Raw genomic sequence first — 564,049 nt, forward strand, 5'->3', positions numbered from 1 at the left:
CATTGGCCACAGCAAGTACAACCGTTTGGCAATTCAAAAGTAGCCCCAGGAAAAAAAACAGCAGTTCATGGCAGAAACATTTGGGGAGTTGAAAGAAAGACCTGCAAATCACTCTTGGCTATATCAACAAAAACATCGAAAGGGAAAGACTACAAACAAACGTACAAAGGCTATACTAGAAAATACAAACCACTTATCAGTAGGATTGATTTTATTGATCAATTGATTGATTGGATAAGAAGGATGGGAAGGAAATTTTCCAAACGGTAATAAATTCAGGGATTCACTCACTCACTCACTCACTCACTCACTCACTCACTCACTCACTCACTCACTCACTCACTCACTCACTCACTCACTCACTCACTCACTCACTCACTCACTCACTCACTCACTCACTCACTCACTCACTCTCTCTCTCTCTCTCTCACAGACACGCACGCACACACACGCACAGACAATGAACGCAACTAGTTGACGACCCCCTCCATCGTGTGACATCTACCCAGCGTGTCCTTTGCCTCCACCTTCTTTAGAAGGGAGGAGACGCGTCTTGTTTTGGTCAAGTTTACGCATGCAGGAGCGAGCAGCCGTTCCGCCACGTCAATCTCCACGCCGTGAGATGCAATGTGGAGCACCATGCGCGATGGCAAGCCAAGCAGGACGCACACAAGAAGCTGCGCGCTCCGTACGCGCGTTTGCTCGGGACGTGCGTGCGTAAAAAGGACTTCTCTGCTACCAGGGGATTCCCCGATTGGTCGATTTGGTGGCTGGAGCATCCAGGAAGGCAGACTCTATCCCTCGAAAACATGGTGAGTGACAATGTTTTTATTTATTAATTGATTTTCTTTTTAGACAGCTGTGAGTTTTGATAACCATGAAAAAGAAAAAAGAAAAACGTCGTTATTGACAATTTGCGACGTGGGGATAAAACAGCAAGTAATAATACAAGTAGGGATTATTGCTAGAACTCCCCCACATCACAAATATCTCTGCAGTGAAAGAAATGACAGTTACTCGTTTGATAGAGCGCACTTTGCAGGTGTTCTTAATAATTTGGCATCTTCATTTAGGTAGAGTAGAAAGAGATCATTTCTGTACTATGCCATGCTCCTCTGTTCCACTTTTAATTAAAATCATAAATATTTGGTAATAATTCTATAAGTGCATAGATTAAGAAAAAAATAAAAACTGAACAAATTGGGGGGTTTTTTCCCCCCCCCCTTTGGGCATATGCACTTTGCAGTGGTGTAGAAGTGCACTGCATTATGCACTGGGGTGTTCCTAATATTATGGCCTTTCCATGAGAGGGGCATGGTACAGCATTCGAAACAGACCTTTATTATACAGTGCAACTCTACTTTCTCTTAATGATAAACCAGTATTGATTGCATGATTATCTCATTTGTTCATCCATTTGATCCAAGTGGTTCCTCTGTTTTGACTTTTGCCTGATTGTTATGAACGGAAGAATTATATTGTCATAAGTATTGAGACGGTTGTTTACATCTTATACGCTCGCATTGTATGCTGCCCACTCCAATTATGCAGAGAAGATATCGAGTGCAGCTCAATCATAAGGGTGATGACAGAGCATTTGGTGATTTGTTGATTCTTGATATGATCCAACGGGAATTTCTCCATATTGGTTCTCATCATCCTCATCTGTCTTCATTGCCTCTTGTCTGATGATTGGTCCCCATATTGGCAATATTTGAGTGATGTCAGAAGTCCAGAGTCAAAGAACTAAATAATGGAAAGAAGTAACTCAGGGGTGTGCAAGTGAAATCCGAGAGAACCGGCATGATGTAAAGTGCGCTCGGTGTACTGTGCTGATGCTCTGTTCTCTCCTTCGTGGCCCAGAGGTGAGCACAACCGCATCAGAGCCATTAGAACAGCTGGAAAATCCTCGCAGTGTTGTCATGCACCCGCTGATAAATAGTTAATGATACAGAGTCATGGAAATGAAATAGATTAGGAAATAGTTGAATAAATGAGAAGCTGCTTGTTATGCTAATTATACAAATCTGGCTTAATAATTAACATTGGAGGAAAGTCTTGATGATGTGGAGAAAGCAAACCAAGAGATCTCCGGAATGGAGGTGGATGATTGTAGATAGTAACCAGCTCGTGGTTGCAAGGAGGCGTGGTGCGTGAGGCTGCAAATCACTGAGATCGCTGTGATCACTCAGGGCCAGGTGAGGCTCGGAGTCAAGGGTGCTAAGAAACCCCAAGAAAAATTACTCTCAACTACATCACGCTCAATCACCCAACAAGAAAGCACTGGTGAAACCATTGTTTCAAAGCAGCAAAGACTTGTGGCGAGGTATAGCAACAGGAGAAAAATATTAAGAAAATGATTATATTCTGAGAACGTGTTACTTGATTGTACAAAAACACAATGTGCTATGCTCCTGGTTGTCGTGGTAACAAAAACCCTTCCCTGCGTTTGCATGAGCTGGAACAAAATGACGTGATTTGAACTCAAGTGTGACAAGCAACCTTGCCACAGTAACCATGGAAAAAGTCACTTAGTTACCTTACGAATTAAGTTAAGTTACTGATTACTTTATTTTAAAAGGACCTATGTTACTTCTGTGGTTAACATATGCCAACAACCCTGCTTAACATAAAATTGACAACCAGATTTTTATACATAATCAGAAGTGCGTTTTTGAAAAATATAAAAACTTGAATTTAACAAACAAAAGCCAAAATGAATTAAAAACTAACTATAATAGGGAAATCCCAAACTATCATAACCCTAACCTTCACAAAGACTTTAAAGTGCAACTGAAAGGACAATCCAGCACTCAATGTAAAAGTTTGTTGTATAATTCTTAATCCTTTGGGTATTTTGATAAAAGCATGTCACACACATGCTATAAATAATTCATCGAAAATGCGCTTGAAACCATCAATGACCTTCCCTGTTTCCAAAATGTCAATATAAATGCTAATATCGCGCCAAACATTTCTGTGTTACATATTCATCGCAAGTGTAACTAAAGTAATAATGGCAACATTATAAACAAACGTGGGGGCGGGGGCACTGTTTTGTTTTCTCCATGTTGTTTGCTTAAGGTCTGTCAGTGCATGACGGCTATGAAACAAATGTGGGATAATTTTAGCGTCACAAGCGACAACACATGACTACAAACACACCGAAATGCTTTGAGGTGCCTTTCAACGTCGCATCGCCAGCCCCCCGTTAGGCCTTCCTAAGCGTATACAGTTCGTGTTGGCTCGATATGATCTGAGCAGATGGCGGCTGCAAAAAAAGTCTGCCTTTGGGCTATGAAACACACCCTGCAAAGCATCGATGAGATTTTGTGAAGATGTGGCCATGTGATCAATAATACAGATGAAGATAAACTCAGAGACAAGCCTTGTTGAGACAAAGCTGTTCATAGCCGTGCAATGTGGACAATTGTCAGTGCTGTGCTAGAGAACGCAAACTCTTGTCATTTATCACGGCACTAATCATAGGTAAACATCGACGGCGGTGTCACAAATTGATAGTAAACAGTACGGAATGGACAAATAGTCATCACAACACCAGTCATCTGTTACGGGACAGATGCAGTTTACAAACTCCAGTTTCGAGAAACGAGCGATTTTCATAGAGTGCTCGCTAGTGCCACCAGTGGGACGTAAAAAGAATCACTTCCCGGCTACAGTTCAGTTGCACCTTTTAGCAAAATTTTACTATATCTGCAATCGTTCGATTCAGAGCTGTCGAAATTAATCGATTAATCGACAAGTGATTGATTAATCTTTAAGAGCCATTTTTTTACCACCAGTTTGGTGGGTGGGATCAGCCTGCAGTGTGTGTGCACTAGCGTGTGAGTGTGTGCCCCCCAGTGTCAGATTTATCCTATGGACTAATGATGAAGGGTATCTCCGATGTCCTAGTTCTGTACTGGTGCCTGCTCCACTTTCCAAGGGTCACGTCCCTGAAGTAGAGTTGGGTAGTTGTGACGTGTAGCGTCGTTGAAAATATTGTTTCCGAAGCCTGAGGAGATTTTCTTTCTAGGAATACGATGTCAGGGTGCCGCATTTTAATCGGTCTTATGGAAATAAACTTCAGTAAAAGTTGTTGAGATAGATATTTATCTATGCCAGTCTTATTTGCCTCACAGTTCTGAGGTTGAGGGTTCAAGTACGGGTTTCAGCCTTCTTGTGTGAGGTTTGCACGGTCTCCCTGTACTTGCGTGGGTTTTCTCCGAGGACTTCGGCTTCCTCCCACGTTCAGAGAACAAGGTTCATTGAAGACTCTAAGTTGTGCTTGGATGTGACTGGCAGTGTAGATGGTTGTTCCCCGCGATTGGCTGGCGAACAGTTCACCGTGTACCTTGCCAAGCTGGGAGAGGCTCTCGCTCATTTGTAAGTTGTTCCCTTTATGGGCTAGAATGATGGGCCAGATTGAAAACATCAAAATGTGACAGTGAAGTTTAGCATAGCCAATGAGTCGCATGTGGCTCGCCAGGTGCCTTCTGTCCACCGCAGGCGCACTTTGGCTTTTACCTCTAAGGCCTGAATTAGCATGTTCTCAAAAATCCTTTTTCTTCTACTTGCATTTGCATGTGCGCGTAGGTGGATCGTTGGGGGAGGAAGGGGGGGGGCAGATGGTGTGCATGTGCATGTACGCCTGCACAGCCCAGGAAGAACACCTACTCTCCGAGCTCTGGGGCACCTGCAAATAACACGGATGTACCAAAAGCCCCCCACAGTTTTGCAAAAAGAAGAATACCTCGTTCTTTTTTCCTCTCATTCCTTAAAAGCTGCAAATCTTCGCCGCTCATTCACCAAATATTACAATATTTTTCACCACCAAATATTTGGAAAGTTCAATAACGACATAGAGTAAATTGTTTAGGTCTAGCAAGCTAGCTAGCTACACACTGTTGAACAGGAAACGAGACAAGCAAGTCTTCTTAACCAAACGGATTTTTATGGAATATGAGGTCAAATCTAATTTTTACGCTTTTTTGCAAACCTAGATGGGTCAATATAATCTGTTCCACCTGCGAGCGCTTTAACCTTTGACGCTACACTTTGACATACCGATCGTCTGGAGGGCTCCAACAATTCTACTAATCTATATTTTATACGGCTGTTCTTCTCCAAGGGCCGTCTATTATTCATGTTTTGAATGGTTGCTAGACAAACAAAACACTACAACTGTTATTTTATATTGCGACGTCAAGCGGCACGGGAGTGAAACGTGTTTGCTAACGGGACACAAATTAAAAGTCAAATAAAGGTGAACATCTGGCTCATAAAGAGATGCCTCCAATGCTCAGCTGCCATCTAAAACTATGACTTTGTGCAACCTTTGTTCCAGTGGCGACATAACATTGTTTCACATCTCATCGAGGTTAATAATAATGAGTTGAGAGAATACGAATAAAAGCTGGGCTGAGCTGCGAAGTTTTGCGGACGTAGCGGAATTTGGGCTTTCGTCAGGGTTCATGAAATCTTGATGTTCGTAGACAGTTTTTACAGATTTTCTTCTGATTTTCACAGGCTCGCATTGGGAAAATCATCTGTTTTCTTGCTTCGGTCTAATACCTAATGTATTGGCCCGATATTTCTCAATGGTTGAAGAGTCTCCTGACTCCAATTCAATTCCATTTTTTTTTTTGCCAGCATCAGCGGCATTTGATGTACTTTTCGTCAACACACACTCATTAGAACCGTGCCCGGTTACCATTTAGTGCACGCTCCAGTCAACAGCAGACAGGCGTTGACAGACGGGCGGTGATAGCTCTACTTCTGCTGAGTTAAATCAATTAGTCCCCCTCCAGCGGGGGCCAGGCGGCATTGGCAGGTCCGCCTGGTTCACGGGGTGAGTCTCTGGTTCAACCTGCGCTGCGAACACATTATATCGAGCATCTGGTGGGACTTGAGCCAAGTCTGAAAGTGAATTGGATTACTCATGAATGGGGCTGTGATGTACTGAATTGTACAGTTTGGAAGCTGTAAGCGCTTCATGGTTGCAGGGCTCCGCCCCTATAGCTTTTCATTTAAAAACCAGATGGAGGAACTAATGTCTTTTCACGCAAGCAGTATCCAGCCCAATTTCGGCAGGGCCTGTCCCTGATTGAAAATCTTTTCCTCTCATCCATTTATTACCAGCCTCATTATCTCATTGTCTTGCAAACCAGAGCACAAGGAAGATAAGCCTTGTGTTGGACTTGACTGAGATGTAAACAGATAGGCCAATCAACCATCCATCACATGTGATGAAAGTGAGACTGGAATATAACCGCAAAGGTCCGACACAATCTATTTCGGGAAGCGTGTTAGTTCTTCTAGCTATCTAGCGCTATATATCTAGCTCTATATAGCTCGCTCTAGATATCTAGCTAACTCTATCGAGCTAGCTCTATCCATCTAGCTCTATAGCGCTAGATATCTAGCTCTAGCTAGCTCTATCTGTCTAGCTCTTTCTATCTGGCTCGATCTATCTCTGTCTGTCGAGCTCTATCGAGCTGTCCGCATTTCTGCTGCACGCCACGCAAATTAAATGAGGAGAGCGAGCGCTAGTACTGAAAAGCCACTGGCGCGCAATGCTACATCCCACATTGTGCCACCTGTCACCCTTCGTGTGTATCCAGAGAGCTTGAAACTGGTACAAATAAAGTTGGACAAGAATTGCATGCGATTGCATTCCCTCTGGGAATGAAGCGTGACTGCTAAAAGAAAGACACTGTCACCAAGATGAAATCTAATGAGTTTCTCTCTCTCTTCCACATACAGAAGAAGACCAAGGAACAAGTATGGAGAAAGCCTTGCCTGGATCCTGTTGTGGCGATAGCGGCCTGACAAGCCCACCTGTGTATCTGTCATCAACATCTTACCGCACGCCGCCTCGTCTTATTGAAGTGGAGCCCATTAAAGTGGTTGATAGATTCAAAGGTTCGGCGCCGAGGTGTTCTTGCCGGCCGACTGCAGCTTGGAGATGAGATAAGAGGAGTGGAAAGAAGAGCAACAAAAGTGGGCATCTGACAGAAGCTGAATACAAATGACGATCCACGGCTCCTGTAAGCGGGCCCCAATCGATATTACAAAACTGAAATGGACAAATAAGCCGGCTTCAATTACAGGACCATTAGCTCGGGACACGAAATGATGGGATTAGATGGTAGCTTCGGGTTGATATGAAAAACGGGGCTCGGGGGATTGAACCCTGCACTTACGAGCGCATCTGTAATGAGGATCTTCTGAAGCTGTTCTCAACCAAGATGGAGGTGTACAACAGCTCACTGGACTACTTCATCGGCAACGTCACGGAGATTCCCGATCCGACCACCGAGTCCCCCTACTGGAGCGACGCCTCCATTTTGGGCTTTCAGATCTCCCTGTCCGTGCTCCTGGGGGTGGTGACTTTCGCCACGGTGCTGTCCAACGCCTTCGTCATCGCCACCATCTTCCTAACCAGGAAGCTGCACACGCCCGCTAACTTCCTGATCGGCTCGCTGGCCGTCACCGACCTCCTGGTGTCCATCCTGGTGATGCCCATCAGCATCGTGTACACGGTGAGCAAAACCTGGTCGCTGGGGCAGATCCTGTGTGATATCTGGCTGTCGTCCGACATCACTTTCTGCACGGCGTCCATCCTCCACCTGTGCGTCATCGCCCTGGACCGCTACTGGGCGATCACGGACGCGCTGGAGTACTCCAAACGCCGCACCACGCGCCGAGCTGGTATCATGGTCGCAGTAGTGTGGGTGATCTCCATCTCAATTTCCATGCCTCCGCTCTTCTGGCGGCAGGCCAAAGCCCACGAGGAGCTGACGGAATGCTTGGTGAATACAGATCAGATCTCGTACACCATCTACTCCACCTTCGGGGCATTCTACGTTCCCACGGTGCTTCTCGTCATCCTCTACGGGCGGATTTACGTGGCGGCGCGCTCTCGTATCTTTAAGATGCCGACGGCGTCCGGGAAGCGCTTCACCACGGCGCAGCTCATCCAGACCTCGGCGGGCTCGTCCCTGTGTTCGCTCAATTCCTCGTCCAACCAGGAAGGCCATCTCCAGGAAGGGCACGTCCACTCAGGAACGGGGAGCTCGCCTCTCTTTGTGAACAGCGTGAAGGTCAAGCTGGCCGACAGCGTGTTGGAAAGGAAGCGGCTGTGCGCAGCTCGCGAGAGGAAAGCCACCAAGACGCTGGGCATTATCCTGGGCGCTTTCATCGTCTGCTGGCTGCCCTTCTTCGTGGGCACGCTGGTTTTTGCCATTTGCAAAGACTGCTGGTTTCACCCGGTACTCTTTGACGTCTTCACCTGGCTGGGATATCTCAACTCGCTCATCAACCCGGTAATCTACACAGTGTTCAATGACGAGTTCAAGCAGGCCTTCCAGAAACTCATCAAGTTCAGGCGCTTCACCTGAAGACCACGGAAATAGTACAACTAAGTAGAATTAATGTAAATTTAACATCTTGTGAACATTTGAACATATAGTGGATGTTTTTTATTTTTTACACCCCAATTGATCAGTGCCATACCACGCCGGATATCGACAAAAGACTTGCATGCGGAAACGTAATAATTATTGCATTCATCTAGAAAACATGAGGAAGATGGAATCACTGGCCACAACATTAGGTACACCTAATCTCTTGCAGTGTGAGGCACAGCGGCTAGCAAGTGTACCTTATAAAATGGCCAGTGAGCAGTGAACAATCCAGCTTTGGGTAAAGCCATCAAATGTATCCGTCTTCGTGTTGTACTGTACGCTGCTGCTCATGTATGTTTTTCCTGTGGTGCAGTAAAATACTTTCCCCTAAAAGGTTCAGTAAATTGCTCTCCATATATGCTCTTGTGCGCACTTGAAAGTGTTTGTGTGCGTCTGAGTGTATACGAGGCGGCGGCTTGATTGAAATGTATGCGTTGTCAGCGCACCGGGAGCAGCGTGGAGTGTTTGACATTTGTTTAAGAGCAGGCTTGCCTTGTTATTATGTCGACTGAAAGGAGAAATGGCATTAACCAATAAAAGGCATTACTGTACGAAAAAGAACCGGAGCCCGTGAATAGAGTGGTGGGGAAAAAAGAAAAACAGGTCAAACCAAATGTTTTTTTTAAATATAATTATTTTTAAAAGCAAGTGATCTGAGTGAACTTTGAATGTATTCCGTGTCAAATAATGTTAAACAACAACAGCAACAGGTTGCATATATTTTAAGCGCTTGTTGGAGAAGGTCAAAACCACCCGCAGTCTATAATGGGGTAAATAAACCATATTTCATGTATGTGTGTGTGTTGGGGGAAAATATAAGAAGATCCACAGTGAGGAGCAACATTTTTTTTTTTTTTTTACACACCTTCCTCTACTGTGTGAGGCTCAGACAAAAAATCAGTCATGCGTTGAGTGGATTTATGAGAGCGTGCCCCTGGGGAAAAAAAAAATTCTTTATCTTAGCACATGACCCCAAATAGTGTGAGGTCAAATGACAAAAATTTGTGATCCAACCACAAACTATTTTCAGGTTCTTCAACAGCTTATCCAAGATCTTGTGACCCGATGGCCATTCCTGCCATCATTTCTTCTCAGGCATTTGCAAAGTACCTAAAAGTGCTGCTTTAGTCTTTTTCTCAGGCACTTAATTAATTCTCTTATCGCCTCGGAACGACTGAACATTTATTATTCATGTCTACGCTAGTTTCCCATTCTCATTTGTCTTCGTTGAACTTATTAGGTGCTTAAGTCATTACCCCTGGTCTTAAAGCAACAATAGGTAATCGTTTGACCTCCAAATAGTGTTTCTGGCACATAAGCTTGGAGTAAGTAGAATTCTACCCTTGTTGCCTTGGCAATCTGGAATCACTGACTTCAGTGGTCAAAAATAATAATTGGACTAGCTAAGACGTCGCCTGCTGGCTTGTCTTTCGACAAACGTAGCCGCACACAAAAAAGAAAAGAGCAAAACACATGACATCGTTATATCACTACGTTTATTTAGTTGAGTTTTTCTGTTGCTTTGGTGTTTCTCACATCAGAGGTTTCACTGAATATATTTATGTTGCACTTGTTTTTCATGTGATAATTATACCAAGCTATACAGTGTGATTGGCTTTTTTTATAAGTACAGTAAATGACATGTCAACAGTAGGGGGCGCAAGTGAGCTAAAAAGCCAATTCGTCCCTTAATGCTGCTCTCGTGCATGCAATTAATTTCAATTATCCCCTTAGGCGGCTTCTACATGAATAAATAAATCATCAACTGTAATTGAGGCTGATGATTGAGGCTAAGCATCTGTTTACTAAATAATTTCGCATATTTAATCCACAGATGTGCGAGGGCACAGTATCACCTTGTAATAATATACAGTACAGTATTAAAAAAAAGGCCCGATCAAACAATGATGGACAAATAGAAAGCTAATTAAGCAGGTGAGAGAATTTAACACAGTCCAAATGATTTATTATACCACTGGGAGTTTTGGACCAATGAAGTCAAATTAAAAGAGATCATTTTCCATGGCTGGGAAGGCCAATGCGAGTGTACGGCATCAAACGGTTCTCAGAAAAAAAAGCAGATAAATAGAATGCTTGAAGCAGAGAGAGCAAAGGAAGTAGCTCCGTCCATCTATCTGCATTAGTGTGCAGAGAAGTGGCCCGGATAATGTTAGGCCGTCTTGAGCCTGAAGTCGGAAAGGTCAGCATGCACTTAACCTCCTGGGATGAGGACTGTCAGTCGTAGACGGCTGCGAAGCGAGCTGCGGCGCAGACCAAAACAGCTGGATGATGGAAATGGAAAGGCAACGTCGGGATTGCAAACAAGACAAATTAGCCCCTCGAGATTCAACCTTTCAGTCAGAACTTTGTAACGGTTGTTGTAGAAGGGCTGAGTCTCACAGCTATGTTATTGAGTTTAAATGGATGTCTTTTTCTGTCCGTTTTACCGATGCCTGAAGAAATGCCTTCAAATGTTATATTCATTTATATTCAAAGTAGTTCGACATGTCGGAAGAATACAATTAGAGGCTTGTGACGGTGTGCCTCACCCACGTTGAATTTAAAAGGAATAAGGGGAGCCAGGAATCTAGTCGACTGTGTTCACCCCCACAACGCCGCAGACACCCATGTCTCCTTGCGCCCGTCTACGAAAACGTCAATAGAATGAAAACTCCACAGTGAAGACTCGCACTGGGTACGAAGAGACCTTGTTTTCCCATTTCATGAATATTTCAACATTGCAATTTCTGATGCAATTGCATATTCCCTTGTATCATAGAACAGATATCAGATTTCATTTCGTAAGATTCATGATTACAGATGAGTCTGGATTTATTAATATGAGCAGCATGAGGAAAATCTCTGAGTGTTTTTTTTATTATTATATATAAATTATGCAAATGTTCCCATGGGAAACAACGGGCTGTGCGCAGCAGGCTTACACCATGATTAACAAGTATGCGATCTGACGTGTTTTCCTCCACCTCTATACCAGCGTGACCACTTGGACGGCACTTTCCATGCATGTAGAAGCGCATGCATATTTAGTGGTGTAAAGTACATGAGACCCCAGGAGAGCTGAACAACACATTGTGGGTAGAAGCCTTCACTAAACTAAATCTATAGAGAATATGTTAGGCCTGAGCATTTCCCAATAAGATCAGGGAGGAAAAATAACCCTTAACACAGCCGGAGAATTAAGACAGTTTTTTAAATGCATCAAAAAAAAAAATCTAATTAGACCCAATTGTATGTACGTGTAATCCTTGTGGGTTTAAATCAAATAATTATTCAGAATATAAAATAAATATTTAGTTTGCTTTGGACTTATCACTGCCAAATGTCACAAAACCACATGAGCAGTGCACCGCGCCAGGTTTTACTCACATAGCAACATTTAAAATTCCCATCAGTGACTTGGCTGGGATTCAACTGGCATTTGATGACAAAATTAGCCTTTGATGGTGTTCTTTGGAGCCGTGGGGCATGCGGGATGAAAAAAGGTCACGTTTGAAATGTTTCGCAGTTTTAACAAAAGCAGCGCATGTAAAGAAAAAACAACCTTTGGGGGGAAAAAAGTGAATGGTCGCCACGTTACAATCGCCCTTCTGTTGACGTGTTACACATTGAGACAAGGTGAAACGGAATTGATCACATTCTAGCCAATAATAGCCCGGGGTGTTAATTTACTCAACTGCAGGTGGGTGGAAACCATTTGCCTGGATGTTATCATTTGTAAAAGAAGAAAAGAGACTTCAGACCACAATAGAACTGTAGAGTCGTAGAGAAATACAGCAAAACAAGGTCAAGGAATCCCCCACTATTTTGAGCACGGCCGCTAATAGAGAAAATCCCCAAAAAGGAATTGGATTGAGCTCTTAATTAATATCGCTGGGACCCAAGAAGCTCAATATCTTTTAAAAAACACACGGATGAATATTTTTCTATAATTCATGTTTTGAAAGGGTGATGCTTTCATCACCAAGACAGGAAATCTTCCCGTGGAGGAGGAAGCATTTTATTCAACGTGCATTATTCAACAATCATAAATTACTATACACAGATTCTTTACATATATATAAATATTTTATGTATGCATGCAGATGGTCACATATATATATATGAGACAATTCATCGATTATCAAAAATTCTTGATTAATTTGATGATCGATTAGTTGTTGATTAAGATATTAAATGTTGCGCCCGCTAATATAATTGTCTCTTTTTACATATTCAATGGGACAGAGGCTGGTGTTAAAACATGCTGTATGTACAGTACATTTTTCCATCTGCCCTCTTTATAAAATATTCTGAGTAATACTTGTGTTCTTATTAAAATTCAGTCACAACATGTCTTGGGTCATTAGTGTTGCGAGGCGAGCTGGCTGCTTCTGAATGCATGACTTGGGAGAGCATCTTTCGTCATAAATACTGCATCGGTGTCTTCCACAGAGAGTTTCTACATGGCTCAAAATGTCTTTTTTTTTTTTTTTTTTACCTACTGTGCGGCAGTTTGAGGAAAGATTTTTGCTCGCCGGCCCGCTGAGGCTTAGTTTACAATGTAACCCAAGTTACCTTGCCAGTCATCACTGTGGACACTTGCTGTAAAAAAGTTATACAACCTTTTGGGTTGTATACAATTCATTCCAGGGCTGAGGTTTATTTATTTATTTGTTGATTTTTTTTCCAAATTGGACAAATGGAGAAAAAAAAAGTATTGCTCCTTCGAGTTAAACTCTTGTCATCGTAAAAACTTTATTAACCGCTAAGGCACTTTTCAAGTCACATTTCAGTTTCAACTATCACATTTAATCATTCTTAATGTTAAATAGATGTTGAAATGTAAAATATTTATAGGAGCTGTTTCAAATTATTCAGTTGAACTCTTTGCAAAGGAAGGAAATCAAAATGGCTATATAACACCGAATTAATTTATTTGAACGGCCAGAAGTTAAGATTTTCCAATTTATTTTTATTCTCTTTGCAACCCTTTTTGAGGCTGCTGGAGAACTTAATGGCAAGTGTGACACCTCATGTCGTCATCTTTTCGTTGTCCCTGTTTCACAATGAAGTTGCCTTTCTATCTTAGCGGCCACACATTTATAAGTCAAGTTGGATGCTATCAAATGGGAGACGCCAACGTAGCCTTTTATCAATACAAAAAAAGGCGGGCCTTTCTCTCTCCGTTGGCCTGGAGTGCCGTCCGTGATTATCCCAGGCACTTGGTTCCTTTTATGACTTGAGTAACTCACCGGTTGAAAGGAACTCAGCTGAAACGCAAGGGAAGAACAAGAAAGGGGGAGAGAAAAAAACTGATGATGAAGAGAGAGGATTAAACGAGGATGATGGGATGTGATTAAAATGGAGGAAGGACATTTGGAGATAAAAGAAGTTGCGAGACTGACAGCAACTTTCATCTGAAACATTTCACTAAGTTTCAGTAAATTAATTAGAAGAGCATAATACTAATACTCTTAATAGTATTAATTTTATTTTTAATATTACTAAATATATTACAAAATTACATATTATTATTATTATTGACCAATTTGATGGGCTACTTTGCCTTCAGTGTTAGAGTAAGAAACAAGATGATTTAAATTTATTGTTGCAAATTAACATTCTGTTTCTGATGTTTAGTTAGTTTTAGTTTTGGGCCTTGGAAAAAGTCCAAATGTTTACTTTGGAATTTAATAATTAACTGTTATGCTTTCTGATGCCTGAAGGCAATTTAAAAATCAGCCAGAAGAGATTTATTTGAAATGTCTTATGAATAAAAGCCCATTATCTTGTCAGAAGTCATTATGTTTGTTTCCTTACTGATTATTTCTGTAATATTGCAATGCAACGCAGATTTACTGATGTTATTTTCTCTGCTTTAGTTTTTGGGAAGAAAAATGGGTTGTTTATTATTTGGCAGCAGCACAGGGAGAGGGTAGAGCATTCGAGAGATCTCCTGGGGGAGGCAAAAGAAGATCACAACGTCTCTTGGCTGCTGAGCAGGTGAGCTTCAGTGGAAGTGGCATGGAATGCTAAGGTCATCGTACAGAGAGGCTGACGGGAAGGTTAAAGAAAGTGGAGAGTTGAATCCCACGGGATGAAAGGCTTTCCGAAGCGGCTGGTATATAATGTTCTTTCATGTCCGTCAAACAAGTCATCGGCTGGGGCACAGCCGAGACATTCCATGCTATTCTTCATTCACACTTCTTCTACAGTCTGTATTGCTCCAGCATGCTGGATATAAAATTAAAGCCAGAGTAAACTTTTTTTTTTTTTTACAGCCCTTCAGATCAGGGAGAGAACTTTGTGATCATCTGATGTAATCATTTGAAAGTCTTGGTGAAGTCGATTTGTTCAGCTCTTGAGTTTTGGGGCTACTTTTGTGGTATATCCTATAGTTATATATTTTATTTTCATCTTATTATTTATTTATTTAAGTGTTTGTCCTCATTGGGGTCACAGGTTAGTTGGAGCATGGTTGAACCAGCCCAAAATCTAATAATAAGAATAATAATTATTATTATTATTAAATCTAACCATGCTTCCCTCTTATTTTATACAGATTAAATTTCAAAGATTGCCATCAAGAAGCTGTTTACCAAGCAATTACTGGACTGTTGTCAATTATGTTTTTTTCATAGGCATTTCTGCACTCTAATCACAGCAAAGCAATTTATTTGGGCTTTGTGATGGCGCTGATGCTCCGATTTCTATGCACTTGCACATGAATTAGTCATCATGTGTTAAAGATAGTCATTCACGCAAGGCGAGATGAGTTTCGACTTGTTTGTGGGATGAAGCATTTGTCAAAGATCATTGCATTAATTCAAATGCACCCTCATGGAGGGAAACATGAATTAAACATGAAACGACTTTTAACGTGCTAAGAGAGTTTGATGGCTTTGAGTTTGTCTCACGAGCGCTGTATAGCAATTGGTGTGTACGAGCTGTCAAAGACGTAAATCTGGTTGACCTCGCTCACAAACTCAATTCAAACATACAGTACACAATATTGAAATACTCTCCTTGATAACATTCGATGGTAGAATACATTTTTCGTCGTAAAAATGTTTCACAAATGAATGCTAGAGACATCCAGGAGTTTGTTTGAGGACTGTGAATAAGATAGTTTCAATTATGTGTGGAGGTTGTGCATCTATGTCAAAGCCTGCACTTCCCCCTTTTGTTCAAGGCAGCACTTTTCTTTCATCTGCCTTAACAAGCTGACCATTTATCACCTCTCGCTTTTCTTAGCCCCTATTTTCACAATCCTGGAGAGAAAATAAATAAGCAAGACCTTTTAATGCAGGTCTAGTCGTTAGCTTCATTGGCTGAGCTGTTCAGTCTTAAAAAAATAAATAAAGTTGGTAACTCATACGCTACCGACTGTGCAAGAAATGAAAGCAGCACTGTGATATCAAAAGTTGGACCGCTGCAGTGGAGGGAGAATTCACCTGTGGTGCTGGAGGGGAAAAAAAGAACTTAAATATGTGCTTGCAAAATGCTGTTTAGCATAAATAAGCGCAGCTGACATGCAGTAATATCGGCCTCGTTTATTGGAAGCGAGCAAATCTGACTTTACATCACTGATATGCGCCATTACAACAACTGTATGCAACTCTACTTCATTTAATGTCCTTTTATTGGAAGACAGCACATATTGTTGCTCCACGCCCAGGCCTCCCTTCCTCCCTCCCTCCCTCCCTCCAGCCAGCCATGTTCATACGCAATGCACACATGCACAAACAACACACACACATGCAGTTGCTGCTTCCACTGATGTTGGTGGGCCAGGAAATGAAAGGCAGCCTATCGCCGAGTAATAACGTTGCGGTGATGATGAACTGGTGGTGAAGCAAGATAAAGATGGATTCCCGAGAACAGCACAACACACATAAAAGAGAACCGTTGCGCTCTCTGTAGTATCCACATGGGTGTTATTGTTCCAATCAATATGTAAAGTCCAAACAGGCATCCCTTTTGGTTGTTGATGCTTATTTATTTATGTATTTATTCATTCATTCATTTATTTATTTATTTATTTGAATTTAAGACGTATTTGTTTCTGCTCCTCTGGAAATTAATCAATTTGCCTGAAAAAGGGAATAAATAGCACATCATCAGTGCTCTCATCCGTCAAGTGAGAAACATTACAACACTGCCCTCCTGTGGACGTGCACGTATAATGCAAGTGCATATAGAGGGCCAAAACTGCCAAATTAAAAAAATGAAAATAAAAACAAATGCGAAAAATATAATATAAAATTCAATTAAAATACATCTAAAAAGAAGTGAAAATAAAAACAAACGTGAAAAATATATGAAATTAAAATACATCTAATTTAATTGTACTCGTACATTTATTTATTTTTTGTTTATTTCCACATTTATTTTCTTTTTGTATTTATTCTTGCTTTAATTATAACTATATATTTTTGTTCTTTTTAGTCACATATATGCTTTTAAGTTAAAATATTCGCCAATGAGCAAAGTGCTGTTCTGTCGCTTTGCATACATCGTTCAATTACTCCTGATTCAATAGCGCCCTCTTGTGGCACTTCATAGATAAAGCAACCGCCTCCGAAAGTGTGTCAAGTCACCTCCAACGTGCACGATCAGCTGCTTAGCCCACTTCCGCATATTTGTTTTGGCTATTTTTTATTCAGCTATTCCTTCCAGCATGAAATGACTTTTTCTTCACTTCAACTGCAGTTCGTTGCCACTTTTGTCTGCAAGCAGCCTTGAGCCAGCTCGGGATCAGTCACATGGTGTGTGGATATTCTCGGGTCTCCGTCACACAGACACGCACAGACGCCGATGCGTGCTGGTTTCTCAAGTGTTTGTGTCCATAGGAAGATTGCGACCTGCTGACACTCCACAAGCCTCCATCATGCCTCAGAAGAGCAAAAAAGACAAGGTAAGGTATACTTTTTATTATTATCTTTTTTTTTTTAGTTGTCAGCTTACGTGAGTCGAATTGCTTTTGTGTTTAATTTAGGACTCCACAAAGTCTGGAAAGGCAAAAAAATCTGCAAGTGAAAATGAGCCTGCAAGTGATGATGTAAGTGTGTTGTTTTTTTCTTAAAATTAACATTAAAAACATTTAGCAATAAATTATCAAAAAGCACATGATACAAAATAGCACAGCTGCAGTTATGACGGGTCAACCACAGTGTACAGTTTTTGCCAACAGTTTCAAAGTTATTTCTCGGGTTGTCTTAAATTTGATACAAGTTTGACGTTTTTTTTTTCCCTGTAATCGTGGAAAAACATCCCACAGATTTGTACGGCTTGTTTAAATGATCATTTTTGAACAATTGTTTTCATGGCACATTTCACAGCCATCTGTGTTCAGTGATATTTTGTTCTTGAGAAAGTTTCTCATGTGACATCTCAACATGATCCTATGACTTTATACTTCCACCAGGCAGAGTCGCAGCATAATTTGCAATTACAGTATGGTTTTTTTTTGTTTTTTTTTTAAAGAACATATCTTCATACATATATGGGGACTTGTGTGCCAATATAACACATCTCATAAACTTCTTTGCTAGGGATAAAAAATAATATAAATAAAATAAATAAATAATATAAATAAAATAATAAAATGAATAAAAAATAATATAAATAAAATAAAAAAATAAAATAAAAAAGTGTGATAGAAAAAATGGATGGATCGATGGAGCTCTATCGATCATCTTAAGATATGATTGATCAAGCGAGTGTTTGACACGTGTGACAGCTCTGTCAGCTCCTTGATTAGCCTGCCCCTCTCGAGGTCATTTCAAACTGCGTCCAGAGATGCAACACTGTACAGTACACCGCAACCGGCGATCCGATTGCCCCCCGTCAAGAACCACCCGATCTGACTGCAAGCGGAACTTGACCCTTAAGCACATCACCTCGCCTCCTCCCCGTCCTTCCTCTCAACATTGAATTACCTCGTGCCCTTTCTCCCTGATTGCTTGTTTCCGCAGGCTTCCAATAAAAAAGTACCTCCCACCACTCAGCTGATGAGGATAAAGCAGCCGGGGTCACACACGGCTGTGAGGAGGGAGAAGAGGTTCAGCTCTTCGTGCTTTGCCCTCAGCACCAACAGAGAGCTGCACAAACTGGATGCTCTCGCAGGTATGCCGGTCACTTTATTAGGGACACTTGTGCAATCTCATCAAATCCAATACAAGGTCTTCCTCAGGTCCTCAAGCATGCATGGGTTTTCTCCTCATGGTACTTGATTCTCATTAGATATGCACTCTCTCCTTATCTCACGTTTCACATCATCCTCCTCCTCTGAGGGCTTTTATTGACCTTTTTTTTTGAGGGATGGCATGTTTGGCTGACATCAACAAAGGCAATCATATTAACAATTTATAGCACAGGTAGATCCTCATAACCACCTTTTTTTTAACTTTGAGGTCGCACTACATAATTGATAGGCTGCTACCCACTGGCTTTATTTGTGATGCAAATGATGTTAGCTGCATCTCATCTCCAGACTTAGCCGGAGAACAAAACGGATATTTCCATCGCAATATAATGCTGACTTGATCTAAGTGTGGCAGTTTGTCTGAGCTAAAAAGGGCTTCCACGTTTATGCAGAAGCACTTTGTGATCTAAATAATGATACTAGTCAGCAAGCACGCCAGTGTATTAATTCACGGTATTGATTACCTCCACTTGTGCTTATTGTTTTGGTACCAATCTTAAGGAAAGACAATCGGGTTGAGGTTTGACGATTGACATCTATTTTTCATGGCTTCTTTGTTTACACAAGGCATTACACGTAGGATGTGGTCTAAGTGGTTTTCTGGAAACTTATACGCTTCCTTTTTTTGTTTATTTTTGTGTATATAGTCCAAAAGAGAACTTGGCAAATAATGTTTAGTCCTAAGACACTTTGTGAAAAGGAGGCACACAAGCAACAATCTGACCTGTAAATCCTCCCTATCGAAAAAATAACAACAACACATTCATAAGGAGGAAAAGCCTTGAATGTGGTCACAAATAACACTCGTGACCACACAAAGAGCCGCTAGGGCTCGGCAGTAAAGTCATGATAAAAGCCCATTTACAACTTGCAACTAATATCTTGTCTCTGAGATACTTTTAATGTCTGAGTGGTCAACATGTCAACAATTTTGCTTAATTTCACACTTGATTGATGGGTGGGCAAACCATTTTAACCCACGAGCCATACAAGTGCAATGATATTTTCTTTTTTCCAAGGTTATCACACAACATTCTAATGTATTGAATGGTTTCATGTAGCATTCTGTCATGGCCAAACAAGTCAGTAGGTTAACACTGCATGTTTCATGAGCATGAGTGACTCATGGCTCAGCTGCAGCTACTGTAGACTGCCACACTCCGTTTAAAGGCAGAAGTGCAATACCCCCCCCTCATCCATTGGCACGAACCGAAGGTGTTATGAAATTATATTGATATTGACGTGCAGTTACAGTTCAGTTGTGTTTAACTTTTTAGTGCAATACATTTGCATTTAATGTTAAAGTGCCATTTATTTCTGCACAATTTTTAATGCAATTTTTATTGTATGTGCCATACCAGTCAAGTTTTTCTTAATTTCATATTTTCAAGTGCAGTTGTGTTCAAACGGAGCAGAAATGATAGAAGCAGATGTGACAGAGGGGAAAAGATAGTGTATTTGCTTCTTTAAAGTTCGCTTTGACTATTCAATAATTCGTAGCTCCAAAATTTCCAACCAGATGATATAGACGTCCATCCAATCGGGACATAGTGTGGAATACACACAAATCGATTCTGCTCTCTGATGTGTGCAAGGGCCTGGCTGCCTGGCTGCCTGGCAGGCAGCGTCACCAGAGACAAGCAACTAAGAGGCGGAGCCAGGGCAAATAAAAAATAAAAGATCGTCACATATCCCGCCCCTTTGCTCTTTCTCAGCCAATCGCCTTCGCCCCTTGCGGAAGCCCCCTTCGCTATTGCGCCGAAATCAACCAATGGGCGTCTTCGCTGTTTATGTGACGTCACAAAGTAGCCAGTTCCCTCCAGCGGCAGAGAGCTTCATTTTCTGATCTGCTTTGTGCTAAAATGGAGGCTGGCCTCTCGCCCTGAGTGGATCGCCTTCCTGGTTGAGGTTTACATGTTGACATGCAATAAATCTGCAGACAGAATGGTCGTGGATGCGCCTAATTCCAACGGGCCTTTTCAGCCGGTGGCCCTAATGCACTTCAGAGGTATGTACGGATAAATTATTCTTCCTGTATTGTCGCGGGGAATTAAGGGGGGGAAGGTGTGTATGTATGTATGTGTGTGCGTGCGCGCGTTCGTTGCTGTGCTCCGGTTTTCCTTCACCGCTTACAGTTTAGCCCCGCCGCGTAAAATAAGACCACATATCAGCTCCGGTAGTCATCGGTACCGCAGGCCCCTTAACCTTCTACCGTTTACGATTTGTAGTCGACGCGGCAACGATAAACGCTCTTTTTTTTTTCTTCTACACGCTAGCTAGCTAACTAGCTAGCTACACCGTCTTTGCCCATCCCCCAGCAGCGACCAGTGACGCTAACGGAAGTGATGTTATAAAACTAAGAAGGTCTCCACTTCAATCTTTGGTGTCTTAACAGAATTTCTAGTTTAGGAATTGTCAAGAGTAGTGAAGCGTCGTGTGTGTGATTTTATTTTTCCCTTCAGATGGATTTCAAGGACACTCGACTTTCTCACTCCCACGAAAGTGTCAAGGAAACAAGTGTGCAACACATTTGCGGTGAATTTGCTGGGCAGAAGAAATAGATGGTAGAAAATCCGTTTTTTTTTATATTGAGGAAAGAGTTTTATGAATTCCACGCACTTATTCTAAGCTGTAAAGCAGGGTGGATCACTGATTTGATTTGATTAATTGGCGGCTCAAGCAATGACTTATGTTTGCGTCATCTGTAGTTTAACGCATATCATTGCTACATGCAGTTTATAATTCAGTCCTTTAAGGATGTTGCTTGCGTCTTTTGTGATTATTATTGTGCCCAAAAAGCCCTGATATCCCAGCAGCTTTTATCTAAATATTAAACTATACAGGCCAATCTCGAGTTATGAATGCACAAAACCTTTGGAGAAAAGCAGTGTCTAGTTATATTCCGTTATGTGAATTGTCAGATGAGCGGATAGATATTTTTGTGCATCTTTCACTATGTAAGATCATTAGCTCTCTGCATTACTCTTTTTTTTTTTTTTAATGTTTTTAACTCTTGATTAGACCCCACAATGACTTAACATTGAAGTTGCGCATACCTGCCTGCTTCATACCAAAAACAAGGAAGTGAATTTGGCAACATAGTGTTTTGTTTGCACTGAGGACAGCGCCAACGATTGGTGCAAGTTGGCAAAACATTGCTGTCGTGGAATGAAATTGCAAGTTTGCACTTTAAATTTACAGGGATTGCCTGAATTTGTGTGACTGGTCGTGAGAAACAGATTTAGCTCATAGGGCAAAAACGTATTTTTACATCTAATAATTTCTATGATTTATGCTTGAGAAAAAATGTTTTTTTTAAATGGAGTTTCGTTTTCAATCCTTACCCAACTCCCTGAAACTCTTGTGGCAATCCCGCTCTCATATGTGAACATCTCGTTCTTTGGGCGCAGCAACACCAGACTTGCCCTCTCACACTTTGTACAAAGGACTCGCTCGACTTTGAAAGGCCCCACTGTACTCTGCGACGAAGCGGCCTTAGCTGCAACTCAGGGCAATTATTGATTTACGTTCTATTGAGCTGCACAAGCCTCTGTCTCTATTGTTACGACCCTTGCACACAAGCAATGTTTTGCACAGGTTCTTTTCAAATTTGTATTGTAAAAAAAGTAAGCTTGCTTTGTTGAAAGCAGATCTCTTTTTGCCGTGTTCTGAATGTCTGCCTTTTGTTTCCATTCACACCTCCTCAGCCACTTGGCCATAAAAAGCTTAACCACCTGTGAATTTAAGAACCAACATGTCCTCAGATTCTTGTCTTTACTCCGATTCAAGTTGTTTTAAATCAGGCTCCGCATTGCTCAATTGGCTAAAGGGGGAAAAAATAAGAGCACAAGATAGCGAGAGAGAAAAATAAGTATGAACAGTTTGGAGAGTTTCTTTGAAAATGGGCTCAAAAGTTCAGAGCGCCTTCCAAGAAAAACGGCATCAGCAGTCCTGTTTAAGGTTAAGCACAACCCGCTCTGGGTAATGCGTCGCGACACGCTCGTAAATGAGTTGATGAAGCCATCAAATTTACTCGGGCACATGCATCCGGCATTTGAAAGACAAGCATTTAAAGCGTTATGCTGTTCTGTTCGCCGCGGTAAAATATTGTGTTCTCACGGCGCTCTGCGGGCTACGTTCAAAAGTCACATTGTGCTTCCTGTCAGTTTTGCCATCACAATGCAGAGTCTCCTGTTACATAACAAGCCGATAAGTATTTTTAAGGACAGCGCGGAAAGTTTATTACTCAGTCGGATACGACTTATGTAACAGGAGCGATGCGGAACAGAATCAGACTCGAGTGCCTGACTTGGCCTTTCAACGTCAACTTTTGACTTACAGTGCTTCCTTAAAAATCAAGATCAATACTGTGCCTGCCATTTGTTGACTTGCTTGTTTGTTTACACATGGAAATGAAGTGAAACAGGAAGTGCTCTAATAACCACGTACCAATAATAGTGACCGCTATTTTTTTTTTTCCCTTCTCTCGTGTGCTCCGAGTAACTGTGCCGGGACCGCTCACCCACTTCCCAAATCTCTCGCCTTTACATCTTTCCACTTGATGTCTACCCGCCTCTTCTTTGCTGTCGTTATCCGTCCCCCTGGGTTTCAAATAGTGCCAACACTTGAATCGTGATGACTCATTCGCCGCTTTCCATCTCGCTCAGTATTCAGTCTTGAGAGTCGCGCCTACCTCGAGCTCGCCCTCTCGCTCATTAAGGAACGGCTTCCCTTTGTTCCGTAATCCCCAACCGCTTCATTTATCAGGTGTATGTCGAGATGCCCTGTCAGTCGGCCATGTTTGACCCCGTTCTCCCGCCCGGACTCTTCCCGCAGATGTGGCCCCAGCCGAGCAGGAGAAGCTCTTCATCCAAAAGCTGCGGCAGTGCTGCGTCCTCTTCGACTTCCTGTCGGACCCGCTGAGTGACCTGAAATGGAAGGAGGTGAAGCGGGCGGCGCTCAGCGAGATGGTGGAGTACATCACCCACAATAGGAATGTCATCACGGAGCCCATCTACCCGGAGGTGGTTCACATGGTCAGTAGAGCTGATTGGGCAAGTGTCTGTTTATGTCCAAAGATGACGATGTGGGTGAAACTCGGTCAGAAAATCCGGGTCGACTGGCTGGCTAGGTTTTTCTTTTGAGTGACATTAGTTGAACTGAGGCAGTGTCCACAAGAGATGCTAAATGAGCCGTTGCGACAGTGAAAAACGCACAGTCGCATCTTTTTTTTCCTCCAAAAGTAATCAGATCAATAAAAACAAAACATTTTAGGGCCAAAGTTAATCTTTAACATTTGTCGCTTTATTCGCTCACCCAACAATGATTATTAACAATGATCTGAATTATTAGTGTACTTAACTGCTTGAAAAATCAAGTATACAGGATCAGCCACTTGTCCATTATAGAGCGGCTATAATGATGAGCTTTGACTAATAACTGGACTTTTCCCAAGCCAGGGATTTTCCTGCTCACAGCCGAGTTTGACATTTGGAGCATAAGCGGCTGTCTGTTGCTCGTGGTCATTATTTCAGCTTTTCCATAGATAGTCTTTAGAAATGTCTTGTCACAGAAACTGCCATTAACACGAGATGCTCCGTTGCTGAAGTCGGCGCCAGTCACGCGGATGACCTTTTCTTCTTGTTTCTATTTTAACTCGGTGCGTCTTTGACGTGGAGCGCGGTGCGGCGCTGGCACAACAAGCTTTACTCTTACCTTGCAGCCCCCGCCGAACAAGGCTCGCAGTGTCTTAATGGGCCACCTGCACTGTCCCATGATCGCCCGGTCGGGTACAGCGGCCCACGGGGGAGTCAGTTGACACTGCGAAAGGCACACATGCATTATTGTCAGGCAAACCCTTGCAGCCCATAGTTACAGGAGCCTAAAAATAAAAATTGACTTTGGACTGATAGATGAGAAGATATAGGTTGGGTACATTGGCGCTTTCAACGGGCTAATTGTATCCTGCCTGCGCATCCGCCTGGCCTGATGTCGTTTAATGATATCTAATAGTCGCTGCTTTTCTGCGGTTCCTCTTATAGAAGATGTCTGTGTCGGGTGGGCGGCGTATATACGTCACCAATCGGCGTGTTTTGGTGATTTTCAAGGTTGCATTTGTGCCGCTCTCGTATTAGCACAAATCCGACGAGTCACATTTTTAATCCAGACATGGAAGAAGCTTGATCCCATTCACAAAACCATCTGAGTCATGAATTTTTTTGTGTCTTTTTAAGATGCCATGATCCAGATCCCAAATGTGGCATGCTGTATAACAAATCAAAAACAGTTACTATTGAATGTAATCTCATTATGCGGCCGCTTTGTGTGTGTCGACGTCTGGTTTTTCTGTTCAAGCCGCAGCCTGATTTATAACATTCCAGTCCAGGAATTGTTTCATAACAGCTCGCTTCCTCGTCTAATCCCAAATGTGTACGCTCTCTTCCATTTCTGTCTGCCTCTAGTTTGCAGTGAACATGTTTCGAACACTGCCTCCTTCGTCCAATCCGACGGGAGCTGAATTTGATCCCGAGGAGGACGAGCCGACACTCGAGGCGGCGTGGCCACACCTCCAGGTTGTTATTCGTTTCATTGAGTCAACTCGAATAACTTTGAATTTAAATTAGTTATAGAAGTGGTTAATGAGCAGCACGGGGCGTCATGAATTCATTTGTTCTTAATTCTGCTTTTTCCTCTGCTTCCCTTGCAGCTGGTCTACGAATTTTTCCTTAGGTTTTTAGAATCGCCCGACTTTCAGCCCAACATAGCAAAGAAATACATTGACCAGAAATTTGTTATGCAGGTAAGAAAAGGAGAATCCGCTCCTCGCACGCACTTTTCAATGCAGACAAACAACTTGGCACCACGATGGGCAAATCAATCAGTTTGAAGAAAAAAAAAAAAAATGTATTGTGTAATGTCTGCCTTGTCTCTTTTCCAATTGAAGCTTCTAGAACTATTTGACAGCGAAGATCCCAGAGAGCGAGACTTCCTCAAAACGACTCTTCACAGGATCTACGGGAAGTTCCTCGGGCTGAGAGCTTACATCCGAAAGCAGATCAACAACATTTTCTATAGGTTGGCGCAATTTGTTGTACATTCTCGTATGATGAGCTAAGCGGTCTTGCAATCGCTGAAAAATATTCCCTCGCTCTTTTAGGTTTATCTATGAGACGGAGCATCACAATGGTATTGCTGAACTACTGGAAATACTTGGAAGGTTTGCGTCATTGATTTCACAAGATTTAGAAATGCGGCGCCTGTCGTCTATGTGCTCAGCAGATGTTCATGAGTGGCTTTGTTTGTTTGGCAGCATTATCAACGGATTTGCCTTACCGCTAAAAGAAGAGCACAAGATTTTCCTGTTGAAGGTTTTGTTACCTCTACACAAAGTGAAGTCACTCAGTGTCTACCATCCGCAGGTACAGTATGTGTGTGTGTGTGTCTCTGCTGTCTGTTACGTAACAGTTGAATGCTGTGCTGAAAAAAAAAGAAAAGAAAATGAGAGCAAATGCACTACAGGTGTTAAAATATTTATCTCTTCTCTTTTGCAGTTGGCTTACTGTGTGGTGCAGTTTTTGGAAAAGGACAGCACTCTAACTGAGCCGGTATGTCTCTCTCCTTTGGTATATGAGTGTCTTGTGGTCGATTTTAAAACCGCTGATTCGTAACTTCGTTCTCGGACCCCTGATAGGTGGTCATGGCGCTCCTCAAGTATTGGCCAAAGACTCACAGTCCCAAGGAAGTGATGTTCCTCAACGAACTAGAGGAGATTCTGGACGTCATCGAGCCGTCTGAGTTTGTGAAAGTGCAGGAGCCTCTCTTCCGCCAGCTGGCCAAATGCGTGTCCAGCCCGCATTTCCAGGTATCGCCGAGCTCCTCCCGGGAAGGCCCTTTATTACTTGTGGCGCCCCGCTGAGATCCGGCGTACACTCTCTAGGTGGCCGAGCGAGCGCTGTACTACTGGAATAACGAGTACATCATGAGTCTGATCAGCGACAACGCAGCCAAGATTCTCCCGATCATGTTCCCCGCTCTGTACCGCAACTCCAAGACCCACTGGAACAAGTGAGAGGCTTTTTTTTTTTTTTTTTCTCTCTCGTTTTTGACACCCGAGTGATGCATTTGCACTCTGACTGCGCTAAGCGTCTTCCCTCGCATAACACCCGTGTGAAACAATGCCCGGGCAAATGTCACATGGTGAACACGAGTGTGACAAATTGACAATACTATAGTATTCGGAACTGAGCCTTGCCAGGAATAGCTGCCATTTTATGAAGTCAACCTGTGTGTGTGTGACTGCAGGACCATCCACGGCCTCATCTACAATGCTCTGAAGCTTTTCATGGAGATGAATCAGAAGCTCTTTGACGACTGCACACAGCAATTCCGAGCCGAGAAAAACAAGTAGGCGGCGCAGACTGGCGTCTTGGCTTTTTCAACCTTATAAAGCGATGAGATAATAAGAACTGACTGTTTGACCCGATAGAGAGAAGGCCAAGTCGAAGGAGCGCGAAGAAGCTTGGATCAAGATCGAGAACCTCGCCAAGTCCAATCCGCAGGTGAGGTGCAAAAACGTGACTTGCTGCACATGGCCAAAATGTCCTTTTGGGTATTTCCTTTTAAAGGCCTTTTTGCACTGCACTTGGTCTTCAAAGCCTTCAGTACGTTTTGTTACTTTTCATAATAAGTCGGAGTGAAGATAAAGGGGATGAGCACCTTTTTTTGGCTATGATTATTTAAAGCCCAAATTGACACTAAGCATTGTTGAGGTTTTTAAAGATTCCTCCTATGTCATGTTTTGAGAGTTTGTGATGTGCAAAGCGCTTTTAGAGCTTTCTTTTCCGTTTGAGGTAAGTCCGTAGTTGGTATGTTGTGCTTGTTTCCAAAACTAATACAACTCCAAATAAGGATCTCGTGGTTAAATATCACAACTCCAAATAAGGATCTCGTGGTTAAATATCAAAATGAAGCTTGTCATTTGTGTAGAACCTCTTGATCCGTTCTTCTCTGCATGCCATTCAACATCTTTTTTCCACCCTCCCCCTTTTGTTTTTTCCCCCCACCCCTTTTCTTTTTGGACTCAGTTCTCTGTGCTTGTTGATCCCTCTGACTTCAATAGTCCAGTAGCAATGGAGACGGATGTTCCTTTGATAGAAGATGTTCAGAGGTTAAAAAAGACAGTTGAAGAAGGCGCAACTCAGGTAAACCTGGCTTCTCTCTGTCTCAATTCCTTTCTTGACATTCTTTTTCTATACCACATTTGCTCTATTCAAAGTATTTTCTTAAGAGAGGGCAAAGCGTTTCATATGCAAAATTGCATCAAATCTGGCTATGTGCTAAAGTTCCCCATTGACAGCGCACGGTGTTGAATATCTATTCGTCTTTTGCGGTTTCCGCTCAAAAACATTTTTTACAATCTGTCCTATGCACCCCCTATCTTAAACACAGCATTTTGAGTAATATTGCCTTAGTATAATTTAAAAATAATAATTTTCATCTCAGGGGCAGCTGACAAAACGGGCAGATTTTCCTGCGTAATTCATATTACACAGACATATTACTTACAATACTGTGTTTGGACTTGTGCCTCAGCATAAGACATTATTATAAAAAACGTTATCGCTTCATGCTAGCTAGTCCGTCTTGAAATGAGCTTCATTTTGAATTCAATCGGTGCTGCAGTTTTCCAACTTTGAGTTAGTTCAGCATGAGGAAAAGAAGACTGACTCTTTTTTTTTTTTTTTTTTTTTTTACCCCTCTTTCTCTCTGTGCTACAGCCACTGCACGGCCAGTGGAAGGAACGGCCCATGGTGCGGCGCAAATCTGAGTTGCCTCAGGACATCTACACCACAAAAGCCTTGGAGACCCACCGCAGAGCTGAAGACATGTTGACCGCCCGCGACGGACTCTAGATCCAACTGCCCCTCCACGGCCATGGACACCCTGTCACCCATCCATCGTTTGTTGTTGTCACTGTGTTTTTTTGTTTTGTTTTTTGTTTTTAAACCCATGTCCTTAGTTCTCTTTCATTCCGGCAGCCCCTTTGGGTGCAGCACACTAGACCTGTGACCATTACAGAAGCTCCGTATTCAGATTTCTGCTTTCTCAGGTTCTTTTTTTTTTTTTTTTTTTTTTTTTTTTTTGGAGAAGGACGTCCATTTGTGTCCATGTGTCTTTTAGCCCACGGAGTTGCTTCAGTGTCGTTCCCTCCCGCCACCTCCGTTGCCCCTCTCACGCTTAACTGTGGAACCTAGGGGGAAAAAAAAAAAGCAATGATGATACGGCGACAGGTTCCCATATATACTTTGTCGGGATGTGGAGCTGCAGGAAGAGTTGAATGGATTTTTATTCTCCAACGCACGGAAGGCAAGAAAGGTCAAAGGAAAGATGACGCTTTCCTGTTGTCAGTTTTTCTTTAGTCTTTTAATGGACAGCTTGTCAGTGCCAAGACTGTTGTGTGTTTTTCTTATTAATCTCCGATTCAAACTGGGGCACTTGCCTTTGGTTTTGGTCATTAGTGGGTTTTCTTTTTGTTTCTTTCTTTTTAGTGTAGCACACTTAACGACCAAACTCAGGCCTGTCAGTCGCCTTGCAATGTCCAGGTAGGCAGCGAGGAAAGATGATGGTGTCCTGTGGACATCCGTCACTTTCCGTTGTTTTTTTGTTTCTCTTTCTTTTCCATGTGCCATTTTGCCGCTGTTTATGTACGCTTGATTCGTTGTGTTCATAGGCGAAGTTTGAAAACCGGTCGACCGTCTTGCCCACTCAGTTCAAACAATGGTACTGCTGAATGTGACTTCAGATAGATCCCTGTACGTTTGGACAAACGAGTCAAATATCTCCACAATTGACTGATAAAATCTTCTAATTTATTAAAATCAAGCTCTAGGAACTTAGCTAAGTATAGATGCACTTAATACTAAAATAGAAATACCAAAAATCCCTCTCGTCAAGCTCTGTTTGCTTTACCACCGTTTGTCCATTAGAGAATCAGTACTGTTGTTTCAACTAACGCGTCAGGCGTGTTCTGATTTCGTCATATTTGATGTGCTAGTTGTCTCGTCCCTGGAGGTGAAATAGTTGGGCTGTCCCAGCCCAAAAAGGGGGCCATGCTGAACAGTGAACTGACATTGTGACTTGGCTCGTTTAACTGTATTTAATACTGTATTTGCTTGAATGCAAAAAGTTGTAAATTCAAAAGTACCATGTTAAACATGTACCTTTTACTCCGGAGGAATGCCATTCAACCAAACTTGATTTTTTTTTTTTTTTTTCCTCGTTTCTAAAAAAAAAAAAAAAAATAACCCATGCTTGCTGGGAAAGATGATCTTTTATGGGTTTTATGAGTTACTTTTAGTGCATACAGAAGGTCCTTTTGGACAAAGAGAGGTGAATAAAAATCTATTTGTTGGCTTGTCTTTTTGCAGATCTTTTCATTTTAACATTTTATTTCTAAAACATAACTTAAGTGTCCTTTTGTATGTGACTTGTACCATATGGATTCATTTAATATTGTATATATGATTTACCTTGTTTCATGTAGTGTGATATATCTAGATCAATTTTGTACAAATTGTCCTTCTGTACAGAATAAAACCTCCATAGCAAGTGAAAACGTCAATCTGGCACATATTTTATCCCGCCCTTGCTTCCCTTTTGCCCCAGCAACTCGATGGTTTTGAAAAGTGCGCATATTTTTACCAAATCCATGTTCATGTGTTCCAATCACTGTCTAGTGGTGTACTACGACATAGAATGAATAAAGATTTTATTTGAATATATATATTTTCAAACATGCACCAATGTTGGCTTTACTTGACTGAAACATAAATATGATGTGATATTCTGTAATACCGAATAAGTCGAACGGCAACAGTTCTCGTTGTAATGACAAGTTCCAAACACAAGGGGGAGCGACAGGTTATGGTTTGAGCAAAAGTGTCAATTTGGTAGCATAACCTTTATTTGAAATAACTGCATCAAGCCTTTATTAATCTAAACTGTTTTCCTGACTGGTATCTATCTTGTTGCATGATAAAGGGATAATGATAAAGTTTTTTTTTTTGCATCTTTGATTGACAGACATCTTTTTGTGGATTTCAGAATTCATTCATTCATTCATGAGTCTTCTCAACACGGTAATCTAATTGATATTGGGTTGGTGAAAATAGATGAGTAATACACCTCTTTTTAGCCTTCCGAAGAGGCTGATACTTTATCCAGCACCTCCCCTGCAGTGGACTGTAATTGACGTCAAAGAACATAAGAACATCACGACTCACCTATTTACTGTCTTTGGTCACGTGACATTCCCACTGTGACGCTAATGACTGAGGATTGGCCTTTTAGAAAATAGACGACTGCACCGCTTGTATATTCAGCCATGCAGTCTTTCACCATTGTGCAATTTTGAGGCCTTCAAAATGTCCAATTACAACAATTGAAGCCTTCAAATTTTAAGTCACGACTGTGAGTACTGTGCTGTTGCCTGCTGAGATAATTCGAAAAGTTGGTTTTGCTAGAAATTCTAATCTTGAATATTTGCATGATAATGTAAATAGACTCCATTTCATTCAAGTTTTTTTTTTTTTTTTACTATAGTGTTTTGGGAGCACTTGTGTAACAGTTGGCTGCACTAGCTTATCTCCCACTGCTGTGACAGTATTAAAATCTTCACAGGGAAACATCACAGCCGACTGCGGATCGGATGACGGGGGCGTGATTTAAGAGAAAACAGACATTTGGTGTTTCCCAAAAGAAGTTTTTGTCCTGAGCTGACACGAATGTGACAGACGGAATTGACACGTTTTAGTCGTTTCACCTCAAAAAACTCGGCTTTGTCGGAGGGAACATACCCTCAGATCACCTTTAGTGATTTAAGCGGTGGACACCTGTCATCAATGATAACATGAAGTTTTATACAGTGCTTGTATAATAAATTAATCGCAGTAAACGATTCAGGTTGACTCTTTTGATTTATTCGATTGAGGTGTATGCAAATTCTGGCCTGGGGTCCACAAATGGGCTCATTGCTTGTTTATTAAGGCTCACAGCATATTCTAAACAAAAACATTTGGAAAGAGGAGTATGGTCACACTAAAATACCTTGTGACTATTTTCCTTTAAATGCAGTCCTTGGCAGAGACCCAAGGGCAACAGTCTGCCTGTCAGTGCCTCCTTTGGTAATGTTCTTGGCTTGAAACCAAAATGTAATGTCATGTAAATGTATTCCGACTCCCACCATTGTGGATTTATGCCCTTCTGGGGATGGAGGACAAAATAGGTCTTTGTGGCTTGACGTATTTAAGAACACCATCCAACTATGGTGTATTCCCTGGACTGGCCACATGCTTGTGTTTGTAATCTGGACGCCCTGAAGAAAATAAAACAGGCTACAACTGATGTTCAGAACCTTTTTAAAGCAATTGTCCTCTATCAATATACATCAAGCTACTAAATAATGATCCTATATTTGTTTCTTTTCAATTATTCCCAGAGCTGTATTTGTAACATGCACTGGTGGCGTGTCTCTCACCTCAAATGCCCTCAGTCGAGGCAGACGGTTAATGCAGTCCCGCCGCCACTCGACAGGGGGTAGTGTCGCTCCGCATGGAACGGTGCCGAGGGCAACTGAGGTGAGGACGAGAGGAGCAGCCTTGGTAGCAATGGTAAGTGTAACATCTTCCTGCAGCCGCAGCAGTAGAATCTAATCAGCACTTTTCACGAGCTCTCGCCTGTTTTTCTACTATCCATTTAGCAGCCAGCTAGCTCGCTAGATAGCTATTTCATGGCTTACTAGCTAGCTAGCTGGCTTAATAGCTATCCACCCGTCATTGTTGTTTGCAGGTTTCTGCATAATCATTTCATCTATCGTCGAGGTAAATAGTTAACGTCTTTCTCTCAAAAATGTCTGACTCAAGCATATCAGTTAGCTTGTTACTTCATTAAACTTTGAGGCAGATTTGCTTCTGCTCTCAAGAGATGTGAGGAGGAACATTTTTTTCAATATGTAGGTAAAAGTGTCTGCATTGCATTGCAAACTTTTCATTTTTAAATAACATTCCTTGAAAGATTATTTTTTTTATCTTTTTGTGCCTATATATGAGGTAGCTACAAAATATTATGTCCTGTATTTATACTATCACTGAAATTCTTTTTACGCTTGAATGACACTTAACAAAGGTACCTAAATATTTACAGTTAATTGAGCTTTAATGCTGTTACAGTAAGCGCGAATGGTACGGTGATTGCACCTTTGTCGACATTCATTACTTGAACAGATTTGCATTTAATACCTCAGCCTTGCATGTTACTCAAGAATTGTACAAAATGTCCAGCATGCTGCACTAATGACTATACGGCATGCTCGCCTCCCACACGCAAGCTGTTTTTCTGACTGGTCCGGTTGGGTTTGTGTCCTTGGCTTGCCCTGCCATGGCTCCTATATGCTACTGCATATGCTCTGTACTTGAACCATTATATGACATCACATCACTAACAGTCGAGAGAGCAACGCGTTGTGCAATGGGGGCGCTTTTGCTAAAGAGTTTCCTTTTTGTCTTCAATCTTGAGCTAGAGCGGGTTAAGAACTTGCACTTTCTAATGTGATCTAATTGAACAGAGATCGTCCCTCAAAGATAGCAATGTTTGTTTTTTAAGATAACACTCTCAGAGAGCCGATTAAGGTGAACAATTTGGTTGTGATTGATTCGAGTTCCGATTAGGATTGTTGGGCTTTGGCAAATGTTGCAGAACTGTAATTTGGAAACCTTCTGGAATGAATTTGCACGGTAACACCGCTCTGATAGGCTCTTCTTGTGAGTCAGGAATTCCCAAAGATCATTTGAAATATTCTTCTGAAGTCTCCTAATTGTGAACGTTGTTTCTCCATACGTTTGAATGGCGACCAGATCTCTCACTCAAACTCAGCTGGGTTGGTATTCATTGTACACTTTTACTGCCTTGAACGATATTTATCCAAATTAATGATGCCCAGACTGACACCATCAAATATTAGGTGTGTTAAATTTAATGATACAAGGCAATACCTCACAAAAAACAAATTAACGTCGGCATTGCTCATCCATAAGCTTCACTCCCTCGTGAGTCATGGACTTTGATGATTTCGTCCTTACGTGCTAAGCGATGCCATTTTCTTGTGAGTGGAATGGCGGAGCGTGCTTTTTGTAGTATCGTGCTTTTTGTAGTATCGTGCATTGTCTTTCAAAAGCATTTTTTTTTTTCCACATAACCACATTCTTGACTATAATTGCCGGAGTACTGGCAATAGAACAGAGATGTTAAGAGATTTTCAAAGACGCTGATGACTGAAATGTGATTTTTTTTTTTTTTTTTCAGCGCTCGTGACCACATGTGAAAGGCAAACTGGCCTCTCGGGTGGTGTTGCGGTTGGCTGGATTTATAAATGCATCCGGTGAGTGTGAAATAGTTCCCGTACCATCAATCACTGCCGGTTTGTATGTTGAAGTGGATGCCTTGTTATTATGCTTGCCCGGGTATCAAGCACATAATTAAGATTCCGCTTAACTTTAGGCGAGAACCATCTCTGTCCATCTTTAAATCTCAAACGCATTTTTGTTGTAAGGGTTTCGATTCAGCATGAATGTTGATTTAAAAAGAAGCACTATTTTGTTGTTGCAGTACTGTCTGTGTATAGAGCCAATTATTCCTCAGACCAAGCCAAGTAGTAGCGTAATGTTTGAATTTTAGTCAAGGATCTTACAAGATTATTTGTTGAAGCAGACATAAGGGAGGCTGTTGATGAAAATGAAAGATAACACAACTGTGTGATGTAATTCTGCCCAAAAAGCAGGGCAGCAATTTCTCACGGGGTGAACACCGGCTGAATGACAATGATGAAGCGGAATCCTTTTAAAACTTTCAAAGATTACTTTTTGCTTGCTTCCCTCTTAAGGTCGTTCATTTTTCTAAATAGGTGCTTATCAGAATAGACACATTCTCTTTTCTGGCTAGTTCTATAATAAATTTCCAACTAGTGTTGATGTTTTTTTAAAAAATAAATTAATCTGTGAAAGCTCATTTTATACTTTACTTGCTCAATATGCTCTCACCCAGAAGTGTCTTCCTTCTCCATTGCCTGCAAACACTACTTTGCATATTTCCATTACATCTAAATTTGATATTCAATTGGATTCAGGGTACGGAATAGGACATCCAAAATTTAAAGAATGGTGCTCAAAAGTCTTCATTATGTGCCACATCCAAGGCCATGTGTACACTCGGAAAGAAAGATGTGTTGTCGAGGTGCAGAATTCAAATTAAGATCACAGCAGAAAAGCTACGTCTCGGTGCAATGGAGACATCAGCAGAACAGCGGGGGTATTGGACCGACATTCACTCTAATTATAAATCAGCATCTTGCTGCTTGGCCCGCTTTAGAGTGTGCTCTCTCTCCCCCTCTCTCTCTCTGTCTCTCGCCCACATCTACCCACAGCCAAATACTTCGGTTCATCCAAGGTAATTCTGCACCGGGCACATAATCACCGCCATGGGAGATCCAAGATTTCGAAAAGTTGCCCAACAAAAGACACAATAGCTACCTTTTTAATTACAACCTTTGCAATTTAATAGTCACATTTTAACCATTATAATTTGTCTGCTAAAGAACAGAAGCTTGTATTTATTTAGAGAGCGTTAGAAATAATGTGAGCGTTCGCACAGCCACTGTGTGGTTCTGATTGGTAAAAACAAAATTCTTGTAAAGACAGGACAGGAGCGATCTAAAAATCCGTAATAGGACAGTGTGTAACTTGCCAAGAAATTAAAGATAAATGTGAGTGTGAATGCTAGTTTGTCTATTTCTGGCCTGTCATTGGCAGGCAGTTCAGCTACTGCCCGCAGACTCCTGGGATAGGCTCCAGCACACCCGCGACCCTCGTGAGGATAAAGCGGTTCAGAGAAAATGGATCGATGTACTCTGCCAACTATACGTTCAGGATGTGTTCAAAGCCGCTTCTGTTACGATCCAATTCATTGCAGGGAGACGGACCACACGGCGAGTGCTTAAGTAGCTGCTTGTGCTCGCTGCCGGTGTACTTTCCACACACAGTCTTGTCAACATTGGCTTTCGTGATAAATCCAAAATGGCTTTGAGGTGGGGAGGTCCACGTCGAAAATAGTGAGTGATTTGGCCGAGACTTGCGATTTGACGAGTCAGCAGAATATAAAACAATAGCAAAAAAAAAAAAAAACGTTTTAGCCACAGATGATATTCAACAAGATGGTCTCATACCATTACAAAATGTGACCTACATGCTCAAGAAAATCTTACTTTTCTTCTTATATGACACAACTAATATACCTTGATAATCTGGAAGGGTTCAGAGCAGACATTTGCGCCTTACACAAGTCAGTTTGTAGACCCTGGGACCTCCGACCTTCTATTCTTCTGCCGCCTGTCTGTCTAGGGATCTAATCAGGGGTGCCTATATGTATTTACATCTGGAGCTTTACCATTGATTAATCGCGGTGGTATTAACGGGGCCCCTACGTCATGTTCTTAACTGATCCACCAGGATGCATTGACCTTTGAGGGTACTGAAAGCAGGTCATAATACCTCAGCAATGTCATGATGGATACCAATTGTCTGACTTAGAAGTGTTCAAATTTGTGGATTAATCGGCAACTCATTGATTCTCAAATGAATCGACTATTTAAAAATGTTGGTAAGAATATCAAAACTTGCCATGTGATCATGCTTAATTGGTTTTTAGTTGTCACACTAATCGGTAGACAGTGCTGAGGGATTGTAATACACTTTATTGCAAAATAGAATTGGTTCTGATTAATCGATGGAACCCAAAGAGCCGATCCTTTTAAAATTTTCATCAATTTTTCCAGTCGGCGTTATTTTACCTTCGCTCATCAACTGAACCTGTCTAAGGTATAATTTAACAGCAAAAATTGAGTTTGGGTCAAATCCTCCTTCCGGGTTATCCACGCCACACCCTGAGGTGAAATGAGTCCAGAGGAGTGTGGGTGCCCGCCATTGTGGTGGTTAGGCTTAGGAAGGATTTAAACACTACTACTTAACAGCTCTTAACCCCCATGACCCCCTCTGGAACTAACACAAATCCTGTTGGGCTAGAGAATTACATTAAGCTCTTGATTTGAAACCCAGTCTCACATGGACTGCAGTGGTTTTGATCATTTTTATTCAATTTTTTTTATTCTTGCCAAATATTTTAACACCATTCTTAGAATAGGACAGGGACGGACGGCAACATCTGGACTGGAGAAACTATCGGAATATTTGACGAACTTCCGAGAGTGACAATTTTGAATTTCAAAGCAAGAAACAAATAAAATGTATCTAATCACCATGTGAAAATCCTCCATGAATGTCTTGTTGATTTTGTTTGGTCTGGAGAAGAAGAAGGCCATCATTCTTAATGCCAATCAGATTTCAAGGGTGTACGCTAAATCAGCTCCCATTTGTTGGCACAGCAGGAGACGACAGGAGAAGGCATGTAATTGCGAGAGAAAATAAATAGATAACTCGGAGCACACTGAACAAATCAGCCAGTGAGCAGCCTCGTGCATACAAAAGAAAAAAAAATACAAATCAGAGCCACTTCAACCCAACTCAAGTGAGTCATCATGCTGTCTAGCGTTCTTCCCGTAAAAGTTCCAAGTGTCTAGGAAATTCTTCCTTTCATATAGTTGACAGCTGCTGCAAATCACAAAAACGTGCCCCCCTATCCCTTTTGTTCCAGCAAAACCACTCTGTTGCCGGGCAGTTTTCACCTCACAGTAAAAGCTTTTAGTCATCAATTATTCTTTCCGCTTTAATCAACCCCCCCTCCCCCCCTACATACGTCCTGCTTCTCTTTACATGCCTCCCATTATATTCGGGGCCACCTCTCCCCCTGGCACGTAGCCTTTTCCCTATTTAAGTGTCAAGGCAATTACCACTGCCCTGTCTCTGATGAACGCTTTCTCTTAGCGATTTTCCCCGCCTCGGATGTGTTACTCCATATGGGAGCTCGGAAATCTTTCCCTCATGGTTCCTACATGACCATGGCAAACTGTGAGAACATCCCAACCACGATGTGGCATTCAAGAGTTCCTCCTTGTCTCAATATCCGTCTCGGACCACTTTTGGCCCGGGGTCTTAATGTTGGAATAGTTTGCATTTTAATTAAAATATAATAGGACTTTAATTAAATAAATAAAATAAAATTACAAAATACAGCTACCAAATCAATAAATAAATACAAATTAGATTTTTAATTTAAATAATTTTATGACGCAATTAAGAAAAATGCAAGCGCCTTAAGAAAAGAAAAACGTAGCTATGACCATCACAAAATCGTCTTGTCTGAGATTTCAATCCCAAAATGATAAATCGTTCAGCCTCATGTCCGGACTCAGAGTACGCCTCGGAATCTGGAAGAATTGGTGGCTGGGGGGGGGGAGAGAAGTCTAGGGTTTCTTCTATAAGCTGCTGTTCCCATCTCTTAGCCAAAGTATGTCCTGATCCAAGCCCATTGTGATTGTCTAGGTCAACAAGTGCTGCAGTCTTGTGAATTGCTCCCACTAGTAAATATTCCACACTGAATAATTCCAATGCACTTCAGCACTAACACTGTCTGGATCAAATAAGTGAAAATAAAAAGCATTTCAAAATAATAAACAATCCAAAGCATGTGCGCAATGTCATCAGGTCATGACTTCAGTCATTTTGCTGCAATTGCGGTGAGATCTCGCTCCACATAGACGAAAGATTCTGACGACAGGTAGGAAGTGTCAGGAAATCCATTGTCGATAAATGAGTCAAGTCAGCGTGTGACTAAATTCACACTTGTCAGGTTTGCTTAAAACCAACTTTGGTGTGATTGCTCTTTTAAGGGTTGTTCATTTGGTCAAGCGAGAGCTCCTGGTGTGCACCGTACAAACAGAGCGAGACGGTTGGATGAGATGCTCCCTGTGAACTCTGGTGCAGTGCGGTTCGTCTCGCTTAAATGGACAGAACCAACTTATGTAGTCAACCCAATTCATGCATATGCGTAAATGGACTGTACTTATTGCTTCTTAACTACTGCAGCTCAGCTTGATGGTTCAGCCTCACTGAGACATTGCAGAACTTCTTTCTGATGTCGTTGCGTTTTTTTTTTTATGACTGAAATGCACCCTTCTTTTTTTTTTCCTGTCTGCTGCCTTCCAAAATAAGTGTGGCTCATCCCGAGGCAGTGAGTGTGAGCGCGTGTCCTCATCTGAACTTCGGCTTGAGATGAAACGGCGAATACGCAGCTGCCTCCCCTCTGTATCGTTCTGCTCAGCATTAGACCCCCCGCCCCCCTCCTCCTTCCTCTCCCCTTGCTTGCTCACAGAATGTCAACAAGTTAGGACTGGTGACATCGATAAGTTGGACTCAAAAGGTGTGAGCGGAATTCCATTTGGAATCCACAGCAGAGACACACAAATATACCAATTCAGATTTGCACACCCCCAAAAAGAGTCATTTACTCTCTAATGAAAGCCACCCTGATGCAATGTTTAATAAAAAATAAAAAAAAAGCAGGCTTTAGCTCGGAGAGCATAAGGAGCAGGGAACCCAAAATACTGCATTGCGTCACAGCGATAAATCCCAACGATGCTGCAAGGACGTGGCTACATCACATCTTAACGCCACTGAATTCAATCCAAAACAAGGATGCAGGTGATAATCGGTTACTTTAAGCCACAAGCAAATCCAAAAGAATCGCTTTATCGCATCACGTTGACGCAGTACCGTCATTTGCTTATTTTTGTCTCATATTCTCAAAAAAAATGGACTCTGGAGCCAATTTTTCAGGAAGCAGCTCAAACATATATATCTTTATCCATATATCCTAACACAGCTGGAACAGTTTACGCTCAAAGAATGGGCCAAAATATATTTGCACTGGTGCACTTTCATTCAGGGTTACAAAAATCATTTGTAGTGTTTGCCTCGCAAAAATTCACTTTCGACCACAAAAATAAACCGCTGCCCGATTTGCATTGGTGAATTTGCAATGTTTCCATCACTTTATTTTATGACTCTTGCCAACATTTGTGCGTACGATCGCCGTGCGAGGTTACAATGTTCCGTCAGTACTGAGAAAAGTATGACTGAAAACCAAAGTTAGCACTTCCTGTATAATTTAACTTTCATTTTAGGCATAGGCCAGATTGACTTACAGCTCCTCGTTCACCCTTAACACATAAAACCTAAAATATTTGATAGTTTGCCATTTAGAACTTCTACTCCTCACGGTTCCTTGGAGCTTTCTTTTATGCAAAAACCACACGAGACAGTTTTCCCATTTTACTCTCGCGAAATAATCATAAAATCAAAATAAGTTGTCAACCCGATCACTTTCCCTTTAAATTTTCCTCGCTCCAACACATGGGCTGCTATGTAGGTAGGCGTTAACTCCATTAAAAAAACAACAAAAAAACCTCTCACCTCCTCCACAATCACGGAAATAAAGACAAGCAAATTGAAAGTAGACATGTGAGTAGACATAACCCTCGTTATGTAACCAGACCATCAGGATGATGTGAAAGTTTCTGGGTGCTGTGTAGGAGGCTGAGGAGGTCGACGCCACCTTTTAGCAGACTGAAATTCAAACTTGGAAGCATTATCTTAAAATTATTTGTCCATAGCTCATTGTTGGGCTCTTTGCTTCCTCTCCCAAGGGAGTTCACTATATTTGATTGCCAAAACTTTTCATCTTGGCCTAAATGTAAGTTTTTTTCCCCCCCCATCCACGCTAGGGACTTTGGCTAAATTCTTTTTTTTTTTTTCCCCTAGGGTTGCTATACATGGTCTGGTGTTTGTGGAAAATCTATACTATCCTAAAATATTTTTCTTCAAGACACCTGGCTGCAAAGACACAATGGTTGTTTTTGTATTATATTATTATATATATATATATATGACTTTGAAGGAAACAGTAAATCACTGTGTAGTATATGTTGATATAGTATGCTGTTTTTGGCTTTTAAAGGCCTGGATATAAACCATATCATGTCCGATGATTGATGCCGCCCAGTAGACGCAGCATGAAAGTAATTTATCATGTGGATAATTAACCGAGTCAGGAATGCAGGAGATGAACTTCACCAGCTGCCAAAACTATTCCCATGCTAACACAGAACAATGCTGTCCCAAAATCTGCAAAACATCAAGCCTAGCAGAGTGATGAAAAGGTGTGTTGACATGGAATGTACCCATCCTTCCGACATCAAATACAGTACTTTGTTTTATGGCCAAATGATATTTAAAAACAAAAAAAAGTGTAGTAGTTTATAGTGGTTCAACTGTCAACCAAGATAGCATTTAGCAGCTAACATAACACGGTAGCTTCCCGCTAACAAAGCGCAAGAAGCAACTCGCATCTGGCCTTTCACACTTGCTATTAAACAAATTTTTAATCAGCCAACGCACGTTGCTCGGATTTGATAAATAACATTGCACGTGCTGGAAAAAAAAATGGTTGGAAATTCTAGAAGCACCAAATCAATAGAGCATTGAAAATTGTCCCTAAATGTGTGAAGAGGATCTTTTCTAAGAACAAGATCCCATTGATAAAATAACCGCATGTTTTCAGCGGTATCTGCACGAACTTTCTCGGCCTTTCTCTTCGCTTGACTGAGTCAGACGTTTTAGGTTTCACCTCACCCTCCCGCCCCGTCTCGCTTCCCAAACGCTGCCAGTTGACGTTTGGAGCGGTACTTCAGCAAGTATCCCGCAGAGACAACTCAAGGCAGTAAAACACATCCTATTAAACACCGTTGAGTGCACAATGACCTCATGAGGACAGCGGAGCTTTGAGTCCCTCTCTTGGGGATTCAGGTTTTGGTAAACCTCGCATTTACGTTTTTAGAGAGACAACACTTCCCAACAATGCTCACATTGATTCTTTACCTGAAGAAGTAAATTACTATTGTGTTTTTGAAACAAAAAGTATTGTTTATTTGAACAAAATAACAAGAAAACATGGCTATAGTTAAAACGTTCATGCGAAAAACAAAACAAAGTTTTTCATTTTTGTCAGCAAGCAAAATTAAAAAGCAGTTTAAAGTCATGCTAGAAAGACTATGACAATAGCTTGCGTAGAATGACGAATAATGCAAAACTTTGAAATTACTCATACAGATAAATGTATTATTTTCGGTTATCATCAGCCTTCACGTGTTCCATTCTTTGATTCTAAAATAAATCATTTCGCTATGTGGTTGAAATAACTGAAAGCTAATCAAATCAACCCACTATGACGACTACTACAATTGATCGTTTGTATTTTATACGTCATAGATTAATTTTTCTAATTAGAAGAATGTTTATTCATAGCATTTGGGTGACCAAATATGTTTTTTCCAAATGAGCCGGAAGACTCATGACCTGATGCAAATAAAGAAAGGATAGTTTTGTCAATTGATAATCACACAGTCGACCAAAAAAACTATAGCATCACTCGATAGATCAACGGCAAACCGTTTTTTGGCAGAAGTACAACAGAGTGTGTGCATGTGTGTGTGCACTCGCACTCACTCACCCTATCTTGCCACCATCTGTCCCGAGGACTGGCATCAATGAGCGTCCAGACGGGCACACACTAATAAGCTCAAACAGACCTCAGTGGGAGAAGCCACATGAGGACAGCCTCCGACAGGCGCGTCATCGCCACCACTTGAGGAGTTCAAATAAGGCCAAAGACTTCTTCTGTAGACTTGTGCGAGCACTCGCCATTAACCCTTAGAGACCAGACAAAAGAAAAATTAGCCAAAGGTGAGGTGTTACGGCAATAAAACAAGATTATCACGCTACTGCTGTATCGTTATACGAATGATATCATTGGCAAAATGGTGGGATGGAATGTTAAATACTCTTAAGCACGTGTTGCTGTCGAAGGAATGAATGCATTTTAATGGCGACACAAATTGTTGGTATTTTCTCAGGGTGCACGTAGGGTGGCGCCGTTGTGGGTGTGAGCGCAGCCGACTTATTTTCATTGCTACTCCATATGATATTTTTGTTTGTTCATATTATTATGCAGTTCTCTGGCAAATGTTTGGACAACATTGCTGTACTTCAATCAGATATTCAGTATTTTGGAGGAACACTATCGCTAGTGCAACTATCAGCTGAGTGTTTGTTTGTTTTTACATTAGCGAAAGAAACTCTAGTTTGAGCGTGGTGTGACTAGCAAGATGAAACAGATTATTATAACGTGCTAGTCCAGCCCTCTTTGGCAGACGAGTTGCGGCGATACAAACAACCCGCAGGCAAATAACAGCAGTTCATACAAGTTGAGCAAAAACCTCTAGCGCTCTTTGATTAAGACAAAGTCGTGGAAGGTGAACGCCAGGATTCTTATTTGCTATTCTTTTTTGTTCAAGGTGTGAAACTTGAAAGGGACGGGGTGGCAGAATTGAAGCTAGTTAAAAATCTGTTTTGCTGGCTAGTCGTTAAGATATTTCATCAGTTGTGGTTTCTGGAACCCTGCCACTTCAATAAGTAAGCAGCCAGGGGGAAAAAAAAAAAGCTCTTTTCCCAGATCTGCATTGTCCTCACATGAACCCACAAGCCGCTGCTGCCAAGAACTCCAGCAAGGTTTACAGGAGGCAAAAGTAAGAAGGTTAGAGAGTACGCCTCTCGGGTTCACAGCGGCGACAACAAAAGAGTAATTCCTCAAAGCAAATTTGGTCACAGCATGTGGGAAACCTTTTTTCTTTTATTTTTTTTTGCAAAAAACGGTATAGATGATACAGAAAGGAGATGTTGAAGAGGAAGTGAAAGTAGACTCAAAGGGATAAACCAATTACCGTATTTTGAAATGTGCATCAAAAAAAAAAAAAGTCTGAAGTGTTCCGGTCAGCTGCTGGAGTCATTACAGTTGTCTTTCCCAGTCTCAAGGACCTTTCTTCCTTCTGCCATCTTTTCCTTCTTCATGTCTCCTTTTTTTTTTTTTTTTTTTTTACATGAACAGATTAATATTCCTTTTAGGAGTGTTGTGTCCAACCTAAGAGAAGTAACAAAGCTTTCTATTCATTTATCCCAGTTCGGCACCTTCAAGGCGTTGGTTGTCGAGCAATTACAAGATTCATGAGCTGGACATATTTTTAACAACTGAATCTTAATCGGCTACTAAATGAGGGGAAATGCTGCAACAGCGATACTTGGATTCCCGCCGTCCACTGTCTGAGTCACGGCGTGGACAATTCACTTCTTTCCCGCATGTCTGCTTTCCAACCGGCAGTCAGATCTGACATAAATTTACCGTAACTAAAGATTAGCCAATCTACCATGAGCCGGCTCGACCCGGAATGCTTTTTTGTTAAATAAGCAGTGATTGGCCTTGAGCCAGTAATGACTAATGTGTGTGTCCAGATGTGAAGACGCAGACGCTGAACAGACGTTTCCTGCGTGACCCGAACGCATGAGGTCAGTGTAAAGTATGTTCCCAGCTTGTTTTTTTGTTTGGTTTTATTCAGGAACCCAGACATCTTAGACATGGCTAAATTAAATACGACATTAGCTTCAGGCAGAAAGAAACAAAGACTGGGTTGCATTTTAGGTTGTAGGAGAAAGTCAGGTGGCATGGTTAAGGATTTTTTTATCATTCATTTTAGTTTGTTCTACATTGTGTAATCGGTTTTAGTCCAAATCGTTGAAGCTCATGATCACTGGCGCATCCAGTTATATCTTTAAATTGCACAATTTGTACATTTTTCCTGGAAAAAAAAAATTCCCAAGACCTTTTGGCTCCGGAATCATCATTATCATTATGCATGATGTCATCACATCACGTCAGGCGCCTCAGTAGACCTCATTTCAGCCAGAATTTAAAGATTAATTCTGCATGCGTGCTTTAGGGAGATTTTATTTTGTTTCTACACTTTCTGTCAGGTCAAAGATGTTAAGAGGACTGCTTCTTGTTTTATTTTTTTTACTCTTCAAACTGCCTTGATAGTTCAAACCTGTAGCTGCAAATTCTAGCACGCAAAATCGTTATCGTGTTTGTAGGAATATTTGCCAGGCAGGATGCTATCAGCCCACCTCAACTACCAAAAGTCGTTGGAGTCCCGAGGGCTCTGATGGCAGATTGCAGCCAATCACTGCCGCTTGTCTTTGGCAATGAGCACCCCGTACCAGATGGTGAGAGGTGACGATGGACTCATGTACCCTCATTGTTACAGGATGATGCCCCAGGATGCATGTTGTGACTGGAACATGTCCATGATCCAAATTGTAGGCATTAGAGATTAAAAAAAAAAAAAAAAACAGGCGAGATGACAGATAAGGATTTTCACCAAGTCATTCATTCACCATCATGAATCAGACTTTGACAGCGCAACCCTTAATCTTCTATCTCAACAATTTTATTTGTGTTTAGTGAATCATCAGACAATTCTTCGTGTTGTAAAAATCCGTTGCATGCTACCGTCATTTGTTGACACTTCCCTGAGGCATAGCCAGTGTCAACCTCTGCCGTGTGTGTGTGTGTGTGTGTGTGTGGGGTAAGTGGGTGTGTGTGGGTGTGTGCAAAAACACTCTGGAGCTGCATTTGTTGACAGAGGAAAAGCAAACAAACATGAGTAATGGAACATTCATTTTCTTGTAGCTCGTCTGATCTTTTTCCATGTAGTGGTTATTTGTTAATGACATACAATATTACCCATCTGGATGTGATGAGCGTTCAGTCACCTGTTGTTAAAATTCAAGTACGCTCTCCTACTCACTGGGATACTCCCCTCTGTTTTGCACGTCAAGATGGTTTTATAATCATGTATCCTCGCTTTGTTCCACCGCAATGGTGTTAAAACTTTGCCAAACAAATCTTGCGAGTGAGATTCATTACAGTGTTAACTCCAAGATTGATCAAATCCAATTTTCCTTATAGCGGGAATATACTAAGTGATCCGTTCCAGGATCTAACTTCTCATTATAAAACTTCATCAGCGAAGGGGCATTTTTTATGTCAATATTTTAGAAAAACATTCTTAACTGTCATGCAAGTATAAAAACACGTGCTCATGTTTCTCGCCCTTTCCATGTTCTAGCCAGCGCAGCGTGAAAATTTATATACTATATGTGGAGCCTCTAAAGCTGATATGGGGTCGGAGTTTCCACAGCATGTCGCTCGCTCGCTCAATGTGTGGGTTTGACTCACTAACTGTCATCTTTTATTATTGTTTTTTTTTCCAATTTCAGGCGGGGTGGGCCTTGGACAGATGTTGGCTAGCTATGACTAAAGTTCACATAGCAAAGTATGACAAGAATGGGTTGCGAATTGTACGTTGGCGAAAATACGTCATCCTGCAATTAAAAAAAACAAATCCAATTTGATGATCACGGTAAGAGTATAACACGTTATAATTTTGAAAGCGGCACAAACGGCCCTTGATCCGCGTTCTTGCGTGTGCAAGATAGTTCAAATTTTATTTCAGTTGTAAAGTTTTATAGAATTTGTGAATTATTTTGATGGTTCCATTGGTTTACGACAAGTCCTGTTGTGTTTAGGTCTAATTATTAGTTTCATCTGGCCTCTTAGACCACACCAGCCAATCAGTGTCTCCTCCAGATGATTAATTCAGTATATTAAATTCTCCACAGCGTAATTGAATTAAAAAAAAAATAAAAAATTTAAATAAGTGTGTTCCGTTTTTGTGCCTTTATATGGCACCAAAAATATTTATAATAAGCACAGTACTGTTGTTAACTATGACATGTTTTCTTTTTTACTGTTTCTTTTGGTCATAGAAATATAAAATAACTCCTGATGCTGGCTTTAAGCTCTTAAAACATGCATAACACCATCAGACTTTTCGGGAGGAAATGTTTGTGCCTTTCGTGTGTGGGTGTGTGTCTGTGTGTGTGTCTCTGTACTATCGCTTTGAAATGCTAATGTTCCTTTAGTTGACATTCACAAGAAACACACACGCTGAGGATATGAAAGAATTCGGAGTCCAAAATCGTGGGGTAGATGTGACGGGGGTAAGCCAAAAAAAAAAAGATGATCAATAATCAATTGACAGGAGACCTGAGCAGCGGAAAGTTGAACTCTTCTGAAGTTGCACGATCCATAAACTAGTTGAAAGTCTGCGCGTGACGTTACAAGTTTTGATTTTTCTTTGGCTTTTTTTGCGACACATATTTAAAAAAAAAAAAAAAAAAAGCAAGTGCGACCTCAATAAGGACTGTTAAGAGAAGTCGGACGTGAGATGAATATAAACAGGAGGTTATGTGAAGTCAGAAGACATTCAAAGAAACAAAACTCAAGCGCCTCCAAAGTTCTGTCGACTGCTTTTATTGCTTTTGTGGCTTGCAGTGGTTCCTCGGTCTAGGACTGTCCTGACCTATCAGGTTTTTGAGGGCACAGATGTGACCCAACTCGTCATCACACTGTTCTATACGTGAAAACTCTAACACTGCTGTAGTTGAGGTTTTTCATTTGACGCTTTTATATTCTTTTTTTATACGCTTTTTTTTTTTATATATATAGTAAATATTTACCATTTTTATCACTGCAAAATACTTTTGGTGCTCTCATCCGACTCATCAAACGTAAATGTCAAATAGTGACAGTGACTTTGAAGTTAGACTTTGGCATATTTTATACTTAAACTGAAGAGCCCTTAAAGCATTCACAGTTGCTAACTTATTTTAACATTTTTATGACAATTGGGATTTATAAACTTGAGTGTGAAGCGTGTTTGGCATTTCACATTCCCTATTCCCTCAGTCAAGACCAATTATATATCAAGAGTGCTTTACTTATTCTTACACTTATGTGATCATCCAGCAAATAATTTTTGTAATATATTATTCTGTCCACTGAATTGGCCCCCCTCCCTCAATGATTTGAGTTGCTGTGTTTGTTCAATTATCCTTTGATAAAGAGCCAAAGGCAGGCTCACTTTTCTCTAAACGAGGCAAATGATAGCTTGTTTCATTGCACGTATCGTTGCAACCGACTTGATCCAACTTCACCCGTCGCGTTGATTGCTGCACTCTGCAAGTAAGGCGCTGTCGCAACAGATGAAATGTGGCCTTTGAGGTTGATGTCACACATGATGCATTTCATCCACTTTCACTTTGATGGCTTCTCATCATTTGCCTGTTGTCTGGCAGCAGCTCAAAGCAGCGGAGTTGACAGAAGGTAATCCCCGCCATGTGAGGCCTCGGCCCCGCTGTGCGTGCAGGAGGCGGGGTGTGCGTCATTGAGACCTGTGGCTGCTATAAAAAGAGGGGAAGTTGCAAGTCACCCAACTTGAAGCAGCGCACAATATTAGGGGGGTTGGCGGGAGGGGGGTGGGCGCACGCACGCACGCACGCACGCACGATGCACACCATGAAGGCCATCAAGAACGTGCTGGTGTGCCTGGTGCTTCTGCCTCGCTTCCTGATGACCGCGCTCATGTTCTGGCTCCTCGACTTTCTTTGCATCCGGAGGAGGTTTTTCCTCCGGATGAAGGAGCGGGAGGAGAGCGACGCGATGGACCCTCCTCTGTGCATCGCTGACTCCAACCGCTTCTTCACGCTGGACTCCCTCAAGGCGGTGTGGCACGGACACAAACTGGACCTCCTCAAGGCGGCGCACCTCGGGCGCGGCGCGCCCAACACGGAGGTGGTGCGGCTGGAGGACGAGCAGTGCGGGCGCATCCTGGACTTCGCCCGCGAAAGGAGACCGCTTATCCTCAACTTCGGGAGCTGCACTTGACCCCCCTTCATGGCGCGTCTCAAGGCGTTCCAGGGACTGGTGCTGGACCACGCCGACATCGCCGACTCGGTGCTGGTGTACATTGAGGAGGCGCACCCCTCGGACGGCTGGGTGAGCACCGACGCGCCCTATCAGATCCCCAAGCACCGCTGCCTGGAGGACCGGCTTCGCGCGGCGCAACTCATGCGCTCCGAGGCGCCCGGCTGCCCGGTGGTGGTCGACGGCATGGAGAACCCCTGCAACACCGCCTACGGCGCCTACTTCGATAGACTTTACATCCTGCAGGAGGGCAAGATCGTTTACCAGGGGGGCAGGGGACCCGAGGGCTACCGGATTTCGGAGCTCAGAGACTGGCTGCAGCGATACCGGGAGAGGTTGGTGCGCGGCAGCAGTCTGGTCATTCATGTGTAGGAGCATGTAGAGCTGCTAGCAAAACGCTGCACATTTTGGGTAATACAACTCCTCTTCAATCCTACTATAGTATTTTGTTTGTGTCTGGTAAGGTTGGTCTGCGTTCAACTTGCGACATGGACAAGTGCGCGTCGCTGCATGCGCTCCTCAGTATTTTTTGTGAAGTTCGGTTCTGAAACGGCGTCCGTCCGGAGAACCGGTACTGATGTATGAGATCCCGAGGGGCTTCGATTGCTGCACTCTTGTCCATCTCGCCCCCCCGTACGTAAAGACTGTGTGTACGTGCGTGTGTGTACGTGCTTTTATGCGTATACTTTTTCATACAATAAAATGTCCTCATCTACCTCCACAAACTGTTGCTCATTCTTTCTTGTAATAATTGTCTTCCTTTTCTTGCTGACAAGTTGCTCGTTCGAATCTTACCGTGCCACTTTCCACTTATGAATGAATGTTTTCGATTTTTCTGGGTAGTTTCGTACCAGAAAACCATTGGACGATTCCTCAATTTCCTGCATTTTAAGACAAAACAGGCCTCTGTATGCTTTCCTGTGGAAATGTTCTTTGTGAGGTTCACTTATTGAAGTTGTTTGTTGGGGTACAGACAATGTGGAAGAGTTCTTCTCCATAAGTGTCGTGGTTGGGGGTGTTGAAGCAGGCATGTGTATTTTTAAAGGAGTTCTTTGGCAAATATGTCAGCAATCTGTGACAGACTGATCAAAATAGTACTAAAATGTTTCAACAAAAGCACATTTATGAATTAAAGTATTTTAATTATTATTTTTCATCATTTTAATTCTAAATAAATAACCAAAGTATTCCAAGATAAATATTTGTATTTTCATTAAAGATGTGTTTTAAGATACAAATACATGATTTGAAGATATATTTTTTCAAATAATCACATTCAAAATAAAATGTTTTTTTAAATAAAGACAAAGTGACTGCTGTAACTGTTGCTGTTTTAATCAATACATATTGTATTTTACATAAGTCTTCTGAAATAAACACTTGTATTTTCAAAATAAAGACTTGTTTTGAAAGAAACTGAAATAAACATTTTGACAAATACATATTTTTAACAAATTTTCTGAAATGCTTTTAAAGAAATACAATGCTTTTTAAAGTGAATATTTTGAAATAAATTCATGAAAATAAATCAACATTTTGAAACATAAAACGTATTCATCATTCTAATAACTAAATATTCTATTCTGATTAGATTATTGTTAAACAATACTTTACTTTCCACTTATGAAAATCAATACATTTTCAGAGGGAGGCTTTTTCACGCGAGCTCTGTTCCTAATGTTTTGACCCTCTCTAAATAAGTTAAATAAGCAGCCCATCATACCAGAAACAGCATGAGGCAGTGGAGTTCTGCACCACTGCAAACCACAATTAGGAACACATGCACGACTATACCGCAAAAGTGAGCATTATTATCTTTATAAAGGCTCCTCTGTATTGCACTGTGCAGGAGTACCTCATGAAGATTTTCCCGCCAGTTGTATATCTGCAGCGAGCAAGCCCCACTCTCCACCGCCACCTCCTCCTAAGCTGTTGTACCACTTACAACTGAATCAGGATAATCACACATGATCCTATTATTGTGAGTGATATATAGGCACAAATGTTTTGGGGGCTTTGTGCTCTGACCCCCCCCCCCCCCCCCCCTACACACACACAGCCCACCCCACCACTTCCACCGCCTCCTTGATGACCATCAAGTATGTAGATGAAATGTTAATTAGCCTCAAACGCTGCACAACACAGCCTTGAGTCGGTTGAGGTTTGACACGTATGAGGCCCCTGAGGTTTATAAACATCTGCTTTGGCGTTGTAACCCCTTTCACATAAATGTTAGAGGAGGTTTCATGTAGACCACAGGTGTTAAACTCAAGGCCCAGGGGCCAGATACGGTCCGCCACATCATTTTATGTGGCCCGCGAAGACAAATTGTGCATCAAATGTGTGTCTTTACTAGAATTGCAAATACATGCATTCATTAATACATTCATTAATACATACATACATACATACATTTATACAGACAGACAGACAGACAGAAATACATTCATTAATACATACATACATACATACATACATTCATTAATACATACATATACATACATACATACATGCATTCATTAATACATTCATTAATACATTCATTAATACATACATACATACATACATACATTTATACAGACAGACAGACAGACAGACAGAAATACATTCATTAATACATACATACATACATTCATTAATACATACATACATACATACATAGATAGATATATGCATCATTGTGTTGCTGACGGATTCTTGATGTTTTGCATCTTGTTCTCAGAGAGACGCTTCGGATCAGCCGGACCAGGTGGTCCAAAACATGCCTGAGGTGGCCAACCTTGCGTACAATATGTACATGCACATGATGCAGACCAAGTACAGACAGGTAACATCCACTGCTTATTATGAAGTCTCCCATTTTATTTTAGTTTTTGGAATGTGTTAGTGCAGCAATAAATAGCCACCTTCCGCCATACAACAACTTTTTTTCTTCTTTTTCAACAGCAGCAGCAACTCGCCTAGCCTCCGTTGCAAGCCAAGTCAGCAGAGAGCTCGCCTCCCGGCCCCAAGGAAGAGCAAGAGATGGTGGCCGTGATCCCGGAGCAGAGCGCCATGGAGACGGAGAGCCAAGACGGAAGCGAGAAGGTGGAGAAGTCTAAGGGAGAAGCCAGCGAGCGGGAAGCAAAGCAGGAAGCAGCCTAGATGCCCGAGCATCCTGGACAGGACAGCGACAGCGATGAAGAGAATGAGGAGCACCTAAAGAGAGAAGAGCAAAAACAGAACACTTAGTTGGGACTAATTGAGAGGACCGAGTGGATGGCTATTTACTACCTTGATTAAACATGTCATGCTTATTGATTTTTTTGGGTCATTTTTCAATAAAGATAAATACAAAAAGTTTTTCATTTTTTGATGGAGAAAGAGAGCGATAGAGATAGATAAAAAAAAGAGATTTGACAGACAGACATACAGAGATAGAGATACATAGTACATACATACATACATACATACATACATACATCATGAAAAGGGGAAAAACAAATTCAATTGTTTTTATTATAAAGTCATTTTCCTTTTAATTTCAATAATTTTGTATCATCATTATACCGAATGTGTTTGTGTTTGAATAAAAGGTTAAAAAAAAACGTTATGCCGGCATTTGTTATTGCACATTCGGTATAATAACACCAACAACTCATTACCCTCGTTAAACACACCTGCGTGAAAAGATTTTGGTCATTTTCACGTTGTGCAGGAGCTAAAACTTTTCACGCAGGTGCGCTTAACGAGGGAATCACACGGACACCCCATTAGGTCCACCGCCATTTTCAAGTGTACCTAATAACAGGCCACTTTCTTAGGGAAATATCAGGGTCAAAGGTCACAGGTGTCAAGCTCTAGTCCTCGGGGCCGCGTTCCAACATGTTTTCCAAGTGACCCTCGTTAAGCGCACCGGCGTGAAAAGTTTTAGCGCCTTTCACGTTCTGCAGGAGCTAAAACTTTTCACGCAGGTGCACTTAACGAGGGAATCACACAGACACTCCATTAGGTACACCGCCATTTACAGGTGTACCTACGTCACTTGGACACTAGATGGTGCCACACCCGCCCTCACCCCCACTTTATGATTGGCTGTTGGATCTGTGACGTCACATGGACACTCCATTAGGTACACCGCCATTTTCAAGTGTACCTAATAACAGGCCACTTTATTAGGGAAATATCAGGGTCAAAGGTCACAGGTGTCAAGCTCTAGTCCTTGGGGCCGCGTTCCAACATGTTTTCCAAGTGACCCTCGTTAAGCGCACCTGCGTGAAAAGTTTTAGCTCCTTTCACGTTCTGCAGGAGCTAAAACTTTTCACGCAGGTGCACTTAACGAGGGAATCACACAGACACTCCATTAGGTACACCGCCATTTACAGGTGTACCTACGTCACTTGGACACTAGATGGTGCCACACCCGCCCTCACCCCCACTTTATGATTGGCTGTTAGATCTGTGACGTTACTTGGACACTCCATTAGGTACACCGCCATTTTCAAGTGTACCTAATAACAGGCCACTTTATTAGGGAAATATCAGGGTCAAAGGTCACAGGTGTCAAGCTCTAGTCCTTGGGGCCGCGTTCCAACATGTTTTCCAAGTGACCCTCGTTAAGTGCACCTGCGTGAAAAGTTTTAGCGCCTTTCACGTTCTGCAGGAGCTAAAACTTTTCACGCAGGTGCACTTAACGAGGGAATCACACAGACACTCCATTAGGTACACCGCCATTTACAGGTGTACCTACGTCACTTGGACACTAGATGGTGCCACACCCGCCCTCACCCCCATTTTATGATTGGTTGTTGGATCTGTGACGTTACTTGGACACTCCATTAGGTCACCGCCATTTTCAAGTGTACCTAATAACAGGCCGCTTTCTTAGGGAAATATCAGGGTCAAAGGTCACAGGTGTCAAGCTCTAGTCCTCGGGGCCGCGTTCCAACATGTTTTCCAAGTGGCCCTCGTTAAGCGCACCTGCGTGAAAAGTTTTAGCTCCTTTCACGTTCTGCAGGAGCTAAAACTTTTCACGCAGGTGCACTTAACGAGGGAATCACACGGACACTCCATTAGGTACACTGCCATTTACAGGTGTACCTACGTCACTTGGACACTAGATGGTGCCACACCCGCCGTCACCCCCACTTTATGATTGGCTGTTGGATCTGTGACGTTACTTGGACACTCCATTAGGTACACCGCCATTTTCAAGTGTACCTAATAACAGGCCACTTTATTAGGGAAATATCAGGGTCAAAGGTCACAGTTGTCAAGCTCTAGTCCTCGGGGCCGCGTTCCAACATGTTTTCCAAGTGACCCTCGTTAAGCGCACCTGCGTGAAAAGTTTTAGCTCCTTTCACGTTCTGCAGGAGCTAAAACTTTTCACGCAGGTGCACTTAACGAGGGAATCACACGGACACTCCATTAGGTACACCGCCATTTACAGGTGTACCTACGTCACTTGGACACTAGATGGTGCCACACCCGCCCTCACCCCCACTTTATGATTGTCTGTTGGATCTGTGACGTTACTTGGACACTCCATTAGGTCACCGCCATTTTCAAGTGTACCTAATAACAGGCCGCTTTCTTAGGGAAATATCAGGGTCAAAGGTCACAGGTGTCAAGCTCTAGTCCTCGGGGCCGCGTTCCAACATGTTTTCCAAGTGGCCCTCGTTAAGCGCACCTGCGTGAAAAGTTTTAGCTCCTTTCACGTTCTGCAGGAGCTAAAACTTTTCACGCAGGTGCACTTAACGAGGGAATCACACGGACACTCCATTAGGTACACCGCCATTTTCAAGTGTACCTAATAACAGGCCACTTTATTAGGGAAATATCATGGTCAAAGGTCACTGATACATACATACATACATACATACATACATACATACATACATACATACATACATACATACATACATATACATGCAGACAGACATTTATACATTTATACATTTATACATACATACATATATTTAAAAATATTTATTGGTGCAAACCTTTCCACCAAATGTTTTAAGTAGATAGCTCACTCATACTAAAACATGGATGAAAACATTATGGCTTATGTTTGGGCGCTTACTAATGTCTCATTTTGTTGTCGATGCTGTATGAGTGTGAGCTAAGTGTCCTGGCTTCACTGCTCATCTGGAAATCATTTGAGGTGAGTGTGGGGTGCCAACCTAAAACAAAGAATACTGTAACTGGATATAATGTGCTCACCCCTCAAAGGAAAGCACTCTGGATTCTTTCCATGTGCACGTTGCGCCTCATCCGTCACGGCAAAGGGTCAAGGGTTAACGTGTGCTGCTCTGCTTTTCTTTCATAACTTGGCAAGGAGCCATTTGAAGGAGAAGGGCCCCCTCTCCGGAGGTCATAAAAAGCCATGAACATGTGTGGTGAGGGCCCCAGTACACAAAAAGCTCTCTGTGTACATGTTAAAGTTATGTTTGGGGCTCTGTATCAAGCGTTCATGAATGGCTGACCATCGTCAACAACTAGTTTTGCTTTTTCCTTGAACTGTTTATAATCATATAGTTTTAATCTGTAAAAAAAATAAACAAGCCATTAATTGGTTGTCTCTTTCAATTCTATTGTTAATCTGTAAAAATAGTACCAACAACACCAGCATTGACCACTGACTATGAAAGAGCGACGCCTTGTGGCTGTAGTGCAGATTACACCATGACGTTTTTGACCTTCCTCACTGAAACTTCAACGTAACATGCTCAGTTAAGTCCACAGTATCTTTAACGTGCCTTTCTCTCAATATACTCAACCTTGTCTTTATATGCATATAAAGTTTCCATGTTTTTTCTCAACCTGTAAAGCAACATTTTAAGAGGCTTTAAGAATTCTTTGAACAAAATTATTTCATTTTTCCCCTCAGGGTGACTTGTAAAGGTTTTGCTGCTGTAAAGGTTTGTCCACTAGAGGGAGACAAAGACTAGAACTCGAGTTTACTACGACGTGTAGAGGGGAGTGCATACTTATTCAATAACATGTCACCTGTCTTGTATTTGCTTTGACATCTTATCTCGATGCTGAATGTTATTCGTCAGTATAATGTTGTTTGAGACAAGCTTGAAAATCTGATAGACAAAGTAACAAGGTAAGGCAGCAAAGTGATAAATGGAGTAAAAGCCTGCGGTCAAGATTTGAATCGCCTTACTATACAACATGGTCATTCATTCATTCATTCATTCATTCGTCCATCCATTCATTCGTTCATTCATTCATTCATTCATTCATTAAAAAAATTACTATACATACGTACATGGTTATATTTGTTGTTCCAATTGAATCAGTTACGTTTTTGCCAGTTTTTTTTTCCTGGCATGTCACCCCAGTTTATTTTTATTTATTCTTATATGTTGATTATTGAAGCACTTTACACTTTTATATTGTTCTTTATTTGATGCAGCTGAATTCAGTGTGACTTCAACAAATTATGAGAGGGGAATGGTTCTGAAAAACAGGAAAACATAAGTATGTCATTGTATATAACCGTGAACCTATATTCATATGTCACCAGCTAATAAATCAGAATATTTTTCCATACTGCTTCTATGCTGCACAAGTGTGACTCTCACAAAATGACACACAGCATCAGCACATTTATATAGATAGATATAGTTACATATATGATTTTTGAAAGGTGGCAGCCTGGAGGACATTTTGCAGATTGATTCATAAGTAAAATTGCACAGAAACTTCAAATGGGGTCCAAAACAATCAATAACAATCAATAATAATAATAATGAACAAGGTTATAAAATGATAAATATACAATATGCACTTCATCTTTAAAAATCTCTTCAAGTGTTTACATTTTTATATGAGCACTTCAACAACATTCTCAGGAAATCACAATGTAGAACATTATTATTATCTTTTGGCAACAAGTTTTTGCATTCATCAACATGGACAATGCACACTGGTCCATATGGTATGAAAACATTTGCATATACTGAACTAATATCATAGTGGAATGGCACAGAACACGTTGCTATTTGGTATCATACATTTTTCATAATGTCACACGTCAGTGGTTCTCAAACTGGGGTCCTCAGATCACCAGGGCTCCACGAGTTGTAACTTGGGGGTCCACAAAAATAATGTCAGCTGATGATGGACAAATATTATAATTAATTCAATTGAAGTTACTTCCTTTCATTTCTGTCCAGTAGATTGAAACATTCAAAATCTGAATGATTCCTGAGGCATACTGCGGTTATGTTTATTGACGTTTTTGAGAGAGGTCCTTGGAAAAAGGTCTCCCCTGTAAAGGGTCCCTGGACCCAAACAGTTTGAGAACCCCCACAATCCAGTGTCATGTTTGTGCTCGACTGTACATTCAAGGTCCGCTTCTGCTTGACATTCACTGCAACACTTTTCTAAGGTCAGATGGAGGTATAGTTTCTCCCGAAGCTGTTCAGTCTGATCTTCTCCGGGAGGATGATGTTCACCGAGTGTTCCGTCTCCTCGTGGCTCGCTCCGGTCGCCTCCTTCAGCAGGTGCTCCCTCTGCTGCCTCACGAGCTTGCTGTACTTGGCGTTGGCCAGCCACGCCTCGCAGCGGCCGAACAGGACGATGGCCGAGGTGGCCAGGATGACCAGGCAGGTGAGCAGGGCCAGCATGCCGAAACAAACAAGCTGACCGTGGCTGGACAGCATGCCGGGGGAGTGGTGCACCGTCTCTTTAAGCGTGATCTTGAGAAGATCCCTTTCTGGCGGTTGGAGGAGCTTGTGGAAGGCGTGGGCGGGGAGCGAGTAGTGCTGCGGAGTCAGCGAAAACACCCTGTGGTCCATGGGCTTGGCGGCGGGCTGTTTGGGTTTGGCTTTCGGACGGTGCTGTGTGGAACACAGCGGGCCTGAAAACCATTTGGGGCAAAGGCAGCGGAAGTTTCCGTCAGGTTGGCTCACGCACGTGGATCCGCTGGCGCAGGGCGCTGCGGCGCACGGAGAGAAGCCGGTGTCGTTGCAAGTCAACCCCACGAAGCCTGGTGGGCAGGAGCACGTGAAGGTCGCCTCGTGGTTGGTGCAGTTGCCGCCGTTTAGACACGGGTTAGATCGACAGACGTCAGGAGTGATCTCACAGAAGTTTCCGGAAAATCCAGGGGGGCACAAACAGGAGGAGTGGGCTTCCAAGGAGTCACCCGTTTCGGTACAAGTACCTCCATTCTGGCAAGGAGAGCTGAAAGACAGAACAGAGGAGATGACGCTCACAGGGTCATGAAGGTCATCACTGACAGTGGATTGGGTCACTCATTGGACGGATGGATGGTATGACTATTGATTTTGAATCCAGCTAAAAAATAACCCCGAGGGTGCAGAGGCCAGAGGTCCATGTCACCATTCTACCTGTCTTATTTGTCATCCCATCATTTTCGCACTTGCTTGTGTCAAGGCGAGAGACTGTTCATTTTGTCACATCTGTCGGCTCACTTGATGCGCCTTGACTTGTCGACAACACTGAACTTCAGGTGGGGAAAAAAGAAGTCATTTCACATCTACTCTTGTTTTTGTTGAAATGTTGACTGGAATGAATACCTTGCATCTTTTTGTCATTTCATATCGACTGATTAACCTCCCTGAATACAAAAAAAAATAGCTCTTTTACGACTTTAAAATATTGAAGGATACGTGATATGCCGTTGTAACACAATTTTTTTTTACCCTAACCCTTTCCTGAAAATATCCCAAGGATCACTAATTATATCGCTTCAAACTGAAACATTGATTTCTCTAAACTGTCAAAGCAGCTGGGGGGCGGGGGCTCATTGTCATGCATGACTGTTCCCCCCCCCTTAACAGTGTGGCATCACCAAAACAATTTTCTGACGTGAGCCACTCACAAAAATTAATTGGTTGTGTAATTTCACACTTGATGGGCACGCCGGGCCTTAAGAGACGGAGCTATTTGTAAACAAGCAATGAAAAAGTCAACTTCCCATTATATGTCCTCTTTAAAGCGCCGCTTTTATGATGCTTAGTCGCTGAGGTCAATTTGTGTGTCTTCATCGTGGAATACGGTTGCCTTCAAGGGACAATAGCTTCAAATTTCAATTTGAAAAAGTGAAATCAATTGTCATACCCATCACTGTGACAGATATTCCTCCTCAGCTGACAGGTTGGTCCGGTGAAACCTTGAGGACAGACGCACAAGTATCCCCCCTCTCCGGTCTCGATGCAGGTGGCATTCCCAGAGCAAGGCCGTGACGAGCATAGGCGAGTATCTGTGGTGACACGCACAAAAATATCTTTTTAGCTGTGACAAGTCTTTCTACCCCCCCTCCTCTCTTTTATTCCTACCCTCTCGCTTTCTTCCCACGTGCTTGGCAACGTTTCTCCCCGTGTCCTTTATTTCCACTCTGCCACTGCAGCATTCGTGGCTCTAACACCCAAATTATACACTGTATAATGTGGAACGTGCGCTCAAGTACCTTGTTAACAAGTGAAGAGGGTCACCTTTAGCAACCTTCTTTAGGCACCCTCCCCCCCTCCATCTAAAAATACATGACAGTATATTTCACGTCCGCCCCCCGGGGCTGAGTGTGACTCACCCGAAGCTGTGGGCATGTTTGCTGCTGTGTGTGTGTGTGTGGGGGGGGGGGGGGGGGGCCTCACCTTGGTCACATAAGCTGCCCACCCAGCCCTGTTGACACACACACTGCCACGCTTTCTCGCAAGAGCCGTGCAGGCAGCCCGGGAAACGGATGCAGCGCTCGCAGTGGTCTCCCTGCCAGCCTGGTTTGCACCTGTGAAAAGGGGGAAAAAAAAAAAAAGAAAAAAAAAAATGGGGAACAATCCTGAACTATTAATATACCGACCACTCTTGTCCTCATAATGCCAGCGTGCTGAGATGAGGCTTTGATGATGGCCAGAAAATCCATTATGTGGATAAACAAAAGGCAGTTGATGGATTATAAACAATACCCGAGCGCTCCAGTGATGTATTGAAAACACAGGATATGAGTTTTTCTTATCACAAGAATCACTACCTGCACTTTCCAGTTTTCTCACAAAATCCATTCTCGGCGTTGCAGCTGCATCCCCAAGCTCAGGAGAGAGAAAGAGAGACGTATTGTTTTATTCATGTTGTTGTTGAATTTAAAAAAAAAAAAAAAAGCTGCCAGAGTTGACAACGTGATGCATGTCTCACGGCATTACCTCCAGCGACGCCCGTCACGGCTACAAACAAGAGCACGGCCGTGAGATGCATTGTGATTGTCTTGCTGGAGTAAATTCCTGCAAACAAGCGCAAATTGCAAAACGCAAGCAGTCTTGTTAAAAGTTGACAAATGACGACATCCTACAAGTTGAAGACACGCTTTTTTTTTTTTTTTTGCCCATCATTTTTGGATCGGAGCGGCGCACCCGAATGCGTCTGCATGCACAAAGCACATGCGTGCATTTTAGACAAAGGGAGAAGAAGGCACTTCTTTCTTAAAGCTTCACTTCAACCCCAAAAAAAGCTTTCCGATGGTTGATACACAAATCATCTTACCTTATGTAGCAGCGGAATGCAGTCCTCGGATGATCATATTTATCAGAGGCGTCGGGGCTGGGAGAGCCAAGAGCCAGGGCGCGCAGATGGAAGTGATAACAGGGCTGCTCTAGATGGAGAGGTAGGGTGGGGGAGGAAGAGGCGGGGGCAGGAGATGGGGGGTGGGACCCGGAGGTTTTGACGGGACTGCTGCATTGAGCAGCATCCCCGTGCCACAAGCTCCTCCTACCTCATAAAAGGGAGAATGTGTGTAAAGGCGGCATGATTACGACCACCTCTTCCTAATGGCAGAAGGAACTCATGCAATCAAGGGCCACCACTGTGATGCCTCTGACTTCCAAGGTAGTGGTTTGATCTGAAAATAAATAAAAACAGCATCAGGAAAAGTACACGACTTCAATACAAATGTATAAATGACACCAACAAGGAAACATCATTTCAAATGTATGTCTAACCTCAATTCTGGCAGCCTAGCTGAACATTAAAATATATTCCATTTGATAGTCACTTGTTGCTAGGCAGCCTTCATAGGGCACAATATGCCCAATATGCCAATAAAATAATAAGATGAAGCAAGCGCACGAGGAATTAATTCGAATAGATAGTTTGGGATTGAGAATACAGTTATATGTTTTATATCGATAGAAAGATACAAAACAAATCCGTCACCAAAAAGCAACAAGCTATCACTCGTTCCTCATTGTCTCGTGAAACAAAATACCGTATTTTCCGCCCTAAAAGGCGCACCGGGTTATAAGGCGCACCTTCAATGAACGGCCCATTTTAAAACTTTGTCCATATATAAGGCGCACCGGCTTATAAGGCGCATAAAATAGAAGCTATACTGCATCAAACTGAGGTTGACTAGGGTTGCGGTATGCATCCACTAGCCAATAACCAACGAGCCCTCTATAAACAATCGCGTTTCTCAAACGATCTCCTATAAAATGATCAGAACTGACTAAAGTTCGATCTAACGCATTGGTACTACTTACCTATGTTTCCCTTCCATATCGATCCGTAGATTTACTCGAAACATTAACAGAGCAGCCTATTTTGACATGAAATAGCCTGGTACGTATAGCAGCTATCGCAATAGCATTAGCCATCCGCAAAGTCTCACGAGCCTCAGCGAAGTGTAAACAATCGCGTTTCTCAAACGATCTCCTATAAAATGATCGGAACTGACTAAAGTTCGATCCAACGCATTGGTACTACTTACCTATGTTTCCCTTCCATATCGATCCGTAGATTTACTCGAAACATTAACAGAGCAGCCTATTTTGACATGAAATAGCCTGGTACGTATAGCAGCTATCGCAATAGCATTAGCCATCCGCAAAGTCTCACGAGCCTCACCTCGCAATCTCCCATGAGCCTCAGCAAAGTGTAAACAATCGCGTTTCTCAAACGATCTCCTATAAAATGATCGGAACTGACTAAAGTTCGATCCAACGCATTGGTACTACTTACCTATGTTTCCCTTCCATATCGATCCGTAGATTTACTCGAAACATTAACAGAGCAGCCTATTTTGACATGAAATAGCCTGGTACGTATAGCAGCTATCGCAATAGCATTAGCCATCCGCAAAGTCTCACGAGCCTCACCTCGCAATCTCCCATGAGCCTCAGCAAAGTGTAAACAATCGCGTTTCTCAAACGATCTCCTATAAAATGATCGGAACTGACTAAAGTTCGATCCAACGCATTTGTACTACTTACCTATGTTTCCCTTCCATATCGATCCGTAGATTTACTCGAAACATTAACAGAGCAGCCTATTTTGACATGAAATAGCCTGGTACGTATAGCAGCTATCGCAATAGCATTAGCCATCCGCAAAGTCTCACGAGCCTCACCTCGCAATCTCCCATGAGCCTCAGCAAAGTGTAAACAATCGCGTTTCTCAAACGATCTCCTATAAAATGATCGGAACTGACTAAAGTTCGATCTAACGCATTGGTACTACTTACCTATGTTTCCCTTCCATATCGATCCGTAGATTTACTCGAAACATTAACAGAGCAGCCTATTTTGACAGGAAATAGCCTCGCGGGTACAACAGCTATTCGGTGACGCCCCCTGACTACAGTTGCCGTAATGCTGGGAAGCGATGCGACCTTGTAATTTATTAGTCGTACTAAAACGTACTGAAACATTTTGGCAGAGCACTGTGTACAACCAGTATGGATCAACAAATTCATCAGTTGATCCATATATAAGGCGCACTGGCCTATAAGGCGCACTGTCGGCTTTTGAGAAAATTTTAGGTTTTTAGGTGCGCCTTTTAGGGCGGAAAATACGGTAGCTTTGTCTGCTCATTGCTGTCCACTGTCTCACCCTTAAGGCTGCCAAGGACGGCGCTATTTTCCTTTGAGAATATAATGTTAATTATGATGACGGAGCTCATTCAGTCATGCTCGCCTGTTGCATTAAGACTCAACCCGATTTTGATGTGTTTTTTTTTTTTCTGGAGTGAATCATGCGGCATTGAGTTTCCACCAGGTATGTGAGCCTCATTGTCTAGACTGAGACAGTGAAAGCAGGGGACTCTCATATGAATCCAAATAGCACCAAATCAATATTTTTCTTTTATCCCTATCAAATTGCTTGTGAAGGGAAAAAGAGGAAAATCCCCGGGCTCAATGTGTTTTTGCCCTTCTCCAGTCTGCAAAGGCTACCACACAAAAAAAAGCACAGCAGAAAAGACGGATAACCTGAGATTTGATGCGTTCTCTCAGTTCAATTTGTTTTGTGCGCTTATTGTCCATCCTCCTGGGACGGTGGGCCTGAGCATTACATTACAATCTTGTTGCCCACAAGGGGTGCCTGGCAGATTACAGTCTCCCTTTTCTCAGGCTCCTATACGCGCTTTATTAGCGGGAAGGAGAGTCGTCCTTCGATTTGTTATATTTTATTTTTTTACCAGCCGGCTCTAATCTGGCATTTATCTCATTTAATCTATCAATTTTATGTTCGGGTCGTGTAAATCAGGATGAGCAGATGGTCTGGTTGGAACAAAAGTTTAAGACTAAAACATTCAGGATGTTGCTTAGTCAGACGTAAATAAATTAAAAAAAAAATTAAAAAAATGAACAGGGAATAACATTTCAAAGAATGACAAAATCAGATTTTAAATATAGAGGTATTGAATATTGGTGAATATTAAATGCAAAAAACAACAACAACAAGGCCCCTAGAACTATACCCAGAGGAACACCGCACATACTCTTCTTATTTAGTTAGAGCCTGCTCCCATTTCGTTCTCAAGAAGATAGATGTACGCCTCTGCTATCTAGGCTCTCGCATCTTTTTAAATCAAAAGAGCACTTACTGCGCTCGAGAAGATTCCTGTCTAAAAGCCATTGAAAATCAAATCGCCTCTGTTATCTAGCTACTATTTGTCAAATATTCCAAAAGTAATCGTGTTCCCAGTGTAGAAACAATTTCCAAAACGCTATCTATTTGTTAAATCTCCCAGTCGCTAGAAAGTGCATGCTGGGGAGTAGATATTTCTACTTTTGACAGGTTGAAACAATTCTCACTTCCAAACATTCATAAAGATTAGATGTGCACAGAGAAGATATCAAATAAATCAAATTACAAGCGCTTATTTAAAAACTGCACAGTAAAAACTGGGAGTGAGTCAGACTCACAGAATTCATTGAAATTCTCAGCACGGGGGCAGGAGAAGGGAGAAGCTCTATCAGCATGCAGCGATATGATTAAACAAATCCCAAGCCTGTCAACAAATACAGCCAGGCCAGCCACATTTCAGTCCAACGTGCTAAATAAACAGGATACACCATCTTGCACAAAAACAGCAGGGAATTGAGGCAATGATGAATATGTCGATCGCAATCATCATTTTTAAATTGCAAAGCAATTAGCATGCTAATAACTCTCGATTACCGCACTTATTGGGAATTAATGCTCAAGGTCAGAGAGGTGTTCTTTCTAACATTGAGCATTAATTAAAGTTTGGAAGTCTTGAATCCAGTCTCATTAGATTGGTGTCTCTATTGAAGTGGTCCGTGAGTGTAAATACATAAATTTGGTGGCGGCCTGCCTCTGGTGGGATTAGGTGGCTCATTTAATTGCGAGCTAGGTGAAAAGGTGAGCGATAAAAGTGCGCCGTCATTTGCAGCGCGAGTCCCATTAGGACACTTGAGCAGCTGAAAACGAGGCCCGATACCATCGGTCGGCGCTGAGGCCACATGGCCGCCTGACAAACTGCTCCATCATTCATGAGTGTGCAGAACGGTGTCACTTTTGTTATTGGCAGTACTTGGAGCATAAGGGGAAAAAAATATTTGCTGTCAGAGACGACAACAAATTGCGTACTCAGCAATCCAAGTTACACTGTAAAAACAAATTTTAAAATTCTGTTGGGTAGTCGTTCGAGTGAATTATCTGAACCAGCCAGTGGTCCACTTCAGCGCAATTTTCAATCGCTTTTTCTCGAGGCCATTCATTGGTAGCTTTGCTGCGACAGCACAATGTCCCACAATTTCTTTTGCCCTTGCTTTCTATGTGCTATGGCAAGTTTGCAACCATCAAAAACCGTGTGTGAGTTGCTACACATGACAAAAGGAGAGAATTATTTCAGAAAAAGAAAAAAAAAAGGTTTTTTTTGTCCTGCAGCATTTTGTGAACGTATCTTGCACTGCTCTTACATCATCGGTGAAGCAGAGAAATGTTGCAATTCATCAAAAAGACTTTTCTTCCATCCTTTGAAATGCTAAAGACAACCTTTTTTTTTTTTTTTTTTTTTTTTTTTTTACAACAATGCATCACTGTGCTTTATAATTTCCAATTTTGAGTCCAAGATGGATGTTTCCAGCAGAACCAATGAAGCCTTTTTGCAAAGAACTGCCAGAAATCATCAGTACACATCACAACATTGATGGTCACATTAAATCCACAGGGCCAGCTGTTACGAGGTCCAAAGTACCCAACAGGCTTCCCACATAGGAACCTGAATGACTCCGAACCCCATTTGCCATCTGCGCTGATGCGAGCCGCTGTGTTGTGAAATGTTACCTAAATTTAATTAGCCGAGGTCGTGCTGCCCGTCCTCTCCATGGCAACGACGGCTTTGCGCTCGTCAGGATGAAGATGCTGGAAGCAGATGGATGAGACTGATGGGCACTCGGGGAACACTGTGATAGAGAGAAAAAAAAAGGGAAATTGAGCGGAAACAGTCAAAGCAGAAAAATGAATCCAGTCCATGCAACATTCACTTTAGTGTTAGCAAGGGAACACAGAGAAAATATAGCAGAGGCAGTTTAGGCGGTATAGAATGTCACTTTTACGGTATCCAGCAGTGAGAATAACACACTGATAAAAGTATAAAGTCACCACATGATTGTTAGTTAAGGGCTGGTTGTCATTTTATGGCTCGCTGGGTTCAAGTTAAACTCTAACTATGTTGCCAGGTTTAAAAGTAATGACATGATTGATGAGGTTCCCCAAGGTAGAGTTCCGGGGCCCGTTTTCCTTCGATAGATTTGTGCTTATATGGCACAAAAAAATGTTTGTTTTTTTGTATACTCAAATGTGTTGACTTGTGTTAGATTTCTTTTTTGAGTTGCGCTGCTGAAGTTCATTTTTGTAACTTACACTTGAAAAGCTTCTTTGTGATGACATACGGTTAGGGGGAATAAAGCGAGCAGAGTGTAGAATGTATCTGACATCTTTTGGATTCACATTTCACTTGGTTGTATGAGCGTGCGGTTGGCATGGCAACATCGCCCGAAGGAAACAGCTTTGTTGCAGACACATCGAAGAACCTGAAACAGATTGCTGGTGAGCGGCTTGTGTGGTTGAAGTCACTGCCAACAATTGTTAACACTGCAAAATAAAGTTTACATTGTGCCAACATTTTTCCCCCGTACGTTGCCAGCAGATTTACTTGAGTTCCTTTCTTGCTCATCTGCGGTACGTGACACCTCGGGAGTGGAATTGTATTTTATCTTTGCAAAGCATCACCTCTTGAGTTGAACATAAATGAGCCTACAGGGACAGCAGGAAGAAAAACAGATATACAGGATACTGGCAGTGTTGTACTAGTCTCCGATGACTCAAACATGCCAATACCAGCAAGACAATAGAAACGCTGCACGATTACTGCCCACGTGTGCTCTAAAAGCAGCAAATTTGCACTTTTCTTTGGTTTGGTGAATTTGCAAAGGGGCATTTTAATGTCGCACCTCAGCAGACATGGCTGAGGTGATTACCAAGCGCTTTTAACAGCTTTCCTGCGAGGCAGGGGCAATGAGAGCTTTAAGTCTCAGCACGATTACGTTTTTTTTTTTTTAGCCCTGACTTGAAACAAATCAATAAGTAAATAGAGGGAGTGAGGAAAATGTGTGTAATATTGGCCGCAATTGTGTGGGAAGATGCTTGCAATCAGTCTTGTGCTGCCTCTTCACACAAATTGGGCGTAATTTGTCCACTAAAATGGCGCTCATCAATGCGGCTGGAGCCTTTTACTGCCTAAACGAGACAGCTTTTAACAAGGCTGAGCGTCCATTAATAAGACATTTTGTTGTTTTGTTTCCATGTCTGCAAATGACTACGAAAACTTCAATTAAAAAAAGCGGCCAGAAGCGAGACCCCTGAATTTCTCCAGAGTGCGATTATCATCATCAGACACGAGATGTTTGGTCAAGCTGTGACCTTGGGGAGTCATAAAAATTCGCCATGCTCAGCCCATTAGTGGGAAAATCTCCAAGTCTTCGAAGGACCTTTGGAAAAGGACAAAACGGCTGCTTCAAACGTCAACAGTTTCTTTTGAGTGCATTCGATTGTCATCCATAATTGAGCGGCCACCTTTCATTATTGATTATCTGCAGCTGACATGATCAGCGACGGAGGAGTGAAATCTCCCTTTGCACGTATAATTGAATTGCATCCCTCCCTTCACGCGAGCCCGTGCCGAGGCGACGCCATCCGTCTGTGGACAGATGCGCGCTGAAAGGGCTGCTTGTGAATTATTCATGTCACATGTGGCCCAAAAAAAAAAAAGGAGAACCTCTCATGTCTGGCAGCTATGGATAAAAGAGTCCTTTGGAAAGATACTGGTTCTTATTTTGCTTGCAGTGACTCTCTCTTCTCAGGGTCTGTCTTTTAGATGTGCTTTTTTTGTTGTTGGTGTTGTTCCTATAAAATGTGACATTTTGGCAGTCTACAGTAGAAAGAACGGCAATTTAATTGGATCAAATAAAAATAACAGCGCAAATGTGTCCGTTTCAACGGTCCAATTTAAATGATTTACACAACAGCGGCCCGCGTCAAGGTCACCACCGTGACCTCTGCAACAATTTTCATCCCTTTCTCTCCTGACACGCTGGCAGCAGATAATGAAAGTGTCGGTGCTCCTTCGACTGTAACCAACTTGATGAGCCCATTTTCCCGCCGTCGGATCCCATTTCCCATGATGCAACGGTGTGAACCGCACAAAAGGGGATGGAAGAAGTGAGAATGAAGCTTTGGGCTTCATGTTGAGGAAACGTCACTTTGGGCAACCAGGCACTCGTATGAAATGAATAAAACAGAAAGCTGAACAATCAGGTTCTGCTTTCTGAGCAGATTTTATTCGGGCTGTGATCAATGCGTAATTTGCCGAAGAGAGAGAGCAAAGGGGAGGAAACAGGTTCCGTAATATAATATTCACGGTCTGACCTTGATGCTCCCCGTCTGCTTTTGTTCGTCGCCCTCTCCGTTGATTGCTCATTTAATTTGACTGAAAAATGTGTTTTAAGCGCACACACGGGCCGTCACGGGGTGGAAAAAAATGGACTTAATGAATTGGGAGAGGATGAAAAGGGATGCAAAGTGGCGCGAGAGGACGCAACCTCTTCAGGAGGAAGGAGGGGGAGCGACCGAAAGGACGAGGAAGAGGATGCAAAGTGGTTGTTGTGATTAGAGAAAAACATCTGCGTAATATGATGAAAGCCAAAACATGAGTGAGCGAGCAGTTGAATGCAGAATTTTCCCTCATTTATTTTCCTGTACATTTAATATTTTATTTTATTTATATATATATTTTTTTTTTTCTTTTTTTTAAAAATGACTAAGATGTTTATTTATAGGTGTCGCCATTCTTCATCACAAATATTCTAGTCACACCTCTCGCTCAGTATGACGCCAAGTCACTTGCTTTTAAGCTCCATATTTCCCTTCCGAATCTCTCTCAATTGAGTCAGCGTGCTATCGCCGCTCTGGTGATTATAGATAGTTCACCTCTCTGTGTCGCTGTCAGCAAGGAGCCGATATAGTCTCAATACATAATACGACCGCACAGGCAGAAAGCGCACGGAGGCTTTTTGTAAGCGAACAGCGCAAAGGTTAATAAAGACATCCAGTCATTAAGGGCTGACTTGACATGAGAGGCAAACAACCGCAGCGTGCGAGCGGCGAGGATCTCCCCTGGCTTCTAATGAGATCGTCCGTCTCATGATTCCACATGACAGAACTGTCAGACAACTCCGGAGAGAGACGGAGTGAGACGCCACTGGAAGATCAAGATCTTTCCTCTCATATTCTTTCGCCGGGCGGCAATAAATGATGATTTCAAAGCTATGTGATTATCTCAACATAAGGTCCGCATTGTGCTTTAAAAAAATAAAAATGGATGGACTGACTTAAATTTGTTTGCCTTTAAATGTTTTTTGGACTAATATGAAGCACATCGTGTGTATGAAACACGCTATTAAAAAATAACTCCTGTGCCTATAATGTTAGCATTTATCAGGAGCTAATGCTTTTAGCTAATGGTAAGTGAAACAAAATGCGTTCGAGGTTTCTTTTTTTAATCCATGGAGCAACGTCAATAAAATTGTTGCGGCGAGGTGATCTGTTTTCTTCTCGTGAGTGGCTTTTGGCTACAGCAAAACAACACTCCGACTCCCTGGTGATTCACACGCATTGAAGATAAAGTGCACTTTAGATTGTTTGTCCAGACCTCCACCCACCCACCTCACCATGACTTTCACACTTACTGACCTGGAGTGACACCATGTTCTTCCTTTTTGGCTCAGTGACAGCAGAGGACTTGATGTTTATCATTGATCTGTCATCAAGGACAGAAAGGACAAAGGACTCATCAGGCCTATCTGAAAACAAGAAGGAAAACAAAAAGGATTTTATTAGACTCATCTTTGATCTTTAACAATCTCTGATTTAGGTTTCTCATCAGGAATTATTCTCTTTTTTTGTTGTCGTCCGTCATGAAAGCAGATTGATTGTCATTTGGGTCTATTTAATTTTTTTTTTTTTACTGTCGTCAGTAGATTGTAAGTTACTGGTGGTGTGTAGCGCCGATGCTATTCAATCATCCATCATTTATGGAAGCACCTACAAGGAAATGTTAAATTAGGCTCATGTTTCTTCCCCTCTATAGCTGTCAAAATGTGACATATTTTCATAAAAGCTGCAATAATTACACAAGCCTTTCCTTCTCCCTCCGCTTTGCACTTGTGTAACAGCAGCAGACTATAAGTTCACTTCATAGCATATCATTTGTTGTGGGTGAATGAAAACGGTACGAGTGGTGGAAATAAAAATGACTTTCAATGAACCGCGCAGATCATTTGAGTTAATTAAACACCCGTGAAATTTCTTGCCGCGAGCCGGGATATCGTTTTTGTTTTCTTTCTTTGAGCAGTGGCGATTGATTCTCGCAATTCTTTACGTCGAATTATCATAATTACTGACTGATGTTTTAATGAGCTGTCATTGCGTGTATTTTCTTTTTTTTTTTTTTTTTACCAGAAAAAAAGATGGGGAAAATTATTAAGGAAATCGTAATAATTACAAAACAGTAAAAAGAACTTGGTAATATGGCAATCATTTATTTTTGATAGACTTTTTTGTGATCATGTCTAAATATGTTTTAAACTACTCCTGAACTGCATATGATCACATATGCTGGTGTACAGCAAGAATACATTTGAAAATCTCTCGCCATCTGCTGCTTAAGCAAAAAGATTATCTGCTGCATTTGACTATCTTCATTCCATAGATGTCTTCATAATCGTCGCAATTACACGATGTGGATTTCCCTTCAAATAAATTGGCTATTTCTTCATGTCCTGTAAATATAATTGGTCCCTCTGTGCTCACCCTTCAATATGGTGTCGCTATAGCAACAGAGGCCCGAACCTCCAATTTGACTTGAGCAAACGCGCATCAATAAAACGAGAACCTACTGTCCACCCTCTTCGTCAAACTGCTGAGAACAAAACAACAATGCCTTCCGGCCGCTTTCTTTTATCATCCACAAAAACACAAAACAAAAACAATGATGTGTTACATGTTGATGTAAGGGAAAAAAAAAAGCTTGCCACAGCTCAATTGCTTTTGCAAAGGAAAAATAAAAATGTTGTGTTCCTGCCAGAACTTGGATGCAAGTGATAATAAGAAGGCTGATTTTTTTATTGGGCAAATGAAATCCTTGTGTTTTTGAAACTTGTCAGGCGGATGCGATTTGTGAGGACTATGAAAACATCCTTAATCTCGGAACTCCCATGAGCATTCAAGCCCGAACACGGCGGTGGTGCGGAAAGAAACAATCTGTCTGCTTTTGACTCTGCTGGCAGCGTCGTCTTCATTGCCATCGCTGCTGACACTCTTTCTTCTCTCTTGTGTGATCTCCTAATTGATATTCATGAATCCCGCTCAGACTTCTAACTCAAGCATCGCCAGAAATGCAAAACAAAGGCGACTGACTTTTTTTTGGGCTTGCTTCATTGTCCTCTGTTTGTGTATTAGCATCACAACGTATCCTAATCAATATTGATTAATCATTATAGGACTCTAAGCAATTAAGTGTCCCCTTTCTTCTTCTTTGTATTTTCCTGCAATCTTGTGGCAGCAGGCTACCTCTCAGAGGTCAACCTTGGTACTACAACAGATTTGGCGAAGGACACTTTTTTTTTTCCCCGAGTGGTGTCTCTAACCATTAGAAAAAATTAGATGTTAAAAATCATAATATGTAAACCTCTGACAGAGCAGATCTCAATGGAAGCTGATTAATATGAGAAACGAGGAGTCTCTTTTGAAGCAGCCTTTTTTTTTAATTAACACTTGTGTGCAAGTGTGGAAATTGTGCATATTTTTAGCCTCGGCTGTGACATTTACACACGCACATGCACACACACGCGCGCGCGCATGTGCACTAGTATGTATGTAGATGAGGCAAACTGTGAGACAAAGAATATCGGGCCATTGTTATTGTCTTCCTTCAGGATCAAATGTGATTAATGGCATGAATCATTAGCAAGAAGTGTCCCTCTCGGAAATCCCTCAAGTCAAGCATGATGGTCGCCGGGTAATTACAAGGGGTGGTCTTTAGAGAGGCCCGCGTGTGACTTTGATTAACGTGAAGATGCACCTCCACGTAGCCGCAATCTTAGCAACCCTCCAATCAGATTCAAGGGCTAGAGAAGTCGGAGGATTGGGATTGAAGGTCATTGCGTGACTGTGGTGCAACCTCGTTTGCCTGATCCACTGTTTAGATCTTGGATGGGAGAGGGCCCTCATTTGACAGATTTTATTTTTAGTTCTGCAGGGTAACCCTCCATCCTCCCGAAGAGACCAACCTCATTGACAGAGAGCAGCTTCAGTCAATGATAAGATGACCATGACCGGGAATGTCATGGGAGTCTAGGAGTTACCCGATCCGACTCACATTGGTCAGGTTGGCCAAGACTGCACTGGATTTGCTTTTTGTCTAGCACAAAACGACCACTGGGTGGCGCTGTTGCACATGCAAACAATGAAGACGAGAACGTCGTTGCTTGCATGACTTAGTGTGAATGTGGGACGTGCATAGTATGTTTCATGTTTTTTTTTCCCTCTGTGATGAAAAAGCTGTGTCAAATTTGATGTTGAAAATTATTATTATTATCCATCTATTTTTTGTACTGCTTTATCCCCACGGGGGTATTATTATAATTATTAAAATGAAAAAATAAAATAATAATAATAATAATAATAATGCTTTGGGCTTGGGAAGACACACAATAAGCATGTGTACTATCTCTAACACAAGTCAACAGATGGATCCGACTTACAGTCATTGTTTCTATGACAACATTCAACGTTGACACCATGGAGAAGGGAGCAGTGGGGAGTCATAAACGAAGAGGATATGCAAGCGTTAATGTATGTAAATTGAATTGTCTTTCCCTTAGCAGTAAACAAGGGAAAGATACATTATAAAGTAGTTCTGGTGTCACAGAGTGACACTAGACTTGTGTCACGTGTTGGATTGATTAGATTTTCTTGCTGCGGTTTGTATTTTAACGCTACTGCAACACACGACAAATAATCAATAATGTCATATTGTGCTTGCTGCGTTTGCTCACAAAAAGCTTTGAAATGTACAGCAAACATAACAAGCCGTGTTCTGTGCATGGGAGATGCCAAAGTAGATTTCTCTGAAGAGTTTATCAGTACTGCTGGCGGGGATGAAACGAAGCATCTGATCTTTCCGTTGCGTCCGCATCGGCTTTGGGGAATCGGAACGTGCTCGCAGGATGCGATGAGTCGGCAGAGATCTTATTAGCAAAATCAGTGTTATCCCAAAAGCTGGAGGATGCTTGTGTTTCAGCATCTGATTAAACTATTATTATATCTATTTCACACAGCTTTAAATGTTTTGACAAGTGGAGGGTGGAAGCAGGAACAAAACGTGGAGACTAACAGACGCCACTAAAGATCAGAAATAGATTTTTTTTTTTTTTCAAAACTGCTACCAAACTGCGCTTCAGCTATCGATTGATAAGCTTGGCCTGGTGCTCCCAAACCCAAAAGTCACATGGTAGCGCCGCTCAATATCACTGACCTGAATTTCCAGTGCCAGCCATATCGATACACATTTCATATTGGATAACGCCCGCGGCGGTAGCCCGTGGGATGCTAGCCGTTGATCGTAAAGGAGAAAAACGATTGACAGCAAATGAAAGTAGGTTTGTTGACGTGAAATTACCAATCAGACTCAAACCACTTTGTGTTCTCATTGGGTAATCCGCAGAACAAGTGAAAGTGTGTCACGCTGCAAGAGCCTGGCATTGGACAATCGGGACAGGCAGTTGAGAGCGAACCAAAAGCTGCCGGAACGCTGCGCGACCGAGCCTGACATGGTTCACTTGTGCGTGTCCATATCAGACGATGGTGTCAGACTTGAGTCGATAAAAAAATTGTCACCCAAGCCGGCAAGAAGAAGGGCAAAAAAGAAGAACATGGCTACTTTGGAAAGACGACCGAGATCCAGAATGGCGTCGAGTCGACATGATCGTGGCTCTTGTTCTTCCACCGCGTCTTGCCCAGTTTTTTCGGGCCCGTATAGCGACCACGAAGAGGACCCTCCGCTGCGTCGTCAGTCATCTCCACTAATTAGAGCTTCTTTCTCAAGTCTCCACAATGCTACCAAACCAAAAGACCACAAAAGACACATGTGTGGTTCTGTCACCTCCCTGCAAGGATCACTACCAAGCCTCCAAGGATCCCTTCCAAACTTCTCCGTACCAAGACTGAAGGGATCTCTCTCGCGGTTGCGGAGGCGATCGCTCAGCAGCCTCGACAATTCCAGCCCGGGCCCAAGTGAGCGGAGTACCAGCCCGAGTCTACAAAGCGGTATCGGGAGCTCCAGTGACGATGATGGAAGTTGGGACACCAACAGTTGGAGCTCAGGAGCTACCTGCCTGCTTCGGTCATCTTCGAAGCACGGTAGCACAGAGCAATCGGATGGCAACACAGAGCAGGTGTCCGCTAGTGCCGTGGTGGAGCCTGAAATCATTTACCAAAATCTAATCTTTACACATCCCGTCCCGAAAATGGAAGTTAACGTTGATTTGGAGAAGACCAACACAGTGCAGATGATAGACGCAGGGGCCCAAGGCGCCAACTCTGCTTGTCCAAACAAGGAGGCCTTGACAGTCTCAACACCTCAAGAAGAAAAGAAGAAAGAGGACAAGCTCAAGTTCTCGCAGTTCCTCAACGAGGTGACAGGCAGGGTGCTGAAATCCAACAGCAGCTCTTCGCAACAATCCACCTTGCGACACCGCTACCCATCGCCTCCGACGGCACCGTCATCTCAAACCCCGGCGGTCTCGTTTCATTCGCCTCCAACGAACCCGAGCGCGCCTACGAGCCCGTGGTGCAGCCCAACCAGCTCCAACCTCCAGACCATTAACGAAAACGACTCAAAGGACATCACAAGCTCCATTCACCAGTGGAGCAAGACATTACCCAGCTGCAAGGTCTTAGAACCGGCGGACATGTTGCGGAAAATAAAAACGGAAAATCCCTCATACCGAGAGCCCGGCATGGAGCTTTGTACCAAGTTACAGTCGCAGGCCTCCACCGGGAGGCTTTATCTGGAGACGGACATTGACAGAGTGAGGCAACTTGATGAACTCATGGCTAATGGTACTCTGATCAAAGAGAGAAATGAGACGCACCTGAAAAAGGCGCCGGAGAGAGCCAGCGAGAGAGACGACAGAAGTCTTTGGGAGAGAAATGGAGCCTTGGCAGATGAGAAAACAAAAGAAACGGAAGGGAAGGAAAAGGATAAGAAAGTCAGTTACGAGCCAAGGTGGGCCTCGGGTGGAAGGAGTAACCCGTGTCCCATCTTCAAGTGGCCGGAGGGTTTTCCCAGAATGTCCTACAGGTCAATTTCGCTGCCCAGAGCAGTTAACATCACGGTGAGTAACCTTTGTCCGGTTTGGAAAGCAGTTGGGTATTGTCACAATCACATCATAAAGAATAGCTACGCAAAAGAAACGTGTAGCTTGCAATCTTAGCGGAGTGGTCAAATATTGCTTCTGGTCAAAACATTTTTTTGTTTTCACTGAATCTCCAGCCCAATCGATTGACATTCACATGGCGGGTTGTTTGTGAAAGGGGCCACGGTAAAGGTCTCATTTTAATTCCCATTTAAATGCATTAACATTTTTCTTTTGCTAGCCTCAGAGCTTTTCCACCAACGCAGAGATGAACGCAAGGACAAGTGGCATGCAATATTGAAAATATTTTCAACCTTCTGCTGCAAATTCACCTCAGGCGTGTTGTATTCACCGGCAAAGAAATAAGATTGATTTCACAGAAATGTCATGATTGTGTCATGGCTTCCATCGTTCCCTCTTTTTTTGCTTTTCTGCAACACTGAATGGGTTTTGTATTTTACAAAGTGACCCAAAGCACAAGCAAATAAAAGCATTTGGAATATTTTTGCAAAAATTAATGATGCGTTCCCTTCATGCTGATGGTCTCTCTCCATCCACCCGACACACACACACACACACACGCTGATGGTCTCTCTCCATCCACCCGACACACACAGACACACACACAGACACACACACTGACGGAAAGAACGGATTAGCGAGCGTCGCCTCATTCAGGAGCTGTATGACTCATCCGTTTTTTTTGTGACGTCCGTACGATACCTTGTGGCACCTCACTCGCGCTCGCCACCCCACCCAATATTGTCAACTCTAAATTTAAATACCGACGATAAGTACGAGATATGACGCACATAAAAATAAAGAGATCTTCCTGGCCTTCTTATGATGATGATCGTAAAAGCTGAGAAGGTTTGATGGCGGATGTGCTAGTAAACGCTGTGCATTTATTTTGGATCCTGGCAGCATATGTCGGCTTTGACACATTGATGAGATACGGTTCTGCACTAAAAGCTAAACAAACGATGCTATAAAGTTCAGTGGGTTCGCGTCCATTCATGCAAAAGCATAGAACTCATCAAATTTTGGATTGCTGTGGAGTACATAGGAACTTAGAAATATCTCCCAATATTTAATAAACCCAAAAGTTGGGTCTGTCCATTTTTTACCCAATTCTGGCTATTTTTGACTTAACTGATTTTCTTTAATTGTCTTGTCTTTGAGTCAACTGCTTTTCGAGTAGGTCTTCACCATTAAGTAAATGAAGCATAAATATTTAGAAAATTCCGGGTGGGTCGGGAACATATCCCCATGATGCATTTCCACTATGTATTATTAAAAGCCGTTTGATGCGAGTCGTCCTCCCACCCTCGGTTTCTTCTCCCATTCTGCAGCGTGCAGCATTTTTCTTTCCTTCCCTATGCTGCTCATCTGTCATTTAGCGCGGCGCCGCCGCCGGCGTCTTCACCGGTGACACGGTAAGGTGAGGGATAACGGATGTGTTTGTTTGACGGGACATGAGAGCTCGTTAAATGCCACGCGAGAGGAGCTCCCGCACATAAATCTGCCTGAAAAATAAATGTAATCACCCGCCCCTGCCCCTTCCCTCTTTTTCTTCTCTTCCCGCCAGGATTGTGATGGAGAGACACAACGTGACACGAGGTTAGACACTTTCACTCCGCCTCTCCTCCTGGTCGTGTCACCGAGCACCTCTAGCTCCTCTTCTTCTTCTCCTCGCCCCCACTTCTTCTACTCTCCATCATCAGCCCTCCCCTTCTTGACGTATACCTCCTCCCTCCACTTCCCATTCAGTCCTCACTTTCACTCCGTGTGCATGTCCAGTGAAGATTCAGTCACAATGAGAGGAAATGCATGTGATTCTGGAGGGACCCACATGCGGCCAAAATGAGGCGGAAGGCGTTTAGACGGTAAGACGGGAGACGGCTAATTCTTTTTTTTTTTCTCACTGGTGGGTGCAACGGTTGTGACCATGTGTTGCTTGGTTGTCTATTCACTTGTATTTGTGACCGATTGGAATTTTTTCACGGGGGTGATCATTAAGTATTCCTGAGCGCGCTGCCTGCAAGTGTGTGTGATAGCATCATCATGACATGTTCAAGTTAATTGCTTTAACCTCCAGCTGGTGAGAGAGAAAGATCCGTTGTGGAGATGTGAGGGTTCGACAAAAGCAAGCAAACTTCATACTTTGCTTGCATAATGTGCAGAAAACTTGGATCGCATATTAACTACAACAGAGGTCAACAATCATTATGTGACACGATACCATCAATGTTCTTAAAAAAAAAAAAAATAATTGCTGACTCTGGCCCCATCTTGCGCTTCTAATGCGATGGACCAGAAACCACCACGTCAGAGGAAAAACAACCAAAGGAATCTATTTCTTTGGCACGATCTACTGGCCCTCATTTACCAACGTGCAGATGCTGTTCATATTCCGCAAAAAAAAATTCAGACCAAGCCTACGCCTAAATAATGAAGCTTCTGAAAAAAACTACAAAAAATAATTTTAAAAATTATAATAACTTCATTTGAGAATTTGCTCATGAGTTGACTCATGTGATGACTTAATTTTGGACGTTCCATTGTTTAGATCGTTTTAATGATGTACTAATGTCTTTTCAACAAGGTGTATGAAATGAACATAATATCACCGCATGGAGGCTCATGAGTCGTTCTGTTTTTTGGATGTAAGACCTTTGAGGAGATGCCGGACTAATCTGTTGGCTGAACACTCGATTGTATTGAAGGCTGGCCAAGCAAACGTCTGGCAGCATCGGCGGCAACAACAACAACAACACGCTGCGAGGCTCTCCTCCCTCCCCGCTTGCCTCAAATGATTCTTGTCATGGATAATAAAGCAAAGCTTATCACCGGCGCTCGTTTTGTGGCTCCCTTGGAGGCCCAAACTGGATCGACGCCAAATATATTGAGATCATCTCATGTTGGCAAAACACGCCAAAGTCCAGGTTGGGTTGTGCAGTAAAAGTGACACAAACCACACGGGAGAAAAGTTACGTTAAGAAGTTTTCCAAGAGTTTTGACCATGTCCTCTGTCCCGCAGAGATTTTGTAAAATTGGACGCTCGGGGGGGGGTGACAGAGAAGGGATCTATCGGCTTGTGCCTTTCACGCAGAACCCAGCCAAGTGAGACATCGCCATCTGTGTTCATATTCACACAGTAACAAGGCTTCCCGCCAAACACATAATGCGCCACAACATGTGGGGTGACTTCTAAATTGCTTTTTAACAAAACAGCGTGGAAAAAGTGAGTCACCCTACGGACCTGCCGCATATAGTGGACTTTTTTGTGGTTTGTTTACAATTGGCAGCTTTGGTTCCGCGCGGGAGCTCTGAGTTTGTTAGATCGAGTGTAAACACAATCATCTGCTCTCGAGTTAAAAAAAAACGGTGTCAAGCAGGTCGCAAATGGACGCCGTTGGTGTTTGGAACATTTTGTACATGTTGCTGAAATTGCTGTCTGCGGTGTTTTTGCCGCTCTAAGAAGTTTTCAAAGACATGACCAGAATTTTGTACAGCTTGCTCTAACTGAAATGTGTTCCAAAACCAGCTAACGACTCACTCGTTGAATTTTATATTGATTCACATCTAACCAAGGATGGGATCACCAACCATATTCCAGATCAAATGACCAGAAACCGTAGATAGCGAAAAAAGCCCGTGGCGCCGAGGATCTGTAAAGTTCCATACTCAATGTGTTTCCACCCGTTTCACCGAGTTACCAAGCAACTAAACAAAGGGTCAGAAAAGCCGATTCAATTAAAATGGCGCCATCAAGAGACATCACAGCACAGTTGGCTCATCTGTCGCCTTGCTCTACGAGCAGATGCTGTGCGAGCCCGCGGCCGTTTACCTCCACTGTCCAATTACGTCCGAGACACACTGAAGATTAGAAAAGGTTCACAGCGAAACCATTCGATTGTAGCGGAGTCAAAACGCCGCCTTTGCGTTCTCATCTTCTGAAAGTGCTCCTTGTGGCGGCGCACCCTTATTGTACCCTTGGGGGGACGACAGCGATACGCCTGTCTGCCGAAACCCGCTCAAACGTGTCCGTCAAGACCCAGCGGGACGCACGCGGTTCACAATAGCGGAGAGTCTGCCGCAGCCCGGAGGGCCATTGCGTTGTGTTCCAACCGTCATGGACACAATTTGCCACCATTCCCCCTTGCGGCGGCGTCCTATGCTGTGACACACGGCCGACTTCCAGATTGTCAGTATGTGGTGTGATGATAACAAAGAAAGGAAGAAAGACACAGACGGCCTGAAGGAGAACACAGCGGGATGGCCGTCGTAACGACTGTAACACTTTCGATTGGATGGACCCGATAGATGCAACATAAGTTGTGACTGTCGCTTCGACTTGGCGAACAGAAATCAATCGGCTAGCAGAACCGCACGATTTTTATGTTTGGGTAAAAAGTTGCAGGTAGCCACTTATGACTGAAACCATAAAAATTAGCATTATTTTTGTTGTGTAATTTGTTTGACTAACAAACTCAATGAAATCTTGCATTAGCCATTTATCGGTGAACCCCAAATGATTAAAAAAAACGCACGGGAAGTTTCCCCCACAGCACCTCCCGATATGCTCGTATCAAATACTCCAAATTGAGCGAGCGTTCGCCGCCTTCCTCCTAAGCTCATTACGCGCCCTCTCGTTTTCCCATCCGCCCAAATCAAGAGTACGCCGCTCTTTTCCGACGTGCTGTTTAAGGGCTAGAGGATATATGCATGAGTGGGGGGGGGGGGGAGTTTTATGAGTCGGCAGGGGAGGCTCTTCATTATCGGTTAATTTAATCCCACGAGCTTTTTTTGTCGGTAAACTGCAGAGCGGTGACGCGGCCTAAAGTGAATTCAAAACATATTAGCTGCCGAGGCCCCGCTAAACACGGACGCAACTTCTAAGTTAAATCAAGTGTAGCGTGTCGGGCCTCCCAAAGAGATTCTTTGATAATGAGCATCATGCATGTTTCAAAAGTAGCCTGTTGAAGGTTATGCTTCGGTTGACATGCAGATTGAAATGAAAGCCGTCGGCTTTGGGCTGTGAATTCTGTCCATCGTTTCTCAAGCGGCTAAATCTTGCGAGCCGAGCCTTATTGTGGCCACGATGATTGCGGTGAAGTCACCGGGGACTTTTGTGTTGCTGCAGTGTTGCATCAGAGCAAATATACAAGTTTGGACTGGGAAGTAGAGAAGGCAAAGGTCCATTTTGGTGTACAAACAACTCGCTTGCAAGATGACGGGGTGTTTGGGGAATGCAAAAGTAATCTCTTGAAATTGCACGATCCAAATTAACGCAATTTAGCTTTGCTTATAGAAATTCGCTAAATCTCTTGGACTTTTAAAGGACCTCTGGAAAATTGCTGTAATGAACCAAAATGGCTGACTTCTTGAGACTTTTCAAGCAAGCCTTTTTGAGACTTTTTTTGTGGGTCCACTCTTGATCATCGTGCCCACAAAAAAATGTGGCTGCTAAATCAAACTGGCGTCAGAGTCAGAATTTCCAAAGTCGACTTATTAGAGTTTTTTTTGATATGCTGAGTCAACAAGCTTTTCGTGCCACAGTCAATGTGATTGGTAGCAATCACGCAAAATCTCACGGACATGTTTGCGTTTACTACTTCTTATAACTTTGATTTTTCAATAATATTTGTATTCATTTGGAAGGGAATAGACTATTTAAGAAAGCAGTTACTTGCGTTATAAGCACGGTCGCAAAACTCGCATCTCAAGGCACCACATGATACTTTTTCTACATTTTGTGCTGTTAGATTTTTCGACTAAAATAAAGACGCGAAAACATTTTGGGTTGCAGGAAGCGCCAAATGCTACAATTTCAGGATTTACGGCTCGCAGTGGACACGGCACCACTGGCCACGCCATCTATTGACATAATGGCCGATTTTGGACTTGGCAGCCCCATTAATGTTTAAATGGTTATTTGGTCACGGCGGAGGAGAGCATCTTGCGCTTCTCCCACGGCTCATTAGAAGTAAATCAACCTGCGGCCGGTGCAAAGGCTCAGCGTTGTACATCAAAGATAGATGCCGGTGGCCTTTATTGGCTTCAAAATTGCATTCTGCTTTATTCTTTTTCAGTTAGTCCGCCAGCAGGCGATGATGGGAAGTAACTAAATTAAAAACAAAATCTCTCAAACACACGTGGGAAAATGGGTTATGGGCCAATTAATCTAAGTTTGAACTTTTTGGTCGTCAATCCAAAAAGTACGTTTGCCGCCAACACAACACAGCCGGACGTTTAATCGGAGACGTCATCATTAGCTAATTTAGTCAACGCTCATTTGCATATAATTCACAAGAAATACATGTTTCTTTACTCTTGAGTACAGTCGTGTTGTCTCTTGCCACCTCTGGTGGCAGGTTCTCAATTACTGTTTACTCGCCGCGGAAGTCACGACAAGCTCAGAAGCAGATTACACGAGTACAGCGCACAAGAAAAACAAGCAGCTCGCGCCATGTGCCGATTGTCCCGCTTGGAAGTGTTTGCATGCATACTTGTCGTTTTAATGCGCTCAATAATTGAGGACAGAAGCGCGAGACTGATTTACATACTGCGCCGAAGCATCCTATCAGGACTTTGGAGAGGATTTAAGACTTGTTTCTCGGCGTGTTTACCTCGCCGAACTGCACCTGAGGTAGCAAGCTGTCGTTTATCCCCCTGGGAGATGATACGCACCGCGGGGAGTTGTGTGCGCGCGCGTGTTTAGTGTGCGCGAGCATGCCTCTTGTGCAATTCAGCAACTATTTGTGTCGTGGTGCCGCCGCTGCCTCAAAGATAAGAAAAACCATATAGCGAGCGCGCTAGCAGCGCTTCCAGAAACCGTCATTGTTTCCCCAGCCGGTGTCGGAGGAAGATTAAAAGTAATAATTCGCCCAGCCATTAAGGAAAAGCGACAGGCCGGAAAAATGTGCAACTTTGGTTTGGCGTCGAAGCGCAACGCTGACACGCTGCGGGAGGAGATAAAAGTAGTGCTGCAGGCTGACGCCGGTTTGCATTTATGCTTTTATGCTTACTTTGCGGCTCAAGAGAAGATGTTGGAGACTTGCTGAAATCTCTAGCGGACCGTTTTTATTGGGAAGTTTTGGGAAAGCAGATAATTTTACACCGCATATAATTTGGGATTACCACACCTACGATTATTTAAAAAATTGCATCAAATGAATGAACCTGACTTTACTTAGTCCTTCCGCCATGTTGACCCATGTTAAAAGGGATGGCAAACAAGTGAGCTGTGGTCTCTCCCACAACGGCGCCAACGCCCCTTTCTACCTGCGCCCATCTAAAAATATTTTTGGGAATTTTTTTTAAAATATATTTTTGGATGAAAAAAATCTAAAAATATCTATCTTTACTTTAGTCACTTGAGTCCCTTGGCCAACAATATTTCACAGTGACATTTTAGCTGAGGTATTTGGAACTGATTTCTCGGCTATGATCTATATGTCACACTCGGAACAGAAAGGACCATATCCAATCATTCGCAGCGGTGTAGAGCGACACGTACAATGGCAAAGGTTTACCTGAAGGCCATTTCCTTTTTTTTTTTTTTTTTTTTTTTTTTTTTTAAGATTGGGTGATCGAGCTTGCACAAGGCAGGATAACAAATGCACGCACACGCATTCATCATCGCACTGATGTATTGAGGAATGACCTCTGCGCTCAGCTAGTCGATAGCTCAATATGTCTGCAGGCTGCGTGCCTCTTTACATGAAACTGTAGCTTGAAGAAAAGGAAAAAAAAAAAAGTATTTTCTCTCTTGTAATTCATTTGCGGGGTTTAGTTTAGCTTCTGTTCAATTGCTTGTCAACAAGTTTTGACATATAATGGATGGAATATGAGTTAAGCATCAACTGAAAAGTATTTGGCGCTATTCAGATTCTACAGTATACATTGGAGATATTTTATATGAGGTATTTGAATGTTTTGTCTTCTAGCATGAATATTATCAATGAAGTATTAAACTTCCCGCCGCCGTGCTCAGTTGTAAGATTGCGGCTTTTTCCGAATGCACACAAACCTTTGCTCAACAAAACAAAATGTTCCGTCAAGTGTGCGTTGCCTCAAAAGCTGTTTTTATTTGTTCCCCCCCTCCCCTCTGCTCTCTCGCCAGGGTCTACCGCAGATAGCCAACTCCAGTCTGCCTCCCCGGGCAAAACTTAAAGAGATTTGCTTTATGGTTAGAGTTCAATCTCGGCAGCAGCAGCATCAGCAACAACAGCAGCAGCGGCGGCGGCAACTTATGTCACGCACGTGAGCCGAGGCAGACGCAAAAGCTATGAAAAAGATATACATTGGCAAAACAGCCCTCAAAAGCCAGAGAAATGGTTGCAAACATCAAAAGAGAAGGTAAGGCGAGTCAAGCATGTTCCTCATTAAAGCGAAGGAGGATCCATTTCATTCACTGGGACTGATGGGAATGAATTCATCGTGATGGGGGGGGGGGGTTCTCCGCCATTAAAAAGCCATTTAAAGCTAATGTGGCATCTTTTCATAGCCGTTTGTCAGCCTCGCCTCCCGTCGTGGATCAACCGCCAAAGCGCGGAAACGTCAACGGCCGCTCCTGCTGACTTAATTAAAGCAAATTAAACAGACGCCACTCGCAGATGGTGGAGTGCTTTACGGTACTGCGCTCGTGTCACAACCCATGTGGTAGGTTGAAAATCTCAATTTTGGGGCAAATATTTTGTCACCCATTAATTAGGAGATTGCATAAAGTAGAGAAAGACCGATTCCAGAAGAAATTCAACAGGAGAGTTGTTGCACAGGAAATCGGCATTGCACCTCTGGGAGCTTGTTTCTCAGCACTGCTCGCTTCCTGTGAATGCCTCCCGATTAGTATTCCTCATCCATCCATCTCCTGCATGCTACCTCTCTGGCTGCTCTCGCCTCCAGACTGAATTACAGTGCATCCACAAGCAAACACACATGCTGACTCCACCGCCTCTTCTCAATGAACAACTACCTGACTTCTCCCCAGCTAACGCTTTGCCCCCCTCAGCTCTTTCCACGACCACAAAGAGGACCTCCGAAAGCGCCTGTCATACACCACGCACAAGCTAGAGATGGTGGAAAGCGAGTTCGACTCCACCCGTCAGTACCTGGAGACGGAACTGCGGCGGGCCCAGGAGGAGCTGGAGAAGTTTACAGAGAAGCTACGCAGGTGCGTGCAAGGACTGAAGGCCTACTGTAGTTTGCGTTTTTTCTAGAAAGCTTAGGTCTTGGCTTTAGTTTTTGGCTAAACTGGCCTTGATTTAATAATCGACACAAATAATGAACAACTGTGCAAAGTATTGGAGAAAAGAGTCCAAAGCAAATATAAGAGCAATCAAAATAATTAATGTTTGGTTTTTAAAATGATGATGCCTTGAGAACAGGCTACTAGCTTAATGCTAATGGGAAAATGTCATTCACATGCTAACAATTTTTTTTCTACATTTCCCTGTCCCCTATAAAGAACATTTAATGGATGTTTATCAGCATTCTTTCAAGATATTCTTGTGCATTAAGGTGCTTCATTTGAGAGTACTTGGTACATTTCATTTAATTGAAGTCTTAAGTAGAGGAAGTCATGATAAGAGCTCCCCCCTCGGCTGTATGTTAAATTTAGCTACACGATGGTATCATCGGGGGAGTTGGAAATAATATTATACGATTTAATCTTCCGGCAACAAGGAGCACTAAGAGCCTAACAGTCGCAAGCCTCTTAATACTCGCCGCAAATGAGAACACAGTGTGGTAATGGCCACTCTCGCCGCACTTGTTTGATCTCCATCAATTCAACCATGACACCTCGTCACCGCCTGCTCGCCCACCGCTACTTTGTGTTCATTTACTCACCTCTTTTACTCTCTCAAAGCTCTCTCTGGTCGTTATTCCATCATCTTTGTCGACGGCTGATTCATGGATTCATAAACAACATCATGCTACCTAAAGAGAGAAAAAAAAAAAGATAAGGTCAAAATCACAAGGACAAATTGGGGCCTTCTTCTTCTAAGACTGTGCTTACTAGAGATTAAGCATCGAGTAAATGATCAGCACATAATACTAATTGGCTGATTTCTGCCCTTGTTTCACATATTAAAGCATTAAAACATAAAAACGATAATGATATTCAAACATTCGCTTCCCCCCCAAAAAAATGAGCAAAGAAATGGGCTGTTTCAGCCTCTGTGGTAAAATTAAATGTGACAGCAAACCAGAAGTTATTTCAGTCATTATAGATTTTAATTAATACCAGAAAAATCCGCAGCGGCCGTGCAATGGAGCAGAGACATAAAAAGAGTCAAACGTAGGCCCATTTTTTTGAAGAGAATAATAAAAGAAAACAGAGCTCTGCACAATCTTACTGATGTGTGATCATTAAATATTTACACATATTCCTCCTCGGTTCGTACTCGAGCAAACCATCAATTCACTTTTTACATCTCAATATGAGTCAATAATGCAACATACGCCACAAATCTCATCCATTCAGGAGCCGCAATTGAAGTTCTGCCTTTGTAAAATCAAACGTAGGTGCAGATGGTTGAGTCGTGTACAGCAACTGTTAGCATCGCGTCATATGTTGTGCGTTGCATTCATAGACGGTGCAATTGTTTTGTTTTGTTTGTTTTAGAATCCAGAGCAGCTATGCGGCTCTGCAGAGGATCAATCAGGATTTGGAGGACAAGATGCACAGGACGGTAAGACACTGACGTTGTTTATACTCGTATTCTTGAAGTCTTTCTCATGCATACACCAAGTCTCATAAATCTGTTTGAAAACTATTACGGCTAACTGTTGCTACGCTCAGTCAGCCAATCACATTAGGAGTTTGAAGAAGCTTAAGAAGCTATCAGTGAAAATAATGAGACAGGGCCCCGACAAGCTAGGTTCGTCCGTCGAGTATCTCGATTCAAGTGGATCGGAATCTCATCGTGAGTTTGATCCATGGGGGTCCCGCCACACACAGCGTAATGGAAAATGTGACTGTGGGAAATGATTAGCCGGTCGCAGGTACTATATTGAGCCCTGACAAGCTAAGCGGGCTAACGCGGGTCATTGGATTTGTCCTCACTTTCATGTCTGAATTCGATAAAGTCCATCGTGTTAAAAGCTCGTTTGTTCAAAGAAGCAACATGGATCAAATGGATTTTCCAGGTTGTCGGAGCAACACATCTTTGAAGAGTACTTCATTTGAGTCAGAAAAATGTGTTGGAGGGCAAAAAATGAAATTATGTATTTCTGCCAATCTGAAAAATTTTGTAATCGATGATGCACGTTGTTGTTTTTTTATATTTTTTTTTCAGCCTGGGTTATTACTGGAAGTTAGGAGAGTTCCACAGCTTTGGCCCCATCTTGTGGTATCTTACAGTATTACATAAAAATCAGCAAAAACATGACGAGTGAATTTGTGAATGAATAAAACCACAAATGCGTGGGCGATTTCTTTACGACCAAGGCAGCAATATTAATTCCAAAATCAGAAGAGCATTGCAAATAGAACGTGTGCAGACTCCATGGCGGCATGAGCTATTCTCAAGCAATCCTTCTTGTCGAGGCAAGAATAATAACCTGCTCCCATCAGGGCTTATTCATCTACTCCGTTGCACACACATACATGATTACATTCCAGTCAGGTGAATACTGTCATCTTTTCACAGCACCTGTCTGAAACAGCATTCATTTTTTTTCCCCCTTGGCTTTGCGGCATCACCATTTGGTTTGATGTCACGCCACGCAAAAGCATCACGAGAGGCGGGGTGTGTTTCTTTGCAAAAGATGTCCTCCACAAAAGGCAAGATGAAATCAGAGGTACAATTAAGAGAGGAGCGAGAGAGCGGACAAGGTCGACCGAGAAGTCCTCACGGCGCTTGAGATAACACTGCAAGGATTCAGATTGAGATAAAGCTGAATTATGAGAGTAAATTACCCGTAAAATGTTTGCCCGGCTGAAATATAATATAAACAATGCAGAGCCCGGACTTCCAGCTCAACATGTACATTAAGAGACTCTATGAATCGATGAATGCGCCAGCGACTGACATTTTAGGTGTTGAATTTTTAACAACATACAGTAAAAGTATTTAAACACATAAAATATATAAAATATGTGAGCGACTGGGTGTGAGCTGTGGCCAACAGCAGTTCCTATGAGAGCGTTTTCATTGTGTTTGTGTTTTCAGTTGTATCTAAAGTTGAGTGTGATGACAAATGATCACGCCTAAATTAAACAACGCCAACGTTATGGCTGAGAAGTAACCATTGCATTATTTAAAAGCCTTTCTTCAAACACAAGAATGTGAATTATGTATATAATGCAATTATAAAACTGGACCGCCAATTTAGGCCACCCCCCTCTCCTCAAAAAAGCACAGCACCACATGGGTTGTGAAAAGGCGCTGTCCATGGTGCTGCGAATAATTGTTTGCTCCCTGTAATCCTCCTAAGAGTCTTTGGCAGGGTCGTCTAACTAACTGGCGCTCACTCGGCCACTGGCAGGAAATCAAAGTCTCACTCTTCCTAATAAGATTATTGTTCACCTCATTGGGGAGTCGCCCAACATTGTCCCGCAATGGAGCGTATTCAAATAACGTGCAGCCGCTGCAAAACACAACACACAATCTGGCATGGAGATGCCAAAAAAACAAAATGGAGGGGGGGTTTGATTTGTTGCGCACGTTCCGTGCTGAAGACAAATGGAAACCTTTAGCTGTTGCCATGCACTTTATCATTGCGGAGTAGTGAAAGACTATTTTTAACCAAGTGAAAGCAAGCCGATGTTAATATTCGATGGATATTTTGGCGCCGGCTGGCTGTGCAATTGGTTCAGTGGGGATTTCTAATCCAAATGTTTTTAGACAGTATTTGAATTCATTTGAATAGCATTTAGAGGGTACACACAGTTCAACTAACTTTGGGATTTAAGGTATTACAAACTGCCAAAATGAACAGAACAGGATGATCCTTTTTGGTTTTTAATTTTTGAATGATAGTCAGGTTTCCTCATAGGAAATAATGGTAATTGTTCTTGTGTCAGCCCTCCACCACAATAAAATCTTTATTCACTGCGGAAGCCAATTTTCTTTTTCAACTAACTTTTTAATTGCCGAACAGGTGGCTAAACCACTGTACATCTTTTTTTTATTAAAAAAGGAGAGGAGTGGGTGGAGAGCTTGTTTGTTACTTTTCTCATTTTATAATTTGAGGCCAAAGGAAGTGGCTGAAGTAAATTGCTTGTGCCTGGCTGAGAGGTCGATTTTTTTTGGAAACACAATGACCCACGAGGAAGGCTTTTGGGGCTTAAAAGTGAGAAACCTTGGCAGGAGCTGACATGGGCATTTTTTTTTCTTTTCTCAAGATCTTCATCAGCTTTATGGACAGCTGCTTGGCACACTTGCTTGATGCAGTTAATCTATCACGTTTAGCATGTCTTTCACAAAACTGCGTCGCACGCTGCACTTTCTCGGGCGATCGCATCACCCGATGTAAAGCGCCGAGACACATTTCTTAATCAACGACATCAAAGCTTCCAAAGCGGAACGCTCGGAGATCGACAAACACAGTTCACAGCAGGGTTTGTTTAAATGAAGCTGACATCTGCATTTATATTATCAAGAATCCTGGAAGCCATGAATGCTCAAAACACAAACAGTGAGAATCAGAAGTAAATAATGTAGAAAAATCCTTTCATGAATCACAACAGTGTGATGCTGCCGCTTTCCCTGCGTAATTAGGAGTCGGAAAAAATGCCCACTGTTTGATGGCAATGACGGCAGATGTACAGACAACAGGCCTCGACACTGTTGCGCAACACGAGAAACACCATGTCAATACCACTTTAAGAGAATTACATGTGTATTGACATAAACACTTAGCGTTGTCTTGGTTAGCTTAATGCTAACACAAGATGCGAATCTCTCACTACTCAAATTAAGACCTTGTTCTCATTCCCAATTAGTGGTTCTCAAACATTCAATACAAAGTACCCCAAAAAAATAATAATTCCACCCAGTACCACAAAGAAATACAATAAATCATATTTTTTAGACCACTTAAAAAAAAATTCCCCACAGCACAGTGGTTGAGAATCTCAGAATTCTAAAGACCGCAATACAAAAGTAAACTTTTTGTTTTTGTTTCCCAAGCTCACAATATGCACAGAGAGGTGGTATTTGATCTGAAAATCCTTTTTAATGAGGAAAAGAACATCACAGCTTTTTTTTTTTTGTTTTTGTGTATTTTGCACTCCTCCGTGAAGTCTCCGACAATTGCATCTCATGAGATTTGGACTTCATTTGTGGTCCGGTGAAAAGCCGGAATCTAAGGTGGAAGAAGTGAAAGCACTGGAGGTGACAGACTTTTTAAATCCACTTCACTTTTGAACACTTCTTCCACGAGGCCAAAACAAGCTGCGTGTTGTGTTTTGTTTGTGTGTGTGTGTGCGTATGTGTGTGTGTGTGTGTGCGCAAGAGGCTTGTGGGGATGTGCGCTGGCAGGTTGGGTAGTTATCTTTGTGCCGAGAGAACATTTGCATATTTGGGCTGTCAGCAGTGAGTCTCTGAAGCCCCTGTGTGTTTGGGAAACAAAGCACCCCCCAGGCCAATCTCCCCCAAATATGAATAAAGTATTTGCATATCAAGTTTTTTTTGGGGGGGGGGAGATTTAGCTCCCGAATGATTGGTGACAAAGTGATGCTGTGACAGGAGGCAAGCAGCTGTGACTCTTCTGCGGGCTTTGTGACAACTAATTAATACAAATACACATCTTTTCGACAAAGTGCAACAGGGGATGGTGTTGATTATTTTAGTTTTTTTGAAGTATGTTGCTCTTGTAGAGTGTATGCAGTATCTTTGAATGAATTACTGCGACAAGGCCAGGCAGTATTCATTACTGTATTATAGTGTAAAAATAAAATATTCATTATAAAAAACACATTTTACCACCATCCTGTGGCATCTAGAGGCAATTATACATTTTTAGTAGGCATCACTTTTGCTATTTTCTGCTGAAAATGACCCAATCTCACTTAATTGGTGAGAAAGTTATTAATTATTGACGACAAATAATGTACTGTATCTTCATTGATCTATGATAGACAGAAAGATTTAAATACGCTTCCACTAGAGTTTTATATTGAACTAAACAATTGTGAGCAAATTGAGAAGAGAACATTATATTAGGAAATTTACTTTCTGCGACATTTTGAGATTTCTCGAGGGTAAACTATCTCAAGTAAGAGGGACACTATATATGAAATATTATAACAGCAAATGGGAAATACTGATTAGTGATTTGTATCGTATAATTGCAAATTCAAAGTTATTGCGAAACTACAACGCATTATTACACACCAGCCATTATGCCATCATCACACTGTTGTACATAATGAGCTAAGGCACGACACGCGTCTCCATTCGGGGGGGACACACGGCGACTGCAATAATACTCCATCAAATGAGAAGGCGGCACAACAACACATTTGAGCTGAAACATGGTCAACCAACACAAGTGAATTCTCCCGTAATGAGCTCGGGAGAGTGTCTGCTTGTTTGGAGCTGATGAACGACACGGTGACGGGATTGCTTTTGAATATCAATGGCGCTCTATTGCTTCAACTGACATTAATTGCCACGAACTAGATTGACTGTGCAGTCCTGTACTTGTGAGAGAGAGACAAACAAGTAGTTGGGGGTAATCTCACTTGTTAATATTCCATTCAGTGGTTGCTGGTTTCCATTCTTTCAAATTTTTTTTGTCTTTTCTTTTCAAATACGTATTTAATTTTTTTATCAACATGAATGTTTAAAAATGATTTATAATGATTCATTTATGCGAACCAAAGATTTTATGACTTTTTTTTTTTAACAACTCATTTACTGGCAACCCTTCAAGTCTTTGGCAGTGAAGGGGTTATCAATTATAATATAGATAACAATTCTAACGCATTGATTATTATATCGCAGATTTTAGAATGGATTTTTTAATTTTCATTTAAATGTTCTCTATTTGGTATGCTTATTGGGCGAAAGAACATGTCTTATTTAAAAAAATAATAATAATAATAATCCATTGGGATTTCAAACCAAGGCCTTCCTAAACAAAAGTTGGAAAATAAATCGATAGAAAACTTTGGAGTCAACGAGGACCATGCGGTGAATATGAATAAGCGCCGCAACAAAAAACGCTCGGCTACTCGGAACAAGCAAACAGCATCATTAGGCTCCTCTGTCTTCATTCCATCAGGACAAAAATGGAAGCGTCTCATTTGTATCCTTTTCCGTCCTCTTTCTGCATCCGTGTAATAGATACATGAGTGTAATCTTCTTTTAATTAAGACCTGCTGCTGGCAGATGCTTCACATAGGACGCTCATAGGATGTCCTCATTTCTCTTCTGGGCCTTCTCTCATCTTGCATCTTCAATGCAAAGACATCCTGCTTCGTCTTAATCATAAAACTCCTTTTTAACACGTTATCTATTTATTTATTTATTTCCTCAGTCTCAGCACCACGAAGAGGAGAAGAGAGCCCTCAGCCGTGAGATTATCGTCCTCAACAACCATCTCATGGAGGCCAAACTCACCATCAATAAACTCAAGGAGGACAACGTGAGTATCCTCGCCTGCATTTAATGTAACAATAAGTGCCTTGTCTGCATACAAATGTATTTCCAAAAGAGAATACTTTAAAACTGGCTTGAAGAGTAGATTACAATGAACGCACATTTCTGGACTAGCTGACTCAGGTAAAGTTTAGATAATGGATACTGGAGAAAACTTGGCCAAAAAATAATAATAATAATAATAAACGATACACTGAATATGTAAAAATCTGTCATTTTTGCAAAACAAAGCTTTTAATTTAGCTTGAAGTTTATATTTGACTTAAGACACATCAATGAAACAGTAACTTGGGATACTCACACAAGTGCTTTAACTTCCATTCCTGGTCCACAATCCAGCCTTGTTAGTGCCAACATGGACGTTGGCTCAAAGCGGCGACTCATCATAAAAGTCAAGTCTCATATTGCCACAAGATCTTGGATATTTCTGTTCTAAGAAGCTACAACAGATGGAGGAATTGTTTTAGGGTGAATATTCTCTTAACAATGGGCATCCTGGAGATGAACTCCAGGGGACGCACGTGGCAATGTGTCTGACTTACTTTTGAAATGAAGATCTCTGCGAGGACTGGAGGCCAGGTTAGATATTCTCTTTTTGCTCTCTGGCAGTCGTAAGGCCTTTTGAGTGGCAGAAGAGGATTTGGACAATCCTTCTCCATTTCCTGCAGGGCTGATTGGAGTCAAGGTTCATTTTTTTGAACCCTCTGCGTTTGGTGTGAGACAGCCGTCGCTGCTAATGAGCTGGTCTTGCCGCTATCTGCTGTCACACATTACACCCAAAGGGGGAAAACAGGATAGTACAATCAATCATCGTATCATTTTTTTTAAGGCCATCTTTAATAATATAATATGGAATGGTGTTTTTTTTTTCTTGATAATAAAAAATAAAATGTAATCATTTAATTGTCAAATGTGACCGTATTGTACCGAGCAGCTACGAAAGATTCTGGCATCACGAATTTGTCGCTACGCAACGGCAATGTTGCATTTCCATCGCATCCATTTGTGGTTTTTCTGGCCGTCAGTACATTACTGCTGGCAAAAAGCACAACAACAAATCTATGCTTACTTGTCTCATGAGATATTCCAAAGGCTTGTGGTGCCATTATGGATAACGGTGGCTCAAGATGAATTTTTTTTTTCTTTTCCTTTTGAGAAAATTGTACAGCCTCAGGGATATTCAATAGTGTGAGCTAACTATGAAGCGACTGAAACTAAGACACCGCCAACAAACTATTTGAAACGTCTCCACAATCCACAGGGGCGCCTTAACGTTCCCCCGGCAATAGCAAAAGATGGAATACTAAAATGATTGGAAAGAAAGTCGCAGCAAACTAGCGGGGGAGTCAAAAGCTGTCAAAGCGAACGCTTTGATCCCCTTGGCAAAATAAATAAATAAAAAATCTCAGCGCTGCGGCACGCTCGGGATACAGTATGGAGTGGCAAGACCGTGACCTTTTCTAAGTGAACTGATTTTACCGTTTTTACAGAAAATACGAACCACCCACACAAATAAAACGCGACCGCTACATGGTGTACCAAACTTCAGTCAGCGGGGAGCGGCTCCAGCTCACCCTCATAAAGCCGAACGAAGACGGATGGACGGCCATTTCATTCGGTTATATTATGTACTAAACAACGACAGCTGTCCAATTTATGGCCGGAGAACAGAAAATATGATTAAGATGCTCTCCAGTCAGTTCCAATGTTCTGCTATATAAAATATGTATGTACAAATTCTATTACATTGCCCAGGAAGCCCTTTATGAGGTCTACTACTTACTATCACACCGCATCACTGCACCTATAATTAGCCCTTCTTCCCACCCAGGTCTCCCCCTAATTAGAAAATAATTAAATGGCGATTAGAAAGCGGTAATTTAAAGTGTTGGAGGTTAGCCCCTGTGGCAATATGAACTCCAAATCCCTTCTCGCTGTGTCTGGTAGCGCATGAACGATGGAGCTTTGTGTCTGATTTTCAGGACCTGTACAGGAAAGACTGCAACCTGGCGGCCCAGCTGCTGCAGTGCTCGAAATCTCATTACAGAGCTCACAAGATGTCTGAGGTGAGCTCTTGGACTCCATTTAATCGTTGTGTTGGAACCACCAAACGTCGCAATGAACGTCAATTTAATGACACAATCGTTTTAAAGGTGTTTGTGAGCCATTATCTATCCATCCATTTTCTATATCCAGATGAATGAAATATGTAAATGATTTCACAACACCATCAAAGGTGGCGTTATGGCTATGAACTCCAGAGTGGCTTAATTAAGATTTGCCTCAGATAACGACTAACGCTGAGCTAGCTCTCTTCAAGTGTCCTCACCTACTTTTCATCTGTATTCCTCCTGGAAACTGGCAGTAGCTAAAAATAGGCCACATTTATAAGATGCAGGTTATTTTATGCCGAGGCGAGCTTCTATTTCCAAACAAAGAATCTATCTTTTTCTCTCTCTCTCTCTCTCTCTGTCTATTTCCATCTAAAGGCCCAGAGCGCTGGTTTAATCTGAATCTAAGATGTTCCCTGTGGAACTGATATGTGTTTGATGGTAGAGTGAGGGAAAAGGGACACTGAGTAAAAGTGGAAAAGAGGGCTTTTTTTTTTTCCTGAGAAGCCGCTAGAAGATGAAAGAATAAGAAGATGAGTTGGTATGACTGGAACATCTAACTGACTAAATTTAATAGCCACACAGGTAATTGACAGTGAGACATAGCAAGACAGAGAAAAAGAAAAAAAAATATCTGCAATTATTAATGGGAATCTGGAGCCTTGTTTGGAAGAAGGAGGTAGAATTGTGTTGGGAAACAGTGGAACAAATAAATAAATGGATGTTGTGTTCAGCTGTTTCCTGACAAGTTCATTTCGGAGAGGGCAAAATAGCGCGAGTCCCCCGAGAAGGCCTGGACTGTGCGAGAATGAATTACTTTCTAAAACAGAACAAGAAAATGAAACTCCGAAAGGCTGACGTATCCTTAAGAGAACCATTTACGCTCACCTCTACAAATAATGACAAAATATTTCACTTTGTATTCTCCAAAGAGTGTTAGAATCATCTGCTTTAATCTTGTTTTTTTGTCTCTCCGTGTTTCAGCTGCCACTGGACTTCCAGGAACGCGTTAGTTCTCACATAAAGAAACATAATCAGGGTAGCGAAGCCACCATGACAATGTGCCATTCCAACTACTCTGACGCTGTGCCCACAACCATCATAGCCAAGTTACTGGAAAAACCAGAACCGGGAAACAGTTGCCCCGTTACTCGCTCCCCGAGTCCACACCCACAGGATGGAGACTCCCTGGCGGAACCGGGGAGTAACGATCACGTCAACCGCCGAGTTGCGTACAAGTCCTCCGACCTGTACTGCAGCGATACGGCCCTGTATTGTCCCGAACGTTGGCAGGAAACGGACCGCCGGCAGAGCATCGACCTCCACGGGACCACTATGCTCCAGCTCCATGCCCAAAACTCCACAGACAGCAACCCCGATGAGGAAGCCTACCACTCCGGTAGCTTCGCCCATCATGAGCCGCCGTCGTCCTTTCACCGCCATGAGGATTTCAGCGCCGGAAGCCTCCCTGCCTCTAGTTCCTACTCGAGTTTCAGCCTCGCCTCAGATGACAAAGGTGGCTTAGGTGTACGCACTGGTAGCAGCACTTTATCCACTTCCCACCAAGGTCTGTACATGGACTGGCGGGATGGCGGTAGCGGGGAGTACGAACGCAAAGGCATGTCTTCCTACGATAAAGACGGCTCCGATTTCCCCAAGTCCAACAGTATCCAGCACATTGCGACTTCGAGAAGTCCGCAGAAGGGCACCTCGCCGGCATACACGAGGACCGGCTCTTGCTTCAGCGAACCGTACCATTCCAGCACCCCTCGCCTGGCCTCGTCTCACAGTATGGGATCTACAACCGGGTTGGGTCAGGTACAAGGTACCACCCTGGAAAGCAAGGCCGATATCCACGTCCAAGAAGACGAGCTAAGCGGCCGCTGGAAGCAGTTGAGTGTGGAAGATATCAACACGTTCTCGTCTTCCTATCGGAACGTCACAGGACGAAGCTCGCCGTACAGTTTCTCAGAGTGCCACTACGCCATGGGCCCGTCGAGCAAGGCCAAGGGATCTCACTACAGCAGCTTCCAAGAGGGAGATGACGTCTTCCACAGCCACATGCTGGATCAGTGTTTCGCCTTGGGTTCCCCTTCCCCCAGTCGCAGCCCCAAACATCCACCGGCGGAGCTTCGTAAACAGAAAAAGAACTCCACCGCGTACAGGGCCAAGGACGGCAATCCAGAAAGCTCGTTGCTCTCAGGAAGTTCAAAGGAGAAGGAGCGTGTCAAGAAGGACTTTGTCAATCTGAGTGCGGCAAGCTCGGCCGAGTCCTTACACCAAAGTCCCTTGGAAGCCTCAAGTCTTCAGCATTACCCGAGCCCCAGGCCGAGTATTCGGCAACGCCCGAGCTCCAGCTCCGCACTGAGCGCTGTCGGCCCGGCGCTCCCTAAGAAAACCTCTTCGAGATACCAAAAATTTGGCAGCACTGGGCTGACGAGGAAGGACAGTCTGACCAAGGCTCAGCTCTACGGCACGCTGCTCAACTGAAGCACCGAGGAAGGAGCTTGTTTTATGCATGACGATGATGATTACTAGCCTTCTGTACTGTACTGTCTCAAAAGTTCTCCGCAGCATACTTGGTGTGACGAGGGTGTTCAGTGTTTCATGTATCCTAGCCAAGGCATGTTTCATTGAGTCTGCGACATCCTTTTCTATCGTATGTCATATTAAAGTGTAGCTTTTAGCTAGCGAAAAATTGTGTAGCAATTCAGTGACGATTCATTCTGTTGATCTTTGGAGTCACTGGAATGAAACCATTTTCAGCAAGACAGACCATGGACGTACTGTGCTTTGTGCTAAAACTTTGATACTGAATACTGTTAGGAAAACCAGCAAGAAACTTAACTCTTCTTCGAAAAAAGTATAAATAGTAAGTAAATGTAAAGCATGTGTAATGGGATACTATTATTCATAACCATTTTCCAATTTTATTGTATCAACAACAGTGAGCTTGTATAGCAAACCACAGAAAGTTAGTCAAATGAATTCGAAGTGACTGGACTCAAATCAAAACAATGCAATGGTTCCGATGCAAGCTGCAAGAGTTTGAACAAAACTCAGCTGGATTTTGTACTATTATTTTTTGGGAATTATAAAAGTGATGTTGTATTGCACAATCATTATCCACGTAGCAGGACACTGGCTAAGTTGCCTTAATTCCGTTTAGTGGGGCACAACTTTGCAGAATCTAACGAGTGTACATACTGTATATGGGACAAATAAAGGAATGTCTTATCTTGTAACAAAGGCGGTGTCTTGGGAAAGGGAGTGAGCCTCTTGTATGAATAGGAACAAGATTGGAATATCTTCCACATCACTTTCGGTTTGTTTTATATCATTTGGGAGTTTTTGGGGAAGAATTCAATGGATTCACATTCAAGTGGATTTACTGATGAGATGTGAAACGAGCGAAATTGTATAAAATAAGAAAAATAGGACTCAAGCGTTGATGCGACCGAGTGTGCCAATCAAGACTGTCCAATTAAGCATTATACGTTTTGGCATTTGCTTAATAATGAGATGACAAGACATTATTTTAATACGGTTTCTTCTTATGTGGAGTTTGGAAGTCATTATTTTAATTTGAGTGAATTCCATTAAAATGACATCCAGGATCATCACAGACACGGAAATGGGCTGCCACTATTTATTTAGACAGCCCTTCATGTTCTTTTTTTTTTCCCCTTTTGCAAGCTACTAAAGCAAAATTGGAGAAGGAATGATTTTAGTGAAATCGAGGAGATCATCAAAAAGAACTGAATTTGAATATTATGTTTCTACCTCTTATTTTTTTTGCAAACATTGGCTTCAACTGTTGTCAACAGAAATGGCACTTATTCACTATATTTTTTCAACATTTTTGACAAATTTCCAATCTTATGTTTATTCCGTGTGTATTGTAACTGAATTTTGGAAAATGAATATAACCACTGTACAAATTAAATTATGTTATTTTTGTTGAGGTGATGTACAGAAAGAGACTGATGGAAAATGCATCTTTACACAACAATTCAACTATTTTCTATTCAGTGGTTATGATATTTATGGAATGTGTTGATCGGCCCAAGCAAGAAATTCAAGTGGGTCTGTGCAGTCCTACCTCCTTAATGGTCCCGCTAAAAACAGAATGTGAACATGTCTGTCTGATGCATGATTATCTATTTTTGCTGTATTTATTTAATAAAGATGAGTGTTGGGAATCCAGCTGCTTTATTCATTTTATATGAACAAATCATGTATATGCAGTGGAAACAAAAGTCAAATAGCTAATTACCAACAATGTCGATTGATAATCCGATTCCATAATGTCAGGCGGGCCTATTGTGTATTTTAAGGACGCTTCGATTCAAAAATAAGGATCACAAGCTTTTGCACGTCATTGAGCTTTTGTTGACGGGTGAGCTTTTCGGACAAAGCGCTGACAGATGTGAGCGATTCATTTTACTTTGGTCACGCTCCGCTTGAGACGTTGCGGGAAATGTCACATCAGAGTTGCCGAGAACAAAGACGCATCAAGAGACCAAGAGAATTTTGCTTTTCAAGATAATGACTTGCCCATGTTGTGTTTGTGTGCCCCAGAAATCCAGTTTGGCTTATTGTCTTCACCTACCTAACATTAAAGTTCCATTTTTGACTTCATCCTCAGTGCCAGACCTTGATCTCGCCGGCCCAGTCGCAAGTGGCGGCGGTGGCTGGCAGGACGGGATGTTGGCACACGCACAGGCACGGCTGGCTGTGCGCTCGCAGGGAGCGAAGCGGCCGAGCGTTGTGAAAGTCGTAGAAGTGGGCTGAGCCGGTGGAGCTGCCGGACGCTAGAATTGTTCCGTCCTGAGAAAATTCACACTGCACCGCATATCCCTCGACCTGAGAGAGGCAAGACATACGTTATAGTTCCTCATTTTTCTTCCGTGTTGCGATGCATTTTATAATAGACATTGAACACTATTGTCTAGTGAGATTACATTGGAATTTAAATGCCGTGACATGCGAGTCCAACAACCATCCTCCACTTACCGTAAAAGTATAATCATGTTGCAATAATAACTTTAGCTTAATTGCAACAGTCTCTTGAATGATAAACTATGGGGGGGAGGAAAAAACAATCCAAATTAAAAGACACCATTATCATGCTGAGATCTCATCATCTTATCTAATGTATCCCCTGGTGCGATACAATTAAAATGTGTAATGTAAGAGAGTAATGGAATGAATTGCTTTGCATGTGAGGTCATCCATCATCCACGACTAATACACATGTAGAAATATCAAATAGCACTTCTTGTGCTAGTGTTGGAAAGCAAAGCACTATAGGCAGATTTTATTTTAATTTAATTGCACGTCTGCACATCCAACAACATGACTTTTTTTCACGATGGATCTGAGCGAACGCCCCTGCTAATCCTTCCCTGAGGGCCAGTGTCATTCCTGACCTTGTGTCCTTCGTAACGACGCCTCTTGTTCATCCTATAGGGCCGCTGGGAGGAGAACAAAGCCACGTAGTCGCCGTTAGTCTGGGCTACAAAGGAATCCTCCTGTGGATGAAGAGCCAGGCTGGGACACGTGTAGCGCTCCTAGACACCAGTAGGAAATCTAATTAATCCAGCGGAACCCCAATTTTACGCATCAACAGCGGGCGTGGGGTTTTCTGCACTTACATGATAGATCTGGTTGGAGATCTTAGCGGTAGTGTGGAAGTCCCAAGCGATCAAGGTGCGGTCTGCGGAGTCTCTGCTGACGCAATCGGAGCTTGTGATGACATCCTGGCCGCCTCTCAGGAAGAGAATGGCCAAGGTCTGCTGGATTGCCGATTTGTATACTTTAACCACCTGGAGGGGAATAAAAAAACGATGGTTTGCGATGTTTTATTTGACTTCACTTGAATACAATGTAACACTTCCTTATTTATGTGTGAGACTGGACAGAACGTGTTCAGAGCCTGACTGGCTTTGATTTGAGAAAGTCAAAGCACAGCAGGTGAAGATGATGGATGTGCAGAAAGGAGGTTAATATGTTGGACCTTGCTGCAGCGAGCGTCCCAGGCGTTGACCGTTGAACTGTAACCTCCGCACAGGAATACCTCAGAGTTGGCGGGATGCGGAACCACACACATCACCTTGAACTGATTATCCGCTTTGATGATGCGCTGGCCTGCTCACAAAAGAAACGGAAGCGGGGGAGAAGACAGAACAAGATCAATGCGGTTTGACTTTAATAATACATCTTCACGTCTCTGATCAGCAGGGGGTTGTCTTGAATTATGCAGGACGTAGTCAAACTCGATGATTATTAGTATGTCAGATGGAAACTAAATAGGCTTCAAAAGCACTTTCAAGCCATTCAGAACTCACAAAATTTGAGGAAGAAAAAAAAAAATAAATTCACCCAATATTTCTCTTAAACGACATGACTTCAAAAGCATTCAAAATGACGAAAATGTCAAATGTGTTCAAAGGGGAAGTCAAGTCAAATTCTAACTACAATATTTAAATGAATAAATCAATGGCATCCCCAAGAACAGAACCAATACAGCAGAGGGGCTTAGACATAATTACAGAGTGGACGCGATTAATATTTTGTGCTTGTGCCAGGCACCCGAGTCCAAATTATGTTAAAGGCAGTCCAAGTCGGGCCTCAACAGCGCCTCATTAAATTCAAACAAGACAGAAGCACACAGCCTCCGACGCTGAGCAAAACTCAAGTCATTACACGCGTATTCTGGAATATTCCTATCAAGCCTTCACAGAAGCGTGACGCAGTTAATAAACTAACAGCGAGGACGGTCGGTTCATTCTTAATGGTGGACTGACGCTGCCAAATTCGATTGCGTCCATCCAGTTTTTTCACAGGCGAATTTGACTCGCTCCCATCTTAATTGGTTTGGCCGCATCTTGCGGATGGAGATTTAAAAACCCGTATTTTGCTCATCGACAGCCTGGTCATACTGAAGAGTGACATGTCATGTCATATTTTAATTCGGAAAAGATCAATTATCTCAAAAGAGAGCACAGGGGACGACATATTGGGAGGGATGGAAAGGCTATTGGGCTTCATTAATCAAACGTGGGGCTGTCACGACGCAGGTTTGACACATTACTGGGTTTTAACGAGGCAACAAACACGACAACCGTGGTGTCATTACATTTTAAAAGGACAAATACATACTCATTTGTATCCTTTCCCATTTTCTGTCTTTCCACCTGCAAATATCACCATTGGGTGCTTTTGACCTCAATCAAAAAAGCGTTTTTCTCGGTCTTCGCGAAAGCAGCTGGATATTGCCGAGCGCGGCGGGATGCAACAGCTTATTCATTTCTTCACATTGTATCTTTAAAGGAGGTAGCTATTGTAAAAAAAAATGATGCATGCAAAGTACTAGGTCAACATTCACAGATGCTTTCCTGGTGGCATTTGGAGTAAATCCATCGCCATGTGCTGCTGCTCAATGGATTGTCCCTCGTTATGTAGCACTCAAGGCTATGCTCATCCAGCCAGAGCAAATGTTGGCAGATGAGAAATAAATCACCTGCTATGAATGAGAGCAAGTGGATGATATTTGGAGACTTGGAAGTCGTGACGCTACCTTGATAACTTAGATCACACGCAACCAATAAATTGAAAAAATGAAAAAACATCAACCTGCATGCAACTGAATTATGCTTTACTGATTAACATTTTTTGACATCGGTACAGATTTGTTGATTGCTGAATTATTCCGACGAATTAGAGCTTTCAAACGCCTTTAGGTACAGAAGGAGAAAATGAATCAAGCCGGCAGCATGGAGTTCAAAAGACTGATTTAGACCACGCTACAAAGCAACTGGGGGAGTGTTGGCCTCTGTCAATCTCTGCCAAGGAGCATGTCCAAGGTGCAGCTCAACAGTTGCCCTTTTCACCCTAATGGCCTGCAGAAGAAACTCATTTCTTAGACCCTTTCTCAATCAAGGCGTCTTCCCATTTCTTTTTCTTGTGAGCATTAGGGCTCCTAAGCGGTCTTCCCTCCCTGCATTTCCTGTCAAGTGCTTCTGTGAAAGCCAACGGGAGGGGTGGGAATTCTGCAAATGAAATTGGACATAGGATGGTTGAGGAAAATGTGCTTCTTCAAAAACTGCATTCACAAGGGGTGGGGGTTCACACATCATGGGGTTGGGGGTAATGACTGAAATCCCACCAGTTACTGAAAAACAAGCACAGACTTCACAGAAAGTCGGATTGAACAGAGACCCTCGTCATTAAATGTATAAAATTCAGCTACTGTATAGTGCATACGTGGTAGGAGATGTATTCTTTTTAACTATGCTAACTAAATAGAAAAGCCGTATTTTGTGTAGTATAAATGTGGGTCTTTTTTTTTTTTTTATGAATAGCGGGCCAATTACGTGTGCGGCATGGGCCGCTGCGGCAGTCGGATTAGCGATAGCGTTAGAAAGAGTCGAAGCCTGGGTTTTAGCCACATCCAATTACACCGCAATTGTGCAGAAACAGGACTGGAATCCCCGAGTCCCTTACTGATATGCGGCGAAATTGAATTGGCTTCATTTAGCGCGAGCGGCCACCGTTTCAAACAAATAAAACCCTCGGCTGCCATAAAAGTGTTTTAATTTTTAAAAAGTGTGTGAAAATGAACAGAATATCAAATGAAATGATTACTCGCTGCATGGACGGACGGGATGGACAAAACCAAGAGGGGTCGGCCGCTCCAAATAAACATTTGTTTGTTTACGGCTGTGGCCCGCGAGGCACGGTAAGGTCATGGCGGTTACTCCAGCCGTGATGTATCAATTATTGATTCCTTTCCTGGAGCTGCCTGTGTGCTTAATGTGCAGGCCAAGCTATTATCCTACGGCCTTATTGGCGGTATTGACAGACACACTGAGAGGGGAAGGACAAACGGAAGCACGTCATCGTGGCAAAGTGTTGACGCCGGCGAGGCAAACAACGAGGGGTGACGTCTGGACCGTTCTTACTTACAGTAGAGCCTCCTGTGTTCGACGAGGCAGACGTCCAATCGTGTTTTTAGGCGCTTTCAAAGCAAACCGAAATATTGATCTCTCGTGAATGTCACCATGAAAATGCATTTGTACAATCATACACGGTGACAACACATATTGGACAGGGGTGAACCAAGCGTCAGGTTTGCGTGCCGCTCACCCGTCTCCACGTCGGTAACCGCAGCGGAGTTGTCAAAGGAGCCGGTGAGGAGCTGGCGGCCGCAGGGACTCCAGTGTGCATCCCGCACGGCTCCTGAGTGGCAGGTGTAAACCTTCAGGCATCGTCCGCTCTCGACCCCGTCCCACACCTGAAAGGCATCATAAAAAAAAAAAAAAGTGGGCTACATATCAGAAAAACAACAGTAACTCGGATGTATGCACTAAAGCGGTGGTTCTCAAACTTAGTGGAGATATGAATATTAAAAAAATATTCAATGTCAACCTTCTTATGGGTTGACAAAAACCGGACTCAGTTTTATCCCAGATTTTTTTTCTTTTCTTATAGTTTCTTCTGCTTCCTAACTGGCATGAAATGTGAAAGCAGACTGCAGATAAAGTAAGGAGGGCAAAAAAAAAAAAAAAAAGGTCCCAAAAGCAGACAGTGATGTATGACACAAGTGCTGATCTCTTGTGTTTCTTAATTGCGGCGGCGTGCTCGCGCTGAGGTTCTAACTCTTTGGCAAAAGGAGCCGCGTCGATAGTGTGCCAAGCGTGTCATCAGCTGCTTATTGGAGCTGATTTTCAGTCTGGCGGGCCACAGCTCAGCCTGACATCAAAAGTGGGTGGTCTTGTCAGGTGCCCGCTCAAATGAGGTAAGACTTAGCGATGGGAGAATTTTTTTTTTTTTTTTCGGCTTTGCGAGTCACTTGAGGCATGTCTCTGTGTTTCATTATTAAACGTGCTCTTCAGACGGCATTAGAAAGACAGCCGACTGTAGCGCTGTGGGAGACTGAAGGGAAAGGGATGCAGGCACTCGGTGGAGTTTACCAGGGATGGCTTAGAAAGATAAGTTACGCCATGCAACTGTTGGAAATATCAAGAAATTGGCCCGTGCACGATCCACAAGCCTTGATCGTATTATCTTCGGATTTTATCGGGGACTCCACCACAGAAGTGTAACCTTGACGTCAAAAAAGGAATACAAATGAAAATGGAACAGTTGTACTACGCACAAATTTGATGACATTAAAATGTTATTCAAAACGTTTTTGTTTTTTTTACAACAACCTATTGTTTATGGAAGAAGGGCTTGTGTTCCAACTCAAAAGTTCTACTGCACCGTATGACGTTGGGGCTTGAGGGAACACTGCCATCTCAAGGCTGCTGTATCAACTCTACACAGCACCAGAAAGCATAAAATTACAATATTAAGAAGTGACCATGTTCTACAACCATTACCCAGCATGAATAAAACACAAAATAATGAACCAATTAAAGCCTAACAATAATCGCACAAAGTGTGAGACCTGAAAATTGGTCATTTGCTTTTTCTACATCCTCTTCATTTTCCAGACTCGTACAGCGAATACTTCAGGATGACACATTGGCTAATCTGCTTTCTAAATGGCTCGGGGTAATTAAAAAATGAATTAGCATTCCTATTCGCTACATAAAACTTCTTGCCTTACGTCTGTCGTAGCCATGGCGACCGTGACTAATTGCATATGGTCTGGGCACTACTGCTAAAGAAAGACAAGCTGCTGAGGACTTCACAGACTTAGAATAGAGAAGAACAAATGGAGCCCCTCATTAACGCCAGACTTATAATTATGACAATAGCTGCTGGTCTTTATGTCACAGCAAATGAGGAAATGTAATTGCTAATTCCTACCTGCCACTACAAGGCTTAATTGGCCTCACTGTCAGTTGATTGTAGTTTTTATTGCTGAAAGTTAACTGCACTTGCTAAATGCACATCCAGATGCTCTAAATAACACATTATAAATAACCACATTGATTCTACGACACCAGGGCAATAGCATCAGTCACAGATGGACATTGCCCCCTGGTGGCTGGGTGGAGTATAGAGTAGATTTCCAAAAAAAAAAAAAAAAAAGATTGCCTTCACATTTACAACCCTACCTTTAAATTAATTTAATAAAATGGGAAGAACGTGAGAAGGGAAATTATTCTATTGGCGTCCATGAGATGCCTGGTTAAGTACCCTTAGCCTGAGATGCAATCTGACCTGCATACAAAACAGAAAGTCATCCAAGATTAGCGATGGGGACGATGCTTCCATGCTGCCCGCTGGACTCATTTTAATATGCAAAAGGTCTGCTGCATATTTTAGCTAAAGAGCCATTGTTAAGCTCTCTTGAGAATTGACGATGGGGGTGCAAATGCAATGGTTTCGGACTTGACCTTTCCAGCTCCTTTTTCCGGAAAGGAAAAGAAAGAAGTGGAATGTGAGGTTGGAATTGGAAATATAGGAAGTCCCGTGGGTGTTGACATACATTGGGCTGACAGTGACCGATGTAATTCTCCAGAAAGTGGTGTGTGCTGTGTTTCTATATCAAGAGGGCAATTGTGACTTAATGAGATTACTGTTGTTCAAGGTCCACTTCCAAATTATTTCAAACAAACAAGCAATAAATTAATTTATGTATCATAATAATAATTATTTTTTGTTGGTTTTGGTTTTATGGGTTAGTCAGCTTGGGAAATAGTTGAATTTCTGCATTCAGAAATAAACATACCAGTTTGTGCTTGAGAAGTTTTTCCCCCACTTTAATTTTTACTTGCTCTAACTCAAGTAATTAATTGAAGGACTAGTTTACGTTCACTAGAGTCATATTATTCTGAAATAAAAGTACTTGAGTACATTACTTGCAACTCTATTATTGCCAGTATACATCTAAATGTATTGTCTTACTGTACCTTAAAGCTCTTGTCCATGGAGGCTGACAGCAGTAGATGACTTCTCTGAGGAACTGGACACCATTGCACCGTGTTGATCACACCCTGGTGGGCTTGAAGGCTTAGCAGAAGCTTCTTGGGTATCCCAGCAGCAGGAGGAGGAGCAGGTGCGTGAGCAAGATGCAGCATCACTTTCTGAGACCCCGCTGAGAGAATTTGGACATCTTTGCTGTGAACTCCCCCTTTTGGGTTTTCCTCTTCGTTTGTGGAAGATGGGACAAGTCTTTGCCTCTTGGGAATATAGGGTCGGACACCAGGCGGGACAGTACAGGGTCTTTTGATCTTATCAGGAACACTTGGTGGGATGTATGGAAGCAGAGTGGGGTTGTTCTGAAGAGCAACAGGTGAACTAAAAGAACAGCTCTGCTTTTGTGAAGAATGGTCATTCTGGTGGCATTCCAACCGGGTGCTGTCAGAGTTCAACTTCAACGCTGATGAAGGACAGTCTTTCACTTCTTGTCTTGGTCCAGCTCTTTCTTTCTGGTCTAGAACTTCATCCTCAGAATCCTCATATGCCACTAATGTGGTCATCTTAACACTACTGTCGGTTCAACAACGTTCCAAGAGCGACATCTACTGGATGACAACACATACACACAAGATGAATTATAAACAATAATAGTTCCCCAAAATATATTAGTAAAGGGGTGTCTTACCTTTGTAATGAAAATAAAAATAAATAAGGCTCACCATGTCCTAATATCCAGAAGCTTCGAGAAACGTATTAGGACAAACTAGACGGCTAGCTAGCCAAAGCTACGTACCGTCGTAACGTCGCAAATTCGTTTGCTGTCATGCCGCGGTGCAGTTACTTACGCAATAGAATAAAACATTAAATTATTCAAATGTGTTCTAAGCTCCTCCAAACATTACCACGTACGTGTAGTGTTTAAAATCGCCGTTTTCAATACATTTTTTGAAAGTATCATTTGACCGTTTCCGCCGACAACTATGTACTTTTATTTTCTTAAAAGGACAATTTCCGGTGAAGGGGTCCTACTGTCTAAACATGTCCCCGTTATTACCACAACCACAATAAATGTTAGGTTTATGCTGGACATAAAATCAGATCTAAAACACTGTCCATGTTTTGTTATTAATGGTAAAAGAAATATGTCTTCCAAAAAAACAATAAGCTCGTGAGTTTACTAACGGAACTATTGCTCGATTATACATTTCTCGGGAAGCATTTCATCCGAACAAGTTGCTCTTACGCTGATGCAAGTTGAATGAGTGAGCTACCATCTGTGTAACGCAATTACACGGTATGTGCACGAATAAATTGACTTAATATCTTTAAAACGCCCAAATATGAACTGTACGTGTATTTATTGGCACATTAATTATATTTATCGACGCAGTATATAGTGATATTGACCTTTATCGACATATTAAGCCAAATTCAAGGCTGATAACTCACATGTGGGAGTTTCCCTTTTCCCGGTGCGACAGTAATGCTACCACATTAAAGAGTCATTGTTTATTTTCAACGCATTGTAGCTGCTGTTATTTATTTAACGCTCCGCATTTTGTTAAGATGACAGACTGTCAAGGAGATGCGGCCAGGAGTCCAATGGATCTCTATGACCAACTGACAGCACAGGGTGAAAAAGTCAGGAGCTTAAAATCGGCTAAAGCTGAGAAGGTGGGTGCCAATAAACCCAAACATAACAAAGATTTAAATAATGAGTATATATAGCTTTGGCATTTTCATCTTCAATGATTGTAGACATTGTTAATGTTCTCTCCAGGCTGAAATTGATGCAGCGGTCCAGTTCCTACTCAAATTGAAAGTGGACTACAAACAGGCGACGGGTCAGGACTACAAAGCGGGATGTCCACCATCGGAAAATTCACTTAGCTCAGAAAATGGCCTGACGGCAGATGGCAATGCTGATGATGGTGATGATGAAGTTAACCCTTGGAGCGTCTCCACGAACAATGCGAAAGGCGTTGATTATGACAAACTCATTGGTGAGATCAAATTAGTGTCTTCTGTTGAAAGAAAAAATGATTAGATTGTACAAAAGGGCCACACTCAAAAGAAGCTAACGTCTAATAATACGGCTATGAAATGTACATTGAAAAAAGTATAAGATAATGTTGTCGTCTTTCTTTTAGTGCGCTTTGGTAGTAGTAAAATCGACCAAGAGCTGGTGGACAGAATAGAGAAAGTGACCGGACAGAAACCTCACCGCTTTCTTCGTCGAGGAATCTTTTTTTCACACAGGTCAGTCAGTTTTAAACACTTCAATTAATCCCTTGAGGCAAAGATGAGGAGAATATTTTGTGATTCCTTCACTGTGTTGTACTTAGAGACATGCATCAAGTTCTGGACACGTATGAGAAGCACAAGTCGTTTTTCCTGTACACCGGCAGAGGGCCTTCGTCTCAGGCCATGCATGTTGGCCACCTCATCCCTTTTATCTTCACCAAGTGAGTTGAGCAGCATTTGAGTTGCACTTGGAAGATGAAATGAACACTGATTCTTGCTGCAGATGGCTGCAGGATGTGTTCGACATCCCTCTAGTGGTCCAAATGACGGACGATGAGAAGTACCTGTGGAAGGACCTGACGCTGGAGCAGTGCCACCAGTACGCCATGGAGAACGCCAAGGACATTATTGCGTGCGGTTTCGACGTCAACAAGACCTTCATTTTCTCTGACCTCGACTACATGGGGTTGGTAGCGAATGACAGACAGCCATCTTGTCCCGACGTGGCATGCGTTTCTTCACTGTTGTGTTTTTCTTCTTGTACCACAGCGCGTCACCACAGTTCTACAGGAATGTGGTGAAGATCCAAAAACATGTGACGTTCAACCAAGTCAAAGGCATCTTTGGCTTTACAGACAGCGATTGCATCGGTAAGGCAGCGGGAACAAAGAAAGCTCTTAGTGAAGATAAATGTTATTGACCTGCCTCAGACAGATTACGTAATGACTTTTCTCAATCCATTATCATTTGTGTCTGTGTCTTCTCTCCAGGAAAAATCAGTTTCCCAGCCATCCAGGCAGCCCCTTCCTTCAGTAACTCTTTCCCGCACATCTTCGGGGACAAAAAGGATATTCAGTGTCTCATCCCTTGCGCCATAGACCAGGTCAGTGTTTGCAGCAACACTCAACAAATACAGCGGTGCTTTGAAATATGAGTAATCTGCCCTAATTTTATTTTATTTTTTTAGAATTATTCTCAAGGCACTACTGTACTTGTTTGACGAAGACATTTTGTTAAGCAATGCCCTTCACCCTCATAGGATCCCTACTTCCGAATGACCCGCGACGTGGCACCAAGGATCGGCTACCCCAAGCCAGCCCTGTTGCACTCCACTTTCTTCCCTGCCCTGCAGGGGGCGCAGACCAAGATGAGTGCCAGCGATGCCAATTCGTCCATCTTTCTCACCGACACTGCCAAACAAATCAAGAACAAGGTACAAGTGAGCTCAGTGAGCATCTAAAGATGAATTCTGAGTGTGCATTTTACTCAAAAAATAAATACGCTTGATTGCAGTTAAATAACTATTGATTGTGATTGCTCACAGATCAACAAGTATGCATTTTCGGGGGGGAAAGACACGATAGAAGAGCACCGAAAGTACGGCGGCAATGTCGACGTGGATGTCTCCTTCATGTACTTGACTTTCTTTTTGGAAGATGATGAAAAGCTGGAAAAGATCCGACAGGTGAGAGTTAACACGACATGGAAAAGTTTTATACTCCATTTTCTCTGGATTTACCACGTATGTTGTGTTTAGGACTACACGAGCGGCGATCTCTTAACCGGAGAACTGAAGAAGATTTTGATCGAAACCCTGCAGCCAATCATCGCCGAGCATCAGGAGCGACGCAAGCAAATCACGGACGAGACAGTCATGCGGTTCATGACACCCCGGCCTTTAAATTTTAACATCTAGCTCGCTTGATCGAAGAATAAAAAAAATGCATCTTGATAAAAACTCGTCATTAAATAGGGGAAGGGAAACCAGTGTTTTTTTTGCGGGGGGGCTGGAGAAGACATGCCTGCACTGCATCTCTTTAATTTGAATCTGAAAAAAGTTAATAAAAAATATAATACACTATTCACATAATGTTAAGGATTTTGTGCTTTGAGGTTCACCCAAAACGTAATCGGTTTTGGGGAATCTATAAGATATAGAAAGGTCAACGTCTTTTTTTCTGGGGCACGTAATCGCCTACGCAATAGGATTCAATTCCACAGTGTGTATGCCGAAGTTTGGTTCACATTAATGGTTGCATAATGACAAAGTGAAAAAAAAAACCTGTCACATCCACAAGTGGTTGATGTGAAGCAACATAATTGTGGTGATAGAAATATTTATTAATTTCCTACCACTGCAAAGAAGCTGTAAATTATTATAATAAAGATGGCAGAAACTTGGCAAGCTCTTATTTGACACAGTTGTGGTATTTTCAGAAAATCTGTATCCATTTTAGTTTTACTCCCGACCTGCCTCACTTGCTTTTTTTTTTTTTTTAAATTCAGACTTTGTGACAAGTTAAAGTTTTATTGCTACATTTGTTTTTACTCGTTTTCTCTTAAAATTCAGACTTTACTCTTGTAATCTTATTTACTTTAATAAATTAAAAATATGACTTAATTGTGATATTATTGCAAGTTTTCTTGTAATACTACGACTACTCGGTTGACTGTTTCATACAGGACACTTAAAAATTGCTGTCTTTATACTTTTAAATTTCTCTGCTTTGGCATAACAGACAGAGCGACTTGATTCAAAGTTCAAGCCAGGGAAGTCAGAGATCTATGCCAAAAACCTGATGACCTTTAAATATTTAGTCTAACGCCATCCCAGTGAACCATTTCCACATGAGAAAACAAAGACTGACCCAAGCAGGAACCAGAGTAGTACACTAATTATACAGGTTGCATTACATATGTATTTATAAACATATATATTACAATGCACTTTGGCAATAAGTGTGTGTGCGAGCACGTGTGTTGCGTACCTATATCTGAACCCGTGCCTAATATTTCACCGCGTACAGTGTCCTGATGACGTCCGCCGTGATAACATTGTTGATTCTACCCCGACGCCTGTGATTCGAAGCCGGGCGGACGTGGCGGCAGCAGCCAATGCGAGCGAGGGGCGGCCGATGCGGGCCAGGGGAGTTGTCTTGCTCTCAGACCTACGATTGGGCCATCTTAAAAAGGGCAAACACGCGTCCGCCTTCCCCTCTCCTTGAGACACAGAAATAGAAAAGGTTTAGTCGGCAGCAAAATAAAACATTTCTTCCACGTTATTATCCCCGTAAGACTTTTTTCTTCTTCTTTTCTAGCGTGGCTCCGGCATCATCACGACGCCGACGGGGACAGAGCTAGCTTAGCCGGAGGAGGGTGGGCTACTCGTCTGTCAATTGATCGCGTACATTAGATTCAACGTCGACAAATCGAACAAGTTGGACATTCGAGGGAATGGCACTTGACTTCGCCGCGGGCTGCGTGGGAGGTAAGAAAGAAAGCGGTGCCGCTGTGCAGTCGGCTAGCCAAAGCGTGGCACTGCCACTAGCCTGCCACGCGAGCCAGGTCAACAAGCTTATGCTAAACGTGCTAGCTTTGCTTTACTCCTATAACCAGAAACGTTCTCTCATGCGGAGAGACAATATTAAACAATGATAAAATATTAGATCGATCGTGTAGTAGTTCCAAGAACGTTACGTGGGTCAGTGACTCATCGGATTACATTCCAAGACTGTCACTCAACGGGAGTGGCTCCTCCGATTTATTACGCCTTTATTTTGGTGTATCATGTTCTTATTATTATTGAGTGAATACAGTACGGCCACTCTATGACTGCAGTTAAGTAAAAAACAGACATCGGAGGAAAACTATGAGTATTTTTCTACTTTTGCTTTAAAATTTTAATGCCGATGAAATGAATCACTGCAATTCGCAGTTTGGCAATCTCAGAATTGGGAGATTAAAACAAACACGCACAAATTTGCAGTTTTTGCGCTCTGATCAAATCAATCATGTTAGCAATTTTGCACACACACAAAAAAAAAAAAAAAAAAAAGTTGGAATGCCCTAAGGCAGGGGTGTCAAACTCCTTTTTGTCACGGGCCGCATCGTTGTCATAGTTTCCCTCAGGGGGCCATTATGATTGTCAACGTCTTCTATATACAGTATAGGCTTCAAAACAAACTGATGAATAACTAGTTTTAAAAGCAGAGACTAGTCAAAACGGTTCAAATATTTTAAAAAGACGAATGGTAATAAAAATCGCAAGCAATCGCTCTTTTTTTGTAATTTTAGTAACGACACAAAGTTGATGCAAAATTTGTCTTCGCGGGCCACATAAAATAATATGGCGGGCCATATCTGGGCCCCCGGGCCTTGAGTTTGATATGGATGCCCTAATGCATTTATCGGAAGTAGTCCTTTGCTGCTATTTTCTGGAATCAAAATCAATTACAGGACAGCATATTCTTAGGGGGCAACAGTTAGTTACATTGATTTAAGATATTTTCTCCACGTCCTACTTAGATCAAGAAAAGTCAGATGAGGTGGCTCGGGCATCAGATCAGGATATATCCCAGAGGGAATTGATGTGTAATAAATACGGATAGATAAAACAAATAAACAATATTAAATCGTTTTTTAAATTATGTTTCCAGGCGCTGCCGGTGTTTTGGTTGGACATCCGTTCGACACAGTGAAGGTGGGTGTGTCATCTGTAGCTTAAAGCCATGTTGTCCTTTAAGGCTGGTTTGTCATGTGTACAGTGTACACAGTCACGTGGATGTACTGTACAGTAAACACCCAAAAGTATGTGAGCATGTACTGACAGCTTCAATGTTTAAAATAATTTCCAAAGCATACAGATTGTCTTGAGTAAATAGTAAAGATATACATCTTGTCCTTGTGTATTTACTGCCACTGTGCTCATAGCAAGAAAGAAGCCAAAACAGGGCTGGGGTGATTAATCCATTTGATAAGTTTATTACGATTAATTTGTCAGGACGATTTAGTGGCAAGTGTTGTTTGAAGCGCATCTCCGCTGTGCATTGCTCTGACTAAAGCCTCTTTTCCATTCTACCAGTTTCCGCCCTGTGTGGTTGTTTTGTTTTCTCTCTAGGTTATAAGAAAGATATCATAAAATATTTGTCAATCTCTGTTAAGAGATTGAAGAAACTTGGTGAAATCAGGGCATGTAGTTTTTTTTTTTTTCTCCCCGACTTTGTAACTTGGACTTCCCTGTTTGTTTCATTCCAGTAATTTTTTTTTTCCTGATCAGAGTTCTGAGAACTCAGACTTTCTGCTTTTCTGGAATGTCTTGACAGCCCCAAATTGCCAAACGATGGCGCCAAAGCAGTATTTTGTAGCCATGGCTTTGACTTAAGTACAAACATCTGAAACAAAGTTTAGCCTGCATATTTTACAGTTGTGTGATTGTTTTTGTGACTCGACTTTGAGTGCAATGAGGAAACGAAAGTCAAGCCAGCGCAAGGGTGACTTTGGGACAGAAACAAAGTTACATTCATGTTTAATGTGACTAGATGACATGGCAGCATCTGCGTGCCTGGTGTTTGGCGCTCTTGTGTACTTTGCTGTCAATATGTGTGCTTGGCGGAGTGCTGGTGGAGGGCAGGGGCTGTCTTTAACAGCAACAGTGTCACTGTGTTGTAGATGAGAGAGAGAAATAAACAACCTTTCGACGGAATTGGGACCTAGTAAGTAAAGTCCGGGTCTTTCTTTCTCTCCCTCTATGTCAGGGGTGTCCAAACTTTTTCCTTCGAGGGTCGCACACTGAAAAACAAAGAATGCCACGTTGGCTTTGGATTAAACCATTTTTTTTTTTGCTTCTGAAACGGAATTATTTTTATTTGTGTTATTTAAATAAATGTTATTACTGTTTGGTTGTAAAAAGAATTCTCTTGCAGCATTGCACACATTAAGAAAATTCAATTTCAACACACAGATTTGTCAACCAACTACAGTACGTGAGAATGGCGACCACCAGTTGACAAAAACAACACCTGCATCTTACGTTCACATTTCCGTGTTTCATGTAAAATCATTTAGTCGATGATTAACCGATCGGATAGTTAAAAAAAACAAACAAACATTTGATCGCTTGCAACCCAAATCATGCCATTTTTAGTATTTGCGAGGGCCACTAATACCTCCCGGGCCGTAGTTTGGACACCCCTGCTCTTTGTCCTGTCTTAAGCTGTACACAACTTCTTAAAATAAAACACACTTACACGCGCGCGCACACACAAATCCTCATTTTGCACGTATGCATAACTATATTTAGTATTTTTTTGCCTGCTTGTTTTCCCTTTAGAACTTTTACATTGTGATGTTATGACATCACGATTGTGACGCTAACACAAGTCTGTTGGTTCTCAGGTGCGGCTTCAGGTTCAAAATGCAGACAAGCCTCTCTACCGCGGCACATATCACTGCTTCCAGTCCATCGTGCGCCAGGAGTCGGTAAGCTTAACTCAAAAGAATGTCGCCGCAGCCCTTGACTCTGCCTCCTAGTCCTCCCTCGCTGACAATTAAGGAGTCCGGTTACACTGGGACGAGCCACGTCAGCGAGCACGCTGGAGACATTCAGTGTGAAAGGGTGTTGAGATTCTTCCTATACCACTGGAACCTCAATTCCCAGAAGTCTAAATTAAGTTTCGCAAGTCACGCGAGGTTCAAAGCGCCACGTGGAGTCAGCTCAACTCGTATACATTTGACAACGTTAAGCCCCCAGAGGTGGTTTTTATACTCTGTGCATCACTGTGTTCTGCTTAAAAAAAAAAAATTGAAGTGGGACTAGATGTATTAAAAACAAGAGTTATTATTTTTGGGAGTTTTGGTTGCAATCAATGTTGGGTAGTACAGATGTCCTTACCAGGTTGAGACGACCTTGTCAACCGGCTGCCATTGTTCCGCAGACGTTGGGTCTGTACAAAGGCCTGGGCTCTCCCATGATGGGCCTGACCTTCATCAACGCCATCGTGTTCGGCGTGCAGGGCAACGCCATGCGCAAGTTGGGCCACGACACGCCGCTCAACCAGTTCCTGGCGGGCGCCTCGGCGGGCGCCATCCAATGCGTCATCTGCTGCCCCATGGAGCTGGCCAAAACTCGCATGCAGATGCAAGGCACTGGGGAGAAGAAATCCAAAAGGAAGGTGTACAAGAACTCTCTGGACTGCCTGCTGAGGATCTACAACAAGGAAGGCATTCGGGGCATCAACCGCGGCATGGTGACCACGCTCATCCGCGAGACCCCCGGCTTCGGCGTCTACTTCCTGGCGTACGACGTGCTGACACGCCGCCTGAGCTGCGAGCCGGAGGACCCCTACCTGATCCCCAAGCTGCTGTTCGCCGGCGGCATGTCCGGCATCGCCTCCTGGATCTCCACCTACCCCGTGGACGTCATTAAGTCCCGACTGCAGGCGGACGGCCTGGGCGGCGTGCACCGCTACGACGGCATCATCGACTGCGTGCGGCAGAGCGTTCGCAAGGAGGGCTGGAGGGTGTTCACGCGCGGTCTCACCTCCACGCTGCTCCGGGCCTTCCCGGTCAACGCCACCACCTTTGCCACCGTGACTCTCTTCCTGCTTTACATGCGGAAGGACGACGAGTGCGTCCTGACGGGTCCCGAGCCGCACGCGGCGCCCATGCCGCCGTTGCAGCCGCAGACCCAGGCCAGCAGCATCTGAGCTCAGCCGCGCTAAGCAGAAAAGTGATTGTAGCTGCATATCAGACAGGCATTATATTTAAGAATGATCCATTAGTCAGATAAAACTGCACTTGTACATATATACAGTAGTCAGTTTTTGTATACTTCCTTTTCTATGGTCATTAAAGGAGAGCTAATACGGTTACAGAAGTTACAGCAGTACACCGTAAATAGGTTGAAATGCTGCTTTGTCCTACCTTTGCTGGTAAATCTTCAACTAGCTGTCTACACTACACTTTGGTTCATTTTTCATAATGGTTACCAGAGGTGGATCACTCGAGGCAAACCTAAGTTGAAGCGTGGAGACTCCCACCTCCGACAATCATGGAAATCTGTCACACTTGCTGTACATACATGTAAATATTACATTTGTCTCTTGAGCGCTCAGCGGTGTCATTTTCGGTGTCTTTCTCGTTTTACTCCATTCCTCAACTTGAACCTCCCAAGACAACACAATCTGCTCATAGTTAAATTCTCAGAAATAAGTGACTCGGTTTCAGACTGAAACAGAAAACAGGAAGATGTTAGTGATGAAGTCACATCAACAATAAAAAAAAAAAAAAAAAGCTGACCGTCCGATAACAGTAAAGTCCATTTTCTGTTACCTTTTTTTTCCAGTGTACCTGACCATACCAAATTATCACCGTCCCACCACAGTGAATTAGAAACCAAATGGCTGATGCAGAGAATGTGTATGTAATACTGGTTTTGAATGTCTCCAAAAATAAATACAAATCTGCTTGGACCCAAAACATTTATCAAAGCAGTGTGATGAATGTGTTAAATTAAGCACATAACTGTGAAAGTATGACCTATTTTTGTACTCTTCTCTCACTAGATTATTTACGCCTGTTTTGAATCCAAATTCTGTTACAATGTCGTTTGTGCTTAAATGCTGTCATCTGTTTGATTATCAATAAAAGGCACATGGCCTTATTGAATGTTTTTTTTTTTTTGTTAGTTCATGTGCTTATCATGATACACCCTCAAAGAAAAACAAAACGTTCACACAAAAAAAATAAAAACATTACATACGTATATATGGTACACTAGATAGTTTTTGTCACACATGTTTTTTTTTTTATTAATGTACTGAAATTTACATTCGGATAGCTGTAAACATAATCATCCATATTTTTGTCCAGACAAAATATTCTTGTGCCAAATGTTGAGTTCCTTTCAGCACAAGCTGCTCCCAACATTTTAAAAATAACTCGGTAAAATAAATAGAACGCATGTTACTCTACATGGGTTGGGTTGTGCAAATGTTTTGAGCTTTATCCGGTTGAAGCTCGAGGTGCAAAAACTTGATCAGTTTTAGAGCAAAAAGCAGCAGCTGTAACGATATAAATATGACACCTTTCGGCAATCAGATCCTGATGGTGTGCGTTACCGTCTCCCGGGACTTTCCCGCTTGGTCCACGAGGAAGGAATCGCAGCTGTAGTGCAGGAAGCGATAGATCTCCTCGGCCCTCGCTCTACTCATGCCGCCTTCGTGCTCCAGGCTTTCCACTGAGCTGCACAACCAAACGCAGGGAAATTGAGACACTGGTTTACCTCACAAGTGCTACCGGGAGGCTAATCAGTTTACCTATTGACGAGCTGGCCCACGGATCCGAAGCGGCGGCTCATGTTGAGAGCGTGGACATAATTGACGGAGGGCAGGCTTAAGTAGAACTGCAGGTCCTGCCGCCCGCTCAGCTCCGAGGAGGGCAGAGCGACGGCATGCCCCTTGCGCTGTTCCAGTCGCGCCAGCTCGACCAGCAAGGCGGCGCTCTGTTGGGGGCCGTCGCTCCACAGCAACCGCACGCCGGTCCGTACCAAGGCCGACAGGGTACTGTCGAAGCAGCGCGTGCGCTGGAAGGAACGGGTCGTCTCACCTGGAACACAAACATTGTCGTACGTTTGACCAAAAATAGGTGGTGTGAAACCAAAACTACACTCATGAGGCTGACCTGGCTTGATTCTGTCCTTCTCCACAATCAAACAAATGCGCTCAAAGTGCTCCTGCACGCTGCTCAATCTTTCGGCCAGTCGCTTGCGGTTTTGGAGGGACGCCAGATCCGACTGGGCGTGCCTCTCCACGGCCATGCGGGCGCTGACGACAAAGTAGTTACCATCCAGAGAGCACACGTGGACGGTGGCGCTGTGATGCTGCCGTAAGCTGGTCACGAGTTCCACACTGCCGCTGAGGCAGCGACTGTCCACCAGGATGCAGATCGGAGTCTCTGTGATGGACGGACCGGCCCCGACAGGATCTGGGATGGTGGATGGAGGCTCCTGGATGTATAGTGTAGTTTACGTTAATGTATTTGCCTATTGATGCCACATGATGGCAGCAAAGGACCACTTCTTTTTTTTTTTTTTTTTTACCTGAGGCTGTTTGGATGCATCAAGTGACTTTGACGTTTCAAAGTCCAGCTGGTCAGAAAGGGCATGTTGGTTTTCTATCCTCTGGCGACCCCTGCAGGAGGAACCAAGCATTACATGACTTGCTAATGTAGTGTTTTGTTGCCTCTGGTGATTTAACCACTGTTCTCCAGAAGTTACCTCTCTTGTTGCCGTTCTTCCCTCTGCCCCCCGCTAACCTTGGATATGGTTGAAGTCAAAGAGGAGGACTTCTGTTGTGGCAAATGTTTTATAGGCTTGGGTGGTTCCGAACCATCTACCCCTTCCTCCTCCTCCTCGCTTGAATCTACCAAGCGCAGAACACGGCCACGCTTGCTCCTCGGCTCCGCCCGACATCCGGCCACGCTCGTCGAAGCGCCGGTGTTTGCTCTGGCTTTGTGCAAGAAGACACGGCGCCGCGTGGCGTATTGCCTCCTCCCGTCCACGTACGAGTCCTCCGGCATCAGCTCCACGGCTTCCTCAGAGCTCTCCTCTTCCTCCTCCTGTTCCTCTTGGCTTCCCACCACAAAACTATCTTCTTTGTAGGTTTCGTCCTGCTCGGGCACCTGCAAACAAAATCTTATAGTCACACGGCTCTCCTATTTGATGTCATTATAATACACAGTCGAGTATGCCGTAGTACCTGGGAGAAGATGTCTGGGTTATGAAGATTTTTGTAGGACATTTTATACCTTCCACCGACGATTGGGCTTTGCACAGACTTCAAGTATATCCCGCGCATTTCAGAGTCTAATGGAAAAGAGACGAGAGTGTCAGAAGGGATGCAAAAGTATTAAGACAAGGCAAAGTATTTAATCAGTAAACATGGCACTCTACCATTTAGTCCCTGAGACAAGTGCGTATTGTCCACCACAAAGCCATCGAGAGAGCGGTTCTGCTCTCTTCCGTCATCCTCGTCGGACGAAACCGCCGCGCCCTCCTCGTCCTCCGACAGCACCGCTTCTTCATCCAGGAACTCACGGCCCTTTTGACATTTGTTGCGCTTTGAGCAAAACACAAACAATGGGGGGGGGGGAAATGCCAGGGTCGACACAGCTATTAATTATAAAGATGGCATTTAAGAAGCAAAAGGTGACATTTGAAGGTTGCTTCTTATTACACAAAAGTGAGTAAAACCTTGGTGTTGATTTGCTGGATTGGCCGTATCGCTCGTTTGCATGCGGGCACACGCTCGCTCTGGAAATCGTCGTCATCGTCGGCTTCAGACTGGAGAGACGGGTGACAAAAGGGTTCAGAAGGGTTGAATGCATTGACATCGTGGCATGACTAACAAAGACTATCTCACTATGTTTAATGCCGTCACACGTTTCTTCCTCACAAGTGGCGAGTCTGCATCAGCGACGATGTTGGACTAGAAGACAAAAAAAAAATACACATTGAGGACACGTAAATCAAAAGCCATCAATAGTACCTGCTCTGCCATAACATTCTAACCACCGAGTTATCCAATATGCCGGTTGCCATGACAACTGGATGTTTCTCAACTCATTGAGTTCTGCTTCTATGCACCGATTTTGAACAACATTCACTGATTGAATGAAGTGTGCGTGCGTTTTCTCACCGCTGCCTCTGGCGACGACAAAGGATTGACCTTGTTGCCTTGTCTTCTCTTGTGGACAACAACGTCATCATCGCTGTCTAAAATACACTCCGCTAAAAGAAAAAAGAACATTTGTACATCGACAAAATAGTAGCTTTCAACCACAACTGCCACATCATGTGATAGGGATCATATACAGGGAATATAAAAAGTCTACACACCCCTGACAATTACATCTGGAAACGTCCAAGCCTTTAGCATAAATAAACAAACCTCGATGGGCGTCAGAATCGTCCTTTGGTTCGACTGCTGAAGTTGGGCCATCTTCTGGTCGTTTTCGTCTCAGAGTCCTGCGAAAGAGGCGAACGGCGCGAGGCCCGGCAGAACCCGATGACACCACCGGGCCCACCGCTTTGGACGTCAACGGCGACGCGAGATGAGTAGTTTTCCTCTCTGAGAGCATCTGAGGTGTAGGGAACTTGGTGTGGGATGAAGGTGCAGCAAGCCTATGAAAGCTGTAAGGTGTTGACGAATGGATGTTTACACATGGCGAGGCCTCCTGCAAGGAAGCTGGAGGTCGTGGAAAGCTGGTGTTCAATGGCATGGAGTCTTCTTCCTCCTCTGAGTCCTCCAGGGAATAGCCAAGGTCAAAATTGACAGGAAAGTCCAAGCTGTCAGACAACTCCACACCTTTTGACACCACTGTATGTTTAATTCCTGTGTCACATGTCTCCAAGGGAACCACTGCGCTGGTAGCGATGTCCTCCACACTGGGCAAGGTCCGGGATGTGTCATGATTTTTTGGGGGGTGGATGTCTGGGATAGTCATCAGCAGGAAGGCTTCATCGTCACCAAACAGGTCCATGCTGTCATCTAGGTGGTCTTCCCACGCAGCCTGTTCGTTTGTTTCCTCTCCTGCACTCTGCTCGTCTTTTTTAGCTTCATTTGCGCCACCATCCTCAAAGACCTCATCCCAGGTTGGACTACTGACAGGCTTCAGTTGCTTACGGAATTCTTCCTCATCTCCCGGAGGCACGTTTATATCTGACCCCGCGTTATCAGAATGACTCGCCATGACTTCATCATCTTCATCGACATCCAGGGTAAAGCTGACGTGGAACGGCTGAGGAGGATCGGGATGAGGAGGGCGGATCGAGTCCACCGTGAGCGTGTCGAAATCCGCGGAAGGCGGCGGGGATCGGGACAGGAGCTCGGCAACGTTGTCCCGGATGGCGTTTAGGTTCTGGTCTCTTCCCGGGATGACAGAAGCGGAAGGCCAGGAATCCCATTTGGGGAGATAGAACATGGCCTGAAGTTCAGCATCTTCATCATCCTGATTGATTAGCACCTCCTCAGCCTTAGGTGGATCCTTTTTTTTGTCATCTTCAACGATGAGGACCGGCTCCTCGTTGATTAACTGAGGTGCAACTGACGGATCAACACGAGGCTTTAGTTTCTCGACTAACGTTTGTGCATTCTTCTCTTCTTTGTTCCTTTCTTGGCGTTCCAAAGCAGCCACTGATTTCCTCTTAGTTTTGGAGCAGGTGTTTTTCTGGATCTTTTTTCGACGGCCGTCGGTGTCAGCTTTGTTGAGATAAGATAATAACTCCTTCTCGTAAGCGCAGTCGCCCTGCGGAGAAGCAAACGTGAATACAATCAACCTCTGGACTTTTTGGCCACGCTGACAATCCATCTACTTTATTAGTACATGCGCTATCTCCATAACAATCAAACTAGGAAGCAGGTGAAGCCGCAAACAAGATCGGACTGAAATGACTTCTTTCTTTACATAAGGCCGCCGTTTCCGTGTTGTTGATTTGGATTTTATAAGTCTGACGGGGTTATTGCCAAAAATCTGTCAGTCAAAGCACTCCACCTGGAAGCAATCTGTTGGAAGTGGCACCCTCCTTAGAGACAGCAGGGCGCCGATCAACTGACAAACAGTAGGAGGAAGCCGCCCGCCGTGAGGACAGAGCAAAATCAAAGGTGGCCTTGGTCAAAAAGTTGACGTTATCAATTCTAAAACCAGTGAACGTCAACCGTGGCTTACTTCCTGTTTGGATAGATGTCCTCAATGAATTATAGCTAGGTGTTTCCCCAATTGAGATAGCAAAAGGGCGTAATTAAAAGACTATGGGCAGGAATTGTACAGAGGTATTTTTTGCTTTTGTAATGCCCATCCTCTGGAAAGTTGTACATGCCTTAACTAATAATCCAAGATTAAATCCCCGCCCACTGAAACATTTTAACAACTCTCAGTTAGTGATGCTTGTGTAACGCGCTAATTATAGAAACAGCACAACATACCACATCGGACTTACCACACCTTTAACTCGATTGCATCATTTTGATGAATTTCTACCACTTGCGGTCTAAATTAATACATTTTTCGGTGCTGGTATGATGTAAAATGGAGTGGCCGATCTATGAATATAAATAACAATTATCACGAACACACAATGACCTAAATAAATTAATTGATGGTCAGAATACTTTCATTTTTTTGCTTTTTAGAGAAATGGGGCTGAAATATGTTTAACGAGAACGTAAACCGACATCTTTTAATGGCAGTGATAACACACTGTAAAATTGTTGGAATGTTGTTAGAAATGGTAATAATGAGAGTAAATTCAAATTGGATGGAAATGAAATTGAAATTATTGAAAAATCAAACATCGCTTTTGAATTGTGGTTCAGGAGAAACAAAAACAAACGAAAAATGAAACAGGTCCTGAGTCTAGGAAAGACTACAAATATTTCTTACGATAAAGACATGTTTAAGCAAGGTGTGTCTTCTGATAATTGTCGTCAAACTTGTAAGCAGTCGGTCATAAATTAGTCACTGTGCTGTTGGAAACACAGTAGTAAGCAAAACCGGAGGAAGTGGAGACGAGTTGTTAGACATGAGCATGTGAAAGGTGAAAGCTACAGGAGCATCTCCAAGACGTTTGATGCTCCCGTGACTGCAGTCACACATTCCGAAATTTGTACAATTCATAAGCACTATCTGATTTCCAATGGCTAATTTCTAAGAATTGTATATAATTTAAAATTATTATTAGTATTAATTATTATTGTTATTATCTGAACATCTCAAGAGTATCAACAATTGTGTGACTGTGCTAAAAGTCATCACTTAATTGCCTCAATTCATGTTAACAATTTCTAATGATCTTATCACAATACAATTAAATGCTCATTTTAAAATGTCATTCTTTCAAATTGCTAATCATAAAATCTCAATTCTCTCAAATTCCTGAGCTTTTTCCATCTCCTTCTCTTCTCATCCCCATCTAGGTTACAAAAGCCTGACCCAGATCCAGCTTCCTGGATTTACGTAACGCTTCGGAGGATTGCATAACCACAAGCGAGGAGGCCCGTCTGTCTGAACGACCTGCGTCTCCTCATCACAACGAAGAGCGTGACAGCGGGTTGAGGAAAACAGCGTGCGCTATTTGCTTCTTGGCCCGGGCCAGACAAAAAAATGACTGGAAAAACAACTTCTGGAAGCTTTCAAAGAGCGAGGCAGCAAAGTGTGTCAGCGGGATTTAAAGTGGGGAAATCAGAAAAGTTGGAACATTTTGGACACGCAATAGTGTTTCTGGAGCAAAAGGTCAGAAGGCCTTGCAAACTCCAGCTGTGGAAGCAAGCCACGGCTAACGTTATCTTTGCTGGGGATATTTTTTATTAATCACAGTTAAACACAAAGCAAAATAGAATAAATATTCAGGAAATTATCATTTCTTTTAAATGAAAATGACTTGCTTTTTTCAATTCTACTCCCCAAATCCCACAAACTGAACAATTCACAACTGTGTGCCTTTATAGTTTTGCTAATAAAATGATGGCCTAAATTGAAGTGTGCCACTTTCCCAGACACTCCTAACCGTTTTGTTTGGACAGGTGGGCTACCTTGCTTCAATCCCTTGTTTAGACAAGACTCGCCATGGGAACAAAAAAAGTGGGCTTTATCATAATCCCTGACCCGATTTCTGGAATTCGGACCGATCCAGCCGACTTAACGATGGCCCGATCTTCTGGACTGTTATGTTACTGCAATTGGAGATACTCGAGGTACTTGAACAAACATCGGGTGGCGAGGAACAAAGCAGCCGTGTGATTAAATCCAATGTGGAATTTCAGGACCTGCGAGTGTCATGTAAGACGATAACAACCGATGTGACGACAAGTTTTTAGCAGTACCTCTGATGACCACACGTGCCTTTTAGCACACTATTAAAAACTCTGCGAGAGCAAAGCAACTAATTGTCCAAAAACAAGTTTGTTTACTTGAATGGGGGGGGGAAAAAAAACAAATGACTCATTATTACCATTTGAATCAAGATGTGGAAAAAACACAGAACCCATTTGTCAGGCCAAGAATTTGCCTTCCGGGTCAGAAGAATGACCCAAATTAAACCCGTACGCTCTGATGGAACTCAGCTGACGCGTTTCAAAAAAAGTTTGTGTTTATGAAAGAAAAAAAATATATAAATACTATCGCAACTCTGCTCTACCCCCAGCCTATTTACACAAGTTGATTTTGTAAGACAAATATTTGATTCTCCATGCCTCAATGTCACATGATCGATTTATAAAACAGTCACGAGATCGAATGTGTTACTGTTTGAAGGACTATTTCACACAACAACCCACCTCGTTTTCCTCCCGCATGCTGTCGACGAGCTGCATCACTTTTGTGAAATGCTGGCAGCGCAGGGAGTGATCGACCGCATGGGTTGGAAATGCTCGATGTTGCCAGTGCCGCCATTCCGAAAGGGAAAGCTCTCTCACAGGCGCGTCTCTGGCTGCGTCCTCCTTTGAAATATAAAATTGGTATTATTGTATGTCTACATGTGTTGCTCCACAGTTTGTGTTCAAATGCTTATTACGCTGCAACACCGATGCCTGTTGTTGGCGGCGTCTAATGCTCGCCTCTCGCATTCTAAATTTTTGCTTCCAGACAAAAACATGTCAAGTTGGGTTACTCACAAGCAGAGTTTAAAAAAAATAAATGAAAAGAAAAATACCGGAGGTGGTCCATAATTTGGTAGAGACATGAAGTTTGATGATTGCCTCAAGGTTGGTTGCGGTTCATTTTCAGCCAGCTTCATGGTGGACACCCACAGAGAATATTCTGTGTTGCTCAAGAAAGCGCCGGAAGCAGCTCCCTCCTGACGAACTGCCACAAAAAAAACACACTCAATTCAAAACTGCAAACTTTTCAGCAGAAGCTCAAATCACCAAAAATCACTCACGGAGGTTTTGTGGGTGGATGAGTGAGGCCCGATCTTGGGCGAAGGACCGGCAGACCGTGGAAGACCTCTTGTTGCTGTCCCGGTGCTCAAACTGACCAGAGGTGATGTGCATCTTATGCAAAGTGGGGGTGATGCAGTCGGGCAGCATGCGGGGACTGTTGGGGTACATGTGGAAGGCACTTTTGTTGCCCACGATGGACTTCAACAGACTGCGTTTGTTGCTCTGGCTCTGGTTGTACGTCTTTGAAGAAGAGCAAATTTAAGGTCGGGTTAATGCATTATGGGAAAATAAAAAATATTTGACAGCAATTTACATGGAACACATTTTGACGTTCAAGACTAAAATACAAACCCTTTCTTCGCGTCCCTCTGCCAGGATAACCACAATGCGTCCTTGCCTCTTCCGTCCAGTGCGGCCCATGCGCTGCACGAGGCGGATGGGATTCTTTTGCGCGTCGAAGCACACGATGAGGTCAACCTCACCGATGTCCAGCCCTTCCTCCCCTACGCAGGTGGACACCAGCGTGTTGAAGCCTCCCTGACGGAACCTGCTCACTACCTATTCATACAAAACCGAAAAAAAGCTATTTTTATATTTTCATCTTGATGCCTTAAAACATCACATGCTTTTTATTGGATGATGTGATGAGGTGTGACGACGATAAAGGGAAAGAGAAGGTCTTCACCTCCAGTTGCTCCTTCTGAGTGAAACCTTTGACTCCTTTCCCTGCCGACGCTTGCCCCATGAATGTCATGACTCTGATCAGCGGGCCGTGGCGGTTCAACATGGAGGCGATCTCCTGCACGCTATCACGGAACGACGAAAAAATCATCACCCGCGTGCTCGCTTCCTGCGCACCCGAACCTGGGAGATCATTTCACGGCATTAATCACAGCTGAAATGAAGTTGCCACATCGGTGAACTGATATGCCACGAGCAAATTACCATTATTGTCGGACGCGTGTTGGACCAACAAGCGGAAGTGTTGCAGCACCACGTCCTCTAGTTTCTGCAGCTTGGGGTGACCGTAAATGAAAGGTTCATCGGAGCCTACGGGTGTGAAATATTAGAAGATGTAATTATTCAAATAAAAAGCCATGACGTTGTCATCCATCCAGTGTTATATCTGATATGCTTCAAAGAGAAAAGCCTATTATATACCAGCTGGCTTCCCAAACTTTGCCTCCATCTCGTGATAAAGGTCCATGAAAACAGGAGTCCTCTGCAGCTCATTCCTGACTCGGGACAATTCTAAAACAGAGGAAAGAGATTTAAAACAACAAACGTCAATGGAACGATAACGCTTCTGGCAGAAGGATTACCTCTGGACCCATCCATGATGCCCTGGACGTAAAAGAAGAGCGACCTGAGTCCCATCTGCATGAGTAGCTCGTAGCCATGATACAAGCTAATGCAAAGGGCAAAGTCTCCCTCCAGCATTCCCTGCTGTGCTCCCTGCGGGCATAACATGTCGGTACATAAGACGACTGTGGCGGGAAAACCAAACTGGCAGGACCTCAGCGAAAATGAATCATTGAAAATAAATTGAAGAAAAAAAAAAAGACAAAGTTTCGTGATGATGCTGATGTCTCTTACGAATTGTAACTTGTAAACTTATTGCTTCATTTACCTTGATATGAGTTGGGGGATTTTTTCGGAACTGGTCCCTGGCAAGGATGAGCTGGTACTTGCAGAGACTCTGAAGATCCTTGTGGGCCATCACTCGATTCAGGGCCAGACGAGACATGAACTTCTCCAGCACCTGGTGGAGACGCACACAGAGAAAGCAGCATGTAGGTCAGCATAATTGGCCATTTCCTGCCAGTGCTTCTTCACTGACAAGAAGAGACTAAGCAGGAAAGTGATTTCACACATGCTTGATCATACACACACACACGTGCTTCTCTTATTTACGAACCCAATCTTACACTGTCCAATTTTATTCAGTTTCCAACAATAGACAACTAATAGCATTTGGGCGACAGGAGATTTTTTTTCACTGTCCTCATTTTGAAATAAAATCAAGCGGATAATGAGCAATGTGTCACACGGAAAACTATCTATTCACAGCAATAGGACAGTCGCTAGAATTTCAATTTGGCTAATGGTGAGATGTTGCCCTAGAAACGAAGTAATTCAACACATACTGGGTAACACTAAAATGGAGTGCAGCAGCTACATGTAATGAGGAACTGAATCGTCTCATATGTCATACACACTTTCATCACAGTGCATTATCCACTTGAATGGATAAATACTGCATGTCAAATTGACGCCGCTAAAATATACAATTTGTTTTTCACATTGAATGTGCTCCAGGGCTATATGTGTAAAAATATATATTTTTTTTTCAAAATAAAATGTCCAACTGTAAAATCATTTTTGTCTCGGAAAATAAGTTGCTATTCCTCTAGGTTAAAGGTCATATAAATCGTGATTTAATGATTTCAATGATTTAAATCAGCTATTTGACCAGGGGTGTGTAGACTTTCTAGATGGTGAAAACTACCGGCTGTGCATTTCCCAGAAATGGCAGGATAGTGATCATATTTTGATTTGGATGATAAAACTGAGCCACTTGGCCCATTTGGACTTAATCTCAGCATGCTTGTCAGAGGGCTCAATCAAGATGCTATCTTTACACAACAAAGGCAAAAGATTGAATAACAACCATTAATTTCCGTTGACCTTTCACGAAAACCAGCAGCGAATATATCACATATCTAATCTGCTCGTACACAGTAGGAGTAAAACATTTTACTGGGATTGAGCCTTGTTTACTGTGTGCTGGCATATTATTTCTTTACAAATGATTTTCAATATCCAATTTGACGCCTGGGGGAAAAAATGGAACTGTCAAAATGATTTATTAAGATTTACATGATTAATTTTCTTCCAACGTGATTCATTTATGGACTATATAAAACATAGGATAAAAGTCGATATGAGTTAAAAATATAGGAGGACTGGCGATGGGGGCAGCAAACAGGAAAGCATTGCAGTGTGTGTGTGTGTGTAGGGGCTGCAGCTGATTGGTTGAGGGGCCTGGCGTTAAGTGACGTGAAGAATGTGCGAAAAAAGCTTCTCCGTGGGCTGCTATTAATAACAGAACCTGCTCATGGCTGAACTCCGCATGTCAACAATGAAGCGTGCGTGTGTGTGCGTGCGTGAGTTCCTAAGGTCAACTAAAAAGATAAATAAACTCTCCATCCTCACTCGTACAATGAAGCCCGTCACATTGACGACGTTCATCTTGGCACACCAATGATTATCTTGCCGCAGTTATTGTCAGGCTTCGTGTCAACAAACTCAGCAACAAAGATTATTACAGTAAATGCGCGCACACGCGATTTTACTGTACATGGAAACTCCCCCGCAGACTGTAGAGGATTATATAATGTCCCCCCCTACGTGCATGTGGAAGTGTGCAACATGGTGGCTGGTTGTCGCAGCGCCGCAAATCAGACTGATCAAAATCCTGCCGAGTGCCTGCTCAAGTTCAACTTTGTTTATTATGCTCAAACAAAGAACTCGAATGTCCGCTCTCAGCCACTACAAAATATTACAATTTGGCAGAACCTCATAAGTGCAACGCGGACATTTTGTGACACCAGCTGACTAAATTGTTTTAATTTCCAAGCAAATTCCCCAAAAAAGACAAAAGGCTCGATTAATTCTACTGAAAATATTTCAGATAACATTCATTAGCTGTGAGCCAAGTGTACATGAAATTTTGAATCCATAACAAACAGTACCTTTAATTTGAATGTACACGCACTACTATTGGAACTCTCAAGATTGGTCTCAGTCTTGTTCTTGTACTTCTTGATACCACGATCTTGAGCACAACACACGCACACACTTACATATTTGTTAATATACAGGTTAATAACAACAATAACAATAATAATGCATGACTGGTTATCCTCACTTTAATGTCAAAGATATTTCGTGGCTCTGTGACAATTAACCCCCTGTTCTAGCCTCTGGTCAATGTTTTTTTTTTTTTGTTTTTTTACACTTTGTTCAATAAAATGACGCGACGCTCAAATGGCCCGTGTTGTTCGGTAGGCACTATTTATCGTCTCGGCAGAAGCGCGTAGATGAGGGCGTGGTAAGGCTAGGAGTCACGTGGTGTGCCTCGTCTCCTATAAACATCGCATTCACCGATTTTCCTCTGTAGAAGCAAAGCAGAAGAGGGCGGTCACTATTTTAAGGAACATACAAGTTAACGACCTATACAATGTAGTAACGACCTTATTATTTTTGTAATGACTAAATGTGTCTATGAACAGTTGCGTAGATTCCAACTGGTTGACGCACGAGCGGCCGTGATCCTAAACAGGACACGCGCTGCACAAAAGGGAGAAGAAGAAAAATCGTCCGATTTTGCATTTTAGCGCAACGTTATCCGACAACTCCTGAGATTTTTTTTTTGTCGTCGCTACGAAAAAATGGACCGAGGTGGCTGTCAAATGAACGGCGGTGGAGGTGGTGGCAACGGCCCGAGCGACGGCGGGGGTGGCGGCGGCATGATCACGCTCGAGGACCTGGAGTCTTTCTCCGAGGACCAGATGTCCGACTCCGGCAACGGAAGCCTGGAGGACGAGGACGACGGCCCCGACCGACTGCTGCACTACTGGCAGGACGTTGCTAGGGGACACCAAGTGGAAGTTGCAAAGGGTAAAAAAATAAAACAAACCGTAACCTACTTTATAGAGGCAATAAAGGAACGTTGTGACACGGTAAGCTTAGCTATAGCTTCATGCCTTGCAGCCAGGTGAAAACAACAAGTGAAGTGACGGCCTGTAAAGTTCATCTACTTCAACTTCAACCAATATGTTCCGACATGACCGGAATGCATTGTGAATTGTGTTAAAATGCGAATTTTTGCACTTGAACGCATATTAACGTGTTATTACGGAGTGTAAGAAGCGGCTAACTAACTAATAGTTTGAGATCATGAGACTCTATAAAGTAGCCTGGAGTCATACTTGGAAGAAAGACTTTGTTGTTTAACTTTGTAGACTTTTAAAACGAAGTCTATAAACCTCTAGTGGTGTTAAAACATCATAGTAAAGTTTTTGTGGTTTTACTTTTGAGCTTCACAATATCCTCCTGGTTATTAATATTAATGAATGAATTAAGTAATATGAATTAATGTTAATTTAATAATATTGACAATATTTTTTTTTAGTATTAATAATGTTTTGTTTCGAGTGACGGTGTCTGGCACTTTTATGTATTAACATGATAATTATATTTGTATTAGTGCTTATAAAAAGTGCACAACATCGTGCACTGTTACAGCCTAAGAATGTTTACACACAAACCAACAATCTAGCATTTGCAATTCAGCAAAGGTCCGACTTCTCAGATGTCCCAAAGCTTATCAACCTGATTATCCTGTGGTTAGGGCTATGTTTGACGTCAACCTGTTCATTGATTACAATCACGAATTCTTGTGCGGGTCATCAGCAAAGCTGAACTAGATTTGAATTTTCAGGTAAGACTGATGAACATGTCCTTAAGCAGAAATGACAAATTCCAATACAAAGTCTGAAAAGTATCATCTGAATCTTAAATATTGTTTCCACAAAAAAAGAAAAAAACATACTGTCAGACAGTCCTTGGCTGTTGATCAGTGAGAAACCCAACAACACACCAGCGCACGTCCGCTGCCCTCTGAGCACAGCACTAATTGCGGATTTAGCACAAAATGGCTTGCTGGAGCTTTCTGCTTCAGGGAGAGCTTATCTACCTCGGGCGCATACTGGTCAGTACGTGGCTGCCCGCTAAGTCTTGCATGTAAATACAGCACAGAGGACAGGCAAAATGTTCTGTGCTTGGATTTACTGCTCAGGCAGATGTATGCCATGCAGGCTTTGTCATGATCTCCCGCAAACATGCATGGGATATTTCAAATGCAAATCAGCAGGAACGTATCGAGACTCCATGTGCTCTTGATGGTGAACCAGTAGACAACCATCTAAAGTTATCACTTGGTTTATTAAAACAAAGTGATGCAGGTTCATTTTTTGTGACTGCGGAGGTGTGGTTGAAAGCAGAACTACTTGTTTTGAAGGCAGTAAATTGAGATGTTTCTCCCTAAGCTAAAAACCTGATTAGCGACTTGTTGACATAACACTTGTCTATCATTGAGAACTTTAGTGGACCAACGTGTCCCTAATAGTTACACATTATTAATCTGCCAAAAAGGAAGTCGCAACTAAGAAGGCCACTTGGATGCCCTTCGATCAAGTTTAGTCTGCCATTGAACTGAAAAAGTGTCTCTTCAATTCTTCCAGTTTGATTGCGAGTCGAGTTGAGCACCCGCTTAGCTTTAAATTGGATGTGACGTGAGCGTCGCTTTAAGCCAAAGAAGCAAAGCATGCGCCGTTGACTGTATCTCAAGTGAGTTGCTGCCATAGCAACAGATGATATGCCTTTGAGAATGCATGACTGAGTCAAACACACATCAATTTCTTCCAAAAAACACATGTTGCTATTTTCACTTCGATTGATTTGGTGGCTCTAATGCAGCAGATCCATGTGACCTAGTTATCCTCTCCACATATTGATTTGATGCGATTGAATTGGTCCTTGCTTTTTGGTACATCGTTATTTTTAATTTCAGGCAATGGAGTTCTATTCTCATCATTAAATTCTTACAGGTCAGTCGGTGAACCGGGCTAGTTTTTTAATCGTTACTACGGCGTTTCATATGTGGCCACGGCATGGACTTGTGCGTCAATTGCGGTCCATAGCTGGCAATGGGCAGCTTTAATCAGTGTCTTTGCGTCACCTCTAATAAACATCACTCCACGTGATGCCTTGGCACAGTACTCTGCCCATCTGGCAGCCTTCTCAGGCCAGCCACAACACACACGCACACACACACACAAACCATGTGAACTCCGCGTGTTTTTCGCATTTAAGCCTGGAGAAGTCGATATGTCAAACCACTGTCGAAATAAAGGAATAAGAACAGCAGCCCCGAGCTCAGAAAAGGTTTCAACTTTCACCCGCTACCAGTGTCAGAAACTATATATAAAAAAAAAAAATCAAGATTTATTTTTAAAGGTATTCAACACACACACAGCATCAATGCAAAGTGAATTGCAACGTTGAACTAGCGTTGTTGAAACATCCAGACGACAAGTCACAATTGTACTAAACAAATCCTAAAAGGTGGCGTAAGCTTAATTTATTTGCTCATGAATATGGAACAGTTTGAAATTTTCTTGGTTGGCTGACTAATGTGTTCTGTCGTTTTACTACTGCAGAAATGGCCGAACCCATTCAACAGCTAACCACCAATAATAATGGGCGCAGTAACAGAGAACACATCCCTTTCACCCTCCTGTCACGGAAAGAGAAGGTATGGATCCGACTGGTTTCACCAACGCAACTAATACTTAACAAGCCTTGTAAGGTACTTAAGACAACATCTTTTTAACACATTCTTTTTTGCTATTGTAGTAAATACTATTATCATAATTATAATAGTGTTATTACAATCATTTAGTGGAATGCATTCCTTCCGACTTTTATCTTCTTAAGAGGTCGTGTTCCCAATGCAGTAAGCCACTTAAAGCCCCTCGGGGACCATATAAATAAAGTTGGCTAATTGGTTTAACTCGAGTTCATTTAGGACATTGAAACATGGCAGGAGAATTGCGTTTAAACAAAGGACAGTGACGGACGGAGCTCTAGCCCAAGATGGTGAATTAAAAATCAGACACGGTTGCTGTCCAAAGACAATCTCAATCTACCTGTGCCAAATCTCACCTTTTATCTTAATGAGTTGTCTGCATGTTTTCAACAAGTATGTCCAGTATTGGCCGCTTCAGACAACACCGGACTTGAGCAAAGAAAATTAGGTCATTGTGATTGGCTTTCCTACTCAGTGTCGTCAGCAGTTAGGAACGCTGCAATGAATGAAAGAAATCTCAAATTATTACCGAACGGACGTGATAATAGCTTTTCTGTTGTAGTGCGGGGAGCTGCTATATGAGAAGCGCCATTATGAAAAGGGCCACTGGGCCTGCATCACAATGAGCGAGGAGACGTACGAACAGAGCATCTGCTACGGCTTCATGAGGATAATGAGATACATCTGCCAGCAGAACTCCTCAGGTGAGTTTCAACACAACTTGATCCAAAAGCTATATTTCGCTGGCTGACGAGATTGTATTTTCCGTGTAGGCGACTACCTGGGCATGTCGCTGCCCATCGTGACCGTGGTGCGCACCGACCAGAACCATTCGGCCATCGCCCAGGAAGTGACCGTAGCATACTACCTGCCCACCCACCACCAGGCGCAGCCGCCTCAACCTCACGACAGCGACATCGTTATCGATATCTGGCCCGCGGCTGTTGTGTACACAAGGTGGGCATGGGCAATCTTTGACTGTAGGAAACGATCAACGTTTGCGTCAATGTTCTGTCACGTTACCTACCGCAGGCCCTTCTCCGGCCCCACAAACGAGTTAACCATCGTGGATCAGATCAACAGCATGGCCGAGTTGCTGGAGTCGCCCAGCGTGTGCGTGAACGACTCCTTCATTGTGGCCGGCTACACCAACCCGGCGCACAGCCAGCGCCAGAACGAGATCTGGTTCCTGGAACGCCCTTGACGGGGCAAGGCGGAACGAGGTTCTCGGCAGCATTCCACCCGAAACCGTTTTGAGCCTCGCAAGACTCCTCACAGCTCTCAGGTGCAACATCGTCCATTCTTAGTCGCCGCCCCATCGGGCCGGTGCACTTCACATTCACTCTTGCTATAGTCAAACCCTTGGAGGTGCTGTATCCAAGCCGCTAAATGATCCTCAGTCGTGGACGTACTGCCTAATCGTGCTTCGTTTTTGTCCGTAACACTGCTTCTTTGTCGCATTTTAGCTCGCTGACTTGTGAAGTCAAATGTGTAAGTGTTGACGCACTTGTTTCATTGTGCAAATCTCGGGACTACTGCAGGTTAAACGGTTTTACGAGATGATTGGATTCATTAACAGAGTACCTCACAGCCCATCAGTGAACCGTTTCTGTTCCATTAAACTCGACAGTGCTTGCGTGGGGGAAGCACCATACAAGCTTGCCCATAATGCCAATAATAAACTACCCGAATGAAAGTCGACACAAAGTGAGAATGGAAGACATTGTCTGCGTGCGTACAAACCAAACTCTACTGCTCAACGACAATCAGAAGCACTTAAACACATCGCATTCCTCGTGTTTTCTCCACCCGGGAATCTTTTTTTTTTTGCCCGCAAACATGCTATTTTGTGTTAGTGTGTACGTCTCACTACTGTACCGCAACAACCACCACCACCGCCGCTGCCGATGAGTAGAAAGGTTGCAACCAGATGTGGCGCTGACATCTTAGACCATAAGGAAAGCGGAACGTTGTTTGTAATGTTCTATGAAAAAATATGAATAAATATCGCTATCACTTAAAAACAAGGGTAACCATGAGGAGAAGGGTTTCTTATGTTTTCCCCTGCAAAGTGGTGCTGAAATATCTGTAGAGTACGTGTATATTTTCACTATATTTTCAGATTAAACTAACCAATCCACCAGCTGTGCTTAAAAGATTTTACGTTTCAGAGATTCTATGAAATAGAATAAGGAAACTTTAATTTCCTCAAAAATTATTATTATTATTATTATTAACAAACATGTTTGCCCAAGTGTCTATTAACAAAAATCCAAAGATGTTCTTTTTCACATCGTGACTGTGAGTGGAGGTGATTCAAAGTCAGGATACACAATGCGAGTGTTACTCCCCCTTTGTGATCCTGGTCGTGTGTGAACATCCAACCTCCATGTTTGCTTATTTTAGTCAAAAGGCTAATCGTGTGCTGTACTGTGAACATAAAAGTGCAACAGCAGAGTGCTACTGTGGTTTTATTTTCAACAATAAACATGGGCTTGTTTCCTGTCTTTGAAAAATCAAAACAGGTCTGTTTTGTATTATGCCATATTATGTCATTTGTTTGTTACATGTTTATGTAACATTTTTTTTTTCTACAGCACAGTACCAAGTGAGTTGACTCAATGTGGCTTTAACTTGATATTGGTGATTTAACTTTTTGGCAAATCAAGCTATAAGCGAGATACAAACCACTGGCGATAGCTCAGATTCACCACATTGTACATTAGCAATGGAGGACAAAAGTAAACATGTCATAATTCACATGAAATAAACACTTCCCATAATCATCGTCACAATACCCTTTACACAACTGCAACACAATCGTCTCAATCACATTTTGCTCAAGCGGAATTTTTGTACAAGTGAAATGCGCAGTCCAAGTCCTGTTTACCCACATGTCCCTCAAGGGAAATCCCTCTCTTTTATTTGGATCAAATGTTGCCAACAAAAGGCGGACACACCCCACTCAACCATAAATCACACAACGGCTTCAGTCAAGGTGGACTCGAAACCGATACTTAATCGGCACAAGGAAAGACAACAATAGAATCAACACGGATAATTGACTACAAGATTACTGGTAAACCTGATGACTAAAAGAGGCTATATGCTCCCATGACGTCACATCTAAGCTCTGCCTTTCAGTTCACTACAATACATAGCATGTAAATCACACAGACAATCTAAATGACATGTAAAAGAGGCCACTGCAAAGTCAATTAAAAAATTACTGACCATACAGAAAGTGACCACTGGGGGGCAGCAAAACACCGAAATAGAAGTACTGTACACTGTATGACACTTTTGTCATCACACGCACAAATATGACATGTGGCATGGGGACCTACCTGCAAGTAGCGAGCCTGCTGAGCAGCCAGAACCTCCCCCAGTGGCACCACCATTTTTTCCACGCTACGCTGGTGCGAATGAGCCAGGATGTCAGGGCTTTCCTCCAAGCGTAGCTCGATATGGGAGATGAGCAGATTGGAGATCACGGACTGCACCGACTGCAAGGAGAGAACACTTGGTTATTATGTGCGTCACAATGGGTTGTGAAAAGACAAGGATTGAAACCTTACCTCTTTGTTCCCCCCTGGAGTGGCGCTAAGTGCTAAGACGCGGAACTGCAGAGTTTGACTGCTGAGCTGTCTGATTACCTGAATGAACAAGAACATGGCGCCTGCTTCAGTGAAACAGCATCCAAACATTCTCTTCATGTGCCCAGCAATGAAAGTTCTATAAAAATGGCGGGAGGGTTGAACTATAACTGGCCCACAATTTGTGACGTCCAATGTCTGTGTACCTGACAGTAGGCATGGTTTCCCTGTGCCTTGTGGGCCTCGTCGATCACCACACACTTGACCTGCCGGGCCGGGCATGTGTCTCTGGACAGGTCATTCATCATCACTTGAGGCGTGAGGAAGAACACACGCTTGGAGCGCCACATTTCCTGCCTCTGCTGGGCCGCTGTGGTGCCTGCGGAAACACAAGACGATAGTTATTACTTTGATTTTTTGTAACTTCCTGGGATGACCTGGGCTAAACTCGAACTCAATAAGGGCTTGTTTCCCCGTTGTGATGAAGTGTTTAATCATACTTCCTTGACACCAATTCCCATTTTGGGATTTGCCATTTTGTGGCATCTCAGCGGGTGCCCTAGAAATAACCCAAAATGTGGATAGGTGTTTTTTCCCCCCCAAATGCTTGGAATATGTTACACATGAAAACAACTATCAATAGTGAAGCATAAATATGGCAGGCGAGTGCTGTACCAGTCAGCTCAGCCATGTGACCCTGAGGGATGCCCATGACTTTGTAGCAAGCCTCAATCTGCTGCGCCACCAGTGGCTTGGTGGGGGCCATGAAGATGATCTTCCCAGCTGGATACCAACGATAAAAGTTGTACATCACAACCGCCGCGATAAATGTCTTCCCCAAACCTGTGGGGAGGCACACTAATGTGTTTTGGAACAATGCGGCCTTTGATATGTTGAGCTGGTAATCCCTAATCGGGAAGTTAGTAGGATAAATCCAAACTGTTGCAGAGGAGCTGTCAAAACCAGGGAAGTCTGGATAAGTGACGTTCCCAAATAATGGAGTGGAAGGCAGGTGCATCTGATCTTGGAGTGAGCTGACATTCTTCTTTTGTAGGTTCTCTTCGGCTTCAGTGACAGCAATAATCATGAGATCGTCGTCGTCGTCTTCATCATCAAGAGAAGCTTTGGGAATTTCTGCTGTTTGACTTCTCTCTTTTTGAGCGTCTCTTGGTCCAAGCTCAGCCCAGAGTGGGTTTGGGGCAAGATTTCTTTGGCTCGCTTTGCGCGAACCAGCGACTTTTTTTCTTTCATTTGCAGGCCGAACGAGGTTAGTTGGAGTTACAGACGCACCCCACGTCTGAAATAAAGTCCTCTGGTTAGAAGAAGAGCTCATTTCCTCGAGTTATGTCCTAAATAAAACTTTTAGGAGGTTGGCGAGTGAGACAGCCATTGCTATCAGAAGATGCAAACAATTGGCTAGTTCCGGTTCACGTTTTCCAGAATATAAAGGTTGATACTCTCGAGCACATCCGGTTATATGTTTTATAAATTATTTTGGTTCCTAAGGTTTATAATTACTATATGACAAAATATAAAACAATTCTAACACCGATTAGGCGTCAGCGCAATTTTACTATTTTAACATAACTTTTATTTTTTTAACATGACACCGGAAGTAAACTCAAAGCTCCCGCTTTCCACCGGCAAGTCATGTTACCATAGTGATGCACGGGCTTGACTGGGAGCGTACACTTGTTCGTTTGCAGGTAATAACCTCGTTGCTAATTTCTCTGCTCGCGTACGATAAAGCAGCAAAGCTTTTTTATGACGGCGGCGATCATGGCACTACCTTTCCGCTACGTTCGGCAATGCCGCTGTGGCAAACCAAAAACGATGCTAGCTGTTATTAGCATCGGGCTCATGTGTGTAGTTTGAGTCGATTTGTCGGCTAGATGTACTATGTCGCATATGTATGTGATGATTATTAATAGGCAGGCACGTCGACCGTAAACAAACAGTGCTGCTCAGCTTCAGGCTACCTGACGTGACGTCATCGTTAGCCTGTGAGGAGGTCAAAAATCATTAGCCTTGACCTTTAACTTCCTTGCAGCTCCTTCTTACTTACTGTTTAATGCTATTCCAAGTTAAAGTTTACTGTCATACTAAACATAAAACTAGGAGAATTCAAAACATAGCTTGATCAGCTGTTCTATGTGTTCACGCAGGCTCGCGCACGCGGGCATTTGGTGAGAGCTGAGCTGCGTCATGCACGGGTGGACTTTGAGGAAGTCGTGAAAGAGATAGATGGAGCTTTAGCCCACTTGGGGTGGAGGGACGCCATCATCCCCACCCCCTACTTCACAGACACGGCAAGTCTACCTGTAAGAAATTCTGATTTGTCCACTGTCTTGCACCTTTCTCATGCCTTCTTTTTTTTCTACCAGGATGACCCCCTACCCAGGAAAGTTCCAGGATCAGCTGTTGGAGCCTGCTCGCAGAATCCAGCGACGGGAGACGTAGCGCCGTTGTCTGAAGCTAGAGGAGGAAGTCATCGTCTGCAGACAACGGAAGTGCAGAAATACGACTCAGGGGTTAAACAACAAACTGAGGGGTGTTTACAAAGCAGCCATGTTCTTGAGGCAGGTCCGTACATGAACTCTGAAGAGGTCCTGGAGAGCACATTGGACTCCACCTCTATCTGGAGTAGCATGGATAGTCTTCCTCTTAAAGGTAACCCTGTGTCATTTGCAGAGATGGTTAAAGTACTCACACTTGAATAAATTGAGGGGGGGGAATGAATAAACTGTAAAATATCACCATATAATAGCATAAATAATTTGTCACCTCAAGGTTCGCCACGGGACCGCTTGGCCCAGGTGGTGCCTGCTACTCCGGAGACCCTGCGTTGCCATAGAGACGCCCTGACCATGGAGCTGCTGTGGCTGCAGCAGGCCATTGACAGCAGGAAAAAGGTGAGCCGCTGATGTAGTATTTCCCTTCATTTAATCAACGTTGGCCTTCCACCACGAGGCCGACGCTGGAGATTTACTACGGTGACATTTATGGTGCCTCAGTAAGTCAGTTGCGTTATTTATTTAATGACCACCAGCGGCCTTTTTTTCACACCAAGGTCGGTTTGTCCTCGCTGTTGTACAGTGGAACACACACAATCTTTTGCGGGGAAGACAGTAGATATTTATTCATTTCAAAATGAATTTTCCCACTAACATAAGTCATTAGTTTTTTGTTTGTAGAAATATTTGAGAATGACTTTACATGCCTTCTGAGCTGAATTATTTTTCTGTCTTTTGATCTCCCCTGCAGTACTTGACTCTGAAGGACAAACTGAGCATGCACTGAAGTGGACCTGCATATTAATACGCCGTAAATGAATTGTGTAAACTGAAAGGCCAATTGTATATTTTGCATTGTTTTGTAAAAGAGTGAATAAACATATTTTCTTACCATGGTGCTTCTTTTAATCTGTTGCTGTTGTCACATACTCCTGTTTGATTGTGATGTAACACAATCTGTGGAGGAAAATGGCTCGCTTGTGGATCAATAACATGATCCAATTTCCTGTTGGGTGAACAGTGATTGAATTGCACAGTTAACAATTCAATCAAAATATAATATTTAAAAATTGAACATTGCTGTGCACATTTTTAATATATTCCTAACATTATAGTTTCATGAAATCAAAATCTAAAAAAAATCATGGGAAATGTACTCATGAATAAAGTATATCTAATGAGGCATTTTAGAAATTGCACAATTGTTTTCCGTTTGATAATTAACATCTATCAACATCTTTCAGATCCAATTAAGTCAATAGTCCATCCATTTGACATTTTTTATTGTAATTGGTAGTTTTCCTTTGTTTTACATTATTTTTCTATCTGAAATTAGTTGTGTATTTATTTTCAAGTAAGCAATGCAAACAATCATCATAATGGATCAGCCTCCCACATGCGGCAGGACCATCCCATTTACTCTGTCCCTTTTGTTGTGGTTGCTGCCAGTGGTTTGTTCCACGAAGCCACTCACTGCTGGCCGCGCTGTCATGGCAACCAGGAAATACACAAGGCTGTCGGCTGTTATGCGTGTGTGTGTATGTGCGCGAATAGAAGAACGTGGTAGATGTGCCACTACCACCAGAACCGTACAGAGGGGATTTATCTCTATCTTCAATTTGTGGTGTGTATCTGCAGAGTGTGTGTTCATGAATGTATAAATTTGATTGGAGAATGTCATTTCTGTAGCCAATGTGTTCTGAATAGCTGACGCTAAACTGTAAGGCTTTGGAAATATGGGAATGTGATGTCTGGATATGGCCCGAAAGAGCGGTTGGACTGGCTTGAATGGGTTAAGAAATTTCAAAGGTCGTTGTAAAATCTCTTAAATTCTGGAATTTCCTTGTAAAGAAATTGAGGAATGTAGAACATAGGGCTTGCTGAACGCTTTGGAATAGATAAGGATGGGGAATTTTGGGATGTTGGACTAGATAATGCTGAAAATGTGAGACTTAGAATGGTTTGAGTCATTCTTATTTTGGGGAATTTATTTTCTAATCTGGGGAATAGTTTCTAAGATGTGCTGGATGAGTAGGATATTTTTAGGATGTTTGAATGTTCTTCAGGATTTACATTGTTAAATGTTTGTGTGTGTAGCAGCTTTGTAGTATTAAAAGGGCGCCAAGATGGCGGCCACGACGGCGCTACCCCCGGTGAAGAGCGTGGTGGTGTACAGGAACGGTGACCCCTTTTTTAGCGGCCGTCGCTTCGTGATCAACCAACGCCAGGTGTCCAGCATGGAGGCTTTCCTCAATGAGGTGACCCATAATATCGGAGCCCCGTTGGCCGTCAGGACCCTGTACACCCCCAGGCAAGGCCACAAGGTCGCCGACCTCCAGGACCTACAGACGGGGGCCCAGTATGTTGCCGCCGGTTTTGAGAAGTTCAAAAAACTGGAGTAAGTAGCACCGGTAGCCAGTTTGGGGGTGGAAGTAAAAATACTTTATTATACTTAAACCATAACATGTTCTATGTGCTTTTATGTGTGTTTTCTCATGATGCAGCTACTCACACACGGGTGTGAAAAAGCAGCCGGCGACGCGTGAAGACACACAGGTAGGCCGGCTCATCTTTCTTATTAAAACGTGTTCCCTGCTCAGTCCATTACTTATTGATCCAAGTGAGTCCAACTACAGGAATGCACCAGTGGACCTCCTACCGAGTCATGATAAAAATAGACCCAATGTTTCATGGATGCTAATTCTGATTAATCCCACTTTGAAGAATTTGAAGCGCTGCTACTTTTTCTTCTTCTACGGCCTGAATTAAAAGAGTAACTGTGTAAGTGACTTGCTGCAGGCTTGCATGCCTGGTCTTGTGGTTGTTGTGGAGAACTGCAGCAAGCATTGCATCATGTGAAAGTTATTCTTAACAGTATGGTTAGCGTGTTAATCAGTGCATGTCTGGGCAAGTCCAAACAGCCGCTTATTTTCCGTGATGTAAACGTCACATACATCCTTGGACTCCATTGGACACAATCCAGTTCACTTAATTAATGCTTGACATGCTTTTTATCTAGTTCATTAGTTGTTAAGTGATGACTGAAGGCAAAATTATACAAAAAAGAAACTTTGCAACTTGACCACTAGGGGGCAGTCTAATGGTGAACAGTGGAAACACGACTTATTAGCGAAATGTCTCCCACAGGCAAAAATAATCCCGAGGCCTAATGTGTCAGCCAAATGGAGGAAGTTCGTTCCAGTGCCCTGCATTATACAGTAAGTACAAAAACACGCATTTATTCAACGTATTTGCGTGACGCCTGTATGTAATATTTCAGCGTTTTACGCAATGGGGACCTCCTATATCCACCCTTCCGATTCATCATTCCCCGCAGCATGCAGCAAGACCTGGAGCAAATTCTCAGCATGGTCACAGAGAAGGTCAGCTTACGGACAGGCGCTGTGCGAAGGTAAGGTAAAAATACAAAAATAAAAAACCCCGTGGGCAGAATAGCATTGTGACCGCTACGCGACTGTCAGGTTGTGTTCAGTGGAAGGGGTCACGATGACCTCGCCGGGGCAGCTGGAAACCGGACGCTGCTACGTTGCCGTGGGAACAGAGAAGTTCAAAAAGCTTCCATACATGGAGATGTTGGTCTCAAAAGCCACAGAGAGGTACTGTACTCTAATGTCGAAAGTTTATCAGTGGCTGAAATTTAATTGACTATTAGGATTGACGAACGCAGGACATTTAAACTGATTAATTAAGTTTGAGATATTATCCTTTACTTGACATTGCTTTGCCTTTATTTCTAGGTATTACCCAGGAAGGAGACGGACACTGAGGAGAAATGTGGTGAATATCAATTTTTAGTTTTCTCCAAAATATTGAGACAAAAGTGTTGTGGCCGTGGCAGTTCAGTTAAATTAAAATCTAACGTTTCCATTGTTGTCATTATGTTTCTTCACTGAAGTAGCTCTCCAGAAAGTCAATGTCAATCCGTCAGTCCATTTTGATGTTATTTTCTGTAGAACAGGAAGGAAGGAAGCGGTCCAGAAGACCAATGTAGCGATTCCGCTCTGCTCAACTCTCCAGAGGTAAAACAATTTAGCGTATTTCAATATAATCGTGATGCCGAATCAATTGTTGTCCTGTTCCTATCAGTCAGACGAGCGGAGGGTGAAGTCGACGGGTTATGAAGCTGCCCCCCCACCGCAGGAGCAGCACCTGACGGACCTGAGAGCTGGCGACACCAGGATTCAAAAAGCCAGAGGAACTCCGAGACCTCCCCACAGTAACGGACCCGGTCTGGACCCACCATCAAACATCCTCGCGGTCTTTACTCAGCTGAATCTAACCCTCGGCGTTTTGTTTAAGTCTTTCGCGGCGTCTTTAAGCCGGGAGCACGGCGGAGGCGGAGGGAAGAGGTGAGAGGAGCAGAGGAGGTGCAGGAGGATGAGAATACAGCTACAGAAATTCCTGTTGATCAGGTTTGCTATATATGATTTGGTCACAATATATTAAATTGCAAGGTGGATTTCTTTTTTTTTTTTTTTTAACCGTAACTTTGTCTTTTGTCCTAAAGAGAGCAGCAGAAATAGTGGAGGATGAAGAGCTGAACATCACATATGACACTCTGAATGGCACACTGAAGGTTATAAAAAGAAGCATTCGATTATTAAGTTCTGGTTTGGCAATCAAGGTGTCGCACTTTTGCTATTTGATAGTTACTGCCGTCAGAGCAAGATGAAGTGGAAACGACGGCGATAATACAAAGCAGAGAAGCGGAGTTTAACATTGAAAATCTGGTACACACACACACATTATACTTTTTTTTTGGGGGGGGGGGGGCGGATTTCTTGTATGGTGGGTTTAATGTGAGCGTCTCTATTTAAAGGAGCCTGAGCTCAACAAGATGACTTTGAACGCTCCCAATTCTCATCGAGAAATTCAGGGAAATACTTTGGACCATCAGGAGGAAAAGGCAAGTTTAACATGTACCACTCGGCTCCCTCTAGTGGTGTCTGAAAGAATCACTGCTTGAGTAGATTTCAGTTGTATTTAACGTAACTTTAATACATTTTCAAGGACTGTTTAAAAAAAAAAAAATGTATCAAGGTCCAATTGCTATTAAACCTTTATACGAGATAAATCTGAAATGAATCATTAATTATACATTTTGGTTTTCATATATTCATATTTTGTAAGCCTCGTTTTTGATGAATGATATTACTACACTAATTTATTTGAATGTTTTAATGTCATGATGGTGGTACAAATCTACTTTTTTTAACAGGAGGGTCCAAAAAGAGCACAGAACTACCACCAGGGAGAAGGTCTAACTGAAGAACCATCATAAACAATTGCTTTTTTTTTTTGCTTTCATCAAACTGTATTACAAAAAAAAAAAGAATCAAGTAATTATTGTTTTCAGGAAGAAAATGTCCATTAAAAAAGTAGAACAAATACTTCGGGAAGTGTTTGTTTTAGTTCATGCAATAAAACCATTTACAAAAGAATTAAAAGGTATTCAATTAAGTGTTTTTTGTGAGATTTATTTGGATACAGCTACACTATATTACACACAGCAATACACACATTTTTACCCACCCTTCAGAAAATAATTAAAATTTTTCAGATGTCTTTTGTACACTGAAGGTCAGCTTAATAGTGGAAAATGTTCTGAAATTACTTTTCTATCACAAAAACCTGGCATATGAACAACCGAGTGCAGGTCCTTTTTTTAATTAGGTTATTAAGTACATGATTCGTGCTTTTTAATTATTTTCTTATTTCAATGCAAATGTCAAGCATCAGTAAAGAACAAAAATACTCCCACACTCATTTGGACACGGCTTCTATAGGAGCGCCATAAATCTGGTCAAGTTGTGGGAATGAACCCTGCGTGAACCCAGCCGCACTGTCACACTCAACGGAACACGTCTTCACTTGTTTGCTTGGGCTTAGAAGTATGGTTCTGGTTGGGCACGCTGCTCGAATGCAAACTACCTTGATGAACGGACGGTGACCTCATTTTGACCAACATCAGCTAAGTCGAAAAAGGGCAGTTGCACTTTTTTTCTCAACATGAAGTAAATACCTTTCATGTCATCTCTCTGGAATTTCATCATGTGGACAAATAAAGGAATATCTTATTTTAACGTACCACAGATAAATTGAGGCGATGATCTTAGGATAGGCACAGATTCCGTTTTGATTTGCATTTCACTGGAAAGCGGTCGTCCCATCCCAGCTTTTATACATTCTGGAAGGTCATCAGGACTGAGCTTGTGTGCCAACATCATCCATGGAGCCTATGATACACAAAGTGACCCCAACCATAGTGAGGAACATTCCGGCAACAGCCTCTGAAAAGACACAAATAGATAAAGATAAAGAAGTTTGAACAAGGCTGATGAAGTTTGGAAAAGCAAACTAATGCATCACGATTGGACTGTACTCACGTTTGCCTCCAAAATGTTCGCCCAGCAACTTGCCAGTGAGCAGAGTCCACAGAAATGTGAGAGAGTTGGACACAGGGACAGCCAATGACAAATCTGAATAGCAAAAATGAAAATTAATATTAATTATAATAGCTAAAATATCCTCCCAAAAGATGAAGCTAAATAACAGCTAAATATGTTTGAATGAATGAATGAAAACAAGTGAATTATGATATCAATTATTCCAACAAAATTATGACTTTAACCTCAAATTAAATACACAACTTTATATCAACAACAAAAAACAGTATAATGTCTCACCTGCTGTAGAAAGGGTATAATAGTAAACCAAAGAACCACTCTGGTTTAGGACAAAAGGGATGAGATACTGACAATGGGAAAAGATGTTAGGGCATTTATGTTATTATAAAATTGAGAGAGAAACAGAGAGAAATGGAAGTGTGTTACCTTGACATTAAGGAAGAGAAACTTGAGCTCAGCAAGAAACTGAGCAACTTTGCCGGATTTGGACACATGTTCGATACCTTCAGTGCCTTTCTTCAGGAAAGGGTTGGTGCAGCCCCACAGCACGGAAACCAAAAGGAGGCTCAGCACTTCCACTAATGTACAACACACCTTAGGTCATTTAAATACGAAATTGTTTCATTATTCTTGTTACATTTTGTCACTGGACATGAATTGATGAGTTCCGGTGGAGGATGCTAACTTCCTTAGCATGAAGGCTAAGACGCTAGCTGGTAGATAATTAGCCTGTAATTAATTTAACAACGTTAAACAGAATATTATTGATTTAATTATCTCATAAACATTACAGTTTAGATGATACCTACGTATAACTCGGGTTATATTCGCGCGGAGACATTTCGAAAAGTAAAATGAGTTAGCCGCTTACCTCCAGTCACCATCATGAACCTGACATACTGATGGCGAGTTGCGTTCAAGACCGCTACCGTAAGGTTCGTTAAATTTAGTCACACTCGTACAAGTGTTGAAAGTTCATTAAAATTCAATTCAGTGCTATTATTTGTTTCAAAACGACTTATTATATTAAACAGCAGCAAATTTAAGTATTCTATTTCTCAATTTATTCGGTATGTTCAGATCCCAGATATTACGCTTCTTGAACGCTCCCCTGTCGTTGTGCCTCTCAACATTAGGGGGCGTCATAACACAGATTTCTCTACCATCAATCATTTCTTTACATTTTAGAGAAATATTTAGCTATACATATATCATGACTACTTCGAACAACACTGCACTTACAAAAAAGTACTACAGTTGCAAGGAGTAAATAATGATTTAAAAAATATACTGCGCAAAAATATATCTAAAATATACTTTTGAATATTGTTTGAAAATCAGTATGAACTATCAGATTTGTTCAAATCTGTTCAAATTAACTTTAAAAACATTTTATGACAAAAACATCAAGAAAATTATGTAAATTCAATTAATAATAACCTCAATTTACTCACACATTCACAACCCACGTAGCCGGTACACTCTTTCCATCATCAGCTCAAACAGCAAGCTATATGCCAGAACATCCAGTTTCAGTTTTATTCATTTCCAATATCGTCTAAAGACAACAAACACTACAATTATGGATGAAATGTTAAGTGCAAAATTGGTTGACATCAGTATGTTTTACAAAATAAAAAAATGCGGGCAAACAGATACAGGTGAGAAATAAAGTGTGGAATGGTAGTGCAAACACAAACACTGACTACTTTGACAAAAAGACGCCTCACTTCACATCCTCTTGTAGTGTCTCTTGTAGACCATTTAGTCTCAGATTAACCATAAAAAGGTCATGTTTCCACAGGATTCCTTCTATAGAGGCAGGTGTGTCAGTCAATATTTTTAGTGGATGTCACGTATTCCCTGAAGTATCATGGATGCTAACCGCTGTAGCTGTGCTCATTTCTTCTATGCGGTCTGCAGAGTTCACTTCCGTTCTGGGCCATGATGATGAGTCAGAGTTCGAATAGGGGGTGTTGCCTGACACGGAGCCGACTTGGTCCATGGGAATGATTGGAACCGTAGGTTGAGATGTCTTCTTTTGGGGTTTGGAGCCCCCGTTGGACCCCAGGAGTCGGGATGGGTGAGTCCGCCTGATTCCACAATAAATAAAAAAATAAGGACGACATTTCCACATGAAGACAAAACATACTGTATGTTTTCAATAAACAGTGGTGCCTCAATTTATGAGTGTCCAGTAGGGTTATTTTAGTTAACAAGGACGAATGAAATAATTAAAACCAAAATTGAAAAACCTAAAAACCTGAAACAAGCTAGTAAAATGAGTTTGTTGTTTTCTGGGACCTCATAGGAAGCTAAAAGAGACAACAAAGTGTCTCCGTCTGTCTGTCTTCTCGAACCTATCATTAATCTGTCTTTGTAATAATTTCCTATAGCTGCTTTGCAACATTCCAAAGGAATGCAGCCTTACTTGTTGTACGTCTTCAAGATGAAGAGAAGAATGGTGAGTATAACAATAATACCGATGACAATGACAGCGATCATAGCACCAGAACCTGGGAAAAAAAAAAAAAAAAGTGATTTCAGCGGCACGACGTGGATACGTTGAAATGCATCGTGGGAAAACTCTCACTTTGGATGAGGATTTGCTCTTTGGATTTGGTAATGATGGAAGGTGACGTCGTGTTGCTTTCAGGTGAGGCGGTTGAATTTTGCATTTTCAGCGTGAACCTGCAGAGGCAACAAAAAATCCCTTTAGCACAATTAGGTGGTAATCACAGCCTTTCATGATAAATGAAAATGTGTGAATTGACTGACAAGTGGAGGACACCTGCTCACTCAGACATTCTCTCACACGCAAGTACACAGTGTTGACAGGTGATGCTGCACATTTATGTCCAGATATATAGTTTGAAAGAGCTTTCACGTGAGTAATCTCTGACAGACTTGAGATTTAAATGGAATAAAATACATTACAGCCTTCACCCTTAATATGTGGGACACTACAATTGGTACGCCTGCAAATGACATCCAATGCAATCAACACCTGCTTAATTCAAAGTTTATTTTATCATTATTATTCAGAAAACTATACTTAGAGCTCTTTTTGCTGTTCCTTACCAAATATTTTTAGCTTCTAAATATGACATACTACCAATTATGCATCATTGCACAATTAGTCATTCGCATGGAGGTGACACGTTTTATTTTTAGACGCTTGCGGATGACTCGCCAAAGCTTGACGACTTGAGAAACACTTTTTGGTGAGTCACATGTTTTTCCATGTTGTCGTACTCGTAGCGTGGCACGTACTGATAAGGTAAGCGATTCTAACAGTGGTGAATGACAAAGAGAGAGTAGAATGGTGGGAATATAAAACCTATATAAATCCTAATAACATAATATAAAATCCTTCTAAAGCAGCACGTACCAAATGTTACATTCCAGGGGCTGCATACAGAAGCTTCTATTTAATGTATAAAACGCATAAAAATATTATAAGACAAATAGACTGCATGTCTGTACAGTAGAGATGGTTTAGATCCTCGCAGAGGATAAACAATATATGACCAATCAGCAAAGTATATGGAACTTACCACCGACGTTTCGCTGTGATATCAGCCCGAGGTTTCTCCAGGTGGAAGGATGAGGACCGCACGTCTCGCCACCTCACCCTCCCCTTCTCAAAATCGCTGGACACAGGAGAGCATAGTGAAGTATAAAGGAGTGAAGTCCTATCCCAAGTCAGAGAGTGCCCATCATCGCCTCCTCAGTCTCCTGTCTCACGAAAGACAGCGGCGGGATAAAAGAGTTTGAAAACAACCGGGATGCTGTTCTCGCTTTCTGGGCTGGAGTGAGTGAGTGAGTAAGAGGAGGTTTCTTACTTGGTGTGCTGGGACTGATGGTCGTAATCTGAGGGAGGCACCTGGTTTTTCAGGTCCTCCTGCTCAGCTTTGAGGCGTGCCTGCTGTAGTGCCTGATAAGAAAAAAACAATAGGAGCCACGCTAGTGGCGGGAAGTCTCACGCCTGGGTGTGCCTGATTGAAACATTAAACTCCATTATTTTCAGGATTTCCCATTCATGATACCTCTACTAAGGATGCACAAAAGACCGCTACTTGCATTATTGTAACTATTGTGTGTTGCAATTTTGATGAGAAATTAGGGACCAACCAATTTGAAATTTTTTTGAGGCAGTTGTCGATTACTATATTTGGATGAATACAATTTTGCTAACCGATTAATCGGTCAATTAATTTAAAAAAAACGATAGAATGAAGAAAATGACATTTTTTAACAAAAATAAAGATATGAATTACAAGCAGAACATATGACTTGTTCTATTGTGTGGTGTTAATTTGGATTTAAAACAACCATCATCGATTTTTGGCAGGTTTTAAAGCTCAACACCATTGCGTGCCATTCAGGTTGACCTGGCTTTCATTAAGCCTTATCACAAATCCAGCTGTCCTTACACGAGTGGTTAAAAATTAACTACAATGAAATGTAGTATGAAATAAAAGGTGTGTTAGACTTGGTCACAGTTCTGTAGACGTCTTAAAATTTTATCTCTGGTAACCCCCCCCTCCAAACGTTGCCAACAAATCACTCGGTTACCATCCGGGGGTCTCTTAAGGCAGCTTTTTTTTTTTTTTTTTTGTGAGCAAGTTTGAAGTGAACACATTGTTCAACATTCCCAGGTGTTCCCATGTCACTGTGGCAGTCTTACATAAGAAGAGCATAGATTAAAAACCTGCATGGAGCTCAACTTTCACTCCACAAAAGAAGTGACTGTAGCACATCTTGATAAACACGGGAGCAGTTTTCTAAACTAAATGCCACGAAGACAATCACATGATACTTCTTAGAAAAAAAAAGATTGTGGTAGTCAACCTTTACACCTTCAGACAAACATCCGGGTCGATTTAGAGTCGTAAAGCAGGTTAAACATACATCGGGGTAATTATAAACGACACGAGACGTGGCTTTTAAGAAGAAGTATTTATGTATGTTCTCTAAGTGAAACAATACTACACAAATAGAAGCAGATACCGTTAAGAGAGAAAGAACATGAAAACACACATACCGGTATTATAACAACTGTAAATTATTGCTCATTTTTGCTACTTTGTTCTCTGGATATTCCAACCGTACAAGACGTATTAGTCACATCAGCCAAAATATTCAACCCCAAAAAATAAAATAACAAACAATAACGTAGTGACAAACAAATTATTGCGTCTCTGAAATGATCATTGCACTTCTTCATTGTCAACATCGTCCGAGAGAAGCCGTGACAAAGCGCGAGCGTGCGCAAAGTGCTGGGACTGCGCCTCAGCAACATAAAAATTTGGCATATGTACAAAAATATACACGTACACACACATCTGTGAGCACAAAGAGTACAAAAAAGTCATCACGTCGCTGGGCCTTTGAGCTGCTTTCTGTTTTGCTGTCACACATCTTGACTAAGAATGCTTTTAGAGGATGAATGGAAAATAAGCCATGATGTTGTGACACAAGGAGATGGAAAAAAAAAAAGAAAAACAGCACCACAAGGCCAGTTAAGGTGTCAGATGAACAAAAGTTCCTAACTGGTGCAAAGGAGACGCTCACAAAAATAGAGTTAAAGTGCTGTCATGCATCTTTTCGTTTACTAAAAAGCTCAATCTGACCATCTAAAATGTGATGATAGGGTGGGCAACCTACGGACTGCGGGCCGTAAATGCGGAGTATGAGTCACGAATATTGGCAAACGTGCAAACTTTAGATGAACAGGGTTAGCTTGTACGCTCACACTGATGCTGCTGTTAACATTCGAATCAGGGTACGAGCATGCCGAATTTAGGGGGGGAAAAAATGGTATGTGTATGCTTACTGCTCTTACAGTGCTTCGTGGAATTAATACAAATGGCAACCATGAGTCACACGCCACATTAGCCACAGTTCAGTTGCTAACTACATGGTTAGCGGTGCCACTTGTTCTTTCTACTGCTCCTCCAAAAATACAGTTAGCGGTAATCTTATACAGGTCACTGATCATTAGCATTAGCCAACAAAAATAGCGGACACGGAGAAGACGTGATTCCGTAAAACATAACAATACAAGGCTAAGACGGATGCTAAAGCTAATGCTTAAGTTGTATGGGCAAATATGCATTCAGTGACAGTACGCATTTACTGTCATTGTCTTTTGTTGAAGGAAATACGTGAGAATGCTTTGGTTGACATCTCATCAGGCAGCTTTCCCTCTTGGACTAGAAAAAACGTCTACAACCACCAAGCGCTATGTACAAGCCGGACAAAAAAGCGGGAGGACGCATTTCTCCTTGCAAAAAGGACTCACGGCCTGAACGAACGTTAGAAAATGATGTCAACAACGTGGAAGGAGCGTGAAAAAGTCAAATGAAGGAGAAGAAAATGACGAATGACGCCATTTTGAGTTGTGCATGCAAACACAAAACGAAACGTCTGCGTCTTAAGCATGCAAAAAGTGCACAATAAGAACACACATCTAATTGTTAAATTAAACTAAAAAACCGGGAGAGATATTCAGCCACCAGAACTTTTTTTTGTTAGTCACGTATGGCGCTCCGTGCAATGTGTGTGACATTAAATATTCACTTTATTAGTATTGTTTCACGCCGTCGAGTATATACATGCATCCTGATGCGAGTTGATATGAACATGAGTGGAAAAAAGGAGCAAAAAAAAAAGTGCAAATAACCCCAAAACACACGTCATTGCTAAATGAAGTATGTGGGCGGGGGGCTAACACGCTAACTGGACTAGCGATGCGCGTGACGAGCGTGTGTGTGTGTGTCTGTGTGTGTGTGTGTGTGTGTGTCCATGGCGGAATCAAAGGTGCGCTACCACAAGAATGTGGTGAGCATGTGTATGTGTGTGTTTGTCCTCTTGCAGTCCCACCGAGCCGCCTCATCCGCTGGCCCACAAAAACTGGAGCAATGTTTGTCTGTTTTTGTGCTGGAATGATGGCGGCAGCGCTCTCTGTGAGTGCAAAGATGAGGGCGAGAGAGAGAGAGAGTGACAGAGAGAGTAAGAGAGAGAGGGCGTGTTGTGTTGCAGGTCAACAACGGCCTGTAGGAGCAGGTGGCGGGATCTAGTTGAAGACCTTCGGTGGGCCGTCGGGACGTCTGGTCTGCACAATTTCCTGCTTGGGCCTCACCGCTTCGTCATCTTCTGTCTCGCTCTCGCACACGTGCACCACCACGCTTGGAGTGGACTCCGTGCCAGCGTGCAGCTCATACTTCTCACCTGTTACAGAGAATTTATTTATTTATTTATTTGATTTCATTTGATCATTTTATAAATAGGCTGCAATCGCTAAAAATGTGACTGATTAACTCATTAGCGCAATAAAACTGTGCCACTATTTGCAAAACCAAAATAACGTAGCTTTGCGTTATGGTATGAACTCAGCACACTACGAATAATAATGTTCAATATCGTCACTTTGGACAATATGAAATAATATGAAAGTGCGTTTTCAATCTGATGTGACAAGCACAGGTGACTCAGGATGAACGAAAACACTCTCCAGATTGCATCGCAGTTACCACGGCGATAAGATGAGACAGGAAATTGGCCCTGAAGGACAACAATGTGTCGTCACCACACTGAGCCGACAGAGGGCGCCAATGCGCCGTGGGCTCAAACCTGACACCTGACTGGACTGTGAAGGGGAAGCCACTTCCTGACTCCCGGTGTTGCCATGGTAACAGAGCAACGCCAAAGAGTGTCTTTGGAGGGACCTTCCATGCGATGACATTTTTAAAAATGTTTAGCTGATAAAGGAAATGAAAGAGTAATAACAGATAAGCACAGAGAAGTTTTCCTTTGTGCTTGCTGGCATTTCTCGTAAAGGTTGTTATCCGAAATGTGACTCGTGTCTCATATTGTGCTGACATTAGAAACGAGGCCTGCTTCAGATAAAACGATTTCACGCCGAAAACGGCCGCCGCGTTAACGACTCCTCACCGGGTCCCAGCTTGGCCACTGCGCAGAGCAGGTCGTAGTTGATGACCGGCGTGGCGTCCTCGCTCTGACTCCAGCCCACGGGCGGCGAGGCGGGCGGCGAGATCAGGAACTGTTTGACGGGCTGCGGGGGAGCCAGGTAGGATTTGTCGATGTCCTCCTCGCCATTTTGGACCTGGCAATGATGACAACCGAGTGATGCCACTTTCGATTTCAGTCTTATGCCAATTTTTATCCCACTGCTGCCATTTTATTAGCTGTAACAACAAAACCTACATGAGGTAATTGTCTCTGCTCCAAAACGCTTCATCCTCTTATCATTACACGCCGAGATTCGCAGCAGCCATAACAAGTCGTTTGATGACAGACGATGTGGCGCAGCTTGTTACCCCCTACAACGTTTTTCTCGAGCGACGTGTCTCAGCTGGAGCTCACCTGGGCAAAGTAGAGTTTGAGTTTGCGGCCGTTGAACTCGGATTCGTGCAGCTCGATGCGAGCCCGGGCGGCTGCTTCAGGGGTGCTGAAGTTGATCCGGACTCTCCGGAAACTTTTGAACAACTGGAAGGTGGCCTGCTTGTCGTAGATCCGAAACGCTGCCTCAAATCTCTCCTGCAAAAACAAAAGAAAACAAATATTTAAGTATGGATTTTTCCACCACGTGTGTTGTGCTATTTACATAAGTTGTTTTTGCCGTATCGTCTTTCCATGAGACTGAGCTAATATTGTTCAGTGATTCATCAGCGCCGCTGTCTGAGACTCAGACGTGACTTTTGCGGCCTTGCCTTCATTTTCTTTCCTGCGAATCCAGTAATGTGATTTCCAGTTTCCTGTCACTTTTGCAATCCCAATGCCGTTTCCTGATATATTCTATATATGTGTTCTTTTCAGCAGACACCCGCTTGGCTGAGAACTCAATCAGGAAGCTCAGCGGGAGGGCGACCGCTGGGAGGCCGAATCGCCTGCAACGAATCAGCGACGTTTCTCTTGTTGTCCCAAACAACCTTTTCCCATCACAGCCACCCAAAAAAAAAAATTATAAAGTGAAATTTGCCGCCGGTGCTTTGGTTCCCTGCAGAGAGGTCTCACAAAATGAGATAATTTGGTCTGCCTTTTAAGGCACATTCAGTTAACTGGCTTTCATTTCCTGTTTAAATGCACTCAGGTGGATGGAGATGACCCGGAGGTCGTCCGTGTCGCTCCCGTTTGCTTTCTCCTCCAGCTGCTGTGTGGAATCTTGACTTTAATCTTAATTAAATGCGCTCTATCGCGGAGAGTCAGTCAGTCCCTTCAGTCTCCACACAAACTGAAAATAGTTCTCCGGGAATTCATCACAACCCGACGAAACTCACAATGTCCGCCGGCGGATATCAAGATTTTTTTTCTCCAAAGGATACAAGACATTCGGTAAGGGTTATCGCTTACAAAGCGACATCCTTGTGAAAAAGAAAATTAGCCACTAATATGGTGGAAATGCTAATAACGTGAAAAAAAAATGGTGAAAACACCAACTCATAATTGAATTGAATTTATATTACAGATTGATGGTCATATTGATTAATAAATCACGATCCACACGTTTTAAAATACAGATTTAAGAGACAGTTCATAATCACCATTCCAACACAAACACATTGAGCAGATAACACATGAAGGCAGCAGTGAAATGTCAGCGTATCAGTTGGCCACTTTGAAAAACAGCTCTGAGACGGCTCCGAAATGTCGCCTGCCGGAAAAAAAAAAAAAAAATCACACCACTACGTCTGACACCCGCAGTGCGTGTAATGATTCAGCAAGCTGTGAATAGCAAGCGCATGGTCATGAAAAAACATTGCTTGCTTTTCTCACAAACAGAAAACTGGTGAGCCGTGATTGGTTGGCTACTGTGATGTCATTTTCAGTTGACAGCGAGTAGCGAAAAATAGACGGATACAAACTGGTGGACTTTCATTTAATTCATAATCCACAAACAAAACATTCATCAGCGTTTCGACTATTTGGACTGCACGGAACATATTACGAAAAAAATTGGGAGTTTGACTTCCTCTTTAAGAAATGCTGCTATGATATATGACAATTGTTTCTTAGCACGATTTCAAGCGGCGATACAAAATATTTACATCGCCACTTATAATTAGCTCAACAAAGGTGTGCCGGCTCGGCCCGAAGCCCACAAGCTCTTATCCGCAATGTTACATGAGTATCAGCCAGCTCGTATGACTCAAGTCATGAGATGCCGCTTGTGATTAGTGATAAACGATGCACCCTGTCAAGCTAAATGGATGTTTTGGCACGAAGGGCGAGGTGGGCCAAGCTCGACAATCATGACCCATCATAAAACGGGTCTTATTAACTCTGAGAAACACAAGCGGCTCGCAACAAGTGAGCGTGCCGATCACTAATTCATGTGATCACAATGCGCGAGGCATCCTGAGGGACGGCGGCGATGAAAAGGAGAGACGGGGGCGTCGTGTTGCATACTCTCCTGGCTTGATGTTACTGAAATCCAACCGTTTACTGCCACTGTGTATTGATCAAGTACTTTTTCAATAGCTGGACGAAAAAGAGGTTCAGTAAAATTCCGGTAAAGTTTGTTTTCTCTGCTCTTAGTTGAGAAACCAGTGTTTTTGGTGAACCCAACAAATATTGTTCATTTGTTATATTTTTACTTACTTGGGGTGCCTGGGGCCTACAAAAAATAAATTGCTCCACCAATGACATCATTAATTAGCAAAAATTGCTCTTCAAAGGAAAAAAAAGGTATTTTGAGCCTTGTATTTGAAAACCCGGCAGCTGAACAACATGATGTGGCACCTGCTGCTCTTAGCGGCGGGACATTGGGTGAATCTGGTGAGAACAGCATGTCCTACTTTTCACAAGTATCCCAACTGCCTGGCAAATATGATTCCTAATAAAATAAATAAGGGCATTCTTTTAGAGGGGAAGTCCAAATAATCAACTGAGATAAAGTGATTGCGCTCGGGATTCAGAAATAATAAATCACATTTAAACTAGCACACATTTTAATGTGCTTCAAATCAACACCAAATAAATTTCAGATCTTCTCGTAGGCTTTTCCTGACTTTTTTTTCTGTCTTGTAGAAACCAGAAGGATTTGGAACTTTTCACATTTCCTTCCACCTTGACAGGGTGTGAGGACAAGATGTCAAACAAACAAACCGGCGAGATGGAAGCTGCCAGGATTGTCAATAGCGCTGAGCGCATGCCTTTCTGAGTCACCTTTACGTAACAAGCAAGGCTTTCACGGACGGGATGAATTCCCAAAGACCAACGTGACGACCGCTATGGGACGGTGAGAGACACCCGCTGTTGCAGCTTGTCCAGGCAGCAATGTGTCACCTCAAATGACATCAGTTTGGAAACATGATGGCATTTCAAACTTTTCCCAGAGATTAGTCATTAATTCCCCAGCTCATGTCACTCAATCGAACTCAAACACGCTGCTGCAAAAACTAGCTCAAATGTGTAAAACTGCACGTTCACAAACTGAGTCCGAGTCTCGATTTGTTTTGATTAAGCTTGACGGTTCTCTACTTTCATTTTTCTTGCCAAAGGCATTCGTTTGTTTCGTTTTGGCAGAACAATTTATTCCGCAATTGATTTTTATATTTTTCTTTTAACCGTGTATTCTTTGATGAAATACGTTATTACATGCACGTAATTTCATTTTACGCACAGTGGGATTAATGGCTAACCAGGCAGCCTCAAAGGCAGAAAACACAGGTTCAAATTTGGGTCTTTTGCGTGCACTCCTTCCTGTGTTAATAAAAATAAAAATACAAATGAATAAATTTGAAAAAATAATACAAATAAATAAAAATAAAAAATAAATAATAAAACCAAATCAAACAAAACAGCAGCACGTTGGCTCTGTGAATGCAGCTCATAAAAAGTCAAATGAGGTCACTAAAACATGACCCCGACGAGCCATCCGTCAACAGATTGGCCCCTCCGGGTAACGAGCCAGTTCTGTCGCTGGCAGTAATGGAAAGGTTTTCATCACGCATGACTCACAACGTTGGCGCGCTTCTGACACTCAATCAACTGAGGGGTCCAAACAGGTTTATTGGGGCGCGGCGACAATGTTTCATATCTGACGACATCATAACAAAACGTGAAAGCGGGATTAAGGCGAGGCTGAGACACGGTACATTTAATCTGGTGGCTGTCAACATGGGGAATCTCATTTTGTTGCAGACAGTGACCTCACAGCCTGCAAGCTAATGGATCAATCAAGTGGTTGAAATAAGTGCAAGGTAAGATCACGCTTTGCGAGCGTTCTTATGTAAAGCCGGCGTCCGGTTTCTAACGTGTGTCGGGTTCACTGACAAATATCAGTGTTCATCCTGTTGCGTCAACACAAACACGTTTCCGGAAACACAACCCTAAATTCACGTAACCACATAGAAGATAGAATGTTACAAAATCTCCATATTGTGATTTAATATCCGATCTTTTTTTTTTTTACGGTCCTGTTTTTAATCTTTATTACAATAAACAAATGCCAAAATGAGCGACGAGCTATAAAGCAGCACTATGCTGAATATTCGACATTCTTCACCACGTAAACTCGCTTAAATCCTCGACTGTAATCCACATTTCCGTTGGAATTGCACCATTTGGTACGACGAGATTAACAAAGCCTAATTGGGACATATAGAGGATTTATCCGTGTTCCCCCCCCCCATGCTTTGGCAAATCAGTCATCTGCGACACGTGCGTGGATTTAGCGCCGTCTAATCCAGAGCCTCAATGAGATCTGGGTGAAAACCAACAATGTAGGTCACAGAGCCTCAGGGTGAGTCAAGAAAGGGTACGCAAAAAAAAAAAACGTGGCAGTGAAATAATTATGAAAATGAATTTTTCGTATTTTTTTTAATTACCTTTAAGAAGCAAACGGAAAGTGAGGTAATGGGGTTTTGACTCATTGCATTCCTTTTCTAATCAGTGTTGACAGCCTCCATGCACTATGAGCATTCAAATGTTTTGTGATAGCTTCAAATGCACCAGCGGGGCCGATAAATGGGCCGAGTGTTTTATTGCGGCGAGGTCGATACCCCGAGCGGCGAGCCGTATCGACGCTGACGCTCTCATAGGGACGGTCTGTCCGAGATGGGAAGAATGAAATCAGATTACAGCTGCACTAGGGGGACATTAATCGTATTACTGACAATCTGGTCGTTATGTTTTTTTTTTCTGTTTTTTTGTGTTTTCCTGGTCAATGCCACTTATAGGCCGCAGAGCGTCACACATATTTTTCTTACAACACTTAACACGCAAGGGTTGTACGTCTTCGGTTGCAGGGTGAAAGGAATTACTGGAAGATGTTTGTCTTTTTATGCCCTGTTTACATATTACAGTAATTACTAGGGGTGTAAATCGCGGGTTTTGTAACGATACGATATTATATCGATACAAAGAACCACGATACGATATTTGCCGATATCTTAAAGCCTGCTGTGATTCATTCACGATACATCACGATATAGTGCTCTACGATCGATATAGAACAATATCCTGATTTATAACAATTCATACGCAAAATCAACAACGTACTGCAAACTCTTTATTTAGGAAATTACAAAGTGCTTCCAAACGAATGACTTGAAGCCCAAAGGGGAGCGAATTTCCTCGTCTTCTTGGACACTAGCCATAGCACCAGCCCAGGAGCCGCGTAGTTGTCGGCTCCCCTTTCACGTGCCTGCTCTGCTCACAACACAACACGCCGCGCAGTGCTCCCGGAAAGAGGAAGCAAGCAACAATGAACTGGATTTCAAAATAAAGTGTCCGAGGGTTAAAACGGGCGATATAGATCGATGTTTACGTTTAGCATCGATGCCAACAAATCGTAGAGCATTATATCGATTAATCGATGTGTATCGATGAATCGTTACACCCCTAGTAATTACAAAAGAATTCAAAATCATTTTGTCACACTTTGCATGACAGAAAAACGACGACGGCAGCGGAACCCGACCTTTGTCTCGTCCTTTGTCTTACATCACGCTAACGGGCGCAAGCGCTAACCTTCCGCCGTCACCCGAGCCGCGACACGTCTCTAAAGTTTCAAGTCAACGTGAGCCGCTCGGCTCAACCCGCCCGGCCGCCGAGACGCACCTGAGCCCCCCCACACGGCGCAGCGGTTCTCCGGGCCTTGAATCGTTCAAGCCTACCAAAACGGGCTCTGGTTTCCGAAAAATGCGGAACCTGATCCGGGCCGCAGTCTCCTCCATGCGACTGCGGTCACCTGCTGCTCCTGCATCATATTAACATTGTGACCTAATTCACGTTTTAATCAGTGACGACCGAGCGACCTGCCAGTGTCCTTTCACTCGATGATATCAAAGGATGGCGGCTATTTGCGAGCGGCATCGATACCTTCTGACATTGATGTTGACTTTGGATTAATATAGTCACCTTCCTGCTCGGGATTAAATACCCTTGATGGATGAAAAACAAAATGCCTGACGTTGACTGTTAACACACATATTGTATATAATTGTCGTATTGCGAGAAATGTTCGCAGAAAATGAGTACACATTCTGCTGTTTGGCAAAAATCTGTAATTCTCTTCCGTTCTTTCCTGTGGTTTTTATCGTCCTATGTTATCTTAATGCCTGCTTTTGTTGTTTTGATGTGGCAGTTTAATCAGTTGCAGCTCCTCGAATTTTACGGTGCGCTTACATGACGACGATAACGGCTTTTCATTCACGCAAACAATTCGACTGTTAAAGAACGGGAACATTTGCCGAATGGTCGCAGCGTCGCAATGAAATGATGCGGAGCTTGACGTTTTGTTTTTGGACGTAGTCACAAATGAAAGTGGTGGCCAGACAACAAAAGCCAGAACATGTCAGACATCCCGCTGAAGCATAAATAGCACGTTAGTCATCAAATTGTTCCTTGCTATGACAAAAGCCGCGACGTATTTTTATGCGCCTACGTACAAAAACAGCTTAGGGCAAGTGGAAAGTGACGCGGAACGCTGGAAAGTTCTTCGAACAGTATATAAGCATGTCACTGTGTTTGTACTTTTTCGGTGTAACAGCTCGCAACGCATTCTCCGCGGTAATTATTTTGATTGAAACGACTCAGCTGTTTGCCAACAGGTCATAAAATCGTCAACCTTGTTGCGTTGGATCTTGTTTAATGGAAAGGAACACATTTCAGTGACAGGGCGGCAGCAAGAAAGCACTTAACGAGAGAAATAACCATTTGGTGTGTGATTTAATGACTCAAACAAACAGGAAAGGAAGAATAATAGGGCAGGCAGTCCAATAAAGCCGAAGTGGGGAAACTTTTTTCTATCAGGTGGAAAGTCGACAGAGGGCCAGTATTGTAATTAAAAAAAAAAGGGCATCAAGCAAATATTTATAACTGGTATTATGACTTCTGAAGGTATTTCCATTAGATGGCACAAATTTGCCCAAAAGTACAAATTTAGACTCAACTGACCAAACATGATAATTTTTCTAGATTGTGCCAAAAATGCCTTAATATCAAAATACCAAAGAGTTGGAAAAGCTTGTCCACATCAAGTCAGCCTAGCCTAGCATGCTACTTGGCTACTAATTGAGACTGCTCTGCGCTATGCTAGCTTGCACCACTCTAGCTAGCTACTAGCTTCAGTTCGCTAACCAGCACGGCGAAAGACAATGCAGAGCCGTTACTCAGCGAATAAATACTGGTTTGACAAATTGTTATTCCCTAATTGGAACGAGGCGTAATTAACAGGAGAGAACAGAATCGAGGATTAAGCTCTAATATGCGTGAACGTGTATTCGCTTCATGCTGTGACCTTTACTTTGTGTCCTGCTGCATTGTGCTGATGCCAGTAAGGCTTTCCAGGTGATGACGGCTTGGACACAAACAAACGTGACAATGCCCGCCGCAAAAAACGAGCTCATTGACCCTCACGGTAACGATGCGGCCTTTGTTTTTGCTCAGCGTGGACTCAAAGTGGACCGAAAGCCTCCCAGCTGAATTGTACGTCCATTCTTCTATGATTGGGCCGACCTACTGGCATCTCTGTTGGGCTCATTATTCATGTAACCAGCTGAGGACCTAGCCAAGAGCTTGATGCTTTTCCTCCAACAAAGGGTACATTCACACAAGCGCACTTTTGTCCGTTGTAATTAAACTTGCGTTTGTTTGCCCTTCATTTGGTCAGGGTTGCAATTAAACCTGGGGTATGGTTCCAAATGAAATCTGGCGCGGTGAAAAAGCCACGATTCAACTGTTGGTGGAATCTAAAAGGCATAAAGATAAATAAATACTTTAAGAAAAAAATGTCCAAAGCTTGAATCCTTACACCAAGTCTTCATCTTGGTCCCAATTTTGTGACCAATGAGAAAAGACAATATGGTTAAGCTCACAAATTTAATTGGACCAGAATATCTTCTAAAAAAAAAATGTTTTTTCAAGGAGACTGGCACTGCTCAATCTTTGCCTAAAGCGTGTATAAATAACCCAGCATCAGTCCAGCAATCGTTACTTCCGAGCCTGTCTGGCTATTTCGTATCTTTTGAGATCAGGGACATCAGACAAGCGTACATCTTGTTAAGTGATAATATAGGAAAAAAAAAAACAAGATTACACCAACTGAATTTAATCTACCCTTACACTCTATCCTTCTCCCTGCAGCAGAAAAACAGGATTAACCGTGTTCTTTGTGCCGTTTTCGAAAGTCAGCGCTTCTCCGTCTGCTCTTTTAATTGTCTGCGCATCCTTCTTTTTTCTGTCAGGGTCACAATGGCAGAGGTCGAGCGATAAGAATCGCCCGACAGGAAGCTTTAGAAGAGAACGACACTTCAGCCTCAGACAGGCCGGCCTGTCTGGAGAAGATCGACAAGCACCGGCCATTGAAAACACTTAAGTGATTCGACTCTGATAATAGGAGAATTTTCCACACAAAAAAACAGATGACGGATTCTACAAAAACAAACTCAGCAAATAGGCACTGTTGTACTGCTCCGTGACTGACAAGGAGCTGCAAAGAAACATTTAAATAGCCAACTTGAGCAGTAACACACACAAAAAAAAGGGTAAACAGAACTCAACAAAGTTGCAGCACTTTCACAAAGCAACACGGCATCAGCATTCACAACCGTATTCGTACCTCTTCGGTGAACGTGACATGCATGTTTTGGGGAAGTGTGCACAGGAAGGAGCCTAGATTCGAACCCAGAACCTCATAGATGCGAGGCGAACCCGCCACTGCTGCCCCCTCAGATTGTCTTTCGTGTCAAAATGCCGACTTGTGATCCACAGTATCGGCGACCTAGTCATTTAAAACAATGTTGATTTTTCCGCTTATACTCTGGACTGCACTGCATCACACCAAGAGTGCTTTCTAAAATGTTGCTTAGCTTTCCACAAAAATTTAGAAACATCTCTCAACACAATGCTGTGAAAGAAATACATCAAAATGATCCTTATTTGTTTTACATCTAGATTGCAGGTGTACCTAATATTGTGGCCGATGACTGTATTTCAAAGAAGTGCACCTGCAATGCTGATAGGTTTAAAGGGGGGGGGGGGGGGGGGGGGGGTGACAATGCGCCTTCATCTGCTCCATCACCTCATGCATGTGTCCCCGCCTGGACTCAAGTCATCCCACGGCCAACCTTCCAAGAGCGCGCAGGTTGCGCATTCTCTCGACTGGCGCATCATTAATCAGCGCCTCATTACCGCAGTAAAAGACACTAAGCGCACACGTCTTCCAACGTGCGCGCCGCGCGTAACCCGCTTGCACCCATTGATAAAAAAAAATTACATCACAACCTCCGCATTCCACGCACACCCGACGGAGATCACCCCCCCTTCCCCAAAAAAGCGTACCTGCATTTTCTGTGACGTAAACACCTCGACGTCTACCTCGCAGGCGATGATGGTGACCATCTCCAGTTCCATATTTATCGATGGCATTTCCCCTCGCGTGTGTGGGATTTGCGTGAGAAAAAGAAAAAAAGAAGTGGCTCTCTGTGTGCGCTCCGCGCGAGCTTGCAGTCAGTCAACTTTCAAGTCCACGAGGCTGACTGAGAGAGAGCGTGAACGTGGACTGGACGAGAGCTGCTGAGTGATGCTGCAGCACAGCCCCCCCCCCCCTCCTCTTCTCCCTTCAGTACCACATTGACGTCATCAGCCTGCTCACGTTTACGCCACTAGTGAAGCGAACCGCGCAGAGGGACACTGCAGAAAGAAAGTCCGGTTTATTCCGCTCTTTTCACCTCTTTTACATTAATGGAAGTCGGGTCAGAAAGCTACTTGGGGCAAAAAAAAGACAGTTGCTACATGTGCGTCAATGTTAACCCTTGCATTCCAACACACCAAAAAGAGCCAAAAGACACCACAAGATGAATGCCAGAATATAGAAATAAATGTAAAAAGCCATATAGTTAATGTAGTTTTATATGATGTCATATTTATGCTAATTTTCTTTCCTTTTGTCAACCAATCAGCTCTCTCCATGCCTTGTTCAGGTGTACCTCCTTGTCTTGCTTGTATTAATGCTGCATTGCAGGAAAGTGAGAAGTTTTATGAATACCACTCAAGCTCGGAGGTCAACCATAACCCGCAGATCGAGGATGGACTAAATGTGGGTGGAGCTCAATTTTCAGTTCTATTCTGGGTGTCTAGGTCATGAGGTTCCTGGAATGTTTCATAAGTTCCCTCTTTTCATTATTATTTGTTGCTGTATTATGTGTGCCTTGGATTACAAACAGATATTAAGATAGAGTACAGAAGTGTAATAGTATCTCAGAATTAAAGCAAAATTACATAAATGTCAGCTGCTTGCTCGCACGGGCATGTTATGGCCGTGCAGGTGATAAGCACGGTAAACAACATTAAATTAAAATACTTGACGAAGAGCGATGTTAACTGGGGATTGCGCGATCCCACGGCGCTGTCACTCACAAAGCAACCGGCGAGGCGCTTCTTTCCTAAATCACAAGCGAGACACTTTCCACCGCAGCTCAGCACGGGTCATTACAAAAATCCCACAGCCGCTCGGTTGCGTAATGTCTTGGTTCCGTCACTCTCATCATCCCTATCGCTTGTTTGGTAATAACTGCTGCGTCGAGTGAGGCAGCTAATTCCCCAATAAGCCATTAATATAAAAGCTGCAGGTGCTGAGGCTATTTATGTCCACGCAGGGCACACTGTGGGAGGACGAATGTGACACCCAAATAAAAAAACACTAATCCATACTATTTTAAACTTCACTCATTAAGGAACTCATTGAAAATAAACCCCCATCTATCAATTTTCAATAGCGCCTGTCCTCATTAGAGTTGCACTTGTATCCCGACTGATACTTGTGAACATAATGAGTGAAGTTGTTTTCATTTTTACTGGCTTCACTGCATCTTGAATTTTTTCTGTGCTTTCACATGCAAGTTGAATTAGTTCCCGGACCACCCTCATAACAAAATGCAATTAATAGTTGAAGCCTCCCCTTCAACTGCACTCAGCTTATTTCTGTCCCTCGAGGCTTACTCTTCACTAATGTGAGAAAATGATTACAGTCCAAGGCAACAGTTTGTACCTTTCCCAAGGCCATAAAGGTACAGCGATGTTCCCAAGCTGAAATAGTCAAGTGCCAAAGGGTACAAGGCAGTTTGAGTCGTATTCCACACATGAGGGCACACTGAGTTCAAATTTGTAACGTTGCAAGAGTTAGCCACCTAGCATGTAAAGTAAGTGCATCGCTCGCTGATGGATTCCGGACACACTCAAGCTCATCCCCGAAAAAGATGGCTGACATTGCAAATACACGCCGCATTAGCGCAGCGCAGGCGTCAATGTCATGTCATTCACAAGCCAGCCTTGCATGTACGCACATATACGTAAACACGGTTATGCCAAGCGGGGTGCCAAACCGGCTCCTGCGTGGTGCCAGCGCCGATGCGGCTGCTCTAATCTAGGCCAAGCTATTTATAAAGCAAGCAGTGCACGTTCAAGGCAGCTGCGGGGATGAAGGGGGGGGTTAGATAACGGGCCAGAATGAAACACCCGCATGGGTGAGAAAGACAGAAGAGGTATATGAAAGGTGTGAGGGTGGAAAATAATACAGATAGAGGTCCTGGAAGGTGCAAGAAAAAATAACAACAAATATCCGAGTGTCATATGACATTCAAATGATATATAGAAAGCCTTTAGGGGTGCAAAAAATAAAATAAAAGAATTGAATTAATATTCTAAACGTTATTGTTTTGACATCGGGTGAGATGTGGCAACATCCACAGCAGCAACAGCAGCTGTTTTAACCCAGCACAACAGCTTAGGGGCAGTGAGGATGAGCCGGCATCATTGTGTGACTTGGACAGACAGAAGATAAGGAGGGGCTGTCTCGTCCACTGATTCCTTAAAAATAAAAACAAAATTGGGTCAAAGCTCCAAACAGGTCAGGCTAAGAAAGCCAGACATAATAACAAGAAAGCAGGAGGGGATAAAAATGAGGTTAGAAATGGACCCGAGGCTGTCTGAGATGCTTCGGCGTCCACTTTCTGAGAGATGGATGTCATTTTGGGAAAGGGAGGCAAACAAAGACGCAAGATTCGGAATGTACGCTCGAGTTTTCCAAACACGCCCACTTGAGCCGCAGTTGAACGGGGGCGTTAAGCATGAATAAGCGCCGTTAAGTCATTCAACGTGGCCTATACACAAACTGATCAACTTCACGGATCCTCTCGCATACAAATAGTCCGGATGCCTTATGCAACTCCCAAGTTGGTTTATTGCGATGTTCTATTCTTGAACACGCCCACGGAGCGCATCTTTTTTTAGAGCCGATTGAGCGGCGGCGGCGGAACAATCCTGATTTAAATAGAACTGCGCACAGAGGCTTACGTGACATTTTTGAATCGTACGATTTTATAATCACCCGCTGTGTCGCCGGCGAGATGCCGGGTGGGTGGAGAGGTGAGCTGTCTCTTTTCTGGAGGCGACCGTGCACAAGACGGATTATAATCGCTCCCGGAGAGCAGACATCATTTCCTTGACACTCTTAAGCTTGGATGCAAGAACATTATTTGCGTTGTAATATTGAGGCTACGACGGGAGCAAGGGCCAGCGGCGTTCGCTCATGTCTGACCTTCAGTTGTGGGGCACCACGCTCCCTCATGTACATTGCAAACCATCAACACCTTCTATCCCCAAGGCCAGCAGTCTGACAGATGCAAACATGCCATATAAAAAAGCCCCTCAAAAGTGGAAATGTAAAATGACATCACATAGGGGGGAGAAAAAAAAAAAAAAAAAAGACATTTATATAAGAAAAATAAATTTGAACTTGTTTTTATGGGATCATCAAATCATCTTTGTGGCCATTTTGCCAATATGGACTCTTTAAGTCATTGTGCTTGATTGCACCGGCGCACACTGAAGAGCTCTCCAAGCAGCTCCAGCATTTCCCTGCAGTGATTGGCCCTCATGTCCACTGAGCGACCAGTGCCAGGGACAAAGTGACAGTGTGATGGCCAAGCTGACCTTTCCCTCTACAGACTCTAATTTGTCCATCTCAAACACGCATCCATCATACAATGGACACACGGTGGAAAAGATCTCAGTTCAAACGAGCCTCTCCGTCTTTCATACAGTCAGGTGAACAAAGCAGATAAAAGTACCAAAAAAAAAAAAAAAATCCTCTTTTAGTTTACTCTGAAGAAAGCCAGCCAAGAGCATCTTATCTTATCTTATGGCTGCCTGCTTCTTTCCTCCTCTTTTGTAAGGAAGCACACAGTGTGTGATCACAAAAGCAGCCTGTCCTCCGGCAAAAGCACATGAGAAGGAAAAAAATGTAGGCACTCAAAGACAAACAAAAAATATAGATTGCTTTGGTGCTTGATGTCAGTCAGACGCACCTTTCTTATTTTAGTGATCACAGTGCAAAACGGATGGAAAAAATATACAAACTGACACTAATGGGAAAAAGTTGCATTAAGTGGATTTAGTGTAATAAAAAAAAAAAAATTCTTCATAACATGCACATTTTGGGAATGTGGGAGGAAGCAATTAAAAAGTGAATTTTGCATAATGTCCCCTTTAAATGGTTTGTTTTGGAAAATGTCATGGCGCCTGGCATCAAATGCTCTCGAGGGGCCGTATGTGGGTTCCCCACTCTGGCTGTAAAACGACCACATGCTGTCTGTCCTTGTGTGTTTATGTGCTCGCACAATCAATTGGCACAGACACAACAACAACAACAAAACCAGCCTAATAAGAATAACCAGTCGGTGCTGTGATTTCTCTTCCCTTTCCAAAGCATCCCGTCCTCATTTTGAAAAGTTGAAACAAATGTCAAAATGTCTATTTATAGCGCGCCTCGCTTAATTGAACCGCGCGGAGGAGAGAAATCTATTGACACGCTCCGACTGAAGGGTGCGAGGGTGGCATTTCCACTTAAAAAGAGGCGGTTGGAATCGTAATGAGGCAGAGGAAAGGGGAGGCAAAACAGCAGACTCGCAAAATGAGTGATTGGTTTAAAGGGATGTTTTTTTTTTTTTTGTTGCCCATAAATATGTAAAGATGGGATCAAAGAAAGCGTGCAGAGAAGAGTTGCTAAAGTGCAATCAGAGAGGACTTGTGTTGGACTGAGTGCTTACTTAAGTACGAGATGAGAAGCATGCCGATTGGGAGGACTTGACAACAGCATAATTGGTCAAAAAAAGTGTGTTTTTTTTTTTTTTTTAAATTCAACATGAAGTGCAATGATCCAAATTTAGTAAGGGATATGTGACTCACCCTGTCCACGTCATCTTCGAACACCGTCTCATGGACGCCACACGCAAACAGCGCAGTGGGCAGGTCGCTCAGGTCCATCATCTCCTCGCCGACAACGTCCTGGTCGTTCTCCCCAAAAACCATGTCCTCTTCTTCTTCCTCCTCATCCGGGTCGCTGCTGTAGGCCTCAGAGCCGTTGCTCCACGCCTTGGAGCTCTCTCGCAGCATGATGAGCCTTCTTGGTGGGTGGGCCACACAAGCGGGAAGGATTTGAAATAATTATCCTTTAATGAAGAAGAAGAAGAGGAGATTTTATTGCAGCTAGTAAAGCATCCCACAATAACATTGTGCTATATGTGTAGAATGAACAATTGTATTTATTCAGAACCAAGTAAAAACAAACCAATTGATATTTTGATAATCCTATACTTTTGTATCTTTATTGGATCATGATTCATTTAAAATAAAAAGTAATGTCCAATTCCAATCAGTGTCTTTTAAATCGGCTTGGACCGCCACTGATTGGACTAAAATAAGCCATTTCTGCGCCAACAGCGACATCTAGTGGCATATTTGATGAAACAAATAACATCATCCACTTGTGAGGCATAACAAGCCTCAAACATATGGTTTGAATACGACTAGGAAGATAATATATATTCAAATATTTTACCATGGAAATATGCATTTTACGTAGGAAGCAAGAGGCGTAGAGGTTATTTGCATCCAAGGACACCCAAGGACACAGAAAAGACTCAATATTACGTCAAGACGTCATTCAAACGCCGACAAATGTTAATGTCAACTCGATTCACGACAGATCTATTCACACAAACATGAAAATAACACAATATTACCCTGCTTCGTGACTATATCTAGAAATGCCGGTTGATACACGACTCACCCGACTACCGTTTGTGAAGATAAATCATGTCAGGAGGACCCTAACGCAGGATTTGAGGAGACGCAGCCAACGTGATGCTGCTTATCGTCCTCAAAATATATTTAATTTGCTGTCAAATGCGATGTTTGTTATGATGGGGATTAGTGCGGCGCAACCTAACAGCATTAACGAGAGCTCAGCCATTGAGATGGCTGCGGAGATTGAAGGTAGCCAATCAAAGAGCAGACCTGGTAATAATGCCCCGCCCCTAAGAAGTTAACGAGCAGCAACCGGTGTCTGTTTAAGCTGGTGTGTAGTTTAAATACTTAGAAAGAAACACACAAACATTAGTGCCAAATATAAAAAAAAATTGCACATTCTATTCATTATTATTACTATTATTATTATTATATTTAAACTTTGCGCTTTGTTACAGCTCCACCTGTTGTGAAATGCACTTTATACATTAAGTTGTATTGTATTGTATTATTTTTGGAGTTATGTAGAAACCTAAGAATTAGGCCAATTAAATAATAAGCATAAATAAAATATTTAAGGAAAAGGATACATTTGCTTTCATTTTTTGTCACATAGAAAAAGTAGACTTGAATGTGATTGTATTTGTTTTTATCCAGTGTAGAGCTACTCCCTTTTAAGGCACAATAAATACAATAAATTAAAACATTTGCATTGGACCCATTCACAAAAAAAAGGCAGTAATACAACCCCCAAAACAGGAGGTAAAACTGGAGTGAAGCCTGCGCTGGCGGAGACATCTCAAAAGGCAGATTATTTACAGTAAATCGTCAATTTAAAGCAATCATTGGCTTTAAGGCTTCGGCAGTCTGCGTTTAACAGTACAACGTCTGCTCTAATATTGCCAACGCTACAGGTAGTAAGTTTCAAGCCATATGTCACATTTCTATGAAATCCCGACCCTTAAAAGTTGTTTTGCTGGTCCTGAGCTTGTTTTTTTTTTCCTTTGTCAAACTTCCTTGCAGTTAAATAGGCAGGCACAAATACAGTGAAAGCTCCGAAGTCAAGCCCCTCCCTCCACTTTTTTTGTTGATTGGCTAATAGTCCCAACCGATTTTTTTTTTAATAAAAAAAAAGAATAATCAAAATCAATTTACATATTTTAACTTTTTTGTTGCATTTTTTAACCTTATGGATCCGTGTTGGTCAAATAATTCAAAACACCCAAATAGGACATTTTCATCACTTCCAACGGAATGAGTTTGACTTTGGAGGTTTCACCAACCTAAAGATGTAAAAGCTTGTTGCTAATCTTGCTTCCTGGCAGGAGGTCCATTAGATGCCCGCGTGGGTCTGAAGCTGGTGGTGGGTTGCTCCTTGTTGACGGGCTGATTAGGAGTCATTCCGTCACTGTTGACCAAAGCACCGTAAGAGAAACTACCGGTGAAGCCAGCCGGGACGTCTGGACTCTTGTTGTGGATGGTCGGTACCCCTGATTGTGGACAACACACCCGATTCAGAATCAGTCACAGCATCGTGTTTGGTTAACATTCCGTACATGCAATTTTTACACACCGTTACTCATATTCATGGTGACGTAAGGCTCAAAGGTGTTATTCTTCTTCCTCGTTTTGGTGATGAGGAAGACACCCAGGAAGCATGCCGCAATTCTGTATAAGACACAAAGTCTTGAAATCACAAAGGTACTAAAATACTGCATGTTAAAAATATTGAATGGAACACTGGTATGTTGCTGCTGGGTTGTTTTCCAGACTCACCCCAATAAGAACATGCTGATGTGAAGGATGTCTTCATGATTAAATTCCAAGTAAAACACAGCACCTGAAAATAAAGAAATTCATTCAGCGTTTGACATTTCTGTTCTGAAAGCATTTCCAAGCAATTTGACTCAAGGGTGAAAAATACATTTGGCCTGGGGCTTAACAAACACGGCGCTTTTCGCCAAACCTGCTTCTTTATCACGTCACCGCCGGCGATGAGTCAACAAAAATATTCACGCAAAACAAACATCACGTGAGTCACCTGCCAAGATGGCTAAGGCGGTGGACAGGATGTAGTTAACACTGGCGATTTGGGATGAGTCGTACAACTTGGAAGCATCGGAAAGAAAACTGCAAAACAGATTCGGGGAAAACATTTGCAATTATTCAGTCCTGATTAATTTCCACTAACTAGTTGCCACTCACCTGGCTTGAAAGATAATTGTTGACACCATGCACACAAACATCACGGTGAAGATGGGATAGTCAAGCTGCATGGAGCCCTCGAGGGTCAATATCAACATGTGGGACACGGCCTTCACCGAGATGACCGTAATTGACCCTACGCACCACAAACGGATTAAAATGAGGAACTATGCTGTCAACAAATGATAACTGAATTATTAGTTTTTTTACCCAGCAAAGCAACCAGCAGCAGGATGATAACCAGGGCATTTGCATTTTTCTGTTTATAGAAATATAACAGCAGGCAGAATGTGATGATCTGCAGGACCTGCCCAGAAATAAAAAAGAACGCACAATAAATTTGATTTCTATTGTTGGAGAAGAACTCTCATGTAAAGCTATTACGAACTTACCAGATATAAGAGAACAGGCCACCCGACCAGGTGATGCACTACGACTTCGGCTGTCAGTTTTTCATGCGAGTTTGGTCCAAAAGCCACAAAGAGGTACGCCCCTCCAACAGATAAGATGGCGCCGAGGAAGGATAACCCGTGGCTCTCTGCAAACATGTCACATTGTATTATCTTGGGAAAATGAACGCAAAGTGCATTGCTGACCCTCTTGACAGACAAATTGCAAATTGAAAACACAAACTTCCAATGTTCCACTTACTTGCAAAGTCCTTCGGCTTTGATTTCACGTGCATGAAAATAAAGCCCAAAATGAAGCTTGCTGAAACACAAAAAGCAATGGATGACATATTATTATCATCTTTTTCATGCACCATGCAATTTTAAAAAAATTAATTATGATATATAAAGAGATTCCATAATATTTAACTTTTAATCCTGTAGTTTTTTGTCTTCATTACGTTACTCACTCAGAAAGGAGACGGCATTGAGGGGTGCTACGAGGCTGAGGGGCCCAAAAGCGTATGAGATGAAGTTGGCTGCCTCGCCTAAAATACCGAGAAAAAAGCCAAACCACCAAGTTTTGGTGTGGTAGAAAAACTGTTGGTCCTTGGCTCCTACGATGGTCACATGGCCATATTTCTGTCAGCAAGAGCAACAAAAACAATTGATCGGCTGTGGTGCACTGAACAGTACAATGCACATTTGGTCAAATATAGTGCTGTAATATTTAGTACCAGACAAAAGTTTGGAAACATCTCCAAATTCCAATGATCTCAATTAAAAGGTCAAGAAATTCAAGTCATTCTTCATTCCTGATGAAGTCAGTCCAGGCCATCAAAATATTAAGATGTACAAAATATTAGATATTTAATGTAGCAAAAAGTCTCACTGTACCTGAATATTTAAGGAGATGCTGACAAGCACGTTTCCAAATATAGCAAGTAAAGTCCCAATGAGGTTATTCTGCAAAGACAAATGTGTAATAAATAATAGTTTCAGGATTTACAATAGTCCTTACATCGTTAAAAAAATCGCACAGAAAATGTTTACACTGCCAGTAGTGTAAAAATTTAATATTTAATATACATACACATAGTATATATATAGTAATGAATAGAACAATACCATGTACGAGTCTTCGTCTGCTCTGCTAACGTCCATCCTTTCAGCCTTCGTTGGCGATTCAGCATTTACGAATAAACACTCACACTTACGGTACGATATTTCATGCTGTCGCTTGTTTCCTATTTTAAGAACTACAATTTATTACCGAACGTAGTTGTTATTTTATGCCGAATCGAAGGTGACTTCCGGATTTCAATGACCAGTTTGACAACCATTTCAGGCTGCGTCATATGACGCGTTGTCACGTGATCACAGTTTACGGTAGTACTGCGTAAAGCCGATAGATGGCGCCATTGTGCTAGAAATGACAGAAACGATCACGGTTCGCAGCAATCTGAACTGCCCCGACATACGACTTTTCGAGAATACGAACAGCGTTTTACAAACTCGAAAAGGTGCTCTCGCTAATGCATCGTTTTTCTCTCGATGTTTTTTTTAAAAGGTAGTATTAAGATATGTCTGTGATTACATTAATCAACATTTGATGATTCAAAATTTGTTTTTTCTCATATTTAATCTAAATTGATTATCAAATGATGGTGATGGTGCTCAAGAGCTATTTTGCATAATACATAAGAGCTATTTTGCATCCGAATCAGCCCTTTTTTTGTCTCAGGACAATTAAAATTTAAATAATAAAGGCTACATTTTTTTTGCAAGGATTGTTTTTTGGGGGGGTGGGCTGGAATGACATATTTTCCGTAATTATCACTTTAGCCATTAACATTAAAGTGCAGATTTACCTTAAAAAATAACCTCAATGTAGTGTCCCACTTATCCCTCCAAAATTCAAAAGAACCGTTTTGATTAATTTAGCATTTACGCAAACGTGAGTCTAACAATAGGTGGCAGGGTGTAAACTCCCTTTTGAATGGAACCTCCTTCTGTGAAAGAAGATATTAATCACAATGAGTCATCACATCCAAGAAATATGGCAAAGGGCAGTCAAGTTTCCTTTGGAAAAATAGAAATTCATAGTCTATTTATAAAAGCTGTATTGCCATCGCATTCACAATGCAATTTATTTTATTTCCTCATTCAACTTAGCATAAAACCTACTTTTACAAACCAATGGGAGGGGGTTCAAAAATTATACTGAACTTATACCGTCACTAAAAATATCTCATTTGAAAATTATGCAATGATGCAGCCAGAAAACTTTCATAGTTGTGTTTCCATCATGAAGGAATCCTGGTTAGTTTTCTTTTGTCTTACTACGGCAAAGCATGCTGCAGCCGCAGTAAATGCCCGTGCCCTTTAAATGTTCCTTCGATGCGGCGTCGTACCAGAAATTAAACATCAACCGCTTTTTCAGAGTGACAAAGGTGTGTTCCTCGTGGCCTCACCACATTAGGTCATCTCTGCTTTTAGTGGATGGACCTGTTCCACACACATGAGTTGTGGAGGATTTTTCCATTTCAGTTTTTCTGCAGTCCACCGAGGGCCACGCATGAATCATTTTATGAAAAAACAATGATGCAATTGTGTGGTACAATAAAATATGAGCAATTGTGAGTTTATTTTTTGTTTTGTTATTATTCTGATGCAATTTTCTTAGTTTGATCATTTTTGCAGCACTACCACAAACCAAAGAATTTGTTTTTTTTTGGATTGACCTATATTCATTTTCAGTTAAAAGAGACCTGTCACGATTGAAAGTGATTTTTAACCCCAAACAAAATTCTGATGATCTAGTAGGCTTTTCCTGACAGTTCTTTTTAGCAGAAAATATTTTTTCTTCCTGTCTGCTTTGCAGGAGGCCCTATATTATTTAAATGAGTTTGGGCCCTCTAATCTAAGTAACAATGTGCATTTTTAGCCACGGCATCCTCTAATGTACATTTTTCACCATTAGCGTCTTTTTTTCCCGCCCAAAATGGTGCTATGCACGCTAAAAGTCAAGTGACCCCGGGGGCAGAAGACCCTATTTCTTGGTGGCGTGTTCTTCGTCATGCGTGGGCCGCCATCCGCCATCTCCCGAGGAATGCGTGAACGTTAGTGGCAAGCGTGGCAGCCCTATTTAATAACCGCCAGGCCTGTTCTACAAAGCAAACGGACCGGCATCCATTTGTAATGACTGAAGAATGCGCATACGTTAGTCGTAGAGACGGATTGAAGGGGATCAGTCGTACATGTGGGTGTGCGTGGTGTCGTGCAAAAAGGAAGTCCGGAAGCCCGGCCAAGTTGTTATAAAGTGTCGGTGGAAAAGCAGGATTTTCCGTAACGTGTGCAGACTCGTCAGGAGGACTTTTAACAATGGCTGCACATGTTAATGACAAGGTGCCATAAAATATGACGGATTGCATGGTTGAAAAAGATTCATCAACTCGTTCCTTTTGATAGTTCTTGTCATTTCCAACTTTACACAAGTCAGTAAAAAACTGTTTGCATCTAATTGCACCTTTTGGTCCACTGGCTGATTGAATCCAATTAAAACTCATTTTTAAAGTCCTTCTTATTTACTGATGTATACAATTAAGCTAAAATGGTCATTATTTCAGACTCAGCAACTCCAAGTAGATACAATCCATTTTCTATGCAACAAAAATAAGTTGATTGATTTTGAAAACTTGAATAATTACATTGAAAAACTAAATATAAATTCCGTTTCATATTGAATCATATTTTGAATCACATGACCATGAAAAAGAAATACATTTTATGAAGACTATTTTTAGCAATTTGAACAAAGCATTTCATGTATTGATCCAAATTAGAATTGTTCTGCCCTGGGGGAGTTATTTCTTTTATCAATGTGTCAATCAGCCAATGACAGGACAATGACTTGTCAGTGAACCACATTCAACTTTTGGGAAAGTACACAGGCATTTCTGAGCAAAGCACCGAAACATCTGACGATAATCACTTGGCAACAAACGCGTGTTAATCGTACCTCCCCGCATTGCCGTCGATGTTGTGTATGTGCTCTCATTTAGGGATTTTTATTGTATTTTTTTTTGCTTCAGGGATTTTGACAAGAAGCACTGCAAGTGTCATTTGTGGATAACTCGAATACCTTTTCACATTGCGTGTAGTCTTTACGAGCGTTATACAACCAGGAAACATAATATGTACAACATACTAATCTGGTTGACGTTATGCATAGTTCGAACATTAGCACTGTTGTGTTTGTTTTGAATTTGCTGAGCTAGCATACTTGTATTCTTGGAGAATCACGAATGCAATAGTGTTCTAAGTCCAAACATTCATTAAATCTTTCAAAAGGTCATGAAAGATGATGAATAATATTAATATTAATAATATTAACCCCAACTATTACGGCCAAGACACAAATAAGGCATGACTGATGGCAAATGATGCTATGTTAGCGGGGCTAGTCTTTAAATTTGTCCGACAGCAATGCATTGTGGGAAATGTAGAAAGTTTATACTGTTGGCAATATAGGAATATAATTTTATGGAGCAAATTTTAGTTGTAATTATAAGTCATTGCCTGACTTCTGTGTTTTTTTTTGGTGTGTCTCGGGTTCGTATTTTGATCCATTTGTTATCTGTTTGTCTTTGTGCGAGACAAAATGGCAACACCAAGTGCTGAAATCTGAGCAAGAGAGTTTAGGAGAAGCGAGTGGAACAAAAGACTGTTTAATTTTCTCTTCCCCCCCCCTTCATATTTTCAGCACCCTGCAATCAGCGCATCTTGTTAGCTTTGGATTCAGGTTAGACTTGTTGCAGGAGGCAACTCCCTCCTCTCCTCCTCCTCTTCCTCCTGGTCTGCTCCTTCTCACATCACCTCCACTCATCCGTTCACACTTCTGGCACCATTTGCATTTCTCTAAACGGGTGACACGCAGCATTTGTCTTCAAGGCGTGCGTGATGGGCCTTCGTCTCCCCCCCTTCCTCCCTCTTCCCTCCCGCCCTTCTACTGATGTGTGCATTCTCTTTCAAGACAATTGCAGGTGCACAGGTGCCGTCAGGGCTCAACATTTTTTTCTTTGAGTAGCAACTGTCTAATTTTGAAGAGCCATTTTTTTTGAAGGTTGATCCCAGTGACCTGAAGCAACAATAAAATTACGACAACATAGGAGTCGAATGAATTGGTTGCAGCTGCAGAATATTTTTGTATCCTACTGAAATGAAGTATCCCGATGAACTCTATTTTTGGCAATTGTGAATTTTCAGAGGCAATATCAAAAATAATTTTACATTTTTCATCCAAAAATTCTCTGCTCACCCTCAATGATACACATTCGATCTAGCAGAATCACATAATAAAATAAAATAAAATAAAATAAAAATACTCAGCTCTTCAATTCAAACATGCCCTGCTGCAACCCTTGAGCAGGGCACGCCACGATTGTTCAGCAGGATTGTGGAGAAAAGGAGTGTGCGGTTCCTCTAATTCCCTGGCGAGTTGGGACTTGTAGACTGAAACTGGGCACGAGACAGAGAAAGCAAAAGGGAGGGAGTGGAAGGCTCTTCTTGGTTATGCGCAAGTATCACACGTGGATGTGTCTAGTTTTTTTTTTCCTTTCTTCTACTGTGAGAATCATTTAAAATTGTTCAGAAAATAGAATTGTTCTGTTTGACCCTAAGAGACACTTAGATTTCTTTTTATTATTATTATATAATTTTATCACATATATATATTTTTTATTTTATTATTATTTTATATTTATTTTAATTTTTCTATAATGTTCATTAATTTGATTACACACATTATAATATGTTAATATATCACCTAAGACGTTTTCATTATATTGCTTGCATTAGATTGATGTGAGTAATTAAAATTGTGTTCATTCTGAGCAACAACTTTAATTAGCACATGCACTTTATTCAAGAAATATTTCAAAGTGGGAAAAAAAGAAAGAACAAAGTGATTGATGGGAAATGAAATCATGCGGTAAGACGAAATAAAATTGCCAGCGTGCACATGATGGGCACGCCTGCAAAAGTGTCGAGACATTGTGGTGGTCTGAACACGTTCCAGGATTTTTATTTGACGTGATGAAACAACAATCCTGGAAAGCTCGCCTCCTCCACTATCCCACGGGAACATCCGCGGAGGAACACGGATGGAGAGAGGATGGTGGATGAGGAAAAGGAGGAGGGAAGTGAAGGGGGGGTGCAATTGGAGAGGTGATTGAGGTTGAAGAAGAAAAAAGATGTTTATCGTGGAGAATCACTGCCTGCCTCATTGACGTGCGATAAATGTTTTCCCAGAGAGATATCCTTGAAGCTACCCTCATCATCCTCGGATCACACTTAAGTCTGACTTAAAATCACTCGCTCGATTAACAAGTACTGTAAGGACCTCAAACACGTGTCCAGAGTGACCTTTTGACCCTTGACAATCGCCGTATTTTGCTTTTCCGAGTCTTTAGGCCCCAAATGAAATTGAAATAGCTACTTCCGGCGTGTCCCACTGTGTTGCCATAGCGCCTTGAGGAGAATATGAGCTGCAATGTATCCGCCGCAGACCTACATGGCCCGCATGCGGTTTTACTGCCCGGAAGAAATTGTATCCAAAACATTATCCTCGGTTTTTCTGCAGGTCACAGAGGACTCGAGGAAACGAGCACTTACTGTAGCATCAGTCAGGTTGCATGATAGCTACTATATTATATTTACATATATATGACACAATTACATGTTTTGTTTTTTTAAATGCTGTTTTAAATCACTGCTGTTTTGTCATCTGCTAAAGTATTACCACTAAGAAAACACTGTCTTGGTATGAGCGTTTGTCTGCTTAGTGTGTTATTGTTTGTTTTTCCTAAATGAAGTCAAAGTGCATACATTTTGTATGAAATCATTCAGAATTGATATTTATTTATTTTTGTGTTTTGGCTGTTGCGTCATTGTTAACTTGAGTTGAAAACCCGCTGCGCAGAATTTCTGTTAGCATTAAGCAGACTTTCCGAATGCAAAGTTATACGGTTTGATTCAATGCAAAGCCCAAAATTGAGTTTGTTTTATGTTTAGTTTTCCAAGAATCTTCAAGTAGGAGTAGCAATATTTAATTTATTTTTGAAGAAGCGACATGATTAAAGTAATTATGCATTATATCTCCGAAAGGTCATTAGCTTTAGCAGCTAAGCGTTTTGTTTAACCACGCTTGTGGCCTGCAGGGCCAAGTGGAATGAAACCAGATTTGCAAATGAGCTCAACCACTGCTATCTCTCTGTTTGGGTGGAACAACAGTCAGCTTCCCTGACAAACAGAAAAGCGTCTGTAAATTTTACGACTCGGTCTCACAAACCGCACACATGCCTGTGTTTTACCGTTTGGCACGAGTGTCTTTTAAGCTAACAAAAGAAACTATTTTTTTTTTCCGCCTTGTGAATGGATAAATAGTATATCAGTGACGACATCACTGACTATGTTTGGCTGATGAAACAAAGATGTGAACAAAGAACAACATTATCGCTTGTTTTTATCGCTTTGTGAGTGTCCGCTGCACGTATTGTTTTTGGTGCGACTGACGACCTGTGTGTTAGTGAGCGTGTGCGTGTTATTTATCACGCAATGTGATCCGAGTGGCGCCTTTTGATCCACTCATGATAGAGTTATAAAAAAAGTGCACTATTGAAATGAAAGATTTCAGGAAAGAAAGTTTTAACCTTGTAGATGATTCAAAAGTGTTTCCTTAAATAATAATTAATGGATTCAGCTAAATTTAAATTATTGATGTAAAAATATAATTGGCGCACTCGAATGATTTTACTTTTCACTTGAATCCGATTTTTATAGATTTAGTTTCATACAACTTTGCATTCTAACTATTTTTGTATCATGCATACCCAATATGCATATTGATATTGCAAAGATTCGGGGTAATTTCTTCCCGGACATCGCACGCAGATGCTTTGTCAACGGCTGCCCTCAGGCACAGCTCAGAGAAGCGTGTTAAGCAACGTTAGCATCATTTTCTCTGACGCAGCTTTCCCCTGCCTGGGGCGAGCCGTGACCTGAGCTGCGGTCGACGCCAATAAAGAATTCGGGCACTTAAACTTTGAAGTGGTCCTATATAGACCCCCCCCAAACAATGTCTTGGTTGGGAAACCCGTTTTTTATTTATTTATTTAAGGCCTCTGAGGGCCATCCTAAATTTATATTTGGAGAAATCTCACTTGTACATCTTGTCTATTTTGTGCAGACCCACAAAAAACTTTCAGGACACCATACTTAAAACAAACAAACATTTTGGCTTGATCTAGCTATAATAGGTTCAAGTAGGTTAAACGGCTCTGAAACAAGTGTCACGTTGCAAAATAAAATTTGGCAGGCTTTTTTTTCCATGAGTAGACCCACAAAAAAATAAGACAAAATCTGTTTTGGTTTGAAATGGGGCCTTCCTCTATCTATAATGATCTGTCACTTTGGGGCAATGTAGACTTTCTGGGAGTGGTTCCTGGTGCCGAAGGGTAGGGACATTGAAGGTTAGAAGATAGAGGTGGCTTGGGGGTGGTGGTGGTGGTGGGGGCTTGGAGATTCCCTGCTGTCCGACCAAACATGACTTTTTTTTTTTTTTATGGACGGGAATATGTAAAAGAAGGTTTTACTTTCCTACCATGTGGTGCACCATTGCACAAGCAGCCTCTTTTAAGAAGCGAAAGGAAGAGTAGGAAGGGGAGGGGGGGTAAGGAGAGGAGAGGTGTTGAGAGAAGCCCTTCTCTGCGGCGATGGCGCGTAAGCACCATCATGACAACGTCTGTTTGTGTCCCGCCATGCTCGGCTGAATGCACACCCACAAACACACACACACATATATGCATACAGGATATATATTGAACCGATGCATGGCCGTGATTTCTCACTGCAGATGCGAGTTTCAACGAAAAATAAAACTCGTATCTACTCGTCCATCTTTAACAACTTTCACACACTCGGAAATGAAAGCAAAACAGATTATGAAACAATATGTCGGTATTTGACCTTAAATTACAAAATGTGTATGATTTCCTATTGGAGAAAAATACTGACATAGGACAGATAAAGAATTTGTAAAATATTTAAAAAGTTTAGTCACATTTGTCCCACATATATTGTTTTTCCAGACACCCTAAATTTAGAAGACTTAATTGTAAGTCTTCATTGCAAAAGTGTTTGGATGATGCTCATAGAGGAAATGACAGCGTGGAACTTTTACGCGTTAAACCGAATAAAGGGAAAGTCGTTGACGCCTTGGATGAGAAACCCATTGCTGCTCGAAGTTCACAATACATCGCTCATGCATCAGAAAAGATTTTAATCAAATTCCTTTCAATAATTAGCATGAAAGAATGAAGGTGTGCCGGGCAGGGATAAAGAGGAGGCTTCCTTCTATTACAATTTGATTTTGAGCCAATGCCAGTGTGATTGTCTAAGTGTTAGTATAGAAAAAAAAAAAATAGTGAGAAATGCTTTGCTACAACAAAAACATTTTTCTGCATGCTTTAAAACATTTTGGAAAAATTTAAGATTGCCCTTAAAGCATCGATGACAGCCAACCAATAAAACGTCTGTATGAAACTGCAAAGTGATTAACATTTGAAAGGCGCTTCCCAATCTCGCCCGTTGCTGACATTCAGAGCACCTCAGATTGTCTTGCAAAGTGCCGCACATGCAAAGGCAGTTTCTCTATCTTTGGTCTGGAGGGGGTTAATAATCTTACACCTGTCCTATCCGACACCTGTTTCAGGAATTTCAACCAATGGGAGGAGAGCAGAGGACGGCTGCCGCTGGTATAAATGAAATGTGGGCTGCGTCAGGAGGCAATCAAAACATTCAAGTCACTCGAGGCTCTTGTCATCCAAAAAAGTCAATCACAACGAACTTAAAGGAATCTATTCCAGCTCACCTGGACTGGAGACATGACCAAAGAGACTGAGTAAGTCCTGTTTCGATATTTTACATCAGCTCCAAAAAAAAGGTTAAATGATATGTTTTGGATTCCATGCTGCCACCCCTCCCCTTGTATCTGCAACGAGACCCCCATGTGAAAGACGCTTGACTTAAAAGAGGGGTGTTTTTTTTTGGTTTTTTTCTTGCTGGGAAAACTGATATGGATATTATGGGATGGTTGGGTTTGCGCTTGTCGTACTAACCTAGAGGCCATGATGCACAAAAGAAGAGCGGGAAATAGGAATCTCCTCTGAAGGTGTTGGATGGAGACACTGGGCAATGACTGCATGTTGAATTACATAAAGGGGAAACCCAAGAAGCCCCCCCCCCTCCCACTCTTTAGTGTCTGTGGAGGTTTTTGCAGTGGATAAATGATGGTTTGGAGGTTTGCAAGTCGGGAACAGGTGCAATTGAGATGCATCGAGATGCAAAACCTTCAAAGCAGCGAGCAGCTTCGCTCTTTAGCTGCCGTCAACACATTTGATGAAGTGTTTATCCAAGGTAAACCTTCATTTGGTTGGCGAACGGCAGGATATTTATCCGACGTCGCGCTCGGGCTCTCCAAACAAATCCAATCCTCTAAATCCCGAGTTTGGTTGCAGGTGAAAACCGCAAGCATCTCTCTTAAGAGTTCGACAAATAGAGAATGTTTGTGTAGGATTGAAGAATGCGCTTTGGTCTGCTTTCACTGGAAACCACAAAGTACAACATGCGGGGATGTTTTGTCGATGAGGTGGGGAGGGAGTTGTCGGTGGGTGGTCTTGCGGCTTTTGAGACACTTGTCGGATGTTACTCAGCTCTGCGGTTTTGCAATCGAAACCTTACGCAGCTCAGGGGCGAGACGGTGCGCTGCCCCGGGGGCTCAGCTACCGTGCGTCATTTAAAATATGGCTTCTTCCTCGCAGAACTCTGGGAGTGGTCTTTCAGAGCGAGAATTTCAACTATAACCGCTACAACACAAACTACACCATGGAGTCCTGGCCGTATATGGATAGTCCCATGCCCGAGGAGAACCTGGCCAAACCCAGACTCCACCCAGGAGACGACCTGGCGGCTATAACTATGCTTTACGAACAGTGCAAGGTAAAACACAGAATTCATTCCAGAATCTTCATCTTCATCATGTTGTCATTTTAACCCTCCAGAGCCAGAAGGACCAGAAAGTTCCTGCCTGCAGTCGAAACAGTAGCATCTTCAAACCAACAGAAAGGTAAAAAAAAAGAGGGTGAGAGGTAATCCTCAAGTCAAACACGGTCCGAACTCAAATCCATCATCAGCTTTGCCTTGCTCAAAGAGTTACGCAACACTTGAGTAGACAATGGCGCTCCCCTCCTTGTGTTCCCACTGAGCCCCTTACCCTCCAGTGTTCCCCTTCAACATGTTAAACACCCCACGGAGAAACTCAAACAAGAACTGGATTAAGACACAAATAGTACCCACCCCTGACTCACAACTCTTTGCAGAAACCAATGAAGTGCTACTAGGCTAACTGCTAGCATCTTAAACCAACCGCTCTCTCTCCCCTTGCAGGACTCCAAGCAATGATCTCATATCACTGGAAACATCCGGCAACGTCATGAAGATCCTTTCAGAGAACGTCCCCACCGGCTACTCCCTTGAGGTCTTAGGATCCAAGCAGAGCGCCTCCCTGCCCTCCAACGCCGACACCTACGCCACCCTGACCAGCGTGGCGGCCGAAAGCGACAAACAAGAGCTCAATATCATCTTCGACTCTTTGCTGCAGAAGTGGCCCGAGAGTAGCGCGTTCCCCGACCCCAACGCGGAGGTAGACCTCACGACCCGCCAAAATTTCCTTTGCAGTCTCTAACATGATTATATATTCCATTCTTAGACTCTTACCTACAACGATCCCTTCCCCGAGGACCACTCCAGTCCCGTCTACTCGGGTTCCTACTCCGGCTCTCCACCTGAGACCTACAGAAGCGAGTTCCAATTTTCCCTGGGTGCCCCCGCGGCCTCCTCTTTCAAATCCAGCGAGTTACCCATGGTCTATCTGAATAAGGGGCAGTTCTACCCCATCACTCTTCAGGGAGTGGACAACAACACCTGCGTAACTACGACCAAAGTCAAGGTAAAAAGACAGATTGTTCCCAAATAAGTGTCCCTCCCAAGGAACCGGCTCTTGGGTGACTAATTACCTACTCACACTAGGCCAAGACAACTCGTGACATTTATAGTTAATGCCGCTACTTTACGTGAGGTAACGTGTGTGCAAAAATAATATTAACAAAGCTTAGGAGCAAAGGAAGGTGTGGTATTTTTTGTTGTTGTAAAACATACGGTGACAATCTTTTCTTTGTCAAGCACGTACATGGAGATGAATATACAGAATCTCGTGGCGAGTCAAAGTAAATAAACCGTGACAAAGGCGTTGGAGTGACGAATGATTTTGCTGTCCAGCAGACATTAGATTCACGTGTTTTTCTTTCTATTGTTTGTTCCTACGCTAGACGGTGGTGATGGCCGTGTTTGAGAATGACAAAACGCCAGAAATGCAGCTTCGCTTTTGGAACCACTGGCATGCGCGTCAGCCGACTGTCAAACAGAGGGTCATTGACATTGGTAGGTTGACTACCAAAATAAAATCAACAAACAAATACTCATTAAGCCTCACCTCACTTTTTTCATATTGTTTCATAGCGGACTACAAAGAGGTGTTCACCGGCATTAGCAACATTGAGGAGGTTGCCTTCAACGCCCTCTCCTTCGTTTGGAATCCCCATGATGAAGCCAAGGTAAAAAACAAACAAAAAAAAAACATAAAGAAAGGTGAAAGATTGAGAAGGGGGGGGGGAAAAAAGAAAGACAGGAGGAGTGGCTGAGGAGGGAGGGTAAGAATCCAAGAAATGCGTTTTGGCCCTGAGGCACTGTCACTGCCGCAAAGGGCCAATCCTCATTTCCCTGTGGCCCAAAGGTGCTCAAGGTGCGGCTGTGGGTGAAAAACCTGCTGCGTGTCGAGTCAATCAGGAAGACAAGACGATATTCCCGAGTTATACAAGCAACCCGCAAACAAAAAAAAAAAAAAAATGTGTGAGTAACTCTGATTGACTCCTACCCTGGGAGATAAAATAAAATAAAATAAAATAAAATAAAATAAAATAAAATAAAATAAAATAAAATAAAATAAAATAAAATACAAATAAAATACAAATAAAATACAAATAAATAAATAAATAAATACATACATAAATAAATAAATACGTGCATCAGATGACCAATCAAAATAATCCAAAGGCCTCAAACCTGCCATCAACCCCCTCGAGACAGATACGATGAAACCAAAAATTAAAGCTAACGCAAACATTTTTATTCCTTGCAGGTGTTTATCGGCATTAACTCGCTAAGCACCGATTTTTCATCGCAAAAAGGCGTGAAGGGCCTCCCTCTCAACCTGCAGATCGACACGTACGACTTCAGCTCCGGGAACAATCAGCTCATACACAGAGCCGCCTGCCAAGTCAAGATTTTCTGCGATAAGGTATCTTGTCACATTCAATCTCGCTCGAGATAAAGTGTATACCTTCACTGCCCCAATTTATCAAATTGTAAAAATTTGAAATACAAGCAACTTTTTTCTGTTCTTTGTCGTATCTTCAGGGGGCTGAGAGGAAGATGCGTGATGAGGAGAGGAAGAGGAGCAAGAGGAGGGGCAAAACGAGCAATGATGCCAACGGTGAGTGTTGCTAAACGTTAGCCTCCAGCTAACCCTATTAAGGACAAGCATGATAAAAACCTTGCCTCACAAATCAAATCATGATTTTTTTTTTTCTTTCAGCCAAGTCTTTAGTGAGCAGCTCAATGGGCTGCGACTGCACTTTCTTCCAAACTGTGGATGACCGCATCACCCAGCCGGTCCTCTTCATCCCAGAAGCACATCTGTCCAGCTTACAGCGCATGGTAGGCTTCCCGACTGTATTTCTTGAATGAATCAAAGTTACCTCCCCTTTGGAGTGAGTCATATTCCCGACCCATCGCTCATCCCTGAAGACAGCAGCTCAGGCACGAGAGGGAAAAAAGTGTGGGAAAGTATGCGGTGGGAAAAGTCGGTGTGGGAAAAGGGAGGGGATAGTGAAAGTGAGGTGAGCTAATTGTAGTCGAAACCGGGCGCAAGTCGCTGCAGAGCCCATGTGGGCCTTCACACCTGGCACATCAGCACCTCGCAAGACCCGTGCGCCACCCTCATCTTATTTCTCACACACGACGGCGCTGTTCGGACAAGTCGGCGTTCCCACACTGACTCGTTTGTTTACGCATTATCGTGACTTCTAAAACCTCGGAGGCATTAATAGCAGCATCTTCAGACAAATCAGCGAGCGGCGTCTGCTCTTTGTTTTCTCGTTGAGCGTGGAGGTTATGGGAAACGAAGTCTTGCGGTGATAACATTCCTTTGGGTGCGCATTACAAAAGAGGGGAGGGAGGATTATGAAGCAATGTTTTTATCAGACGTCTCATCGGATCTTTGTGTCCTATTTTTGCAGGCCACGCCTATGGATGAGAGCGAAAGGTGAGCGTGGAAAAAAGTTACTTCCTATCTTTCAGATGCCCCCTCAAAACACCATTAAGAACAAATAAAGATATCTCAGCTCAGTTCAATTAGATATTTGACGTCTATAGCCGTCAATGGTAGTGAAGGAGATAATCGAGCACACCAATTTTATTTTCCGAATTTAACTGATCGTTGCACCCCGATATGCGAATCCCTTGTGTAACATGTTTTGTTTTTCTTCAGAACTTCTATGAAGAGGTTGTACTCGGACAGAGAGCAGAGCAACTCTCCGCCTAGCAAGCAAGTACGCAGAGATGAATCCCAAAGAGGTAAGAAAACTAAATTTGACGGTTATCAAGCTAACAAGTCAACGCTTTACGTTTGGATTCCTTTCCCAAAAGTTCTGCTGTACGTGAGGAGAGCCACCGAAGAGGTTTTCGACGCGCTCATGCTAAGGACGCCAACGGTGTCGGGCCTACGAGAAGCTGTGAGTACATTCGGATGATCCAGAATTTACCGAATGTCGTATTGGCTTTCGGAAGACACTGAACTCTTCTTCCGTCGTCAGATTTCAGAAAAGTACGGCATGCAAGAAGACACCATTGGGAAAATCTACAAGAAATGCAAACGAGGGTGAGCAGCCTTTTGTGGTTTTTTTTTTTGCTTGACTCTACGATGAGTTCCTTTGCGGAATCTCAAGCCGGCAGACCGGCTCGGTCGGTTGTTCGGTTTGGCCCGGCCTCAAGGAATGTGTTAATTGCAACTCTCCCCCCCTTGAGGAAAAAAACTATGACTATGGAAGGATATAAATATTACAAAAGTCCTGCAGATGAATCACGCCGATTGTTATCTTTTCCATTATCCCGCGAATCGGGCCGTTTTTCCACTGTTGTAATACTATTTGACAAACGCAACCGTCCCAACTAAAAAAAGAACACGGGTGTCGTTAAAGAATAAATAGTTGCGTACGGTTTGAGAAAAGACAGACAGTCTCCCTTCTTGTTTTCCCTGCCACTTGTCACCGCGGGGCCCAGAAGCCAAGCTAACAGGTTAAGTTACATTCTCCAGCAATTCCCCTCCCTCTTCGTCTCTAGCCTACAGGCGAAGCGTATGAGCGCATCGCACCGCTAATTCACTCATTATAGTCTTTAAAGGGTTTGCAGGTGGTTGAGTCAGGGAAGGAGAATAATCGGACTGATTTCCGAGATGACGCTAAAGGGACAGTACGCGATTGCGCGTTATTGACGTGGGACGATTGCGTGACCTACTTTCATAATGTGCAAACAAATGTTTCATTTGCGCAACTGCTGACTGAATAAATTTTTCCGTGCAGAATTTACGTCAATATGGACGACGTCATCATCGAACACTACACCAATCAGTCCGCTTTCCTCATCGAGATATCCGAAGTGGTCAGCGGTCGATTCCAGGTCACTCTCATCGAAGTATGATGACGCCATCTTGGCTACGTTCCTAAAGCACTAGGCCATCGGAACAAAACAAAGCCAGCCGGCCATGGACTGACCGTAACAATTTCAGACGTAAATATCTCCATTTTGTAAATAATGCTAACCCCCCTCCCTCCAAAGCAATTATGATGTCATACTTGTACATATGAGTTTGTAATGTAAATAAGTTTTATTATGACTGTTTTATGAACTTCAATTTTTTTTACAATTCAATGTATTTCAGATGAATTTAATTCGCAGGGCGCGCCAACAACTAGCATTAGCAGGATGCTATCGGCGTTCTTTTTAAATATACCTGTCACCAAGGCTTTGTAATTCTTTTTTTTTTAATCACGTAAAAAAACAAAAAGCCTACTGATTATGTTTCTTAACTGCCGCCACCTCGTAGGTTTCCTGTTAGTTTCACCACAAATTAATTCAGAAACAAACGTCACACATTTCCCTCCATCAAACCACACGCAAAGTTAGTATTGCTCATCATTTAGCCCCGAAACTTTTCCCGTTTGTTTGATGGAGACAGTACAAGTCGTAGTATGAATGTAATGTGAATGTTTGTGTGTGTGGTTTTTTTTGTGCTTCCTTGTAAGTTACGCATCATTTCAAAGCGAACAATATTTCATCGTTTAAGCAAAATTGTTGCATTGGTCATATCTTGCCAATTATTTTGTAAGAAAATAAACAACTGTATGAAATGTTTTGTTTGGCCTGTTTTCCTGCCGCTTCACCTCCTTCTCCTCGAGTTAAGACTAATAAGATGCTGTTTGAAGAAATATTGTTCAGCAGGCATATGATGATAAACGTTGCCCCCCCCCCCCCGACTCACTGATGGGGAGAGAGAGAGAAGACGGCTCGCTCGACTCCCCCCTATTTGGTTACACTGGCAGCGGCAGGCAGACTGCTCGATACGACACAGACACTGAGCAGAAGGTGAGACAGAGAAGCAGACGGGAGGGAGGCTAGCGGAAAAAAGGAAGGACGCAAACACAAGCTCGGAGACAGGAAGGGGAGGCAGACGAATAAAGACGAGATGCTTCAACCATCTGCGCCGTCTTTGCTCTTCTGAGAGAAGCAAGTGATCTTCAGGCAAGCTGCTGAATGGCAAGTGCCTCTCGTGTGTGTGTGTGTGTGTGTGTGTGTGTGTGTGTGTGTGTGTGTGTGTGTGTGTGTGTGTGTGTGTGTGTGTGTGTGTGGTCATATTCCTTGCATATGTGTAAGAAAGTGCGCATGTGTTTGGGTTGGCAACAGTGTGTTTATTTCCATTCATCACAAGGGTCTTTAGTTTTGCATTGTCCTGTAGACACCTCCATTTTTTTTTTCTTGAACGAGACTGTGTTTGGTTTATTCTCGCTTGGTGCAGATGTTGTTTGTGAAGCCGTCTTTACATGGCTTTTGTCTGTCAATTGTACTTGTTTTACAGAATTTATATTGTTTTATTCGGTTACTTTTCATTTAATTTTATTTTGATTTGTGTATTTTTTTTCATAGATTTTTGTCTTTTTATTATAATTACTATATTTATATTTACATGTATTTTTTTTATTATTGCCCATTTGTTTATATTTTATTCTTAAATATTTGCTTTTTTTTTACATTCTGTATTTTTGTCACACAGTGTTTTTAAGATTCATCTCAAATAGATTTTAATTTCTTATTTTCATATAACAATACATTTATTATTTTTTTATTTAATACTCATTTTCATGTATCATTATATATTTAATTGTTTCGATGCATTATTATATGACCATTGTTATTTTGGTATATATTTAGTCATATTTAGCTTAAATATTTCATTTTTATAATATTTCTTTCTTTTTCTATCCATCTATCTTTTTTTTATCAACTTTCAGTGACTGCCAAAAGCGGTGTCACGCACATGCAGGCGCCTGCCTGTCAAAACAACGACACATTCATTGATGCGGGGGGGAGTTGACACTTTTCGTGTCAGTGACATTTAATTTCCTGCTGCCAACTACCCGTCGTGTCATCGCGCAAACGAACGTTTGTAATTACTTACGCACATACACAAACAAACATTTCACACTCGCCTCACCACACAGGCATGTGCTGATTGAAATCTTCCACTCTCGGGAATATTAGACTCTTCCATTGTCTTCTCGTGTTTTATTTAATTACCAAATTTAGGAGTAATAATATAAAGCATTTTACCCCTAGAATACCATCTGATTCAAGATTTTCTTTTATTCTGTGGATTTAATTTGCCCTCATCGTAAATAAATTACATTCCATAGAGTAAATCTAGCGTCAGTCTGGCGATGCTTTAATTAATCCTTCCAATAAATGTCTGTTGTATCATCAACTTTTTAATGTCTCTCGTAAAAATAGTTTCATTGTCAACCGCCCAATTCTTCAGCATTCTTATCGTCTTTGTCCTGCCAGTAAAAGACAAAAAAAAACTCAGCCGCCGCTCCGTGTACATTTTGCTACTTCTATTCTACTTCAATTGTGTCAAATGCAAAATGATATTATGGCTAACGAGTCCCATTTCTGTCCCTACATTGTCTCTCTGGGTTTTTTTTTCGTTCTGCTCTCCACGTAGGCGGCACTGGCTTGACATTATTAATACTCAAGTGGACGAGAGCATCATCAAGGGTATTACAGAGCATCAATTGTCAGGGAAAAAGACGTCACAAGTGCTTACCACTGATGACTTCCTAACCCGCTCAATATAAGATAGACGTTATGGGGACCCCAAATCAAGTAAGGTCTCCAAAACGTCAAAGACACACGTACATAATATAACCCTGACTTGGCATTGATTGCGTAACCTTTCATCAAGGCCTTGTGTCTGTCCAGCAGTGAAAGCACAACACTAAAACACCAAAACACATAAACATCACGGGCATATAATCAGGCAGTGCGTAGAAAGAAGCTTAATAAGCTTTAGCGATTAGAAAAGGCTGCATGTTCGTTACAAGACGTTTCCTAGCAACAAGAACAGGCAGTGAGAAAACCTGCGTGCTCTGCTTTCAGCACCTGAGTCAGTCTCAATTTTTCATTCTACTCTCTCGTTTCTTAGAGTGCTATGAAAAGTCGGCGGCCTGACAAGACGAGCGACATCGTCCAGAGGTAAGGAATTGATCTGTTGGTCTATCCCATAGACCAAGTCCGGTCCTAGGGAGACGCTGTCCTGACTGTTTTTCAGGTCTCCCTGCTGGAGCAGACCTGATTCAAATAATCAGCAAGCTTGATAACGAATCTGATCATTTCAATCAGGTGTGTGAAGAAGGAAAACTTCGAAAACAAGTAGGACAGCGGCTTTCTAGGACCGGACTTACCACTGACCACATCGACCAGTAAGGTTTTGTAATCATTGAGAGTGGAGTACCCCAAGGCTCATGTGTAGGGCCTCTACTTTTTCCCCATTTTTATTTGCCTAAAATCTCTTCTGTCACTCTATTAATGGTTCCTATAATAGTTTTTCTTATGACACATTGGAAGATGTACTGTATATAGGAAGTACCCTAGTACTAATTGTTTCTATTGATTAAAGGTCCCCTGATAAAAGCTGCTTTCCTTTCCGGAGCAGATGGTTCTTCGGCATTCCGCCACTTCGTCTCTCCCGATAAACGTCTGAATCTGCACCGTTCAAGGAATCATGGTGATGCAGACTCCGGCGTCCATGGTGATGGGGATCGTCTTTGCCCCCTTGGGTCTCGTCCTCCTCTTCACTGCTGCTATCACACCTCAGTGGAGAGAGGGCCACACACGTCTGGACTTGGCCAGGCCTGGTTTTGTTTTTCTCAGGACAGTGGTGAAAAGCCACAGTCCTGGGGTTAGGCCAGGAATGACGGACAGTCTCCTGCTGATCCGCTCAGATGGGCTATGGGAGAGTTGTCTGCAGCTGGAGCACTCGGAGCTGAAGCAGTGCTGGCCGGTGGCGGGTTCTTATGAGCGAGACCGTCGGGTTCGCTTGGCGCAGGGCTTGGTCCTGACCTCCTTGTTCCTGTGCGGCACCGGTATCCTGCTGGCCTGCATCGGGGTGCGCTGTTGGACAGATCTCCCGCTACGAGGCGTGGCTGCCACAGGTGGGGTCCTAGTGGTGGTGGCCGGGTTGCTCAGTATCACCGCCCTGGTGGTCTACACCCACAACTTACGCAGGCTGGGGACGGAGGACACCAAGCAAGACCTGAACAACACTAGATTGCCTCAGCTCAGCTTACGTCCGGCCGGCTCGCTCTACTTTGGGTGGTTGGGTTCGTGCTTACAGATATTGGGAGGGGGTGCCTTGGCGCTGAGCTTCAAGAGACCGAGATGCAGAACCTGCCCGGAGTTTGCAGCCTGCCCTGCTTGTCAACCGTGCTCAGAGATTCGCAGCAAGCCCGAATCTGACATGTATGAAGTCAGCTGTTAGAATAGGACTGTGACTTTCAAACTCACACATAATGGTAATCCACTACAGGGGTTCTCAAACATTTTGGGTCCAGGTACCAGAATTATTTCCAAAGAACACCCTCATTAGGGCAAAGGTCGAAGTCCACAAACAAAGGTTTCTATTTGCTTATAGGTGCCTCACAATGAAGCACTTTTTTTTTTTTACTTTAGACATAGGCCCGGCCTGACTAAATGAAGCTCCTCCCCTCAGTTTGACATACGAGTTTGACCACCAGATGGCACCAAAGCTACAGCATTCAGTGAGACATGGCTTTGGCCTGAGCACAAAAACAGCACATTAGCAAGATGTTTCACCAAAAATTCAAGTATGCCAAACTAAAAACATCTTTTCTTTGAAAAATATTAATTTATTCATCCTGTGATGCCATATTACCTATGTGCCAATCATGAGATTTAATTGGCCCAAAGCTAAGATAAGAAGTAATTGGCTCAGGAACTTTTCCAAACTAAAACAGCTACAGCTCACCAGTAGGTCCTCGTCTCCAGTTTAAGAACTTCTGAAACAATGCGTCATACAAAGACACTTCTCCATCGCCTCGCTTAACTGTTGTATAAGTGTGACAATGATGCCATTCTTCAGATGCTCGCTGCAGATATGACTGCTGTATGACGATGTTCTTGTGCCGCCTTTGACAGCCTCGCTTTGTACTGTTAGAAAAAGAAAAAAAATCACGCTGCATCTGATCATAACAACAGGGTGTCTCGTGTGTGACGAAGTTCCGCCCCCTAAATTGGTCAACCGGAATGTACAGTGAAGTGTTTTTGTTGTCTATCACTACGCTACACTAACACAGTATTGAGGTCATAATGATGAATATTGTTATGAAAAAAAAGTTCTAGCTCATAAACATAAAAATAAATAAAAAAAACTGTACGATAACTGATCGTGTGCCTTCTTGTTTTTGTGACCACACGTTCACCGTCAACAATTCCGAGCACCATAACGGACGCCCACCTACAATGTGGCACCAAAGCACTATTTTTATATTCGACAGGGCTTTAAAAAAACTGCATATTTTTGAGCAAATAACTGCATATTTTCACTTTTGAAAGCCATAAAATACATTTGAATATGCATAACCACCTATAGTACATTTAAAAAAAAAAATCCTAGAAAAGTTGATAGAAAAGAAAGGAGAATGCAAATCTTCATTCGGAATAAGTCAAGTTGACAAATGTGGGTGATCATGACACTCATTTTTTATTATTATGATGACTCAGTGAAAATGAGCCAGTCAGAGCTTTTTAACACGTCACTACTTCACAAGCAATAATGGGACAGAAACAAAAGCTCAGCTCAGTATAAACTCGTCACAATAAATTTGAATATTGTAGAAAATTTCATTTATTTCAATAAAGTAGTTCAATTCAAAAATTGTATTACACAACAGACATTTGTTAAACACAGAGGGAAATACTTTCCACAAGGCCAATCAATAATTACGTATTGTAATAAAGAATATTTTGAAAACTTCCTATGCAATAATGTAAATTTGTGAAATGGTGAATTGTGCGTCTCCGTTAAAATCCTGAAGTATTTCACTCTGTTTAATGATTGTATAGTTTCACTTCTTTCTTTTTTTGTATTATGATTTCTAAAAATCAAACGGAAAAAAGGCACTACCTTGGCAGTACATTATCTGTGCAAATAATTCCAAAAGTCAATTAACGGGGAACTTGCAGCAGATATCTTAAAAATTATTTACACATCACATTTTTTTAAAAGGCATCTCCTATGGTACATATTTACCTAAAAAAAATTAAATATATTTTTTATACTGATTGGCAACTTGTTCAATATGTAAACTTGTACTATGGCAAGTCAAGGTCTGAAATTTAACCAAAAAAAAAAAGATAAAAATTCACAGGCACGTGTACGTAAGTAGAGCCTGTAAAATTTGCAAAGATACAGTAATATTTTCTTGGAAATCCCCAAGAGTTGTTCTTGCAGGAATAATAAGAACAAATGGATGAGGACTGAAGTTTCCTGGCTCTTCCAATTTAGAAACATCAAGCTGTCTCATAATCACACCCAAAAAAAACAACTTAGAGTGGCGCCTTGACTTACAAGTTTAATTTGTTACACGACAACGCTTACAACCCTAAACAGTTGTATCTCAAATCATCTTCCCCCATTGAAATGAATGGAAATACCATTAATCGGTTGCAGAAGTCATACTTCATAAAAGCCTAAAAGTATGAACAACAGCAAAACAGAATGTAAGGAACTCCCTACATTTGAAAACAGCTCTGTACTTTCAAGTCCTCACTTTGTGAAAATCGTCTTATTATTTTCAAACTGACACCTGCGGGTTGACTTTGTCACCACCATTTTGTGTTATTTATACTGTGACACATTTGCATGTCGGCATTTCCAGGCAGCATAAACAGATCTCAAAGTCAATCTTTCTGGTCAGTATTGAAACTGGTTTTGATGTGTATTGGCACACACAGAAGATGTGTTCAAATGTAGAAATAAGTGTCGGGCGCCTCTCCGCTCTCCCTCATCTCACTCAGCTGCTTGTTGATGGACTCCTCCAGAGAGCCCAGTGAGAGTTCCAACCCGGGACTGCTGCTCTCTTCCACCGGAGAGCCCAGTGGGAGCTCCAGGAGAACATCAGAAGTCTCGGCGTCCACCAGCTGCTCTCCGTCGCTGAGGTTCAGTCTGTGTGCGCCTTTTGTCTCTGCAGTGCTTGTTTCCGTGGCAACCGTTGCCAAGGCAACCTCATCGGCAGGCGCGACTCCCGCCGCAACGTTGCCAGTGGCGGCGGCGTCCGCATCCCCGATTTTGGAGGTCCTGAGAGAGGCCAGTCTCTCGATTTCATGAATGAGTTCTTCGTTCTGCTCCTTCCACTGGCGATATTTTGAGGCCGTCACGGCGGAACCGTCCAGAATTTTGTTGATCTGCTGTAATTCAGCTTCTTTGGCCTAACGAACGACAAAGGGATTTACATCCACAGAATTTACTACCTATCAGTCTTTCTGTCGATGAGAAGGAACAACTGATCCAAAGCGTACCCCATCGTGTCAAATAAGGACAGTTCCAACTAGGTGGGCATGGGAGAGTTTTTTTTTTTTTTTTAAGATTAGGGGGCCAATGTCGACATGACACGTCCATTAGGAGGGAGAAAAATGTTGGAAGTTGGACAATTTTAGACACCTGATATTCGAACCGGGATTTATTTGTATAATGTAGACAGTGTCACAATATAGCGTGTGTTGTGATGGTGAAAAAAAATTGGCAAAAGTCATGTTGCTCAGGGTACTTTTTTTGTACATTGTAGCTGGGAATATAAATAATTAAGAAACCATCCAAAAGCCCTTTCCCAGTCTTGTTGTTGTTTTACAGTTTGCAATGTCACCAAAAAAATATAAGCATCAAAGTCAATGTTATGCTTGGCATGTTGCTTCTTATAAAAGTTTTTTTGTTTAAATGTGGCCAAGTTTTGCACGTCATTGAGCTTCTATAATTTCCCAAACGCCATCGATCAACGATCAGTTCCAGGAAACTTACTGTAGCAGACTCACCTTCAAGGTGCTCTGCAGCGCCCGAAGCGTGTGCGCTTTCTCGTTGATGACGGGGTTCTTATTGCGCCGGATGAACGACCTCCTGAAGTGGTCGTGCGTGAGCGGCTGCTCTTGGCCCATGAGGGACACGCCTCCTTCCTTGATGTTGTTCAACATCTTGCCCATCTCATCTTCTGGGGCGGCTGCAAAACGACCATATGTGAAGTTTAGTTAACATTTAGTCAGGAGCTGGAGTGAACGCGTGGATGCTCGTACCTTTGCTGCCCCCTGTTGATGGACTTGGCAATGGCACCTTAATGTTGGTTTTGCGTTTGGGGCGCGGCAGGGTGCTGGCTTGTACTTTCTGCCGCACATCATCAACATCTATTAGGATTAAGTGCTCATAAATGAGTGTTCCCTTTTGCAAGTGCGCTGACCTTATGTCTCCTGCGAGGTGAAGGGGATCCCTCGTTTTCTGATTCTGTCTCACTGTAGCACTCTGGTGAATATACATACACAGTCAGGTATTTTTTTTTTTTACTAGAATTAAATTACATTGTTATTTTTCCATTACTGCATTAAAAATGTAAATGCTATTAAGTCGGTCGGTACCTTCTTCACTGTCTGGGCCCGGGCTGAGCTTCTTATGCTTTTGAATTGCTATGATGAGACAGTTTATCCACCTATAGAAAACAACATATTTCAAAATAATAAATATTTGATCAAACACATTTTAAATGTGTATAAAATTCCGACTGAAGCTGTCATGCTTTAAAAATTTATATTAAAAATTTCGGAAATGTGCTAATGGTGGGTGTTATGTGTGATATGACCTGCAGGGGGCAGTGTGTACTCACTGACGCCAATTGTACCATTACAATAACTTTTTGTAATTTTTCTAATAATTGCCACATTCATTTCAGGCCCAACTTACTTGCTCATTTCGCTGACATTGTCGGCGGCGAAAAAGATGTTGTGAAATCGCTGGTGTCGCATTTTGAACACACTTGGGGGGGAAAGAATGACTGAATTAATCACAATGTATGTGAATCCCAAAACAAAAGCATCATATTTGTCCTTACTATTTCCTCTTGTGCTCGCCAGCGCTCTCTATGGTGTAACTGGAGATGTTGACCAAGCCCTCTGCCTTCTCATCCTGAAAAAAACAAAACAAAAAGGAAAGCCATCATCCATTTTCTACACCAGCGCCTCCATCCTCGTTTCCCCGGATTGACACTCACCTGTTGGCTGGTGTACCAGTAGAGCGACGCCCCCTTGAGGACGAACCAGAAGCGTTGCCACTTCTGGGCGATGAAGACGCTGCTTTCCTTCCTCTTCTTCCAGAGCCAGCCGTCGCAGTCGGGCAAGACTATTTCTCGGCAGGACACGCGGCGTCGACTGAGGGCCGTCGTCATTCCTGAAACAAAATGATCAGTTAAGTAATACGAGATGATAGAAATTGGCTTCTCACGTTGTACCTTTGAGAGAAGTCTTTTTTGTCTCTTGGTATCCCTGAGAACAGAGCAGAAATGTATTGATTAATTACTCTAAGCATTTTGTTTCCCCCCAGAATTGGTTAGTCCTAACGTCTGGTGTGAGCTCATTTCCTTACGGTGTGGCCCATCATTTCAGGACAAGAACTGACGCTGGCTCTCTCCTGATTGAGTGCCTGCAGTGATAAACTTCGATGGATTTCGAACGGGGAAACGCTTCGCGGTGACGGCGAGCGCTCTCTTATCCGGGGGCCGCCCGGGGAAAGTCTCGAACCGGCCAGACTTTCAAACTCTCCTGTGAAAGGAACACGTAGCGACATTGGAGAACATCAGGAAGGATAATCGTTGGTAGGTTCCTAATGTTCTACCTGAGACCGAGAGAGCGCCTTGCGGGGTGAGCCTGCCTTCGACCTGGTTGTCGGCAGACAGCTCCGACTCCTCTTGCCCCATAGGCTGCTCCCCCGCCGTCACTTCAGGCCCTTGAATGGCTCTCCTGCGGGACAAAACACACAGCAACTGACATCAAAAGACATCAATGGTACTGTAGAGCTAAACGCTTCAAATGGATGGATGACGTTATAGGTCAAGGATGGTTTATTTATCAGGGAGTCTGTTCTCCATCACATCTCACCCTTGCTCCATTACTCTCTTTCCTCCTTTTCGGCCTCAATTTATTTTCCCAGGAACGCATGGCTAACTCCCTCAGCTATTTATCTTCCTGTGTGTGTGTGCAGGGTGGAGTTTATGGCATTTGCACTCTTCTTTCACCTACGGTGTCCAGGCTGCTGCTTGTCCTGGCAGATTAATGAGAATAAAACGCTGCTAGGAGGTTGTCTTCGAATGAGGAAAGCGCAAGTCGGTACTGTCGGGAATGAAACTTGGCTTTGAACATCATGTGGGATACGCCTAGAAGCTAGATAGCTCGAATAGTTACAAGATTTGTAATAAGTTTGTTAGCCTGCTAATTATTTGACTGAACAAATAGCGAAATAATTTTGGGAGGAGCTTCATTTGGTCAAGCCATAGCCTTGTCTAATAAAAAAAAAAAAAGTGTTTTGACGCCAACTTGTGGCCTTTACAGGTAATTACAAGCTTTTCTTTTTTTAGTGGGCCTCAATGACTCGCAGTAACTGTTGGGAAGAAAGTGATGTTAGCCACCTGATTAAAAATACATATTGGATTGTAGTTCCATGACGATATAAATTAATTTTTTTAAAAAGTCAGTGTTACCTGAAAGACAGGGACCGGACCGATGCTGCTACCCTCTCGAAAATGGAGTGCCTCAGATTGTCCTCTTCAAGCTCTTCGTCTGAACTCTCCCCTTTGTAGTAGTCGTCCTCCTCCTTTATACAAGGAAATCATCACAAACACAAAATTGTAAGCTGTGTTTCAATGTTTGATATTTTTGCAGGGTCTCAGTGCCAAGTTATTGTTGTGTGAAGGAGTCCTTGAATAACCTGCACAGGCAAAGAGCACTGGACCGGACCTCTGCGACAAAGTGAACCAGAAGTCCTTTTTATGACCAGATTGACGCCGCTGGGATTCTCCTCTAACTTCTTTACGAGGTTAGCCCTGCTCCAGCCCACCTAAAGCAATATAAGTGGTTCGGAAGATAAATGAAGGAATGAATGGGGGGGTTTTTTCCAATGGGGGGGGGGAAAAAACTCACCACTATCTGGTCATTGACTTTGATGACTTCATCTCCAGCCAAGATCTTTGCAACAGCGCTTGAAGGCTAAAGAATGATACGCACATTTTTCCACCAATTTTTTCCAAGCATGTAGATCCTCTGGAAAATTGATTTTGACACAGCCAAACGTTTAAATTGCAGTAACAACAGTCTAACCTCTGCTGCAGTTCCGGTCACATAGTGGTTATTGGAGCCAATGGATGTTATCTCGATGCCCTGAGACAAACAAAGACAATTAGGGAGGAGATAAAATAACACACACACATACACACAGGAGCATTGTTCTGTCATCGCTGCGTGAAATATCGACGTCTGTCTCTAGATGCATCGACGGCTCGCTGTGTAATTAGCCACGAGCTAGCTCTGATTCATTATATTCAGCCATAGGAGCGAACTAATCTCACCCTGGAGACGCGATCAATAATATAGTTCACAGAGAAGATATACACTAACGGACAAAACTGTGTTTTTTCCACAAAGAGAGATCTTTATCACGGAAAAGCAAAGAATAAAACAAATATAATTGATAACATGGCGATAATGTAAAATAATACGCTACAGATTTTCTGCCATTATTTCACGGCTGCTTCTGAAAAGTGTGTGGTACAGATGGGCTGAATTGAAATGTTCCTTTGAATAATAAAAGGACGTGGGAGGAAGTTTCTAAAAGAGGCAAAGAAGTAAAAAGGAGAGATAAAATGGTTGCGTTGAGTTCATCATGAGGCACGAACAACCTTGGATAAAAAAGAAGATCTTAAATTAAGATTCAAGACTGAGGAGAAAGTTTGGAGTGTCGATGGGATGTGAAAATTCAAATGGGTTCAAATTAGAATGATGAGAACATTACCAGCTGGTCTCCCGGTGAAACGGGCACTAGGTCGACGCTCTCAAGCTGCGTGGTGTTGCTAAGCAAAGCCTCCGGACTGCTGTTCAGAATCTCGTCGCACACCAACACTAATTGACGGCACTTAAGCCACAAGAAATGGGAGCGTTAAAAAAAAAAAAATTATAATAACAGTGGGAACAAGTAGGAGGAAATTAAAGTGACCTACCACGGAGATGATGTCCTTCTCTTTCTCGTAGACACTTGTACGTTTCTATGGGATGGATAAAATGTCACATGGTCAATATGTATGTCATCTAATACTGCTGATTAATATCGACTGCTAGCGGAAATGGGACAAGCTCACCCGAAAAAAAAAAAAAAAAAAATCAGGCCATTTCCTGTTCACATCATCAATCCGGTAAAATGAAATTTAAAATAAAATAACACAGACAACTTTGACATTTGTTGCACTCAAACATAAGCGATAAAATCTCAAATATTTGCCTTTTCATATTCATACTCCTCACTCATAAAAAAGAAAGTTTCGAATTTATTTTTTTCATCAAGGTCTCCTCTGATGATATGGATAAAAAGACGGTATTGTGCTGTGCTGGGTTGTGTGGCTTAGTGTGTGTGTGTGTACGCGTCTGTGTGTGTGTCTTTGTCCCAAAGCTGATCTCTCCGTGGTTGTCAAGGAAACAAAGACAAGCTATTATGTAGGAGTATGGGGGAAAAGAAGGCAAAGCATTGGCACAAGATTAATTCACAGTTGAAATATGCAAAACACTTGACGACGTACGTTGTTTTTTTCCTTTTTGAGCAAACAGTCTCGAGAGCCTCCTGGGGCAAGTTTACATTCATCAAATATTTTTTTATTTGCCAGCGGGTCAACTATAAAAAGACTGCTGCATCAAGCAGCTTCTCCTTTTTCTTAAGCTCAGTAAAGGTTACGCGATTCCAATTTTAAACCTTGAATTAATTATTCTTATAAGTAGCCCGAGTACCTGGCAAAAAAAAAAAAAACACGCCATCAGATTTACATACCTCAAACGTAAAGCCTCCAGTTCAAAGTTCACACAGCCCTTCACCCTTTTTTGTGCTTTTCCCTCCTGGCTGACTTCAACGCCGCCTCAGCTCAAGGCTGGCTGAGCGCAGCAACGACACGCAACAAAACTGAGACCAGCTGACTTCCTATCGTGGTGGCCTTCGGGCCGCTGGGAAGCATGATCGCGCTCACGCTTGACCAAACAGGAAATAAGAGTCCTTTCTTTGGTGTCAAGCGTGAGAAGCGACTCTTGTGAGAGCCGTGACTGATGTAATACTTTGCTACTGATGCGACCTGTTTGTAACGCTTATAGGATGAGGTCATGTGACACATACACGTGTGTGTGTATGTGGAGGAACTCTATCAGCATCACTTTGCAATAGTAAAACAAATATCAAACTTGTCTCGCGGGTTTCTCCTATCTAAAAACATCTTTCTCCATGAAAATGAAAGGAAATGCCATTAATTTGTTCCAGTCCCACAAACAAGAAGTTTTACATAGAAGTGGTTTAGTAGGAGACAGTAATATTGGTTGTTTTTTCACAGCACACAAAAAAATACACCTGTGGCGATTTTGTTATGTATTTTTTCTTCATGTGTTGTGCTGCTTGTGTTCATCCATCCAGTGTACTCAAGTTAAGAAAACTACATGCTAATCACAGTAGCATCCGCAAAAACCACCGAGTCGACAAACCTGAATCCGAAGCTCAAGAAACGAGAAGCACGTGAAGTAATCGCCTAAACCGTGAGCATACGCAACATAACATACGAGAATCCAAAACAGGAAGTGAGCGAACAATAGGGCGCCATTATCAAGTTGACTGTTATCATCAAGTTGTGATCTCGCCGATCAATCACTTCCAACATGTGAGTGGAAAACATCCTCTGAGTCAGCTCCATTTGTCTCCTCCACATCACCGGACACTCAGACACTCATGCTCCTATTTTTGACATCATTTTTTCCAAATAGTTGACCTCCTTATCAGCTGCGTCATCATTTTCAAATGAATCAGTCGCATGCATAGTCGATAACAACATCCAGGTTTTGTCAACTGAGAGCAGAAGTAGACTATGATCTATTTCGAGAGGTATAGCAACAGATTAAGGGAGCTAGTAACAGTACCTGCTGTGCCGGGTCGCAATCCAAAACAGGTCCTAAATTTAAACTCCTTTAAAATGGCATGCTGGTTTCCCTTTTTTGTTCGATCCCCAATGCCTTTCAGGCTTAAATGTCCGACACGTCTCTTCTTCTTGCTGCTGTGTTCACGATAGAAAACCTCCCCAGGGAGTCAAAAGTTGGTCAGGAGTCACTGTGTAATCTCCTCCTCCTCCTCCTCCTTTGACGACAGTATCAGTCAATAAGTCAGCCATCCAAGCTCATCCCGTCTACTTAGCGTTTGACATTCAGCCTTTAAGGACCTCGCTGGCTAATTTCTCCCTCCACACCTTGAAAAGAAAACCCCTCTGGTAGTCACATGTCCACTGTCTGGCCCTCCTCCTTCTTTAGTCTTTAAGGTACAAGCGGCTTCAAATATGCCAGGAATGTCGAGATAACGCAGGTTACAAAAAAGGGAGCTTGTGCTCCTGTTTGGGTTCAGCAAGTTGTAGTTCCTCTATATGGAGATCTTGAGGGGAAAAAGTCTTCCTCTTTAAAAGTATTTAAAAAGAATCACGTTTTTCTATTGTGCATTCAAGAGAAGCGGAAAGTAATTAAAAAATAAATAAATAAATGTGTATTGTAATTTCCACTAACAACCCAGGTTAAACTAAGCTCCTCCTCAACGTACAAAGCTTGTCTCTCAGTCGAGATGCATCACTTTGACATATTTCCTCGACACCGATCTAGACGAGAGCTTTGAAGCAACTTCCGGCACATCATTAAGAAATTGGACGGATGGGAAAAAAAAATATACCAACCTTTTGCACGATCGCCCCGAGTTCTTTGCAATGGCTCACGATTTTTTTGCTCGTCTTGCGTCCGCTCAGATGCGAGAGCTTATACCTGACCAAACACAATCAAGTTGCACGCCGTCAACATTTTTAAAACGTAGAGCACAACACGTTGAAATTCCTTACTGACCTATTCAGTAAGCAGAAAAGTCCTTTGGCTGAAGGGATGAGCTCCACCACCGCGTGCAATACACTGGTGGACAGCTTGGTGGCGCTCTGCCCGTCGTAGCTGTTGTGGCGCCAACGCCCCTGGATGCCCATCTGCAAGTTGTTGGCCAACATTCGCAGCTTCTCCGCCAGGCCGTGCAGGGTTTCCCCACCGTCGCCGTATGACTGACAGGGACGATTCACGTCAAATTCGTCAATATTCAAAGCTTGAGCGCAATTGGTTGCATTCAGGCCGCTCTCGACAGGGGTCAAGAGGTTTGTTCTACTCGGGCTTTGTTGTTACATATCAACCAGTGGCACTAATCCGGACTCTCAGAAGTGGCCAAGAATTTTTCATGGTCTTATCCACGCCGCAATGACGTAACGACGCTCTTGAACGCGTTCAACCTCCTCCATGTGACGCTGGCTTTTGTGAATGAGCGCCGGTCACAAGGCAAACAGGCGGGCGGATGGTCCTCTGTCATGTCAACGCAAACTGTGGAAGTGGCTCTTATGAAAACGCGTCTGTTGTTGAAGATTTACGTAAGCCTTCTCATTCATTGAAGGAGAATCCTGTCTGTGATTTGGCAACAGATTTAAGCAGCTTGAGCCTGCTCAGTTAGCCTACAAACACACGACTGCTTTAGTGTTATAAATAAACCTCCTTCACAAGTGCATGACTTTTTCTTCTAGGAATGAAACAAACAACACGAGACGAAACTCAGCCCATGCTGCTCGAAGGAGAACACGACGTTCTGTGAATTCAGCATTAGACTGTAAACGATTGTGTCGGCGCTCCGGTACCAACATAAGTCATCGTCAATGCCCTCGAGACAAACATCCCTCGCCTCACCGTCACCATGGTCACGTATTGTACACAAAATACACGTGATTGTGTTTTTCCCGCCTCACCAAGGAGCACAGCTTCTCCACGGCCTCGAGGATCAACTCCTGGTGGCCGATCTTGCACACGCCCAGCCGTTCCAGGTCTACTGAAGTCAATTGGAGCAAATCCAGGCCAGATAGGTGCCACTCTGACAAGGCGTAGCGATGCAAGGGTGCGTCCAGACCTGGCAGTTGGAAGTAGGAGATGGGAAGAGTCAGGCTTTTCATACTGAAAGCCCATATTAGCAGGGGGAAAAAAAAAAAAAAATAACAAGCCGGGACATGCAGCTGGAGCATTGACACGAATTTGTATTGGCAAACCACAACAAAACTTTTGTTAACCCTTGAAAAGTTATGACGTAAAAGTGTCTGTTTATTTAACTAGAAAATAATAAATGTGCATGTAAAAGTACATAAGTATTGTACGGAAGAGGATTAGGGCCAGTGAAGAAAAAAAAAAAAACGAGGGGTTACAGGATTCTACTTTAAAGTCAGAATTCCCACTTTCTGACTTTCAAGTCAGAATTCTGAGAATAAAGTCAGAATTTGACTTTAAAGTCAGAATTCTGAGAAAAAAGTCAGAATCCTGTCACCCCTCGTTTTTTTTTCTTCACTGGCCCTAATCCTCTTCCGTAGTATTGGGACAGATAAACACACAATATTTCCGAAATACAAGCAGTCATTAAGCTACTTTGTTATTTCAACAGCTAATAGTGTCACTGTATTGTATTTAATAGTAAAAGGAAAGTCTTAAACACAAGTATGTGTAGCTGTAGTTGCGCTAATCATTCTAAACTTTAGAGAAAAGTCTGATTGGGGGGGGGAAAAAGCATGTCACAACACTGTTGACAGGACTGTTATGGCTCCTCCGGGCCACTTCCTCATTCCACCTCCACCTTTCACTTCCCAAAGGATTCCCGTGTGTTTGCAATCGATTTGTGACTCCAAAGTAGCTCGGAAGCGATCACAGCAACGAGAAAAAAAAAAAACTGGTGTAAAAGGCAGTGGTGAGAATCGGGCTCACCTTGGAGCCATTGGCACACAGTCTCCTCGCTCCAGGCCGTGATCGGCTCCATGCTCGGCTCCACTCGCTCCCCGCCGCCTTGGCTGACGTTTACCTGGCCGTGGTTGTTGTTGTTGTTTGAAGGAAGACGGGAAAGTAGCTCTCGAGTCGGACGACGACGACGTGTGGCACCCCTTTGTTCAGGTACAGGTGGGTGGGGGTAAGTGGCAAAGCCCCTGAGCTCCCTCTCGTTGCCAACCAATGGTGGTATGACCTGGTGTTGGCTCGTGAGTGAACGATCCGTTCTAAAGCACGAGTCCTTTCAGTGAACGAATCACTTCCTACAGTGATTCGTTCTTTTTTCAGTTCATATGACTTCAACCAGTAGGTGTCGGTAATGCCCATTGAAGCTGGTGCCACCTCGCCGTAAAACAAAACGAAGAAGAAAATGTAACTTCCCGTTCACGAACGAGTCGTGAATTGCATTTCCCGTTCACCAACGAACGAATCTGTGAGTGAACGAATCACTCACTGAGTGAATCATTCACTGAGTGATTCGCATTTCCAGTTCACCGCGAGAACGGATCAGTGAGGGAATGAATCCTGGCTTTCCCGTTCACGAACGAGTCAATGAGTGAACTGCCTTCCTGTGCATCAACGGATCAGTCAGTGCGTCTCTTGGCGTGAACTATGTTAGCCAGATTCATTGAACGATTCGTTTGAACGAATCTGTTGAGTGAACCGATTCTAAAGATTCAGTTCACCTAAAAGACTGGAATGCACATCACTAGTATGACCCTCCTTCGTTCACCTGTGCGAAGTCTTGAATAAAGTTGTACGTGCAATTAAGCAACACTTGAGTCATGCGTCTTTAATTTGTATTTTATTATATCTATTTTGTTTATATTTTTAAATTGTTGAAATATTTAAAAAAAACGTTTCGCTTTTGAGGATCTCCCCATGTTACTCAATGACTATGAATTAATTTAGTCATTAAAATAACTACAAAGGAAATAATTATTTCTAAATTAATAACTATTAACTATACTTCGTACAGCGCAGTTTTACTTTTCAATAATTATTAGAACTTTATTTTCATAACGTCACCTCATTATCTTTGTTACATTGCAATTTTATTCACTTAAAGAGAAAGTCAAGTCAAACATTTTATCCTCAATATGTTCTACACAGCACTAGTCCAAACACAATATTCTGATTAATATTGTGTTTGTGGAATATAAAATTAAGCATCAAAATCCATGACGACTACAAATAAAATGACAGTTGCTCACACACACAAACAAATATTCGATAAAACTTTATGTACAGACTAAAAAATATATCTCTGATTATAGTCCTTGAAGTTTGCTGTGGAAACATAAAATAACAGTCATGTTATTCACCTAATTTATTCATCCATTTAAATAAATGTACAAAACGGTCCTTACCTGTCCTCAATGGTTTTGTTGGCTGGATAGTAAACTTTAAATGTAAAACCACTTCTTAGGAAAGAGCCCTGGTGAAGTGATGAATAAAGTTTTCATTAATGACGACTCACAATTTCTTTTTTGTTTGGGAAAAAATAATCTATTAGCATTGTTTGAGCTCTCTGAATCGCTCCAAGATGCCAATTAGTAGCGCCAGAGCTTCAACCAATAGGAAATTAGTAACTGGGGTCAAGGAAGTACGTTACATACCGGATTGACGCAAAGGCAGTCGGAGTGTGTGACGCTGAAGGGGTCGTACTTGTCGGCAAAGACCACCATGTCGGGAACGGGGTACACGCGCAGGGCGTAGTCGTAGGCCCAAAACACGGGAGTGACATAAAGAGGCAGCGGGGCCAGGTGAGCCTGCGACAGAATGCTCCGGACAAACTGACAACAACAACAGTGTCAACAGTGGGACAACTTTTTTTTTTCTTTTTTGAAAGACACTCACATGATTGGGAATATCCAGGTTGCTGTTAGGCAAGCCCACACAATTCCTGCACATTTTGTTGACCAAGTCCTCACGGATGACAATGATCTCCTGACTGCAGTATTGGATCCTGAAAGAGACCATGAACAGTATTTAAGCAAAACCACATTCATTTGCCAGAGCTTAACTTAGCTTTGACTTACCTGCACGGGTTGGTGGTGAACGCGCAAAAAGGAACCCTCTGTCTGAACTCCTCGGTGATGTGATTCGCCAGCGGAGGTCTGAGCGAAGACATGAATCAGTAGTCGACAGTTTTTGTCAACATTTTGTTGTTTTTCAGGTTAAAAAAATGTGATGGAGTTCCATTCCTACTATGTAAAAAAATAACAAAAATCTGTCAACAAAGGAGATTTGTAGTCTATTTATTCTTCAATATAAATATTACCGTGGTAGGATGGTGCCCGGGCCTGGATCTTCAGGGCCAGGAACAAACACAAAACGACTACTGCAGGTTCAAGAAGAGGGCAATGGCAGTGAGACACGAATTCAAATTTAAACGACAATGACAAAAAAAAACACTCTTACTTGTTGAGTATGTTAGGATGCGCACATATGCTGTCAGCTAACACCTTCAGCGACTCTAAAAAGAGAATAATGATAGCAATGTGAGACTTTATCATTTCTCATTTGATTGTTAAGAGTTGGAGAGTTTACCCTTGAGTGATTTGACGTGACCTTTTCCATACGGAACAGAAGAGAAGTTTCCACAAAAGATGAAACACGTGGGAGGCATTGCCGCGTAACCTGGTGGTACAAATTGTCCACACGGTTCGAGTCAGTCATTCATTAGAGCGGAGCTGCTGGTAGACACGTACCTGAGAACATGAGGTTGAGCTTCTCCATCACTTCCGCGTTGTCCAGCCACACGTCGGAAACCAGTACAAACATGGCGTCGTCGTTTTCCTCCTCCAGTTGCTTGAGCTTGACCGACGCTTTCACCGACGTAGTGGAGGGACCGCCGAAAAAGTTGATGTTGCCAAAGTACGCCCTGGTGGCAGAAGTTAGGATACGAACAATGCCTGGTAACTCACATAAATTAAATTGCATGAAAAAAAAAAACAACAGAGGGAATAGAAAATAGATTTAAAAAATGGAACTAATTATACTGTGTGGCTGATGAAGGTTCTATGGGCGGAGTGCCAAAACCATTGACGTGGAAAACAGAGTCCTCGTACCAGCCTGAAAGACAAGGTCGAAACATTGAGCCCAGTCTGTATTATCATCGACAAGCCTTCAGACCATAATTTCCTTAAATTTTTGGATTCCACCTTCGTTAAATTAGGAACACTCAGTACAGCGTGTCACTCGACTTACCCTCAGCCAATACGAAACTGTATTCAGTGTAAAGGCCATTATGAAACTGGTGCAAGATGAATTAAGGCAAAACTCAATCGAATTTTTTGTTCAATTGAAACACAAAAAGTAAAGGAAAGGATATTGCCTTGGACATATTGAGCTCTACTGTCCCAGTTGGATCCTCCAGGTAGAATTTCCCCTATTAAAAGACAACATTTAAAAAAAAAAAAAACACAAATCCAAAAGATGAATGTATACTTGTGATTCTATATGGACCAAAAGGCACGTGGCCTGCCGCCTCACCTCTCTTAGTTGCGTGATCATTCCGAGAACGATCACGCCCCCCAGTGTGGCCGTGCTGCCGAGCAAAGCTTCAATGGTCTTCAGCTGGATGAAAAAAAAATAATTATAATTAAAAAAAAAAAAAGAAACATCTTGAGGATTTGGGAGACCCACACTATGTTTTCAAAACTTGCTTGATTAATAATTTAGAATTAATAACACATGGAAACTATTTGTGAAAAAAAGACTGAACTAAAATTTGACACATGAGGACAGCGATGACGAGGTTACCTGAAATTTGTTTTGATTGTGCACGACAGCAGCTCCTATGACAGGCGGGGTGAACAGCTCGTGTCGACGTGTGCGCTGTAAACCAAATTCAAACATAAGCACCTCATCAGAACACTTCTCAAAACAAAGACAGTAGTAAAAAAAAAAATCTGACCTGCAGTAAGATTGTGTAGCGCTCCCGAAAAAGTTCCGCCTTGTCTCTGGCGATGCCGCACAGGCCCGGAGTTGGATGGTTGGTCATACTTAGGCTGCCAATGGAATCAAAGAGGTACAAAGAGTATATCAAAATATATTTACATGCAAAGTACAAATACGACACTGTACAGTAATTTACTTACGGAACAAACTTCTTCCGCTCCGCGTTGTAAATATATCTGGGCACGTCAAAGGCGCCGATGATGTTGAAAACGTTAGTCCTGGAAAAGAGTCAAAGTCACCTTCCGACTTAAAAAAATAAATAAAAATGCATTCGAGAGGTTTTTTGAGCTTCTTACATGGTTTCATCGCAGGATTGAAAGCAGTCCTGCACGGCATTTTCCACCACCGATAGCTCGATCATGCTTGAAGTCACTATTGGATAAAACACAGATACAGACAACCAATATACACCATACGCTCGCACAAACTCACATGGTTGCTTCTCCACAGCATCCAGCACCCTTTCGATGATGTCATCCAGCTCAGTGGGACTGACAGACAACAGGGCCTCTACCAGGCACTTGGTGGCCTCACTTTGACAACAACAAAGTATGTGTACATTCATATGTTTGCACAATAAAAAGCAACAAAAGGCAAAACTGCCAATGAACAACCAGTACAGTTCTTAAATAGTAAATAGTGTCAATTTGAGTGAGCATTTTTCCTGTTTTGAAGTCAACTAGGTAATAAAGTAACAACAGAATGTAATTTTGAGCAATTATTTGACATTTGGTTGGGGAAAGTTACCAAATTCATAAAAAGAGTTTGACAGCTACACGAACGTCACGACTAGACAAGATCGACTTAATAGAATCAAAATAGAAATGATTTAGTTATACATACGGTCGGAGAATAAATCCCCGCATTTTGAAGTCAGCACAAACTCTGGACTTTATTCTCCGGGCAGCATCCATCATTGTTTACTTCGCTGGTGTGGGTCTGTCCACTCGTGCTTTGGCGCCAAATATTTTACTTCCTTATTCGTGTCGTCACTTCCGCGAAAGGCGCTTTAACAATAAAACAAAGTCAGAATCAGAATGAATTTTTCACAGATATACAAAAGTAAAACTTATATAAAAACAACAGCAACAAATAAAAGAAATTTCAAGCAAATATTGGAGTAAAATTTTATGATAATTTATTTATTTTCAAAAAGCCTCGAGTTTTTACTTTTTCTTTAAAAAAAAAAAAAAGTTAGCCCCAATTGATTATGGGCAACTTCCAGTCATAAATTTCATTAACTTAAAAAAATGCCCTTGCCACCTCATCCTGAGCTCAACAATGTCATGAAAAGGATGAAAATTACATGACCAGTACAAGCACAACTACACATTATTCCATGAGACAGTTTACTGTAGCAACAGAATCTTTAATATTTTGTAAGATATAAAAATCTTCATCTTTATCATATAATAAGACACACCACGTTTAGTCAAAGGAACAATGTTTTTTTCCCCTCAATCACAACAAACAAAAGAATGATAGAACTTGATGATCCCTTTTGAGGTAAGACAGCTGGTTGGACAATTTCACAGCCTCGCAGCTCTTCCCTTCTTTTATGCAAGACATTTCGACACCTTCCTCATCAAGTAGGCCTTTAGGCACCAAGCTGAAAGCAGGACCTACCCTGGGAAGCTAACACGTCATTTGGAAATCATAAGTGGAAAAGTGTATGCAATCTCACAGGCAGTAACTTGACACATAATCGAATCCCCCAAAAGTTAGGGATGTTCGGCTTTCAGGTGAAATGTATCGATCAATTCATGACCACCTAATGTTAATTTGCCTATAACCCATTTTCAGGTTCACCCTGAAAATTTCACCTGAAAGTCAAATACCCCCAATTTTTTATGACCCCGTGTAAAATAAAACTGGCTTGATTCAATGGAGAGAACAGTCTGCCCGGCCTGCTTGTCAATACATTACGAGACCTTTTATTTATTTTATTTTTTTAAACACGTATGTAAGCAATGTGCTCAAGTTTGTCTTGCACTATTTTCAAGCGACGCTTTCCTCGGACAAAAATGAACACCAAAAGCAGCCAAGCACAGGAAACAGCATTGAAATTGTAATGGAGGAGGGGGGGGGGGCACAAAAAGCCAATGTAAATGTTTGAACATGCCGAGTCTCTTTCACAGAAAGCCACCAGAAGATGTGTTGTCAAATAAAACATATAAACATCACACACTGCACGTCATGCAACTGACACTGTAAAAAGAAACAAGATTGACGTGAACAAAAAAATTCCCAACAATCCCCATGTTTCTGGCTGTCCCAAAGCCAAAAGAGGCATTTAATGGCAGAAATATATATTTTCATATATTTTGTTTCTTTTATTCACATTACTAACCCTCCTCGACGTTGACAAAAACTGTTGAACAGCATTTTGGACACTACTGCGGCCGCCGTGCTGCCGGCACAAACGGATTTAGCGGCGCAAATCCGCTAATGTAAAGCTTATCTTTACGCACGCGCACACACATGCATACACATACAGACAGACAAAAACTGGCAGACAAATAAACGTGCAGCAAAGTGACGACGTCCAGTGATGGCTGAGCGGGCTTTGTGTGGCATGGTGGTCGTGCAGGAACACAAGTGCGCGCACACGTAGATTACAAACAATCACCCCCCCCCCCCTCCCCTCCCCTCCCCGTACATCTTTGGCTGGCCCCACTACAAAAGTGAACACAACAAGATGGGTTCTTTCAGAAGGGGGGGGTTCAGGGTCACAGTCAGGGTTCCTTGGCTGGTAGCGCCCTCCCGAGCGAGCTGGTTGGTTGGGTGGCTTTTTTGTTTCTCTCAAGACAATGTGTCTACAGGGAGGTGGACGGAAGCTTCTTGACGCGCCGCTGGGCCAAGAAGGAGCTCTCGATGGGTTTGAGCTCGGGGGTGGGCTGCGAGTTCTTCAGGGCCGAGTACGTGGCCGCCATGGCGCCCTGGGACGGAAATAACAGTGCTGCATTTATTTGACATCCTACCTTCTCATTTTTAGATTTAAATAAAAAAAGAACATAAATAGTAAATTTAAAAATGATTTGGATCAATTTTGGATGCTGTCATGCGAGAATGATACCTTGACCAGTTTAGGGTCCTGGAGTGGGAGCTGGCTGTTGGGGAGTTTTTCTCTCTGGATGATCCAAGGGTGCCTGAGGACCTGCTTGGCGATCAGTCGCTGATGTGGGTCCACGTGGAGCATCTTGGACACCAGGTCCTACAGTAAGGAACACACTTTAAGTCAGACTTAAGCCCTCTGGAACAAATAATGTTACACAAGTCACCTTAGCGGCGTCTGACACAGTGTCCCAGTTGCCTCCAGACAAACTAAAGTGACCGTTGCCTATCCTGTTCAGGATCTCATTGGGAGTGTCCTCAGGTCCGTTAGCGAATGGAGTAAAACTAGAGAAAGGAATCAATAAAACAGGACGGCGTGAGGATGGAAACGAATTATACAACGCAGTTTTAAGAGTGTAATTATTTACCCGGCCAGCATGGTGTACAGCAGTACTCCCAAACTCCAAATATCACAGCCCTCATCATAACCTTGACGCTTCAACACCTAGCGACGACAAATTATGTGCGCGTTAAGGCATCAATATTGTTCTCCAGTACAATAATCCCCCGACTCGCCTCACAAAAATCAATTTGATAAACTCCCACACAAAAGCCCGCTTGCCAAATACAAACCACTGTCGACATGCTAACGGTTAGCATGAATGGTTGAGCTTTTACAAGAAACATATAGCAATACAAACAGGCATACATTGTTTATCCTCTCCAAAAAACGACAAACATTTCCACCATTTTAAATATGACACAAGATGTGCCGGGCTCACCTCAGGAGCCACAAAGTTGGCGGTGTAGCACGGGGTCATGAGTAGGCCGTTGTTGGCGCGCAGCTGCTTGGCGAAGCCAAAGTCGCAGATCCGAATGGACTCCGGGTTCCCCGACTCGTCCACGTAGAGGATGTTGCTGGGCTTCAGGTCTCTGTGCACCACCTAAGACACCATCAGTAAATGTGTAATGAAAGATACGTACGTAATCATCACATTTAAAAAACCAAAACAAAGATGGCCGCTGATAACTAAATATGCTGCACCCTCACCCCCTGCGAGTGCAGGTACTCCACAGTCTTGGTGATGGTGTGCAGCACGGCGCTGGCCTCCCTCTCCGAAAAGGACTTTTGCTTGAGGATCCGATCGAGCAGTTCTCCTCCGCGCATCAGCTCCGTCACCAAGAACACCTGCTTGCCGGTATCGTACACCTGGAACCGACACGAGGGAAGTCAATCGAGGTTTGACTTGATTATTTAAATTGTTTTCCTCACATCCTTCAGCGTTATGATATTGGGGTGCTGTCCGTATCGAAGCAGGATCTCGATCTCTTCGGAAGGGTCTGCGCTGGTCTTGTCAATCATCTGTCCATCACAAAAAACACGATTCTAGGCCTTGTCTGAGGTCATCCAGGTGTTTCGGCGACCTGCTTGTACCTTGACGGCGTATTCCGTGTTGGTGGCCTTGTGGACGCATCGCTTACACACAGAGAAGGAGCCCATGCCGATGTCCTCTTTCAAGATGTAGCCGTCGCTGAACAATAAGTTCTTCCCATGCAGCTGCTGCAAGTGGACAGGAAATAGTTTTGTAGCGCCATTTTGAGACAGATACAAAAATAAATTGTTATTTTAATAAAATGTCTTTCATTTTAACGATTAATCGACTAACCAACGGATTATTTTGATCCATGAAAGTTGCCTACTGCTTACCTGGACCACCGGGTGCGGCGGGGGCTTCACGGGTTCCACTGAACCTTCTTCCTCCAACAGAGTTGACGCGATGAAGCTGAAACCTCGAAACAGCTGGTGAGCTCCGGCACTTGGCGGCACGCCGGGAGAGTCTGAGGATGAAAAGTTGAATGGTGTATTTATTTATGTGTTTATACTTCCAAGGTGTTCCTGACTTTTATTACCTTTTGGGGTGCGGGAAGTGAACTCGGAATCAAAGTAGAACGTGTCATCGGGACGCGCCACGGCTGGTTTGAAAGGGGGTTTCACCTCTCTGCGGAACAGTTTCTGGCACAGGTGAAAACAGTTTTGGATGAAAAAAAAAAAAATACTAGCAGCAATAATACAGTACTCTAATTCATTGGTAAAAAAATACAGAAAAACAAAACCATAAAACAATTAAATTAATAGGAATGAAATTATTTTTTGGATGACTCCCCCAAATAAATAAATAGACAAAAAAATACAAAATAACACACTCACATTCCAGTCAATGTTGGAAAACCATCCGTGACGTTTGAGCTCCTCTGCTCCATCTGGACCCGATCCTATAGTGAACCCATGGAAACAATTTCAATTTAATTACATACTTTTTTTTTTACATGTTCAAATTTGGCAGGGTTATTAACATTCTTCTGTGTGGTAAGTCAACTTTGGGAGGCATTTTAATTTTTTTCTTCGCAAGCACTTCTCAAGCCTATAAAATGTGTTGACAGCCAACTGTGTTGCTCAACTGGCTGCAGTGAAGGAGATAACCGACCCAATCTGTTGCTGGGGTTCCTCTTGAACAGAGCTCTTAGCAGAGACTGGGCCTCTGCGCTGAGGAACTGAGGCATTCCCAAACGTGCCCTGCAAGAGATAATTGGTCATCATCAGTGATCCAACCAAAGTACAAGTAAACATTTGCACTTACTTGAGGATCAAATTCATTGTTTCTTTGCGATCTTTCCCATGAAATGGCAGCGACCCGGTCAACATTTCAAACTAGAGGAGAGAACATGACTTTTACATAATTACCTAAAAATATAAAAAAAAGTTCTTTCCTTACCATCAGTACTCCAAACGACCACCAGTCGGCGCTGTGGGTGTGTCCTACCCTGTTGACCACCTCAGGTGCCATGTACTCCACCGTGCCACAGAACGAGTACGCCTTCTCATGCTGCTCAATGCCTTCTTTGCACAGACCAAAATCTACGAGACAGCAAAGGAGACTTTTGATGAAGCATTTCAGGAATTATTGATCTACTTGCTATTTTCTCACCTGTGAGTTTGATGTGACCTTCCTCGTCCAAGAGAATGCTAGACAACAAATGTAGGATATATTATCGTAATTGCATATTTAAATGTGCAATTTGGGAAGCACTTCTTTTACTTTTCAGGCTTCAGGTCTCTGTACATGATGCCCAAGCTGTGGAGGTGGTCGAGGCCCAGCGCCAACTCTGCGAGATAAAACTTGACGTCCTCCTCAGTGAACATCACCTGCGAGATGGAAATTCGGTTATGATGCATGAGAACGCAACGTGTAGCATCAACACGCCGAGGGAATTCTCACCTCTTTAGACAGTCGGGTGAAGAGATCGCCTCCTCGGAGGAAGTCCAAGATCAAGTAGAGTTTCCCTTCAGTCTGGAAAGCTGCGAAGAGAATATACCAATGTTTTTTTTTTTTTTGAAGGAGGTGACGGGAGCAATTAAGCCGACTAACCGTAGTGCAGCTTGACAATAAACGGGTGGTTGACATCAGCTAGGATGTTCCTCTCCATCTTGGTCCTCACACGATCTCTCACTGGTGGGGAGAAAAGAAAAAAAAAAATCCTTTTATGGTATGGCGGTCGTTTTTTCGCCGGAGGACATTGTTTACACGGTTCTGACTTTGATTATATCGTTCAATCACAAGCTGCTCTCTCTTACCTTTGAGTGTGGCCTTCTTGAGGACCTTCATTGCATAGAGCTGGTTGTCATCAGGAGGGGTCACCTTGCGCACCAGGAACACCTCAAGTATGTGAAACACGAGCAATGTCAGAAGAAAGACTGCAGAGGATGAAAAGATACACGCGGCTTCCAACTTGCACGCTTTACCTTCCCAAAGGAACCCTGGCCCAACACTTTGAGCAATTCAAAGTGAGACGCGTCTGCTTTTTCCGAACCTTCTTTGACCACATGGGTGATGTTGATTTCTTTGATTTCGCCATCATCCTATCCACAAAAAGAAAGAAACAAGGATTTGGCTAATGTCCAAAATGCTCCTGGTGACACACCGACCTGTTATTCTCAAAGTGAGGTACAGATTGACTTGTGGGTGAAAACGGGCTCCCTTTAGTGGTGTGAAAAATAATGAGTTGTTTTTAAAGTTTTTTTTTTTTTTATGTTTGATACCAATTTTTTTCAGACTGTTACCATAAATATATCTAAGCAATAATGTGTTAATAATTTCACATATAAATTGCATCCTTGGCCAAACTATGAAAAAAACTGCGACTTATAGTCTGGAAAATACGGTAGTTTTGTTTAACCTATTAAAAAAACGGATTAAAGATCAAATTGAAAAAAATATACCCACACATGGTAAAATGCCATTTATATTACAAAATGTAGACACGGCGCAAACATACAAGCCCTACCACAAAAACAACAGATCGAACTGAACTTTAAATGACATGTTGTCACGGTTACCAGTGTCCAGCGTTTCAAAGCAGGCAAAGTATCTGCAGCCGCCGCCAAGCCTTTGGGTTTTTTGGACAGGTAGAACGGGAGAAAGCGACCGAGTTTAAATCTCGCCCCGGGTCCCATGTCCCAAGAGGTGACACTCTAAGGGTCTTGCTGACTCTTTTGTTGTGCTCCTCTGACTGACTGACTGAGGGAGGTCGAACATGAATCAGAAGCAGGCAACCAGGAAGGAAGCGGTTGCTTTCATTCTCACCCTCTTGCACCCAAAACGGCACAACCAAATGAAACACATGAGACGATATGTCATTTTAATTAAGGCCAGATGTAATTCATACAAATGCGGTCTCATTTAGGGAGGAGTAGCAGGGAGTGACTTACCTGGCCACTCATTTGGGCAAAGTCCTTCTCTATCCACGTGATATGAGACTCGTTCTAAGTGGTGTTGGAATGGAGAGTTGACATGATTATTTTTTGTTTGGCTTAGATTAGTCACTATGCAAGCACACACACGTGGAGACAGACGGAGTGTTGGGGGGGGGGGGGGGGGGGGGGAATAGGGGGATAGGACAAGTCCGGACAAGTCAGGACAGGACAGGAAGTGGCTTTCTCTGCCCTCTCTCTTTCTCTCTCTCATTTCCTCTCTCTCTCTCTCTCTTCTTGAGCTGACTTCACTTCCTTCCGGCTACAAAAGCTCAACCTGTACGCAGAAGCCGCTATTCAAAGAGCGGCCTTTCAAAGTCAAAGACACAATGGTGACCACTTATGACTGGACTCCAATGAAATATTTGAAAGGCAATAATAAATCTCTCCGTGAAAGCAAAGTATAATTCACATTTGTGCAATTTCTGCAGTGTCAAATTTGGAAAAGAATCTCTTTTTTCTTCCTGAATTTTAGTGATACTTTTTCCTGTTTGCCTCACTGGCTTAAGAAAGGAACATTCCACCCCAAAATCAAAAATGGATGCCTCCGCAATAAGTCCTTACATCATCCTCTATGAATTAGGAAGTCGAGAAATGGACATACGAGTTAACAACAATAAATCAATTTATTTGTTTATTGTGTTCATTTTTATCCTTGCCTGTCTGCTAAGCTATTTGACATGTTAAAGTTAATCAGCTAAAAAAAGTCTGAAATTAAATTAGATGGCCACACACAAAGACATACAAACATATAACAGATTTATTTGACACGCTCAACATGCTAAAAATCAACAAAAACCTGCCACTTGCCTCTCTCGTGCGTGTTTTGGTGCGGAATAATAACCTCCACATGTCCAAATATTTCCATGTCACTTGGAGCCAGCACGCACCGGCTTACAACCGCACAAGATTTACTTTGAGTTAGCCAACATGTTCGATGTGTGTTACTCACTGGCTTTGCATACGCACACACACACACACACACAGCAAAATGGGAAGTGAGGTTTTTAACCACCTAAGTAGAGTGTGACTACATTGACGAGAACTGGGCACAAAGGGGAAGGTTACAGTGAAAATGCGGTAAATTTGAATTTCTGTGTTGCTCTTTCTTTGGAAAGTAGAGTCACTTGCAAAATATTAAAAAAAAAAAAAAAAGTGAAATAGAGAAAAAGGGGGGGGGGGGTGTCTTCCCCTCTTTAGCTAGCCAAACTATAGGACACAAGAGGAGACCTGCTAACTTGTGAAAAAAAAAAAAACACACAAGGGGCCAGTGGCAGACACTTAAGAGGAGCCGTCATGCAGAGCCAAGGTTGGCCAAGTAAGGGCATGTTCACTATATACACTCGCAGTCTGTGTAGATGCTAATTCATCCCGGCACAGAAGAAAATTGTCACCTCGCAGCATAATAGTCCAATGAATAACACACAATTACAACATTTATCCACGGCTGTCTTGACACGGCTTCCTCTTTTCCTGCATCTTTTCAACTGGTGACAGTTGGAACAAAGAGCAGCCAAGAGGCCATTACAGGATCCTTTTTTTTCCCAGATTCATGCTTTGTGTCTCCTTCCACCATTTCTGATCCGCTCCAGATTTACGGCTCGCAGACCACATTGCTTGTACCAAATTTTCAAGCAGTAAATCTATGTGTGCTGACTTTGACCTAGTATTGTCGAGTTCTGAGAAAGATGATCTGCTGGATGTGTCGCTTGTGCACCCGAACATGTCAGGTGAGAGCTTCTAACGTTTTTGTTTTCCTTTTTGTGGAGAGGCGGGGCAGACGCTACAAGTGCACCAAATGCAATCCTCCAACCATTAAATCAAGGCGCTTTAATAAAAGCGTAGCCTGGAGCGGTTGAGAAGAGGCTTAAACTGCAAGGAGAAGTCAAGGATCCAAATAACACAGCTGCTTGCACTGCATTAAGACATAAAACCTCTCGCTACTTCATCTAAGTCTCGTTTTCTGTTTTTACTCTTTGGGGACTCTTCATTAGGGACTCTTGCATAAATAATAATAAAAAAAAAAAAATCAAATGCCTTTTTAGTCCACCCCTGACAAAGCAGAGAACCTTCTTGGTCACATGATTCCTTAATCTCCAGGCTTGGTTGGATATTTCATACAGGAAGCTCTTCCGCAACACGAGGTCACCTTTTCACCCCTTTTGGTGTCGTCCACAACACGGGGTTAAAAGATTGAACATTTAACAGGACGTTCCATCTGCTCGCTGTGAGTGACAGCTGCAAACGGACGTATAGGCTAAAACATTTCCATGGAAAAGGCACAGGAAACGTGTGCGGGATTAGCACGGATGCTACAGGAAATCCTGCGTTGGTCAATCTGGAATATTAATAGCACAACAAGGATTGCGGTAAAATGAGAGGCACGTCAGACAGTTGACATGAGCCTGAGCAGAATGGAAGGATGATGATGATGGTATTAGAGTTTCAATTAAGATAGCAGGCACGTTAATTATGTCGTTATTGATCCATGAATCGAATTTGAAAAATGTCTTACTTTCCATGCCGTTATGTAAAAAATCTCAGTATTTCAAATGACATGACAAAATAGATTCATTATGATTCCGTTACAACAATGGTAACCGTTGTTGCCGCGGTAACCATGTCAACCGTTATTTTGCTCCTGGGTCCAACAATAGTGAAAAGTAATAGAAACAAGTAGCAGCAGAGTAAATTCATTGACTGGAATGGAAAATAGACCAAAAATATATTTTGAGGTGGTTTTTGGCGGGGAAATAAGCTTTCCGCCATGGTAGTAACTGTAAAAGACAAGAGCAACCGGTTGCCACGTTCTCCTCAGTCGACCCTGAAAGGGAGAAGTGTGAAACTATGGCAACTGTGTTCCTCATCTTTGTGAGAAGTGGTTGCGAGGACGGCGTCTTTACGCAGGAAACGGCCGTGGACAGCAAGCTTTTATGCCAATCGTTGATGGACGAGTTCTCTTACTGACCGAGTGGTCCTTTTAATAGCCTCGAGCAAATACCACCGTGGCCTTTAAAGGTTTTGGGGGGCTTGAGAATAATCACCGGACCAAATCTGAAAAATGTGATGAAAGAAAAAAAAAAAAAAAAAAAAAAAGAGTCATGAATGAAACTCTGAATGAGCAAGAAGGTTTATAGCTACTCAGTGTAAAAAAACATTTTCTACTATTGCAGGGCTTGGCGACGCTGAGGACACGGTAACCATGACGACGCCGGCTCGCGGCAACCAAGGATGGATAGAGGAGGGGCTACTGAAGGCAACGGAAATATGCTTTGAATTATTTGAAGGGAGGCTGAGGAATAACATCTTTAATTGTTGACGCGCTGACAGACGACGACTCGCGTCCATGTTATGCTGCGTTCGGGTGAATTTTCTAGTTTGAAATAATTAAAAACATAACCGTATATAATACTTGAAATATTTTTGTGAGGGAACCAACTTTTCTGTTGAAAATGCTTATTGGGGGTCTATGTGAACACAAACGGTGGAGTAACACATGTAAACAGACAATATAACAATCATGACAGAATTAAAAAAAACATTACCAGTATTACTAATCATCGTTTTGAGTTTTTTTTTATTGTGAGTCTATTTTTGCATTACACTGCCCAAACTTGTCCCACAGTACTTTCTACTCATCCGACTGCTACTGACAGCAACATACTAGCGATGCTTTTGATTCCCTCCACCCACAGAATTTAGAGTCTCCCGCAAGCTCGAGGGGGGGCGATTCTGGGTAATTGGGTTATAAACCATGGCCCCGCCTCTGCGTGTGTGCGCGTTTGGCCAGTAGCTCTGCAGAGCCACCTTCTACCATGAACAGCAGATTCTGTTGATGATAAGCGCACACAAGAGAGCGTCCGCTTCAGTCGAGAGCACGCACAGACGCACACGAGAGTTATGCCCTTCAAACCAAACACACAGTACAATTGTGTATACAAGTCCGAGATTGTGTCGAGATTTCCATAGGCTTTGCTTCAATGCAACACAAACGGTGCAGCAACACATCTAGACTGACAAGCTAATACTTATAAATCGCCTACGCAAAGATCGACCGATATTGCTGACGCACTGAGAAGTACTTTCCTTGTTGTCGCCACCGCGTTGTGGTTGTTTTCCGCCAACCACCCGCGATTTTTATCACGCATAAAGAAATAAAAAGCAGTTATCGGCGGCGGTCTGTTCGGGTGCTTATCGTTGCGCTCGTGACGACATTCAGCGAGAGAAGGGGGAAAAAAAAGGCTTTGGAGGACATTGCAACACAAAAGTGATGCTATAAGTCAGTGACTACCCCTGCTCCCCCCCCCTCCCTCCTCCTGACCTTCCCGTGGAATGCGGCGTGTTTGGTTCTGCAGGGTTGTTCGAACACGCCTCCCTAGCTAGGAATCACAGTGACTGCAACACGCACATGCGATCATCTCGCCGCAGGTTTGTTTGACAGTTTCCCAGTGGCGAGCCCGGCGGGAAAAGGCCAAGCTGGACGTCGGCGACCCAAGCTGGCCGCCATCTGCGCTTTCCAGGAAGTGCTGTGGAATTGATGTAACCTCGACAAGACCCACAGAGAATTCTTGGATTCTTGCAGAAGCAGTCAGAAACCACAGAGATGTGGTTCACAAGAAACTTGCAGTAAAATACACCCACCAGCCAAAACATTATGCCCACCAGCAAAATTTAAAGCGTGCTTGAAATAACAACGTGACGACTGCTGGAGGGGCTTCAATGCAAATCCTACCTCTTAGGCAATAGAGAGGTCAGATTTGTTGAAGGGCCGTTTCCATGACGACCACATGCGTGAGCATACGCTTAGCGCTCTCCTAGCTAGGCGGGGAAATTCGTAACCTTGCCGTTTCCTGGTTCGCCGGGCTCCGTGCCCGCCCTAGGCTCCGTCCGCTTGTCAAGTGCGGCGCCTACGCACTCGCTCCTCCGGTAAATATTTAATCGGGTCGAGGAACACTCGACACCGAGGCTGCTATGAGCTCGACATGGCCACGCAGGGGAATGCGTTGGATTGAACAGGGGTCACCAACATGGTGCCTGCGGGTAATATTCAAGGGCCACATTAGCAGTCTGTAGGCTTCTTCTAAAAATAGCTCACCATACATTGTGATTTTCTAGGAATTCTTCACAAGACATTTATTTTACGTAGCTGTGCATAATCTCTTATAATTTATTTGTATTATTTATTTCTTTAATCCGGTTCAGCACGTGTTGAAACTGCATCAAACTCATTTTTTACGAACAATCGGTCCCATCTTTTCGTTTGGTAATATGATTGTCCTCGGTCTCGACTGATGCTTTCCGAGCTGCTTGCGTGCGTTCCCATCTTCTAATTTGTTTCCATAATTTGACTCTGATACGGTGGCCGTGACCGTCAAAGGCACACTGCACACTTTTCCGTCCGATTCTGTCTATAATTTACTTTGGATCATTTAATAATGAAATGCGGATAAACGGCATATCTTTTATCACCGCTCTCATTACGGCAATTTTGCAGGGTCTCCGTGTGAAAGAGGCTCACATTTCTTTTCGCTTCACTCCCATGACTCCCACGCGGGCCGAAAAGGTGCCTAGCGTTTCCTCTCCCTTGCCTTTTCCAATACCTCATCATCTACGGCCGCCGAACCATACCTTCCTTTTAATCGTGCCCTTTAGTTGCTTCTATCCTACCAGCGCCTAACTGCAGTGGAAAAATAAAAAGTCATTAGCCACAATCTCTGGTGCATTACCTCGTTCTAATTTCTGCCCTCTGGCTCGTAAGGTAGGAGCTCATGCCGCAGTGGGGTGACAATTATGTAACAACAGGCCTGCATTCGACATAAAATTAAATATAGACCAAATTGCTCTTGTAGTTTATTGGTCGCATCCGTCACTGTTGAAGGCAGAGGCGGAAAAACTTCCCCTCACTCAAGTTAATTTAACAAGAGCGCCGCAATAGTTTAAACATTCATCCCGCGAAAAAACATCAATGAGTAAACTTTGACTGAGGTCGAGACATTTTGTTCACTTGAAGGAGAAAACTGGGTAATAATAACTCCTCCCCTGGCACCACGGATGAGATGATTCCCTCCATCGATACGCCTCGGCCTATGCTGCTCGTGGACGCTGAATCTATACGAGCTGAGGAAGCCCATTAGACGCACTTGATCCGGAAAAAAAAAGTCTGCGGTCGTCATTAGAGTGCTTCTAATTCCTGTTTTTAATAACTGCAACGGTAAAACGCATACTCGTGAACCCTTCAGAGAGCCATCATCTAATTGGTTACAATTTTACTGCCTTGATTTCATTTGATGCCCGCTTGCAGTGCAAAAAAAAACAAATCAAGAGCAAAAAGACAGTCAGCAACAAGCTGGCGAGTGGATCACGCAGCACCTCGCTTGAAATGAAATGAAATATCGCCTCAGTGGTCGCAGGAAACGCATCAACGAAGATGAGACGTGCTAACAAACAACAACGGAGAGCGAAACAATTACAGGTGCGGTTCCGATCAAAACGCCGCGATGGATTTTTCCCAAGGCCACGTCAATGTCCTTCCAGGAAAACAATCCCGTTCCATTGGAGAAAGTCAATTTCCTCGTCGTCGTATCGAATGCGGGATTCTAATAAATTGAAGCGGAATAAATAGTGGCTCCAAGTGTTGTCCAATCAATTAGCGCGTGAAAAGCACCATTCCGGTTGTAATTGAATCTTATTGATGGCGTATTGCAATGCAAGAGAGCAAGGTATCAGATGTGATAAACGAAGCTGTGATTTGGATGAGCGCATTTCCCCGTGTGGTGACCCCAATCATCGCAGGTCATTATAACGTGAAAGGATGCTAGACGGGCTTCACCCCGCCTCCATTCAATTCACAAGGACTGAACACAAAAGCCAGCATGAGCACGGTGCCCCTGCAGAATAACACAAGAGGAAACGGGATCGTGTTCCAAAGGGCCAGATAATAATGGAGGCTGGGGAGGATTTAAAAAAAAAAAAAAAAAAAAAAGGGCTGACTCAGCCATTCTTTACGAGCAAGCTTGTGCACGTTTGTGATGTGATCGTACGCTTAACGGGACAACTGGGGACACGCAGCCGAAGCTACGGTTGTTTGAAATAAATCATGTAATAGAGAGTAATAAAATACATCTCATTACAACCTAATTACACCCACAGAAGTGGAAAAGAAATCTCGTCTTAAAATATGAGATGCCTATTGTAGTATCATCGGTGACCTGTGAGAGGCAGCATAGTGCCCGGGGGCAGACTGCTGGAAGATACGAAGAAGAAAATGCTAGGCTAACTGTTAGCTTGTCTACATTGTTGTTGGGGGGGAAACAAGTACTAACTGGCCATGTAAACACAGCAGTCCAAATGTCCCCGGTCAAATTAGTTGTGTCTTTAATTAATCGAGTGTGTGTGTGTGTGTGTGTGTGTGTGTGTGTGTGTGTGTGTGTGTGTTCCGACCTTGACAGCAGGTGTGACTCCATCTTCGGCAGTACTCTGGCCATTCTGTCAAAGAGAGCAGAGTTTAGAAAATTATCAGTGTGTGTGTGGCATAAGTAGATATTTAATGTAAAAAAAAAAAAATAAAAACAAAATACAAAGGGCAAACGCCAAAGACGTGTTGTCCGGTCACATTTAGAATAAGCTGAAGTGATGTCGTGGCTATCCCGAGAGAGAGACATAACGGTACGTCACAGATTGCTGACTCGTGACGTTTTAGCGGCGACTTTGCCGCTTTGCTGCCTCTTCACATTTGGGACGACAGGGCGCTTGTTTATTCTTTGTGGGGTTCATCTTGAGAGGGTGACTCATGCACAACGATACACAGGAAATATGATGACTCAGCATTGCTCCAGTTTTGAAGTCTCATTTGTCGTATGGATATTTTGCTAATGTGATCTTTGAGTCAAGTCAACTTCTTATGGGTCATTATGAGCTGGGACATAGGTCATGACCCCTTAGAGCCCGCGCGAGTGAAAATACAATCAACGCTTTTACGGTTTTATGGGTAGGTGATGAAATGTGAAAACATGTCCAACTGCTTCCGCATATAAGAAGAAAAAAAGAAGAGCATATTTCGGAATTCTGCTCCCAAGAGCGCTCCCCCCCCGCCCCCCCCCGGTGAATGCCACAAATTCCACTTTTACTGGCAGCTTTCTGTAGAAGAGAAACAGAAGTCACTTCAACCCTGAGATTGAATTCAAGACACTATTACTGTACAAGGGACGTCACTTAAGCCATTTCCTCCAGGCACAAACTACTTGAGATCATTTCCAGTCGAGCCTTGTGGTCTTTTAATAACATTCGACGTTGTAACACCAAACTTGTTTGTTGGACTTTGAACAAGAACAGTCATATCAACTCCGAGAGCCATAAAGTCAAAATGAGTAATCTGAGGTCGCCATGGGAACGCCACAGACCACGTTTCTTAATACAAACTGGTGTACCATCAACAGGCCTTTGAAGCAATTATGGATACATTTTCAACATGCCGTGGTCCGGTAGTTTTTATTGAAACCTTGATGCCGAGCACTCCGCTCATGCATGTACAGTACACGCTCCCGATACCGTTCCTCCGACACTTTCAATCTCATTAGCCACGCTTGGCCGATCCAAGTGGCCCAGTTAATGGCGCCGGCGCTCCCCTGAGCTTCCTCAACGAGAGCGCAGACACACGCGCACCTAAGCACACAAACAAGGCTCAACACGTTAATAAGCGAGGAGGCCTCTCGATTAAACGCGTGGGAATCGTATTGAGCAAACGTTAGTCCAATAGGCGGCAAAGCGGAACTTTTCATTCCTGTCTGGTCATAAAAAGTCAACAAGCTCAGGGCTGCTCCGCTGTTTGAGTTGGTGAGATAAATCTGTTTTACTAACATAACACTGTATCCAAGCAACAAGAAATACAAGGAGCATCTTTTTAGCCGGTCTTTGTAATCCTAGCCGGCTAAATTTCTCGGTATCTCGGTGAGTATTGATTGACAACCACTTTGCTAAATCCACCAAATGGACATTATCTATATTTATTTACCATTTTGGGCTTTTAGGTTTCTGACTCCCACCAATAATCAGGAAAACTAGACCTCCAAACATTTAGCATTAGCATTTAGCAAAACAAAATATGGTGGAACAATTTCTGCTGAGGATTTCCCACCAGATTTATTTTTGCGGAATGTCTGTCCCGGAAGTCGGAGATATTATCGAACGTTCTCCTTCACCGCCACAGTCTTGCTCAGGTGTTCCGCAGGTCACGCCCAAATTAGCAGCACTTAATCCCGCGCGGGAGATAAAAGCCACGAACTCGAAACGCTCGAGTGCTCGGCCTCGAGAGCAAACACACACTTGACGAGAAACGAAATATTGCATAAGAACCCAAAATAGCTTCACTTCTCTAGTCTGCTACACTTTTTAGAGCGGGTGTAACTAATCGTGAAAGTTTTAGAGTACAAGTGAAAGTTTCCGTAGTTGGATGGTGGAGATCTGGTGTGGATGGATCAGCAGGATCGTGACAAATACCAGAAGCCATTGCAGGTGGCACTGAGTCATAATGGAGGCACAGCGGTGGGGATGATTGCTCCATCTTTATCAGCGCTGATTCACTTCAGATCAGACGTCATTTCCCCGCAGGAATAAAAATCAATCCGATTTTGACAATAAAGCTGACTGACTTTTTGACTTTGATTCACAAATGGACCTGGACCAGACCTTAAAGTATCAAGCAAGCCGTGGTGTCATAGCGAAGCAGGTCAACTCGCCCCATCTGTCTCCCGGTCCAACATGCTCAATTGGTACGTTCTGCTCCGAGGTGTCTGCCGGTGCTAGCAAAGTGTGCAGCGGCCCGATATGGAGCTCACAATGATTAGCGGCGACTGGTGTGATTAAATTTATCATAGCTTGGGTGATAATGGTGTTGTGCAGTCCGATGATGGGGAAAAAAACCACATTTATTTTACCCATTTGAAATAAAAGTGCCCATTTTTCCTCCGTCAATCATGCAATAAAACAGGCAGGCAATTACGCTCGACACTCTTTGCAGGGTCAGCACTAGCATCTGTTCGGAGGTGTTGCTGACAAGTAGACCGGAAAAAAAAAAAATACGATAACGACACATTATGGGAGGGTGACTCATTATGCTGACTGCGCCAATGTATAATATGGACGGATTCATCAAAACTCATTAAGCCAACTCATTAGTTATTAATTCACTCCCGTTGTTGATATTTTTAGATACTTGGGATATGAATTCATAAATTCTTCCTTCTTTCATCTATTTCTCTTGCGCGCTAACTTTCGGAAAACCCCGCGGTGGTCTATTTTAGTTTTTGATTCACACTCTAGTAAATGGATGTTCTCTGTGCTCAGTTTTATGGTAATACAAGTCAATGATTAACTGCTTTAGCAAGTTTGGATTCTGTAGAGGAGTCAAGATGTCTTTTTTCGGCCTGGATAAAAAAAAAAAAAAAAATGGGGGCAACTCGTTTAAATGAGTCAGCATGTCTTCTTTAATGAGAGAAGCTAAAAAAAACAGAATGATTGAGATCAACTTGTGAGAGCAGGATGTTCAGAAAGGGTACCTAAGGTAAACGATAAGATATCAACTTCCGGATCAGAATGCCCCCCCCCACAAAAAGGCTTTCAATCGACAAATCAATTCTCACGGTACAGAAGATTGAGGACGTTGTGTAATACCGTGCACAAAAGAGATCAGAGACAGAAGGCATGAATATTACATGTCATCTGGCCCAGCGCACATTTTGGCAGATTCCCGCAGCTGTTCAATTGGATGGTGTCAATGACATTCTACAGGTTGCCAGAGAATCGGAATCACTTTGAAATCGGGAGGAAACAAAACAGCAACCAGGTGCTTTTCCCCAAATACAGCAAAATGCAGTACGATTTCCAAGAATAATCTTTCGGACAATATCCGCAAATCTAATATCCATCAGATGTGCTTGGGTAAATTCATTTCGGGGGGGAGCTGCAGCAGAGTGGAGAAGTGTATAAGGCACTTATCTGGATTTGGAAATGCTCTTGAGTTGAAGTGACAATGAATATTTCCAAATCAAGATACATGTGGAAATAACTGAGGTGAAGTGATGAATCACCTCTTTCAGAGTAAATCTGAGGCTTTAAAAAGAAATTATACTGGAGTATTCATTAAGAGGTGATTCACAGTTTAGAGGTGCAGAGTTCGATTCCGGACTCGCCTTCCTGTGTGGAGTTTGCATGTTCTCCCCGTGGCAGCCAGAAGCTACGTACAATTAACCTGTGTAAATGGACGGACGCATCATACAGTCAAAGTAATATTATTTATAATCATACCTCACATTATAGATGGTCATTTAGGTGAAAGGCTCAAACATGCATGTAGACATTTATGAACATATCCCTCCCATCCGAATATGATAAGATAACCGGTTGCGAAATAGTTACGAGTCCTTCCAAGGAACTTATCCAAATGTAAAATTCCACAGTAACTGGACTAAAACGTTGCAATTCCGCACTTGTGGTTTACCTCAGTCTCCAGCTGGACAAGTTCCATGGTGGGCCATGGCTCGGCAATCTGTGCGAGCGGCATGCTTGCGGATTTGCCCCCGTCAAGATGCACAACTTCTCAGAAGGGCTTCGGGCTCGGTTCGGTGCTGTCCACAGTCCTCGTGCACCACTCGGGGTGGCGGGGTTCGACAAACAGGTGCAATCGTTCTGATTTAATTCGGATCGCTCCAAAGTGGTAATCCTGTTGAGAGTAGAATAAATCCAGGTAGCCTACTACTCAGAGGTGGAGAAACCTAGGTGTAAAAATAAAATAAATAAAAAACAAAACAAAAAACAATCCTGGAGGAATGACACCAAGTCCGGATTGGTTTCACAATCGAAGCCTTGGGTCCTCCACGCCGGGCTTCCTTCCTCTTCTCGCTCTTGTCTTGGTAGTAAATAGCTCAGCGCAGCCTCCGAGCCCAGATTGTCATTGGCACACTCCCAAAGACGAGATTCATCCTGCCCTCCTTCTTTTCTTTTTTTTTTTTTTAAATCCTAGCTACTCTACCACCTACGTCCGATGTCGCCATCGTCGGGCAGAAAAGTGAACTGCATCTACGTCATTGGGTTCAAGGCGAGCTTTATGCAACAAAAATAAAATAATTCACTGGTAATATGGTGAGATCTTTATTATTTGGTTAACTTATGATAAGGATCTACCCAAGATAGGTTGTCAATAAATAAGAATTAAAAAAAAAATAATGCTAGGCAAAACTTGTTGCCATGCAGAATATAGAATATTCATCATACTTGTTATTGTGCAGGTCTACCTAATGTATAACGTTTTTGAAGGCGTATTTAATTTCTCTGCATAAAAGCATGTATGGTATAGACAAAACATTATTTACAAAAACCTCCAATTTTATCCGTGATTTGGCATGCAGTGTGTTGTTTGAGTGTGTTTGGGCTTCATCTCTATTCATTGACAACAGCTCTCGTCGTGAGGGCCCTCTATGATATAACACACCCCTTCTGCTCTCCAAACTTCCTCGCTCCATTCAACAGCAGAATGTTTCGCTCGCGCCAGGCTCCGGTTACTATTGGCAACTGGAGAGCATCAAACTGTGGATGAATCTGACTTTTTTTTTTTTGGGAGGGGGGAGGTGGTTAAATTAGAATGAATGTGAGGCTAACAAAGAGAAATGTGCTCGATGTACCTCGACTGTAAAAGACAAAAAGGCTGGGTTAGGTTCGTCGTGCTCCTTCAAAGTCGCCCCACATCAAGCTATCGATTAATCTCCATGATTGATAAGCCTTTGTTGTTTAGTGCCGCATAAGGCATTGATTCGTCTCTCCTTGTATACCAGTCGTCACAGATCTAACAAAATGAACACAAAGTGGCCCAAAAATGATGCATGGAAACCTCCGTGACTCTCAAGTGACATCAGAGGTGACAGTGATGACTCAGAGGGAAACCCCAGGCATGACCCCCCCCCCCCTACTTTAACGTCAGCTTGAAGTGAAGAATCCTGAGAGATGTGACTCATCCTTCCAGTGCTCAACAAAGTGCTAGCATTGCTACTCAGCAACATAAATCACGGATGAGAGTATGAAATTCACAGCATCAAATTGACTTCACAAGAAGCACTTCCAAGCTTTATGATGATGTACAGAAGAAATTAATTAGCCACTCCAAAGTTGAGCGGGGTGTAATTAGCCAATCTCTGCTGACTGGGGAGAAGCCACTACGATGATTAAAAGTCACGCCGGGAGCGCGCCGAGTTATTGTGGTGTAAGAGTTTGTCAAGGGGATGGCTGCAGGAGAGTGATGTTCTGAGATTTTCCAGTAATAGAGAATCTGTTGAGTGCAGTAACGGGTGTGTTGTGCAACACGTTGGGACCTGAATTTGTATCGTACATATTTCAAGCTGAACATGTACAGGTTGGACCTACCGATTGAAACGCAGTCTCATTTGTGTTCCATAATAAAACCTTTATTAGCTGTACAATAATACCTCTCGGCAGTGTCGATCAAAACTGAGCTTTATTCTTTTTTTTTTTTATGGTTCTAACATTATGCTATACTTAATGTTGGGGCCAGTGAAAAATAAACCCTTTTGTTTTATATTCAAGTGTGGTTATTTTCTTCATCCAGGTCAAAGCATGATTTTGGTCATTAAATAAAGTCCATCTTGTAAAATGAAATTGTGTTTTATTTTATTGTGAGACGTCGTCTTACTTCCTCTTGGCAGCCAGCAGGTTCGGAGCAGACACTTTGACTTTGCCGGGCATGTTTCTAGACAGGTCGGCGTCCTGTAGACACGAATATTAGTCCTGGCAATAAAACGGCATTTATGTTGGCGGCGGGGGAGTTGGAATTGGTACCTTGACGCTGCGTAGCAAGTCCTTTTCTCTCACAGAAGTCTCCTTTGCTTTCATGAAGCTCAAAAGGGCGGTGCGGGCGGCTGAAAGGAACAATGATTCATGTACTCGCACAATCTAATCTGTGGTCCATAAAATAGTTACCTTTGCCTTTCTTTTGAGCGCCTGGTGTCAGTTTAACTTTGTGCCTGTAAAAACAAACAAAACATTATCCTTCCTTTACTTATTAATGAGTCAACTGGAGGATGGCAGTACGTACTTGCAGTTGGTGAGTGCGCTGTAGGGGGCGCACACGGGCACCGCAAACATCAGCACATCCTCAGGGTGAGGTTGTCCTGTCAGGGAGGTGAGAAGGTTCTCTGCTTCCTGGAACACAAACATTGTCATAACAGCTAATGTACTGTAAAGTCTGGTTGCGCCCTCTTGTGGTGGTCAAGGGTTGTTGCAATGACAATGTAAAATGGTCACGTCAGTTGTTTTTCACTTTTGTTGGGACTTGGTGTGGAAAAAAGAAACGTTGGGCTTTGCAGTCACCTCAGCTCCGGGGTTGTCTGCATCAATGTCGTCCTCCTGAAAAAAAAAAAGACACACAACGCAATGTGTAAAAGAGTAACAAAACTGCATTTGAAAAGTGACATTCAGTTCTTTTTGTGAATAATGGAGGATAGGTTCCAGAAAGAAACGAAAAGTGCAAATTTTCAAATGGGGTGTTGACCATATTGGGAAACCTTGCAGGCTAGAGAGGCTGGTACCTTGTCATCTTGCTCCACAGAAGCTGCCTCCTCGCCCTCAGCGGGCATCTGCTCCGGTTTCTTGGTGGAAGCCTGATGAGGTCTGGGAGGGGGCTTCTGAGGAGGGGTCTTCTTAGGGGGCTCCTCCTTGCCCTTCCCCTTCTTTCCTTTCTTTCCCTTGTCTTTCTCCTCCTTGCTCGCACCGGCTGACTGTGAAGAGCAGGACAGCTGAGATGACTTCTGTGCTGTGCCGTGCTGGAGTGCACACGTGTGTTTGGCACATACCCCAAGCAGCTGCATCATGAGCTCGCGGTCCTCTTCATCCTGGTCCTTGTATTTCTCCTTGATCTTCTTCATCTTGTTCTGTTGTCAACACAGAATGATTTCTCCTAATTGCAATGTTCCTCCCTGCTTCCGCATAACTCCGAGATTTGTTTCACTTTACATTAACTATAATAACCGTGGATTAAAATTCTGACAATTTTGATCATTTTAAATTAAACAAGGCCTGATTGATGATTCATTGATTACAAAAATAATTATTGGAAAGTTGATTAGATGATAAATTGCAGCATCACCTCAACTTGATTTTAATTTTCTGTCAGGCATTGTATTGGACAGCTAAACCTCCATCTTCTTCTGACCAAAATCTCACCTTCTGGCCTCTCTTTGGTGGCTGCTGGGCTGGTGCGCTGCCACTTTTGGATCCCGGGTCCACATCCTGTTTGACGGGCGTGGCCTCAGAGTTCTTTTCCACTTCGCACACTTCCGGTTTCTGCTTCTTTTTCTCATCTCTAGCAAGGCAACAGAAGTCTTTTACAGAAAGCCATAACATCAACGATATTTAGTGACGATGTCCCCATCAAGTCATTTTGAGTTATTGAGGAATATCGAGTCCAATCCAAAACCTGGATAGTGGCCACACATAGTTATGGCAAAAAATATTCTGGGGGAACACGACAGGCGTTCCTTTGCCTTACCGTCTCTGCTTAGCAGTCATGTGCTTCCTCCCTTGCGCGTCGACATCGGCCTGGAGGGGCAAAATAAGTGTTGTTAAATGCGAGCTGTGATTCTGGGGAGAAAAAAAAAGTATCCAAAGATGCCAACCTGTGAGATTTCTTCTTTCTTGAAGGTGATGTTCTGGGAACTCCTGGAGGGCGGAAAAAAAGACGACCATCAGTGACTTACTTCGATGCTTCTGAAAGCAAAGATGACTTTCCAGTCGTGGTACCTGACGGGCTGCAGGTGAGTGAGGACGATGGTGGTGTCAGGGTAGCTCACTTCCTCGTTGTCTTCCTCTTCGCTCTCCGAGTCGCTCGGCTCGGACGGCTTTGCGTCCTCCATCCCCTCCGCAGCTTTTTTATGGGCATCCTCCGCCTCGGGCTCCTCTTTCTCCTCCTCTGCTCCATCCTCGGCGCCGCTATCGTCACCTACAGAGGCGCCCGTCGTCAGGTTGTGATTGTCAGCGGTAGGGAAGAATCAGCGCTTACCCACGAGCTCCTCCCCTTCCTCCAACATCTCGGCTGTTCTGGAGGCCATTTCCGCCACGTCCTCTTCCAGCGTCTTCACCTTACGCTCGCCTTTGTGACGGAACACGCTTTGCTCGTCGACCTGAGAAGCAGATGTCGACTTGTGGTCAGAATCATTGCGTGTTTTTGTCCTCTCAGCAGAAGCTTTACCTTAAAGAGGAAGCCGAAGCCCATAATCAAGTAGGAAGGCGGCAGGTAGTTTTTCTTTCCTGAGGAGAAGAAAATGTCAAAGCATCATCTTTGTTGAGCAAAACGAGCGTTCTGAAAGTACCCCTGATCATGAAGCTGCCGGTGGTCAGGTACTCTCCTGTCGGCGCAGTCTTGGACACCTAAACATCAACAACAATTAAGTTTATTGTGTCAAAAGGACATTTGGAGCTTTTCTACTGAAGCCATTTTTTTTTTGGACCCAGGATGTTAAAAAATAAAATAAAATACAGACTCACCTGATGATGGTGGACCCACCAAGCGCTGGTGACTATCTTGGCGTCCCAGGCGGCACTGTAGCACACCGACATGGTGCCCGCCTCGGTCAGTGTGCGAGGGGGGATGGGATTACCTGAAATCGAAAAAAAGGAAGTTGAAGTCGTCAATCATAAATGAGATAAATGTCGGTGGACTGACCTGAGGGGTTTTTGATGACACAACTGGTAGCGCCATGGAGGTCAGCGTGGACGTAGATGTCACCTGGCAACAAGCAACCCCCGCTTATCAGTTTTTTTAGAATCCATTTTTCTCAAAAAGGTCACTAAATAAGCGTCAAAGCGCGTTTCGACTTTACCGGCTCGCAGGTAGCGCTTGACGATCATCTCGTTCTGCTGCTGGTCTCGCCCAGCGATGACGAGGTAGTTCTCTGACGTGATGAACCACAGGAACTTCTCAAACCTGCCAAAAAAATAGGCGACACACCACTGAGAGGACGCCAAAGACTCACGAAACAAGTGGTGCGAAGCGGCGGTCTCACCAGTAGACCTTCCGAGCCTTCTGAATGGTGGTCACCGTCTGGACTTCCTTCAAGGTTTTCTGGGTTTTTTTCTCAGCTGATTTCATGGCCTTCAATGACAGAAGAGAATTTTCAATGGCATCACCAAACAAAGCCGGTTAGAAAGCTGCTCTTACCTTATCCGCTGCTTTAATGGTCTTCTGCTCCTTCTTTTCAGCATTTCGCTTGCAGTCATAGTACCTGAAAGGAGAAATGTAGGCTTCAACAACTGAGGTTAAGAGCTCAGAAATGCGGCTTCTTACTTTTTAGCGTTGGCGTAGGCCGACAGGCTGAGGTCCACGTCCACCAACATGGGCTTGTTCCTCTGCAGCTTCTTGTTCTGGCCTTTGTCTTTATTTTTGTTTCTCTTGCCCTTCTCCTGCACGGCCACCTTCAACACTTCCTCCTCCTCCTCCAGTTCATCTTCTGTGATGTAAGGATTCCTAAAAGAAGGAAAAAAGATTTAGCAAGGAGCTAAGTTAAGCGTGGACGTATTGGTCTCACTTTAAAAGCATGGTGATGTGGTTGGTCTGCAGCTTGAGGTCCTTGATGGCGCACGCCACGGGGTCGCCGGCCGCCTGCGCCTCCTTGACCAGCACGCCGATCTCCGTCCAGTCAACCTGATTGGCCAGCGCGCTGCGGATCACCTGTAGCGCCCTCTCCACCACGGCTAGGTTCATCTCCACCAGCTCTCCTTTGACTCGGTCTACTTCCTGTCACATGACCCACAAAGGCTGACTACTCACTTGACTACTCACTTGAACCGTTTCCTCACCTGAACTTGATGCAAGGCCTCCAGCCTCTGCTCGTGGTCCTTCTTGACGTTATCCAGCTTCTTCAGGGCCTGCTTCTCCTGCTGCAGAGCCTTCATGTCGATCTTCTGGCTCTCCATCTTGGAGAAGAACTCATCCACCGCCTGACAAGGCAACATCGTGAGGAGACCGAGTCGAAACCAACAGAAGAGATCTTTACCTTGTTGAAGGACTCAAATTCCAAGTAGGGACTTTTTAAATGCTGGGCAAAAAGGAACGGGTGGAATTCATCATACCTGTCAGTACAAACAATTTCATATTAATAATTCACGCCTGTATAGTAATGATGACATTTTCTGTCACCCTTACGTGAGAAGCTCTTCGCTGGCTTTCACCGAAGTTAAACTTGCTTTCTTTTCGCTCTTTTGAATGATGAAGCCCTTTAAAAAAAAAAAAAACATCAAACCTCATACCTCAAAATATCAAATCAAGTAAACTTGTCATACTTTGCCGCTAAAGTTCTCCGTTTTCTCCATGTACATCTCAGCCAGTTGCAGGGCTTCCAGAATTTTCGGTGCAACTGAAACCAAAACACAAAGTCGCGATAAATCCTCTTACTGGAAATAAATATAAGTTTCCGACCATACCTTGAGAAGCATCGACCTGACTGTCGACTTTCACTGAGCCGGACATTCCGGCTTCTATGAAACAGTGTTCTAAGAGAGTGGCTCCATAGGCTGAATAAGTTTAGAAAAGAAACTTTAGCAATAAAGCAAAAGTTAATTTGATACATCCTTCATTACTTACTAAGATGAGGATTCAACACTCTTTTCATTTGATCTCCATTCTGTGCTTTGCTGATGATTTCTGTAAGTCTACATTGAAGGTTTAAATATAAAAAAAATTACAGTGATGGGAAGTTAGATTAATAAATAGGACTCGGTGATCTACGGGGGTGGACGAGTTACTTTTGTAACGTGATGAGGGGTTCCGGGGGTTTGGCGTTCTCTACCGGGTAGCGCTCCCTCACGGCGATCTTGACGTCTTCGGCCTCGGCGTTACGAAAGCGCAGCAGGTTGAGGATGGTGTACTCGTGGTCTGCGAGGATGATGTTACCCTGTAGATTAGATGGAAACATTTCGATGGCTGTCAATCCCATTATGATGATATTCACTCAGTAGTGTGTTCTCACCCGGTCGTAGAGTTCTATAATGAGGTGGTACGCGGCCTCATCGGAGCCAAACTGGAGGTCAACGATTCTGTCGATGCCGAGCTGCTTCACGTGCGCCAGACGCCGCGTCTTCAAGTGCTTGCGACACTGCAAACGTGGTTAGATGTTTGTATTTCTTTGATTTTTTCATTGCATATTAATCGAATAGAATCATCAACAACAACAAAAATGCTATTTAAATAACAATGACTTAAAGATGGGCTTACTTTCATGGCAAAGCCTGAAGGCATCATATTTTTGGGCCATTCGAAGTCTGTGGAGTGAATCCGAATGCCGGATTCAAGCAGCAGAATGGCTTTGCTGTCGGGCCTTTTAAAGACAACAAAGTGACATTTCATCAAAACAGTAAAGAAGCTTGCCAACAAGCACAAAATTGAACAAGTGTCAGCCAAGAATTACTCTGGTTACTTTATTTTAGGTGTACAGTAGAACCTGGTCTTAGGAATTTAATTAATTCCACGGCCAAGCTCATAACTCAATTTACTCAAGTCATATCAATTAGTGAAGAAATAAATGACATTGGTCATCATTGACATCATTGCTTTTCAGTCTTTGATGACGTCACTCAATGCTGGAGAGGCAAAGTACAGTGGTAAACTTTCTAACAACACGACTCCAGTGATGAGTGCATTAAGAAGACGCTGCTTACTTTTGTAGCCGAATGAGGTACGTCTTGTTGTCTATGTCGTATACGTTGTTCACTCTCATGCCCGTGTAGCTGTAAATCAGGAAAAAAAGGTATAAAAGCTGAACTGAACAGCGCGTAAACGAATGTAAACAAATTAGCATTTTGGCTAGCAGAGCCCAGACGAGGCTTTAGTGAGCGCCACCTACTTGGCATTTATCTCGGCGATAGCAGCCCTGATGTCTGCCGTGGTGAACCTTGTTTTCATGTTGATTTAAAAAGTCATAGAAAAGGAATAACAATGTAAATGTTAAGTCTGACTTGTGCCGCACTGTCTAGCATGCCGTGGAAGGTGCGCATGCGCACGATTTGCCATACTACTCGTACACAAACGCATGCGCAGATCATCCCACTTTCAAAACGTGGATGGACATAAGTAATTTAAAAAAAATCACCCCCCCTTATTTACATTACTGGATTAGGTAGTGGTGAGTGAGTGAAATAGCGAACAACTTTAGTGAACCTGCGCAAATTAGCTTAAACGCAGAAATCAGTTACCTACGGAAGCCGACGTGGAGCAAAAATTGGTTTACTGTACATGAATGAGTGTGACGGCGATGACATGAGTTTGGCTCATTTGTTGACATTCTCAAATTATTAAGCTCATGCTAGGCCTCGCAGAAGTCCGTGTGCACTCATGATGCACTACTCCAACTGGCTTATTGGCGTTAAAAACAGGGCAAACCTTCGGAATGTGTCCAAAACGGCGGCGAACAGCGACTGGAGCAACCGGAGCAAGGAGTCCGGTGACAAGGCAGGAGAGCTAGCGGTCACCGCTCATCTTTGGAAAAGGGGTGAGAAAGAACCATTTGCAGTCAAATGAATATAACAGAGGCTTTTAATTGTAATTTTTGAAAGCATCACACCTAAAAACCGTCGCGCTTCCCCAAGAATCTCCAGCCAGATGCCGGCTGGGTCAAGAGGGGAGGGCGAAGGCGTGCTCCGTTGCCAAGGCGACGGGTCAAAGCTTAGTCGGGGCAAGTGCGGCGAGGCTAACATGAACCGAAAACGCCTTTTTTTTTTTTTAATGCAATCACAGTAAAGACTATATTTGTCACGCGTTACAGCCCTTTCCAAATATGAACGAGACAAAGAAATGCACCGTAAGTCGAATTTTTGGCTACGACTTATATTAGTCGCCTGTGTGTTAACTCGAATCCACTTGCTTCAATTCAAGTTTGCTATTGCTTCGAACAAATATGCTAATCAACCTGAGAAATATATCTTATTTTTTTTGCAATTTTTTTTTATTAATAATTTGCATGTTTAAAATATAAATTATTTTATTATTGTATTATCATTGCATTATTTGATGATTGCATTCTGTAGTTTAAGTGGATAAATAGCTGGAAATGTAGCTAACCAGAACAAAGGAATGCGCTTTCCATCCCTGCCCCCAAATCCCAATTCCCGAACTCACTGTGCCTAATTGTCCATGAGGAATTTATTGCCGTACTGTAGTCACTGTCTAATGAGCAGCCTTTCTCAGGCAGAGGAATCTTCCCTGCTGTTGCTGTGCACAAACAATAAAACACTTGTATTTTGTTCTAGGCTACAAAGTAATCAAGAAGATTGGCGAAGGCTCATTCTCTGTGGTGGTTAAAACTCAGAGTCTGAAGGATGGCAAAATGTACGCATGTAAGACTATGAAGCAGGCGATTAACAGGTGAGACATCAAATAAAAGTCAATTATGATGCATTTATGAGTAAATCTTGTGTTCCGCCTTGTGTAGTGTGGAACAGACCAACAACCTGCGAGAGGTTCAGGCGATGAGGAGGCTCAGCCCGCATCCAAACATCATCCATCTGCATGAACTCATTTAGTGAGTCTATATTATCACGCGTGATGTCGCCAAATCTTGTGAGACCTTATTTTCATCTTTCGCCATTTCAGCGACAAGGAAATCGGCACCGTGTCTTTAATCTGCGAGCTGATGGAGATGAACATATACGAGTTCATTAAAGGTGTGTGTTTGACTCAACCAAGGAAATCAAATGATATTTTGTCCGAATGATGTTTTGTTTCCCTGCAGCAAGACAGACGCCGCCATCTGAACACACGGTCAAACATTACATGTACCAGCTGTGCAAGGCACTCGACCACATGCACAGGTACAAACAAAATGGCCTGCAACAGTTTGTCGGTATCGACTCACCGACAACGATTCATTGAAACTGTGTCCGACTCTATTCATCACAGCTGCGGGATCTTCCACAGAGACGTGAAGCCAGAAAATATTCTTATCAAAGTGAGAATATTTTGTCCAAAAAGAGAATTAGTCGCTAAAAAAAACATTCGCTGTTGCAATGGATGGAACAATTAGAAATGAACATGATTATTATAATTCTATACACTATTTATATTTCTTAGCAAAACGTTCTAAAGCTGGGCGACTTCGGCTCGTGCAGGAGCATACACTCCATACCGCCGCACACGGAATACATCTCCACGCGCTGGTACCGGGCTCCCGAGTGCCTCCTGACCGACGGCTACTACAGCCTGAAGATGGACATCTGGAGTGCTGGATGTGTCTTCTATGAGATTATGAGGTAACAGACTCCAGCTCCAACTTGAATTTTTACTAGATGTGGCCACTGGGGGCAGTATAAGAGTAACTTTGCAGAGAGGATAAAGAATACATGCCTGTGAGTATCGTTATATTGTCGGTCGTCATGCGTTGCTGCACTATTTGTGTTTCGAAAATCTGTCAGTGCTAATCGTTAGCTATTTGTGTTTTAGCTTGAATCCACTCTTCCCCGGCGCCAACGAGCTCGATCAGATCGCCAAGATCCACGACGTGTTAGGCACCCCCGAGCAATGCGTCCTGCGCAAATTCAAACAGTGGGTTGTCACACGTGTTGGTGCAAAAACGAAAAACGAATTGCTCTTGCAGATCTTGGTCACACTGTCCGTTGTGTGTCACCAGTCACACTGCATCTAGGTCTCGAGCCATGAACTTCAATTTCCCCACCAAGAAGGGCAGCGGACTCTCCCGTTTGCTGCCCGGTTGCGCCGCCCCTGCTGTGTCTCTGCTCTACCACATGTTGGCTTACGACGCCGACGAACGCATCACGGCCGCCATGGTCTTGAGGCATACCTATTTTCGGGAGTTGCGGTAAGCACGCCAGCCACTGCAAAATATTCTCCTTATGTGACCCGACTTTCCGTCAGGTTGGCGGAGAAAAAATGCGAGCGTATTCCTGGAGTAAGTGGGCTGCTTGAAAGCATGGGGAAAAAAGTCACCTCCGACCTCCTGTGGCGACCTTCTCGACTTTGCAAACAAATGAAGGGAAGACACGCCAGAGCCACCCCCTTAATTACTGTGAGTACACAGAGGTTTTTTTTTTTTTTTAGTGACAATTTAACTAGCTTTCACATCTAACCCTCTCCCAGCACAACACAAAGTACGTAGCTGAGCCCCTCAGCCGACGCAATGGCAGCCATTACGAGCTGCCCAAACTCAAGATGGCCGCCGCGGGGCCACAGCGCTCCTTCCCGGGCTCTACCCTGCCCGCTGTTGTACTCCCGCATCGAGGCACCCTGCCCGCCATCGCCACGAAGAAGTGCCAGTCACGATTGGCTAAGGTAGTCATGATTTTTTTCCAGTGCTAAAAAGTCAAATCAAGAGGGAAATTGTACTTTTACTAGATTTATAGGATTTGAATAAGTAATTTACAGTAAGTATAAAGCCCCACTATTAAAAGATATTCATTTTTAGCTAAGATCCGTCAATCATGGTTGCCAGGAAAGAACAAGATTTACTTTTAGTGGAGTACCATATAGAAACCACTAGATGGTGACAAAGCACATTGTTTTAGGCTGTGGCTTGACTACTAAAAATACATTGATTTTTTTTCATTTCAGACTACTTTTTTGCTCTCAGTACTTAGGTTTTTTTAAAAAAAAAATGCATATTCCAACTCAAGATGAATATTTTCCCACATCTACCTTTGATTGCATGAACTGAATGTCCTTATATGGTTTCAATGAGACAGATTTTTTTTTCGGCCATACAGGCCAACCATGAGTCCCAGCTAGCGGAGCTGAAGACAGGCTTCATGCCGTCCCTGGAAAGGAAATTCGGAGGAGACGACTGACACACACCAACAGCAATTTTGTTTGCACACAGAATAATGAACATATGATTGTGATTTATTAATCCCTGCTTTACCCCCACACACATGCAGTTATCAATCTGTTTGGAAAGTAGCTTGCCAGCCTCTCACTAGGCTCATTCATTTGCACTTTACTGTTATAAACGTAAGACCCAATTTAAAAAAATATATATTGTTCTTAAGTGTACTTTAAGACATGAGCTTGTGTGAATTAAACTGCATGGGTATTTATACAGAATGTTTTTTTTAATTAAAAAATAAATGTCAATATAATGAAAACATAATTTTGAAAAAAATATATTAAATTCAAGAAACAAAAACATGGCTATTGCACTCAAGGTACAATTAAATATGAAATAAAAGTTTGAAATAAGACTAAATCAGTGTTAAGCAGTTTACGGCGGACAGTCATACCTACCAAAAATTTGGAATATAATAAAATCTTATGATTATGACGACATGTTAATCAGAGGGACAACAAGGAAATCAGAAAACAGTGTATTCAAGATTATTTTTAATATTATTATGTATACTTTAGGCTTTAGAAATATAACTATCCATGACAAAACTTCCCACGGGGGAAATGGTAAGTTTGGCCTCCCCAACCCTCCGTCAGCAAATGAATTAATTACAATATACACAGTTATGATACAGAGCACATTTCAATCTGAACACAATATTAAAATAAATGTTCAATAGATACTTTTAATATTCTTTTCTCTACTGTATTAGCCATCTGTGAGCACAACACAAAAACTTGTAAAGCCATTTTGCCCCATCTAATAAACTTCTTTAAGTGCAAACTTTTCTCTCTTTAAAAAGACTAGAATTGCAGCATCCAGTTTTTAGCCTTGTTTGTGGGAGGAGTTGGGGTGAGGACGTTAAAACGGTCCCTTTCCCTCTTTTTTTGTTCTAATATAGTACTAAAAAAAAAAGAAAAAAAAAATCAGTGCAAGTCATTGGGTTGGACATTGGGGGAGACAGACGTAAGTGATGCAAGATTCCCAGTGTTAAAAAAAAAAAGAAAAGAAAAAAAAAAAAGACAGCTCCACTCAATGCTAATAACCCTGAGCAGTCTAAGCTACACTTCTAGTTTTAAATTATAATAAAAACAAAAAAGTTACAAAACCGTTCACTCTGGATGAGCTTTGAGATGAATGTAAAAATAAGTAAAAAGTATGGTGGTACGTTGAGCAACCTTTTTCCCCTTAATGCAGTCTTCCTCTTTAAGGCAGGGATGGACAACCCTTTTCCTTTGCTATTAAAAAAAAAAAAAAGAAAATATAACGACTAACCTGTCTGATTTTTTTCAGGCTAGCCACGTGTTTGAACAAGCATCCCGGATTGTCACCTCTGCTCAAAAGCACTGATTCCCAACCATTGTTCAATTGCATTAATAGGACCAAAAATAATTTGCACAATAATTCAAATTACATTTACATGAGAAGTGTTTGCAGTAATCTGAAATGTTTACCTTTTTTTTTTTAAATTTCGGTATCCATACAATTCTTGAATGGTGATTTTTAAATCAAGAAAAAATATATTCAAAGCTACCTGGCTCTTTCTTAAATAAGAAAGTAACTGTGGCTTGCTCATTTTTGCTGACCACACCCGAAACTAGTTACGTCCAGACGTGTCATAATTGACACCTACCAGTCTGAAACAGGTTACACAAAGACAATCCTAAAGCTTTAGAACTCCAATAAAACAGCCACAAATGGTGAAACCGTGGAACAGTAGTGAACCTTCCCACAAGTAGCCGGCCTGTATAAATTCCCCCCAAGAGCACAACAACGATTCTTCTAGGAGGTCATAAAGGATCCCAGAATAATATCTCGAGAACCGCAGGCCAGAAAAAAAACAGGGCAAATACTTTTTCATGATATAGGCACCTTAGCTCAATAGGTGTTGGGAAACACTGCTCTTGTGAAACAATAAAGGCAGGACGACAAAAGGGGATTTCTTTACAAAACCAAAATAAAATAAAAAAATGAGGGAAAATTTGCATCGCTCCGGAGGAAATGAAGAGCAGCGTCTTGCGTGGGGTTTTGTCTTTAGCAGCAGATTTATTGTGTTGGGAGCTGTACTACTGTTCCCGCTGGGAGAGCTGGATTGGGTTTGGGAGGACAATAAATCCTGGAGATTTCCATTTGGGAGAAGAGGGAAAAAAAGAATTTACAAACTGCAGCAAAAAGGGGGAAAAATATGCTCATTTAGGTATTGGCATTAAAAGCAGCCGTTTAATGCCATCTAAATGCTTTAGAACAGTGAAAACTCCAAATAGAGTGAGCCCCTATATATTCACAGTTCTGCATTTAAACATTTGCTGATTGAAAGCTTTTCTAGAACTTGTACTTTGTTGTTCAGAAAATAAAAAATAAAAAAACATGGGGGACCTATTGAGAGATTTTCCCAACCCTTACATGTGCGCTCAACACCGAATTGGGCCAAGCCACGGACACAGTGATCGACTTTCACCTTCGCCATTGAAATGAGGATTTCAGCAAGGATATATATATATATTTTTTTTTTTCAAATCAAGGCCTCATAACATTTTTTGGGACCGCCTTGCCATGCTCAAATCATAACAGAAAAAATTGACAATGGCATTCCACCATTTTGTATACTTTTAGATATAATGGTATTCCAGACAGTGTCAATGGTTTCATTTGGATAATTACGGCATTTAGCACATACTAAAAATATAACCGACATTTTTTTTTTTAATATATATATTTATCTTTCGACTCTTTTGTCAGATATTTTTCCTACGATTTGTGCATTGAAAATTTGGAAGAGACATTTTGTGAAAAATGAATCCTCATTGGCTCATCCCTGCCTGAGGTTTGATGGAAGTACTTTTTTCTTTTTTTTTTACTGAAACACGACTTAAGCTGTCAGCACACGCGGAAGTGTACACGAGATTGTTCGGAGCAAAGTAGCCGAGCGGTGATTCCCAACCACCAAGGTGCGGAAAGTCACCCAATATCAGTTTTGACGGCATGCCGGTGAAGACACACAATAATGAAATCCTCCTCCACTAGACGACGATAGTGTACAATTAAACTTGGTGTCAATTAAACTTAATGGACTTTTGGTGACATTTTAGCTTGGTGGTGTGCTTTGAGATTTTCCTGCCTTGCCTCAAAGGTTGGGAAACACCGCACGATAAGATGAGCTAACGCAAAAGGATCGTCTTTCTAGCGATTTGGCATAGGAGCAGCTGGGGGAAGGGATGGGGGGGGGGGGGGGGGGGGGGGGGGGCGAAAAAGGCCATGTGATATGCGACTCATATCTTGGAATTGCTACGAGCTCGTCAGTTGCAGAGAGACGCACGCGTGGGTCAGCCCTGCGTTAAAAAGAACTCACCACTTTGCCCGGCCTGGCCCACGTGCAAATAAATCCTTCCTGACAAGCAGTCACTAAGCAGTCCTCTAAAAAAATGAGCACAGTCAGCCTCTCGTGCGCTATCTTTTTACAGATGAGGGGCTCGAGCAGCGGCACGTCCTCCATGCGCGGGCAGAGCAGCGTGCCCAGTGTCTTGGCGGCGTCCGTCTTGCTCTTGGTCAGTACGTTGAGCTTGTCGCTGCTCTTGCTGCTGATGTGGCCCATGCTGTGGTTGCGCTTGTGGTCCTTGTCGTGGTGGCGCTCTTTGCGCTCGTGCAGCGACAGCGTGGCGAACTTGCTGACGCCCGTGGCGATGGCGCCGTCCATCAGGCCGCCCGGCTTGTTAGCGTTATTGGACACGCCGGTTGCGGTGGTGGTGGCGGCGCCGGAAGAGGTGGAATGGGGCAGGCTGTTGGAACGCGGGAGCGCACTAGAGACGGAGTTCACAGCGGGAGTGACGGCGCCGCTGGTGCTTCCGTTGGTGGCGTTTGTACCGGAAAGGAGTATGGTGGAGCCGGGCGGCGTGGTGGTGGCGTTCATCACGTTAGTGTGCGTCCGTGTCCGCGAAAGAGGCAAGTGCGGGAACAGGATGTCCTCAGTGAGGTCCCACAGGCACAGCTGAGTGTCCTGGCCCACCGAGCCGAAGCGGTACGTAACGCTGACGGGTCGGCTCTCGGTGGAGTTGCGCTTGGAGAGGCGCGACTGCGTGCTGTTGGCGCGGTCCCGCCCAGAGTTGGCCAAGTGCTCCTGGAAGTCCTCGTCGCTGCCGCTGAACTCCAGCGGGTCGCTCTCCTCCACGCTGGTGGTGTAGTGGTCGAAGGCCACCACGCTCACCCACGACTTGTGGCCGTGGCCGCGGGCGATCACCCGGCAGTCCAGGAAGGACCAGACGGTGACCAGGTCGTCCTCGCCGCCCGCCACGATGTACTTGCCGTCGGGGCTCCAGCATACGCACAGCAGGCCGCCAAAGTAGCTCTTCATGGTGCCGTGCAGCTCCACCGCGTCAAAGTTAAAGACGCGCAGGAAGCCGTCCTGACTCACGCACGCCAGGAACTTGCCGTCCGGGGAGAAGGCGAACTCGTTGAGGGCGCCCTCGCCAACCGTCCATTTGAGCAGCGGGTTCCGCGTGGATTTGCTCTTGCAGGTGTGCACCGAGTAGCTGTCGCCCTGCTTGAGGAGCTGGTAGTGCGGCGCCGTTGTGCCGCACGTGTGCTCCACGTTGTACAGGTACATGTTGCCGCTGGCGTGCGACACCAGGAAGAGGCTCTCGGAGCCCGGTACCCACTTCACGCAGGTCACCCTGGACTTGTCTATTAGTCTCTGATGGGAGGAGGAGCCATAAGGACAGAACAAGAACATCACAAATCGGTTTGTCTCGGTTTAATCGGCTGTAGCTGGTCGTGGTGGTCCCAAAATTCAAGCAGATTGCAGGCACACAATATCCCCATCATATAATGCCGGCAATGTTTCTTGGACAAGAGAAATAAAAAGCACGACAAGCTCGAGGCCTCCTTACCTCCTCGTTGAAGAGCTTGCTCGTCTCCTTCTTGATGGGGTCGATGAGCTGCACTTGCCCGGCAGAGAAGCCCACCAGCAGCGACACGCTCTCGGCCGTGGCGGTGAGGTGGTTGAAGTCGTGACAGGTGGGCTGTGTTCCCTTGTAGATGCGCTTGTCGATGGGCTTGCTCAGGTCGGCGGCCTGAGAAGAAACGGAAGCTCTGAACGGCGGTAACTGTGTTTTCTAATGTACAATATGTTAGGAAACTCTACTATAGAAAATGGATGACTGAGTCAGCGCCATTCTTCATTGCGTGTCTTTCCTTGACATCCAGACCGCTCCATTGGCTTTAAACTGCGGCATGCGTGACAGCGTTTGATTGGAGGATGACGACACGCATGCCGCAAGGTTGCAATTTAGCCGTCAGCTGACATTGCGGGTCAGCCTCGCCATGCACTAATATGAGCCACTGTTGAGAAGTTTAATGTTGTACAAATGCTAGAAAGTGACCAAATTCTGGACAACCTTTTCAGATGCTTGCTGGTGCATCCTTATTTTTGCCACCCTTCCGTCCAAATCATGACTTGGACTCTTACTCTTTCAAAATTGACCCTTGACCTTACATCGACCTGTTTCTGAGGGAACACAAACAGTTCTCATGAGGGTTTTTTGGAGTCATCAAATTTAAGAGTGGCATTTAGATCATTTGGAATGTCAAAACTGATCGTATGTGTGTGCTAAGTGATACATTTTGGCTCAGGAAAGACGCGCAGCTACAAGCTACAAGCTAAGCGGCTAACTCCGTTCACTCCGATGTTAAGTGGACACCTGTCAGAATATCATGGGGCGTCGACAGGTGGTGCAGAACCGTCCCCGGCAAGCACAAACTATTCCCCGCGACTTTTAAAACTCACAAGGAGCTCCACTAAAACACGTCTAATACTACCGGAGGGACTTTCACAGATATGGCCTCGAAGTACCTTGTGAAGTCAGACGCACTGCTAACTAGTTAGCTCAAAGCTAACTAGCCAGCTGGCTCCATTTGAAAGTCACACACCCGTCAAAGTTGAACTAAGAGGCCGGGCGGAAGGCGACGGGTTCGGGCAATACGATTGTAGCACTAACGGGGAGTGTGCGTGTCATGGCACGGTACCTTTCGGACGCCTTTGTAGATGTAGAAGTAAAGCTCACGGCCCACATTGAAACAGATCCTGTCGCCGTTGCCCGACTGGTCGTTGACGTTGACGAAGGAGACCTTGACCGGGTTGGAGCCCTGCGAGTTAAAAGGCACTCTATTGGGACGGCTGTATTCGGAGTGTGTGAGGAGTTTGTAGACACCTTCCCGGGTGGTGAACTGAGTTTTGATTTCGTTCATCTCCTTCCCTCCTCCCTCCGCCGCCATCTTTGAAATTAACATTCATCCCTTTCCCCCGAGCCGGATCTTACGCAATGGCGAGGGCGGGAGAGGCAAGGCATGGAAATTGAATTGTCCGATATTTGTGTTGTTTTTTGTCAACTAAAAAAAATATAATAATTAAATGATAAATAAAAAAAAGTCCTATGGGAATAATATAGTTATTTATTCGTGCATTTTGACAGTGCTTTTATCGGAAATCAAACCACTCAATCACTGTGAGCCTTATCTGATCATATTCATGATTAATTCTGTAACTTTTATTTCGAAGAAGTGGCAAGAAAAAAACGAAACCCGCTTGAAGTGAAGAAAGAACAAACTCACCTGCCGCAAAACACAAAAGTTTCTGAGGTTGTTCAATGACGTCATTTTTGCGACACCTTCAAAAATTACGGCAATAATGACATCATCATTTAAATGACACCCGCGCGCTCCTACCTAACCCAGCATCAGCATGGCTTACAGGCGAAGACGACCACATTTAATTTCAGGTAATGACACTTAATATGGACCAGTCTTCAATTTAAAACCTCAACACAGGTAGTTTAATGTCACTTCAGCACCTTCAAAGTGTGAATTCCCCTCCCTTCATTTAGACCTCAGTGACAGTGGCCAAAAAAACAACATGGAGCAGCTCGCTTTCAAATACAAGGTCAAGTCAACCACTTATCCCTGATAAGCATTTTAAATTCTTTAAAAATCACGTGTTGACTTGTTAACCTATTGAAATGATGTGTGTTTTTAGGAAATGTGTAAAGTGGAATCCAGCACTGATTCTGACTCCGAAATTAGTCCGAAATCAGACACCAGCACTATGGTACCATTAGCAACAACAAAGAGTGAAATGTGTGATTTAGAAGTTCAATAAGAATCGTGTTGCTTTCACACGTCTTGGCCACAAGAGGGCAGTATAATGCAATTTCAGTTTCTCTTAATTTCAAAGTTAAACTTAAACAAGTGGCAATAAATAGCTTAAAGAGAACTCCTCTTTTTGGAAGAATTGTTCACAAATTGCTTAACTGTTGCTTGTTGTGAAGTGCCACCAAAATTTTGTAAAATTTGTTAAGGCCAAAAAATTGCAGTACCTAAAAACAACAAATCAATATACCACTGTAAAATTCCATAATGAATGTGTGACAGGAATGTGTGAGCAGCGCGCCAGAGAGTGGCATCATAAGACGGCCACTGCCTCGAGTACACGAGCCTGTGGGGCGCCAGGGATGTTACTCTTTGGTAAGATGACCCAAGCCCCCAAAGCTGAGCCTATGAGAGGGGAAACTACCTGACCCTAACAACATATATTGCTGATTGTAGTTTTTGGACCCGTACGACGGAAGCTCAGAGGATTCTGACGGGATCAACATGGAACCCAGTGCCCCGAACAGGCGAACCAAGCTGCAAGGAAAAGGAGGACGAGGTCGCTTCTCATGTCGGAGCAGGCATTTTCTTCTTCACCCTCCGTCCACAGGTTTTAGACAACCAGTAAAACCTGCAACAGAAACACCAAGCGAGTGTGATCTTCTGGACGTGCACATGAAGTGTTTGGACAACTCTGAGGTTTGGCTGTGTGAGATGACCGGCAGCCAAGCGGTAGCAACGGGCATGGACGTGCGCTACCATGACGCCCAGATGGCCGAGAGCTCCATGGAGAGCACGGCTGACTCGTGTAATCTCCATGTGATGGTCAAGAGGAAGCTGGACGTGGCTGAAGTTGATGAACTGGAGCTGATAAAGAGGCAGTGCATTGTCAACATGGAGGAGGAAGAAAATTGAGGGGAGTCTGCATCAGAAGAATGTTGTCAAGTGATTTTGAAATGCACTTTGTTTACTGCACTCTTGACTCGATGCACTTTTTTTGTTACCACTTCATCAAAAATAAATCTTATTTTGTTGGATTTCGATGTTAACGCGTCGATGTGTGATGTCACAGTGCAATGTCGCACATTAGACACAAATTGGTACTTTTAGTTCAGCAAGCTTTATTCAATGTAAAATACAACAACATACCAGTTCTTTCATATAAAACACGTTCTTTCTGCCAATGTCCTCTTTCCAAACATGAAATACCAACTTACCACTTCCTCAAAACCTTCAAGACACTTGCACAAAAAAGTATATATATATCTTCTAATACTACTACTGGTCCACAAATGTTCACGAATGAACTTGTGCAAACTAAAATGTGTGGTTAAGGGCGCATACGAAGGATTATATGGATTGGATTTACGACGAAGATTTCTGACTACGACTACTCTGTGCACAGAACCGCCACGCCGCGCTCGTAGAAGCTATGCGGATCTTCCTTGGTGGCGATGTCAAAGTCGACCGTGAAGATGAGGTCCGACCTGGTGAAGTTGAGGTACACGGGCAGTGTGACCTAAGAAAAAGAACATGATGGTGAGCGTGTGTATGGAAAGGGGGCGTGACAACAACCTGTACCTATAGATGGCGCTCTTCCTTACCGTGTGTCTCTTTTCACCATCACCTTGTTTGAGCCAGCGGAGCTGAGTGAGAGGCAGCTCGGTGGAGATGGACGTGGACAAGGACAGCTTGTTGTTGCCGCACGTCGCCCCCTGCAGTTTGAGTCCTAAATTGCACAATTGTGTCAGAACGTTCAGATTTTTTCTTTCCTAAAATTCCAAACTAAATATTTAAAATAAACCCCACAATAAACTTGGTCAGTGTTTGTCAAAAGAGGCATGTCAGACCTTTGATGCCGAAGCTGCACGCATCCAGAGTGGCACCCTGGGCGTTGGTGACGTTAACCTCCAGACAAAGCTCCTCCAGAGACCAGCTGTTGGCTTGGGCCACGTACTGGCGGGTGGCGGTGATGTACGCCTCGGGTACAAACAGGCTCCCCAGGCACACGTGGATATTCTGGGATTGGAGGAGGAAATACATTTAGATGGGCAGTGATTCCTTCTTCTTCACACATTCCAAACACAATCATGTTTTACCTTCAGTTCCTTTGCACCCCCGCTGGCAGCGGCCTGTGAGATCTGCTGCAGCTGCTTGATGCGCTCGCTGAAGTCCGCCACCCACTGGATGACGGTCATGGAGACGGGCACGGTGTAGCGACACCAGCTGCGAGGGAGGATGCCTGAAACGTGGAAAAGAATGAGCATCAAGAAGACCAGCTTTTTTTTTTCTTTTTTAAATGTTCCTTATACCTTTCACGAGCTCGCTAATCAGAGTGCGCAGGTCGTTGGTCTGCTTCTTCTTGCCCTGGCACACTTGCACCACGTCCGACAGATCCTGACGGACCTCCTGTAGCATCTTGCCGCCCATCTTTACCTCACGTTCAAAGAAGCGGAACAGCGGGTCCTAGTGGAATTTAAAAAAAGACAAGTTACAGAAAGAGTTTTACGTCCAGTTGGTTCCATAGTTTTACCTTTGTCGCATCATGAGTGACAAACACCGAAATGAAGAGCAGATTTCACCTCTGGTGCGTTTGGCTTGTTACCTTGATGTTCTCCACCGTGCGTTTGAGGGGATTGACGGTTTGAGGCATGAGCTGCAGCCAGTTGCCGGCGGTGGTGTGCAACGTCCTCATCCAGGCCGGCTGGGCGTCGGCGGTGGACGCCGTGCGCTCCTTCTTCTCGGTCTCATAGGCGAGGTCATCCTCATCCTCCAACATCTGCATTTTCAGCATCTTACCCATCATGTCAGTGCCTGAGCAGCCCGGTGAGGAAAGAGCAAGGGGGGAGGGGGTATAGTGAGCGAGGAAGGGAGGGAGACAAAGTCGTGGTGGGAGGAGAAATTAATAAGTGCAACACAAAAGCTCATCTCCATAATGGCTTCGGAGTTAATCACAAAAAAAAGGACAACATGACAAGGCTTCAGGCAATACATATCAGTCACATGTAACATTGAAATATAAGTCCTATGATTTATGAAAATATGCTCAAATTGTGGCCATCTTAAATGTGCCTCGTGCCAATAGTTATGTCAAGATGACATACATATTGGAATAATAAATTAAAAAGATTACAGAATGGAAAAAAAACCAACATTTTTTTTCCCTTTCACATCATTTGGATACATTAAAATAAATACATGCAGTTTTTCAATTGATTCATATTAAAAAATGCAAAAAAAATTGGTATCTTGCTTTGGGCAGTACCAAACAACAACGGAAAAAGCGGTGGTGATTGAGGAGTGGCCGCACGCCTTATTAGTGAGGGTAGGGGAGTATTGATTGGCATACACAGTCAACTCGCCTTATTATTAGGTACACCAATTTGTGAATTTGTTGATTAACATGGCATGTCTTATTCAACAGCACTTAAGAGGTGTACCCAATAAAGTGGCAAGCGAGTTCATAACGAGGGTAGGTGAGGATGCCTGAGGTGGGGGTGGGTGGGGGGTTTGACTCAGCAAAGCGACATGTTGGCTGTGAAATAACAGCTGCTGGAGGGTGAGGATACGCACTCCTTTTACCTTGTAAATGTGATTAGAAGGGGGACACAAACTGCACAACAACAATATACAAGAGATGACTGATAAATGATGACCGATGGAAGATGAGGAGAGAAATGGGCTAAGTGTAACATCTCTCCTGCTTGGAGCGATAAAACGCTGTCAGTGAACATTACAACACTGGAATAGAAAAAAAAAAAAGACTGTTAATAAACTTGTTGTGTTAAGAATGAGAGGTGAGTTGTGAGTATTCCGGTTCAATTTGTAACCAATAAAGGATTAATGAGGACTGCTGGCGGCATACCCTGAGTGGTGAGCAAGACTTTTTCTGCATTGCTAGGCAACCCCAGCCAAGATGGCGTCTGCGTGTCGGGAAGCATCTCAACCCAATGCATGAACTCTTCGCGCCTGGAGGAAAAGTAAAGAAAAAAAAAGAAAAAATAAATCATACGTGGGCTGACATTACCCTCCTGAGTCAGTTCAGAAATGCGGGCACAGCTACTGACCGAATGCCGTCGGGCATCTTGATGTCTTTGTTGCCGTCCACTTTGAGCGCCAGCTTGAATTCGCTGTCGAAGCTTCTCTTGGTGAAGATGCGATCCAGGAAGGTGTTGAGCAGGCGCTGATCAAACTCGTTGTCGATGCGGCCGCCGTAGATGGACTGAGCCATGAGGGTCTTTAGGGCGGCCCAGGGGATCTTGTCTGGGGCGATGTTCTGACGACCCTGCGGTTGTTGCAATGTCATTTTAGAGCAGGGGTGGCAAACCAAATGACCGGATATGCATTAGCACAAACCTTAGCGGTGTCGTCGAGCCAGGTGTCGACCGTATCGCAGGCCGAGCGCAGGTCGGACTCTCCAAATTCGTACTTCTTGGACCAGCCCAGCGGGGCGTAGCGGAGACGCTCTTGGATGACGGCGTGGAACCAAGCCAGCAGGAAGTAGAGACGGGCACGCTCGTTGGGAGCCTGTACAAACGCAGAGGAGAAAAATATATTCAACTAAATCAAGCAGGAAATGGGGAGTTGTGCGCTTGTTACCTTGCACATGCGAGCAACGGGAATGCTGCTGAAGGTGCGCAACATGTTGGCCTTCACACCGGGAGGTGGCTCGAACACAAAGATGCGACCAGCACGAAGCAGATTCACTGGGACCTGAGGGGGGAAAAGATAATATTAAGTTGAACCACTTAGAAATAGCCAAGACATTTAAAAAAAAAAAAAATCCAATGTTTCCCATGGTGTGAGGGAGAGTGATACCTTAGGGTTGATCTCCATGGTCAAGAAGAGCCTGAAGCTGGCATGAGGCTGCATGGAGTGGAGTTTCTTCTCCAGCTGCATCAGCCAACCGGGAGCCAGGTGGACATTCTCCAACATCACCCACCTGCCTGACTTGACGGCGGTGTTGATGTCTCTGTCGGCCTTGTTGAAGCCCTCGGCCGAACCTGTGGGTGATCGAAGATTGCAATCAGCAACAATTCTTTTTTTTTTTTCTTTTTATTTGATGTGAATCGATGGAAGGAAATGGCTTGTTGGGATTTCTGTTTCAGAAAAGTGTGTTGTTCTCACCGATGGAGATGGAAGTGATCTGCTTGTTCTGCTCGGCAGCCAAATCTCGGACCAGACCGCTGGCGTCATAACCCGGGACGGAACACATGAGCACTGGTGTGCTGGGCTTCACCTGCACGCACGAGGAGGCGAGAATGTCAACCCCACCGAGAAGAAGCGACTATTCTGTTTGGAAAACATCCATACCTCACTATCCACGATGTTAGACAGATCGATGGGCTGCTCGATGATGCTCATGAAAGCCTCTCCCAGCACCTTTGCCACAAAGGTGTGCGACATGGCCAGCAGACGGTCCGGGCGGAAGGCCTGGATCAACAGCAGCTGGTGAACTGCTTGGCCGATGGTAGCTGAGGAGAAGAAGCAGAAAAAGTGTGTTCAGAGCAGCTCATGAGGAATGATGGCTTAAGGGGGGAAACTATTTACTTGACTGCTTCTCCTCAAACCACAAGTAAGGAACAGCAAGGTCCGGAGTGTTACTCTCCAGCCACATGAAGATTTGCTGAGGTGACAAACACAAAAGGCTGTCGCTTAAATACCTCAAGAGTAGCTTTAAAAAAATAAAATAAAATGCATTTCAGACTGCTCACCTCATCCGACTGAATTTTAGTCACCAAGTCCTTAAACGCAGGCAGGCGACTGAGGCGGATCATTGCCTCACACTGCTCTGTGGTCAGACCTTTGACCTTGGGCAGGGTAGTGCCAGTAAGCACGATCTCCTTACCACGGAGGAAGTGTTGGAACTCTGTGTCGTATGAGGGCTCGCTAAAAAAAAAAAAAAAAAAAAAAGCTCAGTTAGGGGGTACATTGATATGATATGACGCTCTCTTATCAAGCTACATTTTTACTACTGACCTGGTCATTCCCTTAAGGCTGATCTTAGCCAGCAGCATGGCAAAGGTGATGTGGTCTTGGTGCAGCATTCCTCTGGCAACCCTGTTGAATGCCACCTAAAAACAAACAGTACATGTGAACATTTTTTTTTCTTTCTTGTCAATTTCTCCACGTCATACCTGGAAGAGGTCCTTGGTGATGACAGCGAGTCTTTGCGAGTGGTCGCTGATATTCTTGAGGTTGGTGTTCTCATACAGTACAGTATGGTAGGTGTCCAGGAAAAAGTGAAGAGAATACTGGTACAGGAAGTGGATCTGGAGAAAACCATAAAAAAAAAAATAAAAAAAAAGTGAGTGGATGGATGCCTTCAACGGCTCGGAGTTTACGTTCAGACCTGGTTGAGTGACTCCATGGTGAAGTAAATGCTGCTGCAAGCAGACGATAGCGACAGGTACTGCTGCGACACAGCCTCCACCTCTGCCATGATAATATCCGTCTCCTCCACCTTCCTGGTCACCTCGGCGGCCTCCTTCTTCAGGTTCTCCAGCGTGGTGATGATGGTGTCGTCGTCAAGGATTCGCCCCTTTACCTCATTGAGGGCCTGCAGGAGGGATTTCTCCAGCTGTCGCAAACGCAGCTGGAATTCACCTGAGGTGTTAAAGAGAGATTCCGATTAGTTGTGTTTCAGCCTCCCAGCTGGTTTCGAAATGTCATGATGTCATGGTTGTGTCAGGCACCCTGCAGTTTGAGGAGGTCTGAGCGTTTCTCGTCCACGTCGGGCCTCTCCGCTTTCAGCACCTCGTTGAGACACTGGCTTTGCAGGCTGCTGCGAGTCACCGTGAAGTTGACGAATGTCACACGGGAGCACAAGTCTGGCGGGAACTCCACCTGTGTTCGGATGAGAGAGTTCGAGAATGTGTGAGAGCTAAGTGATATGTTTAGCTTTGCCTCCTTACCGTCGGGTCTCGCGTGGAGAGGAAGATGACAAAGGAAGGTGACAGATCGATATCCTGGTCTCCCAAAGTGATGAGCACACGGCCTCCGGTTCGACGGACCTCTCTGTTCAGCACTGGGTTCAGGATGGGGTCGTAACTCTCCACGTCCTTGAAGGAAAAAAAAAATAGTATAAACACAATCCTACCAGTGACCACAATTGCCTTCAATACAATGACGTTGCTCAATACAACATCCAAGTTCTCTACCTGAACCAGTAGAGGGTTTCCGAATCGAAGGGCGCTCTCCAGGTTCTTCCTGAAGGCGTCATCCAAGAAGCTGGTGCGGGTGATCTTGCGATCTTTGTACTCGTTCATAATGAACTCTGTGGCTTGGCCAGACGGGTCGATGATCAGCGGGTACCTTGAGGAAGCCATGATGAGTTTAAAATCTTTGTTGATATAAAGCAGCGGTGGGCAAATGTTTGAACTTTTGAAGAAAAAAAACAAAACTATACCGACCTGTTGAACCTCTTGAGCATGATGGCATTCTCTGTACAGAGATCGTCCGCCGGAAGAGAGTTGGCCTGCCAGCGGAGCCGCTCGTCTGCGTTGGAGAGGTACTCCGTTCTGGCAATGTCGGTACGGAACTGAGAAAGAAATCGAGATTATTCATCATCAAGCGACAACGTACGCTAGGATCCATATTTGGGGATTTTCCGCATACCTGTATATTGGCTTGCTGCAGGTGATGAGACCAAGTTGTGAAGAGATTCTGTCTCATCTGTTGCTCAAAATAGCCAGCGTACGTGATGAAGGCGGCAGAGAGCAAGCAATCTCCGGCGATGGTAGACATCTGATTCTTGAAGGTCTCACTGGTCTTCTCCCAGCGCTCCCTCTCTGCCGACAGACTCTTCAGGAGGGCTGTGCTGCGGTTCACCTGTCGGGATTAAAACAAATTAATAAATCATGGAACAAAATAGACAGACAAGGAAGGGGGGGGGATTTAGAAAAGTGGCAACCTTGGCCTCGACCGCTGCCAGGTCAGCCTTGATGGCCTGAGCTTCCGAGATGAGGACGGCGTACTCCTCCTTGTAGCGAGCGATGCTAGACTCCAGGTCCCTGATCATCTGCTCCACCTCTTCCGCCTTGGTCTTGTTGTCCGTGGCGTCGTCCTCGAGCTTCTGGAGCTCATTACGGAGAGGCTCCACACGTTTCAGCATGTCGGCATAGTTGAGCTAAAGAGAAGACAGCATTCATCAGTAAAGTGTTTTGAATTTTTTTTGCTATTTTTATGTTTAGTTACCTGAGCAATTGCCCATTTCACCATAGGCCCACAAGCCAGCGAGGCCCTGTTGACTTGGTCGTAATTGTAGCTCGGGTTGGACATGTAGTTCTTCTTCATCTTTTCTCGGATGGAGTCACTAGAGGAAAAGCGGTTGGTTTTAGATTCGAGTGCTCCAAACTGTGGAGGCCAGTGAAAAAAGTAAACCGACTTTACCAGTAATTGAAATTTGGACGTGTTGCAATCATGAATCACAGGAAAATTTTAACATGAATTAATGGTATATTTTTAAGGAGAGGACGAGTGGGAGCACGGCAAGCATCAGCAAAATATCAAATTAAGTCATTTCAATTTCCCATCCATGGTAGAATGTCTTATTTTTTGGGGGACAAAATGGTGTCACTTCATTGGTGTGCTGATTCACTGATTTGCTCATCCATCAGATAGCAAGCGAACAGAGGCGGGGGACACCGGTCGGTACCTCATTTCCTCAGAGGAAAAGTTGACTATGCTGCTGATGAAATTGTCCCTGATAATAATTTGTCTGATTTTTTTCCAGTCACTGGTCTCCTCGCCAAGCAAAAGGCAGATCGACTCCAGGGTCAGTTTGACTGCCGCCGGGGGATTGGTCATAGCCCTCGCTTCGACTAGATGTTGCCGTTTAATTGAGCTCACCGCTAGTTCGATGACGATGCAAAAGCACCGTGGGGTCAAGAAAAATAGAGGAGAGAAAGAAACACTCTTTAGTAAACAACTTCACAAAACAGCCGTCACCTGATCTCATCGGCAGAGAAGTTAACAATAGTGGGGATGAAGTTCTCCTTCATGATGATGGAGCGGATCTGCTTCCAGTCGGTGGTGCTCTCGCCCAGGAGCAAGCAGATGGACTCCAGTGCTAGCTTGACCGCCGCAGGCGGGTTAGCCATGGAACGCACCTCCACCAGGTGCTGCTTCTTAATGGACTTAACGGCTAGCAACATCACATGAACATGTTTTTTTTTTAATCACTAGTCTATGTACAGTGCTTGTGGATGATACGGCAGTGAAAAACAAAATGAAAAAAAATTCAAGAAACTCCAAATTCAATCAATTACAATGTACGCTGCACATACCATTCTGAGCCTCAATGACAGCTGGCTCCACCTGGTCCAAGTCTTGTTTGACACTCAGTTGCTTGTCCTTGATCACCTCCTGCTGCTTGTACACGGCTTCCTGGATCTCCTGGCTCATCACCTAGTATCAGAGCAGACGCAGGGTTTCAATACCGAGATTAAAATTGATACCATGAAGAAGAAGAAGAAAAGTTGAATCTTACCTTTTTCTTTTCGGCCTCCTGCTGGTCTTTAATCATTTTCTTCAGCTTGTCATTCGCGGCGTCATTCTTTGCCTCCAGCTCCTGGCTCTTGATTCGAAGGTCACGACGAAGCTCCTCCACCTTCAAATGAGTAGAAGGGACGTCAATCGTTTCGCCAGAAGAGGACGCAAGTACTAAAGGTCAAAGGTGACGGACTTTGTACCTGATCGACCGTTTCCTTGATTTTGCGGAGCCCGACGTTAAGGTGCATCTGCTGCTCCTCCAGCTCGCTGCGCTTCTCGTTGAACAAGTTGGCGTACTGGTTGATGAAGTCCAAGTAGTGGCGAGGAGTGATAGCCATGGTGTGACCGCCTCGCTTCGCTAGACGATTGTTGGCCTGTGACAAGTGTTGACTTCAATTATACACTGTATAACATAAGATATGTGAATTCCTAAACTCATGACACGTTTACCTGATGAAGCGTTTGGTGTACGAACACGCAACCATTGACGATAGCCTCCCTGTGAGACGGCGGCTGGGGCAGTTTGTCGTAGACGATGGGCATGTAGTCTGGCACCTTGTAGTTGGGCTTCTCCAGGTCCATTTTGCTGGTGAACTCCTTGCCCACTTGGTAAAGAGCCTCAGTGGACCAGTCTCCGAACCAATTGAGCACACACCTTGAGGAAACTGTTGTTTACCAACAAAGTCGCTCCCAAGTGTATTTCATCATTTTCAATCCACTCACCTGTTGAAGAGGGCTGGAGATGTGGCAGCTCTGTCCTTCAGGCCCTCCGATGAGGGGTTCATGGTGAAAACAACATGGAGGTTTCTGATAACCTGGCTGGTAAACCACTTGTACAGCTCTTCGTGCGTGTCCAGCATCAGGCCCTCCTTCTGAGCGCCTTCCTTACACTGCGTCATCAGGGTGGCGTACTCGTCTCCCTCGAACAAGCCAGGAACCTGTGGATTTCATCACATTAGGGATTCTTAAAGGCAACTCTTGGCAAAAACAAAAATCGTCAGTGGTGCAAATTGATTCGCAAAATCACCTCTCCGTTGGCCAGCAGGGTGTTCATTCTCTCAAGGAAGCCCGAATCCAGCACGTTGGACTCATCCATGATAAAAGCGATCTTTTCATTCTTGCAACCGGAACGACGCAGGACGGTACGGAGATCCTCGTCAAAGTCCTCGCCGGTATATTTCCTGTGTACCTGAAGACGCACAGAAATTGTTTCTATGAACACAATGACACAAGTATGGGAAAACTTGGAAATTCTGTCGCGCAAACCTTGATTTGGTAAACGCTAAGTCCGTTCATCCAGGCGACAAAGCGAGACAGAGTGGTTTTCCCTGCTCCGCTCACACCAATCAACAGGAGATGTCCCTGTGGCTGGCGGAAGATTCTAGAGGAGGACATTTACATTTGAGATTTAACCTACGGATAATAAATTGTGATGAATGGGAAGTGTTTGCTCACCGATCAATTCTCAGAACATGGTCCAACACTTCGTTGAACAGTACAAGCGGGACGTCCAGCTCCTCCTCGTAAAAGACCTTCAGACGAGCTTTCACGTAGTCCCTCAGCTCCTCTTGCTCCACTGGGATGTAGTCCTACATTTAAACAAAAGACAGAATTATATTTCGATATTTTATTCTTGTTGAAGTGCAGTGTTTACCTTTGAGAGCCAGTTGCTGTAGAGGATGGGTCTGTTGAGCGCCTTCTCCTTGTCGATGTTGGGGAAGTGCTTGAGCGCAACCATGTCGATATTTTCATCGGTCCACCTTCTCTCTTCATCGCCGACCAGCCTGGAAATAAATGAGTCGAACGACAACCACAATTATAACATGAGAAAAGTCAGATGAGGAAATATGAATGTTAAATTTTAAGATGACATCAACTAACCTATCCTGGAAGAGGCGGAGAGCCTCATGAGCCCATATGCGGATAAGTCCCTCCACCGGGAGGGTCTCGAGTGGTCGCAGGGCCTCAAAGATACCTCTCACCCAGCGAGTCATCTCTCTGGGAGAGTAGATATAGTGAGGTTGTGTATCCTGGGTGAAACGCTCCTGAAAGCAGACACATTTAACAAAGTGAATATTTACAGTAGCTTTGACTTAATGCAAAGTGTCCATTATTTTCAAAGCTTACCTGAGACATGGTGTAGAACTCAACCATGGCGGCAGTCAGAGGTTCGGCGTAAGTTCGTAGAGAGGGGATGAGGCGTAGCATGGCGCGGTTGAAAGTGCCATAAATCTGAGTGAGAGAGGCTGGGCCAGGGTAATCGACGTACACCACAGGAACGTGACGCAAGAACCTGGAAATATGCCATGCATGAAAAATAGTTAGCGGCAAATCCAAGTGACCCACTATTGTAAAGTTAAACAATTATATATTAAAAAAAAATAAAAATTTTAGAAAAATTAAATTAAAAAGAAAAGCACAAAATATTTTTAAAACAATCAAATATCGCAATCAGAATTCCTACCTATGTGTGAGGGGTTTTCTGCCTGGATCAGTGGGAGGATTACAAGCACCCACAAACTGAATGCGCTCTAGTTTGACCCAAGTCTGGTCCGAGGTGCGGTAGAACCCTCCATGTTCCACCATCTGTACAAGTAAACAAAAGCATGGCCGTTAACAAAGCGATGGTGCTGCTGTTTGTTAAAAAAAAAAAAAAAAACATTTTGTACCTGTCGGAGGAAGGAGATGACTCTCTGTGTGCCGTACTTGTCCATGTCGGGGAGATTGATCTCATCACAGAACAGCACCAACCACTTGCCGAGTTGGACGGGCGCAAGGACCACACCGTTGGGAGTACGACGGTACTCACAGTAGTGGTCAAAGGTTTTGAGCAGCAGTTCTGGGGTGGTGGCACTGGAGAAGTTCAGACCAACAACCTGGCAAGATGAATAAAAGAACGTTTCTTACTGTTCATTTTATGGAAAGTCTTTTTGTCTGACACACATTTCACTTCGTCTCACCTCCATATCGGGCAAGGCTCTGAGAGCACTGAACAGAGTCATGGTTTTTCCAGAGCCAGGAGGTCCACACAGCACGAGTGGTTTGTGCTCAGCTAGCCAAGTGTACAGCAAAGCCTCATGGCGAACCGTGTCCAAGGTGGGAACCACCACATCTGGCGAGGCCACCTTGTGGGTTTCGACTTCAATCTGGGGCACCTTGACCTGCCAAGACTGCCACTCGCCTGTGATAGAAACCTGAGCAGAAAAGGAATATTCAGATTAAAAAAAAAAAAAAATGGGGAAATGGGCTGTGACATACACCATTTTTGGAGTCTTTACCTCGTAGTCAATGATGGGAATGTTGGGAGCAGAGGGGAGGGGCACAGTGGTAATGCGCCGGATATATTCCCCAAGCTCAGCTCTCATCTTGAGGCGTCCATCGCCGGAGAACGACCACAGAATGGCGTAGATCAGATACCTCTGTAAATAAACAAGAAGGTTGTAAAAAATCCATTTAAATTGCTAAAACATTCAATAATGTTCAAATTGATGGCTAACCTGCATATATCGCTCAAGCTGATCGATGGGCATTGGAAAGTCGGGGTGGTTGTTGTTGTAGAGCGCCACGTTGCGGCACGCCTGGTGGAGCATGGAACATAGAGAACCCAAGCAACGCAAGCGGGTGAAGTCCATGATGTGCTCCATCTTAGAGGCGTGTTCCAAAGCCTTGATGACCAGGCCGGTGGAGGTGAAGTATGGCTGCAGGATTGTGGCGGCATCCCGTTGGATCTGGAGATAAAGGAGGTGTCAGTGAAGAGGTCATCACATGGCGGGCGAGTCTCATTTCACCTGTAGCATGGGCGAAGCGGTCTCCTCTTCGTCCTCGGTGCCTTTCCTATTTCGCTGGGCCTCATCTTCTCCCTCGTCCAGAGGGATGCTGCGGAAACGCGCCAGGAAGTTGTTGAAGATCATGTCCGTGCTGAGCACGTCCTCGCTGAACCACACCATACCACAGCGCGAGACTGTGGCCAGGGTGGCGTACTTCAAGTCCTGGACTTCAAACATAACGCGCACCTGGAGAGAACCGGAGACGGGTTAATACCAGATTTGACACGCATGAGAAGAAAAAGAGTAGCTGCTGTTACATTTGGCGGCAAGCTGAGACGTTCTCCGTTGGGCAGCGTGAGTAGCTTGTTGTCATCCAAGACGGAGTTGAGATTCTCAACCCACTCGGGGTCGACGTCTCCGTCAAAGATGATCCATTGACGCTTCTGCAATTCCCCTCTCACGTTGTCGATGATCCTGGATTAAAAAAAAAAAAAAATACTCAGGCCTTTTTATCATGGTGTCACACGTACTTCAGGGAGGTCAAAGTTCAAATGACATTGTTTTGCTAATTTACAACCTAACCAAGTATTTCATAACTCACTTCCTGAGGACATGCGTGAACAAGCCGTCAGTCCATTCGCGGGTGTTCGGGTCCAGGGTTCCATACAGGTGGTCCTTGCTGATGGCTTTGGGATCGATGATGTGAGCCACTCCCTCGACACCCTCCAGCCTCTCCAGGGCTTTGAGGAGCACCCTCCACGCCATGGTCTTTCCACTCCCCGAAGGTCCCACCATCATGAGACCGTGGTTGATCTGTGTGATCTGGTAGAGTTGCAGCACCTACGTACAAAAATATTTGAAGGACAGATTGTCAGAAGACCACACAGGAACGTCTAAGAACACCAGATGGCCGTTCTTTTCGCTTACCTTCTCCACCCACATGCTGCCCACGTCGTCACCGTCGCCGTAGGTGAGGTACATCTCCTTGCAGACCTTCTTCAGCTCCTCCCTCAGGGCAGTCATCTCGCCACGCATGTACTGCACGCCAGGGAAGACGTCAGACAGCAGGCTGAACAGAAGAGGGATGTCCTCGGCCACCAGTTTGGGAACCATGGTCTCGCACACGCTCTGAATTAGAATCTACAGCAAGAAAAGCAGAATGACATCAGTGGGCAACAAAAATGATGATTCCATTTTTTATCAGGGGAAAAAAAACATTACCTCTTGTTCAGGAAGGTTCTCTGCAATGTCGTTCTCATCAACGACCTCCCCGCGTTCAAGCTTCTCTCTTTTGATCCTCTGGATACGTTCGCGCTTCACGTTGCCAGCGCTTATCAGCACGCTCTTGAGCGCTCGGAGGCCGAAATCGTAGTGGCTCTGGGATGACAGCTGCTCGTCACACAGCCTGAAATCAAAGAGGAGATTAGCAACCAAGTTCTCGGGAATTCAATTCGAAAAAAATCTGGTCTTACTTGAAGAAAGGGACGATCTTCTTGGCGAGGATCTCGGCTGTGCGGAAGCCTTGGGAGTAGAGCATGACCTGGGCGATGAGCTGGCGATCCGGCTTGGTCATGGCCAAGCTGCGGAAGAGCTTCTTCAAGTTGTCGGGCAGGTTGGATCGGCCTGCGTAGCCGGGATTCATGGTGATGAAGATGGCCATGTCTGGGCTCACCTTCACCTGCTTGTTCAGGAGCTCAGTGGTGACAGGCACACCTGAAGGGATAACAAGAGAGATGCTTTATAGAGGTCCGCTTTAAAGCTGCCCTGTGTCACTAATTTTGTATGTTGACATACTTCTGTCCCTGTTGGGGTTGCTGTGTTCCCTCAAGGCCACTTGGATGTACTGGACTTGCTGGGAGACGGCAGACAGCATTCTCTCCTCCAGACGATTGAACTCGTCAAAGCAGCCCCAAGCGCCGACCTGACACAGTCCTACGAAGATACGACCCATGGCCTAAGGAAGAGGACAGAAAACAAAAAGGTATAGATACTTTGGATAACATCCGCATGACTAAAAATATATTTTTTAAAATGGCCGACCTGGAAGTCAAAAGTCTCATCGCAGTTGAAGACCAAGACAAAGCGACCAAGCTGGTGACCCAAAGCTTTCACAGACTCCGTCTTTCCTGTGCCAGCGGGACCTAGCAGAACACGGATTTATTAACTGAATCAGAATTTTAAACAAATGCTTAAGCAGCAAAAAGCAAACATACCAAACGGTGAGCCTCCGAGGCGAGCCTCCAGAGCTTGAGTCATGGTCAGGTAGCAGCGGTCAGTCAGCGGTGTCTGGACGAGCTTATCCTGGACGCCCAAGTATTCAAAGCCGTAGTTGAACTTGGCGTTGGCCATCTGGATGGAGAGCTGCTGCAGCACGTCCGTCTGCTTGGGGTCGAAGTAGAAGCGCATTTGACTGAGCCACTCGAAGGACTTGGGGTTGTCGATCCCGTTCTTGATCAGAGTCCTGGTCACGTCACGTTGGTGGACCAGCTCGGTGATCTGATTGAGGGACACACAAAAAAAAATGTCAGACAAAAACTCAAAAGTGGTACCTCTACTTATGAGATTTTTTTTTTTTCCGCCTAACCAAGTGCTCCAGTTTCCTCCTGCGAAGTGGAGGTTGCTCCATCAGCACGGTGTCAGCGAGCACGTTGAGTGTGGCCTCCACGTTTGACAGCACCCCTTGCATGGGGCTCATGTCCCCACCACCAGAGACTGTAGTCAAGGCAGACTCGATATTCTCGGACCAGGCGATTTGGGTGGACAGCACCACCAGCTGGGCCTGTGGAAAGCCAAAATAAAAAAAGTTACACCGATTCAAAATTGACGCAAATTAGTCTTCAAAAACGGCCCGATATTGAACCTGATAACGATCGATCCAGGTGATGTACTGGTTCAGGTCGACGGCGCTGCCCTTGTTGAAGCCCGTGACTTCCGTGACGGACTCCGCCAGCAGCTTGGCCAGCGTCACCCTCATCTCCTTCTCCACTAAGGTGAGCCACTCGTTTATCTTGGGGTGCTCCGTGATGGAGACGGGCGTCTTGTAAACGATTTCCTCGCCCTCTCGGGATGATATCCCCAGCACCTCGGTGTTGTCGTCGTTGAGCAAGATGCTGGAGACGCCGGCGAACATCTTTTTGAAGTGCTTCTGCAGTTTGGCCACGTTCTTGCTGTTGCCGATGATCTCCAGGAGGTCCTCGTCTCCCACGAAATAGAATCTGGAATGAGCGATTCAGAAGAGACATTAGGTGTTATGTTCGCTCAACTCCTAGCAGCAACTGACTGAAAAGGGAAAACAAATATAGGTGCAGACAAGGAGCTCGTACTGTTGAGTGAGGTTTTCCAATCTTTGACCTGTTTTCTTGTCACTGTGCCAATTGGAAGCCACCAAACAACGGGCTGAACTCATTTTTCAAACGTAGTTGTGTGTCTGCATGTGTCAGCGTCAAATAGTGTTGTTTTTAGCATTAGCATTTTGACTGCTTCTTCTTGAACGTTTGTACAAGTGACAACAGTTTGGAAGTGTGCTTATGACACCTGCAGGATCTAAGTGGAACTGCAACAATATGCATTCAGTTTAAAAAAAAAAAAAAAAAAAAGTCTCACAACTACTGAGTTTACCTTGGGAATGAAGATCTTTCCCTCTCCAAGTATTCACCCAGGGCCTTCTGGATTTTACCAAGAAGGTCAGCCAGTCTTTCCAGGGACCTCTGCACCCCTTGTATGTTCAGCACGTCCATCACCAGCGGAGACTTGGTCACTTTCTTCATCAGGGCTAAGAACTCAGTGCTGATACTATAAAAAAAAATAATAATAATAATTTGGGGTCAGCTTGCATTGCAGTTGTTGGCAGCTAGAAGGAGATGGCGGTTCTTTGTTAACCTCTGGAATCTTTGAGTTTCTACAGGCAGCAAGTGTTTGATGTCGGCACTACCCGTGAAGATTCCCTCCAGGTAAACCCATCGACGCTGGACATCGATCCAGACGTCAAACAGAGCCATAATGCGATTCAGTTTGTCTTCCCAACTCAGAGCATCTTCTTCAAACACCTAAAAAAAAGAACATTGTTATGACTACAGTTTTGCAGGCAATGAACACATCCAACATTTACCTTGTAGTACGGCGACAACTTCATGGCAGACACGCTGTTGATGTGTTCTTTGACTTTGTTGAAGAGGTCATCCCATCCTCTGATCAGTCGACACTTATTCTGGTAATTTACCAAGTCCAGCTCGTACGAGTTCCACACCTCGCGGATCTGCAAAAAAACTTATCAGCAAGCCAAATACTCCAAAGCTAAATGTAATCAACCACTGCCTGATGCGAGCTAACCTGTTTGAGGAACTCCTCCAGAGCCATCTCTCCTTGGGCCACCAGGAGCACGTCTTTCACGACCATCTCGTTCTTCTGGAGATCCACGTCCCAGATCTGACCCAGGGTCAGTTCCGACAGCACCCAGTTGACGTGCAGACGCTTCATCAGCTGCTTCCAGTGGCGGTCTTTCAGAGCCTCCGACTTCAACTCGATCACCAGCATGTTTACCTGTTCAAAGCAACAAAATAAAGGTTACAACTTAATCAATCCAGTGTCCTATTTGTGTTTATTGATCGTTTCAGAGTCGCCTTGACCTTCATATATCCCTTAAGCAGCCTCTGGACATACTCGTAGGAAGCGTACTGTCTTAGTCTTGCTTGGAAGTTCTTCAGCTGGTTCAGAAGACCATCTAGATTTTGACGAAGCTATAAACACACACAAAAAAAGATGTAAATACAAAAAATATTTGAATAGGAACTATAACAGGGATTTCTACTTGAGAGTTATTTGTTACCTTGCGAGGTTGGACAGACACCCAAGGCTGCTCTTTCATCTGGTCAATCTGCTCCCACACCTTGGAAAGCTCGGACCAGACCTCCTTCAGGTCATGCAACTCCTCCAGTGCTACCTACAATTTGGAAAGAATAATGTAGCTGGTTGCCACTAACAAATTAAATGATGCTTTTTGGTGGTTATTCGACTCTTACCTGAACCCTTTCCTCACTGCCGCTTAGCAGGCCGGTGTCAGTGAGCTCCAGGGCCTCTTTGGCACGGGCGCACTTCTCTCTTTCGACCTTCAGACGGCCGAAGTTGCCTTCATAGATGGTGAGAGACTGAAGAGCCTCCTCGGGTCGCAAGTTACCCTGATGGAGAATATTATTGAAGGTGTGCGGTTGAATCACAGTCGGTCGGCCGTAAACGACAACTATCGAATTTCATCTTACAGCGACTGGTTTCGTCTTCTCCCAGTCGTTGAGCAGATCAGTGGTGCGGTTTTCCACAGCCTTGTCCTCCTGGACGATCTTCAGCTGCAGGTTGGCCACCTGCTGCTGGATGGCCGTGTCCTTGCGCTTCATGATGTCACTGAAGGCGCCCCATTCACCCTCGATGTTATCAATGTAGAGCCACGACGGAGGGAACTGGAATCGCTGCTTCTCCAGCAAGCGCTGCCCGTTACGGAACAACTGCGAAAGAGCATTTGAATTGAAACCGGGGTTACCTCGTCATGCTGTTTGGATAAAAAAGAATTAAAATATCTACTCACGTCCACATTTTTCTCAAACTGCTTGATTTTACGCTTCAGAGTCTGGACGTATGTGATGAAGTTGACAGCGTCTGATGTGCTCGCCGTGTCCACGGAATGCTGCTCCAGGTCTTGACGGGACTAAAATGACAATGTCATGTAATGTTTGTCACGTCTCGGTGATGCAAAAAAAGAAAAAAAGATTTCGTCATAGCTTACCTTGGAGATTTGGGCATGGAAGTCCTGCATGTTCTGACCCAGCATCTGGCCAAACTTGCTGAGGACTTCTTTGTGCCATGAGTCATATTTCAAATTCACCTTTGACTGGACCTGTCAATCATTAAAAAAAAAAAAAAACATTCAAGCACATTTTAGCAAGAAGACGTATAGGCTACATAATAAATATTCACGGTCGTCCTTACTTTTCCATAGTCAATGACGGCCGGCCCAAACTCTTTTCGTGTCTCTGCATTATCAAAGGTTCCACGTGCTTTGCGGATCTGGACGAGAAGCGCCTGCCACTTGGTGAGGTCTTCACCCAGACGGTTGTAGATGTTCTCAGCTTGCATGTCCCACAAGCACTGGTACTGCAGCCACACCTGGAAGGAGACGAGCACATATGACAACGTGAATAAAAATTGTTGGACATCACACGTCAAGCAGGGTGGGTAATTCTTACCTTGACGTATTGCTCCACCTCACCGACTATGTCTTCCACTGCATTGTAGGCTTCCTCCAAAGCGACAGGCCCATCTGGCATCCTGGTCAGAGCATTGCGGTAGAATTTCTCTTCCTCTGATAACTCGTAGTGGACTCCAACCTGGTGAAGAATTATTCAATTAATCTGGAGTCTTGTCATAAACGGACTTTTAATGTTCCCTACCTGGTATCTTTGGCTCTGGATCCTGGGAAGTGAAAGGATGACCATCTTCCACGAGAACATCTCTTGGTAGAGCTTGTAGCGGCAGTCCTCAATGGGCGGATTCAAGTAGATGACCTGGTTGGTGATCCTGAGCTCATGGACCACATTCTAGGAAGAAAACAAAAATCTTGAATCACGATGATGTTCACAGCAATTGTAGAATCCAGTTGATGATCTACGATGCTGACCTTGATCTTGGGCTCACCCCCTGGTTTATGGCTCACTTGAGGAGCCTCTGTGTCCATGTCTACGTCGGCCTTATCCTCCACTTGGCCGCGGAGCACCTGAGTCCAAGCCTTGAGTCCGGCCTGTAGACGTACTCCCAGGATGCGCTCAATCTAAACAAATAAACGAGTGTGAATGCGATTGACTGGCGACTGGTCGAAAGGTGTGACCTACCTCGATGTCGAGCTTGTTGACCCAGATGGGTAAGTTGGAGTAGGAGTGCAGGTTGAGGTCGTCCACAGCTTTTTGAACCCGATTGAGAATGTCTGAGAAGGTCTTGTGGTCAAACATGCAAGTGTCCAAAGAGCGGACCTCCAGATCTATTTTCTCCTCAATCAGCAGAAGGTCGTCCACCTGGAAACACCACAAAATACTCTCAGCACCCAGTCAGGATTTTCAGAAATCTTTTTTTTCACACTGACCTTCTCTTGAAAGTTGAAGACAGTCTCAGCCAACCTTTGAACATACGGATCCAGCTTGTAGGACTCCCACACCAAAGTGATACCCTCTGTAATGAGCACCTGGACTTCTTTCTTCAGGCCGGCCACCAGAAGGGAGATGGAGGAGCGCTCCTCCACTTTCTCACAAGTGCGCTCGTAAGTGCGCACGCTTTCGATCAGAGAGATGGCGAACGGGTAGAGCTGGTTGGCTTGGTGGGCCTTGTTGACGATGGCCAGCGGCACACGGAAGCTCAGCCACTTGAGGTTGCGCACTTCTTTGGACAGGGTGATGATCTCTGGGAGGAAGTTGACTTTGAGTTTCAGCATGTTTCCGGTGCGACCTCGGGCACGGGTGCTCTCAATGGTGAAGATGCGGCCAGATACTCCAAGATTACGTTGCTGCACCTGGGATGGAAAAAAAATAATTTGGACGTGTAGCAGCTTCAAGACCACATCTTATGAACCTCAATTATTTTTTTTTTGCACAGATTAAACGGTAACCTCTTTGTACCTTGCGTGCCCAGTCGTCGAAAATCTCCTGAGTGTTGAGCTTGGCCCTGAAGCTATCTCCATCCTGCTTCAGCTTGAGTCCCTCCACGTGATTTTCCCAGCCCTTACCGAGAACATCCTCCACTCTCTTCATGTACGCCGTGAGCTGCCGGTCGATCTGCTTGGCCCAGATGATGGATCCCGACACGGGAGGAAGGTCTCGCACGTGGCTCATCTTGCACGCCTGGCTCTGCGGGTACTGCACCTTGAACTTATCATGCAGCGACTCGATGTCGTCCTTCACGCGCTGAATGAGCTGCGTTTGGTACTCGCGGATGGCGCCGCGGATGTGCGGGCGCACAAAGAGGGCGTTAAAGCGGGAGAAGATGCGGAACATCTCGTTGGCGTTCTTGGCCGTGCCCAGCTGGTCGCGCAGGCGGGCTGTGATGCGGGTCTCCACGCGGTCGATGCGCTCGTCGTATCGCTTCATGGCCGCTTCCCAGGCTTCCATGCCCTCCTTGGACACATCCAAGCCGTCCACCTCTTTGACATTCTCGTAGGCCAGGTTGACCTCCTCGATGGCGTTGGCGTCGGCCGCGTCAAAGAGGACTCCGGCTACCTTCATGTCCTGAGGCTCCACTGGCTCTCCAGGGGCGTGCTGAGGCACGGCGGAGATCTGCAGATACACAGAAAGGTGATTCAAATGATTAATTGGAGAAGATAACAAGAGGATGACAGTATGCATACCTGAGGCCTTAGCACACGGACAATGACAGCCCTAAGCTGCTCGTGCTGCCTTCTGAAGCGCCTCATGTGATCCAAGCGGGACTGGAGCTTCCTGTGGGCGGGGCTGAGGCGCCATACCATCTTCAGGTTCTCCTCTCGCTTCCTCTTCACAATGTCCCTCAGGAGCACCTGGAGTTTCTCATACTCATCCTCCCAGGTCTGGAAGACCTCAAAGCAGGCCACCATCACCTGTAGAAGAAAAATATACAGTGAACCTTTCGTGATTTGCGGCAGTATGTATTCTTAAGGTGACCACTTCAAATGCACGACACATACCTTTTCAAATTCCTCGTAGGCGACGTGCATGAGCTTCCTGGTGCCCAACACCTTCAAAAGTTGCGAGCTCAAATCCCTGGAGATGGCCTCGACCAGTCGCAGGGCTCTCTGAATGGGGTACTTGGTGTTCCTGATCTTCTTCAGATGGGTGAAGATGGCCATCAGAGCCTGGCGGATCTTGTCCAGCTCAGAAGCGGAGAGCAGGTCATTAAGGGGGAAGTCTTTCATCAGAGGGTTGTAGTCATTGACAGTTTCAACCGCCTGTTTCAGACCTGGGAAGAAATAAAGTTGTCATAAATCAAAAATGATTTGTTTCTTGGGTACAAAAGTGCCATAAAATTTCAACCATGCTATCAACTCACCAGTGTCCGTATCAAAACTGACAGTAGCGTGGAAACGTTTGCCATGCTTGAGGATATCCAGCGTGAGCAGAACCTCCGGGCTCTCTCTCTTCTCCTGGATCCTGTTTAGGGCCCGCTCCAGATTGAGCCAGAAACTGATCTCCTGGAGGGCCGTGCCTGATGCTGGGTCACGGTCCAGCTTGGTCACCTGGAAGCAGAGGAATTAGAATGAGGAGAGTTCGTCTTCGCATGTGTGTGAAGAAAAGGTTCTCTCTTACCTTCTGAATTTCCCTGATCCAACGGTTGACTCCAGACTGCAGCTGGTTCAAGAAAGTAGGATCCTCCACTTTATCTCCAAAGTCGGTGACTTTTGGTTTCTCGCCGCGCTCGTAGCACTGCTTGGCGATGTTTGTGATGATAGGATGGATGAGCAGACTGATCTCAGGGATCTCGATGTTCTGCTGCAAGTGCAGGAGGCCCATCTCCAACTCGGCGATCTTTTTCTCCACGGATGGCGCCATTTTGTCTCCGTCCCTACGCAGAAATGAATTCATGAGCACATTCAAGGGAGCAACATCCAATGGAATTAGGTGGAATTATTTACCTGTCCGCCTTTCCGGACTCACGGATGTAAGATTTGAAGAAGGGAGCGACGGCGTTACTGATGAAGGAGTGGAGAGTCTCATAGGGAGAATCCTCGCTCAGCGTCAGGACGCGGACTTGGGTCGATATGGGTTTGTCTGCATCGATGACGCCCGTCCTCTTGATAAGAGCCAAGCTGCAGGACAGAGGTATATTTGTGTCTATTAAATAGGGCTGCAAAACTTCCCAAAAATTGTTGGAAAGTTTCCATGGGAAAACACTTTCACTCCTATTTGAAACAAATTGAATAAAAGACAAAATGAACAGAACTGACTTTTGAAATGTGGGTTTACCTGTTGGACTTGAGCCCATAGCGTATGTCAATGCTGATGTTATAAGTGATGCCCTCCTTCTCTTCCTCTCCTTCATCGCCGACATCCTCTGGAAAAATATGATATTTTCAATCAGTTAGATCATTTGTAATACGATACTATGAATAGCCTTTTTTTCTGAGGCACAGGACCACCTAGTCAGAAGGAAACTGAATATAATGTCTTCATTGATACATGCTGACTCACATGATTAAAAAAAAAAAAAAAAAGGCAGCATGACTCGCAAAAGTAAAAGTGATTCTAATCTTCCCGTTTATATTTCGAACAAGGTCGCTTGTTTATGTTTTATAGTTACATTTGAAGGGATAATGTGCAGATAAGTTTATAGTTGCAGACTCATGGCATTTAAAGTGGTGCAGTGTTGGTTTCCATTCAAAATCAATGTCTTTTTTTAAACCCGACTGCAGCGTTTGTTTCCATTTATAATAAGCGCGCTGGATTTAGATAGATATAAAAGTATATCTGCACTATTAGAATTTAATACACAGATTTTTTTTCAACCCTCACATTAATACCAAAGATTCAGTGTCAAACATTTAACATGTTAAATACAAATTTTAACTCTGATGGGGAAAAATAGCTCGAATTTTGCGTGATCTGTGACTTTTAGAGAACAACAGAGCTGTGCCGGTTCATGTCAGCAAAATCGTCCACTGGCTGTAGCCGGGCTAGCTAGCTTAGCCGCCCAATAATGACGAAGAGATTTTACCCTTAAGCGCGCTTCTCTCCACCAAGATAGTGTGGACTTGAGGGTCGCTCAGAAATTTCCGCATCTGCTCCACGGTGCTTTTCTCCTCCAGGGAGGTTTCCAGGGAGGCCGGGGCCTCGCCGCCATCTTCCAGGAGCAGCGGGACAAGCTTGCGAATGTGTTTCTGGAGCACCGAGGCGTCCGCAACCGTCTGAACGGCTGACACTTCCATGGAGCCGCTGTTGTCTTCGCCACCGCCTCCGTCTGACATCCTGCGAAGCGGTCCGGGACCACCGGTAACACCGAATAACGAACAAAAGAAACTCGACTGGCTGCAGCGGGTTCGTCTAGTCACAAACTGGGTGTTGGGTACCGCTGTCAAATCGCACCACCTCGGACGTCAGATTTATTTGAGCGATGGATTATGGTACTTGTTGTTCACAAGGGGAGCTTCACATGCAAGCTCGCCAATTAAAACTACATTACCCAGAGTTCCGTAGACGCTGGTTATTTTCGTTGACGCGTTTGACCGCTAGGGGGCAGAAGGGAGATGTCTCGTTTTTTATCGTTAATAGTGTACATTTAATTTTTATCATTTTTTATACCTTAAACTCAAGTTTAGATCCACTTTTTCTATATTAAACACATAGTTCGAGCATTAGACTGCTTTTGTATTGTTTTATTGCATAAATAGTAACACAAAGCAAAACACAAAGGGAAAATCTGTTAAAAGCTGTACAGAACAACAATGAATAAAATTAAATTTCCTGAATTTACAATATCAGTGTCCTCTGTTGTATTACATTATGTGCTATTGTAATTGGGTGAATATGTGTGTATGGTGGTTAATTTTAAATAAGGACTCCTAGGGTGTAAAACGGAAGAATTAAAATACATTACAGGAAAAACACAAAACAAAAGAAACCTGAGACAAAAACTGTTGAATACAGAATTTACAAAACGTCAATGCACTGCATTAAAATGCAATTTCTCGCTATGTGCAAATCTGCTTTAATCACTTGAGTCATTGTAGTAGATTCATGAGAGTAAATATGTAACCAGATGTATGTATTTTGCTATGATTTTGGCTTTCATTAATGAGCTTTCAGATTTGTAACATTTTTGTTTGCTGTTAATAAAAACCTTTAACACAACTGTGAAGTATTTTCTAAACCTTTCCTCCTGCAGACCCCAAACTTGTCAATTATTTTTAAAATGGCTCACAGCAAACTTTCCTCACTCCTCCTCGGGGAACTTAAATTTAGCATAAACAATGAGCATGACCACTGACATGACGATGCACAGCGTGCCGATGACCAGGTAGGCGATACCCAGGAACTCGTTCTTGCCCCCCATCCATGACACGTTACTGAAGACCACGCTCTTTCTGCCACTGAAGCTCATCACAGGATAGTCTGGGAGGGGGAGGAAGGTTAAAGAGATACAACAGTGGGATACAAATTAAAAATAGAGCCTTGCCCAACCAGTCAAGCAGGTTGGGCTGACCCGCTTGATACTATGTCACATGACACTTTCAAGCGCACACTGTGTTTAGTTTGTTCTCTTCAACGTACAAAGACCTCATCACTCATGTTTTGTTTTTAGTATCTCAAACCTTACCACATAATCCTTGAACAACAATTCATTTTTTTCAGCATGGACAAGGATACTGTAAGCGATATCGAGAGAATAGTTTCCTGCTGGCAGGCCGTCGGCGTAGTTGCCGTCGGTGATCCGCCGGTACAGTTTGCGGAAATCCGGCAGCGCGGCCGTTCGCATCCACACCAGGAAATCTTGATTAATGAAGCCGTTATTGGTAGGGTCCGAGGTGTCCAGCTCATAAGCCGGTCTGGGCCAAAACGGCGGCTTCACGGTGCCTGTAAAAAATACAACTCATGATGATCTGAAGACACAGCGGGGGAACATGGAACGAACCATTAAATGCGTTCCTCAGGGGTGTGACAGTGGGGTTTCTGAACTTGATATTGGAATCAGTCCACCAAGCGATCCCTTTGCCGTCCAAGGGGACCTCCTGCCGCTGGCCGTTTATGTTCTGAAACAGCCTGAATGTGTCTACAGGGAACCAAAGAAAAATGTGAATGAATAAGAAATCTTTGTACGCGGGATAAAGCGCACGTACCGTTAAACATGCTGTTTGCTATCGAGCCACAAGGCACGATCGGTTGGTTGTTGCCGCCGCCAAATCGGTAGGGCTCGCATTGATCATAGGGTTCCTTCAGAAAACAAAAGAAAAAAAAAAAAAAAAAGAGACCCAAATGCTTACTAGAAAGCGTCATATAATAAATTAAAGATAAAAAAAATAAAGAACATTATTTTGGCTATAAAACGGTGTGCCGAATATCAAACTATCTGTTATGGGTTTTAGCTAACCTTGAAATAGGACAAGTCTCCATAAAGTTGGCCATCATCTCTGGAGACGCCGTACCTTCTGTAGTTCTGGAAATAGTTGGACAAGCCATAATAAAAGAACACCGGCCCCTGTCAGAGACAACATAAACAAAATTAATAATAATTAAACGCATTTAAAGTACGAGCACTGTTCAATAGCATTTGGACAGTTTATATGCTAACATAAAATGATTTCACAAAACTTTGAACAGTGGGTGTGTAGACTTTTTATATCTACTGTATATTAGTCCACGGCACCTCAATCAAGCGGTCGTTGGAAAACTGTAGCGTGCAATTACAGTTCCTCACGGCAGGGTCCGAACACCTAAAGCATGGAGAGTTCTGGTCCACGCCCGTGTAGTCGAGCTGCAGGAGAAAGAGAAAACTATCATTTTCTAAATCCGTGATGCTTAAAAAAAAAAACACCTGGAGAGTCATTTCTTGCAAAAAGTCTCTCACCTCCAGTACTTGGATGCTTCGCGAGGTGATCAAGAGGGCAACGCCGATGCCGATGAAGGCCAGACCGATGAGGATAAACCCGGGGATGATGATTCCGGCGGAGAGCATGGGCTGCCAGGCTGGGAGCCTCTGCTGCGTGAAGGCAGTGTTGTCAGGCCGGTTGACCAACTCATTTTCTTCCTTTACCATTCTTTCACTTCTGTGGAGCAAAGCGTTGATCAGATTCCTATCGATATCTTACACCAGGTGTGTTTAGATGTTGTCTCTATGTCTTGTTTCATTGACTTTTACATTGTTTTTGCTAACTGAGGAACTGCAACACGACTTCTACTTCCTGTAACACGAGGGGACTACAATTTAATTAAATCCCAGAGACAAGAATAATATTAGGAGGAATAGACCATGCATAAATAACTATGAGCAATCTAATAGGAATTTCAGCGTTTACTTACACAATTAGCGACTCGAACCACGACTTTTTGGGTAGGCCTGCGACGCACAGCGAGCGGCTCACCTTTACCTGTCTACTTCCTGCTTTTTTTTTTAGACCCGCCTGTTGTTTTTACCCTTATGACGTCAGACATAGAGGCGTCAACACGGACAGACCTGAGATCAGTCGAGCTTATGTAAAATAAAAAAATAGGCAAACTATTCTTTTTGTCTTTCAGAAAGAAAATGATCTGTATTTATTTTGAATATCTACTGCTATGAACCTTAAAGCTAGTAAAACGTGACTGATTTTAAAATTAATTTTTACTCCTTCCCCCAGGAAAGTATTTTTTTGTTTTGATGATTAATTATTTTGTGTTTTTTTACGTTTGTTTATGTTTCATATTGATTGTATGTAATACGGAATAAATAAGAACGTTTCTTTCGGCTTCCACGCATAGTAGCGTTTCCGGTTTTGGTTTTGACTGATAGATATTTTAGCCAATCAGATGAATGCAAACGTTCTCGCAAACCGTTGGACAGGCCATTCACCATCGAGTTTTTTTTATAGCAGCTCTGTGCGGTCTTTGTGTTGACATCTGCTGAGGATTGTGAGGTATTATTCATATTTATAAAAATTAACTCGTGCATTTTTTTCTCAATTAATACTAATGTATCACTCGTAATGTTCCTTAAAATATAACATCATATTATTTGCACAGAGTCTTTCTCTCGCTGCAAATCGCACCTGCCGTTACGTGAATGCTAGCCGGGGCTCATTGTTAGCAGCTAATGTAGCGTGCTAATCATTTTGAAAAAAAAAAAAAAAAACGTGAAGGATTTTCTTTTATGATCTTTGAGTAACAAATTGAGTGTTTCAAATCCACTTGGTTTTACTAAAACATGATTTGGTCGTGGATGATTTATTAATATGCTATTGAAGATCAGTGTGACCAAAAATGTCCTTTTTGTAGCCCACGAACGTAGAGAACGCAGTGTTCGCTAGCAAGCCTAAGTGTTCGCGATGGATGGGAGGAGTGTTCCAATCGTTTGGCTTGAAAAAATATGTCCGTAAACTTTACAGTAACATCTAATTCGTCTGATTCTGCAACTAAACCAAGTTATTGTTTTGTGAAAAGCCACCTTTATTCGTAACACAATTATTCTGGTTCTGTCTCATCTCTTTAGTGTTTGAATGGATATAACCAGGTGCACGGAGAAATGGGTAAACAAGTCAATGTTATTGTACCATAGAGCATCCCTTTTTTTCCTCATAAAAACCATGACATCCACGCACGATTAACGCCACTTAATTCATCCAGCCTTTTTTTCTGACGTGGGGGCACAGTTTGCTGGTTATTAACATGTTGTAACACAAGACTTAACAGGATCTGAAGAGTATTTATAAGCATCCATTCATGATCCGAAATATACCGCGAGCACTGGTGTGTTTATTTTTTCTTCCAGCTGATCACAGAGTCACAAGTTGTCATCTTCATTTTTGTTTTACGGTACAGTGAACCCTCACCAAGGCGAGTAGTAAAAAATTTAGTAGTAGATGACCCAACCTAGGACTCTTAGTTTACTACTAAATATAGAACAGCGATTCTGTCAACAAATAGTGTTAGGGTCAATAAAAAATCACAAATGGCCGAGGGTTCAGTGTACAACCACTATTATGCATTTTAACATTGCAAATTGAACCTTTAATTCTTGAGTTTGTCTTTCCCCAGGAGAGGCCTCCAACATCCTCCATCATGTTGACAAGTAAGAAATCAGACGCCGGGTCGTCGTCGTCCTCCTCTTCATCTTCGGCGGGTGCAGCGGGAGGCGACAGGGCCCAAGGCTCTGATGCGCAGTCGGCAGCTTCGATCTCAGCTGCGGGTCCTACAGACATAAAGAAGAAGGAGAGATCGTCCCCGAGCAGTGAGTCGGGAGGAGCCCCTCTGCCTCAACAGGGGGCGGGAGGCCCCGGCGCGCTGGACCCGGACTCGGCTGAAGTCCGCAGGACGAGTCGACGCAAGCGACAAAAGGTAAACATTTTAGAATTTTAGCGGAGTGCGCTACCGGCGGCAAGATCCAAATGGCTGTTGGGTGTTGTAGAAATGGGGGTTTTAATGATGCTTTTATTGTGCCTACCGTTGCAGGTGGAGTACCGCGAGATGGACGAGAGCCTGGCCAATCTGTCTGAGGACGAATATTACTCCGAGGAGGAGAGGAACGCCAAGGCGGAGAAAGAACGTAAACAGGTCATCCCGCCGCCGGCCCCTCCGCCAGAAGAGGAGAATGACAGTGAACCTGAGGAACCATCTGGTGAGCCTCTACTCCACCCAAGTGTTGCTGTCGTTATTTTTTTTTCGAAAACGATAAGCATTAACGGACTATGTCCATAATCAGGTGTGGAAGGCGCTGCTTTTCAGAGTCGCCTACCCCATGACCGTATGACATCCCAGGAGGCCGCGTGCTTCCCTGACATCATCAGCGGGCCCCAGCAGACTCAGAAGGTCTTCCTCTACATCCGGAACCGAACAGTAAGTGCGCACACACACACACCCACCTGAGTGACCTCATCTTCCAAATCCTCTACATCACTCCTTCGTTGATTGAACCCGCCCACCCCCTACTAGCTTCAATTGTGGCTGGACAACCCAAAGATCCAGCTGACTTTTGAGACCACCGCACAGCAGCTTGAAGCTCCCTACAACAGTAAGACACTTTGAATAATAGTCACCAACATTTCCGTTGTGATTTAATGTTCTTGGTTCGCTCTCAGGTGACACCGTGCTGGTCCACAGGATACACAGCTACCTCGAAAGACACGGCCTCATCAACTTTGGCATTTATAAGAGGGTCAAGCCTTTACCCAGTGAGTTGACTTATGGCGTCAAGTAAACAAGTCTTCTGCTATGTTTGAGATGTTAAAAAAAAAGATGCTGACGTGCTTTGTTATAGCCAAGAAGACCGGAAAGGTGATTGTGATCGGTGGAGGCGTGTCCGGCCTGGCTGCAGCCCGCCAACTGCAGAGCTTTGGGATGGATGTCACCGTATTGGAAGCCAGGGTATGCACGCTACACGATCCTCAAGTCCGATTGTTGCAATGTCTTGATTTTCTTTTGACTCTTGTTCGTAGGACCGTGTTGGAGGCAGGGTGGCAACATTTCGGAAGGGCAACTATGTGGCAGATCTAGGTGCCATGGTGGTGACAGGCCTTGGTATGTGCAGTATGACTCAACCATTCTTTCCTTATTTTTATCAACCTGTAGGGGGTACTGTTGTCTCTAAATATTCCTTCGGTTTGGTCTGCGCACTTGTTCAGGAGGGAATCCCATGGCCGTGGTCAGCAAGCAGGTTAACATGGAGCTGGCTAAAATCAAACAGAAGTGTCCGCTGTATGAAGCAAATGGACAGGCTGTGAGTATGACCAGCGTGAGAAACGGCTTGAAACAAAGCTCTAGAGTTTGAAGTAGTATCATTATTATTTTGTTGACTGAACATGTTCTCTCTCCTCCCCTCCCCTCTCTTGTTTCGCCAACCGCTGAACAACTAAAGGGTGAACGGTGCACGAGTGTATGTATTGGTTTACTTCCATCATCCTATTCCTTCTTTCATGTGCTGACTGCCATTGTGGAAGCGACAGCGTTTCCCCTTCTCACTTTGCCAGGCTTCTCCTGTTAAGAACGGGATAAGCCTTTTATTAGCCCCCACAGTTGGGGGAATTCCAGTTTGGCAGCGGACGAGTGCACACGAGAATAATATCCAAGATTTCAAAATATATATATATGCATCGTGACAGTGCACATACCTGCTTATATGTAAATATTTTAAAGAGCTTTTTTTTTTTCTTCAGGTGCCCAAAGAAAAAGACGAGATGGTGGAGCAAGAGTTCAACAGACTGTTGGAGGCCACCTCCTTCCTCAGCCACCAGCTGGACTTTAACTTTCTCAACAACAAGCCCGTCTCGCTGGGACAAGCCTTGGAGGTGGTTATACAGTAAGTACAGCGCAAATATTTAATATTGCAAAGTCCACGCCACACATAATTGGAGTTTGCCTTGTGCAGGTTGCAGGAGAAGCATGTAAAAGATGAGCAGATAGAACACTGGAACAAGATTGTAAAGACACAAGAAGAGCTCAGAGATCTGCTCAATAAGGTGAACAACTTGAATTTTTTTTTTAGATTGGGAATTAAATTGTGACGCTTACCCTGTTTTTTCCTGGCCCAGATGGTGTCCACCAAAGAGCGAGTGAAGGAGCTCCATCAGCAGTTCAAAGAGGCCAGCGACGTCAAACCGCCCCGGGACATCACCGCTGAGTTCCTGGTGAAGAGCAAACACAGAGACTTGACGTCACTCTGCAAAGTAAGTATCAAAAAACTAAACCCTCCCGAGTCGTGAGCCCCTGGGAATTTGGATTCCTAAGCGACATTTGAACTCAAGACGTCTGGAGCGAGGCTTCAATTACAATGTTCCGGTCAAAGAAGGAGCACCCGCGTTAAAGAATAAGACTCTTTCCAAAGCGGGCGCTGCGGCTTTACGTTACATACCGTCTACCGCTACTTTGAGGCGTAATTAGATTTCCTAAAGATTATAATTGGGAGCAAGGGATATTTTACTCATGGCCCGGCCCGGAATCTTTTAATATAGCACTATCTAGCTAAACCAGACAGGCTATGTTTAAGTGGTTTAATGCCTCGCCGAGATGTATTATTAACACGGGCGTTTGGATTTTTTTTTTTTTTTGGAGGGGGGCAGATAAATCACCTTGTTTTAGAAATAAGTCTTTTATTTTAGTCTTCAGTAAGACGTGTGTGTGCGTGGAATATGCCCCAACCGGGTAAAGAGGTCCAAACTTTGTGCAGGAGTACGATGAGTTGCAGGAGATGCAGGGGAAGCTGGAGGAGAAGCTCCAAGAACTTGAGGCCAACCCACCCAGGTATCTTAAAGCTGTATTAGCGCAGTACTGACGAGCTGAGAGGAGTTGCGACATCTCATTTGTTTTCTTTCGTGTCCGCAGTGACGTCTACCTGTCCTCCAGAGACCGGCAGATACTAGACTGGCACTTTGCCAACTTGGAGTTTGCCAACGCCACACCCCTCTCTACCCTTTCGCTCAAACACTGGGATCAAGTAGGCCACGTTTAGGTTTTCCATACGGCAAAATGTTCTAGAGCTTTGCTCAAATGCGATTGAATCCGCAGGATGACGACTTTGAGTTCACTGGCAGTCACCTGACCGTGAGGAACGGTTACTCGTGCGTGCCCGTGGCTCTAGCCGAAGGTTTGGACATTAAACTCAACACAGCGGTGCGGCAGGTTCGATACACGGCCTCAGGTGAGTCTCTCCCGTCCGGCATTATAGAGGAAACAGAGTGATTTGACGCCGCCCCCTTCTCCAGGCTGCGAGGTTATCGCTGTCAACACCCGCTCTGCGACGCAGACGTTCATCTACAAGTGTGACGCAGTGCTGTGCACGCTGCCGCTCGGCGTGCTCAAACAGCAGCCGCCCGCCGTGCAGTTTGTGCCGCCGCTGCCCGAGTGGAAGACCTCCGCCATACAGAGGATGGGCTTTGGAAACCTCAACAAGGTCTTTCCTCAAAAGCATTTAAAAAATCTTATTTGCGACACCCGGAACTTGATTAGCATCGATCGCTGCACCGATGACCTTGATGTTAGATGGCCACAAATGTAATGCAGCTGCCATTCGGAAAAAACGAGTCGCTACTTGACATCATTATTATTGTTATTATTATGACATTATGTTTTTCATGACTCATTGGCAGAGGCGTGTACACGATGGTGTAAGGACACTCAGCACTCTCGTGTCCTCTCCTGTTCTGCCGCAGTGTATTTATTACGCAATGTGCTGCAACGCTCCTTGTCCTCAGCAGGGGGCGCTCACTCAAAGCCAAGTTCCTTCACGCTCCCCTAATGGTTAGTTGATGTACCTTCCGTCTTTTTCAGGTGGTGCTGTGTTTCGACAGAGTGTTCTGGGACCCCAGCGTCAACCTGTTCGGCCACGTGGGCTCCACCACGGCCAGTCGGGGCGAGCTCTTTCTCTTCTGGAACCTCTACAAAGGTGACCGACCGTCCCTCACAAGTGTCCTCGCTGCTCGTAATTCAAAAAGATAGGAATCTGGAAAGCTGACCAAATAAATATTGAAGTCTTTATCAGCACTACTTGGTTGCATAATACTTCCCACCATGTGACTCAGCACCCATCTTGCTGGCTCTGATGGCGGGCGAGGCGGCCGGCATTATGGAAAACATCAGTGATGACGTCATCGTGGGACGTTGCCTCGCCATCCTCAAGGGCATCTTCGGCAGCAGTGCCGTGCCTCAGGTAAACCACCTGCCGCTCTCACGTCGACACACTCCCGTGTCCCTAACCTTGCCTGTTGCTGTGGCAGCCTAAAGAGACGGTGGTGACGCGTTGGCGTGCCGACCCCTGGGCGCGAGGTTCCTACTCCTACGTGGCGGCCGGTTCCTCGGGTAATGACTACGACCTGATGGCGCAGCCCATCACGCCGGGTCCTGCCATCCCGGGAGCCTCTCAAGTGAGCTTACGCCTACATACGAAACAGACTTGTTACTTGTACAACATTCTATAAAAAAATATATCTTATTCTTCCTCATCCCAGCCCGTACCCCGACTCTTCTTCGCCGGCGAACACACCATCAGAAACTACCCAGCCACGGTACATGGCGCCCTCCTCAGCGGCCTCCGCGAAGCCGGACGCATCGCCGACCAGTTCCTTGGCGCCATGTACACGCTCCCCAGGCAGGCCACGCCCACCACCGCCAGCAACCCACCTCAGGCTCAGCCTGCCGCCGCCAGCGTTTGAAACTTTCCTCCAGTGACTTGCAAAAACTTTTTTTTCCCCCACCTCCCTCCCCGTGAATGTGAGCCGTCGTCAACATTCCAAATGAAAAGCGGCCCGGATGATGAAATGAGACTTGGGGAGGGGGAACGTCTTCAATCTTGAAGCACGGTCTCGACTTCATTTGTTGATACATGTGAACTCGCTGCACTAAAAACAATATTCAAGTGTAGCTGGTTTGGTATTTTGTTATTGAGTTCTAACAGTTTTTAAAATGTGAACATAATGCTTCAATTCTGTTTTTTTTTAACAGTATATAGTAACTTCATATTTAAAATAAAAATATCAAATAAACTCGAAACTATACATTTGTAATGTATTTTTTATATATATATATATATATATATATATATATATATATATATATATTTAAAATAAATTAAACCGCTAAAAACAAAATGACAAATTACCTTTAAAGCAGTACATTCAGTTCAACTTTGATGGATGACTGACAATACACACAGCGTGTTACCTCCTATCATCATCAGGGGTGTATTCATAAAAACACTAAATGAGCAACCTGTAGAGGAATAAAAAGAACACCTGTGTGAGACAGAAGCGAACCGCTGACTTTTTGCATTCCACAACCAAAAAAACCTGCCAACAAAAGCAAAAAGAAAAAGGTATTAAAAAGCACAGATTTGCTCCGAGTCAGCGTGTTACAAATGAGTTGCTTTTTATTTTTTATTAGAATACATATGGTCTGCTGTACAGTTGGCAGCTTACCTACATGCCACAGGAGAGTTAAAACATGCACAATGGATTAAGTCTAAAGGGTGAGGAGAAAAAAATATATATAAGCAGCCGCCTCCCTCCAACTTCGGCAGCTCATACAAACTAATAAAAGCCTTTTTATTGTGATTACATGTTTATGTTTGCGCACGACGTGAATTTACACAAATAATGAACACGTCACAGTTACCCCTTGCCCCCCCCCCTGCCTGGTTTAATTGATGGTACGGTCCTAAAGTTCCTATTTGTGTGCACGCTTCTTTCTTTGGCACAACAAACAGCAGAAGACATACAAACCCAGAAGCTAGCGGCAAAAACGAATGGGACTCCCCCTAACCCCAGGTTGTGAGAAATGTACTTAAAGAACAAACACAGACAAAAAAAAAAAACTCTCCAGGAGTGTGTCATAACAACAAAAAAAATATATATATTCTTGAAACCAAGATGGACAAATATATTCCATTAATAAGGCCCACTTTACAAAATTACATGATTTTTTACCTTAAATAAAATTTCTAAGTTTTCCAAAATAAGACATCTTTTTTTTTTTTCTTCCAGGAAATAAAATGGAGATCCAGCTGGACTAAAAATGGCGGAATGATTTTGGCACAGGTTAAGATAGAGGGGGCCCAAAATTCATTCCTCTGATGCATCAATCTGGTGAAATGAAAGCAAACAGGTGCACACACAAAGCAGGTTTTGACCAGCAAAGAAAAAAAAAGAAAAAATAAACAAATAAAAGGTGTGGAGTGGGTTGGGGGGTATAATCCATTGCAGATCTTAAAGTTAAGTGCTGGTTAAGTGCAGATTACAGTCTACCCAGTAACACCAACAACAATGGGGAGGGTGGAAAAATAAGCACTAATCTGAAGTTGAATTCGAAATAAAATGTTTGTACATACGCCAGAGGTTGTTTTCTGGGAGAAGCAAACTAGAACCAAACCTAAAACCTGTCAACAATTGGCGTAGTAGCTTAGGACGCTAAACAACACCGCTAAAGAAAGCAAAAACCGTTCGATGCCTGTCCGGCCGTCGAGATTGGATCAAGCCATGAACATTTGAGTTTGCCATTCTCCGGGTTTAAGCGAGCAAGCTCCGCCTTTCAGGAATGTTCGGATGGGATGCAGAGATTGGAAACTCTCAAAAGGAAAACTGCACTTGGCTAAGGATTAAACATTTCATCGTTGCATTTCGATAGAGAGTCCGTGAGGTTTCTAGCGGATAATAATGTCTACAGCATGGCTGTTGTTGCTATTTCCAGTAATTGTTTTGCTATATCACAAGCATAATGTTGCATACATAATTCATACCCTGGCCAAAATGCTGAGTTAAAGCAATTTTTTATTTTGAGAACATTTTACAATTATGATGGGTATTGCTAACTGCTAGCATATTTTAGAGTGTCTGGATGTATTGCGAAAGCCTGCGACGACATCTAAACATGATTTTTTTTTCCACTTTATTGCAAATTTGACTTTAACTCAAACAGATTTGGCCAGCGTGTGACTAAAATTCACCCGATTGCGCCCCGGTCACCGATGATGTGCAAAGTAGTGTCTGCTCTCAACCTAAGATGCAAATGTCTCTCAAACACCCGAATGAGGACAGTCGCCTGTTAAAAACGCAAATAAAGCACCATGGGAAATCCAGTTTATGAGTGATTAAAAAAAATCCCGCATTTGAATGAGGAAAAGAAAGGAGCAAGTAAAAAAATTGAGAACGCAACAGGAAGCGAATTACAGTCTTGATTCCGGAGCGGGGGACATTTTTTAGGACGAATCTTTTGAAATATGAGAATTTCTGGGTAGGATATGAAACTTTGATCCGTTCCTGTGAAGCTTTTTGGAGTTGAACCACAGACAATATTCCCATATTAGGGATCCCCAGCCATTTATGTATTTTTTTTTTTTGCAGAACCGAGTAATTCGCTTCCTGTTTTTGGTCCGACAAGTCAGCATCCTTTTGTCAAGTATCAGCATGACGCAGCAGCAGTTGTTGTGAGATGACGTGATGGGCCGGGACTGATAAGGTCCTCGCTGGAACCTCTCCTTTGTCATGACTACGAGGTGACTATAATACATCCAAACAAGCAGAAGAGGATACGTGCGGTGGCGAGGCCCTCCCTCCCTCCCTCCCTTCGCCATGGAACGGGCCGGATACATATACTTGCGTCTCGATGTGCAAACAAGGTCACAGTTGAGTTTGTGTCTGTTTTTAAACATGGCTGTGATTGTTTTCTTGTCTTTGTTTGTTCTAGAAGCTGGAGATGGTGCTGGGAGATCCCTACTGTGAACATCTGTTGGAAAAAGAAAAGTTAACATGTCAAAAAATGTAACCCAAATTGGGTACAACTAACCCAATCCGCTGAAATTGAAAGATAAGCGCCAACCTGCTAATGATGTTCCGCCTGACGATGGGTCCACGCCCGGCTTCCCGCGCCGCTCTTTGCCGACGCTTGAGCCCGACCGGACCACTGCTCCCCTCTGGACACGCCCGTCGTTTTGGCCGACCGTTCGTAGGAGCTCCCCAGGGGGACGGAGTTTGTGGCCGAGAGGTGCTGTTTCCATGAGAGAAGGTCGGCATTTGCACCCTGGTCGAAAAAAAATAAAGAAATAAGTGAGAGTAGGTGAGAAACTGTAAATGTGGTCACAAACCAAAAAATATATCTCAACCCGAGTGGCCTCGCAAAGTGAGACTTTTACAGTCATTTCCAACACTGTGATTATATTTCCTGCTTGAATGGCCTCGAGGTCCTTTTTAATAGCCATTGGAGCCAATTAGCTTCGATTAGAGCCCCGCTGGACTTTTGCTGTGTCTCGGAGGGCAACAGACAGGAAATAAGTCACCCGACAAGCTTGCAGAGTGGGCGTGGCCGCTTGCGGTCACTTCCTGCTGAGGGGAGGAAACGTGAGGGTGGCAATCATCTCCTTGTATGGTCAGCAAGCTGTGAGCCAAGGTGGATTAAAACTCTTGCCTACTAAGCAACAAGACGCTGTTGGGAATAAAACGTCAGGCTTTAGAATAGTGAAGTGAAAATTGGTAGGACGGTTTTGCTTCCTTGTGAATTATGGATCCAACGTCAGTTATATAAACTTTTGGAGAGACCCCACACGTGAAAAATTGGCAGCTGTGTGTTTGGTCGGATTTGGAAACGGCTTCACATCTGCCATCGGGGGAATTCCGTCGAACAACATTCTTTTTGTTCACTTGAGCTCGGCGAGACGCATACTTTCCTTACTTTACAATAAAATGTCACGTCTTCCAGAATAAATGTTCTTCCAGGTCAGACGTAAGTAGGTTGCCGAGTGTGTGAACACGTCCACGTGTGGCTTTGAGTCAATATTTGGCTAAGAGAAACATCAGGCCTGCTATAAATGCTGTTAATGTGTCCCGGCAGAGGAAAGCCGCTGACAAGTTCAGACGTCATTGGGCAAAACAGCTCCCGCTCACGTGCGTGAATGCTACCAAATGCAAAATTGAAACCGGAAAATTGGCAATAAAGAAAAACGCTGAAGTCAGTCTGGCTTGTTAGGGTTGACCCTGACAGGCTGTCCTAAATCAGGGTTTCCCAAACCGAGGGTGGGGGGCTAAAATGCGTTTCATTGGGTGGATGTAAATGTAACGTTTCGGGGGAAACTTGTCGACTGGAACATTGTGGCTCGAGATGAATGGACGGCTTTGTCTGCAGAACCAATTACGTCGCCGCGTCAAAACCGTCTGCCCTTTGTCTCGCGTGCAATTTAAAAGAATGCCTTTGTCAAGCCAAGACAAACTATGAAATCACCTCTTCCCATACACTACATTCTAGAATTCAGGTAACATGTTTCTGATAATTGGTGGTCACGCCTGATTAATCCGGATGAGGGTTTTATACCGAAGTGACCGTGAAGCTATTTTTTTGCGGTCGGACAGAAAAGCCGTATTCCAGACGTACGGTAGACCTGGCCTCTGGTTTCAGACTCAACACGGGATGGTTTTGGTGTCTTTCTCATTAGCTGGAATAACATAGGTCTCATTCATGTAAGCATAATGAGGTTTCCTGATGCCTACTTAATGGAATGTATGTCCCGTTAAAACCAGGGCAAAATATTTCATCATGAATGGCATAGGTTTGGGAAAAAAACAAAAAAAACAATCAATGATTGTTGGGGTCAGGCTGTCTGCAAGCACTCCCAGCAATGTGGTGTCCCCTCCTCCTTAATGACTATTGATTTGTTGGTGTACATCTGGACTCCAGCATGCTGACATCTGCAATTTTCTTATCCCTACCAAAGACTAAATGTAGAGTTTTCTAAAGCTCAGAACAATGGAATGGCGCTGATTTGGACCAGCTTCTTATGCTCCAATCAAGCCAGTTTTACGACGCATTCACGGGGTCGGAATAAAACAAGCCTCCGCTGTCAACCTTTGACACTGCAATCACATACTAATCCCCCACCGCCCACTGTCCTGACTGCAGCTGTATTTATCCAAACCTCTTGGGAATGAACCGACCACCGAAAAATATGCAGACGATCCAAGCCAAACATGATTAAAAAAAAATAATAATTCAGAGAAGACTAGCGATGACCACTATATGAACCGTGTTTTTCTTGCACTCTGGTCAATTTGCGTCGCTAACCGCCGCTAACCAAAATGAGGTTTGTTGCTCCAAAAATCAGGATGAACAAGGGGCTGCAAATCAAGAAAATGGCTTTAGGAAATTCCCTAAATGCTGAAAACACTCAATGAAGGAGGCAGGCAGTAGATCAGGTTGTTGCTGAATGACCACATCTGACAGGAGGGGAGGGGAGGGGGGTGTCTTTTTGAAATCCTCCGACCGGCTCCATGGTAACCAGCACCACTCAAGGGTGACTGATGTTAGACGGGGGTCAAAAAGAGGAGACAAACTCAAAGTCTGTCAACTAATCAAAGAGTTGCGGTCAAGGCCATGGTGTGAAGATGAGGCGGACCCTGACCATGACAGAATTCCACAAATAGAAGAGTCTATTCCTTCCAAGGTTTGAATAGCCAATTAGTTGAAAGTGGATTGGTGGGAAGAAGGAAGATTAGTTGAATCGTCTGGCTGAAGATGACAGACTGAGTTTCCAGTACCGCAGTCCTGCGGCGTGGTCTCGTTTATGCTGCCGGTAGTACGGCACAAACTGCCTGATCTGGATTTGTTTCAGATCTCAGCCACAATCTACAACATCCATAAATGGATAATCCTCTTCAATGTCATCGTCGGACAAATTGGACTAACGACGATTAATGGTTCTCCGCTTACTGTACATTTATGTTTGCTTGGTATTAAGCAAAGAAAATTCTTTCCCAGACCAGCCTACTTTATCATATGTGACAGAATGGCATGTTATTGTAGCCACGGAGGCCACTCGATAAGCAGACGGACATTTGTAGTCTACACCCATGAAGAAAATCCTGCACGCAAGACCACATAAATACAAAAACTACAGGCATGTTTACGCCACGCATCTTGCAGGTGGCGCGGATAAATACAGGAAAACTATTTTCTACTCTTTGAGGTTTTTCAAGCCTTTTTTTCCACTTGTTAATAGCTTGTTCATTTCCACCCTGCGTAACTTTTCGTCCCACCCTTCTGTTTGTGCCGTGTGGGAACACACATGGAAGTACCGGGAGAATTTGTGGAAACTCTTCGGAATATCAGGAGGGAGGAGTTGTACCTGCGGTCGTTGCGAGTACGAACGGTTCCAGGACTGAGAGGTGACAGGCGCGTGAGGCATAGTCTTTCCGAAGGCTCCTGCGTCCGCAGAGACGGATTTGGCGGTTCCGCCGCGAAGGAGCGCCGATTCTTCGGCTTCTTTGTCGATAGTCCGCATGTACATCTGCAAGGACAAAAATAGGAATCATCCAACTACCAGCTTCTTTGATTGTTGTCGTTTTTTAAACTTACATCCGAAGGGGATGGCTTGGCTCTCCTCAGAGCAGAAACAATCCCACTGCTTTTAGATCCATAGCTCCTGGAGTCATCAGAGTCAACCGTTCTCGCCAGGTAAGCCTTGCATGTTGTTGTAGATTCTGCCTCATCCTCAGAACCCCCGTCCATGACCCCCCTTCTTCGTCTCTCCTTCTCATCCGACGCAAGGCCTTTGTTCTTCCAAGTGCTTCTCACGGTTACATTCTTCGTGTCTGGTAGAGACTCTTCTTGCCGCGTATGACTTTGGTTTTGCCAGCTGGTGAAAGTGGTGGTGCTATTGGAGCTTTCGAAGGCAGAAGAATCGTTGAGGTCAGCAGAGGTCGTGTCCGGAGACGGGTGGCTAAAGCTGCTGTGTTGGTAGGCCGTGTGCCTTGTGGTTGTTTCCACTCTGGAGGAACTGTGAATCCTCGACTTGGATGAGGAATCATTGTGGTTATCCGCTCCGGGGTCTTGGTCCTGGCTTGACCGCATGGTAAGCTCGCTCTTGGGGATGGAGATTTCGTAAGGGATTGAAATGCTGCCATGGTGCTCGCTACTTGGGCCTGTCCAATGAAAGAAGTTTGAATAGATGAGTCATCGGATTATGTATTCATCATATTTCTTATGTAACAATATAGTATTTTCATTCTGTTGCCAAATCAAGCACAGATTTTGAAATGGGAATGTCGGAATGCGGTGATACCAAAACTAGATGGGAGGGGTCAAGTGAATGGTGGTCAACTTACCGATGAGAAAGTTACTGGTGGATGTGTGACGTTCCTTGGCGGACAAGGGCTCACTGGATACACTGCTGCTGCGACTGCTGGTTCTGGAGGAGCTCGGGTCATTGGGATAGATCGTTATACTGCTGGTTATCTTACTGGTGTTGGTCAACACGGGTTTGGTGGATATCCTGGGTTTGCCGTTGGCGGGCAAGGGTTCGGAAATCATCATCTCTTTCCTGTCGATCTCAACGATGGCTGGTTTGATGACTGCTTTTGACCTCAGCGCCTCACGTGGACTGCAAACCCGCTGGACCTCCAGACCAGATGGGGTGTTCCCGCCTCCCTCAGCTAAATGTGCTCTCAGTTCTTCATCGAAGGAACTTCTGGAGGAAGAACCCTCTGAATGAGAGTCTTTAACGTGGGAATATGGAGAATATCTCGAGGTTGCAGTCCTACTGCTCGGAGTTGTAGTAGTCGTTTCATTCACCGTCTCGGGTTCAGAAGGTCTCGAACCGGTAGATTCTGTTTCTGAAGCAGAGGAATGACCTTCAGACCCCTGATCATTTGGCAGCAGTTGATTGACGTTGGATCTGTAAGCTTTGTAGGATCCATTGGCCTTGGATAGGCTGGACGCAGAATGTTGAAGTGGGTCAATCGATTCCTGGTCTGAAGGGAGCTCAGCGTCCTTGTCTGGTACGGCGGTGCTGCTCTCAGGCACAACATCCGAGTTGGTTGATTCACTGTCGCTGCCTCCATATGACTTTGAAATTTTTTCCATTCTGCTCTTTTTGCCGTCCCCATCGCCCTGTCTGTAAGGTGTCCTCAGGGGCTTCTGGTCATTAGCTGCTGGCGGGTAGCGGCTAAGAACGGACACTTTTTTAACGTCACTGGAGGGTGTATGCAAAGCGCTGTACATTGTTCCCTTGTATGCTTTTTCCTCAGTTCCTCTGCCCGTCTCTCTTATTCCGTTATCGGAAAAAGTATTGGGGGTTTTGGGTGTCCTCCTGCTTTTGTGTGCAGGACTGATGGCTCTGTTAGGAGACATGGGAGAGGTTTCCTCGGAGTGGCTGAGATCTTTAGTTCTGAGCTTGGTTTCTCTCTTGTGCTGAGGAGATAGCTCCCTGATTCGGTGCTTAGGCGAGCTGGGCTCAGTGACAGATGCGGCGCTTCGGTATTTAGGCTTCTCTTGCCTGAAAGTTCCCTTGGCGAGCTCTTCGTTCTCAGCTTTGCCATTCTCCAGATGCTTGGCAGGGCTGTTGGGGCAGATGTTAGCACTTCCGTTGCCTTGCTTATCCGCAGTTCGGTGGCCTCCGAGTCCACCTTTATTGCACAGCTGCGTCCTGAGCTGTTCCACCTGCTCGCTCAGTTGGCGAGCCCGGTCTCGTTCCATCTGGAACTTTTTGTGAAGCTCGCCGTTTTTTGACTCGGAGCTCTTCAAGTCATTCTCCACAATCTCTAGTTGTTTGAGGCGGTTCTTCAGACGTTCAACTTCTTGCGTCAACTCCTTTACCTTATTGTCCTCCTCAGGTGACCCTGCAAGGTTCTTCTGGTTTTCAGATTTATTCAGCTGGCCAATGTTGTAGTCGAGGCTCTTCTTGCGTCCAGTCAAGTTACTGGTGTGGATGCCGGTGGAGGATAGCTCCTCTTCAATTCTTGATCTTATAAAGTCTGTACAACCAGGATCGACAGACATGCCAAGGCGCTCCAGTTTCTCTGTGAGCTTTAAAATGATCTTCTCATCTTCCTTTTGTTTCTCTCGTATCCTCTTGTGTTCATTCTCAAAGGTCTGGCAGAATCCTTTAAACTTGTCAAGTTCCGCTGCTAATGTCTGCTCTGCTTTGTCCAGTTTCACCTCAGACCCCTCCATTTCCTTTAAACGTGCTTTGAGGGTCTCCAACTCGGTCGAGAGTTTCTTGGTCAGGTTCTTCTCCTCATTGAGACTGAGGCAGAGCTGGCTACAGTCGGACTTACTTTTCCCAAACGCTTCTTCCAGTTTCTCCAGTTCCGCCATCCTCCTCTGGAGATGTTCGATCTCGGCCTTCAGCTCCATGGTTAGATTTTCCTCCTCTTCCAGTTTCTCTCTCACAGTCCGGCAGAGGTCTTCGGCTTTGCGCACCTCCTCATCTTTACCTTGGATTTTCAAGAGGCGTTTCCTCAAGGACTCGACATCGGCAAGCAAGGACGAATTGCTACCTTCTGCCTGGATGATCTTGTCCTGTGGGGTAAGAGTTGATTAAAATATTTCTGTACATCAGTTCCGCAAACATCGCTCATTACTAACCTGAATGTCGAGCAACTCATCTTCAGACTTCTGCAGCTTGTTAGTGGCTTCCTCCAATTCATCGAGCCGTCGACTGAGACTTTGTAGCTTGTGCCGCAAATGGCGATGTGTCATGTCAGACATGGCTACAAAGTTTTTATTGTGTTTCTAGTGTCTTGTGTTTTCTTCAGGTTATTTGAGCCTTGGCAGAGGTCCACATTTGTGTTGTGTTGATATCAATTCACCTTCAATGTTAGACAACTAGTGTGAAAGTGGTTTTGATCTCTTTGTGCTCTTTTTACAAGTGGTGCTGCAAGAAAAGTTCCATCAGCGTGATGTTTAGATGTCATCTATAGGAGGGAGAAAGAAAAAAAAAACACTTTAGTCACTGATAGTCGTTTAATAATCGGCGTGACAGATCGAAGAGCGTGGCCCAAAAGTCATTACTCGCTAATTATTTTTTATTTATCCTTTTATCTTTTATACCAAGGACATAAAATGATGCAAATGTCAACACAATCAACAAAAATGGAGATGTGCAATTTCTTTTTTTAAATGAGAGTACAGTGTGCTAGGCAAACGCGATAATAACACGATGCAATTCTTTCCTTTGTCATTGAACCACTATTTTCACTGTTCACCTTGTTTTGTCCTTTTACAAGGAGCTGTGGGGGTTCCACATGTCAGTACGGATATGCCGGCACATGTTTCACGCATGCACACTCGCACATACTGTACAATACAATCTCCCCGCCGCTATCCCCAACATTGATTTTTACTCGCCTGCGTGTTTCTGCTGACAGCGGCATTTCTCAATAACACTATCAAGATAAGAACATCACAGCTCAGCTTCAAAATGGGATGCTTTGACCTCCATACATGACGCCAATTAGTAGCAAACAAAAAGCCGACTGACAGCAGAGCCTCCATCTATCAGTTTGTTTCATGAATGATTCAGGTGGTGGGCTTTCCTGCTCCCACTGCACCCCCCCATCCTGTTTCATTTAGCTAAGCAGGCGCCGTTATCGACCATGAGAGGAGATCAGCCTGAGGGTGGGACTGAACATCTGCACACATCATCACTTGTCGACAGCTCTTAATCCTTCCCTTCGTGTCTCCCCTCGTTCATGTTCAAAGAGTGCGAAAACTGCTTGGAATAAAGAGCGTTTGATGTTGTTTTAAAAAAAAGAAAAAAACTGTTTGTACCGTTAAAAGAAAATCTAGTACGGCAGTAAACACATCTCATGAGATGCGACAAGTTGTCATCAGGGTTTACTCCCAAATGACTTTATGGACTTTCCTTTGTTTTGTTTAATGTGGAAAAAAGTACTCGCCACACAATTTATTAAACATCTTGTTCAGCACAACAAAAAAACACTTTGAAAAGTCAATCTGGCACCGATTACGTTCCTGAAAGCCCTGTGATGCAGAGTCTTTTATTCTAATTATTTCGCACTTTCATGAGGTCTGGGGGTTTGGGCGAGACAGGAAATAACGGCGTGAGGAGGACGTGAGGTAAAGGGAAGCAAAAGTGGGGTCAAAATACTCCTGTCAATAATGTCGTCGTGTCTTGCATGGGCTTGTCGACTGAGATTTGCTTTTCCGCTGTTGTAAAGCTAACTGGCCATCGTCATCTCCCTCTGACACGCACACCAGCACGGTGGCTTTTTATGGGCAGTGGCGCGTGCAAAACGACTGTGGCAAGGGCCTACCCGCTGCCAAACTAATCAACATACCTGAAGCATGATTATCACAGGGGCTGGGCCCTCATTAGCCGCATTCATGACGGGAGAAGGGAACGCTTGATGACTTTGACCAGGGGGGTGTCCAAAGTCCGACCATTTGTGCCCGGTCATCCATTATTATTTTTTTTTGTGGCCAAATACATTTGGCAGCACCTACTATCGAGAATGACTTCCTTAATGTCAGATTGATATCAGTGGCTGGTATCGGCAACCTCCACGGTTTTTCTAACAGCTGAAAACAATACTAGTATCGGATTGATAGGATCTGGTATCGGTACTTTTTTATCACTATTAAGGTGGAATTACACGGCCTTCTAGACAACCAGATTAAAAAAAACACTTTTATTATCTTATTGACATTTACAAAACATCCCTTTAATTTTAACGACAGCTTAAAATGACACACTCACACACTGTAATAAAAGCAAACCCAGAGTCAGCTTCTTGCATTGTGAACTCAGGCGGGGGAAACTCAAAAGCAAGGGGGAGAAAAAAAAAAAAAAAGTCATTTCAACAGTGAGAGGTTAACAGAAAAGTCAACATCCGGAGGCTTGAAGCGCCGCAGTTGCTTTCCTCAGCTGTAAGTGGAATGTTGAACCATGATTCCAAATTTAGTATGTTTTGCTACAGTCTTGCACCAAACTGGGCTATGACACATCAAAACACATAAAAGGTACCGCGGGTCGGATATTGATGTTCCCGAAAGGAGGGGGGGGGGGGGTGATAATAAAACTTATTGGAAAGTTGAGTTTCTCTCTTTTTCTTTCTGTCTTTCTCTCACACGAAGGTTACAATCAGACACCATATCATTAAGGCTTTAGCCACTCTTCCTGCTTGCCTGCCGCCTTTCTCGTACATTCTGTTCTCCCCACCAGAGGCAGAAAGGGAAAAAAAAAGAAAATCACTCTTGCACTTGACATTAGCAACTTCTGGGTTCCAAAAGATGGTGGTTAATAACAAGTCCAAGCAAAATAATATCCTCCATGTGCAGGATGTTGAGAATGTGTGTGCGCATGCCGTGTCGAGATGATGGCGGAGCAATGGAAGCCACAAGATGGTGGCGAGCTGGTGCTTGGCCTGCATTTTTTCCAAGAAAGTGAAGAGCGGCTGCGCATAATGTTTGGCTTGTCATTTCCTGCGCTGTCATGTCAGCCTCTCGCAACGAAAATCGGTAAAGAAATTAAAGGCTGCGGTGCATTTTAAGCAGAACAGAGGACAGGGAAAGTCACGGAGCTTGTTTCTTGAGGTGAACACATTTTTTTTTTGTCAATGATACGAGACTACTGTAATTGGAACAACGTGTTTTGGAAATATATGGCTCTAACATTTCCATAATGATCATACATGAAGGCTTAGATGTTTTGTCATTTTTTACAGCGCGGAAATATCTCACTGTCCCGCTAACTGGCTACTATTTCACATTTACAGCTGTCGAAGCATTCTCAGCTATCAGCGGACGTCAGCGGAACTTCTGTGCGAAGTGTGAAGTGGAAAAAAATAAAAATTGCGTCACAGTTTGATGCCGACAAGAGAACATGGCAACACGATGACACTTAACGTGTCGACGAGCTGTCCGTGTGATTTAAGTGAGTCAGACAGAGAAAACGTTGAGCCAGGGAGTTGTAAAGATGATGTTAATACACGCTCGGTTCTAGTTGAACAGTGATGTGACGTGCTCATTTTTATTCTGATTTCCCAAACAGGCCTGCAGAGTGTCAATGACATCGACGAAGCAAGTCAGCCAGAAAGAGGAAAAAAATAACCAGTTGCTACTGAGCGTATAAATGCATTAGCAAGCTTATCGAAGCGCTAAAAGAGATTTATGGCCAAACCGCTACCTCACATCCGTTTTTTTTTTCCCCACTTTTTTCTGAACGCACTCATCCCAGATGTGCTGGAAGATGGAGTGTGAAGGAACTGCCAGTAAATCAAGTGTCAAGTACGTCTGTGGTTAAAATGTCTCCTGACAGAAATCCTGTTTTGAAAATTGAGTCGGATGACGGCAGGTTAATGAACACCTCGAGAGAAATCGTTCAATCAGATGTTAGCTTATTGCGACGATTATGCCAAATACAATTCTTGAATCGATAAGTTAAGGCAAAATGACCAACAACTAACAGTTCTTGATTCAATCTCAACTAACTTCCAGCCTAAGGCAGTCCTGGAGGACCACCAACTCTCCAAATATCCAAAACTGGTCAGCGTGTTTATTATTCCAATAGTATGCGTACAATGGAGCCTCAGACTTTCAATGTTTAGTCGGTTAAACAATTTAGATCTTCAACTAAACATAGTGTCCAAAAACCCGAACCAAAAAGTGTCTTTTTTGTGTATATGTGCGTGAAATCTTCTTAACACGCTATCCTTGCACCTTCTGCCTGTCTGCTATGCTCAGTCGACTCCCTCACCCTTTGGCGTCAGCTTCACGAGAAAAAGCAAACGCGAGGAGGCCACGGAGCCAGAGAGGGGGGTGAGCGTGAAGCGAGCCCGCAGAATGTAGAGTAGGAAGCTGCCTGAGTGGATTACTGCGGCAGGAATGCAGCAAGCGGCTGCCGAGAGGCGACGGCAGAAGAGCGGGAGGAGGTGAAAGGGATGACGTATATCAGACGATAATATTGACTCAAGTATTAGGACAAAAATTGTCAATGGGAGTCAATTGTAACGATATTGCAACTGGGGAAACAAAATGGCCGACAATCTCATTTTAATTTGCTGTCAAATTTAATTGAGGTCGCCACGCTGCTGAGTGACTAATTCAGACGCCCATTTGAAATGTAATCATGGTAATTATCAAGGCCCACAAAAAAAAAAAAAAGTGTTTATATGTTGACAGCTGAGACAAATGACACAGCTCATATATACATGTTCTGTTTGTGGAAGGCTGATTGCGCACCAAAGAGGGCGACTAGATTCGAGTATAGTTTGTGTAAAAGAGAAAAAGGGCCTCCATATTGTTTTTATTGACACCAAGCAACACATTAGCGGCGTGTAGCGTGGTTGAAAAATACAGCAGTGCGCCACTCCTGCGCAAAAGTCCGGGGAAGGAAGTTTGGCGCCGGCATTTGTGCCCGACAGGAAACACGCTCGGACAAAAAGCGAAGAGGAAGAGGTGGATGAAGACGACGGGGAGAAGGAGGTTAAACCCGATGGACTTTTAAGAGACACCAAAGTCTTTACGTAAAGATATAAAAAAGCTCATTTAGATTTTTATGCATTTATTTACAGGAAAAAAAAGAGACAAATTCAGTATCAAACTATTCTCTTAATGAACAGCAGATGAGTAGAAGGAGATAAAACTCACATTTCCGAAACATCCTTCATCTCTGACATGTTAAAGTCCTCTTCCCCAAGGCGCCATTCTGTGATTGGAAACAAACAAACAACGTGGTTAGCAAAAATACAATTATCAGATTTTCAAAATGGCACCTTTTGCTAGCGTTTGACCTTCATGAGTCAAACAAACATCCCGGGAGTGGATACGTGTTTTGTGGGCTTTGCCATCGACTCATGCATGAGCAGACAAGCCATGTTTGGCCACGGCAACACAAGGCCCCATTCACTTCTTTGGCACGCACACACCAACACACACGCTATTATCATAATCATCATCATCAACAACGACCCGAGAAGTTCTCGAGTGCTTCAACACACACACACACATGCAAGCACACAGACGAACGACACAGAAGACAAGCATTCCACTACAGTAGCATTCCATATGTTTGGTTAAGCGCAGAGAATCCCAATTTAAGACAGCAGTCTGGGTTGAATTAAAAGGATGAGAGTGGAGGCAGACGGAAGAACTTCAAATTACAGCACGGTCAAATTTTTGAGCTCAATAAAAATGAAGCGTGACTGTACTGAAAAAAAAAAAGAGACATGTTTTGAATTTTGTACCAAATTTTTGTTTCTGTTTACATCCTTACTGGCAAATGTTAAATGATAAATATTTGGTTCGATTTTAGACTGGAGAAAAAAAAAAAAAACACCATCACCAAGTAATAAGTAATATTTTCTAATTCTTTAAAAAATACAATGTAAAGATGCTAAATATGAAATAAAAACAGAAAATTGTCATTTTATATCAGGAATAAACAGGGCCACCAAAACATGGCTCATGGCCCACCCAAAAAGTCTTAATGTGGGACACTTCTTACTTACAAGTGTCATCACTACAATTACTAGTTTGGTTAACGACAAGAGCCACAATATAACATCATTACATACGCTACCTTATTATTATATTTGGCATTCATTATTTACTTGACATATTTATGAACAAACATTATTGGCATTCTCGTGGTACTCTTTGCAAAGTTTTTCATACCCTAAACCGCCACGTCGGTGTTTCTGTCGCCCAAATTTCCGGCCTGTATCCGACTTGTGTGGAAAAATGTCATTGGATTGTTGAGAAACTTTGCCGCAAAACGGGATTTTCCACACTGTGTGATAAAACGCTGTAGTACATTCATAAATTGTTCACTAAAAACATTGATTGCAGCCAAAAGTCTCTTTATAAACACTCGAGTAGAACGCTTTGATGCAACAAATGTATTCCATCTGTGGCATCTTTGTAATTCTGTTGAATATACTCGGGAAAAAAAACAAAGCAGGGATAAGCCAAATTGATTTATTGATTGTTCAGGAATTCTGTGCGAAATTAACTGCGCCGTTGGAGCCCACTCATTTTGCCGTCGAAAGAAGTCCAAGATGATTTTAGCCTCAGAAAACCTGAGCAGAATGAACAGAGTTAACTACTTTTGGGTTTTTGCGAAACGACATTGCCAACGCATTTGAAGGCATCTGACCGAGCTTATGTTTCGGTGGTTGAATCTAATGTAATGTTTTGACAAAATCTCAAAACATTACATTTGCACTGGAACAACGATAGAGACTCCGAAGTATCATAGAATTCTTGTTTTGTTAGCCAGCATGCTAAAGGTTAGCTTGACTTTTTATCTTTTAAATATGGCATATTCATACATAAAAGTTATTTGAACCTACCGTTGGACCAAAACAGAAAGCGCCAAGTGAATTTTGTTAAGCAGCAAGTGACCTCATTGGAAAATGGATGTTTTCAACCAAAATATTTGGATTCAAATGAAGCGCAGAGGAGTATGTCGTGAACATCGGGACTCCCATCAAGGTAAAACACGATAGGACAGATCGTGTTCAAGTTCCTTCGCCGGAGAAACTTTCAAGGCCTGAAACTTCAACCGGGCCTCCACTAGCCAGGCGTGTGTATGGGCACCCATTTCCTGAGTGATTAACAGGATATGTGTGTGTGTGTGTGTGTGTAGCTCGGAGAGGTCTGGGGTTGTTTTGTCTGCTCGGGGAGGAAAGGAATGCCCAAGTCAAACAAAGCGGACAGGATGCCTTGCAAGAGGCGAGGACCAGGGTGAGAAAGAGAAAGCGCAGAGGGGAGCAGGACGGCGAGAGACAGGAAGTGGAGGTCCAGAATGTCGCAGACAGAAGGAGCAAAAGAGAAGGTGGGAGTAGCAGAGAGTTGATTTCTCATGTGTTGAACAGCATTCCTCCTCCCGCTGTTATTTGCATTCCGACGCAACGGAGAGGTGGAGCGACAATTTGGTCGACAAGCTGTCAGACAGAAAACCATTCGGCGCTTCCAACTTGACTGTAAACCTGCAGAACCGGTAGTGATATCTAATGACTAACAGCCCTCGAGCTCTCCTTGTTCCACCGAACAAACACAAGACGCCTCACAGCGCAGCTAATGTACATGGATATTTTTCTATCGCAGTCATTCGAGTACGTTTTTATGCGAGAGATGGGGTACACCCAGGATTGGTCGCCGGTCAATCGCAGGGCACATAAACAACCATCTACTACCCAGAGGACAGTGTACAGGAAAGCCTGAGCCAAGTTTCCAACCATTGTGAAATTCACTGATGTGATACGGACATGTTTTGACATTGATGCTATCGCTAGCACCATCCCGCCTATACGCCAGGGAATGATTTCGCAAACCAGACCAAGTACACGCGACATCTTGAAAAGACAGATGATTCCAACCGAACTCAGTATTTGTCAATTGTGCTACGTCGCTAATGTTAATGCAATTCCATCGCATAACAATCATTCTAAAACTATTATCACCATTTATGGTGGCACCCCGAACTGTTATTGTCTGACTGCATTCCTTTGCGTTGCGATCAACCTTTCATTTTGCCGGCCAGTTACGGAAGAATATAGTGCAACGATTGTTGTGATTCTTATGCCAGTTTTATCTTAGTAAAGCTTGAAAATAGCTCTGGAGGCGATCTTTTTTAACTCTGGTCTACTCTTATAAAATAAACAGAAGCTGCCAGCTACTTCTATGGCTGCTCTGCTATTTCTCTTCAGTCTCAAAGTTCAGCTGCCAAGCACTTCCTGGTGCTGTTGTTGTTGCTGCGCGAGTCGGACCCTGCCCAAGCGGGAGTGAGCCATTCTTTGACTGGTGGTGCAGAATTGATAGGCTGATATCGTTTCCTTTTAAGGTCAATTGTGTCTGAAATTCTTGGCATGGCGGATGCGGCTAGCTAGCTAAAGCACTAATTTAGCAGCATTCTTTAGCTTGGTACACACCTGGAGGAAAAGCGGAACGGACGTTTGGGTGGAATGAGAGGGGTGGGTGTTTATATTAGAACCACTTTTAATATTTTATTTTACCAGTTGCACAAGAAAGATGAGTTGTGAAAGTATGCACCAGATGTAATATTGGGATTGGCCAGTAGGGGGCCTAACTGAATATTTGTGAACGATACGAATACAAATGTTGTTCTGTACAAGATCAAGTCATCTTGCACATGTTTCAAAAATGGAAAGTAGGGCGAACGTTAGCTACAATAAACAGAAAAAATATGATAACTGGTCAATTGAGTTGATAAACTTTAGCCCATGCAACAGAATGTTTAATGACCCCAAAATGAGTCATGCTAATTAAATGTGTCGCACATGTGGAACACATTCAGTCTAAGCAAATTTATGCCCTTTAATTAGGCCAACAGGACAAGCAGCCTTAACTATCCGATAACTTAAAACTATAAATCTTAAATTATTAGGGTGACTGACTACTTTGTTGCCAGTTGAGGGACTCAGGGGGAAAAAAGTGGGCAATAGAAACTAAGAACCAGAAGCTTTCGACTCTTTACACCTACAGGAACACTCATGGACAATAAATCATACCTCCAAAAAGCTGATGACCTCAGCAAACTTTTATAGTCATATAGTCGAACTGGATAAATGCAGTGAAATTGTACGGCGAAGTGAAGAGGTGGGGGGGGGGGGGGGGGGGGCAAAGTGGCTGGGCTTCACAAATAAACCCAGACGCTTGGAGAAAGGGAGGAAACGGGCTGAGGTTGGATCATAAAATATGCCTGGTATTCAACAATGTTCCACAGTGCACAAATGAGCCTCTCAGGGACCTGCGAACGTTACACGATTCCTGCGAGGCTCCTGGGACCAAATGAGTCTGTGCATTCCTTTCGCAACTCCAAAAGCGTTATCTCACGATAAAGCCACCTTAAACTGTCAAGTGATTCCTGCCTAAGGACAACAAAGAGTCAATCATTAACTTGTTTTTATACAAATAGGTCCGCCTGGTTGCTTTTCGTTCAAGTAGAAACAGCCTGAGGTGATGGCAACAAATATCGGTATGAGCTTCTGCGGTAAAACAAAACAACTTACTCAACATTACCTGACTAACAAACAATACCTGACTTTCATACAATCACAGAAGAGACTTACTCAACTTTGGAATTGCGAATACAAAAGACAAACCCAGCGCATTCTTTAGCTGCCGTAGCTATTGGCCTCGTTGGTTCTATCGTGAGAATGAGCTTCAAAAGCACTAATGGCATGTTACGAGAAACAATTGGATGAAACCAAAATAACACAATCATTAAAAAATAACAAAGCAGAAACGAAGCGCTGGAAATAGCCGAGCGGTTCTGGTCTGCTAGCATCTGCACCACAGTGATCGAGGCATACCGAGAAATGGGCCAATGGAGGAATGAAGAAAGAAGAAAATTGATTTTTAAATCCATCTATAAGCATCTCAAACTATATAAGGGCGCTATTATGAAAAGGAAGAGAAGAATATTTATTCTGAGTCATTTTATTGTGTTGCCGTTTTGAAGCGCTGTTAACTGCTTGAGGCTGTTGTCTCGTGAGCCATTGATGAGCTGTTTGCGCTGTGGTTTTGGGTCTGCCAGACAACCGTCCTCTAAGCGTCCAAGATAAACTGTTGCTGGAGAAAACAGTCCTCAGACACTTGCTGTCACGTCATTATGACTCGCACAAGACTGTCTGTCTTTTTGTCGTTTGGACGAGACAAATCAAACGGCTGATGCGTAAAGTTAGCCCATTCAGAATTTAGATTGGAAATAATTGGAATTATTTTTGTTCCCATTTCTGTTTGAACTTGTTAACTGGATTGACCTGCTTGACAATTCCATGAAAACCGGAGAAATGTTCAGGGTCCACAAAGAGGTGAAGATAAAAAAAATAACAAACGACAAAGCAGTAGCCGAGCAAAAGACAGGGGAAGTGATTAATAGCCAGGTTGCGATGGCGACCCAACATTCTTCTCTCTGAAAACATGTATATTTGCTGATCACAAGTAAAATAATCTGCAAAAGGAATTTTATTTTGATAACCGCCCCTGTAGATCCAAAACCTGGACCAGAGTGTTGCGTTTCCCCTTGTACGGTTCACCTAACTTATCTCAAAACTCATGAAGCCCGTGTGAAGGTCCAAGTTTTGGAAGTCACACAGGGATAATGAAACTATCGCCAGTCATTGATCCAATCACAGGCTCCCTTCTAACAATCAATGAGATTGATATCCATCTATGGCAGGGGTCTCAAACTCCAGTCCTCGGGGGCCGCATTCCTACATGTTTTCCAAGTTTCCCTCGTTAAACACACCTGATTCAAATGATCGGTTCATCCTCACGTTCGCTAACCCTAACCCTAACCCCAACCCAAACCCCGAGGACTGGAGTTTGAGACCCCTGGTCTATGGCATTTTGATTGGGGGTTAGCATTAAGCTAGCTAGCACATAGCTTCAGCTTCCTTGTTTTCTTTTTATAAATAAACTTAACAAAACATTAAATGTCATATTTAGAGACGTGACAACAACCCTGAGGAGAAGTAAAAGTGCTCAGTCGCCACAAACATGCTGTTTGGAGTCATTTTTATGAGTTTCCATTCAAAGGAATTAGATGTGCCACACTTGCCTTATAGTTTTCCTTGGAGATCAAAAGATGAAGACATCAGACAAACCAATGTACTTTGATACAGCGCTTGAGGACAAAAGGCATCCACCCCAAACAAAAAAAAAAACAGCATTATTTGATCATTTATTAATGGCTACCACTTGTGAGAATGTCACTTAGTGGTTTCCATCATACAATACAAAATATTCAAAAGCTTCAGATCTGTACAGTCAAGTGTGTCACTCATCAGAGTGTCCTTAAACACTGATTCATGGACCTCTGGATGAACTCGACTTCTGCTGAGCCCTGCACCAGTTCTGACTTCCACAATAAACTCCTGCCAACCGCTGTCGCGTCAGTCAGTGGCCAATTGACTGCAAATAACAGACTAAAGCCTCATAAATCCTGGAGGAGCGAAGCAGTAACTGTAGTCATGGGAGGGGATGTTGAAGGAGAGATATTATAGTACTGGGTAGAAAAACAATCAAAATGGTAAACGTGGTATCCAAGACTTACAAAAGCAGCTGCTGGGTGAAGAACATGTTGCCATTTATGGATGTTACTGACGTTTAGTACATGTTGGGCCACTGTAGGTGGCACAAGGGGATTTATTTAACCTAATTTTACTTAGACTTCCCACCAATCCGATATGTATTTTGAGCTTAGCTGTAGAGTCAATCTGACAATCTGATCAATAATGTCATTGATCATATCTTCTCCTTGTGTGCCTACTAATCAGTCCCACTGCTTTCCTTTCTGATATAATTTATACTAAGCAACTTACTGATTATTCAGTATCATGGCTCAAAAGATTCTAATGCGTTACGCCGCAAATTAGACCTGCTCCGAGCTGGTCTAAAGTCAAATCTACTTTGTTACCAAATTGTCAGGTTTTTGTAAAGAGGCTTTTGATCGTTGGAGGACAGATGGTTGGTTATCTCAAAGTACACTGCACGCTATACTAGAATTTGAGATTTGAAGTCTTAGTGATTTAGTCTGAATCCTCATCAGGATCACAATGAGAGCGTGACGTTCATTCCCTCTCTGGTCTGTCAGCTTGGTCACTCTTCAAGAAGAATGCACCTTGAACCAGACTGGAATGGCTCCTGAAATATGCCAAATATGCTCCTGAACACCCCGCCTAGCCCACCCCCACCTCACCTCTCCTTAGAAGATATAGCCCTGTTAGGTCCAAAGCCTACCCAGTCCCCCCCCCAAACCCACAACATTCCTGCGCTGTACAGTTCACTGAAAGCACGCACATTTAACAACACAAGGATCACACAGACAATGTTAAGAACATTAGTAAGGCAAGTTTCCACCCAGCTGACCCAGACGCGGCTTTTCAGGGTAGGTAGTTCGGATTTCTTTTCATTAATGTCCAAAAATACTCCTTGGCCAAGTAGGCGAGGAAAGCGGGGTAGTATGGTGGGGGCTCTATTTCTGTAAGGTCAATTCAAGCACATGTAAAAAAAGTCCCAAAAAAATTCATAAGAAATGTAGCGCCCACATCCCGTCTTTCTCACCTCCCTGCGTGTTGGCTCACTGTGCCTCCTACATGCTTTTGAAAACCATTTCCTTCTTTCCCTCGAACCATAAACAAGGTAGCCTGCCCGGCCGGTATCAGAGCGAAAACTAGAGATCAAGGTACTTTCTTATTTGGGCTCAGCAAAACAACGAGTCACGCGTGTGAAGATAAAATGGCCGGAAGGAACCTCGCCACTGCGTTCCGAGTGAACAAAATTTGATCAGCAACTACACATTATGACTGTTTGAAAGATATTAGACCAACAGAAGCTATACATGCTAATGATTAGCTAACACACCCATAAATAATGAAGGACATTGTAGCGTAGCATCTTTGGACTTGACACTGACTTAATCGTTGTTCTCTGATGGAAGCTAAACGAAGACCAGATGATGATGTTCTAAGGTTACACGCGATAGTTCACGAACCTTCACATGGACCACGGAAGAGCAGCCTTGTGGAAGACAACGTGGGGCAACTGGTGTTCATAAATTACCTGAATTATGGCATTAGGAAGCAGTTTGGAAGCTTGGCTCGGATTGTCGTTACATCCTTGTGAATAATTCACACAAAATGGGGGTATCAAAGTATGGAAGACATCCGTTAAGTGCCAAGTGGCGTCAAAACGGCAATGAATTATGCGAAACCTTTGGCTCGTAAATTTGTTCTCGTGCTACCTTTCCGCTATCATCTCGATCAAAAGACCTCCACCAAGGTTTAACAATAAGATCTTATCTCCTCTCTTGACCTATCTGGCTTCTTCCTTGATGCCACACCCATTGAAAAATTCAAAAGCGAAGGAGAATTCCTGAATCAAAAAGGAAAGCAGATGTCTTTCAAATAATTGCTAAGTTGACAAGCTAGCTTGCGTGTCACCCGGTGGAACTGAAGGATTTTCCCCTTAAGCAGCAATTGAGGTGGCGTGTCAGTAGTTTCGAGTTTCAAATGAAAGCTTCAAATGATTTTCCTTAAACTTGATGACTCAGAATAGTCAGCAGATCTGCGGCGGAGGTCTGAAGCGCATAGCAATAATTAGCCTGCAGTGAAGTTTGGCAAACCTTCAGTGAGTTCAATTAAAACAAAATCTATTCAAATTAAAGAAGATTTCAACTTCATCAATGCAGATCTTCACGATGGAGTTCTTGCCTGGGTTCCAGCAGGAAGGCCTCCATTGGACCAAAACGGGCCCACCGGCTTTGCCCGTAATGAGGAAGTTGTTGGCATGCTTTAGTGGGTCTAACGAAAGGGGCTTCATTCACCCTCACACACGCGAGAGAGTTGTCCAGCTTCAACATGGGATTCTTAAATGGCCAGTACGCAAAGACAATTTTCTGGAATGAGCTTTGTGGGTGTGCCAGTATGTGAAATCTCAGATCTGAAATGTACTCATGAACTGTTTGCTGAGTGACTGACATCTTAGCTCTTAGAACCTGATGACTGACGTACAACGGCCGGGAGCAGAATCTTTCAAAAATTGCTTTGGCATAGACAGATACTCTCGCAATGGTACACAGAGTTCAAGTGCAATCACAAGAGTGTCACGGTCGATCGCTGATAAAGAACTCGATGAGGGTGTAGCAGATATAAAGTATGTAGGTCATATTTTAATTGTTGCTGGGAGTCAAAGGACAAATTCCTCAGTAGCAATGGCAGAAATGGGACACTGTTGAAACACGTCGGTCAGTGACGACACGTTTCCAAAACAGCCATCTTTATCACTTAATACAAAAAGTCAGAATAGCTTAAAAAAAATTCAAAGCTGTACATCCAAATCATTTTTATCTCCCGGCAGATCCGCTAATGGACAATGACTCCAGCTGTCCTGCACATTGTCAACAGCCTCCGTCCCGGATACTGAGCCCATTAATGGCATTATCACAAAACACACACTTGGAAAAGGACACACAGTCGTGGGAGGCTCGAATACGAGTTTTCTCTGGCTGCTATTTCAAGAGGAAGCTTTTTTTGTAATGCGTAAAATCCCACTCAATGTACAGTGCCGTTCTATTCCGGGGCGAGAATGTTTAGCAGGCCTAAAAGCGGGTCCACCACTAAATATAATCGGCACCATCCGGTCCTAATTCTTCATGCGCTATCCATTGCATTTAATATCACGGTTACGCCGCATGTGCTTTGAGAATCAACTGACCTTTGCACATTTATTCCGGAACTACTCTGATACCGCCGCTTGTTTTATTAGTCACCTGTTTTACCGTAATAATTTCCGGCTAAAAAAAAAAAATCCAAGCCGTTTTAACGCACTTGCGTAACTTGACGTCAGATGTAATTCCACACTAATGTTACCATGCTTTACTAACAGCAGGGGGCTCTGTGAATAAAACTTGATGTGCGGATTGGCCGGAACGCTACCGCTGACAAGCCCGGTTGGATATATTCCCGGTGGTTTGATTCTCCTAACAGAAAGCCTCAATACTTTTTATTTAATCCCCAGGAACGGTCATCTAGCCACTGTTTAATCCCTCAGGTCGAAAGCCTAGGCTGATAATTACACTTATTGGACACCCCTAATGATTAGTTTTTGGTTTCACCCAAAGCAGGCCATGCTTGCTAGTTTTGTGGGGCCGTCATGGGGCGAGTGGAAAACCAATCACGCAAGGGATGGTTTAGAGAAGAGGGAGAGGTATGATTAGAAAGAACTTCTCAACCAGGATGTGGTCCAAACTATTTGTCTTCTCGGTCAAACAAGACAAGTTCATTCAAGGAAACTATCGCTACTAAATCTCCAAGTACAAAGACTATTCAGAATTCAATCCAAATTTCCAATGAGGACGGTTCGAATGCGAAGACACAGAATGGAGTTGGGGGAAGGGGCGAGTCAACCATGAAATGTATTGATAGTATCAGAGCCAAAAGAGAGGCAGGACACAGTCTGTGTGAAAGGATATTCCGAGATGGGTGTGAAGATTTTCACTCACTGAGGTCATTGTGATTCATAAGAGTTGAATCGAGCCGAAAGTTAGAACACAAATTCCTAAGACTGGATCATTTTGCCTTATATGTTACATCTTAAACTTCAAAACCTCCACATGTAATAAACCATCCCAGGGAGCAAGTAACCAAAAACCTTTTTTCGCACACACGTGCAAATATATCAACACATACGTGCAGATTTGCACGGCTTCAAAGCCGTGTCTCAGCAGGTGTGAACAACAACCCGCCTTTCCAGAAAGTCTTTGGTAATGTTTTTCCTTCTTCTTGCTCACCTTCATGTTGCAAACAGGTCAAGGCAAGTTCCCACCACCTCAGTCGCTCCCTGTGCTGCTTTTTTTTTTTTTTTTTTTATGAGCCCCACCTGGCAGATTATTCTTCCAGCCAGGACAACTACCAATTCTACCGTTGACACACTGCTCTATTGGTAGTACAGGACACACATTGCACTGTTTTGCCTTTAGCCACCTCGGGTCAGTGCATGCACTATAGCACAACACATGCAATGAACACAAACATGTGTGTGTGTTTGTTAAAGCATAAACATCCATTGCTTAAATTGTAATAACAGCAACATCGATGCTAATCCTTAGATTTTCTATGGAGTTTTGCACTGTTAGCATTACGCTAGTAGAAGTTATGTGGTTGTTTTGAATACAATGTCTTTGTTTTGTTTAGTGGGACTTTAACTTTAACAATAAACAACTTGAAACACTCCATAAAGAGACTTTGTATTAGCTAAAGTTTGCAACCTGTTAAAGTGGACTTCTCAAATGTTTCAAATATATTATTTAAGTTTCTGGTAGATCTTGTCCTAATCCACAAAATGTACCTTGAGATAACATATGCTATAAAAATAAAAGTCACGTTTTATGATAACGGATACTGTCTCCAAGGCCGAATAAAAAATCCAAAAGGTATTAATTTTTTTTTTTTTTTTTTTTGCTGCCCAACGAGATGCCTGCCCTGCTGTGTGACAGCTACCTGCTGTGATTTATATAATTAAGCCAGTACTTTCAATTAACACACTTTTAGAAGACAAAAAAACACATTTCGGAGAGTTAAACGTGTTTTAAAGTTATTTGGATTGTATTGAACGGAAGAGAAGCCCAAACAATCACTTGGTTGGTTCGGGTACAAAGTCTCTCTGTTGCTAGCTTACTGCCACACCAATTTACTTTTTTTTTTTTTTAACAAGCAAAAAAAAAAAAAAAAGAAAAAAAAAAAAAAAAAAAAGAAAAGAAAAAAGAACAGATGGCAAGCAAAAAATAAATTGTTAAAATATATTTTTTTAAAGAAATACAGATTCTTAAGCGGTTTCCTGGACGCAATTTGGCAGTGACTACAGGCAGCTGTGGCATGTTCATGTTCGCGGAGATTCTCAACTTCAGCCGAGAGACCTGTCGTCGTCGTCGTGGCCCGGTGAGACCTTTTAAAATAGCTATAAATATGACAAACACACCGCCAAATGTCGGTTAAAACTGTTGTGTAGTGACATTTCTTGTCGCGTCGAAGATACATTGAAACACCTGAGCATTTTTTGGGCTAAAATCGAGCGGAGGAGGGAGAAGAGGGTTGGAGGGGGGGAAACTTGCCGCAGTTGAAACACTTGTGCCGCCCCGGCTCATGTTAGCTTATGTCCGGCCACACAAACATGAAAACGGGACATATAGCCGTACCTCAAAATGTGTTCCGTTGTAAATCGGGAAGAGACAGCAATAAATCCACAAAAAGCTGCCACCGGCGGCTGGAGTTTTGCTCACGCGGCCCCGGTCGCCCTCACTGCGGCCGCGGAGGAGAAGACAAGTTCATCCCGCTTTCTGATTGCCTTACGGAGCCTATTCCACCTTTCCCTTTCCCCTTAAATCAGCGGCCCTTTTCTCTCGGATATCCCCTTCCCGAGTCCGTTCGAGATCAAACCATCACATTCCACCGCGTCCCAACAATGACAAAGGTGGGTTTTCCTTTTTTTTCTCTCCTCCTGTTGCCGGAGCAGGACCCACCCCTCGGGATGGCTCTGCCCGCTCTGACCGCAAAGAGAACGCCCTTCCCCGGCTGCGAGGTCCCGCCTCTCCACCCCGCCTTCTTGTTCCTCCGCATACGCATACAAGAGCGAGTCAGGCGGGTGAGCACAGCCAATGTGGCATATTTCCTCTCGTACAGGCACAATGCTGCACAGGAGCAAGTTGTGGCACGATCAAAATGTCTATTCTGTGCACTATAAAGTCACAAGGGCATCTGCAACTGCATCAAAACAGCATTTGGTAATGCAGTTGATGTCAAGATTAAGAACAATCTCTTTTTAAGCTCCCCTCTCTACTTAAATCTACTGTTATGAGGAATAACAGGGCTGCAGAAATGTAATGATAGACTGCATTGCACATATGTATTTGTAGTAGTGGTAAGCAGTCAGGGACAGGAAGGCCTCTGCAAGGCATGAATACTATCTGAAGCACTGACCTACATTGAAAACATTTTTATATCTGTTCCATGGAATTGTATTTATCTTTTCCCAATGGTATTTCTCCTGGCTGCACTGTTTACACACTCGTATTATTTGTAACCATTCCCCCCAAAGGTTTAGGAGATTGTTGTGTTGAAATAAAAATAAAAAGTCTTTCTACAGGTGTTGAAGATACCAAAGAAGTCAACATAGAAGTGCAATCTTTGGGATGCCGGTGTGAACCGAGCAATGACGCACAAGCTTGGAAAGCGTGGCAAAATGTGAGTCTGTTTTTACATTTTTGACATAGCAGACACCATATAACAAGAACACCAAGTTCTGATTATGAAACAAATGTTCCCCATAGAAAAATAATGAGTCCAGAATCATGCATATGTCATTAAAATGTCAAATCTTGAATTGTCTGCCCGGCATCTTTAGCAATTCCACTGCACAAGTTGAGATATACTTTGCTATTTTCATATCTGTCATGTTTCATCCTTCCGGGGAACGTTCACAAGCATGTTTCTGTCATGTGGGGAATTGGCGTCCATATATCAAACGACATAAACGCAAATACACGATGCAAAGCGCCAACACATGTTTTCCAGAACAGTCCGCCTTCCACTCTTTACTGTCAGGCCCACCTGATTCAGGAAGAGCTCGCAATCCAGTCAACATCCTTCCTAATTGCAAACATCCCTTTACCAGCCACGAAAATCAACTCCAAAAAGAATTTGTCGAGAGCACGCACATGCCTCTGCTTCTCTTTATTTTCTTGTGTTTCACACAGGAGTCATTTTCTTTATCTTATCCGGACGCAATTGCAAACAATTGCAGCAGCAGACTAATCTGCATAATCCTGTGCACATCTCTGAAATCACACACGATCAATAGTACAAGGGTCCAGCGGGGGGGGGGGGGGGTCGTCACCCGACGATAGTATGACGACATCATATTTACAGCGAGGGGAGAATTGAAACGCTACGACACGGCTTATGTAGCTTTACTACTTTGTGTTCTTTTAACAGCGAGCATGCGGATTAATGTGCTTAATTCACTGTCCTCCCAGAGCGGGTTATGGGCGGTATTTAAACACATATAACCCAGATGAGTCCAAATGTGGGGCAGCATGTCGTGTGGGGAAACATGCACTTATCCTAAGGCGACCAGCATTGTGTGCATCACTGGTTTGGCGTCTCTTCAGTCTGAATGCATTGTTGCTCTCGTGCTACGGTCTTATTATGGAGGTAAAAATGGATGACATTTAAATAGAAATTCTTGGGTTTTGTCCATTTTTAAAATATGCTTCATGTGTTTTTAAAGGTTGGAAAAAAAAAAATGGCAGGCTACATTATAAGTGTGTACCAGTTACTGGGAAAAATCATTAATCATTTTTACGGGTTCTGCATCCTCTTGGGAAGAGAAAAGAATGGAGATGTGGCTGTCAAATTCACTTACAAAATACACCAAATAAGGATATAACTATACATGTTCATTTCAAAGTTGAATTGTATTAGCTATGAAATACATACCGTAAAGATAAATATGAGCTTTTTCACCACAGCGCCATGTGTTGGCGGAAGGGTGGAACTTCAAACATATGAAAAAATGTTCTCCAGTGCAAGCCCATCAATTCCATAATTCCATCACTACTGTGTACTAAATATAATCTATGTATTACAATATGAATTCATCTGCAACCCCCCCCCCCCCCCACACACACACACACAACACCCCCCCCCCCCCTCCCCATTTCAGGGCCAGCCATTTTGACACTTGCTGTCAAATGAAAATGACATCACAGTTGCACAGGCCAGGCTCAGGTTATGACCAATAACGGTTTGGTCATGTGACATCCCCAAGATTTTCATTCTAAACGTCACTAAAAGTCTCAAAGGACAGAAATATCCAACGAGCTTTGATAGACTGAAACTCAAAAACAAAACATCATGTCAAGTCTCATCTTATTTTGAAGTACAGATGTCCCTGCCTGTAAAGTTCACCCTCCCATACTCGACTATTTCTCACTGTGGGGGGACATTCCTCAAACTACGCCTCTGGCATGCAGTAAATCTCCCTGAGAGAGATCTTACACTGGAGCGCTGTGCCAGGTGACATGTTGGTGCAAAGCTTCATCATTGCACCCATTTTGTCTCCCGTGTCATAAAGGGCGGGGTGGCAAGGAGAGGAAAAAAAAAAAGTGTTAATGGGATTATAGAGGGTTGTGCACATTTGGCTCCCTCCCTTCCTGTCTCCTAGAGGAATGCCTGACTTCTGACTACACAGCTCTTTTAAAGCAAATGTAAGCTCGCCCATAAAAGAGCTGTTAAGGTCTTGGCAGCTCGCCTCTTGCCATCTCTGAATATGTGGGCTGATACATGGGAGGAAACAGCGTGCAGCATTCCAGGCCATCACAGTTTATTGAATTTACATTTCTAAATTCTTAAAACGAGAATTGATATAATACAACTGCCCCCAACAAAAAAAAAATCCCCCAAGTTCTCTTTCCTTGTATTTTCATTGGCCTTTGTCTTCATGCACGGCCACCATGTTGTTTTCCTAGTTTGATTGCCAAGCTAATTGCCCCAATAAAAGCTTTACATTGCGGTTCACAGAGGAGAAAGGACTGCAGACTCATGCAGCTAAGGATGGAGTCCTCCTTTAGCAGGCCTAGCCTGACCTCTTGTGGTTCTAAAACAACAATCACTTTCCCTTTCAACCGCCCATTCCACTTCCATAAAGATCCACTAACATCAATAATTTAATAAACACATAATTAAATAAATAATAGATATTCAAATGCTGGAGATTAGGTGTTCATTTGGGACGCATTTGTTCAATATCAAAAAAAGATTAACTTTGTTTCCAATAAAACGGACGGACACGAGTCAAAGGTGAGTGTTATACGACCTTTTAAAAGTGCCTGGAAAAGTGAGGGACATTGCAAACTTCCTGATTTTTTTTTTTTTTTTTTAAGTGTATAAAAAAACCAAGTAGTCAAATGACACCAAATAGGGAAGTGTTGCAACACAAACTTTATTTCCCTAAAGTTTTCAAAAACAACAAAAACACACAAACTACTCTTATCAACAAGCTTCTCTAATCATTTTCATTCTAGTCATGATCATTCGCAGGACTCTTTTTTTTTTTTTTTTTTCTCAGTCCTATTTAGCATGTTCTTGATTTAAAAACAATGTATTTGAAATTTGTGTTTGTATCAATTTTTCATGAGCAGCCAGACCTACCTTTGCTTTCTTCACACTTGGATACTACATGTACTAACTTGTTCATCTCAATGATTTAAATAGTTATGGGTTCCGTAGAGCAATCACATTTCAAATAAGCGTAACGTCCGGGAAATCTCTGATATCGGGGAATGTGGACATCAATAAAATTAAAAGCCATACTTGAATGTGAAGTCAGAGTAAAACCCCCAGATGTCTCCAGCATGGGCGTGTCTTCTTCAATTTGGTCGTTGCACCAATGTGGGATTTCCCAAGAAGACATTTTGCACCTCCCTCTTTATGATAGTCGACGCTCGCCTTGTCTTTGACCGACACTTCCAGACACGCCGATAACACACAGAGAAGACAGACCAAGTGAGGGTAAGTCAGCAGCCGTGGACGGTTTTCTACATCTTTTTTTTTTTGTGTGCTTTAAAATCAGATTACTTGTCAAGAAATAATGTACATTTGGATTTGAGTAAATTTGATTACATTTGATATTTAACAGCTAACATCTGGCAGTTTTTCTAGCGTTAGAAAACTTCTACAAGAGAAAAACGATTTAGCTAATGCACGCTTTTAGATCTTTAACCAGAAGCAGACATAATTGCGCAATCAGATTTCTTTCTCCCCCATATATCAATGTAAGATATTTGCGCCTTGACTCACTGATTTTTATCAAGATAAACAAAAACTCTTGGCTTCCGCTTCACACGTTCTCACTTTCGTTCACAGTTGAAGGGCGAGCAGACACAACTGGGGCCACATGCAAGAAACCATGGTAAAACTTCCTTTTTAACGAATTTCTTCACTTCTCGTGTCTCATCTTAAGTTTGCTCTGACGTGCGCCGGTTACGTAATCACAGACCCGTTGTGAAAATCACACCAAGTGGAGCTCAGTGATAAAACGCGATTAGGATTCGTTACACCTCCCTTTCTGTTTGGGCTTTGAAAGGTGAGGATGAATTGGAATTCAAATTCATCTGTTTCTCGAGACTTCCTTCAAAATTTGCTCGATGTGTCGAATATCTGATTGATTGATGTCTTGTCTCCTGTAGATAGAAATGGAGATCCCCACTACAGAAATCCCAGCGAGAGTCACCACTCTGCGCTTTACAGCTAGCAATGACTCCAACTTCCTGGACTCGCCTTTTCGTTATCAGCTTTTCCCCGCCGCCTATGGCATCATCTTCATCGTGGGCCTCTTTGCCAACATTTATGTGCTCTTTGTGCTGCGCTGCCTTCGGGAAGCTAAAGCCATGGGGGAAATTCGGATCTACATGACCAACCTGACCATCGCCGATCTCCTTTTTGTTTGCGCCCTCCCCTTCTGGATCGGTTATTACAGCCGCCAAGGCACGTGGGTCTACAAAGACTTCCTGTGCCGACTGACCGGCTCCTTGTTCTTCATCAACACCTACTGCTCCATCCTCTTCCTTTGCGCCATCAGCGTCAACCGGTACTGGGCGGTCACCCGGCCTCTAGACGCGGCCTCGTCAGACCACAGGCGCCGCGGAATTGTCGTTTGCGTGGTCATCTGGTTGGCGACCATCTCCATGGCTATTCCCTTTCTGGCCAACCCGGGCACCAACCAGGACGGGAACGTCACCCGCTGCTTCGAGGGCTACCACAACGGGGACGACTCATCCAAAAGGGCTGTGGCCGCCACGCATTTCGCAATCATCGGACTGTTTTTTGTCGTTTTCGCACTGGTGGTGGTGTGTAACCTTCTCATCGCCCGAGCTTTGTTTTCCCAAGACGCTCCTCAGTCCGAGCTCAAGTCCGGAACGATTTTATCCAGGAAGTCCACTATGACACTCTCATCCAGGAGGCCCACTGGGGTGAAACGCAGGGCTGTGCAGATGCTCATGGCGGTGGTCGGTGTATTCGTCCTGTGCTTCCTGCCTCATCACGTAGTCCAAGGCTTCTGGACCTTGGCGGTGCTGCAGATCCAAAAGGGATGGGGCCACGTGGACTGGGATGGCGAGACCGTGCAGATGCTCAATGATGCGCATCAGATCACATTGCTTCTCATGGGCCTCAACTGCATTCTGGATCCGGTGGTGTACTGTTTTGCCACTCGCAAATTTCGACGGTTCATCATGGCTCACATCAAGACACTGGCCAGGGGCGAGAGCTGCTCCCACACCGTTACCTCACAGATATCTTTAGACAGTCGGCACCAGAGCCAGAGATTTCCCGATGAGGTCATCCAGCCAGATCTCAACTGACTCGAACACACCCAAGTGACGGCTTGGGTTACGCCGGGAGGTCCTGTGTTGTCTACCCAAGCCGTACAGCTATTTTCTGGACTGCTTGTCCTGGGGCGGGCCCATCCCGTCTGACTCCGAGTCATTGGAGGTCTGCAGCCTGGACTTGTCGTTAGCTAATCACAAGGCACATATAGACAGACAACCTTCCACGCTCACATCCACACCGTCAGAGTGGGAACTGGAACAACTGTGCTTGGACCGAACTCAGACCACTACATCATCGGCGACTCTTCTTCTGTGGCCATGTGAAAACAATTTTGAAATTTGTTAGGTTAAAAAAACAGTCTGATAAGTTAGATCGGATAAACATTCCTGATTTTGAAGACCCTGCAGAGATTCGGATGACACGACAACACAGAAAGGCTGAAAGCTGATTGGACCACCGTCCACATGAACTGCAGGCAGCCAAGAGAGACGCTATCAATTAAAGAGATTAGACTTCTGGGACTGAATTAATTCAATTTAAGACGAGAGTTGTGTTTGTAATAGTAGCAGAGAAAGCCCAGCTGCTCCTGACCAGAGCAACTGCTTTTTATTTATTTTATTTTTTTTTTAAACGTAGACTGAATTGCGCCAATCTGACTTCCTGCATCACGTATACACAGAAAAGAAGAAGTTTTGCAAGCAGAAGTTTGTGAGCTTCATTGGAAGTCTCAATCTTTGTCTGACGATAATCCACCAAAAGAAACTGAAAAAAGTTCTCAAGTTAGTCATCTAGCTTTTTATTTTTACATGGCGTCAGCATTTCCCACCAAAACAGTAAGTTCTCAGGCTTTTGGAAACCGCGGGCCTACGTGTTATTTCAAAATGCTTGCGGTGTGTTCTTCCGCTAACCACAACTTGTGGACAGTAGTTAGTCAACAAGTGATTGTATAAGTTAGAGTTCCCATTCATCTAATCTATCGGCTTAATCAGATTCAATTCATGGCAGAACTGAGTAGGTGCTGTCCGCAGTCACACTCGTAGGATCCAGATCTGTGTAGGCCAGGTTGGTGCTTGAGTAATTCATGTACACGTGTCCGTCAGTCACCGTGTGAGGAAGACCTCCGCTGTGGTGTAAATAAATACATAAATAAGTTTTAAATAATTTGTCTTGGTCCCATTTTTTTGTCACACAACCTTGGCATTTTCACAGGGATGTGTATTTTAAGAATTTTTTTTAAATAAAACCATAGTGAAAATATTTACATTAAAATGAAAATACAATTTCAACACATACATTAAAGTGGAAGAAGCCTCTTTTTTTTTTTTTGTAATCTGTTCTGTGTAGCCGAACTAGTCAAAACACAGTTTTGGGTTCTTCCACTTTAACTGTATGTGAAAAAAAAAAAAAAATAATAAAAACTTTTGCTCCTTACTTTGCTTCCTTTATGGCTCTTGGTAAACCTTGTAAAAAAAAAAAGTATATTCCATATATTGCCTTTTTTTTCTTTTTGAAATTATTCTCGGTTATGCTAAATTGTACCTTTAGCTCCCGTGCTAGCAGCGCATCTCTTGTCTCTAAGTCCTTGCCATCCCAGCCAAAACATGACGGCGACATTCATTATCAAGGCCAAAAGAGAGAGAGCCAAGGCAGCTATTCCGATATTTGCTATAAAAAGAAATAAATGGTTCAAATAAAAAAAGGTAGTTCAAATGTATGTCATATACATTTTGACTGACAAGAAGTAAATGAGGTCATGGCTAGAAAAGGTGTTACCGCAAATGCTGAAACGTGTTTTGCAACTGTAAAATCAAATACAAGTATGAGTTGCAGCCTTTCCACACCAAATTAAGGAGATGATGGAAAATTATAAAATCAAGTCTGAAACGTGACCAGACTGTAATTCTTTAATAATAGAATTGTGCATTTCCTGATTGGGCCACCAACCTGTTGCATGAAGGGAGATGATAAAGACGGCGTGGCTGGAACTGACACTCTGACTTAGATTGCTTTGTGCCAAGCAGCGGTATAGTCCACTCTGCCGTGGCTCGCTCAGGGTGAGCTGGCCCCCCTTGGCCACTTTCTTCCACGTCTTTTGCTCCTCTCTTTGCCAGTGCCAGTTGTGAAAGGCCGGTGAGCTCGGTGCGCAGCAGCGCAGGCTGACCTTCTGACCCTCCGCCACCGGGAAGGCCGGTGTGGCTGTCAACTGCAGAGCAGGGAGAGTGCCTTGTGCTGAGAAAAAAAAAGAAACTATATACTACTACATGCGGCTTTCTGAGCTGACACGTTGAGAATAAATTGCCGATATCACTTGAGTTACGATGAGGTTTACCGTCCTCAATCGTGGCGCTTGTATTGGCGGCCGTCCGAGCAGGCTGGATATCAACTGTCAACACGATGGCAAACTTGTGTATAAAAACAACGTTATATGGTACGATGCCGTTAAATGTTACCTGTACAGAAGACGTAGCATAAGAAGAGGCCGCGTGACAGGGTCATGCTGTTGGAAGTGTCGATCGGCACTGAGTCGGATCTCAGGTGAGGATGGGGGAAGTGAGTTGAGCAAAGGGACGAGAGGGGAAGTTTTGAGTTCCCTCACACGTGTTCCGTGATCAAACAAAAAATGGCTTTATCAGCGTTTTGACCCATCATATGTGTTTATCTTGTTACGCCCATATGGCTGAGATTTTTTGACTTGTGCTCACTAAGAATCGGAATTTGGACCGGAGGGGAGAGCTCAACATATTACAATGTGAAGTTAAGACAAATAGTCATGAAATTGTCATACGTGTGTACACATGTACAATCATTGTTCATCATCATTATTTCATGACTCATTACAGTTTGGTTCATTAGTCTGACAGGTTGGCAACAGGTTGGTGGCCCAATCAGGAAATGCACAATTCTATTATTAAAGAATTACAGTCTGGTCACGTTTCAGACTTGATTTTATAATTTTCCATCATCTCCTTAATTTGGTGTGGAAAGGCTGCAACTCATACTTGTATTTGATTTTACAGTTGCAAAACACGTTTCAGCATTTGCGGTAACACCTTTTCTAGCCATGACCTCATTTACTTCTTGTCAGTCAAAATGTATATGACATACATTTGAACTACCTTTTTTTATTTAGTTTTTTAACTAAATTAGTCTGCCTGTCCCAGATGTGCCACAGTCATGCCTGTTGACTCTCACATTGCCGCTAAGGCGTTTGTGTATGTGAACAAATGTCTTTTTTATGCCTCGCATGTGCTAATGATCATAAGTATCTGCAGGGAGCAGCGCCTGCATGTGAGATGTTGTCAGATAATAACTGAAATGTTTCGCTCGCAGAAAACATCACACTATATATATTCTTTTTTAATCAGATTTAATTTGAAATAATCTACTAATCCGCATCAGAGCAAAAAAGATGCATAAAAAATATTCCTTTAGCAAAGATGCTTGTCAGTAAGCAAGTATACTTTTAGCCAGCAGAGGGCAGTCTTTACTTTTCTGTCAGCTTCCTTTGAGCTGTTCGGCTTGCTTGAGGGGAGGAGGTTTTCTGTTTTTGTTGTTGTTGCTGCTGGACTGACCAGGTAGTATAAGAACGCTGACAACAAAGCTTCTCTGCTCTGGCGAATAGGAAAGTAGGCTAGTAATTGGTATTAAGGAAGTATGATGACGTAATGCAGTACTGTTCATCTTGACTGTTGGAAGATCTTAGCATATGTTAGCCTGGGTTGTTAGCGGAAGTTACGGAGAGTTTCCGCTGTATGTTTTTGTATTTTCTGTGTAGTTCTTTGCACTTGTAGTGCTTTGTTTTGCAATCTTTATCTGTAAAGTGTTTATTTGTAACGCTAACGTTGTAAAATGAGTTTGAGAAAAACAACACAGGTTTTCTACTTGTTCAGCTCGGTAGTTTAAACAAATAGTTTCGCGTTCACCCTGTGCGGTGCGAAAACGAGTAGCGGCTCGACATGGGAAATTGCAACAGCATGGAACAACAACAAGAGGCCGGACAGCACTCGCTCGCGTCCAGATGGGCACTCTCTTTGCCATGCAGGAAATGGCACGGCGCTCTGTCATATTTCATCGTGGCACAAAACTGACACGATCATGCGCATGGCATCCCCTCGAACAGTGTAACGCTTCCGTCAAAATGATGTGAACAGTAGGAACCTAATGACCAGTGTTGAGTGCGTCTGGATGCATTTGCGCGGCCTGTTTCGTCCCACTACCCCACCGTGCAACCCTCAGCCCCGTGTTGAACAGATGTCGCGGGCAAGATGATACCATCCCAACGCTGAGCGGGGGACAAATTACCACATGTGCGCACACACACACCCGATGCAAATATAACCTTCAGATTACAGATGGCCCCTATCAGAGATCGCCGGCTGGATTTGCAAAGAGGTAAATACTGTAGGGGTAATCCAACATGGAAGCCAGAGGGCCGCGGAATGGGCACCAGATGGTACTTATATATATATCTATGTGCGTGCGCTCGTGTCGCAGAAAATGTTAAGCGTGATCTGGATTATGTTTCGTGCGGCAAAGATGAATTTGCAGTGCATCACCTTGACCGCGCACGGTTTGTTTTCGGACAGTAGGATCAACCTCCGCTTCGTAATGTTATGAGTCAACGCAGTGTTTGGCAACCAAGGCTCACATTTTACTCGGTACACCACCAAAGTAAAAATCACATCAAGTATATTCGACGGCACAGTAGTCGGGAATAACCGAGTCGCACGCTCGGAGCGACCTTGGCGGGGCGAGCCGACCGAGCGACCGCAAGCATGCGCGCGTGACTTTCAACCTCGATTTCCCCCAGGGCGAGAAATATCAGACGGACAGGGAAGACGAGGAGGGCGGCGGGAGGCCAACTGCAAAACAAAAGCAAAGAGACAAGAGTGTTGACAAAGCGACCGAGGCCCGCCTTAATTCTCCGACTCCGAGAGGTCGCCGGGCCCGTCGGAGCCGGCATGCCACGATACAATCCGGTGTTACATTTCCTCCCGCACGTTCGGCTTCCTCTCCCTCCGCTCCTGTCGCTCAGGCTGTCTTTTGTCCTTGCCGTAATTTCATCTCGTGCGTCATTAGCGCGCGAGCGCTTAATGAATTTTCTTATCTCTGTGAATTCAGCGGCTGTTGTGATAACGCTCATTGTTTTCACTTCTGTTATTCCCCCCCGTCGGAGGCATACGAGTAAGAGAATAGACGGAGACTAGTGGAATCGCTAATTTACACTATTCACAAAAAAGTTTGGAGATGTAAACTGCGGATTTCGAAATTGAAAGCAACATGGCTGCCCTTGGCTGTGTCAGGGAGACTTTCTCAAGTATTTAGTAAATTTGCGACCCGTGATGCCCTTCTCACACCGGTGTTAAGTCCCAGTAGTAGCACACACACACACACTGCTCACTGTAAGTGCTAAACGAATTCTTCTAACACCTTTCCCGATAACAGAATGCAAGTGGGGTGTGATGTGAGGAGAGCGGGTGAGGAAAAATTGGGAAAAAAAAATGGGGACATGGAATGGAGAGCAAGAGTGTAAATGTGGAATCAAAACAAAGCCCTCACACAAGCCATTGGAATTTGTAATGCTAAGTAGCGCCGTTGCGCTTTGTGTCGCGGCTCCCTTACATCTGGCGCCGCAATCAATCCGAATGAATCTTTTGGGCCCAAGGCTTCATCCACTTCATTACTTTTATGTAAACAAAGATAAGAGGAAAGTCTACCCGTGCTGCGTTTACTGGATGGATTAAATTAGATTGAGGTGAAGAAATCCGCAGCCAAGTGCCCGCTGCATCGCTTTAATATGCTCTTTTCTATTAGACGTATGCAAGTGCAGGAAATTGGCCGATTTAATGTTGCCTCACTAATGAGAAAACACGGCATGCCTTGAAAACGTCGCTCAAGACGTTTTGACGAGAGAAGAACGGCAATCTAGTCGAGCTGGGAGGAGATCTCCCGGAAGACTTTCCAGTAATGTTGTCGAGAAATGCACTAGGTGCGACGATTAATCGGCAATGAATCAATTATGTAATGGATAAAGATTTTTGATAGTCAATTAAAGCATAAATTAATGTTCAGTTTTTAAAGAAAGGGATGGAAACTGAAACCCCCCCAGTTTTTTAGCCGATTAATCGATTAATCGACAAAATAATTGACAGATTGATATTTCAAATACTTGTCAGTTGCAGTCCTACCAAATATTTTATTTTTCTTGTTTAATAATATCCGATCGTATTTCAACAATACATATTGTTGACATCAAACTGGTTAGGCCAATAAAACCATTTCTTAAATTGTATGTCGCCATTGTGCACTGTGTTGTCTAGTTCTGAGCTGTTAACTCGGATGTCCATTGTGGACAAGAGTCCGCACAAGCCTCATTACACTAGCCTACATGTCCAACACCCGGCCAGAAGCCATCCGGCATCTCCCTTCCCACCGTGATGTTGTTAAAGCAGCCGGCATGTCCTGGGCAGTAACACGTCTTCTCCTCGCGCATATGGCCTTGTTTTTATTTTCCTCAGCCAGTGGCAGAACAAACGAGGGCTAAATGACCGCAAGACAAAATGAAGGCGAGGCAGAAGACAGACGGCAAAGAGGCGAGCTGAGCAGAGGGGTGGAAAAGAAATGAGTGATGGAGGGATGTGGGGAGAAAGGGGTTGAGAGCGTGTGAAATGAGAGAAGAGAGTTTAATTTGTTTTTCCGGCAGTGTCGCGTCGTCACCGAAATGTGTTTACCAGCCCCTGCTTGGCCATTAGTGACACTCGGGTGCCCCCGTAGGAGAAACCAAATAGGTTCATAACTGCCTCATGTATTCTCCAAATGTTCCCATAGCTCGCCGTCTGTTGAACTGTGTCACTCCGTATGGCTCCGTCCTGCCCTTCATCCAATCCTCTCCCGTCTGACTTTGTAGTTTTTGTCTCGCACGGGATCTGTCTTTTCCTTCTGCTCAGTCTTTGGACACTATCAGACGCACTTGGGATCCAGAATTACTATGCTGAGGCTTCAGGGTAGTGATCATGTTTCCGATTTGTCATTGCCGATTCGGAAACGATTGTAGGTGTTTGTTGATTTTGAGCTCACGCCCAAAATATTATTTCATTGCACAGTTTGGTGGCATTGTGGAGCAAAGCAACTATGTTGAACTTCGGCGAGGAGTTTCATGTACTCTTATTTATATAAATATATGGGGGCGAAAAACCAATTTCTAAATATATTATAAAATATCAAAAATGCTGGAAGCTTACACACATTTCTGTTGTCGTGGCTTGCTTCGTTTTTTACCGTGCCCGACATCTGTCTCGCTTCCCCACGTTTGCTCTGTAGAACAACTCCACATTACTTCCTCATTGTCTTGAATTACTGCGGGAAAGACCCATCCATTAACCGACCCACGCTTTCACCACGGTAGTACCTCAGCAGCCACCGCCGCTCTTTGTCTTTCAACCCGACTGCGTTTATCTCCTTTGCTTGCAAAATGGCTCGTACAATCCACCGGTAGCCTAAGGCGAGCTACTGGAGCCACTCTGTCAAGTCACTTAGACCTGCTCAAATAGTAGCTAGAGCTTGAACACACCGCTTTGTCTTACTGGGGGAGCAGCTAGGCACGGGACAACATTTCTTCCACGTCAAGTTGAGGTCATCGCAATGCGAATCTCTTTTGTGCATCCGTGCCAGGTACGAGCAGCTCCGCCGTTTATAAACAAAGTGGCGGCTACACCGAATCGTAAAATAAATAAATGGGAACGAATGCTTCCAAGTAGAGCGGCAGGCTCTTTCGTGAGTTTACATTGTTGACCCGAAGCTGTTGACTTAGGCTGGACCTGGAGGAAATCAAGAATAGACAAATCAAAGTGAGATATAGCGGAGCCAAAAGAGAAAACAATTGTGTGGCTGTCTATCAACATCAGGATGAGTTGGTATGGGATGCAGTGTGTGTAAGTGTGTGTGTGTGTGTGTGTCCTGGGAGGATTTCAGCAGGGCAAGCTGCTGGAAGTAATCTTGCGGCCCTGGCCTGATAACAGCTTTTCACCTGCAGCCTCTCAGCCAATGTACAGACTGCCATCAATCCAGAATGTTTTGCTTTGCTACAGATGGAAGGCTGAGGATGATGGAGTGACATTTTTTTATTGAGAGTGATGAGTTATTTAAGGAAACGCTGTTAGTCTGCCGTGATGCTCTTCTGTGTTTCTCTAGAACTAGTCTTGTTGATTTTGTTTGAAATTCCACTTTCACTTGATGTTAATGACTCCGCCTACTGTTTGTAGAAATGCCTGCTTCAATAATCCAAATGGGGGGGGGGGGGTATTTTTTGCAGCCATGACCAATTTGTTATTTTTGCTTGAAATGTCTTTTCACATATTCATTGGCATGCATGTCATCATGTTTTGTGACGCTCCCGACTTAATGGGCCTTCAGCTCTCACACGACTGACAGATAATCAATGACCCACTCAGCTGGCCTGATATGCCGACCTCTTTGCAAGGGGTGGGGGGGGGTCGCCTCAGTCCTGCAGTGCCAGTGTAAACACTATGGATTCTCATTTGGACTTTTTGACAATATTGTGGCACATCTCCTGTCGCCCGCCATCCATTGTGCTCTCTTGTGTTGTGTTGTGTAGTCCTACTTTGACAACTAATACCCAGATTAGTACAGTGGCAACAATGGCATGCTTTGCCACCATTCAAACTTTTTTTTATCTGCGCAACGTTTTTTTTTTTAATCACTGCACACGAATGTTGTAGAATAATAATCACAGATTGAGATGATAGATTAAAATAGAAGACAGATTATCAAATGGTAGCAGCAAACAGATGGGTTTAATAAAGTAAAAAAAGAAACTAGAAAAAAAAGAAACTTCCCTTGCAAAATATTGGATGGGAAAGTCATCTCAGTTTCACACATGTCATCCCTTGCCCAAAATCCAATCAAATTTCAGGCCCACCGGGGCAGGCCCACTTTTAACCATGACGTTCTCAAATCAGGATGCTCGGTCAAACATTCCCAAGAGCGGGAATCTCCTTTCGTAGATTGCGAAAGGATTTGAACTGTGACGCAAGTGCGTATGAAAACTGCTGGATCAAATTTGACACTATGTGTGTATTTGTGTGAGTGTGATGCCCAGGCAGCAGTGTTTAATGCTGCTGTCCCACAGTCTTTTAATCCAGATTATCAGGAGTAGAAAGTCACTGACTCTGCCTCAGAGCTCACACCAGCCAACCGTTTAGTGCGCTCATGCACGGACCATTATTTTGCTCTCCCTTTTGAGGCCAAAAGAGTGAATCATAAATTCGCTCTAAACACTTTCCACGATGCTGTTTTCATTTAACCTGTTAGTGTGATCCACCACCTCCCCCTCAAGCAAGATTTGCTCCGTCAAGGTGATAATCTTCCATTGTCCTGTAGGGGGCGCTGTGTATCCGGACAACCAGCGTTTTCTCAGACCTCCCATCCACTGCACTCCGCTTGACCCATTTCAGCGCTGCAGTCACAATGTTTTTGTTGCATCCTTTGACTTTCTACTGCGAGGCAACAAAAATGGCATCCATATTTGATTAATGCTGAAGTCCATAGCTTTTAATGCTATTCCCCAACATCTGCTTTTTTACACCAAAAGGTTTTCTTGTAGGTCATGAAGCTGTGCTACTACAACTACTTGTTTTTTTTTTTAGATACTCGCCGTAAATTGGCAGATTCTTTTTCAACCTGTATCTTTGCTTTCTGGAACATAGCTGGATGAATGTTTGGTATCATTTCGTTTTTATGTTCTTGCCGGCCCCCCGACCGTCTCACAACTGGTCATTTTCTACTCAAATTGAGTCCATCAAATCTTCTCGGACTCCCCGCAGAGAGCAACAGATGAGGCTTTAGTGTTTTTTTTTCCTCTGCTTCAAACCTCTCTTTAAGTCTAATCATACTTTTCAAGCCCAACAATGGAGGACAAGCCATCATCTCCTTGTGTCTTTTTCCCAGCATACTCCCCGGCGAAAATTACCCGCCCCAACATGAGACGTTTCCTCAATGGGGGCCTGTTGTTCCCCTGTTCTCCTGCACCATGCGAGCACTGCGGCGCGGCGATATTATTTACCGCCGGCATTTAATTGGAATCGGCTAGCGTGCGGGGCGACCAACGTAGGGAGGCCGTTTTAGAGCTCAGCGAGCATCAAACGTGGAGGATGAGACTCATCAAGGCACTGTGGCGAGCTGGGGTTGTTTGTGAGTCGTTTGTAACGTGATGTCATCGCGAGGAATTTCACACACTGCCGGAGCGTTTAATGCGGCTGGTGTTGGGATGTAACCGAGGACAAAAACTTTGTCATTGCACTTGAGTGGAGTTTTTAGGTATCTATTTTTCCAACAACTTTTCACTTAATATCTGAAAACCGGCATCAGCATTCTTACATTGTCATATCAGGACATTACTTTTTTTGGGTTTTTTACATCTCCAGATTTAAGACAAACTTTGATCGAGTGGTTGTCTGTGATGTTGAATCAAAATCAGTCGTTGAGCAATTTATTCCACTAAAATGGCAGACTGATGAGTCATAAGCACTCAAAGCACTTAAGAAAGTTATCATTTGTTAATGGACCAAAGGCATAATGTCGACTAAAATAGAATCTAATGGAACACGAAATGGTGACAGTGAAACAGACCTCCTAATAAAGCACTTTTGATATCAAATGTAAGCACTTAATTCCCTGCCCCCAATTAACCATCCATTTGGCTATATCCATTTTTTTTTTTTGGTGGTGAGCTGGTCTAGTTTAACTGACTTCAGCTGAAACGTTAGCCCATCTAAGGCATTTTGCATTGTGCGCTAGCATTAAGCTAGCAGACATTAGCATGCGTTTGTTCAATTCTCTTTTAAAATTGAGCAGGAAATTGCAAAAGAGTTATTTTAATCAAGAAATAATTAGACCTCAACCTCCCTAGTGGTATGCAAAGAAGAGACTATTCAGTTGCGTTTAACTTTTTTTGTTCAATACATCTGCAGTTAGCACAAAAATAGCGGGTAAGCATTGTATAGTGATAATGCGATTTGTACAAATAAAGGCCTCCCCCCCCAAGAGACGCCTGCACCATCTGCAGTTGAGTAAACACCACTATTTGCGGAAATGATACGATTAAAGGCATCATCCTGTTTATGCCTTTGCCAGTGATAAATGTGTGATGTTTTCTCAACTTTTTTTAAGCCCCTCAAGTCTATTAAAAGCTGCAAATGAGCATCCCCGTATGTGCGCCGAAGCAAGCCAAGTATCAACTCGCCCGCTCGCAGGTTATTACATACTGTCATTGTTTAATTCCTGCTCATTAAATGCTCCAGACAATGAAAAAGTGCCTCCGTCTTGTGACAGCCTCTTTGTTAACCCTCTTATCTTCCATTCTTGCTGCCTCACTCTCTCTCTGGAGCTTTTGTGGTTATTGTCAGACACTCAAGGACCATTTGACGGCGTTTCCGAGCCGCCGTTAAATATTGCTGTTCATCTCTAGGTCGAAAACCTGCAAGCGAAGGAACATTTTGAATGATTGAGGGGAGAACATGTGCAAGCCTTGGGGTGTCACACATTGAATGGCGACCGGTGATATAAGATGTGATAACCCGCCGTCCTTGCATGCAGAATTTAATAATTGTAAACAAAGGCTTATTGTACATAAGATGAGGAAAAATCTAAGTAAGATTCTTTCCATGATCACACTTGTCTGATGATTTATTTATTCATGTATTTATAATGAAACCTACTTGAAGTCTCTGCAGTCTTTGCCTCTTTGCAGCAACCATTTATCTAAAACAAAAGTGTGATTCATAATAATGTCTCAACTCCTCTCTCGGCTCATCAGTACGCCACTAATTTCTCTCCGCAGAGGATAAAGAATATACATATGACGGAGTGTTTTTATTGAACGGCAAAGAACGTCTCCTGTACGGTGACTCGATTCAGTTCCATTCTAGTGAGCCGTGCGGCAGCGAGTATATTTCCCTTCCCTTTCTCCGGACCTGCTGTAACTCCAGTTGTTTCAAGGAGCCTCATTGGAATTAGAAGAGTGTGAGCTGCTCTGACAAAAAATCAAGCCAGCAAGAGAGAGCTCGGGGCCCCGCGTGCGCTCACGTAAACTAAAACGCACTGCAGAAGCATCGAAGCACGGAAAAGCTGAGATGAGAGGAAGCGAGCAGACAAGAAAAGCGTTCCCCGCTGTAATTACTTTCATTTCATGGCCTCTCGCACGCACACTCATTAGGTGTTATTGCTCCTGCAGAGAGCACAGGTGCAGAGTCACGACTAAAGGAGCTTCATTATTTGGCCTCGATGCCTCTTTCGAGAAAGTAATAGAGACACACAATAAAATCTAGCATGGAAAGGAATAATTTATTCTCGTAAGATTTGAACTTTTTCCAAGTCCTTAATAATTGTGCTTGATTCTTATGCGTTTTTAAGAAAAGAATTGGCATTATCCCCCAAATTACTGATCTAAATTATTGATCTGTAATTTGTTATACCAATGTGCTCGTGTAAGATAAACTTTTTTAGTTTTAACCGTGTCAAAAAAGTTGTTCTGTTTTCTTTTTTGCTTTGCATCTGTTATGCAGTCTTTGACTTCGGTGCCCCCACAAAAACAACTTTCTTCACGATATAAAGTGAGATAAACTGCAGGCCTGGAAATGGGAAGGGAAAAAAAAACATGCACGTAAACATTTTGAGCGTGTCCTTGTGTCTGAAATGAACTGTGCTCGACTTGAGATGTTTTATTTTATGTATGCGTGCAAATCTAGGTGAAATTAGATCCAGATTAAAGTGGAGAACCACACATCCCTGAGGTTTTAAAATAGGGCTAAAAGGAAGCCACTCAAGTAAAAGATGTCATTGATGCTAATGTGATACTTTTTGATAGGATGAGTGTATCATCATTTTGGGGCATTTTGGTGTTCAGCATGAGTCACTGCTCCCTCGTCATTTAAAAATTTGAGTGGTTATTTGGTGCAATCAGTTATCATCACTACACTAAGCCCAGCTACAGTGCGCTAGTTAGCTAGCTAGCTACACCCTAAAAGCTAGCTGGTGGTTAGTACCTTTCCCGTCTTCTATTTCATGTGCTTTGTTCCCATTTGCCTCGTTGCCTTTGAGATTTTATTCATTGCCATTTGTTCTGAGCTCCTGTCCTGTCGCTGCTAGCTTCCAGCATGCACTTATTTGTTGTGGATTAGTTATCGCCTTCAGCCAGTCTCCCTTAGACAAGAAGGCGACACAGTGTTTCAAATGAGGAAGCGCCGCAGTGGAAGAAGTAGTGTTCCAGGTGTGACAAATGGTTTTAAAAATGGCTCATTGGTCAGCTAAAGGGGGTCCATTAGCGAAATTAGCATACGGGTGCGGGGAGGTCAGGGCTGGCCTCGGTACCGGCGTGTGTTTGATGGACAGAAATGGACAAAGAGTGCACATCGATTGTGTAGACTTACAAACTGAAGGTTGGCCAAGATCATTTAAAGAATTTGGAGGAGGTTCATCATCCACTTTGTACCGCGTATTGCTATCAGGGGTTTAGCATTAGCTGCGTGACTGATATATTTTCCTATAATTCATGACCTGCTCTCTTCCTTTTATGATCATATCTAAGGTAATCAATGAAATACATTGGCCGGATCGGTCACATCCATATACTTAATGGAAATAAGCACAGCCAAATAATTTATGTTAGACTTGCATTTTCACTTTGAGTCATCAGCCTGAGTGCTTTTATAATGCAAAGAAGGTTTACTGTCACTGACACACACACACACACACTCACACACTCACAGTGTCAAGAATTCGAGTGATTAATGGGGCGGTAAATGAGATTGTTACTGATGTGTGCTAGCGAGGTGAGCCGAGGTGTGGGGCGCATCAACGCAAACAGCGTGGTGATTCTGCCATGCAAATTGGTATCTATTCAAATTTCAGCTACAGCTCTGAAAAATGATGCGGAATATAAATGATGTGGCGCTGTCAGTAAGGTGAAAGCCTTTAAACACCTTGAAATATGATTTGTTTTCCAAATACTGCAAAACCTGTGTAAACCATGTGCTATTTAAAAGTTGTTTTGTGAGACTCATGACACGAGAATATTTTGTGTGTTCCGAACGTTTCATGACTCTTGCAAATCTTGGACGAGAAAATATTTAGAGAATCCACGCCGTCCATTTTGAACAATATTTGTGTGTTTGCTAGCGGTAGTAGCCTAATGTGTTTATTCATATGTCTAAAAAAAAAAAAGGCCTCCTCTTGGATTGTATTTGCTTCTTTTTTGTTGTCAGTGTTCCTCTCAATAATCCGTAGGATTGCACGCAACAAATGTCTTCAATGTGCTGTCTAATGCAGCGGATTACGGAGATTCCGCCGGGATCAAAACGGGCTCTGCCAATCTGCTCTGCCGTCGCGAGTGAAAAATGGAATTAATCATACGAATTCTTCTCTTTTTTTTGCATATCACTGTGTTCAACAAATTCAACGGGAAAAATAGTCCTCGTAATTTGTGGTTCCCAAAACGTTCATTATTTCCGCAACGACACCAACCTCGTGTTCGGCCTTGCGTTCACAATGGACTCCTGAAATATGGCGCATTTTACGCGCCGATTTGTCAAACTCCCGACAAAATAAATCACGGCCATTCGCGCGTAGCACATCTCATATCGTAAATGAATGGAACATACGTTATCTATATGACCTTTTGTTTTACATACGGAAACCATTTGCGAGATGTAAGTATTCCCGTAAGAAATCATGTCAACCCGAAAAATCTGTTCCTGAAACCGATAAATGTCACAGAAAAATACATTTTATAAGCAAGGTGAGTACGCAAGAACTAATACTCTGGATTCTGGAAGGATTGATTCCATATATAATTGATCTAAATGGGAAACGTAGTTTTGAAAGTCCACCAAACTGAGTTTGACTACCGGCACGGAAAAGTTAGCGGTACCACTCAACGAGGCTAAAATGTATAGTTCAAAGAGCAATCCTTTCATCTGAACAAAAACACTTGAATGCAAAACACCAAATAGCATTTGACCCCAACAGCAATCTGCTTTTAGAAGGAAGAAAAATCTGAAAAGCTTCTCTCAACAGAGCGTTCCTCTGACTTTCCTCAAATAAATCCGCACGTCCTCCCTTCTGCCCTTCTCATGCATTTCACAATGCAATAAAAGACCATCTTCACGCGGGGGAAGCGGGGAAATTGTTGCTTGGGAGAGGCAATATATGGCTCGGGAGATAAGAGAGCGGAAGGGCTAGCTCAGGATATTGGCTGCTTAAGGTTCTGATTTACACTCGGAATACAGCGACGGAGCGGACCTAAGCTAACCGTCAGCACGTATGTACGTAATTCAACTTTTACATACGGCTGATTGGCAGCAGGCTTGACGGGCGGGTGTAATGAAAACCAACCCGCCTCCCGCAAAGTAAGATTGTCAGAGGGCCCACGGGCCTCCGAAGGTTTCGTCTCCTCCCGTCCATCTTGTCCTCATCTCCATCCATCCACCGACGTGACATACTCGGGAAGGCTAACCTGTCTTCCGTCACGACATTGTGTGGTTGACTGGTAGATGGATGATTAAGATGGTGGCCCAGCCATCAATTTTCTCAAGGCGCAACCTGTCAACATCCTCGTACACAAAGCAACTAGGCTGCCGGATAAAATAAATAAAATAAAACGCATGCACACACACCGACATATCAATTCTCATTACCGCCAGCCTCATTGTCCAGAAAGTGGATGTTTTTTTTTTTCTTCCCCCCCTCCCGGTTATCTCCATCGGCTACGCGCGCTCCAAGATAATGCTCATTTATTCCGAGCGGTGTTTACACAGGTTAAGTGATGTGCTGAGAAGAATGGCATTGGCTGGCCTTTATTCAAACACAATTGGATCTATCGCCCGGCTCGCCGCTTAATGCTTGCGTTCGAGTTTTTGGTGACAACAAGCGCGGCACGTCGGGTGTTTATCTCGGAAGAGTGATCCGGGTGAGGAAAAATAGCTTTGCGGGAAGATCCTGTTGACTTTTCGCTATGAGACTTAAATATCTATAAAGCTTAAGGCCTTATAAAACACACACTCGATGGCGCTGCGTCATAAAGCTCAGCACTAAACAGGCTCCTGTTGACTATTTTTTTTGCACGGAGACATTTTATTCCCTAGATTTTATCTTAACCCGTAGTGAAGAAATTAATATTTCTGTATATTTTCACTTCTTAACAATACCCAAATGTCCCAATACTATTGAATATGCAGGGAATGTCAAATGGGTGCTATCATGAAAAAAAAAAAAACAATGAAAGAAAAAAACGAAAATTGTGCGTATGGCCACCAATTTAACGGCAGAGATAACGGTTTTAAAACACAATTACAAAGTTATGCTGAATGAGCCGCGCTTCCATTGTGTATCGCTAATCCCGCTATCAGGAATTTCCTTTAAAGCACATCAGCCCAAAGTGGACTAAATAGCAAAGACATCCTTTTAAAGCCACTCTGTGAAGAAGTGCAAGAAGGTCTACTTTGTGACTTTCAATTTCCTGCTGTAATTAATTTTCCAAAGGGGAGATTAATGGACCAAGAGTAGAAGCGTCGGTGCACGTAAAATTTGGGAATAACTGGACGCGGATAGAAAGGGGTGTATGCGCCGTTGTGGGAGTGAATAAAACGTATTTAATTTCTGGCAAACGAAAGCAGCTCCATTCATTCCATTTATATTCAGTGCAGGCGTGATCGCAATCAGTATTTGACATTTCGCAAAAAATACAGTAATGATGAAATAAAATCAAAAAATATTTTGTCATACTTTCTTCAATTCTGCTGTGTGCACCTTTGCCACGAGCACAATATTTAAACATACAAATAACCGCTCCGATATGATAGAAAATGCATTCATTTGATCACGACGCATATCCTCTGGCTGTTATGATTGTGTTTAATTTTTCACGAGGCGAGCGCATAATCTATTGAATTATCGATCGTCTCGCCAAGCGACACCATCACAAACGGGGCCGCCCGTGCCAGACGAACGGTTTGATAATTTTTAACATGCTCCTAAATTTGATTTAATCACTTATTGTTATGAGCGCTGTGATGTCCAGGTGCAGCTGCATCAACGCTTGCCTCGGTGTTGTTGACGATTATTTTTCAGTGACCAATTTACGATTAATCAATGAATTTTAATTGTATGCGATGGTGTAAAGCATGTAGAGTAAGTAAACAACTTATAGATACTGTAATTTCCTCTGCATTGAGTTTTTGTGATTTTTTTTGAGGGGGGGGGGGCTTTCTGGTGCTGCCAGTCGCTTCTCCACAAATTTGAAACGTTGCCAGGAGGTAGGAGGAACGCTCGGAGGCACGCGATTTCTTCTCAGGCCATTAGCGTTCAGTCCATTTCTTTTTCGTCTCCTGCTGTTGGTGGCACGGTCAATAGTTAATTAAATCCCTGATCCGGGACAAAAGAGGGGGAGAGCGGCGCAGTTCATTCGCCAACGTACCGTTTTGACGTGAAATAAGGAGAAATCGCAGGTGTTACTAATGAGGCCCATTAAAGCGCCGCCATTCTTGCCAACCATCCCGAACGTTCCCGGGAGACATCCGTATCTCAACTGGCTTCTCCCGATGTCACTTTTTTTTTTTTTCCTGCTTGCCCTTCGCTCTTCTTCACTTTGCTAGTCTTATGCCCTGTTGTTTGCGAAAACGTTTTTTTTTCTGGTGGTGGCTATTCCGCTGTGGTTTCAGCAAAGTCCTCCTTTAAATGTGGTCCAATTCTTTGTGTAAATTGATGGAAACGTGTTAGACACCTGCGAGCGTTTCTACAGATGGTTCTAGAAGACAAGTATGCTTTGTTACTGGCAGTGCTTGAGTGTTAAACGGTGATAAAAACGGCACAATATGTCTCCTTTCAAAAATATCGGCTCCGTGATTCGATACGGTTTCCTGCAGGTGCGCTCCATCCCCTCGCTCCCCAACGATTGCAGCTCAAGTTCGTTTCGCTGCACAAGACGTATGGCCCTCGTGGGAAATAACCGCAATTAGAGGTCTCTGTCAGATACTTTGATATTGGCTGGTGATGATGTGAGCTCCCTCCCCGTATGTACCCGGCTACAAATGAAGCCGTCGTTCGTTACGACTGACAGGAAAAAGCAGCGTTGACATTTGCAACCCGTCTTCAGAGTGCGTGAGCTGCAAACGTCGCCCACTTGCATTTGTTTTTTTAAGAGATGCATGTTTGAAATAGCTCCCAGCGTTAATTAGCCATCCAGAGAATCTCGAAGGAGAACGCGCTGTTGTTTTTAACCCGCCGAGTTCAAGTTCGGGGTGCTGAGTCCGATCCATCCTTTTCATCTTCTCCAGACGGAGCAGGTCCAACCCCCAATGACACAAAACACGTCTGTAATGCGATTGAGACACGTTAGCAACAAACAGATTGGATAGGTGTTGAGGAAACGTCATCTGGATTCCCATCCCATCTTCCTTATTGTCCCTTTTAATGAGATTTCTATGTTCTTGCGTATATGACGGCTGCTGAACGCCTCCTGACAGATCCGTTCTGTTTCATCCGGCGCTCCACCGTCGCATGTAAATTTAATTATAAACATCTGCTTTGTGAAAGGGGATAATTAACTTATAGGGCTTGAACATCAGGTCAGCCCCCACGCCTGTCCAGCTTGCGCCTTGACCTTCAGGCGACGATCATGCTGCTCTTGACTTATCTCAGCTACACTAAGCTTTGCTTTCTCACCTTCAGCTTCTTTCCTCTGGTAATGATCAATTGTGGTTTATAAAGCTAACAAAAAAAACGTAGTCAGTATTTGGGTGAAATTTGAATGTGTCAGAGTGAACCGCCCCTCTTGACAACTTTGCCAAATAACCAAACTCTTTAAGGCCTTGACGTGACTGATGTGCAGTGTTTCCTTGCTTGCGTTCCATCAATGCAATCTTGTCGACTAAAGGTCAAAGTCAGCAGTGTCAGCGTGACGTCATTGTCAATGACATCCAGCCAGAAATACCCATTTCTAGAATCAATAAAGCCATCAATGTGTAGAACAAGATCGTTTTGCTAGCACAGGGACTTTGTCCAAAACCCGAGCATTTATGTTTTCATGGGGGATGAATGGATGTGCGTTATTGCTGTAGATTAGCGGGCTTAGAACAATTTCTCTTGAAATCGTGTTTTCGTGGAGATGATGACAGCTTTGTCAATGAGCAGTGGGCGAACAGCCCTCTTGTGTCAAAGCGTGCACGGCGGAAAGGCAAAAACACATTTGTGAGTGACGGGCGCCTCTCAAGCCTATAAATGATTTGTCGACTTTGAGAGTGTGACATTAAAAAGAAATGTAACAGTGAGAGTGACAAATGATTCAAAAGGCCAAGTGTGGTTTTGGAATGTGCTGCAATCAGCCCTATTGTGGTAGCGGCTCCATGAAAGTGCACAAAATCATAACTTGTTATCCCCTACTTTACTAGAAGTGCTCGTTGGTTGCGTATACGTGGGAGTCATCTGAAAGCCAACGTCAAATATGTTTTGATGCTGAACTGAAGTGCGCAAAGAGTAAATGACAGTGGATCTGGAAAAAAGCCTTAAGGGACTCCACATGTTGCGTTTCAGTGAAACATAATAACAATGTTTTTGTGTCATCGTTAAAGGGAGGAGAAACCTGGGATCTAAAAAAAAAAAGATTAAACTTTCCACCTATGAATTAAAATGCAAATGCAGCCTCAATAATCACCTGTTATATTTATGCTCTTTATTCCATTATGCAGTTTTCCAAACACAAACAGAGCTTCCCTGCAGCAATTTCCAAGTTAGATTCCGTTTGCTTTCATTAGGATGGAAAATAATAAATATACACCTGACGGATTCAGATTGAGAGAGGCGCACGTCTAGAACGCTGATACTTTTCACAGCGGGAAGAGCCAAACTGATATCAGCGATGCTATCACATCAGGGCAGATGGAGGGATATGGAATAAAGGGAGGGAGAGGGGGAGGGGAGGGCATAAGGACTTTCTTCTCCCCTGAGAAGAGAAAAGTCATCTCCGCTCACATCACTTCAGTGCTCCAACGCCTCTTTCTTCGCCGTTCCCGACATCTCGGCTGAGTTAATTGCAACGTTTGCCACCCGTATTGGTATTCGCGGCGAGCGCGGCGGACAGATGGTGTTTAACATTAAATATTATTAACACCTCCCAGCGTTGCACCATCCCCACTGAGGTTTCGGCGAGGTTGAGCAGATGTGCAGGTAGAATTAACACATTTACTAGCGTTGCGTTAAAGAGAGAAGAAGGATTTTGCAAGGCGCCTTTGTGTATTTGTTTTTCTTCTCCTTGGCATACTTTGACTTCAGTATGATAGTTATATAATCTGTTTTCATTCTGAAGTGAGTAATCTGGACAACCGGGCTTTTGCGGTTTGATAATAATATTCAACCTGGAACCTTTTCAGAGAAGTGTTCATTATCTGCAAAACAATGAAAAATCTCCTAATATTTGATACCGATTTTATTTGAATTATATTTCAAGGCATATTATTATGCAATGTTGTGAATTCTATCTCCCGTGTCCATAAAACTGCGGACTTTTTTTTTTCTTCTTCATTCTTCTCGAAATAAAAGTGCACTTTAACGCTCGAGGGACTGCGAGACTCATCCGAGAACGGCAAAAAGTCAGAGTGTGGCATGCCTCCTGGTGAACAACACTCCTTGGGCGGATCTGAAAGTGCCTTGAAATGCCTATGAAATATAGATCTAGTATATGTGACAGGAAGGCTCCATAAATGCATTTTAGTGAGCGGCGCAGGTGTCTGAGAGGACATGGGGCGATTAACATCGGGTGGGTCTCACTCATATACAGAATTCTACACGACAAGTAGTCCACCGTTTGCCGTCGTATGTCCCCTTTAAATTCACATTTTGCATTTAAACCCAGGTGGGATTGTGAAGACAAAATCACAAGAGAAAATTCTTTCAAAGCCAAAAAAAAACTCAAGCGGGTGTGTATGCTGTGTGTTTGTGTGAGAGGTGAAAGAGCGGAAGGAGGTAACGTTGAAGCCATCTTGTCACATCTGTTTTGTCACAAGTGAGGGAAGAAAGCGCCCTTTGTCCCTGTTGTTGTGACCCCTCAGCTGGCCACCGCCGTGTTACTATGGTCACCACACCAGTTACCATCTCGGGGACTCCCCCCACACACACAAATAGGCACCATTAGTTGTGCTCGGCAAAATACACTAAACATCAGATCACGGAAGATAAATACTGAATGAAAACTTTCCCTTTGTGTCGACTTTGTGTGCTGTCATGTGACAAAAGTCTCTGACAAACCAAAATGAATAAATGACACAAGGAATAATCGTTGAATGGAAATACAAAAGCAGCAAGCAGAATGTAGTAGGTGTGTGTAGCAAACAGAATACTATCCCGTGTTAAAATTAACGCTAATTTGCAGCTTGATTGCGTTGCGAGCACAATAGGTTTTAGTCCGATTAAAAGGCGCCGCCCGCCGAGACGCTGTGGATATGAAAACGGCGGGAGAGCGTTAAAACAGCAGTGATTGCAGGTGAACCGTTGAGCCTGTGCCGCTGAACTTAACAGGTGCCAGAGTTACTGCTCCGGTTACCCTGGAGACGGAGATTTAAAGGGCAGATGTCGCCGGGGGGGACGGGGGGGGTAATGCTTCTCGACGTTTCAGTGTCATCTCGTTGAAGGAACACAGGTTATGCGTGATCGGAAGCCTTGAGCGTCACTCGACTTATTATGTCTCTGCTTTAAATTTTACATTTTAGTGAGGGCTGTTTTTGTTGTTGAAATATGAACTCGAATGCAGTGGAAGGTCAAACATATTTCACCGGTTAGAAATAATGGAAGAGTTCAAACTCATCATCATAAAACCTTTAACTGGTCTGTGGTACTTTGACTTTAGGAGTTTAATTTATTCAGTGACCAAGTTAATAAAAAAGTCCTAAAAGTAAGGGACTTACAAGTACCTACTTGACCTTATTAGTGGGCTTGCAGATAGTAACTAGCCCTCGCTATCATTAGCATTTTGATTAATTAGCTAACAACAATATCCAGCAACTTTATTTATTAGTTTGCTAGCAGATACTAAGTAGCCCTCGCTATCATTAGCATTTTGATTACTTCGCTAACAACAACTTTATTTCACGGATAATACAAGCATTTGACACTTGCGCTCGTTAATTTGTCATGTTTGGTTTTGGAAAGCGAGTGTATCACCCTCAACACAGTTTTCAGTATGCCAAATATAACACTCAAGTAATTAAGTAATGAAATCTTGGTTCTCTTTTCTAAAAAGAGATAATGAACGTCTGGTGTTTTTTTTTTCTCCCAACGCTCACCTCTGGGGCTCTAACCCGAGTTAAAGCGATTACACAAATAAGCATCTGCGCTTCATTCCCCCAGCACTAGATGAAATTATAATTGAGAGAAGCGGACATATTGCAGAATTAGACTTCTTAACTATGCTTCTTGCTCGGGGCCGTCTCCGCCGCCTGTATGCCCGCCGCCGCCGCCGCTGCTGCGGTTGTTCTTTGTGATCGTGTCAAGCGTTTGTGTTGTTCTTCCACTAATTTACTCTTTGTCAGGAGATGCCACAGACATTAGCAGCGGTAATTAGAAATCTTCAAACTATATCATTTCATTTAGCAAGTTGTCTACTAGCTTAATGCTACAGTGTTTGTGCGAACCGCTTTCATGAACCTTTGACCTTCTCGAAACTTGTGAATACAATTATCCCGCAATGTTTCAACTTCTCTTAACAAGGAGCTGATTGGCAAAATTCACAAGATTCTGTCTCAATGAATAAATCTTGTTCAATTAGAAATGATATTTAAACATTGCTCTTCAAGTTCATCTTGACATTTCAGCCGAAAGCCGACTATCCTAATTTTTTTCCCCCTCTTTAATACGACCTTAGCTCCCCCTTATGATCAGGCAAATGTGCTGTCCTTGCAAACCCGCTGACAAGGCATTGCAAATAATATAAGGATCACTTATTTCCCTATAGTGTTGTTAGCAGAGGAAAAGGGTAAAAGGAACTGAGTGACAAGACGGCAGGAAGCTCGTGGCGGTTGTCAACACAAGGGAAGCACAAAGTTTTCTTCTTCAGAAGTGAGCGATGGCTGCCATTACGTCGCCCAGTGGGTGTAAGCGGGCGACATTAGACAGCATAGGGAGAGTGGAGCCTGCGAGCAAAATGGAGTGTGAAAGTATGAGAGCTATAAAGATTGGTGGTGGGTGGGCTCATTTAAAAAAAAAAAAAAAAAAAAACAGCAACAGAGTTCTTGTGTTATTTGAGAGGGTCTGACGGCGTTTTAAATGGAATGTTCTGTCCTGGACATGGACCGCACAGCAGGATGTGACAGCCACTGAACAAATAGGTTGAGGCAGGTTGCCGACTGTTCCCTTTGTCATAGAAAATATGTATGAGCGTACCATTGTGTAGGATATTCGTATATATACATATATAGGAAATGTAAAAATATTGGGAATCATACTTCAAATAAAAGCTTCTATGGGAATAGACAAAAGTATGCCTGCAATAAAAAAAAAAGTAGTATAATATAAAAAAAAACATCACAATAAGCGGCAATCTTTTTAAAAGCTGCTTTTTATCTGCAGTGCAATTCAGTCAGAGGAGATTGCTGCTTGCTATTCCCCCCCCCCCCCCCCCCCCCCCCCCCCACACACACACACCTCTCTCTATCCGCCAGCTGTGGCTCACCTGCACCCATCACGCCAATATGGCTTCATATCGCCGGCCGACAATAGGAAGGCCGTGTGGCAATCAAAACAAAGACCCGACTGTGTACATTTGATTGAGAGTCGCGGCGAGGTGAGGAGAGGGTGAGGCCAGGAGTCTAGACGTCTTGGGGATAAATTGAAAATCGGTGCGATACAGACAAAAGCAGCTCATTTCTTTCCAGGCGAATCTTCTCTTTCGCTACAAAAAGTAGGAACCTTTGGAGTGTAGCGATTCACATAGCTGACTTTTCTGCACCTGATGCAATTTATGTGGGAATATTTATCTAAATCCGTGTCCTTTGACTGACCAGTCACAGAGCGCATGCAAAATTTGATATTTTATATTATATACAGTTTGTTATATTATCCCAAATCCGCAAAAAAAAATATTGGACATACTTTGCAATAAATGTCAGTAAGTGCAATTCCGACACCATCTAGTAGTGATTGATGATATTACAACTTAAATCACAATCTGCAAAATGAATGAAAATGAAATTAGCCTTGATTTTCATCACGTCTATTTTGAATCAACATATCCGTTGGAATAAATTACCGCCAGTGTTTCATCCCACATTTAAAATTTGTTTTGCTCGGGGAGAAGGCTAAAACAATTCATTCAAACCTCAGCATAACCCACTGAACCAATTTCTCGTGTTGTTTGCAAAGCGCACCCACGATGGCTTCGAACAAATGAGCTTCCTATTATGCCTGCAAAACCCATCACAAGAAATCTCCTATAATTTCTCACGCTTTTAAGCACCTTCCCCTGTCATTTCTGCACAAGTAATGAGAATGGATGTCGACGAATCCCATCGGTGATGAACGAGGACAAAGCCAGAAATTGTATCGGGTTGGCAAACAAGAGTACCCCGACGTGCGTGGGCGACGCGGTACAAACGGGTGAATCGACGTATTCCCCGGAAGGAAGATGCAAAAAGGAGGTTGAAAGAAGTGGGAGAGGAAACGGTGAGATGATTTGGCGGTGTCGTGTCACAGAGGTGTGCGTCACCGTCGCGCCGACCAGTTTGATCGTTTCTCGCTCGCACCCCGGGGAGATCATTAACCGGTGATACGGAGTCTATCAATCCTAACAGAATGCAACTCTTGCCATCTGTCTGACTCTTCTTTTGTTTGTTTGCGTGCTCCTCGTGTATGTTCGGCATCACGCGTTTCTAGTTTGGAAACTCCCTCGGGGGTTTGAGAGACAAAGGAAGGTCAAGGTCAACGTTGATGTTGATGAACATCTAATATCGGGTTCCAGGCGAGCTTTTTTTGCGTTTTGTTTGAATGGAGGTCTCGGCAGAGATGATTAAAAATGAAAAGGAAGAGAGGCGGGGCAACTATGACTCACCAATTTCCTCTTTAGTAATCATGAAGTACTTTATACAGTGGCACCTTCACTTTGAGCTTTTCTTGTCAAACACAAAGAGAAGATCCAAATCAGTGATGCAGGCCAAATGGAGTCCCTAAAATTGCTTTTTGAAACACCCAAAGGCACACTTTTCTTTTTTTTTTTATCTCTTTGGGTTTTGAGAGATTTTGTTTTGTGGGTCTACTCAAGATAGACATGCCTACTAAATTGAATGTGGCTAAGTGAAACTAGCTTTTCTTTTAATTCTGCACACTGAATACTTTGTACGTTATATATTTGCAACATAAACAGCCCATAAAAATTCAAGTCACAGATGCTCATCATGGATAGCAATAAAAATGTATTTATCATTGAATCATTTTTTTAAATCATTGATGTGGACTAGAGAAGGCTTCTCGCCTCAGCAATCCACTTTATGCTGAAATCCTTTTTCCTTATACTGGGTAAGAGTGTGAAACATTAACACATTTTATAAATATGATAAATGAATTTTGTCCAATTGCTAACACGGAGCAGCCAAAAAGGCACTCGAAGGTCAAATAAAAGCAAATGAGCCCCGGAGATATGAAATGCCTCAGCACATGTTTAACACATATCAACACAGCCATAAATGCAATGTGAGGGGCAATAAACGAGCATGCTAATAGCTTTTTTTCCCCCTTTCATTTTTCTCTCTGCCGCACACACACACATGCATACACAAAATAATTCATGGTGACTATGAGATCTAGGCAAAAACTCATTTTTTGATCCATCAAGCACCTTCTTTTCCATTTTTTTCTCCACTTTGTTCCACCTAAGAGCTTTTTAAAAATTCATTAGCGCTTTTGCACACAGCACGTCTGGGAGACTCTTATTGATTTTTTATTAATAGCTTGTTTGTTGTAATAAATTATTTTGTGCTCGGGCAATGAATATGTAAAGCTGGCTGATTGGCCCCCGGCGCAACTTGCAGCAGAAGAAGAAATCATAGAAAGTCTTCACTCATCTGAGGGGGGGAAAAAAAACAAAGTAAACAAAGCCCGAAGTGGTTTTTTTGATTGTCCTATAATGTATACGGCCGCTGGCCCTCGCTCAATCGATAAAACACAGTCCCCCCCCCTCATACAGCAATGAATATAAATATGCTTAGGGAAACTGTCGTTACATCAATATGACCTCCTGGCAGCATGTGTGAATGTTAGCGTCCGGGAAATATCAATAATGATAACAACCTCACTTCTCATGTCGATGAATGAAGGTGAGATTCAAGGTGTAGATTAAACAGACACATAAGTAGAGGAAAAAAAAAACTGCAACTAAACCAACATATTTTAGTCCGCAAAATGTATAGTGCGAATTATGTTTTCTTCTTAAAGTATAATCATAAAGTATTTTTTATTTACATGTATGTAGTATATATCAAACAAAGATAATTAACCATGTTGATTCATGCTAATGCTAGCTTAATGCTAACACTCAATGCGAAATGTCAGAAACGAAAGGAGCATCGATGATGCGGTAATTGTTACCATGAGCTCCGGATATTCTAAAACAAATAGTGCAGCAACACATGTAGAAAGACAAGATGACAATACTTCTGTGTTTTGTGGCTGAAAGAATGAAAAGATAGAAAGAAAAATGGCATCAAATCATTTTGTTGCAGAATTCCTCAATCATGACTTGAATGAAAATCTAAAGAACAACAAGGATAACCGTCTCCGGCATCCCGCCAGCTCTCACTCAAGCGTGTCTTGATGCCGCCGTCCCACTTGGCTCTATTTATCGCCTTTCTCAGACTTGTTTACTGTGGCTCGTCGCTCCTGCGCCTGCAAAAAAGGGACACTGCGCCTGTCTCTGGTGCCCATATAAAACTTTTAGTGGGCTAACAAAGTGCAAGATGCTGGGAGGGATGAGTGAAGTCAAGGATGAAACGGTGTTAAGTAGGAAGTATTTACTGCTGCTTGTAAAATGTGTTGTGTCCATCACAGCTTTCTGGCTTATCAGCAGAATTTTTTGACTGACTCCAACCTGAATCTAAACAGAGATTTTTCATCAATGTATGATTTAACATGGCTGACATTTCGGGCAGAACGTCTTTTTGGGGGGTTGGGTTTCCGGTTTTGGGGGGGAGGACAAAACCCTTGAAATGTCGGCGGAAAGATGTTATCCTTCGGTAGGCACATTCGATCATCCGGCCCATTTGTTTGTTAGCGATTCGGGTTTACTGCGCCGCCAAAAGCTACGCCGTCAGCCTGCTTCCGCCTCACGACAGCTTAAGTATTCAAAAGTGAAAAACAGAATCGGTTAACGAAAGCTGCGGTGGTGTTTTGGGGTTTGATATGCATTTTCAATGATGGGATAAGATGGAGTGGTGATCAAAAGCGGCTTAATGCATCTTAAATCACAGCGGGAGTGGCCCTACTATTTTTAGAAAATCAACATATCGCAGAAGTAGAAATGGACGCCCTTGGAAATCTTCAACCTTTTGCGTGTGGATATTAGTCGTAGAATCTTTCAGTACCGGTATCAAAATTGTTGTGCACATGAAGCCCGATATTATTTCTCATCTGAAATGTGGTCCTTAACATTCCGGTGGCTTTAATTAGATCCTCACAGTAGCACACTGCAATTTACATGTTTATGCTTTTTCAAGTTAATTAGCTTGCTCGCTCAGCCAGACCCGACGCTGCCGCACTTGGCGCCCGTCCTTTCTTTTTTGTTCCGTTCACCGAAAAGAAGCTTATTTTGACGCACACAATGTCTTGACGATAAAATAAAAACAAAAAAATCAGGCATTTCTTTTAATAGCAACTGAAAGTTGCTGTTAGCGTGCCAGTGAGGGGGTTATTGTTTCCGCTCAATCTAAACTGAATCATAAAAGATTTTCACGGCATCTTCCCAAGTAACTCGACAATAGAATAAATAAATAGAATAATAAAATAATAAAATAAATAGACTATATACGTGCATTTCTCCACTATACAAGGGGTGTGAATAAAAATGGAAAAATTCAATGAGATTTTTTTTTTTTAATTGAACTTAATATTATCAATGTTTATGCGAAAATGTTGTGGTCAGTCAATCAATCCGTCTAGCGGGGAAAAACAAAAATACGTCTAAGTATATTGCCCTCGTCCTCATCAAAGACGAAACAAGGAGGACTCTATTTCTTCGTCCCTGCTTGTTTTCTCCAAGCCGAAATATTATCTTGTTTATTCTCTGGCGAAACACCACCTACGAATGACAGACGACACCCACATGGGAAAAGAAAGACACGTGTAAGACAGTCAGTCAAGCAGACAGTCGAGTCACCTCTGCTGCCACTCATACTTCCATGCGAGTATGCTGGAAAGGGAAAGAAACAAGCCAGGCCTTGGAGGTGTACTCCCACTCTCACTTTTCATCTGGCATCAACACACACACGCGTACACACACTGGTCCACACTGACCTCCATTACAATGTAACTCTCCAAGGTAGATAAAGTCGTCTTGCTTTTCCTCATCCCTTCGCTTCTCATTAAAACCATCACGGCCTTTGACGATGACATACATATATTGGCCACAGTCTGTTGTCTTTTTTTCTGGAGCAGGGTCCCTGCTCTAGGCCCACCCCCTTCAGGGTAAAACAGCTGATGGTTTTGCTCGCCGCTAATTGAGAGAACTATGCAGATGAAAAGTAGGAAAAAATGGTTTAAAGAGTCCAAAACACGCAGGCCAGTCATTTTTTTTCTTCTGAAGGTGGATATTCCGCCATAGATTGAGCAAATTATTGACACAAATTGACACCTTGTCCCTCATGTCTCTGATTGGTTGTTTTCTCTCAGGCACGATGGTTTCTTAAAATTGCTGCACTGTGATTGGTCAGTCAGCGTTTTGGAGGTGTTTGTTTTATAAGGCCAATCCAAAGATGTGTGAATCAATTTTATCTGTGGCAATAACGTTACGTTTAAAAAAAAAAGCAGAGTCTCACTGACTGGTCTTGTCCCTTTCAAATGCAAAAGTGCTGAATTTGCAGAAAATAGCTTTCAAGTCTCCTGGGATACCTCTTCAACCAGCAGGCTGCATCGTTACGGGCGATGTTTTGTCGGAAAACATACCCGCGGAGCCGCTCATGGCTCTGTTTGAATTCACTCGGAATCTTCTAAAGCAAAACTGCGGGGTGTTTAGACGTCTCGACTTGCCAGTCGCAATGTAAACCGCCTTCGTCTAATTACGGCAAAAGTTTGTTTTTCTAGACGCCTTTGAGTCTTTCCAAGTGGGGGAAGATCGGTTGATTTGATCATGCCGTTCTCTCGTATGTTTGTTTACACTGATTTTTTTTCTCCATTTTTGCCATTCATACATAGTCAGTGATTAGTTAGTGCTACAAAAGAAACTCAAAGCAGATGGATAGTGTTTTGGGTGGTTGATGGATGGCTAACCTTCCCTCTCCCTTCTTCCCGACCTGGAATGACACCATGTTCACCGAGGTGATCGTCAACTTTGGCACGGTCCGCTAACTTCACTCGTATCACTGTTCACACGTTCTGGGTCATGTGACATTGAACCATGAGTGACACCAGAGCGTTTCTCCAAAGAGTTGAGGTGTTACCACGGTGATAGGATGTTTGATTCAAAGTGGAAAAAAAAAAAAATGGAACTGTTATCAATTGTGCAGTATCCACTAACGATCCTGATATAAATAGCATTGAACTGAAAGTAATACAGCTAATAACTGGAATAGAAATGAGCGGCAAAGTTTACTAACAAAACTTCAAATGAGTAGTTTAACGTTATTGGCGTTTTGTTATATAATGGTTCTGGTAAAAATCTGTCACAAAAGTAAATAGCAAGTTGCTAAAAAGCATAATGGATAAAGATTTGCATAGAAATGATCTTAGTCAGATGTTGCTAACAAATAGCATTTAAAGGGCCTGGCTAAAGCTTAAAAGCAGAATATTTCTTGTCAGCCTGTCAAACTCTGAATAATTTTACATCGTTTCCCTTTTTGTGATCGTCATTAAAACAGAAATTTGTCACACAGATGCTGCTGATATAAATCGCATGTAGCTAAAAGCATAGTGGCTAATTTTACCTAATTTTAGAGCAGCTTCACGAGTGGCAATAAACTAAGGGAGGATATAAAAATGCATTAGCAGGAACGAATATTATTGTGTAAACAATGAGCAACCTGAGTGCTGCGCCGCCATTATCGACGTTATCATCCATATGTTCATCGCTGGGACTGATTATGTGCTGCAATGCTCCAGTGGGCACGTTCCGCGCATTCGCTGAGTGTAGCAAATATGCCTACCCAATATCATCTGGCCTCAGAGCTGCTTCTATAATGCATGAAGATCAATATGCTGTGGCTTTGTGAGCCAGGCCGATATCGAGGATTCCTGCCAACTGCCCAGTCATTTAAAGCCATCCGTGCATTCGGATCGGTCCGTATTTGGCAAAGACACGGTTCGTTTTTGGACTGTTTATGTCATTTGCAGTTTGTATGACTGGCTTTTGATGGTGCATAATCAGCAAAAAGCTTTCCATTTAAATCCTTGATTAAAAACGTCAGCATAACTCCATTTGGAACCCTAACTGAGTCTAAAACTTCAATTCAAAGACCATAAAGCTACGGCTCAGGAGAACACATAGTATCGAAAATAACTCGATGGGTCCAAGAATATCAAACACTGTAAAAGATTAACAATTTGGTTTCGTCTGCGTGTGTACATGATCCGCAAAAATAGCTTTCGGAAACGACACACTGGTAATAAAAATCGACAAGCGTGGGCAAAAAGGTATTAGTACAGATGGAGAACATCTGCACTGCATTAGGCTAAATGTAAATAACGTTTTCCCACAACTGATGCATGGCCACAGTAAGTAGTCCCCCAGCTAGAAGACTACACCAACAGTGTGTGTTTACTTAAGCGTTCCATGCACTGGCTTTTCGATTTAAAATGCTCAGACTGAGAAATGCACAATATTTAAAAGGATTGCCCTTATCATTTCCAATGTTCCAGGAGGATCCATTCTCTGCAGTAAATTCACGTGATTAATGACGATCCGGTGTGGCTCTGGCTAATGTCCCTAATTGCACCCCGGGCGCATCGACACGAGCGAGGAGAGGTCTCGGTAGCACTGCACCAAGCCGACGCGGTGACGCCTCTTCGGCTTGCTAGAGTGACACTGATCTTACCCAGAGGAGCACTCAAAGGACAGAGTGGAGGGAATGAGCAGGACGCTGCGGGAAAAGAAGCCGAGTCGCTGAGGATGTTTTGTGCCAATGCAAGCTAGAGACTTGTGAGGTCAGCCGAGCGTTGCTGCTTTCACAGGTGGGACGATGATGACACCTGGGAAGGGACCAAAGAAGCCAAAATGATCAAATCAGTATTTCCACCTAGCAGTGTTGTTCAGATCACTTTGGTATGCGATACATTTTTATGTATTTTTTCAGCGCAATATAGCGAGCCTATATATTTTTAGCTAATTCTTCAGTGTACGTTCTCAGTTTGCGAGACAAGATTAGCTTTTTGTACCAAATCACCTCGCAAGCGTGGCCGAGGTTGAGGCAAGTTTGATGTTACTTATATAGTACCAGCTAGCTGGCTAGCAATGAGCTTCAGCAACTATTACTAGCTACATTGTGGACTCGCTCCAAAGACAGTAATCATTCCCTTTGTGGCGGCAAATTAGCTACACTTCCGACAAATAACATTTTAATGAAGGAATGCCAAACAAAAAAAAAACATGCTAATTGCTAAGCTAACCTAAGCCTAACACCGTGAGAGTGAGTGTTTCAACCCAACATTTCCCACAGAAAAAGTTCAACATCAACTATTTTCCAGAAGCTTCAGGACTAAAATCCTTAAATCCCTGCCATGATGCAAAGACGATTGTAAGTGGCGCCGCAAACAACACTCGCCAAAGAAAATGCAAATATGCCTACTATGAAACCACTACAGGATATTGCCAGCAGGTTGGCAGCCATAGAGCATGTTCTTTTCATAAGGTCCATCAATAAATAAAAACCGAAAGCTTTTTCAAGCATCACAAAAGCATGCCTGGGAGAGAGAGACGAGCATATCTAACACACGGAGCGATGCAACTGAAGCGCTGAACCGTAACGGTGCCCGAGTTGCATCTTACAGCAAAAAGCCATGTGATCTGGAGAGAGCTTCGAAAACATCAGAGGAATCTCCATATTCAAAAAGGTAGCAGTCGAAAGGAGCGTATCAAGAATTTCCAGGGAAGTGTGTTTGTTAAGAGCAGAAAGTTTATTATCGTGGACAAAAACTAGCAAACAAAAGTTGAAACAAAATGAAATCAAATAAAAACGACAAACATCTGGTTTGGAGGCGGAGACTCTGCATTGTGGGTGGAGCTATGTTATATGTTGACCATCTCGAGTACAGGACATATTAAGATGAGCAAAAACATAATTTAGGTGCCGTAGTAGTTGCTTAAGTGACTTTAATGACACACTAAAGAAAATCAAAAATGATTTTTTTAATTCTGATTCAACATTGGGACATACTGTATGTCAATGCCTGTCATATACCATTTCTGTGGCTCACTATTAAAGCCAACAAGTCCCCAGGCCACGTTCCCTCGTTTCTGAAAGCTGCTTGCCTTGTTTCCTTGTGTTAATTGGGGGCACGAGCGACACTGCAGCAAAATCTCCTTTTTCCTGCCGAGATTCTTCTCCCGCTCCTTCCAGGTCCCCTGTGATGCAGATACACGCTGCTGCTCTAATGATATCATAATTGCCGTTTCCCTGCACGGTGAGCGATGGCAGGCGAGCTTGAGCGTGCTTGCACCTGATAGACCGAGGAGCTAGCTCAGTACAAGTTTTGGCATCAAGGCCAATTCAACAAAATCCACTTGATGTTAATCCTGATCTGATCCAGATTGCACTGTTGACAGTGTAAATGTCAAAGCTTTATCTAGCATGGATATCGGATACCAAATTATTTTTGTCGTCTATATCTCCTTCATATTCTGGACTGATTTGCATGACAGGATGTATTAGCAAAACTTTTGGATATGATCCAGATTGCGCTTTTAGTAGCAATGTAAACGCCAAATCCTAATCCTAGTTCAACTTGTTTAAAAACGTATGATCCTAAAAGGAATTAAGGTCACTTTTACAAGGTACAAATGGGTTTTGGCACAGTTTGTGAGTCCTTGAAGCTGTTTTCTTTAAGACCCGAACCTGACATGAGTAAGCGCGGCGCTCGCACACAAATTCCGGCATGAGCACACATCTTTTGAGAGGCATGCAAAACTCGAGCGACTTTGAATTTCATTCGCCTGTGCCGCCAGGCCTCCTGTGCGCCTGCACTGACGGCAGGCAGATAGTGCGCTGGCGTTTGAACAATAATTTCCTCAGTCCGGCTGAAGTCAGGCTGCTGACGTTCCAGTTTGCTTCTCTGAAAACTCCCTTCTTCCTCTCAGTAATCCTCCGAGAGGGAAAGCAGAGAGAGAGACCGGATTGCTGACAGGGACATCACTTTTCTTCCTCGCATGCCTTGTTTACAGTCTCCCGCCCGTTGCTGCTCTAGCCACCACTCTCCAAGGAGCCATAAAAAACAAATAGGGGCTTTTAGAGAAATTGCCTGTGTGCTGGCGATTAATAATACTTGCACCAGCTCACAAGAAGTTCTCCTGAGGCAAAAAAAAACAAATATTGGAGAATTAAGAGTGCAATGTCCCTAAATTGGAATGATGCAGTGCTCTTGTCGTTTTCTAAGTAGACAATCCAAGTTTCGCTAAGCCGCACCCCCTGAAATACAGAGTGACCAATCACAGCGCAGACAATTTAATATGATTTTATTTCCCCATTAAACTTACATTGCAATTTCAATTTTAATTCGATTAAATTGATCAGCCTTGATTGAGTGTTTATTTTGTACCCAAAACAAAGAAATACAAATCTACAATACACATTTTATCCCACACTCAAACACCGTGCTGCTATTCCCAAAATCCGAAAGAATTAAAACGCATTGCATCATTTTATAATGATCATTTTTAAAACGGGTCACCTTCAGTTGAGTGTTAAACTCTCTTGCTGTTGAAAAAAAAAAAAAGAAATGCTGACTTTTAATATGAGCCATTACATTCATTTAGCATGTGGAGTGATCCCACAAATCATTTGACCCGCCTTGTGTAAATGCTTGCATGCAAACACACTACAACTGCTTCACCACGTTGACCCCACCATGATTAAAACGATTAAGCAGAGATCTAATAAATCATCCTAATGATCGCAAAAATATATAAAATACATTTACGGGCTCTCTATATTAATGTGTTATGGGGGCAAAACGCCACTGTTGAATAATTAAGTGCAACCTATTATAGACGTATTAACACGGAGGACTTCTGCTGATGAAGTGCAGCACTTTTTTCTTTTTTCTTTCTAACGCTGTTAGACAGTTGTTATGGTAACAAGGCCCCGCTGAAGCACGCATGCGCACAAGAACGCAGCAACCATCGGTGGCGTCTGCAAAAAGTTGCATAGCAACCTCATTGGCGACGTTGACTAATTCTAACGCGGAAAAAAAACGAATATAAAAGAGACGATTCGTGGATATGTTGAGTGGTAAATCGACGCCACACGTTCAAGCGTTTACCGTTAAGGCCGCCATGAAGAACTCCGTGGTGAGTGACGTCGTCATTTGACGTGGCTCATGGCCACTTTGTAACTGTTATTAATCGCCTCCGACAGCACTAGTTCAGATTAACGTAAAAGTAGACGCGTGCAGTGACGTGTTGAAGATGAAAAAAAAAATCATATTTGTGCATAAATTTTAATCTAACTTTAGGTCGCGTTGCCAATAATTTATTCCTGATAGTTAATCATCCAATCAGAAGCTTGCAAATAGTCGGAAAAGAAACAATTGAGAAATTGAATACAGAAAAATCATTTGATCATGCTTATTCCTGTAAATAACAGTAAAACAAATCAAGTTGAATATAATTATTGTACATGTACATAATTATCCCTAAAATTTTATTTGAAAATATGCCTCTTTTTGTTTTGTCTTATGTGTGTGTTTAATAGCATTTTAAAAATAGCTCAAATAGTACCTTTTGAAGCCACGGGCCACATGCTGAAGAAAAATGCAAATGTCTGTGCTAAAACCTTGGCGAGGTTGCATTAACATGAAAGGGTACAGAGTTGTTGACGCACCATTGCAATATTTACGTATTGGGGTCACATGGCGTAATCTCAAAAGTACAAATGGGCTGCTGTTTATGCAGCATAACGCAGAGCTGCCAAATCTTACGAAAATCAGTGACTCCTAACCCGTCAGGATTGTTTAGAATATTTGTTGTTGTGTTTTGCACTTCAGGGCCATCATATTTTACACCCCCCCTTTTTGCAAATCCCTTTAATATTCTCCATCTCCCAAAAGGATCTACTGCATGTGCAACCAGAGCCATGCTCTCGCACTATGGGCTAAATCCCGGGAAACAAAATATACAGTTTCTCAGTGGCTTGCGACTCATGTCTGCTGCCCCCTGTGTTGTTTTCCTCCCGCGCAGTCGCTGACACATCGCCGTTGAGAGGGCAGCTTTTTGGCGAGCTGTGATTTGTAGGTTACGACAGGGCCATTTCAAGCCTTGAAAGGCTACGGGGACTTGAAGCATAGGCTTATTATACTTTAAAGTATTTGCGGCCATAGAAATTGAATCACTAACACCGGCCACTGAAAGTCTTAGCCGTTTCTTTTTTCTCTCAGTGATTCATCCCCCCCATGTATTCGCTGAAAAAAAACAAAAGAAGAACCCGATGCAGTTTATATTCCAGGAGGGAGGTCGTCACCTTGCGATGCAGACACTGTGAGGAACAAAACTGTTATTCACTGTGACTTCTTCTACTGAGGTGGTAGAAATAACAGCAAGGTTGGGGGTGTCAGTGCAAACACCTGCATTGTTACAGTGGATACGAAAAAAGTCTACGCACCTTTGTTCAAATGTATAAAAAAAATAGACTTTTTTTCAATATTAACTCATTCACTCCTATAGTCGTTTTATTCTATATTATCTCTGTACTGAAAAAAAGATTATGCCAAAGCACCCTTATAAAAATGTTTAATTGCCAGCGTGCACTTTCAGCGGTCTCGACGTATTGGTGACCTTTGTAATAGTTGCGCAAAACATAATTCGGAAAAATACTGTGGAGAAACGTGCCATAGCGTGACCACTGGCGGAGCGCTTGGCTGATTGTGTCTTATTATGTTTGCTTTCTTCAGAGCTCCCTGGACAATTACCCTGGCCTTTGTGTTTGTTCCATTCTCCTTGAAGGCCTCGTAGTCTGCATTCTAATTAAATGTCTTTTAATGGAGAATGTTTATTGCCCCTCGCAGAGCCTTTATTTTCGGCTCCGGAGTTAATTAGCCCCGTGTCATGTGCTAACCGACGCAGAGGACGCGTTGACCTGTGCGCCATCAAGGCGCTTGTCAGTTTCGAATCGGAACACACGGGAGCCATCAGCGAGTTTGCGCTCACGAGTCTCTTTAAGGTATTTTGATAATGACATTGACCTTGAAATCAATTTGCTTAATATGGTGTCAGCTAATGGGGCCCTATTGCGCTTAAGGGGGGATTGGTGTTAGAAGCCGAGTAATTATGCTGAGGCGTCCATTTTGTTTTTTAGTTGTTTTCTTTTTGGCACATACCAAAGACCAGCTCCAACGACTCCTTATGTTCAGACTCATTTGGAGTTGATGATATCCGATTGAATGCAACAAATTCCGAATGGTATCACTCGTCGCATACATGGCCACTTACCTCGCGCAATGCGTTTTGTTTTCGTCAAGACAATTTGCTTTCTGCGCTGTATTTTGTTTTGACATTCAAATTTGTTCCACTCGATGTGGTAAACAATTTAGTCAATATTAATATGCAGGACTCACTTGACAGTGTTTGTATTGTGATTAATTAAGTGGGTTTTCATCAGACCTTTTTTTCCCCCCACTTTGTTCCATACTATTAATATGCGGCACATGCCAAAGATCTTCAGCAGCATGTCTCGCCACTTGGCATCCATCTTGATGTTACTTCAAGTAGATTTTTTTTTTTTTTGGTCGTCCATCGTTCATTAAAAAACTGGTCATAGGGGGCATCGATAGTGATACATAAGTTAGCTAGGAAAGGTTCCACCAAGTACAGTGACCTTGAAGAAGATAAGTGCTACCGAAAAATGGATGGTTGGATGGATGGATTCATTAGGAGAGACCGTTTGAATCTCATCAACCTCCTTCGGTATTACTTGTCCTTGTCGGCGGGCTCCTTTTGAGTGTTCCGCAAAAGCGACGGAATCTACTGCTTCGAGAAGATGAGTTGTGTTGGAAGCGACCCGCATCATGGTCTGGCATCTTTTTAGTTTCTACCTCTGCTCATTACCTTGGCTGTCAGCAAACATTGACGCAAATTCTCCTAACAAGTGTTTGATCAACACAGCCCGCCACGGCGGGGAGGAGACAGGCAACCTTCTCATGACTCACCCCCCCTCCCATATTTATATTCCATCTCCTGCTACTTCTTTCTCCCTCCTCAATTTGAAGATTTGCCTCGTTCTTCCTTTCCGATGGAAGAGAACAAAGGCAGAGATGCAGTCTAACCTCTTGGACCCGTCTTGCATGTCTTTGTGGAAGCCCTCATCGTTGTCTTTTGATTCCAGCCAAGTACTTCAGCATTGTGGCAGTCCGTCTGCCAATCTTGACACACATTTCTTCTGGTCTTGTCAAGCATTACTGACGTCGCTTGGCCTGTCTGTCTGGCTGCCTGCCTTTGCGAAGTTGTGACATTGATGCTGACATGGATGCTAATGCTACAAAAAAGTGTCAGACTTTTGATATGAGAATATAAAATCACTTTTTTTTAGATTTTCTCATAAGTGAGAGATTTATCGAGGGTCAGTGTCACATTGACAATTCCGACAAGATGGAAGATTAGAACAAAAATCCATCTCGGGGAGAGTTGAGTGCAAATTTGGATGAGAAAATGAGGGTCAATTCGTGGATGGATATTGGAAAAGTGAATATGATTCCGAAAAGGGACAGTGACCCAGCATTAATGTTGATGTTCAAACTAAACTCGGGAAGTACTTCTGTCACAGAACCTTTTTTATCTGTGTATGTGTTTGTCCGATAGATTTAGATGTCACTCCCAAAGTCAATGCTAATTTCCTGTTAGTATTTGAAATGGATTGACTCTAGCATTAGCGTTAGCGATGTTTTTAAATTTATTTGTGTCTTTGGAGGTGCAGGATGGAAGGCTGGTACAAGTTGTCTAGACACCTCTTTCACTGTCAGAACATTGGCACCCTGTAAAGCAGAGCAAAGAGGTGCACACAACGGAGGCTCGATTGAATAGATGGATGGCCACATGGATGAATTGGAAGAGCGGGGGTTGATGACACCCAAGTAAGCTCGCAGTGACCTTGACATGACAAGCGTCCCTTTCTATGGAATCGTCAGCTCCATAGCCGCCGATTCTTAGCACAAAATATAGGGCCGAATATTTTTTTGCTTAAGCTTATTTGTATTTGTCGGTTTTCGTTTCTCCTCTCTGTCATTAAAAGCGAAAAGCTGCATCAATAAGCACAGTTTGAGATCTTAGCCACTGGAGAGTTTTTCTTTTTTTCCAAAGCTAAAATTGTAGCTGTATTTTTTATTTTTTTCCTTTATCTCTTGGGATAATCCGAAGGGTGGGCCATCATTTAGAGAATTATCCCTGCAGGTGGTCCTCACAACAAAGGCTTGTTTCATGAGGTGGATTTCCTTGAACGCTTCCTCCCAACTGGGAGCTGTGCCACTCGTTTTGGAGCCAGAAATATCTGATGTCGCATTTAAATGAGCAAAAGCAGATTTGTATGTTTGTTGCTTGCACTGCATTGGATTACTTTCGAGTTATATCCCGAGTATTTCAAAACTAAATGTTATGTTTACTTTATTTTTATTTTTAATAACAGATGGGACAAATTGATAGTTGGCGCATTGTGGACAACCAGTAGTAAACTTTTTTTTTTCTTTCTGGACGAAAGAGCAGAAATGAAGCAATACATTCAATTTGCAGATCAACGCAAATTCACCTCCACTGCTATATTTTGAAGGAAAGCATATATCATATTTTTGCAGAACAAGTCACAGTGTGTCTGCTTGCACGAGCAGACTGGATGTAACCTTCAGTGTACGGCGTGGCCAAGTTTGATTTAAACAAAAGGTCACATTTCAGATGTGCTCCCCTTCCGCTCGCTCTCTCTCTCTTCTGAAGGCAAACCTTCAGCATAATTTCCAGCAGACAAGCCTTCAAGCTACCAAGGCTGAGTTCTAGGAATAGAAAGTCATAATGTACACGTGATTGGACACCGGCAGTGGAGTTCATTTTGCAGTCGCCACAAACCACTGGACAGCATTTTGGGACATTTTCTTTGCAGATATAAAATGAACAGAATATATTAAGTCAGACCTAATGAATCATTTGGCCACTCTCTAGATATCGTATATTTCACCCAAAGTCTCTTGATCTAAATCAACACCTACATTGCAGGCAAATATTGTTTTGGCACACGGCAAGGACATTAATATTTGAACGGGCGGCGCGGCCATAACTTCAACGCAGTTATGATGATGTATATTGACGGGATGCTGCTTATTTAGAGAATCAAATTTGTTAGAGCGTGTCAATAATTCTTTTTCTCTCCTTTGCCGCCGGAGAAGAGTCAAGTGCAGCAGGTCGGAGATTACATTTTTCTCGCGTGTCTCACTCATTTCACGGCCCGGCCAAAAAGTCAATGCACCATTTCTCCTTCTACCAGTCTTGAGATTGTGCGGCTTTGCTCCTTCCTTCCTTCCTTCCGAGCTGATTCACCGCATGCCATCATCTCGACTGTGGTTCGGTGATATGAATCAGCCAATGGGTCTATGTAAGCCCACGATGCCCTGCTGCCGAGCTGATAAGTGGGCCACACAGAGGGGATGGAAAATACCGACTGAGGGCATTTTCAGCGCCTCTCGCTCATTTGCGCACCATGTCTTGGCTGTTCAAAGGCTTGGTGTTAAACTGTAGAGGAGATGGCAAACAAAGAGGGCGTTCTACAGGCCTTGAAGCGCTGGCCTTTTTCCTTTCAAGGCCTTCAATAGTAGGTAAGCTGTCAGCCGTTTCTTCATCACGGGGCCTTTGTAGTGGCACCGGGAGCGTAACGGTGTCGCCGCTTTGCATTGTCGTCACTTTTCGCAGCCACCAGCGCCGCCCTTGTGCTTATGTGCGCGATATTGTTGATTCCAAAGCCTTTGACATAGTGACAACTGGAAAAGTGCTCCCTCTGTTGTGAGCGTGGCATAAAATGAGCCACCGAGAGCTCTCATTTGTTCTCGTCCGACCTTGCCCCTCACGAGGCGGCTAATTTCTGCACATAATAAAGCTCACTGGCGTTTCATGCTGTTAAGTCATGAGAGATTAATGGGCTGGTGCAGATTTATTCTGCTGAAAGAGATCAGCTTGCTACCAGCCAGCCTTGTCTTTTGCCCTGCAGAGGTAATGAGTAAGCAAAACTGTGCTGTTGGATGATTGGGCATGATGGCGTTAACAGAGCTTCCTTCCTTTCACAGGACATCAGAAAATTTGCTCAAATGGGGAATATTATTCGGCATCCATTCACAGGCAAACAAAACAAAAAGACAGAGTAGCCAATGCTATGCTAGCCTAAGATTGACATGCTAAACTGAACTGGAAATGAATGATCTTTCATTACAGTGTATGCAACATCACTTTTTGTACAAAATGTACGAAATTCTCACGAGATCAGGCCCGCCGCCGCCAGTGCTCCGGCGCCCACTCCACTGCAAATAAAGCGAGCTAATTTGTTGCCTGTGCAAGATGCTGCGCAAGCTGACCTTATCAGAAAAGCCCGGGCCTGTCTATTCCATCTTCCACGACTGGCCTACTCTGCTCCCTCCCAGAGGAAAGGCAGATTTCAATAACCTCTCAACCGAGAACGCCAACGAAATGTAGCCAGCTTGAGCGGGTGTCTACACCCCCCCCACCCCATTTGTGGTGGCGGTGTCAAAAAAGCAAGAGGGATGGGAAGAGATGAAGAGATGAACGTCATTTGCAAGGCAGATCCTCGCCGTACATCCATCAGGAGAAAGTTTTTGGGTGAGGCCTTTCGGGGTGATAGCGAGATGAGCGTACCAGTCCGAGGCCCCGGCACGTTGATGGATGGCTTACATTGCCGCGGCAACCCCCGCCACGTTGAACTCACCCTCAAGAATTGATGAGCCACAACCTCTCGCCTCCCCGTCTCGGGCTCCCTTCGCTATCAACTCTTCAACGTCACCCTTAGCTCATCTCCATTTTTCATTTTCCTCGCTCCTTGGCGTCTTTGTTCTCTCTCTGACATTTCTTACCAATTCCGTCTCTGTATTCTATCGAGGTCCAATCGTTTTGCTTCCTCCTTCCCCTTTCCGTTGCCAACCTCGGTCTATGTGTCAACCCCGAGCGGGTGAGCCATGAAGGTGCCATACTAATGTGCTTTCGTGGGAGCATCCCACCCCCCCTCCTCCCCCGGTGACACCTTTATAAATGACAGCAGCGCCAGGTCCCCGTCGGTGTTAAATCACCTCTGCGGGATCTCGCCCACGGGGGGCTCAGCATGTGTGCGGCGTGCACGCTTATGCCTTTATTGCCTCTGCGGGGGCCTCGCAGCAGCCGCGACTTCTTTATGGCGGAGCTGGACAACGACGTTAGGTAGCAAACAGATCAGGAGCAAGAGTGCAGGCCAGGGAGAGAAATGACAGCCTGGAGCTCATCTGACCACCGCTGCCTTGTTATGACTCCCCGATGTGTGCACCAGGAACACACAGAGCGGTCTTTTGCTTTCTTGTATTGCCTTACGCAACGTCCATCTCTGCACTCGCAGGCTCGCTTATGGCTTCCGTCGTGGCGGTCGGTCGTATGGTCCTTGCATCTCCTCTCCCTTCAAATGAGATGTTAGACACTACCGGCGGTCCCCGGTTTACGAGTCGTGTAAGTCGGAAAATCGTCGGAACGTGGTTTAGTTAGACGACAGTAGAGTGGGATAATCAGAAGGAAAGTAGTAGAATAACTGTGACGCTTGTAATTCCTCAGCCATGAACACAGGCCGTGGAATTGACTGCAGCGTCATCATTCCTGACCATAAAAGCCACTCAGCCAGTCAGTGCAGTCTGGGTTCATTCTCTCTCTCTCTCTTTCTCTTGCTCTCTCGCTCTGCTCTGAGCTATTTTTAGCTTCCCTATGCAGCATGCCTCGACCGCCATTATAGTTACCTGGATTTGAGGGCTTTGTCACCGCTGCGTTGATCATGCAATCATAATGATGAAGACGACAGAGGACAGGAATTTAGTGCTATAAAAAAATAATCCAACAAGAAAATAAATTTCTGAATGTTAGATTTAGTTAGTAAATTGGAATCTTAACGGAACAAGCAAAAACTTGGTCTTGATGTTGACCAGGAACTGGCCCAAATAATTTTTGAAACCTCTACACAAAGACATTAAATTTGCAACTTTTTTGATCAATCTCCCCTGCAGTGCGTTTGTAACTCAACATTTTATTCACTATTGCCCGGTAAAGTCTCGAAACGGTTGTGAATATTACTGAAATGCAATCCCCCGGCGCTTTAAAAACCTTTTTTAAACTCGCCTTTTGAACGTCTAGAACTGACTATTCTTTTCACAACGTGGCGCTCCATTGACTGTAGCTTTCATCATCCCGGTGATTTCTCTTTGCTAGCTTCTCTTTCTTTAAAATATAGAATGAATGTGTTAGATTATGCAACACATAGGCAACACTAGAGAATGACGTAGGCGTAATACATGTAAATCTGTACATCACCGTTAAACCGCTAATGATGCCTGTTAGTTTACACTTCTGGGAAAAAATGCTACTTCTCGATGGGCGGATTAATGACTGCAACTATCCGGTCAGTGTGACACAGATGGCGTGGGATGCGCAGGAGTGTTCCATGTTGGCGCCAATATTCAGTCATTAAGTCGTAGGGACTTCACAACCTGCAGTTACAAGCAGCTAGCTAGTTGCTAGCTAGCGCAAGAAGCTAACCATGTGTTATTATTTAACTTCCCCTTTAGGACATTTATATACAGCATATTTCTTTCATATCGCATTTTCCACCTTTTATGTTCTGCCTTTCTGAGGGTTATTGATGTGACAAAATAATGTCAAAATTGTCATTAAGTAGCAAAAAGGCGTATCAGGAGGAATGCGAAAGGCATACATTGTGTGGCAGAGGTGATCGGACTCCCATTGTCTTTCGGTGACACGGTAAAAGCATATATCAAGCCGCGGCGGCAGAGAAAAGATGATGCTAACAATGCCTCGGGCAGCGCCTCCGGCTACAGGGCGAACACACACACACAAACATGCACTACTTGTGTTTCGTACGGCGGCATACGCACGCGCCCCCCTGAATTACTCAAAAGAAAGAGCCGTGGTAGTGACTCTATTCGTGTGCGAGTCAATTGTAATTTCATAAAACAATGCTCCGTCTGCTTGCTGTACTTTCTTTTCATGTCTGCTTTTGTGTTTGCGGTCAGGTGGCAGGCCCGCCGACGGCAGGGGCTTTTCACGAGCGACCCTCCAAACCGACCATGTTTCGGAAGTTCTATGAGCGCGGGGAGTTCCCCATGGCGCTGGAGCACGACACCAAAGGCAACCGCATCGCTTGGAAGGTAGGCACCATAATACCTGGTAAACATCTATTAAACCGGTGGTCCCCAACTATGTATTCTTGCACCGGTACCATTTTGTACTGGAGCTCACAGAGTTGCCAGTACAGTAAAAATCTGTACAACCATTAAGAAAAAATATCAGCCATGTCAGTGATTAATTGCCTTTGACTTGACTTTTCATCACATTCATTTTAATTACAAAAAAAAACTCGGGTCGGTCAAGCACTAACTAATTCTTGTTGTTTTTTTAATCCACATTTGGAAGAAGACTAATACCGAACTAAAGTTTTCTGATTTACTGCGCCTCAGCCAGCCATATTTGTTGTTTACTCTTGACTGGACATTTTGCTGCTAATTCATTAACTCCATGTAGTGTATTCTTGACTTCGAATGCATGGCTTGTCATGTTAATTAGGCTCAGCGGGCTAAAATAAATCACAACATTGGCCCAAAACTCCGACTTTTTACATTAACGCCGTTCAAAATAAAGCTTTTTTTCCTCTTCATTTTAGTAAGAAGCAACATAGGTTCAAGTATGAAAGCTATAGAGGCCTAATTAGAGACTGCAAGAAACACAAAAGCAAATATTCCACATGCTTCCCCTCCTATTTCCTGTTCTAGCCGACTTGTCATCTTGTATAACACTTGTTGCCTGACTCAACTCTTGCGCACTTTGTCACATCGACGGTGTGAGCTGTCGTCCTGTAGGAGGCAGTGTGGCTTCGCTCGCTCCAATCCCCCCCGCTTGTGTGTCACAGCCCAACTCACATAACCCATCAATCATATACACTCCGCGGGGACTAGCCCGCCAAACAAGAACGACAACAAAAACACAGTATGTGATTGTATATGCATTTGTGTGCTGTATATACGTATAGAGTATATGCATCAAAGTGCAAGCCTCCGCAGAGCCATTAGGCTGCTGAACGGCTCTCCGTGTGTGGGATGGATGCCGTCTCCTAATCACCATCTTGTCGCTCCTGCTTCGCTGCCAGACAGCCAGTCATTCCATAACTTTGCCATCATAATGACGTTCAGTTATTGTATGCGGCATTGCTCGAATCAAACAAACGCTGCCCCCCTTCCCCCACCGCCTTCCCGGCGCATCAAAGAAGTACGCCGAGCAAACGGGTCTCTGGCGGCATGAATTATTGATGTTAAATGTTCAAATGAGCCGTGCGTTTGTCAAAAGTAATGTATTTGTTTTGCGCTTTGTTTTGTGGCCAGCGCCAAAGCAAGGCTTGTGCTGTCATATCTCATTGGGTTCTTTATTGACCTCCCCCCACCCCCCCCCCCCGCCCCTTCCTCAATACCTAAGGTTTTTATTTCCGTGGCCTTCTAGGTTTGTATTGAAAGCCTGACAGGTCGAGCCGGTCCCCCGTTTGCAGTTTTGTGTGCTTAGCAAAGTGGTTACAATGTGTAGCCGCGATAGCAATAAGTAGAAAGGGGCTTCCTTGTGTTTGCACTGAGCCACCCTGGAGGCACCGGTTCAAGAGAGCGGCGGCAGATCAATCCCGGTCTGAGAGAGCAGTCACCCTGCAAATAAAGTCTTGAGGAAAGTAAGACAGGGGAAGGTGGTAAGGAGTTGAAAAAAATAACAGGTTTTTAGTTCATTTATTTATTTATAGTCTTTAGCTTAATTAGAATTTGATCATCTTGAATAATATTTTATTATTAGCATTTGAAATATGAATTAACCTTTCCGCGGCGGGCGTTTAGCGTCGATCAAAGAAGTGTTTTCCTGGCTGATGCGCGCCGCAACGGCAAATTAAGTGAGAAAAAAAAGGAAGGCGTGAAGTTGTGAACTGTTGAGAAGACAAAGAAAAGGAGAAAATAGAACGAAATAGGGGCAGAGAAGAAAAGCAGACAGAGCGTGACTTTCACAGTGAAGAAGAACAACATGTCAGACGCAGCTCAGGTGACAGTAGGCACCGAGCCTAACCTAGCGTATACCCGGGGTGCAATAAATCATATTTATACGTGTCCAACTGTTCAAATATAACACAACTGCCAGCACTTAATCATAAATGAGATTCATCTATTTTCTTTTAGAAATAAAATAAAAATAATAACTAAAAAAAATAATTGTTTTCTGAATTTTTTAAATTATGGCTGGTGTATATACGTATGTAGATAAATGAATATCTTATTTAATTTAATTTGTTTCTAGTTTATATAATTCATATAGAGGTGAAACGATCAATCGACAACTAATTGATTCTCAAATTAATCGATAAATATTTTTGACAGTCGTCGAATCGTTTAGATATATTTTCAATTCATGACTTTCAATTTATAAATTTTAAATTTCTGCTTTTTAGCAGTAACTGTTATCCAACTTCTATATCGAACAATTGCTTTTACTTTGTTCAACATTTTTGCCTATTTTCTGTCTTATTGATCAAACCAGATTTTGAAAATGTCACTTTTGTACCAGTTTTACAGAGCAACCTCGAAAGTTACATGCTCTTTTCTATACTTTGTCAGTTCCTTGCCAACAAATCTTCGAAAAATCTCACGAGAATCCGCTCCCTGCAATTCTGCTTGCGGGCACCAGAATGCAGCGGCGTACGTTACTCTACGTCATAAATATTTCCTCTCTCACTTCACGCTAGGCCACACCGGACTGTTATCATCCTCTCTGATCTTCCTCGCAGTGTTTTTAATCAGATGCTCGTTGCGATGATATTCCCACGACGCGTCCGCTCCTGATAAGCTGCCGTGTCTCATAAAGAGAAAAATATATGAGTGCTAAATGACAGCGAATTATGCATCGCGGTGCGGTTTACTGTATTTTGTGTGGCTTTCACAACTCGTGCGCGTCTGTAAGGATGCGGAGGGAATGCAAGTGGACTAAATGTCAAGGGCAAGTTGAAAACAGAAAGGTTGTGTCTGAAAGGCACTTTGGCTCGCGAGCGGTAAAAGCTTCGGCTGTAATGGCACGCTCAGGTAAAAGCTTTACACGTATCGAGAACATGTGCGGCAGATAGATAAGAGAGACTAGCGACAAAGTGTATGTGTGTGTGTGTGTGCGTGTGTATATGGTTGCATGCCTTTGGACCGTATGTTAAGGCAGAACACCGGAATCGACTTGGATATTGAAGTGACAAATAGTGAGAGAGGCAGAGGGAGGCGCCGGGGAAGGAAGAGGAAAGCGACAACACTACAGGGACTCAATCATGATTTGGGAGGGGGAAAAAAATAAAATGGGATTGGCTTCAGATCAGTTTGGGCCTTTTTAAATGTCAAAATAAATCAGAGATGTTTGGCATGAACTGACAGGTTCGATCTACCCTGGCAAGCCTAATAATATGATCAATTATTTATTTATTCATTTATTTAATTTAAGGAATGATTTAATTAATCACTTCATTTATTTATTTATATTTATTGACCTTTGACCCAAGAAAAGCAACTGTCGATTATTCCGCTCATTATTTCGCATTACGTTGTCTGTGCAAAAACTCTTAATTATTCTTTAATAAAGAATATAAAAACAATTATTTATATTTGGGATTGGTTTGGCGGTGATGGTCGGAGACGACCCAGCAGCCGTACGGCGCCAAAACAGCCTTGTTGATTTCATTCCATTGATCGACTCATCTGCTTTATCTTCCCCTTGATCTCCGTCTCCCACTTTATAAATCTGGATTGTCCCCGCAGGCCGCCTCGCATCCGCCACCCGACCCTGACGGCCCCTCCCACCCTCCAGCGCTTGTATTTTATGTCTCGCCCCTTTTTTTGCTTTTACGAGGTCTGTCTGGGCCAACGCGAAACGGCATTTCATAAAAAAATATATATATCAATGAAAACCTGATTGCCAGCACGCCACCACAGCCACAGTTGGCAGAGATGCGTGTGTGTGTGTGTGTGTGGGGGGGGGGGGGGTTAATCAATTAATCTGATCAAGCGCTTTCGGAAATGGAGAGCATAAGCGCTCCTGGGGGATGGATATCCATCTCCTCGTGATGATTGAATTACACAGAGTGAGAGTTGGAGAGATGGAGGGGCAGCGGCGGTGGCGGCATTGGTGGTGGGAGGGGCTCTGAGAAATGAGGTGGTTAGGGTGATAAAGGATGAGGGAGCACATACTTGATACCGGACTGAAAGATGGAAGCAAACGAAATCAAAGAAGGGGGACGCCAAAGAGAGATGAGGTCAATACCGAAAACGCGTCGGAGGAAAGCTCTCATTCCCCGCCCCTCCCCTCCCCGCCACGATTTGCATATTTATACGCCATACCTTCCTGTTGATAACGTGTTCTCCTGACAGCTATATTGCACGCCTTAAATCATTCTGCATTGGTGTCAATTCGCAGCTGTAGCGCTTGTGCGGACAAATATGTCATTTACGCGGCGATAAATCTCGCACGGCTGCATATTTTGACTGTAACATGTCTCTAAATTATAAATAAAAAAGTATTCGCTCAATAATGTCACAGGGACAATAAATTTCACTCCGGTACTGCAATCCCGCTACGTCCTAGCGAGCTCAATAGGATGAAAAGCTGCTTCACCATGTTTGGTTTTAAATCTGGGACTCCTTAAGTGACCTCAGAGCCTGGCCCCACATTTTTTTATTTATAAAAATTTTTTTTTTTTTTTTACTCGTGCCGGATGCACACGTACCTCATCTCTAACTCCATGTGAGTGATTTCTCATCCCGAGCACTTTGTCGGGGGAACTTTTGAACAGACAGGATAAAATGGGGTTAACCATGCGTTTTCACCAATTCCCCCTGGCTGAATGCTGGATGGATACTCTCGGGAGCAAGAAAGGTGTAGTTCTGTGTCATCAGCAGAGGGGAAAAAAAAGACAATAAGAGGAGAGAATTTGAACAAGCCCCCCTGGGTTTTCATTCTACGAAAGAGGGAGTGGAGATCAGAGGAGTGGGAAAGCGCCAGGGGGAACTATCTGGGAAGCGGCGGCCTCCGACAACACTGGCTCGCCATCAAGGCCCGCACGGGTCGCCCGCCTCCCGAGGGAAAGAGGGAATTGTCAAAACGGCTGGCGGGAAGAGCGATGAGCTTCGCCACACTCGCTGCTGATGATGTCACCGCAGGAATTGAGAGGCTGTTGCCATGGAGGGATCCAGCAGAGAGGACTTGTCTGGTGATCTTGAGCGGGCCCACCCGCCGCTATCATTCATAGCGGGCGGGCGGGCGGACGCCACGTGATGCTAATGATGGTTGTTTAGCCTGTGGGCCTCGCTCGCTGTGGCACGAGACAATCGCAAAAACATTGATTTCTTTTTTTTGGGGTGGAAAGAAAATAGAGGCTCACTGAAGAAGCTTCTATTTCTATCGATTGCTGACAATGTGGATCAATATTTCCTTCACTTGTTTGGTCCTGGCTTAGAAATGTGAACCGGTTCTCATCATAAATTTTTTTTTTCTTCAGTAATCCCCTTTATTTGTGAACTTTCCGCCCCTATTTCGTTCTATTCCGCCCGTTGTGCAGATGGCGACACACTCGGGGGAAAGTTGCAGATGGGAAAGACGGTGGAAAGCTCGAGACAGGACGGCAAAGTGATAGATGACCAACAGGAGACTGGAAAGGGGAGGGGCCAGTTGAAAATGAGACAGAGACATAGGACAGACAGAGAGGGACATGCCTCGTCTGCCAAGGCAACAAATCAGCCGCGCCCCTCCCTGCCTCCCACAAAATAAGCCCGAGATCTATTGATTGGCACTCGTATTTGCTTGCAGGCTCCAGCTCAAAATGGAGCCTTTAATTAACTTAATGGACCGGCTGCAGCTGTGTGTGAGACAGCGAGGGAGGAATGGAAAGGAATAGATGGAAGGGGAGAGCGGCGGCGGCCAGCATCGCCAATAAGTGGGGTTAACTGCGGACCACTCCGACGATCAGTCAGAGCGGTCGCGACAGACAAAACGAGGGAGGGGAGGGAGGGAGGGAGGGAGAGGATGCTGATGTCCTCTGAGCTCCTTGTTAACGTTTCCTCATTCCATCATCATTGCACATTTTTGGGCTGCTTTCAAAGGAAAATATTTTTTATATTCAAGCCGCAATAATAAAAAGTATTTCGAAGATCCACCTTGGACTTTGCTGCCAAAAATCTCTTGAGGTCAAACCTTCTTGTACTCAGTCGCCTCCCTTTCCAGCCCCCTCCTTGAAATCTTCATTCTCATTCCTGGCCACTCATCCATTCTGTCAAAGGTTAATTGGATTGGAAATGATTCGATTCATTCTGGATGTTAATGCTGTTATCGTTGCTTTTGTTTGAAAAAGGGAAGGGAAAAGAAACCCAGCACCCCCCCCCCCGCCGCACTTGCGCATAATTCAAAATAAAGGAAAATCCAATTTAATCTTTTCTTTTTTCCTCAACTCCGGCTCAGGCTTGTCCCTGCAAGTCTTTTCCTTTAAATTATGGCCGAATTTCATTACCTTGAAAGCTTTTCCGCCTCCTATCCCCGTCCCGCCCGCCCTGTCTCCAATACTTTGAATGGATCGGGACTAATGTCTTTCTCGTAACCTCAAGGTCAGAATATTTGGAGCCCAAGGGGCGCTCAAGGGTCCCTGTGATTAATGCACTGTACAAAGTAGTGGGGAATAATTGCGGGGAATAGTTGCTGATCAGATATGTGCATGTGTGCACAAGCACGTATATTCAAATCGGGTTGCAAAAGTGGCCGACCCTTGATTCCTTCAAACTGTGTCTTACGGCGAAAGCGGTCTTTTAATATCCGATGTGTTCCTTTTTCACGTACATTGACGTGACTTGGACACAGCCAGGCTATCACCTCTTTATCTCATGACAGGAGAATATGATTATATTGCAATATATTGTATATGTGTTTGGTTTATGGATTGTTGGATGTAGAATATAACAAAAATAATAATACATGATTGTAACTTTTTTTCTAAATCTTGCAGCAAAAATTGCAACATAAATAAAACTAATAAAAAAAATAGATAAATAAAATAAAACTAATACAAAATAGAATTAAACTAAAATAAAGCATTTTGGAAAAAATAAAAACTAACATCCCAATACTAACGACATAAAAAATTTTTTTAAATGAAAGTAAAACTAAAAATTATAAGCCTGGACACACACCTCAGTGACCTTCCTGCCATCTTTCTTTTCGGAGTCTTTTTCAGATGCCATCTCCACTTTTATTCATCATTTGCATTAATTTAACGAACATCTAATTGACCTGGCAGAGCAGTCTCCTCAACCCCTTCCCATAGTTGCAATGACATTTTGTTGCTTTAATTGGCTTACAGTTAAATCTCACGAGACGCATTGAATGTCTTCACGCTCCAGTCCCGTTCCCGGCAGCGGCGGCGGTGGCTCCAGTCGGCAACATTTAAATAGAAAACTCGCAGCCATTCCCTTGATTGAAGTGCCTTTTAAAAAAAGCCAAGTGGCTGCATAGAAAACACTCGGTGTGTTTGTTTTAGCTGGGCGGTTGGAGAAGAGAAAAACAAGCCTCAGCGGGGCCTCTATCTATATTTATCAAAGCATGCACAACGCCATTCCGCCAATGGCCCATATGTACGTTTATACGTAGTTGGCATACATCTGTAAGCAATAAGCCGCCATAAATCCGGCGCACCGCACACATCTGCTTCGACATTAAGTAGTACATTTGCATCGCTCAAATAAATATGTCTATTAAATTGGACAAAATAAACCCAAATATGGGATGCAAAGGAACAGAACCCGATTGGGGAGAAGAGTAAACGATCACACGCCACGAGGAGAGTAAACAAACCATTTTCTCACCTATTAAAATGGGGCTACTAGAAATAAATGTCAAAGACTTAACGATAGGAGTTGAAATATGTATACACTAATAACCATAATGCTAAAATTAGTCAGTGGATTTCGGGTATTAGTCTAAAATATCGTCAGGTTGTTACGATTGAATATTTTCAGAATCGATTACTCTATCGATTATTCCAATGATGAATCGAATAATATGATGACATTTTATTTGGGTTAGTATATTTAAAAGGAAAAAAAAATACACACAAGCATCAATTTTAGCGCCATTACATCTTGGTCTAAAATAAAAATAACCATCTATTGTACGATATGAAACACTAGTCAAGTCTCCACTAGCAGGCGGCGAGACGCCATAGGGACGTGCGATAAATACTGACATAACACCTCTCGCGTCATGAATACCCCATGGGTGGCCCGACTGTGCAGTTCCTCAGCCTTTTCTTACCCTCTGAGGTCCCCGCCAGTAGCAGCAGACAGGAAGAAGATCCGGAGCCCAGACCAGTGGACCCGGCGGAGCAACAAATCATATTAATATTCCATATCAACTGTCACACGTTCACCCATGGGGCCATTGCGATAGCGTGTGAAGTGGAATATAGATCCGAGTGTGTGGCGATTAATAAACACACTTGTCAGCCTGTAAAAGCATCGAATCCCACCGCTCGGGGACGTATACCGCTCACGACAAATCATGTGATTGTCTCGACGGGACACAGTGACAACACGGTGCATTAGCCGGTGCTAGCATACCCTGCATCCTAATTGATGCATTCCGAGACTGAGACGTATGTCCTCTTGCCATCACACCCAAGAACAGATAATAACAAGCATAAAAATAGAGGTTATTTTCACAGCAGCTTGGTGTCATGCACATTTGATTTAATGCTGGTAAACATGGTTTAATGTGTGCTACGGCGCGCGGCTGCCATGCTTTGCTAATGGTAGCCTCCAGATTTATCTGCCATGTTGCCATAATGGAGAAAGATATTCACAGGACTTCAAGACACATTATTGTACACTCATGGCAACATATCAATATTTTTATACTCATCAGTCGTAAAGTTTGGTTCGATTTGATAGTTTGGATTTGCAGCAGAATATTTGCCATCCGTATCAGCAGTAGACATTTGAAAACGGATTTTAAAATAGCCAGTGTAGCTAAAACATTTCTTGGTTTGGTTACCTGGCTTAGCTCCACAAGAAATAATGCCACTGTGCGCCGCTGCAATTAAACCACAACCTCCGCCGACTTCATTTCAAAACAATTTTTCCCATAGGAAATAATGTAAAGTGAATTTAGGCTTAATCTGTCACCATCATAAAAGCTTTAATAACGCGAGCGCTGTTTTATGTAACAATGTTACCTTTCTGATTTTCATAGAAGCGCAAAGGGAATTTCATTCCTCCATTTCTGTTTCCTTCCGAAATGAATTTTTACGACAGATTTAGCCCATTAGCTACCAAATTCGAGAAACATCCAAGTGAAAGATTTTAGTTGAATTAGAATGAATTTGAGCAAACTTCATATTCTGTCAAGAAATAATTATACATTTTTGTGGTGTCTAAATCCTTTAATTACATTTTCAGGGAGGTTGTCTGTTGGTCTAATGACAGGACAAATCATTTTGTCTGTATTTTATTTAGCCTTTAAACAATCTCTTTGTTTCTAGTCTCAGCTGCTTTTTTGGAGCATTGTTAAGTTGACAAACGTGTCAATGACTAATCTCCGAGGGTGTTCGACCAGCACACCTCGCGTCAGCTTTTGGCGTTTCCCCTTATCTCAATGCTGTTTCCAGCGTGCCACTGATAAGGGAGAATGAATCGAGGGAGGTTTGTGTGTGTGTGTGTGTGTGTGCGTGTGTCTGTGGATGACATGAAAAAAGGCAGGAAAAAGTGAGAACGTGAAAAAACAAAAAATAAATTGGACACAGTGCAGAATTTGCATGGCTTGCTAACACTGGCCCCGCCCACTCGTCTCAATTATGTACTCGGACCGCTGAGCAAAAGAAAAAGCAAGCAAGTCTTGACTTCAATCCGGGTCCCACCTGACCCGGCAGTATTACCTTGTTACGCGACGGCCGCTGCGGCTCCGCCTCACCTCTCGGCGACGACCTCTGCCTGCAATCTGGACGTCCGTGTCAACTCAGAGCAGGTCGGCCTTTCAGAATAGCTGAGGTCACGGATTTACCTTTGGCTCCCATACTCAATCCAACCCCCCCGGAGCACCCCGCTTACCCTTTGACATCCACACATCAGCATTTTTGCTAACACACTTGTTCTGCAAATCCTTTTTGTTGTCTGGTATGATATTGACACATCCAACCTTCAGGTATAACATTTTCCCGAACCCCCAGATCCAAAGCCCTCTTGGGTGGGCCACAGTTTGGAAGTCCTTGCCTCCAGTAGACGAGAAGAACAAACCCTAGATCAGTTCCTTATTGGCAATTAGCATGAAGAGCGTATCCCACTCAGTGAGCTTCCATGTGGAAGAAAGACAAGACCGACAAGGTTGAGCAAAGAAGAAGACCATCCACACACACAAGGGCTTTATTAAGCAGTCTTCTTACATGCATTGGTGGGTAGCGATTCAGCCACTCTTAAGTCTTGGGAGAAGCTGTCTCAATTAAGCCGATGATGTCGAGCGACTCCGGCGTGGACGGGAATCCTGTAAGACCGTCTGTATTCGTGGGTGCCGAGGTTAAACAGAGCGTGCCGGCTTCCCAATAAGCCAGTGTTAGTTGGCGCTCTGACACACTGTGATCTACGGCACGGAGCATCACTTTCTCATGCCGGCCGTCACGAAATGGCCTTAACCCCCCGTCTTTGAACCTTGGCCTCCGCCAAAGCAATGCGATGAAGGCACATAGCGTGGAGAATGTACATGTCGGAATACGAAAGCCCCAGACCCTCTCTCGGTATTTTTTCAGGCGAGAGGACCGCGGGAAATATCTCATCTGATATCCTACAATTGGCTTTCTGCTTTCTGAGCAAAGAAATCGGCGGACGTATATTGCCGTGTCCCTTGGCACGACTCACAATTCCGAGAGCTATCAGCGCTGTATCATTACCATTACCCACGCGGTTCTCCTAATGTGACGTTTCATTTGCAATTCACGGCTACAGTAGTGCTCTCGCAGGAATGTTTGTCAGGGTAACAAGACGAGGCTTTACATTCAACATTCTCGTTTGAATATTTGGTTATTATCGAGTTTTACTTCCATCATTTTGTCGTACTGCAACTTTTGGCGTCCTTGTATTTCCGTGTCATTACAATTCCAACGTTCTCTCCCCCCCCGTATGAAATCCGTGTCACCTTTTCAATTGGTTTGTGACAAAGGAAGTGAAGCCATTTATTAGTCTCCCCGGGTCACCGAGTGAAATATGACACGCCGGTCTCGTTCCGCTGAAAATGAAAAAGTACATTGCCGCATACCTTCATCTCACATCTCCTTTCTCCGTCGCCATTATTCGGAAGAAATAGCTATCATTTAGACAGTCTCTTATAATGGCTCGACGTGATAAAGTTTATTTATGGCGCCATTCATTTTCATCCATCAGTCCACCGGGAAATGGCCCCGTCACGTCGTTGATCTTACGACTCTGTGGATTATATAGATCGTACAAAGTTTCCGAGCAAAGGTTAGGAATGGATGTTATCGGGATTTAATTGAAACGCGTCCGGTAAACTTTGAGATAAGATGTGAAAATGTCAGTCGCCGAGAATGTCACATCTCACAACTGCCCCTGTCGAGACTTGACGCTAGCTGACTGGCGGCCATTTTCTAATACCCGTAATGGCTGTGGTCATGAATTACACCTGAAGTGACTTAAGCTGGTAGTCGATTCCACATCCCCTCTTATATCGCTTTAATGTAACCCTTCTTGGCTAGAAAACTCTTGGCTATGTCTCACTAGAATATTAAGTATCTATATGGCCGATTTTTTTTGCTTTTAATGTAACGTCATTTACCACTTACCCACTTGAATTATGCAGCAATGTCCTAACCGTACCGGTCCCCCCCCGTCTGATGACTTCCCACTTTAGCAAGATAACCAATTAGGACTGAAAGCTGATTGGAATGCTACGCCGTCTTACCCTTGACCCCATCACGGGCCTTCATACGCGAATGTGTTTCCATTCCTACGGAGACGGTAGCAGCGGCAGTCCCCCCCCCCCCCCCCCCCCTAGCGAGATGAGCATACGCAGTAATTGGAGCGGCTGGAAGCGATTTGTTTCTGTCCTTTCGCTCAGTGGCAGTAGATTTGCTGGTGGGCAGCCCGTGGAGCGATGCCATCCTGTCATTTGTCAGACAGGGTGCAATTTCCCGGTCATCTGTTTCCATCCATTTTTCAAGGTGAGGAAAAAGATGGTGAGTGATGGACACTTTAATGTGGCTCCTCATACTCTTGAAGCTTCCTCTTCTTTTTTTTGGGGGGGGGGGGTGATGATAAGCTTGCAATATCTCTCCCAAGGTTAGTCCATCGCTTTGGCAACGGGTCAAATTAAGTTTAGTCGTGTCAGGTGTTAAAATACTTTCTGCTGCCAACCGGGGCCTGTCGTTGCCAAAGATATTTTGCGCCTGCGAAGACCTCAGCTATTTTGCAGTCCTATGAGATGACGTGTTTCGGAACAGCCAGTGAAGCTGACAGTTCATCCAGTTACGCGGTTCAGAGGAAAACTAAACCCGACCCAGCCCACCCGGGTTTAGTCACCAGTCAATCGCTAGTGAGAGACAAGCGGTGATGCAGTATCTAATCAAAGCTCCTATCAGCTTTCAGAAATGTTTTCTTGCTGTAGCATACTTCCTCCAAATTAGTTGATAAATCAGGAGCAGGTTGAGCAATCTAAAAGTGTCACCCCTGTGGAAAATACCACAGCCCAGTGCCCCTCACCTTCAAGTGCTATTTACCGCTGACGTATTTCTCAGACTTGAAGGGGCCTTGTCGATTTTTTTTTTCTTACTTTCCTGTTGTTGTGAGCAGAGCAGCGAAGTAGATGGATGGAGAATACTGTGCCTCTGGGAAGGTGTGTCACGTTGAAATGAGAGCTGCCTTGCATGAAAGATTTTCCCCTTCAGATTCCGTTCATTTTTGCCTCATGCCTTCACCTTTTGTCACAATGGACACCCCCCCCCCCCCAAGGCAGCACTCGAGTCTTAACTATTTTTTCACATCTCCCTGCCAAAGGTGGGCACGCAAAGAAGTTGTTCAAGACAGTTCAATCGAGGCGAATCGTTTCGACGTGGCGCAACAACGAAATCGGCCTTAATCATAATCAAAGATTCCCTGAAGTGTGCAGCTGCGCGTTCCAACTCGGCCAATCGCACTTCCGTATTTTCTCAATCCAATTATTCTCTTAATCCAAAAAGTGCACCTGGCACCTCCGCTGTCAGACTCGTGTCGCAAGGACAGAGGGCGGCGGCGTTATTTTCCAACCGCAAATTGGCTTCCTTTTATATTGATGGGTAGGTGTGTCCTGTTTAGATGAAATGGATTTCTTTCACGGCAGCCAAGCGTTTAATCTGAAAGAAATAAAATAACATGCAAAAGAAAGTGTAGGATTTGTAAAATAAGGTAAGCTTAAAAACCCGGGGATTAAAATGATGTCCGATAACCTTCTCTGTCCCCCGTACCGTTACCGAATTCGGACCGAGACGTTCCAGCCATTTATTTTGTGTATTCCACCCAAACTGCCAAGCGCATTAAAGCTAATTTGGCTCCTCGCTGTGTCCCCCCCCTTACTTTGAATCCTTCACCCGCCCACCAGGTTGAGGTAGGAGCCAGCCTCTGAATGGAAAGTCAGTCTCCACTGGCGAAGCTATAATGATGCACTGTTTCCGACCCCCCAGACGAGACTGATCAATAAGTCAGCGCAATGGAGTGGCACATCGATTACGCCAATGACAGGGCATTTACAGGTTTAATCTGTATAATGAGTCTAACCTTTTTCTTTCAACCACCTGCTTTCTGCCTCCCAAGGCTAGGGGCGGGGGGAGGTTATGGGATCAATTGAATGTGCTGTTGTAAAAACAGGAAGTGTTGAACATTTACCAAACAGTGTCTGTGCGTGTAGCAAAAAAAAAGTCGTCTTCTCACACTGTTACTCATTTGTTCGCTCCACGCTCGCCTCACTCTAGATGAAATTAATTACATTAGTATCGATTTATTAACAAAATGACTGTGAATGGAATTAAATGCAGTCTTTTAAGGTTTTTTTTTCCCCCGTGACACTCATCCTTGTTATCGCACGTCGTCTTTTAATTTTTTTTATTTTCTTTTGCCCCCTGCTGTGACTCAACTGCCAATTATCGTAACTGACATGAATGCCAACTAATTAATTAATGTGCTTCTTAAATAAGGGATGTTGTCGTGCTGGAACGTGTGCATGTTAAGACACCTTACATGGCTCGGGCGGAGGAACAGTTGTGGGAAACTGTTTACATGATGACTTGATACCAACATGATGTATGTGAGGCACTGTTGGTATCTAGCTAGCTACCTATGCTATCTAGCTATGCACTATAGAAAATGAATGGATAGATTATAAAATGTTTTTTTCCGTCTGTCTATCACTTCATTATTGATTAATCTATAGAAAATGAATTGTTGGTTCAGTAAGACGTTTTGTAAACGTGGCCACCCCACTGAAAAATGTCTAGCTGTGCCCCTGGATAAATTTCAATTGCAGCTATCCATCAGTTTCAAACTGATATCATCTTCAATTTCAATACTTATTTATTTCTACCCATTGTCATTGCATTAATTAATGAAAAAGAAAATCATTATGTCTTGTATGACTGCTCACTGTATGAAAATGCTTGTTACTGTTTCAACTTATTAGCATTAACTGACCTTGCCATCTCCTGTCATCCTGTTCTATAATTAACAAAGCATTTAAACCACATTAGCTCAACACATCAACCTAAACAAATGTCACATCTGGAATGTGGAGTCAAAAAAAAAAAGAAAGATACATTAAGCGATAAAAGTCTTTCTCCCTTGTGGAATGGCAACAAACGGTGTCCCCCGGGGGCACAAAGTGTTCTGCGAGTGTGTTGTCAAGCGAATATTACTGCAGCGTTATGATAGGTGTCTTTGCTGTCAAGCGCATCCCCAAGGGCAGCCGCAGCAGCCGTCGCCGCACTATACTCCACTCGCTACTACGCCGCTTCCCTCTCCTACAACACACAAAGACGTGCAGAAACGACATTGTGTCCCCAAACATATTTTTAACGCTCATTTAACAAATGTCTTTACATCGTTTTTTTGTGCTATAAACATTGGCGAAAAAGTTGACAGTTTGGAGCCAGTGTTAAATGCTACTTTGCTTGCCCCCCCATCTCCCCCTCCTCCTCGTCATCCCTTTGCCTCCCAAGGACACGGAGAGCCACTGTACAATGGGACACCATTTATCACTGCAAGAACAATTACTGCCAGACGTTTCTTTCTTCCTCCCATCTTACCTCTCTTTATCTTTTTCCTGCTGCCCATCCTCTCTTTCTGCCCCCCCCCCCCCCCTCCAGCACCCCCCGCCTTTTAAATGGCTCCCAGAGAGCTCCATTGCAGGTCACCCCGCCATTAGCCCTGGCACACACCGCACAGGTGCAAGGTGCAGCTCTGTATGATATCTCATCCAAATGAAGCCTCGACAGACTTTTCTGCCCCCTATTTCCAACAATAACGCCCCCCTCCCCCCCCAGGAAAAGCATGGGAAATTGCTTCCCATGTTGTGTCTTCAGCTTTAATGAAGCTTTTCAACATGGTGCGGCTAAAAGGGGGAAAGGAAGGGAGTCACTTGTTTCAGTTCTTGTTTGATCGCCCGTGCCGGCCGAGCGCCAGTAAAGTAAAGCGGGCAGGGACAAACGCCAATTTAAATGAGCAAAGTTGCTTTGACCCTTCAGTTTTGGCTTGGGAACACAAGTGGGTGTGTAAAAATGAACCTGGCATACCTCACTATCAGGTCGAGCAAAATCATGATGGATGCATGGAAATGATACTGAATATACACACAAAAAATATTGTGTGGTATGGACTGGTTGACTTCCTTGGTCTTATTTGTAAACAAAATGGTTCCTATAGAAAATCAACTTGTCGTAAAATCTCAAATTCGGAACATTTTGAACTTTTATTTGGAATCGAATAAGTTAAATTGATGACAACTCAGGAAGGAATGACAAGAAAAAACAGAGAAGCCATGCTAATTGCTAAGCTAACCTGAAATTGACGCTAGCATCTTTAACGCCGCAATGAAGTGCTTGGGTGATCAATTACACTACAAATTTGTTTGGCCCTGAATTTTGACTTTGAAGTTTGAGGTTCTTAATATTACATTAGAGTAGTTTTTAAATCAATTTAACTTCATATTTTGTTTAATATTTAACATTTAAGAAAATTAATTAATGACACGTGATTATACCTGAGCTAGCATCTCTTGACGCAGCCGCTAAAATAATGCTAACAATGCATTCCATTCGTAACCTTGATTCGTCCTTCTTTTAATAAGTCATTTTAACCTTTCGCTAAGTTCACCAGCAACAAACGCTTTCCATTTTCATTTCACAAAGTGAAACCACAAATAGACAGGGAGCACCTAGCCGCACGCAGACACACATAACAAAAATCTATACCGTTTTTCAATATCGGTCCGAGTGCTCCCGCCATGATTCAACGCCACTAAATAGATACTCGGCCTAATCAAGTTTGCATATTCCTAATGCGCTCTCTCCGGAGTGGGCCGGCTTTCAAGTGTAAATTTAGCCTGTAAACTTAAATCATTCAGCGCGTTTTAGTTAAAGCGTACCACAGACAACAATAAATCACAAGGATTGCTGCATCCATTAGCAAATTGGCTTTGCGGTATGGATGGAGGAATAAAAGAAGAAGTGCGCCACTGCTCTTTTATAATCAAGGCTAGCAGTTTCACGGCGGGAGACACTGCATCCCTCCTAAAAGGCACACACACACCCTCACAATGAAGTAGAGTGCTGCGAATATGCTCTCAGCTCTAAGTGATGTGTTCCTCAATCAGTTTTTACAGTGGCGGTGGCAGGGGGGGGCAAGAGGGGGTGTCAGCCCCCCCACCCAGCGTCACACATCAGACAGTAGACGTCCTTCACAGATTGCGCTACGACTGTGCTCTTCAACTCATCCTCATTCTGTCACACACACACACACTTGAGACTTGTCTTTTGATTTTCTACAGCGAAGGTTCTTTGTATTTGCTTGAAGTGCCGACTGCAGTGCGTCCAGTCGGGCCTTTTTCAGATCGGATCAGTCGTCCTTTTTTTTGGAGCACAAAGAAAAGAAAAGGGGAGCCAATTAGTTGCCTTGAGCTTTCGTTGCCTTCCGATACTCCCGGTCCGACTGCGAGTTTGTGCGTGAGACCGGCAAATTCACCACTTCTATATTTGGTATCCGACATTAGCTGAAATTTGAATAATGAGCCCGGAGGCTTCGCCTCAGCGGCTCAAAGCCCCCCCCCGCCGTTGGTGATGCAATAAGACCCTAAATGTGGACACTTCGTTGTCGTTGTTTTTGCGAGCCTCGCTTTTCCTCCCCAAGAACTTTTTCTAGTTCTTAAGCGACTTTTCTCTGTAGTGCAAAAAAGTATTTCCTTCCATCCTTCCTTCAAAGCTAGGGCCTTGTGTTTTAGGAAACTAAATATGAAAAACATACTCTGTACTTGGGGCACGCTTGCATTGCGAATTGATTGGCGGCATCTACGCGGCGTGCGATCAAAGTTAGCAGATCAAAAGGCTCGACGAAAGGCGGGTAGCCTGTCCTCGGGCTGCGGGAAAACGCAGCTTCGGCCAGGGAATCGCTTTGCCGCCATGTCGGGAGAAATTCCCCGCAGTTCGCTGGAAGGGTCGGTTAACGATGTTTGGGCGAGAGGCGCTCGGAGAAGTATAGCTTAGCGTAAAAAAATTCCCACCAGGAGACCAGACAGGGTTCCTATCTCCATTTGCAGGTAGCTTCACCCACAGCGGCGACACATTAACGCGCCGCTCACCAGCCAATTACCGAGCACTTGAAGCGACAGGCTTGTCAGCTTTGCCGTGGTTTTGACCTTTTTTTTAATTGTCCTCTTCCAGCCACGGCAAAAGCAAGTGTATCTGAGTGGATGAGTCAATCACGAGGAGAGCGAGTCGCCGACATCAACAAAAGGAAGTGGAGTAGCGAGGTCACTCCAAAAAGTCTTTGGAGTGTGACAATTCTCAAAAGCTTGGTGTAGCGTGGAGGCTAACCTATTTCTGACTGCCACATGCAAAGTCCTCACAAGGATTGTTCTGATATAAAACAGCTTTTATTGCTCCAGCGCAACCTTGTAACTCGCGGCGGCACATTTCTTCACGTACCTGCTCGGACAGACGAACTTCTAATGTTGAACGCGACCTCCGTTTTTAGCGCCCAAAGGCCCTTGTGAAACTGCTCCATTATACTACTAAAGGCAGATAAAAAATGTTGAGGTCGTCGACAAGAAGCCACCAAACTTACAAGTTTAATTCTATTTAATTATGTGATTACGTTATGTTTTTATGAAGTATAGTATTATGGAGTTTTTCCATTGTTGCGTGAAGCCTGGAACAGATTCACGCCATTTCGATTCATTTCAATGCGGAAAGATAATTTGAGGTTGATTTTCTTGTGATTGTCACCTAGACTTTTTACCAAGCCATGTAATTCTGTATTAGAGCAGACAAATATTATTAGCAGTTATTATGTATTTGGTAGGTATTATTGTTAAAATACTAGTTGGTGTTGACTTAAACAAAGTTCAAATTTTACTCACACAGAAGCCACAAACACTGGCAGGAAAGCAAAACAAAATTGTTGATTGACAGACGAGTCCAATAAATTGCTTTTTGCATGCGTGTGCGTAGAGCGAGAAAGTCACAAGTATTTTAAAATTGCACCTTTTGTTATTGTGTTTTTTTTTGTTTTTTTTAAAGTCGAGCGAAAGAGGAAAAAAGGGATGATTTAATTAAAACTAGACTGAGGGCAGATGAGAAATAAAAAAATAAATTACAAACAAATGCAGAGAATGGGAGATAATAACCGGCACTGGGGTGTATATGAATTCATGTTCTACCTTGTGGCGTTTTAGAAGGGGGAGGGGTGTGGTGGGGGCGTGGCGGGACCCAGCTGCTGGTCGAAGACGTCAGTCGCCAGGCCAATCTAATAGTCTCTTACAGTCTGCCAATACCCCCCCTCCCATCTTCACCCCCCCATGTTCCCTCTGGCCTTGCCATACTCTAGCAGGAGAGCTAATTATAACGAAGCGGAATTAACAAAACATTCTCAAGTGAGCCTGCATTGCCTGTTTGACTCCTTTGCCCATGGCCTTTTTTTTCACCCTGTCACCACACACACACGGCGGGAACATGTGTTTACCTTCAGGGCCTTTATGGCAATGGTACCCCCGTGTCCTCATTCGCCTGTTTTGTCTTCCATGTATGCGTTTCATTTCATTGCCTTTTAGTTGCGGTGTAATTCTATTAGCTCTAGAAAAAGGTCAAGGTCAGAGGGGACTGGTTTCTGGCGGACCGCTGCGCTAGAACACTTGACCCGATTGGTGGAAATGGGGATATAATTAAAAAAGGGCACCTCGGGTCAGGACCTGGGTCATGACCTTTAAGAGGGACATTTCATCTTTGGAGTTAAAACGTTTGGGTTCGAGATCTCCTGTACTCCATTTTTTGACCTATTTAATGCCCTTACGTGATTTGAAATCCGCCTGAGATTCACCTTTCCGCCGTTAACGCGCCGACCAAATTAGCTCGGAATTTTCTAGTGTTGTAGTGAGTAAATTTTTAAACTGTTGTAAAGTGGCCTACATGGCCCTCGCTGCATTGGCCAGTTAATAATGGATGAAGGCGATGGGATCAAGCCCGCGTAATAAGAACCTGGCTGGAGATGCGGCGCACTTGGGGGGGCTGTATTTTGGGCCGCCGTGTTATATAAGATGATTGTTTTCCAGTTGTCATTGGCCTTAATCATCCAATGACAACAGACAAGTTTTCTTCAATAAAACAAAAAGTTTTATTGCCGATCGTATAAACAACTTTTATACGTGTTTAGCAGCACAAATATAATGACTTTGTTTTTTAATAAGGCTTAGGTGTGGATTTCCATTTTTTTTCCGGTCAAATATATTTTAAAATTAATACTAGTGGAAGCATAGCCTTACACTTGAATAAAATGTTTTTATTAGTTGTTCATTATGGGACAATTTCAAAGTTTTGCTTCTGCAGTGTGCAAGCCAAGATTTTAAAAGTTTTGGGAAAGTGCTGAACTTGAGTTTTTCTTCTTTTAAGCACCTCCACTGCCCTTTCTCTGTGCTGAGGATGGTTTCTGATAATGCTAAATCATGTTGATGAATTGCGGTGTTGCGCGGCCTCCGTCATCATTTTATAATTGGTCCTTTTCCCTAATAATTTAAATTGAAATCTACTAGCTAAAAAAATACATCTTAAATATAATTTTTTTTTTTTTTAGTTCTAATTTGTGCAAAAATTGTACCAAAGTAAACAGTGGAATCGGTTCTCATCAGATTCTAGTAGGACTGTTGACTTGACATTCTTCATTTCTTTCCCCAATTGTTTTTTTTTTAACCCAAAAATTTGTAAACTCTTAAAATCTACTATTACAAGGGAGTCTGTTCCTACCTTGTAGTAGTGGAAACTTGACATTCCTAAACCCTCAACAAATGGTGATTAATCGGGCACAATGATTGTTATTAAATCGACAGACCCCCGAATTATCATTAATGATTTCAATGCGGTTTTAATTAACGCAATGTAACTGTGGATTGTGTTCTCAGCAGAATTAAGTAGATGTCAAGAAAGCAATTTATTTGACCTAAGAATTACTATTAAAATCTACTCATTAGAATAAAAAATAAGAATGATCTAATCAGAGTCTAACAATCTCTTCCCACCATAATTGTGTCGCATTTAGAATTTAATTAATTTGCGGAAACGTGACATTTTTCCCGTTACATACCAAAGCAAGCAATTAAGCTCAGAAGACTTTTTACAAGACATGAGCTGAATGACTTTTATTTTACAACCGGTCCCCCACTGACATCCATCGCTTTTTAGAGCGCGCTCTAATATCCGAGCAAGTGTTATGCCCTCTCCCTCACCTGCCTCACATCTTAAATTGGCTTGGATGAACATGGAAAGAGGCAAAGCTGCGTTTAAGCCACGCAATACCTCAAGTGCTGTTATTAAATTCCCACAAATGCCACAAACAACCTTTGAAAGATGACACCATCATACTGTAAATGTGTATTTATAGAAAAGGAAGCGGCAGATTTAAAAAAAAAAAAAAAAAAATAGACAAGAAAATTACCCAATACTCTATACGCGTTGCAATTACCATGTGTAATAGCCTGTAAAATCCTAATATCCATCCAGCGGCTCGGAAAGACGAAATAAAATGGCCATGACCACTTAGCCCACTTTCCGCGGCCCCTTTCTGGCCATGACAGACGGCCCTGTCGAGAAAGCGGGAAGAAATAATACGAACCATAATTCATTCAAAGGCCGCCGTGTATCCTCCTTCCTTTCTCTTCGCCCGCCTCATCCCGATTACTCCTCCAGCCGAATTGGTGTTTATATCGGCTGGATCAGCACATGGAAACAATGTTGATACCTTGAAGGCTGATTGGAACTTTTGACTTTAATAAAATAAAATAAAACATCATCGATTTATCCAGTTATTGTTAAATAATAATTTTAATGATATGGGAGAATTTCTTAGGCAGCAATTTTCTCTAACGGTTAGCTTGGCTGCTTCATACCTTGTTGTGAATGTGTGAATCACTAGCGCATCAATGGCATTTTTTATTGTTTGTTATTTATTTTCAAGGACAAAATGTTCTGGCTACGTCATGCACGAGGTCTTACACAAAACAAGAGCCACCTGGTGACCACAAACATTGCAATTGTTGACAGATAATTGGAACTCAAAGTACAAAAGCAAGCTTGGGCCAGGAGCCAAACGCTGCTTCACCAAGTCAAAAGACATTTTGATCTCATCACACGTACGGTAGAAGCTAAAATTCCATTCCGGGGTAGTCGAGCAATCCGAGTTGCATGTTCGAATGAAACTAAGATCTGGCACATCTATGTCCAATCTTCCAAGCGGAGATTTCTCACCGCGATGGCAATTTCCAAATTTGCTGCCTACTCCACTCTGAACCCGAAGCACCAGCTCCAGCGCAATCATCCTCCCAGTGTCGCGTCTGAAAGGAGCTCGGGAACGCCGAGGCCCATCCTGGAGCGCGGCGATAAGCGCTGACTTACTTCCTACATGTGGGTCAGCCAGACTGGGAGACGCACGGCTTGTATTGCCTTTTGTAATTACATCTGTTCGGCTGCTCGCTTCCCGGCTCGTTCTCGCTCCAGTTTTCCATTGCGGACGCGTGGGTACGATTGTTCTGGCACATAAACAAAAATACACGTTATAATCGGAGCTGGGAATTGATAGCATCGGTTCCTCTTCCTGTCAACACCATGTCATCAAAGCATTGCAATTGACATTTAGCGTCAAACTGAGCAGAATACACCAAAAATATCAATCCTACGTTTCCGCTATCATCTTATTGAACGTTTTGCGTCTTTGCCGTTGAACTTGAGGAATTTCTTGATTCGACAAACCAACGAGAACTTGTTCATTTGATGTTTAGCTGCTCTTTCTGGATCGTGATGGTTGATTAAATGCGATTTTGATGTCGTTCCCAAGAACGTAGCACACACGTCTCCGTACGACACTTTGTCTTGCTGACAAGAGTGGCCGTTCCTCTATGGAGTTGTGTTCCATCAAATGAGCTCAAGCTGACACATGAAGAACCCGAGCCAGGTAGTGGAACGAGGCGAGGCGAGCTTTTTTTTTTTACTGCGACTTGGAAAGGAAGCATAAGCGAGGCCCACGGCCAAACACATTATTCCGGAATTGGAGGCCAGAGAACTGACAGCAGACGTTGCTGGGAGGATGTCGGGATGTAGATTTTGCTTCAGAGAGATGCAAATGGACGCAGAAGGACACGTGTGGATCGGGCGCCTTATGTGTTGCAAAGACTTTACTTTGCTCTGGATTAACGATCGCACAATATGGTGCCTAGTCATGAATCTTTCAATTTAAATGTGTCTGGAATGAGGCTTTAGTTCTTGTGACATTTGTAAAGCTACCTTTCATCTCCTGGAAAAAAAAAAGGCCTTCACGGACAGAAGTCAGATATGTGAAACAAAAGGCTTTTTTTTTTTTGCTTTTAGATCTAGTTTGTCAAAGTCTTAAGGAAAAATGATGAATGCAGCTGTCATCCGTTTTTTTATTCTTGTCACTGGATGGATGATGCGGGGGTCCATTTCACATGTACTTTTTTACGGCTCTGTCAGTATTCGAAAACCGACAGATGGAAAATTAGCTCCAGCTTCTGTTTTATTCACAGCCAAGCCCATTTTAAGGATCCATCGCTTCCATCCGTGAATTGTGGCTAGCGAGCCCTCTTTGATCAGGTCTCCAGAACACAGGATGAGACTCATCCACTCACAGGAACAAGAACATCTCATTATGGGCTGGACACAGATGCCGCTGCCCCTCTCGAAAATAGCGCCGCTTGCCCGAAAACTCCCTTTCGGATTGATTGAATGCTTCCGATATGCGTGTATTAGCAAAATGACATATTTCCAATGGGGTATCATTCGGGTGGGGAGTGATCCATTTCTCCTGGACTTGCACCTCAACATCCTCCCCAACCTCGCCGATCTTGTAATTTCCGCCCAGCCTGAGAAAATCTGCCACGTTATCGTAAACAGAGCGTGCATTTGTCTTGGTCGCTATTGTTTGGGCCGCATGCACAAAATGGTCGGGGCTCATTCATCACGCGCGACGTTGGAAATGAGCACATTTGTTTGAGCGTTTTACGATGATTTTTCTGTACGCTTTGAGCCGCGCCAGTGAGATTTATCAATTGTGTGCGGCGGGTGACGTAACTGCTGTTTGCTGGAAAAGCAGCAGTGTGTTTCCATTTTTTATTTCATATAATCCGTACACTTCCCACTGATAATCGTGGAAGTTGAATTCATCTGTTTCCGTTCTTTCATCTATTTTATTTCTTCAGCTTCATTTTCATATTCGTCGTCTTCATCTTCTTATTCAGTTTTTTATTTATTTATTTAATTTTTGTTTTCTTCTCCTTCTTCTTGGCTGTTTGTGTTCCAGTCTCTCCGAGCCACTCGTGCCATTAATTACCACATCCCTGCAGGAAAACAAATCCGCGCGACAGCTAACGCCGCTCGTCACAATCAACCAATGACAGATTTTCCTTTTCCATCGCTAACAGGGAAAAAATACCATTTGTCCACCGGGACTTTTGTCTGCGGAAGTACTTTGGCGACTCCACATTTAATTCTTCCGCATGATAAATGTGAGGCGGGCTACGCTCGTAGCCTGCGAGGTTGCAAGTCGTCCGGCTCGCCGGTAACAAATGTAGAAAAACCAGATAAGCCGACGGTGTCTCTGTTTGTTGTCACGCTCCCCCAAGACCCCCAAAGCTAGATAACAAAAGCCCTCGTATCAATCAGACTTGTCAATGGCAGGCCGCGGATTCGAGCGAGTGATTCGAGGGCTTGATTGGAAGGGAAAATGTTGATTACGCCTAACTCCGGTTGACTTGATTTCGCTTCTTCCCGTGTGTTGCTTGTTGAGCTGTAATCAGTGGAACCTGAGATCGGGGGCGGGGCTTCTTTAATCACTCCGATGGGCTCCTTGATGGCCACCGTTAGTGACTTGCTCGAGCGTAATGTGACTATCACTAAGGTACTTTACCTTGGAATCTGGAGCAGGATTTTTAACAGTCGTTCTTTCCTTCCTATCCATCCCTCCATCCATCCATCCACTTCCCTTCCTAGCATGACAAGTCATTGTTTTCAGGCTCCCCCAAAGCACCTCTTGTTTACGCTCCTTTCAATCACTGTCACCATCAGGACCCCGCTCGAGACTCCGATCAGCCCGTGTCACCGGGGTTTTCGCAGATTATGTGCCGCACGATGAAAACTCACAGACACACTTTGAAATGTGTCTTGTTTATGTAATGGGACAAACTACACGGAAGCTGTGAAACTACCTAGTCGGACATTTTGTGTAAATGCAGGTATGAGTTTTGTAAATCAAGTTAGCTTGCACTGTTCTCGCCAAGACTTGAAATCAGGACTCCAACTGGCGTCAAGCGGCGGGAGTCAAACATATACAGAAACATTGATAGCAGTATCAAGTTCTCACAGGTCCCCACTTGGGAAGAGAACTCTGAAAAGTGTCAGCGTTGCTCATTGGTGTTTTCTCAAGTACACCAGGCTGACTGATGGGAATCCGCGTGGTGTCGAGGTTGTTATTTTTAGTGCTTCTCCTTTGTTAGCTTCTTTCAATGCGTTTCTCTTTTCGTGGCACACTTCAGTGTATGGCTGCATATGAGGGTTGGGATTTCATATGTTTTTTTGCCTCCTAGGCAATCGTGGAAAGTGAATGAAACAGTTCCCGGGTCAAACAGTCACGATCATAATGTTGGAAGTAACTTTTTAACATTTAGCATCGGTCATAGCGAGAGGAAAGAGAATTTAATTGAATTTAATTTAATTAACAATAATTTTTACATTACAGTAATGAAAAAAAAGCAGATTTAAATGATATTGAGAGATGAGATTAATATAGGGGAGGATCCAAATTTAGCCTGGGTTGTTAGCGGAAGTTAGCATCCACTCAGTGACTTCTCAGTAAACCAAATACAAACACACATGTACTTGTTCATGTTTTTCTAGCCTCCCTTGCTAACAGACGTGATTCACGCCCACTCTGGCAAAGCAGCCGGCAGCTTATCGCATGGCCGCACACACACATACATGCATGCAGAAGTATGCGACAAGGCGATGCATTTTCACCCGCCCACGCGCGCATTTGCACACGCCTCTGTACACCATCCCGTCCAGCCGTTGTGTATTAAAAGTGGCATCCCGCGTCTCGGAAAGCGTGGCGCCTTCTGACCACTGCGGACTTGCAGGTGTTTGTGTGTCCAATGGCTAATTGCCGCTACCTAGTACCTCCGCAGCGCTTCCACCGACGCCCGCAGGACTCCGATGGGAGATGCACACAGGCATGTGAAGACAAACAAACCTGGGGCGAACGATCGATAGCGGATACAAGACGAGGCCGTCAAGCGCTGCTGATTAAGAGCGCGCGAAGGTGTCCGCGTGCCGACTCCAATGTGCGCATGCTCCCTGCGTGGATTGTTGATGTGATTTGGATGAAGAGCATTGGCGGATCCGGAGGTGTCTTCAGAAGGCGCTTGAGCAATTATTCCCATAGCGTGACAGCTTTGCAACATGCTAGCAGAGACTTAAAAGTGTGAGGCCGGTTAACGCGCCGTGAGTGTTAAATGAGCAGCTCGCCGCCATAGCGCAAAGGCTTTACCTAGCTCTAGCTCGTCTTCAAGTTCAAACTAAATTCTAGAGAGAAACTATACCTTAAGTGTACATTGGTACCTGGATTTATAAGTTGGATTTGTTCCATCTCCAAAGATTTGCGACACCAAGTCAACACTACACATTGAAATGAATAGAAATACAATTAATCCGTTCCAACACTTCCAAAAAGACATTTTTATGTATTCATTTTTTTTAATGTGGACTTTAAAACATTTTCAGTTTTAAAAAAGAAAATGGAGGGTTCATCGCTGAGCAGCTTTCGCTTCGTCATCTTGCTACTTCTACTCCGTGGACTCGTGTTTGCTTTTGTTCTCATCCTGACTCACAGTGACAGTCTTGACCAAGCGCAGAGAAAGGTCAAGGTTGGCCAGCAAATTGCCTCAAAGCAATAAGCCATTGTCGCCATCTTGCCATCTCTCCATCCTGGCTCCTTTCCGTCATCTCTGGTGTTTACCCTCACGGTGAACAGGGAGGGTTGGGCGATGTTGCTCACCCTGCTTTTGAAGTCCCGATGACTTGAAAGCGTCATTGCCCGGGTGACATTCGAGCAAGGAGCAGTGTGACCCTGCAGGCTATATGTGTGTGTTCGTTTTTTGTACGTGTGCATGTGTGTGTGTGTGTTTACTCATAGCTCATTCAGCTGTCCTCTGGGCCTTCAAGGGGGACCACTTGCTTTTGCAGCAGAGGGATAGCCTTTCATCACATCAAAAACAGCATCCGCCCTTCCACCTCCAACCCTCGCGCCCAACAATTGTGCCGCAGGGATTCTTGGCCACAGCTGAAGCCGCGTTAAAAATACACACTCGGTAACTGAAGCCGCCGTACGGCCCAACTGACGCGTTTAGGGTTATTTCCTCGTGCCGCGTTCAAGGACTTTGGTGCAGCTGTTGCCGCTTGTCCTTATTGTGTGTTTGCATTCTTCACGCAACAAATATATGAAATATTTCGGCAATAGTTCATTTTGCTGACTTTCCCCTCTTCACGGCATTAATTAAGGCAGATTGTGTTGCATTCCGTGCGCCTTTCTGTCTGTCTTGCAAAATGGTGTAAACAGGTGTTAGCGTGTCAACTCACACAAGGCCGCATGTTTCTGTGTGCTGATCCCCAACAGCGGGCCCCAGCTGGAGCGTGCGCATATGTCACGCGTGTGTTTGCATCTGTCAATTTTTTATATGCAACTAAGATCGATTGTGTTGAATGTGGTTTCACCGTTTGATCATTTTAAAATATGCCCGTCAGGTGGAGATCGAGAAACTGGATTACCACCACTTCCTACCGCTGCTTTTTGACGGGTTGTGCGAGACGACCCACCCGTATGAGTTCTTCGCTCGCCAGGGCATCCATGACCTGCTGGAGCACGGCGGACCTAAGATCCAGCCAGTCGTCCCGCAGCTCATCATCCCTATCAAAAGTAAGGGCTACTGAAAAAAGGAAATTGCCTTAGTGTAGTAAATATCATTTCTTCATGACTGACTGACAGCTGATCTGCTTAAAAATTGACTGCATCTTTAATGCGGCGTTTCATGAATCAATTATTCACCGTTTTGATATGTTGCATTACCCTTTAATCATCTTGCTCTGGTCTGAAGCCGATCCCAATTTCATATTATAATCTTAGCGCTACTGTCGACCATGTGAGGTCGCACGTTTTTCTATTCTTACGTGAACTGTGAGGGTCACCCGGAACAAGCTGTTTCTAAAAGCATACTTGATAATCTGCTGCCAATTGCGCCACCTACTACTTTTAGCTCCGTTGTTGCCGCCCTCACGTGTTTTCCATTTCCACACGTACACGCTCGAGTTGTCCGATAGAGGGAAAGGTCACCTCCAAAATAGACAATATAACTTTGTGGGCAGGGTAGTTCAGAGTGTGTGGACAAAACGGTTGTAAGGATCCAGGTTTCTATTTTATAGGGCAACACTGTGTCACTTTCAAAATGGCCGCCTGTGAAGCACGGGTTCATGTTGCGCCTAGTTTGTGTTGATTTTCCAATAAATGTTGCTTATTTGTATTATCTCTAGACAATCAGGCATAAAAATCAGCACTGCCATTTTGAAACACTGAATTGTGACAGTCAGCGTGATGCCGCCATTTTCTAATGTGGCATCAAGTAGTTAATGTTCCGTCTTTTCACACACGTTGGGCTTTCTGGATGCGCCCACTTTGCACACACATTAGTCTATGGATTGAAAACCTTCAGCAGATTTGCTCGTTTACATTTGGTGGAGCCCGAGCAAAGGTGACTGCCGCTGCCTATACTTTGCGTTGATAATGGAATTTTAAATGACCCACTCCTTATTAACTTTCCTGGTTATTAAAGAACGGGAAAAAAAAAACACGCCTTGTTTCGGCATCCGCGAGGCAGCAGTCTGTGTCCCTGTTTCAGATTAATTACAAGGGAGGAAAAGGAGGATAGCCCAAAAAAAAAAAAAAAAAAAGAAGCTGTCTCCAGTCCAAGAAGGCAACATATATATTTTTCCCCTCGCTGACGTTAATACACCTTCAATGTGGCTGCCAGCCTCTTATCTGCACAGCCACGAGTCGCGTCAGGCTCTGGTGAATTTTGATGATGAATGCAGGTCATCCGGTGAGAATACACAATGAAGCAGTCTCCGGCTGACGTTACAATATCATGATTTCTCCAAGACTCCACTTTCCCACCGCCGTATGCTTTTCTTTTGCCTTAAAGCTGCGATTATGTGATCATTTCCTGTTAAATCTTCAAACGCGTGATTGTAGACGACCACAACCAGTCGTATTCTTGTTCTTAACAGATCACGGAAGGAAAATAAACACCTCCCTCAAACGATAATATTCTCTAATAATTTATGAATAATTTGTTTAATTATTTCGTTTAATATTTTTTTTTTATAAATAAATACATCAGGTAGATTTGTTGCTAACCAAAACATGTTTGTGTACTTTTAATAACTCGTTGAAAACAACTTACGTTTTTTCCATGTTAGCTTGCAAGATTACAAACAAGTTACATGAAGAAGCTTTTTTGAAGGTAAAAAATGGGAAGAAAAGATTTTGTTTTGGTATGCATCCAAAATGTATTTGAAATCTTATAAAAAAAGTTATATGTGGATAATGCATGAATCTTAAAACATATGAATAGTAGGAGGTGGGGCTACAAAGTTGTAATTAGGCGCTGATCCAAATTAGGAGTGTCGCTCTGGTTGGGGATTTATTCACGCAGGATGACACTGGATTTGTTTTTTCACAGTAACTAGTGAATGCTTTTTTATTTTCACTCTAAATATGAAACAAGGCCTGACGCGAATGCTCGATTATGCGATTCAGATGTGTCCACACGCAGGTTTTATAGCCGCAATAAGACATCAGTACCCTCCTACACCTCCTGCTTTCTACGTTTTTTTTATTTTACCTCTCTTCTAGCAAGGCGAGAATGCTGATGAATAATTGAACGGTTCTGCGGTCCAAATGTCACAGCAGGGAAAATTGTTTGCGCTGGCTGGTAATTAGAATTTTATTGTTTGTTATGTAGGTTTCAAACTCCTGTCATCGCACATTCCACCTTATCACGGCGATGGCGGATATCTGCACGCGTGTTTGTCCGGTAAGGGAGGGGGCAAGGGTGAATGCCAAGGATGAGGTGATGGAATCAGTCACTCTGCATTGTCTACTTCTCGTTTCATGAGCAAATACTGGATTGAAAATAAAAGCCTCCCTCAAATAGACCACCATTGACGAGTCAGCCCATTCGATTTCCATTGCTAACCAAAACAGCAGCGCCTATCGTGCATAGAGGAGTCAATATAAATTTCCCATCCGTTGTTAAAGATCATATGTTATATGAAGATGGTGTTTTTAACCGCAGCTAGCATTCCGGTCAACTATTTGCTATCTTATACCATATTTCTCCATCAATTCAATTGCTAACCAAAACAGCAGCACCTACCTTGTTGCGTACATAGTCTGTAAACAACTTCCCTGTACAGTATTAAATCTGATCTTATGTTATCAAGAGAGAGTTGAAGACTCTTTTAGGTTTGGTATTTTCTGGACCCCACTCACCTTGACCCATTTGACCTCTGGCACATTCATGCGCTGCCTCACATCAACCGGCTTTGACTCAGCATGTCGGAGATTTGCAACTCTATTACAACCACGCTTCCCCGCCCGCAAGTCTTAATTAATGACGTGCTCATCTTCCGTCGTTGAGGATTAGAGTCGGCATGCGGAGCCACGGCTGCAAAGAGTAGGCAAACAGCGCCTGTAAACGAGACAAACACATCTATCAAGCTTTCCGTCCATTCTCTGTCCAGCTTAGCCTCACTCAGGTCTGAATTGACAATAACAAGAAGTCAACCGGTATCATGAACCAAATTGCCTCTTAAATACTCTTATTCATCGAGTAATAGCATTTCGCTGATATTGCTTTTACGCTTTTGTGTGTTGGCGGCCATTTTGTCTGAGGTAGAACATGTGACTACATACTTAGACCAATATCTCACGCTACGTCTTCGAGCAACTACCATGTCCACATACATATAAAGCTAATAAAGCTTTAGTCCATAAATTATTTATGATTTTGACCTGACTGTTTATTTTGTCTCCTTTTTTATTTTTTATTTTGCTGTTGTAGCTGTAATGCATTTGCAGCAAGTTCTCATTACGTATGCATAAGCAGTCTCTTCACAGAGGTGTGCTCGAAATGACAATGCAATGTTTCCCCAACGAGAAATAATTTGGTTGGCTAACGTATGTCGTCCTAGAGGGCAGAATTATAATTTTAGTTTTTTATAATACCAGGTTGGACAAAATCGCTTCAAACCGTAATGGCAAATATCTTCCTAGCAAAATTTGTATTGCAAAATCACTCCGGGGGCTCAAACTTTGCCGCTTGTGCCGGACCCCTTCGAGTTTTAATATCATAACACTCTCGCGCATATTTAGCAGCAAAGCCATGAAAGTGTTGGTTCGATATGCCTCCCCGCCTTGACATTTTGTTGTTTCGTTCTCGCATTGAGTTTGTCTCCGGTGATCTCTCCCACCCTTCGACTCTCCCACCGCCTTTTGTTCTTCTGGGTCGGTGGAGATGGAGTTAAGTGCTGCTGAAGACCAAATAGCTTTGTGATTGGCTCTTATTAGCTTTGGCCTCAGTGATTGCAGACAAGCCATTCTTATAAACGGAAAGAAAATAGGAAGGAAAGGATTTTCGGTTGTTTAGCTAGCGAAATTGAGATCATCCATTGCAGAGAACTGCTCGTATAGCCTGCTAGCACGTTTGGCCACCATAGATGAGGTCATAATAGTTTTGAAGTTATCAGAATCAGAATCAGAATCAGCTTTATTGTCAATTCCTTCATGCTAGGACACACAAAGAAACCGAAATACCGTTCCCCCTATCCCACGGTGACGAGACACAGCACACGATTAACACACAAGTAAAACAACGGGGAGAGAGTTCAGGACCCCAACAGCCCGGAGATCACAAACTTCGCCAGTGGCGAGCAGTGCTGGCATCTCACAACAAAGTCCCGGCACCATTCTTCACGGATGTAGACGCACAGTCCACCTCCACGCGATGTTCCCCCTCGTACAATGGCCCGGTCCGCCCGATAGCGCGCCATCCGCTCCAGACGCACAGCAGCTACGCACTGTCCGGTCCGCAGAACTCAGCAGGCATGTTGATGTCCAGCGATCGAACGTCCGCCAGAAGAATGGAAGGCACGGCCGGGCGAGCTGGGGTGGCCGCCAGCCAGGCCCGGACGCCCAACCGGGGGAAGAATAGCAGGCGAGTCCGGCGACGCTCCAGGACGGCGCAGACCGAGCGCCTTTAATGTCCCCGCTTCAAAGTTCAGGTCGCCACAAAACTCGCTTTCGCCGATGTCGAGCAGAACCAGCCCGCCGCACTTGAAGCACAACCCGGTACGACGAGACGAACACACAAAACTGGCGGACAAACCCACATTAAACGACAAAACAAAACACCGTTCGGGACAGAGAGAGGCCGCAGCGTGTGCACGCGCCGCCATCTTACTTCCTTCCTTATATAAGTCGATACTATTTTCTGGCTTCCAGACGCTCTAAACACGAGGAACCGCCAAGTGATATGCACCACCTTGAAAGTTCTGCAGCATCTGGTGATGTCCGGCGACACGGTGGGAGAAACTCTGGTGCCTTACTATCGACAAATCCTCCCCATCCTCAACATCTTCAAGAACAAAAACAGTGAGTACCGACTCTTCCTTGTTTGTGTGTTTGAATATATTTACGATGTTTTTGAGAATGGTGTTTCAAACGAAAGAAAATATTGTGATAATCTGATATTGCTCAATTCCGGTATTTCCTTTTGGTTGACTGAGAGTACGAGGCAGAGAAAACGTTTTTCTTTGTCCTCGGAGATAAGAATCCCAGTTTTGTCCAAGTGTGTGTCGAGGATTTGTCCTCGGTGAAAGCCTCCACCTGGCTGGCGTGAAGACCCAGCCAGATTATCATCAGATCGGCGGGTCTCTTTTTGTGCCGGCGATGTCAGTATTTAGCGGCGTGTAAAGCTCACAGGTAGCGGCGACCCCAAACGTACCTCGACGCACACACGGTCGGATGTAAAAGCGTGACGTTGTCATCAATCATTTAAACGCGGGCGTTAACAGGAGAAGACACAAGGCTTTAGTCCCTTAATCGATATCCAATTTAAATCTCTTGTCTTCCTAATTCGCGTACATAATCTGTTACCATTTGTTGAAAGGGAAGGAAGGAGCCTTCAAAGATATCTGCGAAAGACAAAAAGGGGGGCGGTGGAGAGAAAAGCCCGCCTTATTAGCACAAGGCCTTATGCAAATCCTCTCGGTAAATTAGCTGTCAAATCAATCCCCTAAACCATTTTGAAGCACGAGCTGTTCCGCTAGCGCGCAGGCTCAGCGGTCGGCCAAGTGAAGCCCACCAGGAATAGTTTAGCCCGGCCCCGGTAGTTACAGCGAGCGGCCTCTCCTCTGCTCGTCTGCGCAACAATTAAACCTGAGCCAACCTCTCACCTGGCAGGCGTCCCTGATATTGACCGCTCTCGGTTTGGCCCGGGGGAGCGGCCCGTGCGGCTGCCAGCGCACAGAACCGAATCTGCTCAACAAGGTCAGAGTGTTTGGTGGAGTGTACAGTGTAGAAAAGTTAGCTCAGGAACAATAGATGGACGGACGGACGGACGGATGGATGGATGGTCAGTTCGATGCCTCATCATCGTCAGGGGTGTCAAATTCAGAGACTAGTATAAACTTTAAATATTTTAAAAGGATGAATGCTACTAAAACAAGCTAGCAATTTTTTCACAAGTGAAGACAATTTGTAATTTTAGTATTGACACTTAAAGTCGATGCACGATTTGTCTTTGCGGGCCACATAAAATGATTTGCCTGGCCGTATCTCGCCCCCGGGCCTTGAGTTTGATACCTATGGGTTATATCAACAGGTTTGTTAGAAGTTTTTTTTTTAAAATACGACTCTCTCCTACTGTGCGTATTTTATTGACATGAAATCAAAGCTTCCTTTGAGGCCCAACGTCATTCATACCGTCGGCGGCTGTCGCGGAACGAGCGAGCGTGTCGCCTCTCGCCAACACAGGCCCAGCCATTGTTAGCGCTGAAGGACTAACTAATCCCTTTGCTTCTCCCACACTTTGACTCCGAGAACTTGCATGGCATCCCTCTAATCTCCACAAGAGCTCCACTGTCCACTATGTGTCGACGTGTTTGTGCATCTGTCATGAATGCAGCTGTTGTCTTCCCCCACTCATGCAGCTGTTGACTTCACGTACAATGCCCACCATCCACCGACTGGATTCTTTTCTACACGCACAAAAAAAAAAAAAAAAAGACGTACAATCGCAGTCTGTCCCCATTTACGTCTCCGCGGCCTGACCCTTTCCATTTTCCTCCTCCGTTGTTCTGGCTATGAATCAATATGCTGACAACCACTGCTGTGGGGGGTCAGGGCTACAGTCAGATATCACCGGCATCCCATCGCGGGACACATCCCCCCAGGCCGCGTTCACACACTCCGACAGTGTCGTCCCCGCTCGGAGACAAGGTTGCGACCCGTTAAATCGGCCTGTATACGGGGCCTTATCGCTGCTATTTTTCCGCTGTCAGAGCTGGACCCTAAGCCACTGCCAAAAACAGACTCTCAAGTGTCCTTTCACTCAAGAGAACTGGACCCCCGATAAGAAAACAGGCTCTCGGTTCCGGGAACAGCTCTATTGTTCTGTGAGGAAGTAAAAAAAAAACCACAAAAAAAACACTCCGGCTGTTTAACTGCAGGCAGCCGACTGACACGCTCATGTATCATTTTGAAGAGCACAATAATAAGCAATCACATTTCACCCGCATCTTCGATGCAGCCTGTTGTCTCCCGAATCATCTCTCGCTGTCTTTTGTTTACTTTGCGCCTTTCCGCGCATTAACCGTGAGAACCGCGTGGAGGACGGCGTCGGAATTCCTTTGGTGTGATTTGCACGCTCTTCTTGTTTGCTTGCTGTGATGAATCCCGGCCCTAATGAAATGCAACAACATTTCCTATGAAGTGGAGGGAGACGTGCTCGCTCATCTGGAAAATTCTTCCTCCGAGCTCAGAGGAGGAAGGTACTCATCTGCCGCACGTCAACCTAGGAAGGGAAAAGGGGTAAAGCAGAACTGCACAAAATGTCAGATAAGGTGAAACTCCAAGAACTCCATCATTGTCTTTTGTCCAAAAAATGTCTCTCGGATCTCTTGAGGGTTAAAAATCTTAGGGAATGTCAACGCAGATGTCCCAATGTTATCATTACCGATTCAAAATGGTGTCGTCACGGTGTATCCATCATGGGTGTATCCGACCTCACCCCTCAAAGTCATCTGGGATAAATCTCAATCTTCCCACCGAGGCTGAAGAGGACAAGCAGTTGAAAAGCATTGAATGGATGGGCGGGTGAATGGACACACAAGTGATTCTTCTCACATTCTTATTGCTCTGGTTCATTTTTCGTTACAATTTTATCCCTTTGACATTCGGGACGATGGATTTGGAGTACACCACTATATTATTGCTGATGTGAGAACGCGGACTGAAATTGATGGTCAGTCTTTATTTAGAGAAGACGGGAAGCCTTTTTCTTATTAGAGACCATCTGTCATCTGAGAGCCATTTATGAAAAAAATAAATGTAACAGGAATCTTGGTTGGCTCAACAACTTTAGATCAGGCGCCCTCTACTTTTTATTGGACGCTTTCAATGCCGTTGGTGCTCCTTGGACGTTTTAGCTGCTACTGTGGCATTCTTGTGTTGTCCCGGTGGCAGTTTTCTCTGCTTATCTGGAAGGTGTAGGTCCTTAAACCCCAATTCATCACTGACATAGTCTCGCAGTCGCACACACACGGAGAAACACGGGGTGATCTGTTTCATTTAGCCTCTTTTATCTTCCTGCTGTAGGAATGTGGCCAGCTATGATAAGGTCTCAAGCACTTGCATTCCGCACGCGCACAGCTTGTGATAGTAGCTCTCTGTGCATGTCCGACTTGGGAGGTTTTTCCGATGGTGACAGATGCGATGCCAGGGTCAGCCACTCCGTCTTCGCCCATGTCTTTATCTGAGCATCGCACACTCACAGGCCATACTTGGATGACTTCATAAAGAAAACGGCGGATTGCCTCGAAACGGCGTCATAAAAAAAAATCTGAATAATTATCTCCGGCTTCCTGAAACCCACAGATTTCTTGGTTCTTCGAGTTCTAGTTCCCAAGGATTCTCGTTGGCAAACATTTGCTTTATTTAATGACCTTTTCCCGTTGCCGTCGTGAAAAATTAATTCGCTCGCATGTTCTCTTTTGTTTGCATAGCCGACGCCAGGGAAAGTGAACACACGCGTATATACATCCTTGCAAAACATACACATAAACCCGTGGCCCTCGATGTAATCCATCATCCTCCACAGACGCGCTGAGCCCCGCTGTCCCTGCGGATGACAAAACACACACCTCATCCTCAACCGCTGTCGCCTCTTCCACCTCGCACCCTCTCTAGTCGGAGATATCTATCTATCAGGCAATCACGGACCACCGACATCCCCCCCTTCACCGTTAAAAAAGAAAATACAGCAAGAAGCCCAAAGCCAAAGGGCGGGGACAGCCAAAGAATCCAGCTAATACATCACTGGTGGCTTCTTAGCTGCCCCCTTGCGTTAGCATGCTTGACGGAACATAATGACTTTCTCCACCTCTTCTCAAGCTTTGGAGAATATCAATATCAATTTTTTTTTTTATTAACCTGTTCTGTCTTGCAACGTAGTCATGTCCGGAATAGTCGTCTGTCTACTTGTTTTTTATCGCGAATTTATTTTTATTTATTTGGGCTTCGCATGGCGTCAAAGACTGCATGTCAGAACATGTTTGGGGGCACTTGTAGATAAACAAACTGAAACGAGAAAGTAAAACCGACGTACTTCAAACAAGCTAAAAAGAAAGCAGAATGAAAACGTTAGCACGCCACGACAGTCGTTTATGCTAGGCTATCTCATGTGCTAAGCTTGTAACCAAATTTGCACTGGGCCAAACAACAAATCACAAAATCCAACACCTGCTTGGGGAATCCGAAGATGAAAAATGAGAGCAAAATAAAAAAAAATAAAAAAAGACAAATGAAAACAACAGTCACTTCGGAAATTGTGTTGGGGCTTAGCGAAAACAGCGTAAAGTAACAACTCAAGAGAGCACCAACACTTGTTTGAGGATAAACAAGAAGAAAATAGTTGAAAAAGCAACAACCAGAGACGGTTGGGGACATGGACGAGAGATTTGGCAGTAACTTTAGTAGTTCCAAGCCCTGGAGAGACAGAAATAAGTTGTGTGCTCTTATCAACCCTTCCTCAACTATCTCCCTTCATTCCCGCTGCCCTGCGGCTCGGCGCACCTACCGACTCTGTTAATTTCCTTGGTCAGCGGGTCCGCCGCGTCCAATCGGGTACGAGCGGCATCCCTCGGGCCTTCGCGGCTTCAATTTAAAGGTCAGACGATAAGCGGGCAGATTCATGCATAATCTGAGCGCAGACAGTCCGACTCTGTTGACCCTCTTAAACGTTTCACTCCGGGGGCTGACGGAGATGGACGCGTCTCATTTTGTCAAAGAAAAACAACACCTTTTTGTTTTCTTTGTCAACGTGCAGAATTACTTTAGCCCATTCGTTAGGAGCAGTGTTTTTTTTTTTTCTTTTTTCAAATGTCGTTCTCATTAATTTGTATATTCACGCTCGTGGATGGCAACAGAGGAACGAAGCGGAGCCCCGAGGCTGGCAGCGAGCAGACTTGAAATGAAATAGAATGTGGTGTCTGGGTGCCGGAGCTTTGAAAGCCCGACAAAGCACTACTTTGATTGCTTGCTGCGGCGTGTGGAGGCAGGCCAGCGGCGCAATTAAATCGCCCCTCACTCAACGGACAAACATCGGGACTGTTGGATTTATACGATTTTTTTCTTCCTGGCAATTCACTTTTGACTTTTTGTGATCTCAGGAAATAAAGTTGAAAAGTTAGGGAGGGACTGACTCATCACTCAACTTATCCGTATATTTGTTTTGATTTGTGACGGAAAGCATGACAGTAATGTAAAACAATGATTGGCACTCATACCCGTTGTGTGATAGCATTAAGCTAACAACAGCGTTAGCTCGCACCACAATGCAAACAAACTAACACAGAAAAATAGCAATATTTTTTGTCTTTTTTAATAATATAAAAAGAATACAACCGCAATTATTATTTCATTTTTAAAGCCTTAATAGTTGTGACAACTGACATGAACCACTGTAAAAACGACCCCGAAGTGCCTTTGAAAGTGAGTACGCTTAACGCTCGCTATACTGAAGTCTCTGAATTTCATTTTCCGAAGTATGTCGTTTCCACTTTTGTCTCAGCGGGGCTCCTTCTGATCCCAGAAGTGGCCTATTACTAAAGTGAAGGTTTTAAGAGGGTGCTTCTCCTCTCTTCATTGGCTTTAATCTCCATTAGGCCAACACGCTTTGTCACTAATCCGTGGAGGCTACTCTGACGCTTTGAGCAGCCATCCATTTGCCTTTTGGAGACTTTGCCACCCATGGCAGCATGTGTGCATGTTTATTTATGAACGCGTGCGCTTCTCGAGCACGTCGTCTTGTTTGACATCTCTTCGAGCGTTGCGTGTGAGACGCAGTTTGTCCTTCCCGGCTTTCGACGAGCGCTTGCACCGTGCGCCAGGTTGTCTTGTCAGCTTCCATAAAGTGACGCACCTCCGCATATTGGCCAGCGTGCGAGCGACTCATCATCGTCCCATATGGGCACCCGAATAGAGCATTTGATACTGATTGTCAGTGTCACAAAGTCCCATGCCTAATTTAGTCCATTTAAAAGGGACTGATTATGGACAATTTGCTTTTGAATGGCTTGTAGGCAAATAATTGCGGTTCCCGGAGTGGAAGTTAATTTTAATCGTTAGCAATTCTTCAATCGTGTGCAATGGATGTCAAAACATCTCGGAATTCACTTTAGCGGAGACTTTTAATATCTGTTACGGCTATGTATGAACTAATTTGTCTACACTGGGTGTGTTGTTCCTGATAGGGAAATAAATAGAATTAGATGACAGATTCTCACATTTTATGACCAAACTATGCAGAAATCCAGGTCACGCCGAATGCTTCCCATCATTTCTCCTGCAACTGTATCTCGCATCGACGTGACCTCACCCCCCTCATATGTCGCCATGTCATCAAAAGTCCGTCATGGTCTTCACTACATCCGATGAATGTCATCGAATCCCTTTCTCATACACACTCCCTCTGAAAATCCCCTTAATGCACATATCGTAAATCCTTACGAGTCTTGTCCAATGCCGGTCTCGGATTCCTCAACTTTACACATTATATTGTCGCTTTTTATCATGCGGTGTACACGTTAAAAGGAACATATCATCGTAAAGTACTTGTATCTAATTTAGTTTGCGATCTTCATTTTGATCCTTGTTGCAGCCCGTCTCGCTATTGTAGTCAAAAGGTCACTGTTGCAATAGTAATTAGTGACCATGAATTGAGCATTTGGCACCAAGTCGAAGGCGGTCCATTAAAACAGATGTTATGTTGGACCGCCCTGGACCATGTCAAGACCCGGACTTAGGGTTCACAATCATGTGGGATAAACAGATGGCCTGTTCAGAGTCCCTTAGGAGGAGCTCTACATCTTCATCATATTGCCTTTGGAGCATTTATTTTCTATGTAGCTGTTGGAAACAGATAATTGTTTTTTTATTTTATTGGGCGAGATTGTAGAAAGTGTTGGCGGGATGAAACTGGGACATCGGGAACTTGGAGGAATGTGAGCTCGGGAGCATTAGCAACACTGATGCAATCGATTTGGAGAAGTCAAGATATTTGAGAGGATTGTTTCATGTGGCAAATGTGGGTTTTTCTGTCATTCTAGCTTGTTTTTTTTTTTTGGGGCTAATCTGAAAAAAATATATTCTGATTGTTGCATTTTTTTCCCTCGAGTTGTCATTAGCTAATTTAGCATTTTTCTGTTAGTCAGTTCACAACGTTAGCAAACAAATGGAAACACTGGCACCTTGGGATGGGGGGGCAGTGCCCTCACTCACCCCCTCTAGCTCCACCACTGACTCAGTGTTTATACGCTTTATCGTGAGGATTATTCCCCCTTTTCATCACCGTTGTAGCACCAAGTGTGGACTGTATTATGTACAGGTTCGCTTTCCGAAACATCGCATCATTACTCAGCCCATATAGCAGCACGATGCATGTCTGGCTTTATGATACGTCGGTGGCTAATCAATAATACAGTAGCCATTCAATAAATAGCTACTGGGTTCTTTTAAGAGGACTTATTGTCCCAGTTTGTCGATCGCTGTTCTGGGACCCGAGCAGCATTTATCTTCCGCTTTGCATTCTTCGAGGAGCTATTGTCTGTTCAATAGGCCTTCGCATCTTGAGCGGATGGCTATTTATTGATGAGCTGCCGATCGGAGTGACGGCAAAGCTGCGAAGCGGAAAGAAAACAAAAGCGTAATCACAGGTCTCTTTTAAAATGTGTTCAAGGGGAAGCAAATCATCGGTCATAAATACTACATGGCAAACACAAGGTAAAAAAAGACCGTTTCCACTTCTTTGGCTTTCTCGGTGTGCTCCTCAGCAGAGATCCATTTGTCTAAAAATGCTTCTTACATCATCTTTTCCCTCTTTGGTTTGTCTCCACTTTGACTCGTCTCTGCCTCCTCCTTCTCTTTTGTCCCATCCTACATAAGCACAGCCTACCTTCTTCACCTACTTAGGCGGTAGCGCGAGAAGCTTTGTTCTCCTCTGCAGACCACCCATAAGGCCGGACGGACCGGCTCTATCGTTAACCTCGACGGCATGAATAATTCACCCGGCGCATTGTGCCACCTCTTGTAACATCCTGACCTTCAGCCCTCCCATGGATGCCTGGATGGACACTTTACACTCTCCTCAAGGAGCTTCCACAACCGCCATTCGGTCCCTCTCGCTACCTATCAAATATTTAGCCAGGGAGAATGGGGAGTCAGTCGCACATGGCCCGGCCTGTCTTTCATACGTACGCCGTGCTCCTCTTGCTAAATCTACCTTCAAGGCGAGGAGCGCTTGAAACATTTAGGTATCTGCCTCTTAACTCCTCCCCATGTGGGCTGTTGAGACTGCTGCAACAACAGCGCTGTTAGCTTGTTTTGGAAAGAAAACAATGTTGAGAAACCTGACTTGACATTTTCTTTCATAGTTTCTAATCGTAGCAAAACAGCCGAGAGACAATTTTTTTTACCACATCTTTTGCTATTTCACCCATTGGGTATTATAAAATTGGAAATATTCAGCACCAAACGCTGTTGCTAGCCGTGATGTCATCAAGCTAGCGGCTAAACATTACACTAGCTAAACATGCTAGTGAAGCATCTCGGATTCATTTCAACTGGCACAACTTCAACAAAGGCATTTTGGACTCTGCTGTTCGGCGGGAGCCGCATCGAGCATCGATCGCTTCGTTTAAGCGCGTGTCACCTTTACTCCAAACCCTCCTCGCATTTTCAGCTTCCATCAAAAAAAAAAAAAAGCTGATTCGCATATTGATCGCACCCGACCCCCCCCCCTTCCTCTGAAAACGCTCCTCACCGCCAGGATGTGTCAGAGAGCTCACGGATGAATGAATCATGTTATGGCATCAGGTAGAAATGATAAGTATTGAGCGACGCGTGTTACGCACACCACCAATAAGTGTGTGTAAACAGAGATTTGCTTTCCAATATGGCGACGCGATAACGTGCCCGCCGCGTGTGTTGATTCCTCGCCGAAGCGCCAGTCACCGCAGGGTGGGCTTTTATTAAAGAGTTGTAATGAGTGAGAGCCATCAGGAGCCAGCTTGCCTATTGATTACCTATAAAGAGCACTCAGTGGAGACGCGCTGTGATCCATAGATAATGCTTTGCACGCCCAAGCCGGGCTAAGCCTGGCCGCCGCCACCTCTCAGGTTTTGTCGAGCCTTACGGCATAGATCTTGTGTCACTTCGTCTAATGGCTCTTTCCCAGCCCGGTGAGCCTTTGTGGATGGGAATGATCAAGAGTTTGCTGACTTTAACCGGCTCCGTCAACTCACATTAAATAGAAACAGCTTTCATTTTCTGGAATTGGTAAAAATTGGAAATATCCCTTAAGTTTTGCTTGTTTTCCAGGTAAGACAAATAAATGCCTGGTCATGGAAAATTTGGAATGATGACGGGGTCTCTGCAAATTTTCGCCATTTCTTAATTCTTCTGTCGCCTTCATAAAAAAAAATATGAGCTTTCTTCTCATTTCATCAGCTTGATTACAGAAATTAAAGGTGTCCGTTATCACCCTCTAATTACTGCCACCACTCTCAAGTTCTTGAAATAGGCTTCACCAAGTAATAGTTGAGGATGTAAAATTGACCTAAATACATCGAGCTCACTTTGCACTGTTTTTTTTTTTTTCTCACCTCCTTTGTAACACTTAAATCGTTTCTCAGAACAGACGTCTCACATCATCATCTTGGTGTTATCCGTCGGGCTAACATGCATAATTACCGTCTGTTACTGAGAAAATCACAATGTCTCCAGACTTGTGTTTTGAAGACTTGGCTTTGGGTTTTAACCAAAAGTGTAGAAGACAGATGAGGGCTGGTTCAGTTGTCCACGAAAATGGTCTCAAATTGTGATTTTAAAAAATGCCCAGTCTGTCTCAATTAGAGTTCACAATCCTCACAAGAGCACGTAACCTTCATTTTAAAACCTCTCCTAGAAGATACTTTTATTTATTCAAGTCAGGGTTTCTCAATCAAGGCTATTTCCATTAAAACTGTTCACAGACTCATTAAAACAAGTTAATATACCGTGTTAAAGGAGCGCTGCAACATTTTTCAACAACCTAAAATCTCGACATTTGCGATCCGGGAAGTACTAAAAAAGAACAAAGCTTTTGATCAAATCCCAGCGGGATTAGCAACAAGCCGCTTGCGAAAGAATAGAAACAATTGCATTTTGTGTGAGAATGCTTCATTAAAAGCAGCCTTCCTGCTAATGCTTAAACACCCAAACACCAATTAACAATCTCTTTGTAGAGATGAAGTCTGAGGCTGAATGACTTGAAAAAGTGCTCACATAAGATTTTCTCTTCTGTATAATAATTCGTTAATTGACTGTTGAGAGTTCTGTGTGGGATTGACTGTCAATTAATGATCCATCTATCTAGCTAGCTAGCAGACTTTCCAGCTAGCTATCTCGCGATCTAGCTTGATCGCTAGCTATCTGGCTACCTCTGTAGCTCTCTATCTATCTATAAATAATGATGCATTAGATTTATTTAGTGCTTTTCTGGACAATCAAAGACACTTTACAGTGGATCCATTATTCATGCGCTCAAACGTTGACACTCTGGCGGAGGTAAACTACAGCCACAGCTGTCCAGGGGCAAGCTGACGGAAGTGTGGCTCCTTGTATGTGCCTACGGCCCCTCCGAAACGTGCAACCCCAGCCAGTGTGAGCGGAACTGGAGGCAAGGCATGTGAAGTGTCTTGCCCAAGGACACAACGACACAGAGCGGGAATCGAACTGCTCTACCGCCTGAGCCATGGCCTCCACTCCATCGAGCTATCCCATCTGTCCATCTATTTGCATAAACAAAAGAGACAGGTTGGATATGATTTACTGGAGGGGCTTCCATAGTCGCTGGACGAAACCAACCTCCTCTTCGCCCTGACGGGGGAGCAGAAAACATTTTAGAGGATCAAAGTGTTGAGGACTCCGCAGGCCTTGGCATCCACCATCTTCCCCTCTGCCCGCTTCAGTCATGCATCCGCTGCACCTCCGGCGATTTTGACTTGACTCGAGTTGCCCAGACACACCACCTGCTCCGGAACGCCGCCGGGCTCCCAGATAAGGTGAGCGAAGCCCCCCACCCCCTCGTGCCCCCTCAGCTCTTGTCTCATGAGCGGTGGTATCAGCTCCGACCACAGCAGCAGCTCCCGTATCTCCTCACGCCCACCGAGCCTCCTTTAGGTGCTCTTTGACAAAAATAATTGAGGCGGGGAAGGTGCTAGGAGGTTAATGAAGCGCTCCCAACACACGATTGACCTTTCACCAGCTTCCACGCACATCATCGCAGTAGCACAAGTTTTTTTTGGTGCTTTTTTTGGGGTGGGGTGTGAGGGGGGCGTGCTAAATGAAAGCCTTTAAATAATTTATCTAACTATAGTCCCCGCCAGGCCCTTCATTAAAGATTGGCCGTGACATTTCCCTCCTCTCCCGCCTCGTCTCTCATGGTTGCCGCCTCAAATCCAGTCACTGTCGATTTTTTTTTTCTCTCTTCTCCCCATCATGTCTGATGCTCTTTCTCTCACTCTCTCCCTCGCTCTGTGTCTGACATTAGCCGCATTAAAGATTGAAATCTTCTCGACAGGCAGGCGTCCAGACAGGAGCTGTGATTTTGTGAAATTGAGCTTATTCCTGGCTTTGAACGTGTCGCGGATCATCTGACAGTCAGATGGGCGTCAAGGAACATAAAGAGGGATTAATCGTCCATTTAGGTGCTAAAGCGAACATTGACAGTCAACCTTTTTGGTGGCGGGTCCAATAAAAAAAAAAATGTAAACAATGACAAAGTTCTACCATCTTGGGTACATATATAATTTCGTTTTTGGATTTAATGCTGCTGGGTGCTCCAAAATACCCCCCCCCCCTTCCCCTTGCAAAAAAATAAAGATAAAAAGAAATACGCATCACATTCAGCATGTTGCCCGGCCGCATGCCGCAAAGGACAAAACAAACCAGGCCACATTCATTTAGAGTCACAAGGAATGCCGTTCTACATGGCGCCTAATAAAAATGAGACATGACAGCTGTTCAAGTTCCACAAATGATATTAACAAAGATAGAATCAGCTCATTCCGTACGTTGGCTGAGTGGTTCGCACATTTGCCACACAATTCGGAGATTCAGAAATGAAGGGATGAATAGTATCAGATAGAATCACGTGGAAGGCGCCTGATAGGAGCGAGACGGAAATATATATTTTTTAATCCCGCCTGTTCTGTGTTTATGTCAGTCGAAGGTTCTGTATTACCTTGAAACTGGGGATTTAAGTTCTTTTACAATGTGCTTAGTGAAGGATGAAACGAGTAGGGACAATTCACGATAATAGCAACAAAAAAAAAGACTTAATTACCTTAGTGTCTATTGCAAGAGTGTCTGCTCTATGCACTCCTTCTTTTGCGGTAAAGAAGAGGCAGACGGGAGCACGCCGGAGTTGCTATGTAAATGTTTCTTACATAAAGACACATGACCTAATTAACTCGCTACCATGAGCGTTGCGACACAAGAAATAAGCCGCTGACTTGCACGCGTGTTTTGACATTTTAAAAAGGTGACAACATGATGTCATATGATGACATTAGCCTCGGTGAAATGTGTGGGTATCCAAAATTGATTTATTCCTAAACCCCGGCGAGCTCTTCAACTCTCGAGAGATTTTTGAGGATATTTACTAGTGTTAGTTTATTTTTGTTGCTTTAGCAGTTCAGTATTTTAACACTCAGTACTTATATTTGGATTGTTGGAAGCTAGCTTAATCTGCTATATCCAAATCATGCTAGTTTTTGTGCTAGCTCAGTTTTGAGATTACTATAGATGTCCAAGTTACGGTAAATTATTCGTCTGGGTTGAGTACGGTTTGATTCAGATTCAGTACGGTAAGCCTGATTTAGTTTGCTTTGTTTTGCCACGCTACGTTTAGAATTTGTTTTAGTTTGCTTTGACGTCGTATGGTTAGACTTTGGGTTCAGTCTGAATCTCCGTTGCGAATTGTACTCTTGACAAAGCAAACGAAACTGAAGTGACTTATTTGCTGACTTGTTTCTTTTCTTATTTCCCTCCAGCCTCTTGCTCATTCATCCCCCTGACATCCTTACACATCACTTGTGTTCCCTCCTTTGTCACTCACATTAATAATTTCCTTTCCCCGCCTAACTGTCTGATAAAATGTAGGCTAATCCTATTTGTACGTGTTTGTTTTTGAAGGCGGCTCGCTAAAGTACGTCTGCGCGTCGCGCATTCGGGGCCCGTCTTTGTTATGTCTGCGAGCGAGCGTGGCTAATTTCTAGACCGCTAAGGGTCCTGGAGGACTAAGCTGCTTTTGACCTGATAAGCTCATTTAAAATTCCACACTAATTATGACAAGACGCCTTTTGGGCCTTGGCCAAATAAAAGGAACAGGTCCTGGACTCATGGGCCTACCAAAGATCAAAGTGGAGTTGGAGGTGGGGTTGAAAAACCAAACAAGGTGGACAATAATGGAGTGAACATTTCAATTTATTTCGATGAGGAAATTTACCCGGCGTGCGAGGATCGTCATTTACGAGCTTGGCCCCGAAAGGAATTAATCTTAAAAGTCGAGGTACGGTTGTTCTTGTTGGAGGCAATTAGTCGTTTCTGACTTGTAAGGCTAAAGTGAGGGCACCAGACTGAGGGTGTCGCAATCTCCGTGGCAACCAATTCTTCAACACACACACTTTGATTTCTTTGCATCTGAGATTAAATCAGAGGGCGGCCCGGGACATTTCTGTCCTGCTTTCTACCCCTTTATATTTGTCACAGTGCACGGCGGGTTTTTCTCCGTTTGTGCACCGTTTGCTTGCATTGTGCACAAAAAGCTCTCAGTGGTGACCCTGCGCCTGCACCTCTTTTGTTCCGTATTTCCTCCCTCCCCGGCGATGTGAGCGTGGCACTTTGCTCTGTGTCAACACGAAGCATCCCCTCTAATCCCAGTGAATACTCTCACTCTCTACTCGACTCTACTCCGCTTTAGTCCAAAGGTTGTCGTCGACAAATCTTTATGAGGCAAACAACCGCGTTTGCTTCCCGACGTGCCCTTGAGCAAAGCGTCAGAACCTTCCAGAACGTTGACATCATATGTGGATATTGACGCATATTGCACATGTGTACTCCTGCGTCTCTAGTGTACAGTTCAGGAATGATGTAGCCATGCCATGTACTATCACGGCCCTGAGAATTCTTAACAAGCTTTGTGTGCGTGTGTGCGTGTGTGTCTGTCCTTGGAAGCTTTCTGTACATTTGTGTGTGTCGTGACACTTAATTGGATTCCGGTCAGCGTTTGTCATTTTTCACCCCACTCCCGGCCACCGCGTTTGCATCCTTGTCTTCTTCCTTCTCCGTCTCATCCCTCCCTGGTTGTTTGAAAAACAGCAAAGGAATCGATCGGCGGTCGCAGCCTCTCATCTGGCTTCTACTCGCACACACTATGGAGTGTTGGACTGTGCCCCCACTGTATGTGTGCGTGGGAGCCATCAGAATTGCACATGCAGTGGTGCCTTGTTCCCTAGCTACATTTATAACTCAAACACACGGTCTCAAATCATCTTTCCCCATTGAAAATGAATGGGAACGCCGTTAATCCGTTCCAAATTACTTTTATATAGCATTAGATAGAAGATAAAATCTGATTGGACAAAAAAAAAAAATCTACTTTTACTGTACAGTATCATTATCTTAATTAAATAAAAACTTTTTCAGCAACTTCATAATATTACTGTGTATCAAAATATAATATTTCAATATAATTTCCAATTGAGTTATCACAGCCTGTCATTAAGAATATTCTATTATTGAGTTATAGCAAACCCATTAATTACCACTTGCTTTTAGGGCCTTTTTTGTGTTTTTAAACTAGTGATGTCTTAATCTGGTTCATGCACAAGCATCTTATCACGCCACCACAGAAACTGTAAGGCATCATTTAAAGGGAAAAGCGTGAAAGCGACATGAAGAAAAAAAAAAGGATTAAAATGAAGTCAAGATAAGGCGAATTCTTAACAAACCTTTTAATTTGGGAATAAAATAAGCATAACATCTCAAAGCTTGCATCTCTCCAACAAAGAAATCTTTGATGTGTGAGATACTGACGGAATGACTTTTTTTGGGGGGGGTATTGCTTTATTCTAAAGCAAGCGAGCGGTGATTAGTTTGATAGAAGCAACACGCTCACAGTCGACAAGCATAGCAGGGCTGTCATTTGGGGAAAAGAGATTGTTCCGGAAAGCCCCCCCCCTCCCTCCATTACAATGCGCAAGGTTTCAACCTCAATTAGATAGAGAGTATATATATTTATATCTAGAAGTCAAGCAGCTAATGAAAATGGAGGAGCGCGTCTTCACCGGCAAATGGCTTTTTTATTTTTTATTTTTTGGTGGGGTCTGGTCATCTATTCTCTTTAACGACCAGTACCTCTCTGATTGCCTCAGCTTTTGAAAAGCTGACGTCGCTCGGGGCAATGATTCAGCGCAATATCATCGGGCGGTACGCTGACTCTTGTAACTTAGTAACGTAAGAAAGCTCTTGTGCTGATTTGCCAGCTAGCAGCCAATCAGAGTCAACAATTGTCAACCGACAGATAACATTTTTGCTTACTGCAGTTCATGGCCCATCCATTCAAATGAGTCACATGACATTCAAAATCTGCTACGTCCATTATTTGTTGGCATTTTTTATTTTGCGATGACTTGCGTGTATTTGCACAGGCCCATAAAAATACCATCAATACAAATCAGTCATTTGTGAAGCAAAGAATTTGGTCAAAGGGAACAGAAACAAAATGGAGGTGTGATGTCTGCACGTATAGGTGTATACATGCGTGTGAGTGTGTGTGTATTTGTTCTCGTGCAAAGCACCCAAGTGGAACCAAAGAGTTGCGCGGTACACACCTGACAAGGTGTTGACGTCTTCGATGTCATCCGGCAACAGCCAAGATTTTCAAACTGTCAGGCATGCAACAAATGAAAGAAGCCTCGTTTTTTTTTTTTTTTTTTTTCTTGCCTCACTCATACCTTCTCATTTTAATTGCGTGCACTTCAGTCACTGTCGCTCAAGAATTCTCTCCTGAAAAGGGAAATGTTCACGCTCTGGATGCTCAGCTCTTTTGTGGATACTACGTACGACTCGCGAGCCTGTCCAACATCGTTCAACAACCCACAAAACAAAAAAAAGTGGAGAATAAAAAAAAAAGTCCTCAACGTGGTGGCATGTCTTTCAACAAGAGCCACAGATTTTTTTTTTAGATAATGAAGTCTACATTACATAGACCTAATCAGCAGTCCATTACCCGACTTAACAGGCGACCTGTTGATTTTGTATTGTCTGCAAACACAGGACACGCATTTTAATCGTGGACATTACATTCCTAATAATGTGCAACCGCTGTTGTTTACACGACGGCCTCCCCGCAATCGAATCCAATCAGCGCGTCTGTTTTACCTGTGGTCAGGAGCGCCGCTAATCATTTGTCATAAACGTCGCCCTCGGCCTCACACAATGGTGTGTAAACAACTCCAACTTTTCACACCAATAAGTACTTAGTTCTCCAAGTACCCACCATAATAGCCAACTATAAAATACTGACGTTTAGTGAGTCATAAGAATTCTTTATTGAAAAAAAAAAACCAAGCAGTATATTTAATACAAAAAAAAATGCTTTTTGAGGAATTGCATGTGAATGCTGAATAAACGATGAAGCCAGCCAATCAGTCAGGGCTCCGCCTCTAGTCGTCATGGTAACGAAAGCCAGACTCCCATTGGCCCCGGTAATAGTCATTAAGACTCTCTTAAATTCCACCAACAACCCAGGCCTAAAGTTAGCCCCTCCCCATTATGCAAATATTGTCGTGCTCGCCGTTCATTCCCACGCCAAAAGCAAATGTCGTCAGCGCGAGAATGATGGTCCGCTCTGTAAATGCCACGCGGATGCCACCGTCTTATGCCTTCACCTGCCACTCGCGCTCATTCCCTCTTTATCCATCTTTTTGTCCGTCAAGATGATGTCAACTATTTCCTCCCGCTTTTATTGACTTTGCCCGCAGTCAAAAAACAAAACGACTGGCCTACCTTTTCTCCACCTTGCTCCACTGTTAATTACATCTTGATTTGATTTGAATCAATTGCCTTTGCGGCATTGTTCTTTTATTTCATTGAACAACAAAATTTTAATTTCCTGGGGAATTCTCTGGGGAAGTTTTCTTTCATTTCATTTGCACGGAAATGAATTTGTCAACCTGAGTAACAGGATACTTGTAAATCTGTTTAATCAGCGTTGTGTTGCAACTCATTCACTTTGCTTTCCAAGTGAGATTGAACAAGTAGAAACTTCAATTTATTACACATACAGAAATTATTAAAAAATATTATATCTATATTAATATATATATATATATATATACTATATATTCAGTGAGACTGTGCAAATACTCTCCCACTTCCGAATTCTCATCCTGTTTGCAATATGAAATAAACTGAGTAAAATAAGCAAATATTGACCCCAACAAAAAAAAAAAAGTCCAAAGTAATTCCAAAAAGTATCTGGCAGAAGCAAGATGAAGCCGCCGTCTCACGCGTGTCCCTGCCCTCGCGGCATCTCTGTGCACTCCTCCGGCAGGCGCTCTGCTTGTTGCCGTGTGTTGGCTGAGATATGGACGCGTCGCTGTGAGAGTGCCCGCCCGCACGTTCCTCCTCTGTAGTCTCCGCCCTCACTCCTCTTGGACGTTGAACAAATTGATTGGGCCGTTGATTATTCCGCGGGCTTGTTTCATGACTTATGACTGACTAGCTTTCTACTGATGTGCTAACTTAGCTACGAGTTCTTCCGGTAATGAGCTTTTGCTTCTTAAACTGCACAAAGAGTTAAACAGATACATTTAATTCGATATTTGAATCCAATCTTTGGGGGGATCAACTGCATTACCTGTCTCCATTGGACGCCTGACACTAAGGCGGCGATAGAGACATGAGTCATGTTGAGCGGGATTCATATTAGGGCTGCTAATTTCCTCGGCTGCAGTCAGGAGACGATGCTCTTTTCACCTTTCGTCTCTGGCGGCTGAGTTTGGCCTTCACATCTTTTGATGTTTCTTATTCAAGCGGAAACATTTGTCCGTCCGTCGCTATACTTATTAGTAACCGGTTCTACTCGACAGTCAACTTCCTGTGGAAACATCTGGCGCATAACTTTTCATACATATGACACTTTCTTTCTGCGAGTGTCATTATAGCACTTCTCTTAAATCAAAATGATTTTCAACGGACGCTGAAAGCCACAAAGGCATAAAATCCACATGTAGAGCACACGGGTAATGAACATTCAGGCAGGATTGGACGGCGACCAATCAAGCTTTTTTTTTTTAATTATTAATTGATATGAATGATCTTCTCATCAGCTTCTCTTCTTAGACTCTTCTCATCTGGAGATAATCATACATTAAAAAGATGAGAAGCATCATCGATTTTACTTAAGAATGCTGACAATGTGCGAATATGGTGAAAAATTAGAAAATCGATTTTTTTTTTTAATTTAGAATGTAAATTTAATGCCAGATTCAAGAATCTTATGAATCCATTGTTTATTAATTTACTAGTTTAATAACCTCTCTACATTGCATCAAAGTCAACATTTGCCATTGTTTCTGATTATAATTTTAAACTTTTTTTTTTTACAATACCTGAGGCAAAGAAGCAAAATCCAATAATAATAGCACAGAAAATTACATTTCTTGCTCATGGCTGATGAGTAAAAATTGGAAGCAAGCCCAGACTCCAGTGATTCCGTTGCAATTCTGAAAAGCTAAATTATCCGACTGATGACAACATCAATTTCTTCTCCTTGTACTATTTTTTCACTCTCTTGGAAAAAGCGACTCAGAGCTCAGACAAAATTCCTTCTTTCTTCACTGCACTCATTCTTCACTTTATTCGGGTTTAAACTGCGCCGTTTAACAAAGTGAAGTATTTCATCTGAGGATTAAGTTGACGATCATTTGTGCGAGGTCACCAAAAGTGTCATCGCACTCCATTTGTCGCACGACGGAACAACAGCGGTGAGGGAAGAGCGATGGTTTAAATGAGCCAATTGAAGAATGCCAAAGTCACTGTTCCGTCATTTTCGGGCTTGGATGATTCTGTAACTTTATCCGTCCGGAAAACAAATAAAACATAGAGCAAGAATGAAAAAGCAGGAGCTATGTCCCTTTCAAGTCTCGGCTTGATTGCACTGAAAGCCCAGGAAAGTGAAGGGGAGGAATAGCTTTGCAGGGTTCAATAATACATCTGATGTATTTCTTCTCGAGTGTAACGCACACACCTTACGTAATCCCCAAAAATCCCGACATCAACAGTGAAGGCCAGTGTCCAAATGAATCCAGAAACGCTTCAATTTGTAGCAACACACAATTTGCTAGCATCTTCTATTTTTTCTTTGGAACAAAATGCACGTTCAGGTTCGTTCAAGGTCGCAAATGTTGAGCTTTAGAGTTGTTAAGTGTTGTTGTTTTTTTGTGGCAAGAAACTTTTTAACGCGTTCGATTGACTTGCAACAGGTCCTGGCGACCGTTTTGCGAGAACGCGACATTCGCTAACGTTGTTAGCTTTCCCTGGGGTACTCCGGTTTTCTCCATTTAAACCTTATACTCTGGTTTTCTTTAGGTATTCCGTTTTTTTTTCTTCTCTGAGTCTCTTTAATTTCCTTTGGTTCTCTTTTTTTATTTTATTTGTGTGTGTACATTATTTTTTCAAGGTTCTTCAGTTCTGCCCATCCATTCTGATATACTTCATGTGTTTTTTTTCTTTATATCCTGTTTTTCTCATCTGACTCCAGTTCTCATCATGTCCCCAAAGTTTTCCATGAACTCTCTCTCTCCTCTGTGTACAGATTTCCGTGAGTCCAGTTTTTTCAGTTATCTCAGGGTACATACTTTGATGAATGACCAAACCAAATCATGTAATAGTCACTGAATTGTCTTCGTTAAATACTTCTGGCTAGAAAACAATCCCAAAGTGTCAAAAATACAATTAGAACATCAAAACTGTTATGGCCTCCAAAACTGTTGCTAATTTCTCCACTTTGTCAAGAAATGCGCAAAAGCCTGAACACCAGAAGAATGCTGATTTCCTGGTGAGGCTTCCTCTCAAAGCACAGATGTGCGCCCACCCTCGCCCTTTGGATCGGAAATGAAACCCACCATCCTCCCCTCCCCACCCTCACCCCAAACAGTAAGAGGGTTTTTCCAAGGTGTCTTCTCAGAGGGGAGATGATTTAGTGTGTGATTTTTCGAGGAGATTCCTTGCAGCATCCTGCTAGAAGATTCGGAGTAGAGATGAGTAAAAATGACTCGCAGAGTCATTTGATGGAGCGCTGGAGTGGGACACCGGTCCGGGTGATATGACTTTGCTAGTGTGAAAGCGTACACGGAAAAGTCTTCACTGAGCTCGGCGCCAAAGCACACATTTTTGGCCTACATTTTCTTTTTTGGGGGGAGACCATTATGTGAAAGTCTTTAGTCCTCTCTGGCTTCACTTTATATTCATTCGACTCCCCGACCCCCAAATCCCTCCTTTGCTCCTCGGCACACTCCATTTTGTGTGCTTGCGACCATCCCATCACTCCATTCAGTGTCTGACCACACACCATTACGCGGCGTCCTTTGGCCCTAATCAATCAAAGTCAACAGGTGCCGTAAATTGTGTCCTCCGGCGAGCCGAGACTTTGCCGCGTTCATCCTCCTCGTACCTGCTTTTTACCCCGCCTCTCAATTTTCTCTCTCTCTCTCTCTCTCTCTGCCCCAGTTTGGCAGCCAAGCAAAACTGTCCGTGCCTGTGAGACCATCCTTCATCTACTCCGACTTCTGTCACACGGCGAGATAATACCGCAAATGATAAGGAACTAAGAATCCCAAAATACTGGAAGCATCTCTTTGGCGAATGGAATTTTCAGATTTGCCTCCCACTCTGGGCGGTGAATTTGTTGGCGTATGTTCTAAATTTGTCCATGCTCCGCTCACCAGGTGGTAATTTCAAAACCAGCCTCGATTGTTTGCGCTTTCTTGTCGCAGGAAGTGGCAGAAATAGGACACGGTTTGCGTCACACACAAAAAAGAAGCTGCTCATAGTTATTTGTGTCACTCTGTTTTAATTGTAGTTTTGTGTACCACTGGTGGAATTTGGTCGCTTGAGTAAATGTTCCAATGTAGGAGTTTATGATTTATATTCTTTCTGGCCAAGGTTTGGGATACATCTGGATATCTTATGAGATCCAATACGACAGCTGTATCAAAAATAAGCTACGCTGATAATGCTCACTTTCAATCCGCCTACAATCTCTCCTATCGGCTGCCCTTTCTGACATCACTGGGCTTTTTGTTTTTCTTCTTAATTACGCATCCAGTCACTGACGCTGATTGCATCCTTTTCGTCGTCAATCCCTGGCATCCCCTTCACTTGCTTCCTCTCTCCTTGATGCCGGCCTCTGTTGTCATTTTCTTTCCTCCGGCCGATAATGAGTCAGTACGTGTGACGCCGGATGTCTGCTGACAGCATGTGTGCACGTGTGTGTGTGAGTGTGTGTGTGTTTGTGTCTGACTAACAACAAATGCTACTGCTGCACCAGCACATTGCAAACCCCCCCCCACCAGCACACTCTCCTTTGCGTGACATTCCTAATAAGCACATAAGATCCAAATCAAAGTCCCTTGTTCATAAAAATGATAAACGTAGTGCAAATACATTTTTATATTAGGTTTAACTGCTGTTGAGTGTTGCACATTTATGTAAGCTGAGCTATATCGCTGCATAATTGGCATTTCACAGGTCTGAGAGCTGTTAAGTTATAAAATCTGTCAGCGTCAATCAAAAGCAATAAAATAACGAAATACATTTTATTTTCAACCAAACCCATCAAACATTATCATACGTTTTTAATGTCATCTAAAATGATAAACAAATGAAGGTAAATAAATAAATGTTGTACCCAAATGCCCAAAATTATTGTCCAACATCAACAATAAAATGTAACTATTTTATTACAAACTAAATTCTGTGCTAATCCAAACAACAACAACAACAAAAGAGACAACATGACGACAGTATTCGCTTTTGTCCTGCCATTTGAGCTCCACAACGCACATGCCGGCCTTCTTTATGTAAATGGCACACTTAAACACCCTTCTTTTAAAGGCTTCGGGTTCTCGTAAACCTTGACGGGCCCTCGGGCCGTGCCGCCGCCTGTAAAACACACGGACTATTTATGGACGCCTGTCCTTGCAGCCGTAAACACTCTTGTGTTCCTCGGCAGGGCGGACTGACACCGACGTGGTCTTAAATAAGAATGACCTCTGAACAGCAGCCAGTCTGGACTCATATGATTGCTTTTAATATTATTATTATGCTTACAAACATTGAAAAAATGTCTCAAAATGGTTTCTTGCCTCGGACAGTTCCACATGAACGAGCATCTGAAACGACACAATTGCCACTCAAGAAATCCCTCCTGGGAGACTTGTAATTATTCCAATGACAAATGATGGCAAATAAATTCCATTCCAATTGATTTGCTTGTGCGCACACCTCATGTGAATGCAGACAGAGTCTCTCTGGGTGTCTTTGTCATTGTTGAGCACAAGTTGTCGTAACGCCGCTCTCTCTTGCGCCTTTCCTCGTCCGCCTGCTAAGATTTAGTAGCCCTGCGCATCCATAGGCATCCACTCCAGCCAATTGCATTACAAGGATAAATAAGCAGACCAATAAAAGTCTTTTTGAAGGGTGGGGGCAGCGGCGTGCGGCTGGAATAGTCATTGCCCATTTGGTGCAGAGTCCTGGATGGGGTGGGGGCTTTTAGAGGAAGGTTTTTTTTTTGGGGTGGGGTGAAATGGTGATTGGTAGCTTTGTTGTCATTTCATCCATCTTACGGCCACTTCATTAGGCTAATGGAAGGGATGGGCTGCGTGTGTGTGTGTAAGTGTGTGTGCACATGCACTGACGCTAGCCTCCAAGGCTAAAGTGGTTATGAAGACTCAAGTGATTTTATTAGCTGGGCACAAGGCCCATCTCTGCCAATGGTCACAACAGTGTGTGTGTGTGTGTGTGTGTGTGAGTGAGAGAGAAAGATAGAATGTGCAGTAATGACATCGTTTTGGAAGTGAGGAACGAAAGCGGTGCACCTTACTTTGATGTTGGGATGACTTTGAAAAGAAATGGGAGGACACTCAAATGTGGGCTTCACTTCCAAGAAAAGTCATTTAACCTTAACCGTAAATGTACTCTAACCAAAATCGTCTAATCCGAATCATACCCTAACCCCAACTCCAATGTAATTTTGGGGGAGCCTAAGTAGTTAAATAAGCGCATCTCGCTGTTTTGATGATCACACCATCTTGTTACTTGCACGAGTTTGAAAAGAATCGTGAGGACGTCCATCTTCGTCAGCGCTCCAATTTGAGTCAAAAGCCTGCATCACTTTCAATCATCCGTCCAACAGGTTTGCGTCACTCCTCCCGCTCCTCTTTGTTTTCCTCGGTCAGTTTTTCCAAGAAGAGCACAGCGCAGCGTGATTGTCTGGCTAGACGCACACCGCCGCCATCACAACGAGCGCCTTGGACTCCATTTTCTGACTTCTGTTAGGGCCATCTGTTTTCTGCATTTCTTTACAGGTGTCATTTGAGGCCCACTTCCCACTCCTTTTGGAAAAACATTCATCCCATTCTCTGCATTTCTTCTTTTCTTCACCACGTGTCTCTCTTCACAATGATGTGCAAAAAGTGGTCATGGTTGGCGTGGGCCAATGCCGGAACATTAGCATGGTCAACGGAAAATTTGAATCAGAGTGTCCGTAAATGTTTTTTTGTTTATTTATTTTTTCTCCTCCTATAAAAGTTTGCACGCTAACATTTTAGCACGCCCATTGTTTGTTTGGCTCATGTGCGAATGGCAAGACAGCGCAAGGCCTTTAGCGTCTGTCCCCCCCCGGTGCGCCAATTGATTTTGTGCTTCGCTCGCAGCCCACTGCTAACCTTGAGGTAAACTGGCGTAATGAGATCGCATCTGACGGCATTGACTCACACCTGACAGCGCTGACAAAAGAATGCAACCTCCCGGACGCTGACACACAGTGGGAAAGATTTGATGTGTATTGTTTTTACATTAATCAACGGCAAAATGGACTCTAAAATAGACAGAATTATTTATGTAGCTAGCTATTTAGCTAGCTATGGATGTAGCGATGTAGTTTTGAATCTACAATATGAGTTTGTACATTCTGGAGGTCGTCTTTCTTCCTCGTAGTTTGGGAATCCGCAACAGTTGGAAACGTGGAATTGGAATTCAATTCTCCTGTAGCCATGTGGACGAGCGGGCCTGCAGGAGGCCGATCGATGGGAGCGTAGCAGCCTGATCTTGTTTGTCCACACACTCAAAACCTTTCGTTGTTTTTAGTTCCTACCGATAACAACGTCCCAAATAAAAGGACAGGCATGGTGGCTAATATAATACACCAAAATGAATATGACTCTCGTATTACATGAAAAAGGTTGTATTCCATATATCACACGTATACATGGATGCAACGGCGGATTATGTGTGTATGGAAGGTCGACCTGCTCCCCAACTGTGAGGCGCTTTTAATTAGACGCCTGCTGTTGAACACATGTGCCCTCCATTGCTACCGTCAACCCCCCATCACAACTAGAACAAGAACCAGAACATTAGATCACTTGAAAATTTGTAAATATTCTTAAGAAAATCGGGAAGGAAATTGGAAGATCCTCAATACGGTCAAGTAATTGTAGAGCTGCAATCTGTCGATTATTTTCTCAATGTATTGATTAATTGGATTGAATAAAAATAATTTTTTAATTCCCATCTAATTAAAAATCAGGAGAAAAATAGTAATGGTAATAATAAAAACATTCATTCTCCAATAAATAGTCAAAGTTGCATGATAGATGAAGCGTTGATTTAAAAAAAAAAAAAAAAATTATTAGCAGCACGACTTGAGCAATGCGCAGACATGCTGAGTTATCGCTGTGTTTTTTGGCGATAAGAACACAAGTACTGTTCCTCGGCCAACCCGCCTCACGCTCAGAGTATTCCTGGAACTCCCGACTAGTCCGTCCGCTCGCAATCTGCATTCCTCTATTCCGAGACCGTACCCCGAGCAAAAATGCACGAGGCAGTCGGCATCAAAGACGCTATTGTGCGAGGAGGCCTCCACCCTAAGCTGCTTTCACCCGCAACTTCCACAGTCGAGGCTAAGTTGATTAGGAACAATGGGCCGCTTGGCTGACACCGCGTTGAATCGGCTCGGGAATTTGGAGCTGAACTCGCTAAATCCTGTGCGGTGTGTGTGTCACCTGAGTGCACATGACTAACAAACTCAGCAGGAGAGCAGGGATGGGCAACTTTGATGATGGAGGCCACCACAACATTGCATCAGCGCTAGTACTTGGGGCCCAAAAAAATAATCAATAGGGTTATCAATATTTAGATAGGAACCCATGTCGAGAAAACCACACACACAAACGGTGTTTTGCTTTCGTCCATTCCCAAAGACATTTCCTTTGATGCGTCTTGTCGATGGAATGAAATAAACAAGCAAATGTCACGCGAAAGCTTCCTCTGGCATCGACGCGCTAAAGACGCGGGAATCCCGGGGATTATCCCAAAAGAGGAAAACAAAACGAGTGCTTTTGCGCCGCAAATGTCACCGAGCGGGGGATTCTTCTTGCTCGTCGCCATCGACCGGTTTCTCTTCCTCAGAGGACTCCTGTCAAGATAATTTCCTTGTGTCATATGGGGGGAGATTTTATTAAGATTAGAACGGATCACCGTTTTACATGTTCGCTGACATACATTTCAAAGTAGCACGGTAAGACTCATTCGCTGCCATTGACGGCTATAGACGTCAAAAATCCATATGTGATAGGGGCTATTTAGAGTTTTGTTTTGGGATGTCATCTAAACAAAAACGACAGGCCTTTTCCCCCGTTTTCTACTGTGCTGTGTCAATGGCTCCCAAATGGACGTTGTGGTGTCTGCCAGGAGTCAACGGCGGAGGAGTTTAATGAGGCCGCCTGCAGAGAGGAGCACACCTACACCCAGTTAGTGGCCGTTAGCCGTGTGGACGCTAACAACGCGCAAGCCGCTGCATAAGATGTGCGGACAAAAACGTTTTTAACCAGGCTGAGGACGTAAATATTCTGACTCATAATTTAAAAAAAAATTCTATTCTTTTCTTTTTTTTTTAAATAATGACATTTATTATTATATTTATCGTTATATTTGCTCATTTTGTTCTTCAATATTTATCATAAAATAAACAACGTTTAAAAAAAATCTTATCTACTTTTGTTTCACATAATTTAAATATCAGATGTAGCCCTTGAGCTCAAAGTTGTGCCGACTCGTCGACAGCGTTTGTGGGCTGGGCAGAAACACGATACTCTGCTTCCAGCCAATCACAACATGGCGAGGAAACGGCCCTCCCCTGGGACACACGCACGCACGCACGCACACACACACACACGGTAGTTAAACATACAACAGAGTTCCAGTGCGCTGAGGGAACTTGTTATCGAAAAACATTCCAGAGGTATCCAGCTTATCCAACTCTCAACTATTTTTTCAACACACACACACACACTGGCCTTATCAACATAGTCAAATGCCATGCTCACAAACCACTGTGCCGGCCGGACCTCAAAACAAAAGAACCACTGACGTCTCATTCATTGCAATCAAAAAGTATCTTTTCCATGCTAATCTCTCTTTTTTGTTGTCGTAAAAGTGATATCGCTCCCAAGCGAGTCGAAAGAGCAGGCCTGGATGAAAAACACCTGTTATATGGAAAAATGAGCAGCTCCTAATTAGACTTTGCTGAGGAGGGAACATGAAACCGCACGGCTTTTGACTCTGGATGGCCACGTAAATCCTCACTGACGTGTTTGACTTTAACTATGCTTCAGCCCACCCCACCTCCTTGGCAACAGAGCACTTTTTCTTGCTCCCCGAGTAACTCGTGGCCACGTATTATGAAGCAAGGGCCAGCGTTCAACTCCCCGACTCACACGCGTTGGTGTAGTTGTGTGTGTGCGTTTGAATTGCAGGCACCCTGCTAGTTAGCGCGATCCGAAATAGCATCAAAACAATCCAAGCAGGCCAATGTAATAAAAGAGCAAAGAGGATGGTGGCATAGTTGTGAGACGAGGAGTGAAAATACAGATTTTAATCCAAAATCTCTTTCACACCGAGCGATCGAAAAGCCAACACAAAAACGCAAAATGTCAGGCCTGCATTTTAGTGTGTGTCTCTCGTGTCTCGCAGTCAACTCCGGAGACGGCATCGACTACAGCCAGCAGAAGAGAGAGAACGTTGGTGACCTCATTCAGGAGACCCTGGAGGTGTTGGAGCGTTACGGCGGAGAGGACGCCTTCATCAACATCAAGTATATGGTGCCCACCTATGAGTCCTGCATGATTAATTGAAGGTGACCGAGAGGGTGGGGTGGGGGTGGAGGAGGTCGTCGGGGCTGACACTTTTCCACCAGCTCGGCTTGGTTTGATGTAATCTAGGTTTCCACTTCAAAATAGGACTCACTGCTTATAGGATCGCCTATTTAATACATTTGATCCAAGATGAGATTGTGGATAGAACAAACCCAAAAGTGGAGACTGTGGAGTCTCATGCTGCAGTGTCCACAGCTGAGCTACTGCAACAGGGTAAGTTGCATTTTTGTCATTTTTAAAATGATCTTCAAAGGCGCAATTATTGCTAGAAGAGGAGACTAAGGGTATTAAGACAACAGAACACTGCAGCAAAGTAGAGACTATGGAGTATAATCCTGCATAATTCAAACCATTCACATTTCCAATTCGCATTTTAACCTTGATGGACATGAATGTATGCTTTTTATAATGTTGTGTAGCTATGCAATAACCGAATGAAAGCCTTATCACTGTCAGAATATCAATGCAAAAGGTTCATTAAAAAGTTTATTTACATTCAGTTGGCCAGATCATGACATTGTGATTTAACTTCCTTCCTCGACTATAATCCCATCCGCTATTCTTTTGCTATGTTATGCTGTCCAACTGCACTCATTCTTCAACGCAGCCAGCTGGAGTCGGAATCTGTCGCAACATGCCGGGGAAAGACCGTCCGGAATGACGGCCCTCAGCATTCCAGGACAATGTTGCGCTCATAAAATCAGCAGTTTCTTTGAGACTTTCCCTTTAACTCCACACGCTACGACCTTGCGTCTTAAGAATTACATTTGACATCACTTTTCTACTTGTACAATGTCAGTGGAAATTTCCAAAAAGATATTTAAGACGGGCACACACACACACACACACGTACATTTTTTTCTATCTACTACCGGCTGAAAACATTTGGTTTTGAAATCAGGCCTGGTGATAGTCACTAAAGGAGACAACGTGGACATGTCGACTTCAGAAAAAAAGCAAGCGGGTTCACATGTTGAAGTCACTTTTTTTGCTTTTAGCTAACGTTCAATGTCACAAAAGCCATAATGTCCAGCTACTGCCTCCGGTGCGATTCACTTAAAGGGCCCGGGTAGTCTGATGGCTCCATTAAGTTACATCACAGCCGCTAATGGGCATTACATGCTAAACTGTGTCCATTTCGACCTCTCGCGGAAGCCGGTGCGGCTCATTAGGAAAAGGTGGCCGACTGGAAAAGGGACAATGAGCATGCACGCTCTTTGACATACATGCCTGCACACACACGTACACACACGTCAAACAGCGCCAAACGACATCAGCAAGTTGTGGTCGCTCATGCAAGTAACCAGATTGAAACGAGCAACCAATGAGGTTTGTTGGGGCCGCCAGACGCATCGATGCGTGATCGGTCCGAAACCGCAGACTGGAAAGAGCACTGACGCAAATGGTTCCAATCATTCGCGACAGCAAGCTAAGTTAGCATACGAATCAGGACGCTTGAGCTAAAATTCTGTGACCTCTTTTTTTTTTCCGTAGGGGGGGGTCACGATGAGCGTTTCTGGGCTGCGGGTGGCCGAACATGCCCGAGGAAAGGTTTCCCATTCAGTGTGCAGACTTCCTCCACTTTTCAGACCTTAGCTTCATGCTCTACTTCCTAACAGCACATGATATCTGTTGCTGATAAGACTTTATTATCTCAGCTGAAGGGGATTTTGGATTCGGGTGGAAAAAGTGGACCTGTTTTGTATCACTGAAATCTTAAGTGATTCTGTTTGTCTGAAACCACTCACCAAATATTTTTTTTCATTTGGGTCACATTGAAGCTGCACTTTCACCAAAATAGAATTTCAGTTAGGTGAGGTCCAACCAAAACCATCTGAATCTTGACCTTGATCCAAGTCCTTAATCAATTTGTCCTTGGGCCATGATGAAACTACACACCAAATGTCATCCAAATCTATCCACACCCGTACATACATACTGTGCGGTTAAAATTAGCCGAACCATGACGTCTGAGTGCCAGTGACCACTTGCCAGATTTCTGGACCTCACATGACTCCAGAAGCTTCATGTCCAGTCACTTCCAAGAGTTGGGTCAACTCCCGAGTGCACGTATTTGTCCTTCCAAGGGTAAAATAGCTTTCCCTAATCCATAACCTGGTCTAATCCTCACTCTTCATTGTAACCGGACACCGGGGGTCGAGTCGAGATGACGCAGGGGCCCCTAGCTTAGCTCGCGGGGTGGCGTTATTATTAGCACGGCGAGCCCGGCGCTAGCGACAGCTGCCGCCCGCCCCCCTGACTCTCCTTGGCGCGAGTCATTCGGGAGTGAAAACGCGGCAAAGTTCCCGAAAGCTCAAGTTTGTCCTTCTCCGTCGTCACAGGCCGGCGGAGATGCCAAAGCTGTCCAAACACGCTGATAGCGTTGTGTTGACGCAGGAGAAAATGAGATTGAAGAAAGAGTAGAGAGGAGACAAAGACAGGGAGAGAATATAATCACAAGAGAGAGGAGAGGGAGCGCCAATGTAATATTTGTCTGGTGTGTGTGCTCAGTGGACAGAACAAACTCTACTGGAATGGTGTTGGCTACACCGCAGACCTCTGCCAAGGACAAACTTTTTGGTTGGAATTTTATGTTTGAATTTCCTTCGCAAAAAGTGAGTGAGCGAGAATGTTAAAAAAAATACATTGGCACAGTGATAGCAAATTGAATGAAAACAAATCTCACTTTTCCGATAACGAGCCAAAAATATCAATGAATCTCAAAGATTGACAACAAAATCGAAAGGTTAGTTGATTATTAAAATAATTGTAAGTGGCAGCCAACTTTTTCTTTTTTAAAAGAGTGGCGGTGAGCGACACACTAACACGGCAATGTTGTTGTGTATCTATCTAGAAGAAGGATTTAGGAGAAGAAGAAGCCGAGTCAGCAACTAAAGTCTTCCCTTTTATCGCTTCCTTCCCTTTTCCTTCTGCAGCTTTCGCACTGACTATGAGATTGTCACTATGGAAACTATTTAACGACTTAGTTTGTAGATATATCAATAAATCCACAAATATCAGTATTTGTGAATACCCCTTCCATCTGTGTTTAGGTGTGCGTGCATTTTGGTGTGCTATGTGTGTTTCGATTGCAAACCACGTCGCCAGGTCAATCTTCCCTCAGACCGGCGTGATCAATTCGGAAGCTCCCTCTTCCGAGTCTTATCACTCACAAACACGCGGTTGTGTGACCCTGTTGGGGGTGCAAAACACCGGGTGCACAAATAAACAAAAGTTTGAGAGTTCACAGAGCCACTGTTCGAGTCCACCACGAAAATGATTATGAATTTACAACTCGATCCTCCCAATTTGAAAAAGGCGCCGATACTAACTCCGATGCCAGCTCTCTCTCTGCCAGTCCCTTTCACAGTGTCAGTTTTGACTCGAAAGAGGCTTCTGATTGCATCCTCCAAGCTAGGGCATATCCAGTTCAACTCCCTATTCTGTAATTTTCACACAGAGGGTGGGGGGTGCCATCTTTCACAGGCGTTGAACCTTCTGATAGAACCTCCCAAGCCAGGAAATTTGCCATCATAATACTCCACCAAATTCCTTGGAAGCTGCTGAGGGAGCATTCCTACCTGGCCAGGATAAATCATTCCTCTGGCCCATAAATGAAACTGGCTTAACTTGAAAACATATTTGGCCTTCCTCAACCCTGTAATCCAGTCGGCGGCTAGGTGTCAAATGTAACATGATGGATAGAAGTCTCCCAGCCCACCCTCTCTTTCTCCTCGAGACATGTGGCACTTTTCAGTTCTGGAGAGCCAGTTCACGACCAAAATCCGAGGCTGTTAAAAAAAAACTCCCCTTAAATGTTCTGTCTCATTTTGTTGTAAAAGCAGTTAGCGGGACAAAAACAACACAAATCTGCTGTTGTTCCTAAACGTGCCTGTTGGGCTCTGAGCGCCACATCAGAAACGTCGTCAGACTCGAGTCCCGCGGCACTGGCTGGTACCACAAAGCATGTTGCATCACAGCCAGGCACCTAGCGCCGCTGGCACGCTTCCAGTAGAAAACCCAGGGCACTTTAGTGAGCTCATTGTCAGGGAGCTTACAGCCTCGACGCATGTTCCGTAATTATCTGGATATTAATTGGATTAATTATTGAATAGAAAGCGTGTTATTAAAAACGACGACGCCACTAAGGCAGGAGTGGGGATTCGTATCACTTGTGACACACACATTTAAGTTTGTCTACAAGCGAATGTGTGTTCACACACAGTGAAGATTTACGTACGAGTATCAGCACGTGCGCACGTGTCAAGGTTCAAATGACCAAGCGCACCGTTAGAGATAAGAACTAAAACCATTTTCAAAGCCCACAACAAATTTCAGCTTCCATTCGATGCAGTCTTTGATTTTTTTACCTTTTGAAATTGGATGTCTGCAAGAACTTTTTGGTTTGTTTTTTGACGAGCTTTTAGAAGTACACATTGGGGGCTAGCTAGCTAGCTATCCACCTGTTTAGTGGTCTCTTTCTCTATTTGTATATCTATCCACTGGTCTGATCTTCGTAGCCTGTTATAAAATGTGATAATTTCTGAGGCAGGCTTGTTCGTACAGGTTTAAATGAAGCTCAGTGGTAATTACAGATATAACATAACTCGGCTATATGTAGACTAGTTAAAGGGCATCGTAGCAGGGAGGGCATGTTCATTAAGGCAACTGTGTTAACACAGACCACACATTTTTGGCCCAAATATAACATTTATAGGCCTAAAAAAGTCAGATTACATAAATTGTGTCCTATATGAAATTTATATTAAAAAAAAAAACATCTGCCAATTTCCAGTGAGAAAGCAGAGGTAGCTTGTGTTTTGTTTTTATTTTTTTGCAATTGTCCCATTGATCAGGCATGTTAATCTTCCGGGGATACGTAGAAAGGTCCTCTCAAGGACAGGACGATGAAAAGGTTCTATTGATTACGACGCCGTTGATCAATGGGCCCCAAGACGGATAACAAGATGTACAAGTCTTGGGTAACAATAGGCGTCGTGTTAGGACGTGGACCGCACATGCTGATGTCATATTTGTGCACGTAATTTGACCCGAATTTGCTAACCTGTAACGTTGTCGTCCAAATCAATGGAAACAGATTCATTTCTAAAAAGATTATTAAGCGAGTGCCAAATGGGTATGCCACGCTGCCAAATCGTTCAGCGTTATCGCGCCGCATCGGTGACTCAAGAGGACAGAGCAGATGACCTCGCATAACCTCGCAATAGCGTGAATGTATTTTTACGATGGCGCTGAGGGACGATTTTTACTGCTGCACTCTTCTGATTCGGCCTCGCCAGGTCAATCACATTGAACGGGGTGGGATTTCCAGCAATCCATCAATGCATACCCGAGGACGTTATTGCACAGACAAACTAAATTAGACGGTAATTAGGCGACACAGAAAGTCAGCAAAGACACAAAATGTTTTTTTTATTTTTATTTTTTATTAAAATGATCGTGAAAAGTGGGCAAGCACACAGAGCCATTCAGTGGATTTGGGATGACACTACCTGCTAGCTAAATCTTAATTTCACCAATGCTGGTTCCTAATGACAGTCGTAGTCTTTCTTTGGAGACAAATTGGAAGTTAACAATAGAATAGATAAGATAACGGACGGTAGGTTTACTGTAGTTTCCTTGGCATGTAGCCAACCTAAGCGATAAGATATCATAAAAACATTGGATAACAAAAGATAACATTTCAGGATTGAAGAGGTAAATTTCAATTTGTATGCAGATTGTATACACATTGCGGATTGACAATGAAAGCTAACTGGCTTACCTAACTACTTAACCATGTTTTGAAAACTGGCTTGAAACCATGATTAGAACTACTAACTACCTTCACTTTGGCTAAAACTGAAACCCTGGCTAGAAACCCTGCCTTTTGCTTGAAACCCTACCTTGAAAGTAGAACCCTGGCTAAAAGAGGATATTGTGAGCTTTTATGATTTTAGAATTAAGTAAATGTAACTGTTATAAACATCTACAAAATGTAATCAAACAATTTTAAGAACAAACATTGCTAAGTTTTTGGTCCACCCTGGACATTCTTGTTGACACTTCTAAGAGCTGGACGTGCATTCCTGCGCAGCACGCGCGATTGGCTTTCGCTCCTATCAATCATTCTTCACCACGCGACAGACCCGCCCCCAGGGCCCTCGGTTTTTGACACTCATTGGCTGTGCCATTAGCCCAATGAAAGTACACCGACCAATCGCCGACGCGGAAGGACGGACCCGTTCCGGCGGAACAGTCCCTCGCGCTTACAGTGGAGGAATCGAACGTCCCCGAGCGCATACCGTCTCCACGAGCGAAAGGAAATAACGTTGTGTTTTTTTTCTCGCCTCCTCCGCCGCTCAAACAACACGAACGCACAGAGGCTGCAACAATTTGGGAAACTGGGGACATTCTAGAGTATTGTTCTCACGAGGAGAGGAGGAAAGCGAGGGATCGGGAGCCGCAAGTTTTTTTTTTCTTTTTCCCTTTCTCTCTTTTCTTGGTTTCACCCTCCACCCGCCCCCCGAAAAGAAGGATTCTGTGTTCGGCGGTGCTTCGTGTTCCGCTCTCCCCGCCGCAAAGATGATGGTCGGAGAGGTCGAAGTGAAGGAGCGACCGAGGCCGAGTCCCGACTATTTGATGCAATTGTTGAACGAGAAGAAGCTCATGACCAGCTTGCCCAATCTCTGCGGCATCTTCACGCACCTCGAGCGGCTTCTCGATGAAGGTAAGCGGCGGCAGCGTGGTGGTGCTGCTACCCAGGGAGAGGGAGGGAGGGAGGCGCCGTCCGGCGTCCGCACCGTTTCGGCTGCTTAAGCGTACATAAATCACCCCCCTGTATGAAGCTTATACCCTCTCGTTTCCGCGACGATTATTTTAAAATATACTATTGCAACATGTTGTAAAGAAGTGGCGCAAGTGGCTGTTATCCGAGTGGCTGTCCTGTTGACTTTGTGACTAGACGAAAACTTTCTCTAACTGGTTCAAAACACTTCTTTAACACGCGACCTTCCGCGTGTTGCGATTTAACAACCTTAGACTGTGTTCAATGTGAACTTTGGGTCACTCAGGGGCGTCGTGGTATTCATTGGGCCGGGGCCCTTCTTCCTCCACATGTTCCAGTAGTTTTAGCTGGGGGGGGGGCAAGCTAGTCACCCCACTCAACTTAAACGTTGTTACATTTTTCACCAAACGCGTTATAAAGAACAAATGATGGGATATTCGACCGCGCGGGGACGTAAAGTGCGATGTTTTCCCTCTTTTTTTGAGTTGTTTGGAACCTTGTGAGAGTTGTTGCCCAGCGGGCGAGCTCCAGCCGCGGAGGAATGTCGTGTGCGTCTTGCCCAAACAATGGCCAGTCGAGGCTTGGAAAACCTCCAGCACTTCTCTTTGGTCTGTCTCCCCTCATTTGTCCCCCAAAGACCAAATCAAATGGAACCAAGCATGGTTTTACTTCTGCTTTTATTTTCTTCGTTTAACTGCGGCCAGTCGGCGAAATAAAAACACCCTCACGCTGTTTTTTTTTGTGTCTCGCACTAAAACGCCCGCCTGCTATCTTGGCTTGTTGTTGTGATGTTTAGGTATAGATCTGTATTTTTGCACACAACAGTGGATTATCTGCCCTACAATGTCGGTAGTATCAACAACCTAAACCGGAGTGAGAAGCAAGGCGACGCGGGTTTTATGTAACCGAGCACGGGACACTAGAGAGCGCCACAGCCGCCCCACGAGTGAACGGGACGGTGACACTTGCAATTAAAAAAATGCCTTTCATTCTCAGACGATTAAAAAAAAAAAATGCCTGTATTATGGGTTTATTTTGCACGCCCGACTCCGCAAAATAACATATATTCGTAGTTTCGACGTTGCCAGTATTGCGTAGGTGCTCGAGTATGCAGCAGCTAAACCGGTCTGCACAGATTTGTCGTTTCCCCGAAAGAGCTAAAGTTAGATGAAAAAGTGGACTTTCTGCTGGAAAAATGCCAGGGTACATGTTGCACAACGCAACAAGGTTCATACTGTCTTTCTTCAGAGTGTATCAGGTTGCTGTCAACATGGAAAACTTTTAATGTGCCTGAATCATTCAATTAAATCTGAATACTGGGACCCAAACAACATAAAAGTACCGTAAGCGATCTGGACTGCGCTCGGCTGGTTAGTACTCAGTGGGGTGCGGACCTCCCACGCCCCATTTTTTAACAAACACGACGATGTCCAGATGTGCCTCAAAATTCCCCGGACTTTGCCTTTTACCGAGAATCCCAAAACCTCCCAAATCAATCAAGTAGTTGTTGAAAGAAGTTGTTCTTTGGTCCTGACTTTGTCGCCTTGACCTACTTTGAAAGTCTTTAATGTCTCCTGGCATGCATTTATGATCATACATGTTTGTTTCTTTGTATCATTTCCTGAAACAAAGTCAGAATTTTACCACCATACGTGGAAACACGGTGGACTCACCCAAAAAGTTTTCCTCAACCTTGTTCAAGAAAAAAAAGACGCCACATTTGCGACTCCCGAGTCCCCCCTCACCCCCCAAGTCGTGTCGAGGTTTACGAGGGGTTTCCACAGCACCGGGCCAAATATTACCCCCGCGCCAGAAGTCACGTGTGCGTGCTATGAGAGTCGCCCCGGTGCCGCAACGTCTGGATCCCGTTAGGGGCTGTTTGCTTTTCTTGCCCCGCTCGTTGACGGACTTGCCGTCCCAGTGTGACATGGGGGGGCTTCTCTCGCCCTCCCACCCGTGGTGAACCAGTTAAACAGAATTTGTCGGATAGTTTTTCTGAAAGTGTCCGTCTGAAGTATTCCAGGCTGACAGCTGCGTGAATTCCCCTTCCTCGCCTGCCCAATTTTTTAGCGCATGCCTCCACAGCTGCTCCGGTGAAAAGGAGGGGGGAAAGCAGACCCCACCCTCTCCCCCGCCCTGCTCTGGCGGACACCCGTCCATGCGCGCCCATTTTGTTGCTGACATGTATGTAGCGCCTCAAGGTCATTGTGGCAGATTGACAGCGTCATGCACCCCCCTTTGGCACCCCACCTCCCTTTTGCATTTCCAGTTGTTCGTCTCCCTGAGGTGACACCTGCTATGGTGTTTCTCAAATTTATTTAGCTTTACAGGCCGCCGGCCAGCACACAGTTTCAAATTGCTATCTTTTCCCTTGGCAGGAGAAGACAAGCCCGTTTAACAGGCGGCAATGATGTGACGAAAAGTTAGCAGAACATAAGGCAGGAAGAATTTTGTTTTCGGGGTATCTTTCTATCTACCCGTGTTGATTTTGAATTGTTTAATCAAGGCAAGCCTGTCTCCGGGGGTGACTTGTTTTTCGAGGTGTTTGTTTAATGGATTTTTACAGGCCACCGTCACCACGCATGGTGCCTCTCGTCCGCCTTTGCATCTCCTCCATTGTGTCTGCTTTTTTTTCATCTCGACTTTCCCCGAGGGAGCTGTCGGCAGTCGGAGGACAACTTTAGATGGCGGCCGTTCCTTCGGGAACGCTTGTTTGGAGAGTTTGACAAACGGGGCAATGTCAAACGTCCTTCAGTTGTTTTATAAACTCGCCCCTTATTCCTTTTATTTTGATAGAAGAGTTCATTTTCTAGGAAGAGACCCTCGCTAACCTCCGACGCACAATCGATGCGGGATCTATTAGGATAGAGCGCCTCGCCGCTAAGTGCGCCCACAGAGGTTGACAGAACAAGTCAATCGGGGGCGTTTTGCCGGGTTGTCGTCGCAAGTCGAAACCTGTTTCATCCCCCGTCGAGCCCCCACTCCCTCCCTCCCTCGCATCCTTTCCCCAAGCGCCGCTTTATAAGCCGGGATTTAATTAACGAGCGCCATTCTGCGTGCCGGTTTAGTGAGCCGGCGCTGCCATTGTCGAGGTGCAATAAGGAGGCTTTATGCTTAGTCTTGTTGTGTTACCAATATTTTGAAAAGTCAACCTAATTAGTTCACAAGTTGAATTCCAAAAGCTTGAAAATGTGGCAAAGGTCGTGGATTGCGTAACACGCAAGTATGATTGTTTATGGTGGAACCTTTAAGATAACAAACCTTAGCTTTGAGTTCCGTTTTCAGTTCTTCTATTGTGGTTTTCATTTTCTATTTTTCGCAGAGCGTGCAGACTCGAGCACAACGCCAAAGTAGATGCAATGATATGAAAATGAAAAATACCAACAGGAGAGCAGTTGCCTTATCCTGGATTATGGACTCCCGTTCTACCTTTATACTCCATTTCCTTTGGAATTTCGGGTTCATTTCCTGCATTGCTAAACCAAGTTCAGTTGGACCACAAGGCGGGACTCCACTATAGGATCTGACCCCCGCCACATGGCCTGGTTGAGCTTTCGCACCATCCTCCCTGACCTTAAACTCCGCCCCTTATAGTACCCTGAGCGCCTGCATCGGCGATGGCACCTCCCAGCGGGCGTCGCGCGATAAAGTCATTCGACATTAGCTCCGAGCGCTTATCATGAGCTTCAATCCCACGAGTGCCGGGGCCTGCTTATCTGTCGCTGAGCGTCATTCGGACTGCCTGGCTTAGTATCTCGCGTCGCCGTCGTCTAAACACTGTTCTGCTACAAGCGTAGCGGCTACCGGGCCAACTCTGGAGATTTTACGTCAAAGTTTGATAAGCCATCTGGCTAATATTACAAGAATGCAACTTGCACTTCACCGCAAGACTTGGCTAATGTCACGTCAGCATGTTTTTTTAAGAAGAAAAAAAGTTCTTCCGTTTTATTTGCGTCTCATTGCGAGAAAAACCTACAGGAAGTGACACAATATGTGGAGAAGGTGGTTTGTTGTCCCTCTTTTGAGATTAAGTGAAGACAGCCAGCTGTGACGCCTGTTCCCCAAACGCCCTCTCCCACCGCGGCGGAGTCATCCACGCAATTTCTATTTGACTAATTAAGATTGCAGAATAATGCCGCCTGTCCTCCACAAGTTTGTTTGACTATGCCATATATTCTCCAGTTATTTTTTTGAAGTCACAAATACACTACAGTGTGTAAAGATTTGGGAAAACACAAATCACACTAGTTGGCAGGGCTTTCTGTCTCCTCCCCTTTTATCCCCCGAAATGAGGCAAGAGGGGAAAAAAAAATGAACTGAATGCTCACTCTGTTTCGTTATTACCCGCCCACCCCGCTCTGCATTAATTTTCTCTGCGTCCTTTCAGTGGAGGACTAGCAAACAAGTTTTGGCAACCGGCGAAGGAATTTCTGCCTTGCCCTCCTGGTATATTTGTTTATTTTGCACAGCTGCACTCTCTTCGGTGGCAGGTTTCACTTTGGGCTTTTAATGTGCGTTGAAATATATGTGCGCTTTCACAGCAAGCGACTTTAAAGTCCACTAGCAGTTTCAATTTTTACATTTGGCAGATACATGTTCATCTCACTTCATCCTGGCTCGGAGCCATTCGTACTCGGACCTCCCCGCGGTTCGGAAGCCTCCGCCGTGTCGTCTCATTCGCATTCGGCGGGCCGATAAATCAAAGATGAATAATTTAGCTGTCCTTTGCCGCCCGTGTTGTTCTTGTGAGGCGCTGTCCGGAGCACGCTGGGCGACAGTCACCTTCTCCCAAGGGGTGGGGGGGGACGTGGAAAGTGCGTCAGTTTGATTCCTCTGTCGCCCGCCGTCATTCGAATATGAGGCGGCGTACTCGCTAACCTTGCTTGTCAGCAGGTTGTCTGAAATCTACGCGAGCATGTCACATCTCGTGTTTCTCTGCTCTGGGCAATCCATTGCTTTAATTTTAATGCAATCGGTAGCGCTGTCAGTCCTGTTTTGCCATCAATCAAGATCACAAACTCAGTCAATATGCTGCATGTTTTTGCTTTAATCAAATCCCGGCCTGATTTCATTGAGGGTATTTCGATTTGTGTGACAAACTTCATACGTGCGAATAAATGCATCTCGGATTTGAAGTAACAGTCCGGATTCCCCATGCTTCGGTCCACGTAATTCTTCTGCAAGACTTTCATGAACTCATTTACTGCCAGCCCAGTTCAAATGATCGTCTTTAGCCGTCAATGGTAGTGAATGAGTTAAGTTGCTTGTTAAATCAGCAAGTGCAGCATTTCTTTCTAGACTGGTGGCAGTGTTAACACCCGCACCACCACACACCGCTAACAGTCGTATCCAGAGGGAAGCGTGAGCAGATTTTCTCCCGTTGCACACACTTTGTTCACGCAGGTCATTAATCCACCGTCCCACCCGTACGGTGCCGAGTCAGCAATGTTTCAGTGGCGGCAACAGGGTCTTCTCTGCCTCAGCGGCGTCACAGCACACAGCACAGCGACGCACGGGCTTATTAGCGAATGCATGTACATGTAGGCTAGTCAATAACCCTTTTAAATCCAGAATATTGACAGTATTTGTTGTTTTTAAAGAACATATCTTGCCTGAAAAAAAAAAAACCCAGAATATTCTCCTATTTGGGTTTGCGAAAAAAAACTATTTTCTGAAACGTTATTTTCAGTCAGGGCATTCAAATGCAGAAGTAACTCTGTCCACTCACACTCATGTTATTCCAAATGTTTCCGAAATGAGAATTTTGGCCTTTACCCTGAGTATTGACTGTATGTAAATTTCGGTTAGTGTAGAAGTCGGAGGGCGGGAGAGATTGCAGCACCAGAAAAAAAAACGAAAGGGAGGTTTTGTATAATGAGGCATTAATTGGCAAAACAAAGAGCCTGTTTAGCACAGTTTGTGACTTGAAAAAAAGAATTCTTCTACTCTTTCTGAAAAGGGTTACTTAGCCTAAGCTACTTGCTCGATGAATTGCTCTTGGATAGTATTATAAAGAAAGGTGGGGGGCAAAGAATTCCCCTCGTGATGTGAATGAGGTCATCTTGTTTGCTATGGGGAAGGTTATTGACCCCTTGCTCAGCTCGGCATGCTACCCCCTAGCCCGGCCTTCCTCCGCAGAGACACAATGGGCTTTTTTGTGTATTATTCAGCCAGACACACGAGCCCGACATGAACCATCACCAGTTCGTGTCTCCTAAAGCAGGTTACACACTCGGTCGAGGTTCCGCCGTAACTAGACAAAAAGTTGTCTCTGAGAAGAAGCTAAACAGCGCTGGCAGCTAGCTACAGCCGCGCACCGGCGCTAGCTGTCAAGGTGCCAGATGCTGTCGACACCTTGGGCTGCTAAAGTCTTCCCGGAGATGGACTTGTCTCTCAGTCCTGCCGTCACTTCTTATTTGACTTTCTCACCCATCACCTGCTACTCGTTTGTATTTACCCCGTCGTGTTCACGCACCCGCCAAGACCGGTGGGCAGCGTGCCGTTCCACACATGGCACGTTCCGTCCGTCTTGGTCATCACGTTTTCCAGAGCAGACAATTGCCCCGTCCCGAGTGACTCATTTTCCTGGCTTTGTTTTTGTCCTAACATTTGCACGCTGACCCGAGTCACTCGCATTGCCCTCTCTTTTCCCCTCATCTGTCTCCTCATCATCCTTTCTTTTTTTGCCCTCTTCCTTCCATATGTTTTCTCTTTGCCGGCCCTCTTTCTCCACTTGTGTGCGAGCTTTTCCGCCCCCGAGGCGCCTTCGCCTGCTCCATGTGAGGACCAGTGGTGACGTTAAAGGCCCGCAACGTGGCCTGTCGCTTCGCATCAGCCCGGGCACTCGCCCGCCTGTGCTCGGGGACGCTAGCGATGCGCGCGGCTCTTGACACAATCACTCGCAGGCTTAAATGTTGCTCGAGAACAACACGCCGTCTGCAATCTTGTGTGCCGTCTCCTCGCTCGGGTTCGCAAAGCTTGGTGAAACCTTGAGCGTGAAAGATTTATGGTTTTTTTTTTCCCTTCCCACTTTATAAACGATACCTTTGTAGTCCTGTGTGGCTAGCTTGTGCCCACGGGCGCCATTTTGTGACCCCTGACCTTGTTCCCAATGTATGGTACCTCCATACATTTCTATTGACATTTTTCCAGGCACTGTCCCAGTCGCGTGTCCCTCACTACTAATTGCCTGGGATAATGTTGCCACTGTCAACACACATGCTAACATTAGCTTAGCTCTGTTAGCTTTGTAAGCTGCAGTGTTGTCATCTCAATATTCTCTTTGATCAAATTAATCTGTTGTTGTGTATGGGATCATTTTGTTGATATTTTAGTCAAAGGATTTCATTTGTTTTATGTTTCCATCCCAAACTCAGTCCAGCTAATAATTCGGTCAAAGTTGATTTGAAAACAGATGTAGCGCCTCGCACTATAATGTGTGGTAGTGTTGTTTGGTTCAGTAATAAAGAAACACAGTGATGTTTGTAAATGCTGCGCTGAAAGTTTTGCACACAGAGAGCAATAGCTGTTATTTTGGAACTGACAGACAGGAGCTGCAGGCTTCAACAGGCCTTGTGGCGACGGATGGATGGGGGAGAGCAAAACACGGCGCTAGCTAGCTCACACCTATCTTGTGATGTCACTTGTTTGTCTTCTGTCTAAGGCCACAAAGACATAAGCAATGAGGCATCTTGTCTATGGGTGGCGGTTGACACGCTACCCCGCTATTCAGGAGCTCTCGTGTTATTTTGTATCTGTCGCAAAAACACCAGACTGACAACAAATTGTACGTAAAAGGTGCAGACAGTCCCGGCTGGCTTTTGTCTCCCTTTTCCTGGCATCAAAGCGTCGGAGTAGTAAACGAGTGACCCCATTCTCGTAATGAGAAGGGATGAAGGGAATGCGCTCGTTCCTCATTCCATCATGTTTGCTCACATTCTCGGCGCCGCGCTTTTTTGGCAGGCTACCGATGTTACAATTACAATTAAATGTTATCAACCGCTGACTGATTGACGCCGCATATTTGTTGCGATGGAATTTGTGAAATCCAAACAAAAACCTCTGATACTCTCACACCGATACCACCTACCATATTAGGACATGGTTATGGACAGGAAGCAAAGTTGTTATCTTGGCCACCTGCATCCACAGTCTGAGCTTTTCCTTCCTTCTCACGTTTGCTCCCCTTTAACCGCCAGACCTTTCCGGCCATTGTTGTCGGACCAAAGAGGCCCAACCGTGTTTAGGCGTCGTTACAACTGTTTGTGCTACAGGTCAGAAAACATTCGAGAGGTTGACTCGAGTCTCCTGACCACGATTTGCTCTTCCAATCGCGTCGTAGCGCATGCTGAGTCTTCATCCTGTTATTCTTCCTCCTCCTTATCACGCATTGTCACATCCCATGTGGTGGCTTACAGAAGGCATCCTGTGCTTTATTTAACACGGCCATTGTTGTGCGTTTGGGGTGGTCGTTTTGCGAGCCAACGCCCGAGGCTGCATGCAGCTTGTTGCTTTGTGTACACACCAAGAGCTTTGACTAGTTAGTAGTAGGTTCAAATAAAGGACTAGAGCTTCGTGACTTTTGTCTTCTCCATTCAACTGGCAGGGGAAGTTAGTCAATCTTACTATTACAGTAGTATGATTTTTACACCCACGTCTGAGGTTAAATGACAAGTGCTGTGGTTACGAAACTTGCACGACATACGATTCCCCCGTCGCTCACTCGCGCAGCATAAAAATGAGCTGTTTTTTTTCTCCCCCCTTCTTCAGAAGGTCTGAGTTTGCATATCTCGCGCGTTACCGTTTGAGCCGATCTGCGTGTTTTGGCGACTGATAAAGGTGCAGCGAGGAGATATTTGCTGAGCTCAAAGTGACTTTTTCCAAATGGGCAATGTAATTACAAAGGTATTAAGAGGTTATAAGGAAGCATTCGGAATTAAAGTCGCTCTAATGACATAGTAGTATAGTAACGTCCGTTGCCTTTTTTTGGGCAGCTATTAAGATGTCACAGTTGAGCTTTCCCTGACAGTTTTACCTCAGCCTATAGCAGAACCCTGGCGAGTGCACAAAACTGGCGCTCATGGCTCATTGAGCCGCCAGAACTCAACCCCCATCGAGAGGTTACGCATCATTAAACGTGCTAATTTTAGTGTGGGGGTCTTAATGACAAGGCACTTGTTTTGCTGCTGAGAACTGTTTTTTTGTTTTCAGGGGGTCTTGGGAATATTCAATAAACAAAACACGCACTTGTTTCCAATGAAAGCTCAACACATGCTTTTGAGTTTCCGCCGCTTTTAAATGTGCTTTTGTTGGGCGCTCTCCTCGCCGCATTTCACCATGTTGTATTTGTCTTTCATCATCTTTGCCTTTCCTCCAGCGCGCCTTCGTGTCTGACCGTGTGCTCTGTTTAATCAGCACGAGGCCGACCGACGGTGGAGCGCGTAGTCACCGTCGGCGCAAAAAGCCGTTCTCCGGCTGCCTTTTTTTTCACCTTCTCTCGCCGACACCCACGGAAATGATTATATAAATTAAAAATGACTTTGGAGATTGCTCTTTTGAGCCAGGCCGTCACACCCACGCAGCTCTCTGCGGGCTCGTCATAGGCGAGCAAATTGTCCATGCCTCATGTCTTGATGTTTACAACTCAATCCGTTTCGTTGTGTTCCATGAGACTTTGATGGATGACGATTTCGGAGTAGCTTTTCTGTGATTTGGGTTCTTGTAGGAAATCCGAGATAATCCAAATGGAATTGATTAATCGATGGGCCAATCGGTATCGGATTCTTACATTTTTACATAGTTGCAGCGAGTGCTGTAATGTTGGGATATTTTTAGAATGGATTATTTCATCGATTGTATGTATTTAGTGACAAAAACAAACAATTAAGCAATATCACAGGCGTGGGACTAATGTCCTCACATTTTGAAACCGACTCAGTTCCTTGTAACATGGTTTTCCCAAGTAAAAGCAGATGTTTGCAAATGCCTTGTTTTGATTAAACACAAAAGACAGTCTGCTTTCATGAAGGACTACAGAAATCGGAGAACAATTATTGTTAAGAGGCTGAAGTCAGAACATTTGGACCATTCCAAGTTAAACAATGGCTCCAAGGGATTGTTACAAAAATTGTCGATTTATATAATGGATTAGTTGTGGATTCATCAATTACTTTTGACAGCTCTAGTTGCAGCCCAAAAAAACGGCACTATTTTGGAAATGCTGCTTGATTTTTTTGTTTGCGACAACATGATTAATGTTTGCAAATTGTTAATTGATTAAATTATATCCCAAGGACCACACGAGTGCTACCTTAGGATACATTTTGCTTTGATTTAAAATTCTCTTTGTACATAACAAATCCTTTGTACAGCTGTCTTCCATCACAAAGAAGTAAAGTCAAGCCGTTGTAATTCATTTCAACATGTACGTTTAAGTGTTTTTCCTTTTTAAAAAAAACAACAACCTACCATTAGAGCAGGTCAAGCAGCAGGTCAGTAATCACAGGTTTGCACACATTCATGGCGGCGTGATTGTTCTCCTCTCTGGGTGGACATAAAACGCCATTGACCTCAAGGCTAATTTTCCAGCAATGTACCGTTTTTGTTTTTTTAACCTCTCCCATAAAAGTTTTTACGCAACCCATAAAAGTATTTTTCACGTCTCTATTCAGTTTAAACACACAGAATGGAGGTATGAAGTCGAGCAGACAATTTCTAGCCAAAGGCCTTCAATCTTGCAAAATCTCATTGAGAAAGAGCCTCTAATAGAAATCAGCCGGTTCTCCTTAATCTGATTTCCTTCAGTTTCCGTGTCACCAGACCCGCAACGAGACCCGGGTTAGTGAGCAAGTAAGCAACGAGGTGTGACTCTCTCTTTCCTGCCCGCGATATTTGCTTAACAGATATTTTCTCTTCGGCACATTTTCTTTCGTTAGCTTTGGTCTCGAGGGATCCCTGCCTTCAAACGCAGCGGCTCATTAGCGAGGATATGTGGGTGTTGTAATGTCAAGCTAGGTGTTTGCTTTTATATATATTACATTTAGTTAATTTGGTACCAGGGTGCACATTCCTGTGCATGGCTTGAACTGTAGCTGAACCAAAGTGTTGTGTGTGTTTGTGTGTGTTTTTTCAACCTCATTATTGATGATCACAGAGCGTAACGTGCTGCTCTCTGGGGCTAGTTGGCTGCAATATGCATGCGCACACCCGCTTTGTATACACTCAATGCAAATCTGCATTATAGACCTGGACAAACATTAAGCTAGCTCTGATTGTTATTGGCATTCTTCTTCCAAAGCGTCCATTTATTACCAAGACAGGCCAAATGAGAGCACTTGCTCTTTGTCTTGTTTGCTGTGTACCCACCCACGTTATTACTTTCCTCACCTAGCTCCCAGAGGAACGCATTGGGAAATCTTGTTACGCCCGGTCTTTTATTTAGTGGCCGATGTACTTAAAGACTTGACTTTGGAGGTTTTGGCGAATCCCTGACACATAAATCTCGCCCGGTATATGCCAGCAAACTGCACTGTCATTTCTGTCTCCAGCCGTTTCGACCTTTCCATCCGGAGTGGCGATAGCGCTTCAATCCACATCTTGTCTGGATTCAGGAACTCTGCCGATGAGTCAGTTTAGCAAAGCTACGTCAGTGGCTGACAGAATCTCTACTGGTCACATCACCAAATAATTGTTTGGTGCTGCTATTCCGAGAAATAGAGACTTTTCAAAACGCACGTGGGTGTTAAAGTTGGCCAAAGCAAACTTTTTTTCCTAAACGCCAGCTCCAGGGACGTGAACTTTACAAGCTAATGTGGGATTTTCTTTTTTCTTGGCCTTAACTACGCTGATAGTACATCACACTCATTAAGGGCTTCGGAATAGTTTGGGTGCTAACATCAAAGGGTTGCGTCTAGTCTACTGTTAAATCAAAGATTAGCAAGTAAAAATAAGACACAGGCACGAGGGCGGGTGGGCGGGCGGACGCGAGGAATCCTTCTAAGGAGAGGCTGGATGGAGAGAGGAGGCAGCTGTGAAGAGATGATAAGCCCCAGAAATGCATCCGTTTTCATGGCTCAGTCACCTCCACCGATGCACCCCTTTTTGCTCTTTGCATTAAATAAAAATAAAAAAACTCTCCGTCTTTCACACGCCCGGCTCGTCAACTGTTCAAGTGGAGCGTTGTCTGGGATAAAGTCATCCGTGCCGCGATGTATTAAACATCCCGATCCCCTTCGTAGCCAGACTTTGCAGGTGAAAAGGCTTGTTCCTCACCCGTGTCTGTGATTGACTCCATTTTTTTTTTTTTTTTTTTTTTATAAACAGATGTGTCTCAAATCTTCCCACCGTTGGAAAATGAACGATGCAACGATTAGATCTCTTTGCAGCTGTTGGGTTTTATTTTTGTCCTAATGAATGCTGTGCTCTAAATTAGGAGTCACGTTCATTCGAGTGGAACTGATTTAATTTAATTTGTTTACCTTTGTCAGACTGCCCCCCCCATCACTTGCTCCATCTTTGATCTCTCCTCCGCCTCACCCGCCAACTTCATCCCGACGCTGTTTACTTTCATTAGATCTGAAGGACCGGCGCGTTTAAAAAAAATATATATATATATCCCTAACCCATTTTTCTTTTCTTTTTTTTATCTTATCCTTTTCTTCTATGTGGCCTTGTTTATAATCACATTTCTGGCTGAATGAACACCAAATTCCAACTCACAATAGTCGACTGCCAAAAATCCCTCGACAGATGAGCTTTTGAGAATATTTCACGAAGCGGTTTCTTCAGCAGTTAACGATCGACTCCACCGACTGGCGTGTCCTTTTTGTCGCCGCAGATTGGAGGCGATAGGGCAGTGATTGCGAGAAACAAAGAGATAAGAATAAAATGAGCAGTTTTAGCAGACGTCGAGGGTGTCGGCAGGAATGAATTGTGAATACAGCTGCAGTCCGCTGGCTCAGCAGTTCTTTTCTTCTTCCTCGTTACCCTATAACCACTCTCAAGGGCGAATTTTCATTCCCCCTCTCCCTCTCCTTTTGTCTGAGGGAAATGTGGACAATTAGAATGACTTTGTGTGCATTTTGCCTGCATCCTTTTGACTAAACAGACAACTCGTGACAGCAAGGCAATATCTTTGAACGTGTTTGCAAAGTCAGCTGGCAGACGACACCACAGCACAAATCAAATAACGGAAATTCAAAAAAAGTCAGGGCACTATCTGTTCCGCTTCCTACTTATTTCTCATAGGGATCAATTATATTAGGAATGAATACATCCAAACCAGTTCATTATAAAACCCGCATTTATGTATAATATGGAGCGTGTACCCTTTAAGGCATAGGTGTCAAACCCAAGGCCCGAGGGCCAGATATGACCCGCCTCGTCATTGTATGCGGCCCGCGAAGACTTCATGTGTCAATACTAAATATAAAAAAAAGTTATTGCTAGCATTTTTTATTTTCATTCATTTTTAAAATATTGTAACTGTTCTGGCCCTCCAAAGGAAACTCTGACTATGATGCGGCCCGCGACAAAAATTTGTTTGACATCCCTGCTTTAAGGCGTGTGAGAATCGAGGTATCACCGAGCGATCCCATCTGCTGCCGTTTGAAGAATATTAGATGGCCTGCCCTTGTCTGTTAATATTCCTTTTATCTCTCTTTTGGGCCCCTCCCCTCCCTTATCCCTCTCCTACAATCAGGCTTTCTGCCACGCCGGACAGCTAGACAAATGATTGTGTCACTCCGGCGAGGTGTGGGGTAATTTTGCAGTGAGTGCGGCGCTTCAGAAAGGACTCCCCGCATTGAAATTAGAGGTTGTCAAATGCTACACGTCTCCCCTGATAGCCTAGCGCGGCCCTTTATGTTAATGTGGCATTTCGGCGGGAGGAAATAGAAACAGCGGGCGGAGGGAGGGCAAGGAATGAAGGTGCGAGTGGTTGTTTTCACATTTTTCTTTCCCATTATAAAATGTTGCTGCCGATGGTCAATATTACAAATCACTTTCTTTTCATCATGCGCTTTTTTGCAAACATTTTGGAACGGTTTCATTTCAGGAAAGAAACGACGCGCTGCCTTTTGCAAACACGCGGCGCCGAATGAACATCTGTCCCACCGTGTGCACAGCGGCGATCAATCATAGGAGCCAGCGAAAATGGCTTTGTCATTTGGCCACTCTGCAGTCAGCGCTTTTATGGGAAGGCTTGTCGTAAATCCCTTCAACAAGGACGTACATAATGTTGCAAACCTTGGACCGGCACCCAATTGTACATCTTAGAATTTTCGTCCTTACGACGAACCTTCTTGGTTTGTGACGACGATGTTGGTAAAATCATCAGGTGCCATACGGTAAATGCAATTAGCCGATTAATCGGCGCAGAATTCAGTCTACTACTTTCACAATGACGTGACTTTTTTTGGATGACGATAGGAATCTGCGATGACTTCATATGGGAGGGTCGGAGGCACAAAACTGATACGTCCCTAAGGTGTGGTCCGCTAAAACTGCAGGCCAGATGTTCACGTCAGCCCATCAATCATGTGGTCTGAAGTGGGAATTCCCCTCGCAAAATTAACGTAATTCCGCTAGTTGTTGGGGGATTATTTAGCTATGTGACTGTATCCATCAATATTTGAAATGTGTCCCCTTGCGTATGGGATGACTGTATATAGATCTGACCCACCTTCCAAATGAGCTCCAATCCAAGGTTAAGACTTGGAGGTGCTTTTCAAAATGTTAATATAGCCAAGTGTCAAGTTCCCTTGCAAGTGTTTTAATTTAGAGCTCTCTCAACTGCCCTGATGTCATTCCGTGGGATAATTCAAATCCGTGCGCAATCCCTCCATACATCCCGCATGGTTCGACTCCCAATGGCTTCAATCCGTGGTTATCAACCGGTGGTTCGCGGCCCTCTAGCGGTCCGTGGTGGTATTGCAGGTGGTCCGTGAAATGGCAAATAATTGTAACATTTTTAGAAATAATGTAGCTAGGATTCCTAAATACAAAATAATAGTCCGCCCCGAGTTGCTTCTTGCTTATAATGATGGTCCCTTGGACAAAACTAGCTGAAGACCCCTAGCTTAAATGGTGGCACAACAAGCGAGCACATGTGACCAAAATGTGTGTCACTTAGTAATGGCTACAGACATTGATCCCCCCCCGACCAGCCCCATGACCTGCCCGCATAAACTGACCCCCCCGACCCCGCCCCTGCAGATTACTATTTGACTGCACTGCCTTTTAGGCAGCATGCTTGTCTCCATTATTTACTGTTCTGAATAATTGCTAGTCAAAACCAGGCCAACTTTGGTTATTCTTCTGTCAAACTGTTTATCTTTAGTTTCCTTCATCAAGTTTTATCTTAACACTGAAAAACCCAAAAGAACCAATACGAGTGATCCATTTGACTGACCATTCTTTATGTTTTTTTCCTCTTCTAGAGATCAACAGAGTGCGCAAACACATGTACAGCGATACAGTCAATGGCCTTGTGGACAGACACCCCCTGGAGCTACCTGAGCCTATGGGACCCATGGTCTACCTGCAGGAAAAACTGTTTGTGCCTGTCAAAGAGTACCCAGACGTAAGTACCGACATCTCATATTCTGTATAGGCGTCTATTAAATGCTTCGGGTCCTCATTTGACCGAGCAGCGCCGGTAAGTCAGCGTTATGTTTACAAGCTGCCAGGAAAGCTACTAAATTAATTAGCCCCCCTCCCCTCCCCTGGTGGTTGAGATGATTCAGTAATGACCTGTCCTCAGCAGGCACGCACATTCATTCAAAAGGACAGACCACGCAGCAGGAACGGCAAAGCTATCAGCCGCGATGCTTTGTCACTGTTATTTTAGTTTGCACACGTGCGTTCGTTACATCCCCAAGAAGCGCCAGATAGCGATGTTATAATTAGGTATGGTGATTGGGACCGAGGGAAATCAGCGGTGGGTCTTGATGGAATTATGGGGCTCTATTCTTAGAGGATATACCTTGAGATCCTACATGTCCAGTATCTTAGCAATCACTTTTTTTGGGTGTGAGTCAGGGTGAAAATTGAAAGGCCAGAGATGGTGGAGGAACTGCAAAAAAAAATGCTTATCGCCATCTGGCCAGCACTTAAGGAAACAGTAATGATGATTGGGGCCTGAACCAGGGAACATTTTCCACCTCTCAAATTTCCAAATGCTTCACCAGATTTCCCCTCAGCCTTAAAGGCCCGTTGGGGGAACAAACTGGAGAATGGTGACGCCATTTTCTCTCTCACTCACCTGGCACAAAAGCTTTATCGTTGTTTTTCCATCGCTTGCATGCGTCCTCGCTTCCATTGCCACATTGAAAGTACACTCAAAAATTCATTTACAATGCCCAAATAAATACGCTCATTACACGGCACACACTTAGAGGGTACCTATAAACCGTCCCTGAGGTACACCTTCCGCATTCCTCTCCATTACTTTTCTGTTAGACATCTTAAAAGTATGAGTAGGTTTTACAAATGCATCAATTATTTTTGTATGATTTTATTATTATTTACAAAATTTGGAGGTTCTTATTTTATTTACTGTACGACATTTGACAAATGTGTCGTTTAATTTGACATAATTCACGAGTCCGAGTCTGCCCATTTGTGTCCAGTCATGCGTCTCTCTCATCCGCCGTACTTAAAAGGCAAGCAGTTAGCCAGCGGTGCACAGAGCTGCTTTGAGCGTCACCGTGGCGACCGTATCTTGACTGACAGCTCAGTCACAGGCTATCTGATTGCGTCCACCTTCAATTAAATGCTATCTGGCGCCGCCGTGGCGCTTCTCTTCCCAGCGCACGCTGGCGTACACACGGGAAAGCCAAATGACAGATGGCGACGTCATTTAAGCTGACCTTCAGGCATCTGATAGGATGGGCGTCTTTAAATATGGCGCCCGTTTATTCCCTTTGTTGGAAGTATTAGCCGTTCAGTGGACGTCCAGTTGGATTGAGGGAAAAGTCGCCTTGGGTTCAAAACGTTTAGGGACAGACTCGATTGCGTTGACTCTTTCTCTGCTATATTTCCACTGATTATCTTAATGGTAATGTACCAGTCTCGAGCAGTAAATTGCTGAGTACACTTAACTCATTCCCAGTTCAGATTGATCTTTTGACGCAAATGACGGCGTCAAAGGGGACTAAAATATCCACCCAGCAAAATAACATTTAAATGAAGTGTGTGTATCTGGAAGATTATGGAAAGTCATCAAAAGTTCACAACTACTGTGGGGGAAAAACATCAGAGGCCAGGTTGGATTAAGAAGACCGGACGTCCTGCGCCTTATTGCGTCGCCGCTGCAAAATTAATCGGCCACATCCCAGCAAAGGGAAAGTCATTAAGATCGTTCCCATGGGGAGGGTGTCATCGCTTATCGTGCTGACAGCTCATATCCTTCTGACCCACCTTAAGTCATTACCCGGCTTCCAAACGCGCTGCCTAACATCTCACCTCTGCGCCTGCAGAATTCTATGGTGGGGGAGTTGACGGTCATGTAAGAGAAACCACAGGTGTCAAACTCCACCAAGGACATCTTGATTTGTTTTAACACTCAGAAATAGTTTGAAATTAGAATTGAAACGTAATTGTGAAACAAAGTGAATACGCACCTTTAAAAGAAAAAGTGAGCTCATATAGATTTGGTTCACTTACTTAATGTTTTTTTCCCCACTCTTACTTTAATGTCAAAGTTTGGCAAGTGGTGAACTCTTCTCGCTTCTTCGCTCCAAAACCTGAGCCGATGTCGATCTTGAACGCTTTCCCATTTTTTCCCCCCCCCCTCTACCTTTTTCCCCTATGCCTGCAACCCCACAATAAATCCTAACAGAATTATCAAAGGAGGCCACGGATTAGGTGTTAAATGCTGGATGTGCTAAAAAGAGAGCTTTGAAGTCTACGGGGCTTTCAGGCAAAAAAAAAAAATGTCACCGTTGGAATCAAAACAAAATTTACCTTCCTCCATCACTCGAGCCCTCAGACCTTTCATGTAGCTCACGCCGCCGCAGTTTTGTCCACCCTTCATCTCCATTTTGCACTCCGTCCTGTCGGAAACGTGCCAGTAGCTGTGCATTGTGGCTTCGAAAAGATGAATGTGCGACCGGAGGCGGGCAGGCAGCCAGCCAGCAGGTGGCGTGTGAGGTTCTGTGTTGCGAGTGACCCCCGACGACTTCGGGTATTGTTTCTCAGTTGCTGCAAGCTATGACTAGAACAGGAAGGAAAATATAATCGGAGCCATACGTTCGTTCTTTCGATTATTTCGATCGGGGGCCGTCAATTAAAAATGGCCGAAATATGATCTGGTATCGCATACAACCATAATTCAGATGATCGAAATCAAGGAAGCATTGTCTGCAATAAGTGTCAATTCTACCTCGCTCTGATACATTGATGAAGCGCTACTCATTTCCATAAACCCACGAGACGATCTAATATGTCATTGGTATTCCCTGCACAGCCCGTTAAGCTCCCCACACACACTCACACACACACACACACACAGAGAGAGCACTCACTCGTCCTGATCTCATTTCCTGTCTGCACACTGCCACAAACAAACGCAACAATTGTCCTGCTTCTCTGGACATAGTGGGTGCAACTGCTATTGTTTCATCACACACACACCCGTGACAATCAGCTCTGGGTGTCTGCAAGAGTTCAGGCCACATTGCGGTTTCACATACAAACACACACAGGCACGAGCGTAGATATGCACACAGCATAACCCGCCTGTGGTGTAGCGATAACTGGGGCTCCCAAAAAAAAACCTCCCTTTAATGTCATTGTAAGCCCTTGTCCTGAAGGGGGCTTTGTGTGTGTGTGTGTTTGTCTCACATACACACACGGTTTGTAGGCGCACAGCAAGGAGCTTTTTCTGTTTGTATGCTTTGGAAAATGGTCGAAACTTTGAAGTCATGAAAAGGCACAAGTGAGGAGACTCGGTGAATTCAAGTATTGTCTGCCACGTGTAGAGTGTCTTGTAGAGTATGAAAGAGTTTCTGTTGAGAGCAAAATTGTTTTTGTCGTTTTAAATATGAGTAAGGCAACAAGAGGAGTTGGAATGTGTAATAAAGGGGACGCTGGAACCGTCATATTCCTACTGGCGGCAGGGGAGTAGAATTCCTGGCAGGCTCGATGCCTTTCTGATGACTCAATTTTTTTTTATGTAATAGCAAAATAACAAGTTTTTTGGTTGACACTTATCATAGATAGATGAAGCATCGAGTTTTATTCTGTGTTCTAAAATATGGTGACAGATACCACAAGTTGAATCCATCATTTGAGGGATGGTTTTTTTTCCCCCCCTCTGTCTGGTCGGTTTCATGTTTCAAGTATGTGTTTCCATAAAAACACCGGCCCACACCCGACTGGTCAAACCAAAAGAATGCAGAATTGGAATGTTTTTTTGTTCTTTCTTTCTCTCCCTCAGCTGCTTGCAACCAAACAAAGATATTAGTGTCTTTTACCTTTGCACTTGCGTGTCATCCACTCCTTAACCTTTTCACTCTTTATTTGTCTCGGCTCTTCTCCGTCATGAATATGTTAATGAGAACGACGGGCTCTCTGTCAAGTACAATTGTCATCAACATATCCGTGTCCTCGGAGAGCGCCGAGTGTCGCTGGGAAGGGAAGAGAGAAGCCGGCGTCATAAAATATTGAATTGCTCTTTCCATGTTACTTTGGGCTTTGAATCCATCCAACCGTTTTCAGTTTATGGGCCTCTAAACATGTCGTATGTCCGTGTGGTGCTCTGTGATTTAAATAAGTAGTTAATTTATTCATGCTTTGTACGTCAATTTAACGTCACTGTCGACATCCTACAAGGGAATTTGAGTCTTTAGTGGATTCTTTCCGTTCTGCCGCTTGAAAGCTAAGTCGCTAAACAAGCAATAAAGATGTTTTAGCAAGTATATCAAATCGCCACCAGAAGCGTCCTTCAGAACACGGCCACTTCAAACTTTTCAAAAGGCTCCTAAATTGTTGACGATAAAAGTTCGAACGATCTCAATAAACCAATGCCGACATGTTTTAGAATCGGGTGTTTTTAGCAGTTAGCTTCTTTAGCAACACGTCGTTTCTCTCTTAACCCAAACCTCTTAGACAAGGCGTTTAGAGTGAAGTTAGGTTTTAGTTTGTGTTAATCAACCAAGTCCGTGTTTTTATTTTCTATTTTTATATCTCCGGGGCCACCAGAACACACGTCCGGTACAGAACAAACCAGCCAAGCCGCATGCCATTTTGTTTTTTAAACCAAGTGGTGCAGTCTTTACACAAGAAACAAAATGCCAATAAGCAATTGTCTAACCATTAAAAAGTCATTTCTGCCCATTTCAACATAAAATATTAATTCATTGAGGTAGTTTGAGACAGTCTTGTTTTGTGCCAGCATGTCTTCCAAGGAGGGGGTGCTGCGTAGTGTCGGCCGCATGGCCGCACGCATTCTTCAGCAGGCGGTTATGCTCAGAAGTAGCCCATTGCACTCGTCACCCAGACGATTAAAGTAAAGTAGCGTGTTCTATAGTCCCGTGCAACCGCGGGGCGCGCCTTTCCAGCTCGACGTGTTCAAAATGGCAGCCGGGAGTTCCTGACCGTCCCCCGTGCGTGTTTGTTTACATGTCTCTTTAAATGTGTAATCCCCGTGTAATTAAACGTGACTCCTTTCACGGCCCTCTCGTACTTTGCGTAGCAGCAGAGTGAGTAAGCGCGTGTGACTTGCCTTTTATGAATTCAATGCGTCCGTGTCAAGGCTCATCGCCGTAGCTCAAGAGACGAACGGCGGCGTCCCTGTCGTGGCAAAGTCGCTCTCCTCGCACCGCCGTTGTGCACTGAAAGCAACATTTGAACGTGCGCGCGCTGCATCTCGTCGTTCTAATCTTATCTTCACGCATGGCCGCGCACGCTTCCTTTCTTTCTGTTTTAATTTTGGACCAGAACCCCGTTGGATTATTTCAACACATTTTTCCTTTATCCCATTGGAAGGCAGTTCCAAGTGGAGAGGATTACCTCCGTTTATCCCTTTTCCTTTTAGTACAAAGTCACACAGCAATTCAAAAAAACAAAAGGAGCGCTTGAGAAGACATTTTATTTTGCACGCAACCTCATCTAACCTCCGAACTCGTTACAATCCCGACGTAATCAAAAGCCTCTTTTACACCTCGAACAATTTTCCAGCAAACGTGTGTTAATCCAATCATGGGGGCGGCCATTTTGCCTCTTGGCTATGGACTGTAAATGACATCAGAGTTGTTAAGATCTCAGGTCACAAACATTCACGGCCCACTTGATTTCTCGATTTGGTCATGTGAATTTCGCAAGCTGAGTCAGTGTTATTAGTCGTAGCTTTTGGTAATTGACATATTTTAACACCTTTTTCCTCTCTCTTTTGCAGTATAACTTTGTGGGTAGAATCCTTGGCCCGCGGGGACTCACGGCCAAACAGTTGGAAGCAGAAACGGGATGTAAAATCATGGTGCGAGGCAAGAGCTCCATGAGAGACAAAAAGAAGGTAAGCGCATTCCGGTGTATTTTACCCCGCATTATTTTTTCATGCCGCGCTCCCTTGGCGCATCGGAAAAATGACAGGAAAAAACATTTTGATCTCGCATGCTTTGCGCGGTCGTTTGAGGTCAAGATTCCTTGCGGTATGACGTTTTTAAAGTTCCTCGCACGATAGCATCCTGGTCGCCACGCGGAAACTCGACGCGGCGGCACCCGGATGCCTGATGGCTGGATGCTGACATGTGATCTGTTTGCAAAAGGCAGTGGAAAGTAAAGGAGGCGGCAGTAGTAAGGCGGAAAAGCGGGCAGACGGCCAAGGCCAGGGGCGGCCTCTATTTTGGGAGCCACCGAGCCGAAGTTGGAGGCATAAAGGGCTAATGCCACGTGTGTTTATGTGCCGACATCCCAGGGCTGGACATAATCCTTGTTTTTTCTTTTTTTTTTTTTACTTCTACCCCATTATTCTGCAATCGGGTTATGGGCTTCTAAAATTCATTTCATAGCCACATTTCATTTGTGACTCAGGTCAAAAAAAGCAAGTTGATCTAAGCCATTCAGACTTGTCCTGAAAAACGATGTAGCGACACATTTGGTGAAATAAGAACACATTTTCCTCTTCTCCCAGAATTGAATGGCCTCAGCCTCCATTTATTAGAAAGAAGGCCGCACGTATTTGTGATGAAAAATCTTTCCTCCGGGATTAGTAAATACCCTTCTATGAGGAGTCTATTCTTGACTTCTCCTCCATCTTTTCTTTCTTTAGTTTGGAGCTGTCAGTCGGGGATGCTTTATTGTATTCCATTTACATAAGGAAATGTATTTGATCCCTTTTCATTGTGGGAATACAACTTATCTGCGCACACAAAGTCCACGGCGATTCGCTGCACAAACAATTCACGCTAGCAGACGAGCACATTTGAGGCTGAGTCATAATCTTAGAAGCTCCCGGCAAGCGTTTTTTTTTTCTTCTTCTGCTCGTTCTCTTGTTCTTTTATTTTTATGGCAACCTCCCATTCTTATTTTAATTTTGCTCTCTGCGCTCATTTCCCTCGGAGTGTGTTCATTAGAAGAGGAGACAATAAGGGCACTCGGCTCTCTCGTCACAATTAGATCCACAAGTAGTTTGAGAGGAGTGAACATGTTCTGGCGCGTCCACAATTCCCAGTGCGCATCGCATTCCTGGATCGCCCGTCTTATCTAATTACACAAAGTTCTCCTTGCCCTTCGGTGTCGTCTTTTTTTTAACTTTATTTGGAGAAGCGGGAACTGTAAAAGGGTAAAACTGAGATCTGTCTTGACTGAATTACTGTTTTGACCCTTGTCTTCAGAATGTTTTAAAAATTCTGCCGGATCAGTTTTTTTTACGCGGAGGGGTTCAGAGTCTTTGGAGGTGTTACATAATTACAGTTCAGTCTGGGGCGAAACCAGGGCCCCTTTGGTAACCTCCTCCATCGCATCTTCAATCCTCCCGTATCGTTCGCCTCATGCCCCGTGGCAGCCCAGGAAGCCACGGCAGCAACTTTAGCCAGCGTGTTTATTCAGGATCCATTAGCGGCAGCATTTTTATGCTCTCAATAATTCAGCTGGTTGCTCCTGGGCCGCGCCGGCTGACGGCGGCTGGCTGGCGGGCGGGCGGGCGGGTTCACTGAAGCCTGCATGGCCGTGTTGGAGTGCGAGAGAGAGGGAGGCTGAGTGAATCACGGGCCAGTGGAGAACAATGGCAAGAGATGGAAAAGCAGCTCGGCTAGAAAATCGAGAGGAAGGTGAAGGGCGAAATGCGGTTATGCGTACCAGTCCGTATGCCGCGATTTCTTTTTTGTATGTGGATGAAAGTCGCTTAATGGGATTGGACTGTCCTCACTTTAGTCCTCAAACAAACAAGTGTTGAAATATTACCCCTTGGTTAAGTTAGTCTCTTGGCCCATTTGTCTTAAGCCAGCCTTTTAGCTCAACCCCCACACACCATCTGCCTTGCCTGCCAAGTACAAAGACAAATTAAATGCTCTTGTCTGAAGCTGTATTTCTTTCACATTTCACATAGGTGCTTTGGATTCCATCCTTTTTTTGTGTGCAGGATGTTTACGCAATTTTCCTTGAGGTGAAGGGTCAAATATGGCGTCGATGATAAACCAGCAAAGCATTCGGGGGGAGTCAAGTTAAATAGGAGGAGACAGAAGTTATTAAAGGATAATAACTCGTCCCCGGATTGCACTTAACACTGATAAAAGCCTCTCACAACCTTTTTCCTAGCCACGCATTTGTTCAGACAGAACGCATCGCACGCCAATTCCTCGGAGGACGCTTGTGTCGCTATCATCGCCACACTCTCGTAGTCTTCCTAGTTTGTTGTTGCCAGCCATGTCCTTAAGAACCTGCCCAGAGGGGAAGTCAGCGAGACTGATAAATTGCGATTAATCATTCCATCAGAAATAGCAGTACGGTAAAATAACGGTTGATTGTAAGGTTTAATATTTACTCTCGTGAAGTGTCCATATTTTTCTCATTTTGTGGTACCTGTGTGACTTTTTTTGTGAAGTGCACTCTTGGGGGAAAAAATATTTTCCTTTCTGAATGTCGCTGCCTGGCTTGTTGTCCTTCCACGTACCCTTCAGCTCTCTACTGCAGCTGTTTATACTGTTGACCTTTAGCCTCTATTTAGAGCAGCCATTTGACTCAAAATAAAAATGCCATCAAACCGTTGCGTTCGTCGCAGGATAAATCCATTGTCGGACTAACCTTCACTTGAAATAGCGTCGCAAGACTCGAACATGGAGGTCGCCACCTGGTGCAAAGCGTCTCCGCAGTGATTCCAAACTTCCGCCTTGAACCGACCAATCTCATATTTATCACGTTTTGTCAGAAAGCACACTTTGACCTCACCTTTTTTGACAATTACACTCTGAAAAGCACTCGAGATTTTTGGAGAAGAGTGGCTGTAGTATTTGAAGTTGAACCGCCCTGCTCGTGTCCCATCTTGAATATGCCAAGTTTCCTTTCAGTCTGGGTCCCCTAATGGTCCACAAGCAAACAGCCATGGTGGAATAATGGCCTGAGTGCAAGTCCCACCCCCATGTGGAAAAAGGGAAAACGAGAGCGGAATATTGAAATTTTCTGTACGTGCGTGGTAAAGAGCAGCGCCATGGCAACAGCTCTCTGCGGAGTAGAAAGCGGGTGGGTGGCACTCGTCTCCGAGTGCCTCTCCTTGGCGTTCCGCGACTCCATTGAAATCACGTCAGGTCCGCCGCGGGACGCCACCCTCGCCACAGTGCATTGTGGGGAACACAAAAGTGAAAAACGGCTGTGATCGACAAGGCCGCTTTGGATTGATCGGGACGATAATTGCCCCATTTTCAGGTCGAGTGGGCGAGATGCGGCTATTCGAGACCGTGTATGAATTTTACAAAGCCGCCAAACAATACGGTGTCTTGTTTCTAAATCGACTTTGCTCTGCATCAAACAATTATGACACACAATTATTTATTTTTTTGTAGTTCCAACTGTCTATCAAATCTCGCCCTCTTTTGGTGTTAATTTCTACGGGGCACCCCCCCACGCCCTTGTTAAGTGTGTGTTCCACTAAAGAAGGATGTCGCTTCAAAGCAAACCCTTAATGGCTGACTATAAGAGCCCTCCTGTCATCCCGCCTCTCTTCACAAGGACCACGTCGTCCTCTGATGCGTTTGGCGGCGGCGCCGCGCCCACGCTGTCACATTCGCTCACGCGTCTATCTTCTTTCTCCAGGAGGAGCAGAACAAAGGAAAGCCAAACTGGGAGCACCTCAACGAGGACCTTCATGTTCTGATCGCCGTGGAAGACACTCAGACCAGAGCTGAGATCAAAATGAAGAGAGCGTTGGAGGAGGTGAAGAAGCTCCTCGTACCAGCTGTAAGTACACTTTTGTTGTTTTTTTCTGTTAAGTTCAATAAAGATCAGCAACAAGATGATACAGTCCTACGTGACCCGCCTTCTATTCTTGGCCATCTTGGTCCGAACAACACAAGTACATATGGCACACCGCTCACTGTTAGCATCCTGTCCGCAAGCCTACATAGATCACATGAACAGCTTGGCCGAGTACTGAGATAGGGAGAGAAAAAAAACGCTCGCGGCAGTCGCCCACTGTGACTGCCACATTCCATCTCCGCTTCCCCCGTTAGCCGCCGCCGCCATTCTGGCGAGTGTTTTCCATGTCGACTGCCGTGACCAGGTGGACGAGGCAGCTGAAGGCCCAGATTTCGCATCAGGTGGCGGCACAGAGAGGCTTGCTGGTCTCGGGAAGTTGGGGGCGTGCCAGGATGTGACCTATCCAGTTAAGAAATGTGGATTTTCTAGAAGCCTAAAAAAAAATTACGAGGGCCTGCCACGACTATTGTTCTCTGCTGCCGTGGTGTCGGCTCTTGCTGTCCGTAATGTTGGTTTTTATCGCCTTCCCATCGCCCCGCCAGCCTGGAAATCACCTCATGTGCTTTTTCTTGTCAAGACTGCTTGTCTGCATCCCGGCCGCCAGTTATTTCTTTAGGCACTTGTTTTGTTTCCTCAGCGTGTATGCACACACAAGATGTTGACACAGTTGAACATTGTTGTGCGCGCACACTATCAAATGTGTACGTGTTTGTGAGTCCCCACAAAGCCAAGCATGAAGCCATCCTCGATGGTGACAGTTGACCACTCTGTCATTCTGGCTTTACCCAAATAATAAACCCATCGGATAAATCCATATTAAAGTAATATGATTTACTTTTAATTCACACGACGACACACTGGGACTCAATGTCAATCGTTCTTTTATTAAACTAGAAAAAGTGTTTCTATGCCCCCTGTATGTTCGCTCGGTGTGTTTTATATCCGCTAGAACTCCCCCGGGGGGGTTAGCACATTTTTGTCGTGTCAGTTGACACGCATCACGAGTGGGTGGATGGGTGGTCCGCACTGCTGGCTGGCAGCAACGGCCCTTTTTCCGCCGAACTGAATTGAATCGCGCTTTTGGTGCATGGGCATTGTACTAATGAAGGGCATCTTCCTCACATCTGGCGCTGTAAAAATTCCCCTTTAGGAAAGAAATCACACAGGAAACAAAATGAGGTCGTGCTTTTATTCCCTTTCAGTGAACAAGCTTTAGGGAACAACAAAAATTACATTAGCCTCCTGTTTCCCCTTTGTACAAAAATTGCAACTTCAGCCATAAATTAAGATAGAATCTCAAAGAAATGTCAATCCTTGTGTACCTTTTAAAGAGGTGTTAACATTGCACCCAGGGAGGAAAGAAGGGACATGAGCCATTGGAGTCGTCATTTTTTAAACTCCCAATGTAAACTGATCAGCCAGGAGGCAAGTGTGTGTTTAAAAAAAAAAAAAAAAAAAAAAGTCTGTTTGGCATCATTTCACACTTCACAAGAAAAATAAAGTGTAATATTTGTGCTGACAGCACGCCTACCATCGGTTATGTAAGGTTATGTATCGTTGTTAGCACGTTCAATAAAGCCCACCATTTGCTAGTATCGTATTAACAGGTGAGTTCATTGATGGCCACTTTCACTCTTGGCAACATCATCTACAAAAGCCATACACACTAAAGGTTACAGATATAATAACTGTAAAACGTGTGAATGGCGACTCCATTTTGACATAAAAATAGATTCACATCACATTCACATTTTATTTAGTAATGCAAAGTCAATTATTTCATTTATTTATCCATTCATTTTATTTTTAATCGACAGGATGATCAGTAGAAAATGTGAATCCAAACACCTGTGATAGCTACAGGTATAAAATAAAATTCTGTTGTTTGATGTTAGTGCTTCCTCACCCGTGCCCTCAATCGTGGTCTTTAGCGTCCTCGGTCCCGTGAACTTTAGAACGTCCCTCCCCGCATAAACCTGGTGTCAAGATAACGTCTGCGAGATGAGAGAGACAGAGGAGGGCATTCGGGAGATGCCCGGGAGAGCTTGATAGGGCTTCTCTTTCAAGTGTGGATTTCCTCTGTTGATCCTGCCTGTGCTACACCCTCAACCTGCATCCACATACATGCGCACACACACGTAAACACACACCCTAGACAAAATTGCCGAGCTCAACACTTGAGTCTTTCGTTGAGGCACACTGCACTTTGGGTAACCTCCACTCACACGCTTGTATAAAACAACAGTCCAAGTCTAGAGTGAGGCACTACCTTACACCTAAATTTGATCTAATGGTAGCTCGAGGCAAAATGGTGAGCCAGTGCACTCACAGTTGTGATTTTGCGGATTCCCCTCTGGCCTTCCTGTGTGGAGTTTTCATTTTCAGACTTTAATCATGTTCAGACTTCACAAGCTGAAAGGATATTAGAACTTGAATATCTGGCACTTTCCTCTTAATTGTGTTGCGAGTAGCTCACTAAAATCGACATCGCATCTCTAAATGTATTATTTTTCAGGACATTTCAAAAAAGGGGGTATTTTTAATAATATATGGAAATAATAATTGTGCGCCATTGGGCACTTGCATTATGTTCACGTCTAATGTCGACACGACGAATAAAGCATATCATTCGCCTTGTAAAGGAACAGAGAATAAATCCCCAAATGTAAATATAAACATGTTGCCCTGGAGACAATTTCACAGCGCGGCACATTTTGCTCCCTGACAGATTAAATTGTTACGCCGTGAAGATGAATAAGCCTCGTTTAGAATTTCACGTGTTTCAATTCACGGGATCGTCTCGGTTTATAGCATAAAAGTGCGTTTGCTTCAGTCGTACTTTTTACAGAATTCCTCGCATCGCAGACACGGTGTCGGGAAGTAAATAATGCGGGGTGAATGAAGTCCGCACTGAATATTCCTCTTCGCTAATCGCGTGTTTTGTCTTTATTCGCTTTCAAATCTTCTTCTCCTCCTCCTCCTCTGTCAGCCGTGTATGACAAATGAGTAGGGAACACCATCTGGCCGTATCCATCCATGTGTAGCTCTCCAGTTAATGAGGTTTACTTTCTTAGGTCCAAGCCATCACTGTCATTTCCCTTTATTTACTCTCAATATACCTCATGTATGATATTTGTGCATCATCCATTTGAAGGAGGCGAAAAACTTTCAAGCTTTAGCTTTTGCTTATCCCCACCTCAATTTGAAGATGCTATTTCGTACACTACGGTGTAATTGATCTCCCGTCAACAGCTAGGCTTCCCCGATGATAAATGATGATGGGAAATCCTCGGAAAAGGTTTTCCCGCTCAACAGGATGCAATTTAATGAAAGTTAGGCTAGGCTCTATATATATATACACACATTTGCCGGTATGTTTCTTCAAATGGAATGAATCCAATCAAATAGCAAAGCATTGTTAACCATATCAATCAAATCAAAGATGGCTGACAGGCATGTGCATTCCGGTGTCTTAAAATGGACTTTGTACAGCTAACTTTTAACCAACAGTTAATATCCCCCCCAATCCATTTCTATAGTACTTATCTCCACTACGGTCATGGTGGAGGCGGAGCCTATTCGCACTGAGCCAGAAGTGCTAACCGCTAATCCACCATGCTGCCCAAATGTAAACAATTCATGTTCAGAATGATCCTCTGGTTTAGCCTTACCAAGGAGGCTTAACTACACCGGCAACTTTTGTGTTTCCCGTTTTTCATTACAGTAATATAGAACACATTCCATTCCCTTTTAATATCCCTCTTTAATGAATACAAAGAACTTGAGTCATTGTGGGTTGGTCTTTTCTGCCTACTTGGCATCGTACTTCCCTCCAGACTACTATTACCTTCATCAGGCTAATAAAAGAGTTGCGCCAGATCATATTAACCTAAGGTGATTTGCACCTCCCTCGATAGAAACGAACCTGGCGCATTACATTACGTTGCAGCACAGTACACGTGTGTGTGTGTGTGTGTGTGTTAATCACGCTTTTAATTTGCCTTCTCGACTGCTCGACCGCTCCACAAGATGCAGTGTTCCTCCTTCAGTGCTTACCAAGGCGTAGTCACCATGTGTGTAATCGTTTTACCGGCACGACGTCGCTCATTTATCCAGCTCTCATATTTGAGGTCGTACGTATGTACGAGGCGAGCAATAGAGCGAAGTACAGAGTGTTAAACACCTCAAGATTGGCCAGAAATGGAAGCTCCAAGTGGTTGTCGCTCACAACAAATGTTCCCTTAGGAAATGTGAGAATTTGTTCCAGGCTCAAGCTGTCACTATTTTAAAGCCTCAAGTTAACCACTGTGTAATAAAACTAAAACAAAGAAAAGAGACCATAATCTCTGTGTCACAATAGGTTTTTATTCAGCTTCTCTTATCACACTGCTCACGGCATATTTTTTCTCCCAAATTTTGGATCTTCCAACTGTATCAGTCTGAGGACCTTCAACTGCAGCTTCCACAATGTTGACAGTTAGTTTGCCAGTAATCCAATAATTACCTATGCCTAAAACTGCATTTCTGGTTAGTACTTAGCCAGCCTTTAATAAAGGTAACAAATACTAACTATAAACATGTTTGGATAAGTTGCATGTACGCCAATACCGTCGTTGCCAACCCACATCCAACAGGAGGGACTTGATCTGGTCTTGGCTGAAGGAATCTTCCTGCTATTTCCACCCACCACACTCTCCATCTGCCCATCCCCGCTTGTATCGAATTTTAATGGCCTCCTGAGAGGCAGACAGGTGGCTCCCGCCCTTAAGAACCAGCACCCCTGCGGAGATAACCCCGTCCACGAAATTGGAGTACTTTTAGCCTCTCTGCTTTCTCGTATGTACATCTCGCTCTTTGTTTTCCCTTCAACTTTCATCGGGTAGTAAATTGAGCTTTCCCATCATGTCTGCCTGGGAATTAGTCGTGCTTCTTTTTCCATTTCGTTCACTCAAATTTTCAAGCCTGCTACCATTCCCTCAAGTGAACACGTGCTCTATGTACACAAGTCCTGAGCACCGGTGGCTAAATTACCTTCGCCGGCAGCACTGTCCTGTCAATTTCTCTTCACACACTCACTCGGTCTCTTAGCCCCCAACCACAAAGGTGCCTTCCACCATTGTTTTTTGTTTGTTTGTTTTTTTAAATAAAGTTCTTAATCCACCTGGCCTGGTTGTCCTTCAGATGGCTCCTCAAGTGGCCCAATGCCATAGTCAGTTTGAAGAAGCTGGTAACAAGACTTGGCTGTTTTAATCTGGCTTGGTCCTCCTTTGGTCAGGAGAGAAAACCCTGAGCTCTAGGCCAATCTCTGCTTCACTTTGAAAGTCCTCCTAATCCCTTTTACAGACAAGTCACCAAAATGCTGAGTGTGCATAAATCTAAAAGCCCGTGGCTCCATTGTTCATCGCTCCATCGTCTCAATTAAAACCACGCATCACGAAAGACACTGCAGCAGATGTCCTTCCAGGGTAGCTTGTTTTAGGAAGGCCAAGCTTCAACATCTGCAATGTTTAAACACACACATGCAAGCATACTTTGATCTCTGCATCCCCAGTAACCATGTTTACCAGTGTTCACGCACGGAAATGGGATTGCTGGGAGCTTAGCACCAGATGACCTAAAGTCTGCTGATAGAATTCAGATCCTGCTAGCTCCTGCTAGCTCCTTAAATTTCTCAACCCCATTCTTCTCCATGTTTGTTAACCTCAACAACGATGGCCTCAGAAAAATGTAAAATTGTCCCATTATTTAAAGTGTTTAATCAAAGGCACCACTTAAATTAGTAGTCAAGACTTAATTTCTGGAATTGACAGTAGAGGACCAGCAAGGTTCCCTATTAGAGTCCCGCTTCTCGCCAGAGGTACTTTTCATTTTTGTCCTTTGCTAAAGCTGCGGTGATCATCTCTGAGTCAGGATCTCGGAATCTGATGCAAATCCTCTGCCAGTATTTAAAGCTCCCCGCCAAATCATCCCTAGCCAAATCCCCTCAAGATATTCGCCGCTCGATTGGAGGGCATTAAAGGATCGCGAGTGACAGAACAATACACCGTCTGGCAGCCCGGTCGAATCGGGGATAAATGCGAATGGAGAGGAGGGAAAGAATCGGGGAGCTCACGAGGGTACAAATTTGGCAGAAGGGCTGGAAGGGGTCAACCGGGAACAAGAGACAAGGGACAGCTGCTTGCTTTTCGGCTTGTACAACACACTGTTTACAAGCGCATCATCCTTCGTGCACTTAGTCCGCTATATCATCTGTCAAAAACCGATGCAGTTCCACAAGCTGGAATAATCGTGCTGGTAAATCTCTCTATTTTTTTTCAAGGTTATTTATGTGGACTTTAATCCTCTCTTAATGCTGTTATGTTACATGAAATGCCAGCCCGCTTTGAGAATAAACAACATCATTCGGAATTTCTTGCTTTTTAGCGCTATGCTAAAAAAATCTTTATGTAGCAGGAAATAAAGTGTTAGCACGAACGCTAACTCGGAAATTTCGACTGTACTTCACTAAGCCGTTTGATTGACTGTAATGGGGAGGAGCAGCTGCAAAGTGTTTGTAATAATCTGACTTGAGTCAAGTTTGCGGCTATGCTAATGAGCAAGGGTGTTGGCGGTTTAGCATGACTAATGGAGCCCGTGGCTAACGGAGCTGTCTCAGACTGCGCCAGTGAGGTAAAGGTGTGAAGGGGAAATCGAGAAGCTTTGCATCGAGTCACGACCGAGATTTGCCAGAGATCGCGACATTTGGGAAACGAATAATTCTGTCGGCCTTCCAGCCATGTTCTCCCGCTGAATCTTGTCATGTTTAGTATGATGGGAACACGTCAGCTACATGCGATAACGCATGTTTGTTAATCTGTGTGTTGAAATGTCCTTGAACAAGACGGTAATCCCCCCAGCTGCTTGTAGCCTTTTATCTGTGGGTGTGATTGGTTAAATGCGAGCTAATAGAGTCAAACGTTTAGTTTTAACACAATGAAGAATTTTGCGTGTCGTCTGAAATAGGTTGTTGGTTCCAGGAACAGAGGTTGAGCTACGGACAAGACATAGAAATGTTGATATTTTCAATCGTAAAAAAAGTAAATTCAGGTTCCATCAAGGCCATCATAAACCGAGGCCTTGATTACATAATACAGCCTTGTTGACATTCATTTTTTTGTACTTTGGTTTCCGTGCAAGTTTTATAAAAAGAAGAAAAAACACTTCCAGTTTTTGTCTACCCCGAGACAGTTTGCTTCGGTCGCCTCAAATTGATTAGCTTCGTCGTTTTGTTTACTTTGGTGTTGAAATGTTTTGAGGCTCATTACAAGTGCTCATTTTCTTCCTTCCTCCCCCCCTTTAGCGCGCCACTTTTCCTGTCGAGTGTGGAATTGTTGATTAGTCATCTTGGCACTGTGCTGGCTGGGAGTAATCATTTTCCTCCAGATGTTAGTTTGGGAATCGACCAAATAGAAATGGCTAACAGGGCTGCGTGTATACGCGACGGGAGTAAAACCAGCTGCTACCGCTTCCACCCTTTCGGCGACACATGAAGTCATCCACTCCTCCCTCCCCGTAGGGTGACCCCTCCCCGTCCATTCCCACATTCCACCTCACGATCTATCCCGGGAGGCATACTGTGTTTACCTCGGAGGTAATTGCGCCGGTTCGGAGAGGCTGACCTCTGTCCTTGCTCAGGTCCAAGATTATGTGCATGCGGTCAAGTGCGTGCGCATTTGCAGTGACTGGCAGCGAGGCCAGTGATGGAAAGCGAGACGTCGCCGGTGTGGGCCCACCGGGGAGGAGACAAATTGGTTTTCGCCGCGTTGTCTCGTACTCTCTCTGGGTATCATCCCTCTCCTCCTGCATTGTCTCCTCCATCATTTATACTTTCTCACGGTTTTTCCTGCCGACCCGTTATTTAATTTCTCCGAGCTGTGTCGGCAAATAGAGCAGCTGAGGAAATACCCCTTCCTTGCATCCTTGCTCTCGAGTGTTTTAGAGTGCCGGTCTTTTTTTTTTTTTTTTTTTTAATAGACAGATAACCCATCTGTTGCATTTTGTGATTTCAAGTTTGATTTTATTTGGGAAGGTATGTCGCGCTGTTACAGATACGTTTTTTGTCTGGGTTCGTTCAAGGTCGCTACTTATCAATTGTTCGCCAATATTTTTTGGGGGGTGAATTGTATGCTTTAATTTAACAAGTCATTATTAAAAAGATTAGTGTTGCTTCTGGTGCCATTACATGTGAGACACCATTGTCACCGCAACACAACAATAATTTGTTTTTACGCATTCACTCAAGCTCCCGGTGTCTCGAAGCATTCACAATTTAGCATGCACGTGGTGACCTCATTGCAAGGTTGTCAGGAAGGCAGTGGGACATGGCTAACCTACTTTATCTCATCACACTGCTGTCTACCTTCACTCCGCTCCTCTTCTTCCTCTCCCTCCCCGTCCGTGTCTTGCTATCCTCCCTGATAGCTTTTACCGCTCTGCTGATCGCACAAATAGGCCTCATTGATTGAATCTGATTCTCGTGGATAGAGCCGGTTTATTGAGTGGCATCCCCCCCTCGCCCCCTCCCATCACTGATGGACAGGAGAGAGACGGGTGAATGTTGCTTGTACATCTGTACATGTGTGCAGGTTAGGAATCCGAATGGATAACTTCCTCTTCTAATCTGGCTAGTCTCGCTAGTTCCGGCTACTCTCTGGGGGGGATCCCCGCTCGTAGATCGTTACAGACGGAGCTCTCCTTTTGGCGTGAATGTTTTATAGCTGTTGAAGAGGAGCCTCTTAATTGTGGGAAGATTAAAGTGTTAAACTGTGCTCCCTGATGGCCTTCATCAAACATTGATCCAAGCGGCCTCTGCGGTCGGAAAGCGTTCGCAGCACTACATGATTTTAAACGATCCGACTCCGCTCCCCGACGGCCCCGCTCCGTATTATCCCGGGCCCCACATGGCGTCTGCAGACATTGCCGAGCTGTCATCTTTTCTATCTCGAGCAAACTCCAACACTTGCGCTGCTGGCAGGTGTACTCACTGAGCTCTGGAATAACGTTAAAAAGACATCTGGGGAAAAAAGGCGAACTGTTGCAGCGGTCAAAGTAGCTTCGCGAGGAAAAAATATTCTTCAGTGTCAAGAGTCACCTAGGCAAAGCGGAGAAAATTGTCCCTGTTTAACCCACCACAAATCCATTATAACGCGAGCGGTTCGAGCATTCAAATCCCGCCGTGCGCCGATTCCTGCCGCTGAGCTCACCAAAACACGAGAGAGACATAAAAGCAGGCGCCTTAATTTGTGCTTTACTCTTGTACAAAGGTAATGAATTTTAATTAAACGCTGTCTACTTTGCAGTCTTTCAGGTGTTGTTTGGTCTTGTTAATTAATATGCGCATTTCAAGGGTTGCAAAAAGTAATTGGTAATGATTTTTGGTGGCGCTCGCCGCTCTTGGTTGAGGATTTTACTTTGTTAGCCGATGACCTGACGCTTGTGCAATTACTGCTCTGTGGTTGTTATTATTGTCAACAACGCATGTCGAACAGCAACTCTCGGTCGGGCCTCGAAGGGGAAGCGGGGTCGCTGATAACGAGCAAACCTAGTCAGCATTATGACCATGCCTAACATCAATTGGACATGCCGGCTTAGCGTGATTAACTCTCGATAAAGGGATCCCCATTTTATGACCGTTGGATTCACCACAACCCAACATATATTTTAGTTTTGCAATTTTATTATAATTAGTTATCATTTATCATTATTATTACTATCATTATTATTATTACAATATTGTTATCAGTTGCTCGGGTGCCATTTTTCTTTTGCCATTCACATCGAAACCGACACCCTCAACTTTGTGACGCGTTCGATCATAATTCAATTCGAGTGATGTACGCCGCGGCGCCGCTAATAGCATTAGCGTTCTTATCCCATCGTCTTTGGCTTCATCTTCCAACCGAACGGTTTCAGTTGCAGCCCCCTCGGGGGAACGAGCGAGGCGTCGCCCCTATCGAGAACTTCCTTGTCTTTTTAATTGGAAGTGTTGCTCCACTAAACACAAAAGTGTGACTTCTCACAGCCTTATATTTAGCCAAGAGAGACTAACCTGTCACTTTTTTGCTCTTTAACCTTGCGTACATTCGCTGTTGTCGCATTCGAGAGGAATCTCGGGGGAAGGCTTAGCTCTTCACCCTCCTCCTCCTCCTTTTATTCCTTATCAGCGCCTCAATAGAGCAGCAGACTGTTGCCAAAGTGTTTGCAAGTCCGAGAATTAAGTCCGCCCGCTTGTCTCATGCTTCTCCTTTTAACATCAGTGACGACGCGTGACGTGTTTACATGCGCACAAGTCAACTCTTCACTTTTTGTCCGACTGAGGAAAAAAAATAAGTTTCCACAATGATGTGTTTGTTCATAAAGTCGCAACGGATCGATACATCGAGCCGGGGTCAGCTAAGCGCCGACGCGGCCTCCATTTTGACGGGTAATTTACCCTGACCCGTGTTCCAATGAAGACGTACTACCTGACAGAGAGTTGTGTGTCAACAGTGTTGTTGAGTGCTCGCCGGCTTGACGGAGGAAATTGGGGGGAGGGGTGTTTGGGGGAGGAAGGAGCGCGATCTTAATTAGTTTGCGCGGATAATTTGGGTCCCTTAATTTGAATGAAAACGGTTGCCGCTTTTGTATTTATTTATCCCAAAATTAATTGACGTTCGCCAGGCTGGTTATCGCGCACACGGGAGGCAGGAAAATGACGCTAATTATCCTTCTGATGTGCTTTATGAATATGCAATCGTACTACATTAAACTCGTCTTCATCTGTTTGCCCAAACCATTCTTGAGAATAGCTGACGTCAACCGTTGTTTTTTTTTTTAAACACCGCCCACACGAACATTTTGGTGAAATGGTTGCCATGGTGAATGCTTTGCTTTACCTGTATGGTCCCTTCAGTTAATTCCACACACATATATATTTTTTTAAATCAATAAAATATGCCTTTTTCCACAGGCGGAGGGCGAAGACAATTTGAAGAAGGTCCAGCTGATGGAGTTAGCCATTCTCAACGGCACATACCGAGACAGCAACATCAAAGCGCGTAAGTGAACTACCATTAACACCACTAATGGACATTCGGCAGGACGCACATTTTTACCTGCGTGCGACACATTCAATTAAGACCGTTTACTCATTTGACGACTTATTAATTAGCAGCCACGAAATCGGTGTTTAGTCAGATGGCTTGTGTGCACACCTCTCTCAAGCTGACCAAATAATTTGTTGACCCACTCCATCACGATTAGCTGGAGGACCTCCATTTTGTCCTTTCCCCCCCTCCATCCGTCCTTTCTCCATCCATCTTTTTTCCTCCAGCCGTGATCGCTCAGTGTCTCACTTGCTCCTTAAGTTTGCAGCGTGCCCGCCGCTGGAGCTCACTTTGCTCAAGCTCTGCATGTGGCCATGTCGTTCACGCATCCGCTCACTCAAGATGCATCAGTCAATCAAATAACCATGCTAATAACCCAAAATGTGCTTTCAGCTTGTGTCACTTGTGAAGCTAATTACCGCATTTTTTTTTAGACTATAAGGCGCACTGGATTATAAGAGGCACTGTCGATTTTTGAGAAAGTGTTCCTTATAGTCCGAAAAATACGGTATATGCGTTTTCTCCATGTTTGTTGCAGAAATAAATGCTAAAATTGTAAGCTGATTTATGTTGAGAAATTGCAAGTAGCTATTTATTATGAAAGTCCTTTTAAAAATAAATGTGTATGTAATAATCATGATCACCTCTGCTAAGTTGCCAGTTCAGTTTGGGGGTGTGTATGTATGTGTGTGTGTGTGTGTGTGTGTGTGTGTGTGTGTGTGCGAATGTGTGTGTGTGTGTGCGTGATGTTCACGTCACTCCTCATGCGTTTTTCTGTAAATGTTTGAGCTGCTGGCCAGGTGATTCTGTATGCTTTACATTTGGTGTGAGGGGTTATTTTATTTTGCTTTGTGGTCCACCACCATGATCATTGCATGGACTAATTTGACCTTTTGCCCCCCTCCCTCTCTCTCTCTGTCTCTCCCTGCCAACTCTCTTCTTTTCCTCTTTTTATATTTTCACCCTTCACTATTCATCTGTGATAACCGTCGACGCCACTTGGCTTGTCCTCTTGTCTGTCCTCTCTTGTCTTCTTTCCTCTTCTGTCCTTCGCTCTCTTCGCTTATGGCAGCCACCTTTGCGTTCTCTCTTGCAGCGGCGGCCGCCGCCGCTCAGGGACCCCGGCTCATAGCGGCATCCACGGGTCAGGTGTTGCCGCCCCAGGCTCTCCGGCCCCAGGCTCCGGCCGGGGCCCCCCTCATGAACCTCATCCGGCCCCCTCAGATGGCCGCCATGCTGTCCAACGGCACCCCGACGCTGGTGCCGCCCACGCCAGACGGCGGGCTCATCTACACCACACCTTACGATTACCCCTACGCCCTGGCGCCCACCTCCCTGCTGGAGTACCCCATCGAGCACAGCGGGGTTCTAGGTAAGCGGGCCTGGGGGAGCGTGAGCGCGGCGGGCACGACGGCCCACTTTAGCCTCCCCGGCCAGGAGGGCGGCTTGTTTTACCCCGCTGTCGGGGTGCTGGACACGTCCTCCGTGAGCCATGGTCAAGACTTTTTGAAAGGTAAATACGTCGTGTCCACCTGAGGAACCAAGGTGGTGAAGCTGTTGTAGCTCATGTGGACATTTTGATGAAAGGTCAAAACGGGAGAAGGGGGGGTTTGACTAGCCTCTTGACGAGAAGGTTACTTTACAGTTAAGTTTCGCTCCGCGCTTCCAGGTACGGCACGGTTTACGCAGGCGGACTCGGCAAAGTCTGAAATGAGGCAGCCCGACAGAAAGAAGCTCGCGTACACACAGCCCGCTCTCTAACCCTTTCATGCACTGGCCTGGAGGCAGATTCAGTCTGGCAGGAGATCCCTTTGGATTTCTGCAGCTTCTGAAATGATTTTTCCGTGCTGCTGGTAGGCCTTGATGCCTGCAGATAGTCCCTCTGTCACTCCCACTGGGGATGTTCATTAAATTCCTCCAGTCGTCCTTTATTTTCTTCTTCGCCTTGGCCTCCCTTTGTTGTTTCGGCTTCACCCCCCGTGAACCTGAGCTTTGTGCTAATACCTGAGCTTCCCATCCGTTCGGTACCGGTAGTCCGGTCCGCTACGAAGCCCCTCCTCGTATGACACGCGACCAAAGAGACAAGTCACGCGCAGCCGTTTAATAACAGTGACGGCAAATGTCAACAACAAAAAAAACAAATCAAGGACGCCTTCTTTCCCCCCCCCCCACCTCGCTTTAATTTGACACACTTATGATGTGTGGAGCGCTAACCTTTGCATGTTGCGCCTGCCTCTGGGACTCATGTGCAGCATCTTTCTCTTTGACTCGCAGGGTTACAGCGGCTTAGTGCATTTTATTTACTCGCTCTATCGATCGGTGCCTTCAGCAACACGGCGGGGGGGCCGTCGCGGAAGGCGCACGCACCGCCTTTCTCACACGTTGCCGCACGCCAACCACTACTTTATCTCGCCGCCGTTGGACAGCAGGGAAATGTTGGCCCATTTGGCGCTTCAGACACGTGTAGGTGGCTGCAAAGATGTTTTGCCAAGACCCGCCACACTGAATTTCTTTACATGCATTTTGCATGTGTTTTAATGCCTGCACATGCAAATTTATGATGTAACAAAATCAAAATGGTGGGAATATAAAGTTTAGCCTGGTTTTTGGGCCAGAAATATTCAAGCTTGGGTCCTTCAGTCCTTCACATTGGGTTGATTGGAAAATGACAATGTTGGAATGAATAAGAGGCATGCGGCACGAGGCAGGTGGCGTCTTGCGCTATTCAATTCCTGTCAGAGCTGGATTGGATTTCCCCATCTCTAAAAATAAGGAGACAAATTTCTCCAAATCCGCTATCAGGACCCCTACGGGGAAAAAAAAAAATCGCATTATATTCCCCAGACAGCCCGGCAGCCATTACCCCCCCTTGTTTTATTTTTTTTGCCGCCCCATCCGAGAATTCTGAGCACTGTGGAATTTAACGACTTAACTTATGCATATTTGAAAGCGATCCCAAAATACATGTATTATTTTTGTTCTACTGTATTCTTTTCTATGGAAGCTATGTGACGTGCATATGTGCTGTTATCCGGTTTGTCGTATTGTCTTGTACTATCCCAGCGTTATGCTAACGGTTCAAAGAATAATGTGAATGTTGAACGTGAATGGTTTCTAACCTTGTGGACCTGTTACAATCTAGGTGCAATGGCTACTAAAGTGAGACGGCATGACACGCGGGTCCATCCTTACCAAAGGATTGTGACCGCTGACAGAGGTCAGTTTAGTCTCTTAGCTACACTCTTGCTATCAATTGATGCATTTCAGTGATGATGATGATGCCTTAGATGGGAATCTCTATTGTGTTGTCTGTATTATTGTACGTGTTTGTGTTTCCTCCCCTCGCCGAACCCCGTATATGTCCGCACACCAGCTAAATGGTGCATTGTGGCGTGCACATTTTGTTTACATTCAGTCCTTAGCTTACAAAGAACTTATTTGCAGAAGACATTTTTGAAAAGGGCTAAATTGGACATGTCCTCAAATAGTGACAAAAACTAACACCTCCCTCTAAATAGGGGGACCTACCAAAAGCCCTTTAGTTGGTGGTTTGCATTGAGTGTCATTATTTATTTATGGACATATGTTATATCATATTCGCCTAATGAGCGCCTTACCCTTTATACAGTAGATGCCTTCTTTTTCACCATCTCAGGACGACTATCGCCTACGTGCCCTGTGCAAAACTTCACACACATTTTATTTTTCAAGTCTTGGTTGCTAACCAAAACAAAAATGAGTTAGTCTTATATGAGGAAATGCTTTCCACCCTTTTTAAAAATGCCTTCCGATTGCAAATGAGCCTTTCACTAAAGGATTTGTACACTGTGTATATTCCAAAGCTCAGGCAAAAAGTGATCTTAGCAGCTTTTTGGTTCATGCAGCTGTGAAGCCAGTACAGGTTGTACTTTAGCAGGCAATGATATGAGACATTCCTCAAAGTGGGAGATTGGCACCTAAAATGCATCTCCTGGCCTCACAAGGAGCAAAGGAAATAATTCCTCACTGCGCTCCCGAGAGACACGTAGCCATTTTTTGGGGGGGGGAGGAGGGGATTTATTTTTCTACGAAAGTCACATCGACGCCCTATAGCTTTAGGTCGCTTGCATTCCCTCTAGTGTACCGCGAGATATAGCGTTAATATTTCACCTGTACACGAGGTACTGTCATTTTATATTGGAGCATTTTTTATATCAAAATGTATTTATGGTTCTTGTGTATATTTATATTATATAAAAGTATACTGCTAAATAAAGAGGAAAAGATCAAATCGGAAAAAGGTTGATTGGCTTTTATTGCACTTTTAACACTAGTCTTATAACATTAGCTTATATTGCACTAATCACAGAAAAAAAACACTGGGGCCATGTTCACATGCATACTTCGGAAGGAAGTGTGCTCAACCACCACCCCACTCCCTTCCACCTCACCCAAAACAGTAAAACCGCACATTTTACAGTGGCCCTTTATTGTAGTAAGTCTCTTCTCTCCGTTTAGCTAGTTAGCCAAGACAAGCTAGCCTCACTCATAACAGCAACGCTTGATGCTAACGGTAGCTGGTGTCTGCTTGCTGTGTTACATGACGCGCTTTATTGCTGTGTATTAAAATTTCCCTCCACATTTCCATCGGTCAAAGTGAACACCTGACCGGCCGATACGTTGTCGTTTCATTCATCGTGACGTCGGAAATGACACGTGAGAATTTTGCCGCTTACGTGTGGACATGGCCTCATACACTCGTTTATTTTCTGTTTGTCTGTCCATCTCTTTTGCTTCTATGTTTTGTGGGGCATTGGTCGCCGCTTATTGGGTGGCGCTGGGTGGGGGTGGGGTCCACACATCAGAGAAATTGCATTCATTTTTATTGATGATGTCATTCCAGTCTCTTCCTGCTGACACTAATACCCTTCTATCTTTGTTTTTTCTGTTTGTTTTTTTTTTGTTCCTAACCACCTATAGCCGCCACCGGCAACTAACATGAACCTTCTGACCTCTGAACCTTCACCCAATGACGAGCCGCCCCCCAGCCTGCCTGCTGATCAGTTAACTGGTAATTTGCCTTTTGCTAGCCTCTCTCTCCCAGTGGCTAAAGAGAGAGAAAGAAAGAGAAGGGAGGCGCCAACCCTAACACACCGACAAAAAAAAAAACTTCACACCAACATGAAGTTGTGTACTACTCATTTTTCTTCTGTTCATTGAGTTCCGTTCCCATTCTTTCTCTTTCTTTTTCTTCACCAGTCACACGCCGCGGGTGGGATGTTTGTGGTGTTAATCATTCATGTGCACTGATGTTAAATAGCAATAAGATGCCAACCAGAGAACCCACCCGCCCCCCTCATTGCCCCTCCCCACCCCAATATTCTGTCACAACCATTTTAGATGGCAATGCGCCTCAAAACAAAATAAAATGGCCACCCACCCCAAAAAGAAAAAGAAACAGAAGGAAAGAGAATGTCAACACTCACCTTAACTTTGTTGAAATTGTCATTACGATTTGTAATCATGACACATTCTGGGTGTGCTGCCCTTCTACCCTCGCCCAGCCCAACAAAAAGAAAAGCTTTTTCTGACTTGATTTGTTTGAAAACCGCATGGCTGTAACGATTGCAAACAATGCGCTTTTCTTTCGTTCATTTTTTTTCTTTGCCTTTTTTTGGGGTTACAATTTATGTGTCTTTTTTTTCTTCTGTTCACACTTTATTATTTTATTTTACTAAACTAAAGAAAGACGCAGGCTGCTAAAGCTAAGGCCGGGGATGGGCCTAACTTGGGACGAAGGGTTTTACGTACGTTTGTGTGCTTTTCTCTTTTTTAAATTTTTTTATTTTCTACTACATTGAAAGTCGGGTGTTTATCATCCACACTACATCCACGTTACAGTGCCTGATGTATTTAGAACAAACTAGATCTCATTGAGTTTGCTGAGCTGTGATCAAAAAGACAAAAAAAACAAAAACAAGTATTACGTGTGCGTATTTAGCCAAAGGTTTTCCCGATGATTTTATATTTGCCATTATGCATCTTTTAAAACGTTTGGAAAGGTTTGAATTTGTGGTGCCTGCCTTTAAAGCCAGTCAGTTAGCATTTTGAATATTTTTATTTTATTTTTTTTTATTCCAGAGGAGCAAAATAATACTAGGAAAAACTCCTCGGATTATCATTTAGATGAAGTGTCCCTGCCACCTTTTGCCAATTTTCGTCGGCCATTTCGTGTCACACCAGCGTGCAAGCGCATCCACAATGTGTCACATCTCTCGTATCTTCTGAGCTCTTTTGTTGAACTCTCTCAAGAACAAAAAAAATAGGATGTGAAAGCCATGCCTGCCTGTTCAAATTGCTTTATACATACGTCTTATATATACAGTATATAAATATATATAAAATGTACATAACGCCATTGCATATATAAATACGTACACAAAAGCGAACAAAAAGAAACAATTGATAATTTTACAGTACAGGGTGCTGGACTAGAGGAAAAAAGGAATTCTATTTTTGCCAATTTTAGCTTTTGATACTTTGCAGATACAAAATCTGATTAAAAAGACAATAAAAAAAAAAAGTTGGCGAGGAAGTGCCGTTGGCCTGGACTTGACTGGAAAGAGTTTTATTTAAAATAAAAAGGAAGGAATCAAATAAAAACAAAAAGTGCCTTATCGAGAGTGGTGTCGGTTTTTCCGAGAAGTAAAAAAAGAAAAGCCAGCACCCACCCTAGATGGCGCAGAGCGGAGCGTGGCATCAGCGGCCCGCGTTAACTCTATGCAACCCGAATTAGCTGACTCAGCTAAATATGTGCCATGTTTTTTTTGTCTTCCTGACATTTTTTTTTTCTTTTTACTCGACAGCCCTTTACTCTGCTGTGTGAGCAGGCTTTGAGCTCCTTGATTTCGTTTTGTGCGTGCGCCGTACTTCCTATGGGAGAAAAAAAAACGGCGCCGCCGATAGTAGCACTGCAGTCGGATGCATCGTGAGCTGAGAAAAATACATCCATGATTTGTTCAAGTTTAGCAGCATTTGTTTAAACAACCGCGATTTGATGATAAATAATCACCGTTGCGACGTTTGAAAAAATATATATGAAATGATCGCTTCAATGGATTTTTACCAATTCTGTTCATGGCTTTCTCATCGAGCCGAAAAGGTCAATGAAATTGTTTTATTTTCAGTGTTACTCTTATTCTTTGAAAAATTTGAAATGCAATATAAGTGGAGATGGCTGTAAAGCATTTGACAGTATTACGAAAAATCCCTCTGCGATGTTACGCGCTGCAATTGTGTGCATCATCAGGTGGTGAAAAAGTTGGGACAAAAACAAAACGTATTCTCTCTGGCCTGCCTACTATACATGTATAATAATGTAATTAACAGCCATTGTTACAGGTTTATAATGTATTTTTCTAATCTCATTTTATATGTGTATTAATCATGTTTCTGAGTGCTTTTTTATGACCCCGCCCAACTCTCCTCCCTTCCTCACCCCCCTTTCACTTTTACACATCGGGAAGTGTTATATTTTGTTTTCATGCCCAGCTTGTTTAACTCATGAGCTACTTTTATTAGTTTCTCTTGTCATAAGTATTTTACATGCTTGCTATTTAGTTTTTACATGGTGTATGCTGTTATTTTTTTCTCCTTATTAACCTCTTGGCATTTATTTTAATAAAACATTCTTAGTAAGAATTTTACTAACGCGCTGATATTTTAGTCTTGTGTTTTTAACCAGTCTCATGAATGTATTGACTCGGTCTGGTTCACGGACTAACAGAATTAATTACAACTGGTGACTCGTTGACGCTACAAACACGTGCACACACAAACGTGTTCTCATGAGGTTTTTTGGTAGGAAATTGTACAAAATGATGGCGTGTTACCTTACGATCTGGACCATTCTTTGACCCCTGTCGTTAGGGTATATTTTTGCCCCCGTGATTATTTTGCGGGCAATTTAGAATGCAATTGGAAAAATTTAACTTGACAGAAAACGGATAAATAAACGAGTCAAAGAAATTTAAACTTGCATGGAACTCAAATGTAATTTAGTCCTAGATTGTTTTTCAGTATTTTGCTGTTGGCTTTGAAGAAAAAAAAACTGCCATTTTCTAATGTTATCTAGTCATCCACATGATTGTAGTGAAATGCTACCCCCCCCCCCCCCCCCCAAAAACAAAACAACATCCAAAAAAGCCTTGATCTAAAATTTTATTAATTTGAAATGTATTATGTAAAAGATGTTCCTCAAATGCAAGACTTGTCTTTGGAAATCCTACGAAGCTAGCATGAGAACAGGTTTCACTCACAAAGACACCAGCACCATCTAACTGGAAAGTGCACGAGTTGATACGCGTCCCTCACTCCTCACGCATTTCTCACCTCTGTGCTGAACGGCGAAATCTGCTGACACTCTTCATACCTTTGCCCTCGCCAGCAACACCGCTGCTGTCTCCGCTCAAGACCACTCTTGTTTTTTGTTGTCCTTCTGTGTCTCACGCAACACTGCGAGGTAGCAGGCCGGTGACTAGCTCCGCCTCCCGGCAATAAAAGTCACAAACTCCGCGTAGCCCAAAATCTCAAACGGTCGAGATGAAAGTATTCAAAGGGAGTTTTGTTACGTCGGCATTGCAGCTGTCCAGTGAGCGCTTTGCATCATTTGCGTTCTTGATAGAACAGTTTATACCTTTATGCTTAATGTTTAGGGTCAGTCGTGTAGTCTCGGATTATTTGGATCCAGTTTCCCTTAGGAACTTCCAATTTGGTCGACATATCCAGGAGAAAAAAAAGTCATAAGAACTCATGCCTATAAAGACATCAAAAGAGTCATATTATGCTTCCAAGAAACTATTTCAGGATCAATTTGGATGCACATGACTTTGAAGGCAGTTTCTAGGCATAGGGTGTAACAAAAAACGATTCGAATCGGAAAATCGGTTTTTATTTTGGAAGATCCAAGTGCATCAAATTGAACAGAATCATTCCACTTAAAAATATTTCAAGATACCTGTTGAATCGTATTTTATTGGAGATATAAATGCTACATAAGGTCAATCGTGCAACTCTCGAATTGAGCCGTATCGAATCCCACTGAATCGAGACGAATCTTCGAAATTCAACCGTCCTTGAGTCCAATTGCACTCCATGTATCCGCATACGTATCTTGGACAAAAAAATTTGTCCTGCATATTTTACACACATAAATAGGGAATGAATTATTTCTGCCATTACATCCAAAAACAACTTCTGAAGCTGTAATTGAACTGTTTGTAAACAAAAATCCAGCGTAGTTTAAAACCAAACCAGCATTATGGGAGAGTTTATGAAGTACTTTGGGATCAAAACAGCCATTTTTTTTTTTTTTTTTTTACTAAACTCCCAATAAGGATTCCAGCTAGCTTATATTTATTGTCCAGTGGAAGTGTTTTTATTTTCTTGTCTCAAACTGCCAGCGTGTCATTCTACTGCTGCGTCATCCCTGGCATTATAATTCTTCCTCCTCCGCCGCTCGACGTATTGTCACGACACACACGGGAAAAGATTAACTTCATTATTAATCCTTATTATCATTGCCAGGGACGCCTACGCATTTTGTTACCTCGTTTTTCTTTTTGGGTTAAATCCTTGCAAAAAAAAAAAAAAACTTGATCACTCAGTTTGTCCTCTATAAACGCACAACAGGGATTAAATGCGTCGAACATCAGCGTGAGAATCTTCACAGGAAATTAAGTGAATTATTAAGAACTCCTGTCAAGACTGGATTAGTGGCAATAATCACAAATCTGATGGGTTTTTTTTTTTCGGTGCCGCATTTCCTCAAATAGTACCCTCATCTCAAATGGACAGCTAGTCCGTCCAATTTATAGCCTGTATTAGTTGCCAGACAATGGCAAGGCACTATTTTGATTATTTGGAGCCTTCAATCAACCTAACATAGATGTTTTTGTAATGGAAGGTGAATTCAAAACTCAAAATATTCGAGGGTATTTTATTGTTTTGCAGAACCATGACCTTGAATGTTGTTTTAGTCCAGTCAAAATTCAATACACGTTACATTCAAGTGTTAAATTGTCCCCCAAAGCACAAAATATTCCTGCCTTATCGTTAAACTATCGCAAAAGTGTCTCTTTTTTTTCCTGACAAATTAAGTGCTTATTTTGTCTCTTTTTATCTCCTTTTTCTTTTTGTGGAGTATGACAAAATAATGACGCACAAGGAAGTGGTTGTTTTTCAACTTTGTGCCTCTCCGATTGGACCAGCGTATGTCATCGTCAGCCAATGACATGCCGCCTCCACTGCCGCTGTCCGTCTCTTTGCGACAAAAACGCATCTCAGGGCATTGAGTGTCTTTTTGACCTACTAACGTTTCCCATCTGTCCATCTTGCCTTGTCTCTGGCTAACAAACATTCCTTCAGTGAGTTCAACGGCAGGTTGGTCGCACTCGACAAAAAAAAAACTACCAAATTGTCAAAAAAAATAAGCCCCACTGGATTTTTATTTTATGTTTCACCTGTGTTATGCCTTAAAAATAGGATTGAATATTATGGTATATATTTACTGTAAGTTCCTTATCAGTATAATCGTGCACTAAAATCTGTTTTTTTTAATTGTGCAGTAGATTTTGTTTTGTGTTGTTTTGACAATACAGGGACTAGACTGAGAATTTTGAAGAGGTAAATAAACCATGTATTGAAACTTTTTTGTTGCTCAACCCCCGCCAAAAAAAAGTAAAAAGGGAAAAAAATGTGTGCAATAAAGAATAATGTGTGTTTCATCTGACTGCTCAACTGGACTTTGTGTGGTTTTTGTCTTTTTCCACCATGTGGTGGTGACAATTTGACTTTCAACAGAGGTCATTTTGTTTCCGGGACACAGCAGGAAATGAAATGTTCAGTGCTGCTGAAGTAAGTTAGCAAGAGAAGGTCAACATTTTGCACCTTATTTGGACAATTGTTTACTAGCTGTCAAGATGCACACCTATTTTGAAGAAGACAAGAAATATTGCGATGATGCTCATTCAAACAATATATTGGGTAACCTTAATATATGGACATGGATAAAAACAAAATTCAAAATTTGATGCGGAAAAAAAGAAGCTAAAAAAGGGTAAATATGCTAAAGCCGTCATCCATGACACCAAGCCATTCTACCAATGCGACAGCTGTTTTGGGAAGATTCTGGAGTTGGACATTTTTGGGAATTTTTCTCCGATTCATCAATAAGAAGTCTGCAAGCGGAAGAACGTTTCACAAAATAAGTCGATTTAGATGGTGAAGGCCTTTAACCTGGGACCCTTTGGCATAGGGTGTCCAGAGCCCTGACTTAGGGGAGCTGGTGGTGGGCTTTGATTGCACGCGTGGACTGAGACGACTATTGAGAAAGAGCAAAAAAAAAATCGAGAGGAAGTGCCTTTGGCCTGCAAAAAGACTCATCAAAGGAGCCCAGCTGTGTGAGTGTGTGTTTGCACGCATGTGTGTGTCTGAAAGGCTGGAGTGGAAGGGGTTGCAGTAGTGACAGATGAACCAGCTTCCTGTGGAATGAACGCGGGGCATTCATCACAGTGCAGCTGTTTCTTTCTATCTTTGTGTGCCTCCGCCATTTGCATCCCGCCGTTATTTCCGGGAACTTTTTGTCTACGTAGCGACAATCACAATCAACCAGTCAAACCTTCATTCATGTAGCTCGTTTCATCAGTAGCGGTTCATAAATAGATGCATGTATATTTATTCATATATATATATATATGCCCACTGCAAGACATTAGGCGTCTAATTGAAGCTGACAGCCGCGTATATTGGAGCTCATCACTTGCATCAGCAAAGAGAAAGAGGGGCATTGCGCAATAATTAAAAGCAGCACCACGTTGCCCTGATTTTCTTTTTTACAGATTCAACCCTGTTCGTTTTTGTTCTTTTCAGCTCCAGTAACTCCACTTAGATAAAAGTCACTGCAGTGTGGTTATGGTATGTTCTTTTCATGGTGCCAAACATTCTTCCCTCGACTCCCATAGGAGAAGAAAGAGTATTTGTGAGCAGAGATAATTGCTAGTGCCACGGTGGAATTGACCATGTCGGCTCTTATCACTTCGACTCCCGCCAACTGTTGTCAGCTCCGGTGATTCCCAACCACCGTGCTTTGGGAGAAGCACTTAATCAAACCAAACATTGACTATTTCCTTAAAACAATGTCATCTATGCTAGCAGCATACATATAAAGACAGGCTGAATGATGTTTTCACTAAACTGCAAACTTTTTATTTTCCTCCTACTCACGTAAAATGACCTTTGAGGGCGGCTGGGTAACTTATCTGAAACCAGAGTGGGTTGGACACTCAAGTGGCCTTTACGGTGCTTGTAGAGCACTTGTTCACTGACCTTCTGGTGGAATAATATAAGTTTCTTATTGTCCTGTGTGAATGTGTGTGCATGTTTGACCTAAAGTTCGCATTGAAAGAGCTCAGGAAACATTTTTTTAAATGTATAACCTGAAAATTAAAAATAGATTCATATGTACCTTTCAAAACAAATGAGAATGGTTAGAATGATAAAAATGTTTTGCATTGAACAATAAATATATGTAATCAAATAAAAAACAAATAAGGAAATAGCAAATACAATAATTTTAATATTAACTTACTCTTTCAAAATGTCCATGCCAACTAGAAAAATAATTGCATGAATATCAATAAAAAGTTTTGTGTATGCTTTTTTCTAACCCCATTGGGGAAAAATACATGAAATGAAATATGACCTTTATTAGGATAAGCTGCTCATAAAAATGGACAATGGCTTGATAAAATGTTCCCTCAGTAAATATAATACAAGTAACAACTGGATTTTTTAATGACTTGTTAAGAAGACAAAGAACAAAAGAAGCGATAGCACTCTTCCTTTCTCTTATACACACACACACACACAGTGTTGTAAAAGCCTCAGGCGACTTTTGCGTTGTAGTATTACTTCAAAGCCATTAAAATAGAGCCGCGCTAATCTAAATCCAATCATTTGTGCACTTTTCCCTCCTGTCGCTGGCAACATGCTTCCATGTGCTTCCGTGAGCCTAGATTGATGGTGTGTTGTTCGGATGAGGATTACACTCATCGTGGTGGCTTAGCCGAGATGATATAAAGACTCTTAATAAAATTCTAATTAAAAAAAAAACATCTCCAGGACGCACAGCATCTTTGATTGTAAAAATGCACGTATATCTTATCTCTTTGCTGCCTACTCGCATCCTCCATTCTTGTCGCCTTAATGGATCGTTATCCGCCTTAAAGCGCCCCGCCAAAAACATGTCGAGTCAGTGCACTGTCTGTGAGGCCTGCGGGTTAACAACGTGAATGCAAAGCTTCTTGCCTTCCAAGGCCGCTCGCTCTATTGTTGGATACTTTCTATCAGGAGAGATTTTGCCGGATGTATTATCCTCCAAAGTGTTCGGAATAAGCATTTGAAAAAGGTAGACCATGATTAAGTTTGTAAGCTGGAGAAAAAAGCTTCATAATATGCTTGCACACAGTCATTCACTGATTGGATAAATGTAGAAAACGTCCGTGAGCTTAATGCTAGCATATAATGGGAAATGCCATAGGCAGTCTGGATAACAGTTAGCATCAAATTGCTAACATTCAAAATCCAAAAAATAAATAATTTAAAAATACAATGTATGACTACAAAAACATTAAAAGGTAAATGCATGACTACATTAAAAAGACAAAAATATATTTAATTAAAATATTTTTTATTTGAATTTTTAGTATTAGTGTTTTGCATTTTTTATTACATTTATTTAATTTATATTTTTTCTTCAAGTATTTTTTGGTGCAATACAAACATTTATTTATTCATTTATTTATTTTGAACAGGCAGAGTATTGTTGTCAGCACAAGTTTCCTAGAAATTATGTAAAAACATGAATAAGGGACACCCACAGCAGTTGAAGAAAAAATGCATTAATGAGGGACTCAGTAAAAGTGTGCATGTGTGCGTGTGTTTGTGCCTGTCCACACTCGAGCTGCTACCTGCTTTCCCCGAACAATTAAGATGAGCCTCCTTACAGTATCTGCACTCCAATTAATTTCCTTACTTGAAGGGGCGAGACTCGTGCGCGGGCGCTGACGGAAGATTAGAGTAAACTCAATTAAAAATTGATGGCTAAAAATAAACACGCTAGTTTGGCCAGGTGCCATGCCGCACACTCTGTCACTGCTGCTTATCAACTGGGCAAATGTTGAATTTGGGCAGAGGGGTAGGTGACAACAAGGACAACATTTCCCAGGTAGCAAGTCAACATCTACATCGTCCATCTGTTTGTCCGTCCATCATCCACTCTTTCCTGATGTCATTCAACCTTGTGAACAATTTGTTAATTTTTTGACATTCTCAAAATTATTTATTTTCCTCAAATTATTTTCCAAAAGTTTTTCTTAATTCCAATAACGTTGAATTTTTTAAAATTAATTTAAAAATTGTTAATTTATGAATTTTTAACATGTATTTATTTATTACTTGTTTATTTTTATTTGTTTTTTATTTATATTTTGCCCATTGGATTGTCTTTAGACTGAAATACTGACGCTTGTGTAAATGCTTATCATAAAACGCTTTTATCGCCACATTCCCTATAAATGCACAATCATAATCGTAAATATTTTACGGAAACCATTGGCAAAGCATCCAAATCTTTCATAATTGTTTTTTCTGTACATTCTACATCTGTTCCAGTCTCTCAATCCAGTCACATTTTTGGCCTCAAAATCCAAAAGTAAAAGTTTTATGTGGCCATATTGCTCCCATTCCTCTCGACTTTATTTCCCGAAGGAAATGCGCTCAGTGTTTTTAGGGGGGGTAGGTTTTTACCGTAGGCAAAAGGCAGAAAGCGAAAAAAGCCTCCATTCACGTCTCCATAATAGTCTATTCATGAAGGTTCTATTTTATGTGCCTTTATTATTTAAAACATTCTGCCAGCACTTACAACTATATCCTGTCTCTTTGTCCTGCGCCATCATGTGAGGATGCGCTCCATCCACTCTAACCAAAATCATCCTATTTGTGTAATCGTGATATTCTTGGCCCTGTTCAAAATGAATCTGGAACATATTGGAACAAAAGGACTGAGGCAGTCACAAAGTATTTGTATTTTGCGAACGACCGTTTGCATTCTTAACCGACAAACACCGCCACGGACTCGTTTAGTGGTTCATCTCCTATTGTCGCGGTCCAAATGAAGCACTTTGACTTTGCGTCGAGTTGACAAGACGCGCCCGCCTCGGCGGAAAGACAAAGGAGCCACGTGAAAGGATTAACAGCTACCTGTCACCTGGGCGGCGTGAGCGCAATCACGATGAAGGAGCTAAATAGCAGCAATCAGTGGAGATGCATCACCGCCGCCGCTTCCTCCCGCTCGTCTTCAGTGTTCCAAGCGAGGCCGCACGCTGCAATTATGCAGGCGTCAGCCCTCTGCGACAGCCACCTCGTAATTTCTCCCCAATTTGGCTGGCGAGGCTTTGAAAGGGCCCGTAATTTGGATCCCTTCAGCTTTATGCTAATGTCATAGCGCTGACGCGTGCACCTTTGTGCTAGCTTGAAACCGGCTTGTGCTGAGAAGACCGCGTTGACGTCAAGGAAATGATGACTTATTTGGGTACACCAAATATCACACCAGTTGTTTTTTTTTACATTTTTGATCCATCTGTTGAGGACAGCTGAAGACAATGCAATAAATTCAGTGTAAGGGTTTGCCAACGGCTAACCCGTCAGACGTCCTCGCCCCTTTCAAGGACACGTCGACCTCCCATCCGAGCTTCACGTTTCGCCACCCGCCTTCTTCTTTTAACTGTTAATTCCTGCCTTCCGATGGCCGGGACAGCTTAATTAATCACTGCCCGCTTCTAATGAATTGACCAGGCGGGTGTTATTGATCCCCGGGGTAGTTTAATACTGAGCTCACGGATCAAACGCACTAGGGAAGGAATATCAAATATTCCACCGAAAAAGTGAGAGGATAGCATCAAAGACGACTCGGTATTTGAAAAAAAAAAATCCTCTCAAGTGTTCAGGTTGGCGTAAATGTTGAGGGCAAGCTTCCCTGGCTCATTAGGGGCACATCATGGGAATGGTGCCGCAGGTAAGGATGTTGGGGGATTCACATTTTTATTTTGTGATTACCTCACATTCTAGCCATGTCAACAAACAAGTGTGTGTTTTTTAAGTGTGTGTATACTTGTGTTTAAGTGGCATGGTCGCTCTACTTACTGTAGCCGATCTGTGCAACACAAAGCGTTTTGCACAATGGCGTTGCCCAATGAAGTCTATCCATGAACCAAATCCCTCTCAGAAATCCCCCCCCCAACACACACACACACACACACGATCAAATGCTTTTTAACTTCTCTGAATACCAGAGCGTGACAACTTCCCCCTCACACCCCACATCCACTTTCCATCCCTCTCCCATGTGGACACAAGGGAAGGACGGGGGGGGGGGGGGGGATTATATGTGCAAAGGCGGCGTGCCATCTCCCCCACCCTCTACCGTCACCCTCGTCCGTCTGCATGGCCGACTGCATTAAACATAAGCGGCTTTACTTGATAGGGCTCCATCCAGCTTTAATTACCGCAAAGTCTGCGGACGGCGCTCTGCACAACAAGTGAGGAAAAAGACTCGCCTGTGGGAGTAATGCCGTAACTGCAGCATTGGTAAGCAAACATTTTTTTTACGGGCCATATTTTTAAAATGTTGTTAGCTCTGAATACTTCCATTACGCTGCAACTTGTTTCTCCCGCCCTTCTTACGTGCATGCTCTGTAAATGCAGAAATTCACACACACATACATATATAGAAAAAAAATATTAAATGGCTACTAGTGACACAGGTTATGTTTCTAAAACTGTCCTCCTGCACACATTAGCACTCATGGCTTTGTGGTTCTCCAGAGGCCTCGACTTGCCTCTGCGTGTCCCCAAAAAACCTGAATGAATTGAGTTAAGAACGACTTGACCACATTGTAATTGCTGAAAGGATGTCACAGTGCCGTGCCATAAATTAATTAGCCTAAAGCGCTTAGAGAAAGTCGCTGTAATGGCTTCCACTGGAGGAAAAGCCAGCGGATGGCAGTGAGCTTATAGTCTTGAGGGTTAAAACTTAACGAACAAAAAGTCGACACTTATTGTGGTGTCATCAGGAGAAATGAGTTCTTCTGGGAATCTCCATCTTTCAAATGGACCCATCAAGGAGACACCAGAGAATCCTGGGAAATCTCTTTTGTGACACCAGTCCTGGAACTTTTCTGACAGACTTAGAAATGTAGCAATCTACAGAACCAAAAATCTGCTGCTTCCAAAGTGTTGGGACTAAAGTTCCGATGTTCTCACTGGCAAGACATTCCCCAAGTACCTTACAAGTGAATATGGAATCAAGACATGGAACTAGAAAGCAGCGAATCGGCCTTCCCACTAGTCATCAATAACTTGGACAAGACGGGAAATGATTCCCACAACCCGACTTCCTCTCCACCTGTTTCTGGGTAAACCTGAACATGTGGCCCAGCTAGGAATTACTCAGTTTCTAACGAAATGTCATGTACTTTCACTCCTCTTGTCTAAATGTGATTTGTATTTGTGCTGTCTTTTTGTTACAAAGCTGGTTATTGATGGCTACGAGCTCGTAGCGCAGGCACATGGTTGCAATTAAACTGCAGCGCTCCCAGTGAAAGTAAGCGGAGCTCCGCATATACGTTTCAAAAGCAATAACGATGACATCAAAGCAATCTAAGCGCACTGAGGCAATGCCGTGACATCATGGAATCTCATTGGCACAAAAATATATATCAATATTTCTGAACCAAAAGTTGTTTTGGCTAAGAAAGGTAATAGTGCAGCCGCCCTGAACAAACCCCAAGATTTATATTTCATACGTTTGTGTACTTTTTGCCTTGCAGGACGTATTTAAAAAGAAACACCATGCTTTCGTCAAAGAGAAAATACAATTAAAACAGCAGGGGCCCTAAAATGGAACCCTGTGGAACGCCATATGATATTTTATGTTATAAGTTGTTATTGTAGTTGGTATTTGTCGAAAGATCTCTTCTTGTGAGATATACTGCGCTGTTTGGTGGAACCTTGCAACCTGCAATTTTTCTTTTCTTCCTTTTTTTGAAGACTCGTCTATCGATTTCCCCCTCATTATTGAGCCCTTCGCAGCAGGCCTGCAATCTTGCTTGAAGGATGCACAAACACACGCTAGCTTGTCTTGAGTATTCAGTGGAGTGAATTTTCTTTCGACCTCTTCTCAACTACGCCCTCGCCCTTGAGGTTTTGCTTCACCGCGCTCGCCACGTTTTTGTCGGGTATTTCTTTAGTTTCACCTCATACTACCCCTCTCGCCATCTTTGTCGCCGGGAATCAATGCGGGGAAGAGACGGTCGGTCAGTTCTTTCCGCCGATGTTTCTCTGTCTTTTGCAAAGCACCAATATTGTTTTTCTTCCTTTGTTTTTTTGACTTTCTTTCTATACGCCTTGCCCTTGTCACCTTCACAGAATAGCGAAATCCAATATGAATGGTGGCTGTGATTATTGCAAGAATGGACTCAAAAGGAGAAGGTGAGTCAGGGCAAAACACACAAACACAACTACACACACAAGCCAGGTGGAAGGAATGGAGAAAAAAAAATCTATATTCATGCCCTCTAATGTTCCATAGATAAGCACAGTGGCTCCTTTTCAGAGTAGTCTCTGCACTGTCGCTAACCTGTCAATAAAACATTAAAAAAAAAAAACCTGCCTGAAATAAGCAAGCGGGAGACCTCCCGAGGGGAGACGCTTTCACCTTACAGTCCGCATCAGTCACTGATTATTTGAGTCCGATGACGTTTAAGGTAGTTTAGGTCACCAATGACTCGGAGGCAAGAAAGGAAATGGCTGGAGAAAGACAATAAAATGCAATCATTTGTTACAGGGCGGAGAAACCGTCTCGCTGCTCGTTTTTACTCCCTGCCTGTTTTTTTTTTTCCCTGAATGAGGATATTTTCGTGGGGATTCATCCACAGACGAACTGAGTGTAGCATTGAAGTCAAATGAGGCCATGACATCACATTCCGGAGACTTTGTACAAAGCTGCCTGGAAGTTAGAGCGCTTAGAAAGTTCAGCAATTTGGAGTAGGACGAAAAAATCTTCCAGAATAATATGCTTCCAAATTGTCGTCGTTTCTGACCTCAAAAGACTTGATTTCAGCCAAGCATCAAAGGATTTACTTTGCGATTTCAATTTTTTACTGAGCCAAAATATCTCCACTGAGATGTGAAGGACAGTTTAGAGACGGAAATCTATGAATAATCTCCCGCACTTAAATGATAAAATCAACATTTACATTGGTAATATTGTGGAATATAGCACATAAAAGCCAAAATCTGACTCATAAATAAATAAATGAAAAAACGCTCACAGTACAACCTGAAGAAATGTAAATATAGGTCAGTGCTTCTGATCAAGTTTAACTTCCTGACCTTGACCCACTGAGTTGCAACACGCACAAAATGAATACAAATCCTCAATCCCGCTGGCCTCCTACATCTTTGTCTCTCAGGGAGTCCAGCAGATCAATGCGGACTTACAGTAAGTAATGTCGATGAGCGTAGATTCATTACAATTGCCGTGGCAAGGCCGCCATCTTAATCAAGCTCCTCGGGCGACTGCTTTGCAAATGGCAGGTTGCGCTGTATCTTTAAATAACAATGTTGTGACAGGGCAGCTGCGGTGTGGGTCAGCGCGCCAATGGAGAACAGATGGGCCTGCGGCGGCGCTGCTGGGAACCCCCCTGGTAGACCCCCCCCACGCAAAAAAAAAAAGCTGATAGCAATACCAAAGTCTGACATATATAATGATATAAAATATCCACTCCCATTACGTAAGACACTTCTCGATAAGTCACCAAAGATCCTTTTGGCAAACACAATTGGTATTTGAAAAGATTAAAATTTTGTGCTCACATGACCGCAGCCACATCTGTTTGGCATTTACCTTCGAATCCAGTGAGACATTTTCCTCATGGGGGGGCATTGACTAACAGATGTGTCGACGGGGTGGGCGGGGCTTAACACCAGATTGACATTTTTTAGCCACATTGGTTTTTTTTAGGCTTTACTTAAATTATTTTCGATGTATTTATGATGGTGAGTTTAACGCAAATTTTGCTCATTACGTATCGTCCTGAAAATAGAAACTTTTCAGTGACTTAATCAGATATGGAAAAATGGATCCATGTGTGAAAGTGAGAATATCCTGTCCAGCAGACATCCTGACCCAGACGGAGAACGCAAGTCATGAGATTAGACATTTTTCAGTTGTTGCGGGATACATGTTGCAATCGATGAAAATGTCACCGGGGACAAACTATTTTCCTCAGTGGAGTTGTAGATAAATATTGTCCAATCCGCCGCTGTCAATCCGCCTCGCCGTCCAAATGGAGACCCGACCACACCGCCGGCCTGACTGCACACACACACACACACACACACACACACAAACGTGCCTCCGATTTCATCAGGATTGAAACACGCACGCATGCAGGGTCGACGTGACCCTTTGTGACGATGGTGATGTTTTTTTTTGTCAGATATGGATTTGTCAAGTCTTGATGAATGATGTGTTCTCAAACGATAACCCCTATCAATCCTCACGCGGCTGCTTTTTGGACCTGACAAATCCTCGCAAAACATCAAATTCATCACACACACAACATAGAAATAGTGTAGAGGTTGACACAAATGGATAAAAAAAGAGATCTGCCTCACGTTTGCAGCTGGCATTAAACGTCATTGTCAGCTGCCGGCTGCGACGTGACCAAAAGAGCATGCGGCGAATTAAGCAAATGGTTGGCTTCGCTTTGAAAATGAACAAACAACTTGACATTTTAAACGCCGTGCAAATTGAGATGCGCTTTGTGTGCCACCGCAGCGTCTCAGAAAATTTGATTAGCATATTTTAAGGAGACATATTATATATTTTTTCCCCCCATATTTTAAAATCTCTGTGACATGGTTTTGTTCTTGCTGAAATAAGAATTTTTTTGTGGGGCCGACCCTGTCTCATACAGGACAGTGACAGTATGTGTGTGTGTGTGGGTGTGTGTGGGTGTTTTTAATGGTCAGGTGGCCACTGCTGGCACATCTGAGCATGTTTGAATATAGAGAACCATTGTTTTTCAAGGGTCCACGTCCCTTTTGTGGGCATCTGAGAGGCCATACAGATCCCTGCAGGCGCCCATTTCCAGTGTGTGTGTGTGTGTGTGTGTGTGTCTATGCTGGCATCCCGCGACGCCTCGCTTCCTGTTTCACACCAGCCAAAGCGAACGGAAGCCAAGAGGAAGAATAGAAGGAGGTCAGAGGGGTGCGCAGACGGAGGAAGTGGTTGCGGGTTAATGAATGCACGGAGGAAGAAAATCATCAGGGGGCTACGACAGGAAGACGATTTGCCAGGGCGACACAAACAAACGCTCCCAAACCACAGAAGGCCATTGATAGGCAAACGCGCTGTGGATTATGTTCCGAGGAAAGATCAGATTTTTTTTGGATATCAACATGGGCACTCAGTGCAGCATTGCTAAAAAATCCAGCCATACCAATACAGTATGTAGTGTGCGTTCAAATATTACTGTACATTTCACAAAAAGCCAAGTGTGGAGAGTCTCTGTCAATTACAAAACGGTGTGTTCATCCTCTTTGCAAGAAAATACAATGAAATTGGAAGTGAAAATTAGAGGCAGTTGGAGGCTACAGCTAATTCTCTGTTTTGTTTTCGTTTTACTCTCGGCGTCAGCACCAACCCTCCCCCTTTTTATTTAGGCAGTTAGCAGCATCATTAGCGAGCATCTTGGACAACGCGTGACCTTTCCACCCCCTTTGCGGTTGCGCTCGTTCCGAGCTGGCTATCAAGTTTGGTCACGTCCCTGACGGTCTCGCTTTAAGTTCATTAGCGGAAGGTGATGCGACAGCACATTAAATGCCAGGAAGGCACGACGAAAACGCAAGTCATCCGTTTCGTCGGATCAGCAGATTGTTTGTATCATCATCACGGTCCGTTATAATCTTGTTTATTGTTATTCAGTTCTTCTCAACACGTGCTACTTAAATATTTTAGCAATCACTTGTCATCTACAGACACCCTCTGATTTTCATCTTTTCTTATTGTTACCATAGACACATGGCTCTTCTGTTGGCATATTTGCATATGCCTGTAGCTACGATTTCTTTGGGGCATCATTAGTCCACTGATATCATTAAACCATACGCATAATAATCTGCAGACAAATCTTACATTGTGTATAAATATTCATCGGCTATGCCAGGCCTCATACTAAGTGTCGTCCTTTAATAAGGAGTTACGGCAAGTAGCGGCAGCCTGTGATTCTTATCAGAACCTTCATCACACACAAGACATTTGGTCCAACCCTGACCTTGTGGAAGTGAGTTTTATGACGAGTCGTCAAATTTTGCTGCCATGCTCGGCTCACATGCAATGCTGAATACTCAAAATTTTTTGCTGTCGCGAATTACTCATCTGTCTCGTAAATGTTGTTCAAGTTTGGTAGCAAATGGACTAATCTCAAGGGCAAGTTCCTCTTCAGGAAATGGCCTAATCGACCATAAAATGGCTGCTTTAAACCAAAATTGGAGAATTTACAGGATGTGTCTTTTTAGCATGGCTCCATGAGAATTTTTGGTACATCTGTGTGTTCGGCATGGCTATACAATTAAATGTTGGTTTCCTAAATTTATCTAAATGTACATTTTAACAAAGATGATTCATTTGGGTTTAATAAGCCCCAAAACTCAACATTCAAAAACATAAAGGAGCAGTGGGCGAAAAAAAAAAATAAATCTATTCGGAATGTTTAACCTTTCCAAACGCCTGCCTGGCTCTCTGGAGCGGATCGTACCTCCACTCTAGCTTCTGTTTATTCCCGTCTTGTTCTCGTGACTGTTTTGGGGGGAGAGAGAAATGTATTTTTTTTTTCTTTGACAGGAACCCCATAACAGCTGTCAGAGACATTCGGCAGCAAAAAAAAACAAATGCAACGTCGTCTGGAGTTGAGGTTGAATAAAAAAACTAAATACATTTTGTTTTCGCTCGCTGACTCGGGTAAAGACGAGGCATAAAACAGGAAGTTGTGACAGAAGTGGGCTGATTGAAGGTTTGGGGGAAAAGCATTTCTTGGAAAGCTCCCAAATAGTCTTTTCAAAGATGCACATTTAACGAGGGACTTGAAAATACATTTAAACTTTTATCCTGGGCTTAGTCTTGTCTGATTGCTGCGACGCTTTCTCACACTGTCATACCATATGGTGAAATTTACTGACATCCTAAAATAGTCTTGACAAAATGTCATTTAGAGATGACGGACGGGTGGCAAAATTTATTCTGGAAAATTTTCAATGAACTTGGAAGTCAACCAGGGTCCTGCAATTATGTTCCACTTCTGCTGTGATCTTTCTTCATCAGACTTTATATGACGATTGAAGCTAAAGTTTGTTTCTTTTTGGCAAGTGCAGACTTTTGAGGCCCATTACAGGAAGTTGATGCGAGCGGGTGTATCATCAATGACAATTGAAAAAGCAGAAGTGGAAGATGAAACAACGCGAGGAGACGTGGTGGCACAGCAGGGCACAATGAGATGAAGAGGAGGCAAAGAAATCAAAAGTCGGCTTGGTTCTATTATATATGAGAAAATAACATGCGGCACATAACTGGATTTTGACGGAAGCTTATTTCCCTCAAATGGTATAGAAGACCCTGTTGCCGTGCAGTTCATCACTGTACGGTAGTCACAGAAAATACACTAGTGCTTTGAGATACTAAAAATATTACCAACAGTTTATTCTGTTGATTTTGTAGTTTGTCTGCCATGTCAATCCTTCTAACCCAATATAATGTTTAAGACGCGAGGGTACGGCCTGGTGGGATTAGCATGAGTAGCTTCCACTGACCTGAGTTGAAATGATGACAAAAGCTTCTAGTTTGAGGTTTTGCTGCTAGAATACCCCAAAAGACTGCGTTTTTTTTTTAATCCAAAAGAACCTGTGGAGGGTCAAAAAATAAATAAATAGTATAGAAAGTTGATCACACACTGAATGTGTGGTTGGTTAGCATAATTTAGCGCAAAAATGGCTAGCCTGCTAGCTAACGATAGTGCCACAATGGTCTTTCTATTTCACTATGACAAAGAACATGTCAGGGACATTTATCTGAGCATCAGAACTCAATTAGTAACAAATACCTCAATGATTATGTTTATTTTGTCTGAATTTCTATCTATTTTGGCATCAATGTACGTAGATCTTGAATCGTACATTACAGCTGGCGTTCTTGCTCCTCACACATTCAAACTAAGGCGGCCAAAATCATTCTGTTTTCACAACTGCTCCATCTGCCCACAACTGGATTCTGATCAAGTGTCAAAATCCATATTTAACGACATAAATCTGCAAAAAGGCAGCGAGTTGGCAATAGTGTCCCGGGTCAGGTGCAGCGGGTGACCGGCAGATGGAGTCGGACCGTACCAACCTGCTGACCAGCTGCTCCTCCGCAGCGGGGAGGCCTCTCGATCCCACCGCCGGTCCGCTAATCCCTCTTCTGCCATTTTGGGCGACCTCGTCCATCGCTCTTCGATGTGACCAGGAATGTCTCGGAAAAGGAAGCGGGTTGGATAGCAGAAGGTTGGCGCTTCAATCGCAGGCAGGAGTTGGCAATGTGATTTGTGACAGCGTGATACTCCCTAACACGATTTCCCGTCCGCAAGCCTCCTGCTGCGTCAACACTAAGCTCCTGCTGCCACCGATACGGCATCTTGATATCTCCCGATTTACCATTGCGCCACGTACACCAACTCGGTCACCACTTTTTCACGCATAACACCTGCCTTCATGCCGCTTTGTTATTTCGCTCGCCTTAATACGCTTGTCCAGCCTCCCGCCGAGGCCTCGAATTGCAATCTACTCCACGGAGATGGAGCGTCAAATAAAAGTGCAGAAGAAGAAATGAAAGAAAAGAGAAATGAGTGAAAAATAATCTTGCTTTATAGATTTTTTTTTTGTAATCTTTTAGCAAAATAGGTTGCGAGGTGATGACAAGCTAATGTTGCTCATGGTAAATTGATCAAACTTTGCTCCAGCCAAACAAAAATGATATTTTACAGCAGACTTGCACTTTGTCCCCCTTGTCATACTAAAAGTGCTGACACAACAGAAACAGCACTACTTTTGTATTTGTTTCAAGCGAGTCTCATAATAGAAATGAGTGATTCCGTTTTAGCTAAATGTAAAGGAGTCATGTCAGTGCTCATTAATAGCAAAGGGTGGCAACTATTTAGCCTCTGGTTAAACGTGTCTCCGAGCAAGCTTGAATGCAATCGGAGGCCGCGCGCCGCCTGACTGACCGGTCGGGTTTAATCGGCCATGAATGACGAGCGTGAGGCCCTCAAGACTGGCACATGCTAATTTAGGACCACACTAATGCACGCACGCAAGCAGCAAAAAAAAATAATAATCCAGTTGTTAGCAAATGGGAGACGGACTGTGAATTATTAGCACAACTGTCGTTTAACATACAAAAAATCTATTTTGATCGAGAATAGCTTAAACATGGCTAACCTTTGGAGCACCCGTACAACAGAACATTTTAAAATAGTTGAAGAATGACATTTAATATATTTTTGACGCTGCCAAATCTGCAACTGAGCCCAGGTTGACCTGAACACTTGAAAAGATGCTTATTTTTCCATATTTACGAGTTGTGAGTGGACGGCCGGTTTTGCTCCTCATTAGAGCCTAGCATGTGTCAGAATGTTAACATCATAAACACATGTTTTTTTTTTTTTTTAATAATATTGCTTGAAAAGCTTGCACGCAACGCAACCTTTCCTTTAATGACTCCTAAAAGTGGACATGATTTCAACTCTCTCCTGCTGGATTTATATTGCACTTCCAATTTAGTGCCTATATAGTTATTTTTATTTTTAATAGATTTATATTACCATTTACCCAACATCATGTTAAATATAATAACCCCCGAGGCATCGTTCGATTTTACTGCCTTTCGGCTTGTTTGTGCCCATTTCTGGCCAAGGACAGACATGATGTGTAATTTTTTTTAGCATTAAACTGACTCACCTCATGAACTCAAATCAGTTTTTGTCATTAATATAAAAGTTGCTTGAATATTTTTCACTTGATTTTGACCTGAGAACAGAAACAGTGAATATGTAAGTTTTTTTTTCAATTTTGCAAGAGCTCCAACTGACTTGGTGTGAGTCCCACTCACCTTAAACAAGAGCAACAACAACTCTTACAAGTCATTTGGAGGAGTTCACATCGCCATTGCACTCTTCACCTTCAAGCTGGAGAGCCTTTGAAATGAGAGGCTACTCAACCATGAACGCTCGGGCACCTCCAACCCATCAACGAGTCCATTTTAATTCTCAACACAGGTGAACAGAGAGGCACTTCTATTAAAATTGGAAATGGCACGGTGGGGGGGAGAAAACAAAATCACGTCGAGCCGCCAGCTCAATGTCAGGAACGTTTGGTGAACCGTTACCGGGGTTGTCAGATGAAGGGCAAACCTCACAGGTAGAAGAAAATAAGCTAAAGCAATGTCATTTTCCAAATTTTGCTAAAAATGCAAAAGGTCAGTCGTCGCGCCGCACAATGAATGCGCCACCGTTGGTGATTGCTTTCCATTCGTTCATTAAAAACCTAACATGCTTCAAGGCGCAAAGTGAAGATTAAGAACCATTTTCTCCAGCCGCCGTCTGCTCGCCGCTTCTATTTTTTACGCTCCAGGCGCACGCCATTCTGTTTCATTATTTAGTTTCTAATTAAAGCACCTGTAGTTATGCCCGGACTGGCTTCACTGTCCACTGGACGTGGCGGCACTCAGCTTATCTGTCCTTGCTCGAAACTTCCTGTGGAACATTCTCTGCTAAGATTGTCCATTTTTTCTATACTGTTAAAATGAATATTTAAGAAAAAAAATCAGCCAGCCAACACAAACTAAACATGAATAAGGGGGCAAGCATCTCCCCAATAAAAGACGTATCTCGAGACATGGGGTGGGATTCGATTCAAAGACGATTCAACTCGATTCAATTAAGTGGGGTTATGATCCAATTATATCAAAACCCATTCAAATCGTTTTATGTTACACCGCTAATATATACATCATCATCGGGTTAAAGTCCGCTTTCCAGGCTTACAGTGAGATACATTTCGATTTGATGATAAAGCACAAAAAAGCCAGTTTGGATTTTATCCTGAAGAGAAGAGCCACTCAGGATCCAAACAAATGAAAATCTCAGAGACGATTGGCTTATCGGCATTTGTTTGTTGTAAGCAACTGGTCAGCGGGCACGGTTCCACACAAAGCGCGACAGACGCACGGATCAATGGATCATGTTTGGATCGTGCCGAGTGTTAAATGCTGACAATGTATCCATCGATTTGGCTCTTTCTGTAGCCATTGATGAGTTGAGCAATAGGAAGAGTAGCGGTAACTTTTAGATCGGGGATGGCGAACCTTATTCCTGTCAATTTTTATAAAGTCAACCGAGTACCATAAAAAATAAATGCAAAAATGTCCCCCGCCTACTGCCCGATGACGGCTGGGATAGGCTCCAGCACGCCCGCGACCCCCGTGGGGACTAAGCGGTTCGGAAAATGGATGGATGGATGGATGGATGGATGGATGCTCCTTTATGTCCTTAACAATAACGGACGGCAAAATAATGTTCACCTGAAAAGCTTTAACATCTTATTGCCACTTAAGTTTGAGTGAGCGTGACCATGATTGTGTGCCTTTGTTGTCATCACGCTGAAGTTGAAGCAAAAAGCAAACAGAAACAACATGTCGGACAATTTGAGGGCAGCAGGCATTTGCTTTAATTGGCCTTTCATTAAAACTCTGCCTTCTTGGTTACTGTTGCTATGCTAGGGCTTACATATCCATAAGTGAAATCAGCGATACAGAAATGCCCCATTGGCAAGTTTTTATATGATTATTAATGGAACTTATGGTTTTAATGTCATCAAACAAGCTTTTGAAATAATTCACACACATTTAAACACATACAGTGTAATATTAACAGAGAGCAGGAAAAATTAAAAAAAATTGTACAAATACTTTAAGGATATAAATCCACCTAATTATAGAAAATAAATTGTGTATTTATTTACTTCATCACAAATTAAATATAGGTGGGCTGCCATCTAGTGGTCAAAGGTGAAACTACACATGTTAAAGTTCTTCTGATGGTTTGGATATAAACATTTTTTTTTTTATTCTCTCTGTTCTATTTGCTTTTTTTGTTTTATGTTTAGATTGGCAGGAAACTTCAACTGTCTATAAGGAAATTTAAGGCCTTGGTATTTTTTTATTATTATTCATTAAGTACTGTAACCAGTAAGATATCAGATTGTTGTTCTGTCCTGTGATTGGCCAGGCTGCCTTTTTAGGTGTCTTCGCAAAAACATTGAACTGTGTTTAGTAATACACTGAAATATGTTTTATAGTTTCTGTTCTTCTTTTACAGCCTTTTCTGTCTCTCTCGTGTTATTATTGTTGACTATCCAATGGGCGCTTTGTCAGCCGCTCTCATTTTCAGTGGTGATTTGCACCGCGGGGCTTGCACACATAGCCTGATTTTTGTGCAGCTCTCAGGCTGATTTGATGGGCGAAAGAGCTGCCTGCAGCCTCATCACCTGCCACATTTCTAATCTGGAAAGCACTCAGTGGCTGCATACCTTTTGCCAAGGCGCCACAATCACCCAAATCAGTTATTCCAAGGAAGTTGTTTTTTTTTTTCCCCCCCTTTTCCCCCTCCTGTGCATCTGCTGCTGGATGGGCTTCAAATCGACACAATGAGTGGCAATCAGCGCAAGAGTTGCCAGGGAGTTGTTCTCATGTTGCCACGTTCTAACATGATCCGTCGTCCGAAACATCCATTTCGCTTACGGCTGTGTCCGTGGATTGGGTTGTCAAACAGAAGTATAAAATAAAATCTATCAGTAGAAATGTTACTCAAGCCGGATAATGACTAGCAAGAGATGGTAACCTCGCAATCTGCGTCTTTACTCAGTGCTCTTGCCAAACGGCACAAACAGATGGTCTCAAATGTCCTCCAAAAAGTCTTCACACAAAAAAAGTTGCTTGATATCACTTTTTGTAGTACCTAGCCTCAGCTATTTGGTAAAAAATTCACACACAAAGACACACGCAACACACATATAAAGGGCAGTTGGTCTCCCTGATCGATTGAGCCACGCTCTGCTCTGACATCTGAGAAGGCCTCAAGACAAATGAGCTGACCTACCACTGACGAGAATAAAGAAGAGGAGCAAAAGCAAAGCTCAGGAAATCTCTGAGGTTTTGTGTCACAGTGGTGTTTCTTTCTTTTAAAACAAACTTTCCTCTTGAGATCGATTGCAATTGGGGTTCTGTACTTAATTTATTAACAGTGCAAGGCGATGCTATAATTAGCATTTGGCTACGAGTCTCAAGTTAACAGCAAGGGATTGATATAGTTCTGTCAAATCCAACGTTTTGCAAAGAAAAAATAATAACTGATAGATTACAGTGTATTTCTAAAACATTCTGGGGGAAAAAATCCTGTATACCAAATTCTTCATTTTAAATCGGCTCGTCAGACACTCTTGTTTCTTTGCAGCCCTGGAAAAAAAAAAAAAATCACCTCTCTGCTGACATTCCGGAACTGGCCGCTTGTCACTGCACACACACACACACACACACGCACACACACACGGGAATGACTGTTGTGCACTGAAAAGGGCACATCGACCACTAATTGGAACCGTGCCCGTCGTGAGCTTGAGGCTAATTAGCAGCGTATCAGCAGGATGCGAGCCACATACTAATGTCGCAATAAAAGCAGATTTTCTTCACAGCTTTTCATGCTTCAGCCAGCACCTAGCCCCACAAAGTGTTATAATCACTCCCAGGAATAGCCGGAGATGGGTTTCATTTTGTATGCAATTAGCAAAGAGGACCAATCAATCAAACTCATTATGTCGTTTGTCCCATACTCTGTTTGCCTTGCATGCAATTTTTATTAAGTGTGGATTCAAATAGTCATTGCAAAAAAAATATATATACTATGCAACATGGTCCTGAACCATCATTCCAGATTTTCTTGTCGCCCTTTAGGGAATAAAATTGCTCACCCCTAGCTGTTGTATTTAGTGGCCTACCAATCCGTAATGTGTCGCTTGGCCTCCTTGAGAAATTTCCAGAAAGACAAAAACATGAACCGCCCTGAGCCTGGTTTTGCACTAATGGAGCCTGTTGAATTTGTGAAGAGCTTTAATGGACTGTCAAGTATTTCTCTGTGTCTGTTGGCAACATGTGCTCCAATATGTTCTGGCCAAATAACTCAAGTGTGCTAAATGGTGGAATTGAACAGTCCCGGCATTTCAAAGTGTGTCACAGGGACTTCAAAACATATTTGCATATTTGTATGCAAAAAAAAAAAAAAAAAAGAGTGTCGCTGCTCGCAGTTTAAAATGTGCTGGAACAAGCAGTGTTGTAGAAGAGCTGATGAATCTATCATTAGATGTTGCTGGGAGGCTCTCCACAGGGCTTGCCACCTACTTTTGCACAGTGTTTAACTTCCCAATTCCATTTTTTTTCTTTTTACTACTAAGTGTTCTGCAGGATTGCAAAAAAAGGCACCAAATACATTTAAGTTAATTAAGTAAATGCAGTAACTTTTTGGGGTAAATTGTTCTTGAGTGGGTTCAATGCGAAATACTTGATTATAAGAAATTTGTGATATCACAGCGTTGCTCTCCACTGGGATGATTGGCTTTTCCCACGCAGACTACAAACTGAGTTACATTTTAATGTCCCCCTTGCAATCTAACGGCGACTGACTTAGCGCGTTTAAATGAAATGAAGTGTTACGTTCCCGTTTATGTGACGCAAGCACATCTGACACGGGAGTAATTGAATGCTGCGCCGTGTTGTTTATTTGGAGTTAAACAAAAAGTAATTACTCGGGAGAAGAAGAAAAAAAAAATAGTTGCACCTGAGGGACTTGGGTTTAACTGCAACAGCTTTATATGAACTGTTGAATCACCGATATAATTTAATTGAACGGGATGCTACCCATTGCTTATTTGCTCTTACAGTACTTGATGATATATTTAATTCACTAGCAAGCCTCTGTGGTCATTTTTTTGGAATGTTTGAAATATTGAGAAAGTCACCCGCACTCTTTCTTTCTCTGTCTCTCTCTCTCTCTTTTCCATGCATGCACTTGAGCCAGACTTTGGTTGTCGGCAGAGTAGTGAGGGTTGCGATGATGGATGTGCTGCACTTCTTCTTCCAGACAGTTTTGTCTGCGGAGTGGACACAGAGACAGTGAAGGTCGAAGGTCAACACACATTTTAGCCTCTATTTTACCTTGTGTGTGTGTCGTGTGCTCATCCTGGCCTCCGTCCCACCTCCCTACCTCAGACTGGCGCTGAAGGAGGTACTGGGTCTCGTCCTCCCTTCCCATCTGCCCCGGCACCGCCGCCACGTCCCCCAAGCTTGCGGCGCTGACACCCCGGGTTGCCACGGTGATGGATGACACAGCCCTCAGTTCTGGTGTCACAGTCCTGCACCTCTGCCGCCCGGCACGTGGGCCCCGCGTCAAAGACTTTCTTTCGGGTCAGCCACACCTCACTGTCATTTCTTTTTCTTCATCACTCTCCTTTATTTAGCTCACAATTTATTTTGTTTGGAGACCTTTCCATTGCCCACGACATACGATTCGAATCGGGCCCGGGCATTATGCGAGAAAATTCCCACAGCGTGACCTCAGTTTGCCAACACGTATTCTAAACAGTGACCTCCTTAAACGAGGTCAGCGTGCGGGTCGCTGGTGAGCTTTGCCTGTGAATGTAATAAGCCAATTAGTCTATTCTTTATCAGAGAGCAACATCTCCAGCTACCAGGGACTAGTTAGCGTCTGCTAATGAGCCTTTAGCTTGCCACCAGAAGCCCCATCAAGGATTATTAATTACGAGGCAGTTTTTTTTTTATATCTTTTTTTATGTAGGCCTCACAATCTGAGCACAACAAAGTGCACCGCTGTTAATTCAGCCTCACATTTTAAAAAGGCTACGGCATGTTTGTTGTTGTTTTCCACTAGATCTATCTGCAATACATAATAATAAGTCGCGTCGCTGCGGCGCGCTGTAAATATCCTCGGGCTGTTTTTTTTTTTTTTTTTTTTTTTTTTTTTTAAAATCACATCTTCCTAACTGAATTTATCACACTATTAAAGTGTCAGTGGGAACAAGGCACGTTGAATCGCTTATTGTTTATGAGGCAAGCAGGGTTAGTGTGTTTAGCACTGTCAGTGCACCATAGAAATCCATATTTGAGCGTTAGCTAATGACAATTGGGGTAAAAAAATGTGACAGGAAGCTTTAATTTGTAACGAAGCTCCCTCACGTGAACAAATTGTTCATTTATAAAAACAATGGATACAGTGTATTCAGTATTTGCAAATTTGCTTTATATTCTGTTTTCTGCAAAACTCACCTAGTTGCTGTTTTATGAGCCATGTCCAATTTAAAAGTAAATATAAATTTGAATTATTGAACAACGGGGTGGATCGGTTTAAGCCGACAGAGAAAACCTCTTGCTGCTCCTCGCGGCAAATTGGCGTTGAGTATTCCGGCTGTATGGAAATTCTGCCGTACAGCAGTCAAGACCTCAGTTTAACTCCGATGCGCAACTGTGTAAGCCACCTGGGACTCTTTTACAAGCTCCTTCCTTCCCTTCTTGCGCTCACAGCTTCCTTCTTCCCACAAGCGTGACTGATGCCATTACATCGTTGACGCAATGCAAACGAGAAAAGACAAACTATGAGCAACAATGGAAGACGGCAAACGTGGCTCTGAGATTGTTTGTAATGATGGCAGAAAAGTCCTGGAACTTTTCTGACACCATTTGCTCAATTATCCTTTAATTACATCCCCCATAATATCAAATAGCAATTTTTTAAAATGATCAAATTGCTTGACTCTTTGCCGAAAAATGCGATAATTTTACCACAAAAAGTCCTTTTCACATTCAGCTTGGAAATTGATCATTTAAAAGTTATGACGATAAATGCATAATGGGACTATCAGAGCTGTCTTGTGGTTTCAAATTGGAGTTACTATTATGTTTCCTTGGCTCACAGACGAACAATTTAGGGACTGCAAAGTGACAAGCGAGCCGTCTGAAAAATGGAGATGAACTTTTGCACAAAAGATGTCGAGAAACAAACAGAATTGTCACGACGGGGACCGTTTGAGCGACAAAACAGAAAGACTGACAAGCCAAGTGTGCCGGTCTGATATTCTCATTGTGTGCAGCGCCACGACGATGACAGCCTTCGTTCGAGCCCTGCAAGCTCTCACACCCCCTCCCGCATCCACACAATAGCCATCTGATGACTGATTGGAGTAGGAATGAAGTGAAATGCAAAAGAATAACAAAAAAGGGCTGTTGGCGGAGAGGAAAATGGTGATGAGGAGGTGTGAAGAACACAGCTGCAATTAAGGCAGCCATTTTGTTACTGTGAATATGGTAATTTACCCCTTTTGTGTGATCGCTTGATTGGCCTTTGCAGCGCACACCGGGCTGGCCTGGAAGTTTGCGTCATCACAGCCTGATTTACAAATAAATAAATTGGAATGTAGTACGCATACATGAATTATTGACTTAGCTCTATTAGTAAAGACAGAGCAGGGTTGAGAACCAACAAAATCATTAGAATTGCCCATAGGAATAGTTTAAATCCGAAATATAGTTCACATAAAAAAGAAAAAAAATGGTTTAGCTTCATAAAAAAACTAAGCGACATGTCATAGTCACTCACGGTGCTAATTATAATGTTGAGTAGGATTCAAGCTAGTGGAAAACTAGCTAGCACTGACCACCAGCTAATAGCCATCCTGCTTGTTAGCAATCAGTAGTACCCCCTGCGTGCTCGGTCAAGTCGGAGCAAATATGATTAAAATGAATAAGTTCCTTGCCCTGACACAGAATAATAAGCAATTTTGCTAAGCATGTTGCTAAGCATGTCGCGTATGCGACTTGATTGCAAGCTAAAACAGAGCCGAGGGAAGGCAGGCTATTGGACTTCAAGGAGTGACACTTAATCCACGCTTAAGCGACTTACTCAGCATTTTTCATTTCTTGTTGAGGGGGCACAAAAAGTCAGCAATTATAAAGTAATGAGGAACAAGCTAATACCTACTCAGCAGGATTGGAGCAGACACATAAATGCCAGGTGATGAAAGAATGATTGTAAAATAACGAGGCAATTCTCAGTGACTACTTATCACCGGGGGGGTGCAAAAAAAGAGTCTAATTCATGTTTGTATACAAGCATGAAAGATTGATTAGTAAATGTTTTGTGGCTGTTTTTGTGGTTAATGGGAATGTTCCAGAAAGTCGATTCCCAGATTTATGAGCACGTCATTTCTTAAAGCTTCGCTTGATGGTAACAATTTGTACGGCATCTGCTATTTCTCTGGCGGCCTGTTAGCACTTACCGGCTTAGTGCCGACATTTCGCAATATGAACATTCTTCCCAACAATCTACCGTGCTAATCACAGGGCCACTATTGTTACCATAGTAACGAGTTACATCATAAAATTCTGTTCAGGGTCCTGGCTGAGTTGGAGTCTATCCTGGAGAAGTTTGATCATTTGAGATTTGGTTGAACTCAGGGTCATTAAGTCAAACAACCAGCCTTACTTGTGAGTGATTTGTAAAAATGAAAGAAGGAATTCGGACGGTTTGAGATCTTTGTGTGAAGACGTGTCAATTGGAGTTGGGCGTAGATGCTCGCTCCATCTCCATCTGGCTCCCAGAGGATGGGAGTCACGGCAGCGCCATCACGATGCACGCCCACTCCACGCGCAGTCACGAACACACTCACACATTTGGATCTTAACTTCAAATACACACCAAGTGCTAAACTAAAAACAAATCTTGCCTAAAACTGAGCCTGATCACTATGTTGAAATGAACCCAAACGAGCAGTTGTTTATGGTTACCCTTAAAAACAGGACTCACTTGAGAGGGAAAAAAAACCCTAATAATCTAGCAATAGCGATGTAATTGAAAGGCTTGAAAAGCAAAGTGAGGGTATCGAGATTGCAAATGGAGGCGCGTCCGTCCCCATTCAGTGACGGCTGTTTCACCCTCCGGCTCACTAAATTAACTCTCAGTCCATTTACTAGCATTGCAGCTTAAGTCATCCAGCTTGGCCGTCGTCTTCCTCCGAATCGAGTTTCTCGTAATTACCACAAGGCTAATGCATTCTAAAGGCCTTTTAATTTAGGGCCAAAGATTTTGTTTCAGTGTACAAACAACCCCTTGCGTTGGTACACGACGACATACATAAATCCATGGACAAATCTATCTCCCAAATAAATGATCTGACTTGCACCGCCACCTTTATCTAACCTTTTTAATCCGCAACTTTGATTCAGGATGCCGAGCAGCGCGGTAACCCCGTCTGACATCATGTACCGAGCGCTTTGATTCTGGACGACGAGTGGGCCGCTTAGATAAACACACAGAACCAGCAACCTTGAGGTGAGAGGCAATGAAGAAAAAAACTTCTAGTCTTTCATGATATATTTTTTCCCTCTCAATGTTGTGGCACTGGTCCGTGTAGATGGAGAGAGAGAAAGAAATAAGCGACATCATCTGAAGACTCCTTTAATTAGGCTTTAATTGCCTTATTAGCTCCTGCTATCGATGGCAGCGGGAGGTGAGAAAATGGGTCAGGCAATGGAGGGAAGCCAGGAGGTAACAAGGTGCATGCAAGGCAAATAAGTCTGTACAAGGAGGGGTCATGTCGTTGGCCCGGTGATACAAAACACAAAGAGCAGTGCTGCAAATAATGATAACACCCATTTTCAATACACTATCAATTGTATATGTCAATATAGGCAATAAATGTCAATACAGGCAATAAATGTGTCTTTGACAGGAGCGGTGTCAATATATGCAATAAATGTGAGTGTCTGTTACAGGAACGGCCGCACAAATATTTTTTTACAGCACTTCCGGGTTTTCATTGCGGCAGTTTAAAAGATATTTTATTTTGAAAAATGACCGGATTCTCTGTTACATCCGTCTGACTGACTCTTGACGCGTGTCAAGTTAATTGTCCCGGTCGCTTGACACTAATATTAAATGCACAAGCTATCAAAATGAGTGAAATAAATCGAAGAATTTGAAAAGGCTCTGTGCGGATTCAGCACAAGATACCAAAAAAGAAAAAGAAAAATGCATTTCACAGACTTGAAATATGGAGTCACGGCCACAGGTGATTACCACGCATGGAGCCCAATTTGGTTCAATGAGGACTGCGAAACTGATTCGTCAACAAATGTAAGTGCCTTGAGACTGTCATACTTGGTGGCTAAGAAAATTGAAAATGTGCTTTTTGTTTTTGAACGGTTGTTCAGTTATTTAGGAGTGGAGTTTTGTTATATTGTGGCAAATTGTGACATATAATTTCCGCCTGCTTTCTAGTTCGGGTTGTTATGCTTGAGGACTACAGTTCTGTTATTTTAATTTTAAATAATAGTAGTCGGAGTTGTTCTTACAGAGCAGCGAAACGGTGTTTCTCCAAACACTGATTGTTTTAGTTAACGATAAGGCGCTTTGGGCCCGCATCAAGCACTGCTCTAGTTTTCAGCTTGCATTTTACTGACATTGATCACGCAAAGGGTGTCACACAAATAACAGGATCTTTTTATGAATAATCGGTGCCTTTCATAGTCAAAGCAATAAAATGAAGAGTGAACAACAACTTTGAAGATGTGAATCTCGCTGGAATCAAAGCAGAGCAAGCAACACATCACAGGATTAAAACTAACATCTGTCGTAGAGTCAGGCCATTAACATAACACGCCTTAACATAACACGCCTTTGTCCCTGCGGAGTTTTTTTTCTTCTTTTCTTTCCAATCCATCTGTTTTTCTATACAACTCCATCGAGTGAAGCGATACTATAAAAGGAGGCAAGTAAGAGTGTGGGCTTCTCTTACTGTATAGTTTCTGCTCCCTCTTCATCTCCCTCCCACTACTATAGCACACTGTTTATATTGAGTGTGAAAATCAGTATGCATTCCTTTCCATGCATACTAATGTGATTGCACACCTTTGCACTGTTAAAAGCTCACCAGAGAGTGTGTTTGTACTTTGATCTGTACGTGTGTTTGTTTGGAGCGCTCATGATTCAATCCATCAGGCGGAATCGGCCCCGGCATCTCCCCGCATGTTGTTCGCCAGCGCTCGGTAGAAGCCTTTCAGTCAATCAAGCGTGAATTCCCAACACAATGACATGCAAAATGCTTTGTCGGGGTGTAATTGGCTGATTTTTCCTCTTTTTGTTGTTTTCTCACATTGTGCCTCCTTCACTTAATAAGCGGGTGTACTGTTCATGATAAATGCATAGCTTGGATGAAGGAAGAGGATGGAGAGATCAAGCAAGGAGGGATGGGATTGATAGACGATCGATGCCACAGCGGGATTTTACTTGTTCATGCACCTGAATAGAAATGCAAAACAGCAGGGGAAAAGAATATAACCTAAAATTTGAATGCACCTGCAGGAGTACAGTTCCTCATTCCGACAAAAAATATACCTCCAAAGTCAAAGCAAAATTTGAGCTTTTTCTCATATTTCTTCCTAAAAATTGGTGATTTTCCGCTGAACTTTATCTTCATAAGTATAGCACTGTAGATGTAGAATGCCTTTTTTTTTTCTTCACTTGATTTCTTATTGCACTGTCCAGCGCGGTGACGCCAAGTCTTGTCCAGCAGAGGGCGACATCTATTTGTCACAATTAAACTCGATTATAATGGTCGTTCAGTCTGATTGCTTGCTTGCTTGATTGATTGATTGATTGATTGATTGATTGATTGATTGATTGATTGATTGATTGATTGATTAAATAAAATCATTTATATAATCAAAGCAAAACATCTGACTGCACTTTAATGGAAACCAGCCGAAGATGTTAAACTGCTTTTCAGCAGTCAAGTGGCGCCATCTAGCGAGAGTAATCTTTTATTACACTAGTTGATAGAGCTAAAAATGTAGTTTTAAAATATAAATGATAATAATATGGGGTCACTGATGATCCTTCTTCAATGCCTAACAGACTGCTTGGAAAATGGTGATGAGGTCAGCACTTAAGTCACTTGAAATTTTATAAATGAGCTCAACTAGCTGGGGTTTTTTTCATCCGTGTTAAACACCCACTGAAGTGAAACCTTTTTGTCAATTTAGCCACTTAAATTCATGGAGTGTGCCAACAGGAGAATAAATCTTCTTATCATGACAACTAGGGGCAGAGTTAGGAGGAGCTACTTGTAAAGCCCACAGTGTAAGTTTGAACTTAGCCTCCTCGGTGTCATGTAGATAACAAACTTTTTCATTTCAGCACTTTGAAAAATACGTGTTTCTATGTTCTCAACGTCATGTGATATGCACTCGAGTTTCATAGCAGGTAGTAAAATGAAAAGCACTCAAACTCGATTGGCCTTGACAAATGAGATGAATCCTTTCAGGCTTTGCGGTTTTATTTGTGGAAACTTAATAGAGCACAGATGAATGATACCAGAATAAGATCTTAACCTGTTCAAGTCCGATTCTTTTATATAAATTTGAAGAGGGGTACATTTTTGTGATGGTCTTGTAATCAGTTTGATATTTGAAAATTAAAAAAAAGGTCAGAATATACAAAGTACAAGTTTGTTATCAAATCAAATATTGTCTGTGATTTTTCTTCTCCTCTGGCTCCTTCCCTGAGAATCCAAAAAAACAAAACATTATTAATGACAAATTGTAATCGCTTGTGAGCATTTTGGAATTTTTTTTATTTTATTTCTTTTACCTCCAAACGTGTTCACACTAAGGGGTATCTTGCTGCGGTCGCGATTCCACACTGGTTGCGTTTGTTCCGACTCATCATGATGTAGCCCTTGTCTCCCCAATCGAGACCCCAGCTAGATAACATTTAGCCATTAACAATGTAAATAAACTACATACACGAGGACTTGGATAACAATAACACTGGCAAGTAATTTACCTGTTCTTGACCAGCCAGTAGTCTTGTCCGTTGTCCGTGCCGTAACCTACAGCCAGAACTGCGTGGTGCAACTCCGAGCTGCTGCACAGTGGTTCATCGTAGACGCCTGTCAACAAATGCAAAGAGAGTCTCAGATCGAAGTATTTTCTACGTATCACTGGGATCCCATTAATGTCCGTCACCTGATTTGTAAAACTGGAAGGAGACATGCGAAGCATCAATGGCAACCGACACGGGTCCGACCGTAGCCACTGCCTCCTTCAGGGCGCGTTCGTCGCCTTTTTTCACGTCGACGTATCCCGTGCAGGTGGCACCGATGTTGGCCGGGTCGTAGCGGCACTTACCATCCTATTTTGATGAGGGGACAAAAGACGCTGATGCTTAAAAATTTTGACCGGCCGTTCATGAATCTGCCCAAATTCCCAATGGCCGCCGTGGATCGGTCAGGACTCTCTGAATGTCTCTGATACCGGCTAAGTGTAGCTTCTTTGCGCTAATAACCTGAAGGCTTTTAGTTTACCTCAGCCTCGTAAGGATAAGACTCCTCGGTGTCGATTCCCCCGTTTTTCTGGATGTACTGAAAGGCGCCATCCACACGGCCTTCCTTGCAGCCCATGTTGCCAAAGTCACCAGAGCAGTCCACCAACTGCTGCTCGCTCAGAGACACCAACTTGCCCGTTTTCCTGAAGGTCTGACCCTCCAAAGATCCCGTCTGAACAAAGAGGCAATTTTAATCGTCAGAAGGCAATCTGGGAGGCGACTGACATTTTACGTACTGTGCTGAAAGCCCAACAAGAGCCACACTGCTTCTGATCCTTGACATCGGTGACGTATCCCTTGTCTCTCCAGTCCACGGTGCGTGGCAGGTCAGCTTCGTGGAACGACGACAGGAAGGTGGAACCCTCCCGAGGGATAGAAGTGTTGAAGTGCAGCAGGCCCCCCTTGGAAACCAACTGCCTGTACTCTTTGTTTTCCTGATTGGGAAAAAAACGTATTAGTCGTAAGAATTTGCATTTGAAGCGGCTAGCGAGTTTCCCTAACCAGATCCGCGAAGAAGGTCATGCCGAGGCGGTAGGACTTGATGCCCTCCTCGGCTAGCATGTTGTGCATGAGCACCAGTTTGCGATTGTTTAGCCAGATGTCCTTGCGTTCAGATTCTTTTGACGGCGAACTGTAGGACTTCCCTGCCAATCAGAAGAAGAAGAGTTATCGTCGCTGATTCTGATGTGTGTGTCAGGCAAGTTTATTTTTCGATTCGGTTTGTATTCGGTAGCTGGATGCTATGTAAAGACAAATTAATGCCTCACCAAACTTGAGCTTCCATGCGTGGAACTCTAGATCCTCCAGGGAGATGCTCGCACAGCTGGCCACAGCCAGAAAGGCAGCAGAAAGCAGAAGCAGCTTCATCTTGTCTGACATGAAATGGAAAAAAATTTTAAAATCTTTTTTTAAGTTGCTGTAGTAAAGGACGATGTTAGGTCAAAGGTCACCCGCCAGCACTGTGTGTGTGTGCGCTTTTGGAGCTGCTTACCTGCCTCGGTGTGTGTGTTTGTGTCGATAACTGCAATGTAACCAGGAATTTAGGCATCAGGACATTTTCTTATATAGCTCACTTTTTACATGACCTGCGGTGTGTCCAGTCAGGTGGCTGTCAGCAGCCTATAAAAATCAATCATGGAAATGGGGAAATGAAGCATGACTGGTCGTTGTGGTGCAATTCTTTCAGGAATCTAGAGTAGATTATTAGAAAGTCAGCAGATGTTTCGGTCATTACAGTGAACTATGACTCCAAACCTTTTTTTTTCTCACTTTCAGTTTTGGCAAATGCGGTTGGCATTTCAATTTACTAAAGCATGCCGAGTAAAAAAAAAAAAAAAGCCAGTCTGCATTAGAGTTTATATTCAAATCTGTTAATAGTTTATTTTATAGTCCATCCATCCATCCATCCATCTTCTTCCGCTTATCCGGGGTCGGGTCGCGGGGGCAGCAGCTTCAGGAGGGACTCCCAGACTTCCCTCTCCCCAGCCACTTCATCTAACTCATCCCGGGGGATCCCAAGGCGTTCCCAGGCCAGCTGAGAGACATAGTCTCTCCAGCGCGTCCTGGGTCGTCCCCGGGCTCTCCTACCGGTGGGACATGCCCGGAACACCGCCCCAGGGAGGCGTCCAGGAGGCATCCTGATGAGGTGCCCGAGCCACCTCATCTGGCTCCTCTCAACGTGGAGGAGTAGCGACTCTACTCCGAGTCTCTCCCGGATGACCGAACTTCTCACCCTATCTCTAAGGGAGAGCCCGGACATCCTGCGGAGAAAACTCATTTCGGCCGCTTTTATTTAATAGTGTAGTTTATATTTCTATCTGTGTGGGAAAGGTAGATGGGCTGTTGAATTGGGTCAAGTACAACACTGTAGCTCTTGTTTTGCTAAAAAAAAAAAAAAATCCCATAAACGTCAACGTCTGCTTTATGAGCAATGAAGAAAGTTGCAGAATTCCGAGACTTCCCCCAGTAGTGTACATTTTTCTTTTCCCACATCCTTTTTCTACTTCTCACTTGCACGACAGTGATGAGAACTGGTTTGCTATTGTGAAAATGAAACATTAACTTTGTGGGAGTCAAGTTGCAAGGTTGTGATAATTATGCAATCCTTCTGCCCAGAATTGAAACGCACAAATTAAACCGGCTTTGTCGTGTTTTCTTACCTTATAAGTTATAGAAATCGTGTTGTTTCTCAAATATTTCTTTTTATGATTTTGATTGTATTGTAGCCCGCAGTATCATCATTGCAATGTTACAAATTGATCAACAGAGGGCAGCATTTCACCTTTAGTGTAGTTGCACTGAAACCCATTCAATATTGGTTGAATTTGCAAAGCAATCTCAATCAAAATATTTATTGTATTTTAATTTTCCTCTGGATTGCGTAATAAACATAATTGTTATGAATGTCATGTTGTGTTTATGATTACGTGATAATAATTATGTCGACATAGCAACAGCAAAATACATCCCAGCAAGTCCGGTGTGAAATGTACAAACCTCAAGTCAAGTGTAAAAAGGCACTATAAATGCTTGGACCAGTGATGGCTAACTCATTTAATTTCATTACCGTATGTATTTGCCCAGCTTAGAGCCAATCACATAGTTGGCTGCGTCCAAACGCATGCTTGCAAGCAGGGTAGGATTCACACATAGCAGCCGCTAAATTGTGACAGTGGCCCAGACGGGCATAATCTGATTATCGGATCAATAACACAACAACATTGGGCACATAGCTGGCATGCTCGGCGTCGTCTCCGGTTCCGCATAGTTGGCATTCGGCGCTCGTTGCCACTTTATAGGTCACAAAGTGTGAATGCAAACAGGAATTCAAAATGGAGATAGGAGGCCAGCATCTACGTTTCTCTGTTGGGATTGCGGCGAAAGATTTCCAAGCACAATTTAGGCAGAGAGTGTGTTTGTACTTTGATCTGTACGTGTGTTTGTTTGGAGCGCTCATGATTCAATCCATCAGGCGGAATCGGCCCCGGCATCTCCCCGCATGTTGTTCGCCAGCGCTCGGTAGAAGCCTTTCAGTCAATCAAGCGTGAATTCCCAACACAATGACATGCAAAATGCTTTGTCGGGGTGTAATTGGCTGATTTTTCCTCTTTTTGTTGTTTTCTCACATTGTGCCTCCTTCACTTAATAAGCGGGTGTACTGTTCATGATAAATGCATAGCTTGGATAAAGGAAGAGGATGGAGAGATCAAGCAAGGAGGGATGGGATTGATAGACGATCGATGCCACCGCGGGATTTTACTTGTTCATGCACCTGAATAGAAATGCAAAACAGCAGGGGAAAAGAATATAACCTAAAATTTGAATGCACCTGCAGGAGTACAGTTCCTCATTCCGACAAAAAATATACCTCCAAAGTCAAAGCAAAATTTGAGCTTTTCCTCATATTTCTTCCTAAAAATTGGTGATTTTCCGCGGAACTTTATCTTCATAAGTATAGCACTGTAGATGTAGAATGCCTTTTTTTTTCTTCACTTGATTTCTTATTGCACTGTCCAGCACGGTGACGCCAAGTCTTGTCCAGCAGAGAGCGACATCTATTTGTCACAATTAAACTCGATTATAATGGTCGTTCAGTCGGATTGATTGATTGATTGATTGATTGATTGATTGATTGATTGATTGAATAAAATTTATATAATCAAAGCAAAACATCTGACTTTGCACTTTGATGGAAACCAGCCCGAAGATGTTAAACTGCTTTTCAGCAGTCAAGTGGCGCCATCTAGCGAGGGTAATCTTTTATTACACTAGTTGATAGAGCTAAAAATGTAGTTTTAAAATATAAATAATAATAATATGGGGTCACTGATGATCCTTCTTCAATGCCTAACAGACTGCTTGGAAAATGGTGATGAGGTCAGCACTTAAGTCACTTGAAATTTTATGAATGAGCCCAACTAGCTGGGGTTTTTTTCATCCGTGTTAAACACCCACTGAAGTGAAACCTTTTTGTCAATTTAGCCACTTAAATTCATGGAGTGTGCCAACAGGAGAATAAATCTTCTTATCATGACAACTAGGGGCAGAGTTAGGAGGAGCTACTTGTAAAGCCCACAGTGTAAGTTTGAACTTAGCCTCCTCGGTGTCATGTAGATAACAAACTTTTTCATTTCAGCACTTTGAAAAATACGTGTTTCTATGTTCTCAACGTCATGTGATATGCAATCGAGTTTCATAGTAGGTAGTAAAATGAAAAGCACTCAAACTCGATTGGCCTTGACAAATGAGATGAATCCTTTCAGGCTTTGCGGTTTTATTTGTGGAAACTTAATAGAGCACAGATGAATGATACCAGAATAAGATCTTAACCTGTTCAACAAGTCCGATTCTTTTATATAAATTTGAAGAGGGGTAAATTTTTGTGATAAAGGTCTTGTAATCAGTTTGATATTTGAAAATTTAAAAAAAAAGGTCAGAAGATACAAAGTACAAGTTTATCAAATCAAATATTGTCTGTGATTTTTCTTCTCCTCTGGCTCCTTCCCTGAGAATCCAAACAAACAAAACATTATTAATGACAAATTGTAATCGCTTGTGAGTATTTTGGGATTTTTTAATTTTATTTCTTTTACCTCCAAACGTGTTCACACTAAGGGGTAGCTTGCTGCGGTCGTGATTCCACACTGGTTGCGTTTGTTCCGACTCATCATGATGTAGCCCTTGTCTCCCCAATCGAGACCCCAGCTAAATAACATTTAGCCATTAACAATGTAAATAAACTACATACAGGAGGACTTGGATAACAATAACACTGGCAAGTAATTTACCTGTTCTTGACCAGCCAGTAGTCTTGTCCGTTGTCCGTGCCGTAACCTACAGCCAGAACTCCGTGGTCCAACTCCGAGCTGCTGCACTGTGGCTCATCGTAGACGCCTGTCAGCAAATGCAAAGAGAGTCTCAGATTGAAGTATTTTCTACGTATCACTGGGATCCCATTAATGTCCGTCACCTGATTCGTAAAGCTGGAAGGAGGCATGCGAAGCATCAATGGCAACCGACACGGGTCCGACCGTAGCCACTGCCTCCTTCAGGGCGCGTTCGTCGCCTTTTTTCACGTCGACGTATCCCGTGCAGGTGGCACCGATGTTGGCCGGGTCGTAGCGGCACTTTCCATCCTATTTTGATGAGGGGACAAAAGACGCTGATGCTTAAAAATTTTGACCGGCCGTTCATGAATCTGCCCAAATTCCCAATGGCCACCGTGGACCGGTCAGGACTCTCTGAATGTCTCTGATACCGGCTAAATGTAGCTTCTTTGCGCTAATAACCTGAAGGCTTTTAGTTTACCTCAGCCTCGTAAGGATAAGACTCCTCGGTGTCGATTCCCCCGTTTTTCTGGATGTACTGAAAGGCGTCATCCATAAGGCCTCCCATGCAGCCCATGTTGCCAAAGTCACCAGAGCAGTCCACCAACTGCTGCTCGCTCAGAGACACCAACTTGCCCGTTTTTCTGAAGGTCTGACCCTCCAAAGATCCCGTCTGAACAAAGAGGCAATTTTAATCGTCAGAAGGCAATCTGGGAGGCGACTGACATTTTACGTACTGTGCTGAAAGCCCAACAAGAGCCACACTGCTTCTGATCCTTGACATCGGTGACGTATCCCTTGTCTCTCCAGTCCACGGTGTGTGGCAGGTCAGCTTCGTGGAACGACGACAGGAAGGTGGAACCCTCCCGAGGGATAGAAGTGTTGAAGTGCAGCAGGCACCCTTTGGAAACCAACTGCCTGTACTCTTTGTTTTCCTGATTGGTAGAAAAACGTATTAGTCGTAAGAATTTGCATTTGACGCGGCTCGCGAGTTTCCCTAACCAGATCCGCGAAAAAGGTCATGCCGAGGCGGTAGGACTTGATGCCCTCCTCGGCTAGCATGTTGTGCATGAGCACCAGTTTGCGATTGTTTAGCCAGATGTCCTTGCGTTCAGATTCTTTTGACGGCGAACTGTAGGACTTCCCTGCCAATCAGAACAGAAGAGTTATCGTCGCTGATTCTGATGTGTGTGTCAGGCAAGTTTATTTTTCGATTCGGTTTGTATTCGGTAGCTGGATGCTATGTAAAGACAAATGAATGCCTCACCAAACTTGAGCTTCCATGCGTGGAACTCTAGATCCTCCAGGGAGATGCTCGCACAGCTGGCCACAGCCAGAAAGGCAGCAGAAAGCAGAAGCAGCTTCATCTTGTCTGACATGAAATGGAAAAAAAATTTAAAATCTTTTTTTAAGTTGCTGTAGTTAAGGACGATGTTAGGTCAAAGGTCACCCGCCAGCACTGTGTGTGTGTGCGCTTTTGGAGCTGCTTACCTGCCTCGGTGTGTGTGTTTGTGTGTTTGTGTCGATAACTGCAATGTAACCAGGAATTTAGGCATCAGGACATTTTCTTATATAGCTCACTTTTTATATGACCTGCGGTGTGTCCAGTCAGGTGGCTGTCAGCAGCCTATAAAAATCAATCATTGAAATGGGGAAATGAAGCATGACTGGTCGTTGTGGTGCAATTCTTTCGGGAATCTAGAGTAGATTATTAGAAAGTCAGCAGATGTTTCGGTTATTACAGTGAACTATGACTCCAAACTGTTTTTTTTCTTTTTTTTCTCACTTTCAGTTTTGGCAAATGCGGTTGGCATTTCAATTTACTAAAGCATGCCGAGTAAAAAAAAAAAAAAGCCAGTCTGCATTAGAGTTTATATTTAAATCTGTTAATAGTTTATTTTATAGTGTAGTTTATACTTATATCTGTGTGGAAAAGGTAGATGGGCTGTTGAATTGGGTCAAGTACAACACTGTAGCTCTTGTTGTTTTGCTAAAAAAAAAAAAAAAATCCCATAAACTGTTATGAGCAAGGAAGAAAGTTGCAGAATTCCGAGACTTCCCCCAGTAGTGTACATTTTTCTTTTCCCACATCCTTTTTCTACTTCTCACTTGCACGACAGTCATGAGAACTAGTTTGCTATTGTGAAAATGAAACATTAACTTTATGGGAGTCAAGTTGCAAGGTTGTGATAATTATGCAATCCTTCTGCCCAGAATTGAAACGCACAAATTAAACCGGCTTTGTCGTGTTTTCTTACCTTATAAGTTATAGAAATCGTGTTGTTTCTCAAATATTTCTTTTTATGATTTTATTGTAGCCCGCAGTATCATCATTGCAATGTTACAAATTGATCAACAGAGGGCAGCATTTCACCTTTAGTGTAGTTGCACTGAAACCCATTCAATATTGGTTGAATTTGCAAAGCAATCTCAATCAAAATATTTATTGTACTTTAATTTTCCTCTGGATTGCGTAATAAACATAATTGTTATGAATGTCATGTTGTGTTTATGATTACAACGTGATAATAATTATGTCCGCATAGCAACAGCAAAATACATCCCAGCAAATCCGGTGTGAAATGTACAAACCGCAAGTCAAGTGTAAAAAGGCACTATAAATGCTTGGACCAGTGATGGCTAACTCATTTAATTTCATTACCGTATGTATTTGCCCAGCTTAGAGCCAATCACATAGTTGGCTGCGTCCAAACGCATGCTTGCAAGCAGGGTAGGATTCACACATAGCAGCCGCTAAATTGTGACAGTGGCCCAGACGGGCATAATCTGATTATCGGATCAATAACACAACAACATTGGGCACATAGCTGGCATGCTCGGCGTCGTCTCCGGTTCCGCATAGTTGGCATTCGCCGCTCGTTGCCACTTTATAGGTGACAAAGTGTGAATGCAAACAGGAATTCAAAATGGAGACAGGAGGCCAGCTTCATCACATCTATGTTTCTTTGTTGGGATTGCGGCAAAAGATTTCCAAGCACAATTTAGGCAACAACAATTGTTTGAAGTGACAATTTTTATGCTCAAACATTAACTTGAAGTTGGGGGGTGCACATTTTTGTTAGTCTATTTTTTTTTTTTTAAATTGAAGGATGATGACAACATATGGAAAGTTCTCAACTCAATTATTTGATCAATGACTTATTTTGCTGCTTTACCATAAAAATATTTATTGACATCACAATCTTTTTGGACACAAAATAAATGGAGAAAGAAATAACACGCACAAAAGAAACGAAAGGCTCCTGATTGAAACAAGGGAGGATTAAATGCGACAAATCCAAAGAACATAAAAAAAAATTGTGACCTCTCCCTTAAATGATCACAATGGCCACAAAGAAATCCTTGTGTGACATCTCTTTGGAACAAAGCAAGAAACCCAACCACAATCTTAGCAGAAGCACTGGCCTATATAGCAAACAATTCAAATAAAACACCAATAAATACAAACACCATCTCTTCAGTAACAAAGTAAAAATCCCCATCTTCTCAAATGAAATTTTGGCTAATGGCAAATCAAAAGCTTGAAATGGAGATAACCAGGCACATTGGAACGACCCCCCCACCCACACCCCAAGTCCATCCCTTGATCAACGAAAGTCTGTTTTTCTGGGTCCAACATGGCGTCTCCCTGTGCCAGGGTCTGCCTCCGGAGAGGGACATGGCGAAGGCGGTCCAGATTATGCGTTATCTCCATGGTGCACTCGCATCCACCAGGAGCCAGGCTGTCAGGGGAGGCCAGTTGTGTGTGTTTGTGTGCATGGGATAAAGGGGACACACTTGTTCAATAGCGGAGAAGGTCCAGGGACTAATTGGCTGTGGTCAATGTGAATGTGGGCTTCGTTAGAACCAGTAGAGCTCCTTGCCTTTCTTGTGTTGTTGCAGGCCTGAGAAAGCATAATAGTGATTAGGAGCATGTCGGGAAAAAACCAAGCGCCCGTTGTCATGGAACCTATTTCCGCCGAACGTGCTTTTTAACAAGTGTTGACTGGTGCATTCGCTAGGATTGCGATCGTTTTTGATTTTTTCAAAGGAAAAAATCTAAAATTATATTTTTTAAAAATGTGTGAATTCATGGGTTACAATTGTGCAGTGGCAGTTTGAGTTGTATTACAACCCATCACCACTAGATGGCAGAAATATCTTACAAAGTGTTATACTGCCCTATACAATGCGAGTACGCCTGACATTTTTTAATGGATTTGGAATGAAATGCAGAAAACATCAATTTCATACATCAATAATAGTAAAATTATAAGTTTATAAGTCATGTTTTCATTTACCTGCATCCATGTTGAGGGCCAGTGTCTGCCCGACGTCCCCCGGAGGTAGCAGGCCGGGCCAAGTGGCCGTGGGCTCCAGCTTGCTTACTTCGTAGTGGCTCGGCAAGGTGGACAAGTGGGCCGGCCGAACAGTGGGCATGAGCAGGGGCCCGTAGTGGGGCTCCAAAGTGGAAGGCGAGTACAGTTCGTGGAGAGGCCTTGGAGGCCCGTAGGCCTGAGCCTGGGTGTAGCCCCAGCTCTCCGCCGGGTGAGGGTGGGGGTGAGCGTGCGGGTGAGAGTGCGGGTGGGGGAGGCCCGGGTGTAGCCCCGACGCGTAGGGGTCCATGGAATAGGAAGGAGCCGCCGTCTCGCAGTGTGCGCGGCTTTGAGGTGATGAGTAGTTACTGTCCCAGAAGGATGGGGGGAAACTCCGTCGGCTGCTCGGTGAAGGTGTGTCTGATGGAGAGACTGTCAATTAGATGGACATCCAGCACTTTCACAAATGTCACTTCATTTGTCAATTTGATCATAAATTGAGTGCAACCCATGGAAAAAGTGCTTCTGTTTGAACAAAAAATAGCCGTGTACCAAACTGAACTGTAGCCTGGTGGAAACGAGGCTTAAAAAGAGAAGCGGGTGCGTGGCGAATTGTAGATGGCAGTCACATGATGGCTTAGCCCTCTTGCCCAGATATCTTCCCCATTGGATCATACTGTCACACTGCGCTAGCTCCAACAAGACACAGAAATAAACACAAGCACATGTAGCTTGCGAGGGCGCCTATATCCCAGAGCGCCATCTATATAAGGCAGACGGCGTGACCTAGAGGCAGCCCCGAGAGTCTTAAATCACCGTCCACGGTGACATCTCGCACTATCATGTCAACTCGGTCCTCATGAAGGTCTTAAAAGACACTCAAGCGCGCACAACAGTGACCCTATGCGAGCACCGGCTGCCCCTCTCTTCAGTGCCCTGCACCCCCACCTGTTGGTTTTTTTTTTTGCGCCCTCTCACCCCTCCTCGTCCTGCTCCTCCTCGCCCTTGACAGAATGTTAGCGGGCCGTTATACGTTTTCAGCAGTAGACTTTTATATTTAGATATTCCTCTGGAAAAGAGATACGGCGTGGCGCTGCGAGGGGTAGTGTCCGATCACATGGCGTATAAATCTGACAGCGGCCATTGTGGGGGGGCGAGGGGGGGTGACGTCTTTGAAGGAGGATACGCCCGCCGCGGGGCTTTGTGCTGAGCGCCGTGGACAAACTTAGCATCTGTTGTGAGGCAGGACGTGCGTTGTATTGACATGACGCGTCACTAAAGTGTGGTCCGAAAGGCCGCATGCAGGTGGGCTGACCAGTGATGCAATGGCGAGTGCGACTTTAAACATCATTTGGATATTTTAAAGGTGCTGCGGCACCTTGTGACACAAGTGAAATGAGCCTTAATTTTTAGCCAGGAAAAAAATAAAAAATATAACATGTATAATAAAAAAATATATCATATAAAAGATATAATATATATATAATATATAGGTTTGACTCTTTTTCGAGGGAAAAATAATTTAACTCTCCAGCTGTGATCAGTCTTGACTTTCCACCGCGTTACCCTGAGGCCACCCTTGAATTTACTCAGCTCGCGTGAACCTCATTACCTCTGACCTCTCATACTGAGAATAGTTCCAAATAACACCTGTCTGATGCTCATCCTGTGTGGTCCAAAAAGATACCATGCAGGCGAATCTGCCACCTTTCAAATGTAGCATCTGTGAGGCTGCTAGGTCATATTGACATTATGCATGAAGACAAAGTGAGGTCAGAATGACCAGCATAAAATAGTCTTTAATATGCCTCAAAAATGTGAATCTACTAATTTACAGGAACTGGAATTGACCTGTAAATAGTCGTTTTAAATTCATGTATAATCCAAACGTCCACCATACCTGCAGTACCGGCGACCTGTTGCTCCGCAGCGCGCCGCTTTCCCTCGCCGTCCATATAGGAGCTGAGAGCTCGAGAGAAATGCTCATCCACCACGCTGCTGATGTCCCCCTGGTAGTAAGTGAAAAGCACGCAACGGGAATTCAGGTACTCAGCGTCGGGGCCATCCTGCTTGCTCTTGGGGCCCTCGTCGGGACGCGGGGCCGCCGACGTGTAGGAGGAAGATGAGGCGGAAGAGGAAGAAGAAGAAGATGAGGCGGCCGAAGACGACGAGGTCGGCGGTCCGCCGACGCTGCCCTGGACGGCGGACATTCCCTCGGGACGTCTAGGAGTGTCCATAAAATCCCGGCACGGAGGTGAGGTGCTACTCACACCACTGGGAGTCTGACAACAATGAGAAGAGATGGGACAGGTGTCATAGATATCCATTTCCAGATTTATAGACCAACTGTGTGTTGTCAAGTCAGTAAAGTCGGACACTGGATTTTGAATGTTAGCTATCAATTTCACATTGCAGTTTGCAAGACAAAATGTGCATTTTGTGTCACATAAAAATACAGCGAAAAGTAAACCAGAAATGTTTGCGTGCGTCGCTCAAGTCACTTCTACATAGAGTTTATGGAGAGCTAGGTGCTACTTACTTACGCCGCCGCACCAGCTAGTAATTAACAAGCTTCCGCTGGCTACTAGTGAGGCTAAACACCAGCTCTATATATATATATATATATATATATATATATATATATATATATATAAAATAGTAATTTATATGAGCGTAGAGATATGCACAAAGTACTATAGCCTTACATATAGATATTTTTTTCATATTTAGTATTACCTCCAAAGTATATTTATGCAACTAACATTTTTGCAACTCAACCTGCAAAGCAATACTTGAAACTTGAAAAGTGTGGGGGGATGAACATTTTTTTTATCCACACTACAATTCAGGCTGAGAATACAATTGAGATAACACATTCATTCATTCATTCATTTTCTGGACAGTTCATCCCTTTTGTATACTACTACTACTACTAATAATAATTATGATCATAATTTTTTTTTTTTTTACCTGTAGCGTGTTGATGAAAGCAGGAGCGCTGGTTGCGTACGAGGCGTAATGTCCATAGGCTGGGTACATAACATCCAAACAGCTCATGGTAAACCAGCGCAGTCTTCTTCACTCTTGTGCTGAATGCCACTTTTCCCAGCAAGACGGCGACAACATTCCACTTTGCCTGCGTTGTGTGTGTGTGTGCAGGCTGGAGAGGCAACCCGAGAAGACGGCGGCGGAGCAGAGAGCGGCAGCCTGAATGGACATGCGGTCGCCGCCGCTCAAGGAGCACACTTAAGTGTGCGCAAATGCGTGCGGGTGTGCACGGGCGCCACAACAGCTGCGGCGGCAAAATGTGTTGGGCGCTGAGGGTAAGTAGGACTGTCCTGTACATCTCTGCGCCAACTCCTCCCACTTTGCGGACCACCAACCAACCACCAACACTGATCCCATTGCATTCCGAATACCTTCTGTTCATTTTGAAAATGGACTGGAATGCCAAGTGTGCAAATTACACGATTGTTTCACTCCATTTTTTTAGAATGAGAGAGACACAAGTTTTGTGATTTTTTTTTAAATTTTTTATATGCACCGATTCCGAAGGTGCCCTCGTTTTTTCTCTCAACACATCAGGTGTTCATAAAATGACAATAATATGTAATCTAGTATTTGGGAATGATATTAAAATCACAACAGGTAACATTCTTTTCAGGAATGTCGTAGCTATTATAGGTCAAACCTAAAAACACAAAATGATAACTCAAAAACATATGCTAGAAAAAAATAGTAAAGATGTTTTTTTTTTTAAAATCAGTCTGAAAGCTCTGATTGAAAATTTTCTTGTATATTTAAATGACCAAAAAAAAACAACTAATCAGAAAGGACAGCTAGTATTTTTCATTATTTAATCAAACAATTCATCCTAGCTGCTCACTGGTCAATTACTCATCACTCAATGAGCTGCTGATTGTGTGGATCAAGCGCTTTATTTCCCTTTGTGTTGTGTGGCCAGCCGAAAGTGTATCCATGCTCTTAAAACAGCCATTGGTTGCCAAGTAAACCTTTGAGCCATCTCAAGTATTTAGTGTGCTCACAGAACCACACGTAGGTGTCAACTATAGGTAGCATACACTGCTCGTACTGTACCAACATGGAGGAGAAAGTCAGCTAGTGCAAATCTATGCTTCAATTATTACCAATTAGTAGTCGTATGGCTACATGGCATATTTTGTACAGGTATTAAAAATGTATTGCTCAATTATGAAAATCCTCATCTGAAGAAAGCAAGTTGCAGTTTTTCTTTTTTTAATTAGAAAAGGCAGCTTTATTAGTAGCCCAACTCTCTTGTTTTAACTGCTATTTGGCCACGCCAGTCTATTTGACGGCCACTTCGGAATGCCCTGGAGGACAGTGCGCAAAATGTGCAGAATTCCATGGACGAGTGTCAAATGAGGTGGAATGTCTCTGATGTATGCCAGTGGACAAGCTTCCTTGGGAAGTTACGTCGTCCCCCTCCTGCTCGCGTCCTCCGCGCCGCAGAACATGACCAACATCTCGCTATGCCGGCGACGTGCATTGTATGAATAGCTGGCGGCGGGTTGTCACCGCGCTAAGGCAGCGGGACAAGCTCCCGAGAGCAATCGTGCAGTTGAATACTGTTTTGCTGTGCAGCTTAGCTTTGCCCGCTTTAGCGTGATGTGAGAGAATAGCGCCAAATTCAGGGGGAGTGATGCAATGCTAAAGCGTTCAGCGTGATCAACAGCTGCAGCTGACGGAAGGCAAGAGATGCCACTAATAGTATTCATGGCAAGGGGCGGACTTTTCACTGCCACTTTCTGACCTCGTTCTTCTTACCAGCAGAATCATGTCTGGACCAGAAGGCCCAGTTGAACAGTTCAATGGATGCCAAAAAATTCGAAACAATCCAAAATGGTTGCTTGTTCTCATACTGTCTAAGCCACGCCCACAACTTTGCCTAGGTCATGTGACAATTAATTGAACTGAATTCAACTAGATAGTGTGCCAAGAGTGCCACAAATATGGAAGGCAGGTCGAAAGGTCACAGTGATATATTGGTCCAAATATGTGTGACAAAAAGACCTGACCAAATGTCAAATAAAAATGATCAAACCAATTAAAAGAGTTTTACTCCTAATTGATTGCTGTTTTCTGCTTGATAATTAATGTTACATCAGAACACTATGTTCAATAATTTGGCTGAGAGTGTGCTTGCTTGCTTTTGCGTGTGTCTACATTTACACGTATATGCCGAAAATAAACAGAGGTTACATCACTCCCTGTGACCCATCCAGACCCCGCCCCTCGTAAAAGCAGTTTGAACGAGCAAACGCTCCCATTGGCTGACGGATCGCAGGCTAGCTGACACATTAACGGCAACCCGGTTTTATTTAGAACTTCATTACGACATCGCTGTTAATAGTTTATACTAGAAATACCCGACTGTGTAAAATGCAGAGACTTTATAAGCATTATAAGAATACTGCAAAAATAAGATTAATGGCGAGTGCAAAGTACAGATGAGTTTGCAGAGACCCAAACTCGAAACCGACCAGCCGAGCCCCTGAAACAACAAGGCCTTTATTAAGGTCTCAGTCTGGCTTAGTCTCAAGGGGGTCAGACCTTGGGATTCCACTGCTGTGTGTGTGTGTGTGTGTATATATGTCCAAGACAGAGATGTACAGCTGCGCACTTCCACACAAACTCTTTTCAGCTGCTCAAAATCATCTCCGCAGTGTCATCGGAAACATGCGCGCACACACACACACATGCAGGGCCACCACATATGGACAGGTCTGGCCTCTCTCATGGCCGTACACAAATGTTGGTGATAAATCCTCGGTGATGTGCAAGTGTGCGGGTATTTTCTTCCCAGGACAACTTCCCCATTGTGCACATAGACTGACAGGCAGAAGCTTCAGTAAAGAAATACAAAAGTACAGTATGTCATGTTCAGGGCAATATGGCTAAAGCAGCAATAATTATAAAAGAAAGCTGAGGGAGTGTCTATAAAATATCCTGCAAAATGACTGCAGAAGAACCGTAACAGAACATCCGCTGTGTCTTTCACACTGAAACAGGATATTGACGCAACTGTCACATAATTTATAATAACTGTCCTGGTTACTTCCAACACAAAGGGGAAGTAGAAATGACCGGTCCAGGGTGTATGCTAAGTCTCGCCCAAAGTTAGCTAGCTGCTATGTATTTGTCACTTGTCACTTCTTTTATGGCTGCCTGACATATCATTTATGAAAAATCTCCTGGTTACTTCCAACACAAAGGGAAGTCGAAGTGATTAACCAGTCCAGGATTTATGCTAACTCTCGCCCAAAGTTAGCTAGCTGCTATATGCCTGTCACTTGTTATCACAGGGAGTTTTATGTCTGCACTTAGACGTCTTCTACTAAACATCCAATTAGACAGCTTTAGTGAAATTCCGTTAGCTTAAGAAGCTAATTAGACAATAATGCAGTAAGGATTTTCTAGCGAGCTTTGTTAGGAAAAGGAGTCAAGCGATGCTAAGCACACCGGTGAGACTCCCAGTCCGAGTTAAATAGCCTGAACGCTTGCAGTTTATTAAAGGCTAACACTTTGAAACGGACAGAATGTGAATTAACAGCATCGTCGGGGAGGCTGACAAGTGCCACATTCCAGACATCCCCTTACTGAAAGTGTCCCGCCGCCAAAGCGGAGATGGGTCACTCCAGTTATGCACGCACACAATCGCAAATTCACACAAACGCACACCAGGATATCATGGCTACACGGGCCCAGGGGGAAAATTATTCAGGCGTATGGTCAACATGCACAGAAAGAGCAACTGAGACATGCGGAATTGTCGCCCTTCTGCCTGACATTTGCGTGCCGCGGGATCGAAGGTGGGGGTTGACGGAGGGTGAAATCACAAATTCGGCATGTCACATGGTCAAAGAGGCAAGATTTACGACAGATCGGGTTCCGCATGGGCAGCATGGTGTTGTGGCCTCAGAATGCTCGGTATGGAAGTGAGATCAGACTCCGGCTTTAGTTTGCACGCGCTCTCTGGCAACTGGTTGAGGATGCGAGTGGCCAAAGCGGTCTGACCCCTCCGTTCAATCCACTCGCCGGTGGGCAGATGTCGCGAAAACAGCACAACTGTACAAAAAATGACGGCAATTCTCGGTAAAAACAACGCAGATTAGTTTATTTTATAAAGCCGTCATTTAGGAACAGAGACTCTTTACTCTTTGCTTTTTCTGTATGGTTTGGTAGCGGCTGACTAAAGATCATAACCACAAGGGGAATTTAATGTTTCTATTGAATAATCAAATAACCCAACATAGCATTTTTATTTGACCTTATTATTTGCCCTTATACCTGCGCCGTTGTGACACTTAAAATTTTTAAATGCATGGAGACTGGTTGAAAACTAGTGCGAGCTCCTTACACACTACATGACAGTTCAGTTACGTCGTTCAACATGCCAATGATGAATCCCATGACTAATTGGGCCACGCTGTCTATTAGAGCTGACGATGCTACGCAAGTATGAATGTAAAATATATAGATATGATTTATTTGGTTCTTCATAGCTATGATTTGCTCATGGGTGACATCATGGAGCCCTACAGTTATTTTTATTGGCCGGGACTCTTCTACGGGCCACGCCACCTGTCCCACTCCGTGGCGGGCAGCTGCCCTCTAGAGAGAGGACAAGTCAAGCACTCAAAAGTGATTGAGAGTTGAAAGGATGAATATGATCCATGCATGCCGTGCCTCCGCTTCTGAGCATGTTCACAAGTCCAAAGGTTTTGCTGCTGCTACCGTGCTGCAGCACTCGCTCTCTGCATATCTACCTTTTTGTTCAATAGCACCAACTGTTGCACAATGTAATTTTCCAACGTGCACGATTGTTCACCCCTGCCGGAGGGTTTGGAGTGTGTGTTTGTGCGTCTGTAAGGGTGGGGTTATTCCTGGCCCGTGTCATGTGTTCTTAGGTGCAATTTAGTCGCATGCCATCTGACCAACCTTTGGCCTCAAGCGGTTCTTAATACAGAAGCTACTAAGGGGGTGAAGTAACATTACAGCAACAACATTTTGGACCACATTTCCAAAATTTGATGAGGCATGATTATTTTGTGACCCCCGTGACCTCGCCCAATATAGTGTGGTACCTCGACTTACAAGCGACCCAGCTCTACAACATCTGAATGCTTTTATTTATTTATGTATGTCTTTTTGTTTTATGTATTGTTAACTTAATGAGTATGCATTTATGTTCTTTTTAAAATATATGCATGTATGTAATTTAATATGTAACTACTGCTCTCCTGGGAGTTATGTTAAATGTTTTTTAAGACATTTTTATATGGTCTGATATGCTGTTCCAATAAAACAAAATAATGGGGAAAAGGTCTGCTCGCTTAGTGCTAACACACAATGCAAATTATGTGTTAAGTGTTAAAGATACAAGCATTGAACCAAAAAAGAACCAACTCGTACAGAAAGAACCTAAATTACTTACACACATTTTATTAATCCTCTACCATGATTAAGATTTTTTCTTTTTTGCATTAAATTAATTACATATTTTGTATGTCTGTACGTAATGCACTGCCCCCTCGTGGCCAATACGCAAACATCGGACACAATGGCCATTCACTTGTGGCATAGGCTAGAAAAAAGTACTACTACGTAAAATTACTGTAGTGTTCCACCCTGTGGAACGAGAACGCTGTTACAAGAAATGTTCGTTTTAGTGGAATAAAGTGTCTGGATAGTTAAGGTACAGCCAGGTTGGATTTTAAATTAATAGAGCCCAACGATAACTGCCCAACAAGCTTCATATGACTAATATATGTGAAGTACTCTTTGACATTACTTGCTATCATGTTGCTTAACAATAATATTGTAATAGAGTATATATGAAAAAATAAAATAAAGTAAAAAAATATTTTATTAGGAAATACGCAGTGTATGTATTTTATATAGTGTTTTACGGTTTATTATTAGTGTTGATATATTTTTTAATAATATGGTTTTGTGAATATTCATACATCAAGTTAAAAGAAAATATATGCAAAAAAATATTTTTTAAAACTTATTTTAATCGTTTCAGACGATATGCCAGAGAAAAAGTAAATACAATATGTATTTCCCGAATCTTCCACAGGAGGCCATCTTGGAGTGAAGGCCCCGTACTGTACTAGTTCTTCCGCGACTCAAGGGGGCGCTCGCTTGTTGTCACTAAACGTCATCTCGGGGCTGACGAGGCCGCCCAGCCATGTTGAGAAGTCTGTCAAGCAAAGTGCAGCCCGCCATTGTGTAGACACCAAGCAGGCTCTGTAGGGAAATAGGAGCGCTCAGCTCTACGCTTCACCCGTAGCTACGCGAAATTCTCCAGCCTGCCGCTCGAAATATATTTGGGCAGTCTGCCGGGGGGGGTTTAAAAAAAAAAAGACATGTCAGCCAGCAGCCTCCTCGAACAGGTAAAGAGAGGTATTTTCTGAAGCGAATTGTCAGCATCGCGCGGCGGCTACGGCTAGCGAGTGATAGCTTAGCTTCGAGAGGCAAAAAGCGGCTGTGGCTAAGTAGTGCAGCAGTAGGCCTTGACCACCTGCTAAACGGAACTGAGCTCAACCTAGTATCTCTTCATCTATTTTTCCCCTTCCTCTTTTCTCATAAATCAAACCTTCATGAATCACCTGGACCCAATCCAGAGACCGAAAGGCCAAGGAAATAAAGGTAAGAGTCTCCCTCCCTTCCGATCACTTATTTGGGACTTGAAAGCTCGGGGTAAACGTGTGCTGGTCGCTTTGAAGCGCCGTCGCCCCTCATTCTCGCCCAACACGCCTGCCATGTACGTCGGGAGTGCTAAACTAGGCCTACGGTGAGTCGACTGTAACGCGGGTTCCCACGTTTCGCTCCGAAAGTTGACTACATGATGCCCATCTGGAGCCCCCTTTTTCCTCGCTAACTCGCTTTGTATCGCGATGACACGTGTGCGAGGGAACCGTCTCGCACACGTTCTCGATCCGTAGCTCACATTGGGAACATGGAGGTTGTTTTAAAATTTCCCGGTGACTTAAATCGTGGCTCGCCGGCTCGGTGAAGTTTATGTGGGAAGCAGCCTTGGCGCTCGTTCGGGACACTTGTTTGCTTAGCCTGCTAGCCGCTAGCTGGTTGCTAGGTTAACCCCGAATGACACGTCTTCTAGACATGGACATTAGATATATAGAGGGAATGGATATTATTATATTTATATTCATAACCGAATGAAATAAAAATACCTAATCAGTGTGAGTCACACGCATACACTCGTATTTGTATAATGGCAACAGCTATTAAAGTATAAACAAGGGAAGCCTTGGGAGGAATTTAAACATTTCAATTTGATTAATTCCACTTAAACAGTAGCAAGGGGCAACAACGTGGACGTGTGAGGCCACCCTAAGCACCTGATCGGGCTAGTACAAATCCCATAAATAAATATGTAAAATGGACATGTTTTTGCTTTATTTGTACTTAATATTCAATATTCCCAGTTTTATATACACAATTTAATTCTTCATAATCCATTTGAAGTGTTGTACACATTTTTACACATCTTATTCATTTCTATACATTTTATTCAATAACAGTTTGTGGTAAGGAGTCAACATACATTCAACAAAATAAATGGAAACAAATATTTAGGACGGTTGAAAACACTTATTTATAACAGCATTTGCTCATGCACATTTGGGAGATGCCTGTGCTAATATAAACTTGGTAACGTGAACTTTTTTGTTGTTGTTGTTTGTTTCAGTGCAAAACGGAGCTGTGACCCAAAAGGATTCCTTGAATGATGATGAGTTTGAGCCTTATCTAAACACTCAGGCCAGACAGGTAAGCGCTATCGCACCTTTTTGCTACTGATAATCTAACTTCATCCACAACCCGCATGTGGGAAGCTCACGCTGCACAACAGCAGTTCCCATTGCAAATGTAAACTGTGAAAATATTTGAAGATGCTGCATTTCCACAAGTAATGTACCACTTGTCAGATCCTATAAGCAAGATATTTAAAGTGTCTGGTCTAAGTACCATAAGACATTATTTTATACACTGAAACAAGAGAAGACAACCAGTATTCCTTTTGCTCGCGAGGAGAATTACGTAGAAGGCCCAGTTACAGTCCTCCACCAATTCTGGACTCCTCTTCCGCTATCTCCTCTTTTTATTATGGGTTGCCCTGGTTACAAGAGGCGTTGCTACACTAAAGGGAGGGGAGATTGTGACTGTAGCAACGCTGCTAGCTAATAATGTTGTGTGGTGCGAGGCCACATGGCCTTGGCCGATCCGTGACCCCAGGAATGCAGAGTCTGTTCTTAGGTGGTTGGCAGCCTCGTTCTCGGCTGCAATCTCCAAACCTGGATGCCGTGTCCCTGTAAAACAATGCTCTAGACTTTCTTGCTACGTTTCACACAATAATAATAATGAGTAAATAATCAGATACCTCTCGTGTATACACTCCAACAAACGTTAAGTAGATGTAAGATAACTTGCATGAAGTCTACTTAAACAATGAATAAATGTGGGATAACTTAAAAACTGTCCCGGTCAACAACAATTTATGAATAGAAACTACAAAGTATAAAAGAGAAAGAACTTCTCTTGAACTAAACAAAGAACAAAGGTGTTCTGTTCATAACTAGTGAGGGCCTCTCACAGTTAAGAAAAGGAAGGGAGTATAAGAACTCCTTAAAGCTAGACAGATATATTGGCTTGAGCGAAGATATGAGACCTCCGGTTCAGGCCGACCAGCGCTTCTGCGAAACTAATTCTTCTAACATAAAGACAAATGGTGCAGCTGCACACGCAGATTATCTAGCAATACTCCCAGTCTTAATATATACTACGTGATCCTCTCTGCTATGACTAAATGTAACTAAAAACACCTTGTTTGTCCCCTCAGAGCAATGCCTATACGGCCATGTCGGACTCCTACATGCCCAGCTATTACAGCCCCTCCATTGGATTTTCCTACTCCCTCAACGAGGCAGCATGGTCTACCGGCGGGGACCCTCCTATGCCTTATCTGGCCTCCTATGGACAGCTAAGCAACGGGGAGCCCCACTACCTCCCAGACGCCATGTTCGGGCAGCCGGGCCCTTTGGGAAGCAACCCCTTCATGGGCCAGCACGGTTTCAACTTCTTCCCCAGCAGCATCGATTTCTCGGCGTGGGGGAACAGCAGCTCTCAGGGACAGTCGGGCACGCCGCAGAGCTCCGGCTACAGCAGCAGCTATGCCTACGCTCCCAGTTCCCTGGGAGGGGCCATGATTGACGGACAGTCCCCCTTTGCGCCCGCTGCCAATGAACCCCTCAACAAGGCGCCCGGTATGAACAGCCTGGACCAGGGCATGGCCGGCTTAAAGATCGGCAGCGCGTCTCCCGGGGGCGGAGGGGACCTGGCTCCCAAGGTGATCGGCTCCGGCTTACCGGGAGGGGGCCCTCTGGGTCCCGTGTCTAATGTTGGACCCCCCAGCATGCCCCCCGTCTCGATCGCCCCCGCCAAGCCCGCCTCCTGGGCGGACATTGCCAGCAAGCCAGCCAAGCCACAGCCCAAGCTGAAAACCAAGGGTGGCATGGCCGGGACCAATTTGCCGCCTCCGCCCATTAAACACAACATGGACATCGGCACGTGGGACAACAAGGGCCCCGTGCCCAAAGCGGTCACGCCTCAGCAGGTGCCCCCGATTCCCAGCAACGGGCAGCAACCCAACCAGTCGTCCCCCCAGCCCGGAAGCACGGCAGTGGGCAACCCGCAGATGCCCCTCAGCAACGGACAGCTGGTACCCCCGATTTCCCAGATGGGGCAGCATCAGCTCCCGCCTAGCGGGCAGCCCGGTATGGCTCAAATGCCCCAGCCGCCTCTCTCCCAGGGCCCCCCGCCGCCGCCGAGTCAACAGCAGCAAGCCGCCCAGCCCACCCGCTGGGTGCCCCCGCGGAACCGGGCCAACGGATTCGGGGACGGCGGCGGGACCGGTGCGGGCCAGTCGCCTCCCACCTCCTCCGGGGTGGGTATGGTTCCTGGGGTGTCCTCTGAGCCCCACCCAGTCTTAGAGAAGTTGCGTATGGTCAACAACTACAACCCCAAGGACTTTGACTGGAACCCCAAGCAGGGCCGTGTGTTCATCATCAAGAGCTACTCGGAGGATGACATCCACCGCTCCATCAAGTACAACATCTGGTGCAGTACGGAGCACGGCAACAAGAGGCTGGACGCCGCTTACCGCTCGCTGGGCGCCAAAGGGCCGCTCTACCTCCTGTTCAGCGTCAACGGCAGCGGGCATTTCTGCGGCGTGGCCGAGATGCGCTCGGCAGTGGACTACAACACGTCCGCCGGCGTGTGGTCGCAGGACAAGTGGAAGGGGCGCTTTGACGTGCGCTGGATCTTTGTCAAAGACGTTCCCAACAGCCAGCTGAGACACATCCGACTGGAGAACAACGAGAACAAGCCGGTGACCAACTCTCGGGACACGCAGGAGGTGCCGCTTGACAAGGCGCGGCAGGTGCTCAAGATCATCGCCGGCTACAAACACACCACCTCCATCTTTGACGACTTTTCGCACTACGAGAAGCGTCAGGAAGAAGAGGAGTGTGTGAAAAAGGTAACGTTGACCCCTGGAAGGCAGTGAAACTTGAACTTAGGTTGACATTTGGATGTTAGCGTGAGTGCAGGCGTAGCATGTTACCTAGCAACAGCGAAACAAAACTTAGAATCCCTTCGTCCGTTCATCATGATTGAGTCCAATCAGTGTGTGAATTAAACAAAGTTGAAATTGTCTGTGAAATGAACCGGAGTCAACGCACCCTTGTGCACTTTGGGAATGTGCCAAGTTACCAAGCCTGCAAAAAAAGAATTGGTTACTGTACAAGTTCAAAAATATGTTGAAGACTTGTATCAACTGAGATATGAGCTTTCGGTGAAAGAAAAAATATATAACTAAAGAGTTGTTAAAATATATAGACACACAGATGAGAAAATAGCAAATTTTCTATTAATGAATGACCAGCTGGTTTTGGTTTATAGTTAATATTAAACTGCATAACCGCAGCATTTCCTACTCGAGCAGCATAAGTGCGATCTTTGGACCATGAGGCAAAGTGGCATGGAAACCTTCGTCGTGGTTCTTCTGTTTCTTTTGCGAAAGCCTGCATTGTTAAACGATGGATCAGTAGGAACGGCCAGTGTGGAGTCATTCTTGTTTCTTAAACTGAATTTGAAAAAAAAGTCTGACTCTTGGCAGCAGGCGACGTATGTCAATGTCAGCATTTTTATTTTCTCGCCCCCTTAATTAGTGATTGAACTTGAGTTCACAATGACGTGTTTAATGGTGGCAAGTTGGCTACCGTAGTCATCATGCCAGCAACTTCAAAATTAAAGCATGTCAAAGCAGTGATGTTCATGTCTTCTCTGAAGGCTAAGAATTATTTTGAGGTTGGCCCCCCTCAACGCAATGCATAGCAAAAACAATGACACCCGATTTATTGAGCCAGGAAGCAGCTGTAATAAAAAAAAAAAATCTGATTAAAAGGTCTCGTGCAAATATTTACTATAGTTATGACTTTTGTTCCCGATAGAAATTCATTCCGATTCAGTTCCTGCCACAGTATTGGGGCTTCTTTGGAAACTCCAGACCACCCTCTCGTTTGTAGGGTGGATGCTTTCTTGAGCAATGTGTGGGTTTCTCCTCCAGTCTTATCCCAAGTCTGGTAGAAACAGAGGTTTTTTTTTTTTTATTGTCAAAGCCTCTCCGATTTGTGGATTGAGTGCCAGCGAGTATTTCCATAGCACTCATGGGTAGATTACATGGCCTTGAGTAAAAATCCAGAATTGACTGTGCTATTTATTTAAGGCTCTAAATGAAAAAGAAAGACTGTTTGCTGATGTGTTGAAGCATTTGGCGTTAGTGGAACATGAAGCGAGGTGCCGTCGTATTTTTTTTATATCATGCAATGTTTCTATAACGAATGGATTCAAGACAACGTGTCTGTATCAAAATTGCTCAGTGGAGCCATATACCCATTAAGGGTCCTCTTTTGTGCTTGAAGGCCAGGAACCACAATATGAGGATGATTTTCAGTTTTCAAATGCTGGGAAATCTGTAAAGAGAATATTAGAGCGTATATATTATTTACAGTGAATTGGTTTTAATTGATGAATGTATTTATTGATGGTATGCTTGATGATTTCCCCAATTTGATTCTTCCAAAAGTTTATATAAATTTAAATTTTTTAATGTAAACAAATGATCCAAGTGTTTTCATCACCTGGTGTGTTTTTGTGGCAGGTGGAGGTCCAAGGCAGCGAGCCATATCCCAGCAACCCAAGCAGGAGTCATTACAGGCTGCAGGTAAATTCATTTTGACTCTGTCTTTGTCAAAAAAAAGTCAAATGGAAGTTTACATCACGCACACTGCAGAAATTAAAATTGCATCATCGAAGACAGCGAGCCATTTTGAATACTTCCTCAATATACACTGATGTAGTTTTCCAGAATTTTTGTTGACATTTAAAGTTGACATGTTTTGTTTGTCCTTTCCAGGATCGCCAGGGACGGATCAAGTAACAGTTGGTGCTTTTGTCAAAAGACTGCAAAGCAACCCCCACCACACACCCCTCCCACCGCCAAGCCCCCCCCCCCCACCTACCTGCCCCCCCCCCTCCCCAGCCAGCCATTGCATCATCACATCCACACGTCTCTTTATTAAGAAACCCTAAAACTGAAGAAGGCTGAAGAATTAACCGAGGATGAGAATAAAAACACAATGAAGACTTTATTGATTTCTTTTGACTTTAAAGACTTTGGAACTCGTAGTTTAAAAAAAACAAAACAAAAAAAGAGACAAACTATTATTCCTAGGACTACAACTTAATGCATAGCATCCTTAGGTGAACTCTTGTTTTGCCATTCCACTGCATATGCTTCTTCCCCCAACCTTTTTTTTTTTTTTTTTTTAACAAAATGATCAACTTGACCTTTTTTTTTCTTTTCTTTTTTTTTTTTTTAAACGGTCCAAGGGCGAGTCTGTAATGTTCACATCCACGTTTGCTCGAAATGTTCTCCCAAGTTCACGAGTGGGACTTCTCCTGTGTCTTTTCTGCATCTTCATGTTTTCTGAGGACACATGGAAAAACTGATTTTTCTTTCTCAGCAGGTTTTCATCACAGACACAACCCTGTTCTTAAAAATGTTGCCATCTTGTTTTGGTTTTTGTCCCCTTTGAGCTCTGTCATACCCTCTTGTTCTTTCTCCTGGAGGTGACGTACAGAATAGCTGTCGTTTGTTTTTGCATGCGTCGGGATGAATTGCTTTGAGGATGTCGTAAAGGGAGATGACAAAATGCGGGTCGAGAGTATAAAAGCAGCAGAAAAGGTTAAGTTGAGTATCATTTAAAAGAGGCCCCGCTAACTAACAGTCTTTGTTGGACTTCATTTGCCCGCCTTTTCTTTACCCCCTGGACAGCTTGATTCATTGTTGCGATGGGCTGCGTTCTTTTCGGGGTTCTTTATATTTTTGTTTGTTTCTCCCTTTTCTAACGACAGCGATGCGAGTGGCCTTGCCCCCACTCTTCCTATTAATCAGTTCCAAAGTAATAAATGTGGTATATTAAGCAGAAATGGTGTGTATTCCCCTTGTTTCACTCAATTCAATTGATGAATGTTTTTGATTTATGAAACCCGTCCATCCCAAACATGATTCGGACCACCTTTCCCCACTAACTAACTTGGCCTATCTATGCCACAACATTCCCTGCTGTCCATTTCTGACAGTTTCCCTAAACAACTCCTAATCAAGTTAGCGTCTATCGTTTTGTTTATTTCTTCAGAATGGCATTTTTGGGAAGTTTCAACACAAATAAACAAGATCCTCTTTCAGAACTACTGGCTTTTATTTGTGGCAGAATAAAGATGCTCCACAAAATGACGTTTGCTTTTTTTTTTGTATTTTATTTGACTTATAATTTACTTATGACGGGCCAGTTATGGAGCAAGCAATACCGGATAATTTATCACACTGATGTAGCTCTCTGCAATCCGCCATTTTCTTCTGCCAATTAGCTTGTAGTTTACAGAGCGACCGCAAGAGGGCGATGTGGTATCAGAGTATTGCAGCTTTCAACCAGACTTAAGCCTCTTGAGCAATCAACCTCAAGCCAATGTGATTATAATAATTGTATTTTTGGCCCTGTGGTCAAGCTATCCCATTTATCGGTCTAAGGATCAAGTAGATTTGTGGCTATAAGTTGTATATTTTACACTACAAAACTATATACAGTGTATATTCTATGCTTCATTTTATCTCCAAAGTGGAATTCTAAATATGGCTAATATAATTTAAAAACATTTTAGGATTTTTGTTGCAAAACATTCAGAGCCACACTGTTTAATTTATAATTAATTGAATGAGCCCATTCATTTTAACATACATTTAAACATTTGAAAAGAACACCTAAATGAATGAGCTTGAATGTAAATATCCCATATTGAAATATCCTGCTGTTTCAAAATAGTAAAAAAAAAAAGTATAAGTTGAAGCTTAAGTTCTTATTTAGCTATTTTGTAACATAACGAAATATTCGAATAATTATGATTAGTCAAATTAGCAAAAACGTTTTTATGTATTTTTATTTTTGCTACTTTACTAAAACAAATTGACTCTTCCCGGCCACCACACTTCCGGCTTCTTGACCGCGGGAATCCAGCTGAATAACAAGTACGCCATGATTTGACGTCTTTTTGAAATGTAAGCTTTTAAAACACTGCTTTCTGCCATTAATTGTCACATAAAAGCTTGATATTAATCATACCTAACATTCCTATTTATTTTGTTAATCTATGTTTTATCGCGCTTGATAGTTTGGAGTTTCGCTTGTATGCTCATGGCGTTTCCTACGCTTCTGGTAAGTTTATGAACTCAATTGTTTAAGGGAGAAGGCGTCCAGGCTGGGGTTAGTTGAGGACGCTGACAATAGTGTGTTGACGGGGCTGGGGGTGGAGGTGGGCGGCAGTTGGGGCCCGGGGCCGACGGCATGTGTCGCTTGTGCGTGGAAAGAAAGCACGCTCCCTCCATGGGCTCTCCCGTGACTCTTATCTAGGGTCTCCAGGGACTCCATTTTGGCTCCTCATTGGCGCTGAGCGGATGGAAAATTCAAATGAATAGAATTAGATAGGCGGCCGTAAGAAGACAAGGCAAACGCCGAACCTTTTTTTATTCTTCCATGTAAAATTGAATGTATTTCATTTGCATTTGATATTCTATTCCAATCAAAAGTTTGTAAACAATGTTATGGTTTTCTGGGTCCTCTCCTCTAGCTCACTCTGCTGGTTTTCAATGGGATTGAGGTCTGGGGACTCAGCTGGCCTCTTAAAGCATTTCTATTATTTTCAGTCTGAGATAAAGCTCACTTTTATTTGGCTTTTGTGTTATTGTCCTTTTAGCTTGTCACCTGTCAAGCTGAGAGGTGTCCTTAATATTTTGGTTACCCCATTTCTGAAGAGCAGGTCTCCATCTTTTGCAGTTAGTTTGTGTGTGTACGTGTAACAAGAATGTGCTCTTGTCTTTTTAAATTCAAGATTCAAGAGTTTTTATTCGCCATGTTTGAGCGTGCCAAACAAGGAATTTGACTTCGGTAAAACACACCCTCTGTTCAACATATAGGTGACTGAGGGTTGAAATGTCTGCATGTGTTACTAAATAGTGTCACAGCTTTTTATTGGGGATGTTTGTTTATGCTGAGCCATTTTAACTGCACGCACAGAAAGACAAGAAAAATGCTGGGATGAGCTCCCGTCACCCTGTTATTAGTTGTTGTGTGCAGGGGAGCGTGTGTGTGTCTGTGTGTGTGCGCAGTTCGACACTTGCCGCCGCAAGGTCATGCTTGTGCTTCATTGTGCCTTCATTATCATAAGGCATCCATCTCTTTCTTCCATTAGTGACGCTCCGCCATGTCGCCTGCGCCGACCTCTATTTACATGACGAAATTAGATTAATTTGACGCTGTCTGTTTGTGGAAGCAGGGGTCTTCCAATGAATGGACAAAAAAAAAAAAAGATTTTGATAATTGGTGCAATATTAAGAAAATATGCTTTGATTTATTTATTCTGGAATAAATTGAAAAGTGCTTGCACTGTTAAGTAGTAGTGGGGCATTATATTTTATATTTTGAGTGCTTCCTTGTTTCACAACAAACAATATATGTTGTATGTACAAATCAATATTCATCATTGAAATGAATTGAAATTCCACTGTGCACCTTTCAAGGGGGTGTGGCCTAGCAAGTGATGTTTCCATGGCCAAGAATTTTTTTACTCGTCTGTTTGACCGTACTGTTTAATAAAACGGGAGAAAATTGCATCGGGACTTCTTTTTCCCCCCACTCCACTTGTACAGTGGCGTATCAAAAAAAAAATATTGTCTGGCACAACAATTCCCACCCCGCGTCGAGTAAAGACCCCAAAAGGTCATGTTATTTCCCCATATAGACAATATTTTGCTTTATGTTATACATCAAAATGCAAAACAGCGGTGCTCTTTAACAATAGCAATAATAATATGTCCCGATGATGTATGGTAGTGGTGATGGGGGTGGGGTGGGGTGGGGGGTGTTATATATTAATACCTGCTGTCTAACAACCCCCCCCCCCCCTACACACACACACCCCCGCTTCATTTTGACAGAGGGGAAAGGTGGGGGGTGTCCCAATTCTATAGAGCCGACATGCATAATGCGCAGACAGCAAGCAAGATGGCGGCCTGGAAGAAAAAAAAAAAAAAAAAGCTGTTGATGACCTCGCCACACTTGCCCTTCCGCACGCGCTCATTGTGTGCGTCTCAAAAGGGCCGTCAGGAAATCGCTGCAGTGAATGTTCTGCTTTTAATGCTTCAGTGCTGGAAGATTGACAGTGGTATCAGTGCACCACTACAACGATCACAAGAATCATTCGGATTCATTGAATTTGTTGAATCAAAACGATGTTTTGGGCATTTTTAGAAAAGTCACTCTGAAGTTCGTTTTTAGGATGCAAGTCTTCAAACGTTTCTGAGTGCTCAATATGGTCCATGGGCTGACCGTAGGTTTAAATAGCGTTATAATGAGCGCCATAATTGTTCCAATTGAACAAAATATGTACATTTTTGAATTATCAACATTTTCGGGTTTTAAAAAAAAAAAAGCAAACATGGATATTTGGTGCATAAAATGGTTTCTTTATTGGGATTGCAACAAAGTGGAAAAAAACATGATAAAAATACATACATGAAAAAAGTTACTTAAAAAGCATTCATATTTAAATTGATCTCTGAATTGTTCCTTTTTTTATGGCTAAAAATGTGGGTACCCATACGCATTTTTGAAAATATTTTTTTAAATTATTGAGTTATTTGTATTTATTTTCCTCATATTATTTATAATAAACAAGTTTTACATATTTTCTTCGTTTTCTGATTTTGTTTCTTTCTATTAAAAATTAAATCCCACAAAATTTGCAGGTGCATGTTTTCCATTGTGAAAATGACCATTTTCACATTTGTTATACAAATAGGCATTTTTTTCCTCTCTTTTTCCTTGTTTTACGGCGTTTGCCACTTTCTAACCTTGCGTTGTCATTACAGGTCAAGTGGAAACTGGCAGACCTTCAAAGTGTCCCGCTGTCACCACATGGCACCCCCCCCCCTTACGACCTCGACATGCGACCCCTCTGCCCACTTGGCCCGCACCGCTAATCCGGTTCCGACGGAGCCACGACCATGTCTTTTGCGGTACCGGACCGTATTCCCGCGTCGAAGCAGCTTAACCTTCACTGCGCCTTTTGTGCGCCGCGTCCTGTGGGCGGCCCGTGGCTACGTGACTTGTCGCCGTCAGGTGAGCGAAGACTGTGGCTTCTCTCTTGGCATTCACCGCGTGCCTTAATTGTATTGAAATTAAATCAAGGTCCACTGTGAACACAAAGAGCTCAAACCGAACACCGGAACCTGCTTGACGTGGATGCATCGGGACATGAGCGATTGCGGCGAGGGTGGAGGGAAGCGGAGAGGGCAACAATAGACCTATGCATCCATGCGAGATATAGCGAGCTACCTTTTGGCCGGGGCTGCCTGCTCCCATTCCTGCACACGAATTCCCCCCACACACCACCGCCGCTTAACGGCTTTAAGCGTCGCATCGTTACAGTCGGTAAAGCCGCGTCGTTATCACCACCCCCCCCTCTCATCCACCCCCTCCCTCCCTTAACATCCTCCCACTCTCCCATCACCTCTCTGCCGCTAACAGGCTGGAAATAAACAAACGCCAACGGTGGCGCTTTAACCACAAATGTCAGTCCAAGGAAGTTTACAACTTTTTTTTTTCCGACAATTAATCGCTTTACCTAGAAAAATAACATATGCACTTGTTGTCATATCCCAGATGTGAACAGGAGAGGAGGCTGCAGTATTTCCTCTCGTTTTGGCGCATCCGTGGTCCTGATTCCGCATCCCGAGGTCGGTCCTCTTGCCGGCTTGCGGGATAAAAGAGGGATGCTGGGATGGCGGACGACAAGGGATGGGAGGCATGCAGTCAGGAGAAAGAAAAAAAAAAAAACAACAAAACAGGTAGGGATGATTTTATATATCTATACCATTGTGGAGGAAAAAAATCCATTCAGGGAAGGAAAAAAAAAGCCCAAAAGGATACATATATAAGCCAAGAAGGTATATATGTATGAACATCCAAGGGAAGAGGAGATAAAGGGATGGAGGAGGAGGAGGTGGAGGAAGAGGCGACTGGCTCGCGCACAGACACACTGCGCTGAGGCGAAGGCACGAGCGGCAATTTATGCTTTCTGGTCGACACCACCCCCCACCTCACCAACACACACACACACACACACGCTCACGCATAGACAGGAGCGTCCCGCCCCTATCTGCCCCTGTCCCGTACTGGATGCGTGGCCTATCTGATCAGTGCAGAGGGATTAACCAACCAGGCCAGCTGGCAGGGATTACACAGGAAAAACTGGGCTGGGGGTGGGGTGGGCTGGATGTGACTATGCTATGGTTTTGGCTAAAAGACGAGGGGGGGGGTGCGATGTCTTGTTCCTTTACATATATGTAGTGAAGTACGCAGCGGTCGTCGCATGCAATCGTTCGGAGGAAGTTGGCGTATGATACGTCATACGTGGAAATGAATGAGGACATTTTTGGCTTCACTGCGGAAAGCCAGTCCACAGTGCGAGAACGTATTAGGTTCAAACGTATCGGCACAAAAAGAGATGAGGTCCGGTAGGAAGAAGAGAACGTCAGAGTCACTGTATGAGGACGTGAGGTGCATTCTAAAGACTCGGAGGACGCTTAGGTGGGACGTATGAGGGTCATGAGAACAAATACACGAGGTTCAATGCGTTAAGCTTACTTGTGAATTGGGTTCGGTTCAAAGTAAACCCGCAACTAAATTATTTTAATAATTGATGAATCTCGATTCTTTTGTTGAGTCGGCAATGAATCGGATTTTCATTTTCATCCTTTTATGGGGAAAAAAAAAAAAGAGTACATTATTTCAAATTTGCAGTCTCTGAATGGTGGATTGTCAAATAATTCTCGATTCATTTGATAATCTGTTAGATAATATAGAAATTCATTTAAAATGAAGCCCGGAAAGGTCACATGTGATATTAAGTAATAAATACCAAAATGATAATAAAAGTGAAGTACATTTTTGCTCCAATCATAGTAAGTTTTAATTTGTTTTATAAATTTATAATGTAATTTTGCTTGGTTTTCATTTTTTCCAAAATGCATTTTGATTTCCTTTTTTTTTTTTTTCAATTTTAGTTTTACTTATCCCCAAGTGTCATACATGTAAGTGTAACACAACATGTTTGATAAATGTATGTAGATGCTGCAGGAGGCAGCATGCAAAGGGGGGGGCTAGCGAAGGGGAGGGGAACCCCCACGGGAGGTGGGTTGGGGGGCGGAAGGGGACGTTGGGCGGCGGGCAGCTCGGCTGACAATGCAAGGTTTTGCCCCCTGACCCCCTTGGCGCTCCATCATCCGTCAGCTGATCGCGGGAAACAGGACAGCCGTAGGAACAAAAAAAAAAAAAAAAAAGCCCACCCCTCTCCTCCGCTAACAACGTCGATTGGAACGTACCTTACCTCCATCTCATGCTTCACTTCCCAAACCTTTACAATCCATCGCATTTCTATGTCATTTCACTTTTCCAAGGGCCGTTGTAAATTTCAGGAAAAAAATACGATTCGATTCAACGCGTTTAATTTCGCTTTTTATTTCTGTACACACAAGCTCCCGATGTGTCGTTCATTTGCATTTTAGTGCTGCTCCTCAGACACCCCACCCTTTCATTTTAATCAAGACGTAAAATATCTGTTTTGGTGTTTTGCATCAAAACTGGCAGAATTGATCAAATTATTTTCAAGGTGCAATTTTTTTCGCTCGAGTTACGTCGAGTGTTACTATGTTGCTAAGCGTTGTTGCGGGGCTGTCGACTGCAGTTTGAGCTACAGTGCATAGGACAGACACACACACGCACACACACACACACGCAGGCAGGGCCAGGCATACAAGCGCGGCTGTAAAATCAAAGCGACATTTTTAGGCCCTCAAAGACATGCACAAAATGGCGTTTTTCTATAGCGGATAGAAAGAATAGGACAAGGTGGATGTGCGAGCGATAAAATGAGCTTAGATCCCCAATGCCGGACGTAAAAATAACTGAAAAGAAGTCCTGACTTGTGCTTTGATTTCGGGAGATAATGGACGGGTGTATTTCTTTTCTTTGATTCGGTAAGGACTTTAAATGGAATCCTTTAGATTTTTTTTCGCAGCTTATTCTTTCTTCCTTTACCTTTCAAGGCACTCGTATTTTTTTTTAATTCAAAATACTATTTGTCCGAGATTAAAATTCTAGTGAATAACACTTAATACTGTATATATGTCATTCATTGTATGTAATTGTAAGTGTTACATTGACTACGTTTACATGTGGTCAATATTTGGATTAAGGCCAAAATTCCAATTTCTGAAATATTCGGAATGACCCGTTTAACATGATTTACTTCTGCATTTGAATAACCCGATAGAAACAAACATGATTTCAAACATGTGAAATTTGAATGTACTCAGTTTACCATATGAGAACACATGAGGTTCAATGAGAACACCGTCGTCTGAGGTCCACCGTACGAGATTATTCTTAGTTTACTTTCGAGAACACAAGTTTGACATCATGAGGATTGTTTGGGAATTCGTGAGAACGGTTTAGATGATGAAATGAGGTTTTGTTTGAGCACTCGTGAGGTTCACGAGTATACGAGGATTCCCACGCAGGAAGAAGGCGGCGGCTCGGAGCAAAGCCGGGTCGGGACGAATAGAGCGCAGGCTTCGTCCCCACTCGGGTAATCCGATGGAGAGATTAGCAAACAGGCAGCATTTGGGCGGGATTATGGAGTCATTAGAGAGGACTGGTGCTCCAGAGCCTCGCTCATGTGTTAATATGGCTTTGCACGTCTGCACAGATTGTCTTCCGTCGGCTGATGAATACTCTCACAATATTAAAACGGGCCTCACCTCTGTTTGTGTACCATAATCGATCATTTTAAGCAGAATCGGTTTTATTGGTCAATGTTGCAACACACAAGTTTTTTTTATTTTTTTATGGTAGTTGCAGTACTACAGTAAAATACAAAAATATTAGTTTGATGTGTACACAAATGTACAGAGTTAAAAACAAAACAAATATTTAAAATTGTTCATTGCAGCTTGGTAATTTTTTTTTGAGTGATTAAAACTAAATTTCCTATTTCAGTTGAAAGCGGTACAAGATAAATAACTGAATTCAATATTATTTTCATCCCCACTGTAATATATTTAAATATGACTCAAATTGCAACCCATATTTTGTCGTCGCTTTATTCCCATCTGTCCACCTCAAATATTTTCCACTCCATTAAAAATCACTGCACTGGATTAATATGTGACACATTTCATATGAAACACATTTGCTCTATGCAATCAAATCTGCAGCACTTTTAATACAATAAAAGAAATAATATTGAGTCATTTGAACCTGCGCAGATGAAATCGCTATGGAGCGTGATTGGGGGCGATGCGGCCTACATGACGATGACGAGCGGGTTTAATCGGGATCAGGAAGTGCATGCGCGTGTGTGTGTGCGTATGTGTGTGTGTGTGTGTGTGTGTGTGCGTGCGGGGAATTACCACAGTCTGTTACATGGATTTCTTCTATTTGCTGTTTAAATATTACTGCAAGTATTGGTGGGCTGTTCTGTTCATTGACAGCTGATCAATGCATGTTTGCGTGTGTGTGTGTGTCGCAAGTGTCGATGTCCTCCAAGGGAGCGCAATATAACTCCCACACTCCAAATAAAATTGTCACCTTTCGAGAACCTTTCTGCAACTTTCCTTTAAGCACGCAGACTTCAAAAAACAAAATCAACCGCGTTCTACCCCCAAATTGACAAAAATCCCGCCGCCTCTGCGCACACCGTGCCCCACTTCCCTTTTCACCATCCCCCCAAAGCCTTCCTCCCTTTTTTTTTTGTCAAATAAATTGCTGTGTGACCTACTTCCCGTTTTTGCACCGTTCTTCTCATGTTCACATGTTATTGTTTGACACGCGGCTGATTCGCTTTGGGGCAGTAGGGAGAAAGAAAACATAAAAATGATGATACAAATGTAAAAAAATAAAAAAGAAAAAAGTGAAGAAATTATACAGCACTGTGTGTTACCCCATTTGACCTTTTTCGCAAAAATACAACAATAGTAGACAGTATGTTTGCCGCTTTTTAAAATGATAAATACTCTGCTTTTGAGTTTTTAATTGTACTCGAGATGAAAGTACATGGCTGACATATTCTGTGATGAACAATAACGTTCATAGAATGTCATGCAGGCAAATCAATTTTGCAGCCTAGTTAAGCAGAAAGCACTGCGCTCTTTTTTTTTTTTTTTTACTAATATGCGTGACTAATTTATAGACTCGCAATGCAGTTTTGGAACTATTAAGTTGAGCATCGCTGTACCCTTAAAGTCAAGAGTGGTTGTTTATATACGTTCATTTTTGTATATGTCCTAGTTTCTGGAGTAGTGTTGTTAGGTTCACTGGAGGTTTACGATAGGAGTTGATTGTACGATAACTTACCGTATGAGGTTTACGCAATTAGATCATGTGAGATTCATTCAGAACATACTAATGAGATGATAGTAATTATGAAAAGAGCCACATTAATTGGATGACAAAGAAGTCGACTGTTTTCCCTCCCACAACGGCGCAAACAGCCCTTTGTAGTTGCGCGTATGAGCTTTACTACATAGAAACGATGAGTTCACTGTGTGTTGTCAAATGCGCTACATAAATAAAGTTGCATTGTACTGTATGGCAAGCCTCAGGTAATGAGAGAACTACGAGCCGAAGCTAACTAACTGCTAACTGGCTGCTAACTGGCTAGTTGCCTGTTTTGTCATTTCTTACTGCCATGGTTTTGAAACAAATATTTTGCTGATTTTATGTTCTGCAGTCGTTCACAACCTTTGTGAGAATTATGAATGTTTCCAGTGCATGAGCAATTGTTTAACGCGCCGCCACATCACGGCAGTCCGCTTCCTGTCACAGCGCTAAGAGCGGCCGGGCTAAGCCACTCTTGGCCTACATACGAGCCTAAAACAGCAGATTAGGGAACTGTCCTTCTAATCCCATGCACCAGGGCATGTGCCACTGTCGCCATGCAGTCAGCGGCCAATCGGCTTGCCGCGACAGTCACTCTAGCCCCGCCTCCTCCAATCCATAACATCTCTTTTTTTTGTGGGCATATCTCTATCAAAATAACAGCACACTGAGATTAACACCCTCCCCGCCCCTCCTCCTACCAGTTTGAACCACCTGGCTTCCCCTTTGCACTCCCTCACCTAAAGCACCAGTCCTGAGATTAGGGTTAATCTGGACCTTGTGTCATCCCGCATCCATCCAGCCATCCCGCAGCAACCCCCACACGGCTCCCTCTTTACCAAAGAGGCTTTGCTTTTCAAATCCTTTATGCCTCCATCCTCTCCTTGCGGTGTCTTTTGCGCCAACTTTTCCCTCCCGCCGCAGCCAATCGGCGAGGCGAGATTCGTGTCCCCGAGCTACGCTGCGAAAGACACGCGAGCGAACTGATTCATTGTTTCCGCTGCTTTCAATGCGTTCTCAATTGGCCGCCGCTGCTGCCGCCGCTGTGAAAAGTGGGTTGCATGCAGCGGTGGATGGTGCCTTCACGTACAATGGAGGGACTTTTAAGTGATTTAAATGGAAGTCTGGAGGAGTCATCCCCTCCAAAAAAATCGCCCATTAAGACAGCCGGGTCCTCGCTCAATCTCAGCCCTCGGGGTCAAAATGAAGGTTTGGCAATGGTGGCGTCAGCAAACATATTGTTCCCCTGCGTCCTTTTCATCCGTTTGGCTTTGTCTCAGCACATAAATGGCATCTTCTCCCCCAAGCAAAGTCTCTTCAGGAATAATAATGATAAAAAGAAAGATGGTGGGACGGAGATTGAGCAAAAGATGTAGGCCAGAAATAGTTGGTAAATGGAGGAGGGGGTTGTAGGGAACGAAAACCCTCTAGCGTTGGTAAAATGCTTGAATGAGAAAAAGACCGCAGACCTTCATAAAAATGTAAAGCATGCATTCACTGCTCCCTTGGCTTTATGTGGCTGAGGTTTTTGGGTTCACGTCAATGTGGACGTTCTGATGCGGATGTCGATTTTTGGCAGAAAATATTGTCGATTAATCGGAGTTATTACAATTGCTTAAAAATCCTATTTTATCGCAGGGGCATGACAAATGAAGTCTTGAATGTACGATTAGGACAATAATCCAACTTTTGTCACATGGCCTAGGTATGACTCCAAATTTGTCACGTCGTTGCATTTTGAATCCGACCCCCCCCCCCCCTTGTGGAGCGTGACGCTACTTTTAACCGACCGTGGCAGAGCAATCAAAGCCTTTTGTTTTTCACACCGTCCCACCTGCTCGCCGCCACGTCGGAGGGCCCTTTTGAAGCTACGCAAGGCGGCGTGATTTATATTCTAATTAGTCCAAAGTGAGACTCAAGCAACGGTGCGATTACACGCCCAAAAATGCTCATTAGACTCGTGAGTCACACAGTTGCTTCCAAACAAACAAACCGCTACGTTCGCTCTTCACGAACGACAAGATGGCGGCCGGCGTGCCGAGTTCACAATGCAGCGCGCTGCGTGTGTTTATTCATTTCCAGGTCACTTGATAATCGCTTTGATACTTAAAGCACATCTGCACATCGCTCTGCTCTCGTTGGCTCACAATGAAAAAGCTGCAAGCTGGCGTACGCATTAAATCCTGCGGCACAACACACACACAACGCACAAGCCTACACAGGCATGTACACACACAAGTGCCCATTAGAGGGCATGAGCAGAATGGTATATATACAAACACACACACACGCAGGTGAATTCTTTGATAACCGTACTCATTTACAACATGCGCTGTCGCCGTATTGAGGGAATGTTTTGGTGCTGCTGTTTTGGTTAGCAACTAAGCTGCTACCGAATGTATTGACTATTGATGTTTTTTGCAATCAAGCAGGTCACAACGATAATGCTATGCATTGTTTTGCTGTAGTTGGTTGCACACGATGATGCCGCAGACAACCAGGCATTGTTTGGTAGTGTTTGCGTTTCTTACACCCCCCCTGCTACCTTTTTTCCTCCTTCTCCCGACACCGCAATCATCCTGCATCAACAGGCAGGTGAACCTGTCTCTTGGTTCATCTCTTTCTCTATTTCCTGCGCTCTTTCTTTCTGCCCCCCCCCGTCCTCACTCTTTGCTCCATTTTCATACGTGCGCTCGCACTCCCCTCGTGTCGGGGTAATTACCTAGCATTTGCATTGCAAAGTCGCCCATGCCGCCCTCAGCTCCTCCGCAGGTGATTGAGCTTCATTTCCCCGCCAGATAAGAGAGCCAGGAAGAGAGGGAGTTTAAAAAAGGAGAGATAGGGAATTGCAGCAGGCTGTGATGTTATTCTGGCTCGCGGTACATGTGCGGAAACAACACCCTGACTTTTCGTCACTTGTAGAGCGTACAGGATGAGGCATTAGCCGCCCACACTTAAATAATCATCCTTATTAGCATCATATCGCTCGGCTGAAATCATACAGGCCCTCAGGCGTGGACTTTCATTTTCTGCATTTTTCAAGATCATGACGCAGACAATCAGTGTGATAATCAGTTAGTTTCTTTAAGCGCTAAATATTTCGTAGCCGTAATGACGACATGAGCCCGAAGGCAACCGATGGAAAATTCTCCGGATCTCACATTTGCTGAGTCATCAACTTGCTTGATATTGACTGACTTTAGTATGTTTGTCATTGGATTAGCTTAATTTTTAAGTACAATTATCTGAGAGTTCAAATATAATCAATGGGCTCCAACAATTCCTGACCAATAATGGTAGCATCCCTTGCTAGCATCCTTTGCTAGCATCCGGTATTAACTATCACGTCTCAAAGCAAATAAATGACGGTCATTGTTGAATTAAAGTAACACGTGTTTTGAAAATGTTACAAAGTGTCAACATCATTAACTGCGATGGGTTGGTTCGAAGTTGGCTGTCGCTGCATGACGTAGCAACGCTACATTGAATCAAACATAACCGGCTAAATGGTTTGTTTACAGATCATTTACTGTATTTGCATTATTTGGGATCCCGCCTACATTTATTTTGCATGCGCTTTAACAAGCTATTATTCTCCTTTTCTGGATTAACGCCTTCGAAACAACAACAAGAAAAAAATCCACAGCAGCAGGCCGCGCTCCAACCTGCGAAGAGGCCTCTGAGTGCCGCCGAATGGCTCGAGCTCATTTGCATGCACGCCACCGCCGATATTTATTTAAATTTAATTTCATTCCCGCACGCGGTGTGGCGTAGGCTTTTGTGCCAGAGTCATATTAACCCCTTGACTCGTTATTATGCGGTGCACGGCGTAGCCCACGCGCCATGAATATTCATATCCGTGGCGCTTTCCAGCGGCCGCCCTCGCCCCCAACGCCCTCCTCCCCACCCTCATGCTATGGCTGCTCGCAAGTGTGCCACGCTCAGCCATTTGTCTCTCCCTGCCGTCTCGCTACCAGCTCCACTACGCTGAGGCTTAAGAACATGTCAGATAAGACGCAGATGCCGAGCAGGGAGTGCGCCCTCGCCGGACGACAGGAGAAAATGGCTGTCGCAGGTAATTAATGTCATGTCAAGGTGAGGTCGTGGTGGTGGTGGATTTTGTTGTGCCTCAACTTTGGCAGAAATAATGAGCAGACACTTAAATGTGCTGCTGGTATGTGTTCACTATAAACGATCATGGGAAACATGGGAGTGGGCGCTACGATGCCAAAAAAAAAATAGGCTTCTTCACTTCCCACAAAATTATGATTTATTCTTAGAATCAAACGTGTTGCGTGTTGTGTGAAACATTGGCGTTCCTCGTCATCACCTGCCTTTCTTCTCGCCAAAGTGCATCACGGGACGATGGTTCCAGAGGGCCCATCTGGGCATTACTCGCATGAAGGCTCCGCCCCGTCATACGTTCCCGCGCCGTCTGTCCGAGCAGCTCGGAGACGCCGCATGCCGCAAATCTGTTCCACCCTCTTTTCACGGCAGGGGCAGCTTAGTTTATTTGAGTGCGGCCCTGGTGGGAGTTGTTTGCAAGCACGCTCAATTATCGCTTTCTGTACATATGCACCCCCCGTCTTTTTAAAATAAAGACCCCTTCTATTGAAGATGTTCATTTGCTCTCCTCCTCCTTTCCTTGACTCGCGAGCGTCTTTCCTATGTACTCGCTAACCTTGGCGCAAACGATCCAGCAGATTGCTACATGGTAGGGGCACACCAGGTTGGGCTCCAACTCTCAACCAAACTCTCCCTAGATGAGCCAATTCAGTCCTGTGCCATCCAACTAATAGCCCATATTTATTGTGACCACTTCTGACGCAACCCTGCTCACTGAACTTCTGGAAAGCAGACAATAGCGGCTCTCAAAGTCAAAAAAAACTTCACTAGACAAGGAGTTTGACAAATGAGCCACAACAGCAAGCCGCAGCTACATTGTTTTGTTCATTTGGCTGTTCCCCGTCTTGCCTCCCCTCCCCTTGTTACCCCTATTCCGCCTCACCCCCCTTCCCATCCTCCCATGCAGCAGACGGTAGTTGGCACCAGTATAAAGCTTCAGCCTCCTCCGACGACTCATGCCTAGTTCGCTGCCAACCTGTGAGAAGCTGGGAAGGGCTAAGAGGGAATGGATTTTTCGTTCTTGGGGGAGGTATGGGGGGTGGACAAAACGAGCAGCCTGGAAATCAACCTTGCCGTCACCGGTTTTGGCATTATCGTGATATCACAAAATGAAAAAAAAATACTGGTCATTGTTTTGTTTTGGATAGCCTTGAAAAAAATAATTCCAAGTGAAAAAAAAAAAATCTAGCAAATTTTTTTTTTTAAATAACTTTTTGTATTAGGAATGCATAACACACATATGATTTGGAAGGGGGGGACCTGGCACAGCCTGGACCTCATCCAGCCTCTCTTTCCGAGGGAAGGGGGGAACACACCCACTTGCAAAAGCTGCTGTGAGAACAATCAGATTGCGTGCTTGCGTTGGGTAGAAAAGCGGAAGGTATGACGGCAAAGGCGTGCAAATTGAAGATGCTGAACAGCTGGCTGAAGCGAAAACAGGGCGGCTTGCAAACAGCTCTATTTAGTAGCATTTCTTTTTTCCTCCAGTGTCATCACTTTGCCGCTTGTTAGATTTGCATTAGTGGGCTTGTTACGTTCACCGAGAACATAAAGCAGAAGGCTCCAGCTTGTGTTTTGATCACAGTTTATTGTTGCAAAATGTTTTAGTTGGGATAACATAAGTTTCTGTGTGCACGGTGCTGCCACCTACAGAATTGGAGGGGAATTGCATGACCCAAATCACTCAAACGAGCATACGAGTTTTTTCTTTAGGTATCCAATATACAAAATATCCCAATATAATTTTTTTTCAGTCTCTTGGGACTACTAGACTGGACAAAAAAAATCTGTTGTTAAGCTTTGAGTAATCTCATCTGAAATGTAGTGCGCAGTAAGCACAGGTCTTTGGCCCACTGTTACAGGATAAAAACATCCACAAAAGGAACTATTTTATCTTTTTCCATTCAACTTTTAATTCAGGTCATTGCCATCACGTCTCTGTAAGCAGCTCGAGAGTTATCTGGCGTTGACCTTGGAGCAAGTGTCCATTATTGGTGTGTGCCTAAGCTCTTAGTGCACCCATTGGCCTGTTTATCTGCCGACTATTAGTGGTTGCCGTACCAACCGGGCCTCGCTTAGCGGAGATTTACACGCTAAGTCACCTCAGTCTTCTTAGCCGAGTCTAATCCCACTCGCACATCTGTGGACTGCGCCGACATCACATGCGCTCCTACTTTGCGCGCACTGACTTTTTTTAGCCCGCTAATTCCATGTAGCGCCATTAGCCAAGCGCCAGACCTGTTCAGCCCTCCTCGGCAGTTGCGATGGCCTTTTGCATGCAAAGTGTTATTTGTGAAGTGAAAAGCTTTTGTTAATTGTTCCCTCTATCTTTCCCCACTTGTTTCCCAACGCAGACAAGCATGCAGTCAACCAGAACACTACCGTGGAGCCTTTTCCTCAAGGCATGGGCACGATCATGTTTGGTAAATGCTTCAATCACATTTTTCCACGGTCAGTAATCGCCCGCAAGATTGAACGGCGCCACAGCAAGACTGATGTTTACGTGCAGGTATGGGTTGTTTCTGGGGTGCCGAGAGGCTTTTTTGGAGAGTTTCTGGGGTCTTCTCCACCCAGGTGGGCTTTGCCGGCGGCTTCACACCCAACCCCACCTACGAAGAAGTCTGCTCAGGTAAAAGCTAACCCTTGATGTTTTGCTACTGATGACTTTCAAGCGCAATTTCTTGTGAGGAATGCAACGGCGAGACGCTTCATCATTTTTTGATCTGTCGTTTGGCATGATGCGCCAGAAAAAGTCCCACAGTCGGACTCGTTATAGCTCTCGCGTCTGCTCTCTGCCTTCCCTTCATCTTGCAGGCAAACTCGGAATGCACCGCTCCAGATGGGCTGCGTATACCCCCTCCCACCCCTCCCTTCTACCATCCCCACCCACCCATGACCTACTTGTACGGATCGGCTGCGTTCTGCGCTGTACTGCGGCGTTTCTCGGCAGAGGTTAGCGCGTACGAAGCGCCATCACCCTTCCCCGAGACTGCCATTTGGCACCAGCTGAAATCTCAAAGCCCTCAAACATGCCCGTTACCTGTGTGTGCGTGCGTGCGCTTCCTCATCAAGATTCTAATAGATCCATGTAGGGCATTGATATATAATTCAAATGAAGATGTCTGGCTCTGTTTGGTACGCTTTAATTATGAACTCCTCGCGCTTTCCGAAAGGCGCGACTGCGGCGTCCCGACGGCGGGCAAAGTGGGATCGGACACGGAAAGGACGAAGAAGGCGCTTTGAGCTTTTGGCTGGCAGACTTTCTGAGCGAAAGCCTTTCAAGGGATTGTGCGTCAGCTATAGGATGGAGCTGGATGACAGCTCGAGCTTGAGGGGGAGGGCGGGAATAAACTTTCTGACGGGAAAGAACATCCGAAGTAAAGAACGTCTGGAAGAGAAGGTGCAGGCGTCGCTCCAGTGGCCGTGACGGAGCGGAACGACGGCCGCGGTGAAGAGCTGTCAACACAACACGGTCGGAACGGTCAGAGAGAAGGACGGGACTGATGGTAGCCGCGAGTAAAAGCTACATAAGGATTAAAGGGCAGACTGAAAAATGGTAATGTGACAAAAGAGGTTAAGTCATTGTCAGGGAACAATATTAGATGCAAAGGCCCCCTTTGAAAAATTTGCCTCTGTCACCAGTTTAATTTAATGCCAGAAAATAAACAAGAAGTCGGCCATTTTGGATCTGCTGGGGAAAATGAACAAGGTGTCGGCCATTTTGGGTCTGCAGGAGAAATTGTCCAAATGAGCCCCAATTGGAAAACAGATGAATAAATCACAACATTTATTATTTATTACAATTACAAGCATTGAAATTTCAATCAGGATTGAGAACACAGTTGTGCTCACAGAGTTGCAACGAAAATAAAAGAACAGAGGAGTTCAAGACTTTGACAGTTTGAAGGGAGTTAAAAACAAAGTTTTGACTACAGGGGGTTGAGAGGACAGGATACTTTGTCAAAGTCACTGCAGCATCCGTCCCGACGCGTGCTTCCCTCGAGGCGTTTTTTCGCACCTGCCTCGTACAGTTGGCTCAGATTGAACGCTTCATTTAGCCCCTCGGTGAAGTTTGTTTGGACAGGTGCGAATGCCGCAATCAAACACAACCGATCAAAACAACTGCATGGAGAACATGTTGAAGAGTGATGCTGATGGTGACAAAAAAATAAAACGTTTACAGTGTACTGGTTTGCTTTTTACGTGGTTCGGGACCGTGAGATCGATGCACATGAATTTGAGCCTTAATTGTTAAATTGATTTTTTTGGTATCGATTAATCGCCGAAAGAATCACCGGATGAATCAATTATTCAAATGATGATTAGATGCAGGTCTAAATTCGATGTGTGCTTTGTATTGCAGGTCTGACAGGACACACTGAAGTGGTGAGGGTGGTCTTTTCTCCTGAAGAAATAAGTCTGGAGGAGCTGCTGAAACTCTTCTGGGAGAACCACGATCCGACACAAGGTAGGAGGGCTCGCACGCACACACTCCCCCCCCCCCAAATAAAAAAATAAATAAAAAAATGCAAAGCACACTAGAGGCATCCCAAAGGGGACACGGGCAGCGTATTGGAGCAGAAGGATGATGCCCAGACGTGTACGTTCTGGTGGGGGTCCTGTGGGTGGATGTCAATGGCAGACAGTGTTAATGTGTCTGACATCCAGCCATCCATGGAGAGATGCCAGTGTGGCGCGTGATGCCCCCCACCCCTCCAAATATCATATATACATGACATATGAGTCAATATTTAAAATATAAATACAGTCGTACCTTAACTGACCTTTCAAATGATGTTAGATTGCCATTTATTTCTTACAGTCACCAAAATCACACCACATATTTAATAAATTATAATATTGTAAAATAGAATAATAAAACTGGTTAAAATAGAAATCAACTGGTTTTAAAGAGTGAAATTAAACCAGATTAGCAGTTGTTCCTTTGCAAGTGTTTTTCATTTTGTATTTGAGTTTTGACTGGTTTTCCCCATTAAAATAAATGGCAAAGATTTCTTATTAGGATGAAAATGTTAATGAGTTTAAATAATTTTATATTGTCTGTCTACATGTAGTTCTCTGTTTTATTTTTACTTCGACAGTTTTTGCATTGTTGTTACTCTTCTATCATGCCGTTACAAAAATAATTATATTAATTTTTGGGCAGTAAGTTTGGTTAAAAACTTTGTCCTGCTCACTGGAAGGGATATAAGAAGGAAAATGGACTGGGAGAGCGTTGGATGAGGAAGAGGAGGCAAAGAGCTACTCTGCTCACTCACATGGAATGGAAAGGCGAAGCGAAAAAGAGGCTGGGGGTAGGACGCAAGCTGGGAGGGGGCTGAATCAAAGATTTATAGGCATGCTTGTCACCACGCACGCACACACGAGCATGCACACACACACCACATGTACTCGGTGACATTACTTTAGTTCATGCCGTCATGTTTTGCGTCCGTCATGATTGCACTTACATATTCAGCATGACCCAAATACAGCCACGCATCAACTCCGGAACAAACTAAAGCGGATAAAGGTCTTTTATTGTCAGGATGTGCGTTTTTTATTGGCTGGTTACATTTGCTCCTGAGTGATTAAAATTATTAATCATAGAAAAACCAGTGGCCTAGGTTGGGCCATTCAGGGAAGCAAGAGGCAAAACCGGCCATCACGGAGAAGTGGTTCGGTTTGTTCAAGTCATTGGTGGAGAAACACACACTTCCATTAGAACCTACTTGAGATAATTAAAACTTGACTTGGTACTTTAATTTCACACTTCAGCCACTCCAGAGGCTCAACTACACTATTTGTATATACAAAATTAAAATGGATCTCGATGAGAAATTTCAAAATCGGACATTAATCGGCGACATGGTGAATGTAAAATGACTTTCATATTTTTTTGCGTCACGCAATCAAGGATGAGAAGGGAGCGGGGGGGGCTGAAGGGGTCATCAAGGTCATCCCAAAACAGTGGCGCTACATTGGAGCTGCAGCTTGTGTTGTGTGTCGACTCCGTGGGCAAAGACGCACCAAGGGGGCCGTGCTGATGTAGTCATGCGTTTCCCCTGACTCACAGCCTTGCCTTCCTCTCATGTTTTATTTAGGGCCGGCGCCATTTATTGTCTATGCGCTCCAATCCACAGGAAAGAACGTCACATTTTTCGTATATATTCTTTGACTTCCCGAGTACGCCATTGAGGCCTCACATTCATCCACCCCACCACCACCGATTCGAGGTTAAAAAAAAAAAAAAAACTCCTCTGATTTGACAAATGTGGCGTGATGTGGCCCGCTGGCTGTGCCTTCACGCGTGCTTAAGCTCCAATTTATTCCGTCCACCTTATAGTGATGCACTCGGAAGAGAATAGCAGAGTGGAGGAAGTTCATCACTTATATATACAAAGTCAGGAGTTTGTGATTTTGGGGCTGGAGGGGGGGGGGGGAGCCACGGGGGGGAGCCCACCCTCACTCACTTTGTCGTCGGCTGGCACGTATGGATGCATGTTCCGCCTGTTTCGATATTGTGCGCCGCTCCGCTTTGCCTCAGTTCAAAGGGGTTTAGTCCCGACAACGTGATGTCGGGGCTCGCGTCGTCTCCGCCAATCCCGGCCCGGATAGCAACATTAGCAGCCAATCAGAAACTTCCAGCAGCCATTGCCGTGTGCCCTCTTTCCATATTCAGCAACGCTAGTCTCAATCTGCTGGCTTCTCTGGGATGTTGCATAAAGACGACCCCCCTTCGCCCCCCCCCCCTACCCCTCTTATTCCACCAACCTACCAAAAGAATCAAAGCTCCCTTATGTCTCGTGTTATGACGACGCTTCAATAATGCAACCTCACACATGAGCGCACGGCGACAAACTCATAAAAGTGACATCGGTGTGTCAAAGTGCATCGGCGGTGGAGGCAGGAAACACCGTTTGATATTTGCGATGGCAAGTCACCCAACTTATTCCCACTTTAATTGCTCATAGTTCATAAGAAGGCCTTGATTTAAAAAAAATAATCCCCTCAATGTTTTCCCCTGTGGAACATCTTTTCGAGCTGCTCCAACATTTCTCATCCCTCTTTGCGCTAAGCTCCACAATCAGCTTATTATTCCCCTAACCCAACCAAACATGCTCCAATTCTACTTTTTTTTTTCTTTTTTTTTTTTTTTAAACGCATACCTCCAATCCTCCATTCCCATCGCAGCCTTGTCTTACCTGCCCCTTCCCTTTCCTTCATTGCGGCGGGCCCACAAGGCAAACGAGTGAGCGAACGAACGAACGTGCGGCCCGGCCCGTCAGCAGAGCGGCGCGGTTGAGTCGACGGCTCCCCGAGGCCATCCGCTCGCCACATAAACACTCTCGCATCCCTTCGCTCTTCTTTTATCTCTTAGTCACTCTCTCCTCCCAGCTCCCCACCCCCCCAACATCATCCCTGCGCTTCCTTGGCTCCCCTCCTCCACACCCGCCGCTGTTCATCTTAACAAGCGAGGCCTTTACCCCCCCCCCCTCCTCTTTGTCTCCTTTTCTTCGTCTTCCCTCCATCCTCGCTCTTTTTTGAGGCCATGTACTATTTATGATATGACTTACTGATGCTGCGTCAGTGAAGGTGCATTCACCGTTCTTGATGTTTGATCGTGCGCGCACATACGTGCACACTTTGACCGATAAATAAAACAAGATTTGTTTCGACGAGGTTTTGTTTCTTCGCAAATACACGCGGAAGCTAATCCACTGGTTTGGCAACGTATTATAGTTTAGACTCTCCGATTTGTTTGCAAGCAGCCTGCCAATGTGAACATGAAGCAATCTGGAGCATCTTCTTTCATGTTTCATGAGCATCATTTAGTTGTGGAGCGAGATAAAAATTGCAGATCCAAATTGTTTTATTGCAAGAATATTTTTGCCTATGTTTTCCTTAGGTTCTTTGTGAATAATGCATAAACACCAGTGAAAATTTTATACTCATGCCCGAGGGTTAATCTTCAGGGTGTCAGCATATCTTTAAAAATTTAAATTTCCAAAAGAAAGTCCTTGATTATCCTTAAAATTTACTTTTAATCTGTAAACCCGCCATTCAAAACGTTGTCCAATAGTGTTGAAATAATAAAAAAAAAATATATATAATACATCTAGCTGTGATCCTAGTAAAGCTGTTTCAAATGTTTTTTTATTCTACACAAAAACACTATTTTCAAAAATAGTGTGATTTGATTTGGTGCTAATCCAAATTATGTTTCAGTTTTAGAGGGCTACAATTCCAAGTTATCCATTTGAACTTATTTCCAGCATCCCAACTGCCAAGTCTGAGCTTCAGATGATGCATTTTTTTTTTTTTTTTTTTTTTAAACAAATGCAACAAACCCACATTGGCTATTATTGCGGCAAGAAAATGATCCAATCCCAAAATAGAAACCAATCACCCCATCTGCTAAATCATACTTGGTCGCCGTTGTCCCGGACAAATGAGCATGAATATTCCCCAATAATCATATCTTCACCCCAGCTGGCTGCGACACACGCCAATTCCCTTTTGGGGGTCCCCCCCGTGTCGCCCTGAATCTCCACATTGCCTCAATTTAGGGGACTCTTCCCCCACCTTCTTTAAAAAAAAAAAAAAAAAGAAAACCCCATAGGAGATCACCTTGAACTTTGACCCTGACCCTTGCCATCCCCACACTACCCCCACATGGCGTGCTCATTACCAGGTGTCACTTATTACACGCTTGACGGCTGTAATTTATGGAGATTGCCCGGCACGTGTGTGTGTGTTCACTTCTATATGTCCTTTTGGTTCTGTTAAACTTATAAAGACATCTGTTTGGAAGTAGACAAATAACAGCAGAAAAGATCTCATTAGAGCACCGTTTATGACACCTTGCAGCAAAAAGAACAGATAAGGATAGAGGATATGTTTTCGTGAGAAAATTGAAAAAAAAAGGTAAAATTAGCAGTAAGCTCCACACTTTCTATGCCCTTGAAGAAAACAGAAACATCAGTGGCCTTGGTAGCTGGAGAACTCGTGATAATTGTATCCCATCGGAATACATTAATACTTTGGATTGGGTCCACCGCATATATATATTTGGGAGGGGGAGGGCGTTTGGGCCGTAATTTTGCTCAAAACGCCGAATCCAAATCAGCCGTGGTTAAGTGCGGCAAAAATATTGCAGCATTTCATCGTCATACATCTTACAGTATTGATACTGGGATGGTTTTTATTCATTCTGTTTTGTGGTTCCGAACAACACGCATTATGCTAGTTTGGGTGCGCAAGCTAACGATGGTAAGAAAGCAATTGTGAACCGTGAAGTCACGTTTGAGAGCCTCTGTCTTGGAAAGTACACGCAAGGAACAACAGTGATCATGATGTGGACGTACACTTGGTTCTCCCATCTCACACACACACACACACACACACAGACACACACACACACACTAGACGCCATTTCTCCAGCTTAGCCTCACGTGACTATTTGGCTTCGAATATCATCACCCATTCGCCTCCTCTTAAAGAGAGGCTGCACGTGCAAATGCGCATGTTTGTGTGTGTTTGTGTGTGCGTGTGTGTGTGTGTGCATCCACCGGGGATGCTCTCGCTATCCCAAACTCTGCCTCTGTCTCCAGCGCATCAGCGGCGGCTTACATAAGAAGAGGGCAAAAATAGCAGCTGAGAGAGAAGGGCGAGAGAGGGAGAGAGAGAGCTGTGTTGGCACGCACACGCAGTCGTAGCGGGACCGCAGGGCACAGCACAACCTACTAGCACGAACGCACCACCATAAAAGAACTAACAACAACAAAACACAAGAGAGTCATCGAGCATTTGTCCCCATCATTTATTTGGATTGCACCAGAGTGCAAATGATGGCGGAATAGAATCTGTTTTTATTAGTCCCTCAATGGGGAAAACTGTGCTTTTACAGCAGCAAAGTGGCCGGGAGCAGCACACAAGGATCATATTAAAGAATCAAAAATGAATGACTATGTGTACATTTACAACGGCGTGCATTCATTTCAAAATTGCCAACATACCGTTTTTGACTTAAACAAAAAAGTTTTATCAAGTCACATTTTTTGAGAAACACACAAATAATACATAGACACATTCCTGCAATCTAGTTTTTCTACACTTTGACAGAGAGGTCACAAAAACAACAACACCAATTTTTTTTATGAAACAAAGTTTAGAGCAGAAAATATACTTGGCACACTTATCTCCAAAGAAATGGAAAAAGAAATCAATAAAGAAGTTAAAACAAAACTAGATGTAACTTTACAACTGCTATATTTTCTTTTGTAGCCTTGCAAAAAGCAGTTCAAAATAAAATAATCAGCAAAATATAAAAATATAAACATAATAGCATGTGAACACAACCTGCAAGTATTAGACTTGTTGGGATTTGGTCCCGCTCCAACAACCATTGATCACTTTACGCGACCCGGTTGTGACTCTTTGTTACGACACTAAATGTGACATCAAGCTTAGATTTTTCCATCAGGCCTCTTTTTGCTCTTGTGTTTTACTACGTCATATTTTTCAAGTGCTGCTACCGGGGTCACCTCAGTTAAGCTCCCCGGGTGATTGATCACATTGATTCATAATCCCATTTCCACCAATGAGATGTTTATTGAGTACCATGCAATGTTAAGCTAACATTTGTTGTTTAGGCAATTGTGTATACCTAAAAGAAAAATAAATGCTAGCTAAGCGCTATTGAAATTGGACAGATGAATTGATTTAAAAAAAAAAAATGGAGGCGAGTAGTGCAGGTGACCCAGCGATGAGCCTCTCGCACGCTGGAAAAGAACCAAACAGCGCCGGCCGGCTTTAACTTCTCTTGACGGGCGTTACGTAAGGCGCGTTTTTAATTTGCCTCATTTACATTCTTCTCGTGTTCTACTTCCGTGCGAGCGCTGGATGGCCCGCTCGGAAATCCAGAGGCAGGAGTAGGCCGGAGGGACGCTACGTGGCGAGATGAGGCTAATCCACGCTCCGGCACTTGTTAGCGGATGAAGGCTCGTTACGTAAAAATACAACGGTGGTGGGTAGGGGAGGGGGGGTGGGATGAAAGAGGGTCGAAGCAGCAGCGGCGGAGGAGTCTCTGGAAGAAAGGCGCACCCTGCGAGTGCATCAACGAGGCGGCCTCGCACTTGATCCCCCCTCTGCTCTTTTTGGTTCAAACGTGCACATGCTTTAAAGTGTCGGCTGGAAACGAGCGGGGGGCGCGGAGGGGTTCGAAAGATTAAAAAGCCTCTGAAGAAAAGAGCGAAGGACGAGGATAAACAATGAGAACCATCTTGCCGAGCCGTTGCTACCAATCCCGGCAGGTTCAAACGACGTCTGTCTGATTCTTTATTCCGTTTGTCTGTCAACCGTTTAAAAGGAGGCCACTTTGGAACGCTCTTGTTTTCAGCACCGTTAATTAATATTTCTACGGGGTGGAGGTCAGCGACCCCCGTGAGGCGGTGCGCCGTTTGCACGAGTGGGCGCGTGTGACCCCGGGAGCCCCTCCCCTTTTTCGGTTCAACCCCCCCATTACCCCATGCTTTCAAGAAGCAAGACTCTCATGCATAATGCAGAGATACAGGGAGGCTCTCATTAATAATTACTGCTGCCTTTGACGGATGGTGAAAATAACGAAGGGGGCTGTTAAAAATGGAGAAAGCGCATGAGAGATGGTTGAGTTGTTTTTTTGGGAGGGGAGGGCTTGTGTTTGTTGCCGTTGTGTTTCTTTGAGGACTCAATTCTTTTGGGATTGGTTCTGGAGTTGGAATAATCAAAAGCGAGGCTGGTGCTGTGAGTGGGCGGAGCTAACCGCGAGCCGCTTTGATTGGGGAGTAACCGCGCTGATGATTGAATAAAACAGAATCAGGCTTTTTAAATTCTGGTTTTGATAGGAAAGGTAGGAGTGGAATTATTGCTATCCCACTTGAAACTTATTGAAACACAGTTGATAAAACTGAATTACATTTGTGTATCCAACCAGAACTTTACAAAATTCATCTTAATGCTAACACACAATGGTAAACACCAAAAGCATATATTCTTATTTCTTTATTTATTATACTGCCTCCAGCATTGTGCTGCTATTGCTATAGTGAGGCTAGCTAGTTATCAATTTAGTTGGCAGTGTCGGCTGATTTTTTTTTTTTTGTTAGTGTTGCGTTATCATTATAAAGCAGGTACGTTATTGTGATTATTGATTCTCTCGTGATTCTTCTGTCCAAAGTTTGGTTATGTTTAAAAATATTGTAGCTGCTGTCACAGCTGAACAATGAAGGTAGACAGTAAAGATGCGTGAAAAAAAGAATGATATGGAGGAGAATGAAGAGTGCGAAATAAAGCGCCAAGGCTTTCACGGACGTCAAAGCCGCTCAGTTGCGTCGCTTCTGAAGAGCCCGCAAGTCGTGGCAGCTCTTTGGCCTCCTTATCCGCGTACTTTGCTTCGGTCCTCCAGAAACACTCTGATGTAAAGCTGATGAAAATGTTGACGTGCAGAGACGACAAAGAAAATGAAAGCGCAGCCACCCACACCAGCATGCCGCAAATGCCGAAAGTGATCACCGAAAAACGTTTGGCTCGGCCGATTCAAGATGCGGGATGATGACATAATTGTGAAAATTGCTTTTAGATGCAAATGCCTACGAGATGATTGTGGCACTTATGCTAGCTATTGTGTTTCCGTGTACGCAGGTATGAAGCAGCAAGCCGACATCGGGACTCAGTACCGTTCGGTCATTTACACTTCCAGCGCCGTTCAGCAGGATCTTGCTCTCAACAGCAAAGTGGCCTACCAAAAGGTATGCAGACAATACAAAGTAATGGTGCTGACGGGATTTGAGTCGTGTTGGATTCGATTAGCTTCACTTTCAATTTGTATTGATTTTCAATCATTTTTTTTAGTTGAGCTGAAAATTGCCGGGTCAAAGGTCATTTCCGTATTCTCCCACCCACCGTTTTCAAGGCACCATCTCCAAGCAATCATAGATTACTGATATCGATTTTAAACTTTTTTTTTTGTCTCTTTTCAATAAAACGTTAAAGCGTCAACTAAATGATGCATCGTCACTGCTCAAATGAAGTCGCACTTTACTTTGAATATGGAGCTGTTGTGCTCCCATTGAGCAAATTTTGCCAGGTTTCAAGTGTGCTTGTGCAGCGGCAAAAACGAATGCGCGCCGTTGGCCCGTTTGTTTGAATAACAATGGAGTGGCTTGCCTTTGGAGTGGCGACCTCTCCGACTCGGACGCCGTTCAGTTAAGCAAAGCCACCTGTGTTTTGTATATCACATCTACATCCTCGCCCTCATTCTGAAAGAACACAAGAGAGGGGGGCATAGGTCATCGGAGCGGCACACTTCGGGCTGGCCCCCCCTCCCTTTTGTTCTCTCCATCCATCTGTCCATCGGGTCCATCTTTCCGTTGATCCACCCACCGGCTTGACGTAAAAGCCATTCAGCCGTAATCAGTGGGGAGCGAATTATGACCGTCCTTTTAACTCCGGGGTCAGCCGTCACAGGCCAAGGGCTTGGTGGGAAGGGGGGGTTGTCATGACCACAACCTTCCAACCTTGGCCTTGGGCAGGGGTCGGAGGTGAGAGAGGGGTTGCAGCTGAGACCGGGGCAGTGGGAGGTGATTGAAAGCGAATTAATAGAGGAAGGTAATGAGATCAGAGTGACTACCTATCAGCTGATGGGGATGCCCCCCCCCCGACCCCGGCAATCAGCTGATCGTGAACCATTCCTCGAAAACTAGTTTGACTATCAGTTATTTAGATTTTATTGGAATTTATTTTTCCATCCATCAAATACTTCCTCTTTTTAATTATGTAAACAAAAAATTAGCACCTGATATCACCTACTTACAATATGATGCATTTTCAGCCGTACCACCCAGGTCTAGTAGGAGGAGTAAAAAAAAAAATTAGGTCGTCACTCCAAATTTTGGATTTTTACATGTATCCCCTACACTATGAAATCCAAAGTACTGCTCGTAGTGTATATGCGACAAAAAGGCTCTTCGTATGGAGCGTCTCGTCTTGTCAGCTCCCCAGTTGATGTCTGAGATTCTCTAACCTAGTTCGCAAAACACACATTTACAAACATCTGACAGCCTTTTCCATCCGCCAGCGACGTCGACGACGCTGCTGACGCCGCCGATCTGTCAGCGACTTCAGTTTTCGACCGGCGCTCCGCCGGGAACGTAAATCCGACACGCGCGCAAGTAAAATGGCCGACTTGCCGCATTAGCGCCTCCCGCCCGCCCTCGTTTCCAAAATGGCACCGAGTGACTAAAAACGAAAAGGCCGTCCGCTTTCTTGTCGAAAAAATAAAAAAGCAAGCGCGCATTCGATGGGGCGACAAGCGCGAGTGGGTGAGGCCAGAGATAAGACAGGCGTGGCAAAAAACAAAAATCCAGACACACACACACACACACACATGCAGACATACATTTGGCTCATACCCTTCCAGCCCAATGAATAATTAACCCATATGAAAAGTCTCTTCTGCAGGGCTTTCAGTTTCTTAACTTCAGCATTGGGGTTGGGTGGAGGGGGGGTGAAAAGCTTGTTTAAGTACCAGAGTGGGGGAGGGGAGAAGCGGGTTCTTCTATAATGAAATTTGAAATTTGCAGAACATCAAAGGCTTCTGGAGCCAAGCGCAAAGGCAGAGCGCTCCCCCCCCCCCCCTTCCTCTCCCCACCCACACTTGCGTCGCACCCCCTTTTCCAGCTTCCCTCCCTTATACCCATCCTCACCCCGTCTTCACCCTCCAGGCCCGAGGAGAGGAGCGATGCGATGGGTTGATTTGGAGGAGGGCAGCGTGGTGGCATGAAGCCGCCACCGTCGTGTGTGTGTGTGTGGGTGTACAAACAATAGGTTTTACCCAGCCAACCTGCGTGTGTGCACGAGGCCTCGGAGGGGTGAGTGTATCCTCCGATAAGGCAACTTAATAAGCTTGAAAGATAGAAAGGAGGTGGCGGGGGTTTGGATTGGGGTTTTCGAGGGCGGGGGGGTTTGAAATGGCGCATAATGTCTGCGTGAGTGTTCCAGCCGCACAAGGTCACATGGAGACTTGTTTCGAAAGTTCTCACGTTTGTTAAACACGAGAGTTAAAAGGGGGCGACGGGATCTTAAGTGTTTATTTCGTTTTTCTTCTCCTGTATTCGTACGTGTTTGCGGCGGCAGCTTCACAAAATGTAGGCACGTATGCTTGACCCACACTGTAAAAGCAAGGGAGTAAATATACACACATAAGCATACACACACACACACACAAGGGTAGAATTTCATGTTCTACTTTTCTTACCAGCAAGCAATGCGACAGACTTTTTTTTTTTTTTCCTCTCCCGCTCGTGCTTTGCTTCACAATAATCTAAAATCTTTCCCCTTTTCGACCTCGTTTAATTGTGGTCACCGATTGAAAATTAAAAAAATTGAGGGGACTGCTGAGGTGTCTAAGTCAAATATTAGTTTCATTCTTTTCTCTTCAATTATTTTTTCATTTCCTTTTTAGGACGATTTTATTTATTTAATGAGCTGCAGTACAAACCTATTAAACTCCATGTGAAAAAGCAACATTTGGAAAAAAATCTTAATTTTAGAATATAGATATAGTTGCTAAAATCCCTTACAAATGTAATTTAAAAAACAACAGCAGCCAAGCGGTCCCTATCGCGGTGAACCCAAAAAAAAATATGCGACATCGCAGTAAGCGTCTGCGTCGGGATTAGACTGAGGCGTGATTACATAAATCGGCAAATTGAGGTCATATCCGTCTTCAAATGTCTTCGCCATGAGTCATCGGGTGTCACAAAGTCGATGTCAAAGTGTGGCCGCCGGCCTTATGAAGGCGGGCGGAAAGGGAGGTCGGGTTTTGGGGGGGGGGGGGGGGAGTCAGCAGCACAGTGGGGTGTAGGACCCGAGTACATTGGCACTCTCTCTCCGCATCCTCCGCCCTCTCTCGGGGTGTCACGTCCTATTTGTGTTGCAGGGGTCTGTGGTAGTGGTGGAAGGGGGGGCTCGAGCTCTCACTGCCGTTCGCATTCTCTTTTGCTTGGCTGGAGAGCGCCGAGAACTCCGTAGCACAAAGCGGCGCTCGGAACGAGGGGGAACGCGGGTAGAAATACATCCGTTCGGTCGTGTCCTTGACGGGGAAGCCTTTCCGACAGGCACGAAGGAGGCTGACTGGGCCGGGGCGAGATCGGAAACAGAGGCACGGTCGCACATACACACGACCCAACTATTAATCAAATTTAAATGCGATTTTCAAAGGCTGCAATTTGAACAAAATAAAAATTCTCCCTCAATAGACCTGAAGTTTTTGGGGGGTCAATCAGAGTGCGAGGTGTGTATCCGTTTTGAAGGCGTGTACACTTTTGCAACCACATCATTTAATTTTTATTTCACCTTTCAAAGATTTTTTTTGTGCTCACAACCATTTTGAAATCATTTATCTTGTTCTTATTTTTGTTAGTGCGTCGGAAAACATGCCATTTGAACAGGGGTGTGTAGACTTTTTATATCCTGTATTAGGCAGCAGGGCACATATAAACAGATTCACTCACTTCTATTGACTTTTTAAGATGAAGGCTTTCTTTGGTCTCATCATTTGGCCTTTTCCTCACTCCCCAGAAACTCTCAAAAGACATTTGTTCCTCTTTTTATTTGCCAGCGTGTGCGCTTTATTTTTTCGTGACGAGCAGTTTAACGTGCATTCTTTGATACAGATACACAGTGATGACAAGTCAGAAGCACTTAAGCAGATTTACAAGCTAAGTTTTTGTGCAATTCATTGCATATATTCATTATTAACAGTCTCTGCGTCCAGTACACATATGTGGATGTTGTTGTTTTTTTTTTATCCAATCAGATTTCAACCTTTCGATGAGGGCATGAGAATCTTTATGCCTCTGATTGTCTTTGTCGGTTGGGGACCCCGAAATTGATCTTGGCCATTCTGAAGCGTAACATTTTCCGTCCATGTCTGCGCATGTTCATTTCACACTCTTGAGGTCCCAACTTATCACAGATGTGACATTAACGTACACACTATTATGCTTCTGTGAGGCAAAGATCTCGACGTCTCGTTCGCACGCAATGTTTCGCTGCCGCTGCAATGGAGCGAGAGAAGCCACGTGAGGTTAGCCACGGTGGCGTGACGTCCTGCATTCTGATTTATAGATCTAAAATGGCTGCCGTGTTGTGACTGCTGTAGGATGGAGCATGAAGGAAGCTAGGTGAAGGCGGGGGGGGGGGGGGGGGGGGGGAGCGGTTGATGTAGCTTGGATGTTGCAAGCCCCTCACCCTCCTGCCCTGAAGGGTTCGCTACCACAGTAGTTCCGTGGTGATGAGTGGTTAATTAGGCCACGGCGAGCATAGCGGCGTTTATGCTAGCATGCTGTTTAATGTAGCACATGCTGCTGTGTCACGCCGTTAAAAATGCTAAACGCGCGTCTCTTCTGATATTTCGTGCGCTGGGATTTGGCTAGCGGTCGCCCCCGCGGGGGGATTAGAGCCTTCACATTGTAGCAGGCAGCTGCCGAGGACTTGGAGGTCAGCTGCTGCTTCAGCCTCTCTGCAGGGTGCACCGCTTTTGATTTGGAGAATCCTCTGCGGAAGTGGCTCGCATATCAAGTACCACGCTGCCCCCTTGTGGACAACATTAGACGGCAACTACCTTCATGCCTGTGCAGTTTGTTTGAGGATCTGTTGAGCATTCTTGTAGGGCCCAACTGATTAATCGGATAGCCCAGAAGACCAAGTTCCTCACATCCAAAGATTTTCTGATGTGTGAAGACCTCGACTCGGGCTACCTGTTGTTGTCTTTCCGTCTTGATCCGTAGACGCCTGGAAGTGACGATTATACGACGGAAAAAATCACACGGCCCTTTTTAGTGAGACCATAAAAGCGTTTGAAGCTTCCTCTTAAGGTGTTTAGGAAAGTGTCAGCACCAACGTGCGTCACAACAAAGAGAGCCGATGATGCCTCGTCCCGCGGCGAGGAAACCACTGCACTAGAAAGAGAACCATTTTCCTTTCGTCTGTCACTCAGCGCAAACTTTTTGCTGCCCTTGATGACATGGAATGAAAGTGATGTAGGTATCAAACAGAATTTAACATTTGTATAGGTTCGTGGGAATTTAGAGGTAATTTGTAATTTTATCAATACATTTAGCATCTTTAGCACAATTCAAAATGGCGCCAGTCAATACATTTGATCCATTTTATTCCTACCTTTGTTTTATCCACAGGAGCTGGAGGCAAAGGGCATGGGCACCATCACGACTGAAATCAAGGAGTTGCAGCAGTTCTACTACGCCGAGGACTACCATCAGCAGTACCTGAAGAAAAAACCTCAAGGTTATTGCGGCCTCAAAGGCACTGGCATTTCCTGCCCCATCCGAGCGGGCAAAGATAAGGTGTAAGGAACGCTACAGATGATTTAAGGTTAATTCCCTCGTGATTGAGGCCTTGAATGAAACTACCAATTCTGAACTTAGGCTGATTTTTATTTCACACTCTTGAGGTCGTAAGATGCATTTAAATTTTATTTCCTTGACAAAAAAGCTTTTTTCCTGAGAGCAGTTGACATGCAGTAACCGCCTTACTCCACACGATGGCGACATATGTTTGACATTCACTCTTAAGAACCAGATGGCGTGGATAATTGATATCTTAATTGTATTTTAATAGAAATGATATTAGTCTGATTTCAATAGAGCAATAATGTAGTCATGATTGATTGCTTTGTCTCGGGTAGTAGCTATAAGACATCACAATAACTGAAATACCACCATGGTTGACGATTATTATTTACATAAATCAAAATTTGCAAATGACACAATTATGTCTCTGTTGTCGAGGTGAATTCCATCCGGCTGTGCAATTCTCGTCACCCGCGCTGCCTCGTTTAATTTAGTGCAATGAGTCACCAGAGCAAACATTCACACTGTGTACCGCATCAAGTATGAAATATCTTCTCATTCAAATGAACACACGCATTATTGTCACGTATGTACATTTAAACAAATCAGCCCCGCAGTCTGGTTAAAAATGAAGATCACACACAGATCGTATCGCCAAATAAGCCTTTTGGTCAGCCGCAGTTTTGTTTGGCGCCGCTCTCGTATTTCCCCCTCCCTTTTCTTATTATGTGTGTGTGGGTGTGTGTGTGGGTGTGCGTGTCACATCCTGACACCTGTGTGTAGGTGTGGACCGGGGCACAGGTGCAGGTGCAGCCTCTCGGGGCTTATTTTCGTATTGGGACAGATATTTTTGCATGTGTCTGCATGCGGCAGTGTGTGTGTGCGTTTGTGTGTGTACTGTGGCTTGCTTGATGGAACCGCATTGAGAGGTATGTGGTCGGGACAGCTAGCTGCTCTCCACCACCTGGCTTTAATTTGATTTGGCATATTGTCGTCTTTTTATTTTTGTGCGTGTGTGCAAATGAATTACCTCCTTAACTTGAGTGATTGTATATCTCTGCCAAGGCCAACGAATAGTGCCAAAGAGAGTTTGGTTTTTCTTTCCCTAGCGTAGCCTCAGGTGTAATCATTTTTGTAAGCGAAAGTAGAGACAAAGTTCTCGCAAATGGTGGTTGATAATGTTCCGCTCCAGTTCTGCCCAGCCCACGGGTGGCAATAATGCACAAAGGGCAAGTTTCAGCAAGTTTTATTTTGGACAAGCTGTCAGAAGATTTCCGGGAATAATGTCACAAAGATATGCAATGAATTTCATTGCCGGGTCCAGGTCTTGCTATTTGACTGTTTGTTTGTTTGTTTGTTTGTTTTTTATTATAAATTTTAAATTTATTATAGGCTAGAACGGACGTAATTCCACTGTTTGCCATGAGGTGGCAGTAGTGAAAGTTATTCAATGTTATATTGCAAAAACCTAACATTTGAGCACGGGGGTGTAGACTTTGTGTATTCACAATAGGTGCACGTATCAGCAAAGGAGGGATTCCACGAATTTGAGATCTAATCTGAACTAGAAAGAAAAAAAACAAGATTAAAAGATTTTTCATGTTAGTCTATAGGAGGCGGATACTATGACTTAAATTGTTATTTTGCTTTCTCCTTCTGTCTATTGTTTGCAAAAAAGACATGTAAAAAGATCCACAAGGAGGAACCAGGCTTTGTATGCATGTACATGGGTGTATGTGTGCTGAGACTGAGCCTATTGTGTGCAGATGGGCCTTTAATGGGCCAACAGCTGGCCGCAAACAGCGCGGCGCTCCAGCCGGCTGCTTGCACCTCTCTCACTGACCTACTCTGTGCAATCGACACGCTAACAGCGAGTGCTCTTAAACTCTACTTTCCCTTTTTGTACCCAGCCACTTCATTCAATTCTACGAAACAAAACAAAATTGTGAGAAGTCGCGTTGGTAGTGCGAACGTTAGGAGTACGTCACAGAGCTCCTAACCCACACGCACTTATATGAACACGCATTGTCGCCCACTGCCATATCGCCGCCGCGCCCTGTGTGCTACCTAATGCAAGTCGGCGCCCACGCAAACAAACAAGCGAGACACCTTGCAGAGATGTGCACCCACACATCGTGCACCGCGGCCTCCTTTCCGCTGTCTCTCGTTTTTCCGAAAAGCCTAGTACAAGAACTGCGTTCACAGAAGTGTTGACTCATATAAATGTTGACTGTAGGTGAGTCTCAAACTATGATACTTGGAAGAATCATTGCTTTGAGTTGTAGTCATTACTGTACATTCTAGTCCGCTAGCATGCCAGGTATACCATAAGCAACTTAGCATGGTATCGAGCACATGAGCTAGCATGTTAGCTAGCCGCTATCTCCCACTCGCGAGCTAGCTTGCCCGTGGACTGGCATTTAGATGGGACAACGCTTTATTTAATGCAAAAAAGCGATTTGCCGTCATCTGTTAGCATTCATAGGCAATTAAAAATCTTTTTTTCAAATATGTGTTCACCTTATAAAGTGCTACAATTGGGTTTTTTTATCACTGAAAATTTGAGAAAATGCTTTGGTGGAGGTCTGCGCTCTGCGTGCCCTTTCTCTCGTAGCATGCGGGGTTTTTTTTTTTTTTGCAGCTGCCAGATGTGTTTTGCATCCTCTCCCTCCGCCCCCTTCTGGTTCCTGCACGGGCGCAGGGCCTCTATCGGAGCGCCGGGGCTCCAGGAACCGGAGCACAGCAACGCCTCTGTGTTGCCCAGAGAAGCGCAGCCTTGTCTGGGTTGCTGCATCTGCGGCCCTACAGGGCGAGCTGTGGGAAGAGGGCAAACCCCGGGGTGCGCCTGGTGTGCGTTGGCCTCACACATCCTGCACTTCTACCTCAGCCGTAAATGCCCGGGGGCAAAATATAACACTAGATGACAGTATTGGGACATTCACACCGGTAAAAAAAACAACAACCATAGAAATACAGCGTGTTCCTTTGGAGCTTAGGGCCTTCAGCGATGCTACGCTAACGTCCATGGCTTGTTCTTTCTTAACACTAACGGGTTAAGGGCGGCTGTGGAGGAGGGCAGCACGTGGCCGCAGGGCCCAGTTGGCTTGCTCACTGGGCCGCCAGCATATTGGCTCACTTCCCACACTGTGCACCTGGTAGCCAGTGTGCGTCCGCCCATGCTAGCTGACACACACGCACAGTAAGTGCAGAATTAAGTGCAGCGAGTCATTGTCACAATTGCCACTTAGCAACAGGCGGGCTGCTGACTTACCCTGACCTTATTCTCATTCTGGTATCGTCAAAAAGGTTACATGGTGAACGTTGTGAATTCTGCCTAGCAACAGACTGATTTATTTGTTACTGTACGTATCCGTCTTGTCATTTACAGTTGGAACAGCGAATCACTGCTCCGTATTTCTTCTTCCCATCTTATCTTTATCTGTGCCGTCCATCTGCTCTCTTGCAAGCCACGCCTCGCCACCGTTGCCAGCATGCCAGTAAGGCCTCCGTTACAACACAACACAGGAAAGTGCCGTTGCGCAACGTTCGCCTTTCTCAGGTGCCACGCTCATGACACACACACGTACTCAGAGGACGTGCGTAGATGGCGTGTTTTCACAAGCTCGCACGGCGGCCTGCACCTTTTCTATCTGCAACAGATCTGAAGGGCATGTTCCTCTACATGCCATTGAGGGGAAGACACACAATCATGGTGGAGGATGACAGATCGAAATGAAAGGAGATTATGATGATGATGATGATCATGCAAGCAGCTGCTCCGTAACACCCACACTCTTCCTGCTGCACACTTAGTGTGTGTGAGTAAACTCAAAAGTCTACCACAAATTCATCCTGGCTAACTGTGACACATTTGGGGGTTTTTATTCCAACAATTTGATGAGTGCAACAATGCTTCTCCTGTCTGTCTTGATCTACCCTATTTGAATCTTTAGAACATATCTTAGAAACGAAAGCCACCTCAAAAAACATCCGGTGGAAACGCTGGCCTGCCAAAGTCAAGTCAGTTGATGGAAATGTTTGAGGTGAGTATGTGGCCGTCCTTGAGGTGTCGGCAGGTTGCACGTTTCTATTTGTGTGAACTGTGTACTTGCGCATTTGCCGGGTTTGAATTCTATGCAGTCAAACTTAAATTGACATGGAAACAATGAAATCTGATGTGTGGAGCGACTGGTCGCCGCCTAGGTTACGGCGTCGCTCCTAGCTATCATGTGTACAGAGACAACATCCCGCTTTGTGGTTTTCAGATTGACACGCTTGTTCTTCTGACTCCGTCTGCGTCACTTCCTGCGTTCTCTGAAGAAGGTGAACGCCACGCAACGTCTTCGTCATCTGAGACGCATTCAACTTTTTCTCCATCGGACAGTTGGAGGTACATTCATGCATTCATCAAAATCCACCATTAGGACTAGTTAATAGCTAACCTATCTGTATAGCTGTGGTTAGAAAATAAAAAAAGAAATACCGCTTCTCAACTGTTGGTAGTGCCCTTGAGCTAGCAAAAGAAACAATTCTTCCTTAGTGTTACTTTAAACTAGATTATTGCACAGCCTCAGTCAAGGTGCTGCAAGAAGCTGGCTGGGCCTGTGGTGAGCCACAGACCAAAATAACTGGTACACCCCCGCCCCACCACCACCACGACTCTTCTTGATAAGAACATGTGCATCCACCCACACATCAAGTCACACTTGCACAAAGCCAGACTTTTTCTTAATGCAAGAAAAACAAAATAAGAGCGGTTGTGCTCAAACTGGACTTTTCATTATGATGCAATCATTCATTTCAGGCTGACGTATTTGACCCAAACATCATGTAAGGATTAAGAAGCATTTTGCAATTGTGATCATTTCGAGCAAATACATTCATCTCCCTTTCCTCTGAGCTGTGTCACTTTCACTCGATGTCTCAATGTCGTCTTTTCTCGCTGACAAGCTGGCATAGTGGCATCATTCTAAAACTGGTATTAGGCATTTCCTGCTGCGTCCGTTGCTGTGTGTGCTTACGAGTGTGTGTGTGCGTGTGTGTGTGTGTGGGGCGGAACGCACCTGGTCGACGCAGCTGTGGGGATGCTAGCAGGGGGGAGAGCGAGCTAGAGGAAGCAGAGGAAGAGAGAGAGAGCGGGATGGGAGGGAACCAAAAGGAGGCCCTGTGTGCTAAAGCGCCGGGCGACCCGTACGGGTTCAAACGCACCTAGAAATGAGCAAGAAATTGAATTCTGGAACAGATTTGCTGCATTGTTTTCAAGCAAACTAACGATACTACAAACAAAAGGCCTATGTCATTAAATTATGCTTTATATATGTTTTTATAATATATAATTGAGTGCTTGTTAATGATCAGTGATGAGGTTGTTGTGGGTGTAGTTCATCCGCATCCCTATAGGGGGAGCAAGGCATCCAGTTGAAGGAGATAACGCTTCAGTGGTGATGCTCATCACAAATCAAAAGTGATTGTTATTATTACAAACGTTAATGTTGCCGGAAAGAATATAGCTGGGGGGAAGGCATGGTTGGTCAATTAAATTTGTCTTTAAAGAAAACCTGAGGCAAAACTTGCTGCAGATCGAATTGGACTTTGGAGGTTCCACCGTGTTAAAGTGACCACGTGATTATTGTTAGAGGCGAGATAAGAAGTGACAAACATGTGTTTGCTCCCTTTTATCAGTCAAAGTGCACAGAGTTTCTCCAGGATATATTGCTGAGACACACACATGCATTCTTAGCCTGGTCCACAGCTGGATGAGCCAGGAGGAGTAAGCTAGGGAGGTCAGGCAACCAGGTCAAAGGTGACGCTACAGAGAAGTGTGATAGAGGAAAGAGGAACATTCGTGCGCACACATACACACACGACGACAGTTAATGAGTGATCAAAACATAAATTCTGTCTCTTCATCAACATGTCGCTCAAACAAATTTGGCTTCATTATTGTCCAAGTAT

At 43.6% G+C, this 564,049-nt stretch overlaps 34 protein-coding genes and 5 long non-coding RNA genes across 78 annotated transcripts; 22 read left to right on the forward strand and 17 right to left on the reverse strand.

Moving 5' to 3' along the window:
• The first annotated feature begins 421 nt into the window (after positions 1–421).
• htr1d (5-hydroxytryptamine (serotonin) receptor 1D, G protein-coupled) lies at positions 422–9,018 on the forward strand. The gene is made up of 2 exons (XM_037242073.1): positions 422–812; positions 6,766–9,018. The coding sequence occupies exon 2, from the start codon at positions 7,167–7,169 to the stop codon at positions 8,400–8,402; it is 1,236 nt and encodes a 411-aa protein (XP_037097968.1). The 5' UTR covers positions 422–812; positions 6,766–7,166; the 3' UTR covers positions 8,403–9,018.
• An 8,302-nt stretch (positions 9,019–17,320) lies between these two features.
• Positions 17,321–30,295, forward strand: ppp2r5ca (protein phosphatase 2, regulatory subunit B', gamma a). Of its 3 annotated transcripts, XM_037241470.1 has the most exons (16): positions 17,321–17,385; positions 17,467–17,529; positions 18,446–18,596; positions 23,512–23,711; positions 25,137–25,247; positions 25,382–25,474; positions 25,619–25,749; positions 25,832–25,891; positions 25,985–26,093; positions 26,226–26,279; positions 26,366–26,536; positions 26,612–26,739; positions 26,977–27,078; positions 27,161–27,233; positions 27,759–27,875; positions 28,452–30,295. In XM_037241470.1, exons 1-16 carry the CDS (start codon positions 17,359–17,361, stop codon positions 28,584–28,586), a joined length of 1,725 nt encoding a protein of 574 aa, XP_037097365.1. In that variant the 5' UTR covers positions 17,321–17,358; the 3' UTR covers positions 28,587–30,295. The 3 variants fall into 3 exon arrangements, with proteins under 3 accessions (XP_037097365.1, XP_037097363.1, XP_037097364.1); XM_037241468.1 differs by lacking the exons at positions 17,321–17,385; positions 17,467–17,529; positions 18,446–18,596 and adding an exon at positions 20,491–20,683; XM_037241469.1 differs by lacking the exons at positions 17,321–17,385; positions 17,467–17,529; positions 18,446–18,596; positions 27,759–27,875 and adding an exon at positions 20,491–20,683.
• A 1,960-nt stretch (positions 30,296–32,255) lies between these two features.
• On the forward strand, positions 32,256–51,792 carry LOC119116460. Of its 2 annotated transcripts, XR_005096276.1 has the most exons (6): positions 32,256–32,342; positions 34,033–34,108; positions 44,079–44,132; positions 50,300–50,431; positions 51,173–51,277; positions 51,397–51,792. It is a non-coding gene; the product is annotated as an uncharacterized LOC119116460 (long non-coding RNA). The 2 variants fall into 2 exon arrangements; XR_005096277.1 differs by lacking the exon at positions 44,079–44,132.
• Positions 47,276–49,848, forward strand: dio3a (iodothyronine deiodinase 3a). Its single transcript, XM_037241823.1, has one exon. The coding sequence runs from the start codon at positions 48,034–48,036 to the stop codon at positions 48,820–48,822; it is 789 nt and encodes a 262-aa protein (XP_037097718.1). The 5' UTR covers positions 47,276–48,033; the 3' UTR covers positions 48,823–49,848.
• Positions 51,793–55,691: 3,899 nt separating the features above from the next.
• On the reverse strand, positions 55,692–106,859 carry wdr25 (WD repeat domain 25). 8 transcript variants are annotated; one of them, XM_037241047.1, is made up of 12 exons: positions 91,839–92,049; positions 91,598–91,736; positions 84,533–84,622; positions 68,925–69,061; positions 65,565–65,734; positions 64,986–65,104; positions 59,941–60,295; positions 59,604–59,681; positions 59,435–59,492; positions 59,061–59,191; positions 58,528–58,669; positions 55,692–57,627 (listed from the first exon to the last, which is right to left on the reverse strand). In XM_037241047.1, the coding sequence occupies exons 8-12, from the start codon at positions 59,653–59,655 to the stop codon at positions 56,835–56,837; spliced, it is 1,176 nt and encodes a 391-aa protein (XP_037096942.1). In that variant the 5' UTR covers positions 59,656–59,681; positions 59,941–60,295; positions 64,986–65,104; positions 65,565–65,734; positions 68,925–69,061; positions 84,533–84,622; positions 91,598–91,736; positions 91,839–92,049; the 3' UTR covers positions 55,692–56,834. The 8 variants fall into 8 exon arrangements, 2 of the variants coding, with proteins under 2 accessions (XP_037096942.1, XP_037096940.1); XR_005096227.1 differs by lacking the exons at positions 55,692–57,627; positions 58,528–58,669; positions 59,061–59,191; ... (3 more) ...; positions 64,986–65,104; positions 65,565–65,734 and adding exons at positions 98,020–98,273; positions 98,840–98,980; positions 99,065–99,235; ... (2 more) ...; positions 105,278–105,889; positions 105,973–106,859 and having other exon boundaries at positions 68,975–69,061; positions 91,839–92,053; XR_005096226.1 differs by lacking the exons at positions 55,692–57,627; positions 58,528–58,669; positions 59,061–59,191; ... (3 more) ...; positions 64,986–65,104; positions 65,565–65,734 and adding exons at positions 98,020–98,273; positions 98,840–98,980; positions 99,065–99,235; ... (2 more) ...; positions 105,278–105,892; positions 105,973–106,859 and having other exon boundaries at positions 68,975–69,061; positions 91,839–92,053.
• On the forward strand, positions 74,223–97,609 carry LOC119116020 (brain-enriched guanylate kinase-associated protein). 3 transcript variants are annotated; one of them, XM_037241041.1, is made up of 7 exons: positions 74,223–74,656; positions 76,266–76,297; positions 83,694–83,855; positions 85,311–85,377; positions 91,175–91,282; positions 93,279–93,362; positions 94,392–97,609. In XM_037241041.1, exons 1-7 carry the CDS (start codon positions 74,231–74,233, stop codon positions 95,895–95,897), a joined length of 2,385 nt encoding a protein of 794 aa, XP_037096936.1. In that variant the 5' UTR covers positions 74,223–74,230; the 3' UTR covers positions 95,898–97,609. The 3 variants fall into 3 exon arrangements, with proteins under 3 accessions (XP_037096936.1, XP_037096938.1, XP_037096937.1); XM_037241042.1 differs by lacking the exons at positions 74,223–74,656; positions 76,266–76,297 and adding exons at positions 76,391–76,563; positions 82,806–83,041; XM_037241043.1 differs by lacking the exons at positions 74,223–74,656; positions 76,266–76,297 and adding an exon at positions 76,389–76,563.
• On the forward strand, positions 102,317–115,619 carry LOC119116024 (mitochondrial basic amino acids transporter-like). The gene is made up of 6 exons (XM_037241050.1): positions 102,317–102,322; positions 109,749–109,754; positions 110,715–110,799; positions 111,968–112,011; positions 113,706–113,789; positions 114,245–115,619. Exons 3-6 carry the CDS (start codon positions 110,766–110,768, stop codon positions 115,013–115,015), a joined length of 933 nt encoding a protein of 310 aa, XP_037096945.1. The 5' UTR covers positions 102,317–102,322; positions 109,749–109,754; positions 110,715–110,765; the 3' UTR covers positions 115,016–115,619.
• LOC119116021 (tryptophan--tRNA ligase, cytoplasmic) lies at positions 106,492–109,801 on the forward strand. Its single transcript, XM_037241044.1, has 11 exons — positions 106,492–106,581; positions 106,854–106,961; positions 107,068–107,290; positions 107,438–107,546; positions 107,633–107,752; positions 107,815–107,997; positions 108,081–108,181; positions 108,302–108,414; positions 108,571–108,744; positions 108,856–108,996; positions 109,069–109,801. Exons 2-11 carry the CDS (start codon positions 106,854–106,856, stop codon positions 109,225–109,227), a joined length of 1,431 nt encoding a protein of 476 aa, XP_037096939.1. The 5' UTR covers positions 106,492–106,581; the 3' UTR covers positions 109,228–109,801.
• On the reverse strand, positions 112,426–137,747 carry fancm (FA complementation group M). Of its 4 annotated transcripts, XM_037241038.1 has the most exons (26): positions 137,629–137,747; positions 135,950–136,117; positions 135,481–135,653; positions 135,257–135,334; positions 135,026–135,184; positions 125,874–126,005; positions 125,566–125,698; positions 125,405–125,494; positions 125,189–125,293; positions 124,929–125,107; positions 124,595–124,801; positions 124,243–124,483; positions 124,015–124,166; positions 123,641–123,802; positions 119,258–120,614; positions 119,006–119,097; positions 118,730–118,795; positions 118,561–118,650; positions 118,261–118,426; positions 118,067–118,173; positions 117,586–117,989; positions 117,409–117,499; positions 116,991–117,315; positions 116,627–116,915; positions 114,202–116,552; positions 112,468–113,099 (listed from the first exon to the last, which is right to left on the reverse strand). In XM_037241038.1, the coding sequence occupies exons 2-25, from the start codon at positions 136,083–136,085 to the stop codon at positions 116,405–116,407; spliced, it is 5,082 nt and encodes a 1,693-aa protein (XP_037096933.1). In that variant the 5' UTR covers positions 136,086–136,117; positions 137,629–137,747; the 3' UTR covers positions 112,468–113,099; positions 114,202–116,404. The 4 variants fall into 4 exon arrangements, with proteins under 4 accessions (XP_037096932.1, XP_037096933.1, XP_037096935.1 ...); XM_037241037.1 differs by lacking the exon at positions 137,629–137,747 and having other exon boundaries at positions 112,426–113,099; positions 123,641–123,799; positions 135,950–136,607; XM_037241040.1 differs by lacking the exon at positions 135,950–136,117 and having other exon boundaries at positions 137,629–137,743.
• On the forward strand, positions 128,403–134,200 carry soul3 (heme-binding protein soul3). The gene is made up of 5 exons (XM_037241051.1): positions 128,403–128,926; positions 131,530–131,624; positions 132,241–132,382; positions 132,452–132,635; positions 132,711–134,200. Exons 1-5 carry the CDS (start codon positions 128,698–128,700, stop codon positions 132,880–132,882), a joined length of 822 nt encoding a protein of 273 aa, XP_037096946.1. The 5' UTR covers positions 128,403–128,697; the 3' UTR covers positions 132,883–134,200.
• iqcc (IQ motif containing C) lies at positions 136,891–138,681 on the forward strand. The gene is made up of 5 exons (XM_037241052.1): positions 136,891–136,980; positions 137,440–137,583; positions 137,659–137,944; positions 138,065–138,186; positions 138,539–138,681. Exons 1-5 carry the CDS (start codon positions 136,939–136,941, stop codon positions 138,572–138,574), a joined length of 630 nt encoding a protein of 209 aa, XP_037096947.1. The 5' UTR covers positions 136,891–136,938; the 3' UTR covers positions 138,575–138,681.
• Positions 138,141–145,171, reverse strand: tmem234 (transmembrane protein 234). 2 transcript variants are annotated; one of them, XR_005096231.1, is made up of 7 exons: positions 145,087–145,171; positions 144,642–144,793; positions 144,495–144,561; positions 144,195–144,287; positions 143,897–144,098; positions 138,680–138,793; positions 138,141–138,262 (listed from the first exon to the last, which is right to left on the reverse strand). XR_005096231.1 is itself a non-coding variant. In XM_037241053.1 (5 exons), the coding sequence occupies exons 1-5, from the start codon at positions 145,100–145,102 to the stop codon at positions 144,007–144,009; spliced, it is 420 nt and encodes a 139-aa protein (XP_037096948.1). In that variant the 5' UTR covers positions 145,103–145,171; the 3' UTR covers positions 143,260–144,006. The 2 variants fall into 2 exon arrangements, 1 of the variants encoding a protein (XP_037096948.1); XM_037241053.1 differs by lacking the exons at positions 138,141–138,262; positions 138,680–138,793 and having other exon boundaries at positions 143,260–144,098.
• On the forward strand, positions 139,274–143,140 carry dcdc2b (doublecortin domain containing 2B). 2 transcript variants are annotated; one of them, XM_037241048.1, is made up of 14 exons: positions 139,274–139,411; positions 139,885–140,185; positions 140,292–140,343; positions 140,935–141,005; positions 141,068–141,199; positions 141,270–141,404; positions 141,546–141,585; positions 141,762–141,827; positions 141,895–142,036; positions 142,108–142,220; positions 142,316–142,384; positions 142,458–142,538; positions 142,628–142,714; positions 143,027–143,140. In XM_037241048.1, the coding sequence occupies exons 2-14, from the start codon at positions 139,914–139,916 to the stop codon at positions 143,087–143,089; spliced, it is 1,323 nt and encodes a 440-aa protein (XP_037096943.1). In that variant the 5' UTR covers positions 139,274–139,411; positions 139,885–139,913; the 3' UTR covers positions 143,090–143,140. The 2 variants fall into 2 exon arrangements, with proteins under 2 accessions (XP_037096943.1, XP_037096944.1); XM_037241049.1 differs by having other exon boundaries at positions 139,284–139,411; positions 139,888–140,185.
• A 3,987-nt stretch (positions 145,172–149,158) lies between the features above and the next one.
• On the reverse strand, positions 149,159–168,138 carry rcan3 (regulator of calcineurin 3). 2 transcript variants are annotated; one of them, XM_037241613.1, is made up of 5 exons: positions 167,818–168,138; positions 166,935–167,197; positions 152,607–152,780; positions 152,175–152,346; positions 149,159–151,451 (listed from the first exon to the last, which is right to left on the reverse strand). In XM_037241613.1, the coding sequence occupies exons 2-5, from the start codon at positions 167,139–167,141 to the stop codon at positions 151,297–151,299; spliced, it is 708 nt and encodes a 235-aa protein (XP_037097508.1). In that variant the 5' UTR covers positions 167,142–167,197; positions 167,818–168,138; the 3' UTR covers positions 149,159–151,296. The 2 variants fall into 2 exon arrangements, with proteins under 2 accessions (XP_037097508.1, XP_037097509.1); XM_037241614.1 differs by lacking the exons at positions 166,935–167,197; positions 167,818–168,138 and adding an exon at positions 162,030–162,303.
• A 268-nt stretch (positions 168,139–168,406) lies between these two features.
• On the reverse strand, positions 168,407–171,735 carry nipal3 (NIPA like domain containing 3). Its single transcript, XM_037241612.1, has 11 exons — positions 171,497–171,735; positions 171,266–171,334; positions 170,839–171,010; positions 170,631–170,690; positions 170,372–170,517; positions 170,190–170,286; positions 169,980–170,115; positions 169,816–169,904; positions 169,551–169,614; positions 169,348–169,442; positions 168,407–169,264 (listed from the first exon to the last, which is right to left on the reverse strand). The coding sequence occupies exons 1-11, from the start codon at positions 171,530–171,532 to the stop codon at positions 169,080–169,082; spliced, it is 1,149 nt and encodes a 382-aa protein (XP_037097507.1). The 5' UTR covers positions 171,533–171,735; the 3' UTR covers positions 168,407–169,079.
• An 8,455-nt stretch (positions 171,736–180,190) lies between these two features.
• On the forward strand, positions 180,191–187,009 carry grhl3 (grainyhead-like transcription factor 3). Of its 4 annotated transcripts, none has more exons than XM_037240750.1 (15): positions 180,191–180,329; positions 181,249–181,426; positions 181,489–181,553; positions 181,874–182,129; positions 182,196–182,435; positions 182,815–182,926; positions 183,005–183,099; positions 183,684–183,842; positions 183,962–184,037; positions 184,140–184,261; positions 184,843–184,868; positions 185,094–185,179; positions 185,252–185,337; positions 185,419–185,483; positions 186,184–187,009. In XM_037240750.1, exons 1-15 carry the CDS (start codon positions 180,313–180,315, stop codon positions 186,299–186,301), a joined length of 1,701 nt encoding a protein of 566 aa, XP_037096645.1. In that variant the 5' UTR covers positions 180,191–180,312; the 3' UTR covers positions 186,302–187,009. The 4 variants fall into 4 exon arrangements, with proteins under 4 accessions (XP_037096645.1, XP_037096647.1, XP_037096643.1 ...); XM_037240752.1 differs by having other exon boundaries at positions 181,495–181,553; XM_037240748.1 differs by having other exon boundaries at positions 185,094–185,337.
• A 1,842-nt stretch (positions 187,010–188,851) lies between these two features.
• LOC119115883 lies at positions 188,852–189,892 on the reverse strand. Its single transcript, XR_005096204.1, has 2 exons — positions 189,160–189,892; positions 188,852–189,121 (listed from the first exon to the last, which is right to left on the reverse strand). It is a non-coding gene; the product is annotated as an uncharacterized LOC119115883 (long non-coding RNA).
• Positions 189,354–191,615, forward strand: si:dkey-221l4.11 (claudin-23). Its single transcript, XM_037240753.1, has 2 exons — positions 189,354–189,409; positions 189,870–191,615. Exon 2 carries the CDS (start codon positions 189,939–189,941, stop codon positions 190,692–190,694), a length of 756 nt encoding a protein of 251 aa, XP_037096648.1. The 5' UTR covers positions 189,354–189,409; positions 189,870–189,938; the 3' UTR covers positions 190,695–191,615.
• Positions 191,616–191,917: 302 nt separating this feature from the next.
• cnksr1 (connector enhancer of kinase suppressor of Ras 1) lies at positions 191,918–203,558 on the reverse strand. Of its 2 annotated transcripts, none has more exons than XM_037240747.1 (21): positions 203,303–203,558; positions 202,306–202,463; positions 201,377–201,579; positions 201,214–201,298; positions 198,478–198,522; positions 198,273–198,392; positions 197,582–197,641; positions 197,405–197,470; positions 197,193–197,321; positions 196,966–197,078; positions 196,104–196,228; positions 195,867–196,030; positions 195,721–195,754; positions 195,484–195,659; positions 195,325–195,398; positions 195,177–195,248; positions 194,855–194,925; positions 194,680–194,741; positions 194,519–194,606; positions 194,264–194,445; positions 191,918–193,663 (listed from the first exon to the last, which is right to left on the reverse strand). In XM_037240747.1, the coding sequence occupies exons 1-21, from the start codon at positions 203,352–203,354 to the stop codon at positions 193,199–193,201; spliced, it is 2,544 nt and encodes an 847-aa protein (XP_037096642.1). In that variant the 5' UTR covers positions 203,355–203,558; the 3' UTR covers positions 191,918–193,198. The 2 variants fall into 2 exon arrangements, with proteins under 2 accessions (XP_037096642.1, XP_037096641.1); XM_037240746.1 differs by having other exon boundaries at positions 195,855–196,030; positions 203,303–203,557.
• A 798-nt stretch (positions 203,559–204,356) lies between these two features.
• pole2 (polymerase (DNA directed), epsilon 2) lies at positions 204,357–208,333 on the reverse strand. The gene is made up of 19 exons (XM_037242083.1): positions 208,169–208,333; positions 207,758–207,858; positions 207,622–207,697; positions 207,466–207,543; positions 207,282–207,375; positions 207,128–207,202; positions 206,858–206,941; positions 206,697–206,753; positions 206,573–206,621; positions 206,365–206,437; positions 206,074–206,246; positions 205,913–206,002; positions 205,784–205,838; positions 205,644–205,703; positions 205,402–205,479; positions 205,220–205,328; positions 204,979–205,155; positions 204,730–204,797; positions 204,357–204,649 (listed from the first exon to the last, which is right to left on the reverse strand). Exons 1-19 carry the CDS (start codon positions 208,240–208,242, stop codon positions 204,631–204,633), a joined length of 1,590 nt encoding a protein of 529 aa, XP_037097978.1. The 5' UTR covers positions 208,243–208,333; the 3' UTR covers positions 204,357–204,630.
• Positions 208,334–208,673: 340 nt separating this feature from the next.
• On the reverse strand, positions 208,674–227,125 carry rps6ka1 (ribosomal protein S6 kinase a, polypeptide 1). Of its 4 annotated transcripts, none has more exons than XM_037240836.1 (22): positions 226,684–227,125; positions 222,630–222,674; positions 214,182–214,298; positions 214,014–214,095; positions 213,808–213,888; positions 213,658–213,737; positions 213,478–213,584; positions 213,367–213,404; positions 213,154–213,296; positions 213,019–213,089; positions 212,866–212,954; positions 212,589–212,653; positions 212,291–212,393; positions 212,088–212,218; positions 211,815–211,940; positions 211,653–211,742; positions 211,431–211,589; positions 211,162–211,323; positions 210,808–210,884; positions 210,607–210,724; positions 210,402–210,539; positions 208,674–210,264 (listed from the first exon to the last, which is right to left on the reverse strand). In XM_037240836.1, the coding sequence occupies exons 1-22, from the start codon at positions 226,744–226,746 to the stop codon at positions 210,142–210,144; spliced, it is 2,208 nt and encodes a 735-aa protein (XP_037096731.1). In that variant the 5' UTR covers positions 226,747–227,125; the 3' UTR covers positions 208,674–210,141. The 4 variants fall into 4 exon arrangements, with proteins under 4 accessions (XP_037096731.1, XP_037096733.1, XP_037096734.1 ...); XM_037240838.1 differs by lacking the exons at positions 222,630–222,674; positions 226,684–227,125 and adding exons at positions 215,148–215,201; positions 216,000–216,151; XM_037240839.1 differs by lacking the exons at positions 222,630–222,674; positions 226,684–227,125 and adding an exon at positions 216,000–216,147.
• LOC119115926 lies at positions 224,699–226,552 on the forward strand. Its single transcript, XR_005096209.1, has 3 exons — positions 224,699–224,709; positions 225,657–225,663; positions 226,331–226,552. It is a non-coding gene; the product is annotated as an uncharacterized LOC119115926 (long non-coding RNA).
• Positions 227,126–228,629: 1,504 nt separating the features above from the next.
• LOC119115924 (nuclear export mediator factor Nemf-like) lies at positions 228,630–235,247 on the reverse strand. Its single transcript, XM_037240834.1, has 32 exons — positions 235,088–235,247; positions 234,903–234,971; positions 234,460–234,562; positions 234,215–234,340; positions 233,991–234,139; positions 233,830–233,897; positions 233,670–233,759; positions 233,529–233,602; positions 233,392–233,462; positions 233,243–233,318; positions 233,046–233,186; positions 232,775–232,983; positions 232,534–232,713; positions 232,408–232,471; positions 232,253–232,341; positions 232,070–232,173; positions 231,913–231,975; positions 231,735–231,847; positions 231,560–231,617; positions 231,439–231,497; positions 231,250–231,370; positions 230,991–231,189; positions 230,867–230,909; positions 230,740–230,789; positions 230,415–230,553; positions 230,045–230,122; positions 229,781–229,969; positions 229,563–229,598; positions 229,288–229,394; positions 229,173–229,216; positions 229,032–229,111; positions 228,630–228,959 (listed from the first exon to the last, which is right to left on the reverse strand). The coding sequence occupies exons 1-32, from the start codon at positions 235,144–235,146 to the stop codon at positions 228,882–228,884; spliced, it is 3,129 nt and encodes a 1,042-aa protein (XP_037096729.1). The 5' UTR covers positions 235,147–235,247; the 3' UTR covers positions 228,630–228,881.
• A 192-nt stretch (positions 235,248–235,439) lies between these two features.
• On the forward strand, positions 235,440–240,321 carry LOC119116345 (MAPK/MAK/MRK overlapping kinase-like). 2 transcript variants are annotated; one of them, XM_037241654.1, is made up of 12 exons: positions 235,440–235,732; positions 236,490–236,604; positions 236,672–236,761; positions 236,833–236,903; positions 236,972–237,050; positions 237,139–237,187; positions 237,310–237,488; positions 237,679–237,780; positions 237,866–238,054; positions 238,111–238,261; positions 238,333–238,524; positions 238,956–240,321. In XM_037241654.1, the coding sequence occupies exons 1-12, from the start codon at positions 235,576–235,578 to the stop codon at positions 239,034–239,036; spliced, it is 1,455 nt and encodes a 484-aa protein (XP_037097549.1). In that variant the 5' UTR covers positions 235,440–235,575; the 3' UTR covers positions 239,037–240,321. The 2 variants fall into 2 exon arrangements, with proteins under 2 accessions (XP_037097549.1, XP_037097550.1); XM_037241655.1 differs by lacking the exon at positions 235,440–235,732 and adding an exon at positions 235,906–236,041.
• Positions 235,687–245,372, reverse strand: wdr20a (WD repeat domain 20a). Of its 2 annotated transcripts, none has more exons than XM_037241653.1 (3): positions 245,093–245,372; positions 243,958–244,140; positions 235,687–235,719 (listed from the first exon to the last, which is right to left on the reverse strand). In XM_037241653.1, the coding sequence occupies exons 1-3, from the start codon at positions 245,354–245,356 to the stop codon at positions 235,702–235,704; spliced, it is 465 nt and encodes a 154-aa protein (XP_037097548.1). In that variant the 5' UTR covers positions 245,357–245,372; the 3' UTR covers positions 235,687–235,701. The 2 variants fall into 2 exon arrangements, with proteins under 2 accessions (XP_037097548.1, XP_037097547.1); XM_037241652.1 differs by lacking the exon at positions 235,687–235,719 and adding an exon at positions 240,332–243,761.
• Positions 245,373–247,312: 1,940 nt separating this feature from the next.
• On the reverse strand, positions 247,313–270,557 carry dync1h1 (dynein, cytoplasmic 1, heavy chain 1). 2 transcript variants are annotated; one of them, XM_037242076.1, is made up of 77 exons: positions 270,187–270,557; positions 269,439–269,526; positions 269,108–269,281; positions 268,782–269,037; positions 268,525–268,711; positions 268,163–268,434; positions 267,848–268,075; positions 267,123–267,776; positions 266,594–267,016; positions 266,346–266,525; positions 266,135–266,284; positions 265,908–266,054; positions 265,704–265,844; positions 265,447–265,623; positions 265,244–265,354; positions 265,046–265,165; positions 264,726–264,965; positions 264,489–264,644; positions 264,296–264,409; positions 264,096–264,206; positions 263,800–264,009; positions 263,579–263,725; positions 263,350–263,516; positions 263,089–263,262; positions 262,331–262,685; positions 262,055–262,249; positions 261,684–261,966; positions 261,511–261,611; positions 261,265–261,424; positions 260,943–261,183; positions 260,692–260,875; positions 260,398–260,610; positions 260,072–260,310; positions 259,788–259,944; positions 259,492–259,716; positions 259,201–259,431; positions 258,982–259,122; positions 258,664–258,897; positions 258,373–258,579; positions 258,168–258,289; positions 257,831–257,996; positions 257,585–257,748; positions 257,358–257,487; positions 257,159–257,292; positions 256,970–257,084; positions 256,731–256,892; positions 256,427–256,641; positions 256,154–256,358; positions 255,904–256,077; positions 255,702–255,821; positions 255,499–255,619; positions 254,868–255,063; positions 254,408–254,525; positions 254,124–254,339; positions 253,829–254,041; positions 253,624–253,751; positions 253,372–253,525; positions 253,126–253,272; positions 252,907–253,057; positions 252,564–252,817; positions 252,349–252,483; positions 252,191–252,285; positions 251,926–252,100; positions 251,762–251,837; positions 251,525–251,685; positions 251,339–251,450; positions 251,030–251,214; positions 250,811–250,924; positions 250,568–250,738; positions 250,279–250,496; positions 250,077–250,180; positions 248,817–249,025; positions 248,524–248,677; positions 248,311–248,453; positions 248,062–248,230; positions 247,816–247,940; positions 247,313–247,730 (listed from the first exon to the last, which is right to left on the reverse strand). In XM_037242076.1, the coding sequence occupies exons 1-77, from the start codon at positions 270,434–270,436 to the stop codon at positions 247,602–247,604; spliced, it is 13,923 nt and encodes a 4,640-aa protein (XP_037097971.1). In that variant the 5' UTR covers positions 270,437–270,557; the 3' UTR covers positions 247,313–247,601. The 2 variants fall into 2 exon arrangements, with proteins under 2 accessions (XP_037097971.1, XP_037097970.1); XM_037242075.1 differs by lacking the exon at positions 254,868–255,063 and adding an exon at positions 255,161–255,356 and having other exon boundaries at positions 270,187–270,436.
• A 270-nt stretch (positions 270,558–270,827) lies between these two features.
• On the reverse strand, positions 270,828–274,010 carry tmem30b (transmembrane protein 30B). Its single transcript, XM_037241695.1, has 9 exons — positions 273,996–274,010; positions 273,486–273,586; positions 273,034–273,232; positions 272,833–272,940; positions 272,557–272,664; positions 272,306–272,399; positions 272,101–272,238; positions 271,836–272,042; positions 270,828–271,580 (listed from the first exon to the last, which is right to left on the reverse strand). Exons 1-9 carry the CDS (start codon positions 274,008–274,010, stop codon positions 271,402–271,404), a joined length of 1,149 nt encoding a protein of 382 aa, XP_037097590.1. The 3' UTR covers positions 270,828–271,401.
• Position 274,011: 1 nt separating this feature from the next.
• On the forward strand, positions 274,012–280,570 carry kdm1a (lysine (K)-specific demethylase 1a). Of its 4 annotated transcripts, none has more exons than XM_037241888.1 (22): positions 274,012–274,078; positions 274,651–274,687; positions 275,196–275,495; positions 275,607–275,775; positions 275,869–275,993; positions 276,090–276,168; positions 276,224–276,328; positions 276,415–276,521; positions 276,593–276,674; positions 276,779–276,873; positions 277,012–277,029; positions 277,310–277,452; positions 277,522–277,612; positions 277,685–277,819; positions 278,320–278,393; positions 278,475–278,586; positions 278,658–278,790; positions 278,855–279,042; positions 279,420–279,534; positions 279,671–279,798; positions 279,866–280,012; positions 280,097–280,570. In XM_037241888.1, the coding sequence occupies exons 2-22, from the start codon at positions 274,658–274,660 to the stop codon at positions 280,298–280,300; spliced, it is 2,580 nt and encodes an 859-aa protein (XP_037097783.1). In that variant the 5' UTR covers positions 274,012–274,078; positions 274,651–274,657; the 3' UTR covers positions 280,301–280,570. The 4 variants fall into 4 exon arrangements, with proteins under 4 accessions (XP_037097783.1, XP_037097782.1, XP_037097784.1 ...); XM_037241887.1 differs by having other exon boundaries at positions 274,013–274,078; positions 275,860–275,993; XM_037241889.1 differs by having other exon boundaries at positions 274,013–274,078; positions 275,860–275,993; positions 276,236–276,328.
• A 425-nt stretch (positions 280,571–280,995) lies between these two features.
• Positions 280,996–307,428, reverse strand: luzp1 (leucine zipper protein 1). 2 transcript variants are annotated; one of them, XM_037242244.1, is made up of 8 exons: positions 307,087–307,428; positions 295,014–295,071; positions 289,989–290,317; positions 287,729–289,922; positions 286,980–287,545; positions 286,750–286,911; positions 283,458–283,658; positions 280,996–283,364 (listed from the first exon to the last, which is right to left on the reverse strand). In XM_037242244.1, exons 3-7 carry the CDS (start codon positions 290,109–290,111, stop codon positions 283,461–283,463), a joined length of 3,243 nt encoding a protein of 1,080 aa, XP_037098139.1. In that variant the 5' UTR covers positions 290,112–290,317; positions 295,014–295,071; positions 307,087–307,428; the 3' UTR covers positions 280,996–283,364; positions 283,458–283,460. The 2 variants fall into 2 exon arrangements, with proteins under 2 accessions (XP_037098139.1, XP_037098140.1); XM_037242245.1 differs by lacking the exon at positions 295,014–295,071.
• pacrg (PARK2 co-regulated) lies at positions 306,712–417,718 on the forward strand. 2 transcript variants are annotated; one of them, XM_037242249.1, is made up of 7 exons: positions 306,712–306,829; positions 307,404–307,532; positions 308,034–308,131; positions 356,978–357,112; positions 384,586–384,757; positions 389,399–389,548; positions 417,038–417,718. In XM_037242249.1, exons 4-7 carry the CDS (start codon positions 357,032–357,034, stop codon positions 417,196–417,198), a joined length of 564 nt encoding a protein of 187 aa, XP_037098144.1. In that variant the 5' UTR covers positions 306,712–306,829; positions 307,404–307,532; positions 308,034–308,131; positions 356,978–357,031; the 3' UTR covers positions 417,199–417,718. The 2 variants fall into 2 exon arrangements, with proteins under 2 accessions (XP_037098144.1, XP_037098143.1); XM_037242248.1 differs by lacking the exons at positions 306,712–306,829; positions 307,404–307,532; positions 308,034–308,131 and adding an exon at positions 347,843–348,032.
• ptafr (platelet-activating factor receptor) lies at positions 310,878–314,675 on the forward strand. Of its 2 annotated transcripts, none has more exons than XM_037242247.1 (3): positions 310,878–311,457; positions 311,813–311,858; positions 312,136–314,675. In XM_037242247.1, the coding sequence occupies exons 2-3, from the start codon at positions 311,844–311,846 to the stop codon at positions 313,306–313,308; spliced, it is 1,188 nt and encodes a 395-aa protein (XP_037098142.1). In that variant the 5' UTR covers positions 310,878–311,457; positions 311,813–311,843; the 3' UTR covers positions 313,309–314,675. The 2 variants fall into 2 exon arrangements, with proteins under 2 accessions (XP_037098142.1, XP_037098141.1); XM_037242246.1 differs by having other exon boundaries at positions 310,878–311,454; positions 311,810–311,858.
• LOC119116670 lies at positions 314,014–315,808 on the reverse strand. Its single transcript, XM_037242250.1, has 6 exons — positions 315,727–315,808; positions 315,606–315,659; positions 315,221–315,499; positions 314,816–314,941; positions 314,709–314,736; positions 314,014–314,399 (listed from the first exon to the last, which is right to left on the reverse strand). Exons 1-6 carry the CDS (start codon positions 315,770–315,772, stop codon positions 314,273–314,275), a joined length of 660 nt encoding a protein of 219 aa, XP_037098145.1. The 5' UTR covers positions 315,773–315,808; the 3' UTR covers positions 314,014–314,272.
• Positions 417,719–423,477: 5,759 nt separating the features above from the next.
• qkia (QKI, KH domain containing, RNA binding a) lies at positions 423,478–470,996 on the forward strand. Of its 6 annotated transcripts, none has more exons than XM_037242120.1 (8): positions 423,478–423,949; positions 439,444–439,586; positions 445,404–445,520; positions 449,255–449,398; positions 460,404–460,491; positions 461,612–462,052; positions 463,682–463,756; positions 465,499–470,996. In XM_037242120.1, exons 1-8 carry the CDS (start codon positions 423,805–423,807, stop codon positions 465,513–465,515), a joined length of 1,170 nt encoding a protein of 389 aa, XP_037098015.1. In that variant the 5' UTR covers positions 423,478–423,804; the 3' UTR covers positions 465,516–470,996. The 6 variants fall into 6 exon arrangements, with proteins under 6 accessions (XP_037098015.1, XP_037098013.1, XP_037098014.1 ...); XM_037242124.1 differs by having other exon boundaries at positions 423,479–423,949; positions 461,612–461,911; XM_037242118.1 differs by lacking the exon at positions 465,499–470,996 and having other exon boundaries at positions 463,682–464,818.
• A 28,236-nt stretch (positions 470,997–499,232) lies between these two features.
• Positions 499,233–506,574, reverse strand: ctsl.1 (cathepsin L.1). The gene is made up of 18 exons (XM_037241696.1): positions 506,549–506,574; positions 506,325–506,429; positions 506,060–506,202; positions 505,795–505,992; positions 505,539–505,730; positions 505,201–505,366; positions 505,019–505,124; positions 504,842–504,935; positions 501,317–501,350; positions 501,223–501,273; positions 500,999–501,103; positions 500,733–500,875; positions 500,468–500,665; positions 500,212–500,403; positions 499,874–500,039; positions 499,692–499,797; positions 499,497–499,608; positions 499,233–499,407 (listed from the first exon to the last, which is right to left on the reverse strand). Exons 2-17 carry the CDS (start codon positions 506,422–506,424, stop codon positions 499,509–499,511), a joined length of 2,094 nt encoding a protein of 697 aa, XP_037097591.1. The 5' UTR covers positions 506,425–506,429; positions 506,549–506,574; the 3' UTR covers positions 499,233–499,407; positions 499,497–499,508.
• Positions 506,575–507,500: 926 nt separating this feature from the next.
• On the reverse strand, positions 507,501–512,678 carry vgll2b (vestigial-like family member 2b). Its single transcript, XM_037240991.1, has 4 exons — positions 512,344–512,678; positions 511,274–511,655; positions 509,359–509,793; positions 507,501–508,962 (listed from the first exon to the last, which is right to left on the reverse strand). The coding sequence occupies exons 1-4, from the start codon at positions 512,428–512,430 to the stop codon at positions 508,919–508,921; spliced, it is 948 nt and encodes a 315-aa protein (XP_037096886.1). The 5' UTR covers positions 512,431–512,678; the 3' UTR covers positions 507,501–508,918.
• Positions 512,575–514,459, forward strand: LOC119115997. The gene is made up of 2 exons (XR_005096221.1): positions 512,575–512,696; positions 514,186–514,459. It is a non-coding gene; the product is annotated as an uncharacterized LOC119115997 (long non-coding RNA).
• A 4,151-nt stretch (positions 514,460–518,610) lies between these two features.
• Positions 518,611–526,300, forward strand: ythdf2 (YTH N(6)-methyladenosine RNA binding protein 2). The gene is made up of 5 exons (XM_037241628.1): positions 518,611–519,069; positions 520,133–520,212; positions 521,282–522,979; positions 524,663–524,725; positions 524,918–526,300. The coding sequence occupies exons 1-5, from the start codon at positions 519,021–519,023 to the stop codon at positions 524,939–524,941; spliced, it is 1,914 nt and encodes a 637-aa protein (XP_037097523.1). The 5' UTR covers positions 518,611–519,020; the 3' UTR covers positions 524,942–526,300.
• A 4,140-nt stretch (positions 526,301–530,440) lies between these two features.
• Positions 530,441–530,940, forward strand: LOC119116620. Its single transcript, XR_005096303.1, has 2 exons — positions 530,441–530,689; positions 530,781–530,940. It is a non-coding gene; the product is annotated as an uncharacterized LOC119116620 (long non-coding RNA).
• An 8,444-nt stretch (positions 530,941–539,384) lies between these two features.
• si:ch1073-358c10.1 (mitochondrial peptide methionine sulfoxide reductase) lies at positions 539,385–558,513 on the forward strand. The gene is made up of 6 exons (XM_037241509.1): positions 539,385–539,631; positions 542,036–542,104; positions 542,191–542,310; positions 544,045–544,149; positions 552,363–552,469; positions 557,921–558,513. Exons 1-6 carry the CDS (start codon positions 539,400–539,402, stop codon positions 558,092–558,094), a joined length of 807 nt encoding a protein of 268 aa, XP_037097404.1. The 5' UTR covers positions 539,385–539,399; the 3' UTR covers positions 558,095–558,513.
• Positions 558,514–564,049: the final 5,536 nt, after the last annotated feature.

The sequence above is a fragment of the Syngnathus acus genome, chromosome 22 (genome assembly GCF_901709675.1).
Source record: "Syngnathus acus chromosome 22, fSynAcu1.2, whole genome shotgun sequence".
Taxonomy (NCBI): Eukaryota; Metazoa; Chordata; class Actinopteri; order Syngnathiformes; family Syngnathidae; genus Syngnathus; species Syngnathus acus.

What these genes read in the sequence shown, in the direction of transcription:
- kdm1a (XM_037241887.1), top strand. Translation starts at nt 274,658, where the DNA reads ATGGATATAACCAGGTGCACGGAGAAATGG. An exon ending in GCTTGAAGCTCCCTACAACA is followed by an intron (nt 276,169 to 276,223) that starts GTAAGACACTTT and finishes TTAATGTTCTTG; the next exon opens with GTTCGCTCTCAGGTGACACC. An exon ending in CTTGAGGCCAACCCACCCAG is followed by an intron (nt 278,394 to 278,474) that starts GTATCTTAAAGC and finishes TCGTGTCCGCAG; the next exon opens with TGACGTCTACCTGTCCTCCA.
- tmem234 (XM_037241053.1), bottom strand. An exon ending in TTCTCTTCCTTAATGTCAAG is followed by an intron (nt 144,562 to 144,641) that starts GTAACACACTTC and finishes TCCCATTGTCAG; the next exon opens with TATCTCATCCCTTTTGTCCT. An exon ending in CGAACATTTTGGAGGCAAAC is followed by an intron (nt 144,099 to 144,194) that starts GTGAGTACAGTC and finishes GTGTCTTTTCAG; the next exon opens with AGGCTGTTGCCGGAATGTTC.
- LOC119116020 (XM_037241041.1), top strand. Translation starts at nt 74,231, where the DNA reads ATGTTGCGGAAAATAAAAACGGAAAATCCCTCATACCGAGAGCCCGGC. An exon ending in TTTACAGAGAAGCTACGCAG is followed by an intron (nt 83,856 to 85,310) that starts GTGCGTGCAAGG and finishes TGTTTGTTTTAG; the next exon opens with AATCCAGAGCAGCTATGCGG. An exon ending in ATAAACTCAAGGAGGACAAC is followed by an intron (nt 91,283 to 93,278) that starts GTGAGTATCCTC and finishes TCTGATTTTCAG; the next exon opens with GACCTGTACAGGAAAGACTG.
- fancm (XM_037241036.1), bottom strand. Translation starts at nt 136,607, where the DNA reads ATGAGCTCTTCTTCTAACCAGAGGACTTTATTTCAGACGTGGGGTGCG. An exon ending in CAAATTATGGACCACCTCCG is followed by an intron (nt 123,803 to 124,014) that starts GTATTTTTCTTT and finishes TATATTTCAAAG; the next exon opens with GAGGACGCAGCCAGAGACGC. An exon ending in CGATTCTGACGCCCATCGAG is followed by an intron (nt 119,098 to 119,257) that starts GTTTGTTTATTT and finishes TTTTTCTTTTAG; the next exon opens with CGGAGTGTATTTTAGACAGC.
- htr1d (XM_037242073.1), top strand. Translation starts at nt 7,167, where the DNA reads ATGAAAAACGGGGCTCGGGGGATTGAACCCTGCACTTACGAGCGCATC.
- luzp1 (XM_037242245.1), bottom strand. Translation starts at nt 290,111, where the DNA reads ATGTCTGACATGACACATCGCCATTTGCGGCACAAGCTACAAAGTCTC. An exon ending in CCAAGCCATCCCCTTCGGAT is followed by an intron (nt 286,912 to 286,979) that starts GTAAGTTTAAAA and finishes TTGTCCTTGCAG; the next exon opens with ATGTACATGCGGACTATCGA. An exon ending in CGTACTCGCAACGACCGCAG is followed by an intron (nt 283,659 to 286,749) that starts GTACAACTCCTC and finishes TTTTTCGACCAG; the next exon opens with GGTGCAAATGCCGACCTTCT.
- LOC119115924 (XM_037240834.1), bottom strand. Translation starts at nt 235,146, where the DNA reads ATGAAAACAAGGTTCACCACGGCAGACATCAGGGCTGCTATCGCCGAG. An exon ending in CCCCTCATCACGTTACAAAA is followed by an intron (nt 233,898 to 233,990) that starts GTAACTCGTCCA and finishes CCTTCAATGTAG; the next exon opens with ACTTACAGAAATCATCAGCA. An exon ending in ACTTGCTACGCAGCGTCAAG is followed by an intron (nt 228,960 to 229,031) that starts GTACCAATTCCA and finishes TCGTGTCTACAG; the next exon opens with GACGCCGACCTGTCTAGAAA.
- pole2 (XM_037242083.1), bottom strand. Translation starts at nt 208,242, where the DNA reads ATGATGGATGCTGCCCGGAGAATAAAGTCCAGAGTTTGTGCTGACTTC. An exon ending in GCTCAACCTCATGTTCTCAG is followed by an intron (nt 206,003 to 206,073) that starts GTACGTGTCTAC and finishes TTGTACCACCAG; the next exon opens with GTTACGCGGCAATGCCTCCC. An exon ending in CATCCTAACATACTCAACAA is followed by an intron (nt 205,704 to 205,783) that starts GTAAGAGTGTTT and finishes TTGAACCTGCAG; the next exon opens with TAGTCGTTTTGTGTTTGTTC.
- pacrg (XM_037242248.1), top strand. Translation starts at nt 347,964, where the DNA reads ATGTTGAGTGGTAAATCGACGCCACACGTTCAAGCGTTTACCGTTAAG. An exon ending in CCGCCATGAAGAACTCCGTG is followed by an intron (nt 348,033 to 356,977) that starts GTGAGTGACGTC and finishes GTTTGCGGTCAG; the next exon opens with GTGGCAGGCCCGCCGACGGC. An exon ending in CATCTTCAAGAACAAAAACA is followed by an intron (nt 389,549 to 417,037) that starts GTGAGTACCGAC and finishes CGTGTCTCGCAG; the next exon opens with TCAACTCCGGAGACGGCATC.
- wdr20a (XM_037241652.1), bottom strand. Translation starts at nt 245,356, where the DNA reads ATGTTAATTTCAAAGATGGCGGCGGAGGGAGGAGGGAAGGAGATGAAC. An exon ending in TCTACAAAGGCGTCCGAAAG is followed by an intron (nt 244,141 to 245,092) that starts GTACCGTGCCAT and finishes GTTTCTTCTCAG; the next exon opens with GCCGCCGACCTGAGCAAGCC. An exon ending in GCAAGCTCTTCAACGAGGAG is followed by an intron (nt 243,762 to 243,957) that starts GTAAGGAGGCCT and finishes TCCTCCCATCAG; the next exon opens with AGACTAATAGACAAGTCCAG.
- LOC119116670 (XM_037242250.1), bottom strand. Translation starts at nt 315,772, where the DNA reads ATGACCCTGTCACGCGGCCTCTTCTTATGCTACGTCTTCTGTACAG. An exon ending in TGCTAGCACGGGAGCTAAAG is followed by an intron (nt 314,737 to 314,815) that starts GTACAATTTAGC and finishes TTTTTTTACAAG; the next exon opens with GTTTACCAAGAGCCATAAAG. An exon ending in AGAGCCATAAAGGAAGCAAA is followed by an intron (nt 314,400 to 314,708) that starts GTAAGGAGCAAA and finishes TTTACACCACAG; the next exon opens with CGGAGGTCTTCCTCACACGG.
- LOC119116024 (XM_037241050.1), top strand. Translation starts at nt 110,766, where the DNA reads ATGGCACTTGACTTCGCCGCGGGCTGCGTGGGAG. An exon ending in ATCCGTTCGACACAGTGAAG is followed by an intron (nt 112,012 to 113,705) that starts GTGGGTGTGTCA and finishes GTTGGTTCTCAG; the next exon opens with GTGCGGCTTCAGGTTCAAAA. An exon ending in CCATCGTGCGCCAGGAGTCG is followed by an intron (nt 113,790 to 114,244) that starts GTAAGCTTAACT and finishes ATTGTTCCGCAG; the next exon opens with ACGTTGGGTCTGTACAAAGG.
- si:dkey-221l4.11 (XM_037240753.1), top strand. Translation starts at nt 189,939, where the DNA reads ATGGTGATGCAGACTCCGGCGTCCATGGTGATGGGGATCGTCTTTGCC.
- qkia (XM_037242118.1), top strand. Translation starts at nt 423,805, where the DNA reads ATGATGGTCGGAGAGGTCGAAGTGAAGGAGCGACCGAGGCCGAGTCCC. An exon ending in CGAGCGGCTTCTCGATGAAG is followed by an intron (nt 423,950 to 439,443) that starts GTAAGCGGCGGC and finishes TTCCTCTTCTAG; the next exon opens with AGATCAACAGAGTGCGCAAA. An exon ending in TGGTCAAGACTTTTTGAAAG is followed by an intron (nt 462,053 to 463,681) that starts GTAAATACGTCG and finishes GTTACAATCTAG; the next exon opens with GTGCAATGGCTACTAAAGTG.
- rcan3 (XM_037241613.1), bottom strand. Translation starts at nt 167,141, where the DNA reads ATGCTGCGAGAGAGCTCCAAGGCGTGGAGCAACGGCTCTGAGGCCTAC. An exon ending in TCGAAGATGACGTGGACAGG is followed by an intron (nt 152,781 to 166,934) that starts GTGAGTCACATA and finishes TTGTTTTTGCAG; the next exon opens with GAGAGATTTGAGGCAGCGTT. An exon ending in TCAAACTCTACTTTGCCCAG is followed by an intron (nt 152,347 to 152,606) that starts GTGAGCTCCAGC and finishes CATCATTGCCAG; the next exon opens with GTCCAAAATGGCGAGGAGGA.
- rps6ka1 (XM_037240835.1), bottom strand. Translation starts at nt 214,892, where the DNA reads ATGGGACCCGGGGCGAGATTTAAACTCGGTCGCTTTCTCCCGTTCTAC. An exon ending in ACAATGAATTTGATCCTCAA is followed by an intron (nt 212,955 to 213,018) that starts GTAAGTGCAAAT and finishes TATCTCTTGCAG; the next exon opens with GGCACGTTTGGGAATGCCTC. An exon ending in CCAACTTTGTGGCTCCTGAG is followed by an intron (nt 210,885 to 211,161) that starts GTGAGCCCGGCA and finishes TGTCGTCGCTAG; the next exon opens with GTGTTGAAGCGTCAAGGTTA.
- LOC119116345 (XM_037241654.1), top strand. Translation starts at nt 235,576, where the DNA reads ATGATGCACTACTCCAACTGGCTTATTGGCGTTAAAAACAGGGCAAAC. An exon ending in GCACTCGACCACATGCACAG is followed by an intron (nt 237,051 to 237,138) that starts GTACAAACAAAA and finishes TATTCATCACAG; the next exon opens with CTGCGGGATCTTCCACAGAG. An exon ending in GTCCTGCGCAAATTCAAACA is followed by an intron (nt 237,781 to 237,865) that starts GTGGGTTGTCAC and finishes GTGTGTCACCAG; the next exon opens with TCACACTGCATCTAGGTCTC.
- vgll2b (XM_037240991.1), bottom strand. Translation starts at nt 512,430, where the DNA reads ATGAGCTGTTTGGATGTTATGTACCCAGCCTATGGACATTACGCCTCG. An exon ending in CTTTCATCAACACGCTACAG is followed by an intron (nt 511,656 to 512,343) that starts GTAAAAAAAAAA and finishes CATTGTTGTCAG; the next exon opens with ACTCCCAGTGGTGTGAGTAG. An exon ending in GGCCCTCAACATGGATGCAG is followed by an intron (nt 508,963 to 509,358) that starts GTAAATGAAAAC and finishes ATGCTTTCTCAG; the next exon opens with GCCTGCAACAACACAAGAAA.
- ythdf2 (XM_037241628.1), top strand. Translation starts at nt 519,021, where the DNA reads ATGAATCACCTGGACCCAATCCAGAGACCGAAAGGCCAAGGAAATAAA. An exon ending in GAAAGGCCAAGGAAATAAAG is followed by an intron (nt 519,070 to 520,132) that starts GTAAGAGTCTCC and finishes TGTTTGTTTCAG; the next exon opens with TGCAAAACGGAGCTGTGACC. An exon ending in TAAACACTCAGGCCAGACAG is followed by an intron (nt 520,213 to 521,281) that starts GTAAGCGCTATC and finishes TTGTCCCCTCAG; the next exon opens with AGCAATGCCTATACGGCCAT.
- grhl3 (XM_037240748.1), top strand. An exon ending in TCCCCGACCCCAACGCGGAG is followed by an intron (nt 182,130 to 182,195) that starts GTAGACCTCACG and finishes TTCCATTCTTAG; the next exon opens with ACTCTTACCTACAACGATCC. An exon ending in TGTCGGGCCTACGAGAAGCT is followed by an intron (nt 185,338 to 185,418) that starts GTGAGTACATTC and finishes TTCCGTCGTCAG; the next exon opens with ATTTCAGAAAAGTACGGCAT.
- nipal3 (XM_037241612.1), bottom strand. Translation starts at nt 171,532, where the DNA reads ATGGACGTTAGCAGAGCAGACGAAGACTCGTACATG. An exon ending in CAATGCCGTCTCCTTTCTGA is followed by an intron (nt 170,691 to 170,838) that starts GTGAGTAACGTA and finishes TTTGTGTTTCAG; the next exon opens with CAAGCTTCATTTTGGGCTTT. An exon ending in GCTGCTGGTTGCTTTGCTGG is followed by an intron (nt 170,116 to 170,189) that starts GTAAAAAAACTA and finishes TGTGGTGCGTAG; the next exon opens with GGTCAATTACGGTCATCTCG.
- ppp2r5ca (XM_037241470.1), top strand. Translation starts at nt 17,359, where the DNA reads ATGCCTCAGAAGAGCAAAAAAGACAAG. An exon ending in AGAAGAGCAAAAAAGACAAG is followed by an intron (nt 17,386 to 17,466) that starts GTAAGGTATACT and finishes TGTTTAATTTAG; the next exon opens with GACTCCACAAAGTCTGGAAA. An exon ending in TGTCCAGCCCGCATTTCCAG is followed by an intron (nt 26,537 to 26,611) that starts GTATCGCCGAGC and finishes TACACTCTCTAG; the next exon opens with GTGGCCGAGCGAGCGCTGTA.
- wdr25 (XM_037241045.1), bottom strand. Translation starts at nt 105,847, where the DNA reads ATGACCACATTAGTGGCATATGAGGATTCTGAGGATGAAGTTCTAGAC. An exon ending in GGGACGCTCGCTGCAGCAAG is followed by an intron (nt 99,236 to 99,426) that starts GTCCAACATATT and finishes ATTCCCCTCCAG; the next exon opens with GTGGTTAAAGTATACAAATC. An exon ending in TCTCCAACCAGATCTATCAT is followed by an intron (nt 98,981 to 99,064) that starts GTAAGTGCAGAA and finishes ACTGGTGTCTAG; the next exon opens with GAGCGCTACACGTGTCCCAG.
- ctsl.1 (XM_037241696.1), bottom strand. Translation starts at nt 506,424, where the DNA reads ATGAAGCTGCTTCTGCTTTCTGCTGCCTTTCTGGCTGTGGCCAGCTGT. An exon ending in AAACACACACACCGAGGCAG is followed by an intron (nt 501,104 to 501,222) that starts GTAAGCAGCTCC and finishes ATTTCATGTCAG; the next exon opens with ACAAGATGAAGCTGCTTCTG. An exon ending in TACTGGCTGGTCAAGAACAG is followed by an intron (nt 499,609 to 499,691) that starts GTAAATTACTTG and finishes AATGTTATCTAG; the next exon opens with CTGGGGTCTCGATTGGGGAG.
- dcdc2b (XM_037241048.1), top strand. Translation starts at nt 139,914, where the DNA reads ATGGCGGCCACGACGGCGCTACCCCCGGTGAAGAGCGTGGTGGTGTAC. An exon ending in CGACGCGTGAAGACACACAG is followed by an intron (nt 140,344 to 140,934) that starts GTAGGCCGGCTC and finishes TGTCTCCCACAG; the next exon opens with GCAAAAATAATCCCGAGGCC. An exon ending in CAGAAATTCCTGTTGATCAG is followed by an intron (nt 142,221 to 142,315) that starts GTTTGCTATATA and finishes TTTGTCCTAAAG; the next exon opens with AGAGCAGCAGAAATAGTGGA.
- soul3 (XM_037241051.1), top strand. Translation starts at nt 128,698, where the DNA reads ATGGACCGAGGTGGCTGTCAAATGAACGGCGGTGGAGGTGGTGGCAAC. An exon ending in TCCTGTCACGGAAAGAGAAG is followed by an intron (nt 131,625 to 132,240) that starts GTATGGATCCGA and finishes TTTCTGTTGTAG; the next exon opens with TGCGGGGAGCTGCTATATGA. An exon ending in CTGCCAGCAGAACTCCTCAG is followed by an intron (nt 132,383 to 132,451) that starts GTGAGTTTCAAC and finishes TTTTCCGTGTAG; the next exon opens with GCGACTACCTGGGCATGTCG.
- iqcc (XM_037241052.1), top strand. Translation starts at nt 136,939, where the DNA reads ATGCACGGGCTTGACTGGGAGCGTACACTTGTTCGTTTGCAG. An exon ending in GTACACTTGTTCGTTTGCAG is followed by an intron (nt 136,981 to 137,439) that starts GTAATAACCTCG and finishes GTGTTCACGCAG; the next exon opens with GCTCGCGCACGCGGGCATTT. An exon ending in CCCCCTACTTCACAGACACG is followed by an intron (nt 137,584 to 137,658) that starts GCAAGTCTACCT and finishes TTTTTCTACCAG; the next exon opens with GATGACCCCCTACCCAGGAA.
- cnksr1 (XM_037240746.1), bottom strand. Translation starts at nt 203,354, where the DNA reads ATGGAGCCGATCACGGCCTGGAGCGAGGAGACTGTGTGCCAATGGCTC. An exon ending in GGGCCCAGACAGTGAAGAAG is followed by an intron (nt 194,742 to 194,854) that starts GTACCGACCGAC and finishes TATATTCACCAG; the next exon opens with AGTGCTACAGTGAGACAGAA. An exon ending in CACCTCGCAGGAGACATAAG is followed by an intron (nt 194,607 to 194,679) that starts GTCAGCGCACTT and finishes GATGTGCGGCAG; the next exon opens with AAAGTACAAGCCAGCACCCT.
- LOC119116021 (XM_037241044.1), top strand. Translation starts at nt 106,854, where the DNA reads ATGACAGACTGTCAAGGAGATGCGGCCAGGAGTCCAATGGATCTCTAT. An exon ending in TCTGACCTCGACTACATGGG is followed by an intron (nt 107,998 to 108,080) that starts GTTGGTAGCGAA and finishes CTTGTACCACAG; the next exon opens with CGCGTCACCACAGTTCTACA. An exon ending in TCCCTTGCGCCATAGACCAG is followed by an intron (nt 108,415 to 108,570) that starts GTCAGTGTTTGC and finishes TCACCCTCATAG; the next exon opens with GATCCCTACTTCCGAATGAC.
- si:ch1073-358c10.1 (XM_037241509.1), top strand. Translation starts at nt 539,400, where the DNA reads ATGAATATTCATATCCGTGGCGCTTTCCAGCGGCCGCCCTCGCCCCCA. An exon ending in CATGGGCACGATCATGTTTG is followed by an intron (nt 542,105 to 542,190) that starts GTAAATGCTTCA and finishes GTTTACGTGCAG; the next exon opens with GTATGGGTTGTTTCTGGGGT. An exon ending in GAACCACGATCCGACACAAG is followed by an intron (nt 544,150 to 552,362) that starts GTAGGAGGGCTC and finishes CCGTGTACGCAG; the next exon opens with GTATGAAGCAGCAAGCCGAC.
- dync1h1 (XM_037242076.1), bottom strand. Translation starts at nt 270,436, where the DNA reads ATGTCAGACGGAGGCGGTGGCGAAGACAACAGCGGCTCCATGGAAGTG. An exon ending in GGAGGAAACTGGAGCACTTG is followed by an intron (nt 261,967 to 262,054) that starts GTTAGGCGGAAA and finishes TCCCTCAATCAG; the next exon opens with ATCACCGAGCTGGTCCACCA. An exon ending in TCATCTCCTTCCTCCGACAG is followed by an intron (nt 258,290 to 258,372) that starts GTACAAAATGTT and finishes TTACTTGTACAG; the next exon opens with ATGGTGGAACATGGAGGGTT.
- tmem30b (XM_037241695.1), bottom strand. An exon ending in TGGTTCGAGTCGCTAATTGT is followed by an intron (nt 273,233 to 273,485) that starts GTAAGTAAACGC and finishes TTTGCTCCACAG; the next exon opens with AAGTGAAAGAATGGTAAAGG. An exon ending in TTCTCTCGATATCGCTTACA is followed by an intron (nt 271,581 to 271,835) that starts GTATCCTTGTCC and finishes TCCCCCTCCCAG; the next exon opens with ACTATCCTGTGATGAGCTTC.